At 41.4% G+C, this 576,716-nt stretch overlaps 2 protein-coding genes and 5 pseudogenes across 7 annotated transcripts in view; 4 read left to right on the forward strand and 3 right to left on the reverse strand.

The window, feature by feature from the left end:
• The first annotated feature begins 27,089 nt into the window (after positions 1–27,089).
• RGS6 (regulator of G protein signaling 6) lies at positions 27,090–469,089 on the forward strand. 3 transcript variants are annotated; one of them, XM_039883699.1, is made up of 19 exons: positions 27,090–27,664; positions 50,068–50,171; positions 329,259–329,358; positions 382,436–382,486; positions 385,387–385,493; positions 386,921–386,972; positions 392,590–392,654; positions 396,107–396,183; positions 398,624–398,705; positions 400,165–400,239; positions 401,867–401,965; positions 403,028–403,089; positions 415,163–415,273; positions 423,403–423,528; positions 431,001–431,187; positions 443,438–443,527; positions 447,306–447,359; positions 459,555–459,621; positions 468,169–469,089. In XM_039883699.1, exons 2-19 carry the CDS (start codon positions 50,088–50,090, stop codon positions 468,333–468,335), a joined length of 1,656 nt encoding a protein of 551 aa, XP_039739633.1. In that variant the 5' UTR covers positions 27,090–27,664; positions 50,068–50,087; the 3' UTR covers positions 468,336–469,089. The 3 variants fall into 3 exon arrangements, with proteins under 3 accessions (XP_039739633.1, XP_039739630.1, XP_039739632.1); XM_039883696.1 differs by lacking the exon at positions 459,555–459,621 and having other exon boundaries at positions 27,097–27,664; XM_039883698.1 differs by lacking the exons at positions 459,555–459,621; positions 468,169–469,089 and adding an exon at positions 447,496–447,742 and having other exon boundaries at positions 27,098–27,664.
• On the reverse strand, positions 44,931–45,049 carry LOC120619853 (uncharacterized; annotated as a pseudogene).
• On the forward strand, positions 270,315–270,433 carry LOC120619901 (uncharacterized; annotated as a pseudogene).
• On the reverse strand, positions 343,398–343,516 carry LOC120619831 (uncharacterized; annotated as a pseudogene).
• Positions 469,090–518,957: 49,868 nt separating the features above from the next.
• The window catches only part of DPF3 (double PHD fingers 3), a 242,064-nt gene continuing 184,305 nt past the window's right edge, over positions 518,958–576,716 (reverse strand). For 2 of the 4 annotated variants that reach the window (XM_039883702.1, XM_039883700.1), the window contains 4 exons: positions 573,417–573,545; positions 532,234–532,346; positions 523,688–523,769; positions 518,958–523,148 (listed from right to left, as the gene is read on the reverse strand). In XM_039883702.1, the coding sequence (XP_039739636.1) occupies positions 523,078–523,148; positions 523,688–523,769; positions 532,234–532,346; positions 573,417–573,545 (395 nt within the window). In that variant the 3' untranslated portion in view covers positions 518,958–523,077. Of the gene's footprint in view, positions 523,149–523,687; positions 523,770–532,233; positions 532,347–569,889; positions 570,532–573,416; positions 573,546–576,716 lie in introns of those variants that run through there. The other 2 variants (XM_039883703.1, XM_039883701.1) reach the window with 1 other exon arrangement.
• On the forward strand, positions 536,167–536,285 carry LOC120620027 (uncharacterized; annotated as a pseudogene).
• LOC120619759 (10 kDa heat shock protein, mitochondrial-like) lies at positions 559,360–566,802 on the forward strand (annotated as a pseudogene).

Raw genomic sequence — 576,716 nt, forward strand, 5'->3', positions numbered from 1 at the left:
GTTATGGTGGGTGCGAGGTTTGGGATGCTAATAAGGGGTAGTGTGGTCCTCAGAGCTAGCAACACTACTCCTAGGCCTAAAAAGGCAACAGAAGGGAGCTGGTACTAGACCTGAAGAATGAGCTACATAGAAGGTGTGCTCTGCCAGAGGTGGAGGCCTCTAGTGGAGGGGGTAGAGCCCATCCATGGCGTCTATAGGGAGAGAACCAGGCCATATACCCAACCTCACTTTCCTCCTGCCTATGCCCTCTGGTCTCCTACTGGTGTTTCTCACTGGCCAAACCCAACCCAAGCTGGAAGGCCAGGGAGCCCAGGAATGTGGTCTGTGCAGGTCAGCTTCTAAGGTTCAGAAGCAGGTGGAAAGATATGGAATGGAGCTGAGGGGCAAACAGGGGATCCAGCACAGTAAATTTTCTAGAAAGAACTCTTGAGCTCATTGAAATCTATCAGAAAATAGCTTACTTGATTTAGCAGGAATGGTAATTGCCTCTCCAAAGGAACTGCTAATCCCATCAGACCACAAAGTTCAGCCTGAGTTCATGGACAATTTTTTTTTCTCAGTGTGTGTAGCAGGAATTGGCCTGACTTAACTTTTATTATCAATCAGCACCTGGTAGGAGGCTTACTGCTTCATCTGCCTCTAAGCAGTGGTGGCTGTTAGGAAGAGATTATCTTCTTGATACCTCATACCTGTGAAGAGTTAGATTGGATTAGGTAAGCTTCCTATATCTCTCTACTCCATCCCCTGTTCTTTTCCCTCATTGCGCATACTGCCATCGATAATTATATATTTATTAGTTTGTTGATTTATTGCCTCTGTCATCCCGCTCAGAGACCGTAATCCAGGAGGGCCAAGGGATGTGTCTCTACACTGTCTACCATGATGCCAGGCACATAGTAGGTGCTCAATAATTATTTATTAGATGAACAAATGAATGGATACTCTAGTTGTGTGCCAGCAGGGCAGCATTACTGAAGTGGAGAGAGTATGCATTCTGGAATAAGGAAAAATTAGGTTTGAATCTTGTCATTCCTTAGGAGTAGAGAGGCCTTAGCAAATTTCTTAATCTCTCAAAGATATAATTTCCTCCTCTATAAAATATGATGATTTTAAAATTTACTCACTTCATTGTTAAAGTTTGATATACTGTTAAGTGCCTAGCAGGGCTAGGAAGGAAGACAATTAGGAAATAGTGTGAGACTCACTTTCGGCTCATCAACCTGTTGGTAGGATTTATAATAGAATGTTTAGAGCAAGGGAGGACTCCTTTCAAATGAGTTGTGCTCATTTAAAAAAATAATAATTTTCTTGAAGGAACATCCCGGGGCTTAGCATACAATACAAAGGCTTTATCTTTTTGAGGGTTATTGAAATTTCTCTTTTAAATGCTCGTTGGTCACTGGCGGTGAGTACAATCTGATGGAAATACATTCAGCCAAGACTGAAGCCTTTAGTATTTATTTCAGGGTGTCCTATGGAATTGGCATGGGGTATAGGCAATAGAAATGTCCCTGAAAATATGTAGGCACATTTTTACTAATTACAATGCATTTTAAATGCAGTGGGAGCAGTCATCCTGTGATGAATTCTCTTCTAAGGCTAAGAATGACTCCAATATTATTTTTTTAAAAAATTCAATTTCCTTTAAGTAATATTGATACAAGAAAATCCATATGCTGATGCTATCGTCTGGGCTGGCTTTCCAAGTACTTCTCAACAAAGCACCCTCCCCCGCCATTTTCAAAATGGCCCTTAAAATAATTAAAAAACCACACAAGTTGACTATAGAAAAAATAAGAATTACAGATAGCAAAAAATAATTTAAAAAATGTAAAACCCACTCAGAATCTAAGTTTTCAAGAGCTAATTTGCACTTACCCCTTCTTTTATAGACTTTACTAAGAAAATTCTTCATTTGAGCTATTTTCTCCTCCCTGGAGTATGAGCAGGGTTTCACCAGTTTCAGTGAGTATTTTAAAAATGGATTCCTTTTACGAATTTCCCCCACTTTCTCACTTTAATAAAACACTGTTAAGAACCAGTTATTGTCTCTCCAACATTGATTTTACCTCCTCTACAAAAGTAACAATTACATTACTTAGGTGGGATTGACCCAATTTCTCAGTTTTAGGGATGGGCCAATCCAGATAATCCCATTTCCCTTTGCTGAAGTGATTGGTTCAAAAGCCTAGGCCTTGTGGGGCTGGGAGAATGGGGCGAAGGGTTAAAGAAGTACAAATTAGTAGTTGAAAAATGGTCATGGGGATGGGGAGCACGGCATAGGGAATGCAGTTAGCGTTAATATATTGGCTAGGTAGAAAATCAGAGGAAGGAAGGAGCAATTAGGGGGATCGTTTTATAAACTATGTAAATGTTTAATCAATGTACTGTACACTTTGAAACTAATTAAAATAAATAAATTAAAAAAAAAGAACCTAGGCCTATAACAGTCAGTTTGTTCTATTCCTTTAGCCACAGGGATTGACTCATAGGTGATCCAATCAACTGATAACTTGAAACTTTTGCTGAGAATTCTGGGCTACAAAATTTTCTCTCTTGGATGTAGAATGTAGACGTGGAATCTGGAACTTCTATAGCCATTTAGCCTCCATTAAGAAAGCCAGCCCCAAATCTAATCTTTTTAACTCAATGATCACAATTACAGTTGTGTCCATTCTGCTAATCAGCCCATCTACTGAGGTTTTTAATAAGCCAACAGTTATATTGATGTCAAGAGTATGAACTTTATAGAGTCAGACTGCCTTGATTTCAAGTCTTGACTCTGCCCCAAAACATTTGTGTGAATATCGGTAGTTACTTGATTCTCTTGGCCTCAACTTCCATGTTTGTGATCTAAAAATCATGGAAAGCATTTTATACAATACCAGCACATAGTAAGCATGAGATAATGTTTAGCACAATTATTAAGGTTGTTTCCAGTCTGACTTATAGTTAATCTTATCAATAAATCCTTGCTCACATGCTAACAGACATAGGTTACCTATTGGTTTTTCTTCTTCTTAATCAATTTATGTGCATTTTAACAAAGATCTTTTAAAGACAACTTAATTGGTTTGGAAGCCAAAAAATGGCTCTAGTGGTTGAAAGCCCAGGCTACCATAAGGTGATAGTCGTATGACTCCCTCAAAGCTGCTTGTGTCCCCATTCCCACCCCCACTTCCTTGTTCTTTGCTTAGTCTTTGTCACTGAAGCTGTTGATTACTCATACGATAATCATTCCTCTTCGTTAATAGAAATCTAATTTATTTACAGTTATCGTGTTATGGCGCGAACGATTCTAAGACCCACGGAGCCAATCGAGATTAATTATGAGCCTTTATTAGCCGCCCGGTGACTAACTCTCTACCATGCAGGGTTAGAGGAAATCAGCCCCGAGCTTCCCAAGGAGGCAGCTTATAAGGTTTCCTACTACATCTTTGAATGAACAGATTACAAGAAGCAGAAGTTAGTCGTTAACTTTTTGTACACAGACAAAGGTATTTGGAGAACTCTTAGATCAAACAGGGCCTAATAGACAGTTTTATCATCTTTACCTTGGAATGTTGCACTTCTCCCTGGGGCTGGCCCCTGGAGATATCACCTCCTCGTAACTGAGTTACTGCTCTTCCTAGGGGCTGGCGCCTGGAGATACCACCTCCCTGAAACTGGAGAATTTCCACTTTTAAATTGGTCATATGGGTGCTTTAGGGATTAAATCGTTATAATACCAATTTCATGCCAGTGATTGGTTTAGAAATGGGTATATAAAACAATTCTAGCAGATGAAATATGAGGAAGACCTTTTTTTGTAGGGCTTCTGGAAAAGAAAACTTTCTTTCTTAAAAGGCAAGTAAAGATAGAACATTATCTTCTAACCTTCTAGTGCTGATATGTGAAGAAGTGATGCTTGAGGTTGCTACAGCCATTTATCATAACGCGTCAAGCTTGAGATCAGAGTCCACATTCTGAGGAGAAAGGAACCTGGTTCTTGGTGACTTTATTGAACAGCTAAAAAACCAGCCTGCTTCAGGCTTTGTTGCTGTAAAGTAGATTAATTCCCTTTATTGTTTAAGCCATTTAGAGTTGAGTTTTCTGTTATTTCCATAAAAAAAATTCTAAATTGTTCAGCTACCAGATATGAATGACCTATTTTATTCTCTTAGATTTTTTTTTTTTTTTTTAATTTGGAGAGAAGCAGACTGTGGAAAAACATGAACTGCTCCACTTATTTTGTAGACAAAAAGTTACCAGAGTTTTTTGGCAATTCACTATTTTCATAATTCCTGGAGTGAAATAAATGATTATTAGGCTTAAAGAAAAAGCAAAACCTTTTATTCCTGTTAGATGTGGAGACTTGGGTACCACAAAGAAAACTTTGGGTATGTGTTAGGACATTTTACTTTATCAGTATAGTTTTTAAAAGTCTGAATGCTCTTAAATACTGGTTGTCTTCTGAAGTGTGTTCCTTAGAGAGATGTTAAACTGTTGAGAAATATACGATTCAGATAGAAATTCTTTTCCTAGGGGCAGAGAGGGAAACTTGGACCTGTAACTTCTGGCAAATTTGATATAGTTAGAGATAGAAAGAATTGATGCTATATCTGGACCATATTACGATGAAGGAAATAAATATATAAACTTATTTGGCTTTTGATGGGAAAAGATCGTGTGGTATTTATTTAAAGATAGATCAATCAATCCCTCTCCCAGACTAAATAAGAAAGAGATTAATTGAAATCTTAATGAGACATAAAATTGGGCATTGGTGATATTGCCTGCAACCATTGTAGATTGACAAATAATGCAGCCAGTCCATTTACCCTATGGAAATGAGTCCTGGGGAGGCAATGTGTCTGATTCCTAGTCTAGGGATCAAATCATTACTCCTTAGTTTCTGTTGACAGGCTGATTTCCTTACTCACTGGATAAACCAGGTACATTTCCATCCTTCTTTGGTTCTATTTATGGAATTAAAAAATGACATTGGTCTAGGTATAGCAAGGTTAAGTCCAACATTATGTTAAAGAAAAAAAAAAAAGAAAAAAAAACTCCAGGAACCTGGGATGCAGGAAGACCTGGTCCTGCTAATAGCAGTGCTCCTTTTAAAACCGCAGAAAGAGAATAGTGCCTTTTGAAGAAAGCAAATGTTATCGCTACCCGCTCTCTCTACATGTCAGCCATCTTTATAGTTACATGACTTCTTTTCCTAACTGGTTGAGCTCTTTGAGGGCAAGGCCCTTCCCTCATGAATCTCCTCTTCCAGGCATGGTGTAGATGTTTGATAAATCCTAGTTGGCCGACTATTGAGGTCAGCCTGTTGTCCAGTCCACATTTTGAAAGGTTGGGTTCATCATTAGTGAGGCTCTAGATAAAGATCATTGGGGATTAACAGATTATACTACTAGTGTCTGACATACAGTTTGCTGGGGTCAGAAAGAAAATGGGAGTCCCGCTTGAATGAGGGCAGTTCCTGAGAAGGAGGTCCTGGGATGAGTCAAACAAGTCACAGCATTAGGTAATGAGTCTGAATGATGCCAAGTGGGAGGAAGAGACAGGGTGGCAGGTGGGAGACCAGGAGCTGGAAGAACGAACTAGCCAGTGGAGTTCACACTCTTCCCTTATTTCCATTCCCATGCTGGTCTGACAGCTGAACACAGTGAGGCTGGCATTGCCCATCCCTAAATCCCTATACTAAGTGTTAACAAAGCTTCTTTTATCCTAAAAAAAATTAGGTAAGAAACACAAATAAAAATTCTACTTTATGCATCACACTGTTTTGCACATCCTCCTTTGAAGACTGCTTGTCTACACATGGATACACAAGACAGACACAGTCTCTGCCCTCATGGCGTTATAATCCACTGGGGGAATATTAATAACAAAACAGGCCATTACAACAATATAATACCCATATTCAAATATAGAACTCTATACTTAATGTTAAAACAAGTGAATATTAACTTATAGTAACATTTCTGTATAATTAAACAGATGAGAATATTTCTCAGCCATTGTAGCAGACTGTTGTTGCTTCTGCCACCCAGCATTTGTTTCTTCTTTTTCTTGGAAGGAAGAGTTTTTTTTGAGTTTTTTTCTTAGGATACTATCTCCCCTTCCCTCTCTACTTTCAATTCATAGGGTTTGGTTTTCCCCCTACCATCTCCCTCCCTATATCTAGGGATGGGAAAATAATCCAGATCTCAGCAATATTGTATTTTAATCCCTGACCAGAGTTTGTTCCAGAAGTAGTCATGTGACCCAAGCTAGACCAATCAGAGGCAATCCTGGGATTTTTTTTTTTTCCATAATAACCTAGAAAGAGAAATTCTCTCTTCTGCATACTTGGAATCAAGTATTCAAGAGGCCACATCAAAGAGACTCAGTTTTAATGATGTTTGAGCCCCCGAATTTCTTGGAGACCAGTTCTACCACTGTACCTTCCATTTACATGGACCAATAGCTTCTGGGTTTTTTTCTTAAGCCAGTTTGGAGTTGGCTTTTCTCTCACTTAACAACCCAAATTTGGTATCTGATTTACTAAGTTGCAGCTACTTTCAAGCTAAGCTAACCTTGGTCGTGTTTGATGTTTGAAGGGAACTCAACTTTCTAATATCCTGAATTTTTTTTGGATTTATACTTTACCTGATATTTGTCTTTTATCTTTAAGCTTTTAACAATGATAATGGATTCTGGGTACTATTATCCTTTTTTTTTTTTCCTATTGTGATTTTAATTAACCTAGCACAGTTTTTCCTCAGGCTGCTTTGGAACCACATGAGATGCCCATTGAAAATGTAGGTGCCTGGGCCACATGTCATGAAGGCCTGACAATCAGCATTTTTAACATACTCTCTGGTGATTCTGTTATGCACTAAAGTTTGAAAATCAGAATCCTAGTACTAGACCTTCATTTTGTATTGCTTCCTGCTCTTCTCCCAAGCCCTCAGGTCACCCTGCCCTTGATCAATTTCTTTTTCGATCCATGAATAGAAGATGAATGAGAAACAGTTGAGCGACAAGAACTTGCCGTTGTCAGTGTAACTCTGAGTTTACCCTGTCACTCACTTAGCTGGGAAGTTTTCCCAGGTGAACCATCACAAAACCCAGTTCTTTGCCCTTTGGAAATCTGAACTTATATTTTCGAACAAAGTACACTGATGTATACTCTTCTATATTTTCTGCAGCTGTAGTTTTTGAAAGGGACACGGAATTTCTAAAACTCAGCCTGAATCAGACATTAAAAAACATAAACTTAAGCAGAACAGAACAAGATATTTAAAGGTTTTCCTTCTTCTTCCCTCTTCTATGAGAGGTCTGCGGCTGCCTGCCCCTTCTTTTGTAAGATAAGCCCATTTATCTTGTAGGCTTGAATGGGAATACCATATCAGGATCTTCCAACAAAGATATCCAATGACTTCCTCAAATTTGATGGGACTGTTGATGACTGTGATACATGAGACTGAAGGAAAAGTTATGGGATAGACATAGAAACCAACTTTGAACTGTGAGCCTTTCCCATGACCTGTGCCCCCAAAATAGTAGCTCCCTGCCAGCAACCATCTGCAGCCTTGATCTGACCCTGCCCCAAACATTTGGCATGTGGAAGCTGGCCAGCTGTCACAGAGCAAGCAGATAAATTTCCCAGTGTTTACAGACTTCTCTTGGACTTCTGCATATCCTAGCAGTAATTGTTGTTTTAAAACACCCCATCAAATTCAAGAAGGTGCCAATAATAACTCCATCATCACAGGCTGGGCAGGATTTCCAAAGCGTCAGATACTGAATGCTGCTCCTCCAGGAAAAGCAGGAAGCAGGGTGCCCGTGGGAGCCCTGGTGTGGGCACTGTTCTCACCCTGGCAGCCAGGCCTACCTCATCCTAAACCACAGGACTGGTTCACTGCAGGTTAGGGAGATGTGGGTATGGGCATCTTACTCGAGTTTTTCTTAACCTTCCTCTGCCTTGAAGGTCCTGCTGCTCATCTCACTCACAGTGTCTGTCTCTCCCTATCCCACCCCCTTTCGGGCTTCATGCAGAAATCTTTGAGATGCCTCCCTTGACATCATTCATTCTCCCTCTGCCCTTCTTTCCCTAAATCTTCTAATACAAGTAAGTGCCTAAGACTCCATCTGCATTGAGATGTCTAAAAAATATGTATTTTTAACGTCATGAGGAAAATGATACGTGAGATCTTCCATTTGAAAAGAGAAATTGAGAGAGACAATGAGGTTTATTTAGGCAAATCTTCCTTAAGAAGATCCAGACAGAAGTCAGACCATTTTGTGCTGAAAAGCATAATACTAATGTATTCCCAGCACTTCAAGGAAGTTCACAGAAAAACCCCTAACTATTGTATACAGCGTATTCCCCATCAAAAGGATTGAGGTGAGGACAGTAAGGGTTGGGAAACCAGGGAGTCCATGGGCCAAGTGAGGTAGAGGGAGTTCTGTAGTTTGATGTGGTAACACTTTCCTTTCTCTTGGCAAGAAGGGAGGCTTGGGTAGTCCAGGAGATTAATGTTTATGCCCTGCAACAAATATTGAGTGTCCCGTATGTGCCATGTGTGGTACTGGATGGGTAGGCTACAAAGATGAGCAAATAGACAGGGTTCCTGCCTTCATGGAGCTGCCTCTGGGAAGGTTAATGCTAGTAACTAATTATTCATTAAGTAAGTGTGCAAGTGGAGTGATGATAAATGCTACTAAGGAGAATCTACTATGTTATAAGAGGCAATTTGAGAGAGGATTTGACCTCATCTGAGGGGTCAGGAAAAGCTTCCCTGAAAAAGTGACAACGGTGATGAGATCTGAATGATGGGGAAGAATTAGGTTGATAAAGAATGGAGGACAGGAAATAAGCTGGGGGTGGGGATGGGGGACTGGTAGGCAGAAAGCACTGGAGTAAGGACCATGGATTAGAGTAGGGAGAATGAAGGGGAGATGGGGCGAGGCTTTTCAATTTGTGTTGGAAAAGATTCTTCTGGCTACAGTGTGATTATGGCGGTGGGGGAAGGGGTAGATTCAAGGTAGACAGAGCAGGCAGGAAGGTCTTTAGTAGTGTAGGCAAGAAATGATATTAGCTTGGGTTAAGTTGGTAGTAGTGGTAGGAAAAGAGTTTTAAGAGGCAAAATCAATAGGGCTCAGTGTGTGTGCCCCCCTTATCACCTTCAAGCTTCCTCAAGTGTAAATCTAACAGGAGCCTCCAGGTAGCATGACCGTTGGTGCGTAAGAGAGCGGGTCAAAGCTAAATTACATTTATTTGAATAGACAGCACCGGTGCTTGATCTCAGGGACCATTTTCCAGTCCTCCAGTATCTTCGGCATGAGCAGGCACTGCAAATGAAGTGTGAGGGAAGGAAGCAGTTACCCAGGTTATTTTTAGCAAGCTATAGGAAATAGCCAACATTCTAATTTGAATCCTTCTCATTAAAACCCAGAGCCTAACCCCATAATTCTTGTTTCTAATGTCTGCAAACATCTCTTTTTTCAGGTAATTGACAATAGGCCTCCAAGGAAGTCTTCTCAGCATCTCTGCAAAAATTTAGGAAACATTAGGTTTGACACCATCATCATATTTTCCAAGACAGCAAAAATCCCAGCCGGCAAAACTTGGCATGTGATGAAACAAAACAGTGAGGACAGCACGGAATGACTGATCGGTTCAGGATATCTTCTAGCAAGAGTTTCCAGTGCTGGAGTTTTCCATTGACTTTGAAGCAGGAGCAGTATGGAATGGCTACTGTGGGGACAAGCCATAGTGATGTAGGTTGGGTTTCCTCCTCTTTCTTTTCTACCTTTCCTCTCTGCCCTCAAGTGGTTCTTGGAGTTAAAATTACTTTTTAACATTTTCATTTAACAACAAAAACTTTAAAAAAATTATTAAGTTGAAATTGCATAGAATGGTCAGTGTCTGAATTATCACTGGGCTGATTGTCATGATGGCATTCCAGACCCTCCACGTGCTTGACCTGGGCATGTTATTTAGCTTCTCTGGGTCTTGATTTTTTTTTTTTTGCCTGAGACATAACAAGGTGTCGTGCTAGCTCAGCATTTCTCCAGCTTCAGTCATTTGGATGTCATCTTCATAATATTTGCCATGTTGACTTTTCACTTAAATTATTACTTTCTTAATATTTTTCTTCTAAATTGACTTATTTGTTTACTCAAGTCATTTAAAAAAATCTTGGCTATAATATATGGGAAATCATGGGGCTGATATGATTATGACTTTACTAATACACATAAATCAGCACATAATTAAAATAAAACATTATTCTTCCATATATATATATATATAAGATCAAACTATATTCTACCATGATGATATGTAGACCCCACTCTGGAAAAATTTGGACAAGCTGATTTTTAAGTTCTCTTGCAGGGCTAACATATTATCGTTCACACCTGGCCTTACCCACTCAGGCTTATTTCTCATGGCTTCCTAAAATAAAACCTCAAATTTGGCCAAATCAATATTCTTGTTGCTCCTTATAGAAAGTATATTCTTGCTATTCCCTTCATCTAGAATCAATAATTTACTACAGAAAGAGAAACCCTGACCTAAGTAAGAAAGAACAAATTGAGAAAGCATATGATTGGGTGGACAAGCTACTCTTGACCACACTAAGCCAAGAAATCTTTAGTGTTGGCAGCTATTGGGTGAAGGTCAAGTGTAAAGAGTTGAGGAATTGCTCATTCATGGGCTCTTTTTTTTAACTTGAAATAGAAGTTTACCCATTTACTAGTCCAGTTTACTGAACAAATTTCTAAGTGCCTCCTGGGTTTCTTTAACCTCATCTAACAGAGAAGAGAAGATGTAGTTTGAAAATTCTTAATGAGTAATCACCAATACATTTGGGTGGAGAAGTAAGAAGGAAGGAGAAATAACCTACATGGTTTGTGATGGCCCAAAGACCATCACATTGATTGCTATAGAAATTCCTTAATTTATTTATTAATAATGTGTTTCTTCCATGTAAGGCACTAGCTATACAGAGATAATTAAGACATTTCTCTACTCTCTAGGAGCTCAAGTTTTGCAGGAGACAGCAATAAATAAGTTAGCATGATAAAGCATTACAGGCCCCAAGCAGAAGTATATCCAGGGTACAATGTGACTGCAGGAGAGGTAGTGTCAGTTCCTTTAGAGGATCAGGCAAAGCTTCCTAAGGGATATAACCCTCAACCTGGGTCTTGACTTATAAGCAGTGATGGTTAGGGTAGGAGGGAATGCTCTTCCAGGAAGAATAATTTTCAGGCATATTCAGAAAACTGAATGCCATTTAGTATGGCTGAAACATACAGCAGTGGGTTAGCTCTGTGTGTAAAAAGTGTGTGTGAGAGAGAGAGAGAGAGAGAGAGAGAGAGAGAGAGAGAGAGAGAGAGAGTCAGGCATGGGGGTGGGGCATGAGAGAGATTGATCAGACTCCAGTCTTTATTCAAGAAGGAGCTGTTGAAGAATTTTAAATGAGGGGTTTATATGTTCAGAGCTGCATACTAAAAGCTCACTTAGGCAGCTGGGTAGTGGATACTTGGGTTAGGAGAGGTTCCCAAACTCCAGACAAAGAGACCAGTTGAAACAAAGGGTCTGGTGAGAGATGATGAGGGCAGCAGCAGTGGGTAGAGAGAAGGGACAGATTTGAGACGTGTTAAGAAGGGTTTGATAATGAGAAAGTTTGAGATGTCCAGAAAGATTTTCAGTTTGGATGATCAGGTAGTGGTGTCATTCTCAGAGTGGGAACCCAAGAAGAAGGATGCAATTTGGGAAAACAAGAATTTCTTTTGGAACTGTATTCCTTGGGGTCTGCATGACAAAGTGACAGGATATGGAGGGTATGGAGCAATGATACCTGAGTCCTTTTCTCAACTATGCTGGTATGACCTTGTTTGACTTCCCAGCCTCTCTGAGTCTCATCTCTTTGTTCATAAGCTATATGGCCAGCCCAAGCTTGATTGGTGGTCCCAAAGAGAACAGATATGTGAAAATGTTTTTTAAACGTCTTCACATGTAAATATTTATGTCTCCAGAAAAGTACAAGATGTAAAAAGCAGAGTCATCAGCACATTTAGCTTATAAATAGGCAGAGTGTGTGGCGACTTTGCATTGTGACAGAGCATCCAATAGAGATTTCTCTGTAAAATTGCCAATATCACTTCGTGTCCTCTGACCACAATGGCTTAATTCTTGTGAGACTAGAAAGTATTACTTTGCTCTACAACACTCCAATTCAAGAAACGTTACACCTCTTTATTTTTTCTAAATCTTACTAAATTGCTTCTTCATTCCCACTTGCCAGGGTGGGCAAAATATTCATGTACAGTCAAAACTGGGATTCCCATTGGATCACATAAAAATCCTGTTTACCACTCTCAAAATGAGTGGGTTGAAGATATTTTGGTAGGCTAGAAATATTACACTGGCAGCTCACCCTTGCATCAACAGGGTATACTAATTTCTCTAGGTTTAGGTAAACTTAACATCTGTAATTCAGACTCAGGTCTTTGAGATCCGTTGCCTTTAGGGCTAAAGAGAAGGGGGGCCTGAGGCACTGGTTAATCTGTGCTAGTGGTTCACATACCCAGGACAGCTCAGCATTATCATCCAGGCCAAAAAATTTAGGAACTACTCTTAGTTGTCGTTGCGTTCACAGTTTGCTGTAGAATAATCATGTTCCTTACAAATGAGGAGAGTTGTAATATCAACAGTGTCGGGGAGGGTCAAGATGGAAGGAAACTCTAAAACTGAACAACCGAGGGTTGCGTGTACATGAAGAAGCTGAGGTCTATAGAGGAGAAAGAAGTAAGAAATAAAAAATTACCTGAAAAAGAGTTCATAATGGAGAAAAAAATAGGAATAAGAAAGCATTCTGAGTTAATTAAAATGAACCAAAAAAAGCTTTTAAAATAATTCTTTCTTACAAATTGAGAAAAGATAAACTTGAGGCAACTGCCCTCAGAGTATATATTTCTGGTCAGAGTATTTTAAATGGTAACTCATCTCCTGGGAGGAGAGAAAGCCCACATCTGAGAGCAGTGTTTCTAGAGTGGAATACACGTACTGCTGGTGGCCTGGGAGGTAATTATTGGAGGTAAACGTGTAAATATTCTTCTATTTTAATAATTGCATATTTATTTTATGGCAATCATTATCTCTGACAAGTCATTGTAGTTTTCTCTTTTAGGCAGTGACATGACATTCTCTTTTAAAATAAATTTGTTTAAGAAAAAAAGTGAGTTGATTTAAAGAAAAAGTATTTATTTAAAAAAACAGGAGATAGAGTATAGAAAAAATAGAAAGGTAGCATTAGAATGACTAAGGTTTGGGCTACATTTGGGTGGAGAAGTAGGAAGGAAGAAGAAATAACCTACATGGTTTGTGATGGCCTATAGATAGGTACTTTCTAAATCAGATTATTTCATCGCATGCTCTTTTTTCTCATGAAGATTATTCTCTGAAAATGCACATAATCCCAAGAGAGGGTCATATCTTAACATATGATAACAACATTTCTTAATGATCTGCTTACACTCTGATGGGGGCATGTCTAGAGGGAGGAAGGAGAGTCCTGGGTTGCATGGGGGCACAGTGAAATGAGCGGGTGGAAGACATTTTGGAAGGCTAGAAATATTAAATTGTGATCCATTTCACAAGCCAAGAACTCTAGGGCAGTTCATCAACCTCAAGATTTTATCCAAGTCTTATAGAAAGAGCCCTGGAGTGGTAGGTTGCACTTACCTAGGGCAGTGGCTGACAAATGGACTGAATTCAAATGACTTGAGGCTTTTAATGTAATGATGTGCACTCCCTAAGAATAGACTTGAGGCATTGCGATGTTTTTTTTTTTTGTACATAGACCCTACAGTCCCTAGAACAGTGGTCTGTATAGCTATTTATATCAGTAAATAGTTGTTGAATGAAAGAATGGATGGCTGTGAAAATTGTACAACATTTTACACTTATACTTACAAATAAGTAGAAAGAGTTGAGGTTTGAAATGATAAAGAATGAGTTTACTTCCCATTTCTGCCCTTTACCTACTGTATAACTTTGGGTAAGTTATTTAACCTCTCTGGATCTCATCTATCCAATGGAGCTAATCAGTAGTATGCTGGTAAATGTTTTATAACGAGCTCTCTAGGAAGAAGGAAGCTCTGCTTTGTAATACCTGCTGATTTCTGTGGTAAAGATTCCCATCAAGGTAGCAACCGTTTAACGGCTAGCTTGCAAAATTTCTGCAAATCTAGAAGTCAGCTCTTATGAGTCATCAGATACAGTTCACCACTGCAAGTAATAATACCGATCTCATAGGAGTGTCAATCATTCTTGGAGCACTTACTACCTACTAAGCACTGTGGCTGCATCATTTCATTGAGTTCTCATAACAATGCTGTGAGGTAGATGCTATTATTAACCCTATTTTAGGGATAAGGGAACAGTGCTGGAGAGATTAAGGGGTTTGTGTGTGGATGCATAGCTAGCCTGTATCCTCTCTACTAGACTGCCTTTTCTGTCCTTGAAAGGAATCAAAAAGGACAAGTAGAACGTACAGCATCTGACATATAATAGATGCTTATTTTGTGTTACTTTCCTTTCCCCCTTTACCATTTTTATGAAAAATATATTGGTAGAAAATGTCCTATACCAGATCCTAGACATCCCTGGACAGGTCCAGTCATAGAATAAGCCCAGAAACGTTCCTTTTTATTTCTGAGAATGTACCTTAGGTATTGGAGAAGGAAAAAGAAAACAACAAGATACTGTGAAGATATAATAAAATCCAGTTTCAAGTATTTCAGGGGTTAAATTGTGATTCATTTCACAAGCCAAGGACTTTGCACATGGATGATCCCTCTATAGGAAGGCACATGCTACCTCCCCACTAACTTCTTGCCCAGTAAGAGGGCTTTGTAATGATTTAACCAGTAAAATGAGAGCTTCCTCCATCACAACAGCTCTCTCTGCTGTTGCCATATCCCACAATGAAAAATTACGGGTATTTTTGAAAATTTGATATCCAGCTATTCATAAATACATAACATTTGGAACTAAACTGATACATTAGTTTAGTACATACTTTCTGCTAGAAAATAAAATTCTTCCCTTAGAGAATATGGACAGAACTTGGGCTGGGGGGATTTGGCTAAGTGGATGGGGTCTCCTATCCAGTAGTCATTTCCTTCTCATATCCTCCTGTCTGCCAGAGCCAGTGCCATGAGATGTTGGAAAGGCCAGGTGCTTGCTTGAAGGGAAGATGGCCATGTAACTTAGCTAGTTCTGGCCAATGAGACTCAAGGCAAAGCATGCTAAGAGGCTTCTAGGAACAATTTTCTTTGCTGAAAAAAGAAATGTGCAAAAATAAATTCTATATCTCCCTACCTGCTTTTTGATATTGTTCTTTGAGAATGACAGATTTGGAGTCTAACTAGGTAGGTAACCTGGAAGTACCCGCCTCCCTATTTCTTGTTAAGCAAGATAAAGAATATTCTTATTGTTTAAATCCTGTTAGTGATGTTTTCTGTAATTGGCAGGCCAAAGCATCCTATACCAATAATTAAAGTGGATATCAAATTTACCTGCTAGACCTTAACTATTAGAATTCATAGTATCCACTCTCCCCACCCCCATCCCACCCCTAACCCCCGTGTCTGTTAGAAAGTTTTCTGCTGCAAGTATTCAAAGTCATGACTCCAACTGGCTTAATCGAGGGAAGTTTATTACCTTGTACAACAGGAAGCGCAGAGTCAGGGTAGGCTTCAGGTGGCACGCACTCTCTCTCTTTGCTCCTCTGAGACTCTCCTATTCTTCTCTTCTCTGCAGGTGGATTTGGTCCTCATGCCAGATGACTGCCAAGTTCTAAGCACAGTGTGTCAACAAGATAATGTCTAGTGGAAGAAGAGGAATTGTCCATGGATGCATCTCTTCAGGTAAGTGAGGAAAGCATCTTAACTGGCTATGATTCATTTACATCCTTTCCTGGCAGTGGGAACAGGGTTGCTAACGTCTTCATGGGCTACATTTGGGGTGAATGTATTTAGGAGAACTTACACTAAGGACCAACTCCACGAGGCAATTTTCTTATCTTTCTTCTTCTTGGAGATCTTTCACGGACCCTGATGAGCTTATTTTCTACTTAGAATCTCTGGGAGTCCTAATGGATTTTGTTTAATTCCCTTCTAGGTTGGCTTTGAGCCTTAACTCACTCGGGTCCTAGCTACAAGTATTTCTTTCATTTTATTAGTTGGTTTCTCTTAATAGAATTGGATCCTTTTTGTTTCTGGGTTCTTAATCCTCTCAAATTATAAAATAAGAGTGTGTTTTTTAAAAAAAATAATGTGATACTGATTCTTCACATAAAAAAATCTAGATATACAGACTACTATTTTCAAGTTAAAAATGTTTTACTTCCATTTGTTCTTCTTGAGCATATTTTTATGATCACAGAGAAAATAGGCACCACATATCTTTAAGGGTAGATATCTGTCAGATTTTTAAATTGATACAAAGTTACCCAAGGAAGAAGAGCAATTGAATGAGAAGCTACTTTTATCTGGGGAAAGCCTAGAGGTTCAAACTGGAGGAGCGAGTTAGTAGAGGCGAGAGATTTGTGTGTCAGGTAAACCCTTTCTTCATTTGACAGAAGCCCTGCCCTTTCCACTATACTTCATGGCTTCCTGATCTGTATTCAGGTGTAGCAGATTAACCACCAGACTTATTTTGTACCTGGTTTCTGCTGCTTTTAGTCAGAGATGCCTGTGAAGCCCTTGGGTGAATTTTGAGCTGGCAGTAGCTCTTTCAGCCATTGTTGTAAGACTACCTAATGTCTCATCTCTCCCTTCTCTCATCCTCATGGGACCCAGTGTCCACCCTACCTCCTATAGGCTATGTTATTGAGCTGGCTTAAAATCCTGGGACAGGATGAGTTTTAAAATAGTTTAGAGTTAATTGCCAACTTCTGATATTAGGACCCACTTTACTATTTTCACCCCCAGCTTCAGGATAAGATTAAGACAGTCAGCACATCTACAGTCATTGGTTAAGGGCGGGCATGTGACAGAAATGGTCTAATCAGGATGAATCAGAGGATTATTTTGCTCAGAAGGCTATGCAGGCCCACTCTCCTGTGTGGTATGTGGATGTGGAGTTGAGTGCTGCTTACACGATAGAAGGCCGAATAGACTGAAAACAAAACAAGGAAGCAGTTAGAAACACACTGAATCAAGCTAGACCTGAGGCCTGATTTGGCTCTGGACCTTCCAGTGGCTTGGGTCAAGAAATCTATTGTCAACTGAATTTTCCATTAGCAGCAACCTAATGGCCCCACAGACCAAATGGCATGTTCCCTTTGTGTTCATGGCTGAGGAACAACTTTCCCTCAATAAATTTTAGTAAATAGGCCTATGTATTTTATAAGTCTAGGTTCCTCAAGACAAATAGGTTTTATTGCCCAAGAAAGAGTGGGAGTTGGTGGAGGGGGAGGGGAATGAAACCTCTGTGTTTATAGGGTTAGAAAGAATATTAGCCTGATTTCAAGCGTAGAGCTGCAGGTTTGGGACACAACAGTATTTTAGGAATTCTCTGGAGGCTGAGTTCATACACATTCTGGGCAATTAGGGCACCAAAGCCTTGAGTAAGGTCAGCAGAGTGGCCATGGAGGTACCTGCTGGCCACCTGGGAAGCTTGTCTGTGTCTTGAGTTAGCAGTGTAGGACAAAGCGTGGGGGACCAGTGAGCCACGGTTATGCTGTTTGCTAAAATGCGTAGGCCCTGGACACACACCAAAGTCACTAAATCAGAACCCCTGGGTATGCAGCCTGGGGACAGTCATTTCAAAAAGCATCTCCACTAATTTTCAGATAAGTACCATTTGAGAACCCATGCCTTAGAGTGTGCAGAGGGTTAAACTGAAAAAACTCAGTTCAGTTGTCCCCTTCCAGGCAGGAGAATGGCTGCTGAAAAAAAGCACAGGGTCAAGGTTCTAGCATATCCAGAAATAGGGTCAAAACTTTGGACCATACACTTACGGGTCAGGCTGGCTTAAAATCCTGGGACAGGATGAGTTTTAAAATAGTTTAGAGTTAATTACCAACTTCTGATATTAGGACCCACTTTACTATTTTCAATGACCTTAAACGTTTCTCCGAACTCATTGGATCGCCTTGTCAGCTTTGATGGTGTGGAGATGTGGGGTGATGGGCATAAGGCCTTGATATTGTCACATGGACTGTGTGGCCTGTGTCAAGGTCACACAGCCCATGTGACAGACCTCATCACAGAGAGGGTACTGAGTCAGTGTCACACACTTCTGCTTCTTCTGCTTTTTTTTTTTTACAGATTGCAAGGACCTTGTCAGCTTACAATCCCTTATTTTTTTATTTTTTATGCCTACAGCACCTAGGTGGTCTCCCATCCAAGTACTAACCAGGCCCGACCTTGATTAGCTTCCAAGATCCTATGGGATTGGGCTCATTCAGGGTGGCATGGCCATAGACTCCTGCTGCTGCTTTTAAAAGTATGTACACAGCAGTTTGGCAGGGGAAAGAGTTTTCCCACCACTGTTTACAAATGCAGACAGCAGCACCGAATTATTAGACTACTCCAAGGTCAAGAAACAGGGAGTTTAGGGAGATGAGAACTGCAGTGGTTTCTACCTGTGGCCCTTCAAGGTTAATAGAAAGCATAGCCTGGGCTGCAGAACCCCCAACGTGGCCTGGCTGCTCCTTCTGCCATCATGATTTTAGTCCTGAGGGTTCTTCAACTAAAAAAGCAACACAAATTCAACAGCAGCAAAAACTATAAAAAGCAAAAAAAATGCAGGGCTAGAATTGGGAGAACTGAGTCCTGTTCCAGCTGTAATCCTTCGGCATCCTCTGGGCCAACTTCCTCATCTGCAAAATAACTAGCAGAATCTCACTGCCAACATCATCTAGGACTTCGAATGTTAGTGTCTGTGTTCTCGTCAATTTAAGCCTCTCTAATATAAGGCTGACTTGGAAGAATGCTTTAATTGTACATTTCACACTGGTGTTTCTTAGATTTTTCAGCTCAAGTTTATTTCATTGGGAAAACACTTCTGATATTTACCAACACAGTGAAATTAATGGATGAGGCTACACTCACCATTTGCTTGTTTTCACTTGCTACATTAAATCAGTTGCTAAACCCTGATCCCATGAATGAATTAGCTAATAGATTTCTTCTCTTAATTTTGCCTAATATTAGAGGCCTCCCAAGAGAATGAAAATGCATAGTTTATTGGAATTGGGATGTTACTGCTCAAATTCTTCATTAATTCGGAGGAAAGAGATACAGAGATACAGTTTACCCCAAAATAATTTTGTGTTCCCATTTGAGTTGATACAGTAGTTAAAAAAAAAAGTCTCCTACTTAAAAATACTCCCTTGGTATAAATATTTGTGTGTGTATTTTCTTAAACCTCGATCTTTTTCCATTACGTGAAGTAGTGTTCATTCTTGGTATGTAATTCTGTTAAACAATCTGTCATCCTCAAAACTAAGCATGCTAATAATTTCCTTGGGGATTAGTTTTTAATCTTCATTTTAGTCAATTCTATTTTTCTAGGGATAATATGATTTTACTGAATACTAAGATATATATTTGAATGAAAATCAAATGTGATACATGATAAGCAGCAAGGGAGCTGAGTTACTATGATAAAGCTTTGTTTGAAACCCACCTGAGAACAGCTGTAGTTTCTAGATAGTTGAATTTAAAGTATTCAAATTCTACTCCTCTTCTTGGTTATAGAATAATTTTTTTTCCCCAGAAAGTGAGGTCCCTAACCAAATTGTATGTGATCCACCCCAGTGCTGGGGTAAATAGCAAAGAGACAGGCCCATTTCTTTTGCAGCCATGAGCATGGAGAGGCTTGGGAAACTCCAGATAAGGCATGGGTTCTGCCATCTGTGGTTCGTAATCCTCTCGAGTGATTCCTAACTTCTCCACAGTGTCTCCTACAGGTTCAGCCTCTGAAGGGGAGAAGAACAAGGGTTGGTTCTTCCCTTGGCTTCTTCAGACTTTTCCAGAGTAAGTGCATGTAGGAGCCTGGGCAGGGCAAGGCCTCACTCCACTTCCTCTCTACAGTAGGAATCCTCAAACTTTAGAGAGTATGGAAACCACCCGAATTATGCAGGGAGCTTATTACATTGCTGGTTTTTAGCCCTTTTAGCTCCCATTGCCAGAGTTTCTGATTCAACAGAACTTGAGAAATGAGGAAGCTGCATTTTAACCTGTATGTCAACGAGATATATATGGGTTAGTTAAGTTTAATGGACAGATAAGCAGGTAGTTGGTTGATATTCGAAATGCCCTAGTCAGGAATGTCTAGTCCAGGAGTAGTTAGGGAATTCACAGACTCACTGGAGCCTGCGTGTGTGTGTGTGTGTGTGCGCGCGCGCGTGCTTGCGCACACGTGCACATGCATGTGTGAGTGTGTTTTGGACCAGTGAGCTTACTAAAAGCAACTTCAATTGTCTTCATCTCCCATCACCATCAGAGATTTATTAATTAGCATAATGGGCTTAGAAATATTTTTCATTGGTGAAATGAGTGGGGTTCGAGATATGTAGGTTAGGAAGAAATAATACACAGGAAGCCCAATTGACAAGGTATCCTAATAATCTTAGGTTTAGGCAAACTCATAACTCCTATTAATTCAGACCCAGGCCTTTGAGATCCATTGCCCTTGGGGCTGAAGAGAAGGTGTCTGTGCTAGTGGTTCACAAACTCAGGACACCTCAGCAACATCATTCAGGACAAAAAATTTAGGATCTCTTTTTGGTTGGTGTTCACAGTTTGCTGTAGAATAATCATGTTCCTTATAAATGTGGGGAGTTGTAATGTCAACAGTGTGGGGAAGGTCAAGTGAACCCCACAACTGAACAACTGAGGGTGGAGGCTGGTGAAAATGGCTGAAGTCTGTCACATGTACATGATGGAGCTGAGGTACACTAAAGAGAAAGAGGAAGGAAATAAAGATTTTATCAGAAAAGGAGTCCAGAATGAAGAAAAATTGGGGAGAGAATCATTTGAGTTAATTAAAAAGAACTCAAAAATATTTTTTAGAATGCTTTCTTGCAAATTGTGAAAAGGTCAATGTGAGGAGACCAACCTTAGAATAATGTTTCTGGTTAGTGTATTTTAAATGCAAATTGTCTGCTCATGTGTCTATTAAATGTCATGGACACACTTACATCTTGTTGAAATGTAGGTTAAAATGCATTAGGTTCTGGTGCGGCAGCTGGATGCCTCACAAGAGGAACGAGAATAGTAATTTTCAGTGGGAGGCGGAGGCCCATGGGTTTGCATCAAGTTGCGTGCGTGCATGTGTGTGACTATGTGTAATTAATACAAATTGTGTGCTTGGAGGAGTCTCCCAAGCATTTTGACTTATTTTGCTTTTTGTAGACTGTCCCAGCCACGGGAATTTCTCTAAGTTCCATGGCTTCAAATCCCATCTATCTTATATCTCCAGCCCTGATTTCTCTCCCAAAGTACTGAAATGAACATACTACTTCCCAATAGGCATGTCAAACCAACATGGCCTCAGACACATCTGCTCATCTCATTTTCTTCACCTTAGTAAATGGCACTATCATTTTTCCAAGTTTTTAAGGATGCAATTATCCTTGACTACTCTCTTTCTCTTACAATCTTCATCCAATCTATCAACAAGTTTTATCAGCTAACTTATGTCCTGAACTCAACTATTTCTCATTCCTTTCACTTCTATTGCCCTGATCCAAGATAAAACACCCTCATCTCTTGCCATGCTGGATTACTACAATAACCACAATCTTTATACATGCCCCTACTCCCAGTCTATTCTAAACACAGCAGCAAAAATTTATATAATAAATATGATTGTGTTGTTTTCCTACTCAAAGGCCCACCCCAACAGCTTTATTGCCCTTGAGATAAAGTCCAGTCTTTATCATGGCCTATAAGGCCTTGTGTGACCTGAACCCCAGGTATTTCTCTGAATTTTTCTCCTTCTACTTTTTCTTTTTTTGTGTTTTCTGCTGTTTGAACATGTCAAGCTCAGTCTCATCCCAGAACCTTTGCAAAAGCTGTTGCTCCTGTTTCTAAAAGGTTTACTCTAGACATCTCACTCTCTTTGAGTCTCTGCTCAAATTTAACCTTATCGGAAAGGCCTTCTGTAACCCCCTGCACTAAAATAACATTCCAGTCTTATATTTCTTTATGACATTTAGTATCATCTGATATATATTTATTTGATTCTTTCTCTTTCTTCCTCCCTCCCTCATTCCCTCCCTTCCATTTTCTATAATAGTATTTTGTTTTGTAAAACAGTATTTTGTATTTCTATTTTGTACATGCATATTCCTAGCACCTAAACAGTACCTGTTCTATAGTAAGATACATAGTAAGAACACAACAAATACTTGTTGAATGAATTGATAAACTCCAAAACCCACCCTAAGCAGTTGAGTTACACTCTTTAAAAAATGAATCACAAAAGTCTTATAACTTTCAAAACATTTTCCGATCTTAAAACTTTTTAAAAACCTGGGGAATAATTTTAGACTTACAAAAGTTGCAATGATAATTCAGGGTATTCTTATATACCCTTCACCTAGCTTCCCGTAATGTTCACATCTTATATAATCATGGTACACTTGTTGAAGCTAAGAAATTAATACAGGTAAAATACTGTTAATGAACTACAGACTTCATTTGGATGTCATCAGTTTTTCCACTAATGTCCCTTTTGTGTTCCTGATCCAGTTAAGGATACTACATTGCATTTAGTTACCGTGTCTCCTTAGTTTCTTCCAATCTGTGTCAGTTTCTCATTCTCTCTTTGTTTATCGTGACCTTGACAGTTTTGAACAGCACTTGTCAGATATTTTGTAGAATGTGCTATGCTTTTTTTATTTGTTTACCACAGAGGTCAACATGATAGAAAACCAACAAAATGGAACCTGAAAATCCATTGAAAATTTGGCTAGAGCTTACCACTATAGGTGCCAATGTGAATGAGTTTCTGATCCCACAATCAGGTGATTGTGGGGATTAAAGAGGTCAGGAGAGCACGGATTAAGAGCTAAGAAGCTCTTACCTAACCTAGCAGATTTACCATCAAATCTCATTGGTTATAACTCTATAACATGGCCACAGAAGTGGCACTACCACGATTAGCTTAATCTAATCGTGATCCATTCTGGTGGCAGTGGTAATAGGTCCTCTTCCCTGAGTCATGGCTGCCAGGAAGGGCAGAAGCCAGCAAAGAAAGAGGGAGTCGAGGGGGGTTGGGGATGGGGACAGGGCAGGGAATGGGTTTGGTAGACAGCAAACAGTGTCTGCTACAGAGTCTATTTATACATTCTGTATATCAGTAAAGTTCAGATGAGTCATGACCTCCTAGGCGAATAACATATCAGAAGTGTGCTTCTTATCAAAAAATGGCAGGTATGGATAAATTAATTTTGGTATATCCATACACTGAAACACTACTCAGCACTGATGATACATGCAATGTCACGGACAAATTTCAAGGCATTATGCCAAGTAACAGAAACCTGACAAGTGACTGCGTACTGTATGATTTCATTTACATGACATTCTAGAAAAGGCAAAACAGATCAGTGGTGGCCGGGAACTGAGAGTGTAGGAAGGTGACTGGATACAGAGGGGAATGAGGGAACTTTTTGGGATGATGAAAATGTTCTACAGATGAAAGAGATAACTGCTATGGGTTTTGGGTGATGGTGTGGAAAGGGACATAGCAGGAAAGTTCATTCTGAGCATAGTTACAGTTCTGTTGTCTTGAGAAACAGAGTCATCTGCTCAGGATTTGGTTTGGGCAAACGGCACACATTTCATTTCTGTGTTCTTTAGAATATCAGTGAGATGCTGGCAAGCACAAGGCTCTGAAGAGGGCTGAGAACACCCTGTGAGCTGAGCTCTGGTGCTTAAATATCCAGAAAAGACCTTAAGTTAATTAATATATGGTTCTCCTTCAGAAGAAAGCTTTGTCCTGTTTTTCAGAGGGTGTGATGTGTTCAATTTCAGTGTTATTTGCGGGGTGCGGGTGGAGGGGGGTGCGGGCGGCGCTACCTGCGGTCTTATATGTCTAGGGCTTTTGATAGAGTTTGTAACCGACAGATTTTGCCTCAGTAAAGGATCCTTCTTATTGAAGTACATCCCTAACTATTTGCCATGGTCCTAACCAAATATGCCTGTAACTGATTATGAAAAACTGTGGGAATCCCAGCATCTAGTAAAGGCGGTGGGTGGGTGGGGGGGTGGGCAGGGGTAGAAAAAAGATATTTTTGGTTGAGGGGACTTGTCCAACACCGGAAGTCACATCACACAAACAGCTGCCTATTCAGTGATAATTCTGACCATGAGATCCTGGAAGGTGGTGCCTAAAATAGTGCCTAGGAGGTGATCTGATGAAGAAGCTTGGTGCAGATAGATGATTGATGTGAAAAGAATCCCGAGGTTATTTTGTGGCTGGTGTAGTTTTTTAAAAACTTGTTACGGTTGTTGTAAATCTTCTCCCTTATGCATTAATTGTACGTATACACATCCCCACATCCTGATTATCAAGCACGGAGACTTTGTAAATACACATTCCACTCTGACATAACATTACTTCTGAGTTTCAAAACATTACCATTCCAGCACCATGATGTAAACACAACCATTCCCAGACACATGAATTTCAAAGCTGCAGATCAAGTGCTAAGCTGTCATCATACTGGAAAGAGAAAAATCCACTTCGCATTGTAATCAGCATGCCTGCCATAGACCCCTCCTGAGAAGGAGATTATGCAATTAGTAACAGAAATGCTGGGCATTCTATGAAGAAAGCACCCCACGGGTTGTGGGTTGGTCACAAACTTTTGGAGGAGGTCATCGAAAGGACATGACCGCCTGTTGACACTCCTCCCCCCAAAAGCGGGACCCAGACAATCAGAGCCTCCTCATCCCTCCTTTCTGCCCCCTGTTCCCACAGTGTTCTAAGGTTGCAACCTTTAGAGAGTAAAGTATTGTTGAGACCATCTGTGACTAAAATCTAGGTGGCCTCCACATACACTTTTAAGATTCTGATGGGCGGGTGTGGAGATCTGCTCCCCTGTTAAGTTCCCTTGCTCAACAAACCTGCCATCTCCTGATCTGGAGTGCCCTGCCTTTTTCGTTGGTCTCTCTTTGCCTTCCATGTATGGGAACCATACATGGGGTCCCATCACTAGGAATTGCAATTCAACATGTATGCAATGGGGCTTGAGAATCTGTATTGCTAAGTTGTAATAAATACCCCCACATAATGCAGGTGCGGTGGTCTTCAAGCCATCCTTTGAGAAAGACTCTTTTCTAAAATATCTAACCAGGAAATCTGTTTTTTTTCCCCCACCAGGATTTAATGGGAGACAACACTGATCTATTGCTTTTAGGCTTTCTCAGTGCACAGAGCTAGGAAACATATCAATGTATATACATACATACATATGTACATATATTTTTTCTATCGATTTATCTGTTAGAAATCATTTCATATCATCACTTCTAATTTCAAGCCCTATCACTGGGTTTATTCTAATCTTTCCTCTTCCTATATCTGTAATTTCCTCCTCCATGTGAAGCCTGCCTCTCAATACCCTTAATATATTTACTTGTTTGCTCATTTCCCCAGTACGTAAACCAATTTATTGGCCATGCCAGCAAAAACTGTGGCCTGTCTTTATTAAATTATTTTTATCATTATATAAATATCATCAAAAATATACAATGTATATATGTATGACACATGTACACATGTATGTACATATGTAATCAAATATTTTATATCAAATAATAAATCATATATTTTCCATATGTATTTAAGAAATTATAACATTAGAAATCCCATATAACACATATATCAATATAAATAAATATATATAAATATCTGATTTCATATGTTTTCCCATCAGCTTCATTGAGATATTATTGAAGTTTAAGATGTTCTATGTGATGATTTGAGCCATGTATATGTTGCCAAACGATTACCACAATAAGGTTAGTTAACACTTTAATCTGCTCACGTAATTACCATTTGTGTGTGTGTGTATAACATTTAAGATTTACTCTTCGTGCAATTCTAGTGCTTAGCAGAGAGGCGAACACAGGGCAGGTACTAATTGTTTATTGGATGAAAGAAAGAATAACATCCTTTAATCAATATAGAATGGTGGGAAGGAGACCTTAAATTTCAACCTCTGCATCCACATGGATGAAGACAGTTCAGGTTGTCCATCCTTAGAAACCTTTAGGTATTTTATTTCAAATCTCCCTCCTTCCCCCACCCCCACAAGAGACAGAATGCAATTCGAGAATAAATTTTGAATTTATTCTTGATGTTAATAATATTGATATTGCACACCAATCCTGTGGTCACCGTATAGCACCAATAATCTTGTTCTATTTCCACTTGCAGCTTTCTGAATCGTTATACACCAAATTTCAAGGCTCCCACATGAAAGAATGTCCTCAATTTAAGTTACTTTTTCTCATTTTATGTCTTCAACTTTTTTTCTTCTTTCCTCATGAATGTCTGCAGAGCTAATTTTTCTTGAAAGTACTTTTGTGGTGTTTCAGATAAGAATAATCACAAAACATTCTAAATACAGAATGTGGTGTAAATGTTGAATCAATAAAAATGACGCGGTCAGTAACATCTCTGACAACCGCGGTAACCCGTTTTAATTTAGAGGGCGCCAGCTACACACGTCAGCGAGAGATTCAAAAGCTATCGTGTAAACGAGTCCAGACCAGGAATCCCTAAGACAGTCCTGACGCCCCTTAAGTTTCCAGACCCAGCCAGCCCTCGGAATTGACCGAAGGAGCCTCTGCATCGCTGAGCCAATCTTCCAGTTTCCTTGGCGGCAGCTAAAGTGCCTGGAATTTCTAGGTTTCCTCTTCCTCAGGCCAATCACTGTCTGCACCTTCCGCGGCGCTGAGAACAGGTGAGCCGGGCGGGGGCGCCCTTGGGACGCGCTCAGGTGCCTCGGCCCCGCCCTGCCCCGCCTCGCACCGCCCCGGTCCGGCGCAGGTGCGGGCGCCCAGGTGCGTGCGGCGCGGGCTGCAACTCCGCTCCACCCCCGACAGCGGGCGCCGCTGCAGCAGCTCCAGAGCGGCGGAGCTGAGCGGCTTCGCGAGTTGGGGCAGCCCCTGCGCTCGGCCCTGCTTGGCAGCAAGAGCTCCGCTTCGGCGCCGGGTTTTCCAGAGCGGCGGGAGCGGACGGGCGCGGAGTGGGCGGACCGACCTCCGCGGACCCCGCCGACCTGGGGCGGGGAGAGGCGGGCGAGGGGCGAGCGCCCCGGAGCGCGGAGAGCAGGGCTGGCCCTGAGCGCGCTGGAAATAGCCTAGCGCCCCGCGCGCTGGCACCATGCGACCTGCCGCGCCTCCTCGTCGGCCCTGGGCTTCGCTCTTCGCTCTTTGAGCCCCCGCGCTCGCCACCGCGGACACTCGGAAAGACGAGGCGAGACATTGGAAAGCAGCGCGGAGATTGACCCAGACGTCCCCTTCGCCCCCAAGAGACTGCCTGGGCTCCTCTAGCTTTACCATGACCCTGGCGCAAGCTTGGCTTTAGGACAAATTCCGAAGCCGGAGGGGAAATCAAGACAATTCTTTGGTTGCTAAGGTAATTGTAGTTGTGACAAAAATGGGCACGAAATAAATGGGGGAAAAGATGTTTTAAAACGGTATGCTCCCACCCTTCAATTTATATGTGTTGATGTCATTTCATCTCCTGGGTGTGGATGCTGGTCCGTTTCAGATGCGTGACAGGTGTCGGGGTGTGGTGTGCGAGCAGTTCGGGACTGTAGAGGCACGAGCTTACATAAGTGATAATGCAAGCTGGCGTGTGGACTTGTGTGGGATGGGTGCAGGTCTGCATAGAAATCATGTTCCCGGGCTTCTGGGCGTGAAGCGCTCACCGACTGGGAGGAGCGTGCAGAGGGTACGTGCTTTTAGAGACTTCCAGTCTTCCTGTGATTTGGGGATCGCAGGTAGGGCAGCTTTACCTCAAAAGCAGACATTCATTAACTTTTTCTCTGAATAAGCTCGCCCATTTGAGGTTTGGAGGAAGAGAAAACGAGTGGTGAGGTGTGGAGGGCAGGGGCGGGTGGCGCGGTCTGTTTTGGGGAACTGCGGCAGGAAAGAGAACTGAGGTATTCGCTCTATGACAACTAAACTGGTTGCCCGAATAGACAGTGTTTACAAGCCATGTCAGGCTACGTAAAAAGTGGCCCAGAGAGACAGGGGAAAGTGACCCAGATAATGTAATTTTGTTCAGAATGAAAGCTACTGTATATTATTTTTAAAAATTTAATGGAATAGGAAGGAATATTATTTCTTTCTTGTTGAGAGGAGAGGCATTTCCATGCTACAAATTGAAGATATTTTGGGTTTTATTGTTGGACTGGAATTGTTCCCTCAGCACTTATCAAAGCCTAGAAGCTAGATTTGCAGGTAGTTCCTAATTAATGCCTTTTAGCAACCCCAAAGTAAAAGTGCCAAAATAAGCAGTATTAGGAAAAGCCTGACATAGGACTCTTTTCTCACCAGAGGGGGATGAGACGTGGATTCAGCATAAGAACTGGGCTTGTAAGTGCCTGAATGGAGTTAGAGGCTGAGCTACAAGTTTGTGTGTGTTTTGTCAAAAAGTGGTAGACAGAAAGGAAACTGTTAGGTTTAGCTTAATAGGTTAAAAGGGCTTTTATAGATCAATTTTTATAGGCAGATGGATAATTATATGGAGTGGGCACTTTGGAGTTGGTGAGAAACTTTCTGTGAGTTGTATATTCTTTGTTATTTATTCTTATTTCCCTCATTAATTTATTAATTTTGCAAAAGATTGGACTACCCAGTGAAAGTTGAGGACCGAGGGAAATTTGAGACTCTTTGGAGTTATACCTTTGTAAGCAAAAGCTTACATGCTGAACAGAACAAACAAGATGATAAATTCTGAGTTCTCTGATACTACTGTTAAGCTAAATTGTGTAAATATGGCAACCTTACATACTATACATATTGGGATATATATATATATGTATGTTCCTCTGTCCAATAACTTTTCCTTTCCTGAATGTGTTTGTAAATTCTAGAAATGTCAGCTATTGTGAGGTATTTTAGTGACGTAGGTAGCCACTGGTGTTTCTGTTTTCATATTCATTACATTGGTTCCTAACTTACTTCCCTGTCTCCTTTAAGAAACCTTAACTAACATTCACTGATATTATATTGCTGAGAATTTCAGTAAAACAATGTTAGTTTTTCTTCAAGCAACAAATTTTTCTTATCAAGTGAAAAATTACAACAGTGCTTTGTGGCAGAAATGTCTTTTTAGATGAGACATTTGTTTATTTATGAATGATCTGCGGAATAAGATAGCCAACATAGATATTTTTTTAAATGAGCAACATTTCTTAGAAAACTTTTTTTAATTGAAGTATAATTGACACACAATTTTATATTGGTTTCAGATGGTGTAAAACATCTGAATTGACATTTGCATACAGTCTGCTGTAATCGATAAGTTTAGTTACCCTCTAAAAGAATATTTAGGACAATAAAATTTGCGAGTAATTCTGGAAGTCTTATTGTCCACAGAGACAGAATTTTTTGTGACAGTCGGATCATTCTGTGTCTTGTTTTTCTGATATTCTCCCATGCATTTTATCCCCTGAACTCCAAAGACTTTGCCAGGAACTGCTGAACATTCTGTTTTGTGCCAGGGGTTAAACATTAGGGAGATATGAGTCAGGAGCTATGTGTCACATCAACATTTTTCAAAAAGGATGCTCTCAGAGATTTCAGTACTGGGATTAATTTTTCCTTTAGCCTCATACTTAGCTTGTCTTAATTCATAATGCTTTGAACCTGGGAAAGCATTTAGCCTCTTCGTTTTCAGCGCCAGCTGGAAGGAATGTATTTACCAAATTTCATCTTCATTGTAACACATGGCATATAAATAATTACTACACATACATACTGTCCTGCTGTATGAAGAGGAATAGAATTACAAAATAAACCTTCATGTTGAGTGATATGGATGTAACATTTCAAAAAACAGTTATTATTATTATTATTATGGAAATAATATATAACCATTGGGAAAAATTCAAAAAACTACAAAGAAAAAAAGATCATTTGTGATTCTCTCACAGGTGAACCACTGTTGACATTTCTGCATACTCTATATTCTTACAGACTTACTATTACATTATTCATTATATTTTGACCCCTCCTCCCCTGCACAAATTTCAGTCTTGTAACTGGAACTTTGAAAAGTGTTAAAGGTTTGGGAAATGACCGCTAGTTTGCTAGATGGGTTTGATAGACCAGCTGTTAATTTTTGTTAGTGCTCATTATTTTCAAAGAGTTTCTCTTTGAAAACCAAGGTTTGCATTTTGGGTTGGTAATACTTGGGGCTCCCTAAAAGATTTAGGGATGAAAACATCAAGAAAGAACATTGGCAATGTAGGATGAGAGACCTGAGTTCTGGTTTTAATCCCTTCAACCCCTCATGTGGCCTTTGGGTCTCTGTTTCCTCAAAGTACAAGTGACACTTTCTGATTTAGCTCAATAAGCTAACAACATTGTTGTTTTGACATTTGATGAGGACGATCTTTGTTTGAAGTGGGCTTTTTCAAACACAGATGGCTGGGGAGGGGGTCACCTCCAGAGTTTCTGACACAGTTGGTCTGGAATGGGGCCTGAATTTTACATTTCTAACTGGTCCTCAGATAATGCTGACTCTGCTGGTCTGTGGACCACATTGAGAACTATGTAGTAAGCTCTGTGGGGGCAGAAACACTGTTTCACTTTTCTTGGCATCCATCTGTTCCATGGCCAGTGATGTACCTGACAGTAGGTGCTCAGTAAGCATTGGTTGAATCAATATCATTTTCCCCCCCATATGGGGAAAAGCTTTATAAAGTAGTTAAGAGAAAAGAGATAATTACTCAGACTTTGGAACTAGTAAGTCTGTAATAAGAGTAATAATTAGTCATGAGACTGACTGAGTTCTTCAAATTGCAAGGAAAGCAAAAATGCCTACAAGTAGGCAGTTAAAATGAACATTAAACCTAATGAGTTACATTAAGTAACAACTCAGAGTACCTGCTTGAGATATTACAAACCACGAAGCTTATCAAATGCTTCACTGTTGCCTCCCTGAGACCTGTAAGAGGCAATTCATTTTCTACCACATACACATTCCAATAAGAGAAAGGAAATTCACTATTAATTACCCAAACTACCAAAGCAGCAGTTTTAAAAAGTAGTAGTACAGACTCCCCTCACCCCTAGAGACACCCCTAAAAGGCAGAACAGTGTGCATTAGAGCACCATGACCATTTTATGAGATGGGTCCCCATTTCATGACTGAGGAAACTAGGAGAAGAGGGTGTTGCGGGAGTGCATTTGACAGCTGGGAGGTTCCAGTCGACTGAAACACCCCATTTCTGGTCATCCTTGTGTGGCTACTTTGTGATTAGAAAATGAGTCCTTTTACTTAGGTGTTAGAAACATAGGGTACAGCTATTTTTATTTATGTAAACTTTAAAAATGTGTAAATATTTGAATATGAGCAAAGTCGATGCTCATGTAACCGAGGCTACTCAACTGAGTTGTGGTGGAGACCAGCTGTCCTGGCTTTTCTAAATACTTAGGTAAAACCATCAAAGGAAAAGCTGTCTTTAAATTTTTGCATGTTCGAGTTCCCTCATTCACAAGTATTTTCCCTAACAGGCTGTTTTCTTGCCCAGAGGTAAGTGCGCATTAAACAAAGCCTTCTGAGATGACAGCGCCCTGCGTGAATGTTAACTAGCGGTGGCACGCCTCGGAAGTACCTGAGGCTCCTGCGTTGCACCCACTGAGATCTGGCCAGCCCCGAGCCCAGACAGAGAACTGTGATCGGTGGCTCTTAAAGTAGCACAAAAGGCATATTTTAAACACCATCAATGGTGATGCTGAACCTCAATTTTCTCATCTGTAAAATGGGAATAAAAGTATACCCCTTGAGTATGTGTGGCATCAAGGAGAAAATCGGATCCTGAATAGCGTACTGGGCAGAGGAGGCCCAGGAATTGGAGATGGCCCCTGTCGCATCACACTTTCTATTTTCTAATGATATTGATAATGAGTTGTTGATTTGCAACAGAAATTCCCTGGGTGAAATCTGAAACTGGTCCCCATATACAGAGGACAAGAAGGGACCAAAGAAGGAGGCAGACCACTCCAGATTGGAAGGTTGCCGGTTTAATAAGCAAGGGAACTTGTGTACAAGGCTTGTCTTGGGCCAGCTATAAGGTGAGTAGATTTCTACACCCGCCCACCAGAATCTTAAAAGTCTATATAAAGGCCTTAACGAGGTTCAGTCACATACACTATCCAGAGGATCTCAACAACACCTTATTCTCTCGAGGCTGTGTCCTTGAAAATGGCTCCCACTGTGGAAATTGGGCAGAACATACATTCCAAGGACGGGGAGGGGGCAGGGAGCCTCCAACTGCCCAGGCCCAGCTCATCGGTTACCTGGAGGTCACATCCTCCCAATGACCTCCCCCAACAGGAGTCTGTTAGGAAAAAGGTATTTCAGGGTAACGGTCCCCCCACGCTTTTTTTTTTCTGTTCTGGAGGACTTTATCAGCCTAGCATTTGAGGGACTCCTAAGTCCCTGGGAGAGTCCTGCTCCATCATTGTAACATTGGATTTGAGGACGTATAGAAAGCAAATGGCCCAGATGCTAAGTGGACAGGGTAGGGTAGGAAAGACCTTCCTTTGCAGTAGCCAAAGATGAATATGTTTCCTTGAGCCTAAAGTCCATTAATCTCCAGCAGGAAGAGAAGTGAACCCTAGGACTGCTGCCACATTGATATCTCTCGTGCCAGACTGTGACCCATACCTGGAGCAAGGCCATGTGTTATTTTTCTCTGTATCCTTTGTATCTCTTATAGTGCTTGGCACCTAGTAGGAGTTTGCTAAATGTTCGCTGAGTTAATGACTTTCAGAGTGACAGTTGTGGGTGGGTGAAAATGGGAGGCAGGATGGACTAGTAAGTGGTGCAGATGCATGGACTGATATGATTGTGGGTGCAGATGGTTATAAACCCCATTCTTATTGTTTTTTTGATTTCGCCTGGCTAGATCCACCTCAGATTCATACTATAGTGAGGCATTCATCCTGTTTTGTAATTATACATTAATGTTTGTCTCACTCAATGGGCTGTGGTCTGTTTTTTTTTTTTTTTTAAACCATAACTTTTCCTATTTCAGCACAAAGCCACATGTATAGTAAATGCATGAGAAAAAATTGGGTTGCTAAACAAAAAGTTGGCCAACCTACAAAGCTACAAAGCTACAGATTGGTTAAAAGCGGTGAATTGATTTTACCAAATAATAATCAGCACTTGCAAAGCTTTTGGTAGATCAAAGCCTTTTAACAAGAATTAGATGGTATTACTCCCATTTTACAAATAAAGAAATCAAAGCTGAAAAAGAGGTTCAGTCACTTCCCCAGATAGTTATTAAGTAGAGATATCAAGATTTAAACTCAGCTCTTACTCCTAAGTCCTAAGTCTCTCTGAGGTATTACAAGGTGGGGAATAGATAGAGACTCTGCCCTTGAGATCATCATTTCAGTTGTCTTGGACCTGATGAAATCAATAGAAAATTAACAATAAAGGATGTTAAGTAAAAGTTTAGGAAAAGAATGAGTGGAATTTTATGTCAGATTAGGTAACAAATAGATGACAAACACAATAAGTACAGTTTAGTTCAGAGAGAGAATATTGTATAATCAGATCTGAAAGAGACAGGCTTTGGGAAACAGGTAGAAATTTCATAGGTGAAGAGAGGAATAATGCAAACTTTTCAGGTGAGAGGTATTGATAATTAGTTGTTAAACCAATTGTTTGCTTTCAGGGTAAGAACCCATTTTTCTTAAAACATGGGGCCCTCTGACCCATTTTTGATAGAGATATGGATACCAAAGAACACTTTCTATTTTTCTAAAAGCAAAACAGCTACTCCTGTGTGACGATGCATGGCATCTGGCACTAGATCCCAGGGTTGGGAATCATTAGGGACAAGTGAGGATTGTGTTAAAGCAAAGGGTATGTGCTGATCAGAAAGCCCTCTTGTTGCCATTCATTTTTAATCATTAGCAACTAATTTCAATTAGAAGAATGTTGTATAGATCAACACTGCCCAATCCAAACCAAACACTTGTTTGAGCTAGTTGGATGTTTTTCTGTCTGTGACCTCTCTGTAAGATAGACAACAATTTTTAAAAATGTCCAGTGTATTTTTTTCCTAAGCTGCTATGTAAGTGCTACTGTGTTCAGATTCCAAACCAAGCAGGAAGATGCCATTATATTATTTTGCTGACCATACATCCTAAAACAAAGACTGATTCAGCAGCTGGTCAAAATAGAAAGGATGCATTCATAAAGAATAAATTTATTGATTATATTTTAGATTTTTTTTCTTTTAGAAGAAGGCTCTTTAACTCTTAGAATGGCAGTTTAGGGGCTTGGTTGCTGGTTTCTACCCATAGCCTGGGGTATGTGACATTAGACAAAGTAGCTTCTCCCTATTGATCTGCATTCTCCGCAGGTGCAGAAGACGGCTGAGAAATTGTGATTGCTTTGAGGGCATTACTGAAATAATGTTTCTGGAAATCTCTGGTTTAGTCAACTCGTAGTTTAGAGATGGGGCGAGGAGGGGGCTCCCACCCTAAGTCACCTAGTTGGTCTGAGGTCTCCACTGTTCTTTCCTGTTCCTCACCCTGCACGTCCACATCAGTTGTAAGTCCCACTACCAAAGACCCTTTTCTAGATGACGATGATCAGATATGGCTGTTTTCAAGAAGTTTAACATTCTGAGGGGCGGGGGTGGGGGACGGGGAGGTAGAGTGGAAGATGGAGAAACAGAATGTGGTAAGACAAGCACATGTAAATGGAATGAGCAATGGTGACTTCCCACTGAGAGATTTCATTGAAGAAATTGAATGGATGGACACTGGTGGACCAATGGGTTTGGGGCCTGCAGAGATGGGGTCATTGGACAGAAGTGGCAAAAGTGTGCTTGAGGCATTTCAGTGTAAGTAAAAGGATATAGGTGATAAAGTGTGCAAAGAATTTTTAATTCCCACCCACCTCCCCACTCCCGCCCCCGCCCCGACCCTCCGAGGGTCAGGTCCTTAAAATCCTTTCAGGCAGAAGTTTATTGATGAATTTTAAATAGGAAATAGGGATAGGCAAAATGTTGCAAGCAAAACCGTTTAATAAATATTTATCTTAAAGTAAAAAGAGAAAACGAAGTTGATTATGAGTGGCACTTACCAACCTTATGTTGGTAGTAGAGGATGTGCCACAATGAATTCCTAGTTACTTCTTACTAGGAGATCACTCCCCTGAATTAAAATGTTGTCAGTAATTTTGCTATATTACAGTCAGTGCATAATTCCCATGCAAATGGGCATTTCCCCCACTGTCAGGCTCTCTGTCCAGATGTTCACTGCCTTTTAGACTTTCAGACTGCAGGATTGACCACTGATGCCTGGATCTTCCTGTGGCTCAAGGGTAAAGTGAATAAATCTTGGGGTAAACTTCATATAACTTGCTTGGACTGAGTGATTAGGAATTTCTCAGATATCTCACCCCAGTGCTTAGGATATTTAGCATCATGCCAAAGCATATGTTGTTAGTTCCAGGTTTTCATTCTTTGGGGGTGGGGGGAGCTCCTTTAGCTTTTAAAAACTTCTCTTCGAAAACTACTTTCCTTGCCTGCCATCTGCCTTACAACCCCACCCCCATGGCAAAAACCTGTTTCTAATCTCCAATTTCTCATATTTTCTAATTATCCTTAATAAGAATGACCAGTTGGCTATCAAAAGTGTTTTTGGAAGTAGATTGGTTTAAGTTGAACTTCGCTTATTGGGAATTCTTGGTGGCGGGATGTTTCCTGTGGTTGAGATTGGTTATGTTGTTGGTTATATGAAGATGAACAGTGATAGACAGGACTATCAAACTAGGGACTTAAATGCCACATACGTCTGATGGTGATGAAGATAATGGTGATTCATGGCTCTCTTGAATTGGACCAAAAAACAAAACTAAGCTAAAGCAAAATTCAAACCATCTCAAGCAAAAAGGAATTTATGTGACTCATATGCCTGAGAATTCAGGCCTGTCTAGATCTAAGGACTTAAGTGATATTGTCAGCACTCTCACTTTATATCTCATTGTCTTGACTTTCCCTTCTGTGACACTAGAGAAAAAGTAGATGGTCATTACTATTCTTAGCCTTACCTCCTTTTGACACAGTCCCTCAGAGGGAAAGGGTCTTCTTTCTTCCAGTATCCTTATCTCAGTGTCAAGGAAAGACCTTGATTGGTCCTGAATAGAGTCACATGTCTACCTTGATTCGGTCAATGTGTCCAGTGATACAGCATATTCTGGCCAGGAGAGTTCCCAGGCCCATTATTCCCTATCAGAAGAAGCAAATTGGATAGCAAAAATATATTCTGGGCAATCAGAAACAGTAACTACTTCAATCCTCTAAACTGGCTGAAGGACTTTGGGTTTTATTTGCTGGGCAGTGGAAAGTTATTAAGAACCAATGCAAAGTAATTCAACCACTCTTAGAGAGTTCTGAGATATTTTGTAAGAGTAGGAAGACTTTCATTATTCAAAATAAAGCTTTTGGATAATGTGAGTCATTCCTTCAATGGTATATTTCTAATCTCATTTCACTTCTAGACTAGTTCCCTGTTCAATGATTATCGTTCCCGGCCTATCCCTACTGCACAAGCATTGAAGTGAGGGTATACAGTGGTGACAGATAACTTCTGGCCCCCCCACCATTCTTACAACCCTGTGCCTGCAATTATATCATGTTTGGCATTGCTCTACCTGATATGGCTCAAGTGCCACCCTGAGAGCTAGTGATACTATGTCCTTCTTTCAGAATATTTGCACTATTTTTTAAAGCATACAATTCTATTGTATGTCATATTCATAGAAAAGTCCACGAATCATTTCTCAATAAATTTTCAAACACTAAATACATCCATGTTATCTTCCCCAGATCGAGAGATAGAATATTACCATTCCCCCAGAAACCACCTTACCCCTGACCCCAGTGGTGACCAATAACCTGATTCCAATCACGTATGTTCCCATTTTTAAAATATATGAAATATATATGGAATTATACATGTATGTATATACTCTTTTGTTCTTTCTTATGTACAATATTATTTGAGAGATGCATGTTATGATGCATAAAAGTAGTTTATTCATTTTTTGCTGTACAGCAATCCATTTTGTAATATTCCACAAACTGTTAATTTATCTACTGTCGATAGGCATTTGGGACATTTCCAGGTTAGGGCTACTATGAATAATGCTGCTCTAAACTTTTTATAAGTGCTTTTTGGTACACATATTAATGCATTTCTGTTTGGTATACACCTGAGACCGCATTGCTAGGACATGGGGTGCCTTTTTAATATGTTTTTTGTTACTTTTCTTAAGTCATTTGTAGCTCCTATTTAAGTTTATTGCCTATTTTTCAATTGGATTGTCCATCTTTTTTTTTATTGACTTGTAGGAGTTTTTGTTTTTCAATAATATTTTTAAATATTACAATATTGATTTGTAAGAGTTTTCTTTTTTAAATAATAATTTTCAGTCATATGAATTTAAAATATATTTTCCTATCCTGTGGCATGTTTTTTTACTCTCTTGGTGAATAGGAGACCTTACTCTATATGTAACTCAATTTATTAATCCCTTCCTTTATGGTTTTTTTTTCTATGCCTGCTTAAGATATTTTTGCCATCCTAAGGTCATAAAGCTATTCTTTCAATTTTCAGAAGCCCTCTTGTTTTGCCTGTTATCTGTAGGTAAAAAATCCACCTGAGATAGATTTTTATCTACTGCATAAGAAGATCTATATTTATTTTGTTTTTCATAGGTATGTACAGTTAACTCAACACTATTTGTTAAAAAATCTCTTCTTTTTCATTGCTTTGAAATATCACCTTTGTTATAAATCAGGTGATCATTTATATTTGGGTCTCTCTCTGCTTTCTAGCCCTTTTCATTGTTCAATTTACCTGTGATACTGATACCCTACTGTCTTTAATATACCTTAATAATGTCTTAATATCCAGTAGTGTATGTCCTCCAGCTATGTTCTTATTTAAGAATAGTTTTGTTATTATTAGCCATTTGCATTACTATAAAAATTTTAAAATCATCTTTTGATGGAATTTTGGTTGAGACTGCATTAAATCTCTAGCCCAAATTGGGAGTAAATTAATATCTTTAGAATGTTGACTATTTTAATTCATTAAGATGGTATACCCCTTCATTTATTTAGATCTTTCATTTCTGTTAGTGTTTTGTATATGTTGTAAAGGTATTGCACATTTTTCTTTACATATATTCCTAGTATTTAAAGTTATTTTATAATATGAATTATATCTTTTATAAACATTTTATGGTTGTTCATTGTGAGTATATGCTATTGATTTTTATATATTGACCTTGTATCCAGTGATTTTGCTCAATTCACTCATTAATTCTAATAGTTCTGTGTAAATTATTATGGATTTTCCAGCAAACAATAAAATTACCAGCAAAACAGTTTTTATTTTTTCCTTTGTAGTCATTGTGCCTTTAATTTCTTTTACCTGCCTTTCGTATTGACTAAGACTTCTAATATAATGGTGACTATAAGTGGTCATAGTAGGCATTCTTGTCTCATTTTTAATCTCAGTGGGAAAGTTTTCTAAGTGTGACTATTAAATATTATGGTTGCTGCATTTTATAAATATCCTTTATCAGTTTAAACAATTTCTCTTACATTCAAAATTTGCTAAGAGCATTTTTGTGAATAGATGTTGATTTTGAACAAACGCTTAAAGCAATAGTCACATGGAATGTTTGACTCACCACCTTTTTTCCCATTTCTCTTGGATCTGGTCCCATGTGTTCTCATTGTCTTGGGAACTCTCTTTTTAAAAAACGCTTTATCCAGCTTTTCTGGTTGTTTTCGAGGGTTGTTCTGTTTAATGTAGATCCTCATTGTAGGAAGTGGTACATTCTAATTGTACCATGTTGGTCTTCCAGCTACATAATATGAGTAAAACTGTAACAAACAAACCTTCAGAAACCTATTCAATTGTTATTCCTTTGACCTATATTGCTTCTGCCTGATAAGCTTTGTGAATAAATCTTTGTTTTGTTAAATCTTGCTACCCCCAGAAGAGGAAAAGCTTACTATTGCTGCTCCAAGTGTGTGCACTATGGAGTCATAGGAGAGGTGCACTCGATATTTAAATGCCTAATTGTAGGGTAAAAAGCTCCTGATTTTACCTGTTCTTAAAAAAATGAAGAAAGAAAACAATGAACGGAATAAAACTGACATTCTTTTTTTAAAAAGCCAGTAGGAATGCTTTTCTTCTTGGGCCCCTGGGGAGCATGTCATCCTCCTTATCTCTTAGTCATCCCCTTCTTGTGTTTAAAAATTGGCAAAGCTTCTCTGTCACTCCTTCTGATCTAGCAGTCATACAATCTTTCATGCGAATAAGAGAATAATATGTTATTTCTGCTGTCCCTAAGGTCAATAATATTAGTAGTATTAGATACTATAACCTTAGAACCTATACTTGTAAAATATAAATACTTTCATGTGAGAGGAGAAGCATTTAGGATCTCAAGACCCAAATTCTACTGTTGGCTCTATTACCAAATAGCGAGATGACATTAGAATATAACTTGATCTCTCTAGTTTCATCCTCTGAAAAATTAAGTAATTGGGCTTGTTTAGAGAAGACAGCATTTTTTAACGTACAGGAGCAAATAGTAAATATTTTGAGCTTTGGCACATGGTCTCTTTTGGTCTCTTTTACAACTACACAACTCTGCTGTTGTAACATAAAAGCAGTCATAGACGATAAGTAAACAAAATGGGTGTTTACTTATAAGATTTTATTTATGGACATAGAAATTTGATGTTTACACAATTTTCATGTGTTATAAAATATTCTTCTTTTAACCCTTTTCAGCCATCCAAAAATGTAAAAACTATTCTTAGCTCACAGACCATACAAAAACAGGTAGCAGGCTAGATTTGTTCCACAGGCCCTAGTTTGCCAGACTTTTGAACTCGTTGATGGTTAAGGGCTATTCCAGAACTCTACGTATATCAATGTAGACATTGATATACTAGTCTTTAAAAAATTGTCTCTTTCTGTCCCAAGAACATTGTTCAAAGGAGTCTTATTTCTTTCTCTTAGGTCAATTAAGAATAAGAAAATAAAAGATTTTATTTTCTTTTTATTTATTTCTTCCCTGATACTTGCTCTACTTATAAACTCAAGTTTCTGATCTATGTAATATTCTTGTGCCTGAAGAACTTCTTTGAGCATTTCTTGCAGTGCGAGTTTGCTAGTGAACTTGTTCAGTTTTTGTTTGTCTGAGAAAGTATTTATTTTTCCTTCACTTTTGAAGGATAATTTCACTAGATATAGAATTGTAGGCAGGTGGTTTCTTTCAACATCTTAAGTATTTCACACCACCCTACTGCTTGCGTGGTTTCTGATGAGAAGCCCTCTGTAATTGTTATCCTGTTAGTCTATAGGAAACATTTTTCCCTCTGGTTTCTTTCAAGATCTTCTCTTTGTCTTTGATTTTCCGTAGTCTGAGTGTGAGATGCCTAGGTGTAGTGGTTTTTTTAACCCCCATTTGGTGTTTTCTGGTCCTCCTGGGTCTGTGGTTTGGTGTATATCTTTAACTTTGGAAAGCTCTCAGTTATTAATCCTTCAAATACTTCTAATCCCTTTTCTCTTACTTCTTCTCGAGGTATTTCAATGACACTTATGTTACATCTTTTGACATTGTACCATAATTCTTGGATGTCCTGTTCTATTTTTTAAAAAAATTATTTTTCTCTCTCTTTCAGTTTGGGAAATTTCTCTTGACTTTCATTTAAGTTTATTGATTTCTTCCCTGGCTATTTTGAGTCTATCACTGAGCCTGTCAAAGGCATCCTTAATTTGTCATAGTGTTTTTGACTTTTAGCATTTTCCCTTTTAAGAAATTTTTTAGAAAAGAGTTTCCGTCTCTGTTTTCATTACTATCTACTTTTTCCATTAGAACCCATTACCTATTTAATCATCATTATTTTGAATTTCTTTGCTGATAATTTCAACATCTGTGTCATATCTGAGATTGGTTCTGATGATGGTTGTCTCTTCACACTGTGTTTTTTTCTTGCCTCTTAGTATGCCTTGTAATTTTTTGTTGAAAGCCACACGTATGTCAGGAGCCGAGGTAACTAGGCCTCTAGTGTGAAGTTGGATTTAATTTGGCTAGGAGTTGGGAGATTCTTAATGTTTGCCGAAGCTTCAAATTCCCCCATTTTAGTTTTCTCTCTTGGCTAGGTTTCCCTAAGTACTCCTCAGAGAGTTTGGATTTTGGAGGTCTTTTTACTGTAATTCACTGTTATTATACTAGAGACCTGTTAGCGTGGTGGTAGGGTGTAAGTGAGGAGAAATGTTCTATAACCTTCCAATTAAGAGTGAAAATGGAGCAACTTTTCTTTAGTAAATGCAGCAACACTTTCTCTATTGCAGTCAGAGGGAAGGCCAAGAACACAGTGGTTTAGGTGCGGGTGTCCCAAGATGAGAGGCTAGCCTTTTCCTGGCTTCCATTTCTTCAATGAAGTTCTAAGTGAGCCCATCAGCTGAGACTGTGTGTAAAATCTGAACAAGGAGGAAATATGAGATAGCCAATTCAGAAAGGGAAAAATCAAACTTGGTAGGAAAACACTCTAGACTTGGTGGGCAGTGTTGACTAACTCATTTAAAGTTCATGCCCATGAATTTACAATGCAGCTAGTCAGCCCGGTTGCGTGATTTCCTTTCAACCTCACCCCTACCCCAAAGTGTTCACTTGCTTGGATGTGAACTTGGATATTTGGATCCTGTATGGATATTGTATGGTGGATATTCAGGTTCTGTCAACGTTGCAGTTTTGCTAGGAAATATAACACAGAAAAGGGGAGGTGAGGGAGATGAGGATATTTGAAAGATAGCGATTGATTATAATGATGGATGCAGTGAGAGAAGAAAATCTAAAAAAATTTAGGTTGAAATAGATTGAATGTCTAAATAAGTTTGAAGAATATTTGCAGTGAATGTAGAGTAAATGAACTGCAAAGAGGGAAGGTGGAGAAAGTAGAGGATTTGCGACGATACAGGCACTGGTGATGTTGAGGTTCAGCATGTGGCCATGTGAGACGGTGGCCGGGGAAGAGGGATGGCGGAAAAGGGTTCAGGTGAGGAAATAGAAGGAAGAACAAATCAACCTTTTTTTTGATAGGTCTTTGATTCTGACATTAAAGTCACTGAGATTAACTAAGGGATGGAGAAAACCTCTGAGAACTGGAACTGGAGTCTTTAGGAAATGGAAGGGCATAAGCAGGAAGGAGGTGAGACGTAGCAGTGAGAATGGGTAGAAAGCGGCATAGCTAGATGGCTTGAATGTCACGAGATCAGGGATTTGGGTAGGAAGACCGGAGGGAAGTAATTTGAAGCAGCAATGGACAGCCAGGAGCATGCTTATGTTACTTCCTGATCTTGAGATATATACAGGCTGAGGACAGGGAGCTATGGGGGAGGGGATGCCCTTGGGGTAAGCCAGGTTTCCATCAAGGTCACAGAAAGTCAAAGTTCAGAGAGGAGGTAGAAGGACATAGTGGGAGTACTGTTTACAAAGGAAGAGTTCAAAAGTCAAGAAGAGTCAATGGGGCATTGGCAGAGTCTAGGGGTGTCCAGAGCAGTGTGGTAAGAGATGCCTCCATGAACCTGAACTTTGAGCAGTGATTGTATTAACAGGACTATGCGGCACATCACATGGCTAAAGACTTCCTGTTTTGTGAAGAACTTTCTGCTTCTCCCTCTCAGCTTAATTTTTAGGATTATTGTTTAATATAGGGAATGCAAAAATATTTTTCTTTATAAGCAGCTTTAGAAGATTAGTTTGTTTAGGCTGTCAGGCAGCTGTAGCAACCCAGATAGGACTGTATTTATATGTCTTAAGATAGGATTGATATGGGGAAGTCAACTTCACTGATGCACTAGGAAGTAGAAGGAAGGGACTACAAAGTACTCGAAGACCTACTGTGTACCAGTTTTACTACGTACCAGTAGTGCCTACTACTAAGTTTATATATAATATATAGGTGCTAAATATTTAATATTTAGCTATATACTTAAATTTTGTATATTCACACAATTTTGTTTTAAATACTTTATATAGGTAATTTCACTGCAGACCAACACTGACACATTGGAAAGTCTGTGGGCATTGGCGTCTGCTCTGAGTTTGAGTTTTCATTTCTCGGCTGACAAGCTGTGTTACTTTGGGCAAGTTACTTATATTCTAGAGCCTCAGTCTTCTCATCTGTAGAGTAATAATAATAAACCCACTTGTTACAGTTACAGCACTGCCCAAGTGATTCTGACAAGAAGGCCAGGCTGAGAACCACCAAAACAGGCGGATTAGTGCTCGTTCCATTTCCTAGATGAGGAAACCAAGTCTCAGAGAGGCTAAATAAGCATGTGATAAGTTGCTCAGGGTCACACAGCACTTAAGTTGCATTGCTGAGCTGGTTATTTGACCCCATGATCCTTGCTATATCCTTACAGTGAGTTTTTTTGCCTAAATACAAGGGAAATTAAAGGAGTTCCACCAAAGCGTGGCTGCCCGACAGTAGGCAACATGGGAAGAGATAGGGGGATCAGGTGAAGAGGAAGCAGGCTCCATGGTATCTAGGTCAATGGTTCTCAAACTTGCATGTGTTTCCAGATCACCTGGGGAATATTTAAATTATAAATCTCTAGGGATCACCTTAGGCCAACTGGATTAGAATTTCTGGAGCATGGGAACCAGGAACATGTATCTTTAGAATTTCCCCCACGTGATACTGAGGTTGCTAGTCTGGTTCAGGTCCTTGGATCAGCTTTTGGGAACCATTGAATTCTAACTGAGGTCTTGAAATGATCAAACAATAATATTCCAGTAAAATACCGAGTGCCTGTCATTGCCACCAAAATTGTCCTCTGGAGGTTGAGCTCTGTCATCTTGCTTTAAGGTCTTCTCTATATTACCTGAAACAGACACATGATCTGTCATTGAACTTCTGAACCTTGAGTATATAGGAAATGTCAAGTTGGCAGACTGTGCTACAACAGAAAGGGTTATTTGTTCTTTATAGCTGTTTTCTTCCTTCTTCCCCCTTGAGGTTCCTGCCCACTCAGTCAGATTAGAACTGTATAAACAAGCTTATACTACTGAGTTAGCACACATCTTGTAAATTTTTTTCTGAAGTGCTTAACATTGCTGATGTCAGAAAAATCCATTGGGTTTTATGGACTAAGGCAAACAATGTAAGTTTGATATAATATAGTGGAGAGGAAATAACATCAACAGAAATTCTTATTTGGCAACATAAATATTTAGACTATATTATAGTCAGCATTTGATTGCTAATCCTACAAGAGACTTCCCTGAGTAGGGTTTTGAGGTCTGGGAGCTGAGTGGCAGGCGTGATGTCTTATGGCTTTTAGCTGCATGTGACATGTGTTAGTGGCATTGTAGTGTAACTGTAGTGGCCCACCTCTTAGTTGGTCATCAGGGTCACCTGAAGAGTTGGTAAAGGGCTGACAGTTCCATCCTTAGATGCAGCAAGTCAGAATACCTAAGGGATGGGGAGGAGCTTCTCCAATGAATTTGGCTGAGAACAAGCATGCTGGTTAGTTGCTACATTTATTCCATGCTAGGGAATTTGTATGACTTATTTTATTCCCTTTCTTTTTTTTTTTAATACCTAGAACACTCAATCTTCCTAGGTGGTCTCCCATCCAAGTACTAACCAGGCCCGACCCTGCTTAGCTTCCGAGATCAGACGGGATCGAGCTTGTTCAGGGTAGCATGGCCATAGATTTTATTTACTTTTCAAAAGCAACTCTGCAAAGTAGGGGGTTCTCATCTTCCAGGCGAAGAGCTGGAAATTTAGAGTTGGGGAGAGAATTGCCAGAGGCCACCTGGCAGCCTTAGTGTGGCCAGAGCTGAGAAATGACTCTAAATTTAATGTCGAAGCCCCTTCCTTTTCCACATATTTGGTCTTTCCTACCTATTCAGCTCAGCATGGTTATCTCCTGGACCCTAGGCTTTGCTGCTCTAGAGTGGTTGGCATTTACAAAGGAAGATAGCTAGCATTTGTCATAACTACAAGCTACAAATGCAGTGTAAGTTTGGAGTAAATTAAAGTCCCAACTTTCGAAAGATTTACTAACCAGAATTTGAGTCATAGATGCTCAATTGTTGTTATTCATAGGGTCTCTCCTCACTATATTTCCCACCCTCCCACAAATTCCTTCTTACCTAAATTACTTATGGATTACAAAAGTGGATTCCTGAGTTGAAGGCTGGTCCATATCATTAAACTCTGGGGAAAATTTTTCTGTGTGTTTCCATACATAGGTCTTTGTTGATAAAGAGTCTTCTTTCTTGGGCAGTTTTAATGACTTGTTAACTAGATGAATGTTCCAGAAAGGGTATCCTGCATTTAGATGGAATCTTATCAGTTCTGTCAATCATTAAAATATATTTGAGTACCTACTAGGTTTCAGGACCTGTTCTAGGGTGACATGGTTAGAGGGTAAACCTCACTGACAAAGGCTCTGCCTAGGCAGAACTGGGTTTCTAGTTGAGAACACCCCTGATAAACAAGTAAACGAAGTCCTAGGAATCCAAATAGGTGTGAATCTGTTATTTCACTCTCCACGTTGGCTGTTCTCCCACTAATCTCCTTGAGATCAGATCATCTTCATGTTTTCATTTTTTCTTGAGTGCCTACACTTCTGGGGCTTCCAATGCCCATGCCTGTGTTGTCATCTAGGCTTGAATGGCCTTTCCTACCTCCCCCAGACTCCTGTTCATCCTTCTGCTCTGATCTCAGTTGCCACTTCCTCCTGCTCTGTGTTAACATAACTGAACACCTACCCATTATAGTATCCTGCTTTCGTGGACATGTCTGTCACCCCTCTTGGACTCTGAACACTTTAATGAGGGCATCTGCGTCTGATTTATCTTCGTATCTCCAGGGCCTACCATGGAGCTTTGCGAGTGAATGCTTAATGTGTTTGCTCCAAGAAGAAATGTTGAGTCCTATGGCACCTAGTGGTGGGTAGTGGTATTACAGGAATTGTTTGGTGGGAAGGGACCCTAAGTCTGGGAGGGAACGCTTAACCCTAACAGTTTTGTGTTTCTTGGAGGAGTTCAGCATGAGCACTATCATGAATAGAGGAGTTGGCCTAGGATACAGGCAGTAATTGGAGGAGTTCAGCATGAGCACTATCATGAATAGAGGAGTTGGCCTAGGATACAGGCAGTGTCATGGAACACTGATGAGTCTTTGAAGGAAAGTTAGAAATTTGAAGTTCTGAATTCTAGATCAGAGATGGAGGGAATACTAAAGACACTGGGTTTTATATTCGTGTCTAGTTGGGGTGCAGAGAAGCTGTGGTGTGACCTGGTTCCAACAGTAGTTAGTTACAGGTCAGGCGGTGGACCCAGGCCTCCCAGTTCAGAAGGCTTTCTACGATGCTTGGACTGTGGTTTGTTACATATAAGAGAACAAAGGCACAGAGAGGCGAAGTAACTTGTTCCAGATCACACAGCTAGTAAGTGGTGGAGCCTGGATTCAGACACAGGTCTGTCTGATGACAGAGGCCAGTTTGTAATCACTAAGCTGTCTTGTCTGTTCTTGGAAATTATGAAATGCATGGTCTTAACACATTTTCAGTTTTCCTTTTTTCCTTTTTCGTTAGCTGTAAGCCATTATAGGAAAGGAATATTATTAACAATTTTTCTTTTAATTGAAATGTAGTTGTGTGTTTTCAAAGAATATAACATTTTTTATATTCTTCAAATATTAAAATCAAAGTCCCTGAATTATTTACTATATGTATATACATGTAATATGTATATAAATAACATGAAGGTTTTGTTTTTCTCTACTACTAAATTTAAAATATTCCTATTTCTGTTGTAAATCATTTAAGAATAAATATTTTATACTATATTGTAATGAATGAAAATCGATTCCTTTAATTTCATGAACCCCAGCGTTATAGACAATGAATTTAATTAGAACATCCTTACCTGCGTCGGTTTCACATCCAGTTCTAACATCTGTTAACATATGGACTAGAAAGTGGTTATATCACTATTTTATAAATGATTCTAGGCACAGAAAAGGTAAATGACTTGTTTGAGTTTCAAATGAGTTGATGGAGGAACCAGAAATAGACTTTTCTACTAGTTATACTAGGCTCACTAAAATTCCTAACTGGAGGCTCTCTGTACTCCCTTGGCAGTTGAAAATCCAGATCCTGGGACATCGGCCTGTTTTAATAAACAGAAGTGTTTCTATTCGGGCTGGGGGACAGGGAAAGGTGAGGGGAGGGCCAGCACGATTGTTTCCAGGTCATTTCCAACCTTGAAGTTATAACACAGTTTTTTTAGATGAAAGATAATATGCTCATCAAAGTGAGAATGTTCATTTAAAAATAAAGCAATGGGACATCAAGTGGCTGTGTTCGTAGATAAATGAACATACATATATGGACTCCAATTCTGTTTTTCATGCTGTCATATACTGTATTAAGGCAAGAGAGTAGACAAATAAGTAGTTGTTTAAAAGTAAAACCGTGTTGTTCATTTAACTTTAAAAACCACTGATTAGAATAATAATCAATGTTTCCATGTAGTACTATATTCATAGAAATACTGATATTGCAGTGTGTAGAGATAGTAGAATGACACTCTCTTTCTCTTTGTGTACTGTATCTTTTACAGTGCATCCTAATTCATAAATAATGAAGAAAGTAAATGACATTATTCAAATGGGATATTTGGGGCAATTGAAGTCTTAGCATAAATTAAAAATTCTTGTCTCTTCCCCATTTTCTGCCCAAATTTGTTTTTGTGGAATGACCTTTGGTACCAACTTATAATAAAATGTTTCCTGAGTTTTTATTTTAAATTATAATGGCCTTTTCTGTCAAGTATGGTATTTATAAAAGTTTCTTTGATGAAACGCCTCTGAATTTTGTGCAAATAATCCAGGCAGGCTCTTAGATTAGTGGTAGCATTTGTACAGGACTTTTATGGCTTTATACGGCGCTTTTACACTCAGTTTATTTGACCCTTAGCTGTGAGTACTTAGTGGAATTCACTTTTTACTGATGAGAGCAATGTACTGAAAGATTCTTTGGTGTGGTTCTGGGTACATAGTAGGTGTTCCACATGTATATTTGAAAAGAAAATGAACAAAGGGACCCCGACAAGTTATTTAACTTGCTAGAGGTCACCCAGCAAATATAGTGTCATACCAAGAATTGAACTTTCTACTTTACTACAAGATTCCATATGCTGATATTGTCTCACTGTTATCTTTTTAGATTTTCTGAAAGATCAAATTAAAAATATTCACTTTTCTTAACTGAGGTGAAATTCATAAATGCATGAGTTTTCATTTTAAATTGTAACGGCCTCTCTTTCATCATCATGTCGTAGTGTCGCTCCTCTGTTCATAACAGCGCTCATAAAATTGACCACTTCAAAGCATACATTTTAGAGGCATTTAAGTACACTCAAAGTGTTCTGCAACCAACACCTCTAGCTAGTTGAAAAATGTTTTTATCACCCCCAGAGGAGATCCCATATCCATTAAGCAGTCACCCCAAGCTCTCCTCTCCCCAGCTGCTGGTAACTACCAATCAGCTTTCTGTGTCTGTAGGTTTCCCTATTCTAGATATTTCGTGTCAGTGGAATCATACAATATGTGACTGTCTTAGTCCGTTCAGGCTGCTATGATAGAATACCATAGGCTAGATAGCTTGTAAACAACAGAAATTTATTTCTGACAGTTCTGGAGTCTGGAAAATCAAGATCAAGGCGTATGGTTGGGTGAGGATCTGCTTCCAGGCTCATGGGTGGCTTTTTTCTCACTGTATCCTCACATCTCGGAAGGGAGCTCTCTGAGATCTCTTTTACAAGGGCCCTAACCACTTCCCAAAGGTTCTACCACCTAATACCATTATATTAGGGGCTAGGATTATGAATTTTGAGGGGACATAAACATTTGGTCCATTGCAGTGACATATTCTGTCTAGCTTCTTTCATTTAGCATAGTATTTTCAAGTATCTATGTTGTAGCATATATCAGTACTTTGTTGCTTTTTATGCCTGAACTATATTCCATTATAGGGATAGAACATATTTTGTTTATCAGTTGATGGATATTGAGTTAATTCCATACTTTGGCAATTGTGAATAGTGCTGCTGTGAACATTCATGTTCAAGTATTTGAAAACCTGTTTTCATTGCCAGCTTTTATGGTAATTCTATGTTTAACTTTTTGGGGAACCACCAAACTAGTTACCATTTCCTACCAATGATGTACAAGAATTCCAATTTCCCCACATCGTTTTCAATGCTTGTTATTTAACTTTTGTTTTTATTATTATAACCTTCCTAGCGAGTATGAAGTGGTATCTCCTTGTGGTTTTGATTTGCATTTTCCTGATAAGATATTTGTATTTTAATGAATAAACTTAATCAAAAAATGAGTTTGGGTAACAAAATCAACATCAAAATGAGTGGCTTCATTTGTCTTCAGGACATTATTTAATACTGGCATATGATTACCCCTGGGGTGCATGATTCTGGGCTGAAAATAACATGCTGTGGGATTAGAAGGATATAGGTGGATAATAAGATCACTATCATCTAACTTTTTTTTTTAATACTGCCTAAATTAATAAGGAAAAATAAAACATTACATCACGTTTTGTTTTCATGCCGCCTGCCAAAAGAGACTTAGTACTTTGCATTGCAAAGCTTTCTTTATGTAATTCTTTCACATCTTAATGGCCTGTTCTTTATTTTTACAGTGTGAGTGAAGACGTCCAGGATGGCTCAGGGATCCGGAGATCAAAGAACAGTGGGGATTGCTGACCCAGAGGAGAGTTCTCCAAACATGATAGTCTACCGCAAAGTAAGGTGTCTGGTTAGATGCCACAGTGCTGCCTCTGTGTTCTGTGGAGGGTTTATCGATGGTTGACAGCTCAACAGATGCTTTCTGTCTAAACTGCCTTGATGGATAAATGCCTATCATATTCTTCTCATGTGCTCTAATTCTCCAGTTCTAAAATTCGAGAGTTAGGTTTTGTCCTACTTGCTATTGCATACTTGAAAAATACTATGTGATTTAGTTTTCTTTAAACCCAAAGATGGCATAAGGAATACAGTAGAGACATACTCTCCTTTGGTGTAAAGCCCTTAGTGTAACATTTATTAATCCAATGTTCTTCGAACCCATGGTACCTACAAGATCTACTCTAGACGCTGTGGGAGATACAGAGGTACTGTAAACATCTAACATAGATGTTTACAGCTGGTATGAGACATTAGATATACCTAAATAACTGTAACAGAGTCTGAGTGTTAATTTCCAAAAGAGAAGTGCAAGTTGAGTGTTATATAATCTCAGAGGAGGAGCAATTACCTCCAGTTTCAGAGGTCAGAGGTCAGGAGTGGTCTTTGAACTCAGTTTTAAAGGATAGGTAGGATTGCTTATGCAGAAAGAGAACATCCCAGGGGGTGAGATGTGTTCTGCAGAGGCAAAGAGCTGGAGAAAGTGAACAGCAATCAGAACCTACCTGTTCGCTTGGGCATAGGATGAATTAGTAGAAATAAGTGGAGGTAAAGTTTTGGAAAGAGAGGCTGGATGGAGCCAGAATTGAGAATGTGGAATCACAGGCAGTTTAATCCTGGAAAAGTTTTGTGCCGGGAGTTGTAAAATCAACGACTCTTTGGGATTATGAGTCTTGCCCTAGTGTGCCAAATGCATTGTTATCAGAGTGGATTGGAGACTAGTGGGGGATATTTCTGTATCTGTGAGAAAGGTAAGGAGAACGCTAATCTAGCATGGGACATGCCCTTCAGAACTGAGCAGGACTGAGCAGAGGGATTAAAGAGTCTAAATTAAAAATGACTTCGAAACTGAATGAATATGGAATTAGGAAGTGAATAGAGAATAAAAAAATGACTGGGTTTTTGACCTTGGGTTATAGAAAGACGTTGATGGTATTTATTCAAATATGGACATTTGGAAGAAGAATACATTTTAAGGAAGGAAATGTGGCACGTAGTTTTATTTGTGCACACATTGAATTTGATGAAATAACTGCTTCTTATTAAACACCTTTTTAATGTTTGCATGTTTGTAAAATTTAACTTAACTGTATTATATATTAATAAGGAAAATGAGTTAATGTTCATTTCACTAAATATTTGAGCTGTCTGCTGGGTTCTGTGTTTTCTTGAAGTCTCTGTGTTTGATCTATGTTAATCATGCGGACAATGTTGAATTAGGTAGTCCTGGATAATCGGTATGGTGAATTTTTCTCTTTTCTTGTAAAGAATGGAACTCAAACGATTCCTGCTCTGAGTATCAATTTCCCTAATCCTTTGTTTTGCAAGAGAATGCTTAGATAACCCATCTCCAAGAGAGATGCTTATTAAGTTCTAGTGAAGAAAAATAGATTAATGAGACTAGCCAATTAGTGAGGCATACAGAATAATAGACAGACATTTATATATCATTGCTTTCTTAACCCACCCCAGGCTGAAAGACTCTGTCAAGCTTGTAAGGACATGGGGTTCGGAGTCAGATCTGGGTTAAAGTTGCAATTCTGCCACTTCCTAGAGATATGACCTTGAGTCAGTTATTTAACTTCTGTGAGTCTTGGTTTCTTCATTTATAAAAAGAAAAATAAGGTGGGAAGAAGGATAGTACTTCATGGGTTTATTGTACAGATTCATTTATGTGAAGTACATAAGGCATCTTACATCCTGCTTGGCCTGGAGGTGGTCCATAATGAATGCTTCTTTTTCTTTTATCTTTAGGTCTTCTAGAGACAGTGACACTTGGAGAGGAAATAAACTATAAAATGTATAAATGTTGATGCTGTTAATAAGTTGACTGAAGTACGTTCATACAGTGAGTCGCTTTTTAAAGACATAGGAACACAGTACAAATGTTTTTATATTATTCAGAGATTGCAAATCAATGGATTATTAAAGGTTAATAGGAAATGTAAAGGTCATGCAATCCAGACAGCTTTCCACTAGAATGTTTGGTGTTATGTCGAAGAGAAAACTTCCTATAGATTTGTGGGAACTTGAATTTTTACTTTTTAGGCAGTAGCAAGAGACTTTTTTTTTTTTTCTTTTTGGTTAAATTTAGAAACAAAGTTGTCAATTGCTATAGTTCTTTAGAGAAATGATCACTAGTCATTTGGTTTCTACACTGAAAATATATCTTGCTTCCTCATGACAAATTTGTGTGCATCTAATTTGCTTTATTAATTGCTCAAAAGGGATATTGGATCCATTCAGAAAAAAAAAAAGTGGCATACTTATTGCCTAGTATGGCTCCAGCACCTAGAATCATTAAAACCTAGTTCTTTTGACGAACAAGTCACGATGTGTTTGAAACACGGGGTATCCACCTAGTTCTCTACTCTAAGTGCTGTAGACTGGCCACTGGCTGTGGCCGAGACTTACCTACTACAGGACACTATCCTCAAGGTGTAGCTAAAGAGCAAATCTTGAAACCAAGGTCAATTCACAACATTTTCTATAGAAGTACTCTTGTGTGACAATTTAGTCAAGATTTTAGCTATAAAACCAAACCTTTTCTTAGAGATCGCCAACAAAAATTTACATTTAAAAAATTGTGCAAATAGTGCTTTCGTTTTTGTTTTCCTTCTCTTGTTTGTTGTTTCTTTCTCTTGTCAGACATTTCCAGTGTGAAATTTTTGCTTGGACTATGTTGTGTTGATTCAGATGCTGACATTTAAAGAGCCAAATCTAGAGAAATGGAGCTTTTGGGTAAACTTTCGAGTAATAAGTGGGATGATTACGTCCATAATGTTGTTGTGACTTTTAAATGCCATTTGAGATGGTAACCTCCTGACATATGAGTAATGATGGGTGGATTTCCTAAGCTCACACATTTCAGAATACTCTTCAATTTCTTTTTGTTTTGTGTGTCATTAACTGTGAGAAGTTGTACTTTCCCAGGGCATGATTTATTTATTGACTTGAACAGACTTTCTAATTTAGTTTTTCATCTTTCATATTCACATTTGGGATTGGAGGTGTGTATGAAAAATGTATTGGGCCCATTAAAAATCTATTTAAAAGAAAAGCTTAATTATTCATTAAGTCGCCCAGACCTGTTAACTGTTTTTACATTCTTGGATCCAAAAGATCCTGGGTCATTGAGTTGCCTAATGTAGTGATGATATTTGAACCTGACTGTACATCAGATTGTTTAGGGGTGCTTTATAAAAACATGCTTATTCTAAGAGGACCCCCTCAAAGATATTTTCATTTAATAGGTCTCAGCTGGGTCCCAGGAATCTGAGTTTTAAAATGTTCTTAGGAGAATCTGATGCTCAGGTAAGTTTGAAATGCACTTATTTAGTATCTTTTACAATATCCTGGTAGAGTATGCATCGCGAAGAAATGAGAGAGTTGGCGTTTTGAAATGGGTTTTTGATTTCATAATTATTTGTAGATCTCTCGAGATATAGAAGAACCAGGCTCTTGTCATAGAGTTAGAATTAGAGGATTCGACCAGCTTCGTCTTAGAGGTTTTCTAGTCTATACACTTTTTTCACAGGTGAGAAAATGAAAGTATGGAGAGGAGGAGGAACTTTCTTCAAGTTGCTCAGCAGTTAGTCACCGAAGCCATCATTACGTCCGGGGAGCCTGGCTGGTCCCATTGGTGTTCTTTAACAACCATGTTGTTAACCACAAACAATTATTACCACATTGTTGAGGCTCAAAAGACATTGGTGAATTAAAATAAATGAAAATACTGTGCAGCAGATCTTTGGTTTTTGTGCATATTCTCAGAGATATGACTAGGGTTAACTTTGAACATTTGTAATGCTAAAGCTTCATTCTACTTCCTGGTGCTTTTGTTTACTGGGTAAAGATTTCCTGAAATGTTTACTTTCTTTTATAACTAGAAATTCTTTTGAGTAAGAGTTGGTTGCTTTCTGATTTTGTTTGGTCCTCTAGTGGTATAAAGGATGTCTCTTGACAAATTTCCAACCAGACTGGTAATTTGATTTGGTAGAACTCTGGGCTATTAGAGGATAGGTGAACAGAGAAAATTGCAGCTGAACGTGACCCAGGGGGTGAACAGAGAAAATTGTAGCTTAACGTGACCCAGGCTGGGGTCAAAAGGTGGTACAGTGTGATGGATGATGCCAGACAGGGAGCTGACAGCTCTGGCTATCTGGTCCCAGCTCCCACACTTATCGTTTTGGTTCTCTGGATGGGCAACTTCACCTTCTTGATTCTACTTATTTTGTCTTCTTCCTTTCCTCTTTCTTTCCCTCCTTTCTTCCCAACTATGAATTACTTCTTAAGCAAAAACAATCTATTCATTGCTCACCTAAGGTGAAAAGAAGCATAATAAAATGAACCCTGTGTACTCACCCTCAACTTAATAAATAAAACATGACTTTTGTTTCATTTTCTCTTCTATAAAGTGAGGGTGTTGGACAAATAATGTGCAAATACATTTCTGCAATGATTTCCAAGTTTCATTCTGTAACATTTTGATCTTCCAGAATTTAAGATATTTCCCTGTTCAAACAATGTTGTGAAACTATGTGCGTAAGGGTCTTTTGAGTTTTTCTGGCAATATTTTAGACATTCCTAGGTAACCTAAATTGGATTGAGATTAAACCCAGTGTAGTCAGGTATCAGAAGAAAAAATTTTACTCGTAACAATTCAACACCCAACAGTTAAAGTATCTTCTTGGTGGTGACTTGTTTCTTTGGTTTGCTAATAACATGTAAGATATTTGTACAGTTATTTTGCAGTACCGATTATATATGAGACAGCAGGAACAATGTTTAAACAGCACTGGATATTGTCAGTAATATATAATGTCAGGGATGAATTCGGAGTTTTAGAGGAAGACAAAAAGCCAACATTGTTGTATGTGGAAGGGGTTGTTAAATAGCCATGCCATTGCTGGCTTCCTTCACCTTAGTTTCCAGTTATTAACTCCTTTTCTGCTGGCATTTCGTCTCATCTCTGTATTGCTCTGATACCTCCAAGGTCACTTTTCCTAATGATCTAGGACCCTTGAAGTCCTGGGCAGAAGTTGGTTTAGGAATACTTCCAGAAAGCAAATGTAGTACTATTTTAGTTACACAGGCACCAAGAAGGGAACACCTAGTCTAGTAGAGGGAAGCTGGAGAGAAAGCTGGGACTAGGGCATTGTTCTGGAATTCAGAGAAGGCAGTCGTAGAAGCCAACATGATTGAGAGTCAATGAACCTGCAGACCCTAGTGACTAAGACATAATGAGGATTAGACGCTAATCAGCAAATATGTATTGAGTTTCATTTGTGTGCCAGACACTGTTAGATGCTAGGGATGCAAGATGAGGGCTGTTCCCTGAAGTAACCTATAGGCCAGCAGGGCAGAGATGGGTAATCAGATAAGTGCAGTACACATAGAGGCAAGCTGACAGTTCTGGGAGGAGAGAGGATGATGATGTCATAGAAGACATCCATAGGATTTGGCACCTGTTTTAATTTTTGAAATATGATTAGAATTAACCTGGCAGAGAAGGGGAGAAAAAGTGTAAAAGGAAGAAGGACCAGTGCATGTAAAGGGACAGAGTTGTGAAGTTGTATGATGAGTTCTGGAAACTTCGAGTGGCTCTCTTCATGGAGCTAAGTTTCTGTGATGAAGGGTTGAGAAATAAAGCTGGATGAGTAGATTAGGTCCAGATCATGAAAAACCTTTTACATCATGCAAAGAGTTTGGACATTGTGCAGGTTATTTTCCCAGCAACCCCACACCCGTACTCAGCCCCTCTCTATGCTGTTCTGTGGCCCAAAATGCTAAGCCATGTGTACTACATCTACAGGGCTCCTGTGACTTTTGGCTTTCAATTTCTGGCTTTTCAATTGAATTGGGTCAATAGAAGCCTGGAGAAATGGGAGGGAGGAAGAAGAGTAAAGTCAGGGTATTTCTTTCCTTGGCTCCCTCTCTGTAAGGTCTGGCACAGAAGGTGGCTGCTCCTCTCAAGGAAGACTGCTCTCCTTTTCTGGGTCCTGATACCCATTTCCTCTACTCATCCTTTTGGGCCTTGGAGTGGTTCCATTTTGTATTAGTGATCAATTGCTGTGTAACAATTTGCCCCCAAACTCAGTGACTTAACCACAACATTTGTTATGTCAATTTCTGTGGGTCACTAATCCTAGTGTAGATTAGGTGAGTGTGCTGGCTCAGGGCTCCCTCTCAAGACGTGGGCTGAGGTAGCAGATTTATCTAAAGCCTTGATTGGGGGAAAAAGTCCACTTCAAAGCTCACTCATGTGGTTGCTGGCCAGGTTCAGTTCCTTGAGTGCCGTTGGAATGATAGCCTCATTTCCTCACTGGCTGTTAGCTGAAGGCCACTCTGAGTTCCCTGCCACATGTGCCCATTTCTAGAGCAGCTCACAACGTGGCAAAACGTGGCAACTTGTCATCAGAATGAGCAAGGGAGGAGGAGGCAGGGCAGGTGGGGATTGGTAGTGGGAGTCTCACTATTTTATAACCTAATCTTGAACATGGCATCCCATCCCCTTTAGTAGGAGTAAGTCACCAGCGCTCTCACCAGGTGAGGGGTTTATGCAAGGGCATGAGTACAGAAGGTGAGACCACCATGGGCCATTTTAGAAGCCATGTACCACTCAATTCTACTTCCCCAGGTCAGAGTTTCCTGAGCGGTCCCTTATGGTTCTCCTGTACCCTTTAGATTAAAGAAACTTTTATACTTGGTCCTTACTGAAATACATTCTCCTCGAATTGTCCTGTATTATGAATGTCATCTATTTACTGATAAGGCTCTGACTCATGCAGATATTATCCCAAAAGCAAAGGGAAACCATTAAGATCCCATTTTTCTTCATTTGGAAATTCTCCACAAAAGGATTTGAAGCAGGGAAGGCATATGTTCAAGGTGGAAAACTGGCTTGTGGCGGGAGGGTGTAAGAAAAACTGTAGGATTTAAGCAGAAGGGTAGTTTAGCGATTTCACAGGGATTCCGGTGAAGGAAAAATGATGTCCAAGTCAGTGACAGTGGTAATGTACATGAAGGGATGTATTTGAGAGGTAGAATCAATAGGACTTGGTGACCGATAAGTTGTAGGGAGGATTTGAGGGTATCGAGGAGGAATGGTGGGGCCTTTTCACTAGATTTTACCTAGGAGCTGTTAAAGGTCTCCTCGGACCAACAAGATTTTGAACCAAATAGTAACTGTAGAACTGGATTGCCTGCTCCTCTCCTCCTTGTTTGCAGATAAATCAAGAGTGTCATGGAAAGGGTGTGTAACTGGACCAAGATATTGGCTATTTATTGTGACTGCACCAGTTCACTTTTGGCCATGCACAAGTCGTTTCTGTGTTTTAAGTCTAGTTCTGTCATTTGCGAAATGAGGGCTTAGCTAGGCTAAGTGATCTCAAAAGTACTTTCAGTTCTAACATTCTAGGGCTTTCATTACCTGAAATAAAGAAATGTGTATTTTATTATCTTTATTTTTTCATAATTTCCTTCATAATCAAAAAGTTAACCCGAGTAAAACTTTGAAAAACAGGTAACTCAGTACATTTAAAACAAGTGCTTTTCAGTCTTGAACGTTTAGGACTTTCTTTTCTTCATTCTTTTTTTTTTTTTTTTAAACACTAAATAAAATTCCTAAGGATGAACTTTAGAGGGTGTTCTGCGTAACTAATTTAATTGTTCAATCTGCATTTTAAGATTCTTTTCATTAAATATTTTGAAGGTTCTTTATTGCCTTAGAGAAAAACTGTTCTGTTTCCCATTTCCCCTAGGATTAGACTTGCAAAGGAAAAGCTCCCCATATCATTGTCTTGGTTGGCAGGAGTCAGGAGGACAGGCAAGTCCTAGATCAGTGGTATCAGTGTCCACAGATGAAAGGGATGTTATTTTTAGCATGGGGAATAGCACATTGTGGTTTTATGATGTGTTTCCATCAGTATAACTTTCTAATCTGGAAAGTCTTTGGTGTGTTTAAGATTTCATTTTTCCAATTTTTTTTTCTTGTTTCATTTCAGAGTCTAAGATTTTACATTTTGGTGGACAATTTATTACACTATTTATTGACACTTCTGTATCTTTACATTATGAAGAACATGGATGGCCAGAGAGTAAATTCCCCATTCTTAGTAGTTTGAACAAGAAAAACTAAAAGCTAATAGATATCTGTGAATAGAAAATTAATGTGTTAAAATCATTGGGAGGTAGAAGGATTATATTTTAAATATCTGCTAGTTTGCCAAAGATCAAAATTGAAAATGGACAATTTTTTTGATCAGCATTCTCATTTCTAAAAAGTTATTACAGTAAAGGATAAAAAAAATATACAAAGATAGAAATATACATGTAAACATACAGCCACTCCAGAAGAATATTCATACCTCTGGTGGTGAATAATATCCAGATTGAAATAAATAGAATATTTGTTGAAAGGGAATTAGTTTAATAATTATAAAGGATAGTATTCATATTTGAGATGATCCCACAGTTAGATTACTGGATTTCTGTTTTGGGAGACCTAATTGCCCTGAAAAGAAGATAATTATTGACATCCTTATGTATGGTCAGATTGAATATTCTTTATTTTTAAAACCCTATAAGACTTTATCTTTTTTGTTTTATTAATTTTTTTTGTTTTATTTGCAAAATAAAAAGGTTATGTAAATTTACTAAAAATTATGGTTTCCTTGCTCTTTATTATTTTTGCATCTCTGTGTTTACATCTGGGTCATTTTTCTTTTTTCTGAAGAACTACCTTTAGTATTTTCTTTAGTGCAGGTCTGCTGGAGATAAATTCTCTCAGATCATATTTGTCTAAAAATGTCTTTGCTTCATATTCATTTTTGAAGAGTATTTTTTTTGTATAAAATCCTAGATTGTCAGTTATTTTCTTTCTATACTTTAGTGGTAACTATCATCCTCTCTTGGCTTCTGTTATTTTTGTTGAGAAGTTAGATGTCAGTTTTATTGCTATTTCTTTGAATGTAATCTCTTTTTTATATTTGGCTGCTTTAAAAATTTCTTTCACTTTGGTTTTAGCAGTTTTATTATGAGGTATTATTTTCTTTTTTATTTATTATCCTTAGAGTTAATAGCACTCTAAAAAAATTTGATTAGCGCTTGGAAAATTTGCAGCCATTCGCTTCTCAGATATTGTTTATACCTAGTTTTCTCTTTTTATGTTTCTTGGGGTTCTGTTCATATGTTATGACTTTTTCTCTGTGTTTTATATGTTCCTTATGTTCTTTCTTGTATTTTTTATTCCTTTGTGTTTCAATATAGATGTATTCTATTGACTCATCTCCCAATTCACTAATTCTTTCCTTAACTGTATCTAATCTGTGGTTAAATCCATCCCATTGAATTTATAACTTTAGTTATTGATTTTTTTAAGTTCTAAGATTTCTATTTAATTCCTTTTTATAGTTTCTAGTTTCCCACTACAATTTTCTATTTTGTCATTTATTTCCTTAAACATATTAATCATAGTTATTCTACACCTGATACTTCAAAATCTTTATTACATTCTGAACTGTTTCTGTTGTCTTTAATTTTTTTTTCTAGCTACTTTTTAAATTAAGCTTTGGACATTGTTTATACAACAAACATTGGAGAGAGAATTTAAAGCTCTGGGGGAATGTTGTTTTACTCCAGAGAGGATTTTGTTTTGTTTCTTTTTCCTTTTTATGTCAGTTAGGCTATAGGCAGATTACCTCAACCTAATCAGGTACAGAGATCATATGTAGCTGGATTTTAGTTCTACTTAGGGCTAGTATATTTCCTAGATTACCTTTACTCTTGGGAGTGAGCTCTTCTGGCCTAAACCAAAACCCTGGATGTTCACTCCATCTGCTCATGCTTGGTGGATTCTAACCTTCAATATTTGTCCCTTAAGCTCCATGAGACCGAAAAAAGTACTGATCAGCTTCCAGTCATGCCTTTTGTTTAAGAAATTGGCAATACTCTGAGAGGAAGAAGCAGCTCCAATTGCTAGCCTCACCTTAGCTTTATTCTCCTTTCAGATCATGGCCTCAAAATCCTTACTCCCTTGATAGCTCTCCAATCCCTTCAAACATATTTAACAAAACATTTTTCAGCCTTTCTAGTTACTCTCAATAAGAGACTGAAACATTTAGTTAGCCATTGATACAAGTAGAAAATTGGAACATTGGCTCTGAAAGAAGATGGATCTATCTCTATAGCCTCCATTTGCTCTTAAAATGTTTTAGAAAAGACATTTCCTGAGTGGTTTATTGGTCTAGAGTGGTGGTGGTTGTAGAGATAAAGAAAAGTGAGAGAAACTTGCAGTGTATTTAGGAAGTAGAATTGACCGGCGGGTGAGAGAGAAGGGTTCAAGGCTGATGCCCAGGATTTGGGCCTGGGTAGCTAGGTAGTTGGTGTCACTGGTCTCTGGAGTAAATAGTAGGAGGATGACACTCAAGTGTAATATCACCACAGTACCAGAATGACAGTTATTCACCCAACTTCACTCTGCAGAACTATAGAAAGTGGGGAGGGGAATATATTAGGCAATTAACTCTAATATGAAATGGGCCTGATAAAACTTTACTCTGGGGGAAATCTTACCTTGCTCCAAAGACCTTTTTGGTTGAGAAAATAGTCAGAAAGTAGCTTATATCTGTCAGTATGACACTTGTGAATATTTCTGCATTAGTTTCCTAGGGCTGCTGTAACAGATTAACCCAAACTGTTGTTTAAAACAATAGAAATTTATTCTATCACAATTCAGTAGGCTAGAAGTATGAAATCAAGGTATCAAGCAGAGCCATGCTCCCTCTGAATGAATACTCTAAGGAAGAATCTTTCCTTGCCTCTTCCTAGCTCCTTGTGGCTGCCAGTTATCCTTGATGTCCTTGTCTTATAGCTGCATCACTCCAATCTTTGCTTCTACCCTTATCTATCCTTCTACTTCTGTGTGTGTTTCCACATGGCCTTCTTATAAGGACACCAGTGATTGCATTTAGGACCCACCCTAATCCAGTCCAAATCAGATCTCATCTTCATTTATGCAAAAATCCCATTTCCAAATAAGGTTACATACACTGGTACCATGGATTAAGACTTCAGCATATCTTTTTGGGGAATACAGTTTAACCCACAACAGTTTCTAATTTGTCTCTGCCTGAAGATTAGTGCTCCTTGCAAAAATCAACTAGTGAATTTCTTGAATCTGCTTCTACCAAGACACTGTGCTTTATTCTCTACTCGCTATTATGTAGGGAATAAAAAGTAGTAGAGCACATGGTCCCTGTCCTAGACAACTTTACAGTCTAGTTGGGGTGACCAAGAATTGTACAAGATTAAGGAAGAAAACAAGCATTTGTTGGCTACTGACTGTATACCAGATAGTGTGCTGGGTGCTGTACATACAGTGAATCATTTAATCATCAACATAGCTTGTTATGTAGGTGGTAGTCACTCTATATTACAGATTAGGAAACTGAGGATCAAAAGAAGTAAATAACTGATATTGGAATTTGAATCTGGGTTTGCTTCATGCCATAGCCTGTAGAGTTTTGTTTGTTTGTTTGTTTTGTTTTGTTTGTTGTTTTTTTAAAGAAATTGGATTATATAAAAAAAGAAAAACAGGAGCTCTGAAGACTGTAATGAATGTAATGACATGAGAGTTGGTGTGGACAGGGTCGGCTTACAGAGGAGGAAGAAATTTGAAGAGAAATGACCTGAATAGTGTCTTTAAGAAAGGATAAAATTTGGCCCACTAGAAAGGAGCTTAGAAATGATTATAGGTGATAGGAGTTGTATGAACAAAGATGTAGTGATAGAAGTCATAAGAGATATTTAAGAGATAGTATCTTTTATAATACTAAATCTAAGAGTTGTACCTCATGTTATAATTGCCTCATTCTTCATATGGAAACTCTGAAGGAAGAAAACAAAACATTTTCGGTTCTGAAACTCACATGGTAAGATATTGGTAAAGCTGAGCCTTCAGCCAAGCTGATTTTGTTCTTTTCTTTAAAAAATAATTGTTTTCCATTTTAAAAGTAATAATTCTATTTCAGAAGAATCAAACACAAACTATAGAAAAAAATGTCACATATTCTTACCACACAAATATGACTACAGTTAACATTTTGGTCTATTTTCCTCCCAGTCTTTTAATTCATATCAGTTACACACACACACACACACACACACATAAAATATATTAAGCTAGTGGATAATCATAGTGTATGTATTATTTTATGCTTCCCTATCATATCCTAAGCATAAATCTGTGTCACAATATGTCATCATAATCATAGTTTTAAAGGTTGCATAATATTGTATGTGGATAACGTACCATAATTTAATTACTCAGTCTCTTATTTGTTATTAATAGCAAAAGTTGGAATTTCTAGGTCAAAAGGCATAAACTGTATCACAACTTCTGATATATGTTGTTTTCTAGAAGGTCAGTATTGTTTTCTGTATAGATAGGCTGAGCTTCCCTGGGTTGTTGTAAAATTCAGTGTCATTAAAGTATAGAGATCGAGTGAGGGGTCTTCTCATAATTAGGGCCAGTATTCTTTACTCTACCTCAAACCCAGATCCCTATCTGAGTGTCTGACTAGCTTGGCAGCACCTCCCTTATCTCCAGAGCCTCAATGCTGGGGTATTCAGAAATTTTCAACTTGGAGTCTTTCCAAGACATTTGCTATTTTGTTCTCTATTTGTTTTTCTTAAGCAACTAACTAAATAAGAATAACATTTCAACCTCTTTCCACTCCCCACAGCATTTTTCCTGCCTGTACCACTTCTGCCTGCAGTTTAACCGTGGGTTGCTTCTTATATTTTAAAGCTAAATACAAAAGCACAGTTCTGAGAAGCAGCCAAGTTCTGCAGCCAAGTTTGAAGAATAAAACTTTAAAACAGCTCTTCTGTCACACACTTGAGATGGGAGGCAGGCTTTGCTATAAATAAGCCACATTCCATTTCTATCTCATCCTTTGCAGTCCTCTTGGGTAATGCTTATTGTATATGACTACAGCATTCTCTAACTGCCTACTCACCCCTTCCAATCTTCCATTTTATATTTCATTTTATTTAAATGTTTAGCAGTTCTGGAGTTTAGGGACCCTGCAAGAGAGAGGAGTAGAACTTTCCTTTCATTCTGTAGAGTTAAGTGTCATGAGGTAAAGTGGCTGACTTGTTAGAAACTACGCTTTCTCGGTAACCTTTTTAGTAACTGCCTGTATTAGTTTCCTGTGGCTGCTATAACAAATTACCACAAAATTAGTGGCTTAAGACAAAGCAAATTTATTCTCTTACAGTTCAGGTCAGAAGTATAAAATGATTTGGCAGGGCTACCTTCCTTCTGGAGGCTTGAGGGGAGAATCCATTTCCGACCTTTTCTCAGCTTCTACACGCTTCCCACATTCTTCGACTCATGACCCTGATCCCTCTGACCTCTGCTTTGGTCATCACATCTCCTTCTCTGACTCTGACCCTCCTGCATCCCTCTTATAGGAACCTGTGATTACGCAGAACCTGCCCAGATAATTCAGGGTAATCTTCCCATCTTGAAATCCTTAACTTAATCACGTTGACAAAATCCCTTTTGCCATGGAAGGTAGCATATTCACAGGTTTTGGGGATTAGGATGTGGACATCTTTTAGGGAAAGGCATTATTCTGTCTACCACAATGTCTAAGAAAAGGGAAAGAAAAATAATTTTGGAAGTTTACTTTTTTTCCCAGCTAGGGAGGGGATGTGCTGAATGATTGGTTTTCCGTTCAGTGTTTAGGATGATAGATATGTGGAAACCTAAATTAAGTTGAGGATATTGGTCTGTATTGGCTGAAGTCCATTTGAGAGCAGAAAAGAAGAGCTTTTCAGTGACAGGCAGCGAGGAATGGAGGGATGTCTTAAAGATCTTCCCTTCCTCCTTACTGGGTGCCCATATTAGGCCTTGCTCAGAGCACAAGCAAGTCCTGAGGGGATATGACCAAGCAGGTACATTCAAAATAAGTTACAGAGACTCACCACATAACCAGCAAAGCCTGAAATATTAACTAACTGGCCCTTTACAGAGAAGTTTATAGTCTCTGCTTTTGGGACTATGGAAGAGACGAAAAAAGCATCTGTGAACGTCCTTGTTGGAACAACATTTCCATAGGAACCAAGACTCAGTGATTCTGCATAGTCCTGACACATTTCCAGGAACCCATGGAGGGTCTAACTTGAGAATAGGTATACAGAATAACTCGGAAACTGGGGTACATTCACACGCTATAAATAATACACAAGTCCTGCCATTCACTCCTTCAATAATATGTCTCCTTTACTGAGGGATCACAGACTTTATTCCAGTACATTATTGAAGAGATTTTATTGTTTGTTTTTTAAATAAAAAGAACATATTGAGCTGCTGGATGTGTTGAGCCATGTGTTCTGAAATATCTTGGTATGATAAGTGCCAGCTACCTACATTTCAGATGCGATGTCCAAATGGCTCTCATTTCTCCAGGACCCACTTTGTTCAGGCATTGGGCCAGTGCTCCGGCACATGAGCGCTCATGCTCACAGCACCTCTGCAAGGTCACTGTTTTTATTCCCACTCTGCCCATGAGGAAAGGGGCCCACAGTTGGTAAGCTTGGGCCTAAGGTTCCACTGCAGTGCGAAGCCACTTCTTTACAGGCCATACTCTTTTTCCCAAGACCTGGAAGGAACAGGCCAACCATCTGAGAAGCTGCTTAATTCAGGTCTTTTCTCTAGGGCAGCAGGGCTATGATAACCTCATAAGCAAAATGCTCTGATCACAGAGTTGTAGTATTCAGTGACAGTGTTAACTTCCATCGCTTTTGGTTGTTTCCACGTCTTTTTGATAATAGCCATTCTAAAAGTGTGAGGTGATAGATACCTCGTTGTAGTTTTGATTTGTATTCATAATAGCCAAGGTATGGAAACAAACCTTGAATAAAGAAAACGTGTGTGTATATACACTGCGATGTTATTTAGCCGTGAAAAGAAACTCCTGACATTTGTGACAACATGGATGAGCCTGAAGGATGTTATGCTAAGTGAAATAACCTGACAGAAAGACAAATACTGTATGATTTCACTTATATGTGAAATCTAAAAAAAAAGTTGAACTCATAGAACCAGAGTAGAGCCTTGGTTGCCAGGGGCTGGGGGTGGGCAAAATGGGAAATGTTGATCAAAGTGTACAAACTTTCAGTTATATGATGAATAAATTCTGAGGATCTAAAGCACAGAATGGTGACTATAGTTAATAATACTGTATAGTATACTTGAAACTAGCTAAGAGAGTAGATCTTAAGCATTTTCACCACACACACACACACACGTAACTGTGTGAGGTGATGGGTGTGTTAATTAACTTTATTGTGGTAAATATTTCATAGTGTATACGTATATCAAATCATCACATTGTACATTTTAAATATATACAGTTTTGTCGATTATACCTCAGTAAATCTGGAAAAAAATGATCAAGTTCCATTTTATAGTTCCTTTCAGCACTCTATATCCTTCATGTTATGTTCATACAAGTTCTGAGATATTATTTGTCTCTACTTTGTAAGAGAAGAATCTGAGGCTCAGAGAGGTTAAGAGCCTTGTCCAGAGTGAACCAGCTGTTAGTGTCAGAACTAGACCTTCTAACCTGGGGTCTGGTGTCTTCTCATTGCTTCTCTATGAGGCAGGGCCAGGCTTTCAACCATAGAGCTGTATCACTCATAGAGCAGGGGACTGTGCTACAGTCTAGGCATATGGTATTTAGATTCATCCTCGTGGTGGTCACCAACTGACCTCTAAAGGCCAGTTTCACATCCTAGGTGTTTTTTTGGCATTTTAAAATTTTGATTATGTTGAGTACAGGGTACTGCTGAATCTATTTTTCTTCCTTACCAACATATTTGTGGCTTGGGTTTCAGTCCCAAACCAAACAAAACATAACAAAAATGATTTCCCATTCACGTTCCTCTTTACCATGTATCTCCAAATGAGAAAGGGCGTAATACAGAATGCAGAAAAGAGGTGAAAATTTTTAGGAAAAGACGTTTTCAAAGAAGACTTGTGTTCTTTGGGACATAGGAATCCATCATTAATCACAACTGCTGTGTTTAGCTATACAAGTTATTAAAACAGTTCATCTTAAGCAAATTTAAATTCTGGAGACCATTGTGAGCACATTTAACAAGCACTCTGTACTGGTTTTGCCCCAATCTCTGCACATTCCATCTCAGTCTTCACCATCGGAGTAACCTATGAATCCTTGACCCCTTTCTCTTCTGCATGCTATCTGGGGCAATCTCCTGTTCTCTGTAAACCGATCTGGGGATTTCCCCAAATTGCTATTCCTTCTCCAAACTCTAAATGCCTATGTCTAACTGGCAAAATTACATCTCTGAATCCTCCTTACTTACTGCAAACTCCATAGGTAGAACACAACTCCTTGTCTGCCCTTCTGAAACTGTTCTCCCTTTGGGATTCAGTGGTTGGTATAACATATTTCACCCAGTTAGCACTGGCATAAAAGCCCAAACCTGATTCTCCTTGACAAGAATCATCACTCACCCCTCTATGCTATGTAAATATTTTTATTTTTGTATGTGTTACATTTTGTGTCCATCTCCCTGTGATATTGTAAATGCCTGGCATCAAGTGGGCAATAAATGTTTGGTGGACAGACCTGTTGAGTAAATGTTCCTGAAACATATCCCATTATCTTTCCCAAATGAGATTTTGTGCCACATGACTTCTTACACTGGGTAGATTGTGTAACTCAATCTTTGGTACACAGATTGGTAGAGTCTCTCTAAGCTTTGCAAGTGTATTTATCTTAAGAATTATTGAGCTTAGCTGCTGTCCGATTCATGTAACAATTCTATCACATTTCCCTCCTTGCTTTCTTTATCCCTCTCCCCTCATTTTTTTCACATTCCTATCTGTGAGAGAGAATGAGAAGAAATGAAGACTATAAGCCCTTATTTCTCTCACCAATTAAAAATATCTTTCCATATTGTTTTACTATTAAATGAGTTACTTGTCCTTTATGTCACAATTAAAACAGCTTCTTCTTAGCTTCTTTAATTTTTTCTTTAATTGTAGAAATAATTCATGTTTACTATAAAAATTATAAATTATAGATTAATATAAAGAAGGAAATAAAATGTATAGCCCCCCAACTCAGCTGTAGTTAACTATTAAAGTACCTACTTCCATACTTTTACCCCCTTATATGTATTTTGACATAAATGAAGACTTTACTTACTTACTGTTGGGAAACTTCTTTTCACTTAATAGACAACATTTTCCCATGATAGTAAATATTCCTCCAGATCAGGGGTCAGCAAACCTTTTCTATAAAGGGCCAAGTAGTAAATAATCTAGGCTTTGTGGGACATACTCTTTCTGTTTCAACTATTCAACTCTGCCGTTATAGAAAAGGCAGCCCTAGACAGCATGTAAATAAATGAGCATGACTGTGTTCCAATAAAACTTTATTTATAAGGAATGAGCAGTACGCCAAGTCTGGCTAATGGGCTGGGCTTTAGTTTTCCTATACTTGCTCTAGAGCAAAATTTTTAATGGCTTAAAAGTATTCTACTTTATCAATACATCATGATTTTCATAACCAATCAAAATAATAGCTAATGTTGTTTGAGGCCTAAGGCTGAGCTTGGTACTTTGCTGGGTTTGTTCTGTTTACTTTCTTGTTTTTCCCACCCACAACCCTGTGAAGTGTAGGTATCATTCTTTCTATTTAACAAATGAAGAAACTCAAAGAACAGGTAGGTAATTTGCCTAAGGTTAGATGGCTAGGAAGTAGAACAGACAAAATTTAGATTTGATTTTTAGAGGCCAAGATCTTAACTACTCATTATATTGTATACATATTGGTGATTATTTCCTTAGAATAAATTCGTAGACTAACAAGTGCATTGTAAGCCTTTGATCTGGGTTGCTAAGCTGATATGTATGGCTAAGTCATATTTGTCAGGTGGTTATAACAGGGCTTTGTTACTAACACCCTTACATGTATTGGTAACTCTTTTAAACCTTTGTGACAATACCTCATTGTTTTAAATCACATTAAAAGTTATAACTACAAATGAATACTTACACATATTTCTCATCTATGTTTCTTCTTAAGTGAATTTCTCATTCATATTCTTGCCCCAGCATTTGTCTTTTCTATTGATTTCTTGGAGCTTTTCACAAAAGGGACTCTTGTGGTTTAAGTTGATATAACATTGCTTGTTATGAAAATGGCTCATTTGCTTCAAAGAGATATTGTCTTTATAATTGGCAAGAATTAAACAGAAAATTATCCAGTTTTAATAGCACTAGTCAGACTTCTGAATTTAACAAACAAACAAACAAACAAACAGAAACCCCTGTAAGATAAGAGAGAACTTATTTCTGTTGGGGAACGTGTCCTTTAGTTTCCATCTCTTAAGTCACTAGGATTTGTGTTCTTTGATTGGAACTACTGCTTTGCTGTGGCCATGGCAACATGTCTTAGCTGCCATGAACAGCACACACCTTGACAAAATATTTTTTTAATGAGTGGTTTTAGATGGAATTTATTATCCAATGTATTCATGGAGAGTCTAGATAAATGGATGGTAGACCCATAATTATATGACAATAACAGTAATAAAAATAGTGAAATTAAGTTACTATCTACTAATCACTCACTGTATTCCGGGTATAATGCTAAATACTTTATTTCGTTTGATCTTCACAGTAATCCTAGGTCATAGATATTCTTGTTATTCTTATTTTATACGTGAAACAGGCACCAAAAAGTGGAGTGACTTTTCCTGGGCTGTACAGATGGTGAGTAGTGCAGTCTGACTTTGGCCCTAATACTCTGTTTTCTTACAACAGAAGGACTTTGGGGTGTATGCTTACTTCAACAGTTGTAGCATGTGTTGTAAATATCTTGATCGTCAAAGCTGCAGTCAGCATGACTAGACTAAGACAACGCTAGGATCGATGGGTGGTAGTCAGTCTGACCCAGGATTTTATAACTTATGCTCTTTAAAGATCAGAGTTCTGATATGTAATTGGATTCAAAGAGCCCAATGGGTAGCTGCCCCAATGTATTCTCTCTTGAACTTCTCCTGAGGACCACTGAATTGGAAGACAATATCTGATAAGGAAAAGGTAGAGCTGTAAGGCTTCTTGGGGAGTAGGATAAAGAACCATTGTTTTTTCTTCCAGCATTACTGAGGTATAATTGGTGAATAAAATTATATATATAATATTTTAAGATTCAATATATTAAATTATATATATAGTATACAATATGTTCATTTTATATATGTATACATTGTGAAATGATTATAGTCAAGTTAATTGATATCCATTATGTCACATAGTTACCTTTTTTTGGTGATGAGAATGCTTAAGATCTATTGTCAGTAAATTTCAAGTATGTAATATAGTATTATTAACTATAGTCATTACACTGTGCCTTAGATCCTCAAAGCTTATTAATATTATAACTAAAAGTTTATACCACTTGTCCAGAATCTCCCCCATATCCCACCCCACTGTTCTAATCTCTAGTCCTATTATGAGTTCAACATTTTTAAAAAAGATTCCTTTAATAAGTGAGATCATCTAGTAGTTGTCTTTCTCTTTCTGGCTTATTTCACTTAGCACAATGTCCTCCAGGTTCATTATGTTATTACAAATGGAAGGACTTCTATTTGTATGGCTGAAAAATGTGCTGTATACCTCATGTGCTTCATCTATCTGTTGATAGACAACTAGGTTGTTTTCATATCTTGGCTATTATGAATAATGCTGCAGTGGACATGGTAGTGCAGATATCTCTTTGAGACATTGATTTTGTTTCCTTTGGATATAAAGGGAAGTGGGATTGCTGGATCATATGTAGTTCTAGTTTCAATTTTTTGAGGCACCGCCATAATGTTTTCCATAATGGCTGTAACAATTTACATTCCCACTAACAGTGTATAAGGTTTTCCTCCATATCTTCACCAATGCTTGTTATCTCTTGTTTTTTGATAACACACACCTAACGTGTGAGGTGATGTCTCATTATGGTTTTGATTTGCGATGACTAGTGATATTGAACATCTTTTTATGAACCTGTTGGCCATTTGTATAACTTCTTTGAAAAAATGCCTATACAGGTCCTTTGCTCCTTTTAAATCAGATTATTATAATTATTGCAATTGAGTTGTATGAGTTCCTTATATATTTTAGATATTGACCCCTTATCAGATATATGTTTTGCAAATATTTTTTCCTAATTATAGGTTATCTTTTCTTTTTATTGATTCCCATGCTGTGCAAAGCCTTTTATTGTGACTTAGTCCCACTTGTTCACTTTTGCTTTCGTTGACTGTGCTTTTGGTATCATATACAAAAAAAAAAAAAAGTTGATTGTCCAAACTAATGTCAAAAAGCTTTTCCCCTTTGTCTTCTAGGAGTTTTATGGTTTCAGTCTTACATTTAAGTTTTTAATCCATTTTGAGTTAATTTTGTGAATGGTGTAAGACAGAGATCCAGTTTTATTCTTTAGATGTGGATGTCCAGTTTTTCCACTATCACTTATTGAAGAAACTATACTTTTCCCATTGTGTATTTTTGGTGTCTTTGTCAAAGTTTAGTTGACTATGTATGTATAGGTTTATTTCTGGACTCTATTCTGTTTCATTGGTCTGTGTGTGTGTTTTATGCCAATACCATACTGCTTTGATTGCTATAGCTTTGTAATATAGTTTGAAATCAGGAAGTATTATGACTCCATCTTTGTTCTTTTTCAAAATTACTTTGACTACTTTGTGTCTTTCATGGTTTTATATGAATTTTAGGATTGTTTTCTATTTCTGTGAAAACTGCCATTGGAATTTTAGTAGTAATTGCATTGCATGTGTATATTGCTTTGAGTGATATGAACATTATTTTTTGTATTGGCATTTTAACAATATTTTTTCAATCCATGAACACAATATATTTTTTCATGTATTTGTATCTTCTTCAGTTTCTTTCATCAGTTTCTTAATGCTTTTCAGTATATAGGTCTTTCACATTTTTGGTTAAATTTATTCCTAAGTATCTTATTGTTTGGTGCTAATAATAGTATCAAAGTGGAATTTTTTTTTTAAATTTCTCTTTCAAATACTTCATTTTTAGTGTATAAAAGTGCAACTAATTTTTGAATGTTAATTCTGTATCCTGAAACTTAACTAAATACAGTTATTAGTTCTAACCGTTTTTTGGCGAAGTCTGATTTAGAGTTTTCTATATATAAGATCATGTCATCAACAGATAATTTTACTACTTTTCCAATTTTGATGGCTTTAATTTTCTCCTTCTCTTCTCTTCTTTTCCTATTCCTTTTCCTTCTTTGTTCTTTTCCTACTCCTTCTCCTTTCTTTATTCCCTTCTTCTTTCTCCTCCTCCTCTCCTTTTCCTCCTTCCTTTATTTCTTGCCTTATTGTTCTCATTAGGACTTTCTGAAATAAGCTGAATCAAAGTGGTAAGAGTTGGCGTCCTTGTTTTGTTCCAGATTTTAAAGGAAATGCTTTCAACTTTTCACTGTTGAGTGTGATGTTAGCTGTAGGCTTGTCATATATATCCTTTATTATGTTGACGTATGTTTTTTGTACATAATTTGTTGATTTTTTTTTCATGAAAAGACATTGAATTTTTGTCAAATGCTTTTTCTGTATCTGTTGAAATGAACGTATGATTTTCTATTCTACAGTCTAATGAAGTAGTGTATCACAGTTATTGATTTGCATATGTTGAACCATCCTTGCATTTCAGGGATAAATCTCACTTGATTATTGCATATGAGCTTTTTAATGTGCTATTGAATTTGGCTGACTAATATTTTGTTGAGTATTTTTCCATCTATGTTCGTTAGGGATGTTAACTTCTAGATTATCCAACTCGTTGATGTATAGTTGTTCTTAGTAGTCTTTTATGATGATTTTATTTTGCAGGATCAGTTGTACCATGTCCTCTTTCATTTCTGATTTTACTCGTTTGAGTTTTTCTCTTTTTTCTTCATCTAGCTAAAGCTTCGTTGATTTTGTTTACCTTTTCTATTATTTTTCTAGTCTCTATTTCATTTATTTCCACTCTGGTTTTGTCATTTACTTCCTTCTGGTCTTTGGGCTTAGATTTTTTTTTTTTTTTTAGTTCCTTGAGGTTTAAAGTTAGGTCGTTTATTTGAAAACTTTTTTGATTCTTAATGTATACATTTATTGCTATAAACTTCCCTTTCAGGACTGCTTTTGTTGTAACTCATATGTTTTAGTATGTTTTATTTTCATTTTTGTTTGAGGATATTTTTTTGTTCCCTTTTGATTTCTTTTTTGATCCATTGGCTATTCAGTGGTGTATTATTTGGTTTCCATATATTTGTGAATTTTCTGGGTTCCCTTCTGTTATTGATACTAATTTCATGCCATTGTGGTTGGAAGAGATACTTGATATGAATTTAATCTTCTTAAAATTTTTAAGACTTGTTTGTAGTCTAGCATATGATTTATCCTGGAGAATGTTTTATGTGCCCTTGAGAAGAGTATGTATTGGATGGAATGTTCTGAATATGTCCGTTAGGTCTATTCGGTCTAACATGTAGTTTAAGTACAGTGTTTCTTTATTGATTTTTCTGTCTAGATGATATATTCATTGTTGAAAATGGAGTATTGAAATTCCCTACTATTATTGTATTATTGTCTGTTAATCACTTCAGATCTGTTAGTTGCTTATTACATGTATTTGCTTGATGTTGGGTACATAGATATCTATAATTGTTATATCCCCTATGAAGTGACTCCTTTATCATTATACAATGACCTTCTTTGCCTCTTGTTACAGTTTTTGTCTTAAAGTCTATTTTGTCTGATATATGTGCAGCTACCCCTGCTCATTTTTGGTTTCTATTTGCATGGAATATCTTTTTCTATGCCTTCACTTTGAGCTTATGTGTGTCCTTAAAACTGAAGTGAGTCTCCAGTAGGCAGTATATAGTTGGGTCTTTTCTTCCCAATTCATTTTGCTACTCTTTTGGGAATTTAATACTTGACATTATTGATAGGTAAGGACTTACTATTATCATCTTGTTAATTGTTTTCTGGCTGGTACTTCCTTTCTTTCTCTCTTGCTTTCCTCCTTTGTGATTTGTTGATTTTCTTCAGTGGTATGTTTTAGTTTATCTTTTGTGTATCTACTATAGTTTTTTGCCTTGAGATTAGTATGAGACTTAACATAAAACTTCCTATAGTTATAACAGTCTATTTTAAAGGGGTAACTTAACTTTGATTGCATATTAAAACTCTAGTCTTTTATTCCTCCCCCCTCATTTTATATTTTTGATATCACAATTTACATCTTTTTATATCATCAATCCATTAACAAATTATTGTATTCATAATTTTTAAATCTTTTTTCTTTTAATCTTTATATTAAGTGATTTACATACCATCTTTACAGTAACAAAGTATTTTGAATTTGACTATATGCCTACTTTTATCAGTGCATTATATACTTTCATGTGTTTTTATGCAACTTAATTAACATTTATTCATTTCTTCTTGAGAATTCTCCTTAGCATTTCTTGTAAAGTACATCTAGTGGTGATAAACTTCCTTAGCTTTTGTTTGTCTGGGAAAGTATTTATCCTTCATTTTGAAAGACAGCTTGCTGGGTAAAGTATTTTTGGTTAGCAGTTTTTCTTCTTCCAGCACTTTGAATAGCCCATTCTCTCCTGGCCTGCAAGTTTTCTGCTGAAAAATCTGGTGGTAGACTAATAAGGGTTCTCTTCTATGTGATGAATTTCTTTCTCTCATTCCTTTTAAAATTCTCTTGCCTTTGATTTTTGACAGTTTTATTATAATGTGTTTTAGTGAAGTCATCTTTGGGTTTAATCTTATTGGAGATCTATGAATTTCATGTACCTGGATGTCTATATCTCTCTCCAGATTTGGGATGTGTTCAGCTATTATTAAAGGAACTACTTTCATTGGCCACCTAAATTACTCCCAGGAGCCTACCAATACATCGAAACTTCTTTCCTGCCAATTAAGGGTTCTTCCAACTAAACTCAAACTATAATTTTAGCCTCCTAAAATTATATGAAGTCTTTTAAAATTACATGACATACCTAGGTCTCTGAGCAAACAGATCTGATCCAACAAGTTCTTGCTTTTCTTTCTGTGTTCAACTTGTTCTATCCACTTGGAATGTCTTTCAGTTTTTCTGCCCAACCCCAAGTCTCCATCTGTCAGAATTCTGGGCCTCCCCCAATACTAGGATCAAATACAGTTGACACTTGAACAACTCGAGGATTAGGGGTGCCAACCTTTCAAACAGTTGAAAATTCACGTATAATTATAGTCAGCCTGCTGCATATGTGGATTATCAACCACGGAGTTGACCTTTAAATGATACAGGTTTGAAGTGCACAGGTTACTTGAACTGTACAGATCAAATGAACTGTGATCAATTAAACTGCATGGGTCAATTGAAAAAAATGTAGACTTGCACAGTTCAAATTTGTGTTGTTCAAGGGTCAACTATAATACCTAAGGATCAAGGCCTGAGTTTTACAGACAAAAGTGATTTCTCTCCTCATATTTGAATCTATGGTACTTATATTACTTTCAAGTCAATTATAACCTACTTATTTGTAGGATAGTTTTTGTCCATGTCTTCTCCCTCTAGAGAAGGCCCTTAAGAATTAAGATCTAGTTCATTTTGTATTCCCTATAGGACTAGCATGGTTCCTTGAAAACAGTAATTTCCAAAGGTAAATGATGGCATGCCTTAATCCTGTTCTTAGGGATCCCGGCCTTGGAAGAAAGGAAATCTCCATTTAGAGCTTTGTTAAAAATTGAATTGTGTCTCCCCCGCAAAGCCATATGTTGAAGTCCTAACCTACTTTACCTCAGATTCTGACCTCATTTGGAAATTGAATCATTGCAGATATAATTATCTAAGATGAGGTCATACTGGAATAAAGTTGGGCCCCTAATCCAATATGATTGCTGTCCTTATAAAAAGAGAAATCTGAACACAGACACACACACACAGGGAGAATGCCATGTGAAGACTGGAGTTATGCTGCTATAAGCGAAAGAACTACTAGAAGCTAGGAGAATAGCCTGAAACAAATTTTTCCCTAGAGCCTTCAAAAGAAGCATAACTCTGCTGACACCTTGATCTCAGGCTTCCAGCTTCCAGAACTATGAGACAATAAATTTCTGGTTTAAGCCACCAGTTCGTGGTGCTTTGTTATAGCAGCCTTAGAAAACTAATACCAGCCTAGTTTTTCACCATCCTCACAACAAACAAGAAAGTGTGTTTTAGGCCAGGGGTCCCCAGCCCTGGGCCACAGACCAGTACCAGTCCATGGCCTGTTAGGAACTGAGCCACAGGAGGTGAGCAGCAGCAAGCACGTGAAGCTGCATACGTATTTGCAGCTGCTCCCCAGTGCTAGCATCACCGCCTCAGCTCCATCTCAGATCATCAGGCATTAGATTCTCATAGGATCACCAGTCCCTGGTACCAAAAAGGTTGGGGACCATTGTTTTAAATGATCCTTTTCTAGGTGGAACTGAGGGTTGAGGTAGGATGGCCTGATAGCAGAGGAACCAGAGCCTTCTCTGTTATGTGCACCCTGGTCCTCAACTCCAGCCCCAGAGTTCTCACAACATTCTGAACATCTTCAGCACCAGAAATGCAGCACATCAAAAATGGACACATAATCTTTTATTTCTCAACCTCTTCCTCTCTCATAAGCCCATCTCAGTTATTATCATGTTCCTCTCAGTTCCTTCAGCTAAAACTTTCTGTGATCCCTCCCTTTCCTCAGCCCCAATTTAAAAAATCTGGATACCTACCTTCTTTTGAAAAATAGGAAGATCTGGCAACATCAGACCCTCATTACTGCATGGCAATAATTGCCCAGACTGATGGACTGCCCTTAACACAGAGAACATGTTCTCAGTCTTGTTTGATAGCACATGCCTAGAACCACATTGGCACTGGCAACTGGTGTGCCTCAGAGTGGAGGTGAGGATGCCGCTCCTCCCTCACAGGGATGTAAGCGCAGAGCTTTCATCCTGGGCTCTGAGTCATACTGCAGGTTTGCATCCTGCTGTCTCATTGACTAGCTGGGGGGCAGCCATGGGAGTCTCCTTAATCTCACTGGGTCTCCATTTACTACCCTGTAAATGAGATAATGGTGTTACCTCATAGGGGCCTTGAGAGAATTAAATGATGCACACTAAGAGGTTAGAACTTGGCACATGGCAGGTGCTCCATAAATGTTCACCTGTATTGTTATACACTCAAGAGAATTTCATCATCGTTTCTCCAAACCACCTTATTATTTTTCATAAAGGATGTATTTACTCCTTAGTTTCTTTTTTGCTTCTTTCCATCACCCACTAGTTTCATATATGTTCGGAAATGTGTTGTTATTTTATACACACAGATTCATGGCTGGCCTGGCAGAGAATTTGGAGCAAAACTACTGGGATCTAACTCAGCTGAACTCCTGGGCCTCTTCTGGCTGCCAAGTCCCCTGTGCTTACCTGCCTTCTCTGTCGTTTAGGTTCCAGTGACCAGGGGCACATCTTGGAGACTGGCCTCCTGAGGTCTACAGAGTCGCCTCATAGGTGCCTCTAATTAAGTACACCATGGAGCACACAGGTATTTATTCTGGAGGCAAGAGGGCTGCTGGGAATAGCTGCTTAACATGAAGTGTAGGCAGCAAGTCCAGAGTTAGAAGCATGTTACTTATGATTTGAGGCATTGACAAAGCCCAGACAAGCAAAGAGTGAGGACTCTCCATCTCAATTGTTTCCATTGTATTCCCTTCATAGGGCCACTTTTAAGCAGAGCTGACTCATTCGGCTAATATTTATTGACTAATTTTTTCTAATCAATAGAGATTTATTAAGCAATTCCTGAGTGCCAGATACAGTACTAGGTATCGGCAATAAATAAAATGGTTAAGACAGAGTCTTACCTGTAATGAGTTTATAGTCTGGCCATTGGGAGAAATGGATGTGCCAACAGTGGTGGTAGGATTGGGGATCACAGATGCGGGTTATGGAATCCCAGAATGGGGGATCCTGACTCACCCTGGAGTTGGAACTCAGGGCAACTGAGTGATCATTACACTTGTCATTTTTGATCTAATGTCCCTATAAGATTGAGCTTTGTCAGGACAAGGATTGTGACTGTCTTTTTATTGCTCTGTTTCTAGTGCTAGCCCAGTGGGAGGCATGTAGTAGGTGCTGAATAATGGAATTAAATGACATCTAAGCTGATAATTGATGGATGAGGAGTTAGCCATGAGGACAGTGTGTATGGGGGTGGGGGAAAGTGAGGTGGGGAGGGTAGAAGAAAGCAGTAGAAAATAAAATGGTGAGAAATTATAGGCAGGGAGCAGCATGTGCTCCTTAGGGGTGACAAAGACTATAGTTCTGGGAACTGGTAGCTTATATGGTGAGGATTATAGAGCCATTTTGGGGAGGCATGGGAGGGCTGATGGTAAGAAGAAAATGGAATTACTGAAGGTTTTAAAAAAGGGGAAAGATTTTCAAGTCCAAATGCAAGTTTTAAGATCCAGGAAGCAGAGAGGACAATTTGATGGCTTCTGCAGCAATCTTGATTAGAGATGGGGGTGACTAGACAAATTACTGTAACAGAGATGGGGATATGGATAGATTTAAAAGTGACTAAGTGTATAGAATTGTCAAGATTGGGCAATTGTCTATGGAAAAGGAAGAAAAGATGTCTGAATGATGCCCAACCCTTTGGAGGATGCTAGCATCATTGACTTACATGATAAATAACAGAGGAAGAGGGGCAGTGGGAAGAAAAAATCACATGGGGACACATTGAGTTTGAGTTGCTTGTGGGAAGTCCAGTGACCACTTGTAAACATCAATCTTAAACCTCGTAAGAATGATCTGGCTTGAGATATAGGTTTAGACATTCATTAGCATGTAAGATCAGGGGTCTATAACCTATTGAAGTGGGAAGAAGAGATGAGATTTCTCAAGTGGAGTAAGAAAGGAAGAGAGCCGACTGTGTTGTAGGGCACATCAACATTTCAGGGGTGGGAGGCCCTGTGCTAACTCAAGGGTTGAGGGTCAGAGTATGGGGAAAAAGATGGAGATTTACAGAAAAAGTTAGCTTTATTGTTTATAAATCAGTTTCACAGGCATTGTCATTTCATGTTACTCAACTAGATACTTATCATTTTGCTCCTTGTCAGCATTCAGTACAAGGCACAGAAACTTGGTTATAGATTTTAAACGAGAAGGAATTTAATACAGAGAATTAGGTGTTTACAACAAGAATCCACATGAGAAGTTATTGCAATATCTTTGCATGAGGATGCAAAGGAAGTGGTGATTATGAGGGACATCTTGAGCCCTTCATGGGACTTGGAAACTTGTAAATGGAGTGGAAGGATGGTTTTGATAGTGAGGAATGAGTAAAATAACAAAACTTGGAAAGCTAGGAGCAAGAGCTTGTTTTTGTAGGAAAGGTGGTGGGTTCCACCTCAGATACAAAGTGCTGAGGGCAAACTGGAAACATGGATCAGGCAATTGGAAATGTAGGCTTGATCTTCAAGAGGGAGGTGGTTGGGAGTTGTCACATACAACTGAATAGAAAGCCACAGAGGAGCTCAGATCTTCTAGGGAGTGTGAGTAGTGGAGAATGGCCAAAGCAGAAGCCAGCTGACTTAGGTAATTAAGAACCAGGAGAGGGACAGGGAGAGGAAAAAGGAGTAGGAGGAGTAGTAGGTGGAGTGCCAGGACAGGTGTCGTACCAGAGGAGTCAGGGGAGGGGCCGTTTCAGAAAAAAGAATGACCAGTAGTGTTGCATGCCACAGAGAGGTCGAGAAGTAGTCACGAAAAGCCATTGGATTTGCCGATCACACAATCACAATGGGTGACCTCTCAGAGAACCGTTTAGTATATGATGAGCAAATGGAGGCAGAGGCTGTAGACTGTTTTCTTAAGGAGTTTGATATTGAAAGGAAAGAGGAGAAAAAATGGTAGATTGAATTTTTTGTTTGTTTTTCAAGTCGATTAATTCTTCAGTGGCTAAATACCACAAATGGCTTATCAGAATATGTCCCGATTTCTCCCCCTCCATCCACCAGGCCTTCCTAAAGAAAACTGGTTGATTTCAGAATTCATTTTTCGGTCAGTTGTTTGTGCCTGACTTGACTATGATTTTTGGCTCTGCTGGGGGCCTCCTCTGACAACCTGTGAGGTAATGGACGAATGTGTGCAGTTGTTAAGCAACTGCTTCCAGCCCTTGTGGCTCTGCTAAATTTGGAACTCGTATTAGTCCCCATTTAAGTCTTCATTCAGTAGGAAACAAATAAGTCCCTGATTTTGAAATTTCAGAGGTTATACATTTGCGGAATATAAAATCGATGCGTCAATGATTTCTGTCTTACCTCACAGGATTCCTTTAAAATCCACTAAAGAATTGCCATGCAGTACTGTGAAAATTTAGTTCTTTCCAGTGTCTTCTAACTCTTATTTCCTTTCACATTTGGGTGTGCGGCTTCCACAACATAATCGGCTTGGTCTCAAGAAGAGGTAACTTGGATTAATATTTTTCCCTCAGTGGAATTCACTTCCTCGGGCTCATATTTAAACAGCTATGTTATACTTCAATGCCCCGAGCTTTGTTTCTCTGCACCTCTTCCGGGGATTGGAAGTGTTATGGTAATCTTTCACATTTGTATAGAACTTTAGTTTTTTAAGTGTTTAGACCTCACAACAATGTGTGAGATAGGCAGCACAAGTATCATCATTAAGCTCGTATTGAGATTCATAGTGGTTAATTAACTGGCTCCGGGTCACACAGGTTGCCGGCAACAGATTGAAGGCTGAAACTCAAGTGTCCCAGCTCCAGATTCATTATTTTTTCCATCATGCTTTCGGTGGGAGTTTTGACATGTGTTTTCTTTCATTCTTAAGCACGTATAAGCTTTTATTCAATGGATAAGCTTTGTATAACATCAAGTTGGTTTCTGGTCCTACATTGATTATGGAAGGCCAGGAGCAGGAACTACAGACTTTAAATGACAGTTACCCTTATTGGAGGTTTGGCCTTTATTGATTGAAGGTCTCTCGTTAAGGGACAGTATACATGGGTATAAGAGGCTTGTCAATCTTTTATAAAAAGGAGACTTTTGGGCTCGTTGGGGATGGATGGCTAATGAGGATGATTATGGAGGAATTTGCAAATGTGAAGTACTTTATAAATCCTAGAGGAGTGCAGTGGATTGCGTGTTTCCTAGGGAGATAGATTTTTGCATCTGTTATTCTCTGGACACTGCTGTCTTTGGCACATTATCGTTTTTATAAATAAGTCAGCTTTGCTCCTCTTTTAGAAATGGTCTGCTCTCTGGCTTCATGGTGGTTTTCTGTATGCGTGAGCTTGCGCTTCAGTTAAATCGAACACTTGTACTACCACAAAACTGAATTTAGTGATGCTGCCAATATCTGAGCCCTCAAGTGGTCTTTAAATATTCTTAAACCTGAGAGCTGGCCCCAAAAATTGCTTAGGCTTTTTCCTGTACCACTCAGCATATAAATTCTGAATTACTGCTGACCAGAGATACATAAAGTACAAATCTATGAGCATTTTTGTTTGTGTATTTTAGGGAATGAGACAATGAATGAAAGAAAACCCCTTTAGCGCTTAAAAATATTGTCATTGTTCTATGGATTAATAGAGCTGAGGCTACTATTTTACTCATTTGTTGACTACCATGTCATTACACTGCACTCAAAGGATTTTTTACAACACTTTTATTGAGACATAATCCGCATAACAATTCACCCATTTAAAGTATACAATTCAGTGGTTTTTTACCTGACTAATTTTTAAAGATCACAGTAAAACATATACAACATAAAAATTGCCATTTTAACCATTTTTTAATGTACAATTCAGTAGCATTTGTGACATTCATAGTAATGTACAGTTCAGTGGCATCAGTTACATTCAACACTTTTTTTAGCACCCCAAATAGAAACTCCATGCTCATTAAACAATAACTCCACCTGAAAGGATTTTCGAATATGCTTTGATAACTACCTTCAGCTGTATGTTAGGCCTTTGAGAAAGATTTTTTCAGTTTATTCTTTTAGAGGAAGTTCCATATAGCATGTGTGACACAGGCTCAGCTCCCTCGGGAAGCAGCCTCAGAGATTACTATGCAGGACAATCTTAGGGACTCTCTCAGTCCACACTTCTGGGGAGGGGAAGGCAGCACTGGGCAGAAGAAAGGCTGCCTTGAAGTTATAGGCCTTCATCCTACCCAATGGGAGCCCCGGAACTGCGATTTCCTGGGTTGAGGCAACAAGGATGAGTCTTTATACCTTTGTATCCCCCAGTAATAGGATGCAGCAGGCTCAGGAGGGGACATGAGCTTGGTCTACATAACTCTTCAACCAAGGGCAGTTTGGGAGAGGATGAGACGGCAGCACTCCCACTAGCTGGAGGATGAAATGTTCAGTGGTTCTGAAACATTGCTGCCCATGGGAACCACCGGGGCATCCTCAAAAACACTCTGCCTGGTTGAATTGGTACGGGATGAGAAGTGGGCATCAAGAGTTTTAAAAGCTCCCCTGGCGATTCTAATGGGCAACAGTGTGGGAAAACCTGCTTTCCATGCTGAAGAGGCACCAGCCTAGTGTGCACCACTGCAGGAATTTTGGAGTCAGGAAAATTTGAATGTGGTTCAACCATTTACTAACTCTGTGAGTTCTTATTTGTGTTCTCCTGTTAAGACGTTGTTACCAGACTTTAAAATATGTGAATAGCTGTGTGTTTGGGTGGGAGGGCACTTAAAAATCAATATGAAAACAGTGAACACTTCCATGAGCATTTGGCAAAAAAAAAAAAAAAAAAGAATATTATTAACAAAGAAAAAGTTTAAATAGTCTTTGAGCATTTGAAAATGTATTGTCTTAATATATTAATTGTCTTAATTTGTCTTTCACGTCTGAAGAAATGAAAGTCTTTGCTTATAGTACTCAGTAATGGTGAAGGTGAAGGCTGGAGACATTTTTATATTCTTGTGACTGTGTATTGGTATAACATTTATAGTGGAATGCATGGCAATATGCATAAATATTCTTAAAAAGCGAATGTCTTTTGACATAGCAAATCTAATTCTGGAAGTTCATCCTGTTGAAATAACAGATAAGTGTGTAAAGAGGCTTCCATACAGATGTAATTGCGAGCCTCGTTGGCAACTGTAGAAAGTTGGGAACAGTAAAAATGCTCATTAATAGGGTATTGGTTAAATAAGTTATGGTACATAACTATTTTGGAACTATATAGTCATTAAAAATAATAATGTAGCTGCATGTATTAACGGAGGAGGAGACCCACCAAGTACTTTTAAATGAGACAAGCGGTTAACGAAACAGCATGAGCCTATTTTTGCACTCAAATCATTTGCATTGAAAATACCTGTAAGAAAAATACCAGATGTTAACAGTAAACTATTTTCCCCTCAGTGCAAGAATTACAGATGAATTTTACTTTCTACCTCATATCTCTCCATAATATTTAGACTTTAAAAAACATTACCCATATATGAATTTAATTTTTATGTGTTAATTTTATATTCAGGAGAAACATAGAGCCATTTCCAAAAGTTACATATTTTCAAAATTATACGTGTGTGTGTGTGTGTGTGTGTATCTTATCTATCCAACAGTTTATAAGAGAAAAGTTTATAATCCAATTAGTGGTTATCTCTAGAATTTGGGGCCATGGGTGATTTTTATTTTCTTTCTTATGCTCATTTATACTTCATAGATTTTTTTTATAATGAGATTGTATCACTTTTATCATGAGAAAAAATGTAACTTTTAATATTTTAGTGTGCTTACCCGACCTAGTTTTCCATTCAGTCTGGCATTTATTTCATGTAAAGGGTCCTTTGGTTAGCATTTCTTTCTCCGTGTCTTTGTTCTTGCCTTCTTATTTAAATAATCACTATTATGTGTTGAATACTTGTGTGTTTTATCAAATTAGAGGCATTTATTCCAACTCTCACATTTGTTAAGCTGTGCATTTTCACTTCATTTATTTTTTTCCCTAAGTCTGACTTTTAGATGAGGCATTTCCAAGCATACATCCGTCATCTACCATTATGCTTTTGATTCATCTATTAAATGGTAATGTGTCCTCCAAAAATACTGATATTAAGTTATTCCATATCTGCTTTTAGGAGGACCTTTGAGGTTGTCAGATTTACAGGGCAGGTAGGATATGCAAAAGAGAAATTCATGGAAAGCTTCCAGCAGGCTAAGCTCTTCCAAGTGTCTGACAAATCTCATCTCTCCCTTTAGGCCCTAAAGTAAACATCACCTCCTCTGTCACATCATCTTGACTCCTCCAGGGTAAGCTGCTGCTGACTTCTCCATATATTTTTTTATGGCCCTTATTAAATTTTATTGTAAGTAGTGTTAATGCCTGTTATCTCCTTAGACTTCAAGATAGGAAATGTGGTAGCCATCCACCAAGACAGTCCCCCAGCAGTCCTTACCTTCTGGTATGCATGCCGTTGAGAAATACATTATAGCAGGAGTGATGATATGTCTATGTCATTTCCAAGATTAGGTTATAAAAGACTGAGCTCTTTCTTTTGGATCACTCAATCTATGGAAAGCCAGATGCCATGTTGTAAAGACAGACAATGAATGTATGGAGAGAGGCTCATGTGGTGATAGCTAATAAAAAAAAAAAAACCCAGAGGCTTGCCAGCAATCATGTGAGTGAGCTTCAAAGCAGATTTCCTCCTCGTTGGGCCTTTAGATGTTACAGGCCCTGCCATCAACTTGATTGCGACCTCATGAGAGACCCTGAGCCCAAGCCACTGAGGCCAAGCCACTCATCTAAATGGCGCCCAATGTCTATGTGACCTCAGAAACTGTGAGACAATAAATACTTGTTTTAAGTGCTAAGTTTTGGGGTAACTTACTACACAGCAATAGATAACTAATAAGATATTGACCCTAGAAGTGGGGTGCTGATGTAACAAAAACCTAAAATCTGGGAGAGGCTTTGCATCTAGGCAGTGTGTCGTGGGAAATCTGTAAGGACTGAGGTACATGTAAGCAAAGCTTAAAGTGCCTTGAATACATTGTCCATAGAAGTGTAGACTTTGAGGAGGCTACCAGTGAAAGCTTATGGGAAAATGAGGAAAATCATGTTGGAATTTGGAAAAGGGAGAGTCTTTGTTATATAGTGGCAAATATTTTGCAATACTATTGCCTGCAATAATGTGGAAGGTAGAAAATGTACCTAATGAACTGGGTGTCGAAAGTTCCTTCTATTTTTTCCTGTTACTTACAGTAAAATTTTAAGAGGAGAGAGAGGAAGCGAAGGCAGTAGTGGTAGACAAAACAAGAGCCAGGGCTTGCTGTTTTTGAAGATTTCCATATTCTTTAGATGGCACATGATGCTAAAAGGAAGAAATGGCTTCTGAGCAAAGGTCAAATTTGGGGCACTTTCAGGAAAACAAGTTCCAAATATGAACTATCATCTTTTCTTAAGATCCCCCAAATCAAAGATGGTGTCTCACAATACCGAGTAGTCAGCCAAACGGCTCTCTAAAGAGTTTAAGGGTTTGCTTTATAGATCCTCTCAATCAAACAACAGGGCTCCTTAGATACTCAAGGACATCATCTCTCAGCAAAAGCCCAAGGTAAGAAAGGATCATTGTGGGCATGGCTTTTGTCTAACAGAATAAAGTCTAATGGGAGTCATAGAAGACCCTCAAAGTTTTTAAGAGAGTTATACTTGAAGAAACATCATCAGCTTGCAATGAAAGGGACATGAAGAGTATGAAATGAAAAGAGGCATTTGGATACCCAAGTATCAATAAGTTGGGAGCAGTCTGAAAAAACTACTCAGCTGCACACACTTGTTACCTTTCATAAAAATGGAAGGATGACCAAGAGGCCAAAACCAAAAGTCCAGAGGGTGGAGTTAAGGGTCATAGAGAATTATTCCGAGACCTCTACTAGAGATGTAAGCACGGAACTTGAAACATTTGCTTGGTGGGATTTCAGAATTGTTATCCCTACATGCTTCCTATTTCCCCTTTTTTGAGCAGGAGTGGTTATAGCAGGCAGCCTCTGCTCATCCCACCATGGTATGTGTGGGGACAGATAACTTGTTGCTTTAGTAGCATGTGTCTACAGATTGAGAGAAATAGTCAAGGTGCCATAGGTTAAGGATTGGACTGAGGAGCCTCATCTGAACCTGGACCTGATTTAGATGATGAGGGTCTGGACTTGAAGCTGATGCTGTGATGGGATGAGTTTCTTAAGGACTGTGGGAGGAGTTAGGATACGCTGCATGTAAGAGAGATGTGAATCACTGGATGCCAGAGAGTGGGGCTGTGGTAGGCAGCCTCCAACGCAGCCCTGAACGATCCCTGGCTCTCGGCAGTCAGAGTTGTTAATCTCCTCCCCCTTCCACATTGTACTAGGGCTGGTCTTTGTGACCAATAGTGGAAGTGTTGGTATGTCACTTTGAGATAATAAAGACTGCAGTTTCCATTTTGGGCATATTCTTACTCTCTGAGATCACTTGCCATGGGGAATGCCAGCTGTTGTATGTTGAGGATGTTCAAGTAACCTGGTAGAGAGCTCCACAATGGTGAAGAACTTCTAGCCTATAGCCATATGCATAAGCTTTCTTGTAAGTGTACCCTCCGACTCCAGAGTCAAAGCTTCAAGTGATGGAACCCCAACTGACAGCTTGACTGCAACCTCATAAGACACTGTATTGAAAAGAATTAACATAGCAGACCTGAGACTGCTATCCTTAGAAAAGGCCTGCTTGCAAGATCGGCTCTGTCCAGTTTCTGGGAACTTGCACTTAGTGAGGGTCCCCTCCCTTTTCTATCTGATGATGAGTGGTCGACTGTGCCTAAACTGTGCCAACAGTATTATTTATGATAAACTCCTTCTTCTGAGAGTCTGAAATTTGGGTATGTGTTGGGCAGAGGGTGTGTGCATGAGTAACACCCCATAAAAACTCTGGACGCTGAGGCTCTAATAAGCTTCCCTGGTAGGCAACAATTTACAAAGTGTTGTCACAATGAGGTGCTGGAGGAATTAAGCCTGTCCTCAGTGGCTCCACAGGCAGAGGACTCCTGGAAGCTCGTGCTTGATTTTCCACAGACTTTACTCCATGCACCTTTTCCCTTTGCTGATTTTGCCTTCTATCTTTTTACTGTATTAAATCGTAGCCATGTGTAATACTATATGTGAGTCCTGGGAATCTTCACAATGATCACTGAACCTGGGGGTGTACTTGGGGACCCTCAACACAGAGATATGAGCCAGAACCACCTACTCAGAATCTGTGAGATAAAAATTGTTTGTTATTTTAAGCCACTGAGTTTTGGAGTAGTTCCCGTCCCCCCGCCCAGCAATAGATAACTAATACAGGAAGCCAGTCATTTCTCTCTCTCCAGCTTTGAGCTTAGTGTCTGGAACATAGGTGTTAAAGAAATATTTGTTGAGTGAATTGATATTTCTTCCTTTGAAGAATTTTGTAGTCCATCTGGTTACTTTGCAGGAGAAGTCTAAATCCTGGCTTGCTATTATGAAGCCGGCTTTTCTTCTTTTTCTTCGGTCTGGAAGAATAAGCCCTACTGGCAGCAGCCTGGCGTATAGTTGTCCGATTCTGCCATCTTCATTTTTGGATGAGGTCCATATGTATAGGAATTAGCGTGTGACCATTTTTCTTCTCTGTTAATTTTTCTTAGTTCCCTTGATTTTCTCCCTCCCTCTCTCCTATGCCTTTGTGAATAGCTATTCTAACCATTGGAATATAACCTTCTTCCTGCTGAAAAATTAATTACCAAGTGTTTCAGGGCCTTATAAGATATTAATATTTCTCTACCGAGTCTTGCCTCTTTATCATATGATTTGCCTTGATCAGAAGTTCAGAGAAATGAACTTTTTATTTTACATTGTCCCCTCCTCTGCACACTGTCTTGAAATAGACTTATATACAAAGATAGCAACCTTTCAGGCTAAGATAACTTTAATGTGGGAGAAAAACCTAAAATATATACTAGATGTAGACTTCTTTGAGTTATTTACACTTTTTTAGGAATTATTTAAATCCAAGGGTATGTGTGTTCTTCTGTACACATGTGCACACTCACACACACACCCCTTATTGTTTCCATTGACACACTTTTTAGTAGTTGTCAAAATCTTTTCCCTCCTTTCAAGTCTCTATCAGTCTTAATAGATGACCTCTATTCCTAATTTTTGATAATCTCAAGGTGATTTAATAGGAGATCTTTTAATTGATCTCCTTTCCACTTAATTTTTTAAAAAATATTTTTTCTTTTATCAGAAAATTGTCTATCCTTCTTTCAAAAGATTCCTTTCTCTAGCCTTTCTTCCCTCTTCCTGAACATTATTTCGCCTATTATTTTGCTTTCCATTATTGTATTTTCTTTCTTCCTCTTCCTACCAATTTCTATAACGATGCTCACATTTCTGTAACATTTAGAATGCTTTCCCCACCCCTTTTCTTAGACTTGCTTTCTCTTGGAGTTAAAATTCTATGCATTTTCTTTATTTTGTTGTCAAGCTTCTCAAAATTAGTCCCTTCTGCTAGCTGCCTCAACTTCCTCATCATCCACCTACTGCTTAACACTTAAAACCTGGTGTGTTACCTTTTCCATTCTCTAAGTGACCCCCAAGGTATTTTAATGACCAAGTCTCTTAACCTTCTACCCCCACAAAGATTGTTTATCTTACTGAAACATTTAATATTGTTGTCGATGCCATCTTTAAATCTTCTTTTTTCTTCTTTGACTTCTGACACATTTACTTTGGTTCTCCTCCTATATTTCATAGCTACATATCTGATTATTGACCAATGGACCAATCAATGATAACTTATCCAAACTGGCAGAAATTTGTTTCTGGAATAAATGGTCCATTTACAGAAATTCATTCTCTTCCCAGAATTGTTCATTCCCCAGAGCTCAGTTGCTCACAGAGAGTCTGAGAACATTACATCTGAGTGTGCTGTCGATTGGCAGTCTTATTTATTCCACTTGGATAAGACTCCAAAATTCTACATTTCAAGTCTTGTACTTAAACCCAAAGGTGAATGTACCTTGAGCTCATCAAATTCTATCTAACCGAAACCAAAGTTTTTTATTTTCCATCCCCCAACAGCTCCTTCCTATGGCCTCTCTATTTTTATCTGATTCTAAAATTGGGATCCGCCATTGTCCTCCTTTTCTACCCTCAAGCCCAAATGGTTCTCACGTGCTAAATCAGAAGTATGCATATAATATTTCCCCTCTCTGATATCTTTTTAGTCCCAATGCCGCTATTATTCTCCCCTAACTACTGTCTTTGTCTCCAGTCCTACTTTTAATCCTATATTCTTGGGTCCAATAGTTCTTTCGAAAGTAAAATCTTCACTCCATCATGGCACCATTTGAAAACTGTCAATGACTCTTTCCTGACAAATAGAGGGTAAATATGTCTCCCATTCTTCTCCTGTGCATACTGTGCCCTCTTACCTGCCCGGGCTCTCCTGCCTCTCTTTTGCTCATGACACGCCCTTTATTATGTTGCGTGAGTGGAATCCACCTTGAAGGCAACTCTGGAGATCAAACAGAAAACCGTGAGTTTGGAGGAAATTAGTATTTGTTACGAAACACATATGTAACAAATACTAATAATACTTTTTAGAAATAAAAGACATGTTGTTTGTAATTTTTATAACTTCCGTATATTACTCTGAATTTTAAAGAATGTCATCAACATTTCCTTTGATACCAAACATTCTTTTAAAAATATTTTAATGGCGTTATTTTCTGAAGATATAAAAATAATTTATTTAAATACCTTAATGCCTTCCCAGGAAGGACACCCACTTTCTTCTGGAGCATGTATTTTATTTCCAGTATTCTGATGACACAGTGTGTTTATGCTCTGTTGATACCCAGGGTATGTGTATGATAGTCCATTAAGACATGAAAATAAGACATTAGAATTGCTACTTATTTTATTTTTAAAATTTCTATGTTTTTAAATTTCTTGAATGTAAATAAGGTTAGAGAATATATATAATTTCAAAATAACCAAATATTCATGTATTGGAAGTACATGCCCAAATTTTTAAGTGACTAGGGAACACAACCCAAAAGATTTGATGGCCAATAACAATTATGTATCACAAGGCATTTTATAAATAGTCTTTAATATTAATTTTGGATATAAGTGATTTGACACCTGTCATTCAATTGATTATTAAAAAGGTTTCTGCTTTTTAAAATTTAGACAAGCAAAAGTTAACAAATGAAAATCACCTATAATATGACAACTCACAGAAAACTATTATTAACAATTTATTGTATATTTATTTCAGCCTTTTCCTATACATACATACATGATTTTTTCTTTTTAGAAAGAAAAGATATATTTATAATTTTCATAACTTCTGTATATTTCTCTCTGAACTTTAGTGTCACAAACATTTCCTTTGATACTAAACATTCTTTTTTGTATATTTTAATGGCTTTATTTTATAAAGATACAAAAATATTTAGATACCTTAATTCCTATAGTTTTGGATTTTTAGGCTCTTTCAGTTTTTTTTTTTTCCTTCCTTTTTGCTATTTAAACAGTTCTCTAAAACAGATTCTGTTAACCATGCCTTATGTATTCATGATGTTTCCTTAGGAGAAACTCCTAAAATGTGCAAGTCCCTTTAAGAGTTAAGAGTTTACTTCCATCTTTTCTTCTTCTTCTTCTTTTTTTTTTTTTAATCTGTTAATGAGGTTATTTTGTGTAGTGGTCAAGAGCTTGGACAAGAATTTGAATTGTACCTCAGTCACATACTAGCCGTGTGACTTTGGACAAGTTGCATGCACTCCCCTGTCTGCCTCATTTCTCCTCATTTGTAAATTGGTAAAAATGGTACCCACGGTGCTGGGTTGCTATGAAGAGTAAATGAATTAAGTGGAAAGTATTTACTACTGCTTGGCACAGTGTCAGCAAACAATAAGTTTAATCAATTATTTCTAGTGTATGTCCCTTGTCAAGTAAGCCAAGTTAATCACTGAATAACTCCTGTAAAATAAAGCAAGATTATATTCTTCAGTAAGATGAATTACCTATTGACTCCATTTTATCAGTTCCAATGTCCAAGAACCATGAACACAGATCTCAACGTGTGGTAGTTTATAGGGATAGTGTGTAATCTCACAGGTTGAAAAGGTAAGTAAGAGCCCTTTTGTAGGTAGTTTCATATAGTGACAAAGAAGGGAGAATTAGTCTCGTTAGAAGAAATTTGTCATTTGTTTTGTGAATAGTGTAGTTCCTTTGCCATACGCTTGATGAGGGCAGAGGTGTGGCTGTTTCAGTTTACCATTCGTATGCCAGTCCAGCACTTGGCCATAGTAGGCACTCAATAAATATTAGTGAAATTAGTAAATATTCATGAACAAACAGGTCTACGTTTTGTTGAATATCTTATGATGTATGTTGTAAACATGACGAAGGCTTTGTATGATCAACTGACATTTGACAATGGAACTTTTGTTTGTGGAGTGGGGTGGGGCCTTTGAGCTTTTCTTCTGGTTATTATTGGACTTGAGAGTGAACAGATCCAGAAATAATGCAGGCAGCTGTTCCTCCTAGTGAATGTCTCACTCTCTGCCGGTCAGGTTCTCTGATTCCCTTGCTAGTCTGTCCTGTGTGCTCTGTCCTTTCTTGCAGCTGCTGGATCTGATCTTGCTGTGAAAATAGTGTTTCCTTTCTGCTGACCCACGGGGTTCAGTGTTTGATTAACAAGTTTCCCATTTTCTGAGCAAAAGACCTAGACAAATTCCCATTGGAGGATGCGAGGATCTGCAGTAATTTGCAATCACTGTGTGAGCCTTGTGTTGAATGACATGCTCTTTGTAAGGATGTGGTGTCATTTATTATGCTGGCACCAACATCCACTCCTTGGGCATTCTCAGTATCGTGTGTTGACTTCCATATTGGATAACATTGACAGTCAGGAAAGGAATGACTTTAGTTGCTGTCACTGATTTTAAAAAAATCAGACAAAATATAAGTAGATTTTACTCTCTTCAAAGTAGTGACCTTGGGATAGATGTAATCCTTTGATGCTTCAATTGATGTTGCTATTGCCCCAAACATTTCCGGAATCCTTCTTTTTAAGTTGCCTTCAGAGCCTATGGCACATTCTTGTGAATATTTTTGAGTCTGACAAATATTCGTTCTTTGTAGGAGGCTTTGATTTTTGGAAAAAGGGAAGAGTTGTTGGCATCGTGTCCAGCAGCTGAGGTGGCTGATGAGATCAGGGAGTACTGGTTCTGCCCAAGGCAACGTAGGGTTTTAGATGTCTTGTAATTATATCATGAGATTTGTACATTTGTTCTGAACATAATATCTTCTTAAAATGATGTTTCAAATTATAAAATATTTCAAGCCTATGGAATACTATGGAATACTCTATGACAGGCATGTTCTCGGCACTGAATTTGAACAGATGCTAGCATTTTGCTGTACTCGTTGGCACATGTTCTTTCATCTTTTTCTCCTCCCCTTTTTTTCCTTTGGAAAAAAAATTTAGGTATTCCTGAAACTCTATCTTGCCCCATGCCTATCTTCCTCCCTCCTTCCCTCCCCATTTCTTCTCTCCCTTCCTCACTCTAGTCATATTTCTGCTAAAGTTTCTACGCTTCATTTCCACGTGTATTTGTGCCTTTTGGGGGGAGTGTTTTAAAATTTACACTAATTGTATTCTATCGTATATGTTTCTCTGATGTTGTTTTTAATATTTATCCATATTGATTTGTTTTAATTGCTCTATAGTGTTCCATTACATGAATAAATCAGCTTATCCACTCACCTAAGAGAAGGTTAAGATAGTTCTACCTTTTCGCTATTACAAATAGTACAGCAGTAAACATCTGTGTACATATCTGCGTAGGAGTAGGTGCTAGAGATTGTCTAAAGCAAGTACCTGGAGAGGAAATTGCTAGATTCTAGAACATGCACATCTCCAGTTTAGTGGATATTTCCAGGCTGCTTTCCAAACCAGTTGTAATTATGCTCCCATCAGCAGTTACTGTTTCCCCATATCCTCTTGGTTTATCAGATTTTTAATTTTTGCCTATCCAATTGGCATGGAAATGTATCTCATCATTTTAATTTGCATTTCTTACTAAGTGTGATCAAGCATCTCTTTATCTTTTTAGTGGCCATCTGAGTTTCCTCTTTTGTGAATCACCCATTCATATCCTTTGCCAATTTTCTACTGCCATTGGCCTTTTTATTAATAATTTATAAGAATCATTTATATTTAGATATTAATTTTTTGTCAGCTGCAAATATCTTGTAGTCTGTGGCTTATGTTTTCATTTTTTTTTAACGATGCCATTTATTCAACAGAAGTACTAAATTTTAATACAGTAATATCAATTTCTCCTTTATGATATGTGCTTTTGGTATGTCTTCTTTATGAAATCCTGCTTTATTCCAATGTCATAAAAATAGTTTCCTATATATTCTTTTAAGTTTTGAAATGTAGTGTTTTATAGTGACCTAGAATTAATTTTTGTGTATAGTATAACACTAGAATCTACTTTTATCTTCTTCCATATGGATGGCCAGTTGTCTCAGTTCCATATACTGAATCTTTTCACCACTGTCATACACCACATTGCCATTTAGATGCGAATGTGTTCTGTGGCTTTCTTTGTCAGTGGTGTGTTTGTCTCCTCTTCTGCAGCTCTACTTTATTGTATTTACTTTGGGCTTATAGGTCTGGGTTTTTTAAGTTCCGCCTTCAGAATGTTTTGGCTGTACTAGGCTTTTTACACTTCAAATATATTTCAGGAATGTAGAAGCCTTGTTTTGCTTTTGTTGAAATTACTTAGACTGTTTACAGATACATTGTGAGAATTTGCCTTCTTCTGATACTGAGTCTTCTCATCTATAAATATGGTATAGTTGTGTTTATTTAGTCCTTCTTTTTATGTCTTTCAATAGAATTTCATAATTTTTGCCATACTTTTTACTTATCTTTGTTAAGTGCATTCCTCAGTCTCCCATAGTCTATATTGCTGTTGTTAATGGCATCTTTTTTATTATCTTTTCTTGTTATTGCTGGTGTATAGGAATGTTATGTGTTTTGTATATCTTGCTGAACTCATTAATTTTCACGGTTTATCTGTAGATACTCTTGCATTTCCTATGCAGACAGATATATAATCTTGTGATAATGACAGATTTTTTTCCCCAAGTTGTGTGACTAAAAGAAAACTGTTTCTCTACTCGTAACACTTCTGACACCAAATGTGTGGGGTTTCCCCACGTTTCAATTCTCCAACTCTCTGTGGACACACACTGGGTGTCCTATGATTTCTTTCAATTCTGGCATTAACCATCTGCAGTTAGCATAGACCTCATAGGTTACACATCTCAGTCCCACAAGACAGCTCCCTTTTCAGAGGCCAATGACAAGTCCCCGTTTCCCATACTTCTGACCGGATGGGCTACAAATCGGGGGTTCCCACAACCCCTTCCTCAGGTTCGATAATTTGGTAGAATGGCTCACAGAACTCAGAAAAGGGCTTTACTTACTATTACTGGTCTATTATAAAGAACACAAGTGGAACAGCCAAGTGGAAGAGATGCATTGGGCAAGTTATGGGGCGTGAGGTACATGGAACTTCCATGCTCTCTCAAGGGCACTACCCTCCTGGCACCTCCATATGTTCACCAACCCGGAAGCTCTCTGAACCTTGTCATTTAGGTTTTTATGGCAGTTTCATTACATAGGTATGATTTTTTAAATTACTGGCCATTGGCCATTGAACTCAATCCCCAGCCCCTGCCTTCTCCCCTGCTATAATCAGCCCCATCCCTCAAGAGTCACCTCGTTAACATAAACTCGAGTAGGGTTGAAAGGGGTCTGTTATGAATAACAAAAGATGCTTCTCTCACCCCTATCACTCAGGAAATCAAAGGCTTTTAGGAACTCTGTGCCAGGAATCAGGGATGAAGACCCAAATATACATATATTTTATATCACAATATCACAGTGATTTTCACTTATTTTTCTTATGTTAATGTACTGGCTTGGTCTTCCACTATACCACTTATTTTTATAAATAAAGTTTTATTGAAACATAGCCACACCCATATTGTCTATTGCTCATTTTGCATTACAATAGCAGAATTGACTAGTTTGGGCAGCCACTTTCTAGTTTGCAAAGCCTAAAGTATTTATCTCAAAAAAAAAAAGAAAAAGAAAGAAAAAGAAAAAAAAGCAAAGTCTAGGGCACATAAAAAATAAATAAAAAATAAAAAAGTATTTGCTCTCGGGCCTTTTACAGAAAGTTTCCCAATTCCCTCAACACAGTGTTGAAACAGGGGAGTGATAGTGACATTTGATCTCGTAGCTGACTTTAACAGGAGAGCTTGTAGTGCTGTGCCATTAAGAATGCTGTCGCCTATAGGTTGGTTGATGTGCACTCTTTCTTTGTGTTAAATGTCCTTCTATTAGATTTAAGGAGTGTTTTCTTGTTATTTTAAAAATCATGAATAAGGGTTGAATTTTATCAGATGTATTTTTGGCATCTGAAAGGATTCGTTTTTCTTTCTTTTTAAACATATTTAATTACGTTCTCTTTTAGATTATTCTATTATTTTTAGTTCTTGGGGCTAGAATCCTCCTGTTTATTGTGTTTTTATAACCTAGAATTCATTAGGCCTGATTTTTCTGTGTGAATTATCTGCAGCATGGGTTGTGGGAGTTTTGCTCTAGCTTTTCCCAAGCTCATCATTGGCCCAGGACCGGTTTTTATGCTATTTTCCCAAGTTGGGTGTTTCTGGACTGTACAGGTAGCTGAAATTTGTACCCCAAGTATTCCAGAGGCAAAGGTCTGTGGCTTAAATTGTTCAGGGAGCATTTCATTCTCTTTTCCTAAAGCCAGAGATAGACAAATGATCAGAGCTGATGGGAGAATGCTTTTCAGCCCATTTCCCTCCCCTGTGGTTGCAGCTCTTTGAAGGGCCTCACTTTGGGCCGCAGCCTCCTCCCTCAGGCAGGCCTCACAGGCTTTGCCTCCTGTCCCTATGTGCGAGTTGAAACCTAGACCCTTACTTCTCCGGGATTCATACTTGTCCTACTGCTTCCTCCACCCCGTGTCCCTCCTCGCCCTCAAGGACAGCTGCCCCCTCGATTTCTCTGCTTACTTATGGTTTTCAGTTGCTGCTGCTTCTGGCACCTGGTAACTCCCCCTTCTTTATTGAAGATTTAACTATGCATTTAAAAAAATTTTATATCTGACATTTCCAGGTGTTTATAGCAGGAGCGTATAAATGTGTGTGTCATCTTAGCTTATTATCTTGCTGTAATGAGAGGCTGCTCTCTAAATGTAATTCAGCATTCAACAAACAAAAAGAAAACAAAATCTAATAAAAGGCAAAACCCCCAATCAGATCCCTACAGGAACTAACCATGAGCCAGGTAGCATGTGAAATCCTTGTTTATTAGCTCAAGTAATTCTTGCAAAGACCCCATAACTCTTTTTAAACAGAGTGATTAAGTAATTGGCCCAGCAGTTTGTCAGAGGCAGAGCCAAGCAAGGAACTCAGCTTTACTGAACGTCCCCTCCTCTTAAATGGTCTGAACAGCAGTAACGCTGTGTATCAAGTGTGGCCCTTCTTAAAGTGACTCTTATAAGGGTCGATACTATTTTCCATCTAACATTCCTAATATATTTACACATTTCCCTCACCTGGTGATTCTAGAACAGAATCATGATGTGCTTGTGTGTGGGAATCTGCAATTTTGGGTGGACTTAAAGAAAAATCTGAAAAGCAGTTGTCTAGGGCAGCAGTCCCTAACCTTTTTGGCACCAGGGACCAGTGCTCCTATGAAAATCTAATGCCTGATGATCTGAAGTGGAGCTGAGGTGATGATGCTAACACTGGGGAGTGGCTGCAAATACCGATCCCGCTGTGCGACCTGGTTCCTAATAGGCCACAGACCTGTACTAGTCCATAGCCTGGAGGTTGGGGACCCCTGGTCTAGGAGTTTTCAGCACCTGAAAAATGATACACCACTAGTACTTCTTTCTGAGCAATACAGAGCTCCAGCGAATTAATAGGGACCCACTGTTTTTCATGTTGGCAAAATTTTAGAGAAATATACCTTATCCCCATGTCTACTAAGACATGTTTTAAGGATGTATCATCATGCATATGGTTTCTGGAAAGCCACAGAGAAATGGAGTTTTATATTCCCTCTTGGTTTATTTACTATATTCTGAAATTAAGACCTCTGTAAAGTTGGAACCAGTGGTCATTACATTTTGCAATTAGGAGGTTGCAGATGGCTGACATTTTAATCTCAGTAATGGCTGAGGGTGGATGCCAGGGCACTTCAGCACAGTTCACCCTTGTTCACGATCTGATTTAACAGCATCTTAATTTGAGTTGAAAGACAGCCTTGGGAATTTTTGCTGAGTGCTTGTAAGAGCATTCTGGAACACTGCATGTTACCTGATGCTGCCTGAGAAGAGGTGTTTGAGTAGTCATGGCATCTCTGAACCCTGACCTATTATCTGGGAGAGATGGAGAAGTGGTTGAACTTCCACCAGCAGCATAGACCTATATCACTATGAAGTTGTATTAATGATGCTGCCAAAATTTTTCTCAATGCACAGTAGGCATATTTGCTAGAAGAAATGGTCTTATAAACCCCATATATCTCGAGCAGTCAGTTATGAATCTGCTAATTAGCTTGATGTTTGGTCTCCCAACTAAATGAGCTTTGTGAAATTTGGATTTCCAAATGATCTGTAAAGAGAGAAAGGGAAGATTTGGCCAAAGAGGCCAGTATAGGTCAATTTCTTATAGTCAGAAATTTACTCAGCTGAAGTGCCTTCCTTTCCTATTCCCAGAAAATTGCCATTCTTCCCCTTTCATAGCTGCTAACCCGTCCCCTTTCATAGCTGCTAACCCGTCCCCTTTCATAGCTGCTGCCTCCCTTTTTCGTTTTCAGTATTAGCCCTTCGAAAAGCCTATGGCCACAGGGTCAGATCTCACCTCTCTTCCCTGCCCTAAAAGAGGCCCAAATTTTCTAATCTCTATAACTCCAGCTATTCTATTAAGTCTTCTTCCTCTTCCTGGTGAGTGTGACACCTGCCTTGCTCTTTTTTACATTTTTTGAGATATTCACCGTAAATGCTAGTATTTATTGAATGTGTTTTATATGCCAGGCACTTTTGAAAACACTTTAATAATAATAGCCAATATTTATTGAGCATCTACTATATGCCAGGTGCTGCTTTAGCCACTGGGGATGCTGAGCAAAAAAGACAAAGGCTGTCCTTCTTGGAGCATATGTTTTATTGTGCAAGCAGCCAGACAATAAAACCTATCAGTAAACAAATATATACTATATCAGGTAGTTACATGTACTCTAAAGAAGAAATGGGGGTGGAGAATGACAGTGTGTGTAGGGCTGGTGAGGGAAAGCCTCTCTGATAAGGGGATATTTGGGAAGATCAGAGTCTCCAAGGAAATGAAAAGAACAGGCCCACTTTATTTAAAATCTCCTCCTCTCGTGTCGACTCTGACAGAGCCTGCTCAGTAGGGAACCCCTTCTCCTACCTGTCTCTGTTAATGGCAACACTTTCTTGCAAAGTCCAGGCTCTAGCCCTGAACCCTGACCTTTCCCTCCTCTTCCCTTATCCAACCTCTTTGACTTTTAAAAAATATATTCGTGGCAGTGACTATGAACACTTTGCCATTTCAGAATTACTGTAACAGCTTCCTAAGTGATCGCTCTTGGCTGCTAGCCTCTCTTTTCACATTAATCTGTTACTACCCAAACATTGGAACATATAAGCCATTGTTCAAATCCTTACTCTGTGCCAGGCATGATATCCTCACAAGAATTTTATGATACTGTTATTATTATTCCCATTTTACAGAAAACAGACTCTCTCAAGATCACTCACTGATCCAGTAAGTGGTCAATCCAGGATTTGAACTCAGGTCTGACTGATCCCATAGGCCTCTCCTAGCCACAGCCTTAAGTTGCCTCTACCCTGCTGCTAGGTCTGATTAAGACCCTGCTTTGATCTCTCACTCTTTTGCTCAGATTACTTTTGTGCTTCTCTTCATCTGTGAGGAAAAGTCCAAATGTTTCAAAATAATATTCGAAGTCTTCATAACTCAGCCATGCTTTACCTGGCTTCTGGTTTTATATCTAAGTTCCCTCCTGTGACAATTTAAGGGGAACGGAGTATGCAAACTCAAAATGTTCCCCTTTGGCATATAAATTCTTTTGAGCTGAAGGCAATCAAGACCAGCCAGACCCAAGGAAAAAAAAAAAAAAGTCTTTAACCTCTCCTTAACTTCCTAAAAAAAATGAGATGGGTGGCCTGGCCCAGAAAGAGAACTATTACCAGAGATAACTTTTTATCTGAATGACCTATCTGCATGGCAGGGCAAACTTCTAATTACCAAATATCTACTCTTCTTATTGCCCCTGTGAATTACCCTCTTTCCCTTTGAAACCCCACTGACCTCTATCCTGTTCCTCAGGATGGCATATGAGCCTCCACGGCCTGAACTTGCCCGTAGGTCTCATATCTGTGGAGCTCCCTTACATATGAAATTAAATTTTTCTCCTGTTAATCCGTCTTGTGTTAATTGAATTATTAGACCAGCCAAAGAACCTAGAAGGGAAAGTTTTTCTGCCCCTATCCAACCTGTGTATGCGAGGCATACACAAATGTAGGTAAACACAGCTATACCTTTGCTCACTAAGTGAGCACTTTTTCATTCTTTATACATAAACATACTTTCTCTTCATGCCCTGGCTCAGGCTCTGCCTCCACCCTGACCTTCATCTGTGTCCACCTTCACCTCCAGCCTCCACTCAGTTAGAAGGGGTGTCTTGCCTGTTGTAGGCCAAAGGATGCAGTTGGCCGTCCTCTGAGCACCTGTAGCTCTCCTAGTCCCAAGCACCAATGCACCATTACCATTGATTTCTTTAGTACTTTTCCACATGTGATCATAAAATACTGAGAAAACATATGCATTCAAAATGAGCATAACTTTTCAAAGCAAGGATCTTGGGATGTATGTACTTATTTTACCCAAGCTTTTCAGAGCTCAAGACACTTCTGGAGAAACTCTCTTTTCTAAATTGCCTTCCAGCTACGCAAGAAAGTCAGTTTTCTCATTTAATAGCTATGACTCATTCTTGGACTCATGATGACATGAACCCAGTACAGTCACCCATGTGAGTCATCAGTAGGGACTTCATTTAAAATCTGGCTATTTCCCTAAATCAAATCCATCCTTAAGGCATTAAAACTAGCTAGTCACTAGAATGTGCCACAGGAAATTCTGACATGACAATTCTGAAAATGTTTAAAATGTCAGGAGATGAAACTGGGAAAAAGCAGGGCTGGAATGTTCTTATTTCTTAACCTATTGTCCTCACTTAACTGCTTCTTAGTAGAAGGAAAGGGAGAAAAGGGAAGCATGGAAATGATAAGAAAAGCATTCACAGGCAGTGTGAGTTATGGGAAGCAGTTAAAACTTAATCAATCAATCAATCAATCAATCAAAAAGATCAACCTTCCCTCCCGAATCCAAGCCTTCTTTGGGAAGATTTAGCAGAAAAGTTCACTTTGAAAATGGAATGGGACCTGGGCTGGCACGATTGGAAAGATGGATTGTAGAGGCAGGAGGAATAAAGTGGAAGGGCCTGGGTACACGTGCAAAGGAATGACATTTACTTACAAATAATTCTTCAGAGATGATGGAGGGAATTTCACAGAGAGGAAAACAGGCGAATAAAGGGATTGGTCCAAGTTAGAGCAAGATCTTGGTCTTTACTCTTCTAGCTGCATGCAGCTAACTCCATCACCCAACAGATCTCAGCAATGAGCTCATTGAGAGCTGCCACGGAATTTTATTCTGCTTTGTACATTTAGCACTTAGTACTTGTCCGGCACATAAATAGGACTCAATAAATATTTGCTGAGTGAATAAATAAAAACTAATTGATCGCTGGAAGAGATGGAGAGGCTTATTCTGCACTGTCATTTCTGGTAGCAGACACCAGGTGGTGCCTTCTTAAGAGCAGGAGCAAATGAAATCTTGACACTAGAAAACTTGAGAGAAGCCTTCTTTAGAACCCTTCAGGAGAGCATGCCCTCCAGCAATTCATCAAACTCTCTTATCCCTAATGTTGAATGTGCTTAACAAAATTCAGGTAAGCAGCTAGCATCATTTTTACTTGGGTCAGTTTCACATGAGGCCCACAAGAATCCTTCAAAAAGTTTTCATTTACCGGTAAAGTTTGGGAAGTGAAACCAGTTTTACCCCAGGCCTACAGTGTGTCAAGAGGGGTCCTGTTGTTCATGATTATCCCCTGTTCTCCGAGAAAGCATATCCTCTCACTGGTTCATATTTTCTCTAACATTATTCCCTAAAGTCACCTATTCTTTCATTATTCTGAAATTCTTCCTCCAAGTCATTTACACTCAGCTTTGACAGCCTGTGTTTAAGTATTGGATACCCGTGCATATTTTAAGCTGCTACCTGATGGATACCTTCTCTGTGCCTGTGGCTTATATGTTGAAATTCTTAGAATGGTTTGACAAGATGGGCATAAATGAGGAAATCAGCTCAGCAGGCTTAGGCTGCTTTCCCAGAGTGACACAGCTAGTAAATGGGAGAGAGAGGATTCAAACCCAGGGCCATCTGCCCACAGGCCTCGCTGTGATCTTTATTCCATTTTACATAGAGTGCAGTTTAATGTATCTGTATTAATGAGATCCAGAGACAATAATGATATAACAAAATTCAGATCATGTGCAGCAATGTCTTATAGAGGGAGTATAGCTTACTATTAGTGTGAGTGGAAACACTCAGCCTTGTCAGTTTTCAGATAGTTCTAAAGGAATAGATGCTCAGCCTTAGGCTCCTTGGTGCCCATAAACCTGATTAAAGGTACTAGAGATTCTGATTGGCAAGAGCTAGGAGTGGAGATGCTGAGTGTGACTATATGTATCCTTGTGTGTGTGTGTGTGTGTGTGTGTGTGTGAGAGAGAGGGAGAGGGAGAAGGAGAGAGAGAGAGGGAGGGAGAGGGAGAGGGAGAGGGAGAGAGTGTTAGTTTGTTTTCTAGGTCTTTATAGGATTTAATAATCATTTTTGCCAAGACTAGGCAATGCAACAGTGTAGATGGACTTGACCTTGAATCTCTAAATCCCTAGAGCCCTCTGCCCCAACAGGGCCAAGTCAGTATCTCAGCACCCAATTTAAAACTTATCCGTCTTGTGTCTCGCAGTCTCATGTGATAAGTTGCAGTGAACTAGATAAGGTAAATCAAATAAGTAGATCAACATAAGGCACTTGCTAAATAGTGGTTCTTTCTGGAGAAAATGATTTAACTCAATGCATTTTCCGGCATGGGAGATGTTAATTTGGGAATATCAGCAGTGATCGGCCTACAGGGGGGACTCAAGGGAGGTGAAAATCCAGGTGTGATGGGGGCTTTGGGTAATGGAGGATAGGGGGAAAGGAGATAGGAGGATTTTGGGTCAGGAACACCTCTTGAAGCTTTTTATTTCAGACCTTACTCAGTGCCTTTCCATAGCACTGAGCCTGATCATCCTGGTTTTTACGATCTGAAATGTCTTCGCGCCTTTTAGAAACTTTCCAAGTAGAAATATACATGATTCATTTTTTTGAACACTTAACATACTAGAAACTGGGTATTATTTCTATAATCTTCAGAGGAGCCTTGGAAGGTAGATACTGTTATTCTCTCCATCACCCTCCCCACCTACACTAGGCTGCATACTGGCCAGGCCGGCCACACACACACACACACACACACGCACACGCGACACACACACACACACACACACACCCCTTCCTTCAAATAATGAAATGGAGATTCAGGTAGGCCATAAGCTACTTGGTAGCAGAGCCAAAATTCAGAGCTAGGACGAATATGGTTTTAAAGCCATGCTGTTAACCGCTGTATGATGCTGTAAGAGTAAAGTGGCAAATCCTTAAAATGAAAGTGCTCAATACCAGTCATCTGAAAACAGCAGCAGCAGCAGCAACAACAACAACAACAACAATAATCCACATTCATTCATTCATGTAGTAGTAAATGTGCCAGGTGCTGTAGTAGGAATTAGGGATATAGGGTGAATAAAACAGCCAAACTGGATCACATGGAGTTTACCTTCAGACAATACTAGAATAAAAATTTTCCACCAACTTAGGAAAAGCCTGATCGTTCTTTAGCCAGGGTATCAGTAGCCATCAGAATCAATTTTAAATGTTCATTTGGTCAACAACTTGTCTTAGTGAAAGCTGATTTTAAAACCAACCAGTTTCTGCCCCTCACTTCTGAAAGTCAGCCCATCAGGGATGGACTCCCTCCAGAAAACCTGCCTCTCAGCTCCAGCCAATCAACAACAGCCTTACTGATGTTGTCAACATTTGCCTGTAAACTTCCACCAAACATAGAACTCAGTGCTTTCCAACACCCTCTATGAGCTCAGTCAAATGTTCTGCTCAGAGATAACTTTTGGCCATCATAGCTCTTATTACAGTGAGCAATAAATTCAGCCTTGTGATTCGATTGCGGATATTGGGTAGTGTTCACTGTCCTTTGACAAAACAAGTACACTATGTCAGGTAGCGTCTGGCTGAGAAAATAGCATATGTTAGAGGTCGAAGCATGACAAGTAGGTGCTGTTTCAGATGGGATGCCCAGGACAGCCTCTTTGGTGGCAGAATGTTTGCGAAGAGACCGGAATGATTTGAGAAGGGTCCAGACATGTGCAGATCTCGACCTAGAGCTTCCAGAAAGCGGGAAGAGGCCTCAAGGTAAGAGAGGATTCCAGAATGTATGCAGAAGGAGGAGAAGGTGAGACTAGAGAGGAAGTGAGTGGAGGTTGATTCTTCAGGGATTTGGGGGTTTGGATTTTCCTCCAAATGTAATTGTATGGCAGGAAATACTCAGGAATGGACCATGTCTTCTACTTTAAAAGTCATGTATGTGCACTGAACACGCGTATGCACATAACACACACGTGCACACACACATTTTGAAGTCAAATTCAAAGATCCTTTAGATCTTTAACAATGTTTATGCCATTGAACATGTAAGTTCGTACACCGTCCAGTGCATGCTACTAAACCTGCCTACCCTCTCCCATTGGGAGTCCCATAAATGAGGTGATTTTATACGACTGATGTTGTCCAGCGATGGGTCTGAAAGGTCGTTCACTTCATTATAAAGCTGCTGTATTGTCTCAGGTACATGGCGTGGGAAGACTGGGGTCAGAGTAGGGCCCCAAACTATTGTGAAGCCTGCCCAAGTCAGAGGAGGGATTGCTCTACTCCTAATTATATTAGCCAATTGTTTTTCTTAGTCATTTCATGCAAAGCTCAATGTGTGTATTTCTCAATCATAATTAATCTTGATCTTATAGATGGGTACAGATGCCAATCAAAAGATTGAAATATACTCCATTTTATTCCTTTTACGCAGTTGTTTCTTCAGCGAGAGCACCTAGCTATCTTCTATTCGGAGCGTTCTCATTAGTTAATTCTTGAAACATGATTTAAATTGCTTTAGGATATGAATGCCATAGATGCTCATGTTTTTAGTTTGGTGACTGCTGCTGCATGAGGTGACTGACTGTGCTGTTGGCTCTTGCTGACATTGACACTGGATTTACACTGTGCAATAAGGACAACCTCTCAGTTTTGTGTGGGTGGACAGGCTACGCTTTCATTCCTGGATGCTTTGATCTTCCAAAACAATAATTCACATTAGGCTGGAAATCATTCTCTTTTTCATCAGTCCCAACTACGAAACCCATTCCTTCGGCCATACCTCCAGGCTGTCTTGGACATTTGGGGATGGGTTTTGCTTATTCACCTTTGAATTGCAGCCTCATTTGTGGACACTCCCTCCCTACATTGGCAGTTATTTGCAGAATTCCTGCATACCAGCTATGCTGAATAGCAGGAAATAAAAAAGGAAAGCCAGGGACTAGTAGAGCTAAGAGGGTAACTCTTTGTCAATTTTTCTTCTTAGTACATCTAATAGTTATCTCTGAAAGAATTTATTTTAACATACTAAACACCATGGATAGAGACTTTTACGTTCGTCATGGTAATAGCACTAACTAATGCTTTACCTCAAAGTGCAGTGACTAAATCTTTAGAGAAATATCTTTATAATATGGTTTCAAAGGACATGCGTTCTTCTGGAACATGTTGCTAATGTAGTTGCTGCTTTAAAAAAAATGAACACAGAGAGACTATTTTAAGCCTGTGTCTGTGTTCCACTAATGGGTGTGGAAGTCTGATATGATTCATGTGGGTAGCTGAAGTAGCTAGAAACTTAGTGCTTGTTTGGCTTTGTGGCTCTGCTGAAATTCTCAGATGTAGTTGAAAAATCAACGTAGGTTGGCTCTTTCTCTTCTTTGCTTTTGGTTGTCTAGTGAATAAAGAAAAAATCCTATATAGTCTTCTTGAAGTCTTTCTGACAATTCCTCATCTATCAAGTTATAATTGAAATATGGCATAAACAATTGGAGTCATGAAAAGCGGAATTCATATGACACAGCCAGTTTCTAGCATAATACTGACTCTTATTTGTTTGAGTTCCAGTGATAAATTAGGCAGGATTATATTTTAAGAATCTCCTATCGGGAATAGTGGATGGATATCATGTGTTGGATATGAACATTGCTTGTAAGTCACAGTGCACTTGTGAACACTATTAAGTGTCACCTATAGCAGGAACCAGTTTTTCATGATCCATTTAGCAGTGACCACTAGCTAGGTCTCAAACATGGAAGCCTACAGTGTAGTTTCAAGTGCAGCAGCAACTGCATAATCCTTGTTACTCAAAGACTACAGGTCTTGCCAGAACTTGTGTAACAGTGGCCTTGCTGATTATTTACATTCATTCACCTTGTCACCTGGCCATGTGAGAACATTGTAGCCATCACTGCATTTTGATGTATCAGACTCTGAGTCCTCTGAATATGATTCAACTTCTGAGTTTCTTGGTTGTAGAGATATCAAGATCACCTGATGTGAACTACTATGAAAATTCCCAAGACTTATCGTGCTGGGTTTCTAAAGTTATATCTTTAGAGAGCGGCCCTTCCTCTCTCATAGTCTGCATCCAGCACCCATAAGGGGTCCCTGAAACTGAACCGAACTGCAGATGTGGTGGGAAATGTGTTTCCTGGTTCCTGCTAACTAGTGGTTTGATATGATAAATAAACTCCAATGCACTGTCTGTGGAAATATCCCCCACATTTATGTGACGAGAAGCATTTCTTCTCTTTGATAGAGGGAAGGGATTTGTATAAGGAAAGAATGACATTCTTGGGCTTCAAATGGGGAGAGGACGATCAAATATTTTCTTCTCCCTGTGATGAGAACCATCTTATTACAGACTGAAAGTAAATGCTGGGCATCATATTTAAACCAGAGGCCATGTTGAAGTATTAAGTAGTGATGGAATTTGGGTGTTTTTCCTTGAGGAGGCAGTAGTCTGCTCTCACAGAACAGGGGTCTGAGACCCAGCCTTTTCTCTTTCTTTAATCCTTCATTTCCTACGAGAGGCTTTTGCTTACTATCTTATCCAAAAGTGTTCTTCTTCTCCACTGACCACCCCTGCCCCAACCTCAATCACTCTCGATCTCTTTACCTGGCTTTATTTTTCTTCATGGTGTTTCTCACTACCTGATGCAATTTCATGGGTGTGTTTATTGCCCTAAGAGGCAAAAACTTTGTCTTCTTTACACTGTCTCCCCAGAGGCTAGAACAGTGCCAGAACACTGTAGGTCTCAATAAATAAATTGTCATATATCTATTATTTGACAGTCCGTTATACTGAGCCCATGGAACATAGAGATGAATAGACCATCAGATAGTTCATGATTTAGTATAGAAAAAGAGACCCTTGTGCACAGTAGATGCTATGGTGGGAGCAGGTACCACAGACACCCAAAGAATGGTGTGGTTAGTTTGGTATGGGTGAAGAAGATAAAGTCTTTCTATAGGAGAAAACTTATGGACCGAATTGAAATAAGTCCAGGATCTCCATGGAGGAAGTGAATTCTAGATGGAGGATGCTGCCTCCACAAAGACATCTAAGTGTGGTGCTACCTACACGCTGGGAAATTTTCAAGTGGAGGGAACAGGCTAGTGTGCAGGAAAGCCCAGGATAAAATTTTTCAGGATGGAATTTGGTGCACATGGCCGAGACAATATATCCCAGGCTCTAATTCTAGAAAATGTGGTCTCACCAGGTCTCATCTGCTTGGACTTCAGTATCTTAGGCCGTATATTTTCTCTTAAACCACACTGAGATTCTGTTCTTTTTTCACTCTTATGAATTCCCATCAAAGCTGCCATGTCGTACAGCTCCAAGGGGCATTACTCATACGTTAGCTCTGATTCACTTCTCGCCCTCACTTCTCTCAAATACAGGCCCCCTGCCTTGGGTCCTCTTTTCCCCTTGTTTAATGTTTTATGTTGTGTTTATATGTGAGGTGTTTGCCTTCCCCTTCTCCTCTTTCATGGTTTCTTCGGCTCCCACTCTGCTCTCTCTGGTTGCCTTTTGATAACTTTGCACTATCAAAGGGCTGAAGGCTGTTACATGTCTATCGTTTGTTGGCATCATCCACTTTTATATTTTAACAGGGTCACATCAGCTGGAGTTAAGAGAGACTAGATGAATAGAAACCAAGATAGAAGCAAGTTGGCAGAGGAGGCTCACACTAGACTTGAGTAAGACCTTGATGTGTTCTCAGAGGTCTTGCTGCTCTAGGGAACTAAAGCGAATGCTTCTGTCTGAATCTGTCGTGACTGTGGTTCTTGGATATACCCTAAAATGTGGTATGTGCACCTTTGTGACTGTGTATGTGTTTGGGGAGGGGGGATATTGGGGAATTCAAACTCTTCCCCAAAAAGTTTGGTAGCTGTGAAGTTCTGGGAGGTCTTAGGTCTCTGCTTTTGTGTTTCAGAGCCTCATGACATTATCAGTTCTTGGTTATGGAGGTCAAGATGTTAAAGTCAGCATTTCTCCTGGGGGTAAATTTTTTCTTCTTCTTCTTTTCAACTTGCCAGGCTAGTGTTAGGGACAGATTCACTCCTTGAATTTTGCTTTTCTTACCTGATTGTGGCTGCACTGTTGAAATTTCAGTTTTGGACTTTTAGGCAAGGCACATATACATGCCTCTCATTTTATTTTATTTTAATTGCTTTTTAAAGCTCCAGGCCCAGTGTCTATTTTTAATCTTATGTTTGGCAACCTGAAACATTTTATTTCTAAAATGAATTCTCTAATTATACAGAACTTACATGGCTTGTGATGAAGACAGCAATTAGGGAGAGTCTAGGATCCAACTCTTAGTGTTTTGTTTTGTTTCTTTGAGAGTAAGTAACTTATTTTGGTTGATGTAGGAAGAAGAGATTGAAAGGCTCCAGGGCGTGGTGTAGCATAGGCGTGTGTTTGTGTGTGTGTGTGTGTGTGTGTGTGTGTGTGTGTACATGCCTGTGTGTGTGCGAGTGAACAGTCCGCTCCCCACTTTCTTCTTCTTCTCTTCCTACTTCTCCTTATCCCCCACTCAAAGGAATCATGCTGTCTCTAGAAATATCCCTTAATGACTATAATTTTCAGGTATTATTATCATTTCAGAGTTTGCTAGCTGATTATAGGGGGATTCTAGGACAGATGTCATATAGGGTAAGGCTCTTTGAGTCCAGATATGGCAAGAAATTTATCTCCGTCTATTGAAGTCCTTCTCATGTTCAGCCATACTGAGCAACTCATAGCCTTCCAATATTAACAAATATTAAAAATTGACTACATAAATAACACTTTATTCACTTCGTCTTACAGCCCTCTGATTTCGTTAGATGATCCAATGGCTGAAAAATGCACTAGGAATAATGCTCAAATAGTAAATCCCCATTTTCTCTACAGTAGATGCTTTCTACACAAAATACCAGCTCCACTAGTACTTTGAATAAGCAGCTGTTCACATGACATTATAATATAATGTACACTAAGAACTGTGGCTGACCCAAGTAATCTACTTTGGCAAACTCTGGCATCTGAAATTTCTCTCTAGCAGCTTTGGATTGTGAATCCATAGAAGTCCATGATTAAACTGTGTCGTTTCTGAAAAGAATAATGAACTCAACAGAAATGGCTTTTAGTTAGTGAGTACTTACTGTGTGCCAGAGCTTTTATGTGACTAATTTTCTTTAATCCTCACAACAAACATGGGAAGTATCATCTTCCTTTTGCACATGAAGACAACTGAAGGTTAAACAACTAATAAGTGGAGGTGCTAATAAGTCCTGTTCTACCCACTAACATCTATTAACTCCATCATACAGACACGCTTTATCAGATTGGTTAGCCAGTCCAGTGACTGCTATGGGAACAAGGCAAAGGGGAGGTAAGTAATGCCTGAGGACACAGCATAGAGAAAGTTTCAATTCTCATAGGAGGTGAGTCTGGGGTTACTGGAGATAATGCCTAACAGATGTGGTAGCAACAATGATTAATAAATTTATTCCAAATGTGATATTTGACCTTTGCCTTTCCGTCATGGTTTGAGTTTGCAAACTTCAGACTGGGACATCACTTCATGGGTATAAAGCCTACCATTGCATTAAGCTGACACATTTGGAACCTGAATTTTCCAGTAACTTCCCCTCACACACACACTACACAGGCACACAGCCCACATTCTAAGATATGCCCTAGAGATGGCATAGTCATCATAGATTAAGATGATAGCATTTGCTTTAGTTCCTTAGAGCAACAAGACCTCTGGATGGGGATCTCAAGTTCTACTGAACCAGGAATCCTCCAGGCAAAGTGAACTGAACCTAAGAAAATGTTGATTCAGTATTTTCTATGTAGTCATACTTCTCAATAGCTCATCACATTGTGTCCTAGGGTAAATGATCGCTAAAGTATCACCCATCTTTAAATGGTTGCACTTTAACAAAGTTATCAAATGGAGATTTAGCCCTAATTTTCCATCAAGCTTCAGAACCACAATTATTTTCTCTGTTCTAGGATTATTTGAATTAAGGAGACCTTTATCCCACTTCTGCAAGTATAACAACTTCTATAGTCTTTTCTTTGCCAAAGGTGAGTCTGTACCACCTTCTTTCCATGTCCTTTCAGTGGAAAGTACCTATTTTCCATTTTCCTGGGTACCCCACTGCTTTCTGCTTCCTCTTGTAATGCAACAGAGAGAGAAGGGAATCATGCAGCAATGTGAAATGGGGGATGTTTCTGGGCTGATCTTTCTTCTGAATTGGAATGGAAATTTATGGTCATATCACTTTCCATCAACTAGCTACAAGTTTTTAGGCAGTCAGTGCTCTTGTCAGTGATTCTCATAGGTTAACCTGCTCTCACTATAGGTTATTTATTACAAAGATATTTTTCTTTTTGGCAGATATTTTTCCAACAAAATCTTGGAAAATCCCCAAGTAGAGAGGCTCAGTGATAGCAAGAGAAATATGGGAGTGGGACATGGCGAGTTGAAGGATTTTAATTTGGAAACTGCTGTCTTTTGGAACACAGAAGAGCTGGCCAAGGAGTTGGCTTCAGGCTTTACTTCTCCTCAATAAAGGCATTATAGTTTCAAAATGAATGAGGGACTTCAAGCCCCAGGTCAGGATATTGGGAAAATTCAGCAAAATCATGTTAAATCTCTTATGATGTCTTAGGATGATAAGCTTACAGCTTCCCTATGTTAAAAACAGATGTAATTTTTTTTGCAAATGCCCTCAGATCCCACCAGTAGAAAGTGAAGGAATGAGTGAACCAGGAGCAGTCAGCCAGAAGCAAACAAATGGGTTTGAACAGGTCACCCCCATAGCCTGCGCAGAGTGGCGGGCTGCAACATTTGCTCTTAGGATTGCCTTGGTGATCACAGTTCAATATAGTTGAAGCCTTGTCCCCGATCTTTGTGCTGTTATAGTTATCTGCCTCATTTGCTGATGGGTTTCTGTTCTTGAAACTCTGAAAGAGAAACCTTCTGTTGACCCATTCCTTACTTTTCTAATAGGAACGGACTAGCAATTTTACTTACCATGCATAGTTTCTAAAATTTGTTTTGAAGACTTTCCGTATCAAAAAAGCAGTTTAAGAAAGTGGAAAATGTAACAACCCAAAATAAACAAAAACTGGCACTTAAAAAAAAAAAAAAAAGTACAGCTGAGGAGTAGACCTGTCCAAAACTGACTGGCTTGGTGATCTTGATGCTCGAATAAAGATATACTTATTTTGTCAACAAGAAAAAAAAGGCAATTAGAAATTCTTGGAAAAAAACAAAAAGTTGCAAAGGAAATCTCAATTCAACTATGAAATAAACTAAAATGTGACAGAATTCTAAGTAATTGGTGCTGTGTAAGAAAAAAAGAATACACTCAAATTGGAGGCTTGGAATTGGTATAGTGACAAAGGATTACATCTCCCTATCTGGACCTGCACTGAATAAAAATATTTACCTAATTGTAATATTGGAAACGTTTTATTAGTTTTCAATTTTCAGTATTAACCTATATGGAAGGTATGAAAGATAATTTATATTTGCTGAAGAAAACTGAAGTCCTGCAAAGTTTGACATTGTAAAATAACAATAAAAGTGATAAAATAAGAAATCGAAGGGCCTGAAAGGTGGAGGGAAACATAGGGCATTCATTTTGTCCTATTTCATAATGGATAATTGAATATCTCTACTCTTTAGTCTTGATAAGTGGAGAGAGATTTAGGTATCTAATTGTGTGATTAAATTAACCAATAAAAGATTATATCTATGAAGGTGACACAAAGGAAAGGAAACAGTGTATCCTAAAATCTTTTTCTCTCATAGTAGAGAATCAATATAAATCGTTTCAAGTTTATAGAGGCAAATGTGGAGGCAAAGCAAGTTCATACTTTTCAATCTATATCTTTGTTTAATTAAAATATCTGTGTGCAGTTTTTGAAATTAAAAAACAAAAAGGTGAATGCTTGATTTGTAAGAAACTATAATAAGCAATTACACTAGCAAAAGTTCATTAGATTTCACTAAAAGGAAATAGTCTCGAATGCAGTAAAAACATATTTTGTTTATTCCATGTTGTTTCCAAGAGAAGTACCTGAACAAAATGCCACCAAGTTTGACAATAATTAGTCACAGATTCTAGGCAAGTACAAGCAAAAAGAAAGCATGGCTGACAATTACTAACGTGGGACAATTTCAAGACAAAATACGTTAACTGGACAAGAGGGGATATTTTATAATGATAAAATTTACAGTCCACCAAGAAGTTGCTATTGCCATGGATCTTTACACATGAAAAAATAGCACTGCCATTGATAAAGCAGAAACTATTAGGAGATAAAAGGAAGAATAAGATAAGAGCATTAGCACACAGAAAATTAGAATAACAATTATATGGCTTAATTTAATATAAAATGCAGAATGTGCTTTAAGAAAAAGTCTGCATCTACAAAGGAATCTTGAAAGGCAGGTCTCTTGGCAATGGGGATGTGAGAGGGACAGGCAGTTTATCCTAATCATAAGTGTCGGCCACTTTCTAGTAAAAAGAAGGAAAAATTTTATTTCTGTGACATTTTTTCTCATGGTAAAATTCTGTAAAATTGAAAACTTTGAGATAAAGGTATTATCAGGAAATACTGTCATGATTTTTAGTATATGAGCTATAAATTCTGTTCTTATCACCAAGTCACTGAGAAATAAGACTGTTCATCTTCCCAACTCAGTAAAACAGAGTGACTCAACCAGAAGATGATTCTATTGACCTTTATTTTTTTCCATCCAACCCTAATGCCCTTCCTGCTCCTATAGATTCTAGTCGATATAAAAATTTTAGTGGCATGGCTCGCTTCCTTTAATGGAAGCTAAGGTTGAGAGCAAAGGAGGTCTGCTAGGTACTTGTGTAAATGTCAGGTGAAGGGGTACAGAGAAGGCAGGCAGGAGACTGAGAAAGACATGCTTTAAGCATCAGGAAAAGCTTTTCTAGTAGTAGAGACTTAGAAGAGAAATCTGCATCTAAACCAGAAGAGTACATTTTCCTTTTTTTTTTTTAAAGCTTCCCATTATATATCTTTTAATAAAATTATGACCTTATTACAATCTTAGGACAGTAGATATTTTTAGTACATTTAGTACTTAACATAGAACATGTTAATATGCTGTTTAATCAAAAACCTTTAAAAGAGTTTATTAATGGGCAACAAGAATGAACATACATGGTAGCAGTTCCTTACTCTCAAACCACCTTCTCCTCCAACTTTTCATAATGTAGTGATTTGAAACATTTGTGAAATCAATACAGACTGCTCCCCAATGTCTGGCCGCAGTGATGAGAAGGCTCATTCTAGATGGGCTTGATACCAGGTGGTATACAAGACTTATTCTAACACACAGTTTAGAAACAGCGATCTGAATCATACCTGTTTAGATGTCTTAATCTACTAAGATCTCAAGGAGCTAGCTTCCTTAGTGTCAAGAATTTGTCTTACTGGATTTTTTTAAATGCCATTTTTCAGCAATAATTTATGTGAATTCAAACAGCAGGGGAACTTAGTTTTCCTCAAACCTAAGGAAATGCCATTTTTAAGTGAATTAAGCCTGCCCCAACACTATTTTTGCTTTTAATTCCTTGAAAATTGGCTATCGGATTGTATGGGTAAAAGAGCTGAGACATTTTTGCAAGTGTATGAACTCTCAAAGGCCACAGGAGGATCTTTTAAAACATATTTGATGGAGTTGAGTAGATACAACTTTAGACTCCCAGAAATTCTTTCATCGTGTCTAATGTCCAGGACAGAACATGTGTGTGTTCATTTTCACCGTAAGCTATAAGACAGCGTTTCCTACAAAGTGTGGTTCGGTGGTATCTTGCATCAGAATGGCCTGGAGCACTTGTTAAGAATACAGTTTCCTGGTCCTGTCTTCCAGTTTCTGACTCAGTACGTCGGGGGCTCACTTAGGAATCTGTACGTTAGTATAGTCTCGAGGAAATTTGTAGGCATCCCAAAGGCTGGAAACCACTCCTAAGGGCCATTATGTTTGTGCAGACAATCCTATTTTTCTGTTTTCATTTTATGTCACACAAAGTACGAGTTAAGAAGAATTTATTTTTGATAAAAGTGGAACACTGTCTTCAAATTAATAAGAGCCTGTTGTGTAGAAGAAATAGTCTCTTCAAGATTCCTCTATGAAATTGATCTTAAAAAGACCTGCTGACTCAAATGCTGAACAAATCCGTCCCCTCTCTGACTGCTGCCTGTCATAATTGCTGACCTTACACTTATGTATTCACATGCTTCCTGAAAGTCAAAACATATTTTCCAAATTTTCTAATGAGAAAGAACCGAGCTTGTCACTTGGTTTTAAAAGAAAGAAACTGAGATAAGACAAAATGGTTCAGACAATCTTTACATCACAGAATTAGAAGAAGAAGAGAATAAAAATGTCCATAACTGCTATCTACAATCTTTTGGGTGAGGATATCAAGAAATAACTTCTTTCTTCCCAAGCAATAATAAACGCTAGATATTGCCATTAGGCCTAATGTTTCCTGCTGTGTCAGAAGTTAAATTATATTAATTTCTTATAGAAATATGAAGAATGTAACTCTTAAAAACTGAGAATTGTTACATTAGAAATTGATTTTTTTTTTTTTGCAGTTATTTGGGAGAGTTTCCCCCCTTCCTTCCTAACAATTCTTCATTAGCTTCACCAGAGCTACCTTTGGCTGGCGAGGTGAAAAAGCTACTGTGCTCAAAGATGACAGTTTTGTACATTGGCCTGATTACTTTGAGATTCTTGCTTCTAAAATAAGATGAAACCTGGCAGATTGAATGGGTCTAGCTTAGTATTTGACTTAGAATCATTGAAAGCCCCCTGAATTTTATTCTCACTGGTATTGGGTTCTATTGTCTTTACTGATAGAACTTTCTTTTTCTCCCACTCTCTGGAACTCTACAGTGCACAGAATTAGAATAATCATAATTCTTGGTTTATGACATACCACCAACTGTCCATTTATGGCCTTCTTTTATTTTACTTATTTTTCAAATGAGCCCTGTGTACACATTGTCTAATCCAAGAATCAGAACATTGTTACATCTATCTCTGTAGTTCTTCTTTATCTTCTTTGCTTCCCCATCTCTCTGCCATCAGAGATAACTGATCATTGTTTGCAGTTCATTTGGTTAAGGCCCTCCTTACCTCCATGTATGCTTAAGTGATATGTTGTTTTATTTTGCCTGGCTTTGAACTTTATGAAGAGATATTCCTGGTTTATCTAATCTCCTGAGACTTGCTTTTTCTCTCGACATTAGGTTACTGAGATTCATCCATGCTGTCACTGCTGTGTAATATTTTACTTTGTAATTATGCTGCAATTCACCCATAAATTATAGTATAATTTATGCTGTGATTCATCCATATTTCTGTCATTGTGCATTTAGGGTGTTTACAGTTTTGCTTTCACGACCAGGGCTGCTATCTGGTACACATGTGCCAGGGTTCCCCTTTAGATGCACATGTGTGTATCTAAAGGTAGACTAACAACCACTGCTGTGTTGCAGGATATGACACTGTTCAACTTTACAAGGTCATGTGCAAGTGCTTTTGAAAGTGGTTGTATCAATTTACACTCCCACCAGCAGTGCAGAAAAGATTCCGTTAGTCCACACGTGCACCAACCCTTTGTATTATCAGACTTACTTAATTTTGCAGGTATAAATATATCGATATACTTTTAAAGTATTTTGTCTATTGCTGAGAAAAGGATGAGGAATAAGAGCTGGTTCCCTTCATGCGTATTAGCTAGGAAGCAAACTGTCATGCCTGCTTAGGTTAATGGCACTCAATTTTTCTTTCATTGTCACTGTATGTAGTAAACATTCTTTTCTCATACTTGCTAAAAATATGAAAATCTTGCCTGCACAACGGAATCACTTGGGAAAGTTTAAAAAATACTAACAACTAGGCTCCACCTCCCGAGACTCTGATTTATTTGTCTGGTGCGCAGCCTTGAACATGGGGGGCAGGGGTTTAAAAGCTTCCCAGGTGATTCTAATGTGCAATCAAGGTTGGAAATCACTGCTTTAAATGAATTTTGATAGTCAAGTATAAGCTCAGAGTAGTCCGATACTGTTAATTTTTTCCTCTTTTCCAAAATATAAATTTTGGATTATTTTGGCACATTCTCTAGAACTTGAAATTAGAGCATTCTCTAATAATTTCAAGTTCAGCAGCCTTGGAGATTTGTGTGTGTGTATTTGTTGTTGGTAGAAGTATACAGAAGATGAAAGTTATTGGCAATTGTGCTTGTTTTATGCTTACAACTGTAGATCTCAAAGTTTAATGTATATATTAACAACCTGGGAAGTTTTTGTTTTTGTTTTGTTTCTGTTTTTGACAATGTAAGACTTTGATTCAAAAGGTCTGGGTTTGAACCCAGGAATTTACATTCTAAGAGGTGTCAAGTACTTATGATGCAGGTGGTTCTAGGAGCGCCCACTGAGAAAAGCTACCTCATAATAATCTTGTGGTGTAGGTAATATTCTCATTTTTAGATGAGGAAGCATAAAGCTCAGAGAAGTTAAGAAACCTGCACCAGGTCACACAGCGACCTAGTGGTAAAGGCTTTGCTCTGTTTGTTCGTAGCCCTGCTTACAGGAAGCTTCCAACGAGGCCCTCAGAACATGGGGAAGTCGACCAGAGTTTGGAAAGGGTATTGTCTTCTCTATACTTACGTTCTTTCTTAATCTGGGGATGATTCTCTCTCTCCACCCAAATCATCATCATCATCATCACCACCACCACCACCTTGAATGTCCAATAAAAATCCACCTCATTCCTATGAACCTTCAGGTGGGCTGCATTCTGGACACCGTCCTGAACTGTCCAGTGTGACTCGTTCCATAGGTTTATAACCAAGAGCAAATGTTTTCTTTTAGACTGGCAGGTATAAGTTTCAGTTACCTCTGGTTTTTGATTATTTGGGACACTTTGGGTTGCAAGGGAGAGAATACGAAGCCAAGCAAGTAAAAAGGAATTTACTGGTTTCTATAACAAAGAGCAGGGCAAGAGTGCAGCTGATTCAGGGATATCTCAGCACTCAGGGGCCCACGCCTCTACCCTCTCTGTGTTCCTTTATGACTGACCGACTTCTCCTACTTAGTGGCAGATGTGGCTTTTGGTGAGTATTGCCTTGTCCTTCACAGCATCACTGAGAGGGGAGTGCGTTGCCTATCCCAGCTCCAGGGTGTACACCCTGGGAAGGCTCTGGCTTGGTTTTGGTTACACGCCTGGCCCAGGATCAGTTAACTGTGCCCAGGAGGTGCAGCACTATGACTGTCAACCTCATGGTGAGAAAGGAGAAAGGAACAGTTTTCCTGTGACAGGGGGAATGTGTCCTGGATAAGGGTCTCAGGGGCAACTGACTTTATGTATTTGACTTTTTGGATAGTGAAAATGTTGAGCTTTATTTATATATAAGTAAATTTTGGTGGTATACCATCTACATAGTTAACCAAAGATAAGGCTAAAAATGTCTTTTTGCCTGCCATTGGCTCAGAACACTTGATTTTGATTTTGAGGTAGATTGATTTTTCTGGAAAAAACTGTACATAGAGAATTTTTAATTAAAAACTGGACTTGTAAAAATAACAAATGTGTTATATTTTTCTTTGTAGTTGGCCCTAAAACAATGGTTTTAGTTGATGATGACTTCTATGCAGCTTTAAGAATTATTTCTAAACTCATATACAGTGAGTGGAAGTATTTTCTGTGTGTGTTTAAAAAACTTACATTCAGTGAATATTCTGTCCCCCAAATTAGGCCTTTACCGTGAAATCTGGGCTTTGGCCTATATATTTTAAATTATATCCACGTTGTACTGTATCTGCAACCATCTGCAAAACAGCTGTGTATGTATACGTGGATCAGAATGTGCTTTTATGTTTCCATTCCATTTGTGAGCAGATGGTAGCTTGTCAAGGAAACATCATAAGATGTTAGTGTCCATATTTTGCCATGAAAACGTCATGATCACTTCTAGTAATTACATATCCTTCTCATGTTACCTGTAACAAATGCAGTGCTGTCATTGGCAGTGTGACATATATCCTTTGTATGCAAAGACATTCTTCTTAAGAATTTTTGCGACTGTAGACACTTCTGTCTGCATTGTGTGACATTTCAAGGGTATGTTCCACTTAGTATCTTAGCTTCTTCAGGAAGTGTGTCATAGGGTTTGTAGTTACATTCTTGCTTAATTCTCATCCAGATATTTCCCAGGGCACTTGCTCCGTAAGAGCCATTGGCTTTGTTGACTACGTGCAAGTCTATCAGTCTGTTGATGCTGCTGAGCTGCTTCATAGGAAGTTTTGCTTCACTATTACCTTTATCCCCTTTAATTGTTCTTATTTTAACTCATCAAACTAGCAGACTTCAACTGCAGTAAATTCTTGAATGATTTCCAAAAGGCTTCATTTCAAGGACCTTTTTTTAGGGTCATTTTGTGCTTCTACTTAAGGCTCAGAGATAGTACAAAGTCAGCTGCTCAAAAAACAGCCTTATTACCCATGATCTCTCTAAGTTCTCATTGTTCAGAAAGTTATAATTGCATTATCTGCAAAATTTCCATCTGGCTTGGCAATTAATCCTGGATTAGTTCCACATACTCTCTCTGAGTTTCTTGAAAGCTATGCTGACCTCTTCATTGGGTTCTGCTTCAGAATCAGACCATCTCTGGATACCATGAGGCAAAAATGACATGTGCGGGTGACTGCTATTAAATCTGCTGTGATAAAAATGTTCACTTACCCTGGTATAGGATGCCGCTTATCATATTGTCGGTTCACGACTTTTTTTGCTTGTCAACTTCTACGTGACTATTTCCAGAGCACAGGCATTGACTTGCAGAAGGCATGGCTGTAATCAATCCAGTTTTCCGAGATATGCTGAAGCTTCAACAAGGGTCTTAAAAACTTGTGTTAAGTACTCATCTTCAGAAATTTTTCTTTGTAGTTGATGCAGTGAAACAGCTGCCAATTGAGCATACATTTTGAGGGTTTTTCTTTTAATAGGAGTGTATGCTCATCCTCACTCTTTCTAGTGTTCCTGTGTTAAATATTTTAAGAAACCTGGTTGGAGTTGAGAGCTCCTTCTTTGGTTGTGAAATGATGATGGCAGGACTCTATAATCACATAGTTATTCATCATCAGAAGTATTTTTTTGCATCTATTAACTTATTCTTTATAACAGCCTCTGTGATGTAGGTTATAAAAAATGTTTTTGTGTATGTGTGTGTGTTTTAGTCAAGTGTTATTTAAAAGCAATCACAAAACTTGAGAAGAAAAACCTACTTAGTAATCATCCAGTCTAATTCTCTCACTTTACAGATGAAGAAAATGAATTCCAGAGAAATTAAGTCACTTGCGTGTGTTCCCTTAGCTAGTTCAGGGCCCAACAAATTGTTTCCCAGTCCAAAGATGGCTTTGTGAATAAAAGCACATTGTTTGAGACCTGATCCTCATAGTTTTGACTGTGTAATATTGTTCCAATACAATGCTTTTGTTTGGAAGCCTTGCACATATTTATCTGTTCATCATTTACAATTCTCCTAATGTAATTTAGAAGGGTTTACCCTGGGAAAGGAGCAGGCACATTGTTTGGGAAAGTCTGGTGAGAACTTTTCCTGTGTTGGTTCACTCAAATACTTAATGAGGTCATTTTTCTTACTTATGCACTCTCATTTAACTGTTGAGTACCATGACACCTAAAACAAGGTACTGTATTGTTTTAAACCTATGTTTTGAACCCATGCTTCAGAGTCCGCATTTTATTATCATACAGTCATGGCATATGTTACTTCTTGTTATGGACTAAATGTTTGTGTCCCCCTCCCAACTGATATGTTGGAACTCGAACCCCCAATGTGATGGTATTTGGAGATGGGGCCTTTGGGAGGTGATTAGGCTTAGAAGAGGTCATGAGGTTGAAGCCATGACCTAATCTTTTAAGGTCACTAATCCCAAAAAGAGGGGAGAGGGAGAGAGGGAGAAATAGAGATCTATTTGAGCACAGAGGAAAGGCCATGTGAGGACTCAACAAGAAAGTGGCCATCTGTAAACCAGAAGCTGAACCCTGCCAAACCTTGATCTGGAATTCCTAGCCACCAGAACTGTTGGAAAATAAATTTCTGTTGTTTAAGCATCCAGTCTGGGATTTTGATATGGCAGCCAAACAGATTAAGACACCTCTGCTGGAGTGTGTGTTATTCAGCCATCTATTTCCTCATTTGTCTAAATTATACACTTTGACTAAATCTCCATGATGGAAGAAGCATGACTATTCAGGTGAATTGAGAATTTTCTCTTTTCCCACCAATGTCCTAATGCTGTGAGGGGACACTGGGCCAGGCAGTCATAGAGGAATCAGTCATCAAACCTCTTTCCATTAGGTCTTTAATAATTTAAAATCTCCTCTTACATGATTCAAGAAATTGGGAAAGTGTCGATGTCCATAAGTCTGTGTAGAAAGTGAAAGCTTTACAATGAAGTTATTCAATATGATATATAAATAATTTCCCCGTAAGCATCATTCATTTACTCTTCATTTTTATAATTGCTTATAATCTTTTCTTTATATTTAGCATTCCTGTCCCCACCCTTAAAAAAAAAACCCACATGATTTATATGCTTTTATGTAACCTGAACTATAGAAGACTGGAATACTGCATATATTCTTCCATTTTCATTCTGTCCTATCTGCCATTTTCCTGTGAAGAGTACTTAGTCTGTCATATACAAATCTCTGCATAGATGCCAACACTTTTTAGCTATTCATTAATCTTATCTTGTTCCTTTGGCTTCTGGAACATCTTTAGCTGAATTTGAGATCACTGAGGTCAGAGCTCATCTTCATCCATATAGATTGGGTTCAGCTGAGCCAGGATTATAGCCAAGAAAGATCTTCCATCAGGTGCCTGCAAAATTAGAAGCATCACCAAGAAAGCATCAGCAGAGTTTCGTTTATTGGTGTTTTATTATAAAATAAATTCCATGCATTAGTGATAGAAGCTTTTGGTTGTTATTATGAAACTCCTGGGAAATGTAGCATTATTTAATTTGGCTTTTTATTTTTGAAACATGAATTTCTTTTTTCTTTCCAGGGCTTGGGGCTCTTCACTGTAGGCCATTTGTATGTTCACATACGTGACTGTGTAGAATCAGTAACCTAAACAGGAATGTCTTTTCCCACTATTGTGTAAAAGTTATTAGTCAAGGCTCTGTAAGGGGATGTGGCAGTCATAAAGGCTGTAAATATTCTGACAGGATTATAGATTTTCACTTCCCCTCCTCCTTTGAAGGTAGAGAGGAGCCATGTGACTTGCTTTGGCCAATAAAATGAAAGCAAAGTGTTGGAGGCTTTAAGAACTGGAACATGGTCCACTGCATTCCATCCCATTGTCATAGTGATTGTGAAAGCAAGTGTTGAGATGGAGCCTCTGTATTTCTGAGTCCTTTATCGACCATGATAAACTGAATTGTAGCCAACCATCAGGTAGACATGTATCTTAAGCAATATACTTTTGTTGATATTTTCTTGGGATAAGAAACTGGATTTGGCATACCCAGTGTAACCCAACCTATTCTGACTATTACAAGAGGTCAAAGAAGTATCCCTATACTTGGAAAGATTGAGTTCTAACAGGGCACAGAAGATACATTTGCATAATGAAGAAAGAATTGGCCATTTCCTTGTACCCCTTATTTAGCGATATTCATTACTAAACAAAGGAGAAACTGATTTTTATGAGAAGACTGAGATTTTTAGCATACTCTTGAGACTCTAATTTCAACAGGAAAGACTAGCTTTTTTTTTTTCACTTGAGATTTTCAGATCACAATTGATCAAAACAGCTATGCAGGGGATTAAGATTTGCTGTTAATTAGCCAGTGGATACATGATATCTATAATCTGAAACTGGGGGTAAGAAGAACAATTATGAGTTCTCTGTCAATTGTTCTTTCTTTCTTATTGTCAACTTAGGAAATAAAATGCAAATCTTTAAAACAATACAGATTTGCTTTGATAGCACCAATTAATCAAAACTATACATTATCTTTTTGGTATGTGGGGACAGGCTGCCTGACTACACATGCTCATAGATAATATTGGTTAAATTAGTAATTCGTTCATTGCTTAAATTGGTAATTCACTCAACAAACATTTATTAGGCATCTGGTATGAACCAGGCCTAGCTCTAGATGCTGTAGGTACAGAGGGGAACAAAGTCTCCAGCTTTGTGAATCTTACATTTTAGTGAGGGGGTTGGATAATAAACAAGTAAACAAAAAAAAAAATACAGCATAACATCAGTGAATGAGGGCTATAGAGACAAATAAAGCAGGGGAACGGAATAGAGAATGGCAAGGTGCATAATTTTAGATAAGTGTGGTTAAGAAAGCACTCTTGGAGAAAGTGACATTTGAGCAAGAAATTAAAGGAAGTGAGGGGAAAAAAGCAACGTCAATACTGTGGGTAAGACGACAGAAATGGCAATTGTGAAGGCTCCAAGGCAAGGACATCTCAAGGTGTTTAGAGAATAACAAGGAGGCTGATGTGGCTGCAGAAGGATGAGCAAGGGCACATCCAAGAGGACAGAAAGCCACAGAGGTGGTCAGCAGCCAGATAACCACGGCCTTCTGGACCTTTTCACATCTGATGGGAAGCCATCAGGGTTTCGAATGTGAGAGAGAATGGTCTGTTTTCTGTTTTAAACAAATGACTCCGGAGTAGTCTGTAGAGGACACGAGAACAAACAGGAAAACAGATTAAGAGGCTTATACATGGGACTTGGGCACAGGTGGTAAGTGAATGTTGCACGAGGTGTTTGGATCCAAGGTATGTTTTGAAAGTATTGCTGTTGGGATTTGTTGACAATGTGGACTTTGGCCTGAGCATCTGGCTGAATGATGATGCCATTTTCTTAGATGAGGAAAATGTTTGAAATGCTGATACCTATTCAAGAGAAAGTGGCCATTACATATATGAGCCTGGAGTTTAGGAGACAGGTTAGAACTGAAGGAATAAGGTTGGGTGTTTAATTGGCAGGTGGATTTGAATTCATGGGATTCAATGAGGTCCCTAAGGGAGTGAGTGTAGTAGACCAAGTAAAGATGCCTGAGGACTGAGTATGGGGTGCTATCAACATTTAGAGATTGAGGAGCTAGAGAGGAACCAGTAAAGGCCACTGAGAAGGAACAGCCATTGAGGATAGGAGAATAATTAGGCAAGTGGAGTGTCTCAAAGCTGCTAAAAGAGAGGGCCAAGAACAAGGGAGGAGTGAAGAACCATGAGAGCACTACTGAGAGATCGAAGACCTTGATCGCTACTTGAATGTAGGATGTAGCAGTATGCGTTCATGGTGATGTTGACAAGATCAGTGTCAGTAGTTGGGTGAGGGCAAAAGCCTGATTGGAATTGGTTCAGGTGAAAATGAGAGATGAGGAAATAGAGACAAGATACATAGTTCTTGAGGGATTTTTGCTGTGGGGAGTAGTGAACAGCTACATTGAATACGATGTCAGAAATATTCAGCTTATTTTTTTTTAAAGATGAGAGTTATTATCACTGATTATTTAGTAGAAATAAATGAATGGATAGAGGTATCTCCTTAGGTAGACAAAGGGGATGAGAATCTAGTGTGTCAAGTAGTCATTTGGCCATTTCATGGGAGCAAAACCATTGCATGTTCTAGATTTGTAGATACATATAGGAGAGTATACATAGCTGTGGGAAGATGCTGTGTTATTTTTGCTTATTCCTGTTTTCTAAGAAAAATAAGAATCAAGACCATCAGATGAGTGTGAGGAAAGGGTAGAAGTATAAAATAGTTTTCTAGCAGTAGGAGTGTAAGATGGCCAGAGAAGTGTGGTAAGATTGTTGAGCAGAGCTGAAAACCAGCCAATATAGCTTATTTTCTCTAGATTGGGTCAGTTTCTCTGGCTTAGGGAGAGAATCAAGTATAACTGTGCTCAACCAGGGCTGCAGTTTTGCCAACTGAGTAATATGGAAGCAGAGATGGATTGGGACAAAGGCAAGGGAGTGATTATTATGCAGCATGATGGGCCAGGCTGGATGACGAGGAAGGTGAAACCATGAGATGGGTGAGTGACCTTGAAGAGCAGGTCAAGGCAGTGGATTCAGAGGCCGCTGATGTTGAATTGTTTAAGTTGGGACACTGGAGGGAATGACCTGGGAATATCTTTGAAATAAAAAGTTGGCAGCTTTCTTCAAGCTTAATCTCAAAAATAGACCTTTAAAAATTTCTTATTTTTGCTACATGGCTGGGGAAGAATGTATTTTTCAAAGATTACGTTAATTCACTTTGTACCAGGATATTCACGCTGATATTCTTGGGCAAGTCATTAAAATTAGGCAACTATTTCTTTGTCTTCACCCATAAAAGGAGATGAGTAAGAAAGCAGAACTGAATGCTTAGTGATTGTTAGATTCCACTGTATTTCAGTGCTTTGTTGCAGTTTAACAGACAGGCTAGAATTGCAGGGCTGTCATTTCATTGGGCCATCAAGCCTCACATAAGGAGATAAAATTGGAAGATAAGGTCTTGGTTGGCACAACAAAAGAAGCTCGGGTGTGTCCCAAATGAGAGATGTTTGATAGCTGTCATCTATTTGGTTGTTAAATAATAGCACACAAAGAAATCTCTCTCCTGTAGATTTGTCATTTGTCACGTGTATTTATCTTGTGAAGCATCAGTGAATATAAAAAAACTTGCTTTAGAAATATAAAAAAGTCCTTGTCAAAGATATGGCAATTGGAAAGTACGTTATATATGTAAATATGTTTGATATCGCAGATGAATCTTATCACTTTTTTATAGTGTCTAGGGCACTACTGGCTAGAACTAGTATAATAGATTCATTTCATATTTATTAAAAATCTACTGTAAGCATTCTCACAAACACTGTTTTTAGGGGAAATTTTACCAATGATTTAACATATGTTTTCTAGAAGGAGAGCTTTCTGAATTGAAACTGAAATATGATAATTATCACTTTTATTAAATATCCAGCTGGCACACTTTGAAAATGTTATCTCAGCATCTAACATTGTTTTTGTTTTGGCTTCCAACTCGCCTATTTGTTTTAGTCTATTTTGGGGAAAAGGATAAGGGTTACAACTTTCATTTTTTTCCCTGAATTACTGTTTTTTATTAAATAGTTCACAGGTCAAGATTCATGGATATGTTAAGGGCTTTATCCCAGAACTGTGGGCAACAACTATTTCTTGGAATAATTTTAGATTGATTCTTACAGCAATTTATGTTTGGGAATGAACCGATGGTATACAATATCTTAAGTCATAATAAAGTATACATCTAATTTGGTAGTTAGGAGGAGGTTCATTCATTGTTTAATTTACCCATCCTTGACTCACCTATAATATTTCTCCCTTTAAAAATGATCTTTCTATCCCACATATGAGTGAAATCATATAGTTCTTGTTCTTTTCCATATGACTTATTTCACTTAGCATGATACTCTCAAGACTCATCCATGTTGTCTCAAATGGCAATATTTCATCATTTATTATGGCTGAGTACTATTCCATTGTATATATGTACCACACCATCTTTATCCAATCATCGGTTGAAGGACACAGAAAGCAATAAACCAACAAACAAAACACAAAAACTCATGGACACAGACAACAGTATGGTGGTTACCAGAGGGCAAGTGGGGAGGAGGGAGGATGAGGAGAGTAAATATGTGGTGAAGGGAGACTAGACTCTGGGTGGAGAGAATGCAACATAGAGATGTTGTATTATAGAACTGTACACCTAAAACTTACATAATGTTATTAACCAATGTCACCCTCAATAAATTTAATTAAAAAGAAATTTTAAAAAATGATCTTTCTATTGCGATACGCTTCTTGTTCTTAGAACAACAACAACAAACCCTCAGAAATCACTGGAATCATCAGGATGTTTATTTTCAAACCTTTGACACAACCTCCTCTCTACACAGAGCGTTTTCAAATCGACCATTAAGAAAGCAGCAGGGATTGAAAGGCACCACATAGCTTGTGCATCACATGGCTTTTGAAAGCGGTCCTCATCATTAAGTCAAGCCTCTGTTGATTGATATGTTCGCTATCTGTTTACTTTATGAACTGAGGTCAGAGTGTCTACTGTAAGTGTTTGGAAGTATATCTTCTTTCTATGCAAGTGAGACTTAAAAGTCTTCCATAAAATGTGCAAGGATCTCAAAAGGAACAAATGTAACAATGCCAGATGTGACCACTTTATTGCTGCTTTCTAAGGATGTTTAATCCCCCAAGGTGTGTGGTTTGACTGTGGGAGGGAACAGGTCACGGGGGATTTTACTTTTGCTGCCTCTCCAGGTTTCATGCTTTGAGAATCAAAGGTAGATAACAGTTTGGAAAAACTCCGTATGGGGCCAAAGATTTTTCTAAAGGTTTTTATGTCTATATATAGTTCTGTATGTTACTACTTCAAACTCAGCAACTGGCAATTTTGGTGTCATTGAGATTGTGTTTTCTTTAAATACACAAGATAATAGCACTTTCATATGACTTTTATTTTGTATAGATATATTTTATTTAATCTTGTGAAAAGTCTTTTTTTTTTTTTAAGCTAATTTGGCATTTCTCTCTTTTCGAAGAGTGGCATATCCAAGAAGATAGCTCTGCCTAGAAGAATCTCAGTGGCTAATCACTTAAAAGCTGAAATTAGGTCAGTGTTATTTTGCCTTCAGGTAACAAAAATAAAACCCCAAGTGACTAATGACTTGGGATTTTACTTAAGTACTTAATTTCCTGAAAAAACAGTTTTTGAGACTGAATAATTATTATACCAATGAATAATTATATTTTCTTCTTTGCTCCCAGTATTCTTATACTATAGAGACAACTGTTTTTTTAAAACAACCACAAAAGCTCTGATTAGTCAAAGAATGAAAAAAAAATGCATTACAGGTCCACAGTCTCTTACTCAAAATCTCTGGCACAGATGTGTTTTGGAATTCAAGGTTTTTTAGATTTTAGCAGGGTCCGAGGCAGCACTTTTAAATCAAACACACTAGGATTTTGACAGTGAAACACATGAATATTCACATGAATATGCATGAAGTGGGATAAAGAATACAATAATCTTACATTAATTCAGGTAAGGTTTTGCCTCCTACGAAGTCTTGGCATCAAACTTAAAAACCCAACCAACCAAATAAAACTCTGTTTTCAAACTTTTGAAGTTTGGACTTGCAGTTAGATCATGGACCAGTCCTTGCTTTTCTCTGGATTATATCTACCTATTTATTAGTCTGTTTGTAAAGAAATTAAATCTCTCTTGACCATATATTCTAAGTGCGGAACAGAGCCAACAGCATCATCACTACCTGGGAGCTTGCTGGAAATGCAGACTCACAGGGCCCACCCCAGAACAGCTAAATTAGAATCTACATTTTAATAAGCCCCCAGGTGATTTGTGTGTACATTAAAAATCAAGTATTGCATCAGATTTAATTTAGAATTCACATCTGGCAGGGCAAAGGCTCATGTGGGAATATTTTAGCTTTGCAAACACTTGGAGAATGAAATTCTGTATCTTCCTCTTCCCTCCCACAGTATCCCCCTTCTCTGTAACCCCCACCCAGATGACCCTAACATAACTAACGTATATATTCAGTATTTCCTCTTTAAAAAAAAATAAGTCTGACAACATTTGACTTTTACCTGGATCATCTATTCCATTTATTCTTAATGAATTTGGATTTATTTATTTGATTATGTACTTCATATTCTCCCCTAATGTTTCTTTTCTTTCTTATATGTATTTTTTTTTGGATTGATAATCTTTTCCTTCCCTTGTTAGTTTGTTACATATTCTATTTCTACATTTTAGCAGTCATCCTAGAAATTTTAGCATGCATACTTTACTTATAAACTCTAAATTTAGTCAATCTCTTTACCCTCTCTCAAATAATACTTTAGAACATTTTAACTCCCATTATTCTCACATGCCATATGCTACTGTTATTTTGTATTGTTATAGTGTGTAAAGAACATTATTAATCACATAAAATTTTGTTATAATTTAAAGAGGATGTTTATTAACATTTATTTATCCACACATTTGTCACATTCTTTGCTTAATAATTTTTTTCATTTTTGACCTAACTGAGATCCCTTTTTCCACCTGAATTTTGTAGGCTTTCCTTAAGTGAGGGTCTCTTGGTATAAACTCCCTCAGCTTTTGTCTGAAAATGTCTTTTTTTGGCCCTTATTCTAAGCTGTCTTTCAATCTATCCATTTGGTTTTTATTTTGTTATTTTTTATTTCTAGAACTTAGAAAATTACTTCTTAATTTTTGCTTGGTTGTTTTAATAATAATTACTATAATATAAATATCATATATTATATTATAAAATATATTTTTTCTGGACATATTTTCAAATTTCTTATTGTTTTAAACATATGAAATAGTTTTATATTCTGAATTTGATCATTCTAGTATCTGAAGCCTTTGTAAATCTGATTCTACTGGCTGTTAACTTACCGTGTCTTGTTTCCTAAATTGTGTGTGTGTGTGAATTAACTAATTAGTTGATTCATTTAAAACTGTCAGCTACTCATTTTTTTTTTAATAACTTTGTGGGGATTCTTCTAGGTCTAGATTATAGACAAATTCTTCCTGAAAATATTCACAGTTGCTTCTGCTATGTGCCTCCAGTATCACCAATTTTGACCCTTAACATTAAATTTTCTGCTTCAGAGTATTTGGGGATGCTGTTTGTTATACACATTTGTCCTGCAAATTTGCATGAGTTTGGGGTTGTTGTAATAAATTCTTAGGGCTGATTTTTTGTTTTCCTCTTCTTCCATCCACGGCCAAGATTTAAAACAGGCATGACTGCTTGCACTCATCGAGGGGCATGGCTTGCTGTGTTGCTCTTGGTGGTGGTGGGTGCCGAGCGGGGATGTCTTCTTAGCCACCCTGCCTTTGGCCAGGCTTTGCTTGAGAACCCTGACCTTTTGAGCAGTACTTCTGCTAGCCCGTATGGCTCCTTTGTGAGAATTACAAAGGCTCTGCTATAGAGAGATGTAAACACATGTAGGCAATGCAGCTGCTGACTTTGACCAACTTCTCCATTTGCTGTTGTCCTGCCTGCTGGGTCTTAAACCAGAGCTCAAGTGAACTCAAGGCAAAAGCCAGCTTCATGGCTTAGATTTCTTCACAAGAATCACACTTTGATACATATGCGTGTGTATATGTGTGCACATATAAATGTATATATACAGTAAGTTCTCACTTAAAGTCATGAATAGGTTATCGGAAACTGTGGCTCTAAGCAAAATGACGTATAAGGAAACCAATTTTCCCAAAGGCTAATTGATATAAACAAGAGTTAAGTTCCTAACCACATATTTCTGGTCACAAAAAATCACCAAACTTCTAAATAAAGCTCCCAAACACTTCTAATATTAAACATTGAAATAAATGTGAGCTACACATACATTTAAGAAAGGTGAATAAAAAGTAAGAATTCTTTTTCAACCCATTTATTCCAGTTCAGGGTCTCGGGCTCCTGGAGCCTCTCCTGACAGTTCAGGGCACCAGGTGGGAACCCACGCTGGACAGGACATCTTTCCATCACAGGGCTCACTCACACATACATACACATACTCACTCAGTGTAGGCACGCCAATGAACCTTACGTGCACATCTTCGGGATGTGGGAGGAGACTGGAGTCCCTGGAGAAAACCCACGCAGACATGGGAAGATGTCCACATAGACAATGGCCTTGCTGGCTGGGAATAGATTTTTAAATTTTTTCTCATCAATGTTATAACTAAGTGTTGGTGGACCAAATGACGCTATTCGAGGACTCACTGTATATGTGTATGTATATGTGACTACATACATGTATATGTGAAATTTATAAGTATATATGTAAAGAGCAGATAGTGGTAAGAAGCATTTTAAAGACAGAATGGTGTCAGGCAGTATAATTAGTTCCCTCCAGTGCTATTGAAACCCATGAGCCCATATTCGCAGATCTGCTCTTTTAATTTGCACCCCACTCTCGCCTTTTTGGGGGAAGAGGAAACAAATGTAGGTCTGGGAAGCTTGATGTGTTTTAAATTAGGAGGTAGAAGCTCTGTTCTGAGAAAGCGGTGAGTCTTTTCAGGTAATCACCAGTCTTCTATTCAATTAGCAACTTAATATATATTTTTAAAATTAAGTTAGTTTAAAATTGATGTTAATTTTCATGTCAAAATATATTAAGCAGATCGCATTAGAGTTAAGGTTGGTCTTATAATCATTAGAGCAATATAGCATCCTGCTGTGGTTCTCAAATTTGGCTGCACATTGGACCTGGGGAGCTTTATAAATGCTGCTGCCTGGGAATTCTCCCCAGAAACTCTGATGTATCTAGTCTGAATGTGGCCAGGATCATCAGGAATGTAAAAAACTCCTAAGTACTTCTAATGTGCGGGCATGGTTGAAGATTACTTGATAATCGTTAATTATATGGATGCCACATTCTGTCTGAGTTCGAATACTGGCTCTGCCATTCATTAGATGTGTAACCTTAGGCAAGTTTCATGTCAACGTGGTTCAGTTTCTTCATCTGTAAAATGGGGATGCTGATGATAACAGCATCTACATCTCAAAGCATTGTTATAAGGATAAAATGAATAAATATATGCAAAATGCTTAGAGTAATGACTACCACAAAATAAACATTTATTATTGCGATTTTAAATATTCAACTGATAAAATGTATTACTAGTATTAGATATTTTCTGTCTCAAAAGCATTGGGGTCAGGGGGGGCTAAGAATTTAAATGAAATTTTGCATAGTACCAACATAACTTTGGTGTTTGGTTGGGCTTGTTTAATTTTTTGTTCCATAGTTTTATTTAAAAATTAGTCCTAATCACCCTCTTAATTTAGGTAGTATCTGCTGAAATCATTTAAGATGTTATTTTCTAAAAGACTGCAGAAATTAAATCAAGATATTTGAAGAGAAAAGGTTGACAGCTTGTGGATAGACTAGAGAAAGTGCTCCCTCTAGCAAAGAGAAATTAGTACCTTTATAATAACTTAACATGCCATCAGTGATGAAAACATTCAGATTTTCAGAGGAAATCATCATTAACATAAATTACATTATTTTTTTGAAGTTGTACCTGAATAGACCCTCTTTTTCCAACGATTTACATGGTAGAAATCAGTTTTCACAGTCTTTGAGTATCTCCTCCATTGTTTCTATCCTATATTATATAAAGAGGATTTAAGTGTTTTGTGTTCTTGGTTTTATATTTTTGTTTTGTATGTTGTTAGTAAGATAGTCATCAACAGAAATTGCATTTGTAAATTACATTATTTTCCCATTAAATTTATTTGATAGTTTCAGGGAAACTTTATTCCTATTTTTGATTCATCTTCACCTGGCAATGTCCTTTATTTCAGATTCTAGATTTAGCTTCTTTTCTTACTGATGTGTAAACAAACTTTTTTTATTATTATTAAATTTATTGAGATAACTGTTTAATAACATGAATTTCAGGTATATGACATTATAATATGATACCTGCATACTCTATCACATGCTCACCACCCAAAGTCTATTTTCTTGGACCCCCTTTACCCAATGTGCCCTTCCCCGACCCCCATCCCTTCTGGTAACCACCATTTAATTGTCCATGTCTGCGAATTTGTTTTTGTTTGTTTTTGTTTGTTTTATGAGTTCCTTTATTATTTTTTATATTCTACATCTGAGTGAAATTTACCATTTTTGTCTTTTCCTGTCCTGTAGATTATTGGTGGGAATGTAAATTGGTACAACCACTATGGAAAACAGTATAGAGTTTCCTTTAAAAAATTAAGAACAGAATTACCATATGATTCAGCAATCTCACTTTTGGATATTTACCCCCAAAATATGAAAACACTCATTTGTAAAAATGTATATATTCTTTTGTTCATTGCGGCATTATTTATAATAGCCAAGACATGGAAACAACCTAAGTGTCCATCAATAGCTGAGTGGATAAAGAAGCTGTAGTACATATATACAATGGGATATTACTCAGCCATAAGAAGAGATGAAATACTGCCATTTGTGACAACATGGGTGGATCTCGAGATAATTATGCTAAGCAAAATAAGCCAGACAGAAAAAGTTGAAAACCACATGATATCACTTGTATGTGGGATATAAACCTAAAAGCAACAAATGAACAGGAGAAACGAACAGAGACTCATAGACATGGACAATAGACTAGTGGTTACCAGAGGGTAGGGGATGGGGAAGGCGGGGGGAGGTAGATGGGGTAAAGTTGGGTCAAATATGTGGTGACAGAAAGAAATCTAACTATGGGAGGTGAACACACAATGCAATATATATATGCCTTACTGTTAAAGTGTACACTTGAACCTTATTGGATTTCATTAACCAAAGTCACCATAATATAATAATAATAAAAATAATATTATAATAATAATAAATTATACATAAAAAAAGAAAAGATGGCCAAAGGAAAAAATAAAAAGATGTGGTATGTGTATGTGTGTGTGTGTGTGTGTGTGTGTGCATACACACAATGTGCCCTTCCCCGGGTGTGAATAGCCAGAATTCACTCACTCGCACACACACACACACACACACACACACACACACACACACATACAATGGAAACAAAGTTTTAAATGAATTAACTTTTAAAACAAATAATAAAGTGAAGGATCTTCTGTAATGTAAATAATATTTTGTTCAGGATTTTCTGGAGAAATCTACCATGTTCCTTTAAGCTTTTACCTTCATACTGACTTCATTTATTTTTAATTGTAGGTAAAGTCATGTGCAAATATAATTTCTGATTATCTCAGTCTGATCTCGCCAATTAGATATCATTAAGAAAATTAACTACTTTTGCCACCGAATTTAAAAGAAAACCAGAATTTGTGACATTATGCTAATCAGAGCATTTATGAAATATTAATTTCTTTGTTCTCATTGTAAAGAGTTGGTTTTATTAATTCATAAATTCATTTATTTATTATTTGTATACCAAACAAGATAATATGATACAGCCTTGCTCTTACTGGTTTTATAGTTTAGTAATAAAACACACACACACATACACACCCCGTGTTTGAAGATATGAACAAACATGAGATGAAGATGGAATCCAAGTCAAGCTCTTTTACATTTTATCTTTCCCATAATCTAGTTTGTCTTTTCTTTCCCACAAAACAGATTACTTTTTATTATAAACATAACACATGTTCACTATAAAAGAGAGATAATTAAGAAAGATATAAAAAAGAGAAAATTACCTGTGATCCCTCCACCTAGAAGAAATAACAATTGTGAGCATTTTGTTATTTACTCTTATAAATTTGTCTGTCCATTGACAGGCTGACATTTTTTCTTGCAGACATTTTCTCTGTGTTTTCATAGGCTGCTACAATTGCTCCAATCCCATATCAGCCTGTGCAGGTGATCAGGATGAGGTCCTACCATTCCTTAGTCCTGGGTACCTCGGGGTCTTCTAGACAGTTGTGCAAGTGTTGGAATAGTTGGGCTGATGAGAATGTGCAAAAACCTAATTGTCTTTATGTATCAGATCAAAGTCAGTGGGAAGAACAAGAAGTCGGAGATACCCAGGAGTTCTCCCCAAAATATGGCTCCAGTGAACTTCGCTGCATTCCTCAAATTCTAAGACCTTTTGTTTTTAGAGGAAAACATACTCCCAAACTCCTACCTCGACCTTCTATCCAAGGTGTCTTGTCTAGAGCATTGTGAATTTACCTCTATCTTTAAATCATTTGTATTTTGCTTTTTTTTTTCTGTAATATAATTGCTAGGGGAAGTAGAGACTATTGCCAGAGCAACCTGGAGGTGACAGTTCATTGTGCAGCCTTCATAAGCACCTTAACCCTGCATGGTTAAATTCCCATCTGTTCTTCACTGCATGGGGTCAAAAGAAGATAAATCATTCTGTAGCCATACCTTTTTTTTTGTTCATGTTTTGTTTTCCTTGTTCTAACTTTATTACTAATCTTAACTAGTTTTATTTTTCCACTTACTAATCTAAGTTCTTTTCATTTCTCCTATTCAGTAGAGTTTTAGTTTGAATTTCTCCTGTGATCATTCAACAGCAGTGGGTCATGTTATACTTGATGATTTTGATGTTTACATTTTGTCTTTTTATGGACATCTCTCTGTCATTGTAACTATATCAAAATAGTTTTTAATAGTTACATAACATTTTGTTGGGTGGATGTCCCATTACTTATATAATCAACTGTTGACATAACATTTATGTTATTTCCAGTTTTTCAGTATTCTAACTAACAATACAATGAATATCCTTTTACTCAAGACTTATTTCTACATGGAGGTGTACATATAATATATGTAATATATATATGTGTGTCTATAATATATATCTCTAAATTATCCTACAGAAGAATTGTGCCAATTTCCATGCCTACAAACAGGGTGGTATAATTTCCTTTTCCAGGAGCCTTGCCAACACTGGTTATTTACAGTCCTGTCAAGCTTTGTAATTAAAATAAATAAAAATATACTTATATTGATTTGTAATTGTTTACTGGTAAAATGGAGAATCTTCCCACATCTTTCTTAGACTTTTATATATTAATTTCTTCTCAGTATTTTTGCTCACTTTTCCATTGAGTTGTTTCCCTTATTGATTCGTAATGGATCTGTATGTAGTAAAAACATTAATCTTTGCCTATTTTGCATAGTGCAAATATTCTCTCCAGTCTTTCAACTTTAGTTAGTTTAGTTTTATCTTTCTTCCAAAATTCTAGAATTTGTGTAAGTACATCTTTCAGTCTTTTTTTCATTTGGTGTGTGAAAGAGACTTTTCACACCCCAAAGTTATAAAGCTATTGGAAAATGATGTTAAAATGCCACTTTTAATAATTACTAAATGCTCTGGCATAATTTGACCTACGTTGAAGCACTCCGATTCTTCCTTTAATCTACCTGTCTTTTCCTATGTCTGTTTCTTATTGGTGTGATTACAGTAGGATGCATATCTGTATCTACATCTAAATGCACACAGGTATAGCAAACATACTTGTTACTCTTCAAAATTTTTTTTCACCCTATTCTTGAATGCTTATCCTTTAATTTTTATTTGATTGAAATGCTCTCTTAGAGCCCAGTGTTGGTATACTTTCTTTTTATTTCCAAAAATATTTTTGTTCTTTTAAATATGTATTTCAGCTATATGATCTTGAATTCAGGTCTTTTCCTTCACACGTGTAAATAGTTTCATTATTGTCTGTCACACAGTGTTATAGATAAAAAGTCTGACATTAGATGAATTATTTTTCCTCTTTAAGTTACTTGCTCTGTCTTTATGGAAGCTCGCATAATTTTCCCTTTTGTCCTTGAAGAAGTTTCTCCAGAATATGTCCAGATAACTTTTTTTATTAAGCCTTACTAAAATTTCTGAGCCTTTTTATTCTGAGAATGAAAGTCAGTCTTCAACTCAGTAAAGCTTTTCAATCTGAAACTGAAGTTTTAAAATTAGTGAAGCTTTCTCTACTTTGAAAAATTATTAGCATACCTACATTTTCTTCTTATATTTGTTTACCTTAAAAAACCCAGAAAGCAAAGAAAATATCAGTAAGTTATCATTTAGCCCGAGGAAGAGTTAACTGTTCATCTTTTGTCTTGTTTGTTCCAAATCTCTTTTAAAAGTATAGAATATTTTAAAATATTATCTAGAAGACTGGAGTTTTCATAACCATTCAGTCATTTCTTAATAGACGTTGAATTAAGTGTGAAATACAAGGATGGCCAGGAGCAGCAGAAAGAAATTTTGTATTGTGTGTTTGAGGGTGGTGAGGGGGTGGGGTGGGGAGGACAGTGTAAATAAGCATATCTTAAAGTGTCATGAAACTTTAATCCTGGATATGAATAGTTATAAATATTTGCAATGAACAGTGTGGTAGGAGTATTATATCAGAATGCTTTGGTTGCAAGTTATAAAAAAAAAACAAACAAACCTCAAATTGGCTTGAAGTGCAAAGAAATGGTTCCCCTATGATAATGAGTGTTACTCAGCTTTGCCTCAGACCAGGCCCTCATATGGTCACGTTATGGGTACAGTATTTCCAAGTATACTCACACCTGGGTACACATCTTCAGACGTAAGTGTCCTCAAGAATGAGAAATGCCATTTGCCTTTCATATTTCTTGTGTAAGAGTGAGGCAAACTTTTTCCAGAATCCCCCTCAAAAACTTGCCTGTGGGATCTCAATAGCCAGAATTCACTCACATGCTTAAACCAATCAGTGTTAAGAAAGAATAGAATTCCCAGAACTGCCACAGACCAGTGGTTTCCAACCAGAGATGACTTTACTCCCAGCGGACACTTGGCCATGTTCAGAGACAACTTTGGTTGTGACAGTTGCGGCACAGTAGATGGAGACCAGAGCTGTTACTGAACTTCCTAGGGTCAGCCCCACCTACAGATCATCCAATTCAAAATGTTAATGGCACCGCGGCTAAGAAACCCTGACAGACAAATCAGAATTTTGCCCCTAGGAGCAGAGGAGAGGGCTGTTTTCAGTAAAGCACAGAGCCAAAGAGAGGTAGGTAGGTGTTATGGAGATTAAGAGAGCCCACTGCAACCAGGCCTCCCTGATGAAGCTGGTCTCCTGAGCTGCTCAGAAAGGGCAGCTCAGAGCTGTGGGTTTGAGGCTATGACTAAAAATTAATTGACCACATTGAATTTCATGCTGTTCTCTAATTCATTCCCAATCTTCTTTTTGGCCAAACTTTCTGCTATTTTTAATCAATTAAAGAGGTACTTATTTTAAAAAATCTGACGGCCCGAGCATTGTTTTTCTAAGAGCCCAAAGTATCACATGGGAAAAATGACCTAAAAATTAGACAAGATTGCACATCAGTCTTGTATTTGGGGACTGGGGCAGTCTGGAAGACAGGTAGGGAGGTCATTCAAGCTCATAAACTGACGAGTTCACTAGTACTTGTACCTCCAAGGGTTGAGAATTGCCAGAAATGTCAATAGTCATGTGATGAAATTCCACATTTCAAAGGCCTTTGCATTTTTCTTCCTCCTAACGACACAGTAATTTTGGAATTAGTAATATATTAGAAAATTCTTGATTAAGCAGGTAGGGGCCTTCTGCAAGTCCTAGCTCGACCACTCAATTTTGAGAAGTTTGACTCTCTTCATCTTTCGGTACCTCAACTGTAAAATAAATTGAATTATAAGGTCTCATAGGTCCTGTAATTCCCCCTTACCTCAGATAAAATATAGATCCCTTTTTCAATTCAAGAGAATGCATGCGTTTTGGTGGTAGCTACATGAACACATGCTCATGCTTTTATTGTTTTTAGCAATCAGTGGGAAGTACATCAGGTGAAACCTCTCAAGCCTGCATATATCTGGTCAAAGCTCACTGATATTTTTTTCCTGCTGAAACTTGCATATATGTATATAAAAACCAAAGAGATCCAAGTTAATTTTTACCAGCTCAGTATTGTGGCTGCTTGTCTCCCTGAAGCCTAAGTTGTTCTCAGATAATAAAGTAAGCTGTAAAATCTTTAAAAATGTTACCAGACTGACAGACTTTCTGGAAGGATCATACGTTTGTGTACATGACGTTTAATCTCAACCACCCTGGCCACATCCCTGATCTGTTTTGAGGGGAAATCAACATAACTAGCCCACCACCTTGGGTAACGTCATCTTCACTGTCAGCATGGATATATGCCAATTACCTTTATTGTGCTTCATTTGGAATAATGTTCTTCCTCACAGAACATGGCGACGACTCCATACTTGCAGAATGACTGAGAGTAATTATCTTTGCAACAGTAAGGCCTGGGGGTAGGAAATCAAGAACTCAAAAGGGGAAGGAATAAACATTATTGAGTGCTTTCGGTTAATCATGTTAGGTCATTATCATTACCTTAATTTGTGTGTGGGGAAATTGTTGCCCAGAGACTAAGTCACTTGCCCAGTATCTCTCTGTATTAATTGGCAAAACAGAGATTCCAGCCCAGGGCCGTCTGCCTCCACAGGGTTTGGCCTCAGACTTAAAGGACCTCGGCCCACATATGAGATGAGGGTCCCTGTCCAGAGTTTCTCCTGACTCATCATTTCTTCAGCTAACACAGATTATTTCCAAGAGTGCAGAAATTGGGCTGCGCTTAATAGGATGAGAACAGGCACCAGAAGGATTAAAATGACCCTCGTGAGGAAGACTCACAGTAAATGAGAAAAGTTTGCCTTCCTTGGGCTCTCTCATATTTGTCTTATTTTTTTCCTCTTCTTGCTTATAATGTCAAGGCTATGGTGTTTATTTCTCCTCTTTTCCCTTAGAGACATACTAAAGTCATTTTTTTTTTTTTTTAAATCTCAGGAATGATACACACTAAATGATTACTACCCTAGAAAAGACTCAAATTAAGCTGTGTGTGCATCCAGAAAAGCAACAGGGCTAACTTGTTTCTGCCTCCCGCTCTCTCCTGATAAGATGCTAGAAGAGAGAAAGCAGTTTTCGCAAAGTGTTCTGGCTCAGAGACATTTGCTGGGGAACACCTGTACCCTCCCTTCATCTAAAGGCATCCGTTTTACTCCTACCATGTTTGGCTTTGTTATTTTTAATTTATGACAACCTGATTGTTGGGGTTCTTCTCTTTGCATTCATGCCCGACTCCTGACCTCCAAAAGAAGAAATACAGACATTTTATTTTAAGGCCGGACATTTTTACTTTGTAACATTGACAATGTTCCCGGTGGTATTTTGCTTTCTGTTAAGACTTCCTCCTTTTCTTCTTTGCTCCTATACATTCTCTTTTCATCTTCCTATACTTTATCAGAATGTATTTAGTTTTTTCTCCCTTCAAAAGAAAATCCACAACCAAAATGTTAACTAGGAGATTTATGAGGTTTGTTTCAAGGCATGCTCTGACACATCAGAAGTTGACCAGTTCCTTTGCAATTAAATGACAGAAAAAAAAAAATCTTATGAACTGGCTCTTAAAAGCATGGAATAATAAATATAAGATTTCTAACTAGAAGTTAAAAACAAAAGTTTTCCTTTTAATTCAGATTCTAATCAGCTAAATAGTGTCTGAATGAATATCTGTAGCTAATGAGCAAGGCCTCCAAGCAGTTAATTGTCTTGACCACTAAATACCTAAACCCCATTTTCCCTGAAGTATTTAATTACTGTGTGTTCTTGGGACCATAATTATAAAACATTGAACTAAGAAGGCTTGGAATGTTTTGCTCTGAGTATTTTATCCTCCATCAGATAAGATGAAACACATTTTTTTTAAAAAAAAAATAGAGAACACAATGGACTATTATGAAGTAGTGAAACATGAATAAAGTGCAGATACACTAACATGGGTAAATCTTAATTATGACTGTGAGTGAAAAAGGCTCCAGAAGAACATAATGAGTATGGTACCTTTTTCATGAAATTTAGAAACAGGCTAACTTCAACAATACTCTACCCTCGCTTTTAAAGAACGAAATGAACACAAAGTTCAAGACTGTGGTTATGGCAGAGGGGTGGGGTGAGCATCTAAATAAATCTTGCTAATGTTCTAATTTTTGGATTAAGTCATAGGTTCATGGCTCTATATTATTAAAATTAATTCTTAAAGGCCCACATTTCGACCACTGATGATAGTTTCTCCTGATTATGATCCATCAGTTCTGATCATACAAGATCTTTTGAAGTAAGTTGCATGGATGAGCTCATCCATTCCAAATTTGGGATTTTTTAAGTTTCTACTCTTTCCTGTTCTTTGTATCTATAACTGTGAGCCTCAGGGAGCTGATAAAAATTATTTAGACATTGATTAAAGATGATAAGGAAGACTTTTTCGGGAGGAGGGGTGTACTACAATGGGATTTTGCAGTGGGGAGAGATATCGGGACTAACTCTGAATACAGCAAGGACAAATGGGGATATATAACCAAAGGGCAGGGCGAGGGTCAGTAGGCGGAACATTATTAAGGGGAGATATCAGGGGTAAGGAGGACTCTGGCTGGACCAAACTCAACAGAATTCTTTCTGAAGGCAGGCCAATGTGATAAGACATCAAAGGTAGGAGATGAGGAATTTGATCAGATACTGAGGGTGATCAGATGCCAAGGGTGGGGGATTATCACTAAACTGACTCAGCAGGATTCTTACTAAAACTGGAATAAACAGGCCAAGGATAGAACCCAACAGAGAGAGCCGGTCAAAAAGAAGACTCAGAGGAGCCTGGCACGCGTTTGGTCAAGGAGAGAGCAAATAGGCCGCTAGCTCTAACGGCAGAAATCAGTGTCAGAGAAATCTTGGCATCGTAGGGCAAACCAGGTGGGAACGGGCAACCTGATAGATAGAGACCCCGGAGTTAGAGTGTGTGCTTTGGGGTGAGCAAAGAGAAGACCAGAGTCTTTCTAAACCACCTCTCTCTCTGCATTTAAGATAAAACTTAGTTTTTAAAAGTAAAGGCAGTTGCTCCACCCCTCTGTGTTGCCAGCAACCTGAGCTGCCTTTGGTGGCAGGGTTTTGATTACATGGCATGCTTTGCTCATCAGTGATCTTTGGGGCACATTTTGTTCATAGGAAATACACGTGGGTGCCATTCATTTGAATCAAGGATGAAACTGCCAGCTGTGATGCACTGCTACTTCCCGTTTTTACATAGATGTGGTTTTGAATGACTGGCTCCTTGATTCCGCAGGCTCTCTCCTCCCATTGCTGGCTGAGAGGTTATCTCAGCTCAACATTCACCACATATCACTCCATTTCTATTAAGGCTTCTGCTCTCTTTGGCAAACAGAAGTGGGACTTCATTTGAAATGATTCATCGAAATGCTTTAAAGGGGAAGGAAACCGTCTCACTTCGAGTTATTGACGTTAAGTCACCATATCTTCTGTCTGGACAACTGTGAGGCTTCTCTGCTCCCTTCATTCCCTCACCCCATGCCTTCCCAGCCCATTTCCGTCTCTTCAGCCACAGGGATTTTTCAAAGGCTAAAATTAGACCAGCTTATTCTCTCACTTAAAACCTCTCCAGTAGTTTCCCATTGCCCTTGGAATAACATCTGCATTTTTATCATGGCTATGTTCCCTGTCTTACTTTGTGCCCTTTCTCCTGGTTCATTGTGTTCCTGTCACCCTGGCCTTCTTTCTGTTCCTCATTCACCCTGAGCTCATTCCCGCCTCAAGGCCTTTGCACATGCTCTTCCTCTGGCTAGAATGTTCTTGTTCCAGATCTTTGCAAAACTGTCGTATTCTCATTTTTCCCAGAAGGGTCTTCCCTGGCCACTCTGTCTACTATAGCCCCAGCCCCACTTTGAGAGACACTATCTCCTTGTTCCTCTATATTATTTCACTGAAATTATCACTCTCTGAAATTATTCTGGCCATGTGTGTGTTAATGGCTTCCTCAATTAGAATTAATTTCCTCAAGGAGAACAGGAATCTTGATTGGTTCACCATTGAGTTCCTGGTGCCCAAAACAGGAACCGGCACATAGAAAGCATTCAGGAGAGAGAAGCCAGAGTGACGATTGAAACTCACTACTACGCACGTCTATCACACACATAACTAAATGAGAACATTTCCAATGATCATGGGGGAAACCTTCCCATTTTTCTGGAATAATATGACAAATAATGGAAAATAAGTGTACAGAGCTGGAACGACACTTATTAATGCTGTGACCCATTAGTGTACATTTAAATAAATATTGCCAAAAGAATTAGGCCAACATCAGGTGATCTGAGTTTATATTCCTACACATTGTGTATTCGTTTCCCGATTATCAAAACTGGGTTAATGAGTCTACACTGGGTCTTTCCTGTTATGGATGTGAAAATTGTCTGCTCTATCCACTTTTTTTTTTTCCTTAGCCAAAAAAATCACTGTTGAATTTTAAAAGTGGCCTGCCTGGCCCTGTTTCCTGATCTTTTGATGGAAATCGTGTAGCGTGAAAAAATATTTATTAGAACCAGATAATTAAATCGTTTTATGTATTTTTCATATGCTAATGCTTTTTCCTTACTTTGAGAGAGAACTCCATGGCATAAAGCAGAATGAGCAGGATGATTCTCATCCCTGCTCCCAGCCTCCTCTCCTGGCCGAGAATGGAATTTCCTGTTTATCATCAGCTCACATTTCAGCTTGGGTCGGAATTCCTCAGGTTTTCAAAGGACAGTCCTTCCTCCCCCGACCCCTTCACCAGTTGCCATCTGCATACTAGGACATCAGTTCCCAAGGTGGCTGATGGGAAAGGAAGATGGGAAATAGTTTTATAGTTAACTGGTACTTTTATGAGGCATGTCGTAAGATGTTAGGTAAATATAACATCAAATTTTATTAACAATAAAAATTCTTTAAGGACCTTTTACAAAGTAATGCTCTTAGATTCTCATTAAAGCAAAGGTTACACAGACTTGAAATGAATGAATGAATAAATGACCATAGTAGTCATCTAGTTTATAATTATCGACCTGGAGTCAGATAACCTGAATATGAGTTCTAGGTGGAGGGCAGATGAAAAGAGTTTATGTGTGTTGGTTGTCTGTGCTTGGCTGTATCCTAGACGTTTGTACATCTCATCGTGGTTCATCCTCATGTCTCTATAAGGCAGATATTACATGTTCCACTTAACAATTGTACACAGGCTTAGTGTTTTGATGCGACTTGTTCCTAAGTGACAGTGCTAGGATGGGTACCTGAATTTGCAGGCAAGATCCATCCTTGGTCCCTATATATTCTTTGGCTCTATCGCTTAAAATTAAACTTTTGCCCATTAGTTAAATGCTGCATTACCTATATCCCAAGGCATTTTAAGAATCAAATGCAATGCAAAACAACTTTGAAAACTATGTGGAGCTGTACAAACATAAGAATTAACACAATAAAACAGCTAGGATTTATTAACAATAAAAATCAGAACCCATACCCCACCACAGCCCTTCTCCCTTTCTTCTCTTTACATTTGTTCTCCTGACCTTTCTTTGATTCAGCTCTTCCCTCCACAGTGAAAATTATTCTTCCTGTCAGTTTAAAGTTGCCCAATAGGAGGACTGAGCTTAGATGCTAGAATGTACACTCTCTCTCCTCCTGTTGAGGGTTCACCTCACTGTATAGGGCTTTGCCCGCTTCACTCCACTGAAACCACCAGTTTCTTCACAAGCACATTTGGCACCTTTGTCCCAGTTTGGAAAAATACATTTCTTTTTCTGAGGGCATAATTTCATTAGCACAATGTATGCTGGTGTCCTTGTTCAGTCAACAACTCGTATGACTGTATCTGCCCAGTGGACTCTCTTTTGACAAGGTCATCCTATTGGCAAAATCCGATAGACACTTTTCAAACTTTAAATTGTTTTTTGACATTTGAAATTGTTGAGAATTCCTTTGTAGAACCTCCTTTCCTCAGTGAAGCTGATACCAATGTCTCCTATTTCTTCTTGTAAAGATCTGGCCATTTCTCTTAGTTTCCTTCACAGGCTCTTCTTTTTCTAGTTGCTTCTAGGTTCTGTCTGTCCTGAGCTCTCTTTTTTCTCACTCCATACCTCCGCCCCCTAAAAAATACTCTTTAAAAGGCTTCAAAAGTGGCTAGACATAAAACATGAATCCTTTTAGATTTCTGTAGAGCCTTCATGGTTTCTTTATACCATGGATCTTCATTGGCAAAGTTAATTCTTTTTTAGAGACAATTTTCCTTTAAATTATCAAATCCACCTGTGGACTAGTGAAAAAGCAGATCTTCCTAGAGAAGAATAAAGGGAAGGTAGGACAGTTCCCACAAAATCCTCTTTTTGGAGACCTTCAGGCTAGTAAACTTTGTGGAATGGAGGATCGGTTGGACCCAATTTGGCCTTACTGATGTCTTTTGTCAATGCCCTTGAAATCTATGTAAGATTGGCTCATGCCTCCATTGCCACATTCCATGAAAGTCCTCCCTCCTCCCAGTATCTCTCATTTCCAGGGGCCTTAGTCTCTCTTGGTCTTCTGGGCACAGAAGTCCTGCTTCAGTGATTTCCACTAAATAGACTCCTCTCCCTGAACATGCGTGAGTGTGGCAGACTTCACCAAAGTCAGGGGAGAAGGAGAGACACAAGCATTTATAACATAGTAGGGCAGGAATGCAAATGCCAGTTTTAACAGGCCCTTCAGCCACCCTTGTTGAAAGGGAGGACTTTCCAATAGTCACTTCTCCAGAGACCCAGTCTGCCCTTACCATGTCTCTGGCTTCTGGCCTTCTCTCTCTCTCCCTGGCCTGCTCTCATGCAGAGCCCTTGGGCCATTCCCCTGTTGTATTGACCGTCCCCCAGCTCATACCCTCCGCTATCAGCAGTGAGGCATGGGGGATTCCCTCCCTAAGAGGAGCCCTGGTTACTGCTGGGGTCACACCTCCCCAGAACCTGCTTAAATAAGGAGGCCACAGGACCTCCTTAGAGGTCCAAGCTTCTTTCTGGCTCTACCTTCCTGTGACTTTGATCTCATTTGAGGTTGGCTTTGAGAATGCAAACCCTTTTAAATGTATTGGAATCCATACAGGGCACCCATATCTGCCATGGAATCTCTTTTACCCTATTTTACTTTAAAGAAGATGTAAATAGTTTTGTTGCACTCGACTATGAAAATGGCCTAAGCAAGCAGGGCAGAGAAACTGCAAAGAGAGGAATAGCGGAGTGGAAAGAAGCCAAGGCAGTTAATAAGTGGTTTGCCGTAGGCCCGTGTTCTCAGATAACCTGACTTCATGGGAACAAGCTCACGTTTGACTGCTCTCCAGCCCTGACAAAAGGCAAACTTGAGCCATCTGATATTTGAGGGAAATATAGCAATCTAGAGAATGTGTTAACTTACTGTTCTCTAAATTCTTTTCTGTAAGTTGGATCATCAAAAACCAACACACTTGGACTGTATTATCTTAGCTTCCTATAAAAAGGCCTTTGCTCAGCTTAGTAGTTAGTTGCAACTTAGGTCTTTTTTTGAAGGATTGCTATAAGAGAGGTCCCCTTGAAGAATGGTTTTGTGTTGTTCACTTTTTAAAAATAGACCTATTATTTTAGAATGGTTTTGATTTTATAGAAAAATTGTAAAGATAGTTCAGAGAATTCTCACATACCCTGTGTCCGGTTTCCCCTATTAGTAACACCTTACATGAGAATGGTATATTGTTACAATTAATGAACCAATATTGATATTATCAACTGAAGTCCATACTTTTTTCATAGTTCCTTAGTGTTTACCAAATGTCCTTTTTCTATTCCAGGATCCCATCCAGATGACCACATTACACTTAGTTGTCATGTCTCCATGTCTCCTTAGGTTCCCCTTGTCCGTGACAGTTTCTCACACACTTCTGTTTTTTTTTTTTAATGAAACATTACAATCATACAAAACTGTGTGTGTGCACGCTCCAGTGTGTATCACCAATATAATTACTGTTCAGTCTCAGAAGCAGAACATTACAGATGATTGAAGCTCCACGTGTATCCTTCTCGATCCCATACTCCTTCCCTCTCCAGAGACAACAACCAATATCTTAAATTTGGTGTTTTTGTTCCATACGTGCTTCAAAACAACTATATATAGTGTCGTTTTGTGTATTTTAAAATGGTATGAATCTTATCCTGTAAGTCCTGTTCTGTAGTTTGCTTTTCTCGCATAGCATTTTTGATCTACATTGCTCTGGCTGATTTAATCTCTCATTCAGATTCTATTGTATGAATCCACTGTCTTGTCGATGAACAGTTAGGTGTTTTTCCTTTTTGTTATCCTCATGATTATTGCAGACAGTGCTGAGCAGTCATAATTTAAACATCCCCTTATGCACATGTGCAAACATTTCTGGATTTCAAATATTATCTTTGACAAAACAGTTTATTCATTCATTCACGAAGTATTGAGCACCTAAGATGGGTCAGAAACTGAGTCAGGCTCTGGAGGTAAACAGAAAAGAAACAATCCCTCCCTTATTATGGGACTTACTGTCTATTTGGAAGGACAAGCATTAGAGAAGTAATTAAAGCTATATGTGCACTATACAGATATATTATTAAAACATAGAACAATAAATTCTGTTGTGTGCCATGAAAAAAAGATAAAGGTTATTGAAAGAGGGAGAACTTTAATATTTCTTGTATCATAAATTACCAAAAGAATACTTGCCAGGAAAATACTACTCTCTTATTGAATTTATGTGCTTCCTTTTATCTAACAATGGAAGCAATGTGAAAGGTTTCTCTTTTTGCCTTAGTTAACAGGAATCTCACTTCTAAATGCAGTGCCCAGCTGCAGTGCCTGGCACATTGCAGTTACCTTTAGTGTATTTATATCTTGGCTTTCTAAATAAAGGGTTTTCTTTTTATGTCTTATTTTGCATGCTAAATCATTTTGGTAGTAGGTAAGGTATAAATCTTGGAGGGAAAGTAAGATGTTGAAAAGCTGTCGGTCACCCTCATTTTTGCCTTTTAGAGACAAACAGCTTTCTTTTACTTGGGGTTTGCGATGTCCTGTAGGGGTCTTGCTCTACTGGTACGCTTGCTTGATTTCAATATAAATTTTCCAAATTAACTTATTATCCATCCATCAAGAGGCAGTTTGTTCTCTAAATATTTCACTTAAATGACGATTCTTTTTAATCACCACCAACACACATGCAAACAGAATTCCTTAGCGATTCCACTTGGCTCCACTGCTATCTTTAGGAACATTTGTCTTGCCTTAACTACTCTCCTTTTAAAGATATCTAGTTTTCTCTGACACTGTTTACTTTCATTATGCCTTAATTATGGGATTCTGATAACCACGGAGGAACAGAGAGACAATAAATGGGTTTTGTGGGGGATTCAATGCTAAAGCAAAGCTGAGATGTTCGATAACCACAACAGTTGTTTCTGCGAGAATATTCCAAAGGCAGGAATATTATTTCCATTACAGAACAAACAAACAAAAAAGCCTCCTACAGATCACTCTATTTCTCTTAACCACTGTGCTTTTGAAAATCTAATGCTCTTTCATCTGATTTTTTTAATTATTATTATTGTCAATCTGAGTATTTGGCTCTATGGCAGAATGCTGATTTTTTTTTTATTGACAATCTGAGTATTTGGCTCTATGGAGGAATGCTATTTAAAGGACAGTTCTTAATATGACTGTCACTTATCTATTTGAGAGGCTTAAGTGGACAAAATGTATCTCATCATCAACCATGTGGACCATAGTATATTTTTTTGAAGATTATATTTGAGCAGCTGTGATTGAACTCCATCTTACAAGGGCTTATTAGGTTTTAATGAAAAATTTAGCACTATGAAGCAGAAATGTATTTAGCTGCAGGAAATAGAAAACTGAATCGATGTAGTTTTAACAAGTAGGGTTTATTTTTTTCCACGTGACAAACCTAGATATAGGCACTTTCTACACTTTCTAGGATTCATCCAGCTGCTTGGCAGTGCCATCAGAGACCCAGCCAGATTCTTTTGCACTTTCTGCTCTACTCTTCTTAATGTGTTATCTTTTATGCTTATACTTGTTGCCTCATGGTTGCAAAATGGCTGCTGCTGTGACTGCAGGCATCATGTCCATCTTCTAAGAGGGAGATGTGAAGTGGTGGTGCTAGCCATAGCCCTCTCTCCCTTTATCAGGATAGCGAAAGTTTCATCAGCAGGCCCCAGCCCACTTGCTCTTAATTATAAATGGCTGTTAACAGCGTCACATGGCTGTTCTGGTTTCAAGGAAAGCTCAGAAGTTTGGGTAGTTAGCTGACACATTAAGGTTTTAAACAAGGTAGAAAGTATTAACAAGAAACATAGGGAATGGATGCTGATGGGGCAACTAACTGCCAGTCATCAGCTTATCATATGTTGCACATGAGAGTTTTGCTATTAAGCATCAGATATGAAAACGAATGTCATTACTACGAAAATGGAAAACCATTACAATTCTAATGTCACGCCAATTCCACAGTCAAAATGAAAAGGTAAGAAATGCTGGTGCACTGCCCATCTCAGTGTGTTTGGTTGTCGACTGCACTGCAGGAAGGATGTTGGTGGAGAAGCTAATCTTGCTTTATTTCGGAAGATTTTGCTTTTGTTTTTCCCAGCTAAAAACTGAACCTTAAAGATAATTAAGGAAAATACATAGACATATAAAATGGAGCTTGTTAATTCTGTATTCTCAGAAAATGAATACTTTTATACCTTGATTGTCTTCAGGTGGTCACTAGGAAAGGGGGCCAGAGGTAATTTATAGCTACACTTGATTTAAAAAAAAAATGCAATCGGCCACAAATTTCAATCTCATTTACCATGTAGCCACAGGTAGAAAAGACTCTTCCTTAATTTCAGGTGTCTTTTTTTTTTTTATTTTCTTTCCTTGAGTTTGTTTTCTTATTGTGTCTTGCTGTATAATAAGCCACAGTTCTATGGGTTTACTGGACTCGGCTGGGTAGTTCTTGCTGGGGTCTCTCATGTTCTCAAGTGGCAGCTGGGGCAGGAATCATCTGAACACCTGGCTGAGCTAGACATCGAATGCGGCTACTGTGGCTGGTAGTTGGTCTCAGGTTGGGTTCCTGCACGTGGCCTCTCCCTGTGGCATGGACTTCTTACGGTCTGGTAGCTGTGTTCTGAAGCCGAACATTCCAAGAGATCAAGTGGATACTGCAAGGCTCCTTTTGATGTAGCCTCAGAAGTCACATGGCATCCGCCTCCCACTGCTTATGCATGACAGTCCAGACAAAGGGCAATGGGAGACATGGTCCACTGGGGACCATCTTTTGAGACAAGCTACCGCATTCTCCTTCCTTTCCTCCCCTTAGAGATTCAAAGGCCATTAGAAGCCAGACAAAAAGAGGAGAAAAGGGTGAAGATATGGCTGCATATAGCAGGTTATGGACTCAGGATCCATTAGGGTGGCCAGGAGTTGCCACCCTATACCTTGAGCATCCTTTTCATGCCATTTTGAAATATGACAATGGCAGTCGTGAGTAGAGTTAAAATCTTTAGCGTTATGCCTTTCAGAGAAAAAAAGAAGTAAACATTAACTCTTTAAAAAAATTTCTTTTAATACTAATAGTTGCAAACAAAACACAAAGCATACGACAACCCTAAACTCAAATTAAACCAACCCTGAGCTTTGATGTGCAATTTCTATTCTTTGTATGTGAATATCTCTTCTTGTGTTGGAAGCCAAGCAGAGAACACTCTATTCCAAAATAAATGAGATCAAAATGGATTTTATTAACAGTATTGTCTTTATTTATGCCAAGACTAGAGGGATATAGTTAAATATATCTAAACATAACATAAGCACTTCAAATCTTTCTCTTTATGTTGTCTTGGTTGGTGGTTTTTACATCTTTGTTACCTTTCCATGTGAATGAATGGTGAACATAGAGCAAGCTTTAAGACTCTTTAGGGATCTTCAGAGATTGCCATCTTGCTGAGACACAGGAAGGAGGTAATTAGCAAACAGACCAAGAACGAAGAGGTGGAATAGGGGGTGGGTATTTTTGCTGCTACAAACTACTAGCTTTCACCATTCTAACGCCTTGGCCTGTGTTGCTGCTGCTACCTGGAACACCCTTCCTCCCCCTTCTCTGCCTATCAGACTCCCACTCACCCCCAGATGCAGCCCAGCTGGTGGCTGGGTGGACAGGGTGCTCCATAGTCATGATCCCTGTGTCTGTCATCTTGTATCAGTATTGTCGACTCCCTTGGTGGATTGTGGCTTCTTCTGGATAAGGACTTTCTCTTAGCCTGGTGTCATCAGCCAAGAAATCATAGTGTACAGAGGCTTAGGGAAAGTTTGAAAGAATACATAGTCAACTTCACCAGCATTGGGGTAATTTTTGTGATGATTGGTGGCAGTTGTGTTAGGTAGCTTAAACCTTGCCCTGGCCCAAACAAACACACAACAACAAACTAGACCATACATACATTTCAAATGTCAAAGATGAGAGAGATATTATAATAACTTGAGATAGCTGTGCTGTTGTTCACTTGCCTCTGTCACCTAAAGCACACCCTCTATATTCGCCAAAGTCTCCTCCGTCCTCATGGTCCGGCTCACGCCCCTGTGCTCCTTGAGGTCCTCTTCGGAGTCTCCCCTTTCCCCAAATCCATATGGTGTCTCCAATGGGCACCACACAATCGAGCAGTTGTGTATAACTTAAAGTTTGCTGTTATTGCTCTTGCGTATATGTCCGGTCCCTCTGCTAAGATGTAAGCTCTTGTCCTTTTTCTCTGTCCCCCAAAGATGGCTAAGCAGTGTGCCTGGACTTGCCCTTGACTGCCTGGAGCCTCTGTGTTGCACAGATATTTGCTGTGCACTAACACTCTTTACACCTTCATGTAGTGGGAATTGGTTCTTCAGAAGGTGTGGGCTCTGGGGATACTGGTTTAGGGACATTGTGTTTCTCTAAGCTTAGTGTTCAGCCAGATTTGTTCAACCAGATTTGTCTGATGGATATATTTTGATTGACCTCCACAGGGTTTTTAGAAATAGTTGAAAGAGTTGCCAGCATTCGATGATCAAGAGATTGTACACAAGCATCCAGAGTTCTAGTTGCTCTTGAAGATTTGGAAGATTTGGCAAGATTCGACCTCGATTCCAGTTAGTAATAATTGCTTCTAACCAAGTGGTGACTTCTCTTCAGACAGAAGATAAGCCTCTCTTTTCTCATCCCCTATAAAATTGTACCCCACACTCTCTTCTGTCATTTGTGTTACCTTCCCGATTCTTAGATTAATTATTCTAGAAAATGCCAATTACACGTGCTGTTGTCGTGCTAAGTGCATTGAGCCCTAGTACACACAGGGCTGCCCAAAGAAACCTGATATATGAGCAGCTTAGATATGAACTTCTTTCTCACCGTACACATTTTAAGAGGTATCAGGACCTCTGTGCATCTTTTAGATTTGCATGCGTTTTTTTTTTTTCACCAATTGGTTTATCTAACAATGATCATACTAGCTTCCTTTTCATTGAGCACTTATGTACTTGTTACTGCTCTAAGCCTCTATTAACTCATTCATCTTGTGAACAACCTGTGAGATGGGAGTGTTTTACAGATGAGAAACTGCGAGCTTGAGTATCAGGTCACACATCCAGGAAGTGGCCTGGCCCGGCTTTGAACTCAGGCACAGGTGGTAGGAGTCATACATCTTTAAGAGTTATTTCCAGGACAATGTAACTTCTTTAAATGGCTGTTTTGTGGGCATTGAAGTGAGCTCTCAGATATAGATATCTAGTTCTTGAGAGTGTTGTTCTTATTGCTTATCCACAGTGCTAATTCATGACATAAATAGAACATGATAGATGACTGTGCAGAAGTCAAATCTGTTTTCGTGTTGTTAAGCCTTCTGCTCTGAAGAAAGTTCAATCTGTGGGGGGCGGGGAGTGGGGGAGACCTAATGTTTAAAGTATTCAACATAATTGACCCTCAGAAGCTACTCTTTTTGCATCAATATAAAAAGAATTGGTAGTAAAATACTTGAAGAGTGAGTGACTTAGCTATATCTTTAACCCTAATCATGTTTTCAAATCTTTCTCTGAAGCCACCTACTTGAAGTGCAAAGTCCCTAAGTGGTTGGGACTCCAGTGATTGATTGCTTTTCCTTTCCCTCTCCTCCAGCTTCTCCTATTTCTTTTGCTTCTTTTCTTACTCTTTATCCCTTCTCTTCTTTTCTCTTTCACCTCTCTCTTTTTTTATTTCCACCAAAATCTTTATTGAGTGCTAATGCTACAGGGAAAAATGATTGTTTCTACTCTCAAAAGACTTAGTTTAGTGTAGGCAGGTTGACATATTAAAAAAAAAATCACTTTTAAAAACTTTACATTGTAGTGCATCATTTTTCATCAGTTATATGCTCAAGAATACAAACAGAAAAAATAACTCCTAATGCTGGCAAAATTATAATGAACTGGGTCCCATTTCACATTACTGGCATTAGAAAATAATTTATAATTTTAAAAGTTTCTAATTTTTGTATTATCCAAAGTACAAATCAAACTGTCATGAACTTAAAATACGTTTTCACATAAAACATATTAGTCAATTGAGTTATAAGCATATTTTAATATCTCATCTGTGAGAAAGTTCCTTGAAGGGAAAGGGGACCCCAACGTACACCTGAGGGAAAATTTTTGCAGGAAATCCTGGACCAAAGTGAGATGTTTTGGGTGTCTATGGACAATTCGTGCTGCCACTGAATAGATTTTTTACAGGCAGTGCTGTCGACAGCAAGGAAACAACAGTGGGTAGACAGAGTGAGTTATGAGGTGCATTGCTGAGAGTAAATAGGATGAGTTGGTTAGAAAATGACTGAGGTGAAAATGAATACTTGTCAAAAAATGATCTCACAATATATATCCAAAGCCATCACAGTGCCCATTCCTTTTGATCCAGTAATGCAACTTATGGGAATCTAATTTTAGGAAATATTTCAAAATATGGAAAAATCTGTATGCATGGAAATTATTCATTTTGGTTCTATTTATAATAGCCCCAAATAGGGAATGCTCTGCATGTCCCTCAGTAGAGACATGCTTACATAAATTAAAAACATTTTCTTGATGGAATGTCATGTGGCAATTAAATAATCTCGAAGACTGTGAAGTAATTTGAAAAATGCTCCACTAATTGAAAAGTATGAAAACAATTGTGCACTGTGACCAAAACTATGTAAACATGCATAGGAAAAAAAGATGGTCAGGAAATATAGCTAAATGTTTATAATTATTGTGGTAGATGTGAGATTGTGGATGTAAAATGATTATTATACTGAGTCCGATTGTGTGATGACTTTGCAATTACTTTAACTAAATGACATAGATTTTAACATTTGACCATAGCACAGTTCTAAGTGTATGGCAGAGGCAGACACAAGAGCCTCGGGGTGATATGTGAGCAGAGTGAATAGTTGCATTACCTGGGAGATAATGCTATAACTGAGTCAGGTGAAGGGTATGGTTTCAATCAGGAGTCCAGGAGCTGAACACAAAAAAGGTGAAAAGGTGGGCAAAGATCAGACACTGTTGGTTCTATGGATTTGAGAGTGTGAGCTTCGACATGGTAGTTGTGTCCCACATATCCTAATCCCATCCTGTTTCAGCTGGTTTGCCAAGGGAAGTATCGATTTTTCTCCTCCTGCTTTGGGAGCCCTGTCTTCTACTTGATTGGTTTACTGGATTTGGAGTTGCTCTCTTTGGGAGCTGTTTCTCCCCTAGAAAAAGGCTGAGCCATACGTGTTAAGACAACTCTGCCATAGGTCTTGTGAGGAATTTGCCTTTTTTTCTTCTCTATGGCTTTGGCTGGGATGATTTGTTTTGAGACTCATTCCCTTTTATGAAAGTGACAGGAGTGGTCATCATTGCAGTGGTCATGGCTCACTTCGTTGAGTGTTTGCAATATCAGATGTTGTAGTAAGTACTTTCAAACTTAAGGAAGAGATATTTATTACTCTCCCATTTTATAGATGAATGCCTGGAAGCTTAGATAGCTTAAGTAACTTACTCAAGATTATATAACAAGCCAATGGCAAAAATGCAATTAACTGTTAAAAACTTGTTTATTATTTTAAAAATATTCTTACTGGATAAAAGTTGGCAATCTAATATTATTTTTTCCCCTTAAAAGTCTACTTATGAAGTCACAATGCCTGGGAAACCCTGGATTACTTTCTGAACCCAAAACTCAGGGCCCATGATTCGACAGTGGAACAGAATATTTAAAACTGAAAATGTCCCAGAAAACTACAAGATTGCCATGAGTTTCAGAAGAAGAACCAAAGATTTGGCTTGCTTCTCAGAGTTGAACACGGTGTACAAAATATCTTAGGAGGAATTTGATAGCTCCATTATTTAAGATGGAGGAAATAGCCCTTGCTTAGCTCTTGCACAGTCTTACCCGTCTCTCTGGAAGCCCGGCCCCTTCACCACTACAGTACAGCCATTTCACTGCCATCCTTTGTCACTAGGAATCTAAGCTCAAATCACCATTTAAAATATCTCCAAACAGCAAGATGTGGCTGAATTTAAGTACCACTTTGGAAGAAAAGCAAAAATCTCAGCGCTTTTTAAATTAATGTTTTGGTGGAAAATTCCTGTTTTATCTATGCAATTCAATACCTTTTGTGCAATTTTAGCCAAGTTCTTGAAAACACAGGAGGGAGAACAACTTAACTTTTCATTGTCTCCTTTTTTCTCAATAGCAGCAGCAGTCAGTAAGCTAATTTCTACCCCTTTCCTGTTCTCTTTATCTTTTCTAAGCAATCTCATATATTTTTGTACATACAACAACTTAAAGAAAAACATAATAGTAGAAAAAACTTTTCCTCTAAAAAAATTTACAAAAAATCGTAATTATTTCATGCCCACAGAGGAATGAAAAGCAAATTGTGAAAGGTCTTTTTTTTCAGATTGTGTTGAATATGCCTGGGCTCATTCCTATGGTGGAGACAGGATTTCCGAGAATGTGCTAGAAGCATGAGAGGCCGCTTAAAGCCTAGACTCGGAAATGGCACATCATCACTTCTGTCATATTCTATTGGTCAAAGCAAGACATAAAAAACAAAAAACAAAAAACAAAACAGAAAAACAAAACAACTCAGCCAGATTCAAAGAGTGAAGAAACACATTCCACCTATGAGCCAAGGAGTGTGGCCATTGACTTTGTCATAGGCTATTAAAGGACTTAAATGAGTTAATGTAAATAAAGCGCTTAGGAGAATGCCTAGCACATAGCAATTGCTGCTTTGCCATCTATTATTGTTAATATTGATTGATTGATTGATTTCTAGACATTTACCCATTGCTTATTGAGTATCCTTTAATCTTACTTTTGTTTTGCATTTTAAAATCATGTGAGAGACACAGTAGTGACCTTTCAGGCCCTGAAAATGTTGTCTACAGGCTGATATGAAAGAGATGTTTCTTTTGCCTCCCACAGACCAGTTCTCCATTTTTCTCTCTTCCCAGGTGGTGCTGTCAGAGATTCCCAGGTATCCTGCGTTTTCATGCTTTTTCCTTTCTTCTCTGTCAAAACTAATTCCCATTCTTTATTCCTACCATTGCAGTGTTTACTAAATATGAGTGGTATTTCCCTTTTAAAGAAAAGCAGTCTGGTGAATAATGGTGTGCAGTATATATTTTTATTATAGTGTGACTTAAATATGTACAAACATAAAGCTATGTATAAACTAATTATGCTTACTTACAGCTTTTTTTGCATCTATGAAATTTAAAATTATTGAAAATGAAATTTTAACAGAACATATTTAAAAATTAAAGGCATGAAAAACTTCAGAAACTCAAAATAACAGCATTAGCCTAACTTGAAAAAATGATTTTTTCCCCTCAAATCAATACACAACTCTTATTGCATCTTTAAAATATCACAAATAAGTCTGAGGAATTATCTGTCATCTTGGCGTCTCTGTAACTGGATAACTTAGGTCTCATTCATCAGCCTGCTGAACTGTTGGTTTTTTGGTTTTTTGGTTTTTTTTTTCTTCAGAAACATAGATACCGTCAAAACATTTTCTGATATTCTTGTTTTTAACTGTTATGGCTTGTTGAATCAAAGCAGCTGAATTTGCTATACATTCTTGTTTCCTTTAAGAATTAACTCATTTTTCTGTGCCTGAGATGGCGAACAAGCAATACCTGACCTCATCTGAACCTTGCAGATATATTTCTCACCCAAGAAATTTCAGATTTCAACAAGAGAACTATCCTCCTGAATAATGACATTGATGGGGAAGTAAGTGTACACAGACCTCATCTTGTAACAGAAGCCAGTGTGGCACCCTGATTGTGTTCTGTACATGACTGCAGATAGTGTGAACAGTAGCCAGTTCCTCTCTATTTCCCCTTCTTTCCAAGGAGACTGAGTTCTACACTGATGCGATTCAGTCCCTCTGCAGGGTGCCGCTGAGGCCCTTCACCATAACTGCATCTCTTCAGAGTGTCTACATATTTTCTGGAATGTCGACAGTCTAAGTGCTGAGAATGGTCTTCATCCTCTCAATGGATACAAACAAAAAGAAAATGATGTTATTTTTACGAAAATGACATCCCGACTCAAAACAACCATAGCCTTGGATACCTCAATTTTCCCACAGTTTTCACTGTAAACCCTTTCATTTCACAGTATGCTGTGACATTATTCGGTCTTTGTTTTGCAAGAAAGTATCATGTAGGTATCAAGTTCATCTCTGTTCACTTCTCTTTAGCCTACAATAATTAGCATGACACTTCTTAGTGTTGAGTTGATTTTAAACAAAAGTATGAACATTTAAGTCACCTGTCAGTGCTTGGTCATAAGATCTAATTTAGACCCTTTCAGATTTTAGTGTGTAGATGAATTACCTGAGGATCTGGGTAAAATGCAAACCGGGTCCAAATTCTGCATTTCAAATAAGCTCTCAGATGATGCTCATGCTGTTGGCCTAGGGACCACTTTGAGTACAAGGATCTGATTATCCTCGTATAAATATTTTTAGATTATTATTTTATCGAAACATGTGAACATTTGTCAGTAGAAAATTCACATGTCTGTGGATGTCCATGGTCCCTAGTCTAAGAATCACTGCACTAAAACACAGAAGGCAGCTAGGCTATTAGAGTATTATACTGGCCCCATAGGAATCAAATCCTGGTACTGCGTATGAAGCCACACATAGAGAAAGTCAGGTATCAGCCAGAAATATAGGAGGAAATGAGGACTGTACGAAGGAAGCCCTCTCCGGTCTTTCCAGGTATAACCCATAGACAACTCCTCTACCAGTAGGACAGGCCAACTGTATTTTTGCTTCTAATAAGTCAGTGTCTCTCTTTTCAGCCAAGCAAAAACTTTTCGTACATTTCTTAGGTCACCACTCACATTTTGCCTGGTCTTAGAGTTAAAAATGTGGTGGAGCTTTCTTTTTCATTTTTAATGTCCTGAGGGCAAGGATTATGTTCTATTCATTTTTGTACTTTGACACAGCAGGCATATAAACAGTCGTGGAATTGAATTTATTAGCTAGATAAATCTTGTGAGTGCCCTTTGCTATTTGCATAACGAAGGTTTGATTTTCTTAAAATTCTATTTTGCGCTCTCTTTTATATTTCAGAATGCTTGTTATTTTATTTACTACTCCTGCTTTTCTTTTTCCTTCTAGGAAATAGTCCTAAAAGTGAAATGACTAAATCTCATCTTCCGATATTTGAACTTATACCATATTTTTATTCTTGGCCCTCAAGTGCTTTTTATTTTGGTCTGAGGATAAATGTTGAGAAGATAAGAAATGCTTACAGATATTTAGTTGATAATTTGTGTGACCAAGATTTATCTTTTCTAAATAGTTTTATAGCAGTCTTCTGGAGAGAAATCTCGTCAAAAGATGCAATAGAGTAAATTCGTTTTTAATAAGAAAGTACAAGATTGTAGAGAGATATACAGGTGTAGGCTTTGTGCATAAAATATCTTTCCTGTGAATACAAACAAAACAGTGCCCGACCTTATCAATAAACCATTACAAGATGCCTTCAACGTGGGTGTCAAGTACATTTCAACTCTTCTTTTAGATTGAGAAACTCTCAGATAATGATTGGGAGAAAGAGATCCAGAGGTCCCAGTGGGATACCTTGCAAACATATGAATAAGTCCTGTAACACTCACTGAAATAAGAGAGACCAGGTGTATAATATACGAGTGGTAAGTCAATCTTATAATATTGTTATGACTTTTTTCCTAATTCTGCCTATCTGTTGGTCTGCCTATCTTTCCACATACCCAGTCCACCCCACTCACCCATTACCTCCATCCATCCATCCATTTATTAAATCATTTATTTAACCTTTTATTGAAAAATAAAACACAGACTCAAAACAAACAAACAAACCTCACTCAATGCAAAACAAGTATAGCTTAATGCAAAGTTTCTCGAAGCATGGTGCAGCATCAGCATTGTCTTAGAACTTGCTAGAAATACATATATTTGAGCTCCTGTGGAGACTTATTAAATCAGGAACTATAGAGTTGGACTCTGTTTCCCAGGTGCGCTTGCGTCGGAGAACCGCTGGCTCAGTGAACAGTTATAAGGTGTCACTATCACCTTGGTCAAGAGATAGCACATTGCCAGTGACTTCACAAGCCCCTCCACGTGCCCTTTCCCAACCATAGCTCCTTCTTCCTTCTGAAAAAATCCGCCATCTTGAGTTTTACAGCAATCGCTTCCTTGTTTCTTTATAGTTTTATTACCAAATTGCACATTCCCAGATACTGTGGTTAGTCTTTTCCATTGGTATTAATTTTTTGTCTTTCAGTCTACAGGTTCCCTCCACTGTTATTTTTTTTTCCCAAACAAGGTATCTGTTGATGAACCTAGATTGTTTGACCTTTTGGAACTTTCTGGAGTTTAGATTTTGCTGATTTCATGTTTATGGTGTAGTTCAATGTGTTGCTCGGCATTTCCTGCATATCGGCAGCTGGATATAAAGTTTTATTAAGCCCAAGCTTGACCCTTTTGCCAGGACTATAGGAGATATTGACTTCTTTCATCAGGAGGCAGTGATGCCTAGTTTAACTGTTAGCAACCATAGATGCGCATTACCTAGATCTATTTGGAGGTATATATTGGCAATATTCTGTCATCTTTATTCATTTATTAGCTGGAATAGTTTATATAGAATAAATTTATATCACTATGTAGCTACCCAGTGATAGATAAATACGTGAAAAGCAAATCAAATGCTCATCTTCCCTTCTTTTACCTAGTTTTCAAGATGGTGAATTGCTTCCCTGTCATATTTAGAAGATGACTAATGTAAAAATATATATCATTATGAACTACTAGGTTTAACATATTAGAAGAGTATCAAATAGCAAACCTTTCCTTACTAAGGCTCAAATTGTCCCATTCTTTGGCCAGTGGGACAAATTTGGTTCCTGATTCCTTTTGATATGAATCTAGTACTCTGATTTTTCCTTCTTTATTCTAGTCTCATCTTGTACATTTTTTGCCCCAGACCAGGAATCAGCTATTTCTCCAAGAAATCTCTGTCTCTTTTAATGGGAAAATAATAACTAAAACCACAAACTAGGCACTTATGGCTGTTGGCTATTTACTTTTTTCTGCATCTTTTCCATGATGACACTAGGAAGTATTTATATCTACATATCTTTTTCTATACCTATATAGAGATATAATTAATTTATATACATTATAATTAACTGTATTTAAATATGTATAAAGATAAAATACCTTATAAATTTATTCTGATATTTGCAATTCATGACGATAGGGTTTTTATTTAACCTCTTTGATATGACATTTGTGTCTCCTTTCTTCCATCTCTTAAAAATCTTGGTTCTCAAGGACATCTTCTAGATTAGAATATTTCATAGTTATTCATTTTCTGTATTCTCCATTATCCACACAATATTGTTACTACCACCACCAAAATACTTACTAAAAAGAGTTTAAGAATTTAAATTTTTTTCGTGCAGATAATATTTTCATTTCTTTCTAATACTTTATAGTTATACCTAATTTATGTTATCAGATAATAGTTACTATGGGCTATACTCTCTCTGATTTAATCCTCATTTAATGATAATTCTTAATTTTATATACATTATGCTTACCACTATCTCTATGTCAATGATTCTCTAGACATTTGGTTTCCTGGAACTCATTCTTTAGTAGATTCTAAAGAATGGGTTAAGAAGGGGTTATGATTCAGTTTTGTTGCAAATAAAGTCCTTGGCTTATATATATTTTTCCTCAAGTACCATACGTTAGTCAATTATTTTCTTCTGGCATACATCATTGCTGTAAAAGTCTTATGACTATCCAATTTTCTTTCTAAGTCACATTCTCTTTTTATCTAGAAGCCCAAAGAATTTTTAATTTTTCTAAAAGTCTTGAAATATTACTGGCATATGTCTTGGTGATGGTGATTCTGGGTCATTATTCTCACATTAGTAGTTTCTTTTTAATTATATGTTAACATGTAGTTTCTAATTTTTATGTATTTTAGGAAAGTTTTCTTCATTAAAGTTTTCTTTTGTATTATGTTCCCTTGCTTTAATTTTTTTCCCCTTTCGAACTCTTCTATTATCTTTATGTTGCATCTTATTTGCTTATCTTCAAAATTTGTCACTTTTCCTTGTAACATTTTTATCTGTCTTCATTTCTCTTGATTTTTAAAACTTTCCATTTCCCCCTCCTATTTATCTTAAGGTATTACTCTTAAGTTTTCTTTCTAGTTAAGTCTTTATTTCTAAAACTTCTCTCAAATTTTGTCACTTGATTTTTTTTCTAGTTTTTATTTATTCTTGCTCTTTAGTGTCTGGTTTATTTTCTTAGTGTCTTTTGCAAATTTAGAAATTTTGTGTTATGATGGCAGTCTGATTTCGGAACCCATTTTCCTTGGGGTTCTTTTATTGTCTGTGGAAATGTTATTTTCTTTTTTTCTCTTTTTATTATAGTAATATCTTGTAGAATTTGATCTCAATGCTTTGTTCATTTCCCAGAGGTTTTATAAAGGAGAGTTGGTTCAGATAGCTTTTTCTAACTTCACAGAGTTCTCTTTTATTCATGCAGTGTTTAAAAAAAATCAAAAAACAAACCAAAAAAAACTTGCTGTCTGAAATTTCCTGGCTTTCTTTTCCTTCTCCACTATTATTTGGATCTTCTGTTTTTTTCATCTTTGCTATTTGTGTTTTGTTCAATCTTGATTTTTCTCCTAGTAGTTTCTGTCCAGTGTGAGGCCCTGTCCTGGGAGCAGGAGTTGGCTAGTCATGGAGCTGTTGATGGTTTATTCTTACCTGCTTATATTTTGGTGTTTGTGGGAGTATCTTGTCACCTAGTGTTGTTTAAAAGGTCCATGAATTTTTTTTTTCTGTTTCATTGACCTGTCAATTTATATCTGGGAATTCCAGGATATAAATTATGTAGCTACTGCCACCACCCTCTCAGAACTCCCAAGTTATTAAAATGATTATAGAATTTTGGACTTTAGAACTTGAGAGATACAGCATTTTCGGAGGAGCTGTGATGAAAAAAAAATAGAGGTTATGAGAAGTAATGAAAAGAATTGGCTTCAAAATGTAATGGATTATAATGCACAGATGGATAAGCTTACTCTGTCTTACCCAATTATAGAGCAAAGTAGGGATAATGATGACAATAGAGAAGTAAATGTGATCTGGGGCAGAAGTAAGTTAATCAATACAGTTTAGTTTCCTTTTCAGGACATACACTTTTTTTTTTAATTTCTTCATAAAGTGAAGAAATTTATATAGTTCCTTACAATGAACAGATAACTGCCTTAAGTGCCTTAAAGAAAAAAATGTTGACCCTTGCCTCTCTGGCCAGCCTCACAATGCTCTTGTACACTAAAATCATGTGCAGAGGACCTGTGCATCATGTGAGATGATGCAGAGAAGTGAAGTGAGAAAGAAGCGACGGGTCCATCATCACACAGGTGCTCTGAGAATTAGACCTCGCGGTGGCATTTCCTTGACTCCCCCAGGATTCTTTCCACTACGGCATTCTGTCTCATCACTCTCGTCACTAAGTATCAAGAAAATGGGTTGGTTAGCCAAAAATAAAACTTTCTGAGATGGAATGTGTGTTAACTTTTTGACGAATACTGCGAATTGTCCTTTCTTAAAAATCAGTACTACGGCTATCACTGTAGATTCTTTTGTTCAGATGCACATAGCTGTCACCATTCACTGAGGGACTTGCTGAATTCTGGAACTCGTTGACTGCTTCGCCTACAAGTGCTTGTTTAATCCTCACCACCTGGCAAAGTATTATCATCATCCCTAGTTTATAAACGAGGAGACTTAACACAATTTTGAGTATGTTGCCCAAAATTACTCTGCTAGTAAGCTGTGGATCTATGCAAATAGACACTCTTTATTTTTAAGTGTTCTGAGCAGCAAAAACAGCCTTTCGTCTATCACCGTAGACACTATGGTCTGCCTTTTCCTCTCTGCCCCACCATATGTACATGCTTGTATACACACACACACACACACGCATGCACGCACGCACGCACTCACACATGCATACACACAGAAAGGAGGAGAGAGAGAGAGTTATCCTGGATGATTGTCTTGGGAGGAAGGCTATCCTGTCTAATGGGCCTTGTAGAAAGGAGGCAGCCACTTTTATTTTCCTGCCTTTTTCTTTTCCATTTCCCTCTGTACCTAGCAGCTAGTCCATTAAGAATCAGAGTGTAGACCCAGTGTATCTTCCTTATTCATGCCAACATGTATAGTCTTATGCCATTTTCTATGCAGAATGTCTACTGGAATTCTCTAAAAACTGTCACTTTCATTTGTAGGGATATAGAATAGCAAACTAAAAACAGAAATGTTTAGGGCAAAGGAATTTTTTGTCTGATCCTTTATATCCTTTGGCCCAGATAATTGTCACAATGACCACGTGAGGCTGGGGGACAGGAGGTATGGCCTTCACTTTGCCAGGCCTTCATCTTTTCAAGGGCTAATCATATCCACTAGCTACCTCCCTTGTCTCCTTGTCTTTTATCTTTCTCAAATTCATCAAACACACTAACTCAGGCCCTAAAACTCTTCTTTCACTAAGTCACTTTCCTACCTAGACCCAATGATGCTTTCTCGTTGTCCCCAAATCAAATCTGAACCCCCACCTGATGTTAAAGACTCTAATCTTGCTTCATGGAGCGGAGTGTCTAAAGTCATAACTGTCTGTAATCCTTCTCCTCCTTCCACCCTGCCTCTCTCTGCCCACTTTCACTTTTACTAAGATTTCCTTTTCCGTAGTTACTGTAAAAAGAGATCAATTCTTTTTAGCTAAAGCGAATTCTCCTTACATGGAAAAAAGGCACTGAAGTGCTGACAGATACCGTCTCAGGAGTGGGTGATGTTCTTGCTGTTTTTCCTCTAGGATGATCGGAAACGAATTTAACTGGTGAATGGCCATTCCATATGGAAGGGAAGTGGTAACTAATGCTAAATTAGTATATTTCCCAGTAGAACTCAGAGCATTTCCATAAAATTTGCAACTTACAAATTACAAATCTGGTAGAATCTCAAACGAGAAGACAGGATGGGTCATATGCTCCTTTTTTAAAATACAGTTTGAATGACAGACCCCATCAACGTATTAAAAGGCCTGTTAAAAAGAGACCAGACTTCGAGTGGGGAGCACACAGTAGAGTATACAGATGTCATATAATAAAGTTTACACCTGAAATTTACATAATGTTATTAACCAATATTATTCCAATAAATTTAATTTAAACAATTTCTAGAACATCATAGGCCCTCAAAAATTCCAATTGCCATTATGTTATTTACAACACCCTCAACCGAATTTTGATAAAACGCCTTTTCCTGACAGAGGTCACCACCTCCACAAATCAAGAGACCTGGGGAGGATGACATTTGTGTCCTACAGCATCCACGGGGGGTACATAGCTCAAGAAAGCTTAAAATAGCCATGCAGTGTGGACTCAAAAATGGAATCTCAGAGGAGTATTCAGACCATTTGCTTAAATCACTAAATGCCCATAAAAACAGGCAGACCTGGCAGCTTCAACTGATGGTCCAGTAATTAATCCGGGTCCAGGATGTTTCTAACTAAAAATGTTAAAGGAGCTGGGTGGGTCATTCTCTACTGTCAGTTTCTCAGTTTTGCCCTCCTCCTTGGCTGCCGTGCTATTTGTCTCTTTGGTAGAATCCCTCCGAGAACCCAGAATCCACGGCCAGTGCTCTGGGTCTTAGAGAAATATGGCTGTAAAATATAGGTTTATTCCAATGAAACTTGTCACACTGGGCAGATGGTGGCATTTACCATGTTGGTCGGCAAGGAGTGTTTGTGATCACAGCCACAGATGGTCCAGGAGGAGCTCCCAGCAGCATCACATTCATCCCCTCCAACACACACCGTGGCAGTTAGTTAGCTGCTCCCTCTTTTTGTTCCTAGAGCACTTGTGCTTGCATTTCTTTCATGCTGCCCATTGGTGGTGGTTATGATCATCTTTCTTGATGCATGTCTCCTACCAGACTGTCGAGTCTTCAAGGGCAGGGATCTGGCTTCTACTCCAGGGAGTAGGAGGTTCTGCACTTTGCTCAAGGTCACCGAGCAGCTGAGTGGCAGCGGTACAAGATTCTAAGCCTCATTCATCAATCTCCAAAGGCCAGACTCTTAATTAGAAAGCCTGTCATGTCGTGGAAATCATAATGGTCCTCCAAGGGTAGAGTAATGGGCGTGAAACAGCCCATCATCCAATGATAATTACAATAGTAATTGTTTATTGGGATCTTAGAACCCACACTAATCATTTTATAGACATTATTTCAGTTAGTCCTTCCAATAGTCGCATGCATAAGTGGTATAACCATCATTTTCAGATGAGGAAACTGAGGTTCATATATGTTAAAAGACTTGGTCACACAGCTAGCAAGTAGCTCTAGCTGTAACTCAGACTGGTCTGTTAGCAAAGCTCTGGCCTTGTCCACTAAGCTTTAGTGCCTGTTGGCACAAATGGGCCTGAGACAAATGAGAAAAATTCCAGCTTGGGAGCCCCTCATCTGCGTGCATCTTTCTTGCTTCATTAAAGCCCAAACTCTTTTGTTGCTTCATTAAAGCCCAAACTCTTTTTGTAGATCATTTGTTGCTACTTTGACAGTAAGAAAACACATGAAGGGATAAGCAAACTCTTAAAAATATGTATACTTGAATCACAGTATAGAAAAGAAAATGATTCTCTAATGTGTTGTCCTACTTTTCATTTGAAGCCAGTGGGGAGCTTGGGAGAGGCCACTGAAAATGATCATCTATAGCCTCTTTCAAGGCTATGAACAACCCTCGCCACTTCCCACTCAGATTGAAGTGAAGTGAGTGGCTCTGGCAAGTCCACTCCACCATGTGGATGATTACAGTGGGAGCGATGATGATGTTGGTGGCAATGATACCTTCTATCAGTGTACCCAGTATTTTTACGCATGTTTAAATTCGATCTGTCTCAGAGGTCAGTTGACCAAGCATTTGCATCATGACTCCCTTTTCCTTCATATAGGAAAGAACCGAATCTCAATAGTGGTTAAGTGACGTGGAGTGGATTTGAACTCAGGACTTCCATTTTCTGACCTAGTACAGTTTCCGTTAGAGTACTAGTTTTCAAACTGTGGTGTGTGGAGGTATCTCCGAAACTATTATAATGAGTGAGGACAAAAGGACTCAAGGACCTACCTCCTGCCTCAAATCAAATGGAGAGGCTCTGCTTTCATCTGATTGACTGGTAGGCGTCTACATAGGTTTGGTATTTTAGCAGTTGGCTATTGCTGTGTAACAAGCCACTACCAAAACTGACTCAGTTGTTATTGTGTGTGTGCATGTGCAGCTTGGCGGGGGCTTGGCTGGGCTCTGCTGGGCTGCTGTGCGGTGGGGCAGCTCTGCCTCTTATTGCAGGTGTGTAGGCCAACTGGGATGGCTGTGCTCCATAGACCTCTCATCCTCCTTGGACCAGTGGGCTAGCCAGGGCATGCTTTTGACATTGTCTTCTAGGCTTAGGCTTGGAACTGGCATACTGTCATTTCCAAAGCAAGTCATATGGCTGAGCCCAAAGCCAAGGGGCAGGGCTCATTATGAGGCCCTGATGAGGGCATAGATGCAGAGAGAAGTGAGGAGTTGGGGCCAGTGACACAAACTACCACAGCTACCTTCAAAAATGGTAACATTACTGCACTGTCTAAATTTAAGATTGATTAAAATTCTTTCAGCCACTTGTAACCGTAAGATCCACAGGAGGTGGCTGTGGTATAGTAAAAAACAGGAGGTATGCAGAGATAGTCAAGCCTGAGAAATGTTGCTTGTTAGTGGCTTCCAGTTTCGGTTGTGGTCAGTGTGCTCATCTTCTCATCGCTAGCTCACGTAGGATGATGTTTCAGTGTGTATATGTGTGTGTGAGAGAGAGAGAGAGACTCAAGATACAAAAGTGCTTCTGCCTCCCAGCCATGTCAGCTCTCATCCTTGTTTTAGCTGAAACTTTTATTCTGTACTTCCCCTTCCCCTCCTGTCCCTGCTCTCCCCCAGCATTCAAATTAGGTTGGTGTACAGATCCAGTTTCTCCTCTGCCACCGTCTCCTTGGTGGCTGGTGTCAGCCGTACCTCTGAGCACTAAGCCTTTACCTGCTGAAAGCCATTCCTAGGTGATTTCTACCTTCTGACCCTAGACTGGCTAATTCGCCTTCATAAGTTGTCAGATTCTGGTAAGGTCATTTAATTCTATCTTCTTTGTAACGTGGTTTAGGAAAAATGGGTAAGAGGCCAAACAACGAGAAATCTGCCCTGGAACACAACGTGCCAGTAGTGTTCTATTTCATCATTGAAAAAAATGGTGCAGGAGTCACCAAGTAGAATATTTATTAAAATGGACTCCATGAGGAGTTTACAGAGACAAAGGCAAAGTATTTAAATGTACAGAGTTACAGTGGCAATATAAAGATTAATTCGGGAGCACTGGGGCCAACAGAATCTCCCCATCTTACTGCTGTTTATCCCAGTAAGTGTAATTACTTGAGCGACAGTTAAACATTGCAAGTCATGCATGCCAAGTGATCCAAGGGCTCTTTATCAACATCTGACTGGGAGTGTGATTACTTTGTGGGACAAATGATTATGATAAAGGGAAACAAGAAAGTCATCAGGTGATACAAAAAGTCAAGCATCCATTCTATTTAGTCAAAATCAATAATTTCAGTGACATTTAGAAGGAAAGAATCATAACCATAGGCACTATATAAGTATGACCACTTTATCTGATTTATCAGGTCATTTTCTAATTATCTGGAGTCAAAGCTGAATGTATGTACATGCTAAAATCTATTTCCTTTTAATAAGATCCCATACACCTGGATCTCAATTATATGGCAATCTTGTCAATGTGCAACATGTCTCAATATGGCAGGATGTGGGAAAACCCCCAAATGGTCAACCCCAGTCAGAGTTGATCGGAGAAACAGAGCCAATCTCAGTCAGGGTTTGATCAGAGAAACAGAGCCACCAGAATTTATCATCTGGATTTCACTTATGCAGTTGTGGGATCTGGTTAAACAGTCAATGGAATGTTGTTGCATCAGTCTGATACTAGAGCCTGATGTTAGCAGGGCAGGCAGTGGGAAGGAAAGATGGATATGAAGTGGAGGGAGCAAAGATAAACTTGAACCCTTGAAGATAAGCCAGAATCCCTGGGGATAGAGAGGAACTCACGTTGGTCTCTTTCTGCCCTCAAGCAACTTCCATGATGGGGACAACCTCCAGGAGAAGTGCACTGACCTTCATCAGGGGACTAAGCCTGCTCCTGGCCAAGAGTCAGAGAGGTGAAGGAGGAGTTCCAGAAAGGGCTGGACAGGCCCTTTTGCTGTCTCTTGACAACTGGGTGACCAGAAGATAAATGATAACACATAAGAGCTGCAACAGCACTTGCCCCTTTGCACTGACCTTTCAAATGCAAAAAAAAGACTCCACTTGCTGCTTTCATTCCTTTTTTCAAATCTCTGGTAGAATGCCTCATGTGGTCCATGCTAACCCAGTTATGCAGGAGAGGGAAGTTTGGGAAGCCGTTCCAACTTAGCTAGGTTAACACAATCTAAATTTACCACACTTAGTCTCACTAAGTCTGCTTGCCACACATGGCCTACCCAGACTGGAATAATCCCTGTTAGTTCGCCACTTTATAAGGGCTACTCTTTATCTACTTTGCCCAGTTAGGGCACTAGGTTCTCAGATGCAAACATCAGGGCTGTATTGCCTGTTAACGATCTGCTTACCTGACAGGAATCTTTTAACTCTTGAATTTGTAATGATATCAAAAGGACTGTTTGAGAATAACCTGTGACATAGTATCACACAATGCTCTTATAGTCATATCTGTTGTAGAGATACACAAACATAAATGGATATGAATATTATACACATATATGTGCTACAGATAATATATAGGTATTGATATAACACGGTCTGGCAGTGACACCAGACTGTCCTCATCAGTGAAACCCAGGAACAAGAGTAGCTTAGTTGGTTAACAAATGTCAATTGAGCACCTACTGGGTGTCAGACAGTGCTAAAGGCACAGGCACACAGCAATTAATGGAACGGTGTTGGCTCAAGGAGCTTACGTTTTTTCTCAGGGTGTCTCAACCATAGTACTATTGACATTTTTGGCTGGATAATTCTCAGTCATGGGGACTGTCTTGTGTACTGGAGAATGTTTAACAGTATCGTTGGCCTCTGCCCACTAGCTGCCAGTAGTCCTCCCTCACTCCTCTCCCAGCTGAGACAACCAAAAATGTCTTTAGACATTGCCAAATGTCCCCCAGGGGGTAAAATCACCTTCGGTTGAGAATCACTGTATCAGGGAGAAAGACAGATGGTAAATATCACTAAGGTACTTTCAGGCACTAACAGGTCCCATTAAGAGTATGGCTACTCTGGGAAGTCGTGGGAGAGGTTTGTTCAGGGGAATGGTGTGGTCTGGTCTCTTCCTTAAAGGGATCATGCTAGCCATTGTCTGGTGTTTGAACAAATGCCTTGTTGTCCTACAATGTCAGATACTGCTTCCTCCATCCAGTGACCTACAGGGATCTGTGATAACACCCTGCTCCTGGCTGGTTCCCTCTAACAAAACCGATCAGCTAAAATGGGAGAGAGTTTTGAGTCTTTGTGTCTGCCAGTGATCAAAATTGGATTTGAAAATACGCCACTCTCTTCATCGACATTTCTTAAATGCTGGCTACTTCTGTTTCTGATTCTTATGTGTATACATCAATATCCTTGCTACAAGAGCTTGGCCTCATCCTTACCCTCCTTTTAAAAACATGCCTTCTGCAGCCTTTAGTGAACATCAATTTCTCTCTAAGGTTGCAATGGGAGGGATCCCCATAGATTTTGAGTTTGAGTGAATTATAAAAGTCTCCTGCCTGGTTATTGCCCATAATATTCTTTTCTTTTTGATCAAAAAGCCTTTAATCTGTGGGTTGTTTCTCTCCATCTACCTCTCTCCCCTGCCACACGCCCCCTCATACCTTCACAAGGTTTATTCTTTACTGGTTTTATGCCCATTTATATTTGAATTACAAAAGGCATGGGCATTCATGGTCTTTACTCACAGAGAAGGCAGTCTGTTTTTCCTGGAAAAATGATTTCCTTTCAATTTGGACACCAACTGAATATACCTGAGAAGAAGCAGAAAAGTAGACGGCAAGAAGAGTCTTGCTACAGGAAGTGGTGACATGTGGCATCTGACAGCCGTATTCAGGACATTAGATCTTGGATTCAAAAACATCTTCCTGAGGTTAGTACAGAGTCAGTAACCCAAGACACCACCATATCCAAGTCATCTGAGGCATTCTTTGTGTGACAGGGCAGCCTGTCAGTGGATTTCCTAATGAAGTCATGAGACATCAACATAATTTTTTAGCATAGTCTGTTTAGCAATGCAGGGAAATGTTACACTTTTTAGTTATACTAATTAAAACGATTTTGAAAAAATAGGAGTGGTTTTGGTGCTTAAAGAGTTATTTGGGGGAAAAAATGATCATCAGAATGCTTCTCTAAAGGTTATTTCTCTGCATTTTATTATTTGATATAGGTTTCAGCGGAATCTTCCAAAAGACATTCATCCATTCTTTTGCTTGAATGTATGTTTTCTTGATGGATACTATTTTTCTATTATGTCGTAAGGTTTCCAGGACACATAAAATTTGGAGGATACATAGTCGATACAAAGTAATTCTATAGAGTAATGAGATTGACTTTTGGAGGGTAGTTTAAGAAATACAGATGCCTTTCTTTCAGTTTTCCTGAGTAGATGTGAAAAGGGAAGGGAGATCATCTGAAGCTAAGGAAGGAAACATTCGAGCTGAGGAGTAACTAAATAGGAGTCAGAATGAGCTTTTTAACACAATTCCAGAAAGAGATTGACTTAGGCTATGGACAAAAACTAGCACTTGCGAGCACTTAGGAAGCATTTTTTTGTTGATGTTGTTAGATATTATTGGGCTTTAGCAGGAAGTCACACCCCGGTTGCCCTAAAAGAAAATCAGCAATAGCTTCTATGGGTCATTTGTGCCAGTGGTACTTTTGTGGGAGGAACGATTTACAAAATTGACCATGCATTTGAAAGATTATTGTGGAAGGTAAGTTCGCGAGTGAATGTTCCACAGATGTCCTTTAAGTTTTGCTATTTTCTGGGAACAGCCTGAATTTTCACTTAGTTTAAAGATTTAGGAAAATAACGGTCATCCATACTCACAAATCAAATTCAGCCAGTATTGATTTTAGCCTTTTATGAGTAAGAACTATTCTTGGCGCTATACATGAATCAAAGGAGAGGGAGAGAGGAAAAAGGAAAGCGAGAGACTGTCTCCCCATCTTGTGATTTAGAAGCAAGGATAGAGGTACATATACCAGTAGCTATGATATTATACGCATGGGTGGCATGTGTGTTCTAATAGTCATTCAGAAATATCCCAGTGGGTTTAGGAAGGTCTAGAAGAGTGTAGATTCCAATCTGGTTTAAAAGCAAAAGATGAAACCTCGGCAGACAAAGTCAGCAAGAATGTTTTGATAGCAGAAATAGCTCGGGCAAAGGTGCAGGGGTGGTTATTGCCTATTTTATTTTGTGAGGATGATAGATCTCTGTGATTGGAGCAGTGGAGGAAGCAGAAGTATTGGGGTCCTTGAAAAGTACCCATACCAACTTGGAGAGCAATTGCGAAGATCTTGCTGATGGATTCGTATTTTATTTTTCATGCAACATGGGATCCCTTAGAATTTGAGTAGGATATTGTCATGAAAAATGTAGAGGACATAATTTAGATATAAATGATGAAATATTTCCCTCAAAACTACTAAAGCACCATAGATTCTTAGAGCCAAAAAGGCCATATAGATGATCTATTAGGTGCTCCTCAAATGTTTGTGGAAGTCTTCCTTCAAACGACATCTCACACCAATGCCTCATCTATGAAACGAGATGGAAGAGTCTTGCATTTGCCGCTTTCTCCCCTCTTCACCCCTGCCGTAGTCTCCAAGCTCCCTGTGTAGAAAGCTCAAAATCATGGGACAACCAGCTATTTTAAAAATGAAGTCACTCAAAGGAAATAAAAACATATGTTTACAAAAACTCATACAGGATAATGTTACTAGCAGCCTTACTTCATAATAGCTAAAAACTGGACCCAAGCCAAATGCCTGTTCACTGGAGAACAGATGAGCAAATGGTGGCGAGGTAAGAGGAATACTATTCAGAAGTAGGAGAGACCTCCAGATACACATAACAAAGGGGGTGAATCTCAGAAAAGTGAAGGAAGCGTGACACAGTAGGGTACACATCCTCTGATTCCAGTTATATGATATCCAGGAACTTATAAAACTAATCTCTGAAGAAAGAAATTAGAAAGCGGTTGCCTGGGGGGCAGGGAGGAGAATGGTCTCAAAAGGGGAACAAGGGAAATTTCCGGAGTATTGGAAATGTTCTACATCTTGTTTTACGTGGTCACATTTATATATTCAGTTGCACCAAACGCGTGCATTTTACTGTGCGTTCATTATACCTTAATTAATAAAAATTGAGTTATCAAAGATCCTGAGAGGGAAAATTGCCCAGTTCCCATAGCCAGTAATGAGAAAGACTGTGAGAAAAGACTGGAGCTTAAGTTTGCTGGTCCGGTGCTTTTCACCATATCCTTCTCCCTCAGAATCATGCAGCCTCTTCACCAACACAGCATCATGTCTGACTCACTACCGTCCCAATGGTACCCACTCCCCCCAACCTCCAAAAACTTCACTGTTGCTAAGAAGTATCAACTTGACTGCACTGTAGAGATTCTGACTCAGCTTTTTAATTTTCCTAAAGTGAGATCAGAACTGGCAAACACAGCCCCACTTTTCTTGTACCATGATTCATCTGTATTGCCAACCCATTGATAAACAGTGCTCTATTCTATAGCCATGGGGAGCTGTGGGACTTAGCCATGCTGGATGGGATTGGGGTAGGGGGAAGGCATTGGTGGCTCTCATCGTAGATCTGCCTACACTGGTAAAATGTCATCTCTCAAGGCACGTTGTATTGTTGCATATTCTAGAGGCTCACTTCCACAGACGTTCAGTTCAACTCCTTTAGTGAACACCAATAGAGTGTCACACACTGCTCTGCTATTTGGCCTGTATGTTAAGAGTATTGTTCCAGGAGAAGGTGGGAGGTGGTGGGAGGTGGTGGGAGTTTATTACTATCTACTTGCTCATGGAAGCGTTGGACTGCAGGGCAGCACCAGTGGGTTACTATTTTTCAAGAGGATCTAGCTCTTGTACCCTCCCGAGACTTTGTTCGTCGTGGTCTTTCTGCCTGGAGAGTGCTGGGATACGTTGCTCATCCATAATGTCACACATATTCGTGTCATACTCTCGGACTCTGTTGATAACTTTGCAAGGACTAGAATCAAATCTTTACCTTCTTTGTGTTTCCAATACCCACAACAGTGCCTTAGTCTGGAAAAATGAATCTTAACTTAGAGCTGTTTTGTCCCCATCACCCCAGGGGACATTTTCCAATGTCTGGAAATGTTTTTGGTTGTCAAAAACTGGGAGCAGGGTGTTACTGGCACCCAGTTGGTAGAGGCCAGGGATGCTGCTAATCATCCTACGATGCACAGGATAGCTCCCTATAAGAAGAAATGACCCAGCCCAAAATGTCAATAGTGCCAGGGTTGAGAAACCCTGATCTAGGGTATACTTTATTGTACAGAAGATAATAGGTCAACAACATCCTGGAATCATTGCTTACTCAGGCCTGGGCTAAGGCTTTCCATTAGAATGGGTCTCTTGGCTTCTGTTACTATTTTCGATTATCTCGGCATCACAGTCAAACTCTTTGAGATAAGGAAGTGTCTGAGTCAGGCATTCACTAGCTAAGCTGGAATAACCTTTCGGCAGAATTTCATACAGTCCATCTCTTAAGCCAAAGTCACCTTGACTCAGATTTAGATGTCTCATTCATTAATCTGGAGCTGGAATAATAGTAATAAAAATAATTGGCACAAATCATGGAGATCTGTCTGCTCTGCTTAGGAGTCTGTGGAAGTGGAAAATGAACTCAGATTAAATTTACTACCCAAAGGCCGCACAGCTAGTAGTATGTTTTGGAGCCAGATTCAAATCCCGATTTTCTGAAGGCTTCCAAAATCATCCTTTGTCATTATGCATCCTTTTTAGCTTTCTTGGATTTCATTAAATATTCCTGCCTCTCCTTAATAAAATTGATTTCCCCTTGTCACAGATTCTCTGAGAATCTTGGTCCATGGCTTAATAAATGCAGAGACATCACCAGGTTTGTTATAAGCTGTAGATTTCTCTGTTCTGAATCCAAATCAGGCTAGCACTCAGGCTTCTAATTTATCTTTTTGTTCACTCTGTACACTTCCTAAAAATCTTTCATCTGTTTAAGGTAAAAATTGAAATGGAGAAAAATATACGGAATGCAATGAAATACCAAATATTTTCTAGTTGGGTTACTGTTGAACTGTGTGCCTAAGGGCAAGTCACTAATCTCTCATCTTTAAAATGATAAATAGGATTTCCTTCTAGGTCTTAAAGTTTATGATCATAAGACTAATTTTTAAAAATTATATCAATAATTTTTCTGGGTTTGAACTCTCAGTATTCAACAGTTTTAAGTGTAGGAATTAAGGAAGAAGAACTGCTCTAAAGCAGAAAAGACAAGGTTCAACGCAATTGGTAGAAATCGTGAAATATTGTTTTAAACTTTGGGTATGGATTGGGAAGCTGTTTCTTATTTCTCTAAAGGTACTTGCTTCTCAGATGGTCTCTGCCTCATGTTGTGCATGTTTTAATGAGGACACCCAACAACACAGACCAGAATCTTGTATGACATATGATCATACTGAAAGTGTGACTGGCACTTTGGAAACCTGAGGTTGCAAAAATCAGACTTAGAGTCAACTAAAATAGAAGTCAGCTTTGTTTTTGGGATGAGAAAGTATTTGTAATGCTGAAAATCAATGAGGCTTCCTTAAAATAACAGACCTGATTTTGAATTTTGAGCAATGCGATTTCCAAGAATTTCATGTGCACAAAACTTTTCACAAGCACTTTATGTAAAGCAAGGGTAGTGCATCTTTCCTGAGAAATAAATATTCCTCAAAACCTTGAAAAACATTCAGAAGCTTCAGATGAAAAACGTAGAAATGGAAAATGCCTTCTTCTTTTTTCGATCGCAGATGTCCCCTGTCCTTGGTCTGCTCAAGGACTGACTTTATCCCAAACTGGCCAGTGCTTGATTGCTTTAGGTAATGACTGTAATGACCCCAAAATATCAATAAGTGACAGAATACACAGAGCCACAGTCTACAGCATCCACTTAAAACTTCCCCTTAAACTGCTGGCTGAAGCACTAATTAAGATCTGAAGCGGAAGCTAAGGAGACACATGCTTTGTGGTCTCCTGCAGCACAAGCATGGAACTGAGTTCTGTCATTTGCAGTCTGGTAATAATAACAGGCATTTAATCTCTTTGCTGATACTGTCTCTTTTGCTGTATTATGTTGTTTATTCCATGTGAGCTTTCAATATTAGTTATAAAAATGTCACTATGTCTGTAGTTGCATTTTTCATCTTATGAACTCCCAGAGATCTCATCAATTTTACCTGCTTGTACAGTCGGCAGCAAACCACAACCGGCAAGGGTAAGCTTAATCAAAGGTTTGTTCTTAATAATGAGCACAACACACTGGAAAGCATAGCAACGAATGAGCCTGTGATTCTGCGTAAAACTTATTATCTGAAAATCTATATTTAAATTAAGGGCTTCGCAGTAGAATTCTTAACTGTACAAGAAAAATCACTGTAGGATGCCTCTAAATAGCAAGTGAGTCCTAGGCATTTGAAATAGAATTTAATCTATGAACAGTTTACCCTAGGTTTTAAGCTATTTATTGCTGGTGGGAAAAAAATTTTTGATTTCTTTAAAATAGAAAAGCATTTGCAGTAACTGGCCATTATTATAGCTACACAAAGGTAATTTTCTTTTGTATAATTTTTGAATTATAAATTGTTTATCTTTCTTGAACTTTTGCTATAGAAAGAAATACTTTTTTTTTTTTTTTTGCTCAGTTTACATTAAAATGTCTGGAACAGTTCGGTGACACAGATGTTGGAAATTAAGGACTGAATTCCAACTGAAGCTTTTTACCCCCATTCTCTCACCCCCATGACCTTATCCAAAACTAAGTAAAGACCCAAAGTCAGCCAAAATGGTGTGAAAAGCGGTGACAGCACAAGGGACAAGAATGAGGCCGTCTTATACAAGGGAGAGATACCAAGTTGACCTTTTCCAAAGATTTTTAATGATAATCATTTTCAAAGGTTCCTTTTTACTAGTCAACAAATACAAAGTATATCAGCTCCCTCCAGACTCCAAATGCTTGTAAGAGAATTAGAAAGTGCTCCGGCCTTTCCTTCCAGATATCCTGGGAGGCATGGCCTTGTTGGCACCTGGAGGCTGAGTCATTCATAACACCTGGGGAAAGCTAGTGTTGCCTGGCTTCAGAGGCAGGCATCCAAAGGGTCTGTACCACCGATCTGGTGCTGAACAGAGCTTTTCCAGACTGCAGTAACCTGGCTGGGTGATAATTGTGCACCTTGTGCTTCCTCAATATTGCTGTAAAAAGTGTTAAATCATTTATATTTAAATGTATTAGGTTTGGGTTTTCAGAATTGCAAGAGTGCTTGCTGAGCATGTGCTGGCAGGTTGCCTCCCTACCTTTCCCAGAGCCCCCGGCACCCCACCCCCCCCCCACCCCGCTTTCAAGTATAATAGATCATCTTTTGCCTGACAAGTACAGTGAACAAATAAGATCCAGCTACTTCTTTTATACCTTTCTGAGAATTTTTAGGTGAGACTCTTTCTTCCTCTTAGTTTCCCCTTAACAGAAAGAAATCCTCATTTTCCTTACATATGCATTTATCTACAGTTAGAGATTTGTGACAGGTGTGCCAGAGAAGGGTCACCTGTTGGGATTGCCTGACCTCTTAGCAGGGACAACTGTGCAGTGAGGTGGCCATGCACCCTGGCAGTTCCATCATATGAGGGAGAAAGCCCCTGTGTGGTGGGGCGGACTACACTGCCACAGGAGCTTCCTGTCTCCAGCCCTGGCTCCAGAACACAGGAAGGTGTACAATTAGATTTTCTGTGTCTAGTCATAGTTGTCCCATGCCTTCCGGAGAGTTCCCCAAGCCCACACAGAGCCTTCGGTAAAGGGGTGGAGCTCATTTTCCACAAAGGAGATGTGATGATGGCTTTAGGTCCTGCAGGTTGGTCTTGGAGCATCATGGGCTTTTTTTTTTTGGTCTTACTGTGTGTTGTGTTAGCTTTGAATTCCTTCAGGCTTTTTTGGAGAGTGCTATTTAGACAATTCTTACCAAGAAAGTAGAAAATACATTAAGTTCTCTGTTTTGCATGTGGCAATCTTTAAATCAGAGCATTGGAAGTGACTACGTAGCCAAGTTCATGAGATTGTTTTGATTGGGAGGACATTTGTCCTGGCCAGTCTGATGCAGCCGCATCAATAAGGAAAACACAGCTCTTGCTGGCTTGTCTTCTAAATGACTAAGAAATGTACAAAATGATTCCCACCACAGTGCTCCATTGAAGCCCCCACCCCTGACTCCACACCCCATCATCTCTCATCTTGTCAGTCTAGCCCATTCCTCAGGTGGATGCAGGGGAGGCTGGAGGTGCACATGTGGATCATGCATTACTTGGGAGAGAAAAAACAGAATGCTTAATTTTTTTTTTTTGGTTTTCTTATGGAGTCCCCAAGATCAATGTTAAGCTTGTCTTATTAAAATATTCTAGGCCTTTGCATTTACCTGTTTAAAGAGACTGCCCTGAACTCTAGGGCCTGCTCAATTGAAGGTCTTGAGAATGTGATTTAAGATTAAAATGATAGGGAAAGTGATAAAAATAGAAAAAATACTTTAGCTATAAAGTCATTGACCTATTAAGCCACCTTGAGAATGGTGGGTGAAAATAGCCGTATCACTAAAAAAATGTAAGAGTTGTTACCTTTACTTTGAAATTAGGATGTAAAGAAGCATTTTGTTTACTACACTAAATCTTCAAATTTTTAAATTATGAGATTCGTATCACTGAAGTATAGCCTGAATACATTTTAATATTTAATTTTTTCTTAAGCTGTGATTTGAAAACAAGTGATAATTCTTTAGCTGCATCTCATTACTTTGGGAAACAACAGCGTTTTCTAGCAGAACATACTAATGATTTAAAAATGCAAAGTAATGAAAAAATAGTATTGACTTGAAATTTCAGCAGAGTTCTAGCACAGGACACAGTAAACCAGGACTTTTTTAAAAACTTAAATTTTTAATTTTGATGTACTATAGAGACACATGCAGTTAGAATTATTACAAAGAGATCCTGTGTTTTCTTCTACCCTCACCTCCACACCCTCTATGGTAACATCTTACAAAACTACAGTACAATATTACAACCAGGTGTGATAACCAGGTATAATAACCAGGTTATTGACATTTATGCAGTCAAGTACAGGTCAGTTCCGTTAACACAAGGCTCTTTTGAGTTGCCTTTTTACAGCCACTCCCCCTCCCTCCCATATCTGACCTCTGGCAACTATGAATCTGTTAGGTTTCTACAATTTGTCATTCCAAGAATGGAATTATACAGTATGTAATCTTTTAGCATAGTCTTTTTTTTCCCTCAGTACAGGTGTCTCATGATTTATTCATGCATAGATTAACAGTTCATTCATCTTTCTAGCTAAGTAGTATTCCATGGTGTGGATGTAGCACAGTTTGGTTAACCATTCATCCATTGAAGGACATCGGGACTATTTCCAGTTCTGCCTATTTTAAAAGAAAAAACAAGCAGAACTTTTTAAAAACATGATTATAGAGATGCTTATGACTATGTCTTATTATAGAGTATTTAAATGCTTAGAGTCATTTAGGATTAAAACAAATATTATAAACTATGACAGTCTAGCTCAAAGTAACTTGATTTCATAAATGTAGTTTATTTATGTGTTTAATCAAATTTAAATTTATTATTGGCCAATGTACATCAATACAATTTGCAAATAGTTATATTGTGCCCACGTTTTCATTTCTGTTCTCGACCTAAATGATTGCTCAACCTACACTATAAGTATTCGCTTTTATTAAGCATTGCTCACACATTTTATTGTTTCTGGCAATGTGATAGCATGTGATTGTGTTGATTTTTTTGCTGCCAAGCCCAATTGTTGGATGTTTTAAAAACATTAAGTACCCTTGTGCACTCAGCGTCTCTGATGAAGAGGCTTAATTAAATAAACATTTTATTATGAACAGAAGTGCCAGCACTGGAACAATCTGTGAAGTTTACAGCTTATTGATGGATGGTAGGTAATCAGTTGAGGGACCCTCAGAACATGTGGTTATGTTGGTAGGAAGGAGAAATAGCCTGTCTGTCCTCCCTCATATCCCACAAAGTATCTGTGCACATCTGCTCATGCTCCATATTAGCCCCGAGGGGACAGAGAAGCAGTCATGGGGCCAGCCCAGATTTAAAGGGAGGGGAAATAAATTCCACCTCTTGATGGGGCTCCACCCAGCAACAGTTCTCCAACACCAGCTGGATATCCTACAATTTAATTGAATTCTGACACTAACTACCCGGAGTTATCAGGACACCACAGGTTAAGGGCTCAGTTCCACAAGACTGCCCCCAGATTCAGACACCAGCCACAAGTCAGGTATTTCCAAGTTAGCCACACTTCTGCCCAGCCAAATGCAAATTTGGGGTTCCCCTGACCCCACCTCAGGTTTAATAATTCACCAAAACTAGACTCACAGATTTATTATAGTGTACAAATAAACAACCAGATGAAGAGGGACATGGGGTGAGGGCTGGAAGAATCCTGAATACGGAAGCCTCTGTTTTCTTGGAGTTGGGGTACACCAACTGCCTGGTACATCAGTATGTTCACCAACCAAGACGCTCCCCAAACCTCATTGTTCAATAGTGTTTATCAAGGCTTCTTTGCGTCCTCATGATTGGCTCAATCATTGGCCCTTGGTGGTTCAACTCAGTCTCTAACCCACTCCCTACTCTAGAGGCTGGGCCGAAAGTGCTAACCCTGTAATCACAGGTGGGGCGAGCCCCTCCCTTGAAACTATCTCAGGGCCCACCTTGAGTCACCTTAATAACATAAACTCCGGGTGTAGTCCAGAAGGATTCATTATGAATAACAAAAGACACTCCTGTCACCTAGGAAATTCTAAGGGATTTTGAAGCTCTGTGCCAGGAAGCAGAACTCAGGACAAAAGTAAAATTTACTTTTTATTATACCACAGGAGTGATGACAAAAAAATTTGTGGCCACCTTTAATCTGTCATGCTAGTCTTCCTCAGACTCAAGCTGGCTTGTTACCTTATGCAAAATGGGTGGGATTTTAAGTGCCAGTTTTCCTATCATTTACCTGAAAAAAGACCCTGCTGTATAGCCAGCCCCATTGCCACTAGAGCAGGCTCCTGGAAAGCTGATATTGTACCTTATGTGTGCATGCAAGACACGTAAGTGGGTTTATGAGTAAAAGCTGTGGAATAGATGGAGGAGGGGATGGTGACAGGATAGTCTCTTGTGACAGGCCTCAGTGTCAGACTCTGGTCCCCATTCACGGCTCCTTCAGCAGCCACTTCCCTGAGCTCCTCGGCTCTCCTGCCCACGGGCTCCGCCTGGAGGAGAGCCCAAATTATTCTGCTTCCCTAAAATTGGCCGTCTCCATCATTTCCTTCCTCACCCTTGTGTTTCGTTCACCCACGCCTGACTCAGACCTTCTAGTTTTTGCCTATTTGTTTTCTTTTGCTCATAGACAATTCACTTAGGCCAGATTCCTCTGCCCACCCCCACCTCCACCCCACCCGGAATCATCTCATCCTGGCTTCTCAAATTTTTTTTTTCAACCCAATCTTGCTAAAAAGTGATTTTAGGGTTTGACCGTGGTTTTTTGGCATCATTATCTCACTGGGTCTAGCTGGGAGGTTCCTCTGGGATCTCTTGCTGGAATCTTGTCTTTCAAAATTCCCCTGTCTATATTAGCAACATTAAGAAAATCATCACTTTTTCCTGGTAAGAACCTCATTGCCTTTATTCAGATATTTTAGTATGCTATACATCTAAATACACTATACATTTAGAGTTTTGTTCTGTAAAGGACATTTTCTGATAAGCTGCCAGTGGTAAATTGTATTATGAAATTACATGTGTCCCTTTGAGTTCAACAGTAATTTTTATGAGATAATTTTATCCCCTTCTCTCTCACAGTGTAACTGAAATCCTCAAGTGCGAAGAAACTTTTGCATCTCTCCCACATCCCAGAGTTAGCTCGGATTTTGGCTTCAGGCCATAACCAACTAACTGTGCCTTGAAGATAATTCTCTGGGGAGTTAATTAGTATAGGCTGAATAATTTAAGGGATGGTTTTGATGAATTAAATAGAGAAAAGAATTTGGGGTGCCAAGGGTTGAAGCACCCCCTCCTCCATTATTTCAGCTCCTACTTGTACGTTCTTAATGAACATTAAAGAAAAGTAAATGTGCTTTATAAATTTGATGTGATCGGTGCTTACTATGGGCCCACCAGGCTGTAATTATAAAGTAAGATAACTTTTTAAAAACGTATTGTGAAATCCTAGGCAGTCTTTAAGACCCACCCCAGAGGCCACCATGTTCTTCAGGATTAGCTATTCTCTCATCCATACCCCATGTAACTTTTTACATAGTTCTACAGCTCTTCAGACATCAATCATTTTGTAATTGTTTGCCAACCTGTCTTACCTCTTTGATCTGAGCAACTCTGCAGTGGGAACTGTTGACTTCATTTATTTCTCAAATTACTTTAAACATCTGATATGTATCAGGTACTGCGTTTGGTCCTAGTGTTTCACAAAATGAAGACAGGCCTCAGTTTGTTGCATCTGTCAATCCCTTTGTAGCTGCATTTTCACTTAACACTCTTTTTCTATGGACAATTAAGAAATGAAGCCATTTTGCAGAATTATTTGGCTATGATTGTGGTTACATGTTCCCTAAGCTGTATAATACATCTCCGGTCAGAGGTTTAGAAGCCAGACATATTTTGTTTGTAGTCTTTCTCTGACACAACTCACCCCATCAACTTCTGAGACACTCTTTTAGGTCAAAGAATTAGTTTCATCATTTTTAGTGTCTTCGGCAATGTTTTACTCAGAGAGCACATTCAGTCAAAAGGTGTTTGGCATTGGACTTAAAGAAATCTATTCCATTCGGCATTTATATCCCTATGGTTTATTTTCAAAACAATATTTTTGTGGTTCTTATTTAAAATGCGACTAACTTTAAATGCATCGGGATGACTTCCTCTTAGAGGAAGGAACCTGAGAGACTAAGGAGATGTGTCAGGAGCAGAAGTGATGTGTTCATCTCTTATTGAGTAGTGACGGCTTCCATGTATCTGCTCCTGCGTCCCCTTGAAGATTCTTTTTCAGTTCTTGCGTTGGCCACATTTCTTTCATTGCTGAGTTTCAAGATTCCTGGTGGTATTTCCGTCCGGTAGCCTTTACCTGCCTTACCTTGCTCTTCAGTATTTCCAATACTTTCAATGTTTCAGTCCTCTCTAATCTGCTGTTTTATGTTTTATAGATTTTGAGATATACTCTAGTTACTCAGCTTGTATCTTAAAACTAAGGAACTGAAGAAGTCCAGAGTTTTCCACCAGGTACTCTTTGCTATACCTGAGAAAGGGAACCCTAAGAGGAATTTACTTGGGCTTCAGCGGCAAAATCAGTAAATGCTGACCATGCTGTACCGTGAAGTCCATTAATACTTCCTGGTTCATTCCTTCACATCATTTACTAGACTTCCCTCTCCCAGACTTTGCTATTGTCCCCTGGCTTGCAGTAACCCCCTTCTTCTCAAAAGCCTATGTCTTATACATATGCCTTCTCTCAGTGCTTCCTCCATTCAGAAGATGGGAAGATACTATATGTTAGGGAGCCACAGAATCCGATTGGAGGGACATGGCTGAAGTTGCCCATTCTTCCACCATTAGGTAAGTTACTGAATTTGGTGGCTCTGCTACTTTTTCTGACTACCTTCTGCAGTGAGCCAAGCCTGCGTATTACAGTAAGCAGTCCACTCATCTCTCAAAGCAAGGGAAGAATACTCGCATGATTGGTGGCTAAATCATATTGCTGCTTTCTAGAGAATATATTTGATATTAAGTCTGTCTTTTTACACTTACCGGTAATGTTATGATCTATACTTCACGGAAGTGGGTTTCTCTATGGCAGGTCATGACACTCTTTCCCAGCATAGACTTAGCATATTACTCAACACAGAGTTCTAAGCAACCACTTCCAATCAGTTGGAGTTGTCATTCAAAATGAAGCCCATTTGGCATCTCTAGCTTCTCGTGCCTAGATGATTCCTCTGCTCTGGTTTCCTGACCATTTTCATTGACTCTCATGAGTTTAACATTTAAAAAAACTGCTGCCATGATTTTTCTTCCATTGTCGGCTTTGACTGGGGTTCCTATTTATTGAAGCTCTCTGGTGATTTCCCACTGCACCCAGTTACCTCTGAATGTGTTGACCATCTCTAGAAGGATAGGTGTCACCTGTTTCCACACACACTCCACATTCACTAAGACTTTTGTCCTCTTGTCTCCGGTTGGTCCATAACTCTCTTCTCATTGTGGTCAGTGCACTGTTCATTAGAAATGAATGGCATTAACAACTCCCTCCCCGTGGCCTAGAGTTGCCTGGCATGATATTCTAATACGTCATCAATGTTGAGCTTTCAGAGTGAATCCTACAGTGGCATTTCCATTTTCTCCAATTCTTTCTGCACAAACATAGTTATTAATTAGATCTCTGGGCCCAGAAAATGAAGCATAGATGTGCCATTTCATATGCTTCCCACGTGTTTTAAAAATAGTTTAATTTTTGTCTGTTTCTTTTACATGTGCAGTGGTTGAGTTACTGTCTTATCATGTGAGTTTGCCAAACATGGAATAGGATCAACATCTTGTGGTTCTCTTCATGACATTTAACACAATGTCACAAAAAGCTTGGCCTTAAGTATTTTTTTATGATAAATTTCACTGTCTTGAAGAACTTCCTGGTGTGCGAGGCAGGAGATTTACTTGGTTCTAGATCGGGCTTGGGCACTGACTGGCTGCTACTGTGGGGCTCACCCAGAGAGAGACACGAGTCTCAGTTTTCTCAGCTGTAAAATGTGAGGATGGACTTGAAAAATCACCAAACTTTCTTCCAGCTCTAAACATCTCTGAGTTCTCCTTTCCCCTGCTCTGTATCCTCCACTTGCTGGCATGTCTTTTGTATTTAACATTATAAATTTGTCCCCACTTTAAAAGCTGTTTGTAACATAAGGAAGAGGTGAGAAATAGTTAACAAAATGTATTCTAAGCAGCTTAATATTTTTTTTCCTGCCAAGCTTCTCTTTCCTCCTCTTCTTCCAACATTTTTTGGGGGGTGGGGCAAGGGTAGGGGGAATGGATGGGTGGGTGGCTAAAGTGATATTGGTTCTCAGAGCAGGATTGCAAGGGTTCATAACAGATGATTATATGGTGCCATTTTAGAAGGGTTATTAAAAAACAAACCTATTTTTCTGAATAGTAGGATGTCTTAAATGTTTAGGTTTCAACCTACTGTTGAAATAGAAAAGGAGGGAGGAGGAGGACTCAAGGGAACACCTAGCTAAAATATTTTTGCATGATCTCAGTTTTCTTATTGTTCTTGGGTATCTAATTTGGACAGTAGTATGTATTGAGATAGAACACAGGAAAATTTTTTGCACAGTTTTCCTGGCAGTTATCACTTCCCTTTGCTAAGTTCTGCTTTGCGGGAGCTGCTTCTTCCCTTGCCCAAATGACCTTATCTGCCCATGTCGTAGATGCAGTAGATTGACACCACCTTTTCCAGAGGAATTATAGTCTGAATAGATTCACATTTCCACTATCTCCCAAAGGGAGACATTCTCTATATTGATAACTATAAAGAAAGAACTGAAACTATAGCCCGAGCACCTCATGGCTCCAATGTAGAGTAAGTTTCTGGTTTATGTTAGGTGTTCAATAATTTTTTAACTTTAAGAGAACTGAGATATGAGGAAGTAAGGAAATTTATCAAGCTTCTTTAGGAAAGCAGACTTTGAACATTTCTTGCTCTGTTGATTGGAGTATGCTGTCCATCAAATTGTCAGTTCAGGAGATTATTGTACAAACATTCAGTTACACTTATCCCATGTAATTTCCAAGTGAAATGGAAAGAGGATGTCTCAGACTGTCGCATCTCTCATTTTACATTCCAGCCTTACTCTGGTACCCCTTTTTCTATCTACTCCCACCCCACATACTTTTCAGCAAAGAAAAGCCACTTGCATTGCAGTAGCTCGTGGACATTGGTGAGGGGCATGCTGAAACTTTAAAGGAGCCCCAAATTCTCAGACATTGTAAAGTGAGGAGCAACCATGAGGTGTCAAGCTGGGTTTCCTTACTGGTCTCAGAATTCCAGTTGTCCAAATGCACGTTCCTGTTGGGGGCTTCACACCGATTATTTCATAAAATCCTTTCTATAGCTCTACATATTAGGTAGTAACATTATTAGAAAACACTGCATGTAAAGTTTACACTCTAAGAATAGAAGAGGAAAATATGGAATCATCAAATGCCAAGCACCTGCCAGATACTGTGAATGAGAATATGAGTTATGTCACCTCTTACTGAAGACCAGAATACAAGTGTAAAATGGACCAAGACCTCCTCAGAGATGAAGACATTTGATACTTTTCTAGCAGCATCATAAAATGAATATCACAAATACACTAAGGGGAAGAGATAATGTTTTCATTACTCTTCCTGTGGTAGAATTACATTTGTATCCTCCCTGATGGAAATGAAATGAATACTTCTCTGCAGTAGGTCTTTACCGTTTTCTTTTTTCTTTTTTTTCTTTTTTTTAGGACGAATTCTTCCATCTTAGAAGCTGAAATGGCTAGATAGTCCATCTCCCTGGCCCCTGACAGCTAGAGAGAGGGAATGTTAATCTTGGCCAGTCAGTACTCTTGTTCTGGACATTGAATCTCAAAGAAGTGTTGTAGAGACCAAGGAATGCTTGAGAAAAGTTTAAGGTAGCAGTGTCAGTGGAATGCAAGAGAAGCAGCATGGAGTCCAGTGTGATGGCGCTGGCCGCCATGCCTTAGGCAGATAGTCCTGAGGCACCCACCTTTAGTTTCTGCCTGATTTTCTAACATTTCTGTCAATTCCCTATTCTTCAGTGTTCTTCCAAGACATTCTTTTTCTGCTTAAGGTAGCCAGACAGAACTTCTCTTGCTCACAACCAATGACCCAATATAATTCAGTCACTTTTATGGCTTTGCTTAGTCACCTGGCATAAACTATTTTCTGCTCAGGCAGTTTAGAGATATCCATGGTCCATGTGAATCATGATTAATTTAACCTTTATGGTGAAAAATTTGTTTCATATAGAAAGCAAGATTATTTTTATTTAAGTTTGTTTAATAAGACAAAAACAAGGAAAAGAAACACTCTTGACACTGAGCATTAAAATATAAAGAAATAAAGCTGTTAATAGGTAGAGTTGCAGCTAAGCTCCACAAATTTGTTTGTTTGTTTTCCGCCTATTCATTCAACAATAGGAAATAGTGAAATACGTGACAAGTAGAAAATTAAGTATCAAAGAGGACGAAGATATTGAATAAAGTATTGGAATCCAGAACACTTAAATCTTTAACATTCATTGTGAGAGTACTTCACATTTCTCAGGTGGTTTTTTTTCCCCACCACTTGGTATTCTGTGCCTACATTTGCATATTTAAATAATAATTTTAAAATCATATAAAAGTGGTCAAGCCTTGTTTTCTCATTTGACTGTTATTTTAATTCGATGAGACTTGTTAAGGAAACCATTTAAAGTTGTAAATGCTACTAAGTCATTCAAAGAGTTGAATTCTCTCACACATTCCAGGTTAAAAAGGTCCTGATGTTTCTTGATGAAATTGGCCTGTGTGATCACTACCAAGTGACCATCTCACCTCCATGCAAGTTGCATCCTCTGGCATGGGCACGTCTTTGTATAAGATGGAGAGAAGTTTCACGGGTACCTACAGTCTGGCAAGGCAAGTCAGATTCACATTTAGCTTGAGTGCTGGCGAGATCCTTCTTAGGCAGGAAAGGAACTAGACCCCTATTACTATTTCAGCTTTTATACATCAAGCCTTTATAGTTGAAAAAGGTTTTATAATCATTTTAATCAGAGGTTTCTCACCCAAGCCCTGGGTGTGACATGACCGGCATCTTTTCCAAAGAAAACCATAGTTATGGGATGGAATTGACACAGGATGCTAACTGGTGGTGAGCCAGTGATGGCAGAAGACTTATTCCATAGCCTGATGAGCCATGCTGTTTCCTCCATTTTTAGAGGTCAAGGTGGGGTGGAGGGAAGGAGCTGATAACTATGATTGTTATAAGTAAAAAGGGCACTTCAAAAAGCATCATTAGAAATGTTAACAGAAGTTAGTTTTAGAATTAAAGCAGGGTTTCTCAAAACACATGCCTGTGGAAAAGCACCCTTCATACATCAGTATGCAGCCAGATCACATTTGCATTTGCCCCTTTTCAGGATGGTATTTGTCCTGGCTTCTTGTCTTGGCCTGAGAATTTCCAGCTGGGCTTTTGAGTAGGCTGGACCTTGACCATGGCGATAGGGGCGAACCAGACACAGAGTTTTGAGGCTCTTTGCAATAGACTGCTGGTGGATCTGTCTCCATCTTTCATTCATAAGCATAGACTTGACTCCTGCCATCTTTCCTTTGATTCAGGAGAAGTTGTTTGATCATTCTAACTCTTTCTGGGTATAAAGTGCAGTCAAGACATAACAAATCGTATTTGAGTGTTGCTTTACTGTTTACCGTTGTGCGCAGATGGTAAGTTCTGTGAGGGCAAAGACCCTGTCATTCTCTCTTTACACCATAGGCAGGCATCCAGAGACTTGAGTATATTATTGATCAGAGCCTTCGCCTGGAGTTTCTGGGGCTGTTTTCTCACTCAGTAAATGATCACATTGGCACAAGGAGGGAACACCACCCTGTTAAAGAGCATTAGCACAGGCCTTTGGTGCCTCGGTTTTTCTTTTGCTGACTCATCTGTGACTCAGAAACTCCAGTCTTCATGTAGATTCCATCACTCTGAGAACTGATTTTAGGAATATGTCTCCTCAGCCCCCCAGGTTCTCTCTATCCTATGCATATAGCACCAGAGCTGCTGCATCTGTCAGTCTCTTCCATTGCTAAAGTTTCTCCATCCTCTCTCTGGTCAGTGGCCAGTCATAGTGCTCCAGTGGGCCCTCTAGGGACAATCCTGAGTATCTACCCCTCTTTGTAGGAGTCGATTCTCTAAAGCTGTAGAAAGAGCTAAATCTCTTTTAAGTCTCATAACTCATCCAGATGGCTCTCTTTGAGCTTGTCTTCCATGGACAGTAAGGAAAGACATAAGGCCAAAGTCTTTGACTCCAGGTGACTGCTTATACTCTGAAGATGCCCTTCCCTGGCATACATGCTAGAAGTCCATTACTCTCTGTTGTCTGTGTTCCCACTTGGGTTCCTCCAGCACATGGCATCAACCCTGAACACATCTGGTATATTCCCTCATAGGGCTTTGGGACTCATGATAAACTTTAGTGCCAGAGATAACCTCAGGTACCCATGTTCCATATGGTTCTTTATAGACTCAAATTACATTCTTAGATTACACATTTTACGTTTAAAAAAGAGTCCCTCAAAGTATCCGGATCTTTAATAAATGCTGGATCCTTAATAAATGCTTGTTAACAATGGGACATCTATTAAATATATATAGCAAAATACCTTTTTCTCTGCTGCCCCTCTCTTGACCCGTAGTATTAACTTCCCTGCTTTGGAAGCCACTCAGCTAGGACTTTCTGAGAGAGAAGAATTGGTATATTTAGTAGTCATCAGATAGTTACTGTTACGGTACTCAGTTTTTAAAAACCTGTTAATTGTACTAAATTACATGCTCCTCTCTTCATATGGTGATGATGATGATTTTATAAATGCTGGTTGGATAGCACTATAATTAATGAGCACCAGCTTCTATTTTGGTAACAATATATTCTTATACCACATTTAAGAGGTTTCTCTTTCCTGTGGTCATAAAGAGGTAAAAAAAAAAAAAAATGACATTCTTTTTAATAAGGCATCCCAAGCAGTCTAAGTACCTATGAATTATAAATGAAAACTTTTCAGTGATTAAAATAAATATACTGATGCAATCCCCTCCTCTACATCATTGCTTCAGTAGGCCTGCATGAAAATCACTCAGAGGAAGTCCCGAAGGTCTCTGAGATCACTTGCATCTGTTTCATGCGTTTCTCTGATGTAAATCAGAGAGAATCAAGGGCAGTGGCTTTCCAGCTGGTTTGAGGAAAGGGGCTCTTTCTTCTAGAGAAGTCATCAGCCAATTGCTAATGGTCAAATAGGGCCCTGTGGTCCAGCTTTTCATAGACTCTTCTTTGTAGTAATGATCTCCTAATATAACCTAGTCTGTGTTTTGTTCCCTCGGGAATCAATTTATACCATAAACTGAGGCACTTTAAAGATTGTCGCTCTAAAACAAGAACCGAACACAATCTCAGATGGGTACTAATCAATATTAATTCATATCATTTATAAGATCCTTCTTTCCTATTTCTCAGACTTATAGCAAAGCTCTTGCTGTCATTGGTGGTAAGAGATTGGTAGTAGGGGAATAGCTCTCAGGGACCATAAGGAGGTACCTGAGGAAAAAATGGGGAAAGCCTGGATGAAAAAAACTTTCTTCTAGCTCTGTTCCTCCCTCCCCTTCGTTTTCCTTGTCTTTGATCAGTTGTTGATTAAATAACATTAATTTCTGTTGCAGAATTGTCCATAAGAGACTCTTGGCTTTTTGCCGTTAAGTTGGAAATGAAAAGTATGAATATTGCAGGTCGTCAGTTCTAAAATGGCTCATTTTGCCAGCATGATTAATGGTTTGGGGGAGCAATTAATATCAAGGGAAAAGCAGTGAACCCTTCAGCAAACAGGAATGTGGTTTCTGAGCTAAGAGAATATCCACATAGCCTTCCATAGACCTTCTTGTTAGAATATGTCCACATTTCTAACTTAGAGTTCTTTCGATGGTCTGCTTGGATTATTAAATCATACTTTCAGCAATACATATAACAAAGCATAATGCAAGAAACATAGTGCCTAATAAAAACTTTTCATTACTCCCAATAATATTTATTACCATCAGATTAAAACCAAGTTGGCATCGGATTTGTAAGTAGCCTCTCAGTCACAGGACTTTTAGGAGTGTTAGATAAAGAAGACCAAAGAGATTGAAGAGACACAGCTGGACTCATTTTGGGAGAATTTCAAAATCATCATTGAAACATTGGCAGAACTACAAAAATTATTTCTGAATCTTTAGCCGATAATGCCCATGATTGTTTTATTGTTATGTGTTTAGAGAGATATCATGCTTTTGGGTGTATTTAGTCTATAAAACCTTTACCCTCAAACATTAGAGAAAAATTACAACCATAATAAATTGATGTCAATTGCATGGATTCATGAGACCACTCTCTTTTCATTTCTTTCTATTTAGTGTTGTTTTTAACTACTGCCCACCTAACAAAATTTCAGTCATAACTGACAAAAATCTAAAGCTATTAGGCTCTTAAGGAAAAGTTTGGAAAGTTATATTTTCAGTTTTTAAGCTCCTCTCCCCAATGGATCTTGCAATGCCTTCAGAAGCACCTTCTCTTTCATAAACTCATGAATCAACAGTTGGAAGATGGTTGTATTTTTGAGCCTCAAGGTTTTACTTTTTTTCATCTGTTTCAATCCTGCAAGAATCTTTTGGAATGATTTGAAATAGCATTCTCTATATATTCATAATTTATTGAAAATCTATTTGGAGCATGTATTGTGCTAGATTTTAAGATAGAGTTCACTCAGCAGATATGTATTATGTACACATCATGTAGCTAAGAATTAGGAATAGAGTGGAGAGCAAAAGAAGACAGCATTCTTGCCCCCTTAGAGTTGACTCTAGTAGAGGAGACACCCATAAATCAAAAAATCACACAAGTAAATGTAAAATCACAACTGTAGTGTGTGATATAAGATGTAAAATAATAGTCCATTGTCTGGGGGAAAAGAGCTTCCAAGAAGAAATGATGTTTAAGGGAAGACTGAAGATAAAGAGAGGTCAGTTCAGTAAGCAGTGGGGTGCAGAATTGTACTGCAGGTAGAGGCAGCAGCTGATGCCAATGCCCTGGTGAGGGAGAGCACAGTGTACAGGGTCAGGGCACACTGGAGCCCGGAGAACAGGGGAGCTCAAGATGAGAGTGGTCTGGAGTAAGGGGGGTGGGCAGACCACGCAGAACCTTATAACCATTTTAAGGATTTGGAGTTTTTTCCTAAGAACAGTGGGAAGTCATTGAAGATCTATAAGCAGGAAAAGTAAAGGGAACACATTTGTGGTTTGCAGAGATCACTCTAGTGCCATTGAAGTGGAGTGGTAGCAAGATCAGTTGGGGCACTATTGCATCCAGGTGAAAGGCGACAGTAACTCAGGTGGACATCATGGAGAAGGGAGCTATGAATGGATTCTAGAGATGTGGAATAGGTAGAATCAATAGAACTTGCTATTTATTGAATATAGTTTGGGGGAGAGTTGTTAGCATGACTCTAAGTTTTCTAGCCTGCTCGGTAGGAGGAAGTTGTACCATTCACTGAGATAGAAAGCAGAGATAAAATAAAATTGGGCATAAAGCTGAGTTTTACTTTGGATGTGTTGAATTTGAATGTCATAAAGTAAGCTCTTTTTATATAGTCTAAAAGAGTGAATGGCTTTTAGGAAGGTCAAGGTGGCTAGAGGCAGAGCATCACAGTTATCTAATGTTACATAACAAACACCCAACAATTGTTTAAAACAACATTTATTTTGTAATTTTGGTAGGGCTTGGTGTGTGTAGTTCACAACTGCTCCATTTGGTATGAGCTTAGGTAGTCTGAAGGCTGGGGGCTGGAATCATCAGAAAGCTTGCTCATTCCTATATATGGCAGTTGATACTGGGTTTTGGCTGGCACCTTAGCGGGGACTATGGCCGGAACTCCTACACATGGCCTCTCCATGTGGCTGCTAGGGTTCTTCAAAGCTTGATTGGCTGGGTTCCAAGGTGAGTGACACAAGAGTGACACAAGAGACAGGTAGAGGTTCTGGCACCTTTCAAGACCTCACCTCAGAAGTCACCCAGCAACACTTCTGCCTTCTGCTGCATTCTGTTTGTTAGAAGCGAGTCACTAGGCCAGGCCATACTCAAGAGAAGAATTAAAGTCCACCTTTTGATGAGGGGAGTGTTGAAGAACTTGCAAACATGTTTTAAAACCACCTTGATTTGAGGCTCTGGCCTCCAGAACTGAGAGAATAAATTTCTGTTGTTTTAAGACACTAGTTTGTGGCGATCTGTTATGGCAGTGCTAGAAAACCAATATAAAAGAATTAAAGTCAGGCATAGAAAATATGGGTGTTGGTTTGCCAGATGCCAAACAAAAATGATTTGAGCCTATTGATAATTGTGTATCATTTTTATTACTTTTACCTTCAGGACATGAGAGAGTTTATCATATTTCTTTTCTTAATATAATGGCTAAGTATTTAGACTGAAAAAGGGGATAAGAAAAGTAAATAATAGGTTCTGCTAAAGAGTCCTCCTGTAACTGGGCTGGCCCTTTTATGTGCACTGGTAGATGACCACAACAAAGGGACATGGTAGAATGAAGACTCACATGTGTAACCAATGCGGGCGGCATTGCTGCTGTGTGCCAAAGGAGAGAACCTGGTTCTTTGTCTCTATTATGGTAAATAGAGAAGAAAGCAAGCCTTCCTATGGCAACGGGGGATTTTTAATGAAGTAAAGGAGACAGAAGAAATGTCCCAGTGGAGAATGAAGTGTGTCAAAAACAGATTGTGCACGTAATTACTTTCACAGACCTTCCTGACATTATCAGCAAGACTGGTGTTTTGATGAAAAAACTTAATTAAAACTTAATTTTTTTTTAAGTGGAAAATATCGAGCATGGTTACAGGAGGATTGAAATCAGGGCACTGTGTAATTTTAATTGCCTTCAAGAGATATGCTCCATGAAGACTGGTGGGGAGAAAAAGAAGCCACAGGGGCAAAATCAGAGGTGGGTGGCCATGGCGAATCTCCAGCATCGGCAAGGGGGTGGTGGCTCTGTGCTTGGGTGGGGTTTCTCCCACTCTTATGGGTGATGAGACGTGAACTCAGGTTTCATGTGAGACACCTCAGCCCACAGTAAGGGAGTCAGCGGATCTGTTGTGGAGTGTACTGGTCAGGCCACCCTTGGGTACACATTGTAGGAACAAGGTTCATTTTTTTAAAAAGTGAAATTTGTTTCCCCAAAAAAGGGAAACAGGAAGTTGAAGAGGTTAAATATCACAATAGGCAGCAATTTTTCATGCTGATCTCTGGATCAGTTCCGTCAGAATCATCTGGTCTGATTCACTCAATCTGTTTGAGAACCTGTATATTTCAATTTTTAAAATCAACCTCCCCAGGGGCTTCTGGGAATCAGGTGTGGGAACTGCAGGTTTGAAATGAAAGGTGCATGGACTTGAAAACAAGTAAATATGGGCTATGCCCTTTACTTCTTGGGTAGATTCAAGCTGATTGCTCAGCTTCCTCCATCAAATTGGGATAACGAGCTTACCTGATGGGGTTTTGTGAGAATCAGAGATAACGTCAGTAAAGTGACTGAGACGTAGTAAGTGATCTAAAAATGATAAAACTGTATAAGAAGAGACGAATCGGGCTGCTTGCTAAATTGGGTGACATGAGGCAGCTTTCTTCAAATATTTGAAGGGCAGCTCTGTGGAAGAGGTAACAAACTTATTTTTGGTGGCCTTTATAGGCCAGACAGGCCCAGCAAGAGGAAGTCATAGGTAGATAAATTTCAATACAATATAAAGGGAAACTTTCTAACAAACGATCCAGGTATGACATCGGCTTACTTCCGAGGGCAGTACCTTCTAACTCACTGGAGCAACTACAGCAGCTGCCGTATTGAAGCAGCTGTCTGATGACCACCTGAGTCCACTCTGTAATGGGATTTCCAACTTCCTGTGGAATGGTGGCCGGCATAAAATTGTCTTAGAAGTATCAGAGTTTGTTTGAAGTTTTAGCAGAAAGCACCTCCCAATAAGACATATAAGAGCAGGGATGCCTTCTCAGGGGTCTCTACTAAAGATATTATTGTCACCTGCACTCCACACCTTTTAGAAAAGAATGGGGGTCTATTTGTGTTTCTCTAATGACTGGGGAGCTCTACTGGCATTTTATGGGTGGGAGCCAGATCTGTAAAATATACTGAAATGAGTGGGACAGTCCCAGACCGATAAATTATCCCACTCCAAATGCCAACACCACTCCGTTGAGAAACCCTGCAGCTTGTTGAAGCCCAGATGGTCCCCCTGAATCAGCCCCCAAGGGTTTTTTTGGAGCATAGTTTGGAAACCTCTGGTGTAGGATGGGCTGGGTTTCAGGGCTGCTCAGCCTTTTATCTTTGCGTTTCCTGCAGACCACAAGTTCAAAGCAGAGCGTCAGGAAGAAGGTGGACTGGGCCATTCACCTAGAGCAGAGTGTGATGAGAATGTGGGCGGTGAAGGCAGTTGACCACTTTTTTTACTGGGGACTGTATTCGGATGAGCACTGACCCACATTTGAGAAGCGCAGTTACTGTTTTCCCAGTCTATCCCTCTCGGTATCAATGAGACATCGGGGGACCATCTGAAGGGGGCAAAGGGAGTAGTTTGTGTTCTTGGAGTTTGATCTCCCTGCACGATTGGTACTAACAAGGCTGTATGAAGAAGATTAGATGTCTGACTTAGGCCTTGGCATCAGGCTCCAGCCAACTGACATGAGAGCAATTTGTAATTAATTTTCTATTAGAGCTGGTTAACTCAAGTTTTCAAATCTGCCCTTTCTAAATAAATGATATTAGGTGTTTCTTCTGCATTGTTGTTGTTGTTACAAATGCCTGTCTTCAGCTGTCATGTTGTTTGCTCTGAGTGCTGTTTTCCCAGTAAGTGGGAAGACGTCACATACTTTCTTCACTGGCACTCCCCAGAGAGGCTGGTTGTCTCAAGGGGAACTTGATGAGTTACAAGGGCATGGCCATGTTACCAAGCAGCATGCTAAGAAAAACACTTCTCAGTGCTGCTCTGCAAGCCTGGGAGAGGCGATACACCATTTGGGAGTGGGCAGCAATGAAAGCCCGGAGAGAGTTTGACTCTCTATGTGAAGGTGATCCAGAGTGAAGTAAACATTTCTAGCATTACATGGTTCACTCTGCAGGCTTCATTGTTGGCTTTCTGGGCAGCCAGTAAACAAGGCAGAGAAATGAATTATTTGCTCTTGAGTGCAGGGGCCCCCTCTCACCCACACAGCCCTCTTGGCTGTTGCTTTGAGTCACACCCCCAGCTTTCTGGAACTGGAATGATTGTCTCTAGTTATCTTGGGTCTTGCAGCGATGCCAGATCAACCTATGACATTGTCTGAACAGCAGGGCATTCTGTTCCCCCTGGCTTGGTTTAGCTTTGCTGAGCAGAACAGCGGCTCAAGCAAACAACAGGTCATTTTCCTCCTAGTATTCTCTAGAACCCCGAGGGCTTGTCACCTGGAATCAATGACTTGCCAGCACTAAGGAGGATCTTAAAGGTCAGCTACTTCAACCTCCCACCCAGGATATGCCTTCCAGAACTAACCACCCATGTTTCAGATTAGTAATATTATATGTGGTTACTCAGTGCAATTGTGTCATTTCAGGAGAAATGACCTAGCCCCAGGGTGTCATGAAATCCATGGTAGTAAGCTGCGCTATAATGGAGGTTTACTCTGGTTTCCAACCTTAATTATTAGCGGTTTGGATTCCTTAAGTTTATGATGGGTTTTCTAATTACCAATTATGATTCACCACATGTTATTTTTTTAATGTAACATGAAGCTCTGACCCACTTTCAATAGCACAGTGGCAAATGTCCAACAACTAGCAATTTCCTCTTCTAATATCAGCTGTTGGAATCATCACACCCACTGAAGTGTCCGGGGACCACTTTATCTTCATTCTCTCGCTGCAGGATTATTTTCCAGTGTTGTCATTACCTATCTAGGTGCAGCCCCACGCCATGCCGAGACCTCAGCCCTGTGCCAGTGACGAAATGAGATTCAGCAGGGAAAAGGCCTAGAGCAGTTGTCCTCTGCCTCAACTACACCTTTAAAAAAAATGCCAGTGCATGGGTTCCACTTCTGGAATTTCTGATATAATTGATCTGGGGTGCAGCCTGGGCTTTCAGAATTTTATAATCTCCATGAGTAATTCCAGTGTGCGGGCAGGTTTTAGAACCAATGACTCAAGGGAGTGGGCATCAAGAAGAGCAGGCTGAATGGTGGTGGCCAAGGGCAGTTAAAAATGGGAGATGGGATAATAACATTTTCACCCTCGAGGTCTAATTTGGTGGTAGCAGGAGTTTCAGGGGGAATGTTTACTCATTAGGTTGATGAAGATACAGGGACAGGATGTGGCTATTAAGGGTTAGATTGATGGCAAGGACTGGGTAGATTTGTAGTTCTCTAGCAGATAAGATGAGATCTGCAATTCCAGCAGGAAAAGGTCAAATAAGGAACTCAGACAAAGGGACAGTTGTACGGGCTGTGTCCACATGCTGTGGTAAAGGAAAAGGCTGCAGCCTCATTGTCATGGTCTCATTGAGCTTGCTACTCTCAGTGACAGCAAGGCTGATTCCAGAGTCTGCCGTCTGCCTGAGTGATGGGGCTCCTGATTTACCTCCAGGCTTAAAGCTGGGCCTGCAGGAAAAAGACTAGAGTTCTTATGTTGACCAAGACTGAGACAATCAGAGACTGCTGGACTTGGAACCAGGGGAGGTCTGGATTAGAAAGCTGGCTTTGAGTCTGTTGTGATTATCAGGGCAGTCAAGAGGATGAACTGGAAAGGTGAAGATGTTCTTTGTTGTGTCTTCTTGTAAAAGTAATTTCATCTCTCAAACCAGGCTGTTAACACCCTTCAGCTGTCATAGAGGAAGTGTTGAATTAGGTGATGTCTCTAAAGAACTCTCTGGATTCCTTAGAAAAAAAGATTAGTTGAACAGCGTGCATAGGTAGGAAAAAAAATACAATTTGACCAAGCACTGTACCATGGCACGACTAGAAACAAGGGATTCACCCTGAGAAGGCTGGACATCTGACCAGTGGAAACAGGGATGTTTCAGAGTTTGTAGCACTAGAAGTTCGAGAATCTTTCGATTCCCAAGTGCACATGTCTGTGACTTATTTGAAAGGAGGGAGAGTCTGGTGGAGAAAATCTGGCTTCTTGTCCCTTAGCAGCACGGATGATGTGTGTAGGTGTAGAATTTCCTCCTCATTCTGGGAGATGAGTTCCCAGGTTTCCTTTAGCCACGGGGCTGATCATCTGTGCTGCTGTGATAGGATGTTTCTTGTTCTGTGGCTTAGAAATGACAAGATATTTTCAGGACCACTTGGAAGGAATTTGAACTTTTTCCTTAAGATAGTGGGGAGCTACTGGAGGTGTTTAGACAGGCAGGCAACATGCCGAAGGAAGTATTTTAGGAAAATGCACTTGGCAGTCATGTATATAAGTAGGGGATAATAATATTTAACCACTGGCTTATTATGAAGAATAAACGAAATGATAGAAGTGAATGTGAAGATGGAGGATCACCATTTTTTTTATCCACTCTTTTGCTTTCTCTGAGTCCGGGTGCCCCAAGGATACAATATATTCTCTTAACCAGTATATTAGTTTGCTAGAGCTGCCATAGCGAAGTACCATAGACTGGGTAGCTTAAACAACAGAAATTTATTTTTTCACAGTTTTGGAGGCTGGAAGTCTGAGATCAAGATGTTGTGGGGTTGGTTTCTTAGAAGGGTCGTGACAGGAGGAGATGTTCCTTGCATCTCTACTCGGCTTATGGGAGGTCATCTCCTTGTGTTTTTGAATCTTCACATTGTCTTCCCTCCGTGTGTGTCTCTGTGTCCAAATTTTCTCCTCTTATAAATATATCAGTTCTATTGGATTATGGTCGACTCTAATGTCCTCTTTTATTCCCCCAGTAATTTCAAATTTATGAAACATAAAATGCAATTTGGCAAAATAGTGCAGGCAATTTCATGAAAACATTAAACATGATAAAAACCATTAATTCTTTAGAAAGTATTTTGAAATTGTACTAGAGACAAATTGCAGTATTTGATGTTTGAAGAATAATTATTCTGCTTGTTATGTTAATGTTCAGAAAAACAACATAAAGAAAATTTCCTCTCATTTTGCATAATGGTCATAAATGTTTTTTTAAGGAAAAAACTTACCTTTCTTAGCATTTTATTTTATTATTAGTTTCAAGTATATGTTACTTTGGTTAGACATTTATATAGTTTATGAAAGGATCCCCCAATTACTCTATCTTCCCTCTGGCTCTATATCTAGCAATTACCTTACTGCTGACTGCATTCCCTATGCTGTGCTCCCCATCCCCATAACCATCTATCAATTACTAATTTGTACTTCTTTAACCCTTCACCCTTTTCTCCCATCCCCAACCCCCTCCGCTCTGAAAAAAGCTTACTTTTGAAAGCAGTTTTTGAGCAGAACTATTTTATAGGTTCACCAATTTAATAAAACCAGGTTTTTTTGGTCAATAAACACAAAAATTATATAACTGTAATTTTTTAAAAGTCACTCTAAAAAAATGCCATAGTTTGAAGGATAAATTATATGGTCTTTCTAGGAGTGGGAGTGATCAGCCCCACTGGAAATCCACAAGCTGAGAATGAGCTAGGAGGGACTTTCCGAAGAGAAATGGAAATGGATGCTGTGTAGGCAAAACCATCTGTGTGTACCCGAGTTCAGGATTAGGACTCGGGTTTTCTGACAGTACCTTTGATGCTCCAGCATCAAATTTCATTTTCCATTCTCCTCCACTCTTTTTCTTAATCTTTATTTTTCAATTAGAGTTGACATTCAACATTAGTTTATATTAGTTTCAGGTGGACATCATAGTGGTTAGACATTTATATAATTTATGAAGCAATCTCCCGATTAGGCTAATACCCACCTGGCATTATGCATAGTTATTACAATATTATTGACTATATTCCCTGTGCTGTACTTCACATCCCCATGACTAGTTTGTAACTACCAATTTGTACTTCTTAATCCCTTCGCTTTTTTCACACAGCTCCCCAACCCACCTCCCATCTGGCAATCATCATTTTGTTCTTTGTATCTATGAGTTTTTGTTTTGTTTGTTCATTTATTTTGTTCTTTAGATTCCACATATAAGTGAAATATTATGGTATTTGTCTTTCCGTGTCTGACTTATTTCATAATTTAGCATAATACCCTCTAGTCCACCCATGTTGTCACAAATGGTAAGATTTCATCTTTTGTGGCCAAGTAATATTCCATTGTATATATGTACCACATCTCCTTCGTTCAATCATCTGTTGATGAGCACTTAGCTTCCACCTTGGCTACCAGAAATAGTGCTGCACTGAACATAGGGGTGCATATATCTTTTTGAATTAGTGTTTTGGGTTTCTTTGGATAAATACCCAGAAGTGGAATTGCTAGTCATGAAGCAGGTCTCTAATGACCTCATTTTAACTTAATTACCTTTGTAAAGACCTTGTTTTCAAATATGGTCATATTCTGGACTTCAGCATGTGAATTTTGGGGGAACACAGTTCAGCTTGTAATAACCAGTCTCTTTGGAGACTTTCTCTTTTAGGGCTTTATGTGTAGGCAATTACAGGCTATTTAAAGGGGTATTTCAAGACCCAAGAACCCCTTCACCCACATACCATATGTCCAAAATTACATTCATTATCCCTTGGTAACTATTATCCCATCACTAGAAGTACGTGGTTAAATAAAGCAGTGTTTTAAGATAAATAACTAACTAAATAAATTAATATGTGAGTCATCAAATGCCATGGGAGAGGACTAGCATTTGGTTTACAAATGATTCCTGTTGTTTAACTACATGTTACAGGAATGAACCAAGGTGGTGTCAGGTGGAGAAAGACTCAGTCCTGTTGATGAATTATTTACCTTGACCACTGCTGTGGGCTGATTTGTATCCCCCCCATATGTTGAAGTCCTAACTTCAGAATGTGACAGTATTTGGAGTAGGGCTTTTAAAGAGGTGATTAGGTTAGGGTACCATGATCCAATGGTATCCTTAAAGAGAAGATTTGGCCACATAGGATGACACGATGGATGCCTGTACAAATAGGAAAGATCACCGACAGCAAGGAAGCAGCCACCTGCCAGTGAAAGAAAGAGACTTCAAAAGAAACCAAACCAGCTGACACCTTGATCTTAGACTTCTAGCCTCAGAACTGTGAGAAAATAAATGTCATTTGAGCCACCCAGTCCGTGGTATTTTGTTATGGCAGCCCTAGCTGACTAATACAGCCACCCACTTTTTAGCATTTGCAGGATCCAAGGATTAGAGAATGTAAGAAATAAAGGGGAGGTGATGGTAATGGATGTGGACCTTTTCTTATTTAATGAGTATTATAAATGTCACAATGAACTATAAAAGAATCTGTGTAAATTTTAATGTATCTCTTAACTCTTATCCCAAGAGCAAGTCTTGGAAGAAGAGGCCAAGTGGGATCTTTAGCACAGGCACCATGAGCTAGGTGGCTCAAAACAGACTCTGTGGTGAAGTCATCATTGAAATATTCTGTTCCCATGAAGTTTCTGCATGTTGTTCTGGGCCCTCCTCCTCCAGCCATAGCAATTAGCATAACTAAAAGAGTTCTGAGTAACAATGCCTTTCACATAGAATTTTGTTTATGGCCAGTCTTTCTTGAATTAAACCGTTTGGCCATATCTACTAACTAGAGTGCTGGAAAATGAATGAGAAAAACCAAATGTGAACTCTTTCTTATACTATGTAAGAAAGAATTCTGTTTTCTTTGTTTTCCTCTTGTTCTTAAATTCTGTGAGAAACCTATGGGAAGTTAGAGCTTCTATCCAGGGTATTTAACTTCAAATCATTTCATCTCTTTTGTTCTTTCTCTCATCTATTCCACTGTGTTTTTATAATATACTCAAGGGCAAGATTAATCGCAGAGCAGAATTCTGCTATGAAACTTGAGTGACATGAATTCTTTATTAAACATTTCAGAAATAAAAACTTTGACAATGATATAGCCCATAATTGCCACTCCTATGCACTTGACATTGTCAACTTACATTAAGTAGCATAAAATGTTTAATTACTGCATCAAAGTGGGGAGGGAGTGCTTTATGGGGAAAAAAAAGAAATGACTGCTTTTCCACCCATTAAAAGGAAGGGTTGGATTTATTTCAGTTTTTTATTTAGGAAAATACCTTAGTTGGGCTTTTCAGAGTGTAAAAAAAGGATGGACCCTGGCTCGCCTCTATTCCCTGCTGTGTCGTATGGAAGAATGCTTCAGAATAGAGATGATGCTGAAATATTCTATAAAACGAAATTGGAGGAATTTTATGAATTATGGAAAGTAGAGAGAAGAGGGGTGAGATATGACAAGAATGATGAGTCACATGACATCTGGGGCAGGGAACTAAGGAGCTCAGCCAAGAGATGATCCCTAAGGTGTGGGACAGGACAACAGAGAACTTTGCTATTTTGTAACTCTGCCCATCATACTCCCTAAAATCTTAATAAAAGACTGAATACTAGAGCCTCGTTTCTGGAAAATTAAAACTCTTAAGGCTTTCCAAATTCAAGTTAGTAAGAGATGGCAAAAAAGAATTACCACAGGAGATAAAATGCAAATGAAATTCAGTGGGACTAGCAAATTAAAATCAACAGATGACAGAGACTCTAAACCCACCAGGAATCCACAGGAATTTCGAGGAGGACACTGGACTCCCACAAGTATGTGAGATTGGGGAGGGTTTGATTTAAACCATAAAATACAAATGCATTAATAGTAACACCTAGAAAGCTGGAGATCTTGGGAAAAACCCAGGCCAGAGACACTTGGGTTTAAGCAAAACTTCAGTCACAGAAGCTTTGAAATTCCTACTGTGAGAATAGGAAAAGAGAATGTTTCTATTCAAGTATCATCTGAGACAAAGGCTATTAAACTTTTCGGTGGGCTGTGGCAAGTGGAAGGCTTGCAAAGCCTGAGATAAATAAGATGTAAACATTCCATGAGTTGGTGGTTAGTCACCTGAGAAGGTTTTAGGAAAGAAGAAAAAATGACCTGTCCTAGCCAGCAAGCTGGTTGATTAAACCTGCCCTCTCTCAGAGTCCACCACCCCTCCTTATCTACGCCTGCCTTTGTAGTATTGTGTATTCTTTTATGCAAAGAGATTTTCTTGTGAGCTTAGAGGAGAGCTCAGGGGAGCCAAGGCAGTATCGGCCTTCTGGGCACAGGAGTTGAGAACTTTACTGCTCTGTGGTGATGAAAAGAAAGCTGTCTTTGACTTGCAGGTTGTTTGTTTTGCTCACTGTATCAAGTAAAACTCTGACAGAATATTTCATCCAGTACGGTCAAGATGTTCCCTGTAGTGCCCCGCCTGACTAGCCATGGGGGAGGTGTAGGGAGGAAGTGGGAAGAGAGAGGAGGGAGAGAGCAGGACCTAAAATTCATTGTTGGAGACCCACTCTGTGTCAGACATCTTAAGTGAATCATTGAATCATCTACACAACCTTTTAATATAGGGATGATTTCCCATTTTATAGATGAGGAGATTGAACCTCAGAAAGACTGAGCAAGTAGCTCATAGTTATGAAGTGGCAGGGTGCAGTTATATGGCTTATAAACAGTGTTCTTTTGTCAGAAGTGGGAAATTTCATAACTGTCCTTGCCTCCATTCCTTTTTTTATTCCTTCTTCCTTTCTTCCTTTTTGCTGTCTGTCTTGGAATGAATGGTCTTAACTCTTAAGTAGTAGAGATATATTTTGAATAAATAATGACTTAAATTTGTAACCTTATTTTCTTCCAGAATTTTAACAGAAGTAACATGTTTGAAGTTATTTTTCAACATGCCTGACAAGGTTATTAATGATTATGACTGTTGTCATCTACTTTCTAGTCATACATTTAGGGTAAATTTGCAGATCTCTAAAGAGGACATGGTGTCAGCAAACCAACCAGGGATGGGGTGGGACCAAGAAGGAGGGAGCTCATTTTAGTTCAGTCTCTTCTGTCTGAGTGGCATGTACTTCAGTGGTAGCTTAACTAATACTTCACGAGTTCCAACAAGGAGCCAAGAACCATGCTAGGGATAGAAAAGCAAAGAAGCCAGGGCTCTTGCTGTGGGTACTTCACCAAGCTTAGAACACAGGTCAGGCTCAGCAAGAAAGAATCACCTAACGTGTGTGCTCCAGCCTGAAGATACAAGAAGGCTTTCTGGAAGACATCGACCCAACAGGTGATTCACTTATGGGGACTAGAGTGTGAGGAGAAGAAGTAAGCAGTTCAGTAGTTGCATCATGAGGAGAGATGATACGCACCCATAGTTTTTGTTTTTAGTTATTTTAAATTTGGCCTCACCCATAATGAACAGTACGGTCGCCTACTCCTTCAGCTGCAGATAGTATTGCTTCATACTCAATAGCTTTCTCGTAGCTCGTGATGCAAATGAGTGTCGCTGGGTTTTCTTCGGGGCCCTACATTTATTTGTTGTGGTCTGGTGGTTTGTTCTGGCAAAATGTACTCCATGGATTTTTACAGCTTGCTTTGTGCATGGGCATCTTTCCACCCAAGCAATGTGTTTACAAATGCCAGCCCTTCGTTTTCTGAAAATACTGCTGAAAAGAGCAATTGCGTTGGGATGTGCCATGTGTTTGAGGAAACCAGGCAGCCAACCACCAGAACTGGCTCTTCCTGATGTTTTTGCTCAGAGTCACTCTTCATTGTGCCTGGTTCTCCAACACTCTATACTCCCCAAAGGGCCTGTTCTCTGTTGACGTGCTGTTATTTTTTGAAGTTAAAACCCTTTCATGCAATTCCTGTTATTCTTAGTGCAATAATGTACTGATATGAATTTGTCACACATCCTAGAAAAACCCTTTTTAAAAACTCCCTATGTTATTGAATTTATCAAAACTCCTTAGGGAACATATTCTAAGAGATCCTAGATTTAATCAGCAATAGCTAACCTAAATGTTTTAGAATTCATCTTTCCTGTGCAAGTTCCTTTACGAACCTCATACTTTACTGGTTTTTAACTGATGATCAGATAATTCCCTCTTCTCTGCGACTTTCATTATCTCCCTGCCTTCAAAATCTTCACTTCTGTTGTAGTTTTCTGTTTCTTTTACTATATTCCTTACTTTCAAAACATATATGGAAGTGGAAATTTAAGAGCTTCCAATTATTTGTTATATTTGTAAGCTCCTTTCCCTACATATGTATTTTCCCAATGTTAATCCTGAATATGGACTAGCGAATTTATATGGAAGAAATAATAGGGCATTGTGTTGTTTCACACACTCAGGAGTGTCCCAATTTAGGAATTTGCTGGAAGGGGAGGATTTTATGAGATGGTGACACTAGCTAGCCGAGTACATTACTGAAGCTTGCCTGTGGTAGACTTCAGAAATAGACCAAAAAGGGAGGGAAGTTTGAGAAATCTAAGGAAGCATAGGAGCCATTCTTAATGTTTGAGGTAAAAATGATTGGTAGGAGTGGGTTCAGCTCACAATTTGAAAATGCCATAAGGGAAAATGAACATTTCTATAGACCTATTGATTGTAGCAGATATAACACAGGTGATAGAAGACAGCGATCATCCTTCAGACTTCCACCATTCTATTTCCTTCCTTGTCACATATTCTCAATTTATTGTGAATGTTTTCTCTACCTAAATTTTAGTGTTGATTTTTGATGACTGGTAGCTGGATTAATTTAATTCATATTCATTTATTTGTTCATCAAATCATTTTGTGTGTGTTTATGCCAGGTACTGTTTTAAATGTTAGGCACTGCTTTAGACCTGATCATTTATTTCAATTCCTTATCAGCCCACTTACACAATTTATATGAATAAGTCATTTTTAAAGGGAGATTTTTTTTAAGGGAGAATATTTATTTATAGGGTGTAGTTAGTGGCTTAAAGGAAAAGATAGTGTCTGCTGCTTGTTCTTAGATGGGAAGTTCCAGAGGTGTCGAATGGAGGTCAAAAGCATCAACTGAGAAAAAAAAGCATCATTTGAATCACAGCACCTCCCCTGCAACTCGGTTTGAGTCCTGTCTCTGCCCACCTGCGGTCCTTCCAGTGAGGTCAGCAAGGCAGCTCCTTGAGGGTCCCTTCTTTGCAAAGCTTGCGCATCAGTACTAGTGGACCCGTGTTTTACTGGCGTAACAATCTGACCCTAGTTAGAAATATAGGGTTGAAGCTCTAAACCCCAAAATATTTTCTTTGACAGATTATATTATTTGGAACAAAATAGTCTCAAATCTATTGTACACTCAAGCTATTTTTTTTTTAATTTCTAAAAACAAAATATAAGTACAGCAACAATGCTAAAATAGTACAAAAGACAAAGTAAAACTTTCCTTCTCTCCCTTTGAATCTGAGTCTCTTTCTCTCAAGGTAATACCTGTTAAATTTTTCTTATTCTCAAAATTTTCTACACATATACAAATTTATATGTGTACATATGTATACACATGCATATTTGTACATTTCAACTAAAATGTATTTGCTGTTTTATCTATTGCTATGTAACAAATTAATACAAACAGAGGTTCTTAAAACAATACACATTCATGATCTGACAGTATTTGTGAGTCAAGAGTCTGGGCACAGCTTGACTGAGTTTTCTGTTTCAGGGGGTTTCATGAGGCTACCATTAAGGTATAGTCCAGGATTGGGGTCCTACCTGAAAGCTCGACTGGGGAGGGGTCCATGTTTAAGCTCATTCATATAGTTCTTAGCAGGATTCAGCTTCCTTAAGGCTGTTGGACTGAACTCTCTCAGGTCTTAGCTGGCTGTGGGCCAGAGACCACAGTGTCTTACCAAAAGGACCTCCCCATCTTGGCAACTTACTTCATCAAAACCAGCAACAAGATGGGAGTTATAATTCTATGTAATAAAATCACAGAGTAACATCCCATCACCTTTGTCATAGTCTATTGGCTAGAAGCAAGACACAGGTCCTGCCTACACTCAGGGGGAGGAGATTATACAAGCACATAAGTACCAAGAAGTGAGACTATTGGGCATCATGGTAGAGTCTCCTCTACACTGACTGAACATTGAACATTAACATTGTCCATTCTCCTACATAACAGTACTCTGGAGGGGAAACTTTGCTGTGTGCCTGATAATATCTCTTGATCTTGCTCTACCTTTCCTTACCCTATGCATGATTATAAGTAACATAACTTTAGGGCATATCAGTGGTAAAATAGAACCCTTATTCCAGAAATTTAATTAACAGCCGACATGAAATAAGGACGATATATTTATTGTGGGTAAACTAAAACATTATCACCAGGAGAAAAGGAGCAGAATTTCCCAAATGCAGTAACTAATATGAAATAGCTAGGGGTGATAGAATAAGGAGCAGCTTAGCCAGCAGAGGCATTGTTCAGTGACTTGGGCCCTACCGAAGCACCTTCCTAGAAGACCCTGGCAGTGCCTGGTATTAAACCATTAGTTGCTGAATAATGGGGAGATTTGGGGTGGGAATTCTTCTGGGGAAGGGGTCTGGGTAGTAATGATAGAGGTCTCTGGGGGAGTTCAAGGCACTGTTTACTAAACATTAAAGACATCTTTTAATAACTTAATAATTGAGATAGCTGTACCAGCACATGCTGCCTGAATATCAGTTCTCTTATTAATAACTAATAATAATAGCTACTCTTATTGAGCTATTTTTCAATATATAATATTTGTAATATACAGAAAAGGAATGCAGCCAATATTGCCTGTGCCAGTGTCTAAGCTCTATTAGAGGGGCTGATAGTGATTTATAGCTTTTTATATAAAGAACCAACAGTGTAGGGAAATTTATTCAAAAATATTTATTAAGTACCTGCTATGTGCCAGGTCCTGTTCTATTTGCTAGGGATGCAGGACAAAGAAGCAAGAGCATAGTTTGAACCACAGCACTTAATTTCTATAATATAAACGTATTCAGCAATATCTTTAAAACTCCAAGTTTTTGAGGACACTGACTCATCCAAAACCTCATGGCATTTACCATTTACCTGTTAGGCCCGTGAAAACAAAGTATGGAGGCCCAGTTCGGACCATGGGAAATACAGGATATTAGGGAGTTATCCATCATCACACAGGGAGCAACCTGGAGCTTCGCAGATTGTCTCAGATTATCCACTACCTTGTTTTGAAATTAGAGTATGAGATTCTTCCTTCTCCCCTGAATGACTGCAGATTTTGTTACTAGTCTGTGCTACAGCTGTTAATTATTATTATTATTTTTATCAGATTTTTAAAGCAATTCCCTCCTTGCTTAATATTATAGGCCTGGATCAAGATACAAATAGAAGACTGAGTACCATATAGCTGAATATTTAAAATATATAAATCAAGCCAACAAAATAAGTGTACTTTATCCTCCAACCTTGGCAAATATGCCTTTATAAGGACCTGCAGGCCACTTTTGAATTTAGAATTCTCGGGCGCTTTCAAGGCCCGTACCAGTGCATGGTAGGGGCGGGGGACAGCCGGCTCCTGACCTGCGTCCCACCTCCCTTCTTTTTCTGCCCCTTCTCATCCCTTATTGTGAAGCGCCTGGCACGCGTTCTTGGGACCCAGCCTATATGTTGAAGTTCCACCCACGCGTCCATCAAACAGCTGTTCTTTGTGCATCTCGGACCTTGGAGCAGGCTCAGGAGAGGCTCCCTCAGGCCCTGGGAGTGGACGTGGGATCCTGTTGGTAAAGAATTCCAGGGTGCATGACCCAGAGTGTGGTCTACACCTGTGCTATGCGACACAGTAACCACATAAGGCCATTGAGCACCGGTTGAGATGTGCTATAAGTGTAAAGCACACACTGGATTTTGAAGACTTAATATGAAAAGTGAAGAACATAAAAGATCTCATTAACATTTTTACATCGATTACATGTTGAAATAATATTTTGGACATATCGGGTTAAATAACATTATTAAAATTAATTTTACCTGCTTTTTTACTTTCTAATGTGGCTACTAACAACTTTAAATTTATATGTATAGGTTGCATCTGTGGCTCCCCTAGTTGGGCAGTTCTGGTCTAGAAAGAGAAAATGGGGTTTGCTAGGGCACATCCCCCTTGGTACCTTGGGTTCCTTGCCATATGATGGGGAGGAGCCAGAACAGAGCCCTCTAAAGCATGGGGTCCCAGGCAGGAGCCCTTCTTGCCCAAGGGTGGTTCCACTTTAAAGTTATGTCCATAATTAATTTGTTCTTCAACCCTCTCATGGCTAAATGACCTCCAAATCTTTCTCCGTTTTGCTCAAAGGTGGTTTTACCTTAGGCAAGAAGATAGTTTTCAGTACCAAGAAGATAGATACTGACACAGCACCACCACTTTGAATCAATATAAACCAGGCATAGGAAGTAAAGTTATATATTAAGAATTATCTTTTGAGAAGCTGTTATTCTTTGGATAAGACAGAATCCAATCACTAAGCAATTCATTGCCTCCTCCGCTCTTCTCCCTTCAGTTTGGAGAACACATTTGTCTTTCTGAACTGATTCTTCAAGTAGAGCAATGACATAAGGATCAGGAATATTTTTTTTGGATTCAAGGAGTGAACATTTTTCTGTATGTGTTAGGGGTTAACATAAACTCTGTTGAATTACAATACAGATACTTTTGAAGAAGCAAATTTACTTATCCAGTCTCCAGAGAAGGAAATGTTACATAGTCCCTTATGACTTGCTTAAGAAGTTCATGTTGATGATATATTTCTTTATGACAACTTTAACAATTTATAATGAATGCTTTAGATTGTGGCTCTAGAGTTTCAAGAGAAACAATGACTTATTTAGGCTCCTGTTCCTGAATAAATTTGATTTGAGCTTGCAAGTAGAAAGGATTAATGATTCAGATGTTTGAAATCTCTTTATTGCGTCTTTTCTTATTGTGGCAGAGAGTGGCTAGCTATTAATAAAACTGTTTTTCCTCCTGAACACAAAGCTCGGTTACATAACCCAGCATCCTTTATAGTAGATGTGGCCATGTGTCAGAGACTGGCCAATGGATGTTAGTGAAAGTGATGTAATCTTGCCTATACAATCATTTACTCTTTCTCTTTTTCTTCCTCTGCCTGTGGATGCAGAGTATCCAAGGAAGAAATTCAGAATCTGCATTTTAACAAGGTTCCCAGGTGATACCTATGCACATTATCATGTAAGAAACACTGCCCTAGGAGATGGCAGAGCCACTAGAAGAAAGGAGCATGGGTCTCTGCCTTGTGACTTAGAGGGGAGCCACCCAGGAGAGCTGCCCCTAGGAATAGTCACCCTAGACTGGTACATGTGCTAGAAATCAAATTTTATTAGTATTAAGCCACTGAAATTTGGGAGTTATGTGTTATAGCACTTAGCCTTCCCTGGCTAGTATACTCACAACGTATTTAGATAACTTTGTGTACCTGTGATGTCTTCCCTTCTCACTAATAGGCTCTGCCCACCAAAATGATCTTATTGTACTTTTACTATCCAAATTATTTACTAAAGACCAAGATAGATCTTATAAGTGATATTAATGAAATCTTGTGGATAATTTTTAGATACCACCAAAATTATAAAACATTGGAAAATTTGCATTTGCTCTCTATATATTTTCTAAATTTCCCTCTCTCCTCCTTTTCTTTAACTGCCCCCTTCACTTCCCAGTAGCACTAAAGTTAAGGGGTAAAAATTGCCCTTTCATGAATGGATGAGAAGGTCACTCATTGCAAAATCCCCATGGAAGTCAATTATAACGAAATGCAGAGGCAAGCATATAAATATTTATATCTCTTAACTCTGTTATCTTATGTTCATTTGACTATCTTTAGTTTCTTTAGGTTAACATGGACATCTAAGGCTTAATTATATAAGTTAAAATGATAAAATATATCTTTTGTTATCACAGGGGTACAATTATTTATATATTCATCTATTTATTTATTCATTCCCAATATAGAGAATAGTCCAGTCAAAAATTATCTGTTGTACCTATGACTAGTGCAGAAAAACCCTCAAAGGTCAGCCTCTAAGGTGTTAATAAGAGATTTACTGATTTTTAAAAATTCTCTGTAGATCTGGAGATGCAAGGTATTCACAAGGTGGATAAGTTCATTGGATCTAAATGTGTGTATCTGAGTCTATTTGAGTAGCTATCTGTGTTGAATTGGGCAGAATCAAGATTTTAAAACCAATGTTTATGTATTTTTAATTAAGAAATCTAAGTAATCATTTGCTTATTTGCTTACATTATGCATAGAACTAAATTATTAAAGCACGAGCACTTATAAGGCTCATTGTTTACCTTAATTAGTCACATATATGTGCACTCACGTGCATGTATATATATCTATATTACATATACATACACACACACAAATGTATGCATGTGTACACATTCCCATGCACACACATACACACATGCTGAAGAGGAAAGAAAGAAGAGAAGCTGAAAGAATTTGTGCATACATGCACGCAAACATGCACGAACACAAATACCCCTTCAGCTTCTCTTCTTTTTTTCCAGCCAGTCATTGTGGAGAGGAATGACAGCTTCCATTTGTTGCAAAAATTCAAGCAGAAGAATGTAATATACAAGAACCACCAGCCTGGTGGTAGAGAAAAGAAGATTCTTTTAAGCTTTTTCCAGTTGATCTCCACTAGCAGTAGACCAGTTTCTCATCATGAGGTCCATCAAGGTGTTAAAGAGATTAGGTACCGCTGTGATTAAGATTCCACCAAATTTTAGCTTTCCTTCACTTCTCACCTAAAATATCTGGGGGGTGATAGGTACAGAGATTTTTTTCAAGGACATGTCTCTGAAGCAGGAGGCAAATTAAATACATGTGCTGGTTTTGATTGTGAGGCTTCGTAGCCTGATAGCACATTTTTGCTTCATCGCTGTTATCTTTGTGGCAGAGGAGAAGAAACAGCAAATAACAATCACAAAATATGAGTTCAATTAGCCTGAACTTTCATTTTGAAACGTGAGTTGTTAACAAGTGCTTTATGTGCATTTTCTCATTTAATCCTTATAACAACCCTTGATATGGATACTATTATTACACCATTTTGCAAAGGAGGAAACTGAGGCACAGCGAAGTTAAGTAACCTGCCAAACAGCTCTTAGGATGCTAACGCAGGTCACCTGGCTCCAGGAGCTGGGCTCTTAATCACATTCCCTCAGGCCTTGCATTTTGTGACTCTGGGTCTGGATAACTCACTTAAATTTGGGAGTTTCACAAAGATTCAGACTGCTTAGGGATATGAAAATGACTCATTGGCAGGGTGGGGCTTCCAAGAAAATCGATTTCGTTCCTTTCCTAATGGGCTGTGCTAGTTTGCAAAAATCAAGAACTGTGATGATTTAAGATGCATTTGAATTCTTTTAGATTTCCATAGAACCTCACTCAGCAGTCCTTTCAAGATGATGTCATAGTTCGTTGTGTAAGCTAGTACTTCGGTCCAGGGGAGGAAGCCAGCGTATTTTACAAATGTTAGCTTATCCTTACAACACCCTTGAGGCTTAGTGAGTGGTATTCAGTTACCTTTGGGGGACTATAAAAATTAGGCTGTGGTTTTTAAAGTTTATTTTTACACCAGAACTCACACACTTCTATGCATATACTGTCCATATAATATTATATGTTATGTGTTATATATTACCTATACACACACATAAATATGCAAAAGTTTCACGAATGCTCATTCTTAGGATATGTGATATACCTTGGTGTATTGCATTCTGTTCCATTACGTTCCACTATGAAGAATGTGATCCACAAAGCTGACTTCATTCCCTGAGAATGGGCTACAACTTACAGTTTGAAAACATGGCAGTGAGGGACTTCCCAGCTTTTGTGGGTGTAACTCAAGCAGTGCCCTGCTGACTCCCTTCTGATATTTTGCAACAACCACCAATTGTGACTTTAAAACATTAGCTTTTTAAGTATATGAAAAGTTAGCAGTTTGGCATCAGATCTAGCACTGTGTCCTAGATTCTTTTACACATGCTCGGTGGATATTTAGTGAGTGTCAACTGTATGCCAGTAACTGGCATTCTAGGAGTGACTCAGAGTCACTCTACTTGAGGACCTGACCCATCTAGTGAGGGGAGCCAGAGAGAAAACAAATATGTTATCTGTCATGTGGTAGTAAGTGCTATGGGCCTCCTAGGAGACATTTGGCAATATCTGTTGTCACAGTTGGGGGAGCAGGGGTGCCACTGGAATCTAGTGGGTAGGGAATGGGCATGCAGGTAACATCTTACAATGCACAGCAAAGAATTACTGAGCTCAGGATGTCAACAGTGCCGAAGCTCAACTCCAGAACCATGCTTAGGTGTCCAGTGACTTCCCAAAGTGGACGTGGAAAAGCAAACTTCTTTCCCCTCAGGTCCCTTTTTCTGGCCCAGGAGAGCCTACGCCGTAGCCTGTCTTGGTGGCAGAATTGTTTTCTGGAGAGCCCCAGTGTTACTGGCAGCACGATGCTGCCCTCAGGCTTACACTTGCCAAGGATGCTCACCAATGCATGATCAGGGAGAGAGCCATCATGACATGATACATTTATTTTCTGTTCTCCATTAACCTGGTGCCTTGAATGGGTGATGGACATTTCAACAGGTGCTGGTTCTCTGTTTTGAGACTGTCTTGCAAATTTTATTTAAAAATGCTCCACAACTCTTAAGATTCTTGGAATTAAAATAACCTATTGGCACCCTCCTGCGCCCTCCCCTCAGTGTGGTAGTTAAATAAAAATATCCTCTTTGTTGTGCCTGCAGCTTCAAAAGGACATGAAGCATTCACTACTTTTTCAAAAGCACTTCATACTTCCCCCTTTTGTATCCTCTTGATAATTGGCCTTCAACTGCTTGAATTTCCCATCCATAAAGTGATTTGAGAGGATGCTCAGGCCACTTGTAAAAGGAAATACCCTTTTGTATTTCTAGGGCCACAGCCTCTTCTGCTGTGCAGAGAGCACGCTAGCAGGCCCCTTCCCTGCCCTGGGTATGTGAGATAGAGCTGGCTTCTCCTTGGAGATGTGCTTCAGCTTCACGTGCTCCTGACAGGCACTGCAGGGCCGTTAACCAGCCTGGGAGGGAAGCAAATGTGCAGGTCTCCTGTGACATTTGGAAACAGTCTCTGAGCCTCCTCGCCATAGGTAGGGGAGCTCCCGGGTGTTTCCAGGAGTAAGTTTTGGAAGGCAGTTTCAGAAAAAAAGACTCCTCAGAATATCCCATATAGTTTAGCTCTTGGGGGTTACTGGAAGTACCACTCTCTGACTCAGTATGGGAACCTGGTCAGGGTATATGGACTGTTCACTAAGGTGTACGTCCTTGTCCCCACCCCTCCCACAAGCCAGGAGCCTTTTCAGTTACCCCCAGATCAGGAGGCATTTGGGACCTGGATGGAGCTTCCGAAGACCACCAACCCACCAGAGCTAATCAACCAGGTGGTGTCATGGCTGTGAGTCTGAGGGTGGCAGTTTGGGTGGCAGGTAGCCCTCACAGGGGCCCTCTTGCTGAAAGACCTATCACATTTTTCTCACTGGATATGAACTAGGAAGGGGGTTATGACATCCAATTTTATACAGAAAGGAAAGGAGTCAAGCTGGTTCTTTGGGCCTTCAGGACCCAGGCAGGTCTGTTCTCTGGGGAATACATTAAGGGATAGAGTTCCTGCCTGTGAGTTGCTCTACGTGGTGGAGGGATGACACCATGTGTCATGGAATGGCCATTCATGAAGTGAAACTTTTTCGTTACTGCAATTATTAAATGTTTTCCTAGCAACTTCTCTGCTTTGACCAGGAGTCTCTCACCACCCCCACACTGCGCCCCCCACCTCCAAAAATCATCCTCTCTGAACTCTCAGAGCCTTGGATAATTCTCTCATTCTATTTGCTGTCTTCATACCATGTATCTGGAACTCTTATATTCTGGTAAATATTCCAGCACAGGAAAGAGGAAGCAAAGGAAGGCAAGAGGGCTATGTCTGAAGACATTATTATATTTTGGAATTTTCAGTTAGTCATACTTGCGTTTCATAGACTCTATGCCAATAATCATGGCATAGAGTCTATGCCAATAGAGGCAAAGAAAGGTTGTAATCTATCATATAATGACATTTCATTCATGCATGCATGCATGCCTTTATTCATTCAACAAAATTTATTGAGCGCATGTTATAGTCTAGGCATGGAGCTGGACCGGCCCTGTGGTATATGCAAAGATGAAATAAGTCTCATTCCTCCTTTCAAGCAAGTTTGAGTGGAACCAAGAAGACAAGGTATTGACTTAGCAAGCTAAACTGTCCTGGCAGACAGTAGTTTAGGGTGAAACAAGGCACCACACGAATGTCAAATGAATGCTTCAGTCAGACTGGATCAGAGGTTCTTTGAGGACAGGAACCTGTGCTGAGGTATCACTGAGATGTCACCATGCAGTTCTTCATAAGTGTCAACTGAACTCCTGTAGTAGCACCTAGGGGGAGGAAGAGGAGAGATGCTTTCTGGAATGATCCATGGAGGATAAGGGGTTGAGGAGACTAGCCTAGGAAGATGGGCAGTGTTGGTTCCCACTCCTTTTTAATCTGGTAATGAATGAACTCTCAGCCCATGGGGTTTGGGTGAATGTGTCTGTATCTTGACGCCACGAACATCACTAAGAGATGCCCTTCCTTGCTCTCCTAGGTTACAGCCAAGCTTCCCCCTCCGCCCCACTGCGCCCACATCTCAGGACATTGAATCCTGTGGAGGGAGCTCTCAGTTGAAAAACAAAGACAGTGAAGTCCAAGTGGCAAATCCCATGTGGAGCCCCAAGTCACTGTGCAGATTCTTCCAATCTGTTTCTTAGAATGAGATGGAATTTGTTTGATGTCCTATAACAGCAAGATAAATCATTGTTTTCAAGCCATTTGGTTGAGTAGTGGGGAAGCATAGTTGAGGAACCCACAAATGGAATGCATTGTCCCTTCTCCCCCACGCTGGGAGTCTCTGAAAGAGACTTAGCTTTGCTCAGGGTAGGGCCTGCAGATCTTTTCTTGTGCCTTCAGAGCGAGGGGGAAAGACCAAAGAAACAGATGCTACCAAAAGCGGGGAGGATACCACTTGGTACACAGAGCCAGCTGAGGACATGGCCGAGAACCAGCTGTGCTATGTCCTGTTTCCACTGACATGCCTTTATCCACATACCAGACTCTTCTCTGCTTTTGCTGCCAAGAAAGAGTAAAGAGCAAGTCTAAATCCTCCTGGGAATTCAGATGCTGGGAAGTCGGGGAGGAGGCTAGGAAAGAACCAGTTTAGGGCTGTGAACAGTGACGAGTTAATAAAAATATTTGCATCTGCCTGAAACTCTAGCAAGAAAGACTATTTTAACATAGAAGAGGCTGAAAACATAAAGTGCACTAATCTGCTTCAGTGAACACACACACATATATATGCAAACACACACACAGGTGCGTGCCCACACGTATCTGTATAGCCTTCACCTGGGTCGGGATATAGAGCATTCCACCAGCCTACATGGGTCCCCCATGCTCCCTTTCAGTCCATATCTCTCCAAGATAACCATTTTTCTGACTTCTTTCACCATTAATTAATTTTCCTGTTATTCTTGAACTTCACATAAGTGAAGACGTGTAATGTACATTCGTGTCTGGCTTCTGTATTTAAGAGATTTTTCCGTGTTGTATGTATCAGTAATGTTTTGTCCCTTTTTAAGGCTGTGTATAATTCCATAGTATGAATAAACTACAGTTTGTTTATTCATTCACCCGTTGGTGGAAATTTAAATTGTTTCTCATTTTTGGTACTTTTGAATGACAATGCTTTGAACATCCCTGTGTATGGTCTTTTAATAACAAAGGCACTCATTTCTCTTAGCTATATATCTAAGGTTGAAATTATGTGTTGTAAAGTACGCCTAAGTGTAGCTTTCTACCTGGTTCGTTCTGTTTTTCTTCCCAGGACAAAGATAGTAAACAGAGAGTCTGGAAGCAGGGAAGTTGGGAAGGCTCTTGAGAGCAGCGTGAGTGGATACTTGTGTAAGGGCAGGAGAGCAGGTCCCGGAAAGACCCCAGAGGAAGCCTGATGTCTCTCCAGCCACAGGTGCTAGTCTGTTTCCTCCTCACCTCTCACCGCTTCAGCCACTGCCTCTGGCTGGTCTGCTGGCTCCTCTGTCTCACTCACTGAAAACAACATTTCGGGATGGACTTGGTAGACAGACCATTTTCTTTCACTCATTTGGCCATTCACAAAGTAACTTTAGTTATGCCCATGGCAACCAGCACCTTATGCACTGAGCTGATGCCCTTCCTGACATTTATCTATGGCCACGGTCACCCCGCTGCTGCCCACGCCAGACATGGCACTCTCCTTCCCTGACTTGGGCCATATCACCAAAAAAATCAGGAACTCCTGGTGGATACTCCTGTATCTCCTGCAGGCCGTCAGCTCAGGGACTGGAGAAAACAGTTCAGCCCCAGCCTTTCTTCTTCTGCCCAGCAGGGCTGTGAAATGACCCACCTGCCAAGATGGGAGGGGCTCTGGAGACATAAGATGGGGGCCAAACAGATTGCTAATCCACAGCCTACTGGACGGAGCCCACACTTGTGATACCTCAGGCTGCTTCCTCCGCTCACAGAGCCCAACGTCCTCGGGGAGGAAAAGACCTTTATCCTGAGACTTCCTTGGTCCAGAGAATAGGCATGTATTACCAGAGGCCGTTCATCTTGACCACCTCCGTCTTGGGAAGTTCTAGACCTCACGGAGTTCTAGTTTTTTCTTTTAAGAGCTGCATCAAAATATCTTTACAACTTGTGTTTCTTTGTCGAAGTATAGCTATTTTTAATAAAGAATTATATGTTTGTAAAGTTAGGGCCATATCAGTCCATCTTTCTGTTCTTGATTCCTAGCTTGATATCTAGTATATGCAAACCCTTCACATGGAATAAAGAGAAAGTGCACAGTAGTTTTGCAAAGAGCCCTACTCAAGACTGAGAGGTGCTGATGCATTACTGCCACCTGGTGACAAATTACCTAAATTGCAGGATATGCAACAAGATAGCATATTAATAATGAGCATCTCAGAATATACCACAGAATTTTTTAAAGGGAAAGATCTTAATAATTGCTATAAATAATTTAACATTTAAAATTTAAAAGAGACTATTCCTGCACTCATGGCAGTGCTCTAAAAGATCAAGAAAGATGTGATATGACCTGATCTTGGAAGTCCCTCTCTTAAGTTTACTACCAATAAATATAGTCTCTCTAAACATTTATATACCACGTTTTATCATGCAGAATTCAGCACATTGTTCTCATCTGGTGAAAGTTAGAGAAGCTCAGTCATAAAAATAATCAGAAAATTCTAAAACAAAAATCTAGCCCAATATTGTTTCTTGGAAAAATAAGATGCTGCTTTGAGAAATGGGGAAAAAAGGACAAATAGCCCTAACATTGCAACAGATTATTCCAAAAATTGCAAGCAAGGACCTTTATTTCCTGTTATGCACATTTATCTCCTTTTCTACTCTTCTAGGACTGAGATATACGCTTATTCTGTGTCTGAGTGCTGGCCCCAGGTGTGGTGGGCCTCCTGGGATCCTTCGAGTCCAACTGGCTTGGTTAAGGAGGGCTATCAGGTTAAATTTCATGTTTCGACAATTTCTACCTAGCCACCTTGGGCTGGCAGGCACAGCGCAGTTTGTAATAGTGCCTGGAACATAGTGTGTATAGTGTTGGTTGAACTAGTAGATATTCCCAACAGAGCATTGGCTATTAGCAGTAACATAGCCCCCATGGCAAGGCTAGGAAAGGCAAGCCATCTCTGAGCCTCTGCTACATATAGAGCATGTCTCTGATCACAAAGGAAGCAAGGCATACTCAGCCAAATATTTACACCGACCACTGCCAGCACCAATTTGTATGACCTAGATATTCCCTCCACACCCCCAACTGTGCTATTAATTTCATATTTGAAGAGGCTCTACTTTTAGGTTATTCATAAATTGAATCCTCTAGTGTTACAGTGACTCTCTTAAAACATCTCTGTCTCAGGCCGTTGTGGATTCAGTTAGCTATCACTGAATAGATTCTGTCTCAGAAATGCCTCCAAATCTATTCTCTTGAGGCATATTTAGGTTCACCAACAATTTTATAAATTGAAAATTCACCCCATGTATCCTGTTAGCCAAAATTGGCAGAGCATAAGAAACCTTGTGTCTCATAATTCTCTACCTCTGTTTGTATTTGAGTGCAAGTCTGGTCAGAGGATGGAAACTCGACATTGTAATGCATCCCTTCAGTGTCTCTACAGTGTTGCTTTAATAAAAAATATTCTGCTTTATTTGTCCCCCTTTAATAATAATTCATATCTTAGAAAGCCACTGCTGGGATTTTTGGTTAGTTCAGTGTGGGAAATGGGGTTTCCCTTCCTTGACCTTCGTGACGAGATGAGTAGCAGATGAAATAACTTGCATTGTTGGGTAGTTTATATGCCACTGGGCCAAGTAAGGCTCTGTTACCTGATGTTTGATCTAGATCCTTGAAATTGCTGTGCAGACGGTATTCAAAGCCAGAGCCTTCCTGACCATAAGGTGCTGACAGGACACTCATTTTTGCCATCATTCAGAGCTCTGCAAGAGAGCAAATTGCTTGTTACCTAAATGTGTCTGCCTTTGAAGAATAAAAAGCTGAATGAATTGACACCGCTGAGATTGGAGCCTCCAGGTGTTGGGTCATGGAAACCTATGTCTGCCACAGAATGTGCCTTAGCAAGACTAAGCTGATTTCTTCAACATAGTGTGCTATGTCCTGATCTGCATCATGTGGCATGAAGACCTCTTCACCCAGATTTGGAAGACTGGTATTTTCTTGAAAATATCCTGACGATGTAGTAAAATAATTGGGTTCTCACTGACCTTGAATATAAGCAAGCAGTTCCTACTAACAAGAAGAGGTTCTTTTCTACCCAGCATTTAAGTATCTTCTATGTGCCTAATACAGGGTGTAAGAATAGCTTACATTACAATTAATTTGAGTTACCAACAAATTGTCTTTATTATACAAATATACAGTGGTAGCAATAAGAATGATTTTCGGTGATAAATGTGTGTATACTCTCAGATTACTAAGGGCCAATTTACTACAAAGAAAGGAAAGGAAAATTACTGAGATTTGTTGCCTTCTGCATTATGGTTCAGTTTGGATTTTTGCAACAATTCAGAAATGAAACCTGGCCTTTCCATAATGATAGCAGGTTTGAGATTTTTCCTAAATTTTTTTTTCTTCAGAAAATATACAGCTTATTTTTCCATTCACTCAAAAAAATACCAAATTTAAAAACACTAGGTCAGTACTGGGGAGCGGCCCAGCAGCACTGTGGCTTTTTAATTCATGAAGAGAGATGGCGGGTAGGATATTCTGGGAAATCACCGGCAGGAACATCCATCCACGTTGAGAGTCGAGTGGAAACTTGGTCCAGATGAGAGCAAATTAAGATATGGATGATGTTTTCAAAGAAGTGAGGAATAATTTTAGATAAGGTCAGCAACAATTTTCTAGTGTCTAAAAGGGAAAATCCATCCCAGGGAAGTCTGCCAATGACTGGGGTAAAGGTTAGAATAGACAAGATTTAGTAGAACTTTACAAAATGTATTTTGAAGCACTTTAGTAAATCATCTGGTGGTGTTGTCATCGATGATTTTTTTTCCATACTGTCTCTTTTTCAGGTCATATGTAAGTGAAAGAAATAATAAGGTAGTGTCCATCCCCTTCCCATGGCCCACCCTAAGCTAGGAATTTCTTTAACTACAGGGGCAAATTCTCCATAATATTTGAAGGAGGACACACAGGTGAAAGATAGTTGTTTTTGTGGCTGTGATTTTAGAGAGATATTCTTTCTGGCCTTCAAATATGCTACTAATTACAGTTTCAAAATTCTCTTCTATTTAATCTGATAGGGTAGCCTTACTTTATGTCACCTTAAAATGAGGTCAAGCCAAGTACTGCAAGATATAAAGTATTCAATGGCACCACTTCATTTCTGCTGAGATGAAGAAGGCCTGGCTTAAATAATTGCATCGTAATGCTCAGCGTGGCCAAACTGCTTCTATCTCTGCAAATCTCTCTTCCATCTTTTATATTCACAACATACATCTCTCCTGCATGTAGATCCAAGATCTAATGTAGCCTTTTGTATCATCTGTATGATTAATGGACTGTGGGTCTGGCCTGTTATTTGTATTGTAGGTCTATAAATAATCATAATAATATAAACATAGTTACAGGAGCATTTTTATGTCTGTCTGGTTCTCAGTGGTTTTATATCGTTCATTCACTAAGAACAGTTATTAATCTTCAACCCCAAGGCAAGACACACAGTTCCAATTTGGTACATAAATAGTACATCAATTTACAAAGAGATGGTTGGGGGCGGCGGCGGCGGTGGGGGTGGCGGGCGGGTATGGTCAGTGTAATTTAAAGGACATAAATAATACACTAAACCTGGAAGCAGGGAGGGAGGCATGCAGCGAGTGGAGAAAGAAATTTCAGAAAAGTTTAAAAGCAAAGAAGAAAAGAAATATCAAAGCAAGTGTGCTCACATCTTAAATTAGATGTGAGGAATTCTTTTTCCTTCTTCTATGGATCTGAGCTGCCTCTATGTGTGTGCCTTGGGGACTTAGGGGTATAGTAGGCGTTGGGAACAAAGGCTGTTCACCTTGGAAGATATGTTTGCTTGTGTTGGGTAAATATTTTAGATGATCAATATACAAAAACCTAATCATATGCCACTTAGGGTTTATTAGCAATCTATACCTTTAAAGTATTTCCTACTGCTTTGTACCCTCTGTAGAGTCCCTAACATTAGAGTCAGAGGTTTGCTTTTGATAGGAATTTTCTAATTAAAAGCAAATTTGTTGTCCCTACATCTTATCACTACGTAGCCCAATCTTACACACTCTCTGAGGCCCTTGTCAGATGTCGTTTCTCCTTCATGCAGCCTCTTATGAGCAGGAGCTGGACCTCATTCATCTTTTATCTTTTACATTGCTCTCCACAAATGTTTATTAAAGAAATGAAGTACACAATTTACAGAGAGTCTGTGAGGCTTACAAATACTTTCTTTAAGAAATTTAATAAAGCAATAAAAGTACTGGCATTTAGTGATTACCTGTTTATATAACAGAAGTATTTTACCCTCATACATAGACACACGCTCATTCACTCACCTACTCACTTAAGGGAAACCATTAAGGTAAGATAATTGTTGCTAGTTACTAAGTTTATAGTTCATTTGTGTTCTCCCCTGAATATATATTATTATCATTATGTAATAGCTATGACCATTTCTATGCCTATCACAGATATTCCAAGCCTAGAAATGCTTCGTTTGAAATAACCAGCAGTAGAGGACAATTTAGGTATATCCTTTTATGTAGTTCATCTTGGGTTACTTATGCAATAGATGCAAAAATGCCTAATTTGCTTTTCTGACATTTGGCAAAGTTTATTATTTGCCTACATAGAAGAAGATAGATACTTTTCTCTTACAAAGCATCGTTTGCACGAATGTAAAATCCTCTTAAACATATTCATGTGTATATTTCTGTCTATGTGTTTCTGTAAATGATATGCTTCATTTTGTGACAGGTCCAATCCTATTAAAAATGTCCTCATAGGAAACCCTTAATAACACTAATGGTTCCATCCAAGACCTCTCAATGACACATTTATTTCAATCAGTATCAATATTTAATACCACAAATAACAGTACCACAAGGGAAGGATAGAATGTGGTTGACTAGTGTATAGTGTGAATTATTTGAACTGAATTGTGAAGTGGATGATATAAAAGCTCCAACGAAAGAAATTTCAGTGATTATAAATAACAAAAACTAACATTTTTACAGTTTTCTGATATATCAACCACTTTCTAGACATTGTATCATCGATCTTCAAAACAATCCTTCTGAATATAGTTTTATCTCTTTTATATCATTGGAAGAAATGAGCTTCTGAGAGGGAATTGGCCTTTAGGCAGCTGGTAAAGAGTGTCTGTCGGTGATTTGAATCTAGTGCTTTTGACTCCAAAGGCCAGACTGGAGATGTTGGTCAAACCCCTGCCCTTGCTCTTCCACAGACCAAAGCAGACATCACTACCTGTTCCTGTGTCTCTCTCACTGAACTGGACAGAGACCAAGAATCCTTCTCAATGTAGATAAAATCTATCTGCTCTCCTGCCCTGTGTTCTTTCTAAGTGTATTTTCCTGCGCATTAATACAGATGAAATACAGCCAGAATTAACAGAAGAACTGTATAGTACGTCACCAAGCACACTTACGTGAGCCTGCAAGTTGACCTTGGTAGATTTTGTGTAAGAGACTTTGATGTGTTTATCTTCCCCAGGAATTTGGGTCAGACTCCTTTGGGAGGAGAGAGGTCTTCTGCTCAACATCTTCTCCTTTTATTTCTTACTTCACAAGAACTTTACTTGGCCAACTTGGAGTGTGCTGAGGTGACCTATTTCTGTCTGGGATAACAAAAAACATTCCAGATGACTGACGTCTTTTATTGGGGACACTTTGACCTGACTCTAACCCTCCCGCTTTGCTTGCCAAGGAAGATGATCACTGACAGGCCTTAGCTCCAACCTCTTTTTATTTCATTTACATTGTTTTCCAATTTCTTGCAAAAATAGCAGACTTGTCCAAGTGCCTAGCTACTATGGCAATAAGTGTTATTTAAATAGATGCTGAATACATGTGTCCCAGCTTCAGTGAGTCAGTGGCAGCAGTTGTGGGATCTGATTGCATAAATGCATGGGAATAATGTCTGTCTCTGGGGCAACAGAGTTCTTTTTGAGCCCTTGAGAGGACTGTGCTCAGACACAGAAAGACTGATGTAATCGTCATACACGTTCAGGTAGATGGGTCAGTTCTGCCTTGAATGGAAAATGTCAAAAAATGGCCATTTGGATTTTCTCCATTGTAACCACAACAAATGCCTCAAGAAAGAGAGAATGAACAGAAAAGACCTCGAAAGGTCTAAAGAGTTTAAAAATGTAAAACGATTATTATTGGTTTACGGTCTTTATTTGCCTAAGCAAATGTCTGGCTTATTCAAATATAGGTATTGATTTTTTTAAAAATATGCAATGGAGATTAAGCAACTTGATCCTAAATAAATGAGCATTGCCTTCCAGAATACTGCTGAATATGTCTTGAATATGGTGGGAAACCATACTGCTCCACGCAATCACAAATGCAAAACTTTGGTGACACCAAAAATGACATTTTTCAAAGATGGCTCTGACATGTATCTGCAAGTGTGTTGTGCTGACTCTACCACCCTAAAAAGCCAGGACACATAGGTGGTCTGTTAGTATTAGCTGGTTATTAGTTCTGCCATAAAAATATGGCTTGGTTCCTTAGATTTCTTCAGGGTTGGCAGTGGACTTGCGTGCCTACATATACATAGAAATTAGCAGACTTTTTCCATCTTGGCAGTAAACAGAGAAGCAAAGAACAGGCTTGAAATTTCAGTCATAGGTAGGTTCAATATTAGAAAGGACTTCCTGATTTTAATATTCGTTAATGTTCCCTCAGGAAAAAAAAAAAGGTCTTATAAACCTTCTCCTCTCTTCTCTTCCCCTCCTCCTCCTCCTTCTTTCCCCTTCTCCTATTACCTTTTCTTTTTCCTTTCTTCAGAGGTTCCCCATCTGTAAAATGGAGAAAATAATAATACATTTGATTCTCATTATTCACAGGTTTTATATTTGTGAATTCACTACTCGCTAAAATTTATATGTAACCCCCGAGTCAGTGCTGGTGGTGCTTCGTGCTCATTTGCAGACGTGCACAGAGCAGTGGAAAAGTCGAGTCACTTGACGTGCACACGCCCGGTGAAGATGAACGAGACCCTCTGCCTGCTTGTTTCATCTCTCGTGCTGTGAACAAATGTCCTTTTCTCTCCTTGGTGCCACATTTTTTGCATTTTTGTGCTTTTGGTTGGTGATTTCACTGTTCGAAGTGGCCCGCAAGTGTGGTTTGGTTCTGTGAATCGAGTGTGGAAGGAGGAGCAAGACAGCATCTTGGAGCTTGTACACGTGGCAGATAGAGACAGCTTCTGCTTCTGGCAATACATTCACTTATGGCATTACCCGAGGTGATGGTGGCAGACAAAGAGGCCCGCCTTGAGTAACTGCCTAACAGTGGCTGCTCAGCCACTCAGATATTTCAAGGGCAGTGGAGAGTCACCAGGGCATGGCCCAGACCCTAACTCTGCACAGGCTGCACTGGGACAGGACCTGGGCACCCATATGGGGCTTCCTGGATGACATATATTTTATGTGAGAGAAGGCCAGAGATTTCTAGAAGTATGTGGAAGAGAATTAAGGGACACAGTGTAGGGGCTGAGAATTTGAGATAGTTTATTACCGTTGACATGATTCCAGCGTTCTAACCAGCCGTGGGCCCATCAGAGGGTGAATTACACTGTAAACATGCAGAAATGCCTGATTGCACCTCTTTTCTTGCTGTTTAATCCTAACATTAGTTCTTTTGAAATCTCTCTAAATCCTTGCGATTAGAAATATAGATTTTACCCACTCGTGAACTCGTCAAACCACTACTAGGGATCAGGTAAAAATAGATTTCTCTCTCCCCCCTCGCAATATGTTTATTTTCACAATGCGTTTATTATCCTTTGCTTACTTTTCATGGAAAGGCTTCCTCACGACTGTATTTTAAAAGTTATTTCTTCAATATTATTCCAAGTGAATTTTACAGTATATTTTAAAGGGGGAATTAATCCTATGACTCCCTTGCTTAAAACCCTTCATGACGTCCCAAGAGTGTTAAGATGAACGGGGTGGGGGCTAGGGTGCAAAATGTAAGCGTGTCAGGAAGTTATCAATATAAAAAATATTTAATGCATTTTTTCCTAAAAATCTAACAGGCAAACTCTGGTTCACATCTGTATTTGTAAATAAGGTGTTGAGTCGCACCTTCATGTCTCTGTGGGGCCACCGTAGAACTCATCCCACTTCTCTACCTCCATTTTAAACTTTATTCACACTGACTTATGTGGCCACTTCCCCTCTGGAACCCGCAGTGCTTCTTTCCCCATAGGCCCTTACATAGTTGTTTCCTTTCTGCTTCCTCCTTGGGCTGGTCCCTGCTCATCCTTCAGAACTCACCCAAGTGACCCTTTTCAGGGTCAGGCTCCTCTTCTATGTATTCTCACGGAAGTGACTGCCCTTCATCGAGAGCATTTGGCAAGTCGACATGCATTAGATTGCTTTGTCTATTAACACCTAACTCCTCCAGCTGATCGTAAGGTCCGTGAGAGTAGGACTGAGTTCATTTATACCTTTCACAGCACAGTGGCTCACACATTGATGATCAGTGAAAAATTAACATGTCTTTATGTAATGTGCTTCTGGTGTAACCCCGTGATATTGGATCCGGAGACTTTGTTTTTAATTTTTATTTATTGGGGAAATATTGGTTTAATAACATTGTATAAATTTCAGGTGAACAACTTGATAATACAACATCTGTGTACTCGATCGTGTGCTCACCACGCAAAGTCTGGTCTGGATCTGGAAACTTTAAATGGTTGTTTTCCTGGTAGTGGGCGTAACAACAAAACCTTGTTCACCCTTTGCGGAGTTCTTTCCCACCTTCACAGTAACTCTGGCAGGTGGGTTAATTAGGTTGTGTTGTAATCTGTTGATAGCTGTCTCAGATCCTCTAGAGGAGGGAATAAGATGGTAAGAAGAAATATGAAGCCGTCACTCTGCAGATGAGGGAAATGAATCTCAGAGGTTAACAACGTGCCCAGGAGTCTGTAGCAAAGCAAGAGCTCACACTGGGTTCTGACCCTGAGCTTTGTCCTTTCTACTCCTCTGAGCTCGATCTATCAGAGAAGGTACCAGAGAGGATTCCCTTTCCATTTTCCAGTAAATAGACAAAGGAGATTAGGAACCTTTTCTTAGCATTAATACCTTGCTAATTTCTAGACCTCCTTTCTCATTAATCTCTTAAAACATCCAATTTGCACATCTCTGCTCCTAGAGACTGAGCGTTTGGTATAAGCTCCACAGTGAATAAAAGGTAAATAAATAAACAAACAAACAAATATCAATAGATGGTATCTCCTGGTAGAATATAATTTTCTTTCTCTTGTTCATTCTCTGGAGTTTATTTATCCTCTTCACCATGAGGGACTTAATTGGAACTGGCTCTCTGATTAGCCTTAAAGTTAAATTGTCTTCCACAGATGTGCTGTCTCCTATTAAACTTGTTCCCTTGACAGACCTTCACAGATGTTAAACACAGACTGAAGTATTCATCAGTCTAAGGACCCAACACTTGGTCTGAGTGGCTACATGTGGCCACAGCGGAAGTCCTTGTCTGCTGTTTGCACACCTGCCTGAACCCTGCTGTGGTTCAGGCCTTGTAAATATTTAACAGTAGTGATTTTTCCCTCTAATACGAGTCCATATCCTTTTCCCATAGACAGTGCACACTTCAGAGAGGATTGGGTGCTACTTCAATGGGTTTTCATTCATTCATTCATTCATTCAACAGTATTTACTGAGCATCCATGTGCTCAGCATTTCTGGACCCTGGGGATACATGATGAACAGCTCAAGGATCTCTGTCCTTCCTCTTGGAGTTTATATTCTCATGAGAGAAACAGTCAATGAACAAGTAATCGAATATGTTTTATTCCCAGTACAAATGCTATGGAGAAAAATTAGGGAGAGTAGGGATTATATCTAATGATGGCGGGAGGCAGCAGATAGGGTGGTAATGAAAGGCCTCCCAAAAGAGGCGACATTTGAACAGAGGCCTGAGTAATGGGAGAAGGCAGCCACATGAAGGTCTATAGAAAAAATTTACCAGGCAAGGTATAGAGCACAAGTAAAGCTCTGAGTCCAGAGCAAGGTTGATTGTTCAACAATCAACAAGAGGCTACTATGGCTGGAAGGCAGGAAATGAGGGGAAGAGTGGCGGGAAGTGAGACCACAGAAGTGGGTGGGGCCAAAGCAGGAGGAATGTCATGCAGAGCATGATCGCTTATGGAGAGGCATTGGAGAGATTTGAACAGGGGAGGGGTATGATCTTATTCATGCTTTAAAGAAACCATTCTGCCTACTGCGTACAATGAAGAATGGATTCTAATGGGGCAAGACAGGAGTAGGGCAGGGAGAGCCCGTGAGAGGCTACTGGATTATCCACGTAAAAGATGAAGGCGACTTAGAATAGGTGTTAGCAGTGGAGGTGGTGAGAGGTGGTCAGATCCTTGTGTCTTTGAAGGCGGAGCCCATTCACAATTACTGGATCAGATGTAGGCTATGAGGGGAAAGATGAGTCACACATCACCCCTTAGCTTATTTACAAGTATTTATTGAACACCTATTATGGACCAGCCATTATCCTATGTGCTTGGATATACCAGTGAGAAAAACAGTCAAAAATTCATGCCTTTGTAGAGCTTACATGCTAACAGGAAAGACAGAAACGGGGGGCGGGGCCGAGGCGGCGGGGGGGGAGGAGTAGAGCACGATCAATTGTATTAAATATTCAGAAGATATCTATTATGGTAAAATGAAAAAAATAAGGCAGAGGAGAAACACTTGGGGGTAGAGGGGTAGTTGCAATTTTAACTATGGTGGTTAGAGCAGATTTGCTTAAGAAGTCACCTAGATTTTTGGTTTGAGTAGTTAGATAGATGATTATGCTATTTAATGAGATGTCTGAAAAAATAATAAAACTAGAGAAAGGAGTAGGTTGGAGGTTAGGGTGGTATAAATAAGCTGTTGTTGTCCTTAGATATTGAGCTCGAGCTGTCTTTTAATGAAAATATATCAAGTAGCTAATTGGATATTCAAATCTGGGCCTTAGAGAGAGGTCAGAACTACGGACATAAATTTCAGAATCATGAGAGTCTAGAAGGTCTTTAAAGCCATGGGACCAAATGAGATTTCCAAAAGCATAAATGTAGAGATTGAAAAGAGGGTCAAGGGCTCCTGGGTCCTCCAAGGAGAGGAAGAAAAGATTAGCAAAGGAGACCCAGAGGGAGCAGATGGAAAAGCAGGAGAAAAACGAAGAGCGTACAAGAAGATAAGCAAAAGAAAGTTGAAATGGGAGGGGGCGATCAGCCATGTCCAAAGCATCAGGCAAGATGGCGAATGCGTTGGAGGATGTAAACAAGATCTTTTTTACTTCTTGAGCAGCAAGTAATCAAGTCAGCCTGTTGTCACCATTTAACTGCAGTGAGTAGAGTCATAGGAAGATGTGTTCTCAACTGCGTGCCTACAGAAACACCAGGGCTAAGCCCTTTGTGTTGGCCCATTAACTGTGTTGGTTAACTGAAGAATAAATATTTATTCTCCAAGGCAGTGCAGCAGGCACATTTCCTGGGGACTCTGAATGCCACACACAAGATTGTGTTCTTCATTTCACAGGCGGTGGGGATTTAGGCAAGGTTTTTAAGCAGGGGAATGACATACTGTCTCTAGCCTGTTCCACATAGATATTTCTGGGAGCAAAAGGGAGGATGGGTTTGAGGGGTAAGAGGTAATAGGCTGAGACACCTGGCAGGAAGACTTTTTCAATAGTTGAGACATGAGATGGACAGGACCTGAACCAGAGGAGAAAGAGCAAGAATGCAAAGGAGAGGACAGATAGGAGAGACCTTGAGAAAGTAGATTTGACAGCATTTGGTAAGTGACTGAGGGTTGATAGAGAGAGGCGATATTGAAGAAAACACTTGGGTTTCTCACTGTGACTGGGAGAATACAGCCCACTGTGGATTTTTTGCTGGGAGATCAAGGGAAGGGGCTGACAGATTAACTAGTTTATGGATTAATTATTAGGACACAGCAGGGCTCTGGGAGCGCCCCTCCTCACTAATTAGTTAGCTAGTAATTAGGCAGTGGCTAATTAATGCTATTGCCTACCCCCTGTGGGGTGGGAAGAGAGGAGCTGAGCCACCCCCAGAATTGCTGTGGTGCATGAAGGAAGAAGGACCTGAAGTCTCTGCCATTATATAACGTCCCCTCCACGCCTCCCAGAAAACCTTAAGGAGTATCCTTGACATTAGGTTTTCTCTTCCCGTAACTCTTCAGATGTTCTTTGCTAAATGGAAAAAACAGAAAAAGGAAATTATGCATATCACAGAATTATCATTCTCAGTAGTGGTATTTTGCAAAAAAAAAAAAAAATGCCACGTGCCATGGCAACTTTCCTCTTCAATTCTTGGGATTCAAAGTTTAATTTTCCACTTTGAAACTACAACTTGATTCTCCATCGTGGGCTTCTGCCCTCCTAAAATGTGCCTGTTCTTACATGAAATGAAAGTTTTCCCAGGTTGACGTAGCAGCTTCATGCTGTGTTGGGGTGAATCCCAAAGCTGAATTTGGTACATGCTTTTGAAATCTATAAATTCCCCAGAGACCTTAGTTGCTTAATTTATGAAGTACATTCTGACCTCCTATTGGAGCAGCGTGAGAATTAAAAAAGAGTTGTTTAATTGGAAGAAATGTTTAGAATTCCTCTGTCCAGTCCCTTGAATGCCAAACATTCTCTGATATTTTATTCAAATACCTATGTCAAAGTGTCTGTCTGAGACTTCATTAAGGTATCTGTCTCAGGCAGGAGACTTGTGTCTACAAGGCTCCTCCTCCTCCGATGGACACGAAGCCAGAACACTTTGCAAATGCAGGAAGAAAGCGCCCAGACAGAACTGTGGATAAAAAGCAGAGAGTACAAGGGGGAGCATCTGGGCTGGATGAAGGCTTTATTTAATAATATTTTAAAAATTTAAGTGCCCAAATTTAAAAACCAGTCATTTTTATTTTAAAATCCAAATAATCCTACTTCTCCTGAGAAATCAGGAGACGTGGCACATCGGGGCCCAAATTTCTATTTGGCAGCTGTCAACTGGAGATAAGTTGGTGTCCTTCAGAACCGAAGGCAGACGGGTGCCCCAGAGGGTCTCACTGCCCACCAGGCCTTGCTGTCTCCACACGCTGAGGTCCTTCGGGACTCACTGGTGACGGAGATTCTTCCAGAAGCCTTCCTTGAGCGCCCAGGTCAGGGTCAGGTGCCCAACAATGCTCCTAAAGTAGCCATGGCAACTTTTACTTATATATAATAATATATACAAGAACTATACATGTTATATGTAAATTACATAAATATAATTTTTACTATTTTGAAATATTTTATTATTTTTACATATATAGAAAGGTTTACTATTTTTTATTTTATATGTATACAGTAGGTCCTCGGATAACATCCTTTTATTCAACACCGTTTTGTTAGAACATTGTTAGGAACCTAATTCTGGTTTGTATCAATTAGCCTGTGGTGAAAATGGTTTCATTATACATCATTTAATTTAAGTCATGGAACTTAATGATGACATCAAGTGAGGACTTACGGTGTATATATTTTTACTACTATATTTTAATTGCTTGCTGACTTATCTCAACACCCCCTCACTGTAATTTAGGCTCTATACAAACAAGTACTTTGTTGTGTTTGCTGTTATGCCTCCAACATCTTGCATAAGGCCCAGCCCAGAGCAAGCATTCAAATAAATTAATTTACAAAATAAGGACAGTAGACTAAATGGTCTCTAGCATCCATTTTTGTTGTAATATTCTCTTGCTCTGACGTTTCTCTTTGAGCAGGCATTCATGGGCCTTCTACTCTAGTAATGTGCCTTGCTGGTCTCCATGTACACTGGATAAGAAACTAGGCTTTGGTTTAGCTTCCTCTCTTTTAGCTCATAGCGATAGAGAGAATGTAAGAGAGAGAAAGAACTTGAAGCTAAAGCCTCTAATTTCCAGATGAGGAAACCGAGGCTCAGATATGATAAGTCACTTTCTTGAAGTTTACAGTTGTAACTCAGATTAGAACCTGGGCTTCCGGAGGATGGTCCACCTGCCTTCATCTCTAGTCTGAAGGAGCCAGTCATCAAGGTGGAGAAAAGAATGAAGTCAAAGCCGGTGTAACCTGAATGATGAAAATAATAAATGCTAGAGAGGTTTGTAGAAGGAGAGAAATCACTGCAGAAACATAACTAGGTTTCAGTAATCCACTGTCCATAGCTATAGTTCTCAAACTGGGGTGCTCAGGTGCATTCTCAGAGGACTTTGAAAAGAGTTATTATGCATATCTTCTGATCACCTGCTGCTGAATTTCAGAGATTTTGTTTGGTTCTCTGAATGGGCATGACACCGTCCTGGCCAATGAGGGGAAGAAAGAAAGGGCATTGACTTGTAAATGACGTGTACACACTAAGGCCCAGTGGTGGCATGCTGATGTCTCACCATAGTTTGGGTCTGTCACAGTGACGTGTACATGGATGGCAATGATTTAATTGCAGCAGAGCACCATCCGTTGCATTATTTTAATGCAGTTGACTATTACCGGTTTTGTATTTATTTTTTACATTTGTTTCGGTTTCAAAATTGTGTAAGCGCTATAAGTGAAAGCAATTTGCATGGAGTTATGTTAGTTTTATACATGTTTAAGCAACGTTGCAATAAAAGTGATCTAAATGCCGAAGGGCCAGGAGATTTTCTCTTTGAAAGGAGCCTACATATTATTCAAGGTTGTTGTAGACACTGACTTCCTTTCACACTTGCATTTAAGTTATGAGAAACTATCGGCATGGGAGATCATTCCAGTGGCATGAGCTCTTTTGTTGTCAGAGTGAATTACTTACAAGGAACTTGTTATGAGAGACTTGCTCTTCTTGTAATAGGGGGCTACTCACACAGGTAATTCTGGAATCGAAGAGATAATCTGACTATTGCTATCTTTAGAACCCAATTCTTTGTGAGATGTTACAATGTACAAGATCTGAGCAGTAAAATGGTGTATCTTCTGTTTAACACGACGTAGGCTAGAAATCAGCAAACTCTATAGCTCTTGGCCCATAGACTATTTTTATAAAGTTTTATTGAACCTTAGCCAGACCTACTTGTTTACCTGCGGCTGTGATAGAGACCTGATGACCCTTCAAGTCTAAAGTCTTTACTATCAGGTAAATGTGTTCTGCATATAATAAACGCTGCACTATGCTTTCAGCTTATATACATTTCAGTTATTTGATTCTCTAAAATGATTTAATCAATGTTCCGTTTTTACAATTAGAAGATTCTAAATGGCTGTTGCCTCGTGTAAGATTCTATGATTTCTCTAATGAGAGAATCTAGTTTATTCTCAGTTATCGATTGCTGCTTTCTTAAAATAGTTAGGAAATCGGAGGCTGGTGAGATGCCGCTTTCATCATTGACACGTACGTGGTGGAGCTGGCCTGAGGCTGAGCTGCGAATTAGTTGCTTGTTTTCATCTGTCAGCTCTCTCTTGCTGAGTCTCTGCCTTCATCTAGTCTTTTAATCACCATCTTTGGGAGGCAGTGCCCTTTGACTTTCTTGCCCCAGCCACATCAGCGAAGGCTCTCGCACCTCATTTTTATCTCTAATTAAATTCATTTAGTTTGTTCACTTTTTATTTCCTCCAAAAGTATTCGCTCTTGAACCTGTTCATCCCTACCGTGCCGTGGGAAGCTTTGGCCTCTCTTCAAGAGTTGACCAGCTTAGAGGAGCTGAGAGAGATTAGGAAGATGGAAGAAGCATAAGAAGAGGGGCCGGGGACAGGGGCGTCCCTGGAAGTGGCACAAGTCCCCCTCTCTGACTGTACGGTCTATGGCATCTGATCCTGAAGCTGCTGTGAAGATCAGAGTCTACGCCTCCCATAGTCTAGCCCCAAATCTTCAAGGCGATATCAGACTTTTTAAAAAATTCTCTCAGTATGGTTGACTTCTTCAAGACTAAGACAGAAATCATAAGACTCAAATGCTATCTGGGACATTTGACTGGAGGTGACTTTCTACTTAGACACGCCTAGGGGAATCATCCAAGGACCAGGGAGGTATGGTATGATTTAGGGACAGTTCCTAAAAGGCTATATTTACTGCTGAATATATTTTGCTTAAAAAAGAAAAAGGAAAGGAAAGGGAAGGGGAGGGGAGCTGAGGGAAGGGGAAGGAAGCGGAGAGGTGGGGAGGGGAAGGAAGAAATTGCCGTTGGAAGTAACCAAAAGGATGTGAGAGCTTTTTAACCAACTTGGGCCATTCTTGACACGCTGGCACTGCTCACACTTCACCCTTTAAGGGTTAGGCAGGCCACAGTGAGCACCTCTAGCTGATAAGTGACTTAAGAACCGTACACTTATACGTTTTAACATTGGTTAAAAATCTAGACATATTCAGATTTAAGTTGAAATCAAATATCCACCTCTTCTATGATAAATATTAACATGGTTAGCCAGCTGAGAAATGTTTAGCACTTGTATACTATTTTGATGCGTGTCTATTTATACAAATTAGGGACAACTAAATATGTTCATGAAGCAAGTCATCTTCACCAACAGGAGGGTGATAATACCCAAACCACTGACGAGGAGGTAAGAAGGAAAGAGACTAGCATCACTCCACTGTGCAACCAGAGGAAGGGCTAAAATTAGTTAGCTGAGGCACAAAATCTCTTTCTTTGGAAGAGAGATGTCCAAACAGAGTAAGAGTACATATAATGTCTTTCAGTAAAGTTTCCCTTGCCCTCTAGATTCCCCAGTGGGCCTGGAGTCCATGCTGCAAGGGCGCCTCTCTCTGGCTCTAAGAAGCTCAGTTCTTACCCTTTCCACATCCATTTTGCTTTTTTCAGGGACTTTTGTAAGAACTTACACAACCAATCTGTGCCCTGTGTTTCACAGATCATTTTAAAGCAACTTATTTCCTGATTCTGTAGCCAAACTCAGTCAGCAAGGCCACTTTGAAAGGAAGCAAGACCAGTGCCCTGGTGTTCCTGGAGTGTCTTTGCCTCCAGCTTTGCTGCAGTCTAGAAAGGCCACTTCTCCACAGGAAGTGGTGATACAGATTCCCAGAGCAGGCATGAGCTAACAGGAGTAGCAGCTGAAAGCATATACAGCTGCAATGGCCCATTGCTGCTTAAATGGAAAGTTGGTCCCATGATATGAAGGCAGAGATTATGTAGAATGGATCTTGTTAGTTTAGAAAAAGTAGACTGTTCGTACAGCACTCTATGTGTTGTCTCTGGCATGGTATATACTAGGTGCACAGGCACACATACATATTTGAGTGAATGAATTAAGACCTCAGATTCTGGGGGCAGGCAAAATTGGTTCTAAATCTCAGCTTTTCCAGGTAATGGCTGTTAGTTATCTGTTGCTGCATAACACACTACCCCAAATTTAACAGCTTAAGTTATTATTTCACAGTTTCTATGGGTAAGCAATCTGGCAATGGCTTCACTGGGTACCTCTGGCTCAGGGTTGCTCCGAAGGTTACAGTCATCTCAAGGCTTAGCTCGGGAAGACTCTTCCAACCTCCCTCATGTGGCTATTGGCAGGCCTCAGGTCCTCGATGGCTCTTAGCCAGAGACATTAGTTCCTTGCTACTTGGGCTGTTCACAAAATGGCACCTAGCTTCCCATAGAGATGGGAATTTCAGAGAGGCGGAAGCTGTAATGCTTTTGTTTGTTTTGGTTTTGAAAATTTTTTTGTTGTGGAAACAAAATATATGTATGTATGTGTATGCATGTGTATGTGTGTGTGTGTGTGTGTGTGTGTGTGTGTGTGTGTGCTATTTTAACTATTTGTAAATGTGTAATTCAGAGGTATTCAGTACTTATACAGTGTTGGACAACAAATATCACTATCTATTTCCAAAACTTTTTAATCACCCAAGCATAAACTCACAACAACTGCATCTTTTATAACCTTATCTCAGAAGTGGCATGCCATCACTTCTATTCTATTCTGGGCCACAGTCAGGGGGAGAGGAGTACAGGGCGATAATACTGGGAGGATGGGCATCCTTGAGAGTTATCCTAGAGGCTGACTCCATAGGAGCTATGTGACCTTGGGTGGTTACTTAACCTTGATAAGCCTCAGTTTCATCCTTTGTAAAATAGGGATGATATCTACTTTGTAAAACTATGCTCTTATCCAAGGGGAACAACAAAAAACTTTCTACTCATCAACATGAGATGAAATACCTGGCCCTGAGGCATGAAGTTCAACCACCTTGGACTCCAGACTGTCTTCTTGCATAGCCTCTTGGATTCCTTGTGATGATTCAGTAACTGTTCCATCTTCGGACTGCTGACAGCATGAGCAGATAGAGGACAGAAGCAGAGGCAGAACCACAGAGATCTAGAATATGATCCATAAATATTCATAGTATATAATCTTTATGCAAAGCAGAGCTTCCTCATGTGAAACAGCCTGCCCTGGACAAAGCTTAGCTCATATGTTCTCATTGTACCACTTCTGGGAATTCGTCTGCCCCTCCCTCAGTTGCTCACTCATATTCACCACCAAGATGCTATCATTGTTTCCATTATGGTTTCCTCTCTTTCTGCATGCAAATTCCCAAACATCTCTTAAATGCATCCCCTCTCTCTCCTCGCGAGCTGTCCTGTGCAATGAATAAGAAACAGTTCCTCTGGAGCTCTGTGCATGGGATTATGCAATGAGCAAGCAGGATGCTTTTCAAACTATTCTTTAAAAATTTCCAAAATGGTGATATGTATTTCTGTTCTTGTCCCCTCTCACAAGTCAATCCTAAACTGATCAGAGTTTCATTCCAAACGCCAACTTACAGGTATATTCTGGGATCACCATACATTCCTGCTTTATCTTTAACTTATTTTGTAATCCTATGGACTATCAATTTAGATTCATAACCAGCTGAAAATTAATTTAGATGATTGTCATTTTAAGCTGAAGAAGTGAATTAATATTATATACAAAGATTCCAGTGATAAGTATTTTGGAAAGACTATTAAAAACATTTGAAATAAAAATAATTTACTAGCTAATGCTCAAAAACCAAAAATAATTACTGAACAATGTTTTCCGAAGTGTATTCTGTGGAATAAAATGCTATTTGTTTGCCCACTGACCAAAATTAAATTGCTAATCTCTGGTTTTGATGGGAATATGCTGAAAAAGTCATATGCTGTTGCTGGGAATATAAAATGGACTCGTCTCGTAGTTTCTCTCAGAATTTAAAATCTACATACCCTTTGGCCTAGAAATTCTACTTTTAAAATTAATCTTAAAACATCTATGCACATACACAAAAGAGGATATACATAGAGTTTCATTGCAGTACTGTTGGCAATAAGAAAAACTTAGAAACAATTCAAATGTTAATCACAATAGACTGGGTAAATCAATTACAGTGTGTCTCTATTTCGGAGTACTGTGCAGAAGTAATAAAATAATGAAGCAGATTTCTATGCCCACGAATGGAAATATGGACATAGTATTTTGTTACCTGGGTGAAGTACATAATAGAGCACTATTTCAGTACATATACATTCATTTTTTTGAGATATGAAATCATATGTATGGTATGTCATATTTTCATATATATGTATAATATATGTATACCCATAGAGATTTGTTTAGAAGGATACATGATGAACTGTTAATAGTGGTTACTCTTCCTCTTGGGAAAGAAATAGAATTTTCAAAGGGATGGGAGGGTTGCTTCCCATTTTAAGAAGAGTTTTAGTTTTGAGTCCCTTTGATTCTGACAAATTGAAGTGACTTTGTCATTTCGGGTCTATTTCCTGATAACAGAGTCAATCTTATTTAAATCATGTTTCAGGGTGAAGGTTCTAGGGTGGGATGGGGAGCAATTTCAAGCATTGCATCCTATAATCTAGAAAATGAGATGAACCTTAGCCGTAAAATGTCCTTTTAGGATTGATCTACTTGATCTTCTGCTCTTTCTTTCTCCATCCTGTTTTGAATTCAATCCCCAGGTACTCCATCTTAGAACTCTTCTAAAATTATCCTTCCCTTTTTCTCTTTCTTTACCAGTTTGATTTTTAATTTTTCACCATTTTCTAAAGGGATAGCTCTCAAAGAATTGCTCTTTAAGTAAGCTATAAATAGTAAACATTTATATGTATCCATATTGCCAATCAGTATACTAAATGAAATGTCAAATGCAAATGACCAATGTCAGTCACATTTTTCATCTAGTAAAAATCAGAACACTCTCTTTTGCCTTTTGCTTTTAAATGGGGAACCTAAAGTCCTAAGAAAATGCCAAATATATGCAAGAAATTGAGATAACTATATGGGAACAGAGGAGGACACTGACTCTAATCTTGGCCACAGCCTGGAGTCACTCAGAAAGGATATCAAGAGACAAATCTTAGAGGTTTTCAAAAGCCAGAAAGATAAGAAGAAAACTTGGATATTGAAGTGTCACCAAAGCCAAGGGCAGTGTTTCCAGGAGGAGGAAGTGGTCAAAAGTGTCAAGTGCTACTAAAATATCAAGTATAAAGAGGACTGAAAAATATATTTTGGATTTAGAGAATTGGAAGTTATTAATGACCTTTACAAGTACTATTTTTGGAGTTTTGGGGCTTAAGGTCAAATTGGTAGGTTGAAGAGTGAGTGGAAGAAAATTGCAATGTAGATAAAGAGACTTCAATTTAGCTGTAAAGAGAGTAATAGGACAGTAGCTGGAGGAATCTAGGGTTGTGAAGACTAGGAAATAACTTTATTTTAGAGGGAGATATTTGAACAGGTTTAAAAGCCAATGGGGAGGATTCAGCTAGAAGAGAGAGGTTGAATAGCCAAGAGGAATAGATGATGTTAAGTTCCTGAGGTCCACAATAACCCAAACCCAAGAATCATCTTAGAATAGACCCAAGGTACAAGGTTCACCTGGAGAAGACTGTTTTCAGATGGCCTCAGAATTTAGGAAGCCTCAGGCTCACCAGTTTGGCCTGAAATTAGAGAGGAAGAGGAAGGCTGAGTTATCATTTGCTCCTTATTTGACTCTAAGGAATTCAGTTATATTTGACATAACATCAAGCCTTGGAAAATAAAAAAGGAGCAGATAGTAAGGATGTGTAGGATTAAAAAAAAAAACTGGACATGGCCAATAAATTCATTACAAGTGAATTTAGGTTTTCCATAACCTGAGAGAAGTTGGTGGCAGGTAGCTAGATTTTATCTGAAATTGGACTTGCAAATATTGAAAGCTGTCAGAAAAGAAACTAATGTGGAACCAACACATTAACTGGGAAAAAATATCTAGAACCATAGATCTTGGTGTACCTAGGAAAGGTTAGGATTTTAAAAATAAAGTAAAAATAGCTGTGACCAATGAACAGCGCCCTCCTGACTCCTCAGTTGGACACCACTCCCTTTGTGTTCATTTCGAGGCCTTGCCACAAAGGCATTGAAGTTATAAACCACTGGGCAAAGCTTTGGGGACATGGCAATGCGAATTATGCTATATACCCATGTCTTGTTTTTATATTGATAACCCAATCAAAGACTCACTTCAGCCAAGATGACCTTGCCGATTGCTTGTGTTGACTGCCAATAAGTTCATCAGAGAGGAGGGTACTGGGGAAACTGGGGGAAGATTCGTGTTATGAAGGTAGCATTTTTGAATAGATGCTTCGGATAGCTGGATATGGTTGAGAGTTTTCAAAAATTGGCAAGCATGTTCTATTTGGAAATTCTTCCAGTGGAAGATCAGAGATTTAATAAATTCTTACAGTTTTGTGTCCTTGCTTTCTGTGACATCTCTCTTCTGTATACTTAATCAATGTTTGTTTTCCCAGTAAGTGTTTGTTACTGTTCTTAATTTTGGAAGATACAGGGAAAACCTTAAATGAGTACACGCCCTCTAGGAGTGTGTTCTTTAGCTGAACTCAATCCCACAAAATAACCCCTTTTGTAAGCTCATTCAATTTCCCTGACGGTGGGGTAGGCCAAGTTCCAGCAAATGTCAGTTGGTATCCTATACATCAAGTGAGGAACAAGAGCATCTCCTCAACTCATTTACATCATTTTCCGAGCAGGGAGAGAACATCCAAAGGCAAGACCATACACAGGTACTTGACCATTTGTCCCTTTTGAAAGCCCCGTCTATCAGGTGTGTACACTAATTGTATTTCAATACCTAGAAAAAGAAGTAAAGTGGGAAGGGACAGAGAGGAGACCAAGGCTGGTGAGACCAACATTCCCCTGGATTATTTTATACTTTTTTGTGTTAATCTTAGGGGCTTATTTTTCAGACCTTTGGTTAACTAGGTTCTTTCTTGGGAGAAAAATAATCTTACCAGCATCTTTGTGCTGCTTTCCCCATCCTTAACACTGTTCCTGTATATTCCCCACTGGAAGCTATGAAATGGGCAGGATGGCTGCTCAAGACTTTCTATGTGTGTCTCTTTGATGTTCCTTCTGGGAGCTTCTAAAATAAGTCAAGAAAGATGCCCTGAAGCTACATCGTACCAGGATTGTCACAAATTCTCTCTTTCTTATCTCGTATTACGCTCTGCTATGTGGTCCAGCCAAGCAGGCCAGAGCGTCCTATGGAGCACCAACTAACCGCACCATCATATGGGAAGGTACGTGCTTCTTACCAAAGACATTTTTATCATCATCAAAGTCTCATTAACAGCATCTTGAAGGAGACATGTAAAAGCAGACTTTTCGATTATTACCAAAACCAAAATATATTGGCAGCTTCAGTTACCTAAAGTCTAGATAGCAAACAGTTCCAGGTAGGTGAGGGTTTATTCCTAAATGTCAGCAGTTTTTGGTTCAAATGAAAATTTTTATTAATGACAAACTAACAGTGTTGAATTTCATCTGAGCCCTGTACTTTTGTCAAAAAGACACAATTAAGAAGTATTGCTACTCTTTTGTGTTTTGGGAAACAGCTTACTGCAGAGTCACCTCCTCTATATGATTTACATAAAACTCATGGACGACCCCCTTATTTACCTGTGACAAGGCCAGACGTAGACCCTCCAAAATCTCATTCTTTGTCTCATAAATGATTAGGTGAATGTGCCCCACTGACCAATATGGACAAAATGCCTGCCACTTTGACGTGACCAAAACTTTTGATAAATCCGCAGGCGTCCCACTCACCCCTGAGGCTAAGCAAGCATTAGAACATGGAACAACCCATCTTAATAGCCTTTCCTGAGAATCTGCTGGCTGTAGAGAAAACCTTTCAGGCTCACCTGGGAGATAATGCCACCTGCTCACACCCACACCTACACCCAGCTCCTCTTAGCCTTGTTTGTTCCTCATTAAAAGAGAAGCCTTTTCTGCCTGACTTGAGATGCTTATAGATCTTATGGTCAGAACAGTCTCTCTATTGCACTAATTCCCCTCCCCTTTTGAAATGGTCTTTTTAAAATAAAGTCTCTCCATATCTAAGTCCTCATTTGTTTTAATTGGCCACTAGTCTCCATTATATTATTTAATACTGAGTATATTGGACATGACTTTTTCTTGATGATCGGGCTTCCTCCTTGAGACTGTAAGTCATCGCATTGTGCTGAAGAGGTAGCTGTTGATGGTGAAGCAGTTCTGGGTGGAATATTGGCTGCTCTGACACAAACAATGGAGCCGATTTATTTCTGAGATAGAGCAACTATTTTTCTTTCATGTATTTTTGAGTGATATTGAGCTTATTTGAGTAGAATATAAAGGGACCTTTTACTTGGCCAGGAAACAAAACCCAAAATATTGTTTAAGAAACAATCCTGGAATTTATGCTTTCCATCTAATATTTCTATCTATACCTATATTATATATCTACCTTGCTTTTTCTCTGTTTTCCTCTTTTTATGCCTTTCATGAAACACATACTTTTTATTTTGGGCAACAAGGTTATAGTTCTCTTTGATAATTACGTAGACAGAATATATTTGTTTTTTAAGGGAAGAAACATTTGCTTTACAAATGTAGAAAAGAAAGGATGAACTTTAAGTTTGTGGTAAAGATAACCAAGTCTTTCCTTCAACAGTGGAAAGACAAATAGGCACACTGCGGGTGTAGATCTCATATATAGTGATGGCTTGTCCCAGTAAAAACCTCTTAAGGAAACTGATAAAGTTATTAGTTCATGAGGTTGGCAGCAGACCCTTTTCCCTGACAGCTTGCAGGTAAGGAAAATCAAGATGTCCCCTGAGGGTTAAATGAGGTAAAACCCACACACAATGGATGCCATTAGCCATCTGTGGTGAGAAAGTAACAGATTTTCAATCAATGCATGGTAGAAGAGTTTGAGAACACCCAAAACTCCAATCAAGGTGAAATGGGAACAATCTTATAGAAGTAGAACTGGATGATGTTTGCATTTAGCTGTAACAACCTCATTAGTTATATTCCCACAGGAGGACTGTGCAGATAGAAGGGCAATGTCGGCACAGAGCTGGGTCTCTCACAGTGTAGTGAGACCACTAGCCTGAGAATCTCCTGAGGTTGTCTGTGAAAATGCAGGTTGGGCCTTCACTGCACAAACATTGAAAAATTAGGGGTGTATTCAAAGAATCCACATTTTGTTTATCTACATTTAACTGAATTTTCTTTTATTTTTTTCTTTAATTTTTTAAAAATGAAAAGTGTAGTCATCATAAATGAGAATACACATATGGATAAGAAAAGTTAGTATTAACTAATGCCTTTGTTTCTTCTACCCTGAGGTAGCAATACACTCAGTCGCCTTCCACCCCATTTTCCACACTCCTCAAACAAACATATATAAGGTTATTAAAAGGGTATTTTTTCTTTTTGCTTCTGTTATTTTTCTAAGCTGGTTGTATTATACACATTACTTTCAAACTCATTTTTCTCAAGTCATAATAGAAAATCCTCCAGGTTTAAAAAAATGTATGTATATGTATGTACACACACACACACTTTCATCAGGATACTTGGAAATGCAGCTCAAGAGGTATAGTAAACTCCATCTAATGCTAGTCACTGACATAATAGTTAACAAGAACCATGAGGAGAACTTGGAAAAAAAACTTTGAAGAAATATGTGCGTGTAAATTTATTTATAAATTCTTTTAAATTGTTGTATATTTTCCATAATAGGAATATATTAAGATATTCAAACATTTCCCCATCGATGAACATTCAGGTAGTTTCCTACAATTGCTATGTGTTTTATTTTGTTGCCATTACAAGCCATGCTTTTACTTTAGGGTGATAGATTTACAGAAATGATATTTCTGAGTTAAAAAGCTATATTTTCATGTTATTAGTATTGCAATATTTTCCTACAAGCTAGGGCAAACTATAGTTGGTTATCATTCCACTTTGTTATGTCTTATAAAGTCACCGTGAGCGTTGAAGTAGTGAATATGGAATCATTTCCCTAAAGGAAATACAGGGTTAGGTTTCTGTAAGATTCCGGTCACAACATTTTCATCAACTGATCAACATATAACCTTGTTTTGTGTGTGTTTCTGTTTAAAGACAGCTCTTTTATGATGTATTGTTGACTCATTAACATTGAACTTGTGGCTAACGGCATTATAACTCTTGCCTGGACAAAGTTTATTTAACAAATATATTCTCTAAAAGCATATACAGCCTTCTTGTCCTTAGAAATACTGGACACACTTCAGAACTATACTTGGGGCCATTTAAAACAGCAAAATCACCAACAAAAAGCAAAAATATGTAGAAAACATGCACTAAGTAGATGGCAGAATGGACACTTGTTTTTGATATGAGAGCTGAAATAAGAAAGCAGATCACCTTGTTCAGCCTCAGCTGGAAACATGCATGTTGAATGACTCAAACTTTTCACCATTCTGTGCACGTCCACGAATGACCACAAATGACCACAAATGACCACAAAGGCACTGCAAGTATTGATTTGTGGGCGGGAGTGGGGTTATAAATAAATTTTAGCAAGTAGGTGAATTTAAAAATACAAAATGCACAAATAAAAAGAATCGACTCCATTCCCACCAGTCTGTCACACTCATTATCCTTCATCTTCACTGTTATCATTTTTTAAATAGTTGTGCATTTTTTGTGAAAAAATATATTCATGTCTAACTGCTAGTGAGGTTGAGCATATTTTCTTGCATTTATTGTACATTTGAGTGAAGTCTTTGACTACTTACCTGTTCATATCTTTGCCTTTTTCCCAATTAATTGGCTTTTTTTTCATCAATTTGTAGAAACTTTGTATATTAGGATGACAACCCTCTGTCATCTGTTACACAAATATTGTTCCATTCTATTGCTTGTCTTATTTTTGGTTTGAGTATCTTTGCCATATTTTTTAAAAAATCAAGCACGTCTGGCTCCCTTTTGTGATTTAAGTTCTCCTGTCTCATTATATCTCCAAGACTGAATAGACTTCAAATTATTACTCAGATATTTTTGTGATATCAGTTACATTTAAGTCTTGAATCTGTCTAGAACATGTTTGTGTACGGTGTTAGGTGGGGTCTGTGTTTGTTTATTTTCTTCTAGATGAATGTTCGCCCACTATTCCTATGCTAATTAACTTTGAGAGCAACCGGCCCATGTAACAGAAAATAGAAACCTGATGAGCCACAAGTTGGTAGACTTCATTCAAGCACTGTGCAGGGAAAAGAATATCCTAGCCCAAAGATACAATCTGTATGTCTGTATGATAGGTCTTACATCCAGGATCCCCAACCCCCAGGCTGCAGACCGGTACTGGTCTGTGGCCTGTTAGGAACTGGGCCGCACAACAGGAGGTGAGCAGAGGTGAGCGAGCAAATCTTCATTTGTATTTGCAGATGTATTTGCTTCCCAGTGCTAGCATCACCGCCTCAGCTCCAACTCAGGTCATCAGGTGTTAGATTCTCATAGGAGCACTGGTCCCTTGTGTCAAATTGGTTGGGGACCACTCTCTTGTTTCAATTAGCACCCCGTGTTGCAAAGATTAGATAGCCAAATTCAAATGGCATAACTAATAACAAATTTATTCACTCACTTCACTGGAAAATCCAAGATAGAATGGATTTTCAAGTTGGTTTGATCTAGCCAATCAATGCTATTTCAAAGACTCAGTTTCTTTCAATTTGTGCTCAGCGTTACTCAGTATCAACTTTTACCTAAAGCTGGATTTCCTCATGTTTGTAGGTGTTTATCAACAGCAATGAAAGCTACATTCTTCCTCATTTATGCACAGTAACTGTGGTGGACCTATTTCTCCGTTAGTATGGTTCTTCTTTGGTGGTTTTGACAAAGTTTCTAGGATCTAGAACCAAGTAGCACTGGTGTCACCTAAGAAGCATCAGTGCCAGTCTGTGACATGGTTAAGTGTTTCTTCCTATCAAGATTGTTCCTGGATCTCCAGCAGCTAGTGTTCAGGCCCTCCCCAGAGGTTCTGGGAGCGACCTGATATCCTTTATTACTCTTTCTACTTAGCCCAGTTAAAGTAGAATCTTTTTTGCAAGTAATAATAGTAATTGGTCCTGGAAATATTTGCACATAGCAGACTGTCAAGGAAGTGGGTATCTGAGATTAGTTATTTGATCTAGTTGGGTTGAAGGCATGTGGAGTGAAACAGTTTCTTAAATATTGGCCATGGTTAATTGGAGTGAATTAAAGTGTGGTTATTGAAGTTAAAGCTTTGATAGACTCAAGTGGCTGCTTCCATATAATATTTTTTTTAATGTGGTTGCACTGGCTATATATAATTGTGCTAGCAAGCTTTAAAAAACAAGCAAACAAACGAACAGGCACAAGGTTTTCAATTCTTGCCTCAATGGACGCCCAGAAAAGAATTTCTATGGCCTGCCTAAAACAATATCATCTCTTATAGACACAATGTTGATGAAACTGTGGCTTGTTGACTTTGAATATAGGATGAATTCACAGACTTTCTAGGTTCCTTTAAGAGAAAGTTAGGGCACTGAGAGAAGAAGAATGAGTCTGAAAATTCAAATGGAGACATTTAGGTGGATTCAGATGACTCATAGCTCACTTATAACTGAAGACCCTGTAAATACCTTGCTTAGCTTCTAAAAGGATGCTGATTCCTCATCACCCACTCCTCTGACCTCCTCATTGTTTCCATTCATCTGAAGTCAGATCCCAGTATGTCCCAGGGAACTAATCATAAAGTCATATCTTAGAAAAAAAAATATTTATTTTATTACTGTTACTACTATTGTATTTTTTTACATGCCAAAAAAATTGCATGATTTTTCAATTTATATCTGCAAAAATCTGCATAATGTTACGGTTACACATCTTAATTTTCTTCGTAACAGGAACATCTATTTTTTTCCACTGGCTCAGCTAAAATACTACATTTTGCAAACTTCCTAGCATCTGGGTGACCATGTGACATAGCCTTTGAGACACAAGTGTAAATCTGCTGATTATTTCTTTAAAAGTTTTGCTTTCCAAAGTGCTGCTCTTTTTGCTTGTACCTTCCTCCTTCTTACTACCTAAACACGGTCATAATTTCTAGAACTATAAAAGTCATCTTGTGCTCATGAGAGAAAGGCCAGGAGAATTGACCTTTAGATTTGACCTTTATAAACCCATGAACAGATGGCAGGGATCACCTATTACTTTTCTTATTACTTAATGGGTGGGGATGATTTATTTAATCATTGTTTAGTTGAATTTACCCTTACATTCAATCAAATAGTCATGAACAAGTAATATGGCAGATGAAAAGCATCACCGATTTGACCTATTTGGATCTTATAAACCATGTATTCAGTTACTTTGGCAAGAGAAATTCTGTGTGCTCATTGGCTTAGTAAGGACCCTCCCTTGTTGCTGGAGCCCATCCCATTAAGCGCACTTGTTTGCAGCTCAGTGGGGGAGAAGTGAGGACTGGAAAAAGAAAAGAAAGTTTGCATGTGAAGCAGGCAGGTAACATGTCCACTCCATGCCTATTGTGGATATGCCATTAAAATGTATTACTAATTACTCTTATTCTGATATCACAGTCAAAGAGCAATCTGCTGTTTAGTTTTGACTCCTATGTAATTTATTCCAGAGCGATAGGCATTACTGATATGAGCCTTGTGGTCTTATTACCAGTTTCGTTAATATATTTCATACAAGATTTTATGAATCAGTGTCTCTGAGCTTAGATAACGTGAATCTTCCATCCCCACCTCCAAGATCTGGTCTGCCTATGATAAATCAGATCTTGAGTCTGGGAGACTGAGGGCCAGATCACAGACTAGAGAATTTTCCAGATAAATGGCACCTCATAAGCCATCGTGGCATCCAGCCCACACACCTTTTGGTGATCTCTCTCTGCTACACTTCTTAGCATCTACTCGAACCCTTGAAACTGTCATGCATGCCTTGAGTGTTGTATTTTCTTTATGAAAGATTTCAGCCATAACATTTCCCCCCTCTCTGGGAGAACTCAAGATACAGTATAGGGGGTGGGATAGATCCAGTTAATATCTTCATAGAGTCAACATGATTCCGGAGCCTTTACCATTATAAGTTGGAATCACATTGATCAGCTATAATTCAGTTTAAGGATTCTGTGACAGCTATAACCAGGATATACCAATCACAGAAATTCACAAGGAGTTTGCAAAAAAAAAAAAAAAAAAAAAAAGAAAAAGAAAAAGAAAAGAAAAAAGAAAGATTGATTTTCTAACTCTTATGTCACCAAGTGTCCTGACAAAAATATCTGAGCTTTTTAAATAAATAAATTTATTTTTTTAAAAAATCTGAGCTGTAGGTAAGTGGCTAATATTTATTGAGTATAATAAGATAAACATCTTACTGATTATATATATATGTATGTGTGCACGTGTGTATGTATATATATATATATATATCTTATCTATAATAATCAATAGGATGAAGAGAGTTCTGGATTGGAAGGGAGGAGCCCAGAGTGCTCATTTTATTTTCTATGGTAGCAACTGTAAATAAATCACCTCAACTGAATGCTCTTCACATTTCTGGTCAGCTCTAAAACTGAGAACTCATTAAGATTAAATATTTCCCGAACAGTTTTATTTACCTCACTTAAAAAGACTTTTATTCATAGCACAAAGTCCACTTTTATTGTGGTTTTAGAGCAAATTATAACAAATTTTATGTTTGTGGAATCCAAATTAATGAGGTTCAACTGCATACTAATTAAAACTCCTTAGAATTCTATAAGACTTTCCCTTCAAGAGTTCATATTTGTCAATGAAATTTTCTCATTAGTCTTCACAATGAGCTTGGGAAACAAATGATCAGCCTACCAATCCTAAAAGGAAAAGCTGAGATACTTTACTATGCAAGACAGTGACAGAACAGCATAGAAATCTAGCCTTCTTGTTTTTAACATCTTGCAAGTAACTCACTCTTTTGAAGAGATTCTTATAATGATTTAAAACCAAACTGTAATGTATCAGTGAAGCTCAATTAGCAGATTCATTAGTTGGGTCTTCATCACAACTCCAATTGTCACCTCTAATAGATTGAATTTAAAATGTTTATTCATTACAGTCACTAGTCCCTGTCAGTTATAAAAAGAAATGTTTGTGTTCCACTTCTAATGAGTCTGTTAAATGGTGTCTATGCTTAGAACGCATGTTGGTTGTGGTGCAGGGAGCCGTGACACATTTAAAAGCCATTCATGCAGATATAGCCTTGGAAATTTGACTGGAACAGCTGAGACAGGGTGACACCATCCAGTCTAGTAATGGACAAGGACAATTGAGAAGGCCACGTCTTCTAGAGTCTGGAAGGAAAGTGGTGATTGCTCCAACCCATCCAGAAGGGGGTCTTGCAATGGAAAGAAGGGTTACATTAGGCCAGCTTTACTCCACATATGATGGGGAGAGCACTTGGGTCATTATCATTTGGGAAGCTTGTAAAAGATGTCAACTCATCAGGTCCTGGAGAGAACCACAGTTAAAGGCAGGTTTAATGCATTCAGTACCCTCCAATGGCAACAGGCGCCTGGTCAGGCTTAAGCTCTATGTTTATCTTTTGTTGCAATAAATGATGATGTTTTTAACATTTGGGTTTTGTAATTTCAGAGTTTAGTCTAGGGATATATGGAAGTGGCCCTCAGCATAATCTGAGCCCATTATAAATTTGAGTTTTTAAAAATCGTTCACTTTGGAGAAAAGAAAAATCAAAATTTTCTATTCCACTACCCAAAATGCTTAATATTAATACATCAGAGTGTTACTCTTGCATACCTTTTATACTTTCTTCCAAAAATAGAATCATACTATACTTAATGTAATCAAATCTGATTTCTTCACTTACTATAGCTTAAATATCTATCTATATAAATAAATGCATCTATATTTACTGGCAGCTGGTATTCTGTAATATTATGTATATATTTAACTAAGTTCCCATTATTGGATGATTAAGCTCATTCCATAAATTGACTTTTCTAATATCTTTCTGTGCTCATAGTCATTAGCATTTGGGATTCTTGCTGCTGTTATGGCTAATCTTGAAGTCTCTGAAGAAATAAGTGCTTTGCAGAGTCCAATTTTCTTGCTTGAAAGCTAATTCCTCAGAGTCAAGGGTGTAATTTTCACTTTATGCTGAAAAAACTAAAAATAAATAAAACTCCAAATCTATAACCAATTCCCACACCCCCTAATGAAAGTAATCACCCTCAGTCTCTGAAATTTCAAAAGAAAAAAACTGAAAATGCCACCAAAATCACTTTTAATTGGGCATTTAGCAGGTCCCACAGCAAGTTATAAGCAAGCCTTCAAAAGCAGCATTTTTAAAGAAAGGAATATTTTAATTGGTATATTCATGTTTAGCATATTATATCAGATGGTAAAGTTTTAGAATTTAGATGTCATATCAAAGTGTACCAGTCTACGAATATGACTTCCCTGTCTTCTAACTAGCTAAACCATGGCACAAAACTGGATATGTCTGTGTGGATCTCTGGTAGAAAAGGGAAACTTTTATATTAGTTGTGGCTTGATATCATGTTTAGGAGCCCAGAGCTGCCACTTTTTTCATATAAGCCCTGGAGAACCTCACTACTTAAAGTATGGTCCATGGACCAGTGGCATCAGCTTCACCTGGGAGCTTGTCAGGTAAGTAGAACAGTAGGACCCACTTCATGCCTCCTGAATCAGAATTTTTCATTTTAGCAAGATCCTCAGGTGATTCTTATACACTTTAAAGTTTGAGAAGCACTGCCAAACAGAACACCCAATAAATCAGACCAACCAAATATGTATACAGCCTCTATCTACTGTTCCCCATTAGATATATAGCATTTCTTTCAAAAGAATAAATTCTTTCAGTAGTGTTTGTAAAGTGACTTAAAATATGAAGACATTATGTGTGTCTCAAGATTGGAATGCAGGTGTTCAATCAAATTGATGTAAAGAAAAATTTACATATAGTGATTCTTACTTAATTTATTTTTATAATAAAATGAGATATCTCCAGACTGAGAAAAGTAGCCCAGTATATAACAACAGAATGAAGAAAAGAGCAAACTAAGGTGCTCACCAAACCCTTGGTATTTTGGGTGACAGTGATCTTAAAGGTTTTGAGCCCCTTTCCAACACCAGCCACTCAACAAACTATTCACAAGCACCTACAATGTGCCAAACACTTCACTGGGGAGGAGCGAAAAACAGTTTATGCACCAATAATGATAAAAACTTAAGTGTCTGGGATTAGAGAGGGCACCTAATTTTGTATGAAGATATCAGGAGAGCTGAACAGCAAAAGGGACATTTGAACCGAATCTTGCTTGATAAGTAGGATTCCCCCCAGGGAGCCAGGAAGAAAGAACATATCAAGTCACTCTAAGGAATAACATAAAAATACAAAGGTAGGTTGCCGTGTTAATAAATGTATTCTTTACCCTCTTGTTAATGAGCCATTGGAGGATTTTATTCAGAGGAGTGGCATGATAAGGCTTATATTTGAGAAAGATAATTCTGGTATTAAGTGGATACAGAGTGGGGTGAGGGCAGAGTAAGGGAGGTCAAAGAAGTTACAACAATGTGAGTGATAAAAGAGCTCTGAGGCAGTGAATGTGGCAATAGTAATGGAAGAACCGAGTGATTCAGAGAGATGCTAGCGGTAGAATTGATAAGATTAGAGATGGAGCGAAAAGATGGGATAGGGAGAGAAAAGAGATGAGAAAGACTTTGAAGAGTCTATTTAGGATAACTTGATGGCCACGGGTGCCATCAAGTTAAGGTGGAAATTTAAGCTGTTTTCCTGTTTTCCACTTTTCTTCTACAATTGCTCCTTGTTTCCTACTCCCCTTCCATGTGAAATCATTGTAGATACATTTGTAGGAAATAATACAAAGAGATCTGTGTACCCTTAACCCAGCGTACCCCACTGGTAACATCACATAAATTAAGTCTCTCTGAAAATGTTATGATCTGTGAGCAATTTTGAGTTAAAAACATCTACATATTTTCATAGTTTTATGCTGATTTTTAATTGCTCCCCTGACCTCCTAACACCCTCCGCATCCAATATCTCTGTGTCCTCATGTCTCCTGCTTGAGCAGATCTTGACCCTGGTGTGAAAAATCATATCACTGTTGGTCACTACATGCCCAGTCTCCCTCTGTTCCCCCCAAGGCGAGGGCTGGCCGCTGCAGGCTGGTGCCCCCACAGAGTCACTTTTGGGCGTCTGCTTATAGGATTCGTTTTACCATATTGTTAAACACATGGCACTTCAGGCCACCGATTTTGGCCAAGGCGCTCCCCAGATAACAGTCTCTTAATGTCTTTGTTCCACATTTCTGAAAAATGTGTTCCTATAGCAGTCCAGACGTTGGTATGTAAGAGGCAGATACACAGATAAAATTAGCTTAAGAAATACAAGTGTATTAGCTCATTCAAGTGGAAAGTCCAGAGATAAATAAAGATCCCTTCAGATATTCCTGGGACTTAAGTTATATGATCAGAGTGCTCTTTTCCTCTCCCCTTTTGCTCATCTGTTGGCCGCCTGCTCTTCACGATGTGGTTTATACAACCATTGGCAGATCTGGAGTCATATCCTTACAGCTCAAAGTGATCCATGAAGAATTAGAATTGCTCTTCCACCATTGATTCCGAACCCTGCTGGGGAAGAGCTCTGTTTGGCTTAATTTACATCCTTTGTCAATGCCATGGGCATGTAGGATATTATATATGACTCAGCCTGAGCTACTTATCTTCTTCTGGTCTGGGACTGAATTATCAAGTTGGCAACCTTGACAGATCCAAATAGAAAGGGAGAAATAATTCCTCCAAAGGAAGAGATAATGCTGGGCTGGGCCGAACAACTGATGTTCATTTTAGTTCTGTTCAGATCGGGCATCTTCTCCTGTAGTAAGGAGAGAGGGAATGTGACATGGTTCCAGGAGTCATCCCTTCTGGGAATTACGGTCAGTGCTGAGAGAAAAAGACAACGATGACTGCCAGCAGAGAGATGTTTATATGAGTGAAGTTGTATCTGAAAGAGTTCAGACCTGATAGCTTTAATTGTCTTTGTGAAATAAAAAACAAAGTCACCTGCTAAAAGAGAGTAGGGCAGAGTGGGGAGCATGAAGAGCTATTTGAAGGTTTTGAGAAATGAGAGATGTAGTTGATCAGGGATAATAATAAGAACTGCTAAGAGATGTTAGAGACTCAACTAAGATTGGAGACTATCAGTCAGCGTTCTCTCTCTCTCTCTTTTTTTTTTTCCAAATCACCACCAATACATTTATTTGAGGGAAAAAGGGTCAAATCTTATCGGGAACTTTTAAACTGGGTAGGACTATGTATATACACAATAGGACGTATGTATAAGTATACATATATACATATGTATACATATATACGTATGTATATACATACACACATATGTATATAGAGAGCTTTATTTCAAGGAATTTGCTTATGCAATTGTGAAGCTGGCAGTTCCAAAATCTGTAGAGCAGGCCTACAGGATGGAAACACTCAGACAGGAGCAGATGCCATAGTCTCGAGCCAGAATTTCTTCTTCAGGAAACCTCAGTTTTACTTTTAAGGGCTTTCTACTGATTGGATGAGGCCCAACAACATTATTGAGAATAACCTCCTTTACTAAAAGTCAACTGATTGTAGGCATTAACCACATCTACAAAATACCTTTATGGCCACACCTAGGTTAGTGTTTGATTGAATAACTAAGTACTGCAGCCCAGCCAAGTTGGCACATAAAACCATGTGTCACAGAGACCGTAATTCTTTGGATCAATCTGCATGATACTTGATCAGTTCTTTTCCTCTTCAGCTCAGCAGAGCTGAGTATCCAGCATAGAGAATCAGAGAAGGTGAACTGTTAAACCATTTCAAGATTGCAGGTATTTTCCAGGCGGAGACAGTGGAGTGAAGAGTAGATGTTGGGGAAGCTGCTGTTAACAAACGGTTAAGTGACGTGCCTCAGGGTCGAGGCTTAACTGAGAAGTTAGTTCCCCAGCTGTAAAGTAGCGATGATAAGAGTATCAGCCACATAGGTTAAAATAAATAATACATGAAAAATACTTATGTTGGGCACTGAATGAAGTACCACATTAATTTTAAATTGTTATTGTTGAGGTTTCATTTAACTGTCAAGGAATTGACAGTTTCTGTAAAGTCAAAGAGTGGGTTTTGTGAAAGAAAGAGAGTGAGATAAGTGTGGTACAGTGGAGTTTATTTATTTATCCAACAGTTATTTAATAAGCACCATTTATGAGCCAGGTACTGTTTTATGTGCTGGAGATACAGCGGTAAACAGAACAAACAAAATCTGCCCGCCCTCGTGTGGTTTACACTGTTGATGAGAAGAGACATGAGCTAATAAGCAAATGATTTGAACAAACAAAATAACAACCAGTCCAGTGGTAAAAGTGCTTTGAAGGAAAGTAAAATAGAGTTATGCAATAGAGAGTGGAAGGGCCAGGCAGGGCTCTGGCGGGGAGGCGGGCGCAAGGGGAGAGGGAAGGACAGATCATAGGGGAAGCCTTTCTGATAAAGTGAGATTTAAATAGGAAATTGAAGGAATGAAGGGAGAGTGCTCCAGGGATAGAAAGTGGTACTTGGGAAGGAGACTGAGGCAGGAGACTGTTCCCATGGTGAGGAGGAGCGTGGTGGGAGGTGAACTCAGGAGGAGGAGATGCTTCTGCCACACTGATCCAGAAGCCCAGAGCAACCTCTGCTATGTAAAAGTGACAACCCTATGTGGTCAGAAAGACCTGCTGTGATCAGCTTATACTCGGAATAATCTGTTTCATTTTTTTATTATTTCCTATTTTAACTCTTCTTTTTATAAAAATAAAAAAGATCGAATCCCAAAACCTATTGAAATTATAAAGAAATCCTTTTTTTATATATAAAAAGGTAAGTGGCAAGGGGCCAGATTAAGTTGGGTGTGGTAGGTCAATATAAATTATCTGGAGTTCACTCTGAATGACATAGCAAGCCAATGGAGAGTTTTGAGTGGAGAGAGAGTTGACACGATCTGACTTTCCTTTTATAGGGGTCTTTTGGAGGCTGTGTGAGGAATGAACAGGAAAACAAAGGTAGAAGAAGAACACTTAGGAAGCTGTTAGCATAATCATGGCAAGAAGAATTTGTGATTTAAGAGCAATACTTTGCATTAATGGGGCCAGGATATGACCACGGGGATGCATAACTAAAGAGCTTGCCAGCAAAGATCCAGGAGGTCAAGGACCTTAGAATAGCATTTCTGGAATGTTCTTCTACATTGACATGAAACTTGTTCAAGATGGGGCAGGATGGGTAGAGGTGGGGAGATGGACTGTGACCCAGGTTCCAAAGTCCTTCATGAGTGAGGGGATATAACTAAGAAGGTGGCACGATGTTGGGATAATGGTGTCTGAGGGCAGTCAGCAGAGGAGGAGAGACTCAGACGAGGAGGAAGTAATGAGAGGACTGAAAGGAACAGGTGCCGGAACGGGAGCTGAGGGTCCCAGGTAGTGGCATCAACTGAACTTAGAGATCCTGGCAAGACTGAGGCTGGTAGTGTGTACAGCCCATCAGCTAAACTGGGCTCTGTGAAAAACAAGCTCTGGGGCACCAAACAGAACATGGGTGTCTGAGGGATGTGAGTGAGCAATGTCCGAGGTGGTGTGAGAAGTGACCAGGTGCAGAAAAGCACACGACCTAGGGAGCTCTCAGGATGCATAACTTGAATGAGCTGTGACATGAAGGGCTTAGAAGCCTGAATCCAAACCAGATGGAACTGGCAGAGAAGAACCTGACCCAAAGCGGTCTTTATCCACAGGAGTCAAGTTCTTCATAGAATCACACTTCAGAGCCCTGACCTTTCATTTTCGATGCCAGCATCTTTTCCCTTGTATTTGTAGAGAAGGGTGTTCTCTTATATTGAAGGTGTCTAAGCAATAAAGTGGAAAGTTACTTGGGAGGCTGCTCAAGCATTTCTTGGGGACCGAACTAGGTAACCTTTACTTTCTACTTGGCCTTGACCATCTGTGATTCTCCTCCTGTCAAATGCTGCCTCAGTATTTACCTCCATAAGGATAGAGGGCAGGCGTGTCACAGGTGGGTAAATTCTTTATGGAATGCAAGGCTTGTAGGACTTTAAAAGCTGTTTATAAATGTGGAAACTGTATTCAAAAAATTGTGATCAGCAACTTCCACAACCTCTGCATATGAAATGTCACTTAAATTTAAATTCACATCAGAGGATCTGGGTTGGTTCTTTGTATGCTTGCAATTAGCACAATGCTTATAATGCCATATTCAGTAATTATTTTTTTTGAGCACATGTTTGGCAAAGCTGGTTATATATTAACCTTTAGCATGACTAGGGAAACAGCATGACACCTACCTCTGTGGTTTCACGGTTAGCTGTGAGGGAGAATGTCACAGGCTTGAGTGAGACAGACCAGAAGCTAGAGGTGGGGGGCAGTACCATGATCTTCTCTGCCCATGACATGAGCATCGGCTAAAGTGGGCTCTGTGAGGGACAAGTCCTGTCCTTAGCACCATGGCTTTCTGTGGTGATGGAGTAACAAACACAGCAGCTAGAAGTCTTTTCTGAATGTCAATGACACAGGGTTATTCTAGCCACAGCATTCAGGGGTGGTGGCTGTGCTTAGGGTTGGTTAAAGGAATGGAGAGGCATGGTTGTGGTATGCTTGACAGCAAAGTTCACTGCCCAGAAGGGGTGAGAGCTGGATCCTTATAGTGCGGTGTGGCTTATATCTGTTACTGAGCACCTACTATTCTCCATGTTTTGATGAGCACTTAGCACACCTTGCCTTTAATTTTCCCAATCATTCCCTTTTGCACTTTGAAGAAGGCAAGCAGTTGAGACAGGACCCCACACAATGACTGTGTCTCAGAAGAGTAACCATTTTCCTCCCATTTTTCCGAGGTCTGACTCACAGGTGCGTAGGTTCAAAATTCTGACTTGCGTAACCAGGAGCGAATGGGTGTTTAGGTGACTGACACAGACTATCCTGACTCACAAGGAATCGATGTGTAAAAAGAGGGATGCAAGACGGTTATTTTGCAAGTGAGAGAAAATCCTGTGAACCAGATACGTCGTTTACCGATTGGGGCATTTTCTTCTAAGACAAGCTTATATAAGAACACAGTTTAACATCATAAAGTTACTTAGGAGCATGAAGCAGTGTGGGCTGGATGAGGTAAAGAATCTCCCTGGCTGGGTCACAGATCTGTGACAGTCTGGCTGCAAGGCCGCCCTGCCTGCTGTGAGGCTGGATGCCACACTGAGGCAGACACCGCCAGTCCGAGCAGTGTCTCTGACCATCACCCAACTGGACTGACGCAAGCTTTCTTTAGATAGTTTAGTAGTGGGCCTTCAATCAAGTTGTAGTCTTACTTTGAGAGGAAGTTTTCTCTTTGTGGTGTTTTTGCCCATCACTGTATCCATTATTTTTGTTTTCTAGCTATAAAAGAAAAGGAAGGCGGCACCGTATTTTCAACCCCGCTTCCCACCTGAGAGAAGATACTGTTATCCATTTGATGGTTGTGTAAACCAGATCACGTTGCTTCGGTTTCTGTTGAAACTCCCATTGCCATCCCATGTAGTATTCATTTAATTTGTTTATTGTCAATTTCTCTCATTACGATATAAGTTTCACCAGGCTAGGATCTTTATTTTATTCACTACCATATTTCCAGCCTCTGGCACAGTACGTGGGACAACATAGGTGCAGGCAGCAGAATAAATACACGTTGGGTGGATAAGTGATCAGACACTAAACCCCAAGTCTGTCTGGGGCTAGAGACGCTGTCCTACACCCTGACCTCAGCTTGGTGAGATGATGGAGGGGAGGGGAATTAGAGTATCTGAGCCAAAATGAAAATCGAGTGACTATGCAGGGCATGTTCCAGGGGGACTTGTGTCCCTACCTCTTCTTGAAGAACCACCATGGCCTGGTGGTCCTGGAGCTGGTGACGCAGAGTGACAAAAGATGTCAAACACCTTTCTCTGGTGTGATTGAAATAAACTTGATGCTTAAAGGAAAACAATTTGTCCTGCTTTTAATACCTTTATAGATGATATCTGGAACCAGATGAATCATTTACAATGTCTACTTCCTTTATCATTTTTATTTCAAGTATTTCCATCTGTAGTGTCACTTCCAAAGGTGACACCACTTACCTGGTAGTCGTCTCCTGCATTTCAGGCATTAATATTTGGGAGGAAATAAATAGTCTCAGAGTTGCCTTCTTGTAACCCTAAACCTCTGATGTGATTATATGGCTCCAATATAGTCTGATAATTTACTGGTTGTTAATAGCTCATCGATGGAATATGTGTATGTATGCTGCATATTTTATTCCATGATTAACCCACCAAATTTAAACTCATGTCCAATATTGCATATCAGATGCATCTTTGATACGAATACATAAATTCTAAAAATTGTCCTGTATTTATTGTATTACAAAGTGAGATTATTTTTTCTAAATCTTCTTAAAGCCCATTAAAATATCTTGTTCCAAATCAAATGGAGCTACTTACAGCCAGAGAGTTTTGTACCTTCTTTAATAATTAAGAAAAGCAAGCAAGATTTACAGACAGTGCAATTTTCATGATGCATTTTGAAAAATGTGTTCTTATAGGAGCTGTGTTTATAACACATTTTCACTTTCTTAATATTTTTAAATTGCTTGAAAAAACAAAAGGGAATGGAGAGTGATCAGGGACCTTACCAACCTTTTATTAGGATAATTTTCAAACAAATAGAAAATCTAGGGGAATCATACAGTGAGTACTCATGTACTTGCCACCTATATTTTACCATTAACACTTTGCCATATTTACTTTATCACTGTCAATCCATCTCTCTCTCCATCTTATTTTTGATGCATTTTAAAGTAAATTAAAGAAATTAGTATACTTTACCCCTAAACCCTGCAGCATGTATATCACTAACTCAAGTTCAATATTTATTTGTATTTTAAAATAAATTTACATTCAGTAACATATGCAAATTATAAATTTTCCGTTCAATCGTGTTTTGATAAATGCATACATCTGTGTAAAGTTAGTTGCACAGAGGTAACAATGTTCTGATTTTTCTCATGGATTAGGTTAGCCTCTTCTAGAACTTCATACAGTTCTAAAATCATACAGTACATACTATTGGGAGTAAGTACATATAGTATATACTATTTCACGTAAGACTTTCACTCAGCATTTTTTAAGATTCATCATTTTTTTTTTTAGCATACATCAGTAATCAGTGCCCTTTTTTAGTGCTGAGTAGCATTCCTTTGTGTGGGTATACCACAATTTGTGCTGATGCTCACCTAGGCTGTTTCCAGTTTGGGAATATTATGAATAAAGTTGCTATGAACATTCTTGTACAAGTCTTTTTGTAGCTCTATGTTTTTTGCTTACTTTTGAAACCTTTGGAATATGTAGCCTAGTACAGGGTCTACAGAATAGATACTTAATTAACATTTCTTGACCTGGCACAAAACTTGCATGACATATTAGATTTTATGGTATACCAGACACTCTCTTTCTTATCTGTTCTCATATCAGCTCCATAACTACCTGGTAAAGAGGCAAAGGCAGTCCACACAATGGCAACTGAGGAGTTAATGTACTTGCTCATTAATTGTCAGAATAAACTAGAACCTAGGATTCTTGACTCCTAGTCCAGTGTCTTCTGACAGCCATCACAGGGCCAGACTGAAGGTGTTCCCACTTCACGTCCTACCCCTCCTTTCCCTGAGCATTTGCTCTGCACCATGCTTATGGCTTATAATTGTTTCTGTTTTCTACTTTGGCAAAACAGAAACTAATAACTGTTACAATTTAAGCTTCTGGTTATAGAATTAAGGGACTTTTTTCTTTTGTACATCACCTTGCTTACCCACTGCTAGGCCTTCACTGGGTGAGGGGGTACAGGTGGGGGCTGTGCAGGGGGCCTGTTGAGAAGTAACCTAAGCCATTCTGGCAGTTCTTGTCTATGGCTGTCATTTACCTCCAATGAGAGAAGTCACCCATGAGGACCTTAAGTCTTATCTACCATCTCTCCACCAGCTGGTCCGTGACAATGAAAACCAGCCTCAGACCTGATTCTACAAAGCATAGAAACATTTATTTTCAAACATTCAAAAGCACTCAGACAGCCTGTTCTGTACCCTCCAGGAGTCCCCCATCTGTCGTTTCAGGAGCTAAATGAGCATCTCTCCTGGCACGTTGGTCTGACAGTAGCTTCCTATTCAGGGCAGAGGGCTGGATGAAGTTCTAGACCTCAGTGCCCCTCTGAAAGTGTTGGGTTGTTGGACTAGCCAAGCCTGACATTCTTTCACACAGACCTTGAGGTTTCAAGCCAATTCACACATCTCTCATAACCTTCCTTTCACCATTGAAAAATGATATTCATTTATGCGAGTCAATGCAGATTCAGATAGGGATGTTTGAAGCTTTTGTGGAAGCCACGTCTGAGAACATGAACTCTAACTGGGATTGTTCAAAAGCCCAGTAACAGCACTGTCTATAGATCCCTCCTTGGGTACTTCACGTTAACTAATAACTCTTGGGAGTGGCTCGACATGAATCCATACATACAAAGCTCACTGTTGATGCTGACGTATTTCAATGTAAAACACAGGTTATGTTGGGGGAGGCAGAACTGTCCATACATCTCCCCTCCCCACAGTGTCCCTGTGATGCTGGCTTTTCCACTGGAATCTTGAGTTTTCCGTTTGAAAGAATCTCTTGTATTAGTATGATTTTCCGCCTCTACACTCCATGTGGTTAGAGCTCCAGCCCTGAAGCTAATCTCCCTCATCATCTCCCACCCTCGTTGACAGCAAATCAGTGAGTAGGCAAGCTGACTGTGAATTAACCAGTGGAAGGATTTACTGAAATTCGTTCCTGGGGGATTTTTAAATGCAAGTCGAATGTTTAAGTGCAGCACTGATTATGGTTCTTGGCTATAAGAAGTGACTTTCATTTGGATAGAGAGCACAGAAATTGAGCAGCAGTGGAATGCTTTCGAAAGACTCTTCAGGCCATTAAAGTGCCACTTGTTTCATAACTATTCCTGTTAATTAAGTTTATAGCCTCATTATTAGTTCCTGGGTCTACTATTGTTATTAATTATGTCGATATAAATTTATAGTGGTAGGCCATTCCTCTGGGATATTTTTTAAGTTGTATATTAAAATTAGAAATAATAAATATTTAAGTTTCCTTATCAATATACTAATAGTTTGGGGATTTTATCCCCAGCACTTTCGACATTTAAAAGATTGTGTATGGTTTGAGAATTGAGCTTTTAATTGCATTTCCTTTCCTGACTAAAGGGTTATCTTTGTGGTTTGCAGCAGAAATTTCTATAACATCTAACCCTGTAGTTTCGTATTTCAATGTTTAACCCATTCAGTGATAACGTGGCTAATTCCAACAATTAAAATCGTGCCTTTACAAGAGAAGGAAAAGAAAAAGCCCGGCATGGGATTTTGTATACAATGGGAACTCAGATGATGTTGGATAAATATACATAGGAACAAATCCATGTGTATACTGACAAGGAACCCCCCTCCCCCCAACAGTATGATGTACTTTATTTTTTTATTTTTGAAAAAGCTTAAATTTTCTCTGTCTCTTGATCCAACTTGCCAGACAATCTTTGCTAAGTGGGTCCATGAATCTTTTTTTTTTTTCCTTTTGCTCTTATATTAAGAAGAAAAAAATTATCCATATTCTCTAGGTTAGAGAAAACAACTATTGGCATTTTTATGTATGTCCTTCTAGATTTTTTTTCAAGCATATATATCAAACGTAATTTAGATCACATGGTTTTATGACTTTATTTTATCCTTTTAACTTTATTATTGGACATCCAAGTTGTTTGTAATATATTGTGCTCAGCAGCTCTTTAAATAAACATTTGAGGGTATCTCTAATTATCTCCTTAGATACCTAGGGATGAGCTTTTTATTACCAAAGGCATGAACATTGTTAAGGCTCTTTGATATATATTGAAAAATTGTTTTCCAGGAAATTGTATGAATTTCCAGTCCACCAGCAGGATTTCAGAGTGTCTGGCTCACTGCAGCCATACCACTTAGTATATTTAATAATCTAATAATAATGTTCACTTGTTAACTTAGTTTTTGAATTCAGAAACTTGATGAACAAAATACTCTAGAATATCAAATAATGACCTATTTCTTTTCAAAGCTTGATTTTGCTTTTTTGGAAGAAAAAACTTTCCTCTTCCAACTTGGGTCCAATGGTTGGCATCCTGCAAATTAACTAACAACAGACAGATAAACAGGAGAAAAGACAAAGCTTATTTACAAGTGCACATGGGAGCTGCTCAGTAATGAATAGCTCACTGAATAGCTGGAAATAGAGGTTTATATATCAACTTAACAAAAGGCTGGGGAGTGGTAGTGGAGTGGGTTAGGGCTTCAGTGGGAAAATATAGAGGTTCTGTTGGGCTTTTGGATGCTAATGGCGGGACAAATTTCCAGGAAACTCTCCTGGAGGGAGGTTAAAGGCAGATATATTTTCCGGAGGCTCTCCTTAGATAAGGGAAGTTCAGATAAGATTTCTTTCTGTATCTTTTGTAGCTCAAATGTTTTCACTTTAAAATAATCTTTATACCAACACTAGGGGTCTGTGTGGGTCCCCACACTTTCTATTTTTTTGTTAGTAACAAATAACTGTACTCATGATAAAACATTTTCTATTATGCACTACACTGAGAATTAGTAATAACGGTGTTTTCAAACAGGCAAAAATTGCTAGTGAGAGATAATATAGAAAGAGAAAAAGAGAAAAGAAGGTCCCAAGGATAATTTTTATCACAGATATGAATATATTTGCTTAGAACTGACAACTCCTTTTAGAAGAAAGTAGGCAGAAATTGACTCTTGTGTATTGGGGGAAGGGAGGGAATATAGTTGTTGAGTTTCCAAGAATTTTTAACATACTTCTCGATATAGTAATACCTGGAGTTTATTTATTTAAGGTGCAGTCATGGGATATGTTTAAAACTTCTGAGTTACACTGTTTGAGATAAATAGTCATAAATATCAGAGATGACAAATTAGATTAATTTTTCCTGTTTTAATATTCACCTAGGAAATAATTCATTCTGCAGATATTATTCAAGCCAATCTCAGTTCCTTGAATCTTGACTTTTTTAGCCACCTTTGATTTGAACATCTCCTCAAAGCTTTGTGGATAATGCAGTGTGAGAGACATAATTGAAAGGCATGACAAGTGAGAAAATAGGTTACATACCTCAAAGCAAAGGCTCATTATACATGACAATGTGATTCATTTTGACTTTCCGTTGCATACTTGCCTTATATATTTATTGCCTTCCAACTCTTCCCAGATCCTTTTGCAAGTCCTAACGGCATAAATCACTTTAGTTGGAGAATATTTCCATTTCAACCAGATAAACTCCTTCCCCCTCATATAGATTTAATACGAAAGCTTAAATGCATTGTTTGCTGTGAACCACCTTGTTTGTTTTTATTTGGGGAGGGGGTTATTTAAAAATTTCCTCTAGGAAAAGCACCTTTTTTCTTCACCTTCATAACCCTGGTATCTGGTGTCACTGATTCAGCTATTCAGTCTGGAACAAAGCGACTTCTAAGTTTCCAGAGCTATGAGGAAGCCATGAAGGGAATGCACCACACTCTGTAGGGGAAATGACAGCCTGGGAGCTCAGGGACTGGAAGCGCTGGCCTCCAAATGTTGGTTAGAGTTTGACTTAGACTTTTATTCCTAAATATTTTTGTTGGCCTGAGTCAGTGATTCTAATTACATAGAGGAGATAGAGACAGCAGATATATTTAGCAAGTTGGAAAAATCCCCACTGTCCAGGAAAAGCTAAACATATGGAGCCAACCTGAGACTCCAAAGACCCCATTTATTCCCTGAGAGATATTGATGACTTAATATCGATAGGCCAGGGAACCAACAGAGCTAGAACACCAGGCAAAGAGGGTCATCAAATAAGGCCTCTGGGAGAATTCCCAGTGCCACCCTGCTTTTGTTTATTATTTGTCTAGCTTTATTTTTATTTTTTTTTCAATTTTGGAGATTTTTCTGTTTCAGACTTTCTTACTTTCCTCAAGTGTCAACCCTACCTACCTCCTTCTAAGCAAACAACTCACACTTACTGCTTTCTGAGAAAACTGTTACCAGGTGGATATAGCTCCCACTGCTTTATGGTCTAATCTATTCCACAGCCTGAGCTTCCCACCTGTCCCTGTCTCTGAAGGAGAAGAGGGCTGGCCATGTGTGGTCCTTTAGTGTCATTTATTGAGGCTCCATTGGGAAGTTACTCCAAAAACAATCACTCCACTGGCTCCTTCTTTCACACCAGGGAGCCAGTTAGAGTCACAGAGTAACTGAGAGGAGGTGGGGGGGCAGTAGCTAGAACGGGGCCTAGAGCAAGCTGCCTCCATCCCTGCACCCCACACTCCTCCCTCTGTGTTGGAACCACGATGAGGCCATGAGTGCTCTTAGCCTCAGGTGTAGGCAATAAGGGGTGCACTGCCCGTGGGAAATTCTAAATCAATACTAAAACTGACTAAAAGTTAATCCGTTTTTATCACCACATTCCAGCAATTCTAAATGATGTCAGGGATATAATACTCCTCCCCCAGAAAATTCTTTTATCAGACTAAGTTCTAAACAATTGCTGCAAAGATTGTTGAGTCTTCAGAATAATAATAAAGTCGCACATTATGACTTATCCTTTAAGAAATGTTGTATTCTACTTAGAAGTTATATCTGTTGACTCCCTACACACGTAGACTCAGCTACACACAATCAAGTGTGTGATGGTTAATTGTATGTGTCAACTTGACTGGCCATGGGGTCCCCAGATTAAACACTATTTCTGGGAATGTGTGTGCAAGGGTGTTTCTGGATGAGTTTAGTACTCGAATCGGTGGACTCAGACAAGGGCGGGCATCATCCAGTCCATCCAGGGCCTGAACAGAACCAAAGCACAGGAAGGAGGAATTTGCCCCTTTTTCTGCCTCGCTGCTTGAACTGTGAAATCGCATCTCATCTGCTGCCCTGGGACCAGGATATCTACCATCCACTCCCCTGATTCTTAGGCTTTTGGACTCAATCTGTGTCATACCACTGGCTCTCCTGGGTCTCCAGCTTGCAAACAACAGATCATGAGATTTCTCAGCCTCCATAATTACAATCAGTCAATCAATCATCAAAAATCTCCTTTTGGTTCTGCTTCTCTGGAGAATCCTGGTTAATACAAAGTTTAAGTTCATAAGGTATTATTTGAGTTTGCTTCCAGCACGGTTTCTGCCCCTAAGCCCTGTGACCCTGGATATTCCTGTGTTTGAAGAGTAGATTCAAGATAATGATAACCCAAGAATTGTAAGGATAAAGAAGCAAGGCTTGCTTTACTGCAGTTCTGTGTGCAAATCTGTCTCTGAACCTTGTAGAGTTTATTCCTTTCAAAGCGCTTCTTTTCTTGTGCCTTTAAAAGGAATATTTTCATGTAATTAAAAATTATTAATCCAAATTGGAAAATAAAACAATTTTTAATGTATTCATCTATTACTTCCCTCTCTCTTTTGTATTGCAATAATTACTGCCTAAATATACACACAAAATGTTGTATTTTAGCAAAGACATTTTTTTATGTGTTTATATTTCTTTTCTGGCCTTTGTAATTACTGTTGTACTGTAAGGTCATTTCTGAACATAATTTCGCTGTATAGAGGAGGGAGGTCTTCAGTGACCCACTCCGGGTGTAGCCCTGCTCCTTTCCCCACCACCCCATGCTCTTCCGGTTCCTTCTTCCCCATATCCGTGCCTCTGTAGATGCCTAGAAAAACTTTGCTTATCTGAAGACTTGCTCTGATTATTCTACCTCAGTTTTTTCTTGTTTGACTTCCGCTAACATGTTAGTTTTCCACAAGATGTTGCATGTGGTCGTTTGCTCGTTTAGAGTTCTTTCTAAGACCTTTTTTCTGAAATGGAGTGTAAGCTCACTGAAAGCCTGGGTTATGCCTCGTATTTCCTCTTTCGTGTCCCCCTCAGCACAACTAATGGAAGTCTCTGATTGATTGAGAGATATGCTCTGTAGTGCCAGCTCAAATCTTTGCAAAGCAGTTCCTCTTCCCTTAAAAACGTCACTGCACTCTCATAGCTTTATATGATCATTTTTTCAGTTTTTCCCGAAACTTTGATCTGGGTGATCAAATTCCCAGGATCTGAGAAAGAAGACAAATGTACCTTTTAACTTATCTTCAAGGAACCAGAGCTTGCTTCAGACATTCATTCTAAAGTCACTTGAAGGGAAAGAGAAGAAATCAGTAGCAGCAATGAATTTCTGGTTTTATCCCTGAAATAAGAACTTTTACAACACTGAAGAGGAACTCACTGAAGAGATACTGGCAGACGCTCAGCGCGGTCAGTGCAAGTCATCTTTGCTTGTATCTACTGCCTTAGACCAGCAGTTCTCAAAGTATTATGTAGGGACCCACTACAGCCCCAGAGATGTTTTTGGGGGTCCCATGTGATCAAATGATTTCCATAACACTACCCAGACGTTATTTGCCTTTTTTACTCCCCTCTGACAAGTGCATAGTGAAGTTTTTTTAGGTGCCACATGACATATAATAACATAATACATTAAGTACGAAAGCAAATATAAGAATCCAGCTGTGACTCATTAAGGCAGATAGCAAAGAGATTTGCAAAGAAGGCAAAACACTGTCCATCTTCTCACTAAATATTTTGTTTGGGAAAACATACTTATTAGTCATAAAAATATTCTATTTATGTTACCGTGTAATGGGTTTAACTTTAAATAAATTAATGTGTTTTTAATTCCTTGGTTTTAATTTTCTTTCTTACTGAGGTATAATTGACAAATAACATATTCATTTCAGGTATACGATATAATGATTCAATATCTGTATATATTGTGAAATGGTCACCACAATAAGTGTAGTTAACATCCATCCTATTAGTAGTTACAGATATTTTTCTTGTGATAAAGACTTTTAAGATCTGCTCTCTTAGCAACTTTCAAATATGCCTTACAGTATTGGTAACTATAGTTGCCATGCTGTGCATTACATCCCCATGACTTACAGCAGGTCCTCTAATAACATTGTTTCATTCTACTTCGTTTCGTTATAATGCTGATAAGGAAAATAATCGATTCCTGGTGGGGGCCACTGTCTGTGTGGAGGTTGCATATTCTCCCCATGTCTGTGTGGGTTTCCTCCCATATCCCAAAGATGTGCACATGAGGTGAGCTGACGTGTCTACATTGTCCCATTCTGAGTGAGTGTGGTTCTGGGTGTGAGTGCACCCTGTGACACAATAGCAGGTCCCCACCTGTGCCCTGAGCTGTAGGAGGCACTCCAGCCACCCAGGACTCTGAATGGGAATAAGTGGGTTGGAAAATGATTCTTTTACCTATTTTTATTCATCTTTCTTAAATATATGTCCAGCTCATGTTAAATTCAGTGTTTGATATTAGAAGTTTTCTGAGTGTTTGTTTAGAAGTTTGGTGGTGTTTTTGTGACCAGAAAGATGCAGTAGAATATAAACACTTATTTTTATCAATTAGCCTATGGGAAAACTGATTTCATTATATGTTGTTTTCACTCAAATTTGCAGTTCCCAAGAACCTATTTAAAGCATTAAGTGAGGACTTTATTGTGTTTATTTTATAAATTTGTACCCTCCAGTTTTAATTTTGAACACAGCAAACAGACAAAGATGTAGCTCATGTGCACAAAAGGTCTATGGGGCCCTCAGAGTGTAAAGACCAAAAGTTTGAAAACTAATGTCTTAGACCAAGGCAGATATTTTAAGAAATATATTTTAAAAGTTCTATCTTTGGTTGCTTAGCTCCAAATAAAATCAATTGGTTGCAACTGAATCTAGCAGAAGGATTAATTAGCTCTTAAGTTAATTCTTTGGCCTTTCTACTCAAAGGCTGGTCTTTGGACCATTGGCATCTGTTAGAAATGCAGACTCTCAGGCCATGCCCCAGATCTACTAAGTCAGTAGCTGCATTTTAACTAGATCTCTGGGTGATTTTAAGGCACATTTCAAATATTAGAGCCCTCCTCAACTGTGCCTCCCTGAATGTGCTGGGATCTTTTCTCAACTCTCCTGGTTGTATTGATCAACTCTCTTTTCTTTTCTCTCCTAGTTAGGATTTCAGCTGTAACTCAGCAATTTTATCCTGGTAAAACTTTACCTCCTCAGGAAATCTGATGAAGGGCTGACTGTCTCTGACATTTATATTCACTTTGAAATGTGAATGGAATGAAGGATCAGATTGCAATTGTATTTTTTTATGGCCTTTTGGATTTATAGAGTAGAAAGTTGGATGGTCCTGACACATTGTCAAGAGAGGAGAAAGGGGTAAGCAACGGTCAAAAAATACCTGTGTTTCTTTTTGTTTCATGATGCTTGCAACCTCCCCCACAAATTCTCCTTGTTCATATTCTCTGAGCATCCCTCCACTTTGAATTCACAAAGAAGTGGTCTTTGCTTTTACATGTGAATCAGAAAATCAAAAAATCTCAAGCAATATGAAAACATTGGCAAGATTCTCTAAAAACAATTTGTCTGATATTACTATGATAAAATAAATTCCCAGGATCTGAGAAAGAGGACAAAAAATATTCTAACTTTCAAAATTAAACTGTCTCCTGTAATCTTAGTAACGTAATAGTCATTGATATATGCCAGTGAGTTTTGACCTTGGATACACATTTGAATCACCTACTAGCTTTGAAACAAAATACCTATGTCTGGGTGATTGAATCAGAGTCTGGTAGGGGCCAGGTACCTCTTCTATATTTTTTAAAGTTTTAGTAAGGTGATTCTGATGCATAATGAGGATTAAGAACTGATAACACTCACATATGTAAGCAGATACCAAACAAAGATACTTTTTAAGTGTATGGATTCAATCATTGATTAATTCAGCCTTTATCCAGGGCTAAGGCCCGCCCACAGATCTAAATTGAAGTCCTGGTTAACACATAAGTATTTTAGGACCTTATAGGCTGATTATGAGCCCCAATGAGAAACTTATTAAAGGTGGGGAGAATTTTGCTCAATTCCTCAATTATAGTTTACTCACTGGATGAACGGCGTCACCGGAATGAACACTTCAAACTTAACTAGAAAGAATGTGTTAGACTAGTTTTATTCCTACAGGATGGATTTATCTGTGTTTCTTTGGTCCAGTGATCGCTGTTCATGGGCCAGAAATCCCTGGAGGGCTAAAGAGGTGTTGCAACTAATACAAATCCATACAAACATCAAGCATTATCTATAAACTAAATATGCAACATGATTCACTTACACATATGTCAGCCATTCTTTTTCAAATGCATGGGCATGATTGACAGACAAGATAAAAATATTTTAAAATATTATGGAACACATGATTTCTTTTATAAGAAATATTTAATGTGTATCAACTGTGTACCAAGTCCCTAGAATACACTTGAACAAGAAAGCCCCAAGCCACAGACATACACAGATTAACAGATGATTACCGTGTAGTGAACTTAGTGCCAATCCTATTATATCTAAATTGGCATAAATTTAGGTGTCTGTAATTCTAGTAAAACTGCCTTTAAAGCCAGTATGTCTGCTTCCTCCTCCCTATTAGCCTGTACAAATCTGCTCAAGTGTTAAGTAGCAATCCCAGGAGAAAAGTACTGTCATTTATAATTGTCTCCAAATTGCCTTTAGATATAGTAAACAGTGTCTTATAATTGATGAATGTGTTGGTTTTAGCCAAATGCATTCCTCAGTCTATAGTTACTCAAAGTAAAGAAATAGTCGTGGTGAGGGGAGGGGTTGATGCTCCCCTTGGCATGAAAATAGGACTGATGCAGTCCTATTCATTTTATAGAGGAGGACTCTGAGACTAAGAGAGAGATAATAGAGAGAGAGAGATAATAGACTGTGTCATAGATCCACAGTCTATTAACTCTCGGTCCTGAGTTTTTCCACAGTAATGAGCTGACTTTAGCACACCAGGGTGACTTCCTAACAGCTCATACCAGCCGTTGGTACTATCCCCCCAAGCTGTGCACATGGTAGAGATGGTCAGTTTTGTTATTGTTCCCTTGTTATTCCTTCTCTGTGAGATTATTATACATGCCTGCACACAGGTAACTCAGTACCTCCTTGGGTGGGAGGGAGTACATTTCTCTATCCAAGATGACAGGCTGTGTCATATGACTTTTTTGGACAATATGGGTCATATGACCTTTTTGGTGACACTTGCTTTGGCTAGAGGAATACAAGCCATTTTAAGTTCTAGTGCAAGTGGTGACTATTCTGTCAGCCTGAGTCTTAAGAGAAAATATTAGAAAGTTGAGCACTAACCAACCCATGATGGATGTGTAGCATAACTAAGAAATAAACCTTATTGTTCGAAACCACTAAGACTTGTGGGATATTTGTTATCACAGCATAACCTAGCTTATCTTTACTGATACAGGTCTGCATGGCATTACATTTTAAAGAACCTGTGCTCGCTAACATCCCAGTGGGCCGCAAGTGGCATTCTACATTATTGACTTCTTTATAATGTTTGGGTTGTTGATCATAATGTTAGAGAATTTACTGAGATGATGTTTTGAATGTGGTATCAGTGTGTGTGTGTGTGTGTGTGTGTGGTAGTGGTCTATTGTACCAAAAAAACTGCAAATATTTTACAAATAGATCAACTTTTTGAGCTCTTGAATATTTTCGAAAGTATGAAATCATCTGAAATAATTTTAAATTAAATTTGTGGTGCTCAAAATCTGTTAGCATTTTGCTTCACAAGGCCAAATCAGAGACTGAAAAAGCATAAATCAGAGACTGCCACACTAGCCATATTTTCCCTGGTATGTAAAGATTAATTATTGGAATCTCACTTGGTGATGAAAATGTGAGTTCATTCAAGTCATCACATTATCTAACCAGAAGCAACCTTTCTTCAACACTGTCAGGTCCAAGACTTTTGTGTGTTGATCTTCCTAGACTTGGGGCTTTTTTTAAAATCCCCTTTTCCACGTAGAGCCCTACCAGCTTCTTGGCAGTGCGTGTGTGAAAGCTATCCTTTCCACAGTTTCTGTCCCTACCTTAGGTCTCGTTAATGTTTATCTGTGGAAAGTGTCGACCAGCAGCCTTAAATTATCGTCCAGTTTGAGCCTGCCAGAAACCCTTCTGTACCTACTCTGTGTTCTCCACCATTATTTCTGGAACATTTCCAATTCACAAGGGACTCTGCTTCCCTTCTTTATGACCAAGAGAGAACAAATCACAGAGAGAAGCTTCAATCCCTCTGTGTCTCAAACTATAGGTCCTGGATGGAGCCACAGAACAGAAGACAGAATTCCTTTGTTGCCTGGGAAACATCCAGTTCCTGGGCAGCTCTCACATCCTCACAGCCCAGTGGGTCTGGGCTCCTTGGTGCCGTGACTGTGCTCATGCTTCCTAGACATTCCTTCCAGCATCATCTCAATTACTCTTGGAGTTTTTCTTTATAGTGAAAGGTTATAGACTAGTATTTTAGTCATATTACCTTGGGTGAGGTATGGCAACGCCAGATACAGATCAAGAGAGAGAAAATGGAGACTTTTACAATCTTGTTATCGTTCCCTGGGAAGGACACAGCACACGGTGCAGGGCCACTCAGTGTTGGTCATCAGGCAGAGGGAGGGGGAGGAAACAGGGTAAGCCCATTTATTGTGGTTTCCACAGGAAGAAAAGGGTGAGGCAAAGCAGGCAGGTTTGAGACTGGCTAATCTGAGTAATTTCAGCAGGCTCTGGGGCAAAGGGTCTCCTCCATGGTGTCTGGTACCTGGCCCCAGGGTGATTAGGGTAGGTGCACAGTGGTCTGGAGTATGAGAGCCCAGTAAGGGAGGTGGCTGAGGGTGTGGATTTGATCGACTGCTCATGAAGGAGAACTGACCAGCCTTTAGCCAGGGCCTCAACCTGGTTTTAGACAGCACTAAAAAACTATCGTACAACTAGCACAGACACCAAAGTGCTGGGTGTACCTGCACTTGTACCTGCCACGATCATTACATGAACTAAAGTCTTGTTATGTCTAGTAAGAATGGAATTAGTGGGGTATTAGACTGAAGTTGTATTCATTTAGGCAGAGATTCTGAATTTGTTTCTTCATTGGTTCCCTGAGATGGACTGAGACATGTGGAAACCTCAGGCAGGTGGAGAATGGGGCCCTAACATGCTTTATTCAGTCGATATTTTTAAGTGAGAGTTTCAAAGAAGCTGATTTTCTATTACTAAAAATTGCATACTTTATGTTCAAAATAAGTATCATATACACTATGTAAAAGAGCATTCACTTATTAAGAAAATTTTTATTTTCACTTCACATTTTTTTAACCACTCTTTACTAAATAGGATTAGTTGCTCACTAGGGATAGAACCAAGTAATAACGTGTAAGGAAAGTGTTGTTTTAATGTGACTATTTTTCCTGGCTTTTATGCCAGTAAAATTTTTCCCCTTTTGCATAGTTTTCCTATGCAATTTTTTTGTGACTTTGGAAATATACATCTTTTGACTCATATTAAATGTTTTAAAATCTAACTAGTAAACCACTTATTCCTCATAAACAGTATTATCCTGCATTTTATTCGGTTTTAGAATTTCATATGAACATAACTAATAACTACAGGCAGCTGTCAGTTTACTAGTCTTCGGATTGGGGCAAGACCTGTAGCAATACTCTGTAACATATATGTGCACCCCCAAAACATGTCATAGAGATAGGTTGACAGCAGCAAGAGGAATGCCTTTTAAAATTTTTATGTGGAGTCTATGGCCACGCTACCCTGAACAAGCCCGATCCCATCTGATATCGGAAGCTAAGCAGGGTTGTGCCTCATTGGTACTTGGATGGGAGACCACCTAGGAAGACAAGGTGCTATTGGCATAAAAAATTAAATAAATAAATAAATAAATAAATAAATAAATAAATAAATAAATAAATAAATAAATTAAGATCAACTTTTCATGCGAAGATGCTTCCTACTTCAGTAAGAGTTTTACCAATGGTGTCAGAAGTTGCTGTGGAAACCAGAATCAGCTGGCACTATATTTTTGAGGGGTTCTGGTGATGTTATATTATCCCTCATAGATCATCACCCAATTATTAGACTGACAATATGTCTTGAAAAGAAGTAGTTTTTGAGTCACATTCTATAGAACCCGAAGAGTCTTTGGAACTACTTTAGAGGTTCCCCTAAACATTTTGACCACATTAAAGCAGGCTCAATAATAAGACAATAGCTGGGGAGCCCTGAGGGTTGGTCACCCCAGAGGAGAGAAGAGAGGGGTCAAGCTGTCTTTACAACAGCTCTGGTCCAAGGAAGGCAGCCCACCCAAGGCCAGCCCACAAGCCTCCCTCCCGCTAGTCACCCAGCCACAGAGCACTAGAGTTGCATGAAGTGTTTGGGAAAAAAGAGTTCCGCTTAAAAGGTTTAAAAACCACTGTTATAGTGTCGTTTATGAGAAAAGAAACTGAGAATAAGAACAATACCGAATTTGAACCACTAATTCCTTAAGACCTGGAACATCCTGTGCTCTTATACAGTTATAATTGAATCCAAATACACTGGAACCACGCTATAATTCAATTCTAGGCAAAGAATAGAGTTGTGTACACAGCAGGTTCATTTCAGAGGGCTCTCCAGGGATTTGGTTGCAGAAAAATCCGAAGGACTTCTTTGTGTTCTCTTACTCATAAAGCTGCCCTGTGGCCCAGATTTTAGAGACAGCATTGCAGCAAGGGTCTCTCTAGGACATGCCACAGGAAATAACACTTTTTCTTCACAGGGCTCATTTGAATTGTGTTCTTTATACAGTGTGTCCACGTGTTATATTTGGCCAGATTCAACAGCCTGGTTTTCAAACCGGAGTTCCAGTTCAGCCCACTTATTTGTTGTTGCTGTTGTTAGCACAGTAGATTTAATGCCTTCAGAAGGAGCATGCTGCATATACTGCACAACTCTGGGAGCTACCATTTGTATCATTATCACGTGATATTCTAAGGAACTGTGCCTATTCAGAGTGTGGTGGCTTTGGGTGGGACCCTCTCCAGCTCCTAAAGTATGCAAGTCTGGGTTGCATCTGAGTTTGAGATCTTCGCTATTTGATTGCATTGTTTTTAATAGTCAATATAGCCCTTGACTTTGAACCAGAAAACATAGGTTGGGTCTTCACACTTCTCGATTTAAATTAATAATCAAGTCAGTTAGACATGTAGAGCCTTGGTTTATATTCAGTTGTCAAATGAGATGAATATCTATTTCACAGGGGTGGAGATCATGAAGTTCATTTATACCTTGCTTTGTTCCAAAGAGGATTTATTTTATTTTAATATTTTTCCCTCTTCAATCCCCGTCCCCCAATTTCCACTCCCGACCTATGGATGTTGCCGTTTCCCCTTAAGAACTGGATCTCTGAAGGCAGGGTGTCTCCTCCCACATGCTCCCACAGATCTCCTCCCACACACACCCAGGGCCTGGCGCACCCGGGGTATGGTCCGTGGCTCCACCTGGGGTGCGAACCCAGGACTTTCTGTGTGTAAAGCAGACGTGCTAACCACTACACTATCCTCAAAGAGGATCTGAAGTGGACCTATAGGTTTGTATAAAACGAAGCAAGATGATATAAGTTAAAGGTAAATGAGGAAGAAAAATAAAGGAAAGATATAAAATGGGGCCAAGAAGTTGTACCTCTGTCCAGATCTGTATGGTGGCTGGGAATGGGACACAAATTTGAAACTGTGCTTTCTGGAAGCCAAGGAGAAAATGAAAGCTTGATCAGGTTCTTTACTCACAGTGTCCACAAGATCAGCAATTTAAAGGAAATATTTCTCTTCCAAATACCTTAACTGCTGTCAAGAGTCTGTGTAGAGAGGACAGTGCATAAGCCAACCAACAATATCTGCTCCAAAGAAAGACTGCAAATTAGCAGCCCACGGATGTCAACATTTGTGGTGGTTTGGTTTGGTTTTGTTTGGCTCGATGTCTAAAAACATTGATTCAATATTTTCAAAAATCAGTGGATTTCACAATAAATGAATTTTAAAATTTTCTTTTAGAAGCCATATGATCAGAAAACATTGGAACTGCAAGTCAAAGTTAGTTATCACTGGGCAACAGCTGTCGTTGTTGTCATTTTTAACGTTGCTTATGGTTTCAGGTTTGCCACAGTCCCTACCATTCACTGCCATTTACTTTCTACATTATATTACCTGCTTGGTAACTTAGGCACCTGATTTAGTGACTCTTATTCTATTCTGTTACATTCTTGTTATAGGCTCAGCCATATGTTTTATCCCTGAAAAGACTGATTGAGACAATGTATGGAAAAATGCTGGCACACTGGATATCACTGTACTGCAACAGACGTAGAGATTGTTGTCACTGTTAGTACTCTGAAATCAGGTGACTGAGGGTAAAAAAAAAAATGGCTTAATGAATAAGAGTTTCAAATGGCTAATTAAAACAGCCTCAACAAAGTCATGAATCTCCCAAAGTACTCTGCTCCTAGTAAGTAGCTTACCTAGAATATCTGTTCCATTTGCTCTTTCATCAAATAAAAATTTAAGGATATTTTATTTAAGTATGTATCTAGCTGTATGTTTTAATCAAGAAATTATATTACAGCAAAGTATGTTTTCTGTACCCCTTTACATGTATAAAATGTGAATGCTACGCTCTATTATATTATTATAATAGCCATTACTATGAGAGTGGAATCCCTGTAAAGTTCGTTTTATTCACAGTCCACTTCTCTCTTCCAGACTCATTGAGTTTGGTAAGATGTTTTCAGTACCGAGTTGCTAATTTTCCAGAAACATAATTTGAAATGAAGATGTTGAATGGGACTTTTCCAATTATCAGAAAGAATTAATACTCCAAAGTTGAAAACAAGTGTTAATTATCTAATGTTCTAAAACATAGCACTAGACATGGCTAGGGAGCATTTAACAAAAGATGTCAAAATCAATCGAGTGACTTCCAGCCCCCATCACAGCTCTAGCTTGCCGTAGAGATGATTCAGAAGGAGATTGGAGACAATCATCTCAGTCAAGAGTTGTGGGCCTGTAAAGAGTGCTGGGGCATCTCCTCTTTCATTGCCATGGGGAGAAGAGAGGAGGGCCAAGGGAGAGGCGTCATGGCAACAATGAGAGGTACGCATCTCACTCCCCAGACGGATGCCTGCTGAGCTGCTTCTGGCCCCTCAGAGTAAAGCACAGTGAAGAGTCTGGGGGTATGTGAATCTAGAGACAGGTGCCTGCTTCCCACAAAGAGAATTTGGTAGCTGGGAAATTGCTAGCACTGCCCATGAAAGTGTTAGGCAAGGAGAGAAGTGTGAGCAGTGGCAAGCTCAGCTTCCAGGATTTGGCAAAGATGTGTATGTTCTCCTTGAGTCAAGCAACATTGGGAAAGGTAGAGATCTTATTGCTGGTTTCTTGCCTGGAAGGTAGTCTGTTGGGGTGAGGTGACCCAGGCAGTCGAGCCAGACTGTGAAGTGTATGCTGAAGTAGGCAGTGTCGGAAGGTGGTCACAGAAGTCCATTCGGATGGTTCTTTAACCATGTTAGAGAACAGGGCACGGGGAGTTCCATGTGGGGCCTCTGAAGAAACTACAAATGCACCCCATGTGACAGCTTGCCTCACCCAGACAACTTTGATAGCCAAGAGAGAATCACAAACAGCACAAACTGATGTAAAAAGATATTCAGAACCCCCTCCACTGACATCAAGTCCCCTTATGTTCACCCTAGAGGAGGTACAAGCAGCCACGTGATAATGGGGAGCAGTGGAAGAGATGGGGGAGAGTGAAAGGAAGGGCCATGGGCCCCCTCCCCGCTACGGGTTATGCAAGATGGAGCAGGAGGAGAAAAGCTTTACATGGACTGAGATTGAAGTTTTGATATGAGATCACTAGACCTTGAATAAATGAGTTTTAGCTTTCACAAATAACACTATTCTTATACTGAAAGTGGTTGAAAGCTATAGGATCTTCCTGAGATGCTGTTCAGCCACAGGGAAGGGAGATTCAACAGAATATATGCCAAAGATATTGATGAGAGAAAAATGAAACTGTACCTTAACATGCCTACCATTCAATAAACCAATTCCATGGAACACTGAGACATTATTTGATGAGATTACAATATGAATCTTTCCATATAAGAAGGTTCTTGTCTTACCATCTTACATATCTTATAACCAGTTTTTGGCAGGTGTTTCTTATTCAGAATTGGAGTCTTGTAGCCGGAAGTCAAAATCACATTCTTCTAAGCTTTACTTGAAAATATTTTCTCTTTCAGTTGAATTAAAGCAAATCATCTTGATTAATTAGTGTCAAAGGTAAATCTATTCTAGAGATCAGTTTTGAGTCATGATACATAATAGTTACAAACTATATTTTGATATTTATCTTCGGTCATGGTGGTTTCAAATGAGATTATTAAATCATCGAAACTTCATGTTTGGTAGGAAATATGAAGAAATTAATCTAAAACATCTCGGATGGCTTTCTTTATTCTGTTAGAGTCACTAGTGCCTTCTAGCATTCATAGTTTTGCAAGACAGGCTCTGATTTCCTGTTTATTCTCGTAATGGCATTTCCTTTTGGAAGTGTTAGCAGAGAATTCAGGACTGAGGGTGACCCTCACAGTGTGACAGACTGTCAAGTTACCTCCCTCAGAACCTTCACAGGGAGTGTATCAGGGAGCCTGCTCAGGCTGCTATAACAAAATACCACAGACCAGGTGGTTAAACAACAGGAACTTATTTTCTCACAGTTCCGGAGGCTGGAAGTCCAAGATGAAGGTGCTATCAGGGTTGGTTTCTGGTGAGGTCTGTCTTCCTGGCTTGGAGGTGGTTCCCTTCTTGCTGTGTCCTCACATGTCTTCTCTCTGCAAGGGATTGGGGGTGAACAGGGAGACTGGTCTGTCTTCCTCTTCTTATAAGGACACAATCCCTACTAGATTGAGGATATACTCTATGATCTCATTTAACTATAATTGCCTCCCTAAAGACCCTATCTCCAAATACAGCCACAATGAGGATTAGGATGTCAACATTTGAATTTGAGGAGGCCCTAACAGGGAGGAAGGAAGAGATTCATTGAACATTTTCTCTTCTTAAAGTTGACATTTCTAAAAATATATTTAATCCCCAAATTTAAGAGCCAATTAATTCTAGAGCCAATTACCTATGGAATTGTGACTGAAACCCACCACAAACTAGCTGAAGCAAAGCTGGACTGTTTTTTGGCTTAATAGCAAATGATTGAGGATCTAACATGGCAGCCACAGCTGGATCCCAGGATACTAGGTGTCAATGGGTCTCTGTTCTCTCTCCCAACCCTAGTTTACATTAGGTTGACTTCTCCCTCAGGCAGATCCTCTCCTTATGGTGGCATTGATGACATGGGGCAGCTCTAGGTTGACCTGAGCCTTAGAGTCTGCAACTTTAAAAAGAAAGATACTCTCTCCAGAGGGTCAACTCTAACTTCTCCTGCATGGAATGGGGTCACTTGATGGCAGCCTGGACCTCTTTGCCAGATGGCAGAAGACCAGCTCTCAGAGAGGATTCTGGGCAAATTAAACTGTGAAACATATCACGCTCTTTCCCTTCTGAGTTTCTATGATAAGATAACCTATTTGTACTTTGTAACTTCTATAATTTTATAACTGATAGTTCAAAGAAAGTTCAAATTAGTTCATCTTTTGCGTACTCTACGAGATTCTATTTTAAGGTCATTAGAATCTTTTGGAAAGCTAATGGGTGTCATGTTGACCTTTGCATGTATCTCTCTGCAGGCCTTTCAGATTACACAGTCTCATCATCGTTGGCAGATTCGACTCCAGCTTCTTTGCTACCTGCAGGAGGTTGCCAAGAAGCCCTGCCCTTTGTCCCTGCCCTGCTTCTCTGACCTCTCCCTTCTCTGTTCCCTTCTGCACACCTAGCATTGTAGGTACAGGTGCCTGACCTTCAGCAGAAATTCTTAGGGTCAGATACATTTCTAATTTTAGAAATGTCACCAGGGACCAGTAATCCTATAAGGATCTAATGCCCGATAATCTGAGGTGGAGCTGAGGCGGTGATGCTAGCGCTGGGGAGTGGCTGCAAATACAGATGCAGCTTCACTTGCTTGACCGCTGCTCACCTCCTGCTGTATAGCCCGGTTCCTGACAGGCCATGGACCGGTACTGATCTGTGGCCCAGGGGTTAGGAACCCCTGGACTATATGGGTAATGTATACCAACACTCCGAGCAGCATCTGGGGCTGCACCCAGAAATCCAGCTTATTGCCATTTCTGCACAGCAAGATGTGATTGTTTACACTAGGCAGGAATAAAGAAAGTCTGCAGTAGCCTTATATCACGTCACGTCAGATTTGGCTACCAAATGAGTTATGAGAGATTTGTTTTTTGGGCTCTTTGTGTTTCAGATTCATAAATAAGAGATCTTAGACCTATATTTGCTTGTACAGGGTAGGCGCTCATGAATACTTCTGCCGGAATTTTAGTAGCTCTGACTGGCTTCCATGAAATTGAAAACTTAAGAAACATTTTAACTTAAAATACTTAAAGCGGTACTTTCCAATGTTTAATATATGGAAGTGTAATTAACTGTGCAGATAGTTAACCATACAGAACAGACTGTGTGTCAATGTCTTAGACTTCTTACTCAGCAGCCAGTTTCCCCAGGAGCGAACCTTAAGAAGTTCCCAGTGCTCAAAGAGTTAGAAAACCACAACACCTGAAATTTAAAGTTTTTATTTATTCATTTCTTTCAAATATAGCTTACTATCCAGGGGAGAAGAAATCATTCTCCTCTAAAATGGTTATTACTTAGCAAAATGAGGTCGACATGAAACTTGTTTGTGACATTCTGTTTCAACTCTTGTGGGGTTTTCACAAAAAGATTTTCCAAATCTTTTGTCTTGAGCATGGAAATTAGATAACACTTACCAGGAGTGAAAGTAATTCAAGCATCCAAAAATAAATTAGTTTACCACTTAGAACCATGAAATTCAAGAGAATTTTCAGGTTTACAGTGCTTGGTCTCTCTCCCAGGGAAAGGCAGAGAGCAGAACCAATTCTAGTTTTGCTAATATTCCTTCCAGTTATGTCAACCATTTACCATTATGATGTCTCAGTTATCCCATCTATCGGCTCAAAGAGTCTTTGATATAGTTTAATATACCATGTCTTCAAGAACTTCTCAACACTCCATTCTGGTTTTTGGCAACTGTCATGGATGAATTTGATGCTCCTCTCCCTGATGCCTCTCAAGAGGGAGCTGGAGGAATGGCTTAGAGTGGGGGTCCCCAACCCTCAGGCTGCAGACTGTCAGGAACCAGGCCACACAGCAGGAGGTGAGCAGCGGGCTAGCTTCACCTGTATTTGCAGCCGCTCCCCAGCACTAGCATCACCACCTCAGCTCCACCTCAAATCATCAGGCATTAGATTCTCATAGGAGCACTGGTCTCTGGTACCAAAAAGGTTGGGGACCACTGGTTTAGAGAATCTTCTGATAAATCCAGGTGGTCACATATGCACTGTTATCAGTGTGGGAGAATGGCATTAAGGGTAGCCATTGTTAGAATTGTGGAAATTTACTCTTTAACTACTCTGTATGAGGCTGTTAGTGTTGGCCAAGTGCATGTAAAATGTCCTAATCTGGAAAACACTTCAAGATTGCTAAAATTACTGGGTTTCAAAAATGTGGTTGGTTAGGATGATGGCATAAGACTCTGCATCTTTGCATAAATGAGGCATCAGAAAACCAGGAAGCCAAGGTATTCTGTCAGCAGAACAGCATTTCAGGTCTGAGCCCATTGACCCCGTGTCTCTTTCGTCATCATGAGGAATCTACCACCTGGTTCAGCCAAAGGCCTGGCAGTTCAAATGGAGCATTTCCTGCTGAATGCTGAGCAGTGCACCGGAGGGTGGAGAAGACCACTTGGGAGGTACCCACCTGTACAAGGCCTTCCTTCCTAGTCGATCCAGCATCCAGTTTCTTTCCTTCCTATATCTCTCCCTAACTACTCCAGCCCATACTGACCTTTTTCTTCTCTGAATTTCAGTCATATCATTTTGAGGGTAGGGGCTGGGAGTGAGGGAGAAGAGGGGAATGCATATCTTCATACTAGCTGTCTGCTTACCATCTAACAAATTACCCCTAAATTTGGTGGCATAAAACAGCAGACATTTTATCAAATCATAGTTCATGATTTCGTAGATCAGGAATTTTGGCAGAGCTCAGTTGGGAGATTCATCTGCTCCTTGTGGCATCAATTGAGGTCGCTTGGTGGTTTCATCTGGCAGATGGGTAATCTGGAGGATCCTAGATGGCTTCACTCATGCTCCTGGCGCCTTGGTGAGGATGGCTGAAAGACATACTCAGATGGAATGTCCACTGGAACACTATACCTACACCCGGTAGTCTTAGACTTCTTGCATGGCAGCTGGCTTCCCCAGGAGTGAGCATTTCAAGAGAAAAAAAGTGGAAGCCTTGGCCCAGGGTCACTTGCGCCATATTCTAATAGTCAAGCAGTTACAAAGTCCTTTCAGTTTTAAGGGAAGAGAACCTGCACCCCACCACTTAATGGGTGATATAGCAGAATTGGCCTCCATCTTTAATCTGCTATACTTGCCTTCTCTGTTATCCAACCATCTTCAGTATTGTGCTGCTTCAAATTAGATTACCTCATACACTTTTGGTACTTAAAGCAGGATTCAAGAAATGTTAATTGAAATGAAATGAGCTGGAGGAAAGAAAGTTTCTCCCTTTGACCACTTTCTCAAAGAGATGTCTGGGCTTTGGGGAACAATTTGGAAATACTTCTTCTAATCTCATAGCTTAGAGCTCAGAATCAAGCTGATAGTCATTTCCGGATTTTTTTCCAGGTATGACAGGTTGTAGGATATGAGGCACTTCTCTTTCTAACTAGGGTTCAACTGTGTCAAGGCTGAGCCAGGGAGCAGTTCTCACTGTCAGGCTGAATGAAGGCTCATTTGCCTCTCAGGTCAGGAAGCCAGCAAACTCTAGCCCACAGGCCAAATCCAGTCTATCTCTTGTCTTTATATTACCCATGAGCTGATTGGGTGCTGATGTGACGAGGGGGAAAGATGCAAACCATTATAAGCATTAGCAATTAATATATATTTTGTGATTCCAGCTCCATGGAGCAACTGACTTATAAAAAGTTAGAGAAGAAATTAGTTACTTGAACTGGGAGAAGAATGAAAGACTTCTGTTGTTAGAATATTCCTAACACTTGAATTTCTTTTTTCAACCCACTGTATATTAGTGATTCTTAATATAAGCAAAAAAAAAAAGTGCATTTGTCCCCATCCAATTAATTTCTACCCTGAAGCATAGAATATGATTATTTCTGTCATTATCTTAGTTACCAGAGCCACTGATGATTCAGGGACATTCACATGCTCACACACACTCACATATGCACATGGGAACATTCATCAGAAGGATCTGATTTCCTCAGGTGATCATTTCCCCCTAATTATTCTACAAATGGTTTTTAAGGTATTTGTATTTTATATAAGGAAATTTGCTGGCATTTAGGCTTGCCCCGTAGACTGTTATTCTTGTATTCACTATATTCTGGGAGACATTCAAAAAAGCCCACTCCTGTTCTGAGGGAGCTCACCTTCCCAGCGCAACACTGGTCCCTTGGGAGTTCCTCTCTTCCTAACATAAGAATGACAAGCTGGTACCTGAACGTGAGTTTTTTCCTAAGATATGGCATTGAGAGTTTTCTGTTCTTCTCTTTCCCTCTTCTATGCTATTTTTTTTTCTTTTAAATTCCATAGCAGTTTTTAAAAACCCTTCCCACACAGTGTGATGGGCATTGAACTTTCTCTCATGAGTAGTTTCTACCTGAGAGAATGGAAGAGCACATCCCATGATATTTTTCTTACTTCCTCCCACTCTCCATTACAAATCAATGAGAAAGAGACTGTTTCGTGTGCTTAGCACGAGCTCTGCGACATATGATTTTTCAGTCACTTTCAACCAAAATAGGTTTTCATTCACCAGTTACTGTAAGTTACTCGTGACTTCTCATAGACTTTGCAGCAGTGATTCATTTACCCTTGGCTCAGAAAGAGAAAGATTTTAAATGGAGAAGGATGAGGGGTGAGGGAAGATGGTTAAGCAGAACAGCTCTGGCAACACCCTCCTGCAAGTCTATCACAAGTTCAGTGTTACATGCTTTACACCAGGGAAGATGCCACCTTACATATTATCCTTCTCAAAACTTACAACAATTCTGTAAATAGGCATTATCAAATAGAGAGGGGGAAACTGAGGTTCAGAGAGGCTAAATGACTCGCCTAGTGATATACAGCAGGCAATTAGACCTAGTGTCTTCCAGCCAACACGTGCCTCTTCAGCCTTGACTTATTTCCTCATAGTCCAAGATATAATGTCCTATACTCAGCTGCATGTCAATATGCTTTGTGGAAATGACTAAAGACAAAATCGCGTTGAGTGCTAAGCTCTCCCTTAGTCTGAAGTCTGCTGTTCTAAGAGCATAGTTCCTGTCGCCAACATCAGAGGTTAACTACATTTCTGTGCACATATGGCTGCATCCATGGTCACCCTAATCAATAGATATTTCTGTCTGGTAAAGTTAACTTCTCACAGAGGTCAACATTGCAGGCTATCAAGAAATATTAGAAATAGATTGGAAATCTTAGAATTCTGTGAATCAGTGTGAGATTTCATGTTCATGAGCCATCTTAAATGAAGGGATGGGTGTTAAGAATCCATCTTGGCTTGGTCAACATTGAGGGGCTATTGTTTGTTACATAAGATTAGAGGAAAGTGTGTATAGGGAAGGAAACACTTTTCTTTATTCTAAATCCACAGCTTCATAGAGGATAAGGTATTCGAGATGCTGAAAAATATTTTAAATCTTGATGGAGCTCCAATGACTAGGATCCTGCTTCCTAGATTTTTAATAAGAAACTCGGGATAGATCTGTTTTAATGTCACAGTCATCACATTTTCATAAGAACTTGTTAATTTCCCTTTAAGTATGAGATTTTTGAAAAATGTTTGTTATTTTGATATATATGATTTTATAGATGGTGTTATATAATAGGACAGAATATTTTCTCCCTCCATAGGAGCACTTCCTTAATTTTATAGAGAAAATACATATTAAAAAGAGCTCATGCTTGAGCATGCTCCTTCCTGCTCCCACTCCTACAGTTTACCTCAAGGAAGTGCTATATAGCTTTAATTTAATGCATCAAATATGAGTTTAGTTTCTACTGTGTAAATTATTCTGTAGGAGAATTAGAGGATAAAACGATAAAAGGGCATGTATGTTTTGTCCTCAGAAAGTTTACATTTTGGAGAGAAGAGAACATAAAAAGCTAGAATTTATAGCAGCACAATACACATGCCAAAAAAGTTACAAGTGAAATGCTGTGCAAGGAGAACTATTCAGCAGAAATCTGGAGAGATTTCCTGGAAGAGGGGCTAGAACTGGAGAACTGGTGAATGGAGATGAGTTAGATCAGGTTTCTTTACGCCACATGCTCCTCTTTGCATTCAAAATTCTCTTGTTTGTAAGATTTCAGCTCATGTGCAACTTTTCCAGCACCCAGTCATCACTTAAAATGAGGTTCAAACCCACGGTGCTGGTCCATGGAAAAGAATGAGACTGGGTGACAGCCAGAACAAATGGAATCCTCTAGGGCAAGGAGAAAAATAAAGAGAAAGGGAATGAAAATGGCATAATCCCAGGAACGGCCAATGGGAAAGAGTGGGAGAGAGGACAACGGGCAAAGACAATGATGTGGTGTTTGTCCATTGTCAACTGTCCAGGCTTTCACGTGTCACTCGAGGACACTGCCCTAATTAGCATGCAACCAGACACGCACAATGACTACACATTTTGGCTTGGTTGGTGGCAAGAGTTGAGTCTTAAACAAAAGCAGTTTCAGTTGCAGATCTTGTGCCAGGCTTTCACAGAAAGAGAATAAATTAGGCTGCTGTGACAAGCTGTTCCATTGTAGCGACAATAATTTGGACTTCCAACATTGCCTGTCAACCAGGCCTTAAAATACATCTTCATTTGTTGTTGGGCACGTGGGGAGATGAGTTGTTAAAGAACTTTATAATAAATCAAAAGCCATGATTTCTACCTTTCATGCAGTCACACCTTACCCCAGCCCTCATATTGCCACAATAAACTCTTCCGTTTTCCAAAAATTAGGTAAAATCTTTTTTTTTTTCGATTTATGTGCTATGTATATGTTTCTTTGAGAGCTGCAAAAAGACACAAGGCATGCATTTCAGTTCAACAAACATTTATGGATCACCTACTGCATACCAAGCATTATGCTAGTTGATAGATGAAAAAGTCGTAGTTGGAAAACCCATGCTTTTCATTCAGGTGAACAGTGCAAGAGAAGTAGCACTGTTAGGGAGATCGAGGAAGGAGAGGTTGTGCTTTTGAGAGAGTGAGAAACTACCGTATCCATTCGCTTTGTTTCTATTGCAGAAATGACCAGGTTCACACCTGGTTGGTTGTCAAAGCCGCTGATTGGAGAACAGCACCACCTCTTCTAGCATCTTAATGTGTCGTGGGTTCATGTGTCGTTATTCCAACTTTGTACTGGTTTTCTACGGCTGCTATAACAATTACCATAAACTTTGTGGATTAAAACGAGACAGGTTTATTATCTCAGAGTTCTGGAGGTTGGAAGTCTAACTTGAGTCTCTCTGGGTTAAGATCAAGGTGTTGACAGGCTGTGTTACTTCGGGAGGCTCTAGGGAAAAATCTGTTTTCTCTTTCAGTGTCTAGAGGCTGCCTGCATTACTTGGTTCATGGTCCCCTTCCCTCTTCAAAGCCAGCAACAGTGAGTCATGTCCTCACAAGCATCAGTTGACTTTTTTGCCTCTTTCCACTTTTGAGGTCTCTTGTAATTACATTGTGTCCACATGGATAATCCAGGATAATCTTCCTATTTTAAAGACAGATGATCGACAGCAACCTTATATCCATCTGCAACTTTAATATCATTTGCTTTGTGACCTAAAATATTCACAGGTTCTAGGGATTTAGGATATGGACATATTGGGTGTGGGGTATGATTCTGCCTACCACAAACTCTCATCCAGTCTCCAAAACCACTGATTGTGATCAATCAGGTAATGGCTAGGGACATGCACTCTGGGCTCAGGAGAGAGGAAGGTTACCTGGCCTTTGCCAAGAGTGACCTCATCTTACCATACCAAATGCAGCCGAGGTTACTCATTCGAGGAAGAAAGGATGGACAGCATGTTATATGGTAACAGTACTTGCTTGGTAATCAAGATACTTGGATTTTAATTTCTCTTCTGTAAGCAAACTGCTGAGTGACTATAAGCAGGTCATTGAATCACCCTGGGCTTCCACTGCATCCTCTGTAGAACAAAGGTGGTGGGTTAGATGTTCTCAAGTCCCCTTTCAGTGTCTAGCCCACCATGGCTCCTCACTAGGAAATGTACTGAAAATGGAGACAGGCTGGTCTGTTGAAAACATACTGCCATCATTCCAGCCACAAAATGCAGGAATAGTGTCAAATGTTGTCTATATACCATTCAGTCTCTGTACCGCTTTTAATCTCCCCTGAGCCCAGCCCCATCATCCTACCCCTGATGACTAAAATGTATCCGCCTCCAGTCTTTTTTTCCCCTAAATTGGAAATTTTGCCAAAATAGTAATGCCAGCAAATTAGATGAATTACAGATTAAACCGTGGCTCTGCAGTTCAGACACAACTTTAAGAAAATCAACTCGGAAATGTATGAGGTCACATATAATTGAAAGCGAGCATTCTAGAGTGACTCGAGAAGGTTAATTCAGGCTTTCAAAGCTTGCATTATGAGTAAGAAACCTGAGCATAAAAAGAAATGATATGTATGTGGGTCATTAGACAACCTCTTCCCTCACTACTTTTTTTCCTTTAATCAAAGAACTATACATATGCGAGTAACTGGTCCACCCCTTTTTCTCTCTTCTTTTTACCCCTTTAATAACAACCGAGAGGGAAGTTTCCAGCTAGGCATTAAATTGGGTCAATAGCTAACACAGCATGAGTATAGACAGCAGGGATAGCAAGTGGTATATACACAGGAAATAAATGACACTGTGCGGCCAGCATAGATAAGCTGTTGAATAGGGCAAGGGCTCTATTAAGATTTAAAGTAATAAGAAATGAGAGGAAAGATGGTTACCAGAAGCTGATAAACTTTCCTGCCTTATGGAGGCCTTAGTTTCACTTACCGACATCTAATGCCTCCAGTATAATCTCTTGAGGAAACCTTTATCCCCCAGAGCCAGCCTAAAGAACACCTAAGAAATGTCACCTTTGTAGTCATTCAAAGAATAGCTTTGGGTGGCTATGGGCAGACCTGAAAGCATGAAGTATGGCAGGTACATGGAGTTGCATCCATTTGCAAAAGCTATTATTAATTCAGCTTAAGGAGACGTAAAAAAAATCTTCCTTGACCCTGGTTTGTGCAGGTAGACGTGGGATTTCATCAGGAGTGCAGATGGAAATGTGCCTAGCTGCAAAAGGGCAGGTATTCTCTGCTCAGGTATATAGATGATTTGGAACCATTTATTGCTACTGACCAGCAATGTTTCCTCACTATGATACGGTGCCAATATTGGGCTAAGACAATCCACACAGTTGGTGGCAGTGTCCAGGCTATTCTTGGAGATCTGAGAGAGGGGGCCATTCCTTTTTATGTCACACCCAGTTAGGACTCTTCCAGAAGGTCATTTATTCCAGGCAAACTTGCAGTAGCAAAGACAATGGGTGCTAGGAGAAGTTCTAGCACCAACCCACACTGGGCCCAGAAACACCTTTCCTCTCTGACCTAAGTAGTAGGATCAGGCTCTACTCGAGTCTATTAGGTCAGTCCTGATTCATCTTACCACCTGCGAGTGTGATTGGAACTCAGGTGGCATGTCCATGAGCTCTCAAACCTGTACCCATCAGTGCTGCATCCAAGGCTTGGGGGTTCTGCTCCCTGCCATCAAGGACCACACTATTAGAACAGTTCAATCTGGCACCATCTCAGACCTCCTACTGCCTCGAAGAACGAACTCAAAGGCCACAGGAATTTGTTCTTTTCCAGGCCAAGGCTTATGCGGTAGCCAAAATAATGGCCCTCAGTGATGTCCATGACTGAATGCTCAGAACCTGCGCATACATTGACTTACATGGCAAAAGGGACTTTGCATGTGTAAATTAAGAATCTTAAAATAAGGAGATTGCTCTGGATGATCTGCATGGGTTCAGTGTAATCAATCAGACGATGACAGGAGTCAGAGAAGGGGTTGTAATGATGGAAGCAGAGATCAGAGTGAAGCTACTGCTGGATTTGAAGAAGGAAAGAGCCATAAGCCAAAGAATGCAGGCAGCCTCTAAAAGCCAAAAAAGCAAGGAAATGAATTTTTGTTTAAAACCTCCAGAAGGAACATAGCCCTGCCACCCATCTTAGACTTCTGACCTAAACTGTAAGAGAATAAATATGTGTCGCTTTAAGCCACTTAGTTTGTGATGATTTGTAACAGCAGCAGCAGTTTACCTTGTCCCCTGACTCAGGGTTAATTATCTTATGGGCTAATTAACAAGAGCACATTCATTTCCTTCACCAGAAAACTTACCCTCACCCACCACAGTGAAAGTTTGCCACCTTGGTTCCAACAAATATCACTGTAGTATCAACCTTGGTCAGTCAACTTGTCTGCTATAGTATTTTGCTTTCATATCACAATGAACAAAATATTCATTTGTCTTATGTAATGGTTGTATTTAGAGGGCCAGAATACTATTTCTCCTCTTCTAATTTTCTAAATATGTATTTAAGGAGTATTAATTTTGTGATTAAATGGCATAATAATTTAAAATTTTTAAAGGAGAGGAGAAATGTGTCATTTCTATAGTGCCCTAATCTTGTGTTACCTAATCGTTAATGAGAACATGAGTGTTACTTAGCCAAACAGAAGATAGAAGAAGAACAGAAGAGCAGTCCTGTGAGTGAAACCAATTAATTTCCTCACATACCAGGAACACTGAACAAAAGTGAGTCTTGCCTGTAGGTATCCAGATTCTCATGAGCTTAATAAGGGTACTGTAGTAGGCAGCATTGTAGCAAGACTACAGTGGGAACACCTGCCCTACATCGTCTCTGGGTCTATGAATATGATGGATTTTTACTCCTATGATTAGATATGTTGTATGGCCCATACTCATGTCTGGGAAATTATTTGAGTAGGCATACCCTAACCACATGAACCCTTTAAAAGCAGAGAGTTTTCTCTGAGTAGTAGCAAAAGCGGAAATCAGACTCGAAGCATGGGAAGGATTTGTAATGCCATTGATGGATTTATAGGATAAATTAGTAAAGCTGCTGTTTCACTTCTTTCCTCTAAATTGCACACGTGAAGTTCTCCTGTGGCCCATTCTAGTCAGAAACATATAGGGCAGGGAAATGTAGTTGAGCCTACCCAAGTTGACACATTACAAAGTCACCAAGGCCCCTAAAGAGAATCATATCATGTCTTGGATGAGAGGAGAAGGGAGTCATTAATAGTTTTAGATGAACAATTGATGGCCCAGGAACAGACATATAAAGGACCAAGGATCTCTGCTGATGAAAAAGTATATCCTTGGATATTGGTACAAGTAAAGGAAGAGTTCTATGGTGATGGGATGTTGGTTAAGAGTTAAAGACATGGGAATGAGAAAGAAGGTAGGTGCAAGGATGGGAATTGTGAAGGCCTGTATGAAATACAGAAATATAAACCGCAGAAGAAAAAAGGCCAAAATACCAGAACAGAGTATATGAATGCAGAGTAGGCATATGTAGCAAACAAAACGTGAGAGGTCAAACAAGATTCTCAGGGCAAGAGAAAACCAGTTACGTTTATTTCATGAACTCACTGATAGTGAGTTTCTACTACCATAGAGTACTGTGTTTGTTGCCCATTAAAATGATGAACATATGACTCCTGCCCTAAATTATTTAAGGAAGGAGTTGTGGAGCCAGCACAGTTCCCACTGCCTCTCAGCCCAAACACTGAAGATATTTACCTGGGTTTCAGACAAGATCTAAAAAGGGAAAACATCTTCTTCTTGTGGGAGCTGGAGACAATGGATAAATTCAGACCTGAAATGTTGAAGCATTTACAGCAGGTATCAGAATAGATGGATGTATTTCTGATTTAATGAGGAGTAGAGACAGGCAGCAACTAACGCAGTTTGTTTTAGAATTAAAACTCTGCAAGGCAAAAGAGGTAGCATGAATGATTCTTAAAACAGACTATATATAGTATATGTAATTTTAAAGCCCCGGATTCCCTCCAATTCATATGTATTAGATTAGTCTGGGTTCTCCTGAGAAACAGCCGATAGGATGCACAGCAAGAAAGAGAGAGAAAGAGAAAGATTTATTGTAAGGAATTTGCTCATGCAATTATGGAGGCTGACAAGTCACAAGATCTGCAATGAGTCAGCAAGCTGGAGGCCCAGGAGAACCAATGGCATAGTTCCAGTCCAATGACTGGCAGGCTTGAGACCCAGAAAGAGCTGATTTTTCAGTTCAAGTCCAAAGGCAGGAAAAAAACCAATGTCCCAGCTCAAAGGCAGTCAGGCAAGAGGACTTCCCTCTTATTCAGGGGATGGTCATCCTTTTATTCTATTCAGGAATTCAACTGATTGCATGAGGCCCACCCACATTAGGGAGGGCAATCTGCTTTGTTCAGTCTATCACTTTAAATGTTAAACTCATCCAAAAATACCCTCACAGAAACACCCAGAGTAATATTTGACCAAACATCTGAGCACCCTGTTGCCCATAAAATTAACCGCCATATTATGATACAAAGAATGTGCACATGGGAGTCAAGTCCCACTTTTATCATACTGGCCACCCTTTTATAACCTCAGGCTTTTCATATGTGAAGTGGAGATGATGTATTTAGCTTCCAGTACAATTGTAACAACCAACTGCTAATATGATTATTCAACAAATGTAGTGAGCATCAACTACATGCCAGGCACTGTCCCTCGCGCTGCAGACGCAGTAATGGAGAGACCAGGTCTGTGCTCTCGTGGAGCTCATGTTGTAGTGAGAAGAGACAGATCAAAGCAAATAAATAATCGATTGTTTAATCTCTCCATGCCCAGTATCATAGAAGTTACGCATTCACTTGCTTCCTAGCAAGTAGTTATCACTCCCCTTTTACAAACACTGAAGCAGAGGCCACTTGCCCAAGACCTCTTTCCTGCCAAGTGTCAAAGGTGACACTCAACTCAGGACTTTGGACTCCACATCAATACTCCTTATGCAGCCAAAGTCCTTTTCCGACAGAAAATATAAACCTGCATTTTCACATAGTTCTAAAACTTAAGTACAGTACATTATCTCATGTGGATAGGTGGTTATGATTTTTCATACTAAAAAATCTATTTAGGCAGATGTTTAGTTGATGACAAGATTTATAAACATGACCCTAATTAATGGAGTTGCAGAAAGTTATTGGTTGCTATAAATACAGAGATAGTTATTGGTGTACTAATGCAGAGAGTAAGGCATATGTAGCAAGCTAAAAAGTGAGAAGTGAGACACGATTCTTAAGGCAAGAGAAACCATTGGGGGCTAATTTATGAATTCAAATCATATTGAGTATCTACTACTAGAGCGATAAATGCAATAAAGGAAATAAAAGGAGTTGATGGGATCCAGGGACTAGGGCAGGAGGCCTCTTCCTACAGTTGGTCAGGAAAGGCCACTGTGAGGAGGTAATTTTGAGACAAGGCCTGAGGAGGCAGATATGCAAAAATCTGGAGGCAGCCCATCGTAGGAGAGAAACTGCAAGTGCAAAGGCCCTGAGGCAGGAGAACGAGCTTGGTGTGCTTGAGGAACAGAAGAAGGGTGGCTGGAGGTTGGTGAGCAAGTAGGACATGGTAACCCATGCATCTGGAAAGACAGAGAAGAGCCAGATGCTGCGGGGTCTTATAGCCCACGGTGAGGGATTTTAATTGTATACAAAGTGCAGGGGAAGCCATCGGAAGATTTTAAGCAGGACTGAAATGACCTCATTTGTGTTTTTAAAAAAATATCATTGTGGCTGCTATAAAGGTATCATTACTTATAGGGCAATTCTAGATGTTTAGCTCTTTTTAAAGATTACTGTGCCCTGGATCATTCATGCATTCCAGACTTGAAATGAACCAGATGAGGAAAATAGAGAACTTCTGGGAGCATCGAAAAGAGTAAAGAACAGGTAAGATTCTGGCTGCAGTGGAGACCTTTGAGTTGTGGCATTCATGAGAGATAGGTATGGCAGCAAGTTCAATCCCCTGTTTGTCACCTTTCTTCATCAAATATGCCCGACCTTCATATGACCCTTTCCACTGCTTAGTAACTGGGTACCCATGTAGTCACATCAGTTAGTTTTCAGGTCTCTGTGACAGATAGTCAATTTGTTACCTTTGTGAGGTAACAGGGTCCTTAAACCATTTGAAATGCCCAAATTGTCAGAAAGCCCTTAATATGCGACTCTAACAGAGTTGGAATTTTCAAGTCTGTAATATATCAATAGCAGAGGGGTTGGACGACAGAATGGACCACAGAGGCAGCAATGGCCACCTACTCTGCCTGTGCCTATGCTACCCCTGGTTTAAGCCCTTAGCCAAATTTTCTCTGTAGCTGGTACAATAACAGAAATATTACATGTGTATAATTTTGTAAGTCAAACATGTTCTTCAAACAGTACTAGAAAACTCAATTCTTACTTTTAAGACTCTTCTATTTTTCTGGTATCTTGGCTTCTTAAGTAGCACCATAATACTGAAAATCATCCCATAATATTGTTGAACGAAAGGGACCCACTGCCAGAAACAGACTTGATGTTCGACTAGGTGCAGCCTCCAATGAAAAAAATCACCAGTGAAACCTAAGATGGGTTGGCTAGGGGGCTGCCCCCAGGGGTAATAATCGGGGAAGAAGGTCATGTTGGTCTGATTGGGATGGAAGAAGAAGAATCGCAGAGTTGGCCAAGTCAGAGTGGAAGATGAATTTGCAGGCTTCGAGGGAAGTCAGAGTCTTCTGGGTGGACTGGATTGTATGTAAAACAGAAAGGACAAGTCCAGTATATAATGGTGGGTGGCAATGAGGGTTGCTGGCCAAAGAGACTTGGAGAATGAAGTGAGTGTGGCTTGGGAGGAAGGTCAAGTGCTTTAGAAGGCTGAGAGTACCAAGAAGCATGAGTAAGAGTGCCTGACAGGAGGATGGCTCCCTGAAGGTGGTGCATCAGCATGCTTTTTTCATGGATTTCTCACCCTGCCAGAAACATCTTGCTAGGACAGAATTTTTAAAGAAAGTTAGTTGCCCTGGGTTTTTTCACTCAAGGTATCTGAATCTGGATTCTAAGGTCCACTTGGCCTACCTATTTATAAATGCCAAGTCTAGGGGAGTCCTTGAAAAATGCTAATGCTATGAAGATGGCCAAGGGCTCTGCTGAGCCATTAAACCCACCTTTTGAAATGAGGATTATAATCAATGTCTACACAATAAACCAGAAAGAATACAACGATTTCTGATATCAGTCTTTAAACTCTCTCTACCCAGGAACTGGTATTAACCATTAAACAGCGGCTCTGTGAATCATTTTTAGTCCAGCGTGGATCCTCATTTTTGTACGTCCTTTACTGTCTAGCGATGGATTTCTACCCACTTGATCTGGAAAGTGGTGTCTGAAGCCAGCTCTCTTAACCTGTGTGCTCTCTCTCTCTGTTTTCTTTGGCTCCCACGTTCTCCCTTTGGGGTTACCATTTTCTCTTTCTTTGCCGTGGTGTTGAACATTCATTATCAGGATGAGTCCTTTGTTGCTTATAGAAGTCAATCTGTCAATGAATTGCCCATTTCACAGAAGCACGAATGTCATGCTTCTTCCTAGGCAACACAGCTAAAAAGTATTCCCCACTTCTACCCTTAGCAAAAGTTCCTCAGGAAATTATTGTTTAATCTCTCAATGCCCAATATCATAGAGGCTATACATTCACTTGCATCCTGGCAAGTAGTTATCACTCTCCTTTTTCAAATGCTGAAGCAGAGGCCACTTACTGCCAAGTGGCAAAGGTGAGACTCAGCTCAGGTCTTCTGACCACACGTCCAGCACTCCTTATGTAGCCAAAGCCTTCTTCCAACAGAAAATGTAAGCCCGCAGTTCTCCTATAATTATAAAACTTAAGTAGAGTATATTATCTCATGTGGACAGATGGTTATGACTTTATATACTAAGAAAACCTATTTAGGCAGATGTTTAGTTGGTAACGGGAAGTATAAACATCACCCTAATTAATGGATTGGCTGAAAGTTATTGGTTGCTCCTTGTCAGAATTGCTTTTCTGTCACTCCTTAGATTGGATACCAAAACTAAAAAAAAAAAAAAAAAAATTAAGGGTGAAGAGAATTGGCATTTAAAATGTGTTTATTCTTCTCCATCAAACCAAATAGAAATTTTTCATTCCAAAAAGAATAAACTTTTCATTTTGGTGTAGAAAATCAGAAATAAGAAAAAGGGACTAGATAAATCCAAGGAAGATCAATTTCTCTTAAAACGAAATGAAGAAATAGAAGAAATGACTCCTTGCAAAGAATTCTGCAGGAGAATAAAGCTAAGATTGGACCAGTCTCTGAATTCGAGTATTACACCCAATATATCACAGAAATCCTATTTACAGTTTGGGTTCATTCCCAAGAAGACACCATTACCATATTCCCTTCTTGTTCTCACCCCCATCCCCTTTATTAGGCCACTAGCTGTTCAGGCAGTTCTCATTGTACCCTCCCCATTCCCAAGAGACTCCCTAATGGTGACATTAGCTTCAAACTTAGTAGGTGGCAAGGTTTTCTTCAGATCTCTTATAAGTCCTCTTATTCCCCAGCTCTGTTCCTCTTTCTACAGCCTCAGTTTAAGGTATGTTGGAACCCCCCTTGAACCGATACTTTCCCAGTAAACCCCTGTATTCAGTCTAAGACTTTACCAAGTTCTTAGACTCACAGAATCCCTTCTTCTAGTTAACACCTTTGAGGGGTGATTTAGCGATACAACAGTGTTGCTTCTGTTGCTGCAGAAGCACGGGGAAACCGGGCATGTAGTGGGAGAAATATGCTTATTCAGAAATTGGTCCATATAGAAGGTCTTAAAGGAAATGTTCAATTTGTACCTATCTTAGATCCTTAGCAGTTAATTAAAATCATCTATTCCCATCAGTGAAGTTTTCATGGCTGAGTGGAATCATTTGCAGCTACCAGACATCTACAAAGGGATCTTTCAAATGCAGAAGGGTTTTTCATTCTGTAGACTCTGGGTTCCTGACATCTCAAGGGACAAGATATGGAGGAGCAGTTGGGTTAAATTTTCTTCCTATTTCTGCTCTTCCCAGATGACCACCGTGCCTCTCAGCTCTACTGGTCTTCCCTCCTGCCTGCGCTCCAGCTCATACTATCCCCATCCCCATCCTCCCTGTCTAGCCTATGGCCAGGTCCTTCTCATTGATCTCCCAGACTCCAGTTTTTCAGCTCCTCATTCCCTATGTTATTAAGCTCAAGCTTTTAGCATGGCGTTCCGCCGTGACCTCCCTGTGTCAATCCCCACCCCTATGTCTTTCCATGAGTTTAGTAGGCAGATCACAGTGGACAGTTGCTTGTTTCTCTGCCCTGTTCCCAGGCCATCGGTTTATCCAAACTACCCTTTCTCTTGTCCTCACTTTAGGAAATTCTGTTAATTCTTCATGGCTGTGTTCAAATCCACCTCCTTCCCTCCCTGGCAAGAGTTAGTTGTTCTTTTTGTAACGCCTCTGAGTACTCCTCTTATGCCAGCAGGATGGCATGTATTTGCTCTGCTCTGCATCACAGTAGTTTGTAGGCTTTTCTCCCCCGCTAAATTTAAAGTTTTTAAGGGCTTGGTCCAAAGTCTTATTCATCTCTGTAACCTCACGGTACCTAATAGAGTTCTTTGTACAAACCAGTGTTAAAAAAAAAAAAAAAAAAAAGTGTTCCTTAAGTAGAAAGCAGCAGGCCAGCCTTTCTGATGAGCTAGAAAGATATCGTCAGAAAGGTAGAGCAGATTAGCTTTTCCAAGGATGTGAATGGCAAGGCTGACTAAAATCTTGTTCTAAGAAAGATTTCCTTTTTAGGACCTTCGTCATTTTAGCATAGCAGGTTTGGTGGAGAAAAAAAGCAAAACCAGTTCTCGGCTCATCAGAAGTACTGATTGAGTGCACGAATACATAGAGCCAAGTATGGCATATAATAGAAAAATCACCAAAAGAAAGAGCAGATGCTTTTTTACTTTAAGAGCTGGTCATTTTCCAGTGATTTTCATCTAAGGCCCCAAAGTGCATTCTATTGTTCACCCTAAAATAATTGTAATAATGTCTAGCTGTCTAGCTGTACGCACACATACATTGATATGTGTACATGTGTATTATATGTGTATATATACATGCCAGTGTGTTTTTTAAAATCTGCTATTATGTCACACATTCCAGAGGAACCCAAGTCTAAGAGACATGAGCACTGTAACTTGACTGAATCTACTGCTATAGAGAGAGCCGTGTAATTCAGACCATCCTGGGCAAAAGAGGCTGTGGGTGGAGATTCTCACACCAGGAAAGGTGGCGCCTGCTTCCTCCAGTTTATTGGTTTTCCCTGACAGCATGGAATCAAGTTAATCCCCACCAGGGCTTCAAGCCTTGTATTTAGTAAATTTATATTCAAGTCACAAGCACAGATTTGACACTTCTGTCTGGTCACCTCCAAATGTCATCTGCCCTGCTCTTCTCTCCTCTGGTACAGTGGCTGGAACCTGTATCTCAGATGTCACGGCACTGTACTTTCCCTGAGCACGCACACAGACGAGGAGTGACAGCCACATCTCTCACTGCCAGGGAAAGTGAAGAAGACAGAAGGGAGGTTGAGCCACGGAGAATAGGACAGTGGAATTTAAAATGACCAAGGAATCCCATGTACTTAGAATTATTCATAGCTGCAGACTAGAAGGAAAGAAACCTTTCTTTCCCCGTCTATGTTCAGTTTACTTACATTTTTTTGCCATCACACTGTTTTAACAGTGCCCTCTACAGGTTATTTGCAGAACTACAGTGCTGTGGGTACTTGCCTCCTTCCACTCACTCCTTGTTTAGGAATTCCTTCTGCAGGATGGGCTGACCCAAAAAGCTTTCTCGACATAAGCAATAGATTACTGATTTGTGACTTCTTAAGAGCGTGAAAGTGATTCATTCTATTCCACTGGAAGGAAAAACTCTCACCCTCGTAAGAGATTTCTTTGTAAAGATCCGCTAGGATTTGAGAGTCTCACCACCTCCTGAGCTGGGGACAGAAGCCTGAAGCTGTCCTGGAAGACATTACGCAGAAAGCTTGATATGGGCTAATGGACTGAGAACATTGTAACATTTTCTGAACACATCACTTTGCTGACAGCTCTTAGTCTCATATGAAATGCTCTTTCTTGTCCTTGGAGCATACTGGCTTTTCTCTAGTAATATTTTTATTGTGGTTATTCTGCATCTGTCAGAATTTCATCCCATTTTAACTCATTCTTTGCACCCCCCTCCAAATTACCCTGGGCTCATTAGTTTCTTTTATCCCTCTTAAAGAAACTCTAAACAACAACATGCTTACAAGTTACATCAACAACGTACAACAACATACATACAACAACAATAAGTTACATCAAACAGGTGTTTTCTTACTAGATATTCCCATCAGAACCCCTCATTCATCTATTTTGGTTCATTCTAAGCCACTATCATGTAAAATGTTCAAGCAAATCGTGTTTTCATCCCCAGTTAGCATTTATGATCTCTCTGCATGTTGAAGGTTATTGAGGCAGCACAGAAAAATGGTAAAGCAACCAATGAGGCCTATTTAAAAAAAAAAAAAACTATGGAACTGGTACACAATAGTCCTCAACTTTTGATTGGGGTGAGGCTTTGAAAGTTTCTTCTGATGGGACAGAGTTTTGCTTTTGTTGTCTCCTCCCTCTCCCTCTCTCCCTCCCCCACTTAAATTGAAATGAAATCACACGTAGTCTTATAATCTGTAGACCTGATTTATCCTGCCAGCGAACACACTGCTCAATCTTTGGGGTGGGGAGGAATGAACTTCTGTAGGACCCCAGCATTGCATTGTGTTTATAAGCAAATGTTGCCCAAGTGGCCCAAGTATTCATTCAATTCCAACACTTGAGGTGCATGTTCTGTACCCAGCGATAGGTTCATTTCATTATTTAGGAGTATAGATCTTAAGAAAATAAATATCAGACATGGACTAAGCCCAGGGTTAATAAACTTTATCTGTAAAGGGCCAGATAACAAGTATTTTCAGCTCGTGGGGTATATGGTCTTTGTTACAATTACTTTCAATTCTACTGCTGTAGTGTAAAAGCAGTCACAGACAATGCTAAACAAATGGGCATGGATGTGTTCCAGTAAATTCATTCACAGAAACAGGTGGCAGTCTGGATTTGGCCCACACACCTTTGTTTGCCAATCCCTTGGCTCAGTTCTTGCAGGGCCACTACTAACAGATGTGCAGATTGGTCCCTCCATGATGGTGCCCAGCCAAAGGTGCAAGTGGGACCAGATATCCAACCCATGCTCTCTACTTTTCCCTCTGTCCTACTACAAGGGGCACTTGGTGCAATTTGTACAAAAGTACCATCTGCTCCCAGGTTGCATCCAACCAGAAGGAGCATCTTCCCTAATGGATTAGTTAGGGTTCTCCAGAGAAACAGAACCAATAGAATGTATATAAAGAAAGATATTTGTTATATGGAATGGAATCATGCAGTTATAAAGGCTGGCTATGTGAGCCAATGGTATAGTTCTCATTCAAGTCAGAAAACCTGAGAACCAGAAGACCTGATGTTTCAGTTCTAATCTGAAGGCTAGCAGGCTCAAAATGCAGGCAGAGCCGATGTTTGTTTTGAGTCTAGAGACAGAAAATATTCCCTGTTACCTGTAAGAGAAGGGTCAGGCTTTTTGTTCTATTTGGGCCTCCAACTGATTAGATGAGGCCCACCTACGTTAGAGAGGGCAATATGCTTTACTTTGTCTACTGAGTTGAATGTTAATCTCATCTAGTAAGACCCTCACAGACACTCCTAGAATAATGTTTGAACAAATATCTGGGCACTTTATGGCCCAGTCAGGTTGACACATAAAATTAACTATCAAGCCTAATTTGCAAAAAGGTGCCACATATGTAACTGTAGTGCTGAGTACTTTGCTTTTTCTCGTAGGCTTTATTTTTAAAAATAGGGTCTCACTACATCTGTTTTAGTATCCACACCACTCTTTATAGACATAATTACAGTGAGCGCCATCATCAGGACCATTCGACTGCAAGGAATAGAAACCCGTTCATTCCGAGTCAATGGAAGGTCTAAAAAGAAAGAAGGGGACAGAATATAAAGCACAGCAAGATATGACATTAGAGGGGGCAACTGTTTCCTCTCATAGAACCACACGTGGCCCCCCTTATCGTTGCCTCTTTATATTTCTTCATTTTCTCATCAACTTCTACTCAAACGTAGTCTGCCCCGGCCCTGGCTCAACGGGTCTTTTCATTTCAAGCATTTACACTCTCACTTCCAACCATCCACCTGATCTATTGCTTGTTGTCCCAATCTCTGACTGAAAAGAGAAGGACCTGATTTTCCTGGATTATGATACGGTCAACCTTTGATCCAATGGGATTCTCATATAGAGCACTTAGCCATGAGTAACAAATATAAATCCAGCTGACAAAATGCACACATGTGCATATTCCTATTCATCACTACTCAAAAAAGGGATGTAACATTTACCTTTATGTCATTACAGAAGGAACAAAATAGAAAGGAAAAAGCCCCTTGCAGCTGGAGAGATTGGAACCTTTGAACCTTGATCATTTCTCTAAATCTAGACAAAATGATATCAATCATCAAATCATTTCATGCCTTTTAGGTTTAATCTCAGAATCTTTTTCTCTAAAAAGCCTCTCTCAATGGGGATAATAGAGTGAGTGACCTTAGTATTAGCGTTTGGTTTCTCTGCAACGTGCAATTGGTTTTATCTGGTGTGGAATGTCCTCCTGATTTTAAATTCCTATTTTTAGCTTCTCCATATATTGTGTTATGTGTTCACTCTCACTCTCCACCCCCTCTCACCAGAGATGTATCCACACACCCTTTGCAAGTCTACATAAAAACATTTAATGTAGAGCTGGAGCTGTTTGGGGGGTGCTGTCATCAGCCTGCTGGCACCTCCTTACCAACATCCTCAGAGGCCTGAGTAAGGGTGGGCACAGGGAAGTGGATGGGGGACCTTAAATTAATAGGAAGAAGCGTATCAATGCCAGGCATCTTGACTTGGTCCCTAAAACCTAGCACAATGGCTGGCCCATACTTGGCTCTTAGTAAATGTCTGTTCAATGAATGAGTGACTAAATGGATAGTGAATGAGTGAGCACACTGGTGTCTCAACAGGAGATGGATCATGAACTGATTTATGGCTTTTCTGACTTTTCGATTTGATTCAAATTAGTGGCTTATATGTTTGTACTTCATTGAGAAATTTTCTCTTAACCTGGTCCTCCTGCGGTATTGTGAATTTTAGGCTGATAAATTTACTTGATATAGTTTTATTCTTAATTCACGCATTTGAAAGAACACAGTCATTGAAAGCAGCAGCAAATCCTTTTAAGCTATACAATCTGTTAAAGAAAAATCGCTGGTGGTGATGGCAGCAGAAAGTTTCCTCAAATCTCTGGTCGTATCCTGTGGAGGAGAGAGCCCATGATTACAGGCCACCTGTATTGTTTCTTCTGTAGTGGGCCAAAATCGTATTATCAGTATTTAACTCAAAGAATGGCTTTGTCATTGGAGACATACTCTGGGTATTGGGATTATTAGTTCATCTCAACCTTTATTTTCTGGCACTATCATTCTTTCCCCTCCTTCTTTCCCCCCACATTGGTATAAGCTGACTTATACCAATGCTCGTGTCTGCTCTTGGAGAGGGCAGCTTCTCTCCTCCTCCTGCCTCCCATCCTCTCCTCTCTGCCAGCTCTTCACGCATGTTGGTCATACATTATTGATGACCCTTCAGCACCTTCTGCACCCCAGTGTTCCTGAAGCCCTTGTGCACCGCTGAGCAGAGACAGGTGCAGGGTCTGGTAGGGGGGCCAGGGCTGCTGCTCCACGGCCGCTGGGCTCCTTTCTCTTCCTGGCTGCCAGAGAGGACACCTGGCACCAGAGATGTGACAGCAGTGCCAGTGGCAGCCGGCATTAGGGAGGGTTTCTCTCCTCTGTTCTCTAGGAAGCAAAAGGTTAAACCGTTCATTTTTAGAGAACCCCCTGGGTATAAAATACTGAGCTTGGTCTTCCTGGAATGGGCAGATTCCTAGGCTCTTGACCTTTACTTCGGCACCTCAGCTGCCCACTCCTGAGAGTGGTTTTTTCTCTACCTTCTGTTTGGTCAGGACGAAGGAGGCTAATGTGTGTTGTAGGCTTAGTTATTGGGAACAAGCATTGGAAGAAAAGAAAGTGATTTTCTCTGTTTCCTTCCAAGTTTTGACAAGATACAGTTGAGTGAATAATTTCCATGGAGTGCCCTTTCTGAAGCGGATTCTCTGCCAGAGAATTCCGCAGAGAGGTCTGGATCCACACCACTGGGACCTGTCCAGCTCCCCTTTGGACACATGATTCACAGGCATCAACTTCCTGCACATGTCCAGTTACCCACCCCGGAGGCTTTGCAGGATGCGGGCTGCTGTTTTAGGGTCAGTTAGTAACCATCCCCTTCCAGGGACTCATCTGGCTGGCTCCGCCCACCGTGATCAGACTTCATATTGGAGAATTCAGGATTCGCAGAGACCAGGGTAATTTTAGAAAAAGACAATCAAATGTCTGCTTCCCAGGTCCCAAAAGTTAAAAAGGTGTTCTTCTTGACAGAATAAAGGAAGAGGACCCTGCTGTGTCTCAGGTACCCAGCAAACTTGTCTTAGAATTCTAGAAAGTAAGGGAGAGAGATATTTGCTCACTCGAGCTTAGAAGCATGGAGAGAAGGGAAACCCATCTTTTTAGCACTAATCTCCCACGAGGGACATGCACCTAAAGCTTTCGAGCTTCATTCAGAATTGTATCACAAAAGGAACAGTCCTTTGCTTCACAAAATATTTTAATGAAAGCAAAACAAAGACTAACAGCCTCATGTACTACTGGTCCTGCTTATTTCACATCTTCAAAGGCCTTTAATAATCTCCACTTTGTGGCTATGTGATTTTTATCACACAATCTCAGACTCTTACATTTTTTAAATAATTCACCAGCAAGAACCAATGTCAGAACTAAATGCTAATAAGATTTGGTCTGGGAGACTAACATGGTAAGATTGTTAATGTTTAATGCACTCACATCAAAGTGGGATAATCCTGCTCCTGAAGGTCAAAAGAGCCTTTTAAAAAAAAATAGAAAACATTATTGTAGCTGTTCCGTTTTTCTCACTCAAATGAATCTCTAGCATAAATTTATTATCGCCAAACCCAGGACAGATATTTCCTGGCGATCTGGCAATTTCCCTTATATTGTTCATGCGGTTTGTCTTTTTCCTCTTCGTCTTTGTTTCTAATGATGATTACGAAAAGCATGTCCGGAATGGGCCCCATCTCCCAAGTGCTCCTCTCATTGTCACTCCAAAAGACCACTGTCGGGTTGTATTACAATCATTAATATGCACAGCTAATTTACAAACAAGAATGTGGTTTGGTTTTAGACTGTGATGATGGAGGTTCTCACTTCTGATGGGAAAACAGAGATCGACCTTCAGCAAAGCAACAGGAAATTGTAAAGAGTTCTGCTCCCGGTCCCCTTGCTAAATCAAAAGATGACAAGGGTCAAGATCGATTTCTTCATTTTCTTTAGGCAGCATTCTGAAGAGGCCCCAGCAGAAAACTCCAGCCCTAGAATTTCCAATGATTGAAAAAAGAAGCAACTGGTCTTGGGTACCATGTGATGCCCCAGAAAGGGCACTGGCTCCTGGGGGCAGCCTGGGGATGCTGAGTTCTCTGCGCGTGTGTTGTGCAAGGATGGCCCCTGCAGAAACTCTGCACGGAGTGCATTTTGGTGTTCAGTATTAAGCTTCTACATAAGCTAATAGAATTGCTTTGTTTGGCTGATAATTTTTTTTTTATTTTGGTACTCAGCCCTAATTTTCCCTGACAGATATTGTTTCATAGCTTTGAGATAAATGCACCCCTTGAAAACTCTGGAATAAATTCTCATGCAGTTCTATTATCACCCATCGTTTTTGCCAGGAAACATTAGTAGAGAAAGCTGTAAAGTGACCCATTAAGTTTTTTGTGTTTTTTGTTTGTTTTGCCTTTTCATCTTTTCATGTTTTAGTGGGAGAAGAATCCACAGATGATTAAAGGACCAGGTTCTAGTTTTAGCTCTGCCCACGAACTTAATATGTTTCTTTATGCAAAGATCTGAATCTTTCTGGGAATTAATTTCTTTATTTGTCAAATGGATCTAATAATACCTGCCCCCACCGACCTATACATGGGTAAAGTAAAAACACAGATGTGAAAGTGTTTGCAAAATTCTAAAACGTTTAGACAGCATTTCCTCGTGTGTCATGGTGGGGAGGTAATGAATTACATTCCTACGGCAAAAATGCAGTTATGAGGATTGAATGTCCGAGGACTCATAAAAGACCCTGACACATAAATAGCACTCTATAGATGGCCACTGGAAGACCAAGCTTTGGGGGTATTCGCACCGAACCCCTTTTCATAACCTCCTCCCATATGAAGCAAAGAAGCCTAATTGGCCTCAAAGAACACTGCAATGCAAATATTCTTTGGCTTTGGAGACTGATTTTTTTGGAGCCTCACATTCTTCCTTTCTGAATATTTGCAGTTTAACTGCCCTACTGAAGGGAATCTGGCATCAACAAGGAATGACCTGAGTGTGATTCAGCAAACCTTCTTCAATATGTTGTGCCTCAGTTTCTTCATCTGGGGCAAGTGTTATACCATCTCCCTCACAAGGGAGTTATAGGTTGAAATGACATAAATGCCATCAGAAGAGGCTACCTAATTTTCAGGCCCCAGTCCAAAATGAAAATACAGGGTCCCTTGTTCAAACATTATTAAGAATTTCAAGATGGCGACAGAGCATTAAACTAATCATGGAGCCCTTCCTAGCCCAGGATCCTGTGCAATTGAGCCAGTCACTCCCATGAAGCTGACTCTGGCCACAGTTGCTGGCACAGTGGCAGCCTGCTACCTAATAAACCTGCTCAGTAATGACTGTTTGCTTTTCTTTCTTTTCCTCTCTTTTTTTCCTTTTCCTTTATAGCTATATATTCCTAGGAAGAGTTGGTTTTACTCTTACACTTCCTATTGCAATTTATCTCAGAAGCCTCCTAGGATAGTTCTCTCTGATTAAACCACGTCTTCCATTTTGCCCTTGAAATTAGGGAGTCAGATGGTAGGATTGAGAGAGGATAGCTCATCTGAACGACCCTCCCATCTCTGGGTCTGTATTTCCCAAGTTCTCTCAAATACAGTGCAACAAAATAAAGAACTTAATGTTCTTTAAGTACATAAGAAGCTAGACTGTATGTGTGTGTGTGTGTGTGTGTGTGTGTGTGTGTGTGTGTGTGTGTGTGTGTGTGTGGAGGGAAGAAAGGATGGAGGTTAACCGAGGCAAAAGAAAAAGAACAAATGAAAATGAAAGTATTAGAAGAAAAGATCTTGCACTTCACAAAGGATATCATTTTGCCGCCATATGTCTAAGCACAGTTGACACAGATTCACTGAAATAAAGCAAACATTTTCTGAGAGCTTGGTTCCCTTGTTTCTAACTTTATCATTAACAACGTATTTTGCTCTGCATTATTTTAATCAGAATTCACAGCATCTATGTGTTTGGGTATGCTACTTTTAGCTGCATTTCGTAGAGGAGGAGATAAAGTAATCTTCCATAGTTACTGTGTTAGTTGGAAATGTTTTGGCTCCAAGCAGCAGAAAACTTGAATTACTGTGCCTGTATCTAGGGGTGCAGAGGCCCTCCTAACAAGAGGCTTGGAAGCAGACTGCTGCCCCAGGGGTTGGACAGCTCACGGACATTATGGCTCCTTTCTGATGTTCTCTTGACCTTTCCTTCAAGGTCACAAGATGGTTGCTTTGGCTCCAGGCGTCATGACCATGGTCAAAAGAAGAAGAAATGTGAGAAGGAGCAGTATGAGCCATATTGTCTCCTTTTCTCATGAAGGTTAAACTTTCTCAGACATCCTCTGGCTTGCAGACTTCTGCTTATGTCTTATTCTCCAGAACCATGTCACATTGAAGTTCTTAGCTACAAAAAAGGGAGAGAAAGTAGGTGTATAGCTTTCCAGCCTTTATACAGGTGATGAGAGAGAAGGGTGTTAAGATGCCTCTTGAGTGAAGCACAAAACAGCAGAGGCCTTAGTGACACAAATAGCAAGTGGCAAGGACAGAGACTGAACTCAAATCCTCTGATCCCAAGTTGAGTGATTTTACCACTCCGCCACATTGCTTTTCTTTTAAAGACATGTTCAGCACCATCCAACTTGGCCACTTCCTGCTAAGATGAGCAGACAGAAGTCACACCACATATGGACATTTAAAACGGGGAATACATTTACTATTGCCTTGCTTTAAGGCTCTTCAGAGACTCTCCCTCAGGGTACGCAAAACTGAGAGATAGGTGGCATATAGAGAATCTATTCCTCATATAAGACATCACGTACATTTGAAGTTTGATGGGACTAGTTGTAGAATACTGCAGTCCCCCTTATCCACAGGGGATACATTCCAGTGGATGCCTGAAAGCAGAGAGTACCAACCCCTATCTATACCAACCCCAATATATAGGTCGCATACCTATGATAAAGTTTAATTTATAAGTTAAACACAGTAAGAGATTAACAATACAAATAATAAAATAGAACAATTATAACAATTTACTGTAATAATAGTTATGTGAATGTGCTCTCTCTCTCTCTTTCTCTCTCTCTCTCTCAAAATATCCTATTGTACCATACTCACCCTTCTTATGATGACATGAGATGAAAATAGACATTATTAAGTCAGGAACTTTCACCTTTCCCTTTATAAGAAGCACTTTATGGCTTCTCATTGGCATATCCAAATTGCCCGCATCGCTACTCTTGTGTTTTGGGACCATATTAAGTAAAACAAAGGTTACTAGAACACAAGCACTGTGATATGGGGACAATCAATCTGATCATTGAGATGGCTGGTAAATGACTAACAGGTGGTCAGCATATACAGCATGAAGACACTAGACATAGACAAAGGGATGATTCATGTCCTGAAAGGGAGGGCGTAAGATTTTATCACACAACTCAGAAAGGCGTGACATTTCAAACTTGAACTAAGAATTGCTTGTTTCTGGAATTTCCCATTTAATATTTTCAGACCTTGGTTGACTGCAGGTAACCAAAACCACAGAAAGTAAAACCGCGGATAAGAGGGGAGTGAGGCTACTGTATCTGGAAACAGATGCCGCATTGTGTGACACATTTAGGCGATGTGCCCTGCCAGCCTGAAGCTGTTTCTCCTCCCACCCTGCTTCGAATCACAACCAACCTGTTTTTTTGGTGAGAACTTTTTACAGTTGAAGAACATGGTTGGTTGCCCTTAGCTATTTATTAAACTCACTCTCCGAAAGCAAGGCTGGAGTCATAAACATACATTACTATCAACTTGAGAGATGAGAAACAAAAGCCAAGATGGATTTTCTCCACTGTCATCACCACATGCAGTTCCCACAGCAGGGAAGCCGAGCTGTGTAATTCAGTCCAAGGTAGAGAAACAACAGAATCTGGAAATGTAAATAGGTTTCTGTTGGAGATACTTGAAATAACATTATCACCAGCTTTTTCCTTTTTTATCTGGGGAATGTTGTGTGAGGAATTTTTGTTGTATTTTCTTTAAATGCTCCCAGCAGTAAATTGGAAACATAGCACCTGCTAAATGTTTAGTCAGTATTTGAAACATTGAATAAATCATGAAATCTGTAGGTGAACTGAATAACAGCTGCCCCGAAGAGAATTGTAATTCAGTGTTAACAAAATAAATAAATCCCCTTGAATTTTTCTGGAGAATCTTATTTTTTAGCAAGGGTATTTGATACTCCTAAGTTAATTAAGAGTTTTGACAGGTTAGAATGAATGTAGTGGCAATGTTTAAAAACTGCTGTTTATGCGCTAGGCACTGTGTTAGGCAGTTTTATAAGCATTAGATCATTAAATTTTCACCCAGACTGGGGCAGTTCTTAGCTCTGTATTTCCAGATGAATAACCAAGACCCTGACAGGTTGCGTAAGTTGTCCAAGACCGTAGCCAGGTAAGAGTCAAGTTTTTCTACCGCTTATTCATGAAAGTAAGTTCTTCTCAGGCAGTGTGGGAGACCCAACAGATTATCTTACTTAACCCTTGTTACAGCCCCTTCCATCTTGTCTACGTTCTCCACAGAAGCCAGAAACCTCAAATTCCCAGCCTTCCTGTGGCTTGGCCTTGGATAGCCATATGACACGGTTCTGTCCAATGACGTGTATGTAGCAGAAAGCTTCCTTCCCCCCAGATATGTAAAGCCTCTTTGCCTCTTGTCCTTTGTCATTCCTTTTTCCTTCAGGAAAAGAACATACACTCTCTAGACGTCTAACAGCTATTCCTGACCATGAGAAGAAAAGCTGCACAATTAAGGTCAGTGTAGCAGGAAGTACAGTTACTCGATGACGTTCTTGGCCAGTCACACTAGCCCCAGAGTGCCTGATATTAGATTCCTTGTTATGCAAGAGAAACAATAATCTCTTACTATATTCAGGAAGCCATTGATTGGTGTTCTGTCTCCTTTGCACACCTCATAACCCCCATAGACAAATCAGTAAACTTGCATTTCTGAAAGTGGCCATCTGGCTGCTCCTAGTATATAAGTTGTTCCCTAGGTATAGATAACTAAGAAAGGTCATACGTGATTATATGATTCAGTGTTGCTTTTACAAGTAGACTGCGACCTCCATTAAAGTAATAGTATAAATTAGATAATTGATTGTGTATAGTGATTCAAGTAAAAGATGTATTAGTCAGGCAGGTCTGGGTTCTAGTGCTGGCCATAGTACTTATTGATTATATGACCTCAAGCTACTTAGTTAAACTTCCTAAGTTCAGTTTCCTCATGTATGATCGGGGGTAATAGTTCCACCTCACTGGGATTTGGGAGGCATCTGGCACTGGATCTGGCACATAATAAGCACTCAGGTGATGGTTATTCAAGACTTATATTTACAAAACCTATAACAATCAGTATAAAAGTGTTCTAATTTTCTTTCTCTGAATTTATCTGTTATGGCCTCTTTTTAACTTAACCTAACATCGATATTCTTCCAGAATTAAATCAATTTTTTTTCTCAAAGGTCAATGATTTCTCATCCTAGAGAAGCTCTTTTTTAACGTGACAGTGTGTATGCTTGCCCCTTTTTTCTATTTCCATTGTCGAAAGCCTTTGCTACCTTACCTAATTATTCTAGCCAACTGTTTCTAGGGACTGAAAGTTCAATACTTGATTTGGTTTCTTTAGACTTCAGTTCCCTGTGCTGCTGTAAACTTGGGAGCAGCAAAAACATCATGGTGCACTTTAAATTTCAAGATATCCTTAGAAAGAAAGCTCTTCCAATTTTCCTCTTGAAAATCATAACATAGAACAAGAGTGAAAAACATAAATTCCATTTTCAACAAAGCTGGGAGGTTCTATATCCATGAATCACAGTATATTATGTACGGCTAGCCAAAAGCAATGGAGCAGGAGTTCAGGAAGAGCAAAGATGACTGTGACCAGACTAGATTCTGACAAAGTGAACAGAAAACACATTTCCAGATATACACGTTTCAGATGTACAGTACATGGGTTAGATATTTGTATAGTTTATGACATGACCCCACCACCACCCCCACCCTGATTACTCTGGCACCCATCTGGCTCTACACATAAGGCCAAAACATTTTTTAAATCAGGTAGACCTGAAGCTAACCTATAGAAACATTCACAGACAATAAAGATAATGCCTACGAAGTCATCAATGAAAGAAAAAAAAAAAGTGTGTGGGCTAAGAATTTGTACACAGTCAAACTGTAATTCAAAATAAAGTCAATAGATAAAACTTGTCCAACATTTAAGAACCCAGAGAAAATAGCTTCCCATGAGTCATTCCTTTAAAACTATTAAAAGAAAGACTTAAGCTAACTAAGAGATGGGAGAAATCCTGACAAAAGAACTTCCAGTGAACATTGAATCTACTTAGCTTTTGGACTAAATCTTAAAAAATGTAAAAATTTTGGTTGCAGAAAAATGTTATAAGCTCTGAATGTATGTAAATATTATAACCAACATAATATTAAGATTAGAGAAGGCAAAAGGTGGTATATGCTGATTTTTTCATAATTTACAAATGAAGATCAAAGAATCTCATTTAAACACAATAAATTAAGTAATTGATGTATAACTATATTTAAATATACAAAGTATAAGAATATGTATGTACATTAGTTTTATATACAATGTAAAATTGCATGTGTATTATATATATTTTTTTAACACAATTCAGGTATTGGAAGGAAAAGAAGATGGAAAAGAACAATTTTTATTGTTCAAGGCAGAAAGTTAAAAGTCAGTGTTTTAAGAAATAATTTAAATAATTAAATACAAGTTAGTTATAAAGGTGATCACTGGAAGAATTAATAATACAAACCTGCCCAAACAGTACAAGAAACACCCACGAACACAAAACAAAGAATATCTGATTTATTAGGCTGAAGAATATCAGATTTAAAAAATAATAATAAATCAATAGAAACATAAAACATGACACAAAATATTGTGAATTAAAAACAAACATATCTGTCATATTAATAAGTACAAGTGGTCTAAACTCACATATTAAAAGAAAAAGATTCTCAAATTTAGAAATAAAGTAAAACTTAACCATATGCTATAGACCAGACATATACCTAAAACAAAGGGACTCAGAAACTTGAAAATAGAAGGATGAACAAAATATTATTAAATCCCAACAAGAAAGAAAGGAGAGGCCATGATCTTAGTATAAACCAAGGTTGAATTTAGAACAAAAAGCATTAAGCAAGAAAAATAATGATACTTGGTGTGGTAAGGAGTGTATTCGACCAGGAAGACCTAGCAGCCATGAGTATTCCCACCTCAACTAATGTTAGCATGGAAAGTCATTAAGCAAAACTACAGAAACACAAGGAAAAATAGAACTTTAGTTTTAGGAAGATTAACAAATAAAATGGACCAAAAGAAAGTAATGATATAGATAGCCTAAATGACATAATTAGCAAAGTCACATGTGTCATACTTCATCTTTTTCACATGTCCATAGAACGTTCCCCAAAACAGACCGTACTTTAGACCACACAGAAAATCTAAATAAACTTCACAAACCAAAAATGGTACAGATAATTTCCTGTAATCACTCTGAATCAAAAAAGAAATGATCTGAAATTACAGAATATTTAAAATTAATGGTAGTGATTACAACCATATTGCATATCCTATGACATCAGCTAAAACAGTTGCTCAAAGAAAAATTTATAGATTTGAGTACTTAATGAATGAAAAAGACAAGAAATCAATACATTGTCTTCCACTCATGAGGCTAAAAACATGAAAAATAAAATTAACCTAAGGAACATATAAGGAAGATATGAATGATAATAAAAGCAGAAGATAAATTGGGGGCGGGGGGGAGCAAATAAACTTTAGGGAAAAGTCAATAAATCATCAGTACACTAACCAAAAGGGATGCAAAGAAATCGTCTTCTAGGAAAATACAAATTACCAAGCATGACCCCTGATAGAAAAAAAATCTAAACTAAGCAGCACAGAAGAAATACAGCACATGGACAAAAAGCAAACCTCTGCAAAGAAAGCACCAGGCCCAGAATATTTCACAGATTACTTCTACCAAACCTCTAAAAAAATAGATAGGCCCAATATTATTTACACTCTTACAGAGCATATAAAAAGAGAAGTCTTCTAAATCCCTTTTTCTGAAGCTAGCATTCATCAATCATATCCTGATAAAGAGAACACAAAAAAGCAAAGACCAATACTGTCTATGAATATCAATGTAAAAAATTCTAATTAAAATATTAGCAAACAAACCTAAGACCTCACAAAGATGAGAATGTACTATGACTAAGTGGAATTTTTAAAATGTAAGAATGTTTAAAAATTCAGAATCATCTTAATTTATATAATATAGTCAAAATTAAGGATTGTTTTTATTATCTCTATAAAGGCATTTGATACAATTTATTCTTTATTCCTGATGAAAAATTCATCATAAAATGATATGTTACACACGGAGACACACACATATACACCCTTGCACATACTTAGTAACATATGTCCCCAAAGCTACTACTAATATAGCTACTGAGAAAAAGTAAACACAATGCCATTAACGTCAGCTACAAGAAAAGATGCCTTAATCAACTGTATTAGTTAACATTACTCCAGAGATCCTGGCCAGCCCAAGTGGAAGAGAGACAGAAATAAGCATAGAAATTAGAATTAAGGGTCAAAATTATTATTATTATATGCAGGTGATATGATTATATACTGTAAAACACAAAGAAACAAATGAAAAAATAGTACAAACAGTAAGGAAATTCATTAAGGTGATGGAGTATAAAATATCTAATGACCTTCCATATACAAACAGAAGTTGGTTAGGAAATGAAACTGAAAAGATCTTATTTACAATAGAAATAAATTTAACAAGAAATGTGCCAAAAATGTATACAAATAAAATTTTTTAATGCTACTGAGGAGAATACAAGATGGTTTAAGCAAATGGAAAGATACCCTGTTTAACGTAAAGATGTCTTAACTAAACTATAAATGTAGTACAATGCAATCAAACACCAATAAGTGTTCTTAGAAGTAGTCAGGATGATTCTAAAGCTCAAATTTAAATAAGCAAGCACAGCCTGAAAACTTCTGACAAAAAATTAAGAATGGGGGTTGGCCCTTCACATTAAAATATATTGTAAAGCTACAGAAGTTTAAAAAATAAAACAGACAGATAAAGTCTAGCCAGGAAATCAATGGAAAGTGTTTAAAAATAAACTAACCCATATGTGATAAATGTAGTGTTACATATCAATGACAAAAAGATAACCTATTCAAAAGTGCTATTGAAACAGTTAGATACCCTTTTGGGAAAAAGTAAAGCTGGATTCCATCCTCAAAACTCACACCAAAATAAACGCCCGATAACTCAAATACTTAAATATAAAAAAATAAAGCCATGAAGGAACTAGAAAAAAAATGGTAATTTTTTATTAGCCTGATAGGTGGAAGACCTTTTTATTTTTGACCTGAAATACAAAGCCATAAGTTAAGATAATAATAAATTCTAAAAACTTCTCTTCTTAACATATTAAAAATGATAGTTAATTCAGTGTTGTACACTTAAAAAACTATTAAGAGGGTAAACCTCATGTTAAATGTTCTACACACACACACACACACACACACAAAGAAAATAATTAAAAGGAGCAGGAGGCATCTTTTGGAAGTAATAGATATGTTTAACACCTGACATGGTGGTGGTTTCACAGTTTGGAGACATATCTCCAAACTCATCAAATGTAAACATTCCATATGTCTAGTGTTTTGTATACCAATTATATCTCAATAAAGCTGTTTAAAAAATATAGAAATAAAAGGGACAATGAATAGAATAGGTGCTTCCCCAAAAGAAATACTCATGATGCAAACAGTTGAAAAATGCCAAATATCACTCAGAATGAGAGATCAAAAAGCTTAATTAAACATTGCTGGTGACATTGTAGGAAAGTCAGTTACCTTTATATATTTTTTTGTGGGGCCATGAATTGTTACAATGTATATTAGGACCATAGGACCATGAATTGTTACAATGTATATTAGGACCAAATTGTCAATATTTATCAAAATGTAATTTGCATGTATCTTCTGACTCAAATTCCACTTTTAGAAATTTATCCTACATTACACTTGTGTGCAATTGTGTATACTTAAGAATATTCATTGCCACATTGTTTGTAAAAGCAAACGATTATAAACTGAATGGTGATCAATATAAACTCATTATTTCAAAGATCTGGTCAACCTATACCAAAGAATACTATATCCTTTAAGGGTATGATCTCTAAGAAAATAAAGTGCTGACAGTATTGTAGTGCTACCATTACTGTAAAGTAATGATGGTAATAATGATTATTATATATAAAATGTATGCTCGTATATGAATTAAATATCATTGAAAGTATACCCATGAACCAGACAACAGTAAATGGAAGTACCCTTCCATGTTTAAGTATGACAATTTAAAACACAGCAAAGCACGAACCTCTTGGAAGGGTACTTGAGTGGCTGGGGTCAGTGGTGAGAGGTAGGCTTACTTCTTAAACTGTCTCCTGTCTGTTAAATTTTGTATCATGCATATGTTTTACTTATTCCAAAAGTTAATTTTAGATTAATTAAGATCCCAATTCAAATCCTATATCATTATTTCCAACTCTGTGACCTGGAGCACACTACACCCCACTTTCCCTCTCCATGGAGCAAGGATGATCATAATCTCCTTCCCAGGTTGTGATCAGAGCTACATTAGGTCATCTTGGAGAAGCAGCCCGCACAGTGCCCGGCAATTACATGTATTGCTTAGTAAATGTCATCCATATCTTTTCCTTGAGAATTAAAGTAAGTTGCATCTAACTATTGCAACTTATTAAGCTGCATGATCGTGCTTTGCTGTGTTTTAAATTTTCCTTGTCATACTTAAACATCTGCCTCCCTTAGACATAATTAAGTCAGAGAGAGATCAGTATACTTCTTTCCCTGTTGTAAAAGTAACACCTTTTATTTCAAGAGGCAAGTCTAGATGTTAACCAGTCTTTGGCACAACTAGAATAAAATTTAAAAAACTAAAGCTATGGAAGCACAATTATGTACTGGCCTTGGATTTCAGATCGCTGGGTCCAAATGTTATCTCCGTCACTGCTGGCTGCCACTTAACAGCTGTTTGTCACTGGAGATGCTTTATTCCTTCTTTACCTTTCCATAGAATCACTTTAAAAATGAGAACATCTACCTCTCTCGATTAAAGTCAGTCAGTCTAGAAAAGCACCCAAAACATATTAGGTGCTGAAAAAGTGTTTTTGGAAGAGTACAGCTACTATGTGCCAGGAGCAACAGATGTTTCTACCTTCAAAGTCTTTACGGATGAATAGGGAGATGAAACGATGACTCAGATGACTAGAGTACCAAGCCATTTCGTGGTAGAAAGTGCAATGAAGAGGGTAAGCAAGAGTAATAAAGAGTAATCACCAGTGCCCTGGTGACCACATCGACTAACCGCAGATGGAATACTGAGGAGGAGAAACACCAGCATCGTGAGAGTCAATCCTACACACTGCCAGCCACCAAAATGCTCAGGAGGGTCTAAGGGCTGCTGGGAACAAGAGGAAAACTGGGGTGAGATTTAAAAAGTAACGAAAAGCAGAGACATTTTGAACTTCTCTGTTCTCACACAATACATGTGGATCTTCCATGAGACCAAAAAATATGAACTATATATACAACATTCACATTCACACACATACTCTTATTTGTTATTTTAGTTTTCGGAAAGCTTTAATGAAAATTCTCTTGCTTGCTCACACTCCCTTATATGCACACACACAAATACACACACGTGCATACACACACTCCACAGTGCTTCCTACAACTAATGGTAATTTGGTGAAGTCATGGTGAGGAACAATATGCACATGTGCACATGCACACACATGCACACATATACAGGCATATGTGCACACATGCATGCACGCTCCAGGGTGCTTCCTACCATTAATGGTAATTTGATGAAATCTTGATGAGGAACAACACCTCCAACCACACCCCCCGTGCCAGGTCTCTTGGGACCCTCACACTCCAGGTAGCCACGGCAGCATGCCAGCAGATGCAGCACTGCCTGCTCAGAGGGAGTGTCCACAGAGAACACGGGGCAGTTCCCAAGCCATGCTCTCCTGAGCAGGCTTAAACTGGCATTCAATGTCCAGAGTGTCCCTGTCTGAATTCTTTTATAAAGAAGGCAAGTATCAACTAATTAGCACCATATAGTATTTTTTTTTTCATTTTAGGTAAAGAGGAGGATTCTAGAATTATGGGGCTGGAGATAGGTTTGTTAATGTCACTAATGAGTTGGCATAACCCAGAGTGTGGGAGCACTTTTGGGAAAGAGCATGCCAAGTGGGACATCTAAGTGAAGGAGGGACTTTGGGGCAGGAAGGGCCCACCACGAGGGCAGTGGGCACCTGTGGTACGAAGAAGGAGGAACTGCCACACCGAGAGGGTGGGGCATGCAGGACTCTCCCCTAAATGGGGTCATGAGGACTCTCTGGGAGGTTGTCACGGGACAGCTTCCCTTCTCACCACTTCGGACTATACAACTCCCTGCCCTTCTCCATACAAGGAATTCGGAGGTCAGAGGCCACTGCATCAAACTTCCGAGTGGCATAAAGTCTCCTGCAGGGTGAACTATAAACTCCTCGACTGTATCACGTACATTTGTGTTCTCCACAGCACCTGACACAGCAGGTGCACAGTACGTGTTAGTGAGGGGCTGACACTGTAGGTGCAAATGTTTCTCCAGCACCGGGAGCCTTGCCAGGATCTGCCACCGGGATCACAACCCCATCTACTTCTCCCTCAGTTATCAGCCTTCGTCTGAGACAATGCACGCATTACATGTTCCCATGTGTGTATAACACACAGCCAGTGGGTGTTAGAAGGAACAACATTTTTACAAAAGAGTGGATTTTCCACCCCTCTCCTCCTTCCTTGGCATGTCTGTAATTTTGCGTACCTGGCTGCACCCTCCTCTGTAAGGGGTGGATATAACTATGGGAGACGTGTTTGAGAACCCGTGGGAGTCCCTTAGGCCATCAGCACCCTGAGCACTCACCAGCAGGAGAAAAGGTGACACCCAAGGAGGAGGACTGGCTTCTTAGCACACTTTTCCCTTCGCCAGAGATGCGGTTGGCAGGTTGAAAAGTCAAGACTTCTGCCACGTTTCTCTCTGGGTTTGATTCATCTGCTCGCAAGGGCATTAACTTTTCATATACTTCAGCCAAGTGGGATTTTAAAATCCATATTAGTGACAGAATATTTCATTTCAGATCCACAGGGTCTGCATCTAACCTTAATATTGCATGCTTGTCAGAACAAATTCTAAGCCCTCTCAGAGCAGCCCTGCATGGAACCCAGAGACACCTGGGCCAGGTGGGGGTGACAGGGGTTCCATCTCAGCTTTCAACTCGACACCTGCAAGGTGACATTCTGAGGTGACATTTTAAAAATTTTGGTGTGTTTCATCCTCCCAGACAACATGATAGTCTGCACTCTTTCCAAAGCCCAGTGGTCTGCAGGGACCTTGGGGTGGGGCTTCCCCGCTCTCAATTAATCAGCTTATCACAGACGATGCAGGCCAGCAATGGCTCTCAGCTGAGTCCATCTGCAGAATCAGTCTGCAAGGTATATGCATGCTCAAGGCAGCCAACTGGCCCAGGATTCTGCTAGACACAGAGAGGAGGCCACCTGGCCACAACCGAAGGTCAGGAAGGCTCAAGAAGGAGATATGAGTCCCCCTGTTACCTTTTCCTGTAGCACATGCACTGGCTTGCTGTGCTGAATTGTCACCAGGCTTACCACTGCCCTGTTGTTCAAGAACATTGAGCTGTGTGCCCTTGGAGTTTGAACCCTTTCTTTACTGAAGGTATTACTTTGACAGAGAGGTGACCGGGCATTCAAATTTCATTTGCAGTCTGGGAATAAACAAAACAGGTTCATTTATGCCCTCTGCTTTGCAAGATGGGACAGCCCAGTGAAGTTGTTATTACAGAGAGTTGGTTGGATAGGATGACATAGTCATGGGAGATGACTGTCTGGGGCAGACGGCCTACAGGGTTACATTGCCACTTGGTGTTGGACAGGGACTCCTCACTTGGGGTTTCAAGGTTCATTTCATACCAAGGCTCCAAGGTCAAGGGTGTACTGCCCTTTTCTGTTCTCTGTCCGTTCCACTCACTCTTTCTCCCTCCTTTTCTTTCACTGCTTCTGGGCGCATAAGTGGTACCTCCGTCTGGCCTTGAGAAACGCTCTTTAAGGCTACTCATCCTGGGCAGAAGAGAGGGAAAGTGTATCCAATTTATTATTGTAACAAATGCCAGTTTTGTTTTTCTTCATGGGCTATTCAGATGAATGCTTCTTTTCCAGTTTGCATTTGCAATATTTTGTTTCTTTGAGAAAAAAGCCATTTACAAATGTGAAATTATTCTGATTATCTAATCTCTGTCGCATTCCTCGGCAATGCAAAGAGTTAAATGATGCATGAAATCATCTGTCAGCCCACATTAGACCGGGCTGTGTTTACATACCCAGAGGCGGCCTGTGAATTATTTAATCCAGTGGACCCTTGGCTCAGCGTCTGGCTAGACACAGTTCAGCCTGAGTTACTTTGGAGGTGCCATTTGTGGCCCTGAGCTTCCACTTGGCTAAGGAAACTGTGACAGACACTGTGAGCTATTGCCAGCACCAGGTCTCCTTGAGAACAACTTGCACTAAGCTCCTACAGGCTCCAGATGGCTTGCAAACTACAGTGGAGTTTTGGAATCTTTGCCAAAAAAAAGAGTTAGCAATGTTTCAATCCAGGCGGTAGGTTTCCCCTCATGCTGTGAACTCAAGCATTATCGTTAGGGTTTTAGAGAGTCCATTTAATAACACCCCAAGTTCCCATCTGCATTCGGAACCAATGAGAGAGAGAAAGAGAAATGAAGCAGACGAAGATCAAAATATCACCTTTATTAGCGATTGACCCGTGGAGAATATGGGACACTGGACATCCTGATTTTGAACCCCAGGATGGAGGCACACTTCCTTGCCCAGTATTGGAAACCAGAAAGAAGCCTCACCCCATGGGGCACGACCCTGGTTCATTTTACCCTGGCGCAGGGAGCAGATGAGCCATACTTTCTGCAAGCTCCACATCCTGAGAAGCAGCATCCAGGAGCCAGTTCCATGGCCCATACTTGCCTTTCAGCTGAGTTTCTCCTCTCTCCTGTTGAGGAGGGGGTAGAAGCTGCGGCAAGAGACAGAGGCATCTGGGAACGAACTTTTCTCAGGGAAAACAGTATTCCATGTATGTCCTGAGGAGACGTGACAATCTGTGGATTTGGAGGACAAAGTGTAGAGATTATAAGCTGGAGAGGATTTTAGAAGCCTTTGAAATCCTTTTATTAGCAGAAGGAAACTGAAGCACAGACTTGTTTGTGCTCAAACAGCTGGTTAAGGGCAAGGCTGAGTTACATGTGGTACTTTATAGTTTAACCGCTCCTTACCTCAACCCCTATGGTGTGAGGAACACCTGAAGGGTGGGGCAGCAGAGGGCTTTTCACACCAGGATCTGACCGTGGGAGGCCACACTGCTTCTTGGTCCATAGTGGCTGCACCTCACTGTAGGTCTCAGGCCGCAATCCCACCCCCACCTCATCTACCCTCCTTGGGAGTGGGATATGCTTAGAGAATGCACAGTAATCTGACTGCTATGCATAGCAAATTGTAATTTCGAATAAGTCTTTCTTAATATCATGAAATTGAATCAAATATAGGTCTTTGTCAATGCTTTGTCCCTGATCCTTTTCGGCCGAACAGACAGTTGGGAATGCAACTGGCTCCTGCCTGAGCCATGGGGGCAGGACAGCTTCGGAAGATACAAGGAAGGGGCAGGGACCTAATCAGAGTGTCACTGGGAGAATGCTGTTGCCTCCTAGTTGGATGGGGATCATTGTTACACCTGCCTCTGCAAATGCTCAGAACTCGAGGTAGCTCTGTGGCTCCTTTCTGTCCTCTGCACACAATCCCCACTGCTATATTTACCTCCAGCAATTTCCACTATGAAAACCATATTTCTCACCGCATTGCTAGATTTGTTTTCTGTCTTTTCTTCAGCTGGTGTTGGGGGCTTAAACTCCAAAGTGCTCTGGTCTAGGCCCCAGTGGAGCACCCACGCTGTGTGCTAGAGACGGTAGGAAAGGGCCCTTCCCAGCATGCCCGGTGACCTGGGGCGGGGGCCAGCACCTTTGCCATAACATTTCCCAAAAGTTCTCGTTCCCCTTCCTGCTGTGGAGTGACTGAAATCTCAACACCTACCAGCTGAGTTTTATTTCCAGCTCTGCAAGGTAACAGGTTCACACACATACACACGCGCGCGCGCGCGCACACACACACACACACACACGCATGCACGCATGCCAGATTTCTATTCCCATCAAATCTCTGCATCCCAAAATGACCTACATGTTGGCAAAGGCTTTTTATCTGTCAGGAGTTATTATCAAATGGAAGTTCTCTCTCTCTCCACTGCACATGCATTTACCACAAATGCAGGTCTTGCGCTTTTCTCTCCATGTCGCCCGCTCTCTCCCCAAACCCTCCGCCTGCCAACTCCCGAGGCTCTTGAATGGCCGTGGAGAATGTCCAAAGCCAGCATGTAATTGGTGTCCAAAAGAGACCCCTTAGGGACGAAAAGAACATTTTTAAGAGAGCTCCCCCATATTTTCAATGGTGCTGTCCTTCCGCATAAGGCTCAGTGCTGGAAAGTCCCCTAACCTTGCTGGAACCCTACACCCTGAGGCTCGTGCTGAGCCTCACCTCTCTCCAGAGGCACTGGGCCTGGGTGCTGGGCCAAGTACAGCCCCTATCAACTCTGGAAAGAGCTACCACCTACATCGTTTGAACCCTACACTAACCTGGGGAAGAGGCAAGAGCGGTGGCTCAGAGGTTGAGGCTGCAGGGTAGGGAGGCAGGGAGCTCTTCTCCTTACTTACTTCCCCACCCCTTCCCCATGAGACCATCAGTGATCGAAGGCAGGAGGGAGGAGGAGTGTGGGTCTGGATTGGCCTAGAAACAACCAGCAACCCAGATAGCACCCACTCGGATTTTAGGGAAATGAGAAATGCCTGGCTTAAACATTTTCTCTAAAAGTGTGTTCCATGGAGATAGAGCCCATCCAGTTCATCCCCGAGGAGACTGAGACCCTCAGAGGGGAAGAGATTCCCTTGTGGTAACGCAAGGGTAAGAGTCACATGCAGAAAAGCCACTCTGGGGGCTTTTTGAGGTGAGACCTTCACCACACCCCCATTCAGCATCTCCCTTCCTTTCTAGACCCTTGCTCTTTCCCCGGGACCTGGCGAGCTCAGGCTTCCCCTGGCTCTAGAGGGCCCAGTTTGTCCCACCTCCACCTACATCCCTTTCCCTTGCAGCCCCTCATCTGGGCCTACTCACCTTAGAATCCAAGCCTCGGAGGCCACCCCTCCTCCCAGCCCTCCCACCCCTGTCTGGCTATTGCCAGTCCTTTAAGGTGGTCCCGTTCTCTGGATTTTCTGGTGAGAGTTAGCTCTTCTGATAGACTAATTTATCCTAGGGAGGACAAGGCTAATAGATTAAGTCAGCCCTTCTGGGCTGACTTAGTTGCCTTTTAAGGTACAAAATTTACTGCTAGGGGCAAGGCCTTGGTTCAAGAAGTGCTTCACAAGCCGGGCAGTGGCAGATCCAGAATCTCTATACAGAAAGGACCAAGCGCTACAAGTCTTTGCTTGGAAGCTGCATTTGTAGAGCAAGCACACTTTACTCAGACTATAGTTGTATTTAAGTTGATATCTATTAGGGAAGAGGGACTAATACTGCCCTGCCAACCTCTACCCTGCCATTTAACGCTTTCACAAGATCTAGGTCACTTGCTTTTATGCTCACTACAGTTTGTGGGTGTCCTCTTAAGTCTGGTGCCAGGAGGGAACTTGGCATTCCTAAGTACAGCCTCAGCAGTGCCGATAAGGGACCTATTACCTTCCTCATTCGGCACACTATGTTTCTGATAATGCATCCTAACATCAAATTAGCTTTCATTTATTTCTTTACTTTTTTTGCTGCCATGGTATATTGTAAGTTTTCATTTGATTCAAATGCAAACTATCTTATATTTGGGATGCTCAATCATTTATCTCTCAAACTGTTTATGTGGTGTTCTGTGTATCTGCACCCTAAGTGTAGGAGTTTACACTTATTCTTTATTACAGAGAGTTATAGAACAAACAAAACACCAGCTCTAATCACAATACTCCTCGCTTCTGATTCTGAGAAGCAGTGTTTTCCTGACCCTCCTGGTTTTGAATCTCATCTATGAATCTGGTACGAGCCCTAATGGTAGACATAGTTTTGGCTTTTAGAAAGCTGGAGCTTTGAAGTATTGGCTTCTTGGGAAATAGACAATACACAAGATGTCACATTAGTCAATTTGGCATGTGCAACACTTTCTAATCTGGAAATTAGTCTGGGGGGTTGGGGGAGAGAAAGAGGAATTGGAGGAGGAGGAGAGGAGAGTGGGGAGGGGAGGAGAGGGGAGAGGAAGGGAGTATAAAAGGAAATTATTTTCATTATGCATTGAACAGAAAGAGTTGGAAAAATTAATTTCTGTTTATCTGTAAAGTCAGAAAGAGTATATTAGTTTGCTAGGACTGCTATAATGAAGTATTGGAGACTGAGCGGCCTAAACAACACAAATTTAGTGTCTCAAAGTTCTGGAGTCTAGAAGTCTGGGATCAAGGTGTCAACAGGGCTGGTTCCTTCTGAGGTCTGTGAGGGAAGGATCCATTCCAGGCCTCTCTTCTTCCTGTCTCTTCACATCATCTCCTGTTTACACATCTGTGTGTCCAAATAACCCTCTTTTATAAGGACACAGTTATATTGGATTAGGGTCTATCCTAATGACCTCATTTTAACATGATTGCCTCTGTAGAGATGCTCCAAATTAGGCCACACTCTGAGACACTGAGGGTTAGGACTTCAATGTTTTAATTTGGGGAGGACACAATTCAACTCATAACAAGGGACTCACAATGAACTGTAATAAGAATATCACCAATGCAGCAGAGAGTTCCTACCGAACAGGTAGAGCCACCTTGTATGAGTTACACCAGGGACAGTGGCCTTTCTAATGCAATTCAGCTCTGGGAATGGTTCCTACCCCCACTACTCACTCACCTTTTTAACAGCCCTCCCCAAGTATTTTAGGTCCTGTGACAGCCTTTCTCCTTAGGCGGGAGAAAAACACACTCCCTTCCAAATTGTTGTGGTCAGGGTTTGAATTCCAGTAGTTTCTCACATTCGCATCTCTCCCCTCCACCTTCTGCTTCCCTGCAACTTCTTAACTCACAAGAAGAGGAAGGAGAAGGTTCTTTTCATGTAGATGAGAGGTACCAAGGGCTCTACACATAAGCTTTTTCTCTCTCTTTCCCCTTGATGCCTGTGCGGGGTAGACAGCAACATCTCCATTTAAACATGAGGTTAGGCTGGAGAGGTAGTTTGATGCCGAATAACAGAGGACCTTACATTTCAGTCAGAAACTTGGCATTTACTTTGTAGCAGTATGGAGGAGCCACAGCAGGTTTTTGAAGAGGAGATAATTTACATAAATTATTCCAAGCCCTAAAATTCACTCCAGTTGCCAGTTCAGTAGTTCAGCTTAGAGTAGGAGAGGGTGTTGAGGAAGAGACAGAAAGGAAGTGAGCCAGAAAAGGTGAGTGATTCCAGAGTCTGGGTGTCCTCGGGGTCGAAAGCAGGACAAGGTCTCATGTTCCTTGCTCCTTTCCAGGAATAAAATTGCGGTGATATTCCAGGACACTGGATGGACCGATTTTTCTTTGGAAACAAGGATACAGACCTCTTCCCAACAGTAAGAGGATGGTGATATACTTGTTAAACTAGAATATTACTGTAGAGACAATATGGAAGGCCTCACGTTCAAATCTGGGGCATTTTATGTTGCTGGCCTAGTTATTCGAGCTATGTTGCCACATGGTATGCCTTGTATAATTCTCCTTGGGTGATGGTCTAGGGTAAAGAATGTGGCAAGGTAAAATTTGAGATGGGGAATAAAAAAGGATATTTGCTTTTCTATGTGTAGAATGTGGTGCTGGGAGTTAATTAATGGACTGCTGTGACCCCTTTAAGGAACCCTTGGAAGTAACTTCTGAGCCACCCATCTAATTGGTCCCAGGTAGACCAAAACCTGAAGCATTTAAAATGCCATGGAAGCAATTACTTCAGTTATAGACAGCTATTTCTCCTGTCATCATCCCTGACATCTCCCCCCAGGCAGACTACCACAATTCCTGGTTGACCAGTGGTTTGACTGAAGCTGTTCAGAAGGAACAGAGAGCAGTAGAGGCTAAGGAAATTTACCAGCTTGCTCTCCAGGAGGAGAAAATACTAATCTGTTTTGGAAACAATGCAGAATACTGATTTTCCAAACATTCCAAATAGAGGGGCCACTGTTTGTATTAACTTTCTATTACTGCTGTAACAAATTACCATAAGTTTAATGGCTAAATAAGGCATACATTTGGTGTCTTCCAGTTCTGGAGGTCAGAACTCTGAAATGGGTCTCCCCTGGCTAAAATCAAGGAGTTAGCAGAACTACATGCCACTGTGAAGGCTCTAGGGGACCATCTATTTCCTTGTGTTTTCTGGCTGCTAGAAGCCTTCCACATTCCTTAGCTTGTAGACCCTCCCTCCTTCTTCAAATCTAGCAAAGTCCCATCTCTCTGAACCTTTTTCTATGGTCACATCTCTCTCTGACTGCCACTGGGAAAAGCCTTCATCTTTCAAGGACTCATGTGATTAGACTGAATTCCACCTGGATAACCTAGGACAATGACCCCATCTCAAGGTCCTTAGCCTTAATCACATCTGCAAAGTCCCTTTGCCATGTAATAACATATTCACAGGTCTCAGCAATTAGGATATGGGAATCTTTTGGGGAGACTATTCTCCTGCTTTTCACACTGTGTATTAAACTTTCTAACATAGGACGTGGCCCCATCTTCCAGCTAAAGCATTAGGCGAATGGAGGCCTCCTCAGGAAGTGCCCTGGCAACTGGTGTAGTGATCCTGGGAGCCAGTCCTGGAGCAAGATTGCCTGGGTTTGCTACCAATAATTTCATTATTCAACAGACTCATTTGGCCTTGGACAGCTTACCTTTCCTGAGTATCAGTGTGATTATCTGTAAAGAGGGGATGGTTCCCAATAAGCAGCAGATGGAACACTCAAATTAGAGTAATTTAGGATTATAATAAAGAGGTTTTAGGTTCTCTGACGTTGCTCATTGCTCGAGTGTTTCCTTGGTCAGTATTCATTTTCCTCATTTGCATCATACCTGGCCGTATGTAGTTAGAGATTCCTTATTCTGTGACTTGCCCAAAGAAACTGCTCTGCTTATATTTCCAAGCAAACAATAAATTCTTATACCAGAGAGATGATGCCTTCTGAGGCCTGGCGATTCCAACCCAGCTCAGGGGAAGGTCATCCCCCTAAAGTATCACAAAGAAGCCATTTGTTCACTGACCTGGAATGTTATTTTTGCCTGCTTTTCTCTTCATTTAAGTGGGGACAAATGTTTTCCATAAAAGTAGTTTATGAAACACTACATATGGTAATATCATAACCATAAAAATAAGCTTCCAAGAGACAGAAAAAATAATGCTGCTTCATCCTTCTACCCTGGCACTGCCCTGGGCATCATTAGGCATGGTACTTTAGGGAACTGGCTCTTAGCTCAACTGGTACTTGGGAGCCTGTGGAGCAATTTCTTAAACATTGTTGCTAAAGTTTAGGAATTCTTGAGACTTCTGTTTATTTAACCCATTTCCAAAGCAGAATGATCTTAAAAATGTAAATACCGAATGTATAGATATCAACAAACCTAAGACTGATATATTAAGCTTTCCACTCAATGCTAAGATAAAGTTCTTTAAGAGTATAGCACTCATGTCATGTATTTATTTATTTGTTGATACAGTCATTCAATAAATATTTATTGAGCACCTATTATTACAATTAAATGTTGAGTAAAACAGTCTCATGAAAAATACCAGTACAGTGATAATTTATGCAGAGAAAAGATAGCAGGTCCTATAAGAGCTTATAACAGAATAAGCACTGAGGAACCATAGATACATTTTAAGCAACGGAATTAAATGATCATGTTTTTCCTTTGAGAATATCACACAGGCTGCAGTGTGGAGAACAGATCAGAGGAAGCAAGGCCTGCCTAACTATCTTTTATGAATGTTCTTTAATACACAGTCTTCGTGGTAGACAATGCTATTTGATTAAGCCAACTCCATTTCCATTCTCCTCTTACCATGCTTCCATGTGATAAAGAGGCTGGACAACCTAAATACACTCTTCCCAGCTTCCTTTGCACTGCATGTAGCCATGTGACTCTGTTCCAGCCAATGAGACTAGAGCAGAGATATACTGACATCTTCTGGGAAAGAATATGCTTTTCTGGATAACAGGAACAAGTACAGCTGTACCAATATTCCTTGTTTCTTTGCACCTTTCTTCTTCTTTAAGGTAAAAGTGATGCCTGGAGTTAGGGCAGCTATCTGGCAACCACGAGGGAAAGGCCAAGATGGCGATTCACATAAAACTAAGTAACTGCAGTAAAGCCAGCAGCCACCCACATACAGATTCTCGTTACATGGGGAAAATAATCCTCCATGTTTGGAGGTTGGATTTTTCATTAACTTTCTATCAAAAGTATTCTAGATATGACAGTGATTCAAAAGTAAGTTTAACTAAAAAAAAAAAATTAACTAGCATTTCAATCTTTGTCACAGCTAGCACAAAGAATCTCAAATTCCCCTCCTTCCAATAAGTCACTGTCTTCTGAATGGCATGATGAGAAGGGATGGAGTATTTGATCGTTCCTCTTCCGAGGACCTTAGAAAGGGTATTCATTAGTGTTTCACCTTCTACCTTCTTTAGAATCCATACTTGGCTCTGCTGTCTCCAGCACATCCTTCACTGTGAGCCTAGATCCCTGAATATTTCTGTAATCCTTTAGTCCGTGATGAAGGGGAACAGATTCTGGCTTTTACTTACTTTTATAACCGTAGAAACTAAAACAGTGCCTGGTGTTCAATAAATGTCCACTAACCCAGTAAATGAAGCTGAATATATTTAAAAGTTGAGAATGGCAGTGTGCTGTGTTTTTAAAAATAAAATTGAGAAATGTCCTGATCTTATGGAACACATATGGGACAGAGCAATGCTCAGCGAAGCAAGCACATTTTGGATTAAGAAATATGATTATCATTTGCCAGCTCTTATTTCTGCCTCTGGGCTGATAAGGTGTGTCCAAAGAATCATTTTTCACTCATTCACAGACACTAAAACAGAAAGGGTCTTTAATGAAATGCAAGAGCTGAAGTGACAGTCATTAGGAGCTGGAAATAAGCAACTGATCTCAAAGTGAAGATGAAACGCTTTTCAGTACCTTCCTGCCTGAGGCATATTCTGCCATCTTTGCTAAAGTTGTGGTGGATTTTTTTTTTAAATAATGGCAACATAATTTGACTGTTCTTGAAGTTTTTTAATCTTCCACTGAGGAATAATTAGAGGGGCTAAATAGATTAGTTCATTGGATAATTAATTTAAACAAACAACACTAATATTGGCCATTTGTCATTTCTGTTAGGAGTGCCATCTGTGCAAGCAGAGATGAGCAAGCATGGGGCTGGTCATAAAGGAACAGTGTCAGGGCCTCTTTGGATCATGTCTCAGTCTGGCTTCTGATGTCATTTGTCCGAAATGATTTCTCAGAACATCAAAACTCTCTGGTTCTGCCCAGCACCATTCCCCAACCTTGCACCTGTTAGCACAGGGAAGCATTCTGCATGGATCCACCTGGAAGATGGGCAGTATAGAAAACGGGGACCCCCTAGGCCAGATTGCCTGTCCTACCCTTTCCTCGCAGACACAGTTTTGCATTTGTCAAGTCAGACGACGCTCTTGTCTCTATTGCTGTGGAGATGAGGGAAGTGAAGTCCTGAAAAGTTAAGTAACATGCCCAAGGTCAACACAGCAAGTCAATGACGCTGAGGCTGTCACTTCTCTCGGGCCTCAAACCAGTGTTCTTCCACTGTCCTGCTGTGGCTTCAGTTTGAAAAGAGAGGATTGCTTCTCCTCACTCTCTCTTACATCCCAGGGCTATTTCAGTGAATCATGTCTACCATCTCATAATAGCCCTCTTTTTAAAGAAACTCCACCTTATGGTGTAATTTTTCCTGCTGTTTAGAAGACTGTTTACCTGCGTGTCAGTGCTGAGTGTTGAGCTCCTTAGAGAAGAGCATCCCGGTTGCTGTGACCCATCCAGGCAGAACCAGCCGAGCTGGCCAAGTGGTTTCTCTGCTTCGCTTGGCTGTCAGATAAGGGTCACCTGCTAATTGATTGGCACAGTGAAACTTAGGTCCAACATGCTCCCTAACGACACAGAACTTCATAATGAAGGATGTCAGGGAATCAATGTTGTTCTTCAGGAACAAAAGGTGTCCGAAGTTAGATGAAAATGAACAATCAAGAAAATGTAGGAGTGCACCTTCCCATCTCCCTGCTCTCAACCCAGAAGATGTGCTCTATCAGGAAAAGATAAATCTAAACAAGCCCTTGGGACAAAGAGAGAACACTGAGCAAGACATCAGCAGTCACTGGGCCAAAATCAATCCTGAGATGGTTGATAATCTGATTATCTGGATCAATTTCCCTGTTTCCTCCTCTACCCCCTTAGGACTAAGCTAAACTTTCCCTTCAGTGTAAACAGTATTAAGTGCCCATATCTGAAAAGCATGTTGGCAGGCACTGGTTGAAGACAAAAAGATAAATCTCAGATTGGATAGACAGAGCTTGGGCATTGAAGACTTAGATAAGAATCCTGGTTTTGCCACTTACTAGCTATGTGTCCTTGGATAAATCACTTAACCTTTCTGAGCCTCAATTTCAACATCTTTATTAAATATCTTTTAAGAATGAGAAATAAATTAGATAATTTATTGAAAATACCTAGGACAGTATTGATCTAATGCAGATATTCTGAAAATGTTTATCATTATAATTTATATGAGCTCCTCAGAGCCCACTTTTGATTTTTTGGTAGGTCTGTGCTCTTAGCATTTCTCCAGAAACCATGACAAAAAGATTTCAGAGACAGTATTATTAGCTGATACTGCAGTGGACTGTGCTCCAGAATCAAACTCAGTTCTCACAAATTTGCCTGACACAACAATGGAATGGACTATGGAGTAGTATAAACCCTAAGAATTTTTAAGTAGATGATGTAGATGGAATTTCTGCATTCTTAAAAAGTTGCATTCTGGGACAACCTTCCTCTAAGATTCATTGATATTTATTACCAAATGTTTATTGTGACTTTAGCAATTTTTGATAAATGCAGTTTTTCAGAGCTCTGTTGTATCAGTCAGCTACAGCCATAATTTTGCTGCATAGCAAACCACCCCAAACTCAGTGGCATACAACAATAAGCATTTATTCCTCACTCATGAGTCTGTGGGTCAGCTGAGGTTTGACCAATAGAGCTATGGGTTGGGTCCCTTCTGCTCCAGTTGTCTCTCACCTTCCTTGGAATAACTATCTAATACAGGAGGGCAAAAGAAGAGGGTATTCCTAACCAGACAGGTACAATAAAACCCTCTGTTTCACATCATGTCAATAACATCCCATTAGCCAAGCAAGTCACATGACCAAGCCTAAAAGTCAAGGAGTAGACTCTCTGCCCACCATGAGCCCAGGGCCTAAATTTGGGCATATTTTAATACTGTGGAGGAGTCAAAGTTTGGAGACCAATGAAACATTCTTCCACACCTGTGATATTGTAAACTATTGCTGAAACATAACCCCTTTCGGTCAGATAAGGGGATTGTCCTTTTGATCCAGCTGATCAGTGATATACATTTTGGTACATTGTGGGCCAACATGAGAAGATAGGTCTTGTGTGATCATTATGTAGTTTACACAGATGTTGAATTATAATGTTATACACCCAAAAATGTATATAATAATAATAATAGTAATGATAATAATAATAAAGATTCAATGGTATGATGAAGCAACTAAACAGAGCAGAGGAGAAGAGAATAATGGAGACTTCCTCTGCACAGACAATCTTGAAATCCAGCTCACATCAGAGAAAATTATTACCATCTAATGAGGTCAGGGGTCTAACTAAATTGAAATACTGGCTTCCCTCCAATTCCCCACGATTTTCAGGCCATTTCACAAAAAGCAGCAATGTAACTTATATGTCTGGTTTCAAATAGCACACTAGATCAAAAGCATAGATTACTTCGAAAATATGTCCATTTTTCTAGGAATAACTCTCCTTGACTATCGGTAATATTGAAACTACTCTGAATCATTGGGTTGAGTTTAGAGGACAGAGGCAGAGCATTAGCTAAGACTATTAGCATGAATGTAGATGAAAATCCTTCCTTTCCGTCCTGTAACGGAATGAAGATCTTCAGAGAATGACCCCTTTTTCTAGCATAATATATTCATCCACTGCCTAAGGGGTCAGGAGCTTAAGATTCTTTCTCACTATTAGTACTTCTCAAGGAAACCCAGAAACATCTAGGGGAGGATAGTCTCACTACTTGGCTGGTTTTCTGGGAATCTTATTAGGTGGCAGAGCTGCCCAGGGATTAGTAGCCTGAGCTCAAGGGTCTACAGCTGGGTAAAAACTCGTATCCACAATTGCATAGCTGTGTGACCGTGGGCAGGTGGTTTAATCTCTGTTATGGTCATTGATGCTACTCACACATGATCAGTTCCCCTCACCTCCTGGCACCCAGAAGACTGGACCCCTTTGTGGTTGGGTGGTGCCATGTAACTAGTTCCGGTCAAAGAATTTTGAGCAACTGTGTTCTATATAACTTCTGGGCTATAACATTTAATTACCAGTGCAAGATTCTCCAAAATTTTCTCTTGCCCCTCTAGCACAACAATCAGCAATATTCAAGATGGCAGCTGCTTCATCAGCCTGGGTCTCAGAGTAACTATCTTGGGCAGAGTCCCCCTGGTGACCTGGGATTGACTTGTAGCATAAGAGAGAAATAAACTTGGTTTTATTAAGCCATAGTGATTTTGAGGGTTATTTGTTACCACAACTTAACCTAGTCTACCCTCATTGATACACCTCACTAAATCTTAGTTTCTTTATCTGAAAATAAGGATAACAATAGTGGAATCTAACTTCTAAAATAATAATGGGGATTACATAGGATAATATATATATATATATATATACAATACTTAGCATAGTACTTAACACATAATAAATTCTTAATATATTACCTATTGTAACTTAATTACTTATTATTATTATGAAGTTATGCCATATCTTAACTTCATCTCTAGCAAGTTACCAATTTCTTTCAAACAAGTTGTTAGTCATATAACTTTGAGAAACTCACTTACCCTCAAATTATATTACTAGTATATTAGATTAGGTGAGCTACAGTTTTAAATTTTTAGAATGAAAATAATTCAAATTTATTATGGAAGCACTCAGAGAACCCATTCTGGTGTTTCAAAGATTCCTATCGCTTAGGGGAACAAAATGCCTGAGAAAACTAAACGTTATCTTCTCCCCTTTTTCAGTTTCCCCCACCCCGCCCCCACCCCACCCACTTCCCAAACAAAAAGGCCTATGTCCTTGTTACAAATTCTTCCGTATCCTATTCTGAAGATTTCTGCCCAGGAAATTACCTCTGGCTTGTAAATTCTTAGCCACAAATAGGTTTCCCAACTTAGGCACCTACATCCTTGGTGCCTCCTTTCTGTTCCGTTTTCTCTATAAGTACATAGTACCTTGTTTCATCAATAAGATTTCACCTGGCTCTAGGTCACAGCCCACCATAATCTTTCTCCTGATAGTATGATCTTCCTTAGGCCAAAGGAGAGGATTCTGTCCTTACTCCATCTTAGCCCTGGCTCAAGGTGACCACCTTTATACCACCACTCACAACAGAGACTTGTCCTCTTAGCTTCCCCAGATCAGAGCTTTCTATGTCTTGATTTATAGTATTTTTTCTCCTATGTGACTCTGGCTGGATTTTCCTCTGGTTCCAAAGGCAGCCCTGCCTATACTTCATAATAGCAGTAGGTTAATATACTAGATTAAACTATAAAAAAATCGCTATTTTTTAAGTTGAATATGGAAATTTTATACATTCAACCTATATAAAAACCCAATTTGGAAAAGAGGAGAAATTTCACCATATACATATTGAATTACATGTTGGCTCCCATCAAAAATCCTAATATATTTCTCCCTCCTTACCTTGTTGAACGGGAGACTGTTCCTTACAGACCATGCTTTATGCATTTGTATATAACCCCCTAACCTCCCCATCCCCAGCATGTAATCCACATGTTTATTGACTGACCAGGTGGAGACTTTTCTTGATATCTACTGTGGACATCCATGTTCCCACAATTTTGGCTGTTTATAAAGGTGCCATTTACTATTACTTTGTGGGAGACAATAACGCTTCTTTTCTCTAACCTCTTTCAGATTGAAGACATCATTACAAAGATGCAAGACGACAAGACAGGGGGTGTGCCCATTAGAACGGTCAAGAGCTTCCTCTCCAAAATCCCCAGTGTTGTCACAGGTAAGTGTTCTCCTTACAAGGTTTTGGTGGCAACAGGGAAAGGTTGCTGAATAGTTGTGCAGTCTTGATTGTGACTTGGGAGATGTCTAGGAATTTGCGAAGAGTAAAGATGATTCTTTAAGTTTAGTTCTTTAACATACTTCTTAAAGTTGAGTTCTGGTCCTTCTAGGAAGAAGCTAGTCTTTGCTGATCATTAAGGATGGTCTTATCAGGACCAGCCCTCTGTGTATAGGTTGAGGCTTCTGGGAAATAACAAGCTCATTAATAAACTGACTGGCCCATCAGCAGTTTGGCTCACAGGATGTACACACGTACAGACATATTAAAGAAATTATTTTGGTTTTAAACAAGCTTTAAGAAAGTCTTATGTTCAATTTCTACAAAATGCTTTTAAATTTTTTAACTCGCTGTACTTTAACTCCTGAAAGAATTGGTTTTAAAATGCTTTTCTGCATTACTTTGGGAGGTTTTGTATATTTTGTATGCTCACACATTTCTTTAAAAATTAATTGTGAAATGCATCAAACACATGGATATAGTTTCAATAATAATAATAAAACAGGGCACATGTACCCACCATGCTGCTTCATAAACAACGCATCATCAATATATCATCACTACCTCAGAGCCAGTAGCTGACCTACTGGATAGCATCTACCTCCCTTTCCACCAGAGGTAACCACTATCTACTCTTATACTAATCAATTTGTTTACCACATAGGCATGTATCCCTTACTATCCAAATAAATAACCAAATAAAATAAGATAAAATTTTCAATGGTTCTTCTATTGTCAAAATGTGGCTAATTGCCTTCCAAATTTGAGAATCCAAAAAGGAGTCAGTTTGTACTACAAACCTATAGAAATACTGACAGTACAAAGTGGTGATGAGGCTATGGGGTAACTGGAACTCTCACACATTACTGGTAGGAAGGTAAAATGATGCAGCTACCATGGAAGTTTCTTATAAATTTAAATATATTCTTACCATATGACCCACCAATCCCAAGAGACATGAAAACTTGTGTTCAGACAAAAACTTGTATTTATAGCAACTTTAGTCATCATCTCCAAAGACTGGAAACAACCCAAATGTCCTTCGATGGGTGAATAAACAAACAAATAGTGCTACATCCACATTCAGCAATAAAAAGGAGTGAACTATTGATACATGCACCAACTTGGGGATGAGTTTCAAAGTAATTTTTCTGAATGAGGGAAGCCAGTCTCAAAAGGTTACACACCATATGATTCCATTTATATGACAGTCTAGAAAACAAACAAACAAAACTACAGTGATGGCGAATGGATCAGTGGTTGCCAGAAATTGGGAGTTAGGGGAGAGTGTGACTACAAAGGAATAGTATGAGGAAATTTTAGGTGGTAGAACTGTTCTGTGTCCTGTTTGTGGTGGTGGTAGTAATATAAATCTACACATAGATCAAAATTCATAGGCCCACACACCAAAGGCAGAGGAAGGGAATCAATATTACCTCACATTACCTTAAAAACATATATTCAGTTGAGGTTCTCATAAATATCCCAACTGATTATTCAGATTGTCACTCTTTGAACTCAAGTACCAAGTAGACTCGGATAATGAAAGATACTCATATTGTTAGTATATTGTTAGTGTTCACTCATTTTGAAATTTATATAAATGTAATTATACCATAATATTGGCTATGATGTTTTTTGGACATTTCTGGATTTTGCTTTGATAAAATGTTATTTAGGATTTTCGTATCTATTTTCATGAGCAAGATTGGTCTGTAATTTTTCTTACTTACTTTCCTTGCTGGTTTGACTATCAAATTTATGCCAGTTTCATAAGATGAGCCATGGCATGTATCTCTTTTGTTGATATTGTACTGTTTCTAAAAACTAATTTTCTCTTTAATCTAGGTTTTAGGTGTTTGATTTCATTCTTTTATTTTTACTCCTAGAAGTTCCATCTGTTTCTATTTTTAACATGCTTAGTCATTCATTCAACAAATATTTATTGGTGTTTACTATTTTTTAAGCATTGCTGGGCACTGGGGATTCAGAAGTAAATAAAACAGATTGAAATTTCTGCTCCTGTGGAATTTAGATTCTAATAGAAGAGACAACAAAATAAATAAGAAAATTCGCATAATTTTAGCTTGCGATAAAGGCCAAGGGAACAAAATAAAGTATGAAGAGGGGATAGAAGTGTTGCAATTTTAAAACAGGTAGCCAAGCAAAAACTTGCCAAGGTCATTTGAGTAAAGATAGAAAGGAGATGAGCGATTTAATCATGTGGATATTGAGAGAAAGAGTATTCCAGAAGCAAATGCTAAATCTCCAAAGCAGGCATGTTTCTGATGTGTTGTTGAGGAACTAAGAGGAGGGCACTGGAATAAAATGAAGGAAAGAATGGATAATAGAGATGAAGTCAGAGTGATAATGGTGAGCTAGATCATGTAGCCTCTTGGCCATTATAAGGCCACTGGAAGACTTTGAGCATGGGGTGACATACCCTGACTTGTGTTTCAACAAGATCACTCTATCACATTCTGCATACTCTGAGGAGTTGGCAGGTTAAGCACCAGATAGGAAGTTGTTATAAAAATGTTGATTCAGACTAGGTGCTCAGCACTGATGATATGTGAAGTGGTCAGACTCCAATTCAAGTTCAAAGGCAGAATAGTATTTGGGGATAGATCATATGTAGAATATGAAAAAAAAGAAAGGAGTCGATGATGACTCCACACTTTTGGGCTTGAGCAACTGGAAGAATGAAATTGCCATCAACTTCAATGAGGAAGACTGTGAATGGAGCAGGAGATTTGTTGGTTGGTTTGTTGGTTGGTTGGTTGGTTCTGAAGTATAAGAAATCAAAAGATCCATTTTAGATATGTTTTAGAGACCTATTAAACATTCCATTAGAAAAATGAGAATAACATTAATCTACAGGAAGTAGCCCTACTAGAAAGCCCATCTCTGTACTGTCCAGCTATCATGCTGAGTTGAAAATGTCACCAATTTATACAAATTGTCCCAAAAGTAAAAAACAAAACAAAAGATGAAGGCAAAAAAGAAGAAGCAGAAGCATTGGCGACTTATGCCAAATAAGTACACTAATACAAAGAAATATGCAGACATGTATATTGTAATGAATCAAATGAAGGAGTCTGGGTGAGAAACTCCAACTGAAGGCTTTAGAATATAAGGAAAAGTTCTCTGAACAAGAATATATTCACCAAACGAAAAAAAAAATCAACATTGAGATAAAGGGAAAAAATATAGACCTGGGGAATATGGACTTTGAAAAAAAGAATTTGTGAGGAATGAGAGTAGGGGTGAGAGGAAGATAGAGTTGTAAGAAGAACAAATAATTGAAATAAAGAAAGTTTTCTAGAATTCACAGGTGACATCAAGAGACCTCTGGCACCCAATGACCCAAAAAGATCAGTGTGGATGCTTTTTTCTTTCAGATAGGTCCCTTCGAAGCAGGCGTTGTGATGCTTTTGTTTATGGGCTTCCTAATGTGTTGGTGCCTATCAGTCAGAATCAGTGACACAAGAAATGGTGAACAACAAGCTCCTATTTGGACCAATAAAGGCTATCTTCATTTTTTATTAAATTTATTTAAGTTTATTACATTTCTTTTAATTAAATATTCATTATTGATAAAAATCTGACCAATAACATTAGCTCAGATATTTAAATGCCAGAAGGCAAAGAAGAGAATGTGATGGGAAAAGGTTTTATTTTCAGCAAAAATAATCCAAATAAGTGCTTTTTGTCCAGGCGCTATATGGGTCCTGCAGGAATTCACCAGATACATTTAATTTGTAAGGTAGAAGGTCAAGAAATACCCACCACCTCTTGTGTCACTGATTTCAGTGGATAGGCCTTCTTTTTGAATAGTAAGTAACAAAGATGGTAGTTGGAGCCAAGATGGTGAGGTTTCTGAGTCTGCAACTTCCAGCCTGCCAGCCCTAGCCACTCACCACCTGTCCTACATGTGATAGACGTATCCTGGGCCAATTGCCTGCCAACTCCAGGAAACCAGCCAGGTAGCATGGCCTTGCCCATCTGTCATAGACAGTTATTCAAGGATAATTCTCCATCACCTGAATGTCATGAAGAATTTTCCAGGGACTTTGAAAATTAGTTTCCTCCAGGCCACCCTCAGAAACACAAATTTCTAACATGTAAGAGCCATAAGATACACCTAGTCTCACTTACTCTTGCAGACAGGAAAATTGAGTCCCAGAGACATGATGTAATGTGTTCAAAACTCATGCAGTTTGTTAAGGACAGAACCAAAATAGAATCTGGATTCCTTACTACTATTGCAATGCTGTTTCCATTACCTCATGTAAAAAAATATAGACTCTTGAATTGGAACAGTTCCTTACAGTTGTCTGATGCATGCCCTCTGAACATGAGAATCACTTGAGTAGTTTGTTAAAAATACAGATCTTGGGACATCCCCATGGGCCTGAGCTCAGAACCCCCTATTTTCAGCATCTGCTGACATTATCTAACACAGCTTGTCTGAATTTAGGAATCAGTACAACCACTATATTGCCGCAAAGTGTTCTGCAGCCTCTGTTTTAATAACTTCTAATGTTGGATGTCATCTTCTCTTATTCCACTTTTGGACAGCTTTTACCTGTAGAAACTTCTTCCTTTTAATAAATTGAAACTTACCCACCTCCTTATAGTTTCAACCCATTAGTCCCAATTCAGCCTCTTTCTCACAGTTAAAGAATAGAGGAATTAATTTGATTAAAAATATACCCACCTCTTTCTTATGAATTTTTATTATACGAATAATAATCAGATTATATGCTAGGTATATATATGCATGCGTATTCTTCCATGTGTACATTTTTATCTTTCATAGTCTACATACTTATTTTTAATGGTTTTACATTGATAGAAACATTTAAAAGTATTTTCCTTATGGCTTCTTGGCAATGCAGTTTGGGTGAAGGAGTTTAGGGCTACACTCTGTTAGTGTGACTTGAGCTGGTAAATGTGTGACCTTGGAGTTGGTCACCAGTCTCTCTTGGCCTCAGTTTCTTCATTTGTTAATTAATAGGTTTGAATTAAACAGTATTTGTAATCCCTTCTGGCTCTGATCTTCTCTGGTTCTTCACAGGATATATAGGAAGGCCTGTGAAGTTAGTGCTTTCTATTTAGTCCTCTAGATGTTCTAACTGAATCTACCCCTGACTTAATCCAGGCTATCAGTTTCCTCTTAAATTGTGATACTCTCAATTGAGAAAACAAGAGAACTAGATTAAGAAACCTGAGAGTTACCCCAAATTAGTCAACATTCTTTGTCTTTGTTACTCTCCTCTGCTTCTGTAACATTGAGAGGAAAAGGATCTAAAAAAAAACAAAAAAAACTCAAGAAAGAGATAATTTGTTGGGTGCCTACAGTATGCTGAATGGTGGTCCCTCAAAATATCAGGTCCTAACTCTTGAAATTTGAAAAGTTTATCTTACTTTGATAAAGGGTCTTTGCAATGTGATTAAGGATTTTAAGATGGAGAGATTATCCTGGATTCTTACAATCATATGTATCCTTATAAAAGAAAGTTAAAGATTTGACACAGACAAAAGAGGAGAAGGCCATGTGACCACAGAGGCAGAGATTAGAGTGATGTGACCACAAGCTAAGGAGTGTCAGCAGCCAACAGATACTCCCCCAGGGCTTCTAGAGAGAGTGTGGCCCTGCAGACATCTTGATTTGGGCCTAGACTTTTGACCTCCAGTCTGTGATTGAATAAATTTCTGTTGTTTTAAGCCACAAAGTTTGTGGTGATTTGTTCCAACAGCCATAGAGAACTAATAGAGTGTTAAAATTACACTGAACACAGGGTAGCATGAAGAAAATGGCAGGATACGTGATGTCTTAGAAAATTGAGGTGTTATTAATTGAAAAAAGAAACAGGTACAAGTTTATAAATAGTTTTCTTCCAAAGTTTTAGGGGAAAATATAAATTATAACATTAATTCTGAAAGCAAATTGCACTGACATGTACCTATGTGGTATAATTGCTCAATGAGTAGTCAGCTAAAGTTGTGTAATAATGCTATAACACAAATCTTATTTGTCAAGGTCTCAATGTAGTTTAATACACATTTCAGATATCCTAAGTAATCTTATTACTCTTACATTCGTGATGAATTAAATTAATTAGTAGTATATGAACATAATTTATTTTCAATTAGCATGCCAGAATATTACTTCCTTCAAATAGTCACTTTGAGAAGTGGCATATTTTTCGCTTTGATTATTTCCAGAATTTCTTTCTGATAAGACCTTTTAAAGCTTTTAGAATTTGTTTAAGTATCTGCAATAGAAGCAAAGCCATAAATCCATGTATGTATACATTTGCATGCACATACATATATATGTGCTATTAAAATTGATTTGGAGATTTCTGCTTTGGGGAACAGAGGACTAGCCTACTCAGACCAACCAGCTGGCTGAGAACAACTACAAAAGCTGGGGGGTGGAAATCAACTTGATGTCACTGGAGAGTCTTAACAAGAAAGTGAAGAATTACTGGGCCAACATGTATGATAAAATGAAAATCTACAGATATAATCCTGGCTTTGGAGATTGTTTTTGCCCCAGGGACATTTGACGATCAAAAGAGGCAACTCCAAAGCTGAGGGTGCTTTTATTACATCATGGGATAACTTAATTCAGAGTATGAAGACCACTGTAGGTGGGGACCTTGATAAATTCAGCTTTCTTTGAGACTCTGGAAGGCTTAAATGCGGTGAAAACATACAACCTTCACACAGCCTGAAGGCCAGCTTCCAGTAATTAGAATAGGCAAGAAATTATAAATTGTTGACATTGGTGAAAAGTGATCCCAGATTGTTGGTGCCCTGGGCACTTGGAAGAAACAAATAACTTTACTGTAGTCCTCAAATTATTTCTACCAACGACTTTCCAAATATAAGGTCAGTACCTAATCACAGATAACCAGGCACATAAGGAGACAAGTTAACATGAATGACGACTAGCAGAAATAACAGATGATAGAAACAAACTCAAAGGAGCACAGATATCAAAATTATCAGACACTAATTTTAAAATAATTGTCATGACTGTTAAAGAGATAGAGAGCAAAAAAGAAAATTTTAATAAAAACTGCAAACCGTTAAAAAAAACCCATAGAATATTTTTAATGGAAATTCTAGAACTAGATAAAATTATTAACCAACACTAAGAATTCAGTGCATGGGTTTAATAGCATATTAAATGTGGCTAAAAAAAGAGTTGTACTGAAAGATCATACCAAAAAATCCAGAATAAAAACAGAGAATGAACAGTATAAACAATTGAGAAGAAGGTGGGCGGTGGGGAAACAATATATGAGAAGGTTAAACTAACGTTTAATGGAGCCTCATATGTAGAAGAGAGAGGGAATGAGGCAGAAGCAATATTTGAAGAGATTTTAACTGAGAATCTATTCAAAACTAATAAAAGACACCAGCCCACAAAGTCAGGAAGCCAAACAATCCTCAAGCATTAAAGAAAAATAAATCTACATGTAGATACATCATAGAAAAATTACAGAACACCGAAGACAAAGATAAAAATTGTAAAGACAGCGAGAGAAAAAAAAAACAGATGTAGCTTCAAAAAAGCAACAATTAGTCTGACAGCTAGATTTTCTTAAGGAACGGTAAAAGCTGAACAACAATAAGCTGAGAGCAAATAACTGTTGATCTAAAATGCAATACATAGGCTATGTGAGCCATACCTTCTCTGTTGCAATTATTCAACTCTACCCTTGTAATGCAAAAGCCACCACAGATAATATGTAAATGAGCAGGCATGGTTGTGTTTCTATGAAATTATTCACAAAATAGGTAGCAAACCATAGTTTGCCTACTCGTGCCTTAGGTGTAGCTCATAAACAAGATATTGAGCAAAAAAGAAGGAAGAGATATTGCAGAAGGATATATAGTATGTGATTTTATTTATATAAAATTCAAAAAACCAACTATGGAATGGTAGTATCAAAGAATATATAATAGGTGGTACACGTGACAGGAAAATATGGAAGTGACTACCATTTACCTCTAAAGGACAGGGTATATAGTGATTGATATAATACATTTAAGGAACTCCTGGAGGAGTGTCAGGAAAATATTTTTAAGTTTCATTACGGTAACATGAATTTTTAAAAATATATTAAACAGTACATATTTATGTGTAATGTTTCATAACTTTTTAAAGTTTTGTTTATTTTTCATAAAAAATAATTTGAAGTCAGGTTAGTGAATAAGGTCTAGGAAATGACAGTTGCCATTACTAACTGTCAATTTTGGTTTAAATAAGGTATGACTCTGAATAATGAACCTGATTTTCTTGTCTTTATAAACTGGTTTGTCAGTTTATTTCAGCAAAGGTTTCCAAACATTTGCAGCACAGCCACTACTGATCAAAATAAGGATACGGCCTCTGAGGGACCAAGTCTGAAAAAGACAATGCTTGATTAAATATTGACTATGCTGTGTTTGCCTTAACAAATATAATCTACTATAACACATTTTATTTAAATGTATGCATTTCTACTTTCTTCTGATGAGGTTCATTTTAATAACAACATCCTGAAATCCTGTCAAGTTATATTATGAAAGCGAAAGGCGTAACTCTCATATTCTTGGCCTTTGTGCCATTAAAATCTTACTCTAAATGTCACATTCATTCATCTTTTTCACATTTTTTTCTTGACTTTTTTTTCCCCTTCAAGAAGAATGCTAAGTGGAATAAAGGAAGGAAAAAACAGCTCATTTATTAAAAGTGAAAATGTATCACACAACCCTCTAATTCGTGCTCTAGAATTTTATAGAAACACTTCTATTGAAAAGTCTATTTCAGAGTGAGATGAAATTTAAGAGAATGAAGTCCAGATTTATTGTACCTGACCCAGGGTCACTGAGTCTTTTTAAAGAATCAGGTGACTAACAAGGGGTGGTATGTTAGTAATGATAACTATTGATTTCATTGAGTCTTCTATACACTCAAGTGACTGGATGTGTGGCTGATAGGAAGACAGGCAAAATCATGTTGCTGGTAGGAAGTCTATACAAAGATTGTGAACATGGAAACCATTAATTTTCAGCTTAGCTCCTTGTTCAGTGATTTTGTTCTGAGTACAATGGTAGCAGATAAATCTTTAATTTATGGAAACACAAAACATTTTTACTGGCATTTTAAAATAATTATGGCATGTTTTACATATAAAAAATTTTAAGCCAAATTTAGAAGTTGTCATTGTGTTATCTATGAAAGCTTTTTTTCCCCTTGAACATACTGGCTTTAATAAGGCATGTTCTGCACAAATATAGCCTAATTCTACCCTCAGTTGCAACTAGCGAAAATTTGAAGTCATTTTTATATAAAACTTGGATTATAACACTTAATCTGGTTTGGGGTTCTAAGACATCATTTTCTAGATCCAAGAACAAGATCTTCTGCAGAGTTCTACCCTATATATTCTTCAGGTAATATGCCCCTAGAGTATTATTTTTCTGAGAATTAATGATGACAGCAACATTTGTTGAATCCATCATAGCTAACATTCATTGACTATCAATATTATCTAAAACACTCCCATCTTTATCCTGATATATAAGCAAACTGCTGGGGTAAAGAACAGGTTGGGACATCCAAAGAGGTCATTCTCCAGAGTCACTGTTCACAAATTTTCCTAAACAACACTTCCCAAATCCAAGTATTTCCTCCCTCTAAACCAAGTGAGGATCCCCAAAAAGCGCTAGTGATGACTAGGGGTGCCACAGGAGGGCCACATTGAATCCTCTCCCTAACCAGATTCTTGCTGAGCTCTTGAACCCATAGACCTTCCCTACTTCTGCCACCAGAAAGGGAAATATGGAAAAGTTTATGGAGAGCTTGGTAGGTACCTTTTTGAGTTTGTGCATGTATGTAAACCAAAAATGATGTTGGCCTCGCAAAACTAAGAGATTGGATGGAGCAGCCCACACCAATTGGCAAACAGGGACCACAGTGTTATGGTATGATGCCCAAGGAGAAAGATGTGGAACACTGAGACCTCCAGGATGCCTAGGACCTCTGGAGGCTCAAGAAAGGATCTCCCTGGAGACTGAAGAAGAGGTAGAGAAAGGAGAAATGAAGCAGAGCTCACCTCATTCCACCTCAAGACCCTCTGGATGGGGCTGGTAGAAGGATAAGAAATAAGAGTTAAGTTAAATTTTAAATAGAACTAATTGTAAGTAACTAGAAAGCTAAAATGTCTGCCCAAGATGCCATTAAACAAGGGCAAAGGAGATTTGGCTTCACGTATTTGACGGCAGTGATTAGGAAGAAAAAAACCATTTCATGTTTGTGCCTTATCGAGCACATATCATTCAATACACTGGATATAATATTTAGTGACAAAAGGAACCTGGGACTTCTGTTTCTGGTCATACAGCCAACCTGGTGTCAGAAGGGCACCCCTTGGTGCAGAACACTGACCTGCTGAGAAAGGAAAGGAAGTCTTTAGAGGCCATAAACTGGAAAGTGAGAATCCAGAAAAGTAAACTAGTATCGGGTCAGTCTTTACTCAGAGGGCATCTGTCAACCCTGGGTAGTCCAGAGCCTGGATTTTAAGAGCTCGTGCACTTAGGTGTCAAGAAACAAAGCTGAGAGGGAAACAGTCACTTCAGAGACTCCTGAGGGGCAGTGCTGTCACCAGGTGAAGCAGAGGGAAAAGGGCCTCAGAAAGGGAGATGTTGGGGTACTTATTTTAGTCTTAGTTATTGTTGGAGCAAATGAAAAGAGGAAAAAATGTCTCCTTAGATAATTCCTAATCCCAAATCTTACGTCTCCCCTTGCTGGTATGTCTCTCACCAAAACCCATTTAGTCCAAAAGAGTGAAGAAAAAATAAAAAGTTTCTCCATTTCAGCACTGCCCCCAGGTACCTGGCAGAAGCAATCCCATCTCGTCTCTGGAGGAACATACTTTAAATATGGACCTCAGATTTTCCCAGAAAAAAAAAATCACTAGAAATGTAAGAATACAAACCTACATGAGTGAAAGTCAACAAAAAGCACAAACAGCAGAATCCAACCCATAGAGAGAGTGGATATCGGAATTATACAAGTGTGGAATAACTGTTAGGTCAGACCACGTGAAACTGCCATTTTTGTAGGTCAAAACTGGGCAATATCTGTAATTTCATATATTTAATCTAACATTCTCAAAGAAATAGAGTATTGAACGTATAACCTTTTAATTAACGTTTTAAAATAATCTTACAAATAAAATATCAGGTTTTTGTACATAGGTTTTGTAAACATTTGAGAAACGAATTCAATCTTATACAAACTTTCAGAAACAATAGAAAAAAGACAGATCATTCTCCAACTCATTCTGAGATTAGTTCAACCTTAATATCCAGACTAGACAGTGCCAGTGTGACATAGAGAAACTGCAGCCCCGTTTCTTTCATGAACATAGATGAAAAAAATCCGAAACAAAATAGTAGAAAACGAAATCTACAAACAATGAAATAAAAAACGATCATAGCTCTTGTTGGGTAAAGGAAGAACCTCAACAGAGGGACTAGCTCTTGTAAAGAACAAATGCTGGGGAGTGGGGCACGTGGGAGAATAAAGGCACCAGTATCACTTTTACTGGCTAGTGGGCCTATACGTGGCCATCTCATTATCATTATAGATTTAACACCAGCATTGTTTAGAATTGCATGTTGTTATCTATACTTTAAATGTACCTATGCTTCATACCTTTCATGTATGTATTTTATTGAGATGTAATTGACATAACATTTATTTCAGATATACAATATATCTGTGTATATTGTGAAATGATCACCACAATAAGTCTAGTTAACATCATCACTGTTACAATATTTTTGCTTGCGATGAGAACCCATAAGATCAAGCAATTTTCAAATATACAGCACAGTATTATTAAACTATGGTCACCATGCTGTGTATTACATCCCATGACAATTTATTTTATAACTGGAAGTTTATACCTTTTGACCACCTTCACCCAATTTTCCACCACCTACTTCCACCACTGCCAACCACCAATCTGTTCTCTATACCTATGAGTTTCATTTTTTTGTTTATTTGTTGTTGTTTTTTAAATTGTGGAATTTGTCTCTCTCTGTCTGGTATTTGTCTCTGACTTATTTCACTTAGCATAATGCCCTCAAGTTCCATCAGCATTGCTGCAAATGGTGTGATTTCCTTCTTTTTTATGACTGAACAATATTCCATTGTATACATATGTTGCATATTTTTTATCTATACATACATCAATGGACATTCCTTTTATATATTTATATATATAAATATATACATATACACACATATATATGTATTTCACAATGAAAATTTTTTCAGGAGTTTACAACTGTATATATGTGTACACTATAATTACAATCATGTAAAAAATATATATACATACACAAGTGTGTACTGATGTGTGTGGACAGGGGAGACAGACAAAGAGCTAGAGACAGAGAGAGAGAAATGTTTTTAAGGACTATAAAATAAAAGTATATTATGAGATGGAGCTAAATGAATACATTTACTTTTAGAAGACGAATTTGACTTTACTGCGCTTTGAGATTATACTCTGCCTCATAAATGTAACTTTGGGCTTTTAGCAGACAGGAGGCCATGGAAAACTATTCAAGCTTACGTATTTTCAAACAGGCTGTCTTACTTTGGGCGTTATGTGTTTCCCCACACTGTCAAGCTTCTGTAAACAAACCTGCAACATGATCCATCTGACTGCTCCCTAGTTATTACCCAATTATCACCTATCCTGCTTATTAACAGCCTTAAACAGGCGATATTGCTGCATGGAACTGACACCCTCCCTTGATGGGTCATGTGGAGCCCTAAGCAAAATTGTGAAGGAAAAAAGCAGACTTTTTCTTCCTTACCAAGTTCTCTTGCCAAATTTCTTCTGTTTTACTCCTTCCCAAGGAAGATCATTTATCCTCAGAGAGCCAAGGGCGGAGCAGTGGGAGCCATTCACTCCAAATGCAGGCATTAAGGGAGGTGGGGGCGGAAGGGCCAAGTCTGTAGAGAATCTTAAAGTAATAAAACTGAATAAAAGTCAGTCTGCTTTATGTTACCACCATGCAATTCTAAATAGTGTTGGTGTTAAAATACCTCTCCCCTTCCCCCACATTATTTTGTTGGTCTAAGAGTTCTTAAATGCTACGGTTACTATTAAGTTATAATAACATATACACAAGCTTCAAATTAGCACATTTTGATCGCCTACCCTTAAGATCCTTATATTCTACACTGAAGTTAACTCAGAGAACCAGCAGTTAAAGGGACTCCCCAGGTACTGAGCAAAAGGCACTCATTTGGAGAGCAGGTGCCTCAAAGTCTAGAATTAGGAGCAGTTCGCGTCTCACACCTCTGTGGCACATCTCATACCTCCGTGGCACTCTTCAAATCATAGGTTAAAGTACACACTGATAGCACAGTGACTGTAAAGATGTAGAAACAGAACTTAGGTTATTTCAATTATCATTTTGTGTGACTTCTTGGAGTTTAAATTACCATTTAAATTTTATAATCATAAGCGAAAATTGCAAGGTGTAATAGTTTTTGTTTGGTAAACATAAGTTTCAGTTCATGCATGAAATATGCACTGCATTTCAGAAATAACTTTAAAAATAAAAATTTTTTGTCATTTTTTGGTTTTAAAAGTTAAAAGAAATCAGGAAAATGACACGTTGTTACTGAGCGGTACAATTTAGTGGTTACCTAAATCTTGCCTTTTGCAGTGTATTCATTTTATTAAAGTTCATTTATTGGTTGTTGTTAGGAGGAAGAGGGTGTTAAAAGTGATTTGTCTCAGGTGTCAGATGTGTAATGTATCCTAGAATCCTTTCCTTTCAGCTCTCCCGGGGGTCAGTGAGAAATCTACAGCTAAGGGCAAGACAAGGAAGAGTCCTTTAACTGGGGCACATGGTTTGGGTCGTTTTATTTTATTTTATTATTTTTACGCCTACAGCACCCAGTCTTCCTAGGTGGTCTCCCTTCCAGGGACTAAGCAGGCCTGACCCTGCTTAGCTTCCGAGATCAGACGGGATCAGGCGTGTTCAGGGTGGCATGGCCGTAGACTTGTTTGGGTACTTTTAAAGGAATCTAACTTCCACATATTTTCCTAAACTTGGTCTGCCTGAGAATGCACCTTGCTAATCATGTTGGTTATATAGCAGTCCTTTTCTATAAACTGAATGATGTACATTTCCAAGGTTTTGTCAAAAATATAATTAAATTAAAGATTGGGTGTCAAATACATTACACCTGAAATTACATCCTTGAAGCCATTTCAACATCTTTTTAAATGTTCAGATGTTATGTTAAAAATTATGTAAGTGAGTGCCGAGCTTTTCAAAATTCTTCCGGGATAACATGAGAAAAAAAACGTTTTGAAGAACTGCAGCTGTGTTAGCAGGCAGAGTACACATTTGGGGGCGCTTCAGTACTCAGGAGCCAATTCTCTTCAGAGTCTCGTGTGAAAGAATTCTTGAGAAGGAAATCTCAGGCAATTGGGATACATTCCTTAAATCACATGGTAACGAAGCATGTTGTTGGAAGTTCACTACTGGTTAACCAGTACTTAATATATGTTTTCTTATTTAATAGCAGTGAAGTGAAGCATAACTATGTGAGACACTTTTGCTGAAGGTGAAGATGGGAGTCAGGGGGCTGATTCGTCCTGCTGGGGACCTTGGGCTGGTTGGTGGTTGGGTAAAGATTCTCATCCAGTCAGCCATGTGGATCCTCCCCCACCTCCTCTTTCCTGATTTAGATCTAGATTTGATTTTTAATATAATGCTGAACATAGAACTCCAATGGGACAAGTGGAGAAGGAAGCATGTTTCCCAAACTGCCCTTTAATTTGTAAACACAGCCAAAATCTATTTTCAATCTGGTATACTTTTAATCATGCATGTGGGTGGAGAGCGCTTCTGTCACAAGTTGACCTTTCATTCTGCCATCAAGAAGCTCCTCTAGAATGTTCTGAAAGACAACTCATTCTTGCCAGGGAGCTTAGAAAAATGTCAGGAAATTCATGCTGTTGGATAAGCAGTGCCCTTCATAAGAGAGTTGTCTCTGGGGTTTTCTTACTCAGGGTCACAGGCATGTGCTGGAAGAGGGTCGAAGGAAGGTCACTGGCATCTTGGGCAGTAGGAGTTGCCTGCCTTTAATTTCTAGTCCTGGCATGGATGGCATCCCTTATCTTTTCGTCTCGCTTTCTCCTATATGAAAATTTTTGCAGAATCAATTTGATAGTAACCTACTTTTATAGTAAGTAATATCTGGGAGGTTTTCCTCAGAGCACCAGGCAGCATTTGTGTATAAGCCAAATGAGTAAGCAAAGAACCAGCACAACAGAAAGCAGACAGGAGCTCTCCACGGTGGCATCCCTTACACAGTCTCGTTTCTATCTAGTCTCCCGTCTACACGTGTCGTTGTTGCATCCTCTTTGCCCTGACTCCAAGACTCTTCACTTATGACTCTGGAACTGGACTCACTGGGTTCGAATCCCAACTCTACTCATTACTGGCTAAGTGCCCTGGCCACTTCACTTAACCTCTCTGTGCCTCGGTTTTCTCATCTATAAATTATAGCTATTGATAATAATAGTACCTACTTCATAGGATTGTTGGGAGGATTAAATGAGTTAATATGTAAAAATATTTAAAATAGTGTCTGCTCCCATAGTAAGAGCTCTATTTTGTAAATGTTTCCTATTATTAGTAGTAGCATTGTTCTTGTTATTGTTTGTGCTTCCCTGATGCTTTTCTTGGAAGTTCATAAAACATTTAATTTATTCCTCTTAGCTGTGAGGAATTCTGCTGAGCATCTTGGGTCAATCTGCTGGACACATTATTCTGCTCCTACAGTAAGCTGGGAATTCAGGTTGTGGAGCTGGGGTGCAAAGAGATCTGGGACCTTGCTGACTCCCTGTGTTTCCCTTGGGAGGTGGAAGGGAAATCACCTATATCCCGGATGCCCAAATCTTTGTTCTACCAACTGTGTGGCCAGGTACCAAGCCCCTCAGGGGTACCTGGCTCCTCAGCTTCCTTCTCTTCTCTCCTTTGCCACCATTCTTCACATCCACTGCTTTGCCTGGGAGGCCCCCAAAGAATAAATGGGCTTTTGAGACTCAAATGTGAAGGACTGACACGTGGTCCCCTGGTTCTGCTGGGTCACCCACTCCTGAGGCAGCAAGTGAAATCTCTTTGACTTCTCCCTGGGGTGAAGGACGGGACACTTTGGGTGATGAAAGTGTGATGGGGAAAGTCACTTTAATTAATTTGTCAAAATATTCCCTAATGACACCAGGGAAACTTCATAAAGGCTCTTCTGACATCTGAGAGTGGGACTGTATCACCTGTGTCCCATCATCAGATCCCCAGGGCCTACTTAGAAAGGTCCAGGGAATATTTGGAAACTAATAATCATGAACTGTAACATCCTGAGTGATATAATTTGTTACTTCCCAGATCCACCAATAATTACGACTGTTTAGTTTGGTTTTTTTCTTTCTCTTCTTTTCTTTCTTTTTCTAGTCATTTAGACACAAACTGTTATTTAAGACTCGGTGGGAAATCCCACAATAAAAATGTTTTAATAGCTTATATTTAAGTTTGAATGCCTTATGTAAATTAATAAAGTTGAAGTCTATCCCATGTGAGTAAAAATCTTGGAGTCACATTAGTTAAATGAGTCTATTGAATTGATTTTGAAAAATTCTTCTGATTCAATTGTACAACCTCGAATTAACAATAACAGTCAAACTAGAATTTAAAGTTAGGGTCCAAGGAGAGAACACACTGAATAAACAGATTTGTGTAGTTAAAGACTCAACAACAGATGGTAGGAACAGTAAAGTGTAGGAAAACTGCAAAAAAAAACCCTTTAAAAAATAAATGGATACTTAAAATAGATAAATGCCAAATAAAACAGAAGAGTGTAAAGAGCCATAGTTCTTAGTGGAAAGTGAAGCCTTTCACATCAGCTATAGTGCCTGGAAAAGTGCTAATTATGGATGTGATTAAAATGTTTAATGGGGAGAAGAAAGAGGACATTAGGACAGTTATGAAAAATTTTAATTATAAACCATAATTGTTATGTAATATAAAAGTTTGGGGATACCATAATGAAAAAAAGTTGTTAGACTCAGATTTAAAATGTTGATGTGGGAAATGTTCAGAGGTAAAGTCTTTTGAGAGAAAAAATGTTCCAGAAAAGCTCAAGATCAGTAGTAATGTCATAAATTTAGCTGTTACACCAGTCTTTCAAAAAGTCATTGTATTTGTCTAATAAAAGCCGTTTACCGTAATTCCTGTCAGTAAAAAGTGTAAACCTTAGAATCATAATATACCAGAGTTTAAAGGTCCTTTGTGATATTCTGGTCCAATTGACTCATTATACAGGCAAGAAAGTGGAATTTCAGAGAAGTTGGTTCAGTGAGCTCTCCAAGCTCTCGTGGCTAGTTAGTGCTGGAATCAAGAACTAAAACCAGATTTCCTGGCTCTTATTCCAGGCCTGAGATGTAGAGACCTGACCCTAACGGGTTGCAGGCTACTTCCTTTTGGAGCCACAGATATGCAATAATCTTCTAGAACTTTCCAATCAGACTTCATGCTCAGGATTGTGTCCAGCATTTAGGAGGATGTTGTCCAAGGCTGGAAGCAGAGATTGTGAAATTCAAACATGCCTTGAAAAATGCAAGCACATGGATAAATCAACTAAAATCAAAGCAGAAAGCTTTTCTTATATAAATTGCCATTGGAAGGAAAGGTGGAAATTTAACCATAATTCATGAATGTTCTAATTGTTTATTTCTTCCACAGACACTCGCTAATTTATTCTGAAGGAATACATTTCCAAATTCTACTTTTACTTTAAAGAAACTCAGACTTCACACACACAAAAAAAGTTCAACACTGTATTTGTGATTGTTTCAATAGTGAAGAATATCAGCGATCATAACTTCGAAAAATCATTGGCAAAAATTAGCCACGGAAAAGGGAAATGTGTCTAGTTCACAACAAACATCCATCTTGCATGAGTGAATAACTCTTTATCTTTTGTTGGAGAAAAACACAGCACCTAACTGTATGCTGCCAGGACCAAGTTACCCACGGCGGCTGACCCCGATGGGCCCCAGGCCTGGCAGTGCTCCCAGACTTGACTTCCTTTACAGCTCATCCTCTTGGTTATTTCCTGCTGCAACTCCTCCATCTTCTTCATCTGTTCAGCATCTTTTATTTATTCATTTATTCCAATTTACTGGGCCAAAAAGAAAAGTTAATTGTGTGCCAAGCAAAGTAGGGTGTAGGAAAAACACAATGGAAAGCAAAAATAGCTCTCCCTGCCCTCCCAGAGCTTAGAACCCAATGGAAGAAAGAAATCTGAAAATATTGAAAATTCACAAACAAAACCATTAGACTAATAAATGGACAATCGTGCGTGTGATGACACTCTCAGGAGAGGTACACAGTGATACAAGAGCTCACTACAGAAGAATTTGATTAGATACGAAAGACAAGTTGACGTTAGCCGGGTAAGGGTGGCTGAAAAGAGGGAGTCAGGCCGAGGGGACACCAAATGCAGAATCCTTCTTGTGGGCAATAACATGGAACTACATGGGACTAAAAGACGATCATGATGGCAGAGCAGAGAGCAGGCAGAGGGGCATGGGAAGGTGTGTGGCTGGACAGGGACTTTGGTCTTCAGAGCACTGGGAAACCACTGAAGGTTTTAAATAATATGACGTAATCAGATACGAATTTTGCAAAGGTCACTCAGAGTTCAAACAGAGAAGTAGAACAGCTAGGATATAGCATTATATGTATTTGTGTATTTGTACATATATATATATATATACACACACACACATATATATATATATATACACACATTTATATATTTATAATGAATACCATTATAAGTATACACATGAATATATACATGTGTTACAGGAATTTGATATTGTGCAGTTGTGGTTGCTAATTAAACAGTAAAGCTGTTATCTTCACATCTGATCATCTGATGCTGGAGCTCGGAGTCTACAGGACAGGCAGCAAGTGATGACGGAAGTAAAAAAGGGAGAGCAAAGACAAACTGGGACGCCCCCCCTCCCCGCTCCACGCACACACACATATGTGCCGGGCCCCGTGAAGGCTGACTGAAACCCACGTCAGTTTTCACGGCCTCCCTTGATGATGTAGTTGTCCTGCAGGACGCCACAGAGGTAAACACATGCCTGACCCGGGAGCCAGGGGAATGTGGGGCAGTTGCGGGTCAGGCCGCTGCACCCAGCAGGTGAGCCTATAGATGAGCCATATGTGTGAGCCACAGATGGCTGCCCGTCGCTTCTGCTCTCTGTTCTCTCACAGGAATGTCTCTGGCCCATCCTAACTGGAAACAGTAGGGAAAGAGAATCTGGAAGAAGGGGTTCATTTTAGCCACACTGACAATTTCTGAAGCTACCCAGGCAGCCTGGCCGCACTGTGGGCAAAGGGTGGGCAAAGCCTTCCACATTCCTCTCTGGCAGTTCCCGCCCAAGTCTCTCAGGTTGAGTGCGCACTTTCAGGGGACATAGACTCTCCACTCTGCACGCCAGTTGTACTGGGGGAAAATTTGGAATTCCCAGATGAGCTGCCAATAGGCAAAGGTTGAGAAGCAGCAGCTAAAAACATTATGAGTCCATTTGGCAGCAGTGCAAACCTCTACCATCACTATTAGAGCAAGTGGAGGGAAAAGAGACTCTCTTAATGGCCAAATCAAATCAAAGGGGATAGGCTTCTGAAGATGATACCAAAACCTACATGACATGTCCATGAACAAAGAGTCTGATGTCATTTCATCCTTGGTTTATCTGTTTAGATAGGGTGTTTTTCTGTCTTCTCCTCCCAGAGGATCTCCAAGCCACACACATGAGGATCTGCCACAGTTTGGCCACCACTTTTCTCAGAGTGTTGGGGAGCCAGGACTGAGCCTGCAGCAAGATATTCTGTGATGTAAGATGAGACTTGAGAAAAAAAGAGTATTTGGGTGATGAAATAGCTTGACGGTCCTTAATCCTGACTATCTTAGATTCGCCCGCAGAGCTTTGCAGCCTTTCTGATGTCCAAGCTCTCCAAAGATTTTCGGATGGGGGCAAAGCATCACTAGCTAGTAAAGCTCCCCAGGTGATGCTAATGTGCAACCAAGACTGAGAACCGGGAATCTAGACTAATCCTCCTGTTTTCAAGTAGTAAATCTAAGTCGTAGAGAAGTTAGATGTTGAGCAGCAGTGCATACAAAGAATGGAAGCCAAGTCTCCTGACTTTTAAACTTGTCGCTTTCCACTGTGTCCTGCCATATGGAAGTAACAAGAAGCATAAATTAAAGCGGCATTCTCTGCTGTGTCCTGAGAATGCGATGATTTTTAAAATATATGTTATTTATAGAAAAAGGTAGTGAGTTTGACATGCAACCAATCACTCAAACTCCTAACGTATGTAGACAAACATCTGTGACCCTACAGTCTGAATGCTTTCTGGCAGTCTCAGTCTATTTACCTTTTCCATGACATAAGAAAGAAAAAGGAAAATAGAAAAGTTTAGAAATATATTGTTCAGTGGAATGCATTTTGGAATGATTCTATAAATTACAGGAAAGCCTTAATAGCCAATAATTAGCTCTCCTAAAAATGGAGCCATCTTAACTAGCATATGGTAACATGCTCAGTCTAAAATAGACTTGAGCCAGGAGCCTCTGTGACAGTATGGTTTGGAAAGACAGACAATAGAGAGAAAGAAATGGTGAATTGGATTAAGAAAGCTTTTGTAAATAAGCATAACCATATTCAACCAATACTCTGTGCTCATAATTATCATCAGTTATTTCTTTTAAAAGAAATAAAATCTAATTATTGGACATTTTCAGTCTGTGGTAATAACATAATATACCAGTATCTACTTTTATGAATTCTTTTATTTTTTTAATTTAAAGAAAAAAATGCAGTTTTGTTTCTATAAAAAATATACATGCTCATTTTAAAGAATCCAAAGCTTGCAAAAAACTACAAAGAAGAAAGTAAAATAATCTTCCAAATCCCACCATCCCAAAATAATTATGTTGACATGAATGGACCTCGAGATAATCATGTTAAGTGAAATAAGCCAGGCAGAAAAAGTTGAAAACCTCATGATATCACTTGTATGTGGGATATAAACCTAAAAGCAACAAACGAACAGGACAAACAAACAGAGACTCATGGACACGGACAAATAGACTAGTGGTTACCAAAGGGGGGGGGAGGGAGGTGTAGACAGGGTAAAGGGAATCAAATATGTGATGACAGAAAGAAATCTAACTATAGGCAGTGAACACACAATACATTATATATATGCTTTACTGTTTGATTGTACACCTGAAACTTACTGGGTTTCGTTAACCTATGTCACCATAATATAAAAAATAAGTAAATAAAGATGTTGAACATTAGGTAGACATCAATTTAGACTATTTCAAAGAATATGTGCGTGTATTATATATATAATACATAATACGTTTAATATTACATATCTCTATAGACATCTATATATCTCTATATGTCTATAGATAGATACATATATCTATATAGATAGATACATATGTAGATATATATTATACATACATATGTATACAGAGGAAGAAAAGGAAGCTAGCTGACTGGTTAGATAGACAAACTATGAAATTTGGATTATACTCTAATGCCTTTTTAAATTTAAAAATATTTATATTCAGATCAATTTTACTAATATACAGAAGTAAGGGAAACTGAGTTAACACTGGTGGAATTCCGAACCTCATATAAGTGTTTCTTTACCACCTAACATATGTTTCCTTAAAGATGCCTTAACAAAAGAGGTTATAAAAGTAACTAGAGTCTAATATTTTTATTATATACATAGTTCAGTTTTATATCATATCAATCAACTCCCTGCTGTGAAAGAAGGATACTAACACTTTTTCCTATTTTTCTGTCCTTTACCTCCCAATATTTGCAGTTCATTCTCAGTCTTTCATTCAACAAGTTTATTGAGACTCTACTTTGTGCAAGGCACTTTCAAGGTGCTGAGCCCATTAGCTCTAAGCCATATTCAGAACAGACAAAATTCTCACCCATCACGGTTCTTACATTTTCCATACAGAGAAAAAAATTAATTACAACTTTGATATTATGCTGATTCTGTTCCCTAGCCATAAGCCTCGTAATTGCTCCGTATCGTTCCTGTATACGAATTCATTCAACATATCTACAAGTAGAAGTCTGGCAGACTTGAGAGAAAGCCAAACACATTTTTATGAAAATGGGGTGATACTATAAATTTACTCCCATCATTGAAAGTCAGCCCCATTCTTTACTTTCCTTCTTATCTTGATTTCTCCCCCACATCCCTCCTCACTCCAGCCTCTTTAGAAGAAGAAAAAGTTCTTTCCTTTCCAGATTCACCAGTTTCCACATCGTACTAATTCCCGGGTTTGCTTTTGAGGAACAACAAGGAGAGCAGTTACAGGCTGAGCCCTTCTCCACTGCTTCACTGCAGAATGTCCTTGACTGCTAGTTTGAAGTACGTGGCAATATGTTATGTTCCTTTCCCTTTTTGGTTGCTGCTGATAAAAATTCTGATTAGTTTTCACTATTTCGATGTTGTCATTGTTCATTTTATTAAGTATCGTAAAGTTAGAGAAATGTTATAAGTCTTTTCTATATTATCCTTACCCAAAGTGTAACTCTAAGATGCAATTATGAACACAATCCCTGATATAAAGTCAAACCATATGTTTCCTGGAGTAGGGGCAGAGATATGTTAACTAAATCTTTGTTGTCTGCTCATGTTGGATCAATTCCTAAAGAATAATTGCCACTCCATCTCTTTCCCAGCCCTGGCTTGTTCTGCTGAAGAGCTTCAAAGCAGATGGGAATATCTGTGATAATTGGCTAGATTCACAAGACTCATTGTTGCAATATACTCCATCATCTGTGAGGGTACCTCTCAACTACTTTGTTACTAGAAATAAAGAACAAAATTGACAGTGATTTTATACATGTGAGATGTTGCTCAAGTAAGTGGATGTAGAATGAGAAGAGATTGACTAGGTGACCTCCCAGGTCCCTTCCAACTTTGAGATTCTGTGGCAGTTTGGGATTTCCAAATAATTGTAATGAGAAGGGAAAGGGAAAATATCTAAATAAATCAGAAAGCTACATAAGAAGCTTCCTGTAGAGCTCGAATATTAAAAGGATGAATGTAACAAAGCAAGGAAGATAAGGAGAAATAAACATAAAGCATCCGAAGCTGAAAGAATAATATTCAGATAGGCTAATGCTGAGAAAGATCAGAGTTTTGTGGACTATCCTGAGGTCAATGACAACAGCAAAAAGAGACAGATTTGGAGTGACAAGAAGAAAAAGTGAAGGTCTCAGAGGAAACAGATGGTTCACTGATGATATTTGAGGAGATTTTAATAGAAGGATTTTGAAATGGTATGGGTAGAGTCGGGGAAAGTAACAAGAGATGGAACAAGTTGGAACCTGATGAGAGTAAGTATTTGGGAAGGGATAGAACTCAGAAACAATGGCCCTCGGTCATGGACCCCAGCCAGTCGGGCAGAGAGTGGGCTGACCCCACTGTCTTTCTAGTCTCGCCCACCTCCCTCTGCTGCTACCTCCCATTGGCTGAACCCAGAAACCAGAAAACGAGGGGACCCATTGATCCAGTCTATCCAGAACAGCCTCTTGGTGCTCAGAGCAGGGTGCAGAAAGGTGTTTTTCGATGGATAAATAGAAGATACCCAGCAAAAAGGACAAAAAGAGGACAAAATTACTTACTATTCAAAGAGGTTGAGTTGTTACAGAACTTGACAATAAGAAAGCAGATGAATTCGGTATTTTTCCTATCAAAGACAATGATCTAGCTGAAAAGAAACGTACGAACAGGATTAAAGGCAAAGTGAAGCCCCACATGGTCAAAATAATAAACCAACGCTTAACTACTTTCAACCGACTCAGTCAGTGGGCCAGTATGAATTTTATCTAAGCATGCTGAAAAAAGTTATGTTTAATTTCCAGACAGAGTCAAAATAGTACATTATGGAATATGTAATAAAATTACTGAAATTAAAAGAAATATTGAAGATCTTGAGTAGCTTAGCTTTAGAGAGATATCTGATGGCACGTCTCACAGTTTGTTTGGGAATATTGCTGGAGAAATGTTGGTAGACAGTAAGGTGGGACTTAGCCCTGGCCAAGCAGTAATACGCAATGACTGTTAATTAGTAGCGATAATTAGTACATGGCATAGAGGAAAGAGAGTACGGGATCCTCTCTGACCCACTCCTGTTCAAGGTGCTGTGAAGGACTTAAGTGAAGACAAGAGGGATATTCATATCAAAGCTATGACTGATTCAAAGCCAGAAAGGAGAAGTAATTCTGAGCCACTCCGTTAAGATGCCTCAGAGTATGATGCCATGGGAGGGGTGGAAATTCTAGGTGGATGGAAAAATACTGCCTGAAGCTTGCCGGGAGGTTTTTGATGACGTTTCTTTGATATGCTCTGGATGGAACCAGAGCCGGCACATTCCTTCTGTCTGGGACTAGCCCTGCCTCTGAACTTCAGATTCCAGCTCCTAACAATGGCCCTTCACCCCTGGGGAAAACCCGTTGCCAGTCCCTCTGCTGCTGTGAGCTGTCCCCGGGAATGCAGAGACACTGCTAGCAACCCATCCTGCCTATGGACACTCTCTCTCTCTTACACACACACACACACTCTCTCTGTGTCTCTCTGTGTGTGTGTCTCTCTCTCTCTCTCTCTGTCTCTGTCTCTTTTTCTGTCTCTCTGTCTCTCTCTGTCTGTCTCTGTCTCTGTCTGTCTCTGTCTCTTGTCTCTCTCTCTCTTTGTCTCTCTCTCTCTCTCTCTCTGTCTGTCTGTCTCTCTCTCTCTCTCTCATACTCTCTTTCTCTCTCTCTCCCTGGCCCCACAGGGCAAGCATGACAAATAGGCCAAATGACGGAATTTTGAAAGATCTCAACTCATTGGCCAAATTAAATGAAATGTTGTATAATGGATTTTTATGGTTTATAGAGCTAGTTTGTCTGTCATATACTAACAGTGGGCCAGAATGAAGGCCAAAAGAATGACGGGACTGCCACTGCTAAGCCTGTCACTGGTGGAATTACAGTGTCTGAATTAAAAGAAGTGGCAGTTCTCTTGTATTCTGACATAGCGAGAGCCTATCAGAAGCGCTATCTATGTGGTGAGGCATCCATTTTAAGAGAACAATGGCAAATCCTAGATTCTCACGGGGAGAGTGACCAGCAGGGTGAGGCTGGGAAATCTGTCAACAGGAAGTGATAAGAAGAAGTGGGGACCCCAGAGAAGTGAAAAACTCAAAGGGGTTCACAAGAAGTTGAAGAGGACAGAACCAAGTGAGATGCGGTCACAAGGAAACTGGTTTTAAGGTCAGTGTAAGGAATAAAATCCTTGACAATCAGAGATGTTTCAAAATAGGACTGCAGCTTTTTGAGATGGGGTCACTATGGTAAGAACGTGAGGATGGGGTTGGATGACACCTGCCAGGGCGTGTGGGATTTGTCTCTGCAAAGTCATTACCGCCTTCCCAACCTGCTTGTTCATGAGCCTATAAACCATGAGGGAGGGTGGAAGGTAGCATGGAAAAGAGGGAGAAGAGGTCCTTTTCACAATATTTTTTCATCCTTCCTTTTACCCGAAAAGTGACTAATTGATCTCCTCATAGCAGGATAGAAAACTGCCCACAAAGGACCACTAAATAATAATAATAATCCCTTACATTTGTTGAGCTATTTAAACTTCTGAAAGGCCGTTAAAGCAAGGAGTAAGGACTCGCTTTCATAAGAGCTGGCTCCAACAATGACTAACCCTAACATCTCAGACAGTCACCTAAGCCTTGCTATTTTTCTTGGTAAAGGAATGCTGTCCCCCTAGGTAGGTTGCTGAGAGCTTAGACATGATGACATAGACAATATTTGCATGTGTAGATATGTGTAAGTGGCGGCCACCTCTAACCCGTACAGTATGTCATCACACATAAGCTCATTTAAGCTCCCAGCAACCAGAGTCTTGGAGAAGCACAAACCTTCACATTTACACGGGGCCTCCTTGCCTGCCCCCTTAGATGAAGGAATCTGCGCCAGGGACTCCCTCTGGTAATGGGATTTAATTTTCTACTGCCCGAAATGTCATCAGTTTTCATTTTCAATGGTGGTCACTGCCCTGTCTCTTCTTTCAACAATTAGAGTGCTGCCTCAGTTTCTCAGGGCTGCTGGTTTCTTTATACAACACGGCTCTCTTCTTTTCGAGACGTCCAAATCCAGATTTTAATGTAGGTGTCAACAGTAACGGGAGGGGGATTTAAAGGGGGAGTTTCCATGTACCCAAAGGCCGGAGGGGAAGGCTCTTGACTGCAAAGAGACAGTGGTACTTGGCAGAACAGCGGTCCAGCGCTTTGTTGTGCCGAACCGAGTGTTAGCTGCTTTGAAAACCGCGGTGGCAGCAGCTGTGTGGGGGTGTAGGTAGCTTGGACCGAAACTGCACAGGGGCCGTCGGTCCTTTATGAGGGGGTGCGGGCCGCTGCTGATTTCTATCACCAGCTACCAGATTTATCCCAAAGAGGGAAAAAGCTCCATCTATAGTGACAGTTCCAATGTCATGTTTTCTTTGTGTTGGACAATGTCTGTTCTCTCCTTGTAGTTGATGTGCAGCTATATAAGTGTGTTTATCAGAGTACTGGAGGCCAAGACTCACAAACTAACCACCACACAAAGGTGTCTCTTGGTTATGGGAAACAGATTTAGGGAAATGGGCCTTTTTATGGCTGAATTCTGTAAGGAGGGTCGCGGGTGGGCAACAGCTTCTGTGGTTTAGCCCACGGTGGGCATTCAGTCTTGATTTTACAGTTGGGTCGGTCCACGCTGTTCGGATGTCTACATGTAACATTAACTCAGACTTTATGAAAATAATTCATGAGAATAACAAAAGTCATATTTGGTAGTGAAAACTGTATACAATTTTCTTTAGTTACATTAACATTGTTACATAACGTTCATAAGTAATTATACTGAATTGTATTACAGCACGTCATACCGTACCGTACAGTCTAACACCAAGTCCCAAGGTCTTCCTCTCCTAAAAACCAGTGACCACCTTTAACTCATGTGGCAGAGCACTGATAGTTCTGGAATGACCTGGGCCCATCCTGTATGTCCCATGCAGCATAGCACGCTGCCTGTGTAGGTGTTTGACCTTCCTAGCCTTTGTTTATGCATTTGTGCAGTGATGGGTCTGTATTGGTTAATGTCCATGGAAAGCTTTGCTTCCCTCCAAGGCACTCTGGTATTGCTGCCCTCTGTCCCTCTAATGAGTGCTGTATTCTTTAGCTATCACTTTCACACCGGCAAGGTCAGTGTTATTCGAGGCAGTGAGCTGGATTAGACCCCTTTGTCAGGAAACATTACTTCCTTTTACAATCTGACCTGGTGTGAAACACAGATGCCATGACCTCTACAGTGGACAAGCATTAAAATTTCTCCCAGTAGTTGAAGCTCAAGGGAAATAGCTCTTTGCTGTTTATGGTGGAACCATCTTGTGGCCTCTCAATGGGTCAAGAACACCGTCGCCATTACCCTTTTCTTAATTTATGCTTTATTCTTATTGTAGCATTTGTTGCAGTCTGTGTTGACTGGGAAGGTAGACCAGTGTAGGAAAAGGAGCCCTGACTTGAAATAGTACCGCCAGCTGTTAAACTACAGGGTTGGCTTTGCTTTCTGGCATCTTCCCCTCTATACCCCTGGAGAGAACTAGAGTAACTGGCTCTCGCTTTATGTGAAAGATTTGCTCCCCGCAACAGCTGTATTTAAATCAAATTTTAATAAACTGGCACATGCTCATTAATCCATTAATAACACTCTTTAAAGAAAATGTTGAAGAGTCCTTTTTTGTTGTTCTAGCATGAACAACATGACTTATACCGAGCACTTTTTAGATTAAACAGGGCTATTTATACCAAGATCTGCAGATCCTGGTGGTTCTTGGCTGACTGGAGGATTTGCAAACTCTACTAATTTTTTTTTAATTTTCTGGTTTTATTTTTTATAACACTTGCTTTCAATTTTTATAATAATCTTTTCAATGTTTATGAAAATTATACATATCTATAACCTAAACAACCACCTTATAACTAAGTACAGCTGTGAGATTTCAGTGCCTGTGTTCTCGGTCCTGGTGTTCACCTGGATATCATCTGAACTAACATCATTTGACTTTAAATATTTGCAAGGCATATCAGGCTGTCGTTTGGTTGGCAATATTCATCTTGTCCTCGTTTCATAGTGTGTTGGAATCTAGCACCAGGTACAAACGCAGAACTTCTCTTTTGCCACGATAGTTCACAGTTGAATGACATTTTTATAGTCCAGGAGTTTAGTTTCTTAGAGTAGTTAATAAATCGATTTGGCCTCATGGAAATTACATAGTACATCAGAGTCACATACTACTCAAAGTGTCACAGCCTAATGATAAAAGACAGAAAAGGGCACATTAGGTAATTGATACATTTCTGCTAAGTGAAGTCATGGCAGGCTGAGCACACAGAAGTTTCATAGTAATTTGGAAAGATAAAAATGATGGGGGAATTGAGTTATCACAGGATGTCTGCACTTCCTATGCGGTCTACCATGCTAGCAGATGCCTTTTTCAGGTTCCATCTTGGTACATACCATTTAAGCAGAAAATACAAACTGACTCTTATGTTGAAGAAACAAAGTTTTTTGTCATATATTTCAAGGTACACTTGGATTGGTTCTGCAAAAACTAGTACATTATCAAGTTAGAAGAAGAAGGAGGAGGAGGGAGGAGGAGGAGAGGGAGGAGGGAGGGGGAGGGGGAGGAAGAGGAAGAGGAAAAAGAATAGAGACTCTCACAAGGGGGTCTCTCATCTTGTTCAGAGTCCAAGAATTCAGCCCAACAAAAATGAAACATGCAATGTAATCATTTAGCCGGTATTATTAATGACCTACAAAAATGGCATCTGCCTGTGGCTCAACCTCAGAAGCACAACAGTGCCAATTTTGTGTCTGCGAAGCGACGTCCATCACAAGAATCAATGCTTCTTAATTTGAATTTTGCTCATCTACATCTCTGAATTTATATGCGCCTTTATTTGGTTGTGCACTTGTATAAGAGCTAAAAGCATAAAAAGTTTATTCCTAGTTTTATGTTTGTAACATCGAAATAAAAATAACGTAAATCAGTACTGGAGCGGCAGGAGATGCCACTTGTTAACTGAGCTCTATACACATTACTTGATTTTGAGAAACATTGCTCTGAATGTTCCTATGCCTCATGGACCCCAAGCCCTGGCAATAGGCATTAAAGCGAGTCTCCTTTTCCTTGTCACCTCTTCTCAGCTCCGAATGGGAAAAATTTTACAGATATGCCAGTATGGCGTATTAAGCCTAAAACTCATAAAACATTGGATTTGGAAGTGAAGTTGATTGTCTTAACTTTAATTCCACAAAGTGTTTTTAGTTCCTTAAGTTAACCCCAAAGTATAAAGGGAGCCCCCACAAAAGAGTTAAACTTAAGTCATTCTGTTTAGAATCTTAGGCCTTTAGGTGGAACCCTGGAGCTGCTCTAAAGAAGTGGCAGTGAAGGCCTTGACCTTAGGCTCTGGTACTCATATAAGCAGAGTCAGTAGCTGTTCATTGCAACCAGAGAGCTGACCCTCCAGACCCAGGCTCGGGAATAAGCAAGCGCCTCTCTTTGAGCCATCCAAGCCATCTAGAGAGTGTGGTTAAAAGTACGGGCTTTGACAATAGACTGCCTGCATTCAAATCCCACCTCTGACATCAGCTACATGGCTGTCTTAATTTCTCATTGTCTCAACTGAAAAACGGGTCCACTCATAGTGTAAGTGCCCCCCATAGTGGTGGCGTGAGGGTTAGACTAGTTCATTAGAACAGTGCCTAGCACATGGAAAGCATTCAGCAAATGTCAGTGGCTTGTATCATTGTATCTGTTACTGTTACTACTGCTGCTGCTGCGTGAAGAGGCGAAGGAACTTAACGCTTCAGGTACTTACCAGCATTGCACCCTGAGTGTGATGTCTGCATAAAGGGAAGAAATGGATTGTGAACAGTCAGTGTCTGGTTTCAGGAATGTTCTCTGCCAGCTGGATTGTGTGGTAGGCATCCTACTCTGAAAGAACTGGAAAGGTTTATTGAGATATTGATTATGTCATTGTCAAACATCCCCAGTCTACTAGGAGACGTGCTGGCAGGTAAGACTGGGGGAGCTCAGTCCTTTGCTTTCTTTATTATTCACTTACATCCATTCCCTCACTCGGCTGACAGTTGACTGGGGTTTAGTGCGTTTGGAAGAAGGTGGCAGGGGAGCCTGGAAAGGTGGCTGGGCATTAAGCTTAGAAGGGGCAGAAAGCCAGGATGAAGATCTCGGGTTTATTATTTTGTTTTCCAGACAATAGGGAGCCTGGATTTGGGGACAAGAAATGCTTCTAGACCCTCTGGCACTATATTAACAGTACAAATAAATCACTGCTGGGGAGACAGGATAACTGGTGGAGAGCATGGGTTCTGAAGGTCATTCTGGGTTTGAATCTCAGTTCTGCCACCCATTGGCCAGATGATCTTGGACGAATTATTTAGTAAATCTGTACCTCGGTTTCCTCACCAACAACATATCCATAAAATACATGTAAAATAGTACCTCACAGAGTTGTTATGAGGCTTAAATGAGTTAATCTGTTTAAAGCCCTTGGAATGGTAGCTGGCACATCACCAGAGCTATGTCGGTGTCACTATTACTATTTTTCACCTCTCTGGGCCTCAGTGTCCACATCTGTAACAAGAAGCAACTGGGTTGCATAATTTCACATCCTTTTGTTTTCAGGTGTTTGACCAGCAGATCTAAGGCTGTGCTTTCGGCTTAAAGTGGCAGTGGTTTATAGGGCAGCCTGGAGGAGGCGTGGGAGCAGGAGATAGGAGGACGGCTGAGGCTACCCCTGTTTCCAGCACACTCCCTCCTTTCCTCCGTGCCCCGCCCCCAGGCTGCACATCCACGCGGAGGGATCCAGGTAGTGTGGGAGAAGCACAGCGGACATACAGCATCCTCTTTTAGCGCCAGCGTCTAACTTCAAAATAAACTTCTTTACTGGGAAATGGAATTGGGTGGGGGTAGAAGGAAATTAGAGCAAAGTCAGAAGAAATAGGAATATGTGGTTTGTTTCTTTGGGGATTTTTTTCTGAAATAGTGGTGCAGCCAGGATACAGACTGAGTAGATCCAAGATAAGGAGACACTCAGGGCTGAGCTCTGAGCCCGAGAGAGAATGTCTCAGACCTTCCTTTGTGGAAAGTGACTTGAAACACATTTATTTTGCCAGGTTGTTGTTCTTTCTCACCTCTCTTTATCCCTTTTCCTGTCTTCTCTGTCCTTGAATCCCAGCAGATAAAAGCACAAATCTGCTGAGAGCATGCATGTCACAAGTGGTCAGGTGAATTACAGCCATAACACCATACAGATAAGAAGTAAGGCTGGCGCCTGGGCTGGCCTGGGAGGGGGCGGGAGGACACTTGCCATTATCAAATTGTGCAATTTAGCAAATGGCCGGTGGCAGGCTCGAATGATATAGCAAGTTAATCTGTTTTCCATGCACTCAAGGCCTTTGCCAAAGGTTCACTCTGAAAATGCAGAGCTGGAGCCCACCCAGGGAACAGGCTGTCTTAGATTGCATTTCCCAGCCCGCTGCAGAGGATGCCAATAAAACTAACCAGACACATGAACAGGCATAGGGATAAACACAAGGCGATTTTTTTTTCTTATCATGAAAAAAAGATACTGCTAATTGGCAAGAAGTCCTGAGGTGTTTGTATTGTAATTAGTAATAATAAAAATACCATTCAAAGCTAGCATTTATTGAGAACTTGCTTTGTGTTGGGTACTTTTTAAAGTGCATTACTTTTTTTTCCTCTTGGTACCCAGACAGGTGAGCCAGGTTGGGGTAAGGGGATCAGCCAGTTTGGGGTTGGGCAGGAGACCAGGGCTGGGGATACTAAAGAGATATCTTACAGCAGGCAGCCCAAGGAAGGTTCCTAGGGGTTCCATTATCTAGTAAGTTTGAGAAGCTAGAAACTGAGACTTTAGCAGGTAAGTGCCTTCTCATCTTAGACACCAAACAAAGAAGTGGTTCTGTGGTTATTTCTACCTTGGCCTGAGTTCAAACCACTCTGACCCCTGGCGAGGCATTTTATCCCCACAGTATCCATGAAAAGTGGCCATTGTCATTATTCTCACCATATAAGTGAGGCAACAAACCCACAGAAAAGTTGCATAACTTGCCCAAGTTCACACAGCTTGTAAGTGGCAAAGCCAGGCTATAAACTTGGGCAGTCTGGCTCCAGAGTCTGAGCGTTAATCCCTCTGCAAGACTGCCTGTGCTGCAGGAGAGAGACAATGTGAGGACACCAGGGACCATGTCCTGTCAGCTAAACATCAGCTTGTTTTTCCAGATCCTTTACACAAAATACAATGTGTTTGTGCACACAGGATTGTCAATTCAATCAGCCATCTCCTGGATTCCTGCTCAGCACTGGCCACTGGGCTGGACCCTGTGGGATGGATGAATCATATGCAAATCATGACCTTGAAGACCCAGTTAGTACAAAAAGGTTCCAGAAATTATTATAACACAAGAGGTAAAATGGCAGATGCTGAAAGAGAATTATAGATAAAGTGCTGTAGATTCATAAAGGACAAGACTATCTGTACCCATCGTATCAGGGAAGGCTTCTCAGAGGAGGTGGCCTTTGCACTGGGACTTGAAATAGTAGTAAAACTTAGAAATGGAGGAAGGACTTTCCAGGCAGGGGAGGGTGAGCAAAAACGGACAGATAGGAAGGAGAGGTTTTGTTCAGGGTACAGTAAATGGTCCAATTTGGCCACTTGGGAGTATGAGACAGCGATAACCTGGAAGACCAGGAAATCTGTCACCGGTGGGCAGATAGAGGAGGAACGGTGTCTGTCAGAATCAGAATGGACTCAGAAGGCAGCTTAGCCAAACCCCTCCATTTACAAATGATAAACTTGAGACACAGAGTAAGTGACCAACACAGTGCAATAATTAGTGACGGAACTAAGCCTCGAACCTAGGGCTTGCCCCAAATTTTCTTTGCACTTTTCAGCAGGTGCAAGCGTGTAGTTAACGAGAGTCTCACAGGTAAAGCCAGAAAAGCTTTACTTTTTTATTACATTATTCTCTATGAGGGTCTCCAACCACATAGCCTGTATTTGGGGATAAGTATTGGAGTCAATATTAAGCAAACACTACCCCTGTCTGCAGGCAAGGATACACACCCCCTTTACACTGGGAGAAGCTGAGGACTGGGGAAATTAAGGTTTGCTGCAGACACTTTGAAGAAGCTAGGCCTCCAATCCACAGTACCCTAAATTCTGGAACTGCTGGCTTAATTCGATTTCTTTAATAACCAGCCATCATTGCTGCATAATTTACGAGGCCTGGTATAACATGGTTCCTGCTTGCTTCAGCTAACTCGGCTTCCCCCTCCCACTGCCCTTTTTAAATAAATCTAAAACTTCGTTTTCCTGCCCACTCATTTTATTCCTGTTTATCTTTGGACTGCCACAGTTAACATGTTAATTTAACACATATAACCTGAACGTCCAGGAACTTTTAAATTCATGAAAAACCTGCAGGAGTAACTTTAGCCGTAACCAAAGGTTTCCCTTGGCCTTCATTATTTGCTTCTAGAAAACCTCTACAAATGACTTAAACAGACACCTCTAGAACTAAGAAATTAAGCAATTATTCATAACACCAATGATTATTAATTTAAAAGAAATAAGAAATCAATATCACAATTTTGGATCCTTGCATTCTTTTCTAACTGGAGAAGCCGCCCGCTGAAGTATTGTGGCTTTCAAGTGCAACAGCGCCTCTGTGTGGTGACCGTGTGCATTGCACCCCAGGAGCGATTGAAAACTCAAGGAGGGAAGGAACGCTGGCCTCCAGCAAGGACCCCATCCACCCCCAAATAACTTCTGCTTTAAAGCAACAGGCTGTTTCTGACAAAAAGATAAATGCCGTTAAATTTTATTGTACTGATATTCTATCTTCAAACTTGGAGAGAATCTCTTTTTCCCTGTGAAACCAGGTGAACGGCAGCAAACGGCACAGACTGGTTGGAATAATCTCCATGGTTCAAAAGTGTGGTATTGAGCGGAAGGTATGAGATCAGAGAAAGGGATGCGCTGGTCCAGTGATGTGAAAATCAGTACAGAGATGAAGAGCGGCAGGACGGGCTGGGAGACAGGAAGTAGAGTGAAGATAGGGTAAGGTTTACCTGGTAATAAAATTATGGGAAATGTCAAGTTTGTATTTAAAACTAAATAAAAAGCTGCATAGAAATGTCGTGCACCTAGAACAGAGAAAGTGTCACCAAAATTAATAATTCCCAGCTATAACGTGATGCCTTTGGCGGCTCCCTCCCTACCTGAAGCTGACCCTCCACAGTCCCTTGAGAAAAGATTTCATTTCTCCTGACTGTGAGCTGAATGTATGGATGCTGCTGCCCCCTCCAGATGCCTCTAAAATCACCGTGCCCTGACCTCTCAGGGGCTGAGATAGAGAAGGACAAGCACCGGACTTGAAACCTCAAGTCTGGGTTCTGATCCCTGCATCAGTGGGGTAGTGCTGTTCTTAAACTGTTCTTAAATTCTCTGTGGACAGCACACCCTGAATGCCTCCCTTGGAGGCCAATGCCCGACAACCTGTCACGTACCACGTGGAAGCTGGGACTCCACTTTCTTCATCTGAAAAGTGGGAATAATGTTCCATGGTGACCTCTCAGAGTTGTTTCAAGGGTTAAATGGGATACGAAGATGGAATTCTTATTTCATTGTAACTGTAATATGCAGCTTTATATCTAATATATAATGTACCGTATGTATATAATATAAAGGATATATACTATCTCTGTTAGATGTTATAATAAAGCATGAGATAACTTAGTGATTTCTTGTTAGTGTCTACATTGTCGGGTGGGGAAACCAAATCCAGGGAAATGAGAGGTCTGAACTTGTGCTAAAGTGGAACTTGTGCTAAAGTAGAGTCGAGTGAGTGAAAGAAGTCTCTCTCTCTCTCTTTTTTTTTACAACTTCGACTCAGTTCAGCGAGCCAGCCCAGGAGACTGGGAGTGCCTTGTGTACTCAGGGGAATGGGTGCCCATAGGAAGGTGGGGTGGGGTCGCACTTCAGGGAACAAGTATATTGATGTCACACATGAAGGAATTTGCCATTCAATAGGCGTGGGAGGTCAAATACAAGTGGAGTCACTCATGAAGAATATGAAGAGGACCAAGAGAAGACAGACATGTGAAGACCGAGGCAGATACAAGCCAAGGAATGCCAAGGATTGTCAGGAACCACCGGAAGCCAGGAGGTGGCATGGAACAAATTCTCCCTCATGGACCCTGAAAAGAACCAACTCTGCTAAAACTTTGATTTTGAACTTCTAGCCTCCAGAAGGTGGCCCTTCAGCAATGTTTTGAATGAGGAACACAACTTTAGAAAGACTTTCAGGAACCATTAGTGTCAGGGCTGGCTGTAGAAAAGATTGTGAAATTGGCAGAAATTTGTTCCATTTATAGGACCTTTCCTTTTCCACCTGTATTTCCCCATGTAATATTTACTTGTTCCTCGGGCTTTTTCCTCTCAAAAGCAAATGGCTGGTCCCTCATTCTAAGATGTAAAGTGAGGTAGAAATATAAGTGAGGTAGAAATTCTAAGAAATAAAGTGAGGTTAGCAGTTTATTCATTCCAAAATCACTTAGCACATACGAGTCATGAGTCAGGTCCCTGCCCCTCCCCCCAGGAATTCTCATCCTCATTCCCATCTACTCACTCATTCAGTGCTAACCTGGAGTTATCATGAGCAAAAGCCATACAGGTGGGCATTTCAGGCATGAGTTGGTTCCAGCAAATGGGGGTAGGAAGTCTCCTTAGGTTGCTACCTGCGTCTGGGGGTTTCCTGGAAAGGCCTGGCTCTCTGCCTGAACCTGCACAAACCCATGGCTCTTCTCCTAGGGTCATGGGGACAGGCCGAGTACCCCGTCCCATCAGGTATTCTCTAGAATGTCCCAAGTGTCGTAGGTTTGAGTTCTTTGTGCTTCTTGCAGGGCCCTAACTTTAGGATGAGTTTTCTGGGGATTTATTATGTTTCACGTCAAAAGAAAAATGTGAGCTGGAAAGAAGTGTAACAAATAAATAATTAGAGGCTTTTTCAGTTTGGAGCCTGCAAACCTCAGGATATTTCAACTTTTCTTGTATAAATGAGGCCAAAGGCAGTAACCTGGAGATGCTATTTCCTCGCTTATAGGCTTTTCTCAATGAAAACCCTCAAAGGAAGGGTAATTCTTCCCTTGCTGGTATTCTTTGATTCGGAGAGATTCTAGAAAGAGTCCTAGGGGGTAGGTAATATTTGCATTTAACTTACTAATGAAATGAAAAGGTGTATCATGGATGATTATTCTCTTGGGGACGATGTGGAACAAGTTCCATTTATACTTTCTTTAGTGTCATTTCAAGTCTTCTCATTTGTGGGCGCTCATTTCTACTTCCTTACCATCGTCATGCTCATGTAAATTTTACCCATTCTAAAATGCCCTGAGATCCAGGAATTTGAGTTCTGGGTAGCATCCTACAGTCTCTGCTCAGGACTAAAGCTGTCTGTTCAGCTGGTCTTTCAATACAGTGGAATGTGTTTGGGGTTTATTCTTATTGCAGTTTATGAACCCTTCAGTGACAGATGTTTTTATTCTGAGGTCAGCTCTATGTTTCAGATGATACTCCAGTGCTTAGAACAGTGCCTGGCACGTAGGAAGTATTCAGTAAGTATTTATTGAATGAATGGATAAATAAATCCGTTAAAATGTCTTGACAATATTGTAATCATGACACCAATGGTAAAAGAAAGAGTTCATGGGTTTAAACATGAAATATTTTAAAACTCTACCTCTAAAGACATTTAAATGTAAATAACAAATGGGAGGGGGGAACCCGTATGGCACAAATCTCAAAAGTATTATATCCTTAATACTTATAAGTTCTATCAACGAATATAAAAAGATGGATGCCCCAATAGAAGAAATATAAATGGTGAATAAATGTACTAGAATCATTTAAATCTCACTTATAAAAAGTTATTTTCTTTAGTGGGCTATCATTTCCTCCCAATCAGACTGCCAATGGTAAACAAGAACGCAAATATGCAGTGCTGATTGGAGTCTAGGGGAGGAAGCCAGAGTGAGCCCCTCCTGAGGAACGAGCTCAGCACGTTCTCGAAGCCAGTCGTACAGTAGATACTGAAGCCTTGAAAATGACCCAGAAATTTCACTCGTGGAGATTTATCTTAAGGAAATCAAAGGAGGCAACAAAATAACTATGTTTTTCCTATTGCAGCTGCAACAAATTCCCACTAAATTAAATTAAATTAAATTAAATAATTAAATTAAATTTAATTTAATTTAATTTAATTTAATAATACATTTGCAATACAAATGTATTACCTTATAGTTCTGGAGGTGGGAAGTCTGAAATGGGTCTTAGATAAAATCAAGGCAGAACCCTATTCCCTCTGGAGGCCCTAGGGGAGAATCAGTTCCCTTGCCTTTTCCAGCCTCTAGAGGTTGCCTGCATCCCTTGGCTCATGGTTCTTGCCTCTGTTTTCAAAGCCAGCAGCTAGCGGGCTCTCCTTTCCCCCATCTCTTGCTCTTGTCTTTCCTTCCCTCCCCTTCTCTTCCCTCTTTTCTCTCTTCCTCTCCTCTCCTCCTCCTTCTCCTCCTCCTTCTCTCTCTCTCTCTCTCATTTTCTCTCTCTCATTTTCTCTCTCTCATTTTCTCTCTCTCTCTCTACTACTACTCTGCAATAAATTCTCTCTCTCTCTCACACACACACACAAACACCTCTGTTTCTATCATCACATCTCCTTCTCTCTCTAACACTCACCTCTTTCCTTGTGTAGGTCCCACCTCTATAATCCAAGATGTCTCCATCTTGAGGCCCTTAATTACATCTGCAAAGTCCCTTTTGCCATGTACGATAGATCTTCACAGTTCCAGGGATTAGGACATAGACATCTTTGGCAGTGGGGGAGGGGGCGGCATTATTCTGTGTATCGCAATGTGTACATAGAGAATGGGACTTCAGAAACTATGCTTAAAGGGAGGTGTCTCCACTGGGAAAGCCACTCTTTAGCTCTTCTGCTTCTCCTTTCCCGACCTGAAGCTCAGATGTGATGCCCGATGCTTCCGCAGACATTTTGAACCACAAAGTGACCTTGGGGATGGAAGCCAAGCACTAAGAGGGTGAAAGAGAAACATTGATGTGTGGATTCCTGAGGTCCCCGTAGAGCCACCTCCAGACTTCTTATATCAAATACACTGCTATCTTGTTTAAAACACTGTTATTTTGTTTGGATTTTTTGTTTTGTTTTTCTGTAATGTACAGCCAGACCTAATCCCAGTCCCTCAAACTATACACAACTCCTTTGTATTAAATACTACTGCTGTTTCCTTTTTTCTTTTTTTAATTAATTTTTATTATTATAACTTTGGTTAACAAAATCCAGTAAGTTTCAAGTGCACAATTTAACTTCATAAGGCATGTATTGTGTGTGTGTGTGTGTGTCTGTGTGTGTGTGTGTGTGTGTGTGCATTGTGTGTTTACCATATTATATAATAGATTTCTTTCAATCATCATGCTAAACGAAATATGCCAGACAGAAAATGGTGAAAACCATGTGATATCATTTATATATGGGATGTAAACCTAAAAGCAACAAACAAACAGGACAAACAAACAGAGACTCGGACATGGACAGCAGACTAGTGGTTACCGGATGCGCGAGGGGAACGGGGAGGAGGGAGGTAGATGGGGTAGAAGGGGTCGAATATGTGATGACACAACTCTCTTCTGAATAAACTCCAAGTCTGAGTCTCTCCATCTACTACCTTCCCGTCAGCACGGATATCACTGTCACTGAGAAAATGTTTTAGAAAAATGGACAGTGCCGTGATCGTGTTTTGAGCACAGATCAGCCTTTCGTTCTGCTTGCAGGCTGAGCCGTACAACCTCAGTATTAATCTGGGCTTTTAACTTCCTTCAGGGCTCTGACCACATGTGACTGTAACACCACCCGGAGAATCGGGGTGGGCAGGAATGGGCTTCTGACACATCAGATTCTAGTCCCGAATAGCTTACGACAGAGCCATGTGCTGGTCCCCTTTTTTTTAACATACATGTCAATACTCTGCAAGAGCAAACAGCGAGATAGCTTCCCACACCCAAGATCTGGCCTGTCTTGCAGAAGTGGCCCAGAGAAGTAACTATCAAAACCAACATCTGGAAGGAAAAACAGCATAGTTATTAACTACACCAAAGTGCAGATCATTGATTTTGGTCAACATTCCTCAGATATTTATTGAAAATCTGCGATGTCCCCAGTGCAGTGAGTCAGGAGGGCAGAGCTGAAGCGACGAGGGGTCTCCCTCCTTAAGCACTAATATCCCTCTGATACATACTCATGGAGAGACAGGCCAGGAAATGAGTACCATAGACTTTATTATTTTATTATTTCCAGGAATCATAAGCTAAATTCTGTGATCACTTATAGCCGCTACCCTTCACTGGGATTCCCTCACACCACTGTGTCCCCATTCAGTATTCGGGTCCCATCGTATGCTCTGTATTAATTCTAGCAATACCTTTAATTATCCGCTGCCTCAAATCTAATCCATTTTGGAAGTAGGGGCAGGGGCAGTGGCGAGGAAACAGGGCTAAAAAGAATAAACTCACGATGGGTTTTATATTTATTCTGTCCTTTGCCTAGTTGTAGAGTTTCTCCACTTGGGAATATTCTCAGCATGTTCTCTGAACAAAAGCCAGCTTCCCTCTGTCTGGAGTTGATGGGTACGAAGTGAGGATTGCACATGAGAAAGATGCCCGGCTCCTCAGGACGGTCCCCCCTCAGTGTCATGACGTGGTGGGGTCTGGAGCTCGAAGTCACATCCCAGGCTGAGTGACTGTGTCCGCTCGGCAGCAGCGTTCTCGCAGCAATGCGTGGCCACCAGCCAGCTCCAGGGCCGCACAGCATGCTTTCGGGGAGTCTCCTCTTATTTAGTGATAGGAAAGCCAGAAAACACGTTTAAGCTTGTTATGAACCAGAAGAGGACACGGAAATTCTTAGCTATCTCTTTGGTCACTGGGCAGAGCCGTCAGGTGCTGGAAATGGTGGAGAGGGTGGATTTTTTTTTCTTTTTCTTGAACCAAGACGTGAGCAGGAAGAGGGAGATGGTACAACGGCAGGTTCTGGGAGGGCCCGGCAGAATCCACTGTTTGAGCTCATTCCTCATGCTATGTCCTGGGGGGGAGGGGGGGGCACCATGTTCATAATAAGATAAGTCACAGAAGAGTCAAGGCCAGGCACTCAGGGTGATGGAAGGCGTTCCAGATTGAGGACGGACAGGCTTGGGACAGGCGAGGGAGCAGCCTGCGGTGCCGTTTTTCAGGCCGAGGGCTTGGTTCCAACGCCCCTCTCTTCTCTTTCTACATTGTCTCCTTGGGTGAACTCAACCAGCCCCAACGCTTCAGGTACATTCCTACATTCCAATGGCTCTCATCTAATATCTCCAGCCTGCTCTCTCTCTCAAATTCCAGATTCATGTATCCAACGACCGAATCGGTATCGCCACTTAGATGGCTGCTCCACACATCCATGTCAGACAAAACACAGCCAAGAGGTGAACGCAGCTTTCCTCCCCACCCTGCTTCCCCATCTCAGTTAGTCTAAGCCCCACCACGCAGCCAATTAGTCAAGCTAGTCCATCCGGCCTCCTCTTGTTCTCACGTTCCATGTCCCGTCCATGAGAGAGGACCAGGAGCCCTGCCTCCAGGCTAGACCTGAACCCACTTGCTTTCCTCGCTCACTTTACTCAGCCCAGCCAGCATTCAATTACTCCAGCCCACTAAAAACGGCTTCCAGCCGGTCTCCCTGCTGCTGCTCCTGTCCCTGCCCAACTCCTTCTCCACCCAGCAGCCCTCGCGATCTTTTAGAAACATACTCCAGACCCCTGCCCTCCTCAAAGCCCTCCAAAAGCTTCCCTGTGGGTGCAGCCTCTCCCTCTCTGGGCTCACCTCCAGTCTGGCCTGGATCTCCATTCTCCTGTCACATGTACCTTCTTCCTGCTTGTCCTCACCTTAGGGCTTTAGCATCACTGTCCCTCTGTTGGGGATGTTCTTTCTCCAAATACTAACCCAACTGTATCCTTCCTGCTGTTCGAGCCTCCATAAAAACCTCATCCTGCTAACCTCCCAATCCCAAGTCACCCTCTTTCTGGTCGCCCCATTTTACCTTCATTCCCATACTGTCTTTTCTTGTTTTGGTGTGGCTTACTCGATAACTGACTTCACAAGGGTGAGGAGTGCAGTTTGTCTATGGGGAGGTGATGGGGAGGATGCCAGCCTCTGCAGGATTCAGGGACATAGTTTCCCTTCTTCGGTGTCCCTCCCTGTCCCCTTCTGCGGATATGCTACTGATCTGAGAACCTGGCCTGCAAAAAGCAGGAAAGGAAGCTGTGAAGGTCTGAATTGCAGATTCTAACAGTTCCCCTTCATCGCAGGTGACCGGCTCCACTTTTCTCAAGTCCTCCAATGCCAGGCTCTGATCCCTTACCTAAATGCCTGAAGAAGAAAAGGATTTAGGGATTTCAGGAGGAAAGAGTAGGGCAGGGAAGGTGGGCAGTGTGAACAGCGCTCCGGTTTCTCGCCAATGACCAGGGCAGTGAGTAGCATCCTGCTGACCTCCTGGTGATCCAGGGCCCTTATCAACCCTCAGCAGGCCTCTGACCATCTCCTGTCACTCCTGCTGCTGCTGCTGCTGCTGCTGCCCAGCGCTCATGGCTGTTGTCTGGGGTGGAGTCAGTGCGGGGGAGGGGGTCCTGAGGAGGAAAGATGGCAGTGGAGCCCAGAGAAGCCCAAAGCTGCTGGCTGTCCCCTGAAAGATGGAGAAGTGGGGAGACAGTGGTGTTCTGCTGTCCTGCACACGAGCCCTTCCGGGTTGGGGGCCTCACGGACGGCAGCTGGGCAGGGATCCAGGACAGTGACCGGCAGTGGAGGTGCAGAGGCTGCAGACTGACCCAGCAGCGCACCACAAACCTGAGGCAGACTGCAGGGAGGGCTCATGGCGCTGCCGTCAGGGACCCCGAGGCCTTGGTTGAGAGCAAGGATGGAGGGAAAGGCCAGCGTCCTGATGCCAGGAAGGCATGAGATCATTGCTCAGCAGCTCTGCGGTCATTTCCCTTCAGCCGTTAAGCCTGGTTCTTTCTCTAATTCATGGTTGGACCTCGGCCCCTGGTGTCTGGCACACTGCTTTGTATGTAGGTGGTGCCAGAGCATGCTGGTGGTTTTATCCCCCTAGGACCCTCTTCCTTGTCACAGAAACTTGCTGTTCAATCCACCTTAACCTGAATTTAAATGTCAGCTGTCACCTGGTGCCATTGGTGGGGTTGCTTTGGGCTGCTCTGTTACAGTCTTTGACTCTTCATTTTAAAACTTCACTCCTCAGTCTATCTTTTTTCACTGTTTCCCATCGATCCTGAGCACCTCCCTCTCTGTGCAGCTTTTCCTGACACTGGGTCAGCTTGAATTAAACACTCCCGGTCTGTGGCCTCGTAGCACCCACAGACACTCCAGTCAGAGCCCTTGCAGCACGCTAGCTCACCTATTTGGACAGAGCTGTCTCTTCTTATTCATCATTGCGGGTAAATGAATGAAAACATTCCAGTCGGAATAATAACAATGATAATAATGATAAAGTCAACATTTACTGATTATTCACTGTGTGCTAAAGGACACAAGGCTGAACCTTTTACAAGCATTATCCTCATGTTGATGCCCTCATACTGTTTTTGTCATCTCTTATACAAACTGAAGCTTAGAAAGGACAAGGCACATCACCAAGGTCACAGAGCTGGTGGGAGGGGGACCCAGATTCACACCCTGGCCTCCAGATGGAGGACTCGGCCATAGCTGGGATAGAGAAGGAGAGCGCTCAGGGTTCCTAGGGGTTCTTCTGATGTTTTGCCTCAAGAACTGGAAGCTGATCTGGGAGTAGATGCTCTGCTGATAGAGGAGATCCCAAGCCAGTTACCGAAAGGATGGGCTGATCTATCTGAATAAAATGGAGAAGTGTGAAAGAACCAAACTAGAACAAGCTCTGAACTGTCCAGGAGGCCCGCGGCATAGGCCTAAGGACAAGAGGAGAGAAAGGCCTGATTCCAGATTGGGGATCTCTGCCCAGGAGATCAGCTCCAAGCCACATTCCACTTTGGGCAGATGGAGGGTGTAAGTGGAAAGGGAAGGAGAGGAACCAACATTCAACGGGGCGCCTGGCCAGTGCCAGGGTCTGCCTCTGTTTCCTTATTTTAATGCAACAAAATCTGTGGTAGATTCTGTGATTGGCCCCATTTTTCCAGTGGGTAAACTGGGGCTCGGAGTGGTTGAGTAACTCGCCCATGGTGATATGCTAGTAAGTGGAACAGCCAGGGTTTGGACTCAGGTCTGCCTGATTACAAAAACCAAATTCATTCCACCGAGCCGAGCTCTGGGGAACTGGAGCTGGAATGAGTGTAACGCCAAAAAATTTTTTGCTCAAGAACCTGTGTGTCTCAGACTCTGCTTGAAATCTGGCTTGCACACACTCCCTGCTGTGCTCACATCACCCGTCCCAAGGTGGTAGCAGATGTCCAGCACATTTTGCAGACTTAAGCCTTAAAGCATGCTGTGGATGTGTGTCAGCGTTATTGCCTTCGTACTGTGGTTCGATGCATCAGATGCCGAGTTAAGTGACTGCAGCCGGCGGACCTGAGTGTTGTAAATGCTACCTCTTGACTCTCCTCTCCTGCTCCCCTTAAGCAACCCTTAGCCCCACAGATTAATTTCAATATAAAACGTTCATGAACCACGTTTTACCTTCAAATGAAATGACCATTAGACGATGCTGGGAGGCAATAAAGCCCCTGAAAACTTTCAGCCACTGGGTCACCTCCATCCAGCCCTCTCGGAAATGCTCAGCAGCCCTCAAAATATTTATAATGCTTTCTGCTGCTGCTGCACACCTGCCATTAGATCACTTGTCCCCAAAACTGCACGTCCGCTTATTTGTTTTTCATTTCTGCCTTCGGATTGAGTGGAAGGCAGTCATCAGTGGCAGCCACCCTCAGGGAACGGAGGCTATACCCACGGTGGCCATGGTCTTCCGCTTCTCTGCTATCAACACAGCCACATTCAGCCTCTCCTTTAATAAGCTGATCGTCGGGCTAAGTCCCAAACGCTCTCTGCCTGGCCCTGGACGCTTTTGATTGACAAAACTAATCTCTCCTCTACCCCCATGTCTGCTGCTGCCCACATCCTCTTGCATGCAAATCATGTACTCGGCTGCTGACAATTAGATAGAAGACTTGGGATTCGGACGCAGGAGGGTTATGAGGTTATGAATCAATGGTGGGGACTTGGGTGAGGTAACAATTCAGGGAAGCCCATCCCAGATGCCTCGCCACAGCCCTCAGAGCTTCTTGGTTGATTTATGACTTAGTAATAACCTCCCCTGGTCTCCTGCCCCTCATAATACACATGGAAGCTTTACATTTCAGAAAATGGAGAAGCGCAGTCTGAGCGGGAGGGGGGTGGAGCTGTGGGTGGGGGAGAAGGCCCCCCAGGAGTTTTCTGTCAGCTGGTTGTCTTCCCTGCTCTGTGGGCTGAGGGGTGCAGCGGGGCGCAGTTGCCACATGCCCATGGAGATTGGCAAGCAGATCTGCCTGGCCTGCAAGGAGTCCCTAGGGAGGTGGCCCTGACCGGGCCCGGTTTAGGGCTGGATAAGGTGGTGATGTTTGAGTATCTCTGGATTCAATATCCCATGTGTCTAGATATAATTCCCCCCAACCTGTTCAAAACCAAATCAGACAGAGGCAGAAGGCTTCCTGTTGAAAAAGCGAGAATCACACACTGGACCAAAGCCAATCTCAGGGCATCTTGATGGCTGCAGTCTGGGAGCCAGTGAGAGAGCAGCTGGGGCAGGCAGAGAGGTGGGAAGGGGTCAGGGTCTTTCAGCCCCTGGAGAAGAGACCTGAAGAATTTACCTTTCCTTCTACTCGCTGTTCTCTCCAGGTAACAGCCAGAGCAGAATGAGGAAAAACAGACAGTCTGAATTGCTGCCCGATATTTTTTAACGCATTTATTTGTTGAGATTTCTTTCTACAAGAAAAAAAAAGTGTGATTTTTTGTAAAAAAGACAATGTCGACAAATGAAAAACCCCAAACCTTTCATCTAAAGCAGTGGTTGCAAATGCCCATCCAAGGTCGACGCCAGTCTGTGATGAAGTTTTCATGGATCACAAAAAAATTGAGAGAAAAATTTTAAGTGTAGTGAATATGTACATTTGGATGGATGCATATCATATGATGTTTATTTGAATATAACTATTGATCAATAAGCATTTATTAAACCCCAACTCCATGCCAGGTCTTTGATAGGTACCAGAGATAGAATAGTATAATAGACTCCTGCTCTCTCGGAGTTATAGTTTAGCAAGTGTTATGGGTTAAATTGTGTCTTCCCCAAAATTCATACGTTTAAGTCCTAACCTCCAGTGCCTCAGAATGTAACCTTATGTGGACATAGCTTCATTGCACATGTAATTAGTTAAGATGAGCTAGTTAGGGTAGTCCCTAATCCAGTGTGACTGATGTCCTTATAAAAAAAAAGGTGAAATTGGACACAGAGGCATGCACGCAGGAACACCATGTGAAGATGAAGGCAGAAATTGGGGTGGTGCTCCTACAAGCCAAGGAATACTAAAGACTGCCAGCAGCTAGGGGAGGTACGTGGGACAGGTCCTCCCCAACAGCCCTCCGATGAGCCAACCCTGCTAACACCTGGGCTTCTGGCATTCCAGAACTGTGAGATAATAAATGTCTGTTGTTTCAGCCACTCAGTTTGTGGTTCTTTGTTTAAGCAGCCCCAGAAAACTAACGCAGAGGGCGAGGTAAACACCGATCAAATAATCACATCGTGGATGTTTAAATCCAAACTGACATAAGTGCATCAAAGAGAAAGAACCGCATTCTCTAGAAGTGAAAGCCAGGGGATGTGGACCTGCTGCAGAGAGCAGTGAAGGCCTTCCTGAGAAGCTAGCGCCAAAGGGTGGCAGGAGTCAGCAAGAGGAAGAGGTGGACTGGAGAAATGGGAGTGCGTTACTGGCCCAGGGAACAGTATATGCAAAGGCCCTGTAGTGGGATGGAGCGAGGTGCATTCAGGGAGCAGAAAGTTGGTCCATGTGACAGAAGAGGAGAGAAGGGAGGGACAGGAGGATGTCAGGGTGGCCAGAGAACCAGAACGATGCTCAGTTTCTTATTTTTGAATCAATGACAGTGGAGTAAGGGCACCCGCTTTGTTTTTCCCCTTCACTTCCCAGAAAACGTACTCTAGAGGAGTGGGGCCAGAACAGCTGCCGGGAGGGGTCCCACCCCCCAGGAAGGCCCCATCGGCCTCCCTGAGTTTGCCTGCTGCCACTCCCTCCTTTGTTTCTCCTTCCGACCAACAAGCTGCTCATCATCAGATCCCTTCCTAAAAGCGTCAGAAGACATTTAAGATTCTCTAAGGCCTAAAATGAGAAAGCAGGCAAATAACACAAGAATTCCGAGTTGCTGCTCTTTATCCCAGCCATGCAGATGACTTGATTAGACCCTGGCTCCAACACAAGGTTCCTAAAACATGGACTGTATCAGTAGCTAATGCGTGTTAATAATGCTTGTTCAGTATGAAGCACTGTGCTAGCATTGCACACACAGCCTTCCCTCTAGCCCTCAGAGCCTGTGCAGCAAGTCCTATTATTATTATCCTCATTTTCGTATGAGCGAATGAAGGCATAGAACAGATAGGTGACCTAAACAGGCCATTTCAGCAAAACCATGGGCCAGGCTTTGTGGCAAGGGCTTCTAACAAATGATCTTATTTCATCCTGTAAGAAGGTGATATTTTCCCTAGCAGACCCAGGAAGAAATGGAGATTGGGTGGATGGCAGTGAAGGGACCTGCCCAGATCACACAGTTCATAAATAAGAGCATGGATTGGACTCAAGTCTATCTGACTCTGTAAACACTGTGCTTTATTGCTTTATATGCTTGTTAAGTATGTATCTGTTAAACATGGCATGCTTTTCCTTGGAAAAACTCAAGCCCATTGACCAAACAATACTCCTCAAAAATGCCACCAGGCTTTTCATCACACTAGTCCTTCCGCCTACATCTCCTTCTGTCTCACTGACAGCTGTTCGTCGTGCCCACCATCCAAAGCCCGGTTTCGCGGTTCCTCTTGCTTTATCTGCTGTCTACTTGTTGCATTTTCTCTTGTTGTTGTTTTTTTTTTTTTTTAACTAAGGCATAAAAGAAAGGTTTAAAACTATAAAAACAATTCTACTTAGAGTGTCCTTCAATTTATCTGCAAAAAGCAAATAATCATCTATTTACATCATATGATTATTATAGTAGGATCATTCCAAAGCCTGGAATATATAAAGTGCTCAATAAATTATTAGCTAAATAGCACATAGTATTAAGTAGTATTATCACTAAATGAATGTCTCTGCTTCAGGAAAAAAAACTGAGTATAGAACTTTTCCAATTATTCAGAAAATTATTCAGAAATAAGGGAGGAAGAATGACATGGTGGAAATAATATTTCGCAGGAGATTGCCTGGATTTCAGCCTTGGCTCTAATCGGTACTAGTATATGGCCTTGGGCCTCTCTGGACCTCATCTTTAAAATGGGTGTAATAGTTATTATATTTTACACAATTTTTGTTAAGATGATATGTGATAACTGGGTCAAGGGTACAGCTCTGGCCTTGTACACAATGAGCATTCAGGCATGTTGCTCCCCCTTCACGTGTGTTGGCCTGTACATGGTACCAACATGCGTGATAAGTGGCCCAAAGCTGCCCTCTCCCCTCACAGGTGCAGCTGAGACCTTGGCCGGCACATGAGAATCCAGTGGTAGGCTGAGTCATGACCTTGACTGAGGAGTACTGTGAGCACACTCACGGCAGTAACCATCTTATCTTTGTTGGACTCCAGTAACAGTTTACTCAAATGCAAGTGTCTTTCCCCAATGGTGAGGATTGATAAGTAAGTTATCAATTGCTTCAGTTATCTGTACCATGATGTATAAGCTATGAAGTTTCAGGTAACTTGAAATTTGCAGGTGACTAGAACCAGTCTTTTAACAAGTTGGCATAATCATAATCTAATTTGGGCACAGATTGAGACTCTACCTTGGGAAGAATGGGTGAAGTGTTTCATAGCAGGATCTGCTTGAATTCTGACTTATTTGAGAGGAACTTCCAGGTATCCCTAAATCTTCAGGGGAGCTTAAAACATCTGAAAACAAAGCCCAGAATAGAACCCTTTCATAATAAGGGTCTCCTCCAAAAAAGAAAGAGAGTGCCCTAAAATATTGGAAGATCTCACCAGCCTAGTTAAATCCAGTTTATATTGATCTAGGGTTAAGATAACTTGGGAAGTCGCCTGGAAGAGATTGCTGGGTCTCACTCTACCCAATAAATAAGTAAGCAACACAGAGAGGGGTGCAGGTTGCCACCCTGAGTCCAGGACTGTGGTAAACAGCCTAATAGAATGTACAAGAGGCCACTCCGAGGCTCCAGGGCTGGCCAGATGGCCAGAGAGAGTGACCAATTAGAGACCCATGGCTGAGCCTCCCACTCTTTATTTCTTAGGAAAAAGACAGCTTTTTGAGTCCTGCCTTCATTCTTTTCTGCCTTTTCCCTGGGGAACAGGAAATGCCCAGGCTCCAGGAGGCAGCAGGGGGCCATTCAAAGTCCCCCTACCCTCTCTACTCGTGTCTGCAACCCCGTTCTCCATGCCCTCTCCTCTTTAGCCTAAGAAGCCAAACTTTCCCTCTCTGCTCTTTGAAATAAAAAGTATTATCTCCATGCAAAAGTAATATATTAACATTCTATGAACTCCAAATCATGAAGAAATATAAAGTATAGAAATTTCCCAAAATGCGACCCCTCCCCTCTTTCCAGAATAACCTAAAGATAACAGTTTAAAAATACTTCCAGAACTTTTCTTCTCCATCCCTCTATATATCCGTACATACGTATTTAGAATAGAAATACAAATACATTTTTTCTATTGTAAAAATGTCATTCTAAAATATGCACTGTTCTCAATAGGCTTTTTCAACTAATATAGTAGATGTTCAATAAACATTTATTGTATGGTGAGCCATAATTTATTTATTCAGCCCCCTACTAGAGAACTTCTGAGATGTGTCCAAATACCCTTCTAATAAACATAATTATATATAAAAGACATAACTGAAATGCACGTAGACACATAAAGCATACCTGAATATAATAAATGTATACTTAAGTATACTGACAAACCACTCACGTTGTAGAGCAGCGTTTCACGTGCGTCTAGTGTATTTCAGAGATATCCCTGGAATATATGTTGATAAATTAGCCTCAAAAAGAAAACTTTAGGCCAAGTGTTTTAGGTTCTTTGGGAGTAAAGGGTGATTATCCTGCATTTGTTCCTAATGTTTCCATATTGACTTTAAGTCCTTGGCAAGGCAGCTTGACTAAGAAGAGCCAGAATCTAATAATGATTACAAAGGGCGACAATTAATTTTGAATAGAACAGAAAAATCATCTGCTTCAAATTCTTTTTAGACTAGGAAAGGAAAGAGTGATTGGGGGAATGAGGAAATGAGAAAGAAAGGAAAGAGAAAAGAGAAAAAGAATAGCCCTTTCTCCTGAGGGTTATTTGCAATATTCTCGTCTGATTCTACAATGTAATAATTGTGGGTCTTTTAAAGGACATAATATTATGACAGATTTCCATTCCTTACTTGTTCCTGGGGCTGAACATGCAACGATTTGCTTTCTGCCACCAGGCTGGGGGCTGGCTCATTCTGAACTAGTCTTCAGAAGCCCAGAATACCCCGCACCCACAGCTCGAGCGTGTCTGCAGCCCTAGGCCTCGTTGTGTTTGCAGCGTGTGAGGGATGGCCGGATGCAGGCATGGCTGTGGATTTGGGGTATTGGCTCAGGACAACAAGGGCCAGCAGCCTGGCCTTCACCAGGGCCTAAGGATAATCACAGCGATCCCCAGATGAAGACACTGACTTCATGGTGGCAGCACCAGGGACAGGAAACCCAGGCCTTTGGTGCCCACAGTGCTAGGGGAAAAGGAAACGAGCCTTTGTGATTTTCCCTTCTTCACCCAAAAAAAAAAAAAAAAAAAAGTGCTTAAATGGGATCCTTCGGCTCTGTGAATGCAAACGGAGGCCTGGTGGACTGGGGAGACAATTAGGCCAGACACTGAGCACATGAAGCCGAAAGGGGGTAGAAACCCAGACAATGGCGCTGAAGGCTGGGGTGGTGTGCAGGGGAAACGGATATGACAGCAAGGAAGGAGTTTCAATGTGAATGAATACTAATTAGTGACATGGATATTAATGATGACAGTAATTAACAGGGGAAAGGAAGGGCTGTCATTGTCCCAGGGTGAGTAATCAATCTTGGCAGGTGATAAATAATGGTTCAGCCAGCTCAGCAGAAAGATAATCCGCCTGCCCGGGGGAGAGCCGTTGCTGATGCTGGAAACCTCTCCGTTTCTAGGCAACCCACAAAAAAGAACTATTTTTCTTTTGAGGAAAAAACAGGTTAGAGTCTCTTCCCCACCCCCAACTTGGGATTACAGTTCTATTTGATTTCTGCTTTGTTCTTCATTTCCTAGGACAAATGTTGAACTTGTATAATTTGGAGGAAATGGACCCACACCCACAAGTACACACAGACATACTCTCCCTTTCTCTCAAAGAGTGTGAATGAATAGGAATGTTTGGATCCAAAGTTTAGCTCATAGATGCCAGCCCAGAGCAAGAGTAGGGGAAAAGCTTAGAAGTCTTGCTTTTGAGGTCGAAATGGGGGTGAGGGCTGGGGGACTTGCAGGGCCATATCGGTGGAGGCTTGTGCTGGGGGAAGCTCAAAGAAAGTAGGACCAGGCCCTGGCAGTTTACTGTGCAGGGCCCATTGACCTTCCAGAGAGCCAGAGAAAAACAAAATATGGAGGCACTTAGGCCTGTACTGGTCTCACTTCTGGCAACCAGTAAAATTTCTGAGAAACTTTACTTCTAGGCCAAGGACAATAGTTAAACTCTTCTGCCAGCTCTCCAGTCTTTCAGCTGGGAATCTACCCTGGAGAGCTGTTAGCAGTCCGTTTGCCTCCTGTCAAGCCCCAGACCCATGACAGGACTCAGATATCTGGAAATGTTGCCCTTCACGCGATTTCCATCACGCATCACCATCCTGAAGCCACAAAGCCGCCTTCAAAGGTCCGCACTGGTTCAAAGTGAGATTATTGGGGGGTGGAAAAGGTGGACTGATTAGAAGCTCAGAATGTTCTAGAAAATTGGAATCCTATACTCCTATGTGAACTGTGGTGCCCTAAGAACTGTGGTACCCTAGGTGTCACACTTTTTGAAAGGAGGCAAACAAAAGAGAATGTATTCAGAGAATTGTGACCAAAATGATGAGGGGCTCCAGGGCATGTCATGCAAGGAAACAGCTGAGGAATCCAGGCACGTTTCGCCCAGAGCAGGGAAAACTCAAGGAGATGTTGATAGTGCGTTGGTGAGACTCACAGACTGAGGAGGCTGGGTTTGTTTTTCTGTCACCAGAGGGCAAAACTAAGGTCAAAGAGAAATTCAGAGAGGGTTGAGTTTCTGCTCAAGGAAATCTCAGTTTAGCTGGAACAGGCTGCCCAGGGGGCAGTTTCTGAGATCTCAGATACTAGAGTTTTTCTAAGTGGAGATTAGGGTGCCTCTTATCCAGAGTGTTGTGGCTGGGGCTCATGTACTGTCTAGGGTTAGAGTAAATAAGCTTTAAAAGTCCCCTGTGACTCTTAAGATTTTAAATTAGTTAAGAGAGTACTAGTTGCCAAAACAGGTAAGCCCCAAGTTTCTGGAGCTTAACACAACACACGGTCAATCAGGTCAGAGCCCAAAATGGGCATCAATTTCTGTAGTTGTTCAGAAGCCCAGGCTCTCTCGGCATTGTGACTCTGCCCTCCTCTGGGCCCCCGAAGTCCTCTCCCTTCAGCCAGCAGACAGGGAGTGAAAGAGTGTGGAGCTGTGGAGGGTCACATGGGAATTTTTACGGTCCAGGTGTGGAAGGGGCGTACATCATTTCCATTCACATCCCACTATCAGAGCCCAGTCCACCCCAAACTGCAGGGGAGTCCGGAAATGGAATCTGGCTGTGGCCCAGAGGATAGGTGAAAACATAGACGTTTCTCCCACAGACACAGGGGCACTTTCTTTCTGGGTCAGCCCATGCCAGAGGAAATTAGAGATTCTTTTCAGGAACCTTAAGGTCACCTGTGTCAGTTAGCCCTTGTCAACAAGGGTAGGGCGCTGAAGAGCCTCTTCCCACAGGAAATAGCCTGGGGGCCAGGCGTGATAAGACTTCACCAGCCTATCTTGGAGAAATCATCAAAATCTGTATTCACAGGAAGTCCCCTACAGATGCTCCCTAGTAATGTAGACAGAAGATTATTCTGAGTTGTCAGAAGAGGATGTTTTTTGGAAAAGAATGGGATCGTGACTATGGAAGTGAACTGATGGGTGGAAAGGGTTGGTCAGGATAGAAAAATCAATATTACCCAGCTCTCCTGGTGTGTGCTAATTAGAATTTGAAATCTCTTAGGTAAACAGGTTCTTCTGCCACAGGGTTTAACACCCATGAGGTCTTCAGCTGAATTGCTTTATCATTGCAGGTACTGACATTGTGCAGTGGCTTATGAAGAACCTTTCCATCGAGGACCCAGGTACTTAACCCTTGACCCTGACTTTATCTCCTGTGGTATAAGTAAACATCCCATCACCATTTCTAGACTAGATTCTCCTACCCTCCTGAGTACTGGGCTTGTAAATGTGAATTCCAAGATGTGGAATCACTCTACTTACAAATAAAATTAATTTATGTTCTCCACTAAATATCCACTTTTAAATTTAAATCACCCTTTGAGAAAATGAGCAACCATTTAGAATGCCAAAGAACCCAATACAATAACATGTGAAATGAGATGAATTCTCGTTAGCCACAGCAATTAAAGATAAGTTGTAGCACTGTCATGAAAGGCCTTCTAGAGCTGGCTCTTAAAATTAGATTGCCTGATCCACAGTTAAGATGTTTAATTATTTGCTAAGATGCCTTCTGTTTTCTGCTTCTGCAAGAAGTGAAGGAATGATTTTTTTTTTCAACTTTAATTGTGCATTTCAATTAGGAAAACCTTATCGGAAAAACAACAAAATCCTGGCCAATAAAACAGTTTTCAGATCTGTCCTCCCACCAGAAAATAAGCAGTAAATTTTATTTTTACAGCATAATTAGAAAATGGGCAGTTCTAGAAACATGAAAATTCTAGATAAGTATATTTTGTTATCCATGTGCTGATAGTTAATACTTTAATGAATTTATTATGCACTCCTTATCTTAACTGAGTATTCTCAATGTCTACATGTCATATTTATAAATATCCACAAATGTATCCTGATGTTCTTAGGGATTCTACCTATTTGCCCCAAATTAAATGGCCTCCAATTGCTATCTTTTTTAAGAATTTGTTCAAGCCCCCTTTCTAGGTATCTGACCTTCAACTGTGATTCCTTGCTGGTGTCAGCATGGCAGCTCAGGCATTCCTGTATTTTAATCTGATGCTCTTAACATGCTATTGACTATGAAACAATACAATTTACCTAGAGTTGGATTAAATATAGTTGCCAGAAATCTGAGTGCCAGAAAAGCAGGTCATTAATGGAATTGACACTAGCTTTTTTCACCACCTTGATTAATGGCCACTCTCATGACTAGTGAAAATTCTTAATTCTAATCAAGTTCTTAATCCACAAGGGAAAACTACACATGCTAATCTTTCAAGGAAAGAACCCAAACCAACTAGCCTATGTGTTTCCCTTCTGATTCCTCACTTATAAAAACTGGACTGAAAAAGTCTCTACCAGTTTAGTTACATGTATTTCAAGTCAACATTTCTTTTGATGATGATGAGGATGCTAAACAAAGGAGCACCTTTCTTCATGGTGGTCTTTTCTCTTCCAAGAGCCCTGTTTTCCTCGCCCTTCTAAAATAATCATTGTATTACTGACATATATTTTATTATTATTGTTAGCAGTAGCAGTAGCAGTAGTAGAAGTAGTAGTCATCTGAGAACACTGAACCAGCTAGTAGTGGGAGAAAAGGTTCAGGAATCCTCTGACTCTAGTATGAGAAGCTTCTGTGCAAGTCCAGAACAACAAGGGTCATGTCTATGAAGGTCTGTTATACCCCGATGCCCTTGGGAGGACACCCAGGTGTTGGGAACTGCCGGAGCTCCTGCGAGGTGGCTGAGCAGGAGGAGTTAAGAAAAATTCACCAGCTGGGAATAGAAGGGTGGAAACGAAGCAAACCAAGGCCCTGGGAAGCCAGGCATGTCTAACTTCCGCCCCTCCTTCCCTTCTTCCCATCTGCCACACTTCTAAGCAAAAGACCTTTTGCTCAAAGAATGAAGTGAGAGTCCCAGCTCCCAGATTGCTGACATGAAAGTTACCTTCCCTGGGAAAGTAGCAGCTGCAGGTGATGAAACTTCCCTTTTATGTTGGACCCATGATTCTTGAAACATGCAGACTTTAAAAGCAAACTGGTCATCACTAAGCAAGTAAAATAAAACTCCATTCATTTTGATTCCACCAGTCAAAGTGTACGTTCCTTCTGAAGAATAGGTGGTTCTAAATAAACAAAACACTTGGGTTATATACAACCTCTTCAAAAGTTTGCCCAGAAGGCTGAAACAAGTCACTTTAAAAACCTCAGAGTTTATGAACTTAATAATTCCTAGAGACTCCTCTCCATGTCAGTAATTTCCATGTCCAAAAATTAGTTTTTACCAGGAAGAGTGCTTTTATATTTATGTAAGATTACCATTGTGGTAGAACCATTTAAATTTAATATTTTTCCTTAGCTCTGCTCAGAATAAATATAAATTCTTAACGATTTACGTGCATCTACTTATGGTCAATGCTAAAGTAACAAAACAACAGGTTGACTGTGGCAAAATATAAATATTTTTTATTGAATTGGCCTCCCTGTGGCACTGCCCACTACACTGCTCACCTCAAAAGTGAGATTTTAATTTATGTCCGTAAGAGAAGGGTAATACGCTCCTCATCGCTATTGGGACTGTGGTATCGGAGAATGCTCTGTAAGTCCAGAGTCTCTGTGGGTAGCGAGGATAGTAAGAAATGATGAAAATAAAAATATAAATCATGGCTGCCAGCACTTATCCTACAGCAGCCACTGCTAAGCACTTTATGTGAAATATCTCAATTAAACACAGGTTTATCTACACCAAAGCTCATGCTTGTAACGGCGAAGCTAGACTTTCTTCTGGAAAAATTAGGTCAGGGAGGGGAAGTTAAAACAATATCAGACTCTCAGAGCTGGGGTCCAAAGGTACCCCAGACACATGGCAGCCCTTCCCAACCACTGACGTCTCCCTTCAGCCAAAAACAGTAGTATCCTAAAGTTATCGATCAATCATGCAGTTATCTGGGAGTGATGACGGTTGACTTCCAGTTGCCTTTCTGCTGTCCCAAGCTACATTTCAGCGAAGTAATCCTGCATTCTGACAGCTTCCTAATTACTTCTCTCTCCCACACCTTGTCCCCACAGTTGAAGCAATACACTTGGGAAGCCTTATAGCTGCCCAGGGCTACATCTTTCCCATCTCGGACCATGTTCTCACCATGAAGGATGATGGCACCTTTTATCGTTTCCAGGTAGGCCTGCCAGCTCCTCTTCCAAAGAACCTTTTCTTATCACCACCATCTGACCTCAGATTAGAACCATATTTAAAAAACAAAACAAAACAAACGAAAAAAAAAAACCAGGCTATTTAAGGAAGCAACCCTTATCTCTCATCAGCACTGAGATAACCAAGAAAACTTTTGTCTGGGCCACTTGTTGCTCTACCCAAATAATACTAAAAAGCCTAGAACCTACTATTTGTTGGGTACTTTATACATGTTTCCTCATTCATTTTGAAGAAAAACTTTTGGGGGGCAAATATCACCCATTTTACAGATGGGAAAACTGAGTTGCCCCGAGAATTAATGGGGCACTTAGTAAATCGAAAAGACAGCCTTAATTTGAACATAGGTCAGCCTGATAGCAAAGTTCTAAATCTTTCTACTGTATCGAGCTGCTTTGCTGCTGTGAAGTTCCCATTTACTACCTATTAATTCTTCCCATACATTTTCCATTCCTGTTCTCAGATTCTATCCTAGATCTGGCACAGAGAATAAGGGTTGTGTCAAGGTCAAAACCAAAGGGTTGGGAGCAGAGTGCTTCAGACAGAATCAAAGGGTATCTTAGTCTGCTGGGGCTGCCATAACAAAATACTGCAGTGGGCGTGGCTTAAATAGTAGAAATTTCTTTTTCACAGTTCTGGAGGCTGGAAGTCCAAGATCAGGGTTCCCGTAGGGTTGAGTTTATGGCGAGCATGCTCACCCTGGTGTTCAGATAGCTGCTTCTCATTATGTTTTCACATGGGGGCGGGGGAGGTGAGAGAGCAGGAGAATGAGAGAGAGAGAAATTGAGAGAGAAACAGAGAGACAGAGAGGGGGAGAGAGAGACAGAGAGAGACAGAGAGAGACAGAGAGAGAGCTGATGTTTCCTTATATACAGACACTAATCCTCTGGGATCAGGGCCCCACCCTAATGGCCTCATTTAAGCTTAATTACTTCCAAACTCCAAATACAGCCACACTAGGGGTTAGGGCTTCATCATATGAATTGGGGGCAGGGCAAGGGATGAGAGGGGACACAATTCAGTCCATAGCAAAAGGATAAAAAGAACTTGGGGCTTGTGTGACCAGGGAACTGTGCCAAGCTGACTTTTGTAGTTAGACTTCTATTGTTTCAGGATAAGAAATTTTTGCCCTATAAACTGTTTCTCATTTTTGCATTTATTTTGCTTACCTAGATTCATTTCTCAACACCTAGATTGAAATGTTGGCTGGCCTCAGCTGTTTTAAGAGAAGGAGAGAGCTGGGCTGTGGTGTCAGCATGAAGGAGATGAGGACAGAGCCTGTCCTAGGGTGGCATCCTCACTGGGTACAGGGAAGGGCTGACCCTGGCCCCCAGGTGGGGGGTGGGGCCAAGTGCTGGCATGCCTCTGGGTCCTGATACCTCTGCTCTTTTGCAGGCTCCATATTTCTGGCCTTCAAACTGCTGGGAGCCTGAAAACACCGACTATGGTGAGCAGTGAAGCCACAGCCCACACTTAGCATTGCCCCCAGGAGTGCAGAAGATAAATGTTTGGTGGCTGGTGGCTGGGGTGCACAGGGAGGAGGGTCTTTACGCTGCTTAGCCCTTTCTCACACTGTTGACATCTAATAAACATCCTGTTCCATGTAATGAAGAAAAGCAGAGCACACTGAAAGTGTAGCCATGGAAGGGAATGGGGGAAGGAAGAAAAGTCTGTCAAGGGCGGTAAACATGCTCATTCTGCTGGGACTGTGGAGAACCAGGATCCCACAGCAACCTTGAAGGACAGTGACTGTTGACTATTCCTTCTGAGGCAGGGCTTCAGGGAAAGCCAGATCCACCTTCCCCTGACCCATTCTAGTCTTATAGATTTGTTAAGACTTATTAATAAACTCATTAGCATTTTTGATAGTTGGAAGTTAGAGGAAAATGGAGATAGACTGGGGAGAGGTATACAGAAGTTATCCTGGACTTGGAAAATAAAGTAGACAAAGTTGAGAGCTGGGTAAGCAGGAAGTCCCCTCCATAAAAGCAGGGATCTATCAGACTCTTACCATATACTCTCTGTGGAGAATAATATTTCTATGTGTCAATCCTCTAAAACGTTATATTGTCCCTCGACTTTAGTTAAAAACCTGAAACCAGGAGAAGCCACATCCTCACACTTATCACACTGTATTCTACTTGTCTGGAAGTTCCGTGAGGGTAAGGTTGGTCCACCTTGCTCGCTCTCATGTCCCCCAGGGCATAGTGCATGCCTGAGGCATAGTTGGTGCTGAGTAAATATTTGCTGATGGTTCTGCTTCTTCACTAAAGGTGATTGATTAGCAGACACTCAGTAGAGGCAGCAGAATTTGAATTCAGATCTTAGTGGCTCCAAGGCCCATGCTCCTTTCGTAGTCTCGTGCATGGCATTGTCACAGAAGCACCTGCCCCTTTACACAGCATCCTCATGACTACTTAGCTGATGGGGCAGTCCACAACAGCTCTCCTTAGTACTGAGACACTTGATGAAACCTGCAGCTTCTCTCAAAGCTCTTTGCAGAATTATTTGTACAGGAAAGCAGAGGTAGCTGCAGCTGGGTGATGTTCCTGGGAGCCTGTTGGGGACACCTGTGTGATAACCTACACCCTCTGGATCACATGTCTGAGGAAGGGATAACCAGCAACTGGAAGCAGTCCTAAGGATGAAATGTGGACAAGTCATTGGCTAATAAGGTTACAGATGTTCGGTGTCCAAGTCTGGAAGATGGCACTGATACAGAGGGCAGGCCCCTCTCATCGTCTCATCAGCTGTCTGCAGGCACCACTCTGGGTCCCCCTGAACTGGGCTGTGCCCTAAATGATCTAAAAAGTGGGTCCAGCAAGGCTTCTGGCTCACAAATGGAGCTGCATTTGGCTGCTCACAAAACAAGTATTTCTCGGGCTGAAATTCTGCTCACAAAAGCCCAACTCAGAATTTAAATAATTGTAGTTCAATTTCATGCAGCAGCCATGTGCCCTTGTGACTATGAAAACCAATATTTTTCCAGGCAATGGTGAGGGTGAAAGGATGGTGGGACCAGATAACTGGGCCCAAGTAAGATTAAAATATTTTCTTGAATCTAAAGCATAGGCCATCTGAAACTGTATACAACAGGCATCATTTCCCTTTCTCTACAGGTTTTCTCCATTTCTTAATTTTAGTTATGTAGTATAAACAGGGATAGAAATAATAATTTATATCAGGCTCTCATTAAAGCAAAATTATTTTGAATTCCTGTGTCTCAGTCTTGGCAAATCAGATGGAGAAGTCAAGGTGCAGGATTTTGAAGTGCTCACTCGCATTTCCAAAGCAGTTAAGTCAGAAAATCAGTAAGTATTTACCAAGAAAGAATTCAGCACAGGGGCCCCAGGATTGAGTAGCTCCACTAACTGCGTGAGCCTGGCAAGGTGCTTAACCTCTCTGTGCCTCAGAACCCTCACATTAAAACCAAAATAACAATAATACTTGTCTCCCAGCATTGTTTTATTATGATTAAGTGAAATGCACGCAAGATTTGATGTGTGGCACATAGTAAGGAGTTAATAAAAACCATGGTGGTGGTTGGTATTATTATTCTAAGGTGATGTTTGATTTTATTGGTTCTGTGGTGGCCCTCTTGCCAAAAAGATATAAAACTGGAGCTAAGAATTCAGAATGGGTATGGTTTGAATTGACAAAGCACCAGATGCTTTCATTTATTCAGCCACCATTTACTGATCAACTACTCTATGTCAACTGCTCTATCACAGAGTTGAGTAAGTCATAGTCACTCATTTCAGGCTGGGGGAGGTGGAATAATGGGGGAAGAAGGGTCTGTCAAGGAGTGTGACCTGAGTATTCGATGGCGTTATGCTGATGAAAAGGTTGAATTGTTTGGAAGGGGCAGGTTTATAAAAAAGCCTTCTGTCAAGGAGAGGCATTTAGGATGGATTCACCAGTTTTAGGGATCTATTATGGATCGCCAACAAAAAATTTCCCTGAAAAATTTTCCTCATTTATAAAATGAGGATAATACCAAAACGCATCTCATAGGGTTATTGTGAGGATTAAGTAAGTGAACGTTTAGAAGGCCCCTAAAAAGATGTCTAACATTCAATGAGTGCCATATAATTGACAGCTGCTGCTATGGTGATTTTCCCAGTACCTAAAACAGTGTTTGGCACATGAGAGACATTCAACAAATTTTTAAATGAATAAGTAAATGAGGCAATGAATGTCATAGTGGAAAAAGCTCTGAACTGGACCTTAATTCTAATTCCTCTTCTACCAGTAACTAGTCCATAGGTAAATCAATTCACCAATCTTGGCCTTTAGTTTTCCCAACTGTCAATGAAGGGTCCACACTTGATGGTTGCCAAGGTTACTTCCCATGCTAAAATCCATTGTTCTAAAAAGTAATTAGAGGGTATGTGATTTATATGTCCCCTGGTTTAAGAGATTGAGGTAAATAATGATATCGTTAGTAAGGACAGGAAGTCTGGAAAGGGAGTTAGTTTTTTAAGGACACTAAATAGGACAAAGTCAATATATTTTTTAATATTTAATTGCACATGTAGTACATGAATCCAAGCTGCTTATAAATTTTTTAAAAATGTTCTACTTCTGTCATAGTGAGAGACAGTGAGCTTGAGATGGCAGTGGGTCATCCAGGTGAGATGCTGGTGAAATGAGATTTCCAGGTGTGAAGGCAAGAAGACAATGATTTTTTTCAGTGAGAAATTAACTAGCCTATAAAAACCAACATCTGAACTTCAAGCAAATCCCCCAGATGCTCTGTTATAGGACTGGCTATTGTTGCCAGTGGTCATTTGATTGGTTAGACATTAGAGCAAGCACTGTTGAAGGTACCGTGGCAGTGTAGACAAGCCCAGGGAAGGTCTGTGCCAAGAAGAGGTCCATTCAACAGCTACATCCTACCTCCCTAGTTCTGGTGATCAGACTCCCCATTATGTGACATTAGCCACAGAGCAAGTGAGCTGAAAGCATGCGATCATGTAACTCATGGTCGTCAGGAGTGATACCAGCTTTTCATTCTGTGTGTGGTACTTTAACTTATAATTTAGCTGTTCCATTTTGCCCCAGATGAGTTGGAAATTTCTCAGGATGCTTCTACCTAAATAGAGCCCAGATCTGGCTTAGACTTTCCCAAGTTTCACATTTGGCCAATACAAAATACTGTCTGAGGCAGCATTGTTAACACTCCACTGACCTGCACTGCTCCTGGGTCATTGAGACCTGGCCTGCTGGGCTTCCTGCCTCAGGTTGCCCCCAATTCCACAGGCTGCATAGCTGGTGGTCCAAGAGACTGAGATGTATCTTGTAATAGAGAAAACACTTCTTTACCGACACAATGGAGAGGTGTAGTTACTTGGTTCATTGGAAAAGTTGGTAAGTAGAGAATCATGAAAAATGATATGTACATATCTTAATCATTTCATGTTAATGAGTGATATACAAAGGAACATTCATTTGGCAGCCTTTTAAGGTAGGACCAAAGAGTCTCTTTGATTGTGGGTCCCAATAATTTGAGTTTCTTTCTTAAATAAACCATACTCAGAATAAACCATCCATTTGGGGCATCTTTAAAGCACATCAAGAATTTAAAAACACTTTTTTGAAGCAAACTGTATTTGACCCATTTGAAATTTTTATTATTTTTTCCCATTTTTTTCAGTTATCTCACCTGTACCAAAGTCATCAGCAATTGTCTTAGCCAACTCTCCTTTATCAAGTTGTTTCAAACCATTCAACTGTGTCTTCATAGAAACAACTCTCTTTTCAATTAATTGCATCAGTGTATGTAATATTTACTTACATTATGATGAACTTACGTTATTAAAATAACAGGTGTGCCTAACATAAACAGATTTGAGAACAAATACAACTGACTCTCATCTACATGCAACTCGACTGGTGTATGCAAAGTGGGGGCTCCTACTCTAGCCTACACCAGAGTAGGCTCCTAGCTGCAAGTATCATAGGTTGCCATCAGTAAATTTTTCAGACAACATGGTGTAGGTTTGTAAATCCAGAAAGAAGTCGAGTAGATATCCTAGTGTGCTTAAGTTGTCAAACAACAGTTGGATGCTCTCTGACCTTCCCTCCAAGTCATTCTATTGTTTATTTATCTATTGTCTCCCTTGGTTCAGTCTGTGTGGCACTGGAGAAGTAAGATACTGAAGGAGCAGAAGTAGGAAGAGGATGTAATGAAGGCCGTGTGTGAGAAAGGAAGTCCTAGCAAACAAGGTTCAAGAACACGTCCTTAGCTGGGGAAGAGGGACCTAAATTGTCCGCCCTTTTCACTGTCCATTCTCTTCATCTGGCAGGCCATGCCCCAGTGCTAGGTACTGGGATTGGAGGTGAGTAGGGCATAGCCTCTGCCCTTGAAGAGCCTTCATCCTAGAACAAGGGACAGTCTAGTAGATCCACAGTTACAGTTCACTGGAATTAGGTTCCATGGTTGAGGATAGATAGATGTAACAGCAAGCTATCTGGACCACCGAGCTGGGTCTTCAAAGATTAGTAGGTGGTTGCCAGATAGAGGGGAAGAAGAGAGAGGAGGAAAGGCCTTCCACACAGCAAACACATATGCAAAGGAGTGGAGCTGAAAGGGTTTGAGTAGTCTCGCTTGCCTGAGCGCAGAAAAGAAGGGGTTGCTGAGATAAGCAAAGACTGAATCTTAAAGAACCAAACATGCTACCTTAAGGAGCCCAACCTTTCTCCTGAGGTCACTGAGGAGTCAATGCAGGGCATTTAGGCAAGAGAGTAACATGCTCATATTTGAGAAAGATCACCTTGCTGAAGGATGTTTGGGGTGAAGCAGAATTAGAAAGATGGAGGGGAGTTGTCAGGATTGGAAGATGGGTTTCTCATCTGTTCCTGACCTGCAGAAAGATTCCGGGAGGTCAGGTGTCATGGTTTCCACATAGAAACATATTCTTCACAGCACAGTGCTGAGCACTTAGCCAGCTGATCTGGCTGGCTGGCTGGCTGGATGAGTGGATGGACAGATGAATGGATGCATTTATAATTCCACCACACTGCTGGTTTTGTATGTGTTGTGATTTCTCTTCTTCCCTCAGCCATCTATCTCTGTAAGAGGACAATGCAGAATAAAGCAAGGCTGGAATTGGCAGACTACGAAGCAGTAAGTATGATTCTTTTCTAGGATAGGTGTGGGAGGAGAGTGAAAACATATCTACAACTCTGTCTTAACTCACATTTTTCCCTTTTTCGCTCCCCAAACCCTTTCAGACAGTGGAAAGGAAGTCCCCTCTATTTCCTCTCCTTTGTTCTCAGCTCCTCTTACCATCACAATAAAATTATATCTTTATATAAAGGACTCTCAAAACTCAGAAATAAAAAACGACTCGACTTAAAAATGGGCAAAGTATTTGAACAGACACTTCACCAAAGAGGACATAGGATGACATATAAACACATGAAAAGACGTTCAACATCATTAGCCATTAGGGAATACAGATTAAATCCATGCTGAGATACTAATACGCCCTTATTAGAATAGCTAAAATAAAAGATACCGATAATGCCAAGTGCTGGTGAGGATATGGTGAGCAACTAGAACTCTCCTACAATGCTGTTGGGAATGCAAAATGGTACAGCCACTCTGGAAAATGGTTTGGCAGTTTCTTATAAAGTTAAATATACACTTACCATATAACCAAGCAATCCCACTAGAGAGTTCGGAATTTATGTTCACACTAAAACCTATACACTAATGTGTGTAGCAGTTTTATTTGTGATAATCAAAAGCCGAAAACAACCCAAATGCACTTTAACAGGTGAATGTTTAAACAAACACTGGTATATCTTTTCAGTGGAATACTACTCTGCAGTGAAAAGGAACATACTATTAATGCATGCAAACTTGGATGAGCACCAAAGACATTATATTGAATAAAAGAAGCCAGTTTCAAAGGATTACAAAATGTATGATTCTATCTATGTGGCATTCTTCTAAATACAAGACTATCATGAAGGAAAACAGATCAGTGGTGGTTGCCAGCAGTTATGAGTAGAGGTAGGATGTAGCTATAAAGAGATAGCCTGAGAGAGTTTTGGGAGGTGATGGAAGTATTCTGTATCCTGATTGTGGTGTTGATTATATGACATATACATATGTTAAAATTCACGGAACTGTATGCCAAAAGGGGAAAAAAGGGAATTTACTACATAATAATTTCTTAAATTTAATATATGATAATTTTTAAAATTACATTCACCTGTGCTTGGCAGTAGAGGCAGAATCTGAAGACCAAATTCAATCCCGAATATAAAATAGATATATAACATATGAGGTATATACTTTCCCAGCTTGCCTCCCCCTCCACCTTCACAACACATGATTCCTTGCAAGAATTGGAGGCCCCACCACCACACTCATATCCATTCCCATTTAACAGAGCCAAAGCTCAGAGAACTTGAGGACTCAGAGATAATTTTTTTAACATTTTTAATTTTAGAAAATGCTGCTGAGCCATGAAATGATTGAGGGTCAGCAGCTAGGAGGAGGGTCAACATTAAGGAGAGTGAAATATCCTTCTCTGGATAATCCAGGATTAACAGCTCCTTCAAATCCACCCGCCTTCCAAATGCCCCTCCTGATTTCGCTATCTTAGTCTTTCAAAATAAGCATGAGGTCCCACTCTGCCAGACCTCGTCACTCTTGGGCACCTGCGCCCAGGCCAACCAACCTGCTGAGCTATCATTCCCTTCTCTATCGTCCAAGGGGAATGTGCATGCCATCGGAGAGCAGGACCAGTGCACGGCCCCCCTACCCCTTTGATCCCATGGGCATCACAGGACCTGTGCATGAAGGGAGACAGGGGAGGAGGATTCAATGCAGGAGCCTGGCTAAAGTTTGCTTCTCAGTGGGAGCCATTAAACAAATATGCTGAACCATGATCGTCCCAAGCAAACCCTGGCATGGCTGTTCTGTAGAGCTGAGCATCCCGGGTACCCAGCCCCTGCCACCCATCTGCCCTTACACGCCTGCAGCCACCCCTCTCAGAAGACTGCTATCTCACCCTTTGTGCATCTGGTGCAAAGTGCTTTAACTTCGACCTGACTACATCCTTTCCCTAACACAACCTGTAGGAAAGACCCAGACGGCAGAAGTACGTAGCCCCTCCATCCTCCATCTCTCTTCCCTGTATTTTCCATGTTTTAGAGAAGGTTCTAAGTAGAAACAAGACAGCATCAACTCCTGTTTTATTCAGGTTTCTCTTCTATTGCCATAGTATGTCCTGCTTTGGTATTTGTAAAGAATATGGCATTAAAATGATCTTTGAGGTCAAAGTTTTGCCTAAAAGTGGTCAGAAACTAAAAAAGGTATTTTGTTTTCAAATACAGTGATTTTATTAATTTTTTCTGATTATATATTCTCTGTAAAAACAAATCCAAACAGCAAAGAAAGGAGAGACAATAACCCGCAGTCCTTCTCCACTAAGCTTTTTTCTGTACATACATTTTTTCTTTACAAAAAAAAAAAAAAACTTGAATCATACTGTAAACATTATTGTGTAAACTGCTTCCCCACCTCCCATCTTATACTGTAAGTATGTTGGGAATATTTCCATGTCACCAATAATAATCTACATTATTATCTTTAATGGCTGCCTAGTATTCCATGGCATGACTGTCATAATTTATATAACTACTCCCCAGTTGACTGGCATTTAGGCATTACCAGCTTTGCTTCTTATAAAGAGTGGAAGAATAAAAGAACAATTTTTTGGAGGTACTTATACACCAAGCCTTGGCAATAACTAAGTTTAATGTTTTGATCTTCAACTGAAGTTCCTTTTATATTAATAATCCACTGATGAGGGTAATCAATTAGTGTTGGCATGAGCTCTATGAAAATACATAGCATACTGTGGGCTCCAGCCTTACATTCCATCAGAATTAGGCAGATCATTAGGGGACCTGTCAAACACCCCTCCTCACTGTCCTGTTGTGCCACTAGGCAAGTTTACAGAGTTAGAGAAAAGGCTTCTCCCCTCTTCTTCTGAATGCATTTTCTTTCTTTCTATTTTTGGGTTTTCCTTTCACAAACATAGACACTCCCTCTTTTTGCACTATTGAATCTGGACTTTCAAAGACATGAATGCCAGATCCTCTGGTTTCTCCTTTCCTGCCCCCTTCTGAGACTCCTGATGGAAGCCGAGCCTTCAGAAAGCCATTCTTAGCTTTGCTCTTGAAGGGGTCCAGTAGGTTGCGAAGACCCCTTTGTCCCTTCCCCAAATCCTGCATGCATAGCCACAAAGGGTTCTCCCTATCTTCAATAGCCTTTATGAGTGAGAGTTGTGTTCTTCTAAAACACACAGAAGAGAGGAATCGGTTGAACCAAAGGGACTTCAGACTTAATGGGTGTGTAAATGAATATTAATAGTTCTGCTCTGTACAGCAGAGTCTGGTACAAAGTCAAATTGGATTCATGTCCAGTGGATTTAAAGTAGAGCCCAGCTATTTTGTTGGAAGTAACCAAAATAGATGACTGCCTTATAATAAGCATAAGTGTTGATGTGCAAACTTATAATGATGAATCCCTTCTCATTCATTTTTATATCTCATTAGGAAAACTTAGCAAGACTTCAGAGGGCCTTTGCAAGGAAGTGGGAATTCATCTTTATGCAAGCAGAAGCACAAGTAAAGTAGGTGAACTTAATAGAGACACTTGCAAAGAGAAAAAGTCTCTGGAATTTGGAAGTAGTGTGATTGTGGGGTTGCCAAAGCGGGGTTGCCTTCTGCAGACGGCCGGCTGTGGTTAGTCACTGTCATCTCTCATGGGAGCAACTGAGTAGAAAGCAAGATCAACATGGATGTTTCATCTTTGTAACCAATGGCACTCTAAAATAATTTCAAAAGTGTGTGTTCTAGCAGGCAATGGGATTCTTCCAAAATGTACAACTCTGGTTATGAGAAGACATACCTATTTTCCAAAGAGATGTCCAATTATTCTTCTGTGCTCAGAGGCTGATAAACATCAGACCATGTAGCTTTGGAGGTTTTGTCTTCATAGGAAAACATGGTGGTGTTTGAGGGAGGCCAACAAGTCACCCCTACCCCACCCTCACCCTGGAGAGTTTCAGAACCAATCTGAAATAAGGCATAGATTCAGACATTTGGAGTCCAAAATGTCAGATTGTTACTGATAAAAGCTAGATTATAGCACATGACTTTGGATCCGTGACTACAGATGTTAACCCTGGAATTAAAGTTATCCATTGCGGGCAGAGCTAGATTTCTGCAGCCTCGCACCATCCCCCCGCCACCACCACCTTGTGCAGATTTGACCCCTGTAAGCTTACTACATGCAGAGAACAGGTGTTCAGAAAGGATCAGCCTGAGCTTTCTCAATATCTTCTTTCAAATCCTCATATAAATTAAAATGCTCTTTTCCCCTGGAGGACAAGAGATGACAGAAGGAGAAAAGTTGGAGTGTTTTCCCCATATTTTTCCCTCTTAGGGAGTATAGTGGAAATTTCCTCCTCCAAGGAAACATAAGAAGTGGGCAGTATGTGTACCCCAGCCCACAAACATGGCTGTCGACCAGATCCTTTTGATTCTGGGAAATGGACTTGCTCAGGTTGGGTTCCCTCTTGTCCTTTCCAGAAGTGGTCTCTGGTTTCGCCAGGAGTGTTAACAGGAATGGGACAGATGTGGGGAAGGAAAGGGATGCTGAGCCGGGAGAAGGTCAGTCTTTTCTCTGGGTACCACTTGGACCTGAGCAGAACCCCCGTGGGTTTTCAGAGGACCCCCTTTGCATTACCTGAGCAGTGTTGCAGCCCATGGCCTAGGGCTGAGTTTCAGGCTGTGAGGGTGAGCACTGATCACAGGTGCGGTCATAGTTTAAAATGACTCGAGGTCATTGGCTCCAGAGACCTGCACGATGCCATGGTTCTCATTCTTCCTGGGCAGTCTCCGCTTTTCCCCTACCCGTGATTGCAGCTACCTGCTGTCCACCCCCTTGCTCCCCTTGCTGAGGGAGGTGGGCCCAGGGCACTGGGTGCTGAGCTGTAGCAGGAGGGGGACTGGCCCCTGAGGAAGGAGAAAGCAGGAGGGTGAGTGAGTAGGCGAGAAGGAGGCAGAATTGAGCCCGTGTACTCATGCGACTGGAAGCAAAAAGGAGTGATAATTTGTACTTTTAGAATCACACAGCATCGCATGTTATAAAAGGAGGGGAGATTGTCACTTTGAACATATATGGTATTTCTTGATTAACTTTTTTGATTAACTCCATGATTACATTATAATTGTAGGCCATTTAAGTACGCAGTAATTATCACAAAAATCACAGGGCGATTATGGGTTTATTTCAGTCCAGTAAACTAAAGGGCTCCCAAGAGAGCCAAGAACCAGAAGTTACATGGCAATTAATCTGAGTTACTTTTTACTTAAAGAGATAATGTGAAGTAATACAGACTTTTTAATTTTAAAGGCTCTAATCTTTGCTCCTGATCAGACCATAAAGAATCTGTCTTTGTCATCTGTAATTTCCCTCTTCCAATTTGTGCCTCCCCCAGCTGAGGCCAGTGATACTTGCCTCCTGAATCTTGTCACACGCCAGGACTATTACTCTGCTTTTAGAAAGCCAGATGGCTTAAGTGACTCTTAAAACATGTAATTGCAGCATTTGAAGGCATTTCTACTGACTCTGAATCCAAAGAAAACTTTCAGATTTGAGGATGAAACACTAAAAGCCTGTGGTTATATTCCTTCCTATGATTCGAGTACACGGTATCCACTTTGATGGGGACGTATCATGGATGATTCGGTTCTTAATAATCCATATCTTAATCATGCAAATACACAGTTGCATTCTTGTGCTCTCCTTAGGCCTGCCATGTTCATGACACGTCTACAGTAATTTGCAATCTAACCTAAAAGAAGGTCTCTCACCACATGTGGACTTCTTGAGATTTCCTTGAGGGCATTATCCACTCATATTTTACAGCTCTGCACAGAGCAGGGACTACACAAGTGTCAGTTGCCCTGTGTGCTGTAGCTCAAGAAACAGGAGCAGAAAGCTGGGGCAAGGGCCAGAGGAAAAACAATACAAAAGCCTTTGCTTTCCTTCTTTTACGCTTTCAGGATTGATCGGAAAAAGGACAAGACGGAAAGAAAAATTTTGGATAGTCAAGAACGGGCTTTTTGGGATGTCCACCGGCCAGTGGTGAGAAAGCTCTGCTTGGTTCTCTACGATGATTTCTTTTTCCCCACTTCCTCCTCTCGAAAGAAATGACTATCTTTAGCCACCAGATGTCTCATTCTTAAGAAAACCGCTAAGCTTTGTGACATAATTTTGCCATTCATTCATATAATCTCAGTAGATTTTCTGTAATGTATGTCAATTCTACCTTTTATAAATTATCCATCCATGAAAATATGGAATTGGAAATGGGAGAGCTGTGGGAATTCCACCTGGTGACCTTCGGGCCCCAGAAGTTTATAGTCCCAAAACAAGCAATTTCCACTTCTACTGTCACTCAGCTCTAAATCTTAGAATACTCTTTTTCAAATGCAGCCAATCCTTGTTATTCACAGTAGTTACATTCCATAAAGTCAGCGCAAACACTAAATCAGGGAATGCTAAACCACTGCTGAACCACTGCATTGGAACCATTTCATCAACTGATTAATACATAAACTTGTTTAATGGGCATCTCTGTTTAAAGACACCTTAATGTATATTACTGATTCATTACAACTGAACTCATGGCCAATGACGCTATAGCTCATCCTGGAATAAAGCTTACCTAATGCCAGTGTTTTCTCTGTAAGGAACATCACAGCCTTCTGGCACTTAGGAACACCAGGCAGCAGTTCAGCACTATGTTTGGGGGCCATTTTAAAGAACATAATCACCACCAACAACAACAACAATAATAAAAACAGAAATGTGCAAAATGTGGCACTAGATAAACCTGGAAAAGGACACTTGTTTCCAGCATGAAAGTTGAAACAAGAGGGCAGAGTGTCGCCCTATCTGACCTCAGCTGGGAACATGCACATCAGGCAATTCCCAATTTTTGCTGCTCTGCACATGTCCATGAATGACCACGAATGCATCACAGTATTGATTTGGGGTTATAAATAAGTTTTAGCAATTAGGCAAATTCACAAATATGAAGTCTGAGAATAGTGAGGTTTGACTCTACTTATAATTTCATGTTATTAAAACAAATCTCGCATTTCCTTCATGAAATGGAGCTAAAATGAATAAACTATTTCGGCCTTCCTAAAAAACCGATTAAAAGAAAAAACAAAGAAGTAATTCCCCGTCCGGATTTTGGAGTATTTTTAGATGGTTAGGTACGTAAAATAACAAAGGCTGTGACTGATGCCACCTTGCAACTTCGAATAATAAGTTTACTCTTATCCACTGTACACAATACCGTCTACGTGTCGTCCTTAGACAGTATGAGGTAAGCTTTTATATTTCAGGAAATTTATATAAACAGGAACACATATTGAAGATGAAACATCTTTGTAAAAAAATTATAAATGGCAAAATAGAGATAATCGTGCATTATCTGTAATGAGAAAGATAATGACAGGTAACCCACTGGGGCTAAATTGGAAGGATGATTTTCACTTAGTAATTTATGTGATGATTTTTTTTTTTTTCTCAGCCAGGCTGTGTGAACACCACGGAAATGGATATCAGAAAATGTCGACGTTTGAAGAACCCGCAAAAGGTTAAAAAGGTTCGCTAGTTTAGCTGAGTTAAAAATTCTTGATCCAAAGGGCCCTTTCATTTCTAGTACTGTTCAAACAATAATTTGCTATTTGTTAATTCTACCCCATTTCATACTTTGAAACCATTTCATTCATTTATTCTGCAAATATTTGTGGAGTGGCTGATATGTGCCTGGCGCTCTTCTTGCTGCTGAAATGCCGTCCTCACAAAGCCCACAGCCTCATGGCGATGAAAAAGCCTGCGGGCAACAAACAGTGCCAGGAGGGCTGTATTAACAAAGTACAGGATGGTTCAGGAGTGCCTGGAGGGGGCGCTAGACTGGGGCTTTCCACGGGCTTCCAAAATAGGCTCTAGGTGCTGAGGTCTGAAGGGTAAGTGGCAATTGGCTCTGGAAAGAGGCAGAGAGGAAAGGAAACTAGAGGAACAAGAAGTATGGAAATCCCACAGGGGAAGGTGAGCTTGGTGCTTTGAAAGTCTTTTAATATAGCTGGGTCCTCCAAACTCAAATCGCCATCTTGCTCAACTGTGAATGAGCCAGTGATCACTTGTGTTTCACTATGCTGAAGGGGCAGTGGACGCGGCATATCCAAGGGCGCCACACTCAGTCTGCCACAGTCAGTACACCCCAATCTCGCAACAGCACCAGGGACCATATTGTGGGAGAACACGTCTGTCCTCCATAATGTTCATTTCTAAAGGTTGGAGATGTGTCCCCAGATGACCAGTCCTCTCATTTTCTCATACATATGACATGACATATACATCTACTTCTTGAATCTACTTACATATTTTATTCTTCATTGAGATAATGACGCCCATTGTATTATATTTTATAATGTTAATCTTAAAATGTCCTCATTTAAGGGCCACCTAATTATGTTAGAATTTTATTCCAAAATTTCGTGGAGCCCACATCCACCCTATCTGAGCCCTTCTTGATTTATAGATTTCAGCTGTGCATTGTATACCCTTTGAGGTTTTGTTTCTTTCCCAAAGCAAAGATTGTCTCTAACACAAGGAACAGCTTAAAAGGTAGCCATAGCTGTGAGCATGTGGAGAAACTGAGGCCAGAAAACTGCTGAGCTTAAAAGCAAAAACTCTGAAACCCTGCCATCTCAACTTTGTACCTGATGGGCATGTCATCTGCTGGCCAAGAGAAAGTCTAGAGGGAATCTTTGTGCATAATCTTCAGCAATTGTTCTTGAACCTTTTTTGTGGTTCAGAATCACATGGGCATTTGCATCCAAGTGCAGATTCCCAAGCCCCACCCAGGTTGGTTCAGGAGTGCCAGGAGGGGGCACCAGATGGCCCGGGTAGGGCTCGGCAATGTGCGTCATTACCAAGTACTCCCAGATGATTCCCTGCAGATGGACCACGTTTGGAGAATCACTGATATACAAGAAGACCGGTTCAGCTCAGTAAGGATTTTCTAACAGTGGTACCCCACAGATGGGAGAGGCTGCCTCAAGAGACGGAGTTGCTGTCATTGGAGAAAGTCAAGCAGAGGCCAATCATTTATTGCTGGGATGTCACTGAGAGGGTTGGAAGTATCGGATAAGTGGTCGAAATAGCTGGCCCCTAAGGCCCCTTCGACTCTGAGGGTGCATAATTCTATCTTCTTGCTTCTTCTCTAGTCAGTGTACGGCGTGACAGAAGAGTCCCAGTCACAAAGCCCTGTGCACATGCCCAGTCAGCCAGTCAGGAAAACCACAAAAGAGGACGTCCGGAAGCAGGTGAATGAATGGACTCCTGCACTCCCAGGAGGAGCCATGGCCAGTTTGAAAACCCTTTGAATGTTCACCTCTGAAGGCTGAGGGAGCTTTGAGTTCCTGGAAACCATAGTGGAACCCAGCTGTGGGTGACTTGAACCCGTGGAAGCTTGAGAGGGAAAATTCTCTACTGAATTCCTCCAGCAGTGATGAGAGAAGGATGTTAATGAGTTATCCCCGTGCTGTGGGGCGACTGCTGTAGGCAGGTCTCCCACAGAAGCTGGGGCGGGAGGTTTCTTAAAATTGTAATACCCTTCCAGAGTCAGCCCGCTCACGCCACTGACTTTGCTATGATACAAGAGTAAAGTTCACAAATAAAGCAAGCCCCACTCCCAATATCATCTCAGCATTATATGGTTCAATGTTATCTTTATGATGAGGAGTTAATTGGTCAACCCAGGTCAGCAGACAATGGCTAATTACATCACTTTTTTCTGGGGCTCACTGGTAATGAAGTAACTTCAGGTCTACTCCTTACATTACACTTTATTGGCTTCTGGGGGTGGGAGGAACCCAAAGAAGTAAATTGGTAGGTCCCTGCTCTTGACAAGCTTATTTATTATTGGGTGGTGAAGAGGAAACAGAAGTATGCAAAATAGTTGTTTGATGATTTTAGTCAAGTACGTCAAGCACATGAGTGTGATGTGAATGTGACAGATGTTCAGGGGATGATCACAGGAGATAAGTCAAACCAGACATTTATGGTGTATGTATTACCTGCCCATGTTATTGTTAAGCTTTAAAGAATATATACTGCCTTTAAGTTTGCCATCTCTTTTGGAAATCAAGACTTAAGCAGTAACACAGTACAGGAGGATATGTGACATAGGCTAACTTGTAGAGTGTGAATGAATCTTAACGGTGGCAGGAATTTTCAAAAGGGCAAAGTGGTTGCTGGTGTGCAAAGCTGGAGGGTTGAAGCCTGTGCAGAGGAAGAGTTTAGATCTTTAGATTTGGATTCCTGGGGTGAAAGGAAAATAAAAACTTCTAGTTTGGTCTTAACACCTCTGTTCTGTCTTTCTCCAGATAACATTTTTGAATGCACAGATTGACAGACATTGTTTAAAAATGTCGAAAGTGGCTGAAAGGTATGTTTCCGCTTAGTAAAATTACTACTTTCTTCTAATTTAACAAAGGAGAAGTGTTACGGGGTATGGCTAACAAGTGTGTACCACGCGAAGAGGCAGACCGTAGACATTCCTAAAACTGATAGATGAAAAAAACCACAGAGCCTGTGTGAGTACAGCTAAGTAGCAGACCTCCCCTGACTGATGTCAAGAAACGTTCTGTTGCTGAAGCTTTTCAGGAGGTGGCCATGGTACCCTGTCATTCAAGGTCAAATGTCCTTAAAAGGTACATGATGCACTTTTGCCTTCAGCCTCTCGATTAATTTAAATGAAATTGCTGCCTTTTCAGCTATAAAACATCCAGATTCACTTTATAGGGAGAAAGAAATTGTGTGCCCTTTGCGCTGTTAGCCGCACAAACAGGAGGGGACTGGACCATCAGGAGGCGTTCCGCCTCCACACACCGTCAACCACTGAACTGCATTGAATCAACTGTAAAGAAAATATTTGGCACCTCCAGTCTGGCTTCTGCAGGAGCGTTTGTGCTACAATCTGCACTTGTAGCTGGTTCCACTCCGTTAACTCATGGGAGACTCAATTTTGTCAACTAAATGGTCTGTTTTTGAACTCTCAGCGAGGAGGGGAGACCACCTGGGGAATCTACATGGAATTAAATCTGATCAGGCAGCCCCAAACTGAACCTTTACTCATCCATGTGCTGCTGCTGACGCGATGACCAATATCTGAAGGATCAGGGGCTTCAGTTGGGTCTTAGTATTTATTGGCTATCAGAGTAAAGTGGGTCTGTAAGCCCAGCTCCCCCAGGGGGCTGGCTGTGTGTTTAGACTGTAAGCCTTTCTCTGTTGGAAACTTCCTTCTAGATAAATAACAAGTGGAAGCTAAGAAAACCTTACTCCCACACCCAAAACCTGAATTAATGCTCTGCCTTCAGGTGACCAAGGACGTCTCTGGATCTGGGCTCTTGTCTTAGATGGCATCTCGTAGCTATTCCAGGATTTCTCAATTATGTAACTACTGATATTCTAGATGGAATACTTCTTTGTTGCAGGAGGCTGTTCTGTGCATTATAGGATTTGGCAGCATCCCTGACCTTTATCTGTTAGATGCCAAAACTCCACCTCACAGTTGTGTCTACCAAAAATGTCTGCATTCATTGCCAAATGTCCCCTATGGAGAAGAGCAGAGAATCAACCCCATTGAGATTCACCGGTACTCCTGATGTACCTGCTTCAGAAGGTGGCCGTGGCTGGGGCTCAGCGTACACCTAGACACCAATTGCTCTGGAGTCACAGTTTCAGCTAACTCTGTAGGCTGTGGAGCCACCTCACCCCACTGCCATAACGTGGGGCTTCCACAGTACCAGCCTATAACATTCCTTTTTAAATCTTGCTGTGGTTGCTTTTGTCCCAGAAGAGTGCCTTTGTGTGACATAGCTGGGATGACCTTGACTCCATTGGTGTCATAGCCTGTGAAGAACTAGAAGCTTCTCTGTGAAAAAGGGACAGGAATGGCCATCCTGCTATGCTGTGAGCCTTCAAAGGGCGCTTCAGTGTTTGCAATCCCAGGAGAGTATATGTGGGACCATCATTCCTTGGGGCTAGTTGCTCAGGTCCGGTGGTTTTAAGCATGATGGTCCAGGTAGGGGAGGGAACTGAGGAATAGAGATCCCCAAACTCTAGCTCTGGGGATTCAGATTCAGTGGTTTCAGGTAGATCTGAAGAAACTGCATTTTGAATAATGTGCAAGTGGACTGCCCGGGTCTCTGAGGATTTGGTGAAGCCGCTGTCCGTCACTCAGATGGACCTGAGAGCTCTCATTAGAAGGTTCACCCAGCTTTATCTTATCCTTGAGGTGTGAGGAAAGAGCCTGAACCAGTCAGCATGAGGGAGGCCCACACTGGGAAGGTGTGCTGAGGGGGAAAGAGAAACAGCTGAGGTGGGGGAGGGGAGGCTGGCAGGGCCCACTGTTTGTTTGTTTTCCAGCGGTCAGGGAGGGGCCCCACCTGGTGCCATCTCATTACACTTGAGAGGCTGCCACACTGAAGACACTATTCCAACCAGCCACTCCTCACTCCCCAGTTTGAAGCTTCCCTGTGTCTCCGCCCGGAGGAGATTTGATTTTATTCCCAGCAGCAATATCTGGCAACTTTTCAATGTGACACAGGGGTTTCTCATTAGAGCCACAAGGAAACTCCCAGATAGAGAGGAGGAGGGAGAGGGGCCGGGTGTGTGCGGTACATAAAGCGGCCTGGAGCCCTGGTCTGTCGGGTGGCTCTGTGGGGGTGGAGAACAAGGCGGTGGCACCGGCAGCTGGCCTTGGGTGTGATTGCTGTGCTCACCTGGGGTGAAAGCTGAGCCATCTCAGGTGGGCATATGCATCCCTATGCCGGGTCTGGTTTCCCTGTGCCTGCTCCAGGTGAGCCGAGGTAATTAGCCAGAAGCCATCAGGCAAAGGACCTCATCCCCCTGAGAGCAGGTCCATCCTGTTTTTCACTTAGTTCCTGAGAATTGACACTGGAGAGTGGTGGGAGGGCTGATGATCTTACAGATCCAACCTCTGAAACGGCAAGAGTCGGGATTGGGTCAAAGCAGGCAGCCAGGTCCAGCGGGGAAGGGAATAAGGAAACTTCGAGAACTAAAGGAGCAGAACAAAACAATTTAAGGCGTGGGTGTGGAGCCAGCCATAGGGGTTTGGGTCCTGCCTCTGCCATTTCCTGTGTGACCTTGGGCAAGTAGCTTTATCTCTCTGTGCCTCTGTGCCTCATCTTTACAAGGAAAGTAACAGTTAATTTACAGGGTTAATGAGTTAATTCAGGTATGAGCTGGTCCATTCCTTGGCACTTACTATACATGCCGTGAATGTGAACAATTATTATCTTCTAGTGAGGTGCTTAATGGTGCTTTGGAAAGGAGCAGAATTCAAATGCATGAGATGGAATGAACAGGGTGTAGGGTGTTCTGAGGACCAAGGCACAGGCCAAGGAGGAGGCTGGCCTTGCAGGTGGCAGCTTTGTGCTACTGTGTTCTCCACACCCCCCCCCCCACTCGCCTTTCTCTCAATCTCATGAACAGAGAGCCCTGCCTGCTGCCTAAGGCTGGTCCTGCTGTCCACAAGATGTGTGTCCCCCTTGGCTGCCTCCTATGACACTAATAATCTGGTGCCTTTGAGGAGGGAGGGGCCGTACATGAGGAGGCTGGCTCTTCTGTATAGATATTCACAGATCATCCCAGTTACAACTATTCTATTCTATCGTCCCCATGAGTGGTTAAATGTTCCCAAAATGCCAACATCGTGGCAACCAAACTACATTTCCTTTTACACCTGGAAATAGTAAAAAGCTCATCTGAGATGTTACCCAATTTTTGCTTCAGGAAGTATGGTCCCTGCTCATTCAAATGAATTCTCCAGATAAATAATACCACCGTAAGCTTTTTATTTTAACTATTTTAAATGAGAATCTGTCTTAAATCTAGCTCATGAGCTTACCTTCTTAAAAAAGGACATACATTTCAGTTCATTTCTCTTGATGACTCGGGGTCAGTGTTCTTATACTGTACTTTAAAATTCTGTCAGTGATCAGGGTCTTATAAAGTGCCACAAACTGCTTCCCTTTCCCAAAACTACCCCAGACCGTTACGTTATTCAAGTCTCTGCTTTTTAGTTATTGTTTTGTTTTCTTGTTCCTGTCAACATCCTTGTCTTTAGTAGCCCTTCCTCCTCCCTCACCAACCACTATTTCCAATCCGTAGCATAACAGGTATATCAGTTAGCTATTGCTGAGTAACAAACCACCTCAAAATGTAGTGGCTTCAGACAACAGGTATTTACTGCTGCTCACGTGTCTGTGTGCCAGCTGGCTCTCTTGGGCTTCCCCTGGTGTCTGTGTGGAGCTGAGGGTTGAGTAAGCAGCTTGTTAATCTTGGCTGGTCTCTCTCACATGTTTGGCTTCAGCTGGGTTAGGATGACCTCCACTGGGACAGCTAGCTGCCCTCACATGGTTTCTCACCTTCAGCAGACTACTTCGACCTTGTTCACATAAAGAGAGCAGGATTTCAAGAGACAGAGAAATGTGTCAAGCCTCTTGAGGCTTGAAACTGGCACTCAGGCACTTCTGCTTCATTTTATTGGCTAAAGCAAGTCACAAGGAAAGATGACAAGCCTTGAGGTAAAGAGTTTATTTCGTCGTAGACTCTGCTCAGAGACCCTTTTGGTCACTTATCTCACCTATGTTCTCTAATAGTGGAAGTTGCCAAATAAAAGAGGTCTTGCTCTTCTTTGCGAGAGTCCTCAAGGAGTTCCTTTGTTATTCACCCAAGTCTTATAACACTTGACAAACCAACTTTTAGAATACTGAAATTTATATTCTAGTTCCGAATGGTCTGGAAAGTCTCTGTGTTTTGCTGGCTGTCCCCAGAGACTTCTCCCTACCCACAGTGGCACTGAGCAGGTCACTGTAGGAATCCCCCCACACACTGCCCCACATGGAGAGATAGAGTTGTGTCATAGTATGTTTGCTCCTATACTTGGCTCACCCTGACACTGTCCTGGGAGCCATTCGTGCATCACAGCTGACTGCCGAATTGATTTTTTATCCTCATCTTGACCATCTCGAGATCACCACTGTTCCCTGAAATTGGATGCTGGTTCCTCCTCTGCCTCCTAACCCTACATGATTATGAAACGTAATTAATAAAATGAGTTAGGATAACAAGGGACTGAATACCTTAAGTGTCTATTAAAACCCCGCTGGGGTGATAGAAATCCATGAACTTAATGTCTAATGATAGTTTCAGAGAAGGGGGAAAAAAGGAGCCAAAGAGGTCATTACAATTTTGCTTTTATGTGATTCTAGACACCTTGGGGTCCTCCTTGCTACTCCTTTTCCCAACCCACATTAGGTGACAGAAAAGAAAAGGTGAGAGGTAACACAGTCAGGGTGATTGTATCCAGACCAAAATCTAGAAGGGCTGTGACACCCAGCCTGGCATATGCTCTTCTTGCAGAGGGGCCAAATTCACTTTCACAGCCCTTCACTCTGCCCAAATTTCTCTACTGATTATATTTTCTCTGGGTGACCTGCAATTAAGGAGTTCTTTTTTTTAATATTCTCTCTCCTTCCCCACCTCTTCCAAGGTGAAAAACAAATTAGATTAATTAATTAGTCAATGGAAACTAAACTTTCTTCTTCCTTCTCTGCCATGCTGCTCTGCTTCTCACTTCCTTTTTGACTCAGCTCCTCTTCCTGTCTGGCTTCCTTCTCTGCGTCATCGCTTAGAGACTGCACGTACCAAAGTGGGTGCAAATAGACTCTCCTGTTCATTTCTTTCCACGTTACAGCTTTCTTCCCACTTAGAGGCCCTGATTTCCTAATGAGTGTTTTAGCACATTTTTATTGAATTTTTAAAGTAGGGACGATGATCACTATGCCATAACGCTTTACATCCCGTGCCTTGTTTTCCCTTGACTAATCACTGCAGGCCAACCCTCACTGTCCTTTTTCCCTGGAGCCTAAGAGTATTTCCCCTCATCTTCCCCCCTCACCTGCTCTGTAGATCAAATTCCATATATGTACTTCACTCTTGGGATTCTGAGTAGGGGAAACCCCAGTCTTCCTTTGCCAGGGCTTTGCCTTTACTCCCTCACTGCGCTCACACTCACAACATTCTGACACCAGTATGTGGGCAACTCTCTGCCGCCAGCTGGGTATCCTACACTTTAACTCAGTTCTGACACTGGCTACCTGGTGATGGTATCAGATCCCACAGATGAAAGGCTCAGTCCCACAGCACTGCTCCCACACTACTTCAGAAGCCAATCCCAAGTAGGAGGTCCCCAGGTTACCCACAATCTCTGTCCAGGTTATCTACAAATCGGAGGTTCCCACAACCCCCTCCTTGGGTTCGATTAATTTGCTAGAGTAGCTCACAGAACTTGGAGAAACACTTATGTTTGCCAATGTATTAAAGGATATGATAAAGGATACAGATGAACAGCCAGACGAAGAGATATGTAGGAGGAGGTCTGGGAGGGTCCCCAGTGCAGGAGCTTCTGTTCCCGTGGAGTTGGGGTGTGTACTATGTAAGCCTCCCAGTACATGGATGTGTTCACCAACCTGGAAGCTCTCCAAACCCAGACTATTTGGGTTTTGTGGAAGCTTCCAGTCATAAGCATGATCAATCATTAGCTCTATTTCCAGCCCTTCTCTTTCTCAAGAGAATGAAGAGGGTGCTGCTTAAAATCCCAAGCTTCCAATCATGGCTTGGTCTTTCTGGTGACCAGCCCCCATTCAGGAGGCCACCAAGGGTCACCTCATTTGAACAAAAGACACTCCTATCACCAAGGAAATTCCAAGGGTTTCAGGAGCCCTGGATCAGGGACCTGGGTCACAGACCAAATATTTCTGTTTTCTGTTTTCTCTCAGCTTTCTTCCTAGTTACCCCTCAACCCATAATGACAGCATCTCCTCTTTCTCTAACTTACCTGTCACACTTCTTTTGTCATGTTCTATATAATCTGTAGCAAAATTATGAGTCTTTATTATTGTTGTTGTTGTTAAGGGAGAGAGGATAAAATCTAAAACTTTTTCTCAGTATTTTTCAAGTTGTTGGACTAAGTTTTGTAAATTCTCTTTTATTATTTTCTTCCTCTCCAGGTTTATCAAAGATAGAACACAATTAGCAATCTAAGTTGGAAAGTTTCTGTATTAATAGCCCCCATTATATACATAATGTATGTATAATAACCCCTTATATAATATGCATGTATATATAATAACCCATGACTGGTTAATGTAGGAGCCATGACTTTGGTGTTAGCTCAGTGCCAGCATTTTCCTGTGATCTAGAAAGCTAGTCACTATTTCATGACACCTGTAGATGCTGAATAATGTACCCCTGACTTCCATGTGGCAAATTTTTGCCACTTACTATAAGCACATGGGCAGCAGTATGTGGACAAATCAGCCAGCTCCACACCTCCACCCAAGAACTATTTCAAAGTTCCTGATGATGGTGGGTAGCATGCTTGCTAACAGTCTGTACGTTAGCATCTTCTAATGATGTGTAAGTTTATCATTAAAAATAACAAAACCATATACTAATAAAAAGGAGGCAGAGGTAAGGGGGCAGGGATGTTAAAAATGCTTAAAGAGAAATATTGTTCCTCCTGGACTTCCTCTGGATTTTCTGTGTTTATTCTTTCCATCTCCTGTATTATTCTGCCTGGGCCGCCATATCAAAATACCAAAGACTAGGTGACTTAAACAACAGACGTTTACTTTCTCACAGTTCTGGAGGCTGCAAGTTCATGATCAAGGTGCCAGCAGGGCTGGTTTCTGGTGACAACCTTCTTCCTGGCTTGCAGCTGGCCGCCCTCCCCCTGTGTCCTCACATGGCCTTTCCTCTGTGCTCACACGGAGGAGAGAGAGCTCTGGGCTTTTCCTCTTCTTATAGGGGCAGTCCTATCAGATTAGGTCCCCACCTGTAACCTCAATTAACCTTAATTACCTCCTTAATGACCCTGTCTCCGAAAACAGTCACATTGAGGGTTAGGGCTTAGACATATGAAATTTGGGGGAACACAATTCAGTCTGCAACACCTCCCAATTCTGCTTTTGTGGAAAGAGCTTTGTAGAACGCTTGACATACACTAGCACTCAAGTTGCAATGCCCCACAGACAGTTGGGTGCCAGATGCTCGATAAAGCTCTTTCCATGTCTCTCTTTTGTGTTTTTCCTATCCTACTTCGCCTTTCTGTCGTTATCGATATTGACTTTGGACTCAAATGGTACTTTGTATCAACCATCGCTACCTCCCCCATCGCCTGCCTGGCCTTTTTATCATCTTCGTGTGTCCCTAGCAGCCTGTTCATCTTGTGTGTGCACTGCAAGGAAGTGCATGCTCTAGAAAGAGGAAACCTCTCTGGCCAGTGCTCCAGAGGGCTACCTCAATGAACCTGACTTCACATTCCCATCACCTTCACCGCTGTTTCTGCTGTATTAGTTTGGTTCTGAGCGATGGAACCCCAACTGGAACTCGATTCAGCTAAAAGGAGCATATATTGGCTCACAGAGTATAAGGAGGGGCTGCAGAGTTGAACTCTAGGAAGCACAGAGATGCTACTAAGCTCAAGAATAGCTGGAGTCAGCTTCTGACTCTAAGTCCGGGGAGGGGCCTGAGATTCTGCATTTCTAACAAGCTCCCAGGTGATAGCTCCGCTGCTGGTTTGTGGACCACACTTTGAGTAGCAGTGAGATGGAACGACTGGCTAATTTCTTCACATTTTCAGCAGTAAGCGAATGGGTCATGCTTGCCCTTTGCAATTCAATAGTAAGAAATGTGGCTCTGAATTTGCCGTTGCAGAGAGAATATGACACGCAAGCTGGCAATGCTTAGGGGAAAGCTTTGTTTTTTCTCTAAGTGGATCAATAGCCATAAAAATTTCCATACCTTTTGGCCCCACATGATTCTACTTATGAATGTTAATTCTAAATAAATAACCCAAAAGATGGAAAATCCAATGTGAACAATAGTGTTCTATAGTACTATGTATACTAAAGAATTAAAAGTTTGTGTCTAACGTAGAGGAAATGATTATGTAAATTATAAAAATTCACTCAACACGGTATTGTGAACATATGTTTATCTTCTCTCCCTCCCCAAAATCAAGATATCAGAAAAGGAATAAAAATGGTATGAACTCACGAGGTCAACAAATTAATAAATTAATGGTTTCAACAAATGTGTCAAAGATATAAAGTCTAAGGAATTGGGGAGTATAACCACAGGCCTCCATCTCTATTTGTAATGTTTTATTTTTTTAAGTGGGTGTTGAGTTCAAGGGTGATAGTCTTAGATTTTTATACTTTTTTTTTATCTTTTTTATTTTTATACCTTTGAAGTATGCCTGAAATACTTCAAAATTTAATTTTAAAAAATGGATGGGAACAGAACCTACATCTTAGGGGTGTGAGTATTATAATGAGTGAGCCAGTTTACCCAACAAAATCTGGTCTTGGCTCTTAAAGGCACCAGGGACAATGGAAGGCAGGAATGCGGTTTGGGGCTAACCCCACCAGGATGGATAAAGTTTGTCTCTGGAGCCTCCCTGCCCCACTAGGGACCGTCTCTCCCCAATTACTACCACCACAGGGGATAGGCAGTTTATTCTCCAGAGAAATCGAGCCACATCAGCTCAGAACTCAGGCACAACACATCATAAAGGGCCAGCCGAAAACAAGAGAATTAATCAAAGGTCTACACACCGAACTGTGGGACTCTCCCCTGTCCTACTCACAGCCCTGCAGGAGCCAAATGTGTATGCCCATAGGCAAGAGACTGGCAAACAACAACCTCTGGGCCAAATTCACTCTACTCCCTGTTTTTGGAAATAAAGTTTTATTGGAACAACCACATGCGTTCATTTAAGAATTGCTGCTTGGTAACCTGACACGATTGTGGTTCGTGGTTCTCCCCTAGATGCCATCCTGGGAGCGTGCTTACTCATCCCCAGAGTGGCCACTGCACGCATCCGCAAGTTCACTAAGAGGGGCAAGAGAAAGAGGGTTGCCTATTATTCATATCAGTGGGCTTTGATGGAAAGAGACAGGTGCGAGAGTTAGTCATCACCGTGTGTCAGAGGATTTGGAGAACATTGATTAAAGATGGATTTTCCTGATTGATGAAAAAAAACTCAGCCTTATCTACCCTTGCTAGAAAGTTATACAGTGTATTGCATACCATGCAATGTATTATGTTGTGCATAATAAAAATTAAAAAGTAAAAAAAAAAAAAGAATTGTCTACAGCTGCTTTTGTGCTAAAGCAGAAGAGCTGAGTAGTTGCAACAGAAGCCATCTGGCCTACAAAGCCTAACGTGGTTACTCTCTGGGTTTTGCAGGAAAAGTTTGCCTACCCCTGATCTAGATAAAAATAAATATCTCCAGAGGAAAGACCGCAGATTCCTCATTTGGAGATCTAGTGAAAAGACCGGCAAGCTGTCCCATAACCCAACAATGAAGCCCTTCAGTTGGCAGGTCCTGTCCATGCACACATTGAGCCTCCAAGAAGGTTTTAGTACATCACTCTTTAGCACAAATGGATGTCTAGAGATTTTCCAGACACTCAAGGGAAAACCCAATGTGAAGGAATATGATCAAAACAAATAAACAGAAGAAGAAACTTGAAGGAACCAAAAAACTATTCAAGAAACAGAAGAAACTGAAAATAAAAATATAGAATTAATATCTTCAGAGATATGAGAAGATATTTCATCCACAAAACAAGAACTAAATACTATGATAATAAGAGTGAACTCTGGAAACTTAAGAAAATGAGAGCCACATTTTAAAAAAAAAAATAGAGAAAGGTTGGAAAACTGTCAAAAAGACAAAAAAGAAAAATTGGAGTGAAAATTTAGGAAAAATATTAATTTGGGATGTCCAATATTTAACTAAAAAGAATTATAGAAAGAAAAATTAAGGGTATGACATTAGCAAAGAAATAATGTAATATTCCTGGGAAATACTTTTTTTGCCTATTTCACATTGTACTCAGCACAGAGAATAAAAACAATCAGCAAGGGCCATGGTGAAATTTCAGAGAACTATAGCAATAGAGAGAAGATTCTAAGTTTCCAGAGAGAAAAGAAACTATTTAGAATCAAAATGAATCCAGACTTCTCAATAGTAACACTGAATGCAAAAAAAAAAAAAGGTTGAGTAAAACCTTCAAAATACTGAAAGAAACTTATTTTTATCCTAGGGTTCCATATCCAGCACTATCACTCAAGTATAAAGTAGAAACATTTTTAGACCTGCAAGGACTCAAATATGTAGTGGTAAGTTTCCTTTCTTAGGAAACTACTAAAGGATGTGCTTCAACACAACCAAGGAGTAAAACCAATAGACAGACATGGAATCCAGGAAACATGGGCTTCAACACATATGTGAAGGAAGTCCCAGGATGATGATTTTTGCATCAAGCCTATAGAGCAAACAGTCCAGATTGGAGCAAGAGGACTCAAAACTTTGTCCTGTTGACAAAGAAGGCCTCCAGGAAACAGGGAGACAGAACTGATTGATTATCTGATGTATTTAAGATATGGAAAAATTATTGCTAGATGTTTTACAGATTTGTTAGAACACTTGTAAAAAGTAATACGCTCCTTAGGTCAGCAGCAAATAATTTTTATCTAGTTCAGTATTGTGGACACTGACTATTGATTTAACAAAAATTGATATATAAATCTATTTGGAAGATCCTGGGAGTAAATGGTATGGGGAGTTGGGGATTGGTAAGTAGAAAGTTAAATTCTCATCTAAAATTGATAAATCAAGAGCAACTATAAAAATATTAAATGTAGAAATATACAGATAAATGCTAAAAGAAACAGAAGGGTAGATAGTGAATGCCTCTGTGGGGAGGAATAGGAGGGAAAAAAATCATTGCTATTGCTGGTTTTGTATGTGAAATCATTTAATGCTATTTTATTGTTTTAACTGCATGCATTTTGATAAAAATAAAATTTGTACTTAAAAAGATTATATGGCTATTTAAATTATAACTAGAAAAATGAAGTCGCTTTTTGGAAAAATGCTTATATGAACTCCTATGCTTTGCCAGGATTTAAGTCTTTACAATAAGTGAGTCTTCCAGCTGGGAATGCTGGGCTGGCAGCCTGGAGGAACTGTAGCATCCTGTGTGTCCCAGACGCCTTGAGATCTGTAGTATATGTCATCTAAAGGGTTATACAGAAGCAGTTTTAGACCAGCGTATCAGTAAGGCTACCGTAACCAGGGAGGGATGCCCCAAGGTTCAGGGAAAGAGTTAAGAGGGGAAAAGATGTAAAGTCCATCTGAAGACTGTGATTGCAGTAACGCAAGGCCATGTGTCCACAATGAGAAGGGAACAAGGGCAGATGAAAACAGTTCAATTTGTCGGAAGTGGGAGTGGTGGTAATTTTTTCCCTTTAGTTTAGAATTATGTTAAGATTGATATAATGTTTATGTGAAACAGAATAAAAATTTTTCATAGGAAATCAGTGGCATTCTTTGCTCTTCTTTGCTCGTTCTACAGCTTAATCGCTTACACAGAACAGTATGTGGAATACGATCCTTTGATAACGCCAGCCGAGCCATCCAATCCCTGGATCAGTGACGATATCTCTTTATGGGACATAGAAATAAGGTAAATAAAAAAAAAAAAGTTTTAATGTTTGGGAGTGGGAGAGATGTGGAAAACATTTGTGAGATTGTGACATTACATTATCCCCTATCTTAATTTGACTTGATGACCAGAACAGAACCTCCTCAAGTCACTTCCCCACTGAGTTCTGCTTAATGGTGGTGTAAGCTATAAGAACCTCCTTATAGCTTTGATTCGTACATGGATCCTTTGTGGCTTCCCTCTGGCCTCTTTCTGACCCTGTGGATGTCATGATAAACAGGGACAGTCCCTCACATTTCCTAGTTCTGATTGCTGGAGGGGAAAGAATCTGTAGGCCAATTTTTTAAAAAATATATTATTCAGCAGCAACAATAATAGCCAGCATGTACTCAGGACTAGCCATATAGTAAGTGTCTTACATCAGGGATCTCCAACCCCTGGGCTGTGGACTGGTATGTGTTCATGGCCTGTTAGGAACCGGGCCGCACAGCAGGTGGTGAGCAGCGGGCAAAGGAGTGAAACTTCATCTGTATTTGCAGCTGCTCCCCAGCACTAGCATCACTGCCTCAGCTCCACATCAGATCATCATGCATTAGATTCTCATAGAAGCACCAGACCCTGGTGCCAAAAAGGTCGGGGACCACTCTGGAACCCCCACAACAGGTAAACATTATTATTCTCACTATTGAAAGATGACGAAATTGAGGCACAGAGGAGTTAATGAACTTGCTTGAGATCACACGGCGAGTAGCTGCCAGAGTTAGGACTGGAAGCCAGGCAGAGAGAGTTCCAGAGCTGTGGTGTTCAATGCTCTGCTCTCCTGAGTAACTAGCAGTGGGAGTTCCATCTAGAGGCTCCTGACATGTGAGAGAAGTTAGTGTGTTTCCTTAATAGGTGAGGAGCCGGAACACAGATGGACATGGGCCACATTTACAAATGGTGGAAGGAAACGCACAGACAAATTTGGGGTGTTGGGCCCGTGCACCTCAGCCCCTCTGCTAGAAGACTTTCTATTTCATTTCTCATTTCTTTATATCTCTTTCATTCCCTTTCACGCTTGTTCTTTTTCTGGCTTCTTTTCTTGAAATGGAAAAACTTTATAAAGAGTAATAAAAGTCAGAAGTGCTTATTATTAAAATGTCCAAACTAATCAGACATGCTTAATAAAGAAAATTTTCTTCGTCCCACCCAATCTCATTTTCCAGAAAGAACCTGTGTTTATAGTCTAATGCCATGGTTCCCAAAACTCACCAAGGCAGCCCGAGCCATCGTCAAGGACCTCACAGGGTTACCGCGGGACATTCTAAATCTTCGAGGGAAACACAGTGATGTGTGGCATATTTCAGATACTGCATAAACTGCTAGTTAAGATAGTTCTCTGATTTCAACATTCGGTCATTTTCCATTTCCTCCGGTGGCGTCATTTCATTCCCTCCGGTGGCAAAGCTGAGGTTTCAGGGCAGTTACTGTGAAGCACTGTATAGAAATCAACGTGGGATAGGAAATGAGGGTGGCAGAGTCCAATCTGATTCCAGTTTTGAGATGTGCGGCACTCAACAGTGCGCATGTGCTTAAGAATGCCGTAAACATATTCACTATTCTTCCCATTTGTATCTATTTCAGATAGTAACTAAGTTGTTAGGACGTAAAAATATATTAAGTTCTTTGGACCTGGCATTTTAATAAATAAATAAACATGCCCTACGTCATCCCCTCTAATCTGATCCGAGAACTTAAATTTTTCTTTAACTCGGTATGTTTTATTTCCTTTTTTTTTTTTTTTAATTACTGCTACTCTTTTTTCCATTCTGTCCTCTCTTTTCAGGAAATCCTTTTGTAGGAATTCTGGGATGGAGCAACCACATCACTTTTCTCTTTCCTATTAGCCGTTTTATTCTCTATTCAAGGATGGAATTCCTTGGATTACTCTTCAGAGTCACCAGTTTGGTTTTCAGTGGTTTCCATTCTGTGATTTTATACTTTAATGAGTTTTTCTTTTCCTACTGAGTGTTGGGAGGAGTGGTTGACAATCATGCTTTTCACTTCTAGGAATTCTTAATATTTCTTGGATTCCTTTTTCTTGGTAGCCTGCTCTGTTCTATTGACGTTTATCCTCTTGAATCCTCCTGAGAGTAAGATACAGATTTTTTTTTTCACATTTCTCCGCTATTTCTGCCACTTAGTTTGTTTCACAGGACATCATTGATCAGAGAATTGTTGTTTCTAGTCATTATTCCATTACTCCAATCACTGTTCAGAGCAAATCATTTTGTATACCCCGCAATTTGGGGAACCACTGGTTTTCACAAATGAAGATCTTAGCTTTCAACCTTGCCCATATGTTAGAATCACCTGGAACATTTATAAAAATTATGAATGCCCAGTCCCCTCCCTAGGCCAATTAAATCAGAATTTCTGGCAGTGAGGCATTGTTTTGTTTCTTTGGGGGGTGGGGTATGGGTGTTTAGAGTTTTTTGTTTGTTTTTTTTTGAAATCTTCACAGATGATTCTAATGCACAGCCCTGGTCTAAATGGTCTATATCAGTAGCTGGTGAGAGCTTCCTCAGCAACTGTGTGGGTTACTGGTTCTGGAAACACAGGATGTATCAGGATCATCTAAGATGCTCATTAAGAATACAGATACCCTGGGGTGGTTCTGGGTATCTGTATTTTGAACAAGCATTCTAGTCATTCTAAGGCAAAGCAGAGTTTGAAAATTCCTAGTTTGGTTCACAGAATCCCTTCCCTGCCCCCGCCACCCCCCTCCCCGACATCCCACCTGCCAGCAGGCTCTCCTCTTAGCAGTTCATGTGGCTGTAGGGCCAGGTAAATCAGCGAAGTTCCCATCTGGATCTCGGTTATGTGGTCCAAGAATAGACGAAAAGACTGGGTCCTCTCTCAGAGTGGGGCTGGTGGCTCCAGGGGTCCATGGGTGGTAGAGCCCCCTTCCCTTAATGACCTTTCTGCGGCCAGGTGCTGTGCTTTCAGGCCCTGATGGGGTTTCTGAAGTTCCTCAGTTTCCTCTCCATGGTACTCCCCAATAAGTCCACTCTTCTTTCTTCTGCCGAAAGATCTTAGGGGAACCTGGTTAGATCTGCAGAAACCAACGAGCAGGAAAAAGCCAGAATGTATTTTGAGGTCTTCCTGCTTTGCCAAGATGTTTTTCCCTTCTATATTTGCTGTTCCTCCCCTAGGTTACTGAGGCACTGCCCTCTGGTCTTATTGCCTATATTAGAAGCTGGCCAGAAAACACTACCCCTTTACTTAGGAGACCCTCCCTGCCACGCAGACACTGTGTTCCTCATTTCCGAGTTTCTTCCATATGCCCCCTGTCCAATGCCCACCAATAGCCTCGCCTTCCAGTCCTGCTGCTAGGAGCATGGGGATCTCCCAGGCCTCTGTTAGGGACATCCAGCTACTTCCATCTCAGATGGACCCACTGAAATCATACGCAGCTCTCAATCAGTTGTCACCAGTTCTGTTCATCTGCTTCATACCTTCCCAAAATTCCTCAAAGTCTGGCATCTGCTAATAGGAAATTTCTTTTCCTCTACATACAATGTTGTGTTTGGTTTGGTTTGGTTTGGTTTGGTTTGGTTTGGTTTGGTTTGGTTTGGTTTGGTGTTTTTTAAATTATTATTTCACTGAACTCCAGACGCTTGCCTGTCTGCTATTCCTGGATCACTTCCCCAGATCCTCACATGGCTGGCTTCTCTTCTCATTCAAGTATCACTCAGCATTGGAGTCCCTTCCTCAGAAAGGTCTTCTGTGACCACTCCATCTAGCGTGGCCACCTCACCTTCCAGTCATTCAATATCACATCCTCCCCCACCCGCACCCAGTTGAATTTCTAAATAGGTCTTCGAATTATTTTAGTACCTAGACCCATGTCTGGTACAGAGTAGGCATTCAAAAAGTGTGGGTTAGGTGGAGGATAGATGGAGAAACGACTATTTCTTTAATCATTTTATTGGTATTTGGGAAAAGAGGAGAGGTAAGTACATGAATTTAATTCACCACATAACACTGGGATTTCCTTCTTTTTTCTTGAAAGTTGACAAAAAGGCATGTGGTAGTTTGGGAAAATGGTAGTCACCTGACCTCTTGGTTTATCCAAGCCTATCAACACTTTAACCCCAGTGGGGTGCTACCGACCCCTACAACTAGGGCTCTGGTTCTGCTCATATTGTTTGGACTTCTACTCTAATCATAATGCCTAACCTAACGCCTGTGGCGTTCTGTCCACCTTGAAGCAGAACCAAGTCGTTTAGATACAAGTGAAAATGAAGAGAAGCTGTGGGAGCCTGTTTCTTCTCTCAGCTGGACATTCTCACCCACTCAGATGCTGGCAGTGGTTAGGAACCTGTTTTTGGAGAAGCACAGAGTCTGGGATCAATGCCAACATCCCACTTCAGCCTAGAGGTGGTTCCTGTCCATGGAACAAAGACTGAAGATGACCTGCAAAATAAGTCGTTTTTTCTAAGTTTCAGTTAAATTCAATAACTATGTATGAAGAACCTACTATGTGCTGTCTTCTGAGTTGGGAGATCAGCTGAAATGAAAAGTTGACTCATTTGGAGGGTCACTTGTCTTTGCTATGTGTTGGATTGGGCTGCCCAGTGAGAGTCAGGAATTCGGTGAGCTCAGGCACGGAAGACAAACAAGAGTCAGAAAAAGACATCCATCTGGCAATTAGAAAATGCTGTCGGGATAAGAACACACCACCCACATCACTGTACACACTTTCTTATTGATTTCCTCTTAGTGTTGAACTTGCTGTGTGAAAAGCACTGTGGCGAATACAAAGGTATATGAGACATGGTCTCCGCTCTCAGAGAACTCACGTGCTAGCTGGAGAGACAATGATACAGAGCTATAATAGAAAAACATGTCATAGGGAAGCGTTTCTGCACAGTGGATGGAAATGAAAGAGTCTGTGAGTTCTGTGAATTATTCGTTTGAGTTGGGCCAAGGAAGAGTTATTATTCCAGTCACCTGGAATGAATGTTCAGAGATATTTTAATTTTCAGAATGATTTTATAACCACAGAGACCATTTAGTGGTAGCAACATGTTTTAATCTGATCTTGAACCTTAAAGGGGGTGATATTTGGAAATACCCAGGTAATACAGGGAATGCATGTATAGGGAAGTTTTTTCTGAAAAGCTGTTAATAGAACAGATCCCAATGGGCAAAAGTACCAGAAAAAAAGGAGCAGAGGTGGAGCATCCAAGTATAGAAATAGGATTGATTATGAATAATGGATATTCAAAGGACCCCAGATGTTCTAGGTTGAATAGTGTCACCCAAAAACTCATGTCCTTCCCAGAATCTCAGAATGAGACTTTACTTGGAAATAGAGTGGTCACTGTAGAGTGAGCAGCCAGAGTCCTTTCTGAAGAAGGGACACCAATGTCAAGTAATGACTGAGGTCTGTGGTAGATGCAATCAGTCAAGATGAGGTCATACCGGAGGAGAGTGGGCTCTGATCTGATTTGACTGGTGTCTTTATAAGAGAAAACAGACACTCGGGCACTCAGGGAGAAGGCCATGTGATGATGGAGGCAGAGACTGGAGAGACACGTGTGCAAGCCAAGGAATGCCAGGTATTGCTGGGAACACCGGAAGCTAAGAGAGAGACGAGGAACTGATTCTCCCCCTAGAGTCTGCAGAGAGAGCATGGACCTGCCAAAACTTTGATTTCAGACTCTTATCCTCCAGAACTCTGAGATCATACATTTTTACTATTTTAAGCCGCCCGGTGTGTTGATGCTTGGTGATGGCCACCCTAGGAAACTCCCAAATCAAAAGACCCTTTTTCTCTAGACTACCTTGTTTCTGCTGAAGGCTGAGCTTGCAGCTTTCTGAATATTCTGTCCTCTGCCCTAGGCCTCTGATTCTGTACCTAATATGGCACCCCAAGCTTTCTGGTCCACCCCAGGAATGACCTTTCTCCCAGCGCTGCCACCACCAATGAACCTGGGGGAGTGACTGTGGACTCTCAGCTTGAGCACCAGAAAGTGAGGGCGTTGGTAGTGGGAGTGCATGCATGAGGCAATCACTACAAAGCCTGAGAGACTTTCTACACCTGGCTCTCTGGGCACAGCCTGTGACCAGGGTGCAGCTTCCACCAGCGCCATCCCTGCAGAACTCTGCAAACTTGGCTGGCAAAGAGCAGATAGTTGAGCCCATCCCAGGTCCGAGCATGACCTTGGCAGAAAGAGACGATATCCTGCAGCTCTCTGGGACTCATATTTGCTGCTAGCCTCAACCCAAGGGGGATTTCTTTATAAACAGCATTTTTTGTCTCCAGGAAATCTATTGAGGTTGATTGGTTCTGTGGCTTGAGGTTGAGAGAATCCGGGATCTGTCTTTTTGGCTTGTTGGAAGAGGCTCAGCCTGGCGCTTTGGAAGACATCTTTCAGGGATTCCCCCTGTTTCACCCAGTGGACTTAGTTTTCTACTATGACTCCACTGGACTAAGCCTAGAGATGCAGAGTGTGCACAGGAGCCTCCCAAGCCCAATCACATACTCTTGGAATTAGAAGATCCTGCTGCTGGTGGTGGTTACGTCTAGCGGTGCAGAACTAGAAGGGTCGGGTTCGAATCGCTTAAGTCCAGAGCCATGCTTTCCACGAGAGCAGCCACTAGCCACTTAAATTAAACTTTAACTATTAAAAATTAAATAAAATTTAAAATTCAGTTTCTTGGTCCCACTATCCACATATCAAGTTCTCAGAAGCCACATGTGAACACAGACTTAGAATATTTCTGTCATCACAGAAAGTTCTATTGACCAGCACTGATCTAGAGCTATCTGTTTTTCCAAACCTTTCAACACACATGCTTTCTTTCCCTTTTTACTAAGTGTAATTTTCTGAGATAAATATTGAGAATATGTCAACTCCATCTGTCAACACAAGGAAACATGATTTTATTTACTTAATATTTGTTAGAGATAATAAAAAGTATGTGTCTATTTTTAAAAAGAGAAATAAGTATTATCAGACCAGTGCTTCTCAGAGTTTAATGTGCACTTAAATCACCCAGAGAGCTTATTAAACTGTGGATTCTGATTCCACATGTCTGAGGTGGGCCCTGATATTCTCCTGCAGGCCCACAGACCACTCCTTGAGCAGGAGATTACAGCATGTGACTTGTGAAGTAGGACTCTACTGCTGCTTGAAGGGTCAGGGGAATAAATACAGCAAGTGAACTGTAAATGGAAAGACAGAAGCTGAAGGAGATAGTTGCATCCTCCAACACCGAAAGAGTAAGACCAACCCACCCACCCCCATCCCCACCCCACTGGCTTTGGTCCGAGAAGGGCCACATGGATGTGACACAGCACAGCAGAGTTAAGAGCTGCACTCTGGAGCCACGCTGTCAGGACTTGAGTTCTGACTCTCTCACTTCCTAGTGTGTTCTTGGGCAAATTATCACCCAGCCTCAATTTCCCTATCTGCCAAATGGGGATAATGCTAGTACATGTTTTACAGAGTAGTTGTGAGGACTCAGTGAGTTAACAAACATAAAACGCCTGGAACAATGCCTAGAACATCATAAACACTGTGCAAGTGGTTGTTAAATCAACAAATGAATGCAACATTCTGCTTCTAAACAACCAAATACGTTTTATCCTGGAAGAGCCGATTCATTTCTTTCCAGTTGTAAGTCACTTGGATCTAAATAGGACTCTGTTTCTCCCTCATAGATTGAAGGAGATGTGGAGGTGGGAACAACGTCTCTACTGAAAAGTTGTATTAAAGCATCCTCAGTTATGAAAAAAGAAAGAAAAAATAAAAGTGAAAAATGATGTGGTTAAGAGTTAGGCCTTTAACTGACAGGAATATCCAGGGAAGCCAAATCTATGGGGTTGTTGTATTTCCTATAGAAAGGGGGTCACTTAGCACGCATCCTGGCGACCCTCACTTACATGCCTTTCTTAAAGAGACGTTTTACTGTTGGCTAATGTCGACGTACAGAAGTGTGCATTTAGAGTTTATACAGGTTTTATAGAATCTGTCATTTAAATTTGCAACATTTTCCTTTAGTGTGTGGCAGCAAAATAGATTTGAGTTGCTGGAAAGAATTTGCCACAGGTTTTTGCCTAGTATTGATCATTTTTTTAAACCTTTGTCACCCCAAAGCAAAGAGCCCAGCCAGCAACGAGTAAAGAGATGGGGCTTCTCTTTTGACGAGATGTTGAAGGACCAGGTGGGGCGGGACCAGTTCCTACGATTCCTGGAGTCTGAATTCAGTTCAGAAAACCTCAGGTAAATCTCTCAAATGTTTGAGCTGTGTGCAGAATGTGTATGAAGAAATTTGCATAAATTTGCATAAGTCTCTCTTTCTACCTCCCTTTTTTGGTAAAATATTATGGTTTAAATTCAAATTCCACCTAATATGGCAAAGGTTGAAACGAAGAAGAACAAACTTTATGTGCAGCTTTGCTAACACCATCCACTAACTAAAACCATAAAGCCATGGAGCTTCAGTGAGAGACAGCTCAGAGACCCTCTCCTTCAGAACTTCCCAAATCTGGTTCCTAAATACTTGACAGGCCAATCAGAAGAAAGGAGGTTCGTGGCTTCATTTCAAATTTTCAAAAAAGCAAGAGTAAATATCATCCAATAACTGCAGACATAACTATAAAAGCTAATTAAAAAATGCTTTTGTCTTTGGGGGCATTCTGTAACTTCTAGAGGTGATTACTCTGGTCACCTGATGCCAGTACAACATCTGATTGTTTCTATTGGTCTGTGACTGATCAAGATGAGGGAAAATGTACTCGTTAATAGTCACTGTTCAGGAGAAGGAAAAAAAACCTTTCAGGATGTGAAGTTCATTGAGAGAGGAAGGGAAATGAGTTCAGGAAAAGGGAAAGGGCCCATGGCCATTTAAAAAAAGGAATAAAATTGTAGTTTATTTAGGGTTTTATTGTATTAGATGTAGAAGCAGGTTCTATTTTATTCTATATTTCTATAGAAAATATAACTTTTCTAAGACCGTTTAGTGATCTTAGCCAACTGGTGACTTCTCAGCAGGTAAGGTGGAAATCTCAGTGTTTTCTTGGCAGGTTTTCTTTTACATGCAGGTAAGTTCCCATCATCCAATGGCATTTTTTTTTTTTCAGAGTGGCTTTATTAATTTTTTTTAAAAAATTTTAAGTTTAACAAGAGTATATTCTGTGGACAAAGAACTTCCCACTCTGGTGCTAATGTGAGAAGTCTATGTTACTTATTTGGAGTTAGAGACCTCATCAGTCCCATCCATCTGTCAAGTGTTATTTATTACACATCTCTGCCATATCAAGCCCCACGAGAGTCTGCTGAGGGATGACAGAAAGTCAAGACGCACGACCGTCGCCTGCAACAACCTTGTAGGTCCTTGAGGAAAAAAACACAAGAAACTATTAAATCATTAATAGAAACGAGTATAAACTCTAAGAACCATTTTGGAAGTGTTTTAAGGGGATGTGGGGTGGGAATGAATGTAAGCCAGAGTAGACGAATCAAAAGCTGGACTTTGAAGAATACGCAGAATACTGATAGACGAATAAGAGGAAAAGAAAGTATTTTGAGCTGGAAGACTCTGTTTGCAAAGGCATGGCAGTGGGGCTCTCCCACATTGTGAAGCCCCAGGAAGATGAGTAAATGCCAATGAACTGTATGTATCGATGCCTTTCCAGGCAGCCATATGCCTATGCGAACCAGATAAGGTTGACTCTGATTTCAGGTTATAGCACACGAGTTCTTTCCTTATGCTGAGGCGTTATGCTAAATGCTTCTCAGAGCTTCATGTTAATTCCTAATGGGGTATTTGTACCATAAGCCTTGATTTTCAAGCTCTTCATTAGGGCAGTATTTAGACCAGTCTCGCAGGCCGTGCCTGGATGTGGGTCCTGCTTTGAAAGCCATACTCTCAGCAGCCACCATGAGGCATCTCTGTGTGGCTAGTTCATTCCCTAGATCCCACCTCCAGCTTGGTCCCCATGAGCAACCCCTGGGAGTCCTTCTCATTTCTCCATCTCATCCCTGTCCCCCATGGGTCACCATGATGGAGTGGTCAAGAGGCCACCTTCACCTAACTAGTTCTCAGTACATGAGGGCCCTTATGGCCCTTTGTTACCTGCACTGTTACAGAAACTTTGAAGAATGGTCACAGGGTCCTGGTCATTATGAGGAAAAAACATCTGCTGGCTTAGCACTGCTCTGCCCAGCTTGAGTGTAGCCACAGTCACGTAACGGTTCAGACTAGTTTCATAAAATATGCGTTACATTTCAGGCCTGGAGCGTGTGGAGGAGTGTCCCTGGCAGGTGTTCAGCGCCTCATCCTGCCATTACCTCTTGTGCCTCTGCCAGCAACTTCCTCCTGTGCCAGGAGGGCTGCATTCAGTCTTGGGTGAAAGAGTGTGTGTGAGCATGTGTGCGTGTGCTGGTGACTAATCTACACATGAATGCATAAATGCAGACTTAAAGAGGGTCCCCTCTGATCCGTGACGGGAGAGAGGAAAAGGAAAATAGAACAGACGGAGATAAAAAGTATCGCCCAGGAGCTTCTAAAATCCTCTCCGGATCTCCAAATTCCACATTTATGATATTCAGTGTAATTGCATATTTGGGGGCGAAGCTCAGTTTTAAATCACACAACTTCAGGACTCTTCGGTCACTCGTAACCAGGTATTTTCTCCCCTTTTCCTTTGTATTCATTCCTTCGGCCACAGATATTGGCTTAGCACCTAGCATGACCCTGAACTCAGAGTGGAAAACATTTTACCCCATGTCTAGGCACAGCCCAGCAGGTGCAATTCCACTGTGGTCCTGGGGCTGGGCAACGTGGCACAGCTCGAGGGGCCCGCCCATCTGTCGTGTTGGCCGCGCTGGGGTTGGCCCTTCTTCCCAGGATAACTCAATGGCCTAGGCGACTGGCATTGGAGCCTAGGAGGAAGAGCAGGAGACTGACCAGAACTCAGCTGGGCCTCTGCACGTGTCTTCCTGTGCTCCCTGGCTTCTCCCCAGTGTAAGGGGTACTAAGATCATAACATGTTTGCACAGTAATTGGAGCGCCAGTTAAGTAGCCAAGTGGTTGAATTTATACCAAGGCTTCAGAATGCAGAACAGATGAGCTCAAAAGAGACATAGGTATTGTTGCTGTCACAGCAAAGAGTCACCCCGGACCCAAGATGTCTATGATAATACAATACAACTCGCAGTCTCCTTTGATCTTTTGTTTTTGGTGGGATAAGCCTGTGAGATGAGGAAGGGGCATCATCTCCAGGGCCTGGAGGTGGCAGGGCCAGGGCATTTTGCTGCAGACAGCCACAGCATGTGACAGCACACTCTCTGCAGCACTCTGAGCTGGGCCCCTAGAGATAGCTGTGTGCTTGGGGCCTTTAGAATATATGTGGCTTGTCCTCCACAAGGTGGGGGCCTCCCAGTTCTGAAGCAGGGACTTCCAGTGAGTTATCTGACTGTGTCCTAAGATGATGACAGGAGCCCTTTGCCACCTTTACCCCCTCTCAATCTCCCCTGCACAAATCTTTGTCCTCCCTGGCTTGACACCCTCTGCCCATGGCAAGGCATGAGTTAAAAATCAAAACCCGCAGCAAAGAGCGTCCCCCGTACATTTTTTATGAGCTGCACCGTCTCCAGAGAGAATGGGGTTGTTCTTCTAACCTGCAGATTGATTATCCTGGTTCTGCACAGTGTCAGCTGTGGGGAGAAGCAATTAAAGAGAGCACAGGGGAGTTGCCAGGTTTGCCTCCAGAGCCCCCATCTCTGACGGTTGCCCCAAGTTCTAGAAAGACCTCAAAAGGTTCACCAGACCCGGTGGGATTCACCACTAACCAAACACATGATTCATCGAGACAGAAGTGAGTCACACAATGTTGTGACAATCCGTGGCATTTCAGCCACTGCTGGGTGAACGTGACTCCGCTTCCGTGGTGCGGTGCTGGCGGTGTTGCTAATGTTGGCGCCAGAGGGTTTCAGCCCAACCAGAGCCTAAGTCAAGTCGGAGTCCGTGTTCCTGAGTCTCTGTTGACCAGCAGAGGGCACAGAAACCCTTCCTTCCGTGTGGAGTTTGCTTTTCTCTGCAAAGCGACTAAAAGCTGGATTTTTCTAACCCATGAAAATTCTAGTTGATCAAAAGCTGTGTAAACTAGGAACGAAGGGGCTGCCCACACCTCCTGGCAAAATGGAGAATGACCTGCTGCTGTGTGGCTTCTCTTGGTCCAGCCAGCCATGAGGGGAAAAGCCCATTTTCTGTCAGTATCCGGTCCTGAGCGAGCCAGGAGGCCACCTGGAGCAGCCGCAGCCCGTCCACAGTTCCATCCGCTGCTGCTCAGCCGGCCTCATGGTATCTGAGCCCAGGCTGCCTCCCCGTAAAGCCCAATGTCCAGCCTGCATTCCTAAGCCGTGGACATAGATCGCATGGGACACACGGGCTGCCTCCTTGCGCTCTGATGACTCGGGCCAGCAGGACAGGTGGGCTTCCTGATACCAGTGAGTCCTCACAGCCTGCCAGTCATGACAGCCTTTCTGCGGCAAGCCACAGAAGCTTAGTGCAGGATGGGTGGATTTGATGCCTGCTGCTGACATCCTTCTCCCTGCTGGCGTCCTCGAGGAGGAGTGTACCTGCTAGCTTTTGATAAAGACAGAAGCTGCACAAGCCTCGCCTGGGCCTTCCAGCCATAGTAAATGTGGGGAGAGGATGGCTCTTTCGGGGAGAGCGGGGCTGAGTGGCGGGGCTCAGAGCTCCGGCTCAGGCCTGTGGGCTTGCAGATGGCACACAAAACCAAAGCCTGTTCTGAATTTCAAATTGACACAAAGGTTCTTCAAAGCTGGGGATGGTAAACACAGATGGGATGTCAGGATGCTGTTGTGACAGCATTTTTGCTGTCACCTGAGAGGGATAAGGCAGGTCATCTCCAAGGCAGACAGAAGGCCGAGAGGGTCTCCCTGCATGCGGGGAGAGGAATGTCATCCTTCCTCCCTCCTTCCTCTCCTTCTCCTCCTCCAGGCCCTCCTCCTCCAGTATGCTCATTGTCTCTTCCTGTACCTTTTTTTTTAACTCTTATTTTTATGTGACAAAGGGAATCCTTTAATGTTTAATGCAAAAGTTTATTAAATTTGATTCTGAAATTTCCATTTACATTAGCTCCAGAACTTCTCTATACCCAGCTGGGTGATCTGCATTAACGTGACCTCTAAATCATTCTACAAAAGGGACCCTGGGGCCTCAGGAACCAGGGGAGCCTGCACAGCTCAGAAGCTGCTGGTCCTCAGGGCCTTCCCAATGAGGCTCAATGGCTCTTCCTCAGAGCAGACTAGAACAAGGGACAACAGATAGCAAGCAGAAGGGAGAACCTGACTGAGGGAACAGGAAGTCGCCCAGGTGTCATCCATTTGTGTGAGAGGTCGCAGGGTCTGGTAGGCTTGGTAGGCTAGCCCTGAGAAATGAGGCGGTTCCCGAGGGAGGGCCATTCTCTTCCCAGCATGTGGCTGCAGGAGACTCGCTTAGTCTGGTAGGTTGCCCATTCTCACTCCTTCCAGTCCTTTGAAAAGCCCACACCAGCTTCTTCTTTAGAGCTGGTTTCCTAAATTCCACCTGCCTGTCAAACACTGTCCTCCAGGTGAAGAAAGCCTGTACTGTCACCTTTACACATTCAGCTACCTCCTTCATTTCATGGCAGACCCAGAAGGTGGGACAGGGAGAACTTAGGAACCTAGGGCGCAGGCCTGGGGGACGGAGGAGACCCACTCACTCCCCAGCTGTGTTTCCAGGGCCCACCTGCACAACTGAGCAGGTGTACAGCTCCATCAATCTCCACCCCTCTGGACTCTGGTTAGAGAGCCATTCCAGTTTCCCCTCCTGGGGCAGCCAGAGGACATGAGCCCCAAACACCTGCAACAGAAAGAAAGAGAGCTGGTGTAGAAGGTCAGACGACGACAGATGACAGTGGCAAGAGCCCCAGGCAGCTTTTGCCCAGGCCACCCGAGAAGAAAGAGATAAACTTCAAGGGCTCATACTGTCCGGGTATGGAACTTGTGACCAGCACGCTGACCCCTCCACAGCACCACAGCTCCACAGGACCTGAAAGCATTTTCAGACTCACACCAGGTGGGGAGTTCTTTAGATCCGTGTCACATATCCCTCCACTCACTTCGTACCCACCTTACAGATGAGGAAAGAGACGCCCAAAAAGGTACAACAATTCCAAGACGGTGGCACGGCCAGGAGGAGGACAGAACTGTGCTTCCTGATTTTTCGGTTAGGCGAAGTCATTCAGTCTGCTTCCCTGCCTCTCACTCGTGCTCTTCGGGGTCACCAAGGCAACCGTGATGGTTTATTTAAGGCGATTATTAGAATCCCAAATGGCACATCAGGAGAAAAGTAATAGTTCCGGGCGCAGACGCACACGCACACGCCAGGCTTCTCTCCTTGCGGAAAGGGAGCTGCATTACCGCAGTTCGCCACTGAGCGGTGCCTTTGGGCCACACACTTGGCTCCAAAGGCATTTCTACGAACAGCAACAGAAAAACATTCTTAACCTTTTAAAAAACAACAAGTACATCTTACTTTGGGTGAAATTCGATGACAGATTGAATGCACTTTCCACCATGTTGTTTTTTTCAGCTTCTCCTGCCCTTTTGTTGACTCGACTATACGTGGGGTTCCCTTGGCTGTGGGAATCACTTAGCCAGGAGCCGTCCTGTCTCATGGATGAGGAAACTGGCCTGTCTTGTTCACAGGGCACAAAGTGTGCCACCCATACCTGGCCTTGCAGAAAGCCCTCCCCAGGGCTGCCTTGGAAACCATCCTCGGGACCTAGGGAGCTATTGACCAAGCTTTGGCTCTGGTTGCTGCCGCTCTCAGCAGAAAAGTGCTGACACCCAGCTTTCCCAATGGCCCTGCCATGCTGACACTGAGGGATTCGTGAGAGGCAAACATGGAAGTGAGCAGGAGGTTTTTCTTTCCAGTGCTCCCTGGGGAATCTTACGGCAGAGATTCCCCATGCATGCCCCTTTAGCTTTGTTTCAGTTCACAGTCATTTATTGAGCACCTACTATGTGCTAGCATCATGCTAGGCACTAATGTTGCAAATCAACCAGTTTTCCGATCTGTAATATGAATAGCCAGGTCCTTCCAGCTCAAATATTCTTTATGATTCCAAGATTCTATCTGCTTCTGTGATGCCTCTGATCCCAATTTTGATGCCTCTAACTGATCCTAATCAGATATGACAAAGAAACTCCCCTTGGCCTGTGTCATGACATCTATGAAGAACAGTGGTTCTCAACCAAGGGTGATTTTCCCTCCCAGGGGACATTTGGTAATGTCTGGGGACATTTTTGGTTGTCACGACTTGGGGAGAGGTGGCCACTGGTATCTGGTGGGTAGAGGCCACGGTTGCTGCTAAACATCCTGCAATGTACAAGGCAGGGCCCACAATGAAGAAGTATCCAGCCCAAAATGTGATTGAGAAACCTCGATGTGGCGAGAGACAGAGCTCTTCTTGGTAACCAGAAGCACAACGACCTTCGAATGAACACTTCTTTTTAGTTCTCCACAATGGTGTTTTCATCAGTCCCCACGATCTCTGTTGCCCGGTAGTAGCAGCAGGGGACATTGGGGGATGCAGAAGAATGAGTTTCATGGGATGTCAGTTCTAGGACCACATCCAGCAGAGACCAGATGCTAACTAAGCCCCGTGAAACTGACTCTCTTTCTACTTCCACTTCAGGTTCTGGTTGGCTGTCCAAGATCTCAAGAAACAACCCCTACAGGATGTGGCCAAGCGGGTGGAAGAAATCTGGCAAGAGTTTCTGGCTCCAGGGGCCCCAAGTGCAATCAATTTGGACTCTCATAGCTACGAGATAACCAGTCAAAACGTCAAAGATGGAGGGAGATACACATTTGAAGATGCCCAGGTTTGCTCAACTACTCGAATGATTCTGTTGAAAGGTGTTCACTTGTCCACTCCACCACTCCACCCTACAACACGAGTCCAAGGTATTGTGTATAGTTAGAATTTCAGGTTTTATTATGCATACGGCCAACTATGGAAACCATTCCAAGTAGGTGTGCAATGAAATTCCAGGAGGATTGTTTTCCTAGTTACATTTTTACATAGAAATAGAAATTTACAGTTATATGTTTTATCTTCTCCAGGAAAATCTCAATGTTTTACTACATCTGAAGTTCCGTAATAAGTTAGTAGTAGAATCTGGAAACCATAAGACAACATCAGCTGAGTGGGTTTAGTGAGCTGATAGGGCCATAGGTCAAGCCCACATTGAACTGTGAAGCCCACACTTATAACCAGCACCCTGCACTGCATCCTCAGTGATTTCCAAATACATTAGTCCATTGGGATCTTGGAACATATCCCCTGTAGACGCCTGAAACCACAGATAGTAACAAGCTCTATATATGCTGTATTTTTTCCTATATATACATACCTACGATGAAGTTCAATTTATAAATTGGACACAGTAAGAGATTAACAACAATAACCATTAATAAAATAGAACAATTATCGCAATATACTATAATGAAAGTTATGTGAATATGTGCCCACATGCTCGCTCGCTCTCTCTCTTTCTCCGGTAATTTTTATAATTTTCAGTCAAATCTATTCCTGAATCTGTTCCACCATCTCTTACAATAAATGGCTTGGTGTCACTCATTTCAGGGAATCCCTTATTGATGTCTTCCTATAGGCTCAACACGTTGCCATCAGTTGGAACATGTTTTCTCTTCATGTCTTTCACCCACAAATTTAACGTCTTTTCCATCTTAACTAAGCACTTATTGCACACCGTGGCTGTAACTTTTGCAGCTTGAGGTGAGACAGCAAAACTAGCACAAATTTCTTCTTCCTTCTTCACAATTCCACGATAGAAGATTCATTCTTACCATAGCTCTTAGCAATCTCAACATAACAACTTTTTTTCTTGCCTTTTAAGTTGAGAACTTTCACTTTTTCCCTTAAAGAAAGCACTTTCTGGCTCCTCTTTGGCATAAACAAATTGCCAGCATCACTACTCTTGCACTTCGGAGCCATTATTAAGTAGCATATGGGTCACTTGAACACAAGCGCTGCGATACCACGACAATCAAAGTGATAACTGAGATGCCAACTAAGTGAATAATGGGCAGGGAGTATATATAGCGAGATACGCTGGACAAAGGGATAATTCACGTCCCGCATGGTTTGGAGTGAGATGGAGCAAGATTTCATCACACTGCTCAGAACTGTGCATAATTAAACACCCATGAATTGTTTATTTCTGGAATTTCCCATTTAATATTTTGGACTATGGTTGACCAAGGGTAACCAAAACTGCAGAAAATGAAACCTCAGGTAAGGGGGGACTGCTATAGTGTCTGTAGGAGGGCAAACTATTCAATTTCTTTATAGGACCCCACAGGGGAGAGAAATGAAGAGAACCGAGCAAAACCGTAAGTCCTGTCACCAAGTGTAGTATGGTGGGAGGAAAAAGAAGTTAGGGAACAGGAAGTAAGACATTGACTTGATGCTTATCTTTAGAAATGGCACCTCTTATCTCTCAAGATAAAGTTTGCAGTTTACGCGGCTTAGTGGCCTCTGTTTCTTTCACCAGCCTCACCAGCATCTGTGCCCTAACCGTGTCGTACAGGGTTAGGCGTCCCTTCCGCGCGCTTCCTTAATCCCTAGAGCTCGCTTCTTTGAGGCACTTCGTCCATTGGTGAAATTGCCTGTTTCCTTGTCATTCTCCCCCACTAGCCTGCAATCTTTTTGAGAGTAGGGGCCTTCGTCATTCTTTATAGTATTTTATCACATAGCACAGGGCCTGGAATATAGAGGTGCTCCCCAAATAGTAACTGTGTACAGCTGTCCCCCGCTTTATCTGTGGTTTCACTTTCCATGGTTTCAGTTACTCACGGTCAACCATGGACCAAAATATCAAATGGGAAATCCCAGAAATAAAACATAAGTTTTCAGTTGTGCTCTGTTCTGAGTAGCATGATGAAGTCGCAAGCCTTCCTGCTCTGTCTCATTCAGGACGTGAATCATCCCTTTGTCCAGCAAAGATGTTCCAGGTCCTGCTCCAGACCTAGAATCAGCCATTTTTCCAAGAATTCCTGGTTTTTCTTAGAGAAAATGATTTTTAGAGACCATTTTCTGTGCGCTCAGGGATGCTCATTATTTCTGGGCTGGTCATCAGTTCTAGGCCTTCTCAGTGGCCAGAGCTAGGAAATAGGTGGTTGTTGTTTGTGATAAAAATCCATCATGAGTTCATACTGATACTTTCTATTCAAATTGAAAACTGCAAGGGATTTTATTTAATCTTTTCTTTCTTATACTTGTGCCTCCTTTCCCTATGCCAAGAGTCCTGCTTCTTAAGGACGCCATGGACGATAGCGTCAGTACTTGACATAATTGCTCTTTAGCTTTATCCTGCTTTACCAAAGAGCAGTCTCCAAATGACAATGCCAACACTAGAAGCAACAATATGATTATCGCCTGGTTCCTTAATTCCTGCAGAGTATTCCATTGTGTGGAAACCCCATAGTTTAGTCAACCAAATCCTCTCTTCTTGACATTTATGCTATTTCTAATTCAAGAAAAATTCGATGGGAAATCTTTGGAAATCAGCAGGTCGTGCCTTGACAAATTTCTGAATATACAGCCTTCACTAGTACAGCGCTCTGCCATTTTTCAGGTACTTCTAAATACATTATATCTCATCCTTGAGGTAGACCAGATATGAGGACCCCGCTAAGCATCTCTAAGTTTCTCATTATCTATTAGGATTGGTCTCCTATGAAGTCAAACAAAACATTCTTCCTAAACCAGTTTCTGTTTTTAACCTGTTCCCTTTTCCTCCCTCAGTGTGTTTCTACCATAAATAAACAAAATGCTTCTAACTAGTAGAATGACCTAAGACAAGTTATTAAACTGCCTGAGCCTTCCTTTCTCATCTGTGGAGCAGAGATACCTATGCATAGGGTAGAAAGGAGACTAGGTGAAATGAAGCATGTCAGCAACCAAAAGTGTCTGGCCCACAGTAAGATAGGACAAATATTTACTATTTTATATTCCTAATTTTGTTAACATTATTTTTTATACTTTAATGTTTCACATGTTCGGTGAAAAATTTCAGATAATTGCATGTAACCCTAGCACCCAGGAAAAAAAACCAAAACCTATTTTAGTGTATTTTCTTCCTTAATTTAAGTATACAGAGTGATTATGCAAGTAGGGTGATTCTGTAGCCTGCTTTTTATAGTAAACCAGGGGTTGGTTTCAAAAAAAAAAAAAACTAAATTTTTTCTATAAAGTGCCATAAATTTTAGGCTTTGTGGGTCATACAGTCTATGTCACTGTTCAGTTCTGCCATACAAAAATAGCTACACTGTAACAACGTAATAACGTAAACAACATAAATGAGTGGGTGTGGCTATGTTCTAAAAAACTTTATTTATGGACACGAAAAGTTCAGTTTCATCTACTTTTTTGTGAAATAGTATTCTTCCTTGATTTTTTTTTTTCAGCCATTTAAAAATGTAAAAACCATTCTTAGCTCCTAAGACAAAGAAATTGCTGGTGGGCTGGATTTGATCGACAGGCCATAGTTTAAGACCCCTATGCATGAAAGTCATTGAAACACTACAAGAATTCCAGAAGGATAGAAGATAGAAGGTTGGGAGTGGTTAGTCTTCAGTTTCGGTGGGAGGGGAAGTTAGAGAAGACTTCTTGGTGTGGTAACAGCAACGCACCAATCTGCAAAGGTTTCTGCACTGCGTTTGAGTGTTAGAGAGCTGACCGAGTAGCAGTCAGCTGCACCATTATACCCACACTGCCTTGCCCTTCAGGGCCGGCACTGCTGCCTGCACCAGCCACTTAGGTGTGATTCAGAAGCTTTCAGGTAAGGAAAGGAGGTTAAAGTCTTTAGCAGACCCGACCAGCCAGGACTTGCACTCAGATCTCCTGACTTGCTGGCCAAGACTCTGCTGCTCAGATCACTCTGCCCGTGGATGGTTAGTGCCGAGGGCTTGATTGGCATGCCGACAGCTGGAGAAACTCTGGTGCCTAGAGAAGGGCCCAGAACTGGGGAGCAGGCTCTGCTCCTGTCTCTGCCACATGCTTTGTCTGGGATTATACATTTAAGTCCTTTCCACCTGCTTTCCTCTGTTTGCCTATCTACAAAGTGGGAATGATGACACCTAAGCCCCTACCCCAACTGGGATCAGGAGCTCTGGGTGGCTTTCTCAGATGTCCCAACGATTGTCAGAAGCCCCCCCCCACAGTGGTCAGAATGCCAGTGGAAGTGTGAGTGTGTGCCCTATTATTAGGGGTCAGTAGCCAGATGAAGGCTCAGCCAGATTTATGGATTCATTTGAAATAGGGACGGGAGGTGGGGTACAGGCTCTCTCTCTGAGGGTTTTTTTTTTTATTTGAACACATGCATTGTTATAGCAAGTTAATTGCCTGCCTTAGCTTCCTGTGGAAATATTTCACAAGACTCCCTGTCAGCATGGGCCCAGCATTTGCATTTGTGTTTTGCTGATCCATTTGGCTCTTTTAAAAATTTGGGCCAAGACCAAATCTTCCATAAGGGTCTCTGGGCTGTGACCATAGCCCTCAGCCATTTGCTGTATTGTTCCAATTTTATAGATTTAGGCTTGTGAGAAGAGAAAAAAAAGAAAAATGGGCCAAGGTCTGTTTTTCTTAAAGGACTCAGTTCCTTATGCTAGGGATTGAAATCTCTATTCTCAGTGGGATATCAGTGGACCTGCATTGTCTCCCACTTGCTATGTGGTCTCAGGCAAAGATCTTGATCTTTGTGCTTTAGTTTCCTCATCTATAAAATGGGGATGAGGTCTTCTTTAAGGATTATTGAGAAGTCAGATGAGCTAATAGCTCTGAAAATTCTTTGAATAAGTAATAAGTGCTATATATTTGTACATGTATACTTACAAAACTTAATGGTTTTAATATTCCTGGATGTCTCATAATTCCAAGCTACATCAAAAAAAGAATTCTCCCGAGAAGATATCTGCTCTTGGGAGGAGTTGTTGGGGGAAAATGTAGAAAAAGTATACGGAGGCCAAGTTTGGGGACCTTGAGTGTCATCCTACAGAATTGGAACTTTTTCACCCTGAAGACAGTAAGAAAGCATTGAAGGCTTTGATCTAGAAGAGGGTGAAATCAGATGATGGTAGGCAGAGCTAGAGACGAGATCTGAATCGCAGGACATGTAGTCTAAAGCTTTGCTGGCAGGTTTTAGAAGAGAGACTAAAATGACAGGAATCATTGAGAACTTAGGGCTTCCTCTTAGGGCATCTGCCTTTTTCCAGAGCCTCCACGGGATGCAGGAAGGAGAGAAGAGTTAGCTGGCTACTGCAGTGACTGCCTAGCTTCAATTTTTTAAATCTCAGCGTATCCAAGGATGTTCCAAGGACTGTGTCACTGTGTCCATTCAATTCATCTATCTCCCCAACCATCCATATCATGAACATCCATTCTCCCATTCAAGCTGGGAGACCTTAACCTGTGGGCTATGAAGTTCTATACGGAGGGAAATTGCAAACGAACTGGGAGGCATTGATGGTTTTTTGCTATTAGGCAGAGCTTGTCTAAGAGCACATCATTCTTTATAAACAAAACAAAACAGGCCTAAGAAAACACTATGTTGAGATTGGATTAGATTAAATTGAATTGGATTGGATTGGAAATATGTCCATCAAATGGACTGACACTTGAATCGGATGGACCAACCCAGCCCATTGGCTTTGATCCCTGCAGGTTCTCATGTAGGCTTCCTAGCTGTCCAAGTCCCACTGCTTTCCTGACCTGCAGTAGCTGCTGAGATGCCCCACCCTGCCCTGTACCTGCAGTGTTTGTGCCTTCCAGCACCTCTGGATATAAAAGCTCTGTGATGGGAGTAGGCATCTGGTCTTCTTTTCCTTTGATAAGTCTCTACAACACTAAAGTAATGCTCTACACACAGTCGAGGTTTAAAAAAGCTTTTCTTGATGTCTTAGTCCAGAACTATAACACTCTCAGCTGTACTTATCATTTAAAAGGGGGCGGGGCAGGGGGCAATTTGTCCTTTGGCTTTCCACTTTGAAAAATCTTGCCAAACAACCTTTGGGGATTACCTACATACAGTAGGTAATCGATAAATCCTGGTTAAATTAAATGTCTACAAATTCAGCAAAGTTTTGCCAGTTCAGCAAAACTTGGAATACCATAAAGGCCAGATGTTCTAGCTCTGGGAATATACAAATACATAGGAGGGTCGCTTACCTCAAGCAGACCTCAATCTAAGTTACTGAAACTCTACTTGGCCATCATCCATGCATGGAATGATCAAAGAGCAACCTCAAGGCCAAAATGAGGTCAGGGTGACGCAAGAGCAGAAAAATAAACCCTCAAGTCTACACCCACCTTGACCAGTCAAGAAGCCTCTGATCTAAAGTTTTATTATTACCAAAACTTAGATATTTAAAAGCAACCTGATTAAAAAATGCAAGGCTTCTAACGTTTTGTTTTACTTAAACATCAGAGCCTAGTGGAGCATGTGTTTATGTTCACCCCTGATTTCTCAGAAGTAGAAGTCTTCTAGCCTAGCAAAGGCCATTCATCTTTGCCCCAGTGTTGGAGGTGGTGGCATTATGTGCCCGTATCACAAGACTGGACCAAGTTTCCTGATATTAATCCTTGATTAGAGGGCATTTCCTGGTAGACTTCTCATGCCAGACATATTTTAATAAAGAATGCCACAGCACTGCTTACTCCAGGAGTTACTCATTTCATCCTGTGGGTGGTTTTATTTTAGGGAGATGAACAACAGAGGGAGGGATGCATTTTGAAAAGAACAAATCAGTTGTTTGTAATTGGGTTCTGTTTATTGCCACACAGACTAGTAATTCCTGGAGAGAAGGCATCAGAGAATTAAATTCCAAAATATCTTTGTTGAGGCTTCAGTGCATAGATCTCTTGCACCAAACGCCATGGCATTACAAGGAAACGGAAATTACCTAAGTTGATACTCCTGGTATTTGGAGAGGTAAAAGGCAATATGTAAAACTGTCTTCGGAGCTACTCTTATCTAAAGATAGGGATTGAACAGCATCAAAATACTGTGCCCTTTGGCCAGTTAAATTGAACATGTTTATACAGATGCTTTGGAGTTAGAGGCAAGTGCTAATTTACTCTTACACTCTCTCATGACTAGAATGCTGCATTACATGGAAACTGGCACCTGTGTCCTGCTTAGAAAGACCAAAAAATCCAAACGGGAGCTTCTCGTTTAGAATCCACATGATCCTAGGATGGTGTCCAAAGCTGCATCCACAAGGACAACAAGCTACTGTCTTTGACTCAGGTGGATGTTCATATTGCCATGGTGTCATTTCTATTGCCTCTTCTGTGTTTATTAAGAGGCCACTGACTTAAGATCCATGGCAAATCTTTACCACTGTGCAGTCCCACCCCCTGTGCTCCTGCAGACCCACGTTGAAAATTGGACTTTAGCTAACCATGCCTAAGGTCTGAAGACTTTTGGTTTAAGTTAGTCAAGAGTCTCCCGGAAGGTGAGACTGACTCAAGGATCTTCTGGATGACTTTCTTTGATACAGACTTGCTACGTACGACTTCTCAAGGGCCCCAGTCAGCCCTCAGAGCTTTGCCAGGTTGAGACCTTCCTTCTGCTATGAAAGTCAAGTTGTGCAAGGCCTTCGAGGGGAGAAACCAGAGCCTGGGTGACCTGGCTGTTACCATCACTGACAAAAGTGGTAGCGAGTAGTTCCCAAAAGGGAGTGGTAACTAGTTGCTGCATCTATACCATAGGATGACTTAGATTAGAACTTGAGAGGAGGCCCCTAATGTTTCTGCTGACCACACGTTGAAGACTTTGTTTGTCTCAGCCAAGCAGCACTAACTCCCCTAAAAACTCCAACTCAAGGACAATGAAAAGCAGTACGTTACAAGGGAAAAGTATGAGTTTTGGGGTCACACAGTTCTGAGTTCAAATTCTAGCTCTGTACCTGAGCAAGTCACTTAAGCTTTTAGAGTTTCAGTGTCCTCATCAGTAAAGTGGGGTTGTTTAAACCGAAGCACCAATTCAGAGCAAACAACTGCAACTAAAATAAGACATCTGGACTCTGCTTCGCCTTTCCTCCTCCCTCAGGAACCCTCTGGTCTTCAGTCTCATCCCAATGTCATCCCTGGCAAGGACAGTCACACCATGAAGGCCAATGATCATTATTATTTTGCATGCGCATAGCTTTCGTGGTGCTTCCACTTATATTCCCTCCTTTAATTGTGTGATAGACGAGGCTGGAAAAGGACAGAGTCAGGACCCGAAGCTAAGCCTTGGATGGCCATCCCAGTTCCCTTTTCACCACCTCACACAGCAACATCACATCCGCCCACAGCCTCATCTTCCACCAAGGAACTACGAGGTACCCCATAGTTCCCAAAGTCTGGATTCATTCCAGGAAGCTCAGGTATGGAGGGCAGAGATGAGGCATATACATCTGCAAAAAGAAAAATAGGACACTTGAAAATCACAAGAAGGGCTCTCGGCAGCTGTGCAATGCTCCAGCTGAGTGGTTTTCCACTCGTTGAGGCCATTCTAAAGCTGGGAAATGAGATCTTAGCTGTTTCCGGAAGCCACAGCAAAGAGGAGACATAAGGGTGGTCTTAAGTGGTTCAGCTGCTCCAGCATCCTTGGGGCCCAAGGCTTCAGACATTTGTCTGATTACCTTTCCTAAGCTTGTGAGGGTCACTGTGTTTTGTCTAAAAATAAAGGCGATGAGGACTATCCCAGCAACACATTGGTTTGTAGCAGGCGTGGTTTTGAGACACCTTGCGCAGCTCGCTCCCTCCAGCTCCCACGTGTGTCATGGGCCCTACCGATGCCAGTTGTTTTTGTTTCCGCCTTAGCCTCCCATGGAAGCAAAGCTTCCTGCTCTGGAGCCAGGCCCAAGAAGAAAACTGAGGGTGGAAAAGAGATTCCCCTCTGAGAACTGTGGCTAAGATGGTCAGTATGATTTAGAGCACTAGAGCATCAGTTCCTCCACCCTTGGAGAGCCATACTCACCCTCCCTGGAGTGGGTGCCTCTCCCTGTGTCAGGGGGGCAGATGTGGATCCTGGTAGTTCTGCTTGTTCATAGTCAATGAAATCATCTCTTTTTTAGGAAAAGAGAAAATGAGGAAAGGAAGGGGGAGAGGGAAGGAAAAGGAACAGAGAAGGAAGAAGATCATACAAGAAAAAAAAAAAATGAGACAAGAAAAAGCAAAGAAGAGAAGAGCAAACCTTTTTCTTTAGCCCTTTAGGAATTCTCCCAGAGGGGGCTGGCTGGTTTTGCCAGTGGCTCTCTTGCTCTTTGCAGATTCTGGATATACATTTCCCTTAAGACTGGTTGTCTGCAGAGCAGGGGAAACAAACCAGAACCCCCCATAAATCAATAGAGGTCACTGCCAAGAGCTTTGTACACTTGCTGTCCCTGGCAGTGATAAACTCATTGCATTTGGGAACTGGCCAAAGACCCTGAGTCCTATCTTGATTCTCATTCCCAGAAAAACCTCAGCACTCCATTCACCCACCCCCTGTTTACTGTCTTTGTGTTTCCAAGACAAAGCTGGCAAGGAGGAAAGAACAGAGGTCCATAACTGGGTACATCAAAGGCTCTATTTCTTTGCTGGGGGAGGGGATGGGGGTGGGATCTTTGGACTGTGGGAAAGGAAGGCCCAGGCCAGAGGGGCCTGGAGTCACGGGCCCTGCAGGAGGCACAGGACAGCTGCAGAGGTCCTCGGACTCTGTTTTTCTCAGACCGTGCCTTCCATCTGCCATTGTTGCTTTGGTGGTTGAGATCGTCCTAATGATGGCCAAGGGCTAGCAACCGGGATGACAGAGTAAGATCACTTCATACGACCCACCTCCAACAGGCCATGTGCCCACACCCTACTTTCTTCCCACACCAGCCTCACCTTGCCCTTGGCTTTGGAGTTGACCATATGACCCAGGGAGGATGACAGTGGTGCCCAAACTGCTTCTCTGACCCCTCTGAAGAGTAGACCACAGCTGTCTGCCATTCTTTCCTCCTTGCCTCGAGAGTGTCCTTTTTGCTCTGGTTGACTAAACTATACAGCGGCAAGACCAGACGCCCCCATCTCCGATTCCCATTTCTCTCTGTCTGCGTAGATCTTCCTACCTTGATGAAGACCCTTTCAGCTGATAGACAACCATTTCTCACCTCCGGAAGCGTAGGTCATCCCATTTACACCCATTCACGGCACCCTCTACTTATATTTCTTTGTAGCCCTAGGCTCAGACATGCCCTTATATTTAAAAAAAGCAAGGTGCAACCCGACTCATGGGAATGGGCCCACTGCAAGGGGTCAAATGAAATTAAGTAATGGCTTGGGTCTGAGATGACTTTGACAGTAGTAGTCTATAGTCGTTGTGCACCAATCTTGCCTAATAGAATCTAAGCTTTACGAGAACAGGGACCCCTTCTGCCTTTTCAGGCTGTCGTCTCAATGCCCGACATGGTGCCTGGCACCTACTAGATGCTCAACAAATAACTGCTGAATATATTTGTGATTAAATATTTAGGCACATATTTTACCCTGCTCTTTTTTAACTGATAAGTTCTTTCTTTTGCTTACTGCCTTCACTTTCTTCTGAGGTGGGTAGGGACAAGGTTTCGGCAAGTCATTGCCATGCTTCCAGCTTCCTCTGGGATGCACCAGCAGCCTGCTCAGGTGTTTCTAAATGTGCCCCCTCCCACCCTTCCTTTACCCGAGAAAGAAGTCCTTAATGACCAGTCCAGCCTCTCAGCTAAGCACCGCTCCTCACTGACCAGCACTCCATTCCCCCATCTCTGGGGCCCTCGTCCAGCTTCATGGGATGAACAATGAGGGCACATCGGGGAAGATGCTTCCTTACCAGGCCAGCCTCTGCGTAACAACCCCACCCTCTCTCCTCACAAATCCTCTCTTGGGACAGCCAGGCTTTCCTGGGCCGCTGAGCTACATTTCATTACAACTGATAAATAATCCTTTTTCAATTGACAATTTCCCTCTGTTGATGAACCCTGCCTTCCCTGCCCTCAGTAAGGACAGATTTGTTAGGAAGAGACCAGTAGGCTCTAGGAATTAGCTGGAAGTCAAGAGTGAAATTTCTTGCCAAGGCCAGAATGTAAATGCCTCTTGGAGCCCAGGAGAAAAGAGGGCATCATGCCACAGCATCTGCCCTTCTGGATATAAGCCTCAGGCCTGGTCTATTTGCCCATGTACCCTATGATCTGGTTCCAAGGGCACCCTTTCAGGATGAGATGGTGGCCCTGACATGTACAACTGACCCAATTGTATTATTGCCTGCGGATTTTTTTTAATTATACTTTTTATTTTTAGATACTTCTAGATTCACATGCAATTGTAAGAAATAATACAGAGATATACCATTTACCCAGTTTCCCCAAATGGTAACATCTGCAAACCATATAATAGCAATGATATTGACATTGCTACTTCCATTTAGTTTATCAGATTTCCCAGTTTTACCTGTACTCGTGGATATGTGTATGTGTTTAGTTCTGCGCAACTCTAACACATGTGTAAGATGTGTCAAGATACAGAACTTTTCTGTCACCACAAGAATCCTTCCTATTGTCTTTTTAACCACACCTCCTTCCCCTCCCCCCTCTCATCTCCAACCGCTGGCAACCACTCATCTGTTGTCTAGTTCTATAATTTGCCATTTTGAGAATGTTATATCAATGGAATCATACAGTACGTAGCCTTCTGGGGCTTTTTCCACTCATCATTATTCCCTTGAGATTCATCCAAGTGGTTGGGTGCATCAATAGTTCGTCCCTTCTTATTGCTCTGCTGTGGTTTTAACCATTAAGCAATACTGCATCCTAACGTGGCACCAGGCCCAATTACAAAGCCTTTGGAACATGATCCTTAAAGATCTCTTATTCCAAGAGAGAAAATATGTTTCGTTTGGTGTTCTTGAGTGAGACAAAAACAAAGCAAAATAAACAGGTTGCAAGATTTTCTAGCGTACCTCAGTTCACTTGTTTCTTTCCTAAAACAGTGGCTGATGGGGTGGAAATTCACTTCAGCATTGGTTGACAGTTCTTTGTTGTGTCTTCCACCTCCTTCCTTCCCAGGAACACATCTACAAGCTGATGAAGAGTGACAGCTATGCCCGCTTCCTCCGATCAAATGCTTACCAGGACTTGCTGCTGGCCAAGAAGAAGGTATCTTTGAGAAGGACAGGCTTGCCTTTCTTAGCACTGTTGATCCTTGCCTGCTGCTTGCTGCTGGTGTGAAATGAGAATATCATCCCTTGGGTTTTATTTACTTTCTCTTTTCCTCTTTCCCTCCTCTATCTGCTCCCATTCCAATGGAGGACAATTAAGATTGTCACCCAAGCCCACCCCAAGGTCCATGGTGTGACATCCTGTCTCCATGTGCCCATTACCTCCATCTGCGTGTTCTGCCTACAGTGGGGAGTGTGACCAAATACTAAGGACACTGTGGCTCAGCACAGGAGTACAGGGCTGGGGGCGACACCATTGAATCCCTTAGAAAACCAGAGAGAGCCCCTCACTGCAAAGTTCGGCCCCTTCCCCACAGAATGTCTCCCCCTGGCCAGCTCAGAGAGGAGTGTGAGGCAAGGATTGAGGTGGCCCCCTCATTGGATAAAATATGTTATAGGTTTCAAGGGGGCCATCTGGCACCCGAAGTCACTCCTGGGGTTGTCCACCCCTTGACATTGCCCCATCCTCACCTTAACCCAGCCCACAGGGTTTGTGTTTTCTTTTAACCAGGAAAGAACTGCATTCAAGCTTCTTCTTCCTCCTCCACTTAGAATTAAGTCATGGCTCCCTGCAGCCTTTCGTGTCTGGGTTTTGGAATCCAGGGACCCTCAGAATGCAGGCGGTGAAGGTTGACTGAGCAGGGATGAACTCACCTGGGTTTCTGGGAGGAGGGAAGGAAAAGCCAGAGGGGCATGGGATCTGAGAAAGAGGAGGCAGGAAAGATGGCTCATGATTCCAGTATGCCTGCAAACCCTCTGCACTTTTCAGCTCTGATCTGAGGCCCACCTGTGGTTAAGTGTGTTACTCCTTGCACCAAATTCCATGACTTCCGTGCCATGCCATTTAGGGACATGTGCATCTGCATCCTTTCTTCTCCCCTCTTAGCCTTCCAACCCCGGGCCCTATCATGTGGTTCTCCATCCACACGCTCTCTGTCGGGCTGCCTCTCTCAGTCACGCGGCCCTTCACTCTGTGTACTGTCCATCACATGTGCCAGGATCCTGTCTGCGTATCTGGTTGGCACCACATAACTCCAGAGCCTAGAAGAGTGTTTCTGTCCTGCTCTCCTGCCCTGAAGTAGCCCTGAGGACATCCCTGATAGTCTGAGAAAGAGCAAAGGACTTCTGGAGTGCCCAGATTGTCAGAAACTCAGCTTTCTTGGTTGCCTGCACCCCTTCAGTCAGGGGTGTAGTCGTGACTTACTCTGATAGAAATTGTGATACGTGGCCAGCTCCCTTCCAGGAGGCTGTAGTGGAGGGGCTCTGAGGGAGGGGCTGTTATCCCCGCAATTGTCTCTGATGCCTACTTTTTCAAGAAAGGTTATGGAGACTTTTGGTATCTTCAGCTCAGATCTCATGGGAGAAGGTCAAAGTAAGTGTCTTATTTCTTGTGGCTCAAGATCCTGAACTGGTCACAATGTGGGGAAATTTTAGTCTCTGTCTGAGCAATCTGTACCTGTCTACACACCCAGAAGAAGCCAGAGGCCATCAGTTTCCTTGTGAGTTTGAGCACAAAGAGAAAATGCACCCCATCTCAGAGAGGGGAGCTGACATTCCTGCATCTGCAGGTCCTCTCATAAGAGGAAGACTTCTCAGAGGAGGTCACTTGAGTGAGGAAGAACCCAAGGCCTTCCTGTGAAAAGTTGCAAATGATATTCATTAGAATTATCCACCAGCCCCCAAATTAAGGGCTATTCTTATGGCAGCAAACCCTTGCAAATGCCAACACCCTTTTAATACTCAGAGATTGTTTCAAAAAAAAAAAAAGTGACAAAACCTACTCTTTCTTCCATTTCTCCCTGAGAGTCTCCAGGTGTGGACTGGATTTGTAACCCAGCACTTTCAGGTAGGCCTAGCATATCTTCTGATTTCAGGGATGGGTTTACCATGTGATATAAATGTCCAAGTCATAAAAGGTATGTGAAAGTCACAACCTTCTGCTAAGAGAGGGGACATGAATGAGACTGGCTTTTCTGCTGAGAAGGGCCCCCAATGGAGTCTGGAGACATAGCTTTCTGATCCTTCATCCTTGATTCACCTTCTATCCTAATGTTTTCTAAGATAAGGTTGGTTGCTTCGATGTACCAGGCTCTCAAGGGGCAAGTGAGCTGGGTTTTGATGGCTCCTCCAGGACAATTAAGTACCAGCGATGGTGATTTTACAAGGCAGCTCCAAGAGACTGTGCAAGGCAGAGGGACCCAAATGAGTCGGGCCGGTGGCTACCTGCTGTAAGCAGCTACTCAGCAGCCAGAGTAAAGAATGATAAGCACAGCATGCTAGCTGCAGGGCCTGGGACTGGCCTGACTTGAGCCAAATGTCTGCCACCAGGGCTGCCCACTGTGTGGAAGTTGAGTTCTGCTGTCCCCAGAGTGAGGGCTTTGGCGTGATACTCAAGGCCGAGCGTGGATCCTTCAGACCCTTGTGCAAGAAGAAAGACCAGCCTGGCTCTGCAGTGCTGCGTCTTTTATGTTGTGTTTTCTTTCTGCAATGTCCTGTCTTCTGGCGGCCAGTTGAGGGGATGGGGCATGACTGCCAAGGGAGCCCTCTAACCTGTCCCCATAGACAGATGGCCGCCTATTGCCCACCCTTTCTGCTTCCAGCACATCCTCAGACCCACAGAAACCTGACTGCTTCTTCAGCTCCCTAATTTCCATTATTTGCTCTGTGTGTGTGTGTGTGTGTGTGCGCGCGCGCACATGCACGTGCGCGTGCGCGTGTGTCCCCACATGAGTGTGTGTTCTCTCCAAATTTCCTAGACTAGTGCTCAGGGCCCCGGAACAAGGCTCTAGGATAAACTGGCAGGTGGGTATTTGGGGTGTAATTCTCTCCTCAGACCCCTTGAACAAGCAGAAGACCAACAGGTGCACACCATATTCTCCTCCGGTGGTGGGGAGCAGTCAGTCCCAGGAAGTGTTCAGGGGCTTTGCCCGCTTTTGCCCCTGTTGAGGACTCCTCAGCTAAGAGCTCCCCAGAAAGCTTCCTTGGAAGGGGTCGCCCGCCTGGGTACTAAGAGAACATTTTCTTTCCAGAGCACTCCTTCCGAAGCCTGAGACTCTTTGCAAAGGACGTGGGTAGGCCCTCCCTACTCTAAGGACACAGAATGAGAACCAGTAAGGGTCCATAAGTGAATCACTGAAGTTAGCAAACTTTCTAGCTGCTTCTGGGCAGGAAAATCTCAAAAGTCCCAACCTGGACCCACAGCCACTTCCTGATGTCCCATCAGCATCCCCCACATACCCTGCGGGTCCTCGGAGCTAGTCTGTTCTGGGTCCCCACTTGGGGCACCCAGATGGCTGCCCGTGGCCTCGGAGACTCAACCACCAGAAGCTGTTGCATGTGGGCAGGGCCAGTAGAAAGCAATGAGCAAGCAATTCAAACTGTTGACTGTGGGCCGTGCAGAGCAGCAGTGGCTGCTACTCTGAGCCCTGAAGCACAATTAATGGCCCCTGGAGAAGCACACACCCCTCTCTGCTCACTGCTCCAAGGAGGCCGCACCATTTCCTGTGGGCTTCTGTTTTCTGACTCTCCCACTGACTCTCGCATACAGCGCTGGCTGCTTCTCTTTTCCCGTTTTTTTCGCCCTGTTTTGCTTTTGTTTTTGTTCATTAGCTGCCGCTGTGCTGTTTGGAAACCACAAGTAAGCTGAAGATTTTTTTTTTCTGTATTTTTCTCCCTACCTTTTTTTTTTTTCTCCTATTTTTTTTTTGTTCCTAAAGCCAGAAAGTGAGCAAGGTCGTAGAACTTCCTTAGAAAAGTTCACTCGCAGTGTGGTAAGTTCAGCTGGTTTTCTTCCCTCATGTTTCTTTTGTTTTCCTTTTCTTGGTTCTTTTTTGTTGTTGTCATTTCCTTTGGGGTGGGAGGGAGTCCAGTGCTTTCCCCCTCAACACACCCCTTTTCTTTTGCAAGTGTCTGCAGCTTCACTTCTAGGGATGGATTTGCAAAAGACCAAGCGGCTCCCTCTGCAGAAGGTGCACACATGACTGCCCAGCCTCGGGCCTCGCATTTGACCTTCAGCTCAGGGCTCTGAAGAGGAAGGACCCCACCGCCCTCTGGGCTGTGCAGTTTGTGCATCTTCTGTAGCAGCCCAGGGAAAAGGCCGTCGAAATGTACCATGAAATAAATTGGCTCAGAACCGTAGCTCATCTTAACAAAATTCCAAATTTCCTTCTGTGAACTCTGGCCGTCATGCGGGAGTGGGTCGCGAGCTGATGCTGCTGTGTAGGCGGCTTTTGCGTGCGCAGGAGGTGGCCGAGCTGCATGGGTTCTGGCGATGTGGTCTAGCTGGTGTGTGTTAGTGGCCTCTGCATGAGTTCATCCTTTACAGCCCCCTGCCAGCCTCATTTGCATAGTGTGACAGGGAGAGGACGGTAGTAGCCATGGGGCGGAGGGAGAAGCAAGTCCCTGCACTGTCCCTGTGCTCCCAGGGTCAAGGCCTGGACAAGCTCCCTGGGCCTTGATTCTCTTAGAGTAAAGAGGGGCTACATGTTCACTGTCTTTGTAGGGAAGTGGCCTTACCCCTGCACACCCAGCTTAGATTGTGTAGAGACCAGAACGGTGGTACATAGGAGACCCTGTGGTAACAGGTGAGAGCACTGATCACATAGGTATTTTTCGTGGTGCACGGTAGAGACCCTCTACTGTGGTCTGTAGAACAGCACAGACCCGTCTCTGCTTTCCATGCCATTCTCTACAAGATTTGAACATCAGGCTTGATGCACAGGAAGTACTCAATCCCATTCATTCACTTGTCAAAAACAAACCTGCTGAGTTCATGGGGCTCAGCCTGCACTGTTACCATGAAACCAAAGGGAACCAACATGGCAGCTGAGAAGCAGGGATCCCACCAATGGAACTGGCCACATTTCTCTTCCCAAAGGGTAGAAACCCAATGATGTCGACTTGCCTTTTCTCCCTCTCTGTTGAAGTCCTTGTAAAACCAGACTCCTGAGTGAGTAGTATCTTTATTTCATTCCTTTAATAGAAAATCTAAGAATTCTAGGTTGAAAGCAACCTAGTTGTTTACCTGTCATAGCTAGATGCATTTTAACTGAATTTAAACATAATTTTGAATTAGCTAGATGTAAACATCAAAGTAGCTCTACTAGGCAGCAGTTAAAATATGGGCGTTCATCTCTTCTCTTCTTTGGTCTTCTGTCTCTATGGTCTTTCCTCACAAGAAGTCAGAACTTTCAGAAGGCCTGCTGGTCTCCTATCTGTCTTCATGCTAGTTTGCCACGGCCATGTGGCTTTACACACCAAACAATTGCCACAGAATGTCAAAGGCAAGGCCTATGGGAGTTCCTCCACCCCCGAGGGCCCGATGGAGGGTTGTGGGAACCCATTCCTCTCTGTCTCTTTCGAGGCCTGCATACAGTGGGTGGAGGATGCTTAGGGATTTCGTTGACAAGCCCAGAGTGTGCTTAGATGGCGTAAAGACCAGAACGGTGGTACATAGGAGACCCTGTGGTAACAGGTGAGACAACTTGAACTATTGGTGCAAACTAGGAACGCAGGACCCCCACCGCCCCATAGAGTCCCTTCAGGTGACCATGTGGGCCGAGAGCGTGAGAGAGGTATTCAGATGAGATGTCCGAACATGTCCAGGCTGCTTTTCATGAGAAGTGGGTATCAGGAAAGGCAAGAATAATCTTGATAAGGCTCTGTGAAGAGCATTTATTGATGTCCCTTCATCCCAGAGTGGTGTTGGTTCAGTGGCTCTCCAAGGTCTATTAACAAAGTGTTTGGAATGAAAAAGCACCAGACACCTTACCAGCGTCAGAAGTGTACACGTGGGAGAATGTACAGAGATGTTTTCAGGGCCAGCTGAAGGAGAAGAATCTCCCATGCTCCTGAGATTTTTAGCACCTATGAGATAAAAGGCCCAAAACTTCAAAAGTAAAAAATAAAAATTCCTAAATTCCCTGCTATTCTTATACAAAGACTCTAGTGGGTGGTGAATTCTGACCTTTTAGTTCCAGTGGCAGAAATGAAGATGGATTCGCACTGATCCCTCCATCCTCCTGTGCTCTTGAGATCACACCACATCCCCACAGGACGTGGTTGAGTTTGAGGGGATGGCCCATGGCTGTAGAACAGTGGCGACGCTCAGTGTATTTGAGGCTGGAACCCAAGAACTTGGTTTCGACAGCCCAGGGTTCCAATCAAACAGAGTTAACCAACTAACCAATACGCCTTGCAATCTGGTAGCCATTTTTCAGATATAATATACCTAAAGTGTTTGATTTGTATAAAAGAAGGTCTACATGACTATTTCATTGGCTACATACTATGAAATATAAAACTCGATGAAAGCCTAGTTCAGGAGTATTTTCACGGTGCCGGGAAGTATGTGTAAAAAAACAAAAAAAAAAATCCATGTCATGGAGCTAATAATGGAAAAATGAGGGGGTGAAGTTAGGCAGCTCATGGATCAAGGATGTGAGGTTGACTGCCGTGTAGGATTAATTATTGGCAAGAAATGTTGGTTGGTTACCTCAGTCAGCTAGCTTCTTATCAAGACTGAATCTGAATCCAGAATTTGTCCCATGCCTATGTCCTTTCTTTTCTTGGTAAAGGAGGAACATTTGGAGAAAGCACATCGTTCTTTCCAGGTCTCAGGTGTATCACGACATGGAAGGATTCTCTGTTGAAGTTGACAGATGCTCCCTTTTATATGAGATCCTGAGGAGTAACTTAATGCAGTTCATGGAGGCTGCTGGGGCCATGCTTATTTGGGTACAGAAGGGGCCTTGCAACCCCCAGCAGAGGGAGCGCTGCGTGAGCTTCTCCTTCCAATGGAAGCTTCATTCTGAGTCACTCAGAGCTTGAATATACAAAGCAGATGTCTGGAGGTGTGCTGTGCCGAGCATTGCGTAGTTTGGTGGACTGTGTAAAACCCTGCCTGTTTGACAGAGAAGGCCTGGGTTCAGAACCAAACATAACTGAAAGTCTGCAGCATGGCACGACTAGCCCATTTTGTACCCTTTTTCAAAACCAGAAATAGGATTCCCTCTGATGGGCCCACCTCTATAGATGCCCACCTGGCCAAGCAAAGCACAGGCTGGATTTCAGCTCCTACTTGACCCTCGGCTTCCCTTGTGTGGTGAATGACTCTCACCACTGTACACGGTGGCCCTGGACCCAAGGAGCCCCGGTCTCAGGAAGAGCTGTAACATGTAGCAGCTCCCCCTTCTCAAGGGGAGCCCCAGACATGGCCTCGGCTCAAATGAGTGGAGCCTGTCTCTCCCACGTCCTGTCCGCTGGGAAGCTTTCTTTCAGGGTGGCTGTAAAACATGAAAGCCACAATAGGAAACATCTGGTACGTCATCGTGGGTTGCCTTTGCATCACCTGCCATCTCTTCAGGTTCTTTGGTGGGAAGTCCCAGGCATTACTGACTGGGGGAGGGGGAGGGTTCTCAAACTAAAGACAGCTTCCTACTGCTCAGTGCTGGCCAGCCTGCCATTGCCCGCTGTCTTCCTGGTTTTGTGGTTGACAGATGAGGGTAAGAGGGTAGCCAGAGCTACAAGGCTCTCCCCCACTGTTGTCTCTTAGGTGAGCTCATTCCTTCATGGTCTACCACAAAGTGGGAAGGGCCTCACTAAGAGCTGACTCTGACATTGAGGACCAGGGGGTCACCTCAGAGGAGAGTGAAAAGCGAAGGGCCTTTAGCCAGGTCTCAACAGCAGCAATTAGATTGTCTCTTTTAGGGTGGTAGCCAAAGTCATCCAGTGAGAACTCTAAGCCACGAAGGAAAAGCTACAGAAAGTCCCCTGCTCCTTGTCTACAGTTCCACAGAGTGATGGCACTTACATTAGAGGAAGCGGCAGCCCCAAGTGATGCTGACATGAGCCTCCCTGGACACCTTTGCCTGGCATCTCAGTTGACGCCTCGGCTGCCCTCTTGGGAGCCTCTTCAGCTCCAAAAATGGAAAGCGGGGGCTGCTTGTGCCTGAGCAAGCACAGGAGGCCACAGAGGAGAGCAGAGATGAGAACCAGGGCCTGGTGTGCTCATCCTCCTCCAGGAGGACATCGCAGTTGAGCTTTGTCAAGGTGCTCCTTGAAATTGAAACAACTGGGGCCAGGGGCTGAGGGAGCTTTGGCTTGTGCCGAGTGGCATCTCTGGGACAGGTGTGCCTGCCAAGGAATGCAGCAGGAAAGTCAGATGGAGATCAGGAAGCTCTGAAAGCCAGCTGTCACCCTCCCCCTCCCTCTTCCCCACCCTTCCTCCCTCTCCGTTTCCTCCCTCCCAGCTGAAAGCTAATGAGAGCTAAAAAGTAGGCAGTTCACCCCCTCCCTGCCCCCTTTCAGGCAGCTCTGCTGGAAGAAACGCCCTGCTCCAGGCCCAGGTGCTGAACCGGAAGCGGAAGCGAATGGCAGAGGCTCCTGGCAGGCAAGGCAGGCGGCAGATAACCAGGGTGTTCAGCCAAATCGGCATTAGCAGCTCCTTCCCGGAGGACCTTGCTTTCCCCTCCTGCTCAGCCATGCACTCTGGTGGAGTGAGTTCTCAAAATCTGGACCCAGCAGAGCCCCCAGAGGGCTTTGACTTCAGTTGAAAAAAATATATATATGCTTTTGGGCCTCCAGCAAGGGACAATTGGCTAAAAGTCTTTACACGGGTTTGATTGCAAACAGTCCTTAGGCCCCTTTGGGACCACTAGGTCACAGACCAGACTGCCAGCTTCTCCCTTCTCAGAGCCCTGAGATCCAGCGGTAGTGAAACCCTGGCCTGCCTACAGATGGAGGTTGACTTCCACAGCAGTATTTGGGAGGGAAAGCATGAAACTCCGCCTCTTGGGATCAGCGATGACTTCTTCTAGGACTCTGTGAAACTCCACAGCAGCCTGAGCTTACTAGCTGTGTGACCCTAGGCAAATCACTAGCCCTCTCTGAGTGCTGGGCTTCTCCTTTGTACAACCACTTGGACTGGATAATCTCTATGGACTTTTCCAGCTGGTAGTGTCTACAGGTTTGTGCTCCTCTCCATCCTGAGATTTTTGAGCTGTGCTAATCATCCCTCAGAATGAGAGAGGAACTGCTTTCCTGCCCAGGAAGTGGCTGCCAGCCTTTGAGGCCAGGAAATAATCCATGGATGGAATTGAGTTGGGTGTGTATTTAAAATCTTTTGACAAAGATTTGAGGATAAAGCACCAGAACTAAGAGTGTCACAGGCTATCTAAGCTACAGTCTCCCTTCCTCCATTGCTCAGGGCTCCCTCGCTCACTGTGACTCCTTTAGGGCAACTGTGCCAGTTCTGCAGTCTCCGCCCTCTGGGATGGATGCCCAGCCTGGTGTGCGTCGGGAGGTGGAGGGAGAGGTCCACTGGGCAGAAGAGTGGATTCCAGAGTGGGTGCTGCTGCATCACGGTGCATCGTGGGGCATAAGAAGGAATGAATGTGAGCGTTTGAGGACCACAGCATCACGCTGCTGCTCACCCGCCACCATGCGTTCTGGTTCCCTGAAGAACTCCGGGCCAGCTTGCCACCGTTCCCTTAGAGCTGGGCAGAAAGAGGTTAGCGTGTCCTGGTTACAGTCCGTGGTAGGTTAAGTCTCCTCTGGTCTCTAGCCTTCTCTCTCCATCTTGGCTCCAAGTGAAGTTTGAAAAGGCATATTTAATATTATAATTTTGTAGCTGAACAATGAAAATGATTATTTTTTAAAAGCAAACTATAGAATGTAAGACAACCAAATCAGCTTGGCCGGTGAGATACAGAGAACACAACGTGATTCTCTATGGCAGGCGGATGGGGGTCTTTCCAAGACTCTGGAGACGGGTGAGATTTTCATTTCTCTAAAGGGTCAGAGGTCGTCGTTTTTGAGAAACTCAGCCCTAGACCCTGTGACCTTTTTGGAAGGAGGACTGACCTTCCCCAGCTGTTGCAGCTGATGGTTCAACTTGTCAACCAAAAGCAGCCCAAAACACCCTCCCCAGGGAGTGCCACTCAGAGGAAACTCACAGCGGTGACTCAGGCCCCAACATGCAGAGACACATGGGTCAAGCAAGGCTCTACAGAGTTGCTCCTGCCCCACGCCTCTCCCCACACCTGGCACTCCTCCCTCCCGAACCAGGCCCACCCTCTCCCCACACCCAGGCCCTCCCCTGCCTTCCTGAGACCCCAGTGTGCTGAGCAGTCAAGTGAAAATCAAAGTCCTCTGAGGCAGAAAGGCACAGCTGTGTGTTTACAGCCACTGATTCGGATCCAAATCGTATCCCCTGCCAGTCTCCGCAAGGCAGGCTGGGGGCAAACTGTGTGTGTGTGCCAGGCGGGAATCTATTTTGGGAGGTGACCTGTAGCCCTTTGCCGTAACAGAACCTTCCTCCCACCCTCCACTCAGAAAAGACGTCCTTCTAGAAGGAGCTCTCACTTTAGAAGTGGCTGATTGAGTTGTGGGATTTCAGCCTGTTCCTTGTCACTTGTCCAGTCAGCATGCTGGTGCTTATCCCCAGGCAGCCACACAGAACAGCCGTGGGCTCCCATCTGTCCAGTGAGGAGGCAGAGAGTGAAGGTGACTGCAGGGCCTTTAGCAGGACGGACAATGGGAAGTACAGACCGTTCTGGGGACAGGATGCGCACTGTTGCACAGGACGGAATCCACCTCAGTCCTGCCAGGGGCGCGGGGGCACCACCCAAGGGACAAGAAAGAGAGAAACCTCCAGGCGTTCGTCAAGCTTTGGAACAGCAGGAAACTAGGAAAGGGACAAGGCTGTCAAAGTCAAGGTCAGGGAGAAGAGACTCAACTCTGCCTGTGGAGAGCTAGAGTCAGAGAGCTCAAGGTCTAAGGACTTCGAAGGCTGAGGAGTAAGATTCCATGGCATTCCCCTCAAAGTCATCTCCTGGTGAAAATAACTCGAAGTCTCCTCTTTTTTTTTTTTTTTTTTTGGAGCAGCAAATGAGTCTCCTCGGTTGAAACTGAGTTTGAGAAGCATGGCATCCTGGAAGGAGGGCGGGATACAAATCCGTACACAGGAACAATCTGTAAGACGTTGCTATGAAGCAGAATGCTAAATGGGACACTGCAGGGAGCTGAGAAGAGCTCAGAGCAGAGGGATTTTCAGTTTAGTGATGTTACCTGAAGGCCAATGAGCGAAAGACCCTGGGGTATTTGTTTGATGGCTCCTTGATGAACGGGACGGTGGACAAGCCTGGGAATGTCTAGCCACCCCAGCAGTGGCAGGGTCCAAATGGCAGTGGTTCTTTCACACTGCCTGGTCACCATCAGATCATTTTGGCCTGAGCAATGGCACCAGAGCCCCAAACAGGAAGGGGCCTCATTGGTATAATATTTGGCAGGAACTTTCTACCCTGGCTTACTTATCAGCCTGGCTTACTGCATATGGATGACCGTTATAACTATATCCCCTGCTCCAGAGAATATTTATTTGTGACCTGAGATTAGTGCAATGACCTTGAAAATAATGTCTATTTCTGCCCCTCTCCCCTTCATCTTTAGTCCTTCTGTTTATCCCTAATTAGGTAAAGCAAGTATATTCACAGTATCTTAATGACAGGTAAGAGGTTAAATTCATAGATCTATGTCAATGGGAAAGGCAATTTCTGGTTGTGGCCACAAGGCTCCAGCTACTGCCCTGTCCTATCTGACATCATTTTTGATAACTTGGATAAAGAGACAAATATACCTATCATACTCAAAGATCCAAACCTGGAAGGTGTTGCTCATTTGGTAGATAATGAAATTATATTTGAAAAGTACCTCCTTTAGGGGGAAAGATGTGTCAAAAACAACTAGATAAAATTTAACCAGACAAAATTTATGTTTGAAAAAATTCAGTCTAACTACTAAAAGATGGCATTCAAATCCTTCACTGTAATTCAAGTAAAAAAATTCTGGAGTTGTAATTGACTGCAAGCTTAATATAAGCAAAGGCAGGATGCAATCACTTGTTTTAAAAAAGCAACTTTAGGCAGCAATGAAAAAAGTGGCAAGGTCAGAAGACAGAAAAGTGTTCTACTGTTTTCTGTGTTGCTCTAGACTGTGCTGAGTCTTGGTCCTAAGCCTCCCATTTTACTAGGAACTTTAACAATCTAGAGAAAATTCAGAAGGAATAAGTGGGGAATCATGAAGCCATCTCAGCTGAGACTGAAGTAGACAAAGATGTTTAGCCCCTAAGGAGACTCTATAACCATCATGAGATACTTGTGTTTGTCTTCCAGAGTGAGTGGACATTTCTCGATTCTTTCAGACAAAGCTAGAACAAACGGGGAGAAAATATGGGCGGGGTCACTCTACTGAAGCATATTCTAACAGGAGCAACTTCCCGAGAGTAGACTGTGTCACCTTGGGGAACAATGAGCTCCCTGAAAACCTGCTGAGTCTGAATGGCCAAGGATATTGTAGAGTAGGTTTCTGCATTGGATTCTATCATCTCTTCCAACTGAAATAGTCTGATGCATTAAAAATATTTGTTAAATGGATCCTACTGCCTTTTGTTCTGTGGTTTATAAATAAGCCATGGAAAAGAAGAACAAATCAAATGGAGGGAATTTGCTGAGACTGGAGAAGAGGCAGGTTAGACTGTGCCTTGAAGAAAAAGCCAGATGATCACACACAGTCAAAGCAAGGGAAACTGTCAAGGAATAGAAATACTGCCCTTTGCATGTCATCCTTGCTTTTTGTTTTTGTTTTGTTTTGTTTTGTTTTCAACCGACCCTGCTGCTGCAGCTGAGCTCTGGGCAACAGGGCCCTCTCCCTGAATGCCTAAAGGGAGGTCCGTGGACAGAGAACGTAGGTGGGACGTAGGTGCCTGTTGGCACAGGAAGGCTGAGCAACTGCAGTGCAGTTAGGCTGAGCACAGCTGCAGTGGGCATGTACGTGGGGTGCCTCAGTTCTGAATCCGAGGAAGCTTGGCCTGTCATTATTCCTGTCCAGAAAAGGTGTTTCATTGAAAGCAGAAAAGATGATAAAGTTAGTTGCAGATTCCAGGTGGGCAAGCGGGCACCAAAAACATCTCAGCCTGACCAAGAGCAGAACAAGCCCTCAGAGGCCTTAGACTAGGGAGAAACTGCCCTCCATGGGGACCCCTTCTCCCGGGCCATGCCTTGAGAACTCATCTTCAACCTAACTCTGGGTAAGGGAAGGGCTCTGGGGTCACATTCTTTCCAGCTGTCCTGAGGAGCAACCCAATTGCAAATGACACTCTCTTCTCTCTCTTAAGCTTCACTATGGCTGCTTCCAACTCATGGGATTGTATAATTATGGTGATTATAGCTGATAGCTTTTTTCCTCTCCTCATCTTTTGCTTTCAAATTCTTTGAGGCCTCTCATTAAACATGGCGATCCTGGTAAAGTCAGCAAAACTTTAAAAAGCTAAAGAAAACCTGGTCAGAGTTGATTGTTACTATGTTCTTCTAAACAGCCCTTTAAAACTCTGTCAGGAACAATTGGTTTCTGGATATAAGAGGTGGAGAAGAGAGGTATGGGGACCCAGGGTACACCCAGACTTTTCTACAGGATTGGAGAACCGTTTTTCACCCTGCCCCCCTGGCCTTTCTCACTTGCACCAACAGCATGGTGCATCCGAACCTTCATGCCTAATGGAAAAAGACAGACTGTCAAGCAAGCATCAAGGGCCTGGCCTTCCATCATAGCAGATTAAGTTGTGAAATGGAGATAGAGCAGCCAATGAAAAACTCAACCCGACCTTGTAATCCGCAGCCAGACCAGTGGAGAAATTCTGATGGGTTCTGTCTCCGGGATGATGCTGAAAAGTTTCATAGTTCTAAATATGTACGGGAGTCAACCATTAGCATTTGTGAGTGACCACTGTCCAGCGATCACATGCTTGATGGAGGTTTCCTTGGTAATGACACAGATGCAGAGACTGTCATTTGTAAGCCCTCCATCACAGCTTTCCTGAATCATTTCTAGACCTATGGAACATTATGAAAGGATTACCAGGAAGGGGTGTGGGTAGAGTGGCTGCCACCAGAGCCTCCTAACCTGCCCTTTAGCAGCTTCTCTGAGGTTTGGCGACAGGGTGCCCTTTCTCTCCATACTCCCCAGCACCCCACAGATGAGGCACAGCAAGGTGCATCTTGCCCGACCGGAGTGCTTTTTGAGAGGTACCGACTGGCCCCTCGTGGCTGCCTGCCCTGAGCCACCCAGACTCTCATTATTCCATCCGTAGCCAGCCACGTGGGGCGTGACTGAGCACCCCCAACCATCCAGGGTTAAATGTTGTCAGAAATCTAGCGGCAACATTTCCCCCAACTGCATTCTCATCCCCTACTGAAGATGATCCATTGGCTTTGCCCTCTGAAAACGACATCCCTTTTGTGCCCACCAGAATGTGGGGAAGTAGGAGACAGGCAGCCCCAGGAGAATCCTATTTCTCCACCTGACCTTGGAATAAGACCCTGGCAAGTCGCTCACTTGTCCGATGGGTGTAATGAAGCCTACTGCATGGAATGTCTTTTGGCACTGTATGAGGGCATGACAACAGTGGCTGCCATTTCCTGGGGGCTCACTGTGTTATACTGTGGGCGTCTGTGTCATGCTGAGCTTGGCCTGAAAGGGACTTTGTTCTACTCCAGCTCTACCACTTAGCTGTATGATTTGGGCAGCTCCTCTAAGCCTGTTTCCTCATCTGTGAAAGAGAGATAAGAGTAAATGATTAAATGGGAAAAAATACGCAAGGTGCTTAGTACGGTATTTGTAGTGCATGCACTCAAGCGTAGCTCTTTGTATGATTATTTTCATTATTATGATATTATCTGCAGCCCATGCTTAGTTCTTATTGCCTTATTTAATTTCCAATAGTATTCTGTGAGGTGGGTATCATACAGTTGAGGATGGTTTGGTGGGTATTTCATATATGACAATGTGTACAAAGCACATTTATTTTTTTACAGTGCCCAGCTCAATGAACTATTCAATAAATGTTAGCTATTATTATTGGCTTATTTTTAAAGTCGGCCCAGAGAGCCGGTTCCTCTGCTTTCCCTGGGTACAGAGGGAACTGTGGTGCCCAGCAGGCCAGCTTCTGCCTTGCGGTCAATTTCGCAGGGTCCCTAAGCACTGCCTGGGAAGCTGTGGGAGCTGTGGGGCTGGACGCCGTGTGGTGCAGGGAGGTGGGGAGAGCTGCCTGGAAAATGTTGCATACGTCGTCAGGATCTGGCTTTCGCCTCCTATTGAGGTGCAGGACCCTATGACGCCTCCTGCCTCCAGACACAGATCAGGAATAGTTCTCCCCATGGTAGGAGCGTGAGATCCAATCGTCCAGATGTAGCACTCAGCACAGCCGAAGCCTCATTCCCAGGAACCCTCTCCTCTCAGCTGTCTACCTGCCTGGAGCCATCCTGAGCAATACAGCCTCAGCAAGCCCAGTTGCTCCATCTGCCAGATAGACAAAGGCTTCTATTTTTTAACCACGTACTACAAGGTAGGGTTGTTGGAAGAGTCGGGAGCAGGTGGCAGGGGATGCTTTGAAATCTCAATAAACCAGACCCTTGGGGTGCACGCTCCTACTGTTTGTAGTATCGACAGAGACAAAAGCAAAGAGGTCATTTCCACTGACATGAATGGCTTTTTCCTGGAGAGAATTCGGGTTTTATATACGTATCTTAAGATAAATGCTTTAAGTTTGCAGTGTTTGTCAAAGATTGGCATCTCAGGAGCCTAAGGATAATGCTCGACAGCCAATCGCATGGTTGCTTATGCACCTTGCATGAGATGCTTATGTAAGTGCCTGTGGTGTAAACATGCACATGAACATGTGCACAGCTGTAGTCACAGGTGCATGTGCTGCCTGCCTGTTAGATGCCTCTGTGTTCAGTGTATGGTACATGTGTAACATACGCTGCAGACCTGCATGTCATCTGCGCATGGATTGCATGCCCGCCACAGCTGTGTGTGTGTCTGGGCAGGGGTCCCCCTAAAGCCACAGGTCTTCATGGTTTCAGCTGGATAAGTTATTCTTCACTTCCCTTCCTAAAAACACAATTGCCTAGTGCTGCTGGCGCAGAGTCAGAATGGCCGCTGCATTTCACCCCCGAGGTGGCTTCCTTCCAGCAGTGGGTGAGTGACCCCGGCGTCCCCACTCTCTAACCTTCTTTGGGATCCTTCTGCGCAGAAGGTGCTCCAAAATCCGGAAGAGATGATTTGTTTGTCTGTGGCCTCATCTCCGCCCACCACTCCTGTACTCACTCTCTTGTTCCATGGAAAGTCAGTGGCACACATTTTTTGGTGTTCCCATTTTTCTGGCCCATTTCTGCGCCCATAGTATTATCTTTCTAAGAAACAAGGAGCTGAGGGGGTCCAGAAACAACACTGAGATGAGTCCATTGTTCCAGTGGCAATGTGCAAATAACGTCTTTAGGTATTGATCCTGTAAGTTGCTTCCCCTAGACCCCTAGCAGAGCAGGATAGAAAAGCCCACCACCTTTGAAGATGCTTTTAAATGCAACAGCAGCAGCCTTAGACTTTATCTCTCAGATAGGCTCCCATAACCATTCCCCCCTGCCCTAAGGCCAAGTCCTGCTAGAAACTTAGCAATCTCACATTCTATATAGTTGGCTCTAAAAGGAGTGAGGCAGCTCTGCCTGCCCCTCCGTAAGCACCCACCCACTGTCCCACGGGGACCAAAATCATCACAGTGACATGTGAAAAAGAGTCTGTAGGGAAGTAAGAAGGTTCTCAGTGGCTAGGAATTCCATAGGCCCAAGTTTGGATCCAGAGATGTCTTGAAAAATACAGCTCGACATGTCCCCTGCTATACTTTTTCAGCTTAGAAATACATGTCTGATAAATGCCTGCTGAACTACATACCTGGTGGTAGAAAGGAAATGAGCCAGCCCTCTGCGTATGTGTTCAAATGGACATGGACATTCATGGAAAGATTATGCTCCTGGGTGGTGGGGGGTGGTCAGCATGTTGACTGCCTGTGCCTTCATTGTTCTCTGCCTCGGTAGCTGGCTTAACCAAGGACCCTAACCAATGGATATGTTTTGGGTGAACATGTTTGCAGGAGATGAGAAGTATCCTTAGGAGGGTGGAGTTAGAGTCCTTGTGGGGCCTCAGGAGAATCACACATTGGCAAGCAAGTGACTCCTCCTGCTAGTCTGCAAAACTTCAGCAGCACCCTCCACTGTAGCCATAGACAAGGCTCACATGAACTTCCCAGTTGGAAAAAAGTAGCATCAAGTTGTTGCCAATAGCAACACGGCCATGTCCCTGTTTTCTTGAGCCTTTGCCTAATTTGGAGTGAACCAGAGCTGAGATGCCAAAGTACATTTGGGGAGGAGGAGGAGAGGAAGGGGAGGCATTCCACGGGCTACCAGACACAGGCTACTGAGGGGCCTTGAGAGTGGAATGCCTGCCTCTACTCCATTTCTGAGTCCACCAAGAACTTCCTGCAAGCTATGTATACAAAGAGCATCTGCATTGTTTAGTCAGAACTAGAAGGAGGAGATAAGAAGGATCTGGTAGAAAAAGGAGACACTTCTCCCACAACCAGAGAAAAAGCAACAAGAAAGCAGGAATGCACGACTTGCAAAAGAGGCTGGGGGTGTCTGTGCTGGGCATTGTGCTACCAGTGTGGGGCCCAGCCGCTGAGCCCTTGTCACTCCTGGCATGCCTGCCTGTTTCCAGATTTGTCCCAGCACTGCTGGAGACCATGAAGGAAGGTCTCCCAGCACCCACCCAAATGAACAGGCAGAGGCCGGCCTCTGCAAAGAGCCCTGTGAGTGATGAATATGATAGAAGGCAGAAGTCTGAGACGCCAGGAACAAACCCCAGGGAGGGCTTCCCCAGCCTGGCTGGGACACCCCAATTCAAGGTTCTGATTGGAGCTGGTTCTAACGGGAGTAGGGCAGCTGGGCCTGCACCTCCTTGGAAAGGTAAACATCACACCTGCTTCTCGCTTCCCTGGGAAGGTTGCTATAGAGATCCCAGAGGCACCAATAACGCAGGGCCACAAACAGAAGTGCTGGCTTCACCTGGCCTGGATTTAGAGCCACCGCTTTAAATCCATGTGCACCAAATAGTGGTGCACAGCTCAGCACAGTAACCAAAGTCTCACTTTGCCAGGCTTGCCAGACAAAAGGTGGCACTTTCTGTTTCTCGGGTTTCCCAAATATGATGAGGGAAACACCTCGGGCAGGGCAGGAGGGTCTTAGATGGTCTCAAGCGTGCCCGAGAGCTACAGCTTCTTTCTCAGTGAGGTTGAGAAAATCATCCTGTGCTGCCCAGAGAGGTCGCCTGGTGCGGGTGGACGTGGAGAAGTTCGTGATCCCTGAGCGTTTCATGTGCCTTTTTTCTTGAGAGTGACAGTCACGTACAGTGTAGAAGGTGTATGGATCACGGAGACCAGCCAACTCGTCTCCGCCACTGACGAGCTGTATGCTCTCAGGCAAGTGGCTCGAGCTCTATTTGAGCCTGTTTCCTCTTCTGTCCAATGGGGGTTAGAGTAATACCTAACAGGCAAGGGTGTTGTGGACATCAGCACGTCTGAGGGTCTGGAAAATGTCTAGTGTGCCTGACACACAAAAGCTGCTCACTGTTCAGTCGTGGGCGGGAGGTGAGGAGGCTGATAGTAACTGTCTTTGGCAGCTCACCTATGTCCCTGGTCACAGGACCATCTCTGCCCTGCCACCATCAAGGTCCGGGTGAGTTGAAGAGGAGGGCGCTTGAGAAGGGAGGATACCTGTGAGATTGATCCCACCCCACTGGGTGGGATTAAGAAATTCAAAGAGAAAATCTCTGGAGAATCAGGGAATAGGCTGGTCCTTTCACATTTGGTTCAGATAGTAAGTCTAGCAACTCACCTTTTTTAAATTGAAAATATTTTTAAAGAAAAAAAGCACTGATACTTGCCAATACAGGCTGGAGTAAAGTGTCTGAACCTGCTTATGATCCCAGTGACATTTCGTGGGAATAGCTTTCAGAAGATGTGACGGCTGGCAAATTCCATAGACCCACCAGTTATGTGGCAAAATCTCGTTTTTTAGACCACTGTACATGAGATGGTGTGTTGTTACAAAGGAATCCATTATTTTTATTTTGATCGTATTCCTTATTTTTAATAGGCTTAAATGTATATTAATGTATATTAATTCTTCAGCCAATGAACTTTTTTTTATTCAATTTAACCCATCTCTTGATTTTTTTTTTTAATTTCGCTGTTGTTTTATGTTTGTGGTATCTTATTTTTAAAAAGTCGAATAAAGAGAATATTTTAAAACAAAATAAAATGCCCCTCAGCTCCTGAGGGAGATCAGAAAGCTTGGCAAGGACCTGAGAGTAATACAGACCCCAGGAATGGACCTTGCCACGGGGCTCCCGCCCCCTTCTGCTGAAGAGAGAGAAAGCCAGAAACAGCTGCTCAGGCCCAGCTCTGCTGCGGGTTAGCGGTGTGTAATCTTTGGCTTGTCCCATAACCTGACTTTAGCATTTTGTCTGTTCCACCTTGCCTCACAAAGTTCAGTAGAGGGTGATAAGAGAAGTTTTGAAAAGTTTTGAAAAGAATTGAAAAGTTTTTTGAAACTATTCTGTATTAGGTATGGATTCACCTATCATCTCCTACCAGGGTTTCTCAGACCTCTAAACTATCTCAACCAAATGGCACCCTCTCCCTGGTTTTAAACATCAACAAGAAAGAAGATGCCACGAGATTCCTTATGCTCCCTTTTGAAATCATTCCTGCTGCTTTGCTCAGTGGAGAAGAGGCTTCGGGGAGGTCACACGATGGAGTTAGGCAGGTCCTTGTCCCTTCCTCTTCCTGCGAAACCCAAGTCAGTGTCCTGACCTTCCCATCTGGCTCTTCAGCTCCTGACTGCCCTCCTAGGAATGTTCCCCCAGGACTGTGATTCTACGCTTACTCATCATTAATGGCCTCGAGGATCACCTCCTCCTAGGTGACCTTCCTTCTCCTTGGGAGAACAGCTCATCCCTGGGGCCTCCCACTTCTTGCCTACTGAAGCCACTTGGTGAGCCTTGTTCAGCAAAACACCATTTTTCAACAGCAAAGATGAAAAATGCTTGTGTGTCACAACAAGGTGATAAGTTGGGATCCATGGAAACTAGAAATAGTGTTCTGAATGGATTCCGTTGCAAGTTCTAGTCCCCTTCACGGAGGAAGCTTGGTCCTTATATATTGGAGGAGAAGCATTAAATTTAGCTAAAAGGCAAATTTGCTGAGACAGCAACTAGAGGAAAGTAAGGAATGGGAAATTTCAAAGCAAAATGTGACAGCTGGGATTTTTTTCTAATATATATTTTTTTCTTTTGAGGTATAATTACACAGGGTTCAATGAATTCGTGTGCACCAGAGTACCCTATAGCCTGTGACCCTGGATAGTTCCCTCATGCCCCTCTCCAGTCAGTTCCATCCCGCTCCACCAGAGGCAACCATGGTTAATTTCTGTCCCCATAGTAATGTGGATTTAGACTTGATAGACTTGATATCTGTAACTTTGGTCTCAGGTCATCTGAGCAAATCAGCAAGAGAATTTCATCAGCAGCTCAGATGTCTTTACCCCCTTAGCATTGAAAAGGGTCCTGCCTGAGCCCCTAGTGCTTGGCTTCGCTACCCCCAATATGCCATCTGACCTCGGGGCTACTCTCTGAGCCACAGCCCTTCTCCTACCCAAAGAGTTTAGCATCAGTCTCCCAGGTAAGTAAGTGGTAACAGGTCTTGGTAACCTAGATCGTGCATGTTTGTTGATTAATATCTGCAGGTGCAATGCACAGAGCCACAGCATGTCAAGCAGCATGTTGATTTTCCTTAAAGCGCTGCACAAAAGGTTAATTCCTTTTGCGCCTTTCCTTTTTAGAAACAAAGGATTTCATGATCACATTCTTACAGGCTTCTAGCCATCAAGATGGCCACAGAGCTGAAATGATTAGTCAGAGTGGACGGTGGGAATTGAACATGTGGGCGTTTGTGAGCCCAGCACTGAGCCTGTGGTCCATGAAACTGAAGGATCCCAAATTCCATTGGATTAAATTTTGTCAAACGTCTCGAAGCTGAAAAGCGCTTTTATGCAAAGCTTTGGTGTCTCTGGAATGTTACTTCTGCAGCTCAGTTCTTAATGAATGTATGTTTTTTCACTTGGACAAAGGCTGCCTGCTAATAGCATTTTCAACCACCTTCAGCTGCTTGGCTCGGCTATGCCAAAGCTTCAGGCTGAGCTGGCTGCAGTTTCCCGGCACCATGATGTGTTCCCAACAGACCAGCACTAAGGAACATCACATACTCACACCCTGAAAAAAACGGCTTCCCCTGTAACTATGCAAGATGGCAGGCAGAGGTGAAATTACCCCTCCCCTTCCTAAGTGTTTCCTACAGAATCATCCAGACTAGAGGCAGGACGGGGGTGAGGGTGGGAGCTCACCTCAGTTTGGGCAGAGCAGGTAACTCTGGAGCTCCCAGCAAGCCCCAGCAGAATAAACCTTGGGGCAGCTGATCTCAGAACACAGGTAGCCTCTGCTATCAGATTTCACTTTGATCCCTGAAAACTACAGGAACCTCAGCTCTTCAGAAGGGAGGCAGCTGCTGAGCCAGTGTGATTGCAGGATTTCTTCCCTAAAGCCAGAGGCCAGGCATCGAGCCCTGCCTGCATCCTGCATGAGTAACCACCTTCCAGCCTCACCCGGGAGGTCACTGCATAGAAGACAGATTGCAGCTGGGCTGAGCTGCCCTCCTCCAGCCGACCCGAACCCTTATGACCTCCTTTAGCAGCAGAACTGGCATTTGGTAAATGCATGAGTGAAAAATGCCAAAGAGCACCACCTGGATTGCTGAGCAGTTGGGAGCAATCGCCGGCGGTTCTCTAGGCTGGTCTGCTGCACCCCCTGCCCCTGAAGTCCGAAAAAATAGAAGCAGCTGCGGGGGAGGGGAAGGGCAGGATTGATGGGTTGGCCACAGGTCCTTGGAGTCAAAGCCGTGAGGCTGAGCTCCAGGATTTAGGCAGGAAGAGATTAATTAGTGCCTTCAAGCCCAGCCCAGCCCACTCTATAGAACTGGAAGGTCTGGAGGGTGGGGGGCCTCAGGGTCAAATTCAGCTAAAACAAATAGTCACAATCCTCCAGAAATAGACTCTCCAACCTTCCTCAACCCACAGCCCCCTCTCCAGTCAAAATGACCTCACTAATGAGGAAGAAGCTGTAATGAGGGTTTGGATGCCTGGTAAACCTCACCTTCTTTGTCTTTGGGCTTTTAACATACACACTGGAAACAAACTGTTTTTGCAGAAGCTTTAGTGATTTTTTTTTTTCACATCTGCCAGCTAAATCAGAGCCCCAAATACTGTGTGTGGCAAACCTGGAACATAAATCTGGGGACACAATGTGTAATTTGTGGCCCTGGTGGAGGAGGTATGGGGGTGGGGAGGAACCGGTATTTGGTACGTGGTTACCACAGTTATAAGGAGCACCGAGAGGAAAGCAAAATTCCTTGGTGCCTTTCATATGAGCACGGGGAAAGGGGTGGGGAGGTTTGTTAGAGCTCTGGACCACGAGGCTCAGACTCATCAGCTCTGTATTTCCCCAGAGAAGACCTTACATGCACACACACACACACACACACACACACACACGCACACACACACACACACCCATGCTTCCTGCCTTCAGGCCCGCTTCCAGAAGGCACAATCCCAGGTGAACCAACTGAATGACAAATGCCTCAAGCTCCATCTAAGAAAGGGCAGTCAAAGGGAGGCCGGCTATGTGTGTGCCTTAGAATCCAGGGCTGGTGGGAGTGCTTGAAGGAAGGTCAGCCTCTGCTGGCTACAAGTTATTGTTGTACCTATCCACTCTACACAGAGGAGTAGCCATTCTGTTTTTAATGATGTGCAAAGACTGGCACTGTAACCCTCTAGGATTTAAAAAAAAAAAACTGATTAAAAAATCCTTAGCCTAGTAGAAATGTACCCTGCTGCAAGCTCAGGTTAGCATATTTGAAGATTCAGATAAGGTTGGTGATGGGGGAGATTCTGCTTGTGCACGTATGTGTGTGTATTTTAAGATAGGGAGGAAAAATGAAAAGTTTATCTCACTAGTGAAAATGAGGAGTGGGAGAACGTGATGATAGTGAAAGGAAGACGGGAAAAAAAGAGCAGAGGGAGGTAGATGCAGACTTTCCAGTAGCTCCTGAGAGCAATTTCACTTCCAGACAAGCTCCCCATCCATGCTATCAGAATTCTCAAAGTCAAGCTGGCATGTCCCTCCATGGAGTGTTAAGCCAGATGACACATTGTCCTGCATCCAGCAAACTCACAGCCCATGTCGTTTATTTGTTAGTTATGCCCATTATCCATCAATTCATCAATCAGCAGGTTTATTGAGTACCCCACCAGGCTTCACAGGCCTGATCAATTTTTTTAATTACATCCAGCTTACACGCAGCCAAGCCCAGTAAACAAGCTGAGCCTTCACACCCCACTTGGAAATGAACATGAGGAACTACTGGCCCTTGCAATCTCCCGCTACCAAATACTGCCGCCTGTGCTGACGAGCAATCGTGTGCTGCCCTTTGCAGATGGCAATGGTGTCACTGACCCCCTGTCAATAACAGGATGGGTTTTGAGTGTTTTCTCAGACACGGTGATCAATCTGCTTGGGTCCAGCCACATTGTCCTCTAGATCCCTGTCTGATGCTATGGATTTCTGAAGAGGGGAACGGGAAATGGGCTCAGACCACATCAAGGGAACTGAGCAGAGCGACTGCGCCTCACTCATCCTCATCATCTCTCCCCTTGTGCCCACATCAGAGGCTCCTCAGTCACCTCCTCCCAGGTGTATGAACAACTGGCCTCTCTTAGGCCCTCTGTGTCTCATGCACCAGGCCTTACGGCCTGGTTCACCTTCAGTTTCAAGAATAGCTACATAGGTTGCAAGTAAAGGGTATGTAGAATTCCTGATGTGGAGGCCCTGGGGACCACAGAGGGGGAGCCAAGATCACAGGAGACAGCAACAGCGCACTGCCCTAGGGCCTGCGGTGGCACCCTGTCACCAGCCCAGGCTCTGAGCTGCAGCGAATATCCCTTCCACAGTCCCAAACTGGGTCATCAAGAGGACCCAAAGCCTGTGTGTCTCTCCTGCATTTCAAACAAGATTCCTAGGTCTTCTGCATTCTTCAGACTACTAGTTAATTCATTAGTTTCTAATCATCCAGATCCTTAGCTAGCATCTATTTGGGTCAACCTACCCTCCGTGATCTTAATGCTCCCCAGTCCACTTTTTCCTTCCTCGCTTGAATAAAATCAAGTTCAGGGACAGCCCACAGGCATTAAGAGACACTCTAAGAGCTGTGATGCCTGGCGTGGGGTAAGTAAAATTCCTACACTCCAGAAAGAATAGGGCAACACACCCTCCTCCCTCCCTAACCCGCCCCAGACTCCTGGTTTTTCCAACCGTCTGCAGTTAAGGCTCCCAAATCCAGAGATCAAAGGGGACAGGTGACTAAGTTATTTGGACTCCGTGGCTCGTGCAACAATTAATTCACCTGTCTGGCTCTCTGTCTCTGTCCCTCTGTGTGCGCGCTCGCGCGTGCGTGCGTGCGTGCGTGCGCGTGCGTGTGTGTGTGTGTGCGCGCGTGTGTGCCTCTGTCGCGTGTCTCTGCAGGGAAAGTCGCTGGCGGGCAAGCGCCTCACGGGCCTGATGCAGTCCTCCTGAAGGTTCCCACCGCAGGGCCGGCGCCCGAGGACCACGCGGGCAGGAGGCGACGCTCCATCTCCGCGGACAGAGTTTCCTTACGGGGAGATTTGGTCACTGTGAAAGAGAAAGAGTGAGGGCAAGGAGAGGCAGCGGTGGGGAGATTCGGTGGGTGAACGAGGAGAGCTGAAAGAGTCCACAGAGCCTGGGTTCGGCCCGGTAGAGGCCCCTGTTTACAAACGTCTCTTCCTTGTACAGTTGTGCGCCGACACCCCGTTCTCTGAGAGGTCCTTATCCCTAACTCGTTCAGGGGAGAACATCTTGTGGGGTGTTGTGACTATCACTTGAGATCATATTCTTATTAGCATCACTCCTCCCGCTGTCTGGGGGATCGCGCTGCCCAGCAAACGCAAGAAGGACCGTCCGGCCTTGAGCACATCCAGTGTTCCGCCCCATCTCTCCACCGTCTCTCTGGTGCACCCACAGCACCCAGCACAGTTATAGCCACTGCGTCCCCACCACCTCCCGCCTCCCCCCACTGACACCCCGCCCCGGTCCCATGGCCACCTGACCCCACGCAACACGTATAATCACGCCGTCAGCGCTGAGCAACCTCGGGACGGCTGCGCCTCCGGTTCCTTCACCCCCTTAGAGGCCAACTTCTGAAGTGGTCTCCACAGGCGTGGTGGCTGCCCTCTGGTCCTGTCAAATGCCTCAAGGGTCCAACACCAGAGAAGCACTAGTGTAGATGAAAGAACTTGTGGATTAACAGCGATGAAGATTCTGACCATCTCTTTAAAAATTTATGATTTCATAATTGATTCTGTTTTTGCCCCTTTCCTTGGTTTGTTCCCTCACGTTTGACTCAAAATAAACATGGCCATGAACTCAGGGGCCATTGGGATCCTCCCCTCCCGCAGCCCCAGGAGGGTTCCCAGCTGGGGGGTGGGGCACTGGGTCACACAGCTGACAGCCCCCACATTGTGGCATTCTTACAGTAGTAGCTGGGTCCCTGCTGAGCCATGTCTCAGTGGTATGTGAAGCTGAAGGGGCATATGCTACAGAGGGGCTAGGCCAGGGCCAAATGGTTCTCTGACAGCCGAGCAAAGGCACCCCGCTAAACAATACCAGACATCGAGGGGAAGAGCAGACAGAAAGCAACACTTGCAAAAAAACTGCGAAAGATCCACTTGTATTCCCTTCATGTGTGTGTCAAAATGCTCATCTGCCAACTTGGCTGTGAGGTAATGTATGTGAAGTACCAAGTCAGGTGCCTGACACATAGTAGGTGCTTAGCAAATGGTAGCTATTACTCTCATTATTGTCATTATCATGTGTCTCCCATAGGCCTTTGGACAGAGCAGTATTAAGCAACATGTTTTTGAATTCAGACGCTCACTTCCCCACCTGCTATGACTCTCCTCTTTTGACTTATTTCTGGCCATAGGTGAAAAAATCTCCCTTGGGAATGTATAAACAGCAAACGTAGAAGCAAAAAAGCGATCACTGGTATTTCTTTGCTCCCGTAGGCAAATTCACCAGCTGGTAACCAAAGGAGCATAAGCTGGTTTGCAGACCTTGCCTCCTGGGTGCTCCCATGAACCATCTTTCCAACCCCCACCCCTATGCTATGTCGTGTCTGATTCTACCGGGCCCTGTCCCCAGGGCACCAGGCTTTCATCTATCACAGATGGGCCATTAAGGGTCTTGATTAGGGTTGTACCCTTTTGGGTTCTTGACCACCATGCCTCACTTTCCCCTACTAGCAGTAGTTGCTCTCTCTCTGAGATTCCGTGGAAGTTAGATGACATATGTTAAGTCCTCAGAGTGTCTCCAGGAGTGGCTCTATAGACCCAGGTTCTCATCAGGCATTCCGCACGACCTCAGCACAGAGCCTGGCACCTGGCAGATATTAGATAATGACTGAAATAAAGCCCTAGCCATTGTTATGGGGTCTTTTGACCCCTCTTCTCCTCTTTCCACCCTTTTTAAATCCCCTTGCTTTGCACACAGACCTCTTGTTTCAGAACCAAATTGCAGTTCAAGTTCCTTTGCACCCAACATTGCCCAAAGAATGCCACTCCCTGCCAACAGTCCCCAAGCTGTACTGACATGGAGGCACAGGGCATGTGGACAGAAGTTCCAGAATAGCAGGTGCCTCTGTGCCCTCAGTTATCCAAAGCAACAGCCTGGCTGCCTCCTGCTCTTCCCCATGACTGCAGACAAGGCAGGGTTGGCTTCTCTAGCCACTCTAGCTGCTGTTCTTGAGTGACACTGACCTGAGACTTGATTCACCTTGGAGGTCCCCAGAGAGCACACCCAGAGCCAGAAGGACTGTGGCCTTGAGAAAGAGCAGTCTAATAGCTTCAAAACACCTCCGGGGACATGAGGAAAGGGCTGGCCAGCAGGCTCAATAGAGGTAAGGGTGCTTTAGAGCAATAACCCCTTCATCCCACCTGCCACCCAGGCATGCCAGTCCTGTGACTACCACTACAGTAGATCACGCCTAATAACAGAAGGTGTCATAGTGTTGTTCCACCCAGTTGGCCAGTCCAAGCTCAGTCTACTGTGTAGACTTTAAAATGAAAGTACATCTGGAAAATCTGGTCTTGGCCAGTTCCTTGTTGGCTTGGTCTGCACAGCCAAAAATTCAGACCAGATTAAATGTTTGAAGGCAGTTTTGTAGCAAAGCATGTTCCCCTGCCTCCAGAAGCTTCCGTAGCTCCCCTGACTAGGCACCATCTCTGGGCCCAAAACTCTTCCCAATGAGAGCTCACAGGGCAAATATGTTGGTAGCCCCTTGGCCAAAGCATCAGGACAGGCTTAGAAGCAACCACTCATCCATCAAGACAGACACACAGACACCAGGTGTTGGGCATCTTACTGATATAGCCTTGGCCTACATGGGAAGAGTAAAACCTGTAGGCTGACACAGGTAAATGCCCAGCAGCAGCCAGAGGACCAGGCCTACACAGCAGTAACTCTCTAGGCTGGAGAGAGGGCTCCTACTTTGCCAGAAAGTAATGCTTTGATCTCCTGGGAAGGTGTTGCTGTACCCCAGGAACACAGCAGGGCAGTCAGCTGGCAGTGCCCCAGGCCACCACTGCCAAGGAGTGAGATAGGCCAGTACCTAGAAGGGAACTCTCACAACTCTTGGACCAGTGAACACCTGGGGACATGCTCTAGGGACTTTTCCCCTGGCAGGATTGCTGGTGTGTTCAAACTACCTCACCAACAGGGCGCTGAACCAGGAGCCTGCCACCCATGTGGCCCCTTGGCGGTTGTGAAAGTCGATGTCTTTCCTAAGATGCACCCCTCCCATTGTGCTCCAAATGTGTGGACTTCAAAAGCTACCACTAAGAAGCCTTACCAGAAGCTGGAAAGGCTTGAGGGCTGTTGGTGTTGGGACTTGCGAAATGTATTAGAGGGAGGTATTTCAGCAAGGCCCTGGAGCTGGAAAGCCTTGGTGGGTGGGGAGGTGAATAATGTGCCACCAGCCTCCAATGGGGCTGGCTGAGTTGAGTATGTAGCACGGACTATGTGTGGCACAGTCTAACAGCGGCCAAATGAATCCCCGATAACTCACCATGGGACCCTCTGAAGAGAGGCCTGTGCTCATGTAACCATGGCAACAGCAGACGCCAGCAGCTTACTCATTAGTACCACCCAGTGATAGGCATTCCCTGGGTACAACCCAGGGGCCATAAAGTAGCAAAGTAGCAAATGTAGCAATAAGCGGCCCGGTGCCATAAGGGACAGGGTCCAAATGACCCAGCCTCGGCCCTCTCTCCATTCCCAAAGAGGGCTCGGAGCCAGTTTCTGTCAGCTGTCCAAGCGAGGCCCTGCTCCACACCCAGGGCTCCTGGTCTGTATTCTCTGCCCACTCACCGCATGATCACGGACACATCGGAATGGCCTTCTCATAGTGCATGTGGTTCTCATTAGTTTATTTTTCTGGAATTTGGGGATTGGACCCCAGAACCAAACATGCTGGTACAATCTAAAAATAAATGACTTGAACCCACTATAATCCAGCTAATTCTGTGTGGCTCCATGGTTTGGAGGTTCATTGGGCAAAATGTACCTGAAAATCTACCACCTTTCCCTACTCCCCACTCCTCACCCTGCTCCATTAACACATACGCACATCTACACTCAGCCTGTTTCCCCCTCACTCCCAGGCAGGATGCTGAACAGCTCGGGAAAGCCAGATCTGTAGGGTACGGGACTCATCCTGGTAGGTTGGGACAGTGGTTTCACCAGAAGGCTGAAGCCCCTAAAACTCCCAGGACCTCCTTGGCTGGGTGGTCTCTATGGCCCACTGTCTGTGTTCAACCACAAAACCCAGTGGCCAGACACGGTTCTGCCATTCTTAAACAAGGCCCCAAGATCAAAGTCTGCTGCAAACAGACGGTGCTCCTTACAGGGGTCTTGGTTTCCTGAGCGACAGACAAGACAATCTCATTTCCCACTAATGCCAAAGCAGCAGGACTTTGAAAGCCCGGAAGTCAGGCCGATGAGAGGAGGGAGAGAACAAGGGAAAAGGAACCATGGTACCGTTGTCCTATTAATGATGACCCGGCACCTAGCAGTTCGCTTCAGTTGCAGAAATTTTGTTCCCCAAAGAAATGATCTCGGAGACATGGAAATGGGTCTTCAGTCACACTTGCATAGAAATCAACTTGTCTTCCAACCTCTGGGCCAACTCCCAAAATAGAACTTTCTGCCCCGTGAGGTCAAGACCAAGGTCACACCTGCAACAGCACCTGAAATGTCAGGTATGTAGTATATCCCATGGTCAGGTCCTGGCCCACCATGAACCACGCTTCCCCATCCTCCTTGATCATGGCCACCACCTCCAAGGAACCTGGAATTCCTCCTACGCAGCCGAGCCATCTGGCTTATTTCCAGGATCTTTGTTTAGCAAGCTGTCACTGTGTACACTCACGATCCTGCTGACCACCAAGAAGAGATGTGCTCCAGGTCCAGGGTAGAGGGGGCGCTTTGGAGTTGTCAGCTATAAAACTAAGAGCGGTGCCCACCTGAGATTGTCTGAGATCTACTCTGACTGCTTCCTCTCTCCCCACATGCTTTTAGGGACTTCTGGCATCAAGGGCATGAGGCTGTCCTTTCCCTTAGTGCCAGCTTCCATTTGTTCATTGGTCCCAGCCTCCAAGAAACCTTCAGTACTTCTGATGGTTGTCTCCGATCCTGGGACTTTTCCTGGGATGTGGCAGCCTCCAACTTCTGAAGCTTAGAGCAGCATCAAAGAGGCCCTCTGAGAGGCATGACCCCCGGGGCCACAGAGCTCTGGTGGCATACTTTCCCTCCACCTGCTTCCCTGAGCAGAAACACCCACACAGACTCCTGGCTCACCTTACTGGGCCCCTTTTCCTGCATCAACCCCTTCAGTGCCTGCAGTGGGGGTTACAGGATCTGTCCCAGACCCTGCACACCAAAGGGCAGGCCTCCCTGGCCAAGGTTCGTTTAAAGAGGCCCAGGGTGAGGGATGTAGCTCGGTATATGCTCCAACTAAAACTGAGCTTTCTGTTAGGCTCCCTCAAAAGCATGGCCTCAGTCTCCTCAGAGCCTTGGAACTAGCCCAGCCAGGTCTGGCTTATTTCAGTGGACCAAAAACATCTCCTAATTGAGAGGCTGAGCCACATGCCCCAATCTGAGCCCAAGTTTCCTCATTTGTAAAACAGGGATAATATTTTTGAAATCTTATGGTTATTGTGAATTAATACAGAGTAAGTGCTCATGAAATGAGTGCTGGTATTAGCTGTTGCTGCATCTGAGAGATGCACTGAGAGGTGGCAGAGGTGGGACACATTTGTAAATCCCCACTGGGCAACTCCCTCTGACTCCAGGCCAGCCCGTGAGGCCCAGCCTGAGCGCCAGCCGGAGTCTCTGGGTTTTTGTGTTTGTTTGTTTTTGTCTATGCAGGTAGCAGCCTCTCTCTTACTGCAACAAGCCCCTTGCTTTCGTCTTCCCAGCTAGGGCCTGGTTCCCTCACCGAGTGTCACTTAGATGGCCTCAATCAATAATCTTGCATGAGGCCTCAGTAACGGCAGGGCAGGAGCCTGGGGCTCCTCCCTTAGACTCTGAGTGGAAAGTAGAAGCAGAAGTCACTGTGTACATGCTCTGAGCTCCCCGTCTAGATGCCCATTTTCTAACAGGCCTCCGTGGCTGCTTCACCACGTTTGGATTCTGAGCTCTTGTTAAAAAATATTCCAATTCGGACCAATAATTCAGACTTCAGATCTAAGATGAGAGGCTGGGCGAGGCCCATCCTCTGAGAATGTCCGGCACACACGGACACGCGTGTACCTCCATGGAGGGAGTGGCCTCGTTCCTAAAATGGCCAATCAAGCCAATGAAGCCTATTTTCCTCTTTTTCCTATTACATCACGGAAAGACTGTTTTAAGTTGGGGAGGAGTAGGAGGAATCAGGGAAAGAAAGTTTAAAAATGAAACGAGGCCCTGGACTCTATTCCTACTGCCCGGCAAATCCACGACAAGATCCTCAGTAGAGAATCAGGGAATATTAGCACTGAAAGGGACCTTAGAGATTTTCTGGTCCAGCAGATGAGTGTGTGTATGTGTGCGTAGTTATATTTTGTTCGTTTATTGAGATATATTTTACGTATAGTAAAATTCACTTTTTTTACATGTAGCGTTATAAATTGTGACTAACTTATACCAAAGATCAAGAGAGAGAGTAACTCTATCACTCCCAAAATTCCTTGGTGCCCCTTTACGGTTAATCCTCTCTCCCCATCCCCTTGTTCTGGGCAGCTATTGATCTGTTTTCTGACCCTATAGTTCTGCCTTTTTCAAAAGCCATCTAAAAGGAATCATATAGTATGAGACGTTTTGAGTCCGGCTTCTCTCGCTTAGCACAGTGCACTTTGTTGCATATATCAGCAGTACATCCGTCAATGTTTTGTTTTTCTATGTAAAGAAACAGACCCAGAGTAGGAAGGGGAAGGCAGAGAAGAGGTAGAAGAGCAGGGCCTGGAGCCCAGGTCCCCACTGCCACCCACCCCTCAGGCCCACTGGCCACAACTTCTTCTACAGAAAGTCATCTTTTAACAGCGCCCCCCCAAATCCATGAACTCTTGTTTGAGAAAGCACATGATCAGAGAATCTGCTCACTGAAGAGACTGCAAGATTATTTATCTTACAGAAGCTACTTACAAAGGGAAGCAATGGTGCATATCAGAGAAAGACAGAGAAAGACTCCTACCAATAACTCTGGAGTTCTTCCATGCTTTCTCCAAGTAGATTAACACAGAATAATGAAGCAATAAAAGCTACCTGGAAGCAAAGTGCTGGAACAGACCCCAGGGACAGAGGGATCTAGGATAGAGTGGCATAGCCATGAGAACCAGGCCAACTGGAAGAAACAACCTGGGGGTTCTCTCAGCGATCTCCAAATCCAGAAGCTACAAATAATTAGAGGTTCTTAAGCATTATTATAAACTCATAAATTTAAATAGATTTAGTATATTTCAATTCACCATTAATTATCCTTACTGATATCCAAAGTATCCCATTTTGAGCCAGTGAACGCCTCTACAAGTTGGCTCCTGAGTCTTAGACATGACATTGGCATTCTTTGATAGTTTCATTGCTAGCTGATACAGAGGAGGAAGAGGAGGAGAAGGAATATCTATAGACCAAGAAGAAATCCAAGCCTGTTTTTCTAAGTCACCAAGAGAACACGACTGGCTCCTAGAGAAAACAGGTGAAGTTAGCTACAAAGGACTTTGAAATCCTTCCTAGTGTCAAAGACAGTGTCTGCAGGTGCCAGATCATCTCAGAGCAAGTGTCCATTTCAGCCCTGTCTGCCTACTCTGGGAATTCAAACCCTTGTGCTCCCCCTTATAGAGAACTAATTAAATTAGGTGGGTTAGTGGCTTGCAGAGTAAGAGATCCACTCAACACACTCTCCTGCATCCAACATGAACCTTGTTTCCCAAAGCTTGAGAACCAGGGACATTCAGGATATAAGAGGAAATGCCCTAGATGGAGTCAAAAGCCTCAGGGTCTAGTTTTGGATCTGCCATCATAGGCAGTAGGGCCTTAGCCGGCTCATGGTGGCCCCACCCAGTGCTAAAAATAGAGTGCCAGGCACCACCTCCAGAGATTCTAAACCAAAAGGTTTGAGAAGGACCCCAGGAATCTCCATTTTAATAAGTAACCTATCTGCATAGCAATGGAAACCATCAACAAAATGAAAGGCAACCTATGGAATTAGAAAATATATTTACAGATCGTGTATCTGATAAAAGGTTAATACCTAAAATATATAAGGAACTCCTACAACTCCATAACAAATATAAAATTTTAAAATGGGCAGAGGAACCAAACTGACAATTTTGCAAAGACATATAAATGGCCAACAAGTACATGAAAAAGTACTCACCACCACTAATCATCAGGAAAATGCAAATTAAAACCACAGTAAGATACCCCCTCACACCTGTTAGAATGGCTATTATCAAAAAGTTAAAAGACGACATGCCTGAGAGGATGTGAAAAAAGGGAACTCTTGTGTACTGTTGGGGGGTGGGAATGTAAATTGGTGTAGCCCCTATGGAGGTTCCCCAAAAAATTAAAAATAGAACTGCCATATAATCCATCAATTCCACTTTACAGTATATATTCAAAGAAAATAAAATCACTATTTTGAAGAGATATCTGCACCACCATGTTCATCACAGCTTTACTCGCCATAGCTAAGACATGAATACAACCTAAGCATCCACCAATGGACGAGTGGATAAAGAAAATGTGGTGGATATATATACAATGGAATATTATTCAGCTATAAAAAAAGAAGGATATCCTGCCTTTTGAGATATGAATGGACCTTGAGGACATTATGCTACATGAAGTAAGTCAGACAGAGAAAGACAAATAGACTATACAGCCTCATATATATGTGGAATCTAAAAAACCAAATTCATAGAAACAGAACAGATTGGTGATTGTCAGAAGTAGAGGTGAAGGTCTGTGGGTAAATGGGTGAAGGGGGTCAAAAGCTATAAACTCCCAGTTATAAGATAAATAGTCATAGGATATAATGTACAGCATGGAGACTATAGTTAAAAATACTGTATTAAATATTTGAAATTGCTGAGAGTAAATCTTAAAATTTCTCACGATAAGAAAAAAATTGTAACTATGTGAGGTGATGGATGTTAACTAAACTTATTGTGGCAACCTTTTCTCAATGTACATGTATATCAAATCATTATGTGGTATACCTTAAACTAATACAATGTATATGTCAATTAAATCTCAATAAAACTGGAGAAAATGTAATATTAGGTGAATCACCTAATGCAGCCCATGTTTTCTTTCAGCTTGAGAACTGCATGGAAAGAGAATATAAAGTCCAGAAAAGACATAACTCTTATCTACCTCTTTTCCAGCCAATATGCCCCCCTCCATCCTCCCCAGGGCAAAGATCTGTGTGCTGAGATCTGGCTGATTTTCCCTAAACCAACTCTAATCCCCTCTGCTAGCTCTCTGCTTGCCACCTCACAAAACAACCTGGAAGGTAGATTCCTCATTTAGAGGTTGGGAATGCTCCACGTACACATGCGTGTGTGTGCGCGCATACGCACGCATGCGCGCGCGCGCGCGCACACACACACACACACACACACACGACTATGAGCTAATCTACTGAGCAGTTAAATGCTTCTATTCATGCAAGACTTTGCCAGCATGAACTCACTGAGCCTTCAGACGAATACATCAAGTCAGAAACAAAGAGAAAACATTGGGATCAAACCAAAAGATAAATTACAAATTGGGTCAGTGGCTCTTCTTCTCACTCTGGCATGTTATTAGCTGTCTGGACATGCCCAGTGGCTGGCAATACCCCGTACACATACAACATCTACAAAGCCCCTCTCCTGTCAGACATGAAGCAGAGGTGACCTTGACACTTCTCACTCTTAAGCCTTTAGCACTAAGGCCCATGACGACACTCAGGATTCGGAGATTTGGGCAGGAAAAAATGAACTTTCCCTTTGGCTCTCCCACATGGTACCAGCTGGTGAGCCCACAGAACTTCTGCCAGTTCACTCACACAGTGTTCTGTGCCATTCCCCAGTCCCTGCTGCCTCCTCCCACCCCCTCCACAGCCCAGCCTCATGTAATGGCAGAATAGGAAGGACCACCTAGCAATTGGCCCCACAGAGGAAAAAGGAAGAGACAAAAGACAGGAGTGCATCTTCCCCAAAGAAGATGAGTAGGAATGAGGCAGGACCGATAAATGACCCAGGGGGCAGTTCTGATGAAAGTCATGTCCTAGGAAATTTAAGTCTATAAATGTTTATTGATATTGGCCAGGTTGCAGGTGTTCTAGCTGCTGAACTTATAGAGTGGAGTAAAAGTGAAGATCACACTTTCTGGTGGAAGATACAGACAAGTAGCCAACCAATGGAACACAAGGCAGAGGGACATAGGTACAAATAAAATGCATGTAGCAAGGAACAACCACTTCTCCCTAAGAGGAAATGAGGAAGGAGGTGGTATGAAAATTGCTGACCTATTTAGGGAACAGTGAGTGGAGCCCATGACTGGAGAATGAAGAGTGTGAAGAACTGGAGTGGGCATGAAGGAAAAACAAAAGTCGGAGCTGGAGATCAAAGAGAGACATTACAGTAGCTCCAGGCCCCAACCAGGGCAGGGTCCAGCAATGAGAATGGAGGGAGGGGACAGATTCAGGGGATCTCAGTGGTAGAATATAAAGCCCCTCGGTGAATGTGGAGGTTAGAAAGGGAGAGGTGAGTGTTGAGTATTTTGGAAGATTCCAATGGGTGTGGAGGAATGGTGTGGAATGAGTAGACCTAAGACCTGGTCCAAAAGGATGTAAGGACTGAGCTGGCAGGCCGGGAGCAGATTTCCTGGGATAAAAGCAGGGAGGGAGCTGAAATGATAGGAGATGGTGATCAGAAAGAGCTTTTCAGAATACATTATTTCAGAGATGGAGTAATTTTGAGGCATCCAGGGCACGGCCATGGGTGCAGCTAAACTGGAGGGGAGCAGGTAGGTCAGAGTGGAAGAGACAAGGATCATTCCAGTGAATGCTGAGATCACTTGGAATGGCAGTGGGAGGTGGAGGAAGAGCCTGGGAGTGGGCGACTAGAGTCCTTGTCCTGGGGGAATATGGAGATGTGACCTAGAGGTCCATAGAGGAGGGTAATGAGAATGAGGAGAGGATGGAATAACCAACTGATGTTCCTTTAGGAGAAGAAAGGCTCCTGGACAGAGTCCATAGGTCGGTGGCCTGAAAGCAGCAGTGAGAGAGAAAGGACGGGCACGCCTGCCTCCAGCTTCACTCAGATTACCCTCAGAAGTACATCTGGGACAAGCTTTCTCCACCACCTCCATCACCTCTGGAAATAAAAGCCAGCCCTTTGAGAAGCTGATGCTGTATGTGGAGCTCCGCATGGACTGGATGACTTCTTCTCCAGGACCTCGTCCTGTCCATCCCACCCCTCTCTGGGAATGCATCCTAGGACACGGCTAGAGACTTTCCACCCCAGTCTTCGAGGGCCATCTGGTGGGACTGCCTCTTGAGAAAACAGTCTGATGATATTTCTTTGATTTGTCGGTCATTAGACCCCTTGACAGGGTTAAAGGTGAACTGTCTCATACGACCATGTTTGGTCTCCACGAACACTTTGAGGAAAAATTGTCCTTTGTTTGCGGTTCTCCTGCCACCTTTTACTCTCTTTTCCACACAAGCAGCACACATTTTATTCTCCCAGTTTCTCCATTTAGAGCATTTCCTCCAGATCCTATGAAGCCAGTTCAGCTCTATCTCTGTTTGGCCATATAAAGATGGGCACCTACACACACAGGCCCATCTCATACAGAGTTCCCAACGACAAAACAAGATCGTGTGTTCTCCTCAACAAAAAGTGCATGCAGAGTCTTCGTTGGATAACATCGTCCTGGAATCTGTAATAGAGATAATGTAAATGATGATAATGTATAGCAAAGAAACTCAGGTCTCCAACACAATAATGTCATTCTTTTAACGCATTGTTAAAGCAGCAGATCGATCAGGACACACCTGTAATTTCATAAGATGCTTTCTGCACCTTAAAGCATAAACCCTTTGTCTGTTTTAACAATTTGGAACAGAATCGTTTGCAGAAATGTCATCAAAATGAGAATAGCTTTGTGATACAGTGCTGTCCTTAGAGCCATGTTATGGTCCCATGATGCGGAGAGATTTGGAGAGCTGGAATCTAGTTCTTCTCTTCTCTCTCAGTCTGGGGTTCTCAGCACGATGGGCCCATCTGCCCTTGTCCAGGCCCTTGGTGCCCCTAACCTGCTGCCTATGATACCTTGGGAAGAATTAACAATTTTCTGAGGGGATCTGAAATCAAGCAAATTTCATTAGTAATATTAATTTACACTAGCTTCTAAATCTGGGCCCCAGTTTGAGAGCCCAAGGCCTTGTGTCTTTCAGGTGGAAATAAATACATGGGCTTTGTGACAGCATTGCCTTCTGTTCAGAGAACTTCCCCCTTTTATTTCTAGGACCACTGGTGCGATCTGAAGAGTAAGTCTGCTGATAGAGGGCCCCCAGGCTCACGAGACTGAACCCCCATTTCATTTATGAAAGTCATCTTTACACATATCTACACTGAAGTTCTCAACAGGGAGCTGTCACAGGCCGGGGTATTGACAGTAACAGTGAAGCCATGAACTGTCTCTAACTCAGGAAGGGTACCAATGCTATCGATAATTTTCTCTTCCCCAGAATTCTATATTCATGTCTACATGAAATTTATATCTATATGAAAATTTTCTGAGCAATTACGTTGGAAGTTTGAAATGGCATCTGCTAAGGGTGGTCTACTGTGCCTAAATTTGGAACATTTGAGCAAAATCTCTCAGAGAAGAAACAGAGTTCTCTACGTTTACACATGGCCAGGGTTCTAGCTTTCTGTAGCATTCACCATCTCTTAGCATTTATCTCTGACCTCTGTCTCTCCCACCCTTTCTATCTCAATAGTTGCCCTTTTTACCCCATCTCTGAAAAGCACACACATTTAGTGCAGCTCCGTTTCTTAGCATGACAGGACAATAGCTGAAATGTCACCAGGAAACATCAAGACAAATATAATTTGAAAAAAGCTAGGTAGGGTAGGCCCATATATGTAATAAAACATAGCCAGGACGAAGTGTCTTCACACCACACACCTGTCTGAACCAGGCACTAAAGCTCCAGTTACATGTGCCATCTAAAGTGCCAATTGCCACTCAAGGCCGAAAGGTGACTTAAATTTCCTGGTGTCCTTGGAAGGAGCCAAGCACAGTCTCTATGGAAGAAAGCCACTTCTTCATGTCACTGAGCTGCTATTTCCGGATCTGAGGGACACAGGAAGAGCTCAGATTCGTGGCCATCTAACCTGGGTCACCAGCCCCAGTAACAGATAGACATTGCTTTCAAAAACCTGAATCACATCTTGCTTTAAATAGAGAAAGAAGTCAGAGTGTGTCATGTTCAAGTGATGTACAGAGGCTGTATGAGTGGCTTGGGAATTGGCACAGGATAAAAGCCTCTTCTCTCCCTCCAGGGGCCATAACCTGTGACCCGTAAACTGTCCCAGTCCTTACAGCAAATGGTTGAAATTCTTTTACACCTGGGTACTGACTCATGGCTCGCTTGTCTACTTCTCTCTTCAAGCCCAGAACACAAATAGCCTATCTACCTTCTCTGACCATTAGAACTTAATTTCTCCCATTCAAAAGACCTTATTGTTACTAATTTGAGGGGGTGAAAAGTGCTCCTCAAATTTTTCTTTGGCTTGAGATCACCTTTACTATCTTGTAGGACATACCCAAATCTTCTTACTTTCATATGACATGCCTCCCCTGAGGATACCCCATGGACCCCGCTTCCTAATGCCTTAGGTTCAACCTCTAATCTTAATCCCTACCTGACATCGGATCCTGTCACTTCTGCTTTCTTACTGCCTCTGCCGAAGGTGAGGTCCGGACCTTGACCTTAATTATTTGCGGTAACATCCCTGTCTTGGACCAAAAGCCTCCAGCTCTTATCAAAATATATCTATTTCTTGTTTAAAGCATCTCAATGTCTCCCTATTGCCATCAGAATTCACTCAGTTCAATTTCACAAATGTGTATTGCACACGCAAGACGTGCCAGGTTAGGGCTGTTAATGCAAGGACAAAGGAGGCAGAGTCTGACCCTGAGAGAGTTCACAGGAGTCTGCCAGTGGGTTAGGCACATAAACAAATGTGGCTTCATGTGAAAAGCACTAAAATGAAAGGAATTAAAAAACATTTTGGAATCTGGGGGCCAAAGATTGGAAGACACTACAGAAGACTGGTGACATTTGAGCTAAGGCTCAAGGAGTAAGTAGGTATTTGTCAGGTGGCCACTGATGAAAGGGATGCTGTGAGATTCTTCTGCGAAAGGAAATGACTCGGACAAAGGCATAGGATTATGAAAGCTCCTGAGCGGTTCAGGTCCTCTGAATAGGTTAAAACATTGTCCCTAGTCATCACTGTCCCATGCCACATATACCATCTTTAGCAGAACACCCTCAAAATTAGGCCAGAGTGTTATACCAGGAGGGAAGCTGGTCATCCCAATAACAAATCCAATTCAGAATGCAGCCCACTTCCCACAGACCTACTAAGGGGCTAGGGAATGGCAGGAAGAAGACGAAACATCCGGCCCTGAGACACTAAAGGGAAGTCTATGGACCATTCTCCACTGGCATCTCTCAGGATGAAGCATTCCCACAGCCCTAGGATAATGATATCCAGTGACAATGGCCAGCCCCACTGATGTCCTGGAGCCCCATCCCTCAGAATGCTGACTGCTCAGCACCAACCAAGTGCCACAGGAGACCCACAATGTACAGTACAGGGCATTGCCCCTGACTACAAAGTCTTAGTGCGTACATGAGACTCGGTATATTCATGAGACCCAGTCTCGGTGCAGACATACAGAGCAATGAGTGACCATGCAACATACGATGATGTGCCCAACTGAAGGTCATAGCAGTAAGTGAGCTCTTCACATAATGTAAGTTAGATCAGTGTGAGCTAGAGTCATAGAGATGGGTTCAGTGACTGAGTGGGTGGGGCATGAGCTGCACCACCAAGGTTGGGTGAGATTTAGGCAATAAGAAAGAAGAACAAAGAGCAACCAGGGGAACATTATCAGCCAAGGCAAGAGCCAAGACCCTAGCCCCTTAGAAATGAAAGACATCTTGGTGGTGGTCCCTGTAAATTCTTAGCCACCAGAAAACTCCTCCTACAGCACCTTGACCATCCAGGCTCTTCACTAGGTGTTGTCAGAGCAGGAGAAAAGAATTGAATGGAGGGATTGTGTACCAGACAAAGCCCTCTCTGTGCTGCCTTTCCTGATAGTGACACTTTTCTCCAGAGGCCAGCATCCTAAATCTTAAAACGTCTTGCCTTGGGGCTCAGGGAACAACCCTCTCCCTTGACCCTGTATCTCAGCAAAAATGTCATCCCTACCTAGGGCGACAGCTTTGCCCTGCAGAACAGAGCAATCAGCCTCCATCCTCGACATCCATATTCATGGGAAGTGTTCCTGCTCTGACCTGTAGCTTGTGTGGGATGTCAGCCTGGGAGCCTGAGCTGATGGTCCCCAGAAGTGTACTTCAGGAATTAGCCCACAGCCATCTGCCTCTCCTCCAAGTAACTTGGGCCCTGGGAGGAATAAATAGCTGTTGTCATTGCAGTCCCAGAGAAGCATGAAATCGGGCAAGGAAGAAAGGGGGTGGCACCTTTCAGAGCCAAGGTGCTCCTGAGAGTGTTTGAAGGTTATTAGGGTGGCTATAATCAGGCCATTAGCCAGATGCAGGTGGAGAATGAAGTGGTTTTGAAATTGCTTTCCAGAGAAAGCAGAGTCTGTGTTGGTATAATCTATGCATATGATCTCTTTCAAGTAGCTCTTCAGCTTCCTACAGGACCAAGGGGCTAGGACTCAGGTCTCCAGCTAACCACAGTCAAAATATCCACTTCCTTGGCCCTCAAAAGGGAGCAGGGCCCTCCAGCCAAAGCCCTGCCCTCTACTTGTTTCACCTGCCCCCTATGAGCAAATATGAGCCATGAATCCCCTTCTCAATTCAGGGTCTAGAGACTCAGTTGGCTTGTAAACACTTCTTTTTAGTTCATAGGCAGGTGGCCTCATTCTGCGTCCCAGCAGGGGCAGTATCCAGTGCCCAAAGCCAAGTGTGGCCATCCTGTCCCCTTCAGGCTTCCCAAGGGGTCACAACAGCAATCTGGTTTCTAGAGGCAGCTGAGAGAGGGGACCTCAGAGTCCCCTATAGATGAAGCCTCCTTCCCAGGCCTTTCTGAGCCATTTGGCTGATCCAGAACTGCTCCTTCAGAGGCTGTAGAAAGAAGAAGACTTCCCACCTGCTGTTCCTTGGGGTTCCTTGTTTTTGCTCACGGCACCCCCTTCCATTCATTCTCCAAAGACTAAAGTCCACCCCTCTCCACATCCAATCAATTACAAATTCTATACTTACATCCCTTTGGCCCAACCACTCTCCTCCTTCCCACTTCCACTCTAGTTGTTGCTGGCTGCCACCACAACAGCCTGACCTGGCCCTCTGCATGCGATTTCATCTCTCTCCAGCCGATTTTCCACACTGCAGCCAAAATCACCTCCCAAGAATTTCAAGTCTGATCCTCTAACGCCTTTGATCAGTCTTTCCATAGCTCTCGTTGTCCTTCGGATGATATCCAAACTCCTCATCTGAGCCTTTGCACGTCCATGAGTCTATGCTGTGGCCATACTGCTCATAGTGTCCCAACAGTTCTGCTTACCTCACTAGCAGCCTTTGCAGGCGCTGCTGCCTCTGCCTGGAACGCTTTCCCTTCTCCTCCCTCCTCAGCTAAATCCTGTTCCTCCTTCAGAGCTTGGCTCAAGTTTTACCCCTATCCAAGAGCCTTCTCTGATCCCTCCTTCCCCAAAGTTTGGGATAAGGGCCCCTGTTATGGGCTTATTGACGTGTAATATCCAAACAGCTTCCTTCCTCACCTGTCTTTGGGCTCCTCCAGGGCACGGATGTCATTGTAGTCAACTTTGTATCCTCTGTGCCTATTACAGCACGGAACACTAGAAAAGCATGTCAAAGTGTCAAATGGTTGGACTCATGAAAGAACAAATAAAATAAGTGAGAAAGTTGCAAATCACCTAATGACCCAATGGGGCAATAGCTTGGGGTGAGTATAATTAGGGATAAGATGGCAAAATCATACATGCAAATCACACATGCAGGATAAAGACATGTTTTCAAATAGAGTAACTTCAGATTCACCTCAGAGTTTCCTCTACATTTTTGACTGATGTATTTCCCTCTAGACCCATCCAACCAAATGTGTTGACTCTTGGTTCTGTGAGTCTTATCACTGACCTAAGGAACAATGTTTGGTAATTAGCATGTCGTATAGTTTGACTCACGTTGGATGAATGACTTGGCTATGATGCAAGGACTAGGAACATAATCATAGCCTCCATGCCATCTTGTTCCCCTACCATGGGAACTTTGATGTGCCAAGATGTGCTTTTCAACATTAGGTTGGGTAAAATTACCTTGACACATTTGTCCGCTGTTTTCAGAATGGGTTGATGAGAGTGATGCAAGAATACAATCTTCCGAGCTGGAGTTTGCCGGTTTTATGACCAAAGGAAGGGAAGTTAACTGAATTACAGCCTGACTCACAAAGTGGAAACTGCTCTATCTGGCTTGGCCTTCTTCTTGGGCCAGTTTTTCCATCAATCCTTGGTGCCCCCAAGCCTCCCCAGGTCTCTTTCACAAGCTGGCAGATGTGTTTGATGCTGGCTAAATGACATACAGATGGTCACCCATATGGTGCCAGTTTGGATCTGACTCCTGGAGAAAATTCTGGAAGCCCATTCAGCTATGAAGGACACCCACCAGCTTCCTGCACTGGGTCCAAAGCTGGCTGCTCAAGGGGATACAGGTGGGAAGCAGGTGTTTCACATAAATGGACCACCCTCTGCTAATCACCATCAATCAAGCCACTGGTGCAAGAGAAAACAAAATGAGAAAGAATCATCATCCAAGAGATGAAATGAACTGATGGCCAAGGAGGCAAGGGATGAGTCTGGATTCTTATAACATAAATGGTCATATTTCAGGCAGGCTTTGCCTTAGAGCATGCCAGAAACTTGGAGACAGCCGATGAGGACTTCAGCTTTAATTCCAGTTGATGCAATATCTGGAGATGTTTAATCTAATAAGTTCAATCTAATAAGGGGCCACAGCAGCCAAAGAACGGATTAATTCAACCAGCTGTTCAACGTTTATTGAACACCTACCACAGTTCAGGTATTTATTGTACACCTACCATTTGCCAGGCACTGTTCTGGGGAACAGAATAGTGAATGATTCCCACAAGGGTCCTCCTTTTCAGAGACTTACATTCCAGTTAGCGGAAGATGGAGAGACGAATAAGAAAAAGTCAGATAGTAATAACTGCTATTCACAAAAGTAAAATAGGGTGATGTTATAGAGAAAAACTGGGTGGCTACTTTAGACTGGATGACTAAGGGATTCCTCTCTGAAAAGCTGACATTCGAAACTACACTCTGAATGACAAGGAGGAATCAGCGAACCACACAGGCAACAAGAAAACAGCTGGTGCAAAGGCCCACAGTGAGACAGGTTGATGTTCAAAGACAGTGGAATAGCAGTATCCTGATAATATGTGATCCTACGGAGAGCCAATAGTGAAGGGTTCCAGAAACTTATATAGTCATGGGTTGCAAGTATCGCCACTTTCAGCTGAGAGAGTCTAGAGAAGGCAGGGATTGACAGTGGCTAGCTCAACAATATTTACCATTGGGATACTCAGGATTCTAGAATAGATTAACACCAAGAGTAGGTTTGGCATTGGATCATGCAGACAAGGAGAAAAGTCAGGTCTCGGGGGTTGGGTCAAGGCCAAAAATGCAGTGGGCAAATATAGGAGAGGCTGGAGCTGGGGTATATCTATAGGATGGGGTCAAACCAGGCCCAGGGTCAGATGCTAGGTGTGCAGAAACAAAGACCAGAATAACCCAATGGATCAGGAACTCAGAATTCAGTCAGGAGCTGCATGTGAAGCCATGATCCATGAAGAAACCCATGGATCATGGCATTTCCATTTCTGGGAAATTGGGTGTATGCTTCCTGCTGGGTTGCAGGCCAATCTAAGACTTAAACTAACCCAGAACACTAGTGATTCCCAAATATATACTTGCAGTCTACACATTTCTCTTGAAATTTAGTCCTGACGCCCTGAAAGTATCAAGAATTTCAAGCTCACCTTTTCCAAAGTTGAACTCATGATCTCCCTCTCATCCAGTCCAAATCAACTCCTTTTTCTATATTCCACATATCAGTGAATGACAACGTCATCTACACTGCTCACAAGCCAGGAAGTTGGACATCATCTGTTATAGATTTGGGTTTCCCATGAAGTAGTATCTTAGATAAAGATTGGCATAAGAGATGTATTGAAAAGTGCCCTTGGAATACCCACCTATGGAAGAAAAGGGACATTGAGCTGCAGTAAAGTCTCAGCCAACACTTTAGGAGGTTCTGAAGGTGGGATGGCCCTCAGAGTTATCTTGAGATGGGATAAAGGGTCTTGGATGTAGCTTTTCTTTCCTAATGTTGACCAGTCATTGGATGTGGGCTATCCAGGAAGGTGGTGTGACCTTGGACAAGATATTTGTCTACAGCCAAGGGCAATTCTCCCAGCAGCTGGAGAAGTAATTCTTTTGGTCCTGAGGGATTCAAGGTGGCAAATCAAAGCATCTACTTCTTCACCCTTTTCCCTCGTCCCTATCATCCCATGAGAGATGAGATGTGTCCTGGGGGTCAATCTTCCATATATCTCTCCCACACATCCTCTTCTCTCCTTCTACCTTGACACTAGTTCAAGTCTCAAAATTTCTCACCTGGGCTAGATCTTCAACCTACTCTCCCTGGCTCTCTCCAGTCTATACTCCACATGGCTGCCACATGGCTCTTATTTTTCCAAGACACAAATCTGAACCCATTATTGTACTATTTAAAACTCTTCAGCAGCTATCTTCAGAATAAAAACTGAATTCTCTTCAGGATGAAGTCTGAATTCAGATCACAGAATTCCAGATCCTTTATGAACTGACCCCTGTTGAGGCCTCCGACCTCATCTATCTCCATCTCACCCCCAGAATTATACTTCAGACTTTATTCACGACTTAGTGTTCCCTAAGTGTTTCTTAGGACTTGTGGCTCTTTGGCCAGGAAGGCCTTTCCAACTCTACCCTCTCTGACCTTTAGGACTCCTTGCGGAACTCACTCTACCTTGAAACAATACACCCAACACAATCCATCCCCACTCCTTCCCTCACCCCAGGTCATCTCGGTCTTCCCTCTCTATCCTGGTACCCACAATTCTCTCATAATGACCTGATGTCTTGACCCCTTCCCTGTGAGACAGCGCGATTCTTAAGAATAGAGACTATATCATATTCTTTTTAATATCTTCAAATAGTATTGCAGTACATGGCACATAATAAGCACTCAGTAAATATTTGAGGGATGAGTCAACTAGTCAACCAATAAGAATAAGAAGGATTAGTAATGTTATCTGACTATTTAATACCAAAACAAGATACTGTAAGGAGTTCATCTACACAGTAGGGATATAATAGCCACAAAGAATAAAAAGATAAAAATCCTCATACCAGAGCAACAGCCTCCAAAAAGTATTAGCACTGTATGAAGCCATGACAGTCCTTTATCCTTGAATATGGTTTTGATATTACCTCTCTTTTCAATTTTAGACATTTTAGTGAGTCCTTGAGAATCAGCCATGTCTACGTGTTTCTGGTAAGCTAGTGGGATGTGTCCACTGGGCTCACCTAACAATCATGCCAAACTCCTTCTCACATGCCTTCCTGCACTGGAGAGACTACAACTGGAAACCACATCCTAAAAATGTCCCCACATGTCCTACTTTCCCCAAGCAGATAGATGCACCTATCAGATAGTCAGAAAATGGAAGTGAGTAATATGAGGTGGCAGCCATATTCTGTGAGATCAGAACTGGTGACAGAGGTGTTTGGTTTTTGGAGAAGCTGTGGTGGAAGTCCTACTGCCTGGTCCCTGGCATCAGAGATAATGGAGTGCATCCAGGTGGGCCCAGAAGTGGGTTTCTGCTCCAACAGTCTGTGGGCATTTCTCCTGGCTGGTTTCCTGACTCTTCAGTAGAATCGACCTCGTACCTTGCAATAAATCCCTTTATCCTTAAAATAGCAACTGAGAAATACACTCATTTACAAGGAGGCCTGTGGATTCTCCTTGGAAAGGGTTTATCCTAGGGAGAGAAGCAGCCAGATCTGGTGAAGTTAACCTGGCAACAAAGCCTCTGTCATCAGAAGAATAATTCTGTCCTTCAGATATATCTCCTGGGCCAGCACACCAAGACTCCTATATGAACCATTAAGAAGAGAACTGTTAGTAAAAATTGAAAGAACTGTTGACTAATTCTATGTAAAACACCAAGGCCCAGACTGCCCTGCTTGACCACTCTCCAATAGAGGAGAAAGATAGATTTGACCTCATTTTCCTTCAAACCATTCTGCAGCTTTGGTATCCCAAAAGCTCCAATCAGTGGAGACCTCATCACCCACCAAGAGAGGGCAGTGCCCAGTTAGACATCTGGTGGGAGGCTCTAGGACTCAGGAGACCTCTAGCTGGAGCAGTGACTGTACTAGAAAGGGGAGGCCTTGTTTGTAAACTCAGATGCAACTCTTCCTGAAGACCCTCAGGAATATTGGGGCAGAGGAACAGGCTGGGGTGCAGATGTGAGACTCTATGTAAGGACACCTTTAATATTGGAAGGATTCTTATCTGTGAACCCTTGTGAGATACTCCCTGGGAGTTCCCAGAAATTCTTGGGGCAGACTTGTTTGTGAAGTGATGTATGGAGGGACCTATCATCCGTAAGCTCATGAGAGACATCCTTGGGGACTCCCACCTCCACATGAGGGACTTACACTGGGGGTATGTGAGGCACTCCTGGGCTCAAAACATTTGGGGCACATTGTGCATGATCATAGTGAAATTTGAGGATCACAATTTAGTGACCTTCTCATCCACAGGCCTGGAACATTTTTACATTCATTTTGATTTCTTAGAACCACACCTTTTCCCCCTCCTGAGAGGCAAACTTATTATTTAGGTCTGACAATTCTTTTGTTAAGGTTACTATCAAAACTTGCTGGCCTGGGAGCCATTTCAACCCTGTCTGATGACCTTATATAACACTGTCCTGCTCCATAGGTGACAAAGTTACAATTTAACTCTCAGAAGGTTAGCTTTTGTGCCTCCTTTTTTGGGACACAAGCAGTGTTTCCCTCTACCTATTTACAGAAAGAAACAGAAGTCTTCACAAACTGGTTCACCTGTGCCAAGAAAGGAGTATGGAGGGTACCCAGGTGTTCCGGTGCACCCCATCAATCCAGTACCTCGCTTTCTGGTTGGTGGCCAGCACGAGTCTCTCCTCCCCTGACTACAGTGCCGAACACTTGCACCCACTTGCACCCACTGCAACTTCTTTGCAGAGTTGGGAAACATGCCTCAAACCCCATTTGAGAACAAAAGATATGAATAAACAATTCATGGAGGAGGAAAAATAAATTATTACTAAACACTTGGAAATATATCCAACCACACTAATAATTTAAGAAATGCAGCTTAAAAACAACTACCGTTTCCACTCATTAAATTAGCCCTTTTTTTTTCAAGTAAGAATATCTAAAACTGGCAATGATGGTATAATGTGGAGTTTCCACCTGCTACTGGTGGCATTTTGGTGCAAATTTTTTGGGAGGAATTTGGCAGTATATATCAAAAGTCCTTAATATATTCTACCTTTTGACCTTGTTACTTTGCTTCTAGGAATCCATCCTAAGGGAGAGCCATGAAAGTGGACACATAAATGTCCAATGGAAAAAAAAAACTAATTTAAATAAATAATGAAATGTGTATGGCAGAATATTAACAAATATTAAATATGTTTTCAAACAAAGTAATTACATGAAGAATTGCTTACAATACAATATAAAGTGGGAAAACACAGAGCTCAAAAACACATAGGCACTATCTCACAAAAGACTTGACTGCAAAATACAGAACAATCTTACATCTAAATAAGGAAATACCCAGTTAAATGGTGGCAAAAGATTTGAAGACATGTCACAAAAGAAAATATGTAAAATGGATAGTAAGCATGTGAAGAGATGCTCAAAATCAGTAGTCATCAGAGAAATGCAAATTGAACCAATGAGATATCACTACGCACTCACTGGAATGTCTAAAATTAAAAAGAGGGGTAATATTAAGTATTTCAAAGATATGGAAGAACTGGAACTCTCATTTATTGCTAGTGGGAGTTTAAACTAGTCCAGAAACTTTGGAGAAGAGTTTGGCAGGTTCTCATAAAGTTAAACACACTCTTACCACACAATCCAGCAATCCCTCTCTCACATGAATATGAATGCTCATCATCTCTTCATCGAAATTGGCGACAACCTAAATATTCACCAATAGGTGAGTGGGGAACAATCTGTGGCACCAACATATAGAGGAATGTTACTCAGCAATAAAAAGAACACAATATTTGATATATACAACACCCTGGAAGAATCTCACAAACACTACATTGAGAAAATGAAACCAGACACAAAAGTGCCGATATTGTATGTTTCGTTTATATAAAATCCTAGAACTAGCAAAAGTACTAGTTCCTTGAGGCTGAGAGAGGAAGCAGGTATAAGGATTGACTGGGAAGAGGCACAAAGGAACTTTTTGGAGATGGAAATATTCTATATCTTGACTGTGATGCATTTGTTAAAACAGCGAACTGTACACTTAAAAGTGGTACATTTTATTTTATTTAATTATATCTCAATTTCTCATTTAAAAAAATGTCTATACTTTCAGTAAAAAAAAATTGGCACATTAACTGCATGCATCTCTCTCTAAGATCCCTCAATGATAGTAAAGGGAAAAAGATCGAGTAGGGGGCCCAAATTCAAAAGATGTGGGCAAGTTGGAAATCTGATAGAGGAGAGGTAACCGACCTAGCAGGGTGATGGGTCCCTCAACCTAGAGCACAGTCACTGAGTGATTCGGCCAAAGGTAGAAGGCTGGGGACTCAGAAATGTCAGTGTGAAGAAGAACAGGAGTGAAGCAAGGTTGTTACTGCAGGAGGATTAATTCAATACCGTAGGTGGAACAATCTCCTCCCTACCCTGCCATGCTGTAGCACAGAAAGCAATCAAGTACTCCTCACATCACCTTAAACAAAACATAAATGTGTTCCAGTCTTAAACAGAGAGAGAGAGAGAGAGACATAACCCAGAGAAAATAACTCTCCAGGAAAGTAAATCAAAATAAAAAAGAAAGAAAAGATAAGGAATCAAAGCTCAATTCAGAAACTCCATGTCCAAATATTAGGACAACAAACCTGCTGGATTACCTCATTGGATGAAAAGGTTGGGGTGAAATAGAGAGTTTGATAAAGACAAAGAAAATAGACAAGAAAAACCCAGGCAAAACAGAGCTGTTCGAGCAGCAAATGTACCCTTGGAGTAAGTACTTCTCGGCTCTGCGGTGAACCATGGTGATACAGCCACAAAGACAAAAACACAGTTTACTGATTCTTAATTTTCCAGATGAACCTATAGAAAGATGGAAAATTTAATTGTTGTTGCGGAACGCCACGTAGATGTTGACACTGAAAAAGGCAAAGGACTGTAGACACGAGTTGATCTACGGAATACGGGAGGAAAGCAGAAAAAGGTGGGGGAGTAGAGGTCAATATCCTCCATATAGAAAACGAAGGGTCAAAATAACTGTATAGAGTCAATAAAACAAGACTAAAAAGATATGTTTGTTGCTTACGGTAAAAAGTAACTGATAGAGGAATTATCACCACGGAGGAGACAAAGACAGAGAAGCCATATCATGAAAGCAGGAAGCCTAGTGGATAATGTCTAACATCGATAAGCAGGAAAACAGTGGTAGACCTGCGTCAGCTGGAGATGCAGGCTGACATAACCACCAGAAGAAAATACCAGAAAGGCTAAGAGCAGCTGGCCCTGAGCATCAGGACTGGGGACACGAAAAGTAGACACTAGCACTGTTTTTCATTCCAAGCAAATCTATACACTATTTTTATGTAACCCTGTGCACATATTATTTCACTAAACTTTTTTAAAAAAACTTTTAATAGACTGTACACAGCATATAGTTGCCAATATTGTAAAACGTATACAAATAAAATAATAGAAAAAAGTCTTGAAGAAAATACAGTAGCTACGTCTGAGTGGAAGTTGTGTGATGCTATATAGCCTCTGTCAACTTACGTTTTTCTACAATGAGCATCTATTATTTTTATGAACAGAAAAAAAAATGTTATATAAAGAATCAATACAATGTTTAGGAACAAGTTTTAAAAAATGCTGGAAATGAGGTGAAAAAAATAAACTTGAATATAGAAATGAATCCATTTATTTAAAACAATATGCATGAAAGTAGAGAGATCTGAGAAAATATTAACAGTAATTATCTTGGTGGTGGAATTATGGGCGATTTTTTTTCACCTTATCTTTCCCTTTTTCCCCAATAAGCTTTTTTACACGATAAGTATATTAAACTAGGTTGGGCTGGACAACTAAATTTGATCTCTCCATTGGCTTCAGACCAAAATAATTGTGTAATGCCTGTGTGTGGTGCTGACACATAGAAGTCCCTCAGTGAACCCTTGTGGCATTAACAGACCTAAACATAAATGAGGTCCTCTGGTGACTGCTTTTCTAATGGAGCCGTTGGCCTTCAGTCACTCACTCAGCATTTAGTAGTGCCTACTGTGTTCGGTGGCCTGCAGAGGTCGTGTGGGTGCTGGAAGTGGAGGATGCCAGCAGACACTGATCTTGTCTGGTGGTAGATCAGTTTGCAGAAGAGAATAAACACCCACATGTGAAAATAGATGGAAAACATGCCCAGAGCTACAGCAAACGGATACATCTAACCCGAAGAGATGTACACCCCACCCAGGGCAGCCCCTCCTGCTTCTCCTGCCATCTCCTCAATGCCCACTTTCCCCTTCTGCCATCTAAATCCTACAGGAGCTTCTCTGCCTCCTCCCCTGCCCCAGGAGGTGAATTATCCAAAGGCCTGAGACAAGGATAAAAAACAATAAACAAATGGGATTCTTTACCATTCAACCACACTGACTCCAGGTGAGCTAGGCTTAATCAGTCTTCCCATGAAGAAGTGAAGAAGCCAAAAAGAAAAAAAATAAAGAGTACCCTGAGCACTCTCTGAAAATGCTCTCCACGGGAAAGCTGAGGAGTTACCAGTGTAACGGGCAAAGTCCATCCTCCAGTCTTCTGATGATACCAGCCAAATTTGCTTGTTCCCAAGAGACTGTCAACAACACAAAATGCATGACATGGCCATGATGCACAGTAGTCTGTATTTCAAGCATCTGAAGTTCCTTGGCAGTCGCTATCTCCACCAGCAATTGCGCCAAGACCAAAGTAAATATAACAAGGTGTGAAGTTGGAAGTTTCGCCTGAGGCACTGTGACATGACATTCCAATTTGATGTCTGAAGAAGATGCAAAATTTCAAGGTAAGATCCAAAAATTTGTTACAGAACTCAAACTTCTTACCTACACTCACACTGAGGATATAAAAATGTCTGGTTTTTAGAGATTAAGGGAGAAGAATTGTAGAGAAGATTTATTTGGGAAAAATTACTGATGTGCTGTGAGCCTCACCCCTCCCAAGAGGGTGGCTGAGAAGTGCTTGTCTCTCATCTCAAATATAGCAAAAGGGCTTTCAGAGGGACCATTCAGAAAGCTTGGTACATGTCTCTGTGACTGGCAGGAGGGCCGGGAGGGGGCAGGGTGTTAAAGTGGACCTGTGTTGTTGGATTTCAGCCTGGAAATTTAAAATGCAGGGAGACATGGGGTGGTTAGTTACTTCCACAGTGGGTGGACGGAGATATTTTTGCAGTCTCGAGACTGACCTACAAACTCCCAGAGTGTGTCTGGGCAGGGACACCTGAGTGTTTCCTTTTGACCAGATGTGAGCCAATCGTGCAAGAGAAAGTGGGTGTGGTCACACTTGGGCCTTGTCCAAGAGGCAGGGGCCTCCTGGAGAAATAAACACTCCTCAGCTGGGAGAAGCTGACATGATCTCTAATTCCTATAAGCTGTGGGACGAGTGTTGTGAAGAGCTGGAGGAAACAGACCACCCTGGACAAGAGAGCTGCAGGGGGAGATCCTAGTGATGGAGAGCCTCCTACGGACACATTCACACCAGAGAAAGAATATCATCCACCTTCCCTACTGCCAGTCAAGTAGGAGCCTCTCTGCTCATCTCCTCTCTTCTCCTCTGCCTGCTCCAACTCAAAAGGAATCTTAATTCTGACTGGGGAGTTAGAGGAGGAGGAACTGAGAAAGAAAAAAGAAACCCCCTGTCCCCACCCTTTCCCCAACTATACAGGCTTCCTTCCTGCAGTCGCCCTAGCTGTTGAGTTGTGGAGTTTGGGTTATGACATGGACCTGGGCATTCTAATTTCTGGATTGAGACAGTGCGTGGTGTCTTAAGCGACTCTTGGACTTTTTATTATTTAAGAGGGAGCAAAGAAGTCAGGGAGCTGTATGAATTTTCATCCAAGGGGAATGGAAAATCTTTCCTCCACAAATACATTTGAAAAAAATGATGGAGATGAAAATACCATTGCTTTCTACTTAGAGTTCGGGTGTCTTGACTGTTCAAAGTCCACATCACTCCTTCTGCCATGGAATCCAGTGCTTCTCCAAAACCAGAGAGCACTTCCTCCCCACAGCTGAATTCGGTTCCAGTCCTTAAATACAGGGATATAGGCTGGCTAATGAAAATCATCACAAGGGCAGAGAGGGCAATCTCTGAGAAGGTGAAGAGCATCGTAAAATGTGGGAAGGTGTAAGGCCCTTTGAGCAGATATTACTGTTTTCAAGACCTAGATATTCTGCAGTACCAAAATCAGAGGTTCAGAAAGTTCTACTGGCTCCATCAGCAGCATCAAAGGAAAATAACCAGGGATAGAATTATAATTTGGGTTTGGGGGGAGAAGGAAAGAATGAAACTAATATTTTGGCGAATGCTTTACACATACCAGTAACTTTTACACATGTCATCTCATTTAATTTTTGCCACTGTCATGCAAGGTAATGTCATTATCCCCATTTTTCAGAGGAAACACTGGGACTTATAGAAGTTAATTGCCTTGCTCTTGGACATTGTCTGTTTATAGAGCCCACTCCCTCCCTCACCATACCAGGCTGCCTCTCTATATTGTTAAAGAATTAGATAGTGACTCTGATGGGCAATGCAATGTGAGGGGCTATGGATGCTTGGCTGATGGCTCTATGAGTGAGGCCAGAAACCAATTCAGGAAGACAGTATGCTAGGTAGGCCAAGCCCCAGAATCCAGGTTCCTTCTCGGGGACTCCTTCCCATGGCTCTTAGCTGAGAGAAGCAGATCCTGGACCCTCTGACCCTTACCCCAACCACTGTGCTGATTGACCCAAGAGCTCCAAGCCTGTATATGAGCCAAAGGCCTATGAAGAGATCTTGTATTACGCAGGGTTCTCCAGAGAGACAGAACCAATAAGAGGTGATAGATGATAGATGGATGGATGGATGGATGGATGGATGGATGGATGGATAGATAGATAGATAGATAGATAGATAGATAGATAGATAGATAGATAGATAGAAAGATAATAGATAGATGATTGATAGATAGATAAATGATAGATCGTAGATAGATAGTTGATAGATTGATTGATTTAGAGATAAAGATTTATTATTAAAAATTGGGTCACGTGATTATGGAGGCTAAGATATGTAGTTGAAAAAGTGGAGACCCAAGAGAACCAATACTATAGTTCCAGCCTGAGTCCAAATACCTGAGACCCAGGAGACCCAATGGTGTGAGTTCCAGTCCAAGAACAGGAAAAGACCAACGTAGCCAGGCTCAAGCAGTCAGGCAGGCAAAATTCCTTACTTACTTAGCCTTTTTGTTCTATTCTGGTCCTCAAGTGATTAGACAAGACCTACCCACATTTGGGAGAATAATCTGCTTTACTCAGTCTACTCATTCAAATGTTAATCTCATCTAAAACACCCCCACAGACACACAGAATGTTTCGCCAAATATCTGTGCACCCTCGTGGCTCAGTCAAGCCGACATAAAATTAACCATCATATATCTGGAACAAAATCTCCACCTAAACAGGAACAATGGGTATTAACCAGACCAATTGGACTCTCTCTAATACAAGGCAAAAGTCAGGAAACAGTGTGGGAGTAAAAGCCCAAAAGGTACTCCGAGAAGCCTGTACAGATGCATGAATAAGCAGAAACTAGAGAAAGAAGCTCTGAGATACGGGAAAGATGTTAGCAGCGGAGAGTAAGTTGGTCGATTGACAGTGGCAGGAGCAGCAGACATGGAAACAGGAGCTGGTTCTCCAAAATGGCGAAAGGGCAAGAATTCTTGCTGCTGAGGAGGCAATAAGCTAGCCAGTCTTAGAGGCTCCACAGAGCCTTCCAGTTCCTGGACTATATTCCAAGATCTAGGAGGCCTGGTGATTTAGCTGTCCTTGCTTTCCACAAGATACCTGTCCTCCTTTAAAAGAAGCATCAGTAAACTATGGTCCACAGATCAAATCCAGCCTGCTACCGGTTATTGTAAATAAAGTTTAATTGCAGCACAGCCACACCCTTCAATTACGATATTATCTATGGCTGCTTCCACGCCAGAATGACAAATCTGAGTAATCGTGACAGAGACCATATAGCCCATAAAACCTGAAATATTTACTATCCGGCTCTTAATTTTACAAAGTTTACCTACAGGTAACGTTTATTATTGAACTCTTTCTACATGCCAGACACTGTTCTCAATGGTTTACTTACAAAATCTCACTTAGCTCTCATAAAGCCTCTGTGAGGTTAGTCCAGTCCTCTCATTACCCAAATTTTACAAAGGAGAAAACAAAGGCTTCAAAGGGTTAAGTAACAATTTGCTCCAGGTTACAAGTGGGAAAGGAGAATTCAAACCTGACAGTCTAATTCTAAAGTCTGTTCTTTTAACTTTTGAAGCTAGACTGCCATCCTGCCACCATTTAATCCATATATCCTCGCCACAAATATCTTGTGAGAGTACAAGCATCTTTATGCCAGAAATATTTTTTTAAAGATAGTTCTAAAACTTTTTTAAAAACATTTTTACCCAAAGTAATACCTAAAACCTGTTTGCAGTGGTATAGCATGTATGCTGACAGGTTGATCTGGCAGGCTATAATTGCAGTGGGTGACTTACTGACAGCCCAGTACCCATGATCTGGGCAGAGCTGGTCAGAGGGTAGTGCGAAGTCATGGGGACATCTCATAGGCTGTGACACTAGGAGGAGGATCAGTGCCAATAAACAATCTCCTGTATTGAGATGAACCAAGGGGCCACTCCTTGCAATCAAGAGTCTAACACAGCCATAATGGGAAGGTATAAGATGTACCACCACCACCACCACCACCAAAAAAAGAGCTAGCTTCTAAGACCACATCAAAGCAGGAAAAAATTAGGAAATCCTTGAGTTGTTCTCAGTTTCTGCTTCCTCACAAAAACTTTAACAGTCTAGGACTTGATTATTGCTTTAATGAGGATAAGCAGAGGTGACACTGAAATATGTGACAGCTATCGTGGCACAGGTACCCATCAGCCAGAAGAGGTGCTGGGACAAGACCCTCTGTGTGGCGTGTCAACCCTTTAGTGACTGGGCTGTGCAGAGGTGGGAGAGGGTCCTGGGAAAGGAACCAAGGGTTGGGACACTGGGGAAAGGTGGGGGCAGCAGCCATTTACCAATTGGATGCAAGTGTTTCCTATTCTGACATGCGATATGGCCAGATCTGTGTATCTTAGCCAAACATCAGCTTAGAGTGGAAATAGTCAAAATTTTCACCATAAAGATCATTTTAAATCAGGTTTGCCAAACATACCTGATACGCTGGTTAAAAATGCAACTTTCTAGGCCCCGTTGCTAGAGGTGCTGGAAGTCTGCATTTTTGCATCACTCTGGAACCCTCATGATCTGATATGTTAAGACAGTAATCTAATCCAGTGTTTCCCAAACATCTGGTGACAATAAACCAATTCCCGGGCCCACAGCACCACTTCTGCATCGGAACTTCCAGAAGAAGGACCGGGGAAGCTGTGAGACCTAGGAGGTGTGGGGCACTTGGTACAGCCCCCCTCATTCTAGAGTAAAGGAACGGGTTAGTGGTGGAGGTGAGACAGAACCAAGATCTCCTAACTCCCCCAGTACAGTAGTTTATCTCCCCACAAGTCCCCCCACCAAATAGCGTGTGTTTATTAACCACCTATTAATCCTCATAACAGGGGAGGGTTTGGTGAGGTGAGTATTTTGACCCTTACTTTACAGAGCATCCCAGAGCAGGAAAAATGACTTATCCAGGATCCAACAACTCAAACACGGTGGAGCAAAGTTTTAAAGCAGGGTCTCCCTGCCCCCAAGTGCAGGCCTCCCCTTCCTCTTCCACCACACCACCTCTCCAGCAGGAGGTCTGCTATAATTCAAACACACCTGCAAGAAGCAAATACATGCCCCCTTAGTTATTGACTATAAAGGAAACAAAAAGCCTAAGTCAAAATGTGCCCTTGGGAAAACTCCTGCACAGTTCTTTAGTTAGCTTATTGCCTCCCCCAGCTTTCTAGAAAGATCTTAACAAGTTCTATTTATAGTTGACCCAGTGAGCAGCGATTCTTCCCTTCTTCGGGCTCTTGAGGCCCCTATCATTAGGCTATCATGGCTCTGATACTCTGAGTGTGGGTTGAGTGGGGATTGAAAAACTTTTTGCTGGTTACACAAAAGCCTTGATAACATCACACCATCTTTCACTGGCTGTGCTAAGAAACCACTTCCTCTCTCTTCTGAACTGCTTGCATACTCAAAAGTTAATTGCTCAAACCCCAGTTCTGTTAAATTAATTGCCTCTTCAGCTGACCTGCTCCTCCTCCAGCCTATAGTTGGAATATGAAAGAAAGTAAGGCGAGGGACCCCTCGCAGGTACCACCACATGGTTACTTCTGGAGGCAGCCCCCTTGGGCTCAGCCTCTGCGCACACATTGTCCCTTCTACCTTGAAGGCTTAAATCCTTGCAGTGTGTCCACGCCCGTTTCTGTGGTCAGTAGTCATGCTTGAAAGCTATCCAGAAATAGTGACTGAAATGCCTTTAACAGTCATATTTTCATAGTCTTTGCTAAGCATGGTGTCTTCCATAAATGATTCATGGGGAGATTCTAAGTGCATTTTATTTTCTCATAACCATCTCTCTCTGCCAGTCCATTATAGATGAACTAAGATACGGAAGAGTGGTGAACCCTTATGAAGGATTACCCACTGTACGCCTAAAATGACCACACTGACTTTAGCAATATTAATCCCTGGTCCATTTTTGCTGAATACGTCATACACATCATCAGGTCATTGGAACTATAGTTCAGTGTATTTTTCTATCTGTATTAAGCAACTCGTATAAATAGTTAAATCGTGAGTGTAAGTGTGCAGACTCAATCACAACTTTTGGATCCTTGAATTAAAAGGTGGCAGGAACTGTCCAAAAGTCATCTTATTCATTCCCCTGCATCTCCAAAGGCATTGGCTAAATCATTCTAGACAGACTCATAAGCAACCTCTTGTTTAAAAAAAATGTTAACCCTAAGAAGATGTCCAACATTTTTCTGTAATCTATTTTGGTGTTTAGCAGGTTTCATGAAGGTCTTCACATTGTCATGACGCATTTCTTTTCTTTCTTTCGTGCAGACAGAGAAGAGCCCACCAAGTGAATTAGGCTGACTTACCACCAGTCAATTATGAGATGGTGCCTGTGTTTATACTTCTATTTTCCATCAAACCATCTGTTTATTTAATTGATGGCCTCTGCCTTTTTTAAAGGTTACTCTGATATTTAGCAGGGCGTTGGGAAAGGCTGAGAAGTGATAAATTATACCTGCATTTACTTTTCTCCATCACCACTGCCATCATACAAATGCAAACCCTTAAGAGTCTAGACTCCATCCATTCTGTGCTACTCAGGTTGCCCATCTTTATGGAAAGTGACCAGGGAACCAATAATTGCCAAATTAATGATCTTTCCTTGGTTCTGATAGGCTTTGAACTCTTTAAAATATTCATTTGAAGAACCCTTTGAAGGAGCCAGGGTTATACAGCCTAGAGGATAAGACACTCAGGAGAACAGAATCCTGGGTTCAAGGATCTGATTTGCTTAAAATGCTTCTGTATTCATTTTTCTATGGCTGCTATAAGTAGTACCTTAAAACAACACAAATTTATTATCTTCAGTTCTGAGAATCAAAGATACTAAAACCGAGGTGTTGGCAGAGCTGCATTCTTTTCTGGAGGCTCTAAGGGAAAATCCACTTGCTTGCCTTTTCCTGCATTCTTTGACTCATGGCCCCTCCCTCCATTCTCGAAGGCAGCAATGGCTGGTCGAGTCTTTCTCCCATCACATCACTCTGAAGCCGACTCTTCTGCCTCTTTCTTTTATCTTCTCAAGACCCTTGTGATCATGTTGGACCCATCTTTAGAATCCAGATTAATCTCCCTGTTTTAGGTCATCTGATTAGCAACCTTAATTCCATCTGCAACCTTAATTCTCTCCTGTTATGTAACATAATGTATTCTGAGGATCAGGATGTGAACATCTTTGAAGTGCCGTGATTCTGCCTGCTGTGACCCCTGACAGGTAGAGTTAGGGCCAGTAGTAGAAATTACTGAGAGTCCAATTCCAGTCCAGTCCAAAGCTCAGAAAACAAAGAAGAACACGTCAATAGTCAGAGCTGCCTAAAGGTAGAATAGACTGCTATTGAAGATACTGAATCCCCAGTTCCTACAGGACTTCACGCATAGGCCAAAGGGCCATTTCATCATAAGTAAGTGGTTACTACATGCCACACATGTTGCTAAGCACTTATCACACTTTATATCACTTAATCTTCACCAGAGTCCTACTGAATAGAAATTATTGTTTTGGAGAAGATAAACCTGATGCACAGAATGACTCAAATGAGAATCGCAGCTCTGCTGACCTTAGGCAAGTTATTCAACTTCATCAATGCTCAGATTCTCCATCTGTAAAATGGGTAGAATAACGGAACCTGCCTCAAGGAAGAGCTATGAGGATTAAATGTGACAACAATAGCATCTAATGCACTGGTTTGTTGAATCTTATATGAAATATGCTTAGCCCAGTGTCTCCTTACAAAAGCTCAGTAGCTCTCATTATAATCCAGCACCTTACACTTAGTAGGATGTAGTAGACTCCTTGAGTGTCTGCCCAAAACCTAGAAACCTTCTCCCTGAGTCAGGGTACAGGCCTCAGGCAGCCATGTTTCTCCCTTGTGTAGCTGACCTCCTGGCCGTGGCTGATTAGACCAGAGATGGTCACCTGACTCAAGCTAAACCAATAGATGTTCTCCCCCAGGAATCTGGAATGGAAATACTAACAGACGTTTGACTCGGTCCCTCTGGGACACTTTCCCTGGACTTGGTGTTGTAGGATATTCTTTTTTTTTCCCCCATGTACACTGAGAGGGAGAGAAAAATCAGTCTTGAGAAAGAGAAGATTAAAGCTGTTGCCCAGAAAGGAGCTGAGAGAAGAGATGGAGGCACCAGACAGCTCTCCATGCCTTCTTTCCCTTCCTATTCTGAACCCACTCACTCACTGTCACTCATGTGTTTTTGCAACACCCTGTGTCCTCCTAATATGTTTCAATTTAGTGGCCTTGAGTGGGTGTCTGTTATTTACAACCAAAGAGACTTAATGTACAGGGATTCGCAAACATTTACAGACTGTTGGAGCTAGAAGGGACCTTCACCCGCTTTCTTTGTTTACCCATAGGAGGCATTTTGGGGCAGAGAGGTTAGGTAGCTCACCCCAGGTAACACTGAACCAATGGCAGAGCTGGGACCAGTATTTAGGAGGAACCAGTACCCAGGCTTCCCAGGTTGAACTCTGCCCAACACCCCTGACTGTCAACGAATCTGTTTCTTCAGCTCTGACTCTTAGGTTTTACAAAGCTAACATGACTGGCAGGGGGTGGAGTTGAGGACTGGGAAAGGTCCCAGGGTCTTGGAAGGAATTCAAAGGAATTTCACATTGGGAAACCAAAAAACTAATTCAAGAGGCTAATTCTGATGCAGGATCTGGAACTCTTCCAATAGCACCTGGGTCTGCCTGGATGGTGCTAGGAAAAAGAGGAGCCAGGCACTTATTTGAATATATGCAAATGAGGCCTTCACAGCTGTCCAGAAGCTACCTCTGCTTGGAGCACCCAGCTCAGCGGCTGGGGGCCAGCTTTCATCTGTCTACTCAGGCTTGGAAGAAAAAGAGAGACAGGCTTGCCAGAGCTTTCCACCAAGCTGACAAGGGCACAGAGTCATCCTAACACTCCTGGGCTCTAAACCTGAGAGTATAATATTGGGGCCTCCTCGCCTCCCCTGCCCCTCACCTCCACCCTAGAGCAGTTTCCCTCCTGAGCAGGTACAGAAGGCCTGACCCATGATCTAGGATCCTAGCAGGAGGGCTGTGCCTGCAGGAGAGCCACCACCCTTTCTGGGGCTCCCACATCTCCCAGTTGCCTGGCTTCACACACTACCCAGGCGCTCCCTTCTCTTCTGCAAGACCTCCCTTCTCTTGCTAAGCGCAGTGAGAAAGAAGAGACCAGGCAACTGGCCTGGGATTTGGGAGGCCTGACCTGAATCCCAGCTCAGCACTGGATTCCCTGTCACCTTAGTAAGTCTCAGCCTCGGTTTCCCTTCTATAAATTCGGGGGAGGCAGGCAGGGAGCTTCGTATTCATGTTTTTAGCCAAGGAACTTCTCCCACAACAAAATCTTAGACAGACTGCCAGTCAGTGACAGAGGACCCTGTCAGCCCCTCCCTTACCTGTTCATCTGTGGAGCCCCGAGGCCCATCAGAGCACATTTTGAAAACCACTGGGCTCACTGGTGCCTAAAGTCTCTTCCTGCTGCCAGAATCTGTTATTTCAAAGCCCGTAATGGCCACCTGACTGGAGTGGGGAAGGAAGAGACTGTGAGGTCTGAGGAAGGGCTAAAAAACATTTAACGGCAAGTCCCAAGACCAGCCAGCAAGCCCTGTGGGTTACCACACATTCGGCCCTCAAGTTCAGATTCCTGAAACTGTCCTCAGGAAAACCTTGGTGGAGGCCCTGAGCCTCCCCGACATCTGCCCCAGCCCCAAGGCCTTGGGTAGACTTCCTGAGCTAGGAATAGGGCTTGCTCACCTTATATGTTCCTAGGTTCACTCTCTACCACCTATACGATACGCCCCTCTCTCTCTCACTCTCTCCTCTCCTGCCCTCTTTCTCCTCTCTCTCTCAACTTGTTACTGCTTTCTACCTCTCCCTCTCCCCACTCTGCCCGCCCCCAGTCTCCCAGCCCAGCCCAGTCCATTCCTGGGAAAGTACTTGAACAATACCTGGGGAAGGGTATCAGGTATCGTGGTGGGGGGGAGGGTCCTGCCCCTACACAACACACAGATGGTTAATCCCTGGGCAGTTCTGGGCTTTCCTTTCCTCGCCTCCCTCGCTCTCCCCTCTCTGTTTCCACTCCTGGGCCAGCTCCCAGCACCCCTGCTCTCCTGACAGACACCCTTTTCTTCTAGTTTGCCCTGGATGGCAGTTAACTAGTTGTGGGACCCAGTGAGTCACTCTCCTTCTCTAGGCCTCAGTTTCTCCACCTGGAAAATGAAGGGGTTACATTGACAAGTGGTGTTTAAGCTTTTGGGATGTAACAGACCCTTTTGAGAATCTGAGGCAAGGCAGACGGACACACAGACTCACGCCATTTTACAGACAAGTTGGAAATGTTCTTCAGAGATCTTGACCAAGTTCACGTTGAGTCTAAAACCCCGGGCCCAGCTCCTCTACCCGAAAGGAGTCACAGGAGGGTGGGGCCAGACCACGTGGCCACCTGCACCAGCCATTCCAGCGTCCCTGCCTCTCTTACCTCCTCCCCACCACCTGCACGGGCCCTGCTCCCTGCACAGCAATCCCCACGTGTCTTTAGCCCTCCCCGCAGCCCGCTCAGCTGTGAAAGACCAGAAGAGGAAAGGAGGAGAGGAAAAGAGAAGGAGTTGTTCCCTCAGTGGACAGGTAGAGAGCAAAGGGGCTGCAGTCTCTGGCCCCTCCTTCTTAACCCACAAGCCCTGGCCTGGGGCTCTGGTCTGCATCACACCCACCACACACCCTTGGCATGTGGCCTTGGCCCAGCAAGCCTGGCCTGCAATCATCAGCAGGCTCTAAGGAATAAGGCCTTTGTCCCAGAGCCAGTGGCCTCCCTCACTTCTCAAATCCACCTGCTCAGCGCAGCTCACACCCCCTTACTCAGGAACCATTAGCAGCTCTTCAGTGGATACACCCAGCTCTTCTCTCCCTGATGGCAGTCCAGGTCAGACCCCAGTCTCATCTCCTAAGATTCCCGCCCACACCGGCCAGCCCGATTAATATGGCCAGCCATATTTTCTTGTCTCCACACATGCGCTTGGAAAAATCTCTCTGATTCCACCTCCTCCCTTTATCTAATATCAAAATTAGCTCAAATGCCACCTTCTCTCTGAAGCCTTCCTAGCTTTCTCTCTGGGAAGTCCTCTCCCTCCTGAGTACTTGTGACATTATCTGACAACTCTTGTGGCCTTGGCCACGTTCCCCTCATTTCTAGTGCCATTTGACTATTTAGTGGGTGCCTATTGCATACCGAGTACAGGGCCAAAAGTTTTGCCTAAGTTGTTGAATTCAATCTTCCTAGAAACCTAAGAAGTAAGGTAGAGGCAATCATCTCCATGAAGAGACAAACAAGGGGCAATGCCACATCTTTCTGACTCCCAAGCCGGGTATATTGTCCTCAGCCTTATTGTGCCACCTAAGCTTCTTAAGGGAATTTAGGTCTCAAGAGCAGGATCTTACTTACCTTTTCTCCTAGAATCAAGTAATTGCCACATTTGTCATTAAATGACGGGAGAGAGAGTGGTAGGAGAAGGAAGAGAGAAGACCACCTGTGCCAGGCACTGGGCACGTGTGATTCTCGTTAATCTTCACAGCAACTCTACCAAGCGAGTATAATTATCCCCACTTTAGAGATGAGGCAGCTGAGGCTCCCGGAGGTCATGTAAGGTCCTCGCTGACAGCCACTGTGGGTGGCAGCATAAACCTTTGCTCCAGGCACTCTCAGCCCCCCCGCAACACCCCAGTCCCACAGTGTGCACTGAGGCAGGGATGAGCTTTCATGACGCCTCCCTCCAGTCAGCGAATAGGTCCCCAAGTGTCAGAGTCCAATGACTTTTGTAATTGAAATGTATTGTCTTACTGAATTCCATTACGTAATTGGATCTGCATTCCCGGGGGGAATAAGTTTGGCCTTAAGACATAATTAAAAGCATACAGGAGTGTAGTGTATATTTTTTAACGACATAACTAGAGGAAAGCTAATGATTTTATGACTCGAGAAAAGCACACCTGAAAGGTCGTCCCAGAAGCTGCCTTCTACCCCACCCCAAAGTTAGATTTAGGTGGAAGAAGATGGGTCTTGATTCTTACCTAGTCCTTTAAAGTCCAAGGATAATTATAAACCACCAAATTTAAACCTTGTACTTCTAGGTGCCCCTTATCAATGGCTTTAGCCTGTGTTCATCTGTCTAGAGACGAATCAATAATAGATATTTTTAGGGTCCTTTGTGAGCTCCGTAAGAAGAAAGCTGGTCTTTTTGCCCCAGAGAAGCATGGAGATCATTTTCATAATTTATTATTTCTTTAAGTGCAGAGTGGATTTCCTTTAGGAGGAACACAGGGCGGCCCACTTAACATAGATCCTGTTAATAATGCAGTGGGACTTGAAGGATTCAGATTTTAAATGGGCTGCAGTAACCCAGCAGAGAGATGGGTAAAGGCCCAGCCACCCAGTCCTTCTCACCCAGCAGAGCCAAGTTCTCCACACAGGGCCAGGCCCTGGCAGGAGATCTGCTTCCAATGTGGCCAACACCTTGCCCCAGAGGGACAAAGAGGCAAACGATGTCTATGAGGTAAACTGTACCCCCACGCCCCAGCCCACTTTATTCCTTCTGATTTGCTCATTCATTCACTCACTCAATCACTCACTCACTCACGTATCCATCCAGCCCGCCAGCCAGCCATTCAATGATTATGGACTGAAGCAGTTGGAATTCAACAGTGAACAATACATAGTCTGTGCCCTCAAAGAGCTCAGTCTAATTGGGAAAGCCAGTGAAGAAGTTGACAAATGGGCAGGGAGTGTCAGGTGCTGTAAGAGAGGTGTATACAAAATATGGTGGGGGCTCTGTGGGAGGAATGCTCCCTGGGCAACCACTCCTGGGCACGTCAGAAAAGTCTCCATGAAAAGTGAGAGCTAAGTTAAGCCTTAAAAGCATTTCTAGGTGGAGAGAATCTGGGCGAAAGAGTGTGGGAACATGGAGGACAGTGGCATTCTAGACAGAACACAAGTCAGACACATTGACAAAAGACAGAGTGGAAAGTTGGAGAAGCTCTGAATTGTAGAAAATGAGGATTGTAAGAAATCACTTAAAAAGGATTCAGACTAAGGTTTAGAGTTGAGACTAGTTTAAGGAGCTATCTTGCTGGAGGCTACGTAGAGGGTCAGGAAAGGGAGTAAAGGTTACAAGTATCCCCCATCTCACGCATCCAATGCAATGGCAAGAGAGTTGCTGGAAAACCTCGGGCTCATCTCTCACAGGTTCAACTCTGAGAGTCTCTGCCACCAACTCTCGGCTTCAGAAGGCCCTCAGTGAAGTCAAGATGGCAACTAGGGCTCTGTGGAAGTGCTTGCCCTATATCTGGGATGCAGCCCAGGTCCCAATGCCCAAGACACAAGTCCCAGGCCAGCCCAGTATACCTAGAATAAGAAGGGGGCTTCTGCTCACCTTGCCCTCTCTGCATCCAAAGCCCAACCCCAAAACCCAAATCACTGTTCTCAGAGTTTGGCACATCCCTCAGGGCTCCGCTCCAATGCACTCAGCCTTTCTGACTATGTTCTCCCCGCCTGCATGCATTTGGGCTCGTACAGTGTCATCTGTCCTGAATTAAAGACACTCGTGTCCATGCTAGTGCTCTCGGTTGGCCTGTCGTTTCCCTTGGGAAGTTCTAATGCTGGTACCGAGCTCCATATATCCTCCAAGTCTGCAGACCATTCTAGGTGGTCAAGGTACATTCATCAAAAATGGCTCTGATGACTCCTTTGAGCACTTCTGTGGACAGAGGATCCACAGGTGAGAGGAGAGCAAACAGGGGTGACAGCCGGGGGTCCTCAGCCCCCAGCCTCCTGGGAGGCCTTCTGGAATTGTATTTTCCTCTGTTTGGGGTTGAGCCTGTGTTTAGTCCCTAGAGGGACTGGCATTATTTTCCTCAAGGTTTCAAGGGGATTGAAGAGCGGTTCATATTTCTCTGTTTGGCAAATAGTCTGTCCCCTGCCTCTCCTCCCAGGAATCGGGAATCCCAGAAATTAAAACCAGAGGGACTCAGGTTTCATTCTGAGGAGGGGCCACGGCAGCAGATGCCAGTCGAGCCTGGGAAATCCAGCCAGGAGGTGGAGGAGTGGATGGGGGACACCAGGCCTTGGGTTTTCTCTGCGAGGGTGGGAAGTGAAGAAATTAACAGCCCTGGACAAGGAAGCCCCAGTACCTGGAAGGCAAGCTCAGGTGTCTTCTACAGGTGAGAACCCTTTCTTTCAAAGCTGAGTGGGAGCCATGAGGACGGGCAGCAGCCACTCCCCTCCTTCCTGTAGGCACTTTTCTCTCTGGGCGGAAGGGAGGGACGGCAGACATCAGAGCTTTCGGTGCTGGAGAGTGGGCAGGAAGGAGCGAGTCCCAACTCAGAAAGGCAGGCTGGACCCAGATGCCAGCAGACAGGGAGCAGGAGCAGGAAGAGGGATGGAAATGAACCAGGCTTCTCAACAGAGGCTTGGAGATGGCAGGCGGGTGCCTGTGTGAGGAGCAGAGCTGACACCTGAATCTCGGCTCACTTCCCCCTGGAGGACTGCTTTAATGAGGCTCACAGCTGTAATATCACAGACCGAGCATTAACAATGCTAATTACCTAAAGTTTAGCCCGAACATTCTCAACCCACCAGCTTGGGGAACGCACTGTTGTTCTAGCCCTGCTAAAGCAGTGATGGGCTGAGGTTTATGACGGAGGAGGTGACAGCTGAGCGCCACAGTAGGCCAGGGTGTGAGGGAGGAGAGGGCAGGGTGGGAGAGGGAGGATAGTAAGCACTGCAGGCTGCGGGGACCCCCAAGAGAGGAGGGAGTGAAACCTCCAGGTCATGACACAGATGATCCTCAGTTCTGCTTAAGAGAAACCCAAGGGAGAAGCCTGAGTGGAGGTCAGGCCCTGCTTGGAGAAAGCTGGGAGCGGAGATTATGTCCATTTGTACCTGGCAGAGGGTTACGGGCCCACGGTGGCTTCCCATCACCACACTGCTCTCCACAGCCTCAGGGGATACGCCTTGAGCCCCTCCTATCATGTAGTCCGCAAAATGGTATCGAATTGTTGTGTTCTTTTTTTTAAGCAGCAAAATCAGCACTATATGAGAAATAAAATCAGAGCTATGATGGTCAATGGTTTGAGTTAAAGATAAGGGCTCAGGAACCTTCCTTCTACTCTCATCCCCCGAGGTCTCTGGGCACCCCCAAAGTTCCTCCCATCAGCCTAGGCCTTTGCGGAGTCTACTTGGAAAACCAATGCTGTAGAACAGAATCATCTGGCTTCGTTGTATCTAGCATTACACCATGACATTCCAAAGGGCTGTGTGGAGACAGACTTGTCCGAAGCCCCGAAGGCCTCTGACACAGGTGAGCTTCAGGTGCAGAAGGACAGGCCTGGGTACTTGCATGCATATCCACCTGATCCGGTTGGCTCCTTACCCAAACCTGCCCGAGGCTAGGGTTGGCTTTATAGAAACTCGTGCCTGCACCTACAAAGTCAGAAAACCCCCACCTGGGTAATACAAGACCCAGACCTTCTGACTGCTCTCCCAGGATCCTTTCTGCTCCCCCAAGAAGGGGAAAGCCCATTACATCTCTGCCATAACGCCAGACTCTTTCAAACACTGAGTGTTATCCCATTTGTCACTTCTTCTTAGATACCCCCAACCCACCCTACCCCTATTTCATGCTTTTTCCTCTCCCCAAGGAAAGAACAAATGAAATCTATTCTGCTCTGAGTTTTCTTCAACGTAATTCAGGTCCCTCCAGTGCCGCCCCTCCCCCATCGCTTCGGCTCTCCAGGGCTTCGTCAGTTTCCGGTCTGTGTTAGATCATCTTTCCAGGCCCAGCCATCATGCGCTTCTCTCGCCTCCTCTAAGGTCGTCTCAGCAACTGGTGGAGTGAGACTAGGATGCAAAGCTGGGTTCTCTGGGGTCAGAGAGGAAACATCACAGCCCTTGGTGCAGATGCAAGGGCGACGCGTGGGTGTTTGTGCAATCACTTTGTCACGAGACTGAGTCCCCGCCATTGCTGGATCGGCAGCTCAGCATCGCCAGCCCAGCTCCCATTTCAGACCACGTGGGCTTTTCTGTCCTGGCCCCTGGGTCGGGATGTCACTCCCTCTGTAGAAATGGCTCAACAACCTGCTCAATGGCCCGTGTCTGCAGCAACAATCAATGGCTCCTCTACTAGAAATAACCACCCCATATTATGCTTCAGAAAGGAAAGGCTGAAGGCACACAATGACTATTGACGAGCAATGGAGCGTCTACTCAGCCGAGGGACCCAAAGTGGCCTGATATCCCCCCACTGCCATGTCCACCTGTGTCAAATAGATTGTAGCTGAAAGCACACCGACTGGCTGAGACCAGAAGCCCCTGCTCTGGTTCCAGCGCCCCCAGAGTGCCCCTTGGTCCCAACCGCCATGCGCTGTGCTATTACCACAAGGGAGGGGTCTTTGTCTTCTCTGCTGCAGTCCCAGTGCCTAGCACACAGGAGAAGCTTTTCTTACTTGTTTATCTGAAATTTGTTTTTGGAAGAATGACTCCTAGCTTACAGCCTTCAGAAACGAATTCCTAAGTGGCCCAGGAGTCCCGCACCCAGACACTGTTCCTTTAAGGCTGTTGCTAAGCAGGCTTGGGGACTCCTGGGGCAGGTGTGTCTTCTGCGAAGCCTCCCGCTCCTCATCCAGGACGCTGTCTCACTTCCTTTATGAAAGGTGGTTTCTGACCGAGAGGGAAGGAGCAATGACTCAGGTGGCTTCTGGATGGGTCCCGAGCCTGAAGTCTCTCTCTCCCCCACCACATTCCCCTACCTCAGCTGTGAGTCATCTCTGAGTCATCAACCTTTCCTCGCCTGGAAGTTCCAGGGGGTTCTCTTCAGAATGCCCCGCCATCTTCTCAGAGGAGTCTCCTCAGATGAAGCTCTTGGCTGAGCTGCCTGCGGTACTCACAAAGCTGCTGTGGCTGTGGCTTCCCAAGAGCTTGTGTGTGACAGGCTCAGAATGCCATCACCAGGAACAACTGAGACCTGGAATGTGTTGCCCCTGGAGTCTCCTTGCAAATATGTAAGCAGCAGCATCTCTCTGGAGCCTGCCACACATGCATACATGTGCTCACACACACACACACACACACACACACACACACATTTATACATGTAGGCTCACTGTACACCCCAACATGAAAAGGCTCTGCTTCCACAAGATCTATACATTTGAAACGATTTTTTAAGGATGGGGGTGGTGGGGTGGTAACCAAAAGGTCCCAAGAGTTTTAAAGCCTTTTATTTGTTTACACATTCTCTAAATTGCAGACAAAAAAGATTCACTACGTACGTAGGTCATTAACACTGTTAACCAACCACAGAACAAGATACTAACCACAGCAAAGAGATGGGCCTGTGACTCAGTCTTCATGAGCACGCAAAGGCTCCACAGAGGGGCTGGCATGTTCAGGGCTCCAAAGATGAAGCCTGCTTGATGCCCGCCTCGAGCTGACTATAGGTCTTGACCTCTTCAGGCCCCCCTCCTAGAACGCAGTCAGGACAGGAGCAAAGGCAGAGAGCGAGGGAGGGGTCCTGGTTCATGGGCTGCCCTTCCAGCCAGCCCTCTGAACGAAGCAACTGACTGCCTCTGAGCAAGTCCTTGTCAGTGAGTCCAAATCCAGATGTGGGCTATTTCCAACCTGGAGATCCTCCTGGAGATTTTCACAGTACGCCAGCTCCCTGGGAAGTTACAGAACCTGCATCCTCTAAGGACGGTGGGAGATGTGACACGGCCTCATCTCCAAGACTGAAACACTGAGAGATTTCAACATATCCCTTAGATGGGGCAGAAACACCACAGCACTTTTCACATCGGGAGCCACAAAAGAGTGGGAACTTGATACACAGGAGAAAGGAGCATCCCCGGAAGACAGGAGCAGAGCGGCACACACACCTACGGACTGAGACCACAATCGTGTCACACATGAAAGAGTTAGTGGGGTGGGGGGTGGGGGATTTTTCTTTGCCTGTCTGTTGCTGTGGTTGCTTTTTAGAGAAGCCAGTGGAGATATCTTCTTCAGACCGTTATGCACAGCTTCCCAAATTGGCACCCTTCTCTCTAACCTCGTGAAATCTGTGTCTGCTCAGTCCTGGACACTGTTCGAAGTACAGGAGCAGCTCAGGGCAAAAACTCTTAAGTTGTCCAGTCAGTGGGAGGCAATGTGGTGATGGATCTCAAGGGTCCAATAAGGAGGAAGTTCAAGAGAGCATAAAAGGAAGACCCTCTTTATCAGGCATTTCCATCGCTGGAGGTCAACTCTCTTGGCCATTCTTTTATAACTAAGAGTTTCAGAAAGAGTTGGGGCATGAGGTAAAAGAGACAAGAAAGAAGTTTGGAATGATGGGGGTGTACAGGTGAACTGGATTCCCTCTCTTGTGTCCATACCTGGAAGAAGCAACCCCAAGTTTGCATCATATCTATAGGCCTAGAGATATAAATGGAGACACGGCAACCAGAGGTCATTGGAACGTTCCCTAGCGGTTGCCATTTCAGCTGCAGCCCAAAGCAATCTGGGGGCAGTTGCTCAGGGTCTATTTGCCAGCTGGGACAGGACAGTGAAGAATAAACTAACGCCTTCCCAGACTCCTCTCACTCTGACTCAACCGAAGGGCTCCTCCCCTGCCCTTCACAGAGCCTGCACAGGCATGAGCTTCCCCACATGGCACTGGGTGGGCATCTCCTTCTAAGGACCTCCTCATCCTTTCTACCCCAGGGCCTAAAGTCCACCCAGAGGAACCCGAGGATTCATATGTGGTGGCAGCCCTCACCAAAGCCACCGGAACTGGCTTCTCCCTGAGGAGAAACACAGTGGGGCTTTAGGCAGCTCAAAGAAGAAAATCCATTTCTTTGGGCTTCCTGGCAGAGATGCTGCATTTCTTGGCTCTCAAAGGGGAATGTTATCACAACTGGGCTTTAAAATTTTCCTCAGTCTAAACATATGTGGAAGAGAGAACAGACCTGGTTGAGGACTAGCTCTGGCTCTTGCTCTGATGGACCGTGTGACGTGCATAGGCCAGTCTCTCGTCTAGGTCTCCCTTTCTTAATTGGTCCAGTGGGTCAGAATCCAGTTGGGAAAAAGTTCGAGCCGACTGCATTCTCAGCCTTTGAGTGTACTTGAGTGGAGGTGGGAGGGGACACCCTCTCAGAGATCAGGCACAGGGCCAGCAGAGTCCCTTGCAGAGCCTGGGGGTCCTGTGATCTCAGGCTGGCCGCCTGAAGGTGGTGATGACAGTCTGGCCTGAATGGAATTCAAGTCAGATGGCCTTCCCCCCTCTCCTCCTGCCAGCACAGGAGACTGAGCGAAGCCAGGTCTCTCAAAGGAGGCTTGGTTCAAAAGAACCCTGCCAGTGGGTTTTCAAATGGAAGGGTGAGTTAAACTCCAGAATGCATTTTGGATACTCTAGCACTTTAAAATCAGATTCACAGCCAAGCATCACGAAAGCTTCACGTCTCTGACTCTTTCCACCAAAATCAAAATTCTACCCACTGGGAGCCATGCGCTGTCCAGGGACCCCAAAGCGCCCTCCTCAGAGCCTCTCCCACAGAGAGGCCAAAGGCTGCTTTAGCCAACTCTGAGCTGACAGCTGCACATAGGCAGATACATACCTACCCCCAAGCCCAGGCATTGAGCCTGAAAGAGAGCTTGGTGCAGCTTCTTAAGGGAATAGCTAGAAAGAAGCTGAAAATCTGGCTGTGACATGTGCAGAGAGAAAAAGGGAGATGGAACAAATGGTTTATTCTCGATGCTGTCAATACAGACAATGGGGAGTCTAGTGAAGCATGAAACTAGAATCTGACGAGCACCTGGCCAAAGGTGGGCACAGGTTTACTGGAACCACCTCTTATGTTGGGTTTCCTCCCCACACACACCCTGATGTGCCAGACGCATCCTGCACAGCTAACACAGCCCGGCTGGGAGTCCACCCTATCCTTGCATTGAGTGAGAGCCCCCATTCCACCACTCCCAGTCTGCTTTCTCCAGCAGGGACTGGACAAGCCACTGGGTAGATCACTTTCCACCTCTAATCAGGCCCTGCCAGTTGCACCTGTCTGCCCACTGCCCCAGGAGTCCAAAAGCAGCACTTAGAGTAGAGGCACAGGCTCAGATTCCCTTTGGCTGGTGACACACTCCAACTCAAGGACCTTCATCATCTCACTGAAATTCATATTAAAGATGTCCATCTTCCGAGAGCAGCCAGTGCTTGGGAAAACAAATGCAACTAGGCTAAGGTCAATTGTGTGTTTCTCCCCAATTCCCAGAGGCTGGAAATAACCAGATGCTTTAGCCTGCTCATCCGCTATTGACAAACATGCATCCTAAACAGAGAGACATTGATACACTCACAGCTTCCCTGATGGCATGCTACCTGACATATGATCAGGGTGCTTTGAGAGAGTGTAATTTTAGGACTGGAAAGCAATTTGAGGGTTGCACCAAAATGTGGTTTATTTCTCCAGCCCCTATGGGATCCAGAGCATTGCCCTGCACGTGGTCTGTGCTCTGCCAAGTGTTTGAGCTAGTGTCAGCCTGTCCAGCAATACCTCACGGCAGGGAAGAAATGTGCTCATTTTCCTCCAGAGGAAAATGTCCAGAGTGAGCAAACCTGGCAGATAAGTGGTAGGCAACTAGGATGGACAGCCCTCCCTTTCCCTAAACAACTGACCACTTATAGCCAAAGTGTGACTTCTCTCCTTTCCCAAATGCCACGTGGACCAGAGGCATCACATCAGTAAGACAGGACTCTGCCTCCCTACCCACCTCTGTCCAGCCACCTGTTCCCCACCTCCTCTGCTCTGAGATCTATATGTTCATGCTCTCACTCAAATACTATCCAGCAGTGTTTTTTTTTTCCTAGTATCTAATTTAAGCCTCTTCAACTACATAGTGAAAATGTGCAGGGGGTACATTTGCCTTCTCTTTCGTGCAACTGTTTCTTCCTAGCACCACTCCACCCAGGGCAGGAGGGGAGGGAAAGGTGCAGGAAAGACAAAGGCAGGATAAGGAAAAGGAGAATCAAGGTCTTGGATGGGGAGTAAACATGGACAGGCAAAGTCAACACAAACCACAACCCCAACTCTACCCATAAAATCTTTGCATCCCTTTGATAGAAATCAGAATCGAGAGCTTTTTTTCCCCCCCAAATCCCCAACTATTACCAAACGTCTTCCCCAAAGGAGCAGAAACGAAGGGGCAAGGTGAAAGAGTCCTTGCAATCAACAGCTTTGCAAACACAAGGCTCTCTACACAACTCCCTGGGGTTGTACAGGGGCTGAAATCTTGGGGAGCAGGCCCGGGAGGACATCAGAGAAAAATGAATCTAGTCTGGCAGCTCCTGGTTATGGAGAGATTCTTCCTCTCATCCTGGAGCAACACATAAGGTCCACTGTAGTTCATTAAGCAGTGTGTGTGTGTGTGTGTGTGTGTGTGTGTGTGTGTGTATTGTGGTGACATGTGCATCCCTGTTTTCATCATCAATATTAATTACACTGATAGAAATAAAAGATGTGGAGAGGCAAGCAAATGCTGTTATAGTTACACGGAATGCAGCGCGTGTAAATACAACTTGGAGAGGCTACTGAGGGAGAACGTAGGTCCCAGGGGCCCTTGTCCTCCCCCATTCCCTACAGGGACCACTTACCCACCCTCCCTGGCCATCACAGTGGCGTTTATTTGCCAGACTGGGTTGGTGCTGTCCTGAACAGCCACTTTGCTCACTGCCTGGGCTAGAGGTCATCCTTAGTAATTATATCTCTGTCAAAGAGGGTTCTGGCTGCCTGCCAGTCCTGGTTCCTGCCTTCCTCCAGCCTGCCCTGGGAAATGTCACCATCAGCACAAATACTTCCTTCTCCTGGTAGGGCCAAAGAAGGGGGAACCCTGGAATGGTCCTCATTCAAGGCATGAGAGTGAAGGAAGGGAGGGCAATGAGAACAAACTGGGACCAAGGGGGCATCCTTGTGCCCTCTGACACCTCTCAGACCCCTCATAGCCTCGTGGAACCCCGAGGCGTTATCTCAGGCCTCAGCCATCTAAGGTTACACAGCCAGAGCTTACTCAGCCCAGAATGAGCCTTCCCTGGGAACACAGCTACTTCCTAATTTTTCCCCTCACACAGGGAGCTCCCTGTTCCTTCTGGGAAACCAACTGGACGAGGACCAGGCAAGCCCCTCGCCCCCAACCCCCTGCGGCCAACCTACCCATTTCCTGGAGGTCCTTCTTCCCAGCAGCCTGGGCCGGAAGCATGGAGAGGGTGCCTCGCAGCCCAGCCGAGCCTTCCTGAGGGCAGCTGCCGAGACGCTCAAAGTTCCCACTCTGTCAGGGGGCTCTGTTCATCCTCCCAGTCAGGACACCTAAGCAGTCAGCACAGACTTCGTCCTCTGCCCTCCTTCCTCTTGCCTCCCTCTCAGGACAATGACCTCAGAGGTCTCTAGCCTTCTTAGAAAGGGATCCAGCTTCCCAGCATCAAAGATCCTCCTCCATCTACCCCAAAGGCCCTGAACTAACCCATCTCTGCTGCAGCTTCTACACCAGGGCTGGTGGCTGTGGCCCCTGACAGAGAATCATAAACACATCCGGAGCCCTGGGAATATTCGAGAATGGGGGAAGGAGGACCAACCCACAGACAACTGCAGAGCCTTTCTCTGACCACTGATCCATTGGATCCAAGGAAAGTGCAGGGCCCAGGGCCTGGGTGGGAGACTTATAGGCCTGAGGTAATTAAAGTTTCTGTTGCTTTCCATCATCTTCCCCATTCCTCATCTGGTGTCCAGATGAAATTGGGCTGATCTGAAAATCAAACGCATCCTTTGGGTTGGGAGTAAGATTCTAAACAGGGAAACACACGGGCAAGGAGGAGGAACCCCATTCGCTTTGCCAGGGGAGGCAGGGCCAGCCAGGTTCCCATCTCCCTCAACACTTCCCAGCTGCTGGTGCCCTGGGCTTAGGGACTGAAGAGCCTCCTGGTCCTGCGCCCTCTGGTAGCAGTGCTTAGGACCTCTCTACTCCTCAAGGCTGCTGGCCATGATCTAGCTCACCCTTTGCTGCCATCTCTTTCTCCTCCAAACCCTTCCCCCAAGCCAGACCAGGAGGGACTTCAGCAGCTTATCTCAGAAAGTCAGAAGGACACATTTCCCATGGGAGCGGGGACAATCCACTGAGATTCAGCGGCCAGACTCTGTATCTCCCATCTCCAGCCAGTGAGAGGCACTGCTCTTGCTCAATTTTCCCTCAGAAGCTCCCCAGCCAACAGGGAGGCAGAGGCCAGGGAACCTCAAGAAAGGAGGTTCTGGCTTGGTGTCAAGAACTGAGCAAGAGCTTGGCTTTTTTTTTTTTTTTTTTTTTTTTATAAAAAAACAACTATATTGTCTAGGATCACAGGATCACAGGAAGAAAAAAATAGATGAAGTAACTCTTCCTTCCCACTCATGCCCTTGAGTCATTTACCTCCAGGACTTCTTTCTAATTGGAAATCGGGTTTCTGGCCCCCTCCTCAAGCGCATCCCCTCCCTTCTCTTCATTTTGCCTGGCCTGAGTGGAATGACCTTTGACCCTCCCCCCCTCCAGGCTCAGAGCCTCCTTTCTTCCCTCTCCCTCTGGGTTTGCAAACCTACTACAAGAGACACCACAGCACAGCTCCGGAAAGAAGCCAGACACGGCACATTAGGTCATCTTCATTAGGAGTGTGAGCCTGACTCTGGCCCAAAGAACCGTCGTTTGTTTCCCTTGGGTTGTGACACAGGGACACTCCAAGGAGAGGCCTGCAGTGGGCAACAGGGGAGAGCCTGGGAGGGTCAGGGAGTGAGAGAGAGAGAGAGAGAGGAGGCTGCTTGCCTAACGACAGCACGTGCATAACAGACTGAGAACTGGCCTGGCCCGTGGGCCAGGGAAGGAAGGTAATCATGGCTCCCCATTCCCCCTACCCCCCACCACCCCACCACAGGAACTCAAAGAGAAAACTAGGGACCCCTCTTCTCTGAGCCCCTAAGCCAGAGGTTGCCAGTAATTATTCTTCAACAATACAGAAGAGTACAAGTTTGTTCCCTAAACTTGCTCCCCTAGAAAAAGTAATAATAATCATCTCATTTTTCTTCCTTAAAGTATCTGAACTTTTCAAGGGGAGGCCCAAAAGGAATTGTGCTGTGTTCAAAGCACAAAGACTAAAATGCACCATGAGTGGAACTCTCCAGGGTATCATGAACCATCACTGTGAAACCCTAACCCTCCCCCAACCTTAAAACCTGTTATCTTCCCCAGCTCTGAAGGAATCTGGCCTCCCTCCTACCCACCCACTTGCTAGCATGGTTCAGTGAGTCTGAGCTGAGCCTGAGGAAGAAGCTGCTCTCCACAGTCTGCCTGGGCTGACTGCGGGAGCTGCCTGCCTGGCCCTGGGGCGATGACAGGCTCAGAGGAGCCTTGGGACCTGCTGGTTCCAGGCTTAGGTGCAATGAGTCAGTGGGATATTGAGAAGGAAAGTTAAAATGTAAATCTCCTATCAGGAGCCTTGTCTCTAGCTCCTCCCAAAGTTGCCTGCACTGCATTCGCTGCAGGTCTGAAAGGCAGCGTTTCAAAAAAACCTACAGGAAACAGAGGGTTTCAACTTCCGAAAAAAACCTACAGGAAACAGAGGGTTTCAACTTCCGGCTTGGATCCTACAGCTTCACCTTCTCTCTGGTCAGATGGAGCCACATTGGGTTGAAGCAAAGGCACCATGGCTGTTTCAAAGATCTGAACTGGGAGTCAATACCATTATAATCTCCACTTGATCTTTGTACACAATAAGAGCTACCATGATGTGGAGGCCTTCATGCCAGGCCCCATGCCAGGACCTATCTCTACCAGCATTACCTCTAATCCCTGCAACAACCCTGCTGGATTGGCCATATCATTCCTCCTTACAGATGCAAAAAATAAGGCTCAGAAAGGTTAAGTCATTTCCCCCATGTCAACCAGCTAGAAAGTCGTAAAGCTAAGCGTTCAACCAAAGTTTGTAAGCGAATGTTACACTGAACTGAATTACAGCCCTCTCTAGAAGTTAACTCTCCATTTTAGGCTGCATTGATCTTGTAAAAAGAAGCATCTCGAGTATTTTCATTCTGAAGTCCCCAACCCCAGGGTAAATCCCTCACCTCCCACCACACACCCATGCACAGTCATGGTTCTTTGTCACAGCTTTGGCCTAGTAGTCCTGACCACAGGCAGCCTAGCCCTTAAAACATAAACTCCCTTTGGTCCAAATGGAGATTCTAAGAAGGCATCTAACCTTAGCTCAGTCATATAAGAAAGGGGGCATAGAAATCATTTGGGGTCCCTCTCTGACAAGCACTGCTACCGGTGGTTATTTACATAACCTTATGCTTTTTAGGTCTCCCAACATCACTGTGGAACAGGCAAGGCAAGTATTATTATCTCCGTTTCATAGATGGCAAGCTCGGGTTCAGAGATGTTAAGTGACTTGCCCTGGTCACACAGCTACTCAGTGCCAGAGGCAAAACCAAAACCCTGATCATCCATGTGTACCCTATGAGCCTGGCTTGCTCTCTGGGGCTCAAAGAAAGACCAATCTGAAGTTTACCACCACCTTCCTTTTTTCAATACAGAAGGTGACAAATGTGACTAGGGAGAATTCTGTCTGCTTGCAGTACCCTGAAAGTGCCATCTCATAAGCCAGCTTTGCTATCCCTGGAACAACCTCACTTTCCAAATGGGGAAACTGAGCTCTCCAAAGAGGAAGGGGAAGGGCTCATCCCATAGGGAGTGAAACCAGGAAGGGAACTGTGGGTCTTCCTGATGTCAGTCCCAGAGCCCTGGCCAGCCCGCCCCCACGACGGGTTACAGCACCCTCCTTGTCTGCGAGACCAATTCCCATCCTCGCAGCTTCTTTGGGCAGCAGGCATGTCTGGGGATAGAACAGGGCGGCCCCCATCGTCTGTGTTGTGGGGAACGGATTTGCACATACTCTGAAGAGGACCTGTCAAGCGCTAGAACCATGGTTTTCTGTTTCAGATTTGCTTTTTTAACTTTTAAGCCATTGTGGCATTTGGAACATTTTGGTAACTTTTTTCATGAAATTAAATCAAAGTGATCTTCAAAACCGATGGCCTTTGAAAACACCCCACTTTGGGTTTGAGGGTGGGGAGATAGAGAGCCAGAGCAGTCAGGAGGGGGAATCTGCCCCTCTGAGGTGACCCTCCCAGGTAAGGGAATGATGTGACAATACAGCAGCTTCTCAAACCCTGGGCCTCCAGCATCCAAAACAGATTCACCAAATAGCAGGAAGGAGAAATTATCTGATGAGGGAGATAAAATCCCATCTGGACAGGGCCCTTCCAATGAGATCATTACGTATGCATATAACTCATTCTGAGGCCACAGGTCCCCGCAGGAGAGTGACCCTCATCTCTTGCCACAGGTCACACTGCAAAGGACTGAGGGAGACCAACACAGCTTGGCTCCACGCCAAGCTACCCTGCGTCCACTGGCCAAGAGCAATTAGCTAGGAGGAAGGCTCTCGCCAAGTCACAGAGCAAACACTGCAGAGGGCAGAAGTGGCCCAAATAGCCCCAGTCTCTGAGTCTCCAGGGGTTTCTTCAGGAACTGAAGGGCTAAAAATAATCTCGGCCTTTGTTGTAGGCAGGCAGACCACAGAGATGGAGCTGATTTCAGGGAAGCTGAGCATGCGCGAGGGTCCCCGCTCACGAGACCTGCCCTTTGGGCAAATGATTTTTCCAGAAATCTGTCAGTTATTGTGTGCTGCTGTTGTTGCCACTGCTACTGAAATTCAAAGACAGCCCGGCCTGCGGGGTTGACTTCCAACACAGACTTCTCAGAATCTGAGCCTCCCCACCTCTTTCTTCTCAATACATTTTTTTGAAAACAAGTATCAGCACATCTTGGGGAGCTTAGGAAACAAGAGTAAACCTCAAGCTGAAGGTTCTACATCATTGCCACTTGATCATAAGTAATCACGTCACCCCAATTATTTGTTTAGGCAACAATCATCTCACCCCCATCTGAAAATTTCCACAGTCAAGTCTTAATGGACAATGACAGACATACGCTTTGTGGAAGGAAGAAATTACTTAGGGAAAGGAATTTGTAGTGTTACATCAATACTGAAGGATTTCTCACAGCTGCGGGCCTTTGTACCAACACTCAGACTCTTGACTGGCCGTCTTCTTCATTCACCTTCCTGGTTCTTGAGTCCCACCAAGAAAAGCTCCAGACCCAGGTCAGTTGGGAGGCAGAGTCTTAGCATCCTTCTCTGCCCACAGGTTGTGGCTTGTCTCACCTCAAGGATGCCCCGATTTTGAAGGTGAAGGAACCGTACAGCCTGGTCCCTTGCAAAGCCACTCCTGATGAATAACGAATACTGATTGGCTATGGCAGGGCCACAGAACTAGCTTCGAAACGTTTCTTCCTGCCCCTCAGTGCCGCCCCTTTCCTCCCGAGCCCCACCAAGAGGCCATCCTGGCCATGGATGCCACTGGATATCTACTGAGGGTCCAGAAAGCAGCTCTTCCTCTTCACAGAGACCAAGGAACAAAGAAAGGAAGGATTTTCGCCATCAGCATGGCCTCCAGGTTCTGAGTCTAGAAGTTTCCAGGGAGACTTGTAATAAATAACTTCTTCATAGCCTTTGTTCCTCTGTTGATTTCAGGATGCAGAGCCTAAGCTGGAGGCAGGAGGCTGTGAGATTTCTTAGAATACAATATATAGAAAACACCAAACTACACGTAGGTAACCAATAAGTGGTCACAAAATGGCTTCCCTTACAGTGGAAACCAGTGAGAGGGTCTCAGTGCTGGGGTAAACGCAAGAAGGCTCCACGGGGCTGGGGCTGGGGTTGTTCTTCAACAGTGCAAGATCCTTCTGGTAGAAACAAGGAGTGGGTAGCTGAAATGCTGAAACCTGTGTGTGGCAGGTAAGAAGGTACCTCACCCTCTTGGTTCCACGTGCCCATGCCCTCTGTGATTACTGGTTTTCCTTACAGGTGGTCTGTCTGGATACATGGAAGTAGGGGCTTTATCTGGCTTGAACTGGGCTCTGGCTCAGCCTCTCCAGCAGCAAGTCACCTGCTGTGACCTGGGGCCCTAGGCTTGGCAGCCAAAGGCTGAGGCTTTTTCTTTGAGCAGTTCCCAGCATAAATGGCAGCTCCAGCTTCCTACAAGAAACAAAACGGCATTTACTAGCAGGGCCTCTCCCAACTCTCAAGCCCCACCCCTGGGCTCTAACTTCTCGTAAGCCTTGTTCTCTTTCGACTTTCACAAGTCAGAGAAGAAGTCCCAGTCATGAAAACATGCTGGAATTTGGAGCTCAGCAGAGATTAAGTGCTGCTCAGAAAATAGTAAGTGCTCAGAGACGATCAGCTGAACTGTTGTACAGACCCTCGCTCCTTAATGGTGCCTCTTCACCAGCATCTCTGGGCCTGAGCCAGTTTCCCTTGAAGCTCACATCTCCCACCTTCTCAGCCATATGTCTAGGAAACATCTCCTCCATCCTCAGGTTGAAATTTCAGCTGGTCGAACTGTGCCTCAGTTTTCTCATCTGTGAAATGGTAGTGGTCATACCTGCCTCCTAGGACTGTGATGATTAAATGAGACAGGACATGTAAAGTCCTTAGCACGAGGCCTGCACCATAGTGAGGGCTCAGTAAGTGGTAGTAGTAGCTGTTGTTGTGATTGTCAGCTTCATCGGCATTACCTTCTGGGGGCTCAGCCACAGGAGGATTTAAACAGTACATGTGGTAGCCACGGTCACAGTCGTCACAGAAAAGTAGCTGGTCCTGGTGGAATACAGAGTAGTGGCAAGGAGAGAGAGACTGAATTATTTAAAGCCAACATCTGGCCCCCCCTCGTCTACCAGCCTGACTTCCACAGATCAGCCTCCCTGATTGCCCCTTTCCAGAGCCCATTTAGAGTCTTAAATATTGTCTGAACGTGCCCTGTGCTTTGCCCACACCTGTGGCTCCGGCCCCCCCCACCCACCACCGCCTATACAAATCCTACCCCCACTTTAGGGCTCTGCTCAAATCATACCTCCTCCAAGAAACCTTTCTGGACCACCTCACATCTATGCTAAAAAGGATTCATTATTCTTCTGGACTCTCACAGTCAATAACTCAGTTTCCATAAGGGCAGGAAACTAAATTTATACATTTCTATATTCCCCATGATGATCGTCCAGTACATAGAAAGTACTTTTAAATTGTTTAAAAATTTTACTTGAATTCCTCTAAACCTCACTCTTTCCCTCTGTGAAAAGGGCAACAACCATACTTGGTGGTAACGTCTATGACACCTCAGAACCATTTCGGGATTTTATTGAGTTAATGTAGAGAAAGACAAGCAAAGCCCTTCTATAGTTCCCAAAATCCTCCTCAAGAGCTGAAGGCTGCAGCCCAGGTGAGACTGGACCCTTCAGCTGTGGTTCACTTCCAAGGATACAGTATGCACTTTTGCTCTACAGTACCTTCTGCCTGCAAGCTCTCCCAGTTCCTGACCACTTCTCTTCTGTACCATTCCCAACATACCTTTCAAGTTTCCAAGCCCTTTTTTCCCATAAAGACTTCACTAATCAACCCCCTGGAAGTTCTCTGTCCCCACCTGCATCCTCACAGTGTTTTCCTTTTCTTATGACATTTAATTGCATTTTCCTTTATGTTATAAAGCCTGGTATGTGGTAGATATCTACATATAATTGTTCTGTTGACTAGTTCATTTGGAACACACTTCTTTAGTTCACTCCTTTATGGACTATATGGTCCTTGGGGCAGAACCCTATCTTATTCATCTGTATCTCCTTAGTGTTTGCGATCTGGTCCCCATTTTCCAGTTTCAGCCCTGTTCTATTCAGTGATCTTTGGACCTGCTTCAGTGGCATATAAGATATTTGCAAAATAAAGTTTTATATCAAATCTCACCTTGGCTCTCACAAGTACAGAGATCCTGAAAAAAAAGTAGATATAGAAGTTGGAAACCCTGGTGAGCAAGCAACGAGGCAGGAAAACCTTTTTTTATATATATCATGGGGCAATGGGAAGCTTTTGAAGAGTTAGCAATAGAGGAGTGACATGGTCAAACTTGTGATTTAGAAAGATCTCACTAGCTAATGTGCAAGAATAGATATCCAGGTGGAGAGAGGTTGCTTCTAGAGGACTGAGACTGCTTAAATGACTACTATAGCCATCTAGGTGAGAGATGATGTTGGTCTGAACTAGGGCTATGGCATGGGAGAAAGAAAAGTATCGTGGTCCCATTTAAGAGTCATTGATTAGATGTGGAGAGTGATAGGGAAGAACTCAAGAATATCTCGTGGGTTGTGGCTTGGACAGCAGGCCAAACGATGCAGCTACCCATTGAGACATGGGCAGAGGAGCAGACCCGTCTGAAGGAGAGGGCGACTTCAGCTATAGACAAGTTCTATAGACCTACAGATCACCCACAAGTGATGCCCTGGAGGCATTTGGGAATCAGATCATTTGCAGATGCCCTGGGCTTGAGAGAAGGATTTGGGAGTCTTTTGTGATTAGATGAGAGTGGAGGTCATAGGAGAGGAAGCCCAGAATGTGTGAGAGCAGATGTCCTTGAACTTGTGCTCACAGAGGAGTATTCATGAACTCCTTGAAATTATATGCACGACTTTGTGTATCGGTGGAAATAAATGTACATTTTTCTGAAGAAATAGTGAATCCATAGCTGTCATTGAATTTTTTGAAAAATCAAGGACTCATAAAAAGTTACTGAGAAAAAAGCCAAGAATAGACCCTCGGGGAACACCAAGGGACAGGGAGAGAAAAAAGAGGCTAAGAAGCAGTCAGAGAAGATGAAAACAGAACAGTATGGTTTACTCCAAAAAAGTTGCACCGTGCTTGTCAGAGCAGAAGTAAGCTATGTGACAATATGATTTAGGGATAACGTGAAGAAAAACAAGTTAGGATGAGGACAGAAAATATGAAGAGACTTGTCAGAAACGGTATTACTAATGTTCTAAAGACACTGACACTGATAAGCCCTACTATAGTGCTGACACGAGAAATACAAGAAGGTAGAATCCCCTAGATTGAACTTTCCCATAGGGAAATAATGTACCTGTGGGTTTAAAAGCTTTTTTCCTGGATTGATCATTGTCTAGCACCATATTTTCTTCTTTTCCATCTGCTTTTTGGGATAATTGCCTGTCAAAACCACCAAGAACCCCCAGCTCATGCTAACCCCCATGAAAAACACAATTTAAGGGCCTCTGGCTCCCAAGTATCCAAGAGCCAGGATGTACCCATGGCTGCAGTTACAGAAAAATGGGATTCCCATTCTGGGATGTGCAGGATATGTCCCTGACTATATGAGAGGATCTCTATTCCCCAATCAGCCTCACTCCTCGATTCCTCTCCTAAGGCTTTCCCAAGCCAACAAAAAAAAACCTCTGCATTGACACTACTTATAAAGCAAAAGACCAGAATCAACCCAAATGTCCATCAATAAAAGACTGGTTGAATAAACTAATGAAGAACTATGCAGCTATAGGAAGAGATGAAGACTATGTCTATATATTGCTGTGGAGTATTCTCTAGGATATTCAGTAGAAAAGAAAGGTAAAGAAAACATGTATATCTGTTACTGTTTTCTAAAAAAAAAATGTGTTTATTTTCTTTTGGATTTGTGTGCGCATACATGTGCTTACATTGAAACAGAATGGAAAGATAAACTGTAATTTTTTTTTTAATTGTCATCTAGAAAAAGAATGAGAGGATAGTGTGAAAGAGGACAGTGTGAAAGAAGCTAGATTTCTTTGAATATATTGTTTATTTTATAGATTTGATTTTGGAACCAGTAAATATTTTACATAGCCATAAAGCAAAATTCACATTGTAATCATCCCTAAAAACAAAGGAAAAATTATACAAATTAATCTAATGATGCATTAATTGATGGCATAACTACAAAGAAAGAAACTATTACAAGTGACTTTAAGACAAGTAGTTTCACTGTACATCCGTAGTTGAATATATCTTAGGACATAAATAAGAGCAAATATGCAAATATACATTTCTTTTCAGAAATTATATTGTTGATGGTAATAGTGGAATTGGTATTCTGAGACTTCGTGTGTGTTAAATGAGTGATTATGTTAGTATTGAAAAGAAACAATTTTGACATAGAGATATATATGAAAATATAGATGTAAGATTGATGAGGTTAAGTAAAAACCCTGGGTATCAGTATAAATTCATGGTGTATTTAACTTTAAGACAAGCAAAACGTATTTTCTAGCTCTGTCCATGGAAAATGCCTCAAAATAATAACTAACACAGTAAAAATTAGCACCCCTAGCTCCCATATCATGTTCTCTAAAGATCATTGCCCATTGAAAGGAATCAGAGTCCTTGGAGAAATGGCTGATTTCAGATCTGGAGCTTGAAGTGAATAAATATTTTTACATATTGGAAAGCAAGGAAACTACCAAACTACTGGGATCATGAAGACTTAGTGTGTCTGAGTCAAAAACCAAAAAACAAAAAACAAAACAAAACAAAAAAACCTCGGGATCTAACCTGATTATGTTCCCACTGGCCAAAGAAGAGCCTATTTTTAACTGTAATGAACTGAAACAAATAAAAATGTTTAAATCTTTGAGTTCATAAAGATACTTAAAAAAAAACTTTGTCATGTCACCTTTGGAAGATGCTAGAAAACTTCCCATTATCTTTTAATTCATTATTATGAAATAATTTTAGTCTTAAAGAAAAGTTACCAAAATGGTAGAGTTCCTGTACATACTTTACTCAGCTTCCTCTGTTGTTAACATCTTACATTACCATGGCACAACCATGAAAAGCAGGAAATCACCATTAGCATGATACCATTGACTAATCTGCAGACCTCATTTGAATCTCATCAGTTTTCCCACTTATGTCCCTTTTCCCAGGATCCACCATTGCCTTTAGTTGTCATGCTTTCTTAATGTCCTTGAATCTGGGACAATTCCTTGATTTGTCTTTCATAACCCTGACACTTCTGAAGACTCCAGGCCAGTGAGTTTTGAGTGTTTTTTTTGTTTGTTTTGTTTTTTTTGTTTTTGGTTGGTTGGTTGGTTTTTTAGAGTCAAAAGGGAAGTTTATTAGAAAAAAGGTAACACTCCACAGACAGAGCATGGTCTCCTCTCAGAGGCAGAGAGTGAGAGGGACCTCCAGGCCAGTGACTTTATGGAATGTCACTTAATTTGAGTTTGTCCAAAACAACTACGAAAGAGATGTTATGCCCGTCTCAGTGCATTGTATCAGGGGAAACTAATACTTTTATTACCAGTAATGTTACTTTGATCATATAGTTAAGGCAGTGTCTGTCAGTTTTTTCACTGTAAATTATGATTTTCCATTTGAAATATAGTAATAAGTAACCTGGTAGAGGAACTACTTTGAGATTATGCAAATATTCTGTTTCTCATCATATTTTTGCCCACTAACTTTAGCCTTAATTGATGGTTCTGCTTACAACAGCCGTAACTGTGATATTTGCCTGAAGAAGATTTCCTTCTTCTCTCTACATTTATCAATTGGAATTCTTCTCTAAGGAAGAGTTTACCTATACTCCATTCATTCATTCATTCATTCATTTAAATATCAGTATGGATATTTGTTTTGTTCTTTGGGTTATAATCCAGTATTATCATTATTTACTTTGTTACTCAAAATGTCCCAAATCTGGCCATTAGGAGTTCCTTCAAATGGTTTGTGGGTTTTTTAGACTTGCCCTATCAATTTTTGAGCACTTCCACACTTTCTGGTACCATAGGATGCTCCAGGATCCTCTTGTATTTTCCCAGCTCCAGCCCTGGCATCAGCCATTTCTCCAAAGATCCCTGGTTCCAATTATTGGAGAATGCTGCAGTTGACCCTTGCACAACACAGGTTTTAACTGCATGAGTCCACTTACACATGGACTTTTTTTCATTAAGTACTGTAAATGTATTTTCTCATCCTTTTAATTTTTCTTAATAACATTTTCTTTTTTCTAGCTCACTTGATTATAATAACATGTGTTAATAGACTGTTTATGTTATTGGTAAGGCTTCCAGTCAACAGTAGGCTGTTAGTATTTAAGTTTTAGAGGAATCAAAAGTTATTCACAAATTTTCAACTACATGGGGGGTTGGCACCCCTAACTCCCATATTGTTCAAGGGTCAACTGTATTTAGAAACCAATATCTAGAAGCTATGAGTCATCATTGCTTCTGGGTTGTCATTGTTTCTAGGCCTTCCTAGCCGACAGAGTTGGAAAAGAAATGTATATGTAGTTATACACGTACACATATATTTATTTTGGTATCTATCTATATTTATGTATACTTAGAGATAGCTATAGATACATAATATATGTAAACATATTTATAACGCATTATATTAAAAATCACAAATTCATACTGATACACCCTATTCCGACCCAACATCACAAGGTTCAGTTTAGCTTTCCCCCTTTATTTGAATATTTTTTCTCTGACATTGAGAAAACTGACTTTCATTATTCACAATATATAGTTATTAGTTCAGACCCGTATACATGTAAAGTAGTTTCAGAATGACTAACTCACATGCCAGTGAAAAACAAATTTACTATCTAGAGTACAAAATTTGTATAGTTATTTCTGTCTTTAGTCTTAAAATACACAAATAAGACTTTCCAAAGTTACTTAAGTTACGTCAGTATGATTATGTTGCCTGTTTATATTATAGTTAATTTCATTGGTTACTGTTCATATTCCATTTTCATTTCCCCCAACATCTTGGTCGATTTTCAGTATTTATCTACCATAGGGTATGTGAAACAACACCTGGTTCTAACATTCAGAGCTATACAAAAAGGCATTCTCCGAGAAGTATCACCCTCCCTTACCCCACTATCCCACTCCATTTTCCCCAATCTTTCTAACCCATTCCCACTCACTCCTGTGGAGAACCAATCTCTTTAGTTTCTTGGTTATCCTTCCTGTATTCCTTTTCCACAAGTGAACAGACGTATGTATATTTTTATGCCTTTCTTTCAAGAATGGTAGCATACTACAGATATAGATACTTTTTCTTAACTTTTTTCACTTAACAATATATCCTAAAATCACTCCATATTAATTAATAAATAACTGCCTCATTTTTTTTTAACAGCTGCATAGTACTCCATTGTATGGCTGGACCATGATTATTCAACCATTCTTCTGCGTAGGAACATTTTGGTCATATCCAATATATTGCAAGTAAGTATAAACAATGCAACCCTGAATAACCTTATGCATGTGTATTTTCATAGTGTTGTGAGTATACCTTTAGGGTAGATTCCTATAGGTGAGATTGCTAAGTCAATAGGTTAAGTGCATAGTAGTTGTGTTAGGTATTGCTAAATTTCCCTCCATAAGGATTGTACCACTTTATAGTCCCAGTGACAATGGATAAAGGGGACAGTTTTCCCACAGTTTCATCAACAGAATGTATTGTAATACTTTCTAATTTTTTTCTTTTCAATTTTATAAGCAATAGAATCTCCATGTTATTTTAATTTGAACTTCTTTAATTAAAGTGGATTTGAGCTCTTTTTTAATGTTTAAGGACCATTTTTATCATTTGTGAATTGTCTCATGTCTCTTTCCCATTCTCTGTCAAGTTTCTGGTCCCTTGTCCCTCAAATTTTAAGAGCTTTTTATATATTAGGGATATTGGTCCTTTATCTGTGTATATGCTGCAAATATTTTTTCTCAGTTTGTCAGTTGTCCTTTTACTTTATCGTGACTTTTACTATGTAAATTTTTATGTGGTCAAATTTATCAATATTTTCTTTTATTGCTTCTGAATTTTGAGTCAAAAAATCTTTCTTTATATTTAAAATAAAGAGGAATTTATTCACGTTTCTTCTAGTACTAATATGGTTTTAGTTTTTATATTCAGATCCCCAGTCCATTTGGAGATTGTTCTTACATATTATGTGAGATATGGACCTAATTTTCTCTTTCCCCAAATAGTTACCCTATTGTCCCCAGTACCATTCATAAAAATGTTCATCTTTGATCCAGTAATTTTAGATGCAACCTTTATTCTACATGAAATGTCCATATGTAGTTGATTCGATTTATGGGTTTCCTATTCTATTCCATTGGTCTATTAGTATACTGTTTTAATTAGAGAGGCTTTATAACATGTTTTAACATCGGAAGGGCTAGTCTTCTCTCATAATTTGTTGTTTTTCAATGCTTTTTTTTGGCTATTATTGCATGTTTGTTTTTCCATTTGAACTATAGTATGACCTTGTCTCATTCCACAAAAAAAAAAGCTATTGATGTTTTTACTGGGCTTGAATTAAATTTGTAAATTAACTTAGAAGAATTAACATCTTTATAATGCTGAGTCATTCTATTCAAGATCACACGATGTCTTAACATACATTTGCTCAAGTCTACTTCTATATCTTTTCAAAAGTGTTTTAAAATTTTATTCATATAGGTTTTGCACATTTACTGTTAAGCTTATTTCTAAGTATTTCTTCTTTATTGCTATAGGAAGTAGAGATTCTCTACTGTTATGTCCTCTAACTGGTTATTATTTGTGTATATGAAGGTTATTAATTTTTTGTATGGTAATTTTATATCCTGCTACTTTTAATGTAGCATCCTCTGTTGAGTTAGCTTTATCATTGATTCTCTTGGGTTTTTCAGATATACTATTATAGTTTATGAAATAAAGAGTTTTACTACTTTGCTACCATTCTTATGCTTCTAGTTGATAGCTCTTGTCTAATTGCATTAGCTAATATCTCTAAAATAATAATGAAAATAGTAGAGATAGTGAGTATCCTTATCTGGTTCCTGATCTTGTAGAAGTGCCTCTAGTGTTTCCCCATTAAGTAAGATAATGGTTTTAGTTTTAAGGTATAAAAAGTTTATCATGTTAAGAAAGTATCTCACAGTTTCTATTTTCTCAAGTGTTTTAATCATGAATAGGTGTTGGAATCACCCTGTTATTTTGAAAAGCAATATATAAAGGAAAAGATCAAGTATTTATCCTGCCTTTTTTATATATTCTATTCTTGGGGGTAACAAAGGTCCCTATGCTACCAGGGTCCCAGATGTTCTAGAGTCAGAGGGAAAGGGGAGGTCTTGACCGACACTTTCCCCAGGAGCCCAGTGACAAGAGTCTTGGCTTCCTCTCCACCCCTCAAAGAACTCCCAGCTCCTTGTATTTCTCCCTTTTGCAAAGGAAGCCCCAAACTTACATCATTCTCCGAGGTCCCACAGAGGATGCAAGATTTGCACTCTATGCACTGCCACTTGTAGGTCTTGACAGCCTCAGTCATGTTCAGGGTAAACTGCAGGCAGGTCGGGTGACCTAGAGGAAGCAGAAATGGCAGCATTAGGGCCAGAGGGTCTGACTTGTCATCCCTCAAGACCACTAACTGAAAACACATTTGTGCCCAGATTGGAGGGAGGGCACGAGAAACATACATTGGGAAACAGACCAGGGGCCCTGATGGTGCCCTACCCACACTCATACCACTACCCAGTTATATCAGATCAAGGTTTAAAGAGAAAGACAAGCATTAACCCTTTCACCAGGGATAGGTGCCATCCAAATCCTCCTGCCCTAAGAGCATGTCTCCCTAGAGGTATAGTTAATTACAAGGTCAGAAAATGGTGATCAGAGAGAAAGAGAAAAGATATTACATAGCACACGCACAAGGCAACACCGTAAGAGTCACCCATACTATCTCCCGGTCCAGCATCAATTATGGCAGGAACAACACATAAAACTTATTTGGAATTGGGCTTTCTGATCTACAACATTGCTCACACTGCCTCAGGGAGCAGGGGAGGAGTTCAGAGGGAGCATATGAGGTTTTTAGGGGGCTCTGTAAGGCATCGCACTGTCATCAAAAGCATCCATGACCATACCCAGGAGATTAGCAGGAGCCCACACTCTGCATAACACCAGGCACCATAGGGGTGAGTGGCTTGGCAGGGAGGGCCAAAAAGTGCAGCATCACAGCAAAGGGCACACAATGGCCAGGTCTATCCTAAAAGGGCTGGTTGCTGGCTCTAACTCTTTTCTTCATCTCAAGTATTATGTTAGCCAAGCCAATAGCAAGATCGGGGAGAGACATTAAGCTGTTGACCTTAGAGCCCACAGCCCCAGTGGGCCAACACTAAGGCTTGGCCTACAGAGCTGGACTCTTTTCTCAGCCATAGCTCATCCAAAAGAGAGACACTGGCAGTGAGGACAGCTATACCTATAGAATATGAAGACCCTTGACCTTCTACTTGGCAGGGAAAGGAAACTTGGATGATGATCCCAGGTTTCCCAGTGCTGTGAATCACACAAGAATGTGCCCAGAGCATCCAGGGCAAAGCCCATTACTGACTCTGTCACAAAAGAATTGACAGCTTTGCCTACTGCTGGGGTTCACCCTTCTTGAGCTCCCAACTCTGCCAAACCCACCATATAGTGCATTGCTTTGCCTCTTCTGCATAAGGGATTATGTGCTTCTAAAGAAGGATACTAGAGACAGGGGACACCAATTAGAGTGAGTTTCACTAACCTAGTGCCCTTCAAGAGATGGTCAGGATCCTGAGTGGTACCACCACCCCTTGGCAAAGCCACATCACAGTAGGAGGCCCCCATTTCCTCCCTTCTAATTCCTCAGAGAGCTGGTTGCATCATGATCATTAGGAGGAAAAACTATTTGGTCAATATAAAGACCCTTCAAATTTGGGGCTCTAACAATGCAAACCACATTGAGTTATCTCTGAGTGAGAGTGGGGATGGAAATGACTTATTCACGGGGGATCTGGGAGGGACTCTTAGCAAAGAGAAGGTGGAAGCATCAAGGAGAAGGCTGATGTAAAAACTTTTCAAGGACTTCTCAGATGCCATCCAACTTACAGACTCCCATAGCTCTAGAGTAGTAACCTTCTCAAAGTGACATCTTGGCAATGACTCAGAGAAAGAAGCCTGACATTAAAAGCCTAGATGAACATTCACCTGATATTCTTGAAAGCATCTCAAAGATCTAAGAAGAACACTGGCCAGGGTTGTTCCCTACTCTAATCTCTCAGAGAGAATACTAGTATGGAATAGGAGAGAAAATACTACTTTGAGATTCTGAGTGGTATGGGCCATAGATGCTCGGATTCTCAGATAGGGCATCTTTGGGAAGGCTGAAGATGAGTTCATAGAGCAGATATCTATATAAGCAAATTGACTCTGCCCAGTTCCATGGTCTCAGGTCACACCCCAGCCACAACTAGTGAGCTACCAATAATTAATTATTCATGAACTTGTTTGTGAACAAGTATTTGTTGAGCACCTGTTAGACCAGCCATTGGACTATATAGAAAAGATACAGTGGTGAGCTAGACACCACAAACCCTCTAGTCGGAGAGAACTCAAATTAATGAACTATACACATATCTATTTACTTACAAATGTGCGATAGGTACTATGAAGGAAAATCATAATTGATAATGCAAACAAATCACAGAAGCCGACCTAGTCTGAGGTGTCAAGGAAACATTCCCAGAGAAAGACAATGTCTGGCAGGTGAGGAGGATTTAGCTGGGAGGGTTCCCACCGAGGAGAACAGCACACGTGGACGCTCTGAGCAGTGGAGGAGCTTGGCAAATTAAAAGGAAGGGAAAAGCTAGTGAGCAGAGACTAGTGAGCAGAGACTAGTGAGCAGAGACTAGTGAGCAGAGAACAGTACCATGAAGGAACAGTAACAAGTGGGTTTTGGAAAAGGCAAGAGGCGGCCGGCAGAGTAGTTGGAGCCAGATTACGCTCGTAGCTTTTATTTAAAGATTCAGAGCTTTAAAATCATTACAGGGTTTTAAGCAAGGCAGTAACTAGATCATGTGTTTTAAAGAAAAGTACTTTAGCATCAGGGATCTTTGGAATGATGAAGCAGTTCTGTATCTTTACTGTGATGATGGTTTCATATGTGATAAGATTGCATAGAATTATACATGTGTGTGCATGTAGAAACCAATAAAATGTGAATAAGTTCTGTGATTGCATTAATGTCAATTGCCTGCTTTTGATTGTACTATAGTTGTGTAAGATGTTACCAGTGGGGGAAGCTGTATAAAGGGTGCATGGGACTTCTGTAATATATTTAATAATTTTCTATGAAGCTATAATTATTTCAAAATAAAAAGTCGAAAAGATATTTTTAAATAAGGAAAACACAAATAAAAATTTAAATCATCAGGAGGGAAGGGAGGAAGAAAGGAGCTACTAAGGAAAGAATTTGGGAGGAACGTGTCAGGGGAAATAGTTGGAAGGTTGATGTAGCTACCAGGAGACATTATGATTAAACTAAGGTAAAGATTTGAGAAATATTAAAGCTGTAATTGACAGGACTTACCCATTGATGATGAGAAACATTCTCAAGTTTCTGACCTAAGGAACTAGGTGAGCTGCAGTGAAACTAACTCAGACGAGGAAGGCTATATAATAAGCATACAGGGACCAAATGGAGGAGGGGGAGGATTCGCTCTGTTTTGAGCACGTTGAATATGGGAAATCTGTGAAAATCCTGGTAGAAATGTCAGATGGAATGGTCGAATATAGGGGTTTAGAGCTCAAAAGAGAAATATGAACCAAACATAAATTTAAGAGTTTTTGCTAAATACAGGGTCATTAAAATCATGAGCATTAATGAAATTATTTAGGAAAAGAGAAAAAAAGAAAGGATAAGGAGAGATGAGAAGAGAGAAAAAAAAGGTCTAGAAGTGAGCTTTGAGGAACTCAGCTATTTAAAGTTCAAAAGAAAGAACCAACATAGAAAACTGAAAAGATGGCTGGAGAGGTAAGATTCAAACCAAGCAAGTATAGGGTTACGGCAACCAAAAGAAGAAATTTCAAGAAAGAGATGAGGTCAGCTTTGTTGACTGCCATACGTTTTTGGGTTTGCAATTGCTCAATAAAGGCCCAGAGTGAAGAAGTATCCACACATCAGAGCAAAAGCTGCCCTACTAATAATAACACTCTTCAGCAGTGTCGTTTTCCCTAGGAAGGAAGGTCAGCACATTCCAGAGCAGGACATGGAACTCAGCAGCCAACTGTGCATCTGGAGCTGCCTCCATGGGTGGGGCTGGGGGTTGATATGTGCGTGTTCCATGCAACCAACAATACCCCACAAATATTTATTGAAGTCTGCGGCCATGCCACCCTAAACACCCCCGATCCCGTCTGATCTCGGAAGCTAAGCAGGGTCAGGCCTGGGTAGTGCTTGAATGGGAGACCACCTAGGAAGACCAGGTGCTGTAGGCTTTAAATATATATTTATATTGAGAGCCAATTTTACATTCAAGTTCTCTCGAACCTCTGTGCTGAGCTCTGAAGATGTTTTCTGGGATAGTGTTGGACCAGAGAACAGTACCATGAAGGAACAGTAACAAGTGGGTTTTGGAAACTCTTGTTGGAAGTCTCCAAAAAAAGTCCCATGGGTTTTCACTGTGTTTCAGTCTTGAGAAAATCATCAGCCTTTTGCAAAGACCTTCCAACACAAACGAAGGGAATGAGGTTCACACAGAACACCCCCTCTACTGCCCCAATTTTCTTCCATAAAATGTAGGACTAAGATGAGCCTCAGCTCTGGCTGTAGGTTCCTTCAGCTCAGAACTCAAGACATCACTCAAGCATGAGAGGAAAGTAAGGGATGCCGGAGAGGATAAGACACAAAAGCCAAGTTACCCAACCAGCCATTAGCAGGTACAAAAACTATGCCTAGAACTAAATCCTCCCGTCTGCACCACCGTAACAGGTTGGCTGTCTGCTGCCTTTCTCCAAAAACTGGAAAAGCCATTTACCAGAGAAACTGTAAGAATAAGACTATCTATCATGGGACTGACTGAAATAATGCAGGCTGTTGGACAAAAGGAAGTTTCTAAGAAAGTGCTAGAAGCACATTTATAGGTTTTACTGCTAGAACTCCTTATTTTTGCTTAGAACTAACTCTTAAAATCCTTAGAGGTAAGAGGATAATAGAGATAGTCTTTCCAAATCAAGGGTGGTAGGAAAAAGGAGGCACATTTGTTGTAAAGCAATTTACTTGTAGTCACTTGCTACTTAAAGATTTCTATCTTAATCTCTTCTGTAAAGTTAACTATCATTCTCTAATGTACTTGCTTGAAAATCTAGATTGTTTATAGTCCCTGTTTTCTTAAAGCAAGGAATACATGTATTGCTATTTAAATAGCCCAGTAGAGTGAAGGGGAAACAACCATTCCCAGGTCACCCTGGGTGAGATGATTCAACAGGACATTTATAAGATTCCAATTACCAAAATGAACTTAGAAAGTGGTGCAGTGTGCATGATTCATCCTAGCCAGATCATTAAAAATCTAGTCCTTCCCAAATGTTCCTCCAAATTTATTCTATCAATCAGGGGGGTTCAGTCAATCTTCCGACTGCTTGTTAAGTTGGTTCTGTAGTATGAACTTGGTATAAAGAGGCGTTCTTAATCCAGCCCTAACCCCTCCCATAACTGACCTCAATCCTCCCTAAAAGCTGAAACAGGGAATGTAACTGATCTTACTTATAGGTGGGGCTTCTGGACAATAGGAATTTGGCTTCAGGGTGCTCTGTCAGCGGATGGGAAGAAAAGGGAAACCAATGGGGTGTGAGAAGCTTCTCAGAAGGGAGAAGACTGTCCATGAGGCTGGTGTGTATGACTGGTATCATATGCTAGTGTCTGCTGGACTCAGTGAAAAAGAGAAACGAGGCGTCTGAAAGCAGCGATTGCCCCCTCACCACTTGAAGGACACATCTCGTGTCTTTTCAGAACCCATGTGCATAGATGCTGAGAATATTCCTGGGAGAGCAAGTGGGATTTTGTGGTATTCGAGTGAGAAGGCACACAGATAAATACCCAGGCAAAATCAGTGTTAGTTTCATATTCACGGCTGCCTACTTCCACAGATGCTCATACACAATTGCCCACACACATGGATATTTCCAACCTTTTAGGGGCAAAAATATCTGCCCTTGTTGATTAAATTCACATTAGTGTCACTCTATAGATATTCAGTACAATGAGAGAAAAACAGTTCATTTTCAACAAACCCTGGGCAAAAAGAAGTATACAAACTGCTATGACATGTGTCTCTTATATTATGGTCCTTATTAAAAGAGTTTTTTATTTTATTATTGCCAATATTTAATTTGGACTAGGCTAAGCCACATCACTGATTAAATTAGAGCTCCAGGAAAAAAATGCATTATCTTAATAGGTATGTGCTAAAAATATAAATAAAAAAGATACAAATAACTGTGGAACTATCATGGTCTATTATTTATTCACTGTTAAATTATAAACACCTAATTATATTTTATTACTTTATTTATCAATGTTGAGCTCTTAAAAACTAATTTCTCAGGAAAGGAGAATCTACATATCCATGGTTCTCAGGCAAGAAAGTACAAAACTCAAATTGTGCTCCTTGGTCTGATGCCTGGTTTATAGAAATTATATTATATAAAATACATAGGATCAATTCCAATCTGAAACAGCACCAAAAACAAGTCCCCATGGTCATTCATTAGAAAATAATTTGGCCCAAATTTCTAACAGTTCTCTATATTCATACACACATACAAATTCTAATATTTACATATTGCAAAAATGTATAAGAAGCTTTAGCTAGAGAATTTATGCAAAGTGCAGTCAAATCTGAATCATCCATGCTAAAGAGTAATTTGAGGAGAAAAAACTATTACTAGCTCACTTTGGGAAGCCATCTCATTCGATCAGATCCATTCATTCTAATTTTCTCTCTCTCTCACACTCTCTCACTTTCTCTCTCCTCCCATCTCACTTTGAGACTCAGCTTGTCAGGTGGAAGGAATGAGATGCAGTCATTATACTTACTATGTAAAGGGGTGAACCAATTCTAAGCAATCAAGAATTCAACCTCTACACCTGAAACTAAGATAAAATAATATCGAATGTCAACTCTAATTGAAAACAAAGAATTCAACCTCTGTACATATGTATTATGACCAGTATGTTAACCAGGCACTGCTTCTTCACTGGGATTAATTTTCAAGCCTGCTTTGTAAACCTTCTGCAGTGATCCGCGGGCCCACCTCTCATCTGCCCCAGGTGTTACTTCTAATGCTAAGATATCTGAAAATCAATGACCACAGTGGCACCCCAGAGGCACTCGCATGGCTCCTTTTTTTGTTGTCATATTTAATGTACTTCAAAGAGGACATTGAAGAGAAATAGCATTGAAAGGATAAGGACCAAACGAACAAAAATGTGTTAAAAATAAATTTTGGTGTTGGCCATGACTGCTTTCGCTTAGGAAAAACACTTAACTATGCAGCAAATTCAACTCCTCTTAGAGGTCTGTTATCTTCCTTCAAGCTGTCAAACTCCAGGGAACCCAGGTACCATGCAGGAGGCAGTCCATAGAGGTCGTCACACCAATCATTATCATTAATAACCATACAAAGAGCATCCATGCAAGAGTGTTAGGGGCACTTTTAATGGGCTAAATAGCTAAGGGCTCATGCGCCATTCTCAAATGGCCCTAGAAATACCCCAAGTTTTCACGGTCAAGTATGGTCCAAGATAGAGTCTCGTCTGTAAACTTGAAGGCATGGTGGTTGTTGCTCTTAAAGTGAAGCAATGGGATGGAACAGCCTTGACCTTGACTTTTATGATTTACCTGACTGGCCCAGGTTGGGGTTAAGGCAGAGCACTAGAAAGATGTCAAGGGCCATAGTAATGATTCCAGAGCCCCTAATTAGTCACTGCAGCTGAGGACCAAGGATAATTTATTCATTTACTCATTCTCTCAGCAGTATTTGTTGAATAAATAAATGTAGCAGGCACTCTTCTAGGCACTGGGAATGCAGCAGTGAGAAAACCCAAACCTTGTCCCCAGGGAGCAAATACCACAATTTGAATCTATTGCAGCATCGAGTCCCTTAGACAAGTCCTTTGCCCCTCTGAGCATTAGATTTCTAAAACACTAAGTGAAAGCATAAGCATCTACTATCTACAAAGCTGTGGCTCTTTCCATGCTACCAATAAACAGTACTTTAGAGATACTACTGATCCTAAATTGCCCATCTGGTTGGTGGGATAAACAAGACTTCTAAAATTTGCCAGCTAAAATGCAAGTGAAAAAAACTAAGAAGATTTCAAAATTAAACAGTTAGTACCGCTAGAATTCATCTCAACTTTTCCACCAGACGAGCTCAGTTCTAGTCCAGTACCATGACAGGAAGCAAAAGAAATCTAGAAACCTAAAGCACCTAAATTCACCCCTAGACAATAAGTTGGACTGAACAGATGGGCTGTCAATAATTCTGCAGGCAGAGGCAGGTCTTGGGTGAGGTTTCATCTATGTGGAATATCAGATCTGGGTTGAGCTGGTCATGTGATAGTGAGCAGATACTGCTAGTCAGACAGAGAGTCACCGATATGAGCAACTTAGGTTGACTCTACTTTTAAATCTTTAGCTGAAAATGTAGATCATAGGCAACCATCTGCCAAAGTGATGACTGCCCTGCCGCAGTATGTGGAAGTCAACCTAAATCACTGTCCAGGGCCCAACATCAATATCAGATGTGAATCCTTGACATTGGCTGTGCATTTCAGGCCTCTGTGCACATCAGGAGCATCTAGCCATGGGCCTAGGCTAAACGATCTGGGTTTTCTTTAGAAAAGTGAGCCTGAAGAAGAAACTGTTGCTCAGATTGGAGACCCTATAATCCCTGTGCTTTCCCTTCTGTTTCTGGAGAGCTTTATGGTGTAATTGATGGGTAGCTGGTGGAAAAGAGCAGTGATTAGTCAATCCTTAATGGCCTAGGATCCTCCAACTGCTGATCTTCCATGTGGGGAGATGGATTCATGGGTGGTTTAAGTTATTGAGTTGTCTGAGATGGTATTTCCATTTTTTTTCCATTTGAAAATATTTCTGAGTTGTACCAAGTCACAAGAAACAAAAGATTTTCTTGCTTTTCTGTATGAGACTGGGAAGCAATCATAGAAGTGCCTAGAAGTAAAGGACTAGCAGGGTGTCCATAACACTTAAACACTTGGTTTTACATTTTATTTTTTAAAGTGTATTTTAGTCTAATTTTGAGGGTTCTGACTTTTCAGTTTACTTGCGATTGGGTTTTTATACAAAAACAATTCTGTTAAATTCACCGAGCACCTACTAACTGCCAGGAACTAGACTAGGTGCTGAGGTTTCAAAGATAAATGAGACATGGATCTGGCCTTGAGGAACTCGAGTTTAGGAGGTACAATAGGCAAGCCTCTGAGATGGCCACCAATGATCCCCCTCGGCTGCTATTCATAAGCTTGTGTAATTCTCTCCCCTTGAGCATAGGCTGGACTTATTGACTCACCTCTAGCAAGTATAATATGATAGAAGTGATGGGATGTTATGAAAGACTGGCTTTCATCTTCAGCACTCTCTATTATGCTTTCTTGTTCACTTGCTCTAAGGGAAGCCAGTTGTTGTGTTAAGAGATTCTCTATGGAGAAGTCCATATGGCAACAAATAAAAGGAGGCCTCAGTCCAACAATTTGGGAATTAATCCTGCCAAAAACCATGTGAATGAGATCGGAATTGGATCCTCTCCCAGTCGAGCCTTCAGATGAGACCACAGCCTTGGATAACAACTTAACTACGACTTTATGAGAGACCTTGATCCAGAGGTACTCAACTAAATCACACCTAAACCATACATCCTGACACATAGAAACTATGAAATAATATATGTTTATTGTTTTAAGCTGTTACATTTTGGAGTCATTTGTTATGCAGAAAGAGATAACTATTATAGGTTATATTTTTTTAAAGTGACTATAAGACAATGTAATACATGCTATAATAGGAGAATGAATAAAGTGCTTACAGATGGAGAAGGAATAAATAGTGCAGAGCTTGGGGAAAGCTACTGAGAAGAGGTAGCAGTTGAGCTGGGCCTTGAAGGATGAATAGGAATTTTCTAAGTGAAAAAAAGAGGGAAAAGAATTACATGGAGAGGAAATTGCAGGAAATTAAGGACATGATTCATTCAGGCAAAGCGGAGTAGCTCAAGGAGAGCAAGGGGGAAGGGAAGTAGCAAAAGATGATGCTATAAAAGTAAGGAGAAAGACTGTGAAGGGTCCCTTATGCAAACATAAAGATCCGAATTGGACTCTGTAAGCAGTGAGGAATCCTCAGAGTTTTTTAAGCAAGGACCTGATTTCCTTGTACTCATGTTTTAGAGAGATGACTGATGGTAGGGGAGAGGGTAGGCAGGAAGACCAGTTACAATACCTATTTATTCAATGAATTTTTATTGTGAAGCTTATGTTCCAGTGAGGGCACTAGTCCAGAATCAGCCCAGGAACAGTGGGGATAAATGTAGGAAATATCTGGGAGGTAGAATTGGTCAACAGGACATCATGCTGCCTGAACATGGATGTGAGCAAAAGCGAGGAGTCAAAAAATGACACCGAGATTCCAAGGTTAGGCCACACAGTAGATGACAGCACTGTTAGCTGAGATGGAGATGGCAGGCTTGCAAAGAGTAATAATAGATTCAATTTTGGCACATTGCATTTGGTGTGTAGATGAGGCGTTCAGTAGAGACGTCCAGGAGCCAAAGAGAAAATATGGGTCTATATTCAGAAGAGAGGACCAGGCTGGAGATAATAAAAGGCTTAGAAATCATCAGGCATGAACGGTAGATGAAGCCTTGGAACTTGGTGAGATACTCGAGGAGAAACAACAGAGTGAAAAATAAAAAGGTCATCACTGGAAGGAGGGAAAAGGGTAACTACTGGAACTGAAGGCATTAAAAGGCATCGAGAAGAGAAGTTAATAAGACAGACAGAGACAATATGGTCACAAAAGGAAGAGAACCTGGAGAAAGTCCCTTGCGGCATCCAGGGAAAAGGGATGGCTACCACCATCAAGTGAGAGATGCAGTAATATAAGAACTGAAGAGAACGTATTACCCTGAGCAAGTCATTGGTGATTAGAACAGGATTAAGTGGTATGCAGGAGTAGGACCTCATGCCTCTCCAGATAGGATGGTTTCAGCATCGTAGAGGGAGGAACTCATAAGATTATCTCACAAGTTATTTCTCCTTCCACAGGCTTTTCCATCATACTCGAGCTTGGAAGTGCCAATTAAAACAGTCTTAGGAATATTGCCTTGATCTGATTCCATTTACTGATAGCAGGGGTCATGTTCTGGTGAAGGTTCCATGCCAAAGCAGCCCTGCAAGCATCAGTTTCCATGCTTGCTCCAGGAGAAGCATCAAGTCTCTGAAAGCCAGGCCTTTCCTTCCGACCTTGGATGGAAGCTCTTCAGTCCTAGGTGCCGGAGCCCTGCTTGCAAGGCTGGGACAGGTCCTGGTGGAGGTTTCTCCCACAGCTCCAGTCTGGTCAATAGTCCAGCATATTCTCCAGGAATCCCGCATCCAGGAGGGAAGTTGGTTCCACAGGCAGGAGAGCAACATTGCGAGTCAGACTGAATGTGAGGGGAGGATGGAAATGATCACCAGGCAGCAATGTTAGTGCCTGTGGCACTTTTTTTAAATGTCCACAAATTCTTTAATCCACCTCTCTTCAAGAGATGGAGGCTGTTCCCCAACCCCTGAATATGGGCAGCACTTAATGACATAACAAATACAGTAAAGAGGGAGTGGGGATTTGCAACATTGGAGACTAAGTTATAAAAAGGCACTCAGGTATCCATTTTGATTGCGCGCTCTCTCGCTCTCGCTCGCTCTCTCTCTCTCTCTCTCTCTCTCTCTCTCTCTCTCTCTCTCTCTCTTTCTCTCTCTCTCCCCGCTTAGTATGGAGGAAACCAGCTGCTGTGTTGTGATCTGTTCTATGGAAAGGTCCATATGGCAAGAAACAGAGTGGTCTCTGGCCAATGGATTCAAAGAACTGAGGCCCTCAGTTCAACAGCCCAAGAGGAACTGGGGCCTCGCAACAGCATGCGAGTAAGCTTGGAAGTGACTCTCCTTCAGCCCCAGTCAAGCCTTGAGATAACTGCAGCCCCATCCAACATCTCAACTATTATCTCATGAAAACTACCAGCTAAGCCATTCCTAGATTCCTGATCCTCAGAAACTATGAAATAATAATGTGTGTTGTTCTAAGCTGATGGATTTGGGGATAATTTGCTACACAGCAATAGATAACAAATACAGTGGCAAAGGAGGAACAGTATGAGGTCTGGGGGGAAAGCTCTAGAAAAACCCGACGTTTGACAGGACTCCTGCTTAGGCTGCGTCTCAGCCCTGGGATAAACAATGAAGGGTGGAAGTGGAGTCTGGGAGTTTATCTCATTCCCTCTCCTCCAGAGAGGGCTGTTATTTTTCTTTTAAATGAATCTTCTTGAAAGGAGCTCAGAGTAGAAACTAAGATAATTTAAGCAACAGTGAGGGGATGACTAAAAATAGAAGTGAATAGGTGTGAAACCTCACAAGGCAACAAGAGTGCACACACAGCTTCCTGGGCCCAACCTGTTTGCACGGTGTGGGCCAGAGGGGACCCTCCCCACTGAAAAAGCTGTCGCCTATGGCTTCTGGTCTTGCCCCCTGTTCCCCCGCTTCGTCCTCACCCTGCTCCACCCTCCTTCCACCTTCCTGAGCCTGTCCCCCACCTCCAATGAGATTTCCTTTTGGGTCCCTGAGAACAAGTCCTCCATAGTAGAAAGTCAGGGACTTCCTGGAAGTTCAACAAACTGATATGAGCAGAGCAGCAACCCACAGTCAGTATTGAGGCCTAAGGAAAGAAGTGCTGAGATATCTTAATGATAATCACTCATAACATTCTTAAGTAAGTACTTTTATACTCACTGGTTTCATCTGATTCCTCACAACAATCCTGTGAGGTAGGCAGGACAGATATAAACACTCCTGATTTATAGGTGGGGAAACAGGCTCAGAATGGCTCAGACGGTCAGCAAGCAGTGAGTCGGGGCTCGAACCCAGGCCTTCACACTCTAGTGCTGTGGACTCTTTACCCCAGCCTATTGTCTCTCACATCATGTCCCAAGATGGCCAATCCAAAGGCCCAACTTCAGTGCAGCCTAACTGTAAGCTATTAGATATAACATTTTCCCCTTTTATTCACAAGTTGGCTACAGCATAGTAATACAGGTCACTGGATTTCTTTGGGCCTCAGTTTCCTCAACTTGTACCACACAAAGGTGGACTAGCTGCCTGTTATTAAGGTCTCTCTGTGCACCTAACAAAGTCTCTCAGGAAACTGGGCTTGCTCGCAGGAGGCAGGCAGGGCAGCAAGTCCTCACCATCTGGCAGTGACTAATCCCGGAAAACCCTGAGGAAGAATCGCCCAGGAGTGAATCAGTCTGGCCCACACAAAAGGGCCCTGGAAGCTGCCAGAAGGAAGTCCGCAGACGATGGTGGCATTATTGGGTTTCGACTCCCGAGAATCTCAACAGAGGTCCCCAGACCTCACTGGCCACAGCTCCTCTGCCAGAGGCTGGAGTGAAGAGGTGTCATTCCCCTCTCCCTACCTCACTGTCCCACACAGTCTTGCTGGGCTGGTTATTTCCACATGGAGCTGGTTGCCCTGGTCCTCCCTAAGGCCCAACACCTGCTCTACCCGTGGAACCTCTGAAAGGAACACAAAAAGACCTTTGGCATCCAAAGCCAATTCCACAGCCGCCCCGGACACCTCCATTAAATTGTCAGACAAGAAAGGACAGGAATGTTCCGTACTCACCTTACTTAGGAAAGGAACAAAAGAGCAGACAGAAAGGGCCCCCGTTTATGTGATTTTTGCCATCATCATACTGTACCACTGTCAAGATAACTACAACCCTAACCCCACTCCAAAGCCCCCAAAAGTTTCACCACTCATTTCGATCCTTTTCCCTTTTTATCCCCCAATTCTTCCAAGTCACTAATTCACTTTCTAAATTATGATGGCAGGAGAATGGAAAATGAGGATGGTGATGGTGACAGCCAGCTTCCCCTGAAGCCTATCGCTCAGGCTCTGTGAGCCGTGAGGTCCCTGATATCCTTCACCACCCTCGACAAAATAGAAACAAATATCACGCTGAACCAACGCTGCTTGAAAGAGAAGTATCCTTGGGCTCCGTGAGAGATGTCAAAACCCAGAGCCATCTGGCCTTGTACTAACCCAGGGCCACCACCAGCTCTGGACTCGACTTGTATCTTTGGCCACTCAGTGCAACTGAGAGATCATTTTCCACCAGCCAAACTGTCGTCTAAGATTAATCTGATTTTTCTATGTGATCAAACAAATATTTACGCAACAAATTCATGAATGAGAATTGATCTCACTGTTTATTTACAAAGCTAGAGGAGCTGATTGTATATGGGCTTTATTTTTTTCCTCTAGATAAATTAGGAAGTTGAGATACTACAGGAGAAAGCAAATCAATGGCTATTTCCAGTTACCAGCATTTGTCTTCAGATTTAATAGAAATGATGCCCTAAGACATGTAGCCTATTCAGTACAAAAACACTCATCGATATTAAAGTAATGCAGAAGGAGAGCCTTTCCTGGTACTTTTTAAATGTAAGCAACAGCATCACAACCGTCTGAAGATTCAAAAAGGCCTTCAAGATAAGGGATCAACTCCATTCCATAACCAGGGAAATGAAGGTACCTGAGGAATAGGCGTGAGAGCATTAGGAATCTATTGCCAGGACTCCGACCTCCCTTCAGGGATAGCTAAACGTATGCCACTCTTCCAACCCATACTTACAGCAGACATCAGTAATCAAGCCAACATTCTCTTCCAGTCCTTATTGCTGAGACCTTAGGGTTCTTCTCAACACAGGACTCAGGCAGCCTTTACCATTCTGAGTTTGCCTCCGAGAAGAAACCTACGGGTTACCTCTGACCTGGAAGCTTAGCCTCACATGAGAATTAAGGATTCAAACCTTAAGCAGGTCTCTGATCAAATACATATTTAACTCGTGTTTTTCTTAACCCTATCAAAATAACTAGGGCCCCAAATCCAACGGTGGCCTTGTTTTGTGGTTTGACTAACAGATGGGATTCCTAGTCAGATACTTCTGTCTTTGCAGAAAATAATCTGAAAGACCCTTTCTAAAAAATTAGTGGTTGACATTTTCTTTACGTCATCACTTATGAGGTATCAACTCACTCCTTAAGTAATTCCCATTTCTCTCATTGCCCTCAGCAGGAAGTAAGCTCCTTAGCATCACAAGCCTCTTTACTGTCTGGTCATAGCTGCCCTTTGCAGATTCATCTTTCACAGCCATTGATCCAATCACCACTTCTCCCTGTGCAACAGTCACACAGAAAAGTACTTGCCATGTTCCTTCTCCGCCCGCCCACCCCACATAAACACCCGCTCTTTTTACACTTCACACTTTTGCACACAAATGATCTCTCTGTCCAACCTCTCGACTCCCATTCACAGTCAAACCTGTCAAGCAGGTTGTCTACATTCTGGCTAAACAAAGTGTGGTTTATGGACCAGCAGCATGAGCAGCACCTGGAAGCTTGCTAGAAACATCTACCCCAGACCTCTGGAATCTGAATCTGCATTTTTACAAAATCCCCCGGGATGACTCACATGCATAAAGAATTTTGAAGTGCACTGCCCTAATTTCACTCCCTTCCTTTCTGGGATACCTATTCAGTCTGCCTTCTCTCTAATCTGACCTCTCCACCAAACAGCTCTCATCAAATGAGTGAATCCATCAATTCACATATGAATAAAAGAATCAATGAAATACCACTTCCGCCCTTTGCCTGCTCTTGAACTTCTATTCATCCTTCAAGGCCAGCCCAAATGGCCCTACTTCTGGGAAGCCTTTCCTATTCTCCAGAGCAGACAAAGTAACCAAAATGCTGAGAGGCTGGGGAAACTGCTTGATTCCCCACCCAGTGCATGCTCTTGGCACCCACAGTGTACCTTCTTTAAGAATGACATCGAGAATGACCAGCCCTCAGAAGCCCCTTGGGGCCACTATCAGGGGCAGAGTTTCATGGCTGGAACCAGTACGGCAAGTCTGAAGTTGCTCTGAGGTCAAGGTCCCACATGGGCTGATCTAAATCAGGTTCCCCTGTTAAGGTTCTTACCCACCAATGCCCACTCTACTTAGCCTCTCGATCCCCATGAAGACCTTTCTACTCTTCTTCCTTCAACACACATCCCAGCAGCCATCTCTTTCACTCTCCTTGACTCAAGAGGAAATTTTTCTTTTTCCTTTGGCGAACAGGACCTCAAAAATTATCAGTCTCTGGTCTTCTCATTTTCCCAGGCCACGGAAGCACTATTCTGGTGACTCGGTAGCTTCTGAACTTGAACACAAAAGAATCCCCAGGGGAAATGAATAAAACTTGCAGATCCCCAGGCCTAGAGTAGGTGGGAACCTGCCCATTTAGCTAATGTCCTAAGGTGACCCTGATGCAAGGGTCTTTGGGCCCCACTTGGTGACTCTCTGGCTCCCAGACTCTCCTCAAGGCTCCTGCATGTGGGACCTCGGGCAGTCCACCAGCCACTCTGACTCTGAGTCCATCTTGGTCAAATGAGGGCTCCAAAACCTTTCCTACCCACCACATCCTTTTATTGTGAGGATCACAACAATAGGGTATGTGCTACTGTTTTGTTGAACTGGAAAACACTTAAAAAAAAAAAAAAGGCAAGATTTTTACCACTCTTCTGCTTTGTTTGGCACCAAGAAACAAATCTCTGTTCTCATTCCCAGAAATTCTGTATTTCTCTTAACCTCATAGCCTATTGTCAACATACTCTTAAGTGTTTTAGACAGTCCTGTGATTGTTGAATGCAGAGGACATCAATTCATACTGGCCAGTGTCCAGACAAATGCTGTCTTCCCGATAGCAATTCTATTTGCCAGAGACCTGTGGATCTTCTGCATAAACAGGAGGCCTTTGCTTCCTTTCAGCAGCTTGAGACAGGCAACATCTGCTCTCTTCCCAAGATAAGGTCCTTTAGACAACTAACTCATAGACTATTTCCTTTGTATCAATAAAAACATACTCAAATGTCCATCCTAGTGTTTGTGGAACTGGCTGAGGGAGGTAGGAAAGATTTAAGACATTGCTTCCGATTGTGTCATCATGAACCATTGAATATCTCTGCAACCTAATTAAGTTGCACTCATTAAATGACGAATGAATGAAACTGTTCCAGAACGAGCACTGCTTTTTGCCATTTTCTGTTTTAGTATCTATTCAACTATTTTAAGAGGTATATATTTGAGCCAAAATAAAAAGAGGACAGCTAGCAATAGCCAGCTCGGTCTTAACTTATTAAGGATACCGTCAATTCTTTAATCGCGTTGGAAGCTCTAGCTCACTAACTCCACCACCTCTCACCACGTACCCCGCTCTCCGTCACCGCCTCTTGTGCACTCACATCCACAGACTCCATATCCATCCCTAAAATCACATTCTTGCACATATCTGCCTCCTGTCGCTCTCTCTTTCCTACTTACCCCAACTCCTCCAACTCTGTGCCTGCAAAGCAGAGAAAAACACACCACTGTGCTGACCAGTCTCCATTTAAACGATGACCACAAATCTTGGGAGTGCTCCCATATTTCCCCAGTCAAATCATTCTCCCACCTCTCTCCATCTTCTCCAATCTCCCACACCTCACATCCTTTCCTCATCCTCTCCCTATATAATCAGAATAAAACTATCTCATTTTCACCACGCGTATTCCCCTATCTCTCTGCATCTGTGTTCCTACACTTGTCTCCCTCCTATTACCAGGAACGAACTCTCTCAGCTCCTACCCAAAGCCAATCCCCGACCTGTGCCTGCATCCCCCTTCTCACACCTCTCCGAGAATTTTGTTCCTCTTGCGTCATCAATACCTCCAACCCGTGCTCTCAATGACCATTCTGCCAGCATACAAATATGCTGTAAGAGTTTCTGTCTTTCGAAAAGACCCTTCCTGACTGAGTATCCCCCTCCATCGAGGGCCCAATTCCTGCTTATCTTTTTAGCACAACTCCTTGAAAGAGCCAGTGCATTCTACTCTCCTTTTCCATACACTCTCTCCTCCATACATTCACCTGTCCTCCTGCCTCCTCCTCCCTGACTGACCCTTCTCAGTCTCCTTTGATGGACCTTCCCCTTCTCTCTTACTCCAGATTCCTCTTTTTATCTAGTAAGAATCATTTCCCCTAAATATGATTTACATACTTTTAACTCCCAAGTTGATCTCTCCAACACAGACCTCTCCGCTGAGTTCCAGACTCACAAATCCACTTGTCATGGTGGTTGGGAACCCAAAGAACAGAAAGTAAGAAAGATTCGAGAGAGTGAAATTCCCATCTCAAGGGGGTGGTGGGGACCCTGCAGCCAGGAGGGGAGCCTTTGGTTGGGGAGCCATAGTATCTTCATGGAGCGGGAGGTAGAATTCACAGCAAGGAGAAAAGTAGCTGGATGGCATCAGCTTTTAGAACTGCCAGGATGCACCTTGGATCATGAATAAGTAAAGAAAAGAGTTCATCAGAGGCCAATGGATCATGAGAACAGAGAGGAGAGATAAAGTGTGAAGAGGAATTAGCAAATCTGGGGAAAGCTCTGAGGGAGGAAGGAGGAAGACAAAGAAAGAAGCTAGAAGGAATGGGTAAGAGAATGAAATAAGTACTCAAGATAAAGATTTTGGTCCTTGCTTATTCGAGAGACACAAAAAATTCTTAAAAAGATGCAGAAACTCAATTCTCTGAGTCTTCTTTAGAAGGGTATTAGTATTATTATTACTAATAGCTACAACTTATTAAGGCATGTCCAGGGTGCTAGGCACTTTGAACATAGTTCCTCATTTGATTCTTAAAATGATCTATGACTTGAGTGTCACTGTCTCCATTTAATTCAGAGCAGTGAAAAAACTTGCTTGAGACGACCTAGCAATGGGGTGGCAGAGGCAGGATGTAAACCTACATCTTATCCTAACATCCATGCGAGTAACCACCATACCACTCGACCACAAGAAAAGGCCCTTTTCCTGACACACACAGGCCGAGGGGCCGATGAGCAGCCTGCCAGAGAGCACTGGGCCTTCTGACCATGCAGCAGGTCAGAGGGCCGCCCACCTGTGCTGAGGTCTTGCTTTCCTCTTTATGACCCACTGTCCCCTGTCCACACTCCAGGCTGCCCTTGAAAACTCAGCAGGGTGGAGTGAGGACTTGAGGAAACTGCCCTGGAAGCCCTAGAAGCTAATCTAGGATCCTGGATTAAAGGCACTCCCCGAATTATCCCAGGGCAAAACTAGGTTAAGGCCACCTCCAAACCCCTCCCTCGCAGAGTTAAAGGTGAGGAATTGGAACGGTTGAAAAGGCAAAGCAGTTCAGTAGCTCCTTGAAACCAAAGCAGGAGACAGAACCTGCATAAGTGGGTAGTTGGAGAAGGAGGCCGGGTGAGGAAGAGAGCACACAACTGGGAGTCCAGAGCCTCAGGCCACCACGGTCCCCAGGGAGCTCTGAGATCTACCTCTGTTCCCTCCTCCACGAGGTCAGCCCTGAGGACTCTTCTCTGCAACCAGAAGTCTAGGACAGGTCGACGCCCAGGGCCAATGCAGCTTCATCTGAAAAAGGCCCAGCCTGTGAGAAAATGGGGCCTGCCCTCTGGAAGGCCAGAGCTGGGGAACACCAATGATTGACCACAAGGTATACCCCACAGGTGCCTGAACCTCATAAAGAAAATGCCCAGTCCAACCCTAACCCAGCTGGTCCTCTATCTGCCTCTTCAATCTGGGGAAGCGGTGGATGAAGTGGGGAGTCCTGAGTCACAGGTGGGTGGAGAGAGAACAGAGGAGGCATCTACCTTCAAGACATGCTTAGTGGTCATGCTGGTTGGGAGGGGGCATTTAAACTGCCATCTTCCCTCCACAGACCCCTGTAATGGTGACACCACTGATGTGACTCCAGTGGCTTAAAAACTTAACTTCCAAAAGGCTGCAATTAGAATGCGAATCAGTTTCTTGGCCAGATAGCATCATCACGATTGCTTACTTGATCCATTCAGCACCTCTGTCAGCACTAGAATGAACCTAGGACCAACCTGGTCCAACCTCTTCTTTAAACACATGGGGAAACTGATGCCCCCAAAGGTATGGTGATTTGTTCAGGGCCACTGGGCAAGGTGGCAGTAGGCCTGGGACTCTAACCCAGGTCTCCTTAGCCTTTCCACAACGTGGACTGAGCTCTGGGTGTATGACCCAGGTGGTCTGGAACCGTGGCATCCTACTCTAGGACTGCTCCTTCTGTTCAGATACCAAAGCAAAAAAGAGCCTCTAGGGCCTCACCATCTGACTCCTCCCTGAGCCTGCCTGCTGGATGAATGTATATCAAAACCCTGGGGCCAAAACATTCCTGGGTACTGTATACTCTGCACCCAGTGCCCTTTTCCACAGTCTCCTGGAAGGGGAAAGTTTCAAGAAGGGACAGCTCTAAAGAGCATCTCTCTAAGAAGCATTTCCCTGTTTGGACAAAGAGGATAAGACAGGAAGACAGGGTGATGGCAAAAGTCATTTAAAAAAAATTACATTCTCACCAAAATGGCACCCTGGAACTTTCAAGATCTTCTAACACCAAGTCGGATTCATTAGTATTTACAAAGATGGAGACTGAATTTCTTTTGAAGCAGGTCCACCAAATGATGCTTGAGAGATAATGAGAGGCAAAGAAGTCCCAGGAAAGGAAAAGTTCCCAGCCTGGGAGTGAGCAGAAGCACTGCCTGCTCCTGACAGGCTCACAGTCACCTAAAATGGTCCTGCAAGCTGCCTGGCACAGGAGAGCCAGGGCAGCTGGCTCTTTGTAACTGCTCAGTTTGTCCTTGCTGGGAAACCCGGATTCATTAACATACTGGCTGAACCCACAGTGCTGACCAACCAGTGGGTTCTCCCAGGAGCCAGCAGGACTCGTTACTATAGGAAAAGTAAGTTTCCTGGAGGAGGTTGGAGAAGCCCAGACAGAGCCCCTGGTTTAAGGGAGGAGGGGGAAGATCCCCCTCTTGGACAAAATGGTTAAAAAGGAAAGAGCACTAGTCTTTGAAATCAAATAGATATGTGCATTTGCCTGGTTTCAGGCAAATATTTCCCTTTTTAAGTAACAGAAGTGAGGTGTGATTAGCACTGCAGAGAGTTTCCTGAAATTAACGGAGAGGGAGCAGAGAGGGCAAGTTGCTGTCTCAGATCTTACTCCCAGCACCAATCACCAAGCAGAGACTGCTTCTAAAGCCAACCTTCTCAGCCTCTACAAGGCAAAATCGACTGGGGGCCTGCCTGTGACAGACCTAATGCACCACTGGAGGAAGGCCTGGGGTGTCTTCTGGGGGCACACAGTAAAATTTTAAGCCAGTTTGTAGGTAATACAGATGGATGCATCAAACAGTCAAAGGACATTGCACTGAAAGCAGAGTTAACACTCGGGCCTGGAACGCTGGCCTACCAGGTCTATGTCAGCGCTACAGTGTGAAGGCAGATGAAGGAAAGGGATTTTGACAGCATTTGGTCAGATAGTGCTGTATGAGTCCCAGGTGCTACATAAATGTTGGGGGCTGGAGAGGAAGAGGGGTGGATCCAGAGGCTGGCATCCAATTGTTTTTCCTTTTCTCAGAGGGAAGGTGGGTATTATTTCTATTGTGGGTTTCAATTCTATGCTGTCAGACAACCTTTTGAGTCCAGGGCTCTGCCACTTTGTGCCATGCCTGATCCAAGACAATTGTCATTGAACATTATAGGTAAATAGCAAACACTGGCAAATATACTAACGTAAATATCAGAAAGAGCTGGAGTCTAGTCTGGGCCCTACCACTTCTGTGTAGCTTTGGCCAAGTCACTTAACCCTTCTGTGTGTTGGCCTAGTCATCTGCTAAGTGGGACAGTAGCCTAACAAGGCAACTAGGAAGATTACCTTGAGAGTGTGGTGGCTATTATTTAGCACATCAGGGAGCATCAACAGTTCTTGGCCATCGTGGAAAAGATGGCCCATAATCTCTGGACTCACAGTCCATATGCCTCATACATGGTTACACCTCTTGCAGCCTTAGGGGCCAGTGAGGAGCCCATCGACAAGATGGAGTGGGGATTGATGAGCATCGGAGACAGAGATGCAAGAAGACTTGGATGGAGTGTGCCATCTCAGGACTACCTGAACCCACCAAAGTGTAAGTCAGCTAAGTGTATCCAATTGTACCAAAAAGAGCTTCTGCACCCATGGCCAATAGCCAGAGTCTGAGCTTGGCTTCCTCGCTTTTCCTCAACCATATTCAGCCGCCTTTCAGTCTAAAAGCTACTTTTTCAAATAAGCCCTTTCTCTAACTTGGCTAGGAGAACGATCATGAATTTTGATCCCAAATTTGAACTGGCCTCTTAGGTACAAAGCTCTCTGGGGCCAACCCACCTCTCAGGATATTCTCCTCTCCTCCCCAAACGCAAACCAGTAGGTAGTATAATAGTCGTTTTTCTGGTTTCAGAATAACACTTGGTGGAAAATGTCCATGGCATCATTAACCGCCAGGTTTGACATTATGCAAGATGAACAGCTGATACCAAGCATGATGACCATGACAGGGTCAGAGGCGGCCTGGTGGGGGAAGAGTATATGAACCCAAATTTCTTGACATGCCTAGGTCAGCTGTCCTCGCATAAACATCACATTTGTCCTGCTCAAGAGCTTATGACGCCCAGACTTCTTGCCTTTCCTATTTCCTTTGTTGTGGATCAGGCCCCACAATGTGGGTGGTATTTATATTCCTATGACTTCTCCCCACAGCCCAGGATCCCCATGACTTACCCCCACACCCATTCAGCCTCATCTCTGCTCTAGCTCCAGACCTGCCCCTGAGTTTTTGCACAAGAATTTCCCATTGCTGCCTTCAGCGGTCTGCCTTCTCTTTGCCCACCCAATTCTACTGATCTTTCCCTGACAACTTCCCCACCTGCACAGTAGCTCCCCTTGCTGAGCGCTCTGGCACTCACATTTTGCACCAACTTGGCATTTAATTATAAATGATCTTGTCTTGAATAATATGCTAACCACCTGTCTCTCCCCCTCAAGTGCAACAACAAAAAGATGTTTTAAGTAGTAGAGAGTTTAGAACTAGAACACCTCTTGGGAAAAAATCAGGCTTTACTAGCTGCCACTATTAGCTTTGTCAACTCATTCTCCCTGAGCCTCAATTTCCATTTCTGTGAAATGGGAATAATCTTAACCTGAAAGGGCCGATCTTTAGCTTTAATAAGCTAGCATGTATAAGAAATCTGCTGGTGAATAGTCCATAGAAAGTATGTCCAGAAGTTGTTTCAATTCTCCTTTGCTTCTCTTTTATGTCCTGTAAAACCTAGCACAGTATTACAGCATAGAAGACAGTCAATGAATTTTTGATTAATTGTTCAGTAGCATAAAGCAAACTAATAATCAGAAGGTCATCATACAAAGTAACAGTATGTAGTCAAAACGTATGGATCTGTTTTCCAATTACAGACGAAAGGTTGATGTCTACAGCAAAAAGCAAACAAACAAACAAACAAACAAACAAAACAATCTATCTTAACTAAAGAAGTTTTCCAGATTATAAACTGCCAGTCTCTCTGAACCCACAGCTCAGCCAAGTAGAAGTTTCAGCATAAGTGTCCATGCTAGCAATTCATCACATGCCTCCACCCCTTCTTACACAAGTTCTCTCCATTCCCAACCTCTATATTTCTGGTTCACAGAAAGCTGACTTCACGCACTAAATATAGTACAATCCTTGCTACTTCTTTATATCAAACACAGAGCAGAATTATTCTATCAGAATTCTTTTCTAAGTTATTTAGACGGAATCCTGATCACAGCTTTTCCCAAGCAGAATTTTTGCCAAATATAATACACACACACAATAATACACACACACAATACACACACACACACACATAATTAACTTTGTCTTCTAAGAAGACTTTTCTTCTCCTACGAAGTTGGAGAGAAGGGAGTAGACAACCATGAATATGAGCGAGGCCATTCAACCAAAATCAAGCTGAGAATCATATCCAGGTCCTATGAACAAGAACAAAATCCAGGCACCAAAGATGATGTTAGATGCAGTAGAATCCAATGAGATGAGAATTGGAAAGGAACTCGGGTAGAGTTTTCAGCAGAACCATTTTCAACTTTTGGTCTTACTGCCCTTTTCAGTTGCTTCTTGCTGTTTCTCTCTCTCTCTCTCTCTCTCTCTCTCTCTCTCTCACACACACACACACACACACACACACACACACAATATCACACACAATAATTTGGTGTTTCTCTTAAGGAATATGTCTCTTGCCACTGCATTCACTTTCTGAAAGCTGGTGTGTGTCTCACACTATCAAAACAATGCAAGTCCCCATACAGGCTTGAGACTTTGCTTCAGTATGAACAAATACAAGTAGACAATGTAGTTTTAGTTAATGATCACAACATGCATTCATGAGACTATTTGCCCCAATGCCTCCCAATCAATCCCATAGTGACTGAGTTAGGCACTAACTCAGGCTACCAGCTGCAATTCAAAGTACTGCAGAGCTAGACGGGACCTTAAGAGGTCATCTAGCCCACGCTCCCAACTCCATGCAGGAGAAATGCTTGCCTATCAGTGAGTTCCATATCAGGTTCAAGTCAAAAATTCTTGGTATCCAAAGATCTATTCTTCAGTTTGTTCTAAGCCTGAAGGTGTTTCTCTTGTCCACTCAAGACCGAAGCAACTGGTCAGTGTCTTCTTCTCAATGATACACATAATGATGGTTATTACATGACCTCTAATTCTCTTCCCTAAGTTAAACACTCCAAATCCTTTAACCTTTTCTTAAAGAGATTACTGTTCATCCTTTAAACATGTTAATAATTCTCAGCTATTTGAACACAGTCATATCAAATATTTAATATGAGTGAAGAAGTACTTCCCAGCACTTGCACATTATTCCCAATATAACACAGCTTGCTATCATGCTTACTTAAAAATATGTAATACAGTACTCCTTCAGCTAGTGTTCCACTAGGACTTCCAGACCCATGTTGGCTATGATTATGTCTTGCCAGGTGGTCACTAAGAGCACAGTCAACATCATTGTATCTATCAGATCAGTGCTAAGCCATTGATGACAACTGTTATCACCTCTCAACAAAGTATTTTCTATTCTGGTGCAAAAGAAAGGTCAGGTGACCAAGGGACTGTGCTACTCGCACCAGATTTATGTAAATTACAAAACAAGATTTTCTAAATTTTGGTCTGAAGTACCTTTCTCCTTCTAATCTATGCCCAAAAACTGACATCTGGGCACCTCAGGTTCTTGGAGCAAATGGAGCAGACTAGTATCCTAATTCCAACCCCTGCCTCTTTTAAGAAAACTTAGAGGTAACTCAATGAACTTAGCAATCAAGGGTACCCTGAGATCTGAAAAGTTACTAAACCTCTCCAAACAATTGAGCATCATCTAGAATGGCTAAAGAGGATATCTTTGATAAATTTGGCACAGCTGCTGCCATCTAGCATGAGTAGTTCATAGGCCACCCTTCCAATTTGTAAGAAGGTTTCAATTCAGTAGTATGTCTGGTATCAGGAATCTTCTTCATCATCCATGGAGGAAAATTATTTCTTATCGGTTTTTTGGTGATATGAGGTAAGGAGTTAGGGAAATCCTGATTCTGAATATGCTCACAAGCATCCTAGTTCTTAGGAAGAAATATATCTCAGCAACATCATCAACACCCCATAATTAAAATTTCAGGGAGCCACAGCCATTGAAGAATCAGCAGTCATCGGAAAGAGCGCATTTCTTTAACTGCCACAAGTCCACACCTCCCAAGTTGGGCTCCACTAAACGTCCTTTATCATTTATTTCATACTAATAAAATTCTATTGTCTACATTCACTTAGCCCATAGGATTCATTTGCATGAACTCAACTATTTTAAAGTTGGCCTCATTTCATACGTAAGCTGCTAGAGATGAACAGTATTAGTCAGCATGTCCTCAGAGTTACTATTGCATATGGCTAGCACATAGACTGGCTGGGTTATTTATAGATCCTTTTGGTAAGCATTATACTATTGTAGTTTTGACTCAGCACCCAAACTAGAAAACCAAAGAGACAGCTTTCTAAAATTTTGTGGTGGAATTTTTTGGCTCTGAAATGTTTTTGAATATAGGCTTCAATACAACTTATATTACTCATCATGAAATGCACCTCTAGACCTTCACCTGGTGATGTGAAATTCTTCTCTTCCCTTAGTCCTAAGACTTTAAAAATGTCTTAAATACTATTCCCAATTTAACAGTATAATACTCTTTATTTCTAAATCAGAAATTAGCAAAATTATGGCCCCCAGGCCAAATCTGGCCAACTGCCTATTTTGTAAATAAAGTTTTATTGGAGCACAGGCATGCCCATTAATTTATATACTGTCTATGGCTACTTCCATGCTACAACCTCAGAGCTGAGCAGTTGCAACAGATGTCTGTATTATGAAGCCTTTGTATTTACTATTTAGGCCTTTAGGGGAAAACTTTGCAGACCTCTTCATAAATCATAAGAAAAATAAACTGCTTATTCAGAATAACCTCCTCCCCAACCCAACCAAACAAAACAAAACAAGAAAACATCCTGCACCAAGTGAGTAGGCTTTGCATAAAATTCGGTCTGCCTCTTTTACAAGTATCTTCTGAAGTAAGACGCATATGAGACATAAAATACTTTAAAGACAAATTGAAATAACAAAAGTTCTGGAGGAATGGATACAGAGTTTAAACTGGAGAATATGAAAAAGTTCTGGAGATGGATGTTTGCACACCATTGCAAATGTACTTAGTGCCTCTGAACTGTACATTTAAAAATGATTAAAATGATCAATTTTATGTAATGTGTATTTTACCACAATTTTAAAAAAAGGCCTAACGAGAGTATATTAAAGAAAACTTCTAGGGAGACTTACTAAGTCCATAATGAATGTCACAAAAGAAGACAGAGCACAACAGCAGCAGCATCACAAGGACGCCTTCCCTTTCCACCTGGCCCCAACATGGGCTGGCGATGTCCTAAGGGCGAGACCTCGCCTGAACGGCTGGTCTAGTTTTATCTGACCTAGAGGAGTCATCAGAGAAGAATGCCCACCTCCACACACAGGGAACAGCCTACCATAGGGGCCTGGCTGACAGCCGCACCAACTGGCTGCTTAAAGAAGCGACAGCAAGAGCATCTTTGAGGCAATGGAAACGTTAACCTCCAGCGGTTTCCAAGCACGCACCAACCCTTGCATTTTTGTGCAAAACTACTCCTGGCACTGGTGTGTGACAGCAACATCAAACAGGTATGTTAGGTCTGTACATACATCTGTTTGGACCATGGAGAGGGTAATAATGATGGCCATGGTGATGGTGGGCGGGTGACAGCATCTCTGAACTCAGAGAGCAGATGCTGGCACCAACCCTGGGCACTGTTCATTTTCCATGCCACCACCTATCAGCCGAGCCAGTGCCAACCACTGTTCTAGATTATGCTTCTAAATAGAACACAAGAGTTCAACAAATCCCAGGCGAGCGAGTGGGCAGAACCCTTTCAGGTGTCCCTTCTCTAGGACTACATGCAAGTTGAACTCAGAGGTTGGTAAAGCAAAATTTACAGAGATGCTATAGAAGCATTAGAAACAGACTTTTATTTAACAAAAACTTACACAAACTTGATACAAACCCTACATTATGCAAAGCTTTATCACAATTCTATAGATGTTAAAACTTGTGGGAGTTGGTTGGAGAGCGAATTATTATTATAATTATTAGCATTTTGACAAGGGACATTTTCTATCAGAAAATGTCACAATAAAGGGCTACAAAATGATATAAAGACATTCTTAGTGATTCCCCAGGGACTGGCCTTGAATGAGACCTAAAAGGGCTGGCAGGACGTTGGTGTCCAATCAATCTCTCCTTTACAGGCAAAAGAGAGATTCTCAGGCTCAGAACCATTTCAGTAACACTGCCACTCAAAGAAGTTCTGCTGACAAGAATATCCAGCATGAGACTGAATATGACTCTGCTTACAAGTGAAGGAAACCCAAGCACATGGGCATGTTAAAGACCTGGAGTAAAACCCAGTGCCCAAGCCAATCAACCCAGCTCCTTCACTAGGCCAGAGACACAATGCTGAATTATATCTCGTAGGCTACAACATTCACTTCTACCAGCATGGCCATAAAAGGACATGGCAGAACACTTGCCTTTCTCTTTTACCCCACCAGCAACTAAATCTGAAGTTTCCATCATTCGGGCTGGCCTTCCGTGCCCATGGGGACACTCCAGAATCTCAGGCCCCAGCCAGCTCCACTGAAGGCTCCCTTTGCAAGTCTCCTCTAGGAGCTGTTTGGTGACCAAATTAGTATCATCTCAGCTGATGCTTTTTGTTGTCTTTTTTTTCTCTTGCTTTACTTCATTATTTTAAACAAAGCTGTATTTGAATCTGTTGAACTCGCAGAGATATATTTAATCACTAGATGGAATTCCTTTCAGAACTAGGCCTTGTCAAACATGATAACCAGGAGGCAGCCTGCCTGGCATTCAGACAAACAGGGCTTGCCTGGGTGAGGGGAGAGAGGTATTTTGGGGGGCAGGAGGCAGGGGAGTGGAAGGCTTGGAAAGACTGCTGATAGCCTTTGTGGCTAATTTATGTCAGTCAAGTCTTAACACAATCATCGAACATCACCAACACTTCAACAGACTTTTGAAGAAGGAAAAATAACTGATCACTCCTCACTTACCACATCCAACTCGCAGAAATAAAAATACCTAACGCACATACACGAATGGCTTTTTAAAAAGCCTGAGAGCAGAGTTGATCTTTATTTTCTTATTCAAAATGTGGGGTATTTTTCCCTAGAGTTATATGCAGTCTTTATTTTACATTAAGTACTCTTGACTTCATGTCTTCACAAAATTGCTTTTAACTTTTGAAGTGGAAGGTACTTTAAACAAAAATACTGTGCCATATCAGCACTTTTTCCTTTTAAATATTGAAATAAATAAAATAGTTAACTCTTTTTTTTTTTTCCATCAGTTTGTTTTCAGTTATTTCTATTGTAGAACAATTCCAGGCAATTCCAGTCTAACCTGGGTACTTTCTCATGTTTAAAGAAAATGTAATGAAGAATTTAAAAAAAAAAAAAAAATCTTCTTATTGCACAAACTTAAACCATTCCCGAGGCTTCTCTGGGCTGAGGTGAGTTGCGCTGGAGGTTTGCCACAATCCAGGCTCCTGTGTTGACTGAAACACACGCGTAGGAAGGGGCCAGGCAAGGGAAGAGGAAGAGAAGGAGGTGAAGAAGGAAGAGGAGGTGCAAGTCATCATTGCTTCTTTTCACCTTCTTCGGAAATGGCTTGCTTGAAGGATGCTGGAGTCCCCGGGTCATAGAATTGACTGCAGAGGGAAAGGCAACGAAAGATAAAACAAAAAACAACAGCCCAGGACAACTACCTAAAAAGAAAAGATTAAAATTAAGGGGGTGGTGGAAATGAAATGAATTAAAAATAAAACAAAAGAAAGAAAACAACGAACTAATTGCCATGCTAATGAGCCTATGGCTATGTGCAACTAGTGTCACCTGGGCCTTGAGCATCAGCAGCATGAAATCAGCTAGGAAAAGGGCAGGTCAATTGCTTCTGGGCAACTGAATGACAAAGAAACAGAGAGCGCACAGCTGGATTTTCAATTCCTAGGTGGCATAGTAGGCAAAACGGGATGTTAGCAAAATTTTCTTTTTTCTCCTACACTTCGAAATCAAACTGAATCTTTTCACTATTACAATACCCAAGAAGGACTTTTATGATGCAATCTGTCTTCCTGTCACCTAAGTGGAAATGAGCAGTTCTAAGGTATAGGACTAGTTGCAATCACAGAAAACCCCAACCAATGCCCCATTTGCCCTGAGGTCAAAAAGACACTGCTTCATGCACACATCATCACTTCCAACACCGCCCCAAGTGATTCTGCAGTGTCAGAATTGCTTGGAGAGAGAACCAAGCCAAGAGATCCATTCCAGTCCTCAACTAGCCCAGTAATTCCAAATATTAGCCCTAGACCCTGGTGGCAGTTCAAACCAGGTGGGTCTTTTAGTCTGGATGGCTACCAACCAGACATGGATTTTGCTTCTAGCTGAAATAAAATCTGCTAAGTTATTTTAGTCTTTGGACTGGAGGAGTCGGCACAAAGGAGTAAGCAATAAAACCAAGTGCTATCACATTTCACCCCAGAAGCATTTCCTGAGGGCAGAGATGGGTGCCCCTAACAGTTCCCAGCTCACACAGAGCCGAGTGGCAAGAGCTGAGAAAGAAAAGGAAGGAGCAGCCCAACTGGAAAATGGCCAAGCTAAAAGAGAACAAAGTGCAAAATCAAATGAGCAACTCAGCCTCTTCCAAGCTGAAACTCCCCTCCCCACCCATTATCTCCCCTTCTAGTATCCAAGGCATTATTAGTCCCTGCTCAGGTGTACAGGACTGAATCAGACCCACTTCCAAAGCCGAGGCTGTCTGTCTACGGGGAGGCTAAGAAGGACCTGGTTTCCACCCATCACCACGCCCTCCCCTCACACCTGTTTGTGTTTCTTCGCCTTCCATCCCATCCTATTCTACTGTCTCACCTCTCGGATCTGCTTTTTTGGTCTCCCTTCCCAGACTCCCCTCCTCTTCCTTCGTGTTCATCTCTTCACTGTTTTACCTGCCTCCAACCCTCTCCCTCACATGATAAAGCCAGTCAGCCTTTCTCCAGGCTTTCCATGGAGTGCCTGCCGAGTGTTCACTTGCTGGGCATCCAAGCAGACCTTTACCCCCTGCCAGGAGTCTTTCTGTCCCCATCCCAGTGCCTCTCACCCCTCTGGTCAGATGTCACCTGCCACCCTTTTAATAAGCCTGTCTAATAACCATGCCCTTCCAATTTCCTTAAATTTCCACCATTGACCCCCAACACACATCACCACACACACACACACACACACACACACACACACACACCTTTACTCTTCTTCTCTTGCCCATTTAAGCCACCCAGATAACAGCTGGTTGGTTCCCAGCTTTGTGCTCCTCCCTAACATCCATTTTCTCTTTCATTTCCTCTGGCGGAGCCAATGGTAGGCCACTGGAAATTTCTGCCATGTTCTTGGTCTGATGCTCTCGGTCCCCTTCAAGAAAGCTGATGTTGCATCCCTCCACACACCTTCAACTCTCCCCTAGCCCCCGTCCTCACATCTTCATTCTCTGTCCTCCACTCTTCGCCACTACTTACTTCTTCATTCACTGCCTCCTGGATCTCAACCACGCTCTCTAACTTGACCAAAAGATACAGTGTCCAGATATGACTTCTCTAACCTTTCTGTCAACAATATTTATTGAGCATCCACTATCTATGGAATGAGACATTAAATCCTTCCACTAATTAGCTCAGAAACATTTCTCACTTCTCAGTTAATTTCAACAAACTATTAGGGCACATTGTTGTCGGGCATTGTCCAAGAGACACAAATGACCTCATCTTCACCCTCAAGGAACATGCCATCTGTTTAATGAGAAAGGCTAAAAACAATCATAATCGTAATACATTCTAATAAGCACTACACTAGCAGCATGAATAAAATGCTACAGAAGAATACTTAGGCATGTTTTCACATTGCAATTTTTGCCATTTTACAAGATTCAGGTTGTGATTCCCAGCTTTGCCTTTTGTTCGCTCTATCTCCATTCCCTCTGACAAGAGACATTCTTGCCTGTGGAGTAAATAGCAATCGTCAATCTAGAACTCTTTGTTGATCTAGATAACGTCCTCTAAGAAAATCTCCCTGACTACTGTGATCGACAGCAAAAATAATCACGTAAAGACATCGCATCACATGATGCTCTTACACATTATTAACTACTTGGGAATACCTACTCTTCCCAACTAGATTGCAAATAAATCCACTGGCCCCATGTTTAATTTCATCCTATCCTTCACAGGGCTGCAAGTCACGCTAATACTGTTACCCAATCCCTAGTTGCCAAATAAACAAAGGTATACATGAATTAAAGTATTATCATCGAAGGTCTATAAACATACTAGCCTGGATCTAAGCTGAAAGCCAAATGCCTGAGTTGCCAGTAATAAAATAAATCAATCAGGTACCCCTTGATATGAGGCATTGAGAAGGATACAACATCATTTCTGTAGAATCCTTACCAAAAAATGCATAACCTGATTTTAATCATTAGGAAACAGCACACAAAGAAAGGACATTCTATGAAATGACGAGCCAGTACTCTTTGAAAGTTATCAAGGTTATACAAAGAAGGACTATGGAACTAACTACTCCAGATTAAAAGACTTAAAGAGGACATGACAACTAAATACAAAACGTGATCCTAGATTGAATCCTAGACCAGAAAAAGGACATAAATGAGACGGCTGGCAAATTTTGAATAAAGTCTATAGGTTGTAGCGTGGCATCAGTGTTGATTTCCTGATTATGATCATTGTGCTGTGTTTATTTGAAGAATCTAGGTGAAGAGTCTATCAGAATTCTTTGTATAATTTGTGTAAGTATTTTGTAAGTCTGAAATTATTTAAAAATTAGAAAAAACTTTTTAAATCTTAGTCATTGGTTTAGAGCCAGTATTGAGATACTTCGAAAACCTACTTGCCAATGCTTCTTAGCTAATAATTCAGTTTTGTCGGGGATCTTCAATCATTCTCAGCTATTCTGTAAATCAATCAAGCAAAATAGTTTTTCCTATATTGTTATTTTGAGTAAATGGTCAGAAATCACTTTGATTAAGCACACAGTATCACATAATCCAATGTTTCAGTGTTAGAAGCGTTTGGGCACGTGACCAAAACAGAGCCATAAATATTCGCTCCCTGTCACATCGCCACCTCCATCCTCATGTTCATCCCAATGTCACCACCAAAACACTGACCATTTAGAAAGCCCAACTCTAGTTCTTTGGGAAAGTTCATGAGGACTTAGATATTACTACTCCTCGGCAGGATTCTAATGTGATCATAGGTTGGGCTTGGATTCGTTCTGTTTTAACAGCATCAAATACGCCTCCTCTCAATCCAATGAGGTTTTGAATGAAAGTTCCCAAAGCCCTTACTGATTTTAATCAAGAAACCTTCAAAATGTGATCTATGGAGAAGTCAGTCCAGATTGAGGAAAGAGTATTAGAAGACCCAGACACTTCTTACTGACCCTGGAACTTCAGACCAGTTATCTAATCTGAGCAAATCTCAGTTTCCTCATCAGTAAAATGGGGTTTTTTAAGAATCATCACGAGAGAGTGTTAATTATATAGTATGATAGGGTAAGAAATGTCCATATCCTAGGGATAGTGAAACTGAGGCAGAGATTCACGGCAACAAACTCACACAGGGATTGAGTCTAGAACCCAGAACTTTTCATTTCTACTCTAGGTTCCTACTCACTAGATCAAAAATGCTTCACTAAGAAAATACACAAGTAACCTCACTTCCAAAGGCTAAAAAATATCTCCTGCACAAAAATTGCTCAAACTTTAAGTACAAGTTCAAGATCATATTCATCAGATGTAACAGGAGGCATATTGGGATAATATTAATTAATTTTATTCCACCATGAAGTAAGAACCTCCAAACAGCTTTTAGTTCTCTCCCTGAGTAATGATCTTGTGTTCCCTCAAGTGCTATATAAAGGCAATATCAGGCTGCAGCCCATTAGGTGCATACAGAGATGCAAAATAAGCAGGGAGACTTAAAGAGATACTATTGATGCGAACATCATATTTTTATTAAATCCTCCTCTCTAAAATGCAAGTAGCAAATTGCATTACTGACTTTAAAGCACCTTTAAAAAATGAAATGCATATTTCTCACTCCAGTGTTATAGTAATTAGGGGGTCTGATTTCTACATGGTCTCCGTAACCGAAATAAAGGATTAGATGTTCTAGGTAGGAAAAAACATCAGATAGACAACAACAATAATCACCTTTTCATCAACAGTTCCCCCAAGGGAAGGTGAATGTTACAACAAATTTAGATGATTCTATATCTTTGATTCTCCTATCTTTGGGCTAGAACTGAGAAAATTAGGTGACATTTCTGAAGCATTTTGGGTGAGTATTTTACTGAGCTGAGGACAAAAAAAACTAGTCAAATCATTTTCATCTTGATGACTCTAATTTCTTTTATATTAAATATTGAGTAGTGGTACTTATTTAACAAAAGCAACGACAAAATGATAGATGTGTTGACCACTGACATAGCTCTTACAATTCCAGAGGTCACAAGAAAAGGAGACCTTTGTTCCAAATAGGCACCAGGAGGAAATGTTTAGAAATGATGGTTTAGAAGTCAAGCTTTCTATAATATTCTGTACAGAATTTTAATTGGAATTCTCTTTTAGGGGATCTAATTGCTTACTCTTCTTTTAATAAAGTTACCATTTAAAGCTATATTCATTGTAAACACCCCTTTCTTCAACTGGATCTGAGAAAAAGCAAGGGAGAGATATACATTTATATCTTCTCCTCTTCGACCAAGTGTTAGTTGAAAGCCACAACTGTAGCCAAAAGAGGCATCATACTTCCGGAAAAATCTCAAGGAAGAGGATAGTAAGCAACAGTAATAGCTGTTGGATAGGGCTCTAAAGGAAAAGTGTGGAGAGATTCAACCAGTTAGCATGGAAGTTGGAGATGAAGTTCTTCTCCCAGATTATGGAGGCACCAAAATGGTTCTAGATAAGAATTATTTCTTATTTAGAGAAGGTGACATTCTTGTAAAGCATGCAGACTGAAACAAATCGCTGTTAAAATGGCATCCACTAAAGTTCTGAAACCTTTCATCATGTAAATAATTTCCATTTCTCTCTTTTATAATAAACTAATGATATCCAAACTATAAATATTTTTAAAAATATATATTTCTACATGTATATATGTAACACATTATATTATATTCCTATATTCTATATGTAGGCATAGGGCAAGGGGCAGCACAGAACGATGGTTAAAAAAAAAAAAGGTTACAGGAGATCCTGGACTCACGTTGCTGGGGGTCAAAACCTGGCTCCTTATTAAGTGTGGGGCTTTATCTACATTTCCTAACCTTATTACCAAGTCTCAGTTTCCTCATCTATAAACTGGGAATGATATAAACACCTGCCTAATGCAGTAATGACAAAGGTTAAGTAAACTATTCCAGGGAAAGCACTCTGAACAACTTGGGCATATAAATGTTGGCCACTGTTATGTAGAGAAAGGGGGATGAAGACACATGGACCAGCAGCAAGGTCTTTGGAAACCTGGAGAGTCAGCTTCCTCTTCCCACGCCTCCTCTCAGTTTCCTTCTTTCTCCTTAAAGACATTTGTATCCAAAGCAATGTCCATTCTCCTCTCTCAAATTTCACTCATTTAACCTCTTTGGGTGTATCTTTCTCAACTGATAAGGGAAAGGTTTGAAACGGATCATCTTTAAAGTTCCTTCTAGGTTTTTTTTGTTTGGTTTTTTATCAGGAAATAAATTCTGAGTCTGCTGAAAGATACTGAGCAAGGTGAGACAAGGTGCTCAGGAGATGCTAAGACGCACCTTACTATGCTCCCATTGGCTAAACCAACTGAGAAAGATGAGGATATTTACTAGCCCAACAAGAAAGAAAGATCAAGCTATACTAGTAAAAATAAAATAGATAAGCACTAGCTATCTTCATATAAATCTTCCCATGGGACTCTGCCTCATTGAGACCGTTCTTCATTCTTGGTTCCCTTCAGAACCCCAAGCTAGACCCTGAAATTAGTTAGGTTTTCATAATTTGTTTTACTTATGTGGGCTTAAAATTTATTCTCAAGTTCAAAGGTAGGCCTCATTGAGAATTTCAGGACTACAAACAACTACATAGATTTCAAATGATAGTACAGATTGGTCAGACGTGTTTTTATTAACACGGAAGCTCACATTTCATCACTGAGAGCAAGTCATAATGCCATGAATCCGAGACCTGAGTCAAAGTAAGAGAACAGATGAAGTAAAGTGGAGAATGGCAGCAAGAACAGATTGCATCCCCTTAGCAGAAACCACCGAGAACCAACTATACTGGCTTTTTCACACATGTGAGCATGCAGAAATATTAAATATTGGAGGTTGATGCCATATGTCCTAAGAACAGGCCACATACACATACGAATTAGGCAGAACATCTCAAAAGCGGGTGAGGTTGTTACTTTCATTCTCTCACAACTGGGAACAAATGCCCAGGCAAGCACTTAGACATGTGAAGCAGGAGAGAAGTAGAAGTCCTTTCTGTCTGAGGCTACCAGAGAAGCATTTGTGGGTTTCTTTGCTTGGTTCTTGCTCTTACTTGGTTGGTTTGTTATTTTAATGAGAGGTCTAATTCATGAGGATCTGCAAAGGCTAGACTGTCAAAGCAGATTTTCCCAGATACTTAAAAGCAGCCTGTTGCCTCTGTGGCCTCCAGATCTCCCAACCCAAGCCAAACGGCTGTGTCCATGTCCCTGGACCCGGGCTTGATGGAGGCCAGAGACCCTGACCACACTTAGTAGGAATTCAGAATCTTCAGGTCAGCTTGGTTGAGTATTGTGCCAATAAGAGATCTGCTTTCATTTGGACACAACCCCTTGGCTGTTAAATTGGTACTGGAGCAAGGAATACCACCCTGAACATGTAGTTCGCCGATGGCCGCACCCCCTCATTCCTACCCAAGTACAGCAGCCAACTCCAGCATCAGTTCCCTGAATGCCACTCTGCAGGTACAGCCAAGGGAGGCGGTTAGCCAAGCGTTTCCCCAGCCATTTTCTCTTCTACGTGAGCCAGAAGCCAGAAGCCAGAAGCCCTCCATTCTCCACAAAGAGTCCTTCCCAGAGTCCAAGTAAACTTCAGTCCCCGCACTAGGCCCAAACCCACCTGGGGATGTATGTACACAGCAGAGGGCTGGGTGGAAGACTCTCGAGTAGCCACTCCCACACTAATAAGGGGGTTCAAACCCAGAAAAACAAAGACAAGCTAGGGGGAAAACGAAAAGAAAGAAAGGGGGAGGAAAAAAAAAAACTATGATGGTTTTGCCCTCATGGTAAGACAGGCCAGCCAAGACATACCTTTCGACTAGGACCGCACCGCTGTGAATTCCTGGGACTGCCAACAAGGTGGACGGTCTTCTCCACAGCCCCAGAGGCCTTGAGCAAGTGTTGCTTTGGTTTATTTCAGGAGATGCTATTGGAAAGATAAAACAAAGTGCCTGCAGGGCACTATAAAAAAAATTGAAGAAAATACGGGAGACTTGATCATCCAACGGGAATTTATGTTTGTCAACAGGGGGCAAAGGGGGAGGAAAATACACTGCGAGGTATCATTCTTTGCTCCGTGAGCGTGGCGGAGGCCTCAGGTTGTTCTGTCACTGCTGAGTCCATGACTTTCTGCTTGTATTCCATTCCTGCATTTGGAAATTGCTCTTCACCAGGAGGAAAGTGAGGAAAAAACCAGCAACCACAAAACAGCGGCTGTGCTGACAGAGAGGAACAGCCCAGGAGGCATTGCCGGTCGGGGGCTCAGGTGCTGGAGGGAGGCCACACGCAGCAGCCCCAGCCTTCTCGGGAACTGCTGACATTTTCTCGGAAGCAGGGAGGAAGATGGAAAGGTCAGGGAGGAACAATGGGGAGGGGGTCTGCCATGGGGAGCCACGCGCTCGGTGGGGTACAGAAAGTGCAACCGTCTCCCATGGAGAAAATCCTCCCGACTAGGTCTCCTTGGATCAATCCTCCCCCCAGTGGCTTTCTTCTAAACAGGATACTACTTCAATTTCTTTGATTTCCCTTCATTCTCTCTCTCTCTCTCAAAAAAAAAAAAAAAAGTCAGTTGCTAATAACAGTTAGAATATATAAATAATAATTTATTTAATGTTATTGGTTCTTTGTTTCCAAACCCAATATTCCTCCTCTCTTCATTTTGCCAATAAATAGGAAAACTGAGGAAATCAACTCTGCTCACGCCAAAAAGATCCCCTCCCCCCCAAAAGAGATAATTCACCTAACTTCCCATTTCTATGGAAAATAAATAGTACATCGCGATGCCATCGCACTGAAGGACTGTGATTCTGCTCTTTTGTTCTGTTTTGTTTCAGTAGTTTGTGCTTCTGCTGTACATACGCAAAATAGAGGGAAAGGGGGAAGGGATGTATGGAAAGTAAGAGGAAAAGCAAGGATGAAGGGAAAACCTAAAGTCGTCTTTCATTAAAAAAAATATATATTAGAACCAGAACAATGACCAAAGTCAGAGGGTGATGGCGAATTGCCCAGAGTCTGCTTGTGAGTTTAGCAACTGCCCTTTTTATCTGCTGTGGGCGAACCCCGGCCACTGCGGCGTCCTCGGCAGGAGCGAGGCTCTTCCAAATCGTCCTCATCAAAGCCGTGGAAAGTTGAGGTGTCACTTTCTGACGTGGAACCGAATAAGTCCTCCGTGGTGCGTGCTGCGGCCGCTGCCTCCTTCTCCTTCCTGCCTTCTCCTCCCAAATGAGCTGACATGTATGATGAATATATCAGCACATGGGTTAAGCAACAGACAGCATTATTAATATTCTTATTACATTATCACAGTGTTATTCTTCATAGTAAGATCATAAACCATTTCACACCAAAAGAGATTAACTGGGTGCATCACCTGGCGACAGGGATTTGGGGTAAAGGGGCAACGTCAACACTTCCAGAGTAAAGGATTACTCCCTCCCTGAAAAGGCATCGTCTCCACCATAATATATATGTCCACAGCTCTGACAGCAAAAGATTCACCCACGATCTTTCTTTCTTCTCTTCTGTATGCATACATACACACGCACATTCACTCAATCTTGCCCCAGACAATGAGTTTCCTTGGTGGTTTTTTTAAGCCTGGTTGGTATTTCTTTGGTGTTTTCTGTTGGTGTTCCTTTGCACAATGTCCTTCATTTTGACAGTCAGCTTTACAAAGGTATTACTGTCAGATACACTGTTCAAGGTGGTTAAGCCTCCATCCATTTTATTTTTATTTTTACCCATTTCTAATCCCATTCTTTCGGTACCCTTTCAATTCTGCTCCTACACCATGTAGTTCATTTGCACTGAAAGCAAACAAAAGTCGGAAAGTCTGACGAGTGGTAGATAATAAAAGAGTCTCTCATTTTCTTTAACCACTGGAGGACATTTCTGCGATCTGCACCCACATACATGTGTGTGTACACAGGCATGCATGTGCACATGCACACTCACACCACACTCCAGCCACTAAACACATCCAGGTCTTAGTTACCCCGGAAAGTCCAGAGTTGTCATATCTAACTCAGAGCACTAACAAAGTGTAAAACAGGGGTTAAAAAGCCTAATAAAATACAGTATCCTGAAATTGGTAAAACTCAGGTTTAAACTTTTTACATTCTAAATGGGCCCAGGACTGCTCCCAAATGAGGTCATAATGTGCCACTTATGGTGCCAATATCAGGAATCTCAGTTTCGCCCCCGGAAACAGAGGTAATGGGGTAGGTGGGAAGGGAAAGATAGCTCTCCTGAGCTCCACAGTCTTCCTTGGAAGGACTCCCGGGAGGCCCTAAAGAAGTAGATATACCCACCTGCCTTAACAAGCACATCCCATGGGCTAATGCCACTTGTTTATTCCCAAGGTATCGACTATTTCAGGAATATCAGAGTCAGACCTTGACTAAATTATCCGCCACAATTAATCCTTGACAAATGCAATGAAAACACCTAGGCTGGTATACAACGGCCCCCTGAGTCACATAGCAGACAGATCCTTGGAAGAAAAAGCTGAGTAAAGGCTGTGAAGAGAGAGGCTTTAGGTAGAAAAAAAACAACTGCCTACTTCTGGTCCCCCATGGATCAATCAGATTCAAGTACCCCGTCTTTATAAGAAAGGAAGGGGGAAATTTACAGCTGTTTGCAATGAAAATTCTGAAGCTGCCCTCTCTAATGCATCCCAAACCCACAGCAGTCCATATCATTCTGCTTAGAATATCACTCCAGCAAGTGACTTTGCTTCTAGTGGCAGAGATTTTATCTGATCATTCACTTATAAAAAACACTGAGTTGAATTTCATTTGTTTCATTTTCTTTTTAAGTATCTAAAACCCAGGGTCCACTATCAGATGGGCCCTCTTTCCTAAGCTAGCACCAATAGAGTAAAAAGTTTGACATTAGGTATCATATTTGGAAAATAAATGAACTGACAGAATTGCACAGATGGGCCACCGTGTCGGGGTGTTTAATGTTGTGTGCAATGGAAACCAGTCCTTTTTCAATTACTGATTTGCTACTCAAGTCAGTCTTGAACCCTAAACAATCCAAAACTCCAAAATGAAAGGACTAAAGCTAAGGTTTGCAGACAGAGCAAAGGAAGAACTGAGTTACTACGGTAAACCCAAGTAGGGTCACCTCAGTCCTTCCCTTGGCACTAGGAGTAGAAAAGACACTCAGTAGAAGTATGGAAAGAAGCAATGACTCCTCACTGTTGGAACCAATCACACAATTGAACTATATTTCAGCTACTAGGCAGCAGTTGATAAGACTAAAGATGAGTCTGGAATCTTCTCTCTTTGGCCAAGTTATGACATAAAACAATAGGAAAAATAGGTAGTACCAACCAACCAACCACAACCAGCCAAAAGTAATGGTTTGGTTAAATTGAAAAACAAAACAAGAGCTTAACGAAACTTGAAAAGCTGAGCTCATTTTAAGAATGAAAGAACAAGATCAAAGTCTTTTTTTTTTTTTTTTACTTTAGTCTTTGGATAGGTTAAAGATGAAAATTTCAAAATGTGCAAAGTCGACTCCAGATTAGCCCTAAGAACACCTGCCCTTTTGCCTCCTTGATCTCCTGGGGTCTCTTTTGTCTGTCCCACATGAGGAAATGGGATGAGTGGCCAATGGACATGGTATTTATACAACTACCCAGGAGCCCAGGGATCTCTGACTCCCACGATTCAAGATGTGGCTACTCTCCCAATATTCATGTCTCCATACTCTTCTGGTTCGCCCCAGGCGAACTACACAGAACAAAAACATCTTTTTGTTACATGCACGTCACCGGATACAAGGAAGCATGTTGCCTGTGTCTCCAGGTGTTTCCATACTATCTTGCTGTTGTCCACGGCAGCACACACAAAGCAATCCCCAGTTCATGGAAAGGCCAAACGCAAGCCAAAAGCGTCTCCTTTCCCTTTTCCCTGGATCCCAGGGCATGACTTTTAGTTCTTACACTCCAAAGAAGAAAAATATCAAAGGACCTGAAAACTCATCTCCACTTGAAAGCATCACCACTTCTCCACTCCACCCTTCGACCACGCAAGATGGCAGAGGAATGAAGTGGAACAGTTCCTGGTCTACGGGCACAGATGCAAGAAGGGGCCACACTCACCAGAGCGTCCACAGTCTGCGCAGGACACAAGCTCTTCGGGCCGCCCACTCTTCTTGTTCATGTTAGAGCCCCCCAAGCAGAAGTCACAGTAGTTATTGGGAATGACTGTCCCATCCGGTCCTTTCTGAGCTGTAGAAACATTTTTTTTAAAAATCCAATTTTAGGCTGAGACATATTTCTATTGGCCCCTCTTCTCCTATAGTGTAGCAGAATCTGCTCCAGGAAGAATACAAAGTCTAGAATTTGAGGTTTTGTTACAACCAAGTGGTTAACTAGGGCTGTTTTCTTTTTGGCCCTCTCAATTCACTAGTAGTAATATCTTTGAAGCCACCCAGAGTTTAGTTTGCATTTTGCAACATTTCCCAGCTCTGTGTTTTTATACAAATGACTCTGCTCCTCTGACTGCATCCCTGGATGAACAGAGCATCCAGAAGCCCTACCTACTACTAGTCAAGTGAACTGCTCTCATCTCAGAAAAACCAGCCCTTGGAGGCAAGGCCCCAAAACACCCAATGGCCATTATAAACAGTGGGGCGAGTAAAGACCATCCTATACAAAGGCAAACAAAAAATCTTGGGACAAAAAAATCTTAAAAACAAAACCTTGTGAGAACAAACAGTCCATGTCTCGAGCACTGAAATCATTCTCAGTTTCTAGGGGGCTGGGGGTAAAGCCTTGGACAGATTCTTTGCCTGGGGAGAAACACCTCCATTTTCCTCTGTTTTTCTATACCTATCGTGGACATTTCTTTGTTACATTAACACTCCCTGTTTGTGACTAAGGAGAAAAGTCTCTCCATTTACGGGATCAGCCTAAACCACGGGGGTATCTTCCTCCTCACTATACCCAGCGTCTGCTGCTATCTTTCATTATTCACTGGCTAACATTAATCAGGGTCCCGTGGGGTACAAATCTGTAAAAGGAAGAAGATATGTGAGCAGAAATACCATCCAGACAGTAAGTGATAAACGGATTCACCCACTTTAATGTGATTCCCTCTGGCCTTCACTTCCTCCATGCCTCTGCTTTGCCTCCAGGAATAGAAAAACTTACCTGGGAAAGGCAGAAGACAAAAGCTTGCAGAATTACATTATAGAGGGTTAATCCATTTATCAGTTGCTATTTGAATTGTTTAATCAGTTTCTAAGTCATTGATTTTCATCTTCAGGGAGGCAGACGAATCTCTGCAAGAAAAGTGTTGGCTGTTTGGGGCAGACCGAGGAGCTGGCCGTATCCTGTGGCCTGTTGAGTGTGCGTTTTTCATCATCAGTCACTGCACCTCAAAGGCATCTGCATGTTATAAAGAATGGATTTGCAAATAATCTCTAAAAATCAGTATATTTGTAAAAATTTTACTCTGCCTATAAAATTTTCATTGCCGAAATTTAGAAGGAAGTCCCTTTCTACTTTTTCCCTCAGTTGCCATCTTAACCATTTTTAGAGCTCTGTTAGAAAAACCTGAGCACATCTACAACGCAGATAAACTCAGGTTTCCTCATTAAGAGACTATCGTGGAAATCAATCAAAAGGTGAACATTAAGAAGTAGGGTATATTATATTTAGGGACTGAGTGTAAACCAAAGCTAAGTTTCACGATTGATATGAACTAGATATAAAATGTGAAGGTGCCAGTTGCAACTTAGGTAGCTTCCTGCATGAAAATCGATCAAAGAATCTCATGTATCATCTCACTAAAGCTCTCAGAAGGTCCCATCTCATCATTTGCTTCTCTGCTGTTCTCTGAGAGACTTCCTCTTATGTCAGATTTTCCTCCCCTTTCACAAAATCTTTAAGCAACCAAAGGAATCGTATTTTCTCCAACCCACTGTATCCCTTGTGAGTTATAAGGATGAAGAAGTAGAATGCGGAGTATAAGAACTCCCAGGTCATTCTTTTTTTTTCCAGCATGAATACTTTTATATAACCAGGGGTAAACAAGGCACAAATTTTGAAGATAAATCCACTGAGAATAGTAAAAATTAAGAAGGGGATTTCTATGATCATGTAACTTCCATTCACAATAAAACACTCATAACTGAAGTTTTATTTTACATACAAAGAGCCAGCATTGTTTCTGCAGTTAAGGCAGATGTCTGGAATGACCCGTTCAGGGAAGTTCACTTAGTTCAACTTCATGAAGCCTATATCCTTCACGGACTGACGGAAACACTGGCAGCACACACTGAGGCATATTTTCGTGGCAAGAACAAGGACCCTGGCCGAATTATCTCGGATGACTCCAGTGGAGTTGTTGATGACCCATCTTGCTCTCTCAGAGGCAACGAGGCAAAAAAATCCCAGGTAATTCTTTACAGTTCTTACCACTGTAAAACACCCTATTGAATCAGGGACCCCAATACTACAAGAAATGAGAAATTCAGAAATGATCTAGTAGAGCGAAGCAGGCAGTGATGGAGAAACTGATCCTATATAAAAGGACCAAAGGAACGGAATTTAATTCATCTGATGAAAGAAAAGAAGTTTCTGAGGAGACTGAATCACAACAGGGTCCCCCACACGTATTTGTGTTTGCTGTTAGTCATGCAAAGTGCCTGGCCAAAGGGGTGAATAAGGTGCCAAAATCTGAGCTACAGGCCCTGGTGTATGCAGTTGTGACATGCCGGGGGGGCAGGGGAGATTATTTTAGTAGAGCAATGACCCAGTGCAGGAAGTGATAGTGAATAGTTATGCTTCATTTCCAGAGAAATCCTTTTAGCTTCGGTTCCTACTCTCTTCCCATGATAAAGCTCAAAGCTTTCTTCCGTTCTGGTAAAATGGCATGGAATAGACTAATCAAGAGCCTTTGCATCTGGTTCTCATATACTTTTTGGTATTAAGGATTGGTTTCAGGGTGAGAGTTCTCCCATGGAGCTCTCCCAATTGCCCAGCCAGCAATGACCAGTCAGGCTTTGGGGAAGGCACTCTGCTGACATCACGTCTATGATGCCTCTCTTATTTATAAATGGTCACACCTGCCTCATCTCCCCATATTAAACAGTCTATTCCTTCAGGTCAGGGACCATGTCTAACTCATCTTTGGAACACCTATGTGTGCTCCACACAGGAAATGGTTAACAATAATGTGGGACAAATGGCTCAGAAAAGAATGGCAGAGATGTCAGTAGGCAGCACAGTGATACCCCTGGGACGTCTTCCAAGCGGGGACAGAGCACTGTGTTTGCTTTCCCCCAGGCAGAGTTATTTGTTGCTCTGAATATCATTCACTGCCTGGTTTATTTCCCTAGTCCTCAGAAAGTAGAGCTGGTCCATATCCAAATGGATTGGTCAGTCATCTGGCCT

The sequence above is a fragment of the Pteropus medius genome, unplaced genomic scaffold (genome assembly GCF_902729225.1).
Source record: "Pteropus medius unplaced genomic scaffold, Ma_sr-lr_union100, whole genome shotgun sequence".
In the NCBI taxonomy this organism is placed as follows: domain Eukaryota; kingdom Metazoa; phylum Chordata; class Mammalia; order Chiroptera; family Pteropodidae; genus Pteropus; species Pteropus medius.

Bases quoted from the DNA above. Each gene is read 5' to 3' on its own strand.
- RGS6 (XM_039883699.1), top strand. From the start codon at position 50,088: ATGGCTCAGGGATCCGGAGATCAAAGAACAGTGGGGATTGCTGACCCA. The intron at 392,655-396,106 runs GTAAGTATGATT...ATATCTCATTAG, and splicing joins AATTGGCAGACTACGAAGCA to GAAAACTTAGCAAGACTTCA. The intron at 396,184-398,623 runs GTAGGTGAACTT...TTACGCTTTCAG, and splicing joins CAAGCAGAAGCACAAGTAAA to GATTGATCGGAAAAAGGACA.